The sequence below is a fragment of the Manis javanica genome, chromosome 2, assembly GCF_040802235.1.
Source record: "Manis javanica isolate MJ-LG chromosome 2, MJ_LKY, whole genome shotgun sequence".
In the NCBI taxonomy this organism is placed as follows: Eukaryota; Metazoa; Chordata; class Mammalia; order Pholidota; family Manidae; genus Manis; species Manis javanica.
The window spans coordinates 173,516,645-174,093,360 of NC_133157.1; the positions used below are offsets into that span (position 1 = coordinate 173,516,645).

Consider the following 576,716-nt stretch of genomic DNA (forward strand, 5'->3'; position numbering starts at 1 on the left):
AATGATCCTTAATCTTTTCTTCATCACTGATATCTTTGAGAATTTGTTGAAAGCTATGGTCTCCTACAAGATAATACATAAAAATGGTGGGGACCGGTTATGGACACCCCTTCTTAAACATTATCCATTGATGCATTTAAAAGATTTTGCATATACCCAAGCCACCCATTAAGAACCTCTAGTTTAAGGGAAAAATAAAATTGTAAGGAATGTAGCATTTATGCTGGGTATAGTCAGAGGTAGAACTTCTTATGATTTAACTGCAAAAGCTTAATATAAAGACTTGCTAAATGGATAAAATAATTGTAAGATAAAAGAAACTCTGCATTTGGTGAAACATAGTATATAAGGGAGAGTACTTAAGGAAGGACAAACATGGAAAAGAGACCCCTCCCTAAGTCTGGGATACAGACCTCACTGGAGAAAGTTTAGTGGAAGGCACCAAGTGGCAAAGCAGTTCTCTGGCTCACTGGGTGAAAGCTGGTCTATATTCATGGGGCAAAAGGAAACAACCCTCCAGAAAGCAGGTGACATGGATGAACAACAGCTGATGATTGAAGTGTCAATAAGTGGCAGGAGTGGGGGCATCACCGCAGGCTAAAAACCTAGAACACAGGGAGCTCACATGGGGAAAAAAGGAATGCCAGGACACACTGGGGCTGCCAGATGAATGAGGGATGTGTATTTTTACAAAAACAAAAAATAACAAGTGCTGGTGAGGATGTGGAGAAAATGGAATACTGGTACATTTGTTGTGTACCAGATTGTGGGAAAGTAAGTTGGTACAGCCTTTATGGAAAACATAAAGGCTCCTCAAAAAAATTAAAAATAGAGCTACCATATGATCCAGAAGTCCTACTACTAGGTATTTTTCCAAAGAAATAAAATCACTGTCTTGAAGAGATATCTGCACTCCCATGTTCACAAGAGCCAACATACAGAAGCAACCTAAATGTCCATCAATGGATGAATGGATTAAAAAAAAGTGGTATGTACATACAGTGGGATATAACTCAATGTCAAAAAAAGAAGGAAATTTTGCTATGGATAGACATCATGCTGTGTGAAATATGTTTCAGTTATGCAAGATATGTAAGTTCTGGAGATCTGCTATATAGCATAATGCCCATAGCTAATACTCTATTGTATACTAAAAATTTGCTGAGGAGAGAGATCTTATGTTAAATGTTCTTATCAGACATGCACAAAAGTAATAGTAATAAAGGGATCAGGGGGGAACTTTAGGAGATGATGGATATATCTATGGTCTTGATGCTGGTGATTATTTTATGAGAATATACTTATCCCCAGACTCAATGAGTTGAAAACCTAAATATGAATAGCTTTTTACATGTCAATCAATACATTGGTTTAAACAAACAACAACAAAAGAGATCTTAATCATCTGAAGGGATAGAAGAAAATGATTGTGGAATTAACATAATGAACACTAAGGAAACTTAGGAAGGATATAAGGTTTTGTAGTTTCTCCCTTCTCTATTTTGACATTTCCCTTTACCCAGAAGTTTTCTCCTTCTGTTTCTTTACTGTATGAAACTCTCTATTTACTTCTGAAGTATTTTTTCTTGGCTTTTCTTTTTCTTTTTTTCCTTTGGTCCCAATCAAATCTTATCTGGTCCATGTGACATTCTATCAGGACCTCACTAATTGGATATGCTATTTTTACCCAGGAGTTAATAGCTAAAATAATTATTTTGCTATTGGCAGAGTACTTCTAATTTGGCACATTGCCTTTATAAAGAATGAGCATGATGGACATTACAGACACTATTGAACGAGGTGTTGGGAGACAATAAAACATACTCAGCGATTTTCAAACAAGATAATTAATTATCTGCTTCCTTAGGGGGGATCCCAAGCATTGAGTTCTAAATCCAGTTTCATGATGAAAAAAAGCAATGATCAAGTCTCACCTCCTACACAGCTGTAAAATTTGCTTCTTTCCAAATGGTGCTTCTGGATTTCCACCAGTTGTCAAAGTGATCATGGGTGGGGCGGGGCCTGCTATAAATACAAAAACACCAACCTACCGCCTTACGGAACCACCTACACTGAAGCAATGCAAGCCTGTGCAAAAGCTAGAGATGAAAAACTAGGGGGCATCCAAGTTTTGCCTGTCAGGAGAGCTGAATGGAGCCCATCTGAAATTTGTCGGGCAGTGGAAATGTTTCAGAATGTGCTGCAGCAGGCCTTTCAAATGTGACAATCCATTATATACAGGCTGCTATATAACAGCAATAGCAGAATCTAGACCAGCCTAAAGAGTAATCCAAAAAAAACTTGCCACTATTGCACCCCAGCAAATGGCTGTCTCAAACTGTCCCAGGGATAGAGTCATATACGCCTCTGCTATTGCCAGGAAAAGTTACTAATCCACATCTTAATGTAATCAGTACATATAATTGCTAGCATTTATCTTTTTATATTGCATTCATATCCCATACGAATCAGAAATAGTCCTGAGAGGTAATCCCTGAAATCAGGCCCTAATCATGTGTAAAGGAGTTCCTAGAGATGAACTAGTGAAAGAATTATTAGATAGATAAGTATATTGACTAATTAAATAACTTTAGAAAAAGCCTTATTAAGGAATCATTTGAGAAGACCCTTCTAAGTATCTTTAATATAGCTCTGCTTTAAGTTAAATAATTCCATATGATTTAGGGACCAATTTCTAGAAGTAACTTTTAAAATTTCATTCACTTCTATTCCATGTTTTAACCACCTCAGTTCTCACTATTCCCAAGTCACCACCCCTTTTTTGATTTTTCTATCAAATCCTATCTGTTCCATGTGCCAATCTATGATTAGTATTAAAACACTTTGAATTGGTCAAAAAACACTACTGGATGTCCTATATAGTTCACTCTTTCAGGTTGTTTCGAACTTTCATTTGTCTTTGAGATAATTTATAGTTCTGTAAGTGGTAGAAAGCCAATAATACAAATAATCATTGTCCTTAGAAATGCAAAAGAATTACATCCGATGGAATATAAGTGATGACTGCCTAGTGGATAAATCAGATTTTCCTCTAATTGTAAATTCATATCAACACTTACTATTATCTAAAAATGAGTGGTATTTGAATTCTTCTTTGAAACAGTGTAGTATTTTACTGATTCTTTCAATAAGTAAGAAACTAAATGAGTCTTTTGACATATGTTCATTTTATATTTATATAAGATTATGATTTTGTCTTTGAATAAATCTTCGTATTTGATTTGTCTTTGTATCCTTTGTTCAAAGGATGTGTTTGTATTCTTCAACATCCTCTTGTACATTCTTCTGTTCTGCAGTCCATTCCCCAGCACTCTGATCCTATTAATTCTCTAGATGGTTCATTCCATCATTGCACCACCATCCCAAAGTGCCCAGAAAGAACCCTGGCAGATTTCATTTGTAAGAGGATATGGTGGTGCAAGGTAGAGTGTCAGTTAAGATCTTAACAATTTAGAGGAAAAGAAACATTTTAACTTCAGGATAGATTATCCAAAAGAGACGGTAAGCTCCTCACCATTGAATTATATTACCCAAAACTCTTCATATTACTTTACTTTAACTTTCATGTTCCAAACAGTGCAGAAACAGGATACATTCTGATACATAAATATGGTAAATATGTTGACAGAGTTGACCACATAAATTAAGTCAGGACATTTGTGACAAAGCTAGTTGGCACAGGCCATGCTGCTCATGCTGTTTGACAAGGTCCGGGCACGAGGAGGAATCCTGAAAACAGGAAACCTCATAGCTGGCCCCTGCGAATTCCCGCACTTATTTTTGCAGTTATGATGTCGGTGATTGGGCCCATATATGGGAAATCTTATGTATTTAAAATGTATTAATCTTTAGTAAATAACACAACCCAAAATATTGATCAAAGCAGCAATTCTGGAAACGAGAGCAGTGTAATGGGACCAACTGTTCCAGGCATATTGCCACAAATAAGTGAGGCAGGACAACTCAGGCCTCTCTTAAAACCAGATGCAATTTTTCCTCCCCTTTGTAACAATTCAAACATGACTAACCAAGATTTCTTTAGAATATTGGCAGAGAAGGCGTTATGGGAACCTGGGCCATGGAAAAACCCATTTTCCCAAGAAACTTATATGAAACAGCAAAGTAATAGAGATTAATAGTCCCCAGCCCCTTTTATGTTGCTTATAATATTAGAAGACACCTCTGGTATCCTCCTCATAGAAAGAATTTATGAGCAAAATAGGAAAATTTATATTTATAAATATCCCCTATATAAAAGTTTATAATAAATTTATGATAAAATATTATTATGTGAATGGTAAGGTAGTAAGAGCAGATTTAGTGTCATTATATGAAAGATTAAAGAAGACTGCAAGGCCATGGTGCCTGTGGATGCAGGAGGAAAGGTGTAAAGGTGTAAACATCTGAAATTGTGGAATGAGTATTATGAAAAAATAAGATGTTTTTATTGTATTTATAGGAATGTTGAGGAATGTTAAAACTTATGGGTGATAAAAGTACCATCCCTAGACTTTAGATGTAAACCTAAACCCACATGTGTAGGATAAGATTTAATTAATACTACATTTAATAACCGAAAGACGTATAGCTTGCATTTTATATAACCTGCTTAAACTTTATATAGCCTTAGACACATATCTTAAACTCTATATAATCTTACATGCTTATAAGTAAAAATCATAGCGCACACGCTGTCCTACACCATTTTCTGTTTAGCACCTAGCGCGTAGCTTACATGAATTACTAATCACAATAGACTAAGGGAAAGTTAAAAATTAAATGTTAAATGGCTACTATTAGAAGAAATAATGATATTTACTTAAGGGTAATAAGCTGAAATTATGTAAACTGACAGAAAAAGGATTGAATTATTCATGATTTAAAAAATGTTTAACATTATGTAAACCTTAAAAAGATATAAAAAGAAAAACCCTGCCGCTTGATGTTAGGAGATGTTACAACCTTGACAGTGTGTTTCTTCTCCTCACTCATCTCCTCACTCGCCGATGCTGTCCTTTCCTTCGTGACCCACACCTCACCTGGAGCTGGACTCCGGCAGCTAGTCACTTCCAAGTCCATAGGTTTTCAAGCTTCCATTTCCAATTTTTACTTCCAATATATAGGCAAAATTCAACCTCATTTTCTAGGATAGTTCTTTGTTTCTTTCTAAGGTTTGGAGGTTATTTTTTAAGAATTAAGATTTCATTTCATTAAAGCAATACAATTTTGGCATCTTTATCATATAATTTGTAAGTTAAATGCCTTTAAATGTGTTTTTAAAAATCTTTACTAAGATTTAAAGCATAGATAATTTTTGCATTCATTTTTTTTATGTCTTTGTGCAATATGATCTGTAGTCCATAAAATTTACCCACATAAAGCATACAGTTAAGTGATTTGTAGCATGTTTACACAGTCCATTGGAACCATCACTACTACCTAGCTTTAGGACATTTCCTCATCATACCCTACTCCAAAATGATAGGCAATCATTCCTCATTTCCATCCATATGATAATTCCAAGCAACCATTACCTATTTTTCTCTAAAGGTTTGTTTATTTTGGATGTTTCACATAAATGAATATAAAATATATGGTGTTTTTGACTAGCTTTTTTTTCAAGGACCATCCATATGTAGTACATTTGAAATTTCATTCCCTTTTATGACAAAATAATATTCCACTTTATGGATATACTATATTTTATTTATCTGTTCATCAATTAATGAACATTTGGGTTGTTTCTAATTTTTGGCTATTATGAATAATGATGCAATGAGCATTCTTGTACAAGTTTTTACATGGAGATATATTTTCCTATCTCCTTACTGTATATACCTAGGAATGAGATTTCTGGGTGGTAGGGTTTTTCCATTTAACATTTTGAAGAACTTAAATACCATTTGCCAAAGTAACACAATTTCACATCCCCACCAGCAATGTAAGAGGGCTCCACACCCTCATCAAAATGTGTTATTGGTTTTTATTATTATTATTATTATTATTATTATTATTATTATTATTATTATAGCCATTCTAGTAGGTAAGTAGTGATGGTTTCAATTTGCATTTCCCTATAAGCTAATGATGTTGAACTTATTTGTATGTGTATATTGGCCACTTGTATATCATCTTTGAAGAAATGTTTATTCAAGTTCTTTACCCATTTTTTAAATTGGGTTATTTGTCTTTTTCTTATTGTGCTGTAGAAGTTATTTATATACCCTGGATACAAGCCTACTGTTAGATATTGTTAGTGGCTGAATTATGTTCATTCCCAAAAAGATGTGAAGCCTCTGTCCCCAGTATCTCAGAATGGGATCTTATAGTTATTGCAGATGTAACTGGTTAAGTTAATACAATATTACATTAGAGTAAAAAGGGACCTTAAACCAGTATGACAAATGTACTTATAAGAAGATGGCTGTTTTAGCTGCTGAAGCAAACACCTAAAAATGTAGAAGTGGCTGTGGAATTGGGTAATAGATAGAAGCTGGAAGAGTTTTAAGGTACATGATAGAAAAAACACAGATTGCCTAAGAGAAACTATTTCCAGAAATGTGGATGCTAAAGATGATTCTGGTGAGGACTCAGAAAGAAAAAAGGTAGAGAAAGTTTCTGTCATATTATGGGATACATATATCATCAAGAAAAGAAGGTTGTTAGAAATAGGTTACAGGTATGTATACCATAATTCCACTCAGACATACTCATGTGTATATGTGTACTGTGTTTATTATATACTGTCTCAAGTCTCCCTGATATAAATGTATAAGATAGTATATGCACCAAACCATCTTTCAAAAGTCAAAATTAAAAATTAAATTCCCAAACACATCTGCACCCAAGGGTTTTATATAAGACTTGTATTTAATTAAGTTGAATATATTTATATATTGTAGCTCAGAATTTACACACACACATACACACACATGCATAGACACTAGAAAAACTCTTGTTAAGGTTTTTCAGGTCTTTCCTGACTCATGAGGAGTCAGGAAAGAGTATTCCTGGCAGCATTTTTAAATAACAAAATACTGAAATAAATGGATAAATAAATGATGTGTATTTGAGACAGTGGCATCTTACACAGCAATAAAAATGGATGAATTAGACCTATATGTAATTGCATCAGTATTTTCATAAACTCAAGTTTGAGGAATAAAGCAAATAACAGACAAATACACACTGTATGACACTTTAAAATGGTGTAAGCACATGATAAAACAGCCAATATATTGTTTATAGATACACTCATATGCAGTAAAAGCTAAAAAAAAATACAAGTGGATGATAATTATAGTTTCAGTAGAATGCTTACCTGTCCTGGGTAGGAAGAAGAAAGCCAAGGTTAAGGGATAAAGAAACTCTAAAGGAGGCTTCAATTCTTTCATTGGTTCATGAGTGTTTATAAAATTAATATCTATGTCAGGTGCTGCTACCTTTCCACAAATCCTAATTTCTTCTTCTATAGAGTAAAAGTTCAATCCACCAATATAGACAAATGGTTTTCTATAAAATATAAAGTCAATTCAGAGATGGAGTATGCAGCAAAGAAGCTACCTAACTTGAAAATTTTGTTAATACCCACCTTGCAATGCCTCACAATCCCAAAAGAATTTTTTTAATCAGCCTGGTTTTTTATGTGAGTAAATTTGCCTTGGAATTATTTTTTAATCTAAAGAGAGATTAGTATTACACCAATCTTGTATAAATTAACAATCATATTTCTTAGTATGCTCTATTATTTTTTAGAGTGTGAGACATTGCTATGGGAACACATGACAAAATAGGCTTTTTTTCCTCCATTAAGAATATTTGAAAAGTTAAAATTAATGGTAAGCCAGAAGAAGACACTGGAATGTAGTGAGTATGAGCTACTGCAAACATAGCTGAGCCAAAGTAAAATGTCAGTAATTATTGAAACAAATTATTAAAGATTCTTGTCCTGTTTTCAAGTGCTAATGTAAATCAACTCCATAAAGCCAAGGTCTTGACTCATTCACCAATACAACAGTTTTCCATGTTCACTTTCCTGCCAATTTACTCAGAAGAATAGACTGTTTTTCCCAAGAAGGTAAAAAGGACACGTTTCCTAATGAAAGCCATTTGTAACAAGAAACAATCTTTACTTAAGAAAGAAATAAAAAGCTCAATAAAGTAATTAGGAAGCAAAAAATGCTCTTTAAATTACAGCTTTTGAAGCCTTACCTTGATGTTCCTTGCATCCAAAGTTGGTTGTTTACATCCTAGGCATGATAAATCAATTTTTATCCTCCAGACATACATGCAAGGTCCTACTACTGTTCAAAACCTAGAAATTTGCAAGATTTGACTGACAAAATAAAAGCTAAAATGTTCATCTTATTGCCACCCCATTGCTACTGCAAAAATTTGCCTTTCCCAGTAATGAAGCTAGAAATGTTAGTAATGATTTGTAAACAAAGAGTCATGCTTGCTAATTAGCAAACAGGACTCCACCAAGTACAGATAGAATCTGGATCTCAGCTTAAATGGAAAAATGTCCATTAGATTTTTAATGAAATCAAAAGGGTTGCACTTGGGGAGGGCGTGGGGTGGGGAGTGGTTCATTATATTAACTAGGTTTCAAATGAATAACATTTAAAATTTTTGAGTTGAAATCACTTTGATTGTTCTATTTTTAATTACTTTCTTTTCATCTTATTACAAGTTCTTTTAAAATTAAATTTTGGTTACTGGAACAAATTGCTGATAAGAAAAAGCTCAGTTTATTGCTTACCACTATCAGGGAGAGCATCACCTTAATAGAGTGATAGCATTTCAGTGGGTGAAAGTCAAAGAAACTGTATTTATTGAAGATATGAAGTCTCACTTAGGAGATCACTCTAGTGACAATAGGATTGATCATAATTCTCTTCTTCATACCTCTTAAAATACTAAAATCAACTTTTAAATATTTTAAATAAATTTTTAATGTACATTTCAGTGTTTTAAATTTCCTTTTCTTGGGAATAAGATTTATTGTCAAAATTTTAAAAATATTCTACCACACTTACTATCATGGTCTTGCCCAGAGTATATGATCAACTAAGACATTTTTTAAATCAGATCAGGTACAGATTAAAAATGAGAGATTTTTATTTTCCAACTCTATCATTAATTTGAAATGTCACCATCAAAATATATTTATTATTCTTAATAATGCCTAAAATAATTTTGATACTTGTTGAATTTATTTTCTCAAGACTTCACCAACAGGGATGAAAACTTTATCTTAACTTGATAATTATGCTCACAGCCTCCACTAAATTCTAGGCAGGACAATTTAATAATGACCTATATAACAAACAAATATTTCTACCCAAATCCTTTGGGAGCCAATATAATGAGATGTTATTTGTGTTATTAGATGAAACTGTCAATATGCATGAAAGCATGAATATTTTAAATAATATACAGAATCCTACCTTCCACTACAAAGAGATAAATACTGTGACAGTTAATTTTATGTGTCAACTTGGCTAGGCTATGGCACCCAGTTGTTTGGTTAAAAACTGTTCTAGGTTTTGCTGTGAAGATGTTTTACATTTAAAAATAAGATGCCTTTAAGGACATTACCTTCCATAATGTGGGTCACCCCATGAGATCAGTTGAAGACCTTAAAAGCAAAAACTGAACTTTCACAGAGAAGAAGGAATTCTGCCTAAAGACCATAATGTAGAAACTCTGTCTGAGCCTCCAGACTGTTGGCCTGACCTATGGATTTCAGACTCCAGACTGTGATTTCACCTTTTGCTGAGCTTCCAGCTGGCTGCCTGTCCTGTGGACTTTGGGTCTGCCACCACCACAGTCATGTGAACAATCAATCTGTCCCCCCTCACTCCCCTCTCTCTCACCACTCTTTCTGGGGAGAACCATAGCAGGGTGCCCAGAGGCCCAAGCTAGCTATCACCACCACACAAGAAACTGTAAGTCAGCCCACATTTAGAATGACATGAGGATTCCCTATAACTAGCTGAGAGGGGAGGGAAAAGGCCTAGTTTGGTTTATAGATAGGTTGGTTCAAAATACAGGTCTAAGCCAAAAATACATTACAGCTACCTACCTGCCACTGGACGTAAGAGAAGCACTGAAAGACAGTGGTTTGGAGAAATCTATCCGACAAAGTTTTGGGCACTGCCCCTGGTAATCCACTTTCTGTGGAAGAGCGTCCCAACAGACTCATTAGCACTGGCAAAGGGCTTTGTTGGTGGGTCAGACACCTAGAGGAAAATTGGTGGAAAGGAGATCCGTGAACGCACCTATCCAGGTGAGAACCAAGTATGAGGCTCTTTGCATCACATGTTAATGACCACCAGGGAACATCCATCATTAAGGGACATTAAACGACCAAGGAGGCAACAGCCAACTGCTCTCGACTTGTCTTTGCTGTCATCCACCCTGGTGCTGCTCTCACGCGCTCAGATAACCATGACGGTGGTGATGAAGGCTAAGCATGGGCTCAGTAAGATGGGGTCCCATTGATAAGACCAAAGTAAGTCCTACAACTGCTCAATGTCCAATAGAAACAGAAGTCGAAACCCAAATATATCATCATCACTGGAAGCAAGTACCGAACTGTGGGTGGCAAGCTGATAAACACAGGAGTCATTCTGTTCTGTAAGGAGCAGGGATCCATTTTGTTCATTTATTGTATGCCTTTCCTACCATTAGGGCTTTACCTAGTCCCCATATCCAAAAGTTTACAGTTATTAGAACCGACTACATAGCATTTCAGAAAACACCACCTCAGACCAGAAGACCCAGTGTCACACCAAAAATTGGAATGAACAAAGTTAAATAATCCAGGACACTTTTATCAAGGCAATTGCAGCAGAGGAGAGAAGCCAAAGCTCAGTCTGTACTCTACGATGCTGAAATCAAAAGATAGGAGGCTTTCTAAGTTATGGGGTGAACTAATGGAAAAGTACTGTAGGATGTTAGTGGGGAGGTTGATCAATGTGACGTGTCAGACACATCGAGTTATTCCTGAGTTTGCAAGTGTTTTTCTATGTGATTAGCCATCTGTGTTTGCTAATTGCTGCTCATAGCCGGTAGGCCCCCCCGCCACCCCCAGAGTCTGGGAGATACAGGCCCTATTTCCTTGATGATTACACTTCAAAGGAATGGCTCCAGTTTTTTGAAAAAGACATTCCTGGGTTGTACAACTGGCAAGAGGCTTTTAAAAGAATTTATATGTCAAAGGGACAGAAATTATTTACCATTACAAGTTTTCTAAAGTAAATGCTCTAAGAAGAGGGAAGTCAGGTCTTAGAGCCTGTATAAAGTGAAGTTAAGCTGAGGGGAATATTACGGCTTTCTTTGTCACCACTTTGTGGCAAAGGAGATGTAGTAGTGGGTACATGACCAAGGGATCCACTGGTTCTGTCAAATAAACTGAAAGGAGTAGCCTTTTGACAAGACCCTGTAAGCATAGACTTAGAGATAAGATATTGCAAGAGTAGGAAACCATGTTTTAGAATGTAGTGTTTACCTTAAATCAATAAATATTATATGGTGCTGCATTCCCGAAAAGTAGAGTATATAGATTCAGGAACCTATGGATAGATGTAGGGGAAAGCAGCCCAACTTACCACCATTCCCTGTGACTCACTTGGGAAATTTGTCCTTGTAAATTTGATTCTGTGGGTCCATAGATCATGATTCTCAGAATCTTTAATGCAGCACAGCAACAGTCCCATTCAACTTTAAGCTACAGTCACTGTTCTGTCACTTTTGGCTTCTCACTCCAGGATACCAGCAGGCTCACACTGCCTGCCAGAGCCAATGATGTGCCTTAGCATTAGTAACTTGAAATTAGCCAAAGTGAAAATCGTTACACCATGGAAATTGCAAATGCCACAAATCAAGGTTCCCCAGCCCACCCCTAAAAATGACTGTTAAACATTTACCAGCATACTACTGACAGCAGGCAAGAAAAAGAGTCCCATCCTAGCAGGAGTAATAAGTAGGAAGAGGTAGGTATTTCACTGGCAATAGCAATGAAACTCAAAGGACCTTGACCTAGACTGAGGGCTACTGCAATCTCCTGATCACTTCCATGTGTCAAAAAGTTAGTTATTACTCCCACACATCACTAAGGAAACTCTGGACCCATGGACCACAAAGATTCTCAACCTTTTGGCCCTAGAGAATGGAAAAGGTTTTCTCTCTCTCCCTGTTTTCCAAAAAATGCTTATTCTCTCCGTAGCAGGAAGGACAGTGGGAAGGGCCATTTCCTTCAGGGGAAACCCCCACCCTCACTCACAGGATGTGCTCACTTTTTTTTTTTTTTTTTTGACATAGACAGGTCAGTTCCCAAAGTTTTCAACATGTTTCCTAAAATCTAGTGTTGTTTGGCTTAAAATAAAACCATGTGGGGGGAAACAATTCAGCATTTAAATATTTAGGAATATATTTTCTCTAAATCTTTAAGGACATAGTTTGGCTGAAGATAAACCTGATTTGCATTATACTTTATACCTCTATCCATAGTTCCTACATTTGAAACTATTATTTCTAAATTAGGTTTATTATTTCTAATTAAGTTATCTTACCTTTTTTTAATTCTTGAAAATTTTTCTGAAACAAAGGATGTCTGTTAAAAGTAACTGACCTCTTGATCTGGAGACTCAATTTGGCCATAATTACTAGTTCCCTTGCTTAAAAGCAACAAAAACAAAATTCCTTTTTATGGACATTTCACTACACACAAACACTCTTTCCTCCCTAAAATGCATTTCTTTACTTTTTATATGTAGACATCTTAGGTCGTATTAGAACACTAACTTATACTATTCATTTTATTTCCTCTATAATCTATTATTTATTGACAAATTGACAAATTGCCAATTATGTCATTCCAGAATGGGATATATGAGATATACAACAATTTTCTTATCAAAATGTTTTCCTACATATAGTTTATGCACCAATTTGCATGTTTCATATAGGGATGTAGTAGAAAATCAACAAAAATCTCTGGGTTTTTTAAAAATAAATTCCTGGAAACACAATTTTTATTTTTACGTAAAATCTTTTTATGCAAAACACTAATATTTTGCTACATCTTGACAAGTGGACCTTTAAAAGAATATTTAAGTTTTGCATTTGTCACAACTGTGTATGGAGGCACATTTTCCCTTTCCCATTTGTGGATAAAATGGCCATATTTTCAGAATCTCTCACCTAGCTTTAATGTATATCCATATCTATAGGTGTTTCCAAGGGGTGGAGAGAAGTAGCCATCTCCATATAAATAGGTGATTACATGGGGAAGCAAGGGCATATCTGGACTGGAGAAGTTGGGTGGGGTCCTTTTTTGCAGCCAGGTCTTGGGGGACATGGGCAAGCACAAGTGAATGACTGCTTGTAAACAATTAATGTATTTCTCCCACTTTATTTCTCCCTTTGACTGATGACTCCCTTTGCCCCAGGCTGGGAACATGTTTTCCCCTCAGAGTTATACCATTCTAACAAAATTCTATCTTAAGAAGTAAAAAAAAACTGTATGGTGGTGTGATTTTGGCTGCTTTTTGGTTCTGTGACTGCAGAAGCACTTAGGGACCTTGCAGAAGACTTGCATCTTCCAGGTCCTAGAATTTATCCAACTGAGCAATGGAGAAAAGGGAAATTATTCAACTGAGTAATAGGGAAAAGGCCAAAAATCTTGGTGCCTTGGTGTTATAGATTAAATTGTTACCCCTCAAACTTTATATGTTGAAGCTCTAATCCCCAAATGTGACTACATTTGGAGATAGGAGCTTTAGAGGGGCAAATGAGGTTAAAAATGAGGTCATAAGGTGGGGCTTTAATGCAAGAGGACTGGTGTCCTTACAAGAAGAGGAAGAAATCTCAGTATTGCATACACACCGAAGAAAAGCTGTGTGAGCACCTAGCAAGAAGGTGGCCATCTGCACGCTAAGGGGAGAGGCCTCAGGAGAATCCAAACCTGCCAGCACCTTGCTCTTGGACTTCTCTCCTCCTGAATTGTGAGTAAATTAATTTCTGTTGTTTAGGCCACTCAGTCTGTGGTATATTGTTATGGCAGCCCAGTGAGACTAATACAGTGTCTGACAAGTGGACATGATTCCGGACACAGCAAGAAGGGCTTGGAGGAGGCCTGACCTGATTGTGTGGAGTGAAGGCTGAATAGGCACTTTCTGAGCTGAGGGGTTTTGTACATGGAAAGCCACAAGTCAAAGGTCACAAAGCAGATTTGTCTACCCAAAGGGCCTACTCCAGTGCATTGTATGACCCTGTCATGAAAAGGGTATTTTCCAACTGACTGTGCAACCATATGGCAACTATAATGTATGTTATGTGGGAGAGGCTTCTGGTTCAGTGTGTCTTTACCACAACAGAAACTATACACTGAAAAGAAACCTTTAAGAAGGGCAGAGTCTCAAATTTGAAGAATGGTAGAGTCTATTTTTTCATAGAAGTTCTTCACATGGGGGAGGGTGAGAAGATTTCCCAACCAGCTCAGGTCTTCTCAAACATCAGGGCACTCACAGGGATGGCGAGCCACACAGGGGCACCAAGTGGGAGGAGGACTCTCACACTGGACAAAAGCATTATAAACACAGAGTATGTGAGAGCCTGTAATCACAGCAGATACTTGCACAGGGAATGCACACTGGATAAAATCTTTATTAATATGGTAAATGCAGGAAATTATTTAACCATAAATCATACACTGTAAAGTTCACATTGGAGAAATACCTTATGAGTGCAACAAGAGTGGGAATTTCTTTAGCCAATGCTCTACATTCAACACCAAAGTATCCCCTCCACTGGAGAAAAGCCTTTTAAGTAGAGCAAATAGGGGAAATCTTTATCCACAACTCCAAACTTATTGAGCACCAGAGGATTCACATTCAAGAAAGGCATTTTGCATGTAGCAAATTTTCTTTTTAATATAAAACATTCAGCCTCATTAAACATCAAACCACTCAGATAGAACAGGGCCTATGGAATTGGGTAAATATGGGAAATTCTTTAGCCATACCACCAGCTTCATTCTGCAGCAAGGTCCTATGAATGAGGTGAATATTGGAAATTATTTAGCACCTACTCACACTTCATTTAGCACCAAAAATTTTACAACACAGAAAGACCTTATATGGAAAGACTTTAACCAAGTGACTGTTCTGATTCCACACCAGAAAATGCACAGGCCAGGCAGGCATCATAAGTGCAGTGAATGTGGGAGATACCATCTACCAAAGGCCCAACTTCCCAGTACCAGAAAGTTCACCAGGACAAAGGCCTTAGGAATGCAGGGAATGCAAACACAACCTGGCTCACATCAGAGAGAAATTCTGAAAGTAGCCTCTACAAGGGAGCGAGCCATCAATTGAACTTCAGTCTCTCCTCCATGTTTTACTCAGTGACAAAACCCATCTGTTTTAATCTCCCTATTTATCCCAACGAAGAGGGAGGGATGCCATCTAGGGTAGGGGGCAGCTGAACATACGACATGCAACACTGGGCAGATGAGATAGATAGCAGATAGACAACTGAGATAGAAAGTCACACAAATTCACAGGCCAAGGGAGGAGGCCCCAGCATGCATGCCACACATAACTGATGTTATCTGTAGGTTTTTTATAGATAATTATATTTAATTAAGGAAGTCCTGTCAGGCACTAGTTTGCCCTTTAAGCAACACAATTTAACTTATAACAGATCTTAAAATGTAGTATTTCATATCATTCGGTTAAATATATTTGCTGATAGCCATTGTGTTGAGTTACATACATTTACGGATTACTTAGAAATGTGTTATTTAATTTTCAGTTGTTTGAAATTTTTCTAGCTACCTTTCTATTACTCATTTTTAGCTTAATTCCACTGTGTTCAGAGAACATGTATGATTTAAATCCTCTGCAATTGGTTAAAGCTTGGTTAAATATTTTACTGAATATGATAACATTTTGCCTTTGAATTAAAGTGTTTAGACAATTTAGTGTTTTTTTTATATAAACGTTTTTATAGAATAATTTTATAGAAAAGTTTCAAAGATAATATGGAGAATTCCCATATCTTCTGCCTTCAGTTTAATACACTACAGTTATAGTTTTTGGAGGAAGACTATAGATGTAAAATGCCCTTCCACCAAGGGTACATACTGTCACCACGACTTCTCATCATTGATGTAACCTTGATCACCTGACCTAGGTAGTGTTTGTTTGGTTTCTCCACTGTAAAATTACTCTCTCCCTTCCTTTTCATACTGTACCCTTTGAAAGACAGTCACAATGCACAGCCCATACTTCAGGAGTGGAGATTTATGCTCCAGGTCCTTGGGGATGGCATATCTACATAAATTATTTGGAATTGTTATATAACAGAGATTTGATTATTTTCCCCTTCATTCATTAATTTATATCAGTGTGGTCTCATGAATATTTATTTTATACTTTATTTGTTTTTGCTCAAATTGTTCCAGTTTGGGCTGTTGGGAGCTCATTCAATTGCCTCCTGTGTCTCTCTGACCTGTCTCCCTAATTGTGAGGATATGTCTAGGCCCATCCTGTATGTTCTCTGCCTTAGTCCTAGAATCAGCCATTTCTCTAAGGAAAAGTCCACTTACTTTTAATGTAAATGTTTCAAGTCTACCATCTTGCCATTTGTTTTGTTTTTGTCCTACTTGTTCTTTGATCATTACTCCTGAATTCTTTTCTCTCAGAACAATCAGGGTTTTTAATATTCCATTTATCCTCATCTAGTAGCTTTTTATTTATATACCCTTGTATATATTATCAGTGGTACTTAAGATTTCAATATGCTGCTTGACTTATTACTGCCTATGTTAAGCAATGTTCTTCCCCTTCTAAAGAAATGCAAAAACTTTACAATTGTTTAACTCCATTAACTTGTTCTCATCTTTTGTAGTCATGTATTTTTTTACATGTTATGAATCCACAAGTTTTTAACAGCCAATATTCATTACTCTTATCTATTCATTTAACCTTTCATTGCTTTTTTTCCTCCCATTCAATTCTATCCCTTCAGCTGGAATAATTTTCCTTCTTCATGAAGAACTTCCTTAAAATTCATTGCAGTGCTATTATCTCAGCTTTTATTTGTCCGAAAATGTTTTTACTTGTCTTCACTTCTGAAGTATATTTTACTGGGTATAGAATTTTATGCAGGATATTTTTCTTTTGGCACTCTAGATATATACTTTTCTTGTTCTGGCTCTGTAGATTCTCTTGAAAAGTCAGCCATCAATCTTGTTTTTGCTGCTTTGAAGATAATGTATTGCTTTTTCTTTTTCTTGCTGTGTGAAAGATTTTTTCTTCATCTTTCTTCTTAGCAGTTTGACTATGACATGCCGATGTGGTTTTCTTCGTATTTTTTTCCCTTAGGGAGTATTGAATCTGTGGATTGAAGACTTTGATACGTTTTGGAACAATTCTTAATCTTTGTCTCTTCATATATTTTTCTGTCCCATTCTGACTTCTTCTTCCCCTCTGAGACTCCAGTTAAATGTGTGTGATGGTTAATTTTGTATCAACTTGAGTGAACCCCAACGTAAACTATGGACTTTGGGTAATAATAACGTGTTTATCAGTTGTAATAAATGCATTGTGATGCAGGATCTGGATAGTGGCAGAGGTTTTTGTGGGGTGGAGGAATCAGGGAGTATATGGAGACTCTCTACTTGCTACTCAACTTTCCGTGTACCTAAAAATGGTATAGAAATATAAAGTCTTAAAAAAAAAAAAGGTGGAAGAGAAGGATGTTTTATTCTTATCCTGGTATAAAATACAAATATAATATGCTAATAGGTATGAGAAGACTAACAATTTTTTCTGAAGAATTATAAACAGCAGAGCCATTAATATTTGAAAATATGTCACTGATGAATATCAAAATCCCTTGATAAAATTTTTCTAGTAATAGAGCCAGAAAAGCATAGATCTTTTAAACCCTAGATATTTATCTATGATGTTTATTTTTTAATATAATCTGATTTTTAGAGGTGATTTTAATTGTTATGTCAAAAAAATACAGAAAGATGACACCTGGAACCTTAGTTAATTTCTGCCAAAAATTTGTCTTCCAATTTCATAAGCTAATGATTTAGAGGAGGGAGTGAACCCTTATTTGAAACAACACGATTGAGTAGCAGGCCATTCATTTGTCCTTGGCAAGACAAGGCAGGTTTCATCATTTTAAAAGTCATTTGAATGTACTCAATGAGCATCAAATGCTTTAAATGGACGGTCCTGTTATAATATAAATATATTAGCTTTCAGCTATGTCCTCTATTCCAAAATGCAATTTGAACTATCTTTGAAAAACCATCCTTTTCTAATAAAACTAAGTCCACACTAATGATTATTGTTCTCTTTCTCACATAATATACTTTTAAATTTCTAGACTATGAATAGCATCATCTGTTATTTCAGTATCTGAGTGTGTTTGCATAAACATATACATAAAAATATTTATATAACTTACACCTGAAGCCCAAAAGAGGAGAGATAATTACTAGAACAAGTATAAAATCCTATCTGCATGTAAGTGAGTGATTGCCTTTAGATAGCCAGAAAGCATAATATGTGCAGTTTAATGTATAGAAAGTTAGACCAAGATACTATTTAGTCAGCATTAAATATACTTATGTGTGCGTGTTTTATACATTGGCTAAATAATCCTTAAGTATTTCATTCAATCTAGAATTCCCTTTCTTATTTTAAATATATTAAAATTCCTCATATTTTCTATATTTGATTTTTGGTTAAAATGTGCATCTCTGTGATACAGAAGAGAGATTGAATCTGGAATCAAACAGACCAGATTTTGAGTTCTGCTCTATCAGTGACTATTGGTATGACCCTGGGCAAGTTAGTTTCTATGTACCTCAGTTTCCTTATCTTGAAAATGGGGGTTATAATACTTCAGTAAATTGTGAGATGAAAAGATTAACATAAATACATGCAAAGTACTTAGCATCAGTTCCAGCACATTGCAAGTATCATGATTAATAATCATATTATCATAACTAATATTAGTATGGTCCCTAAAGAAGTTTAATTTATAAAAATATGATTATACTTCTATATGAAGCTGTTATAATTTGTGTTCTAAAACACATACTTTTTGAGGCAAACAAAAATGAATTCATTTTTACAATAATTGGTTTAAGCTACAAAATAATTCACTGGCATTTCACAATGGTTTGGTGGAGTTTTGCTTCTTGAACTTCATGTGTTTTTGATGTAATTCTTTATGTACTGACTTCTCATATTTGCTAAATATCTGATTCCATATGAAAAAGTCATCTCTCTTGAGAATTTATCATATTCCATGTGGGAACTTGGAAGTGCCCCACTTTAATTTTGCCAAGATAATTTCTGTAACAAAATCTTACATCTCATTTCCTAAAGATATGTTATAATACAACACATTTTCTTTGGTGGAGAGGGGAATTAAAAGGCTCTATTTTTAAAACTAAGCTAAATTAAAACATTAAAATACATTTTATTAAATTCTGCTCTAGCTGTCTCTTACCCCTATGCACATGTGTGTGCAAGCATCCACACACATTCACACCATACACATGCCTGCCAAATTTAGTTATAAATTACACTTATAATTATAACAATTGAGAAAAAAATGTTTCATTTTAGAAGGAGTCTTCCACCCATGTCTCTCACAGAGCGTATGATTTTTAAGTTTTCATAATTAAATTTGGGGAAGATATAAGGGTAAACTATTGTGTTTTCATTAGAATCCCAATTCAATGTCTGTGATTTCACCTAGTTTGTTTTCTGTGTAACTGAAGTTTAACTATATTTTTAAGAAAATATCTTTCCTTTGAAAACATATTATTGGGTTCTTAAGCTTTTGATAGTAAATTTCATAACACATTAATCCTAGTTAATACATAAACACATAGATAATATCTAGCCTTCTAGGAAAAAAAGTGTTTTCACTTTTGTCATCAGTCAAATCGCCTTTAGTTGGATATTCTTTAGGACTTACGTGATGCATTAGTCATTAGACACAGAATTGGCTCCTTCTATCTTAAATTGGCTCCGTAAACTTAAATTGTGGCTTCTGCCTCACAGCCCCAGATGTCTGCTTGAACTGCTGCCACATTCCAGTCAATGTGAAAGGGAGAAAAGAAGTGAGAAAGCTGACCCTTCCCCTCAGGGGAACAACCTGGAAGCTGCACTATTACTTCCATCACAAACACTTGCCCAAATGTGGTCACATTTGGTCTCATCTAACTTCAACAGATGCTGGTAACCTTAGTCATTTGCTAGTTTCAGCAATATCCAGCTTAAAATTGAGGGAGAAGGTGGAGGTGGGGCAGAGAAGAGTCCAATCATTACTAAAGGAAGAAGAAATAATAGATAATTGATGGAAGTTTCTGCCATGTGGCTTGGTCTTTGTACATTACATCCAATATTACTAACATCCAGTATTATATCCAAAATACTAACAATTCTAAAATGTACAATTAATTTACATTCATAATGCAGCATTATGAAAAGGAAAAAAAATATGCTGTTAAGTAAGCCATGACACAGTGAACGTCTTATCTCTTAGCATTTTATTTTATATCCTTGGAAAATATTCCTCTAGTCTTATTTAGAGATACATGTGACTTAGCTTTGACGGATTCATCAATGCCCATGTTTTCCACACAACATTGGCCTTTGTGTTAAAAAAAGTGTTGGTGTTGCAGCATTTCTCACCTCTGTGATTTCTTCCGAACATTGATGACCATTCTGCAAATTTTGATGCTGACACTTTTTGATTTTATTAGAAAGTCTCAAGAAAAGTTTCTCAGAAAACGACTAGGACTGATATTCCTTCCTCAAGTGATTTGTTGACTAAAATGTTGATAGTTGCAATTTTTTTTAAATTTGTGACACTGAGTATAACATCTAAGTTTGTGATATATGTATATATTCAAAAAAAAATTTCCAGGCTAACAGGAAGTGAATGGTGTTGTCAAGTGTAAAATGTATACTGATTTCAAAGATGCTAAAATTTCATTTTAAAATCAATAAAATAAGGTATTTCAGTTTAGAGACAGTATTACACAGAACTTAAAAATGACTCTTAAATGAATTCATACAATAAAATTGCTGTTCTACTTCTTGTTGGCTGCATGATTTGGGGCCACTTGCTTACCAACCTGTGCCTCCAGTTCCCTATCTGTAAATTGGGAACAATTATAACATCTAATGTTTAAAATTGTTGGGAAGAAATATATACAAATGACCTAAACTCCAGAAGGAGTCTGAGTTGTACCCAGGTGATGGCAATGTGTCATTCCTTTGTTAGACAGGTCTTTCTCAGCCATTTTTTTCTGCTTCAGAACATACACATTCCCATGAGAAACAGTGACTTGGTGCTGGGATGGTTCTCAACAGGAAACACATGAATCTTTCTCTGACAACATGCTCTCTCATATCCCCAAACAGAAGTTCTGCAGTTAAATTAACATGTGTGAAGACAATCAATATTTTGTGCCTTGCATTAAGAGATATTTTTTTCAAAGAAATTTAAACTTTGTAGGGGTAAAATATATTCATGTGGAAATAAATAAAAATCAAGATAGTTGCCTTTAGTGTAATGTCCTAACGTTTGAGAGATGGAGTCCAAGATTGGTCCTTTACTAACATTACTACTGGAAAGGTTACATAAATAATCTAAGCTGCAATTTCATCAACTATAAAATATAGATAATACTAATGATGACACCAATTTTATAGAGTTGTTGTAAAAACTGAATAATGTATGTAGGGTTCTTGGCATAGGGTGAACACTGTATAAATGTTATGGTGATGTGCACAAAGGGGAGAAAGATGGAATGTGAAGAGAGATTTAAAAAGGAACATGTTTCAGGCAAAACTAAACTACAGTGTCTGAAGGGAATGTCCTAACTGAACAGTGCCTAACCTGGAACCTTTTCATGGCTGCAATTATTCTGGCTCTTAATCCAAGTGCTGGTCATGTGGGTTCTCCAAATTTCAAAAATTCATCAAGCTGTGTAATTATGATTTGAGCACTTCTCTATATGTATGCTGTCCTTCAATAAAAATGCTATTTAAAAAAAAAAAAGGTTCCTGACACTCCCACCATCAACTGCTCAGTGCCTAACACATAATATTTACTGTAGTCAATTAACACTTTTGCATGGCACTGCTCTCCAATTGTAGGCTTTTTAAATTATCTTATACTTAAAAACAGATTGTTTTCATGATTCATTTTGTCATACTCTGCTTCTTGAAATTCTTTTCTTCCAATTTCTCCAAATACTAACTTAACAGCATCTTTCATTTTCAAATATGCATAGAAGAGCTATAAAACATACTGATGTCCACGAAGATACTAGTTTTTTTTTAATTAGGGATTTTGATAACCAGGATCATGACTTAAGATGTAGCTATCAATGGGAGAATAATCTAAGTGATGTAATGATAGATTCATTTTTAAGAAAAAATTAAACCATATTGCTTGATGATTTGAGTCCAGAAGATTTTTTAAATAAAAGATATAAAGTGTTTTAAATTATATTCAGTTGTTGAATTCATGCTGAAATAAATCTCACATACCCATTCTGTACAATTTGAATTTAAAAAATTTAATTGTATGCTAAATTATGGAAAACTATACCTCTCTTATACCTACTCTATCTACAATCTTACTGATGTTGGGTTATTTAAATTTGTGCAAAACTGAACATGATTTGCTTTTCAATAGCCTGTTACTTCAGTAGGGAAAGAGCAATTCACACAAATGTCTGGTTTGTCACTGTTGAAGTCGCCAGGAGATGGTTAGAGAACCATCCTAACACGTGCCTCCTCCTTACTCCTTTTCTCTTCCACGTCAGTCCTTAACACACACAGGCACACCCAAAAGAACAAGTACAAGAGGACAATTATCACATTTCAATTCCACATTCCTCCTCATCTTTGCATATAGATCCACACATATAAAAGGGTCTGCATGCCCACATGCCATATGTTAGCAATCCTGGCTTGCAGAAATTGTGGAGTGCTTGATAGGATTTGTAGATGTGCATTTATTTAAGCTTTGCAGGGTTGCATGGCTCTACAAAGTTCCCTGGGATTGCTGTTACATTACTATTGCTGTAAGAATGAGACTGACTCTCTTGGACGTATCTTACAATTTAATTCTACCTTCAACCTTTTCTAAAATTTTGAGATCCATTATTTGGATATTAAGCAGGTATCTCTGTTTCCAACAGCAATCTGTTGGCTTCTTATCTATTTCTCTGAGCAGTTCCATCCTCAGGCTGAAGCAGGAATTTATTCTGGTTTAGTGATATTATCTTCCCATCATCCAGCCGGCTCACATCCTCTGCACCATCTGTTTGTGATATATCTTCACTACAGCTTTCACTACCAGGAGGAAAGCATTTAACTGGAGTTATTTCTTTCTTTGATAAGCACATTATTACAACTTCAAGAAACCCTGGAATTACTGTTCATTGTTATATGTTCAAGGGTATTAATTTTTTTAAAAAAGCTTTAGTGTTAATGTGGCAATACAATAAATCATCTACTCTTTTTGTTCTAGGTATGTATTTTTTGAACAGTAAGCATTTATACCAAGAGTTTCAATTAACATTTCTTTCTTGTCCTTTCCAATAGTTTAATAACTGTACCTAAGCCTTCAAGTAACTGATGCAATAATAGAGTTCTTTCAAACTACTAAATTCCATAGAGGAGGAGGAACTGGATTTGATTCAGTAAATATTGATAAAGTAAGAAGGATGACATGAATACCATATTATATTTCCCTGTTATAAAGATTAAGTAGAATTCCTTTCCTGGGACAGTCTCTCAAGTTTCCCTACAGTTCACTTGAGTTAATATACTACCAAATAACAGTTATTCCATTTGTTAGAGAATTCTTCCATTTCATTGTGCCTCATCTTAAACTTCTTCCAATGAACATTTTTTTTCTATCTGGAGAAGAATGGTGAGGATTCTCACGTATGGGTAATTCCCATGACTCCCTTTTAATTTTACACACACACCCACACACTTAAAACGCTGATTCTCAGCTTAAACATTTTGATAATTTATGTAATTAACAATTTTGATCATATTTATGAGTTAGGGTCTTATCTTGGTAATGTTTAACCACTGGCTTCTGAGGGGGGAAGGGGGAGGAACCTTCCAAATTATAGCATGTTTGGGTTTCCCTGGGCTAAATATTCCCACCATGGTGAACTTAACCTCACTAAATATGCAGCTGGGATGCCTCCCCAGAGGACAGCCTCCTAGGACAGAGAGCATGGGAGGAGGGGCTGAGTGTGCACCTGGAAGGGCAAACAAAAGGCACCTAACCCACCATTTAAACAATGAATTTTATAAAAGGTGAAGACAAGAATTTAGTAGATGAGGTTTTTGATGTACTTGGAATATGGGCTTTTGCTTAAAAATATTCATATTCAGTCCCAATGCTCTGAACATGCTTACCTTCTTTCAGTCTTCTGAGCATGCTAAGATCTTTCATGCAGGATCATATATAATTTTTTAAGACAGTAAAGAATTTAAAAAATAATGTTATCACTTTTGTAGTCATTTGATGAATGTGATTTAAACCTAAAATTAAATTAGTATTTTATTAAAATTTTATTTTAAAATTAGTTTGTAAAATCTGTAATGTAGGACAAATTTTAGTATGACCCACTTTACAAGCAGTGCAGGCTATATTATTTATTTTGAATTAGCTATGTAAAAGTAAGCATGATTTGTTGGTAACTTTAAAAAAATAATATTGGCCAGAGGTAAAGTAATGTGTGTACTGCAATGAAATTTCATGGTATTGAAAATAGAAAAGCCCTTTCTTTATTGGCTAATATTTAAAATTCATATATTCTGTAGTTTAAAAATGTAAGCTAGTTTGATTTTATACTTTTTGTGACTTGATTCTAGGTAATGAGATGATGTTCTAAGCTGCCATTTGCAAGCACTTTCCATAAAACAATTCTCTGGAAAAATTAATACCCCTTATGTCCAACATAAAAATCAAAACTATACAACTCTTACTACATTTTCTCCTTTTAGGAATAGCGCTTAAATTATTAGCTATTTTGATGTATTAATCAATAATTTTGATCAGAAATACATAAATGTTATTTCTGATGAAGAGACTTTTATGAAATAATTTATGTATTTCTATTTTATGTTATTTGCTTGTTTTTTTCAATACCATGTTTATACCCAAGATGGATGGTGAGGCATGATCTAAACACAGTATTTGACTTCTTATGTCTTTGATATAACTAATGATTTAGAAATCCAGGACAGAGAGTTTGAATTAAAAGTTAAAAAACACATACATTCTGATTAAATAATAATACATGCCTAATTTTCAGAAAAATAGTATCAAAAACTTAAAAAAGCAAAAAAACCTAAAGTAAATTTTATTAACAGATAACCAGTAATCTCAAATTCAGCTTCAATCACCAAAATGAACATTTTAGTATATAATTTTTCAGTATTTCTACATGTATATATCCACATGTTTACAAATATATCTTCTAAAGAATATTGTTTTGTGGTATACACTGCTATGTGACCTTTAGGCCTATCTATGAATATTCCACAATGGTAATGGGAATTTGTCCATAACATAGTTTTTATTTTATATATTACAGTCTATTACATGAATGAAGTCTAATTTGTTAAATCATCCCCTTTTTATTCATGATATAAATTGTTTCTATTTTATTTTTATTGTAGAAAACATAAATAATAAATAGTTCCATCTTTGCATTGAATCAATTTCTTTGGAAAAATTTCTAGCTCATTTGTCATGCACGTTTTAAGACTTTTGATTCATAACTACAAATTTACCTGTTAAAAATGTGCCAAATTTCATTAACACCAGGGTTATAAGTGCCTGTTTTTTTAAACTCTTAGCAACACTGGGAATTACTATCTCATATCTTTGCCAATTTTATCATAGAAACTTTAGATTAATTATAATTCTGCATATCAGTTATTGTCACTTAAGATGAAGGTAGCATGCAATTATATATGAGAAGACATAAATTCATGCCTCTACATACACTCTTACACATAGGATCAAGTTTACCACTATTTGCTGGGAGATAATTCTCCAAGAGTTTCTCCCATTTCCACGTGTCTTGTGACACTTTTTGTTCTGGACTATCTTTTCAAGGATTCTTGTGTGTGGAACAACAATTAGTTAGAGAGGGTCTCCCTCGGGGGGCAGAGGGAAGGTTTTTTTGATCTCCAAGATAATAAAAAACATGTCTCCCTCTGATGCAAAAGTTGAGTGGTTTTGCTTGTAGCCACTTTAAGGGGATGAGGTTTCCTGAACTTGTGTTTCCTCTGCTGTGATGCAAAGCCCCATCCTCCTGGACTGTGCTTCACTTCGTACAGTGGGACGTGGGGAGCTAGTACAAACATGGTGTTCATGGTGTCTGCTCTGCTGCAAGTAATCAAGTCCTTTGTCTCTGTTCCAAGTTTGTATCTTCCATCAACACTTACGAAACCGCAGCAGGCTAACTTATTATCTCACAATTCAGGTAAAATCTCAGTCTCTTCAGAGAAGGACTTGATACAGTTTACCTGAGTCTTAGGGACAGATCTGCTAGAATGTGCAATTTAGGCTAGAGTGCCATATTAAGCAAACAATTAATTTGCTCTTTCAGTGAGCTAGATAGCTTGGTGCAAATAGAGGGAGGGAGAGAAAGAGGAAGTGAAAAGGAGAGTCAGAGAGGAAAAGAAGAATACATCTATGGTTTGTGGCCATAGGTGAATATTTACTCCTACTCAGAAAAAAAAAAAATTGCAAATTTTGCCAAGTACAAGAAAATCAATACCCCTCCTAGAGAAACAACTCATGCATTGACCACCATAATTCTTGTCTTGGAAATGATACAGACGGAATTTAATCAAGTAATCAGTAACTTAGGTGGTGGGTAAATGTGGAAAAGTTTATCTTTGAATATGAGCCATTGATTTAAAAATGTATTGCTTACTATGAATCATTATTTGAAATTATGGAGTTATAAATTTGTGTGAGACAAAATCATTAGAAGGGCTATAAACAGACCTTAAAAGAATCACACATTTAACATACTAAAAAATCAGATATTTTTTATCTGAAGTTAATTCTAGTTTACTATAATAGTGGTAAGCTAAAAAGCAGATGTTTGTTCAATATTTTAATTCATAACATGTATTGAAAATTTACCACATATGAAGCATCAGCAGTAAACATTCCCTTTTTTTATCCAAAATATATGTTTCTTAATATTTGCCCTAGCTATTTTAGTTTACTTATTTGTTTGGCTGTGCTGTTTGTTGTGTTATAAAAAAAATGATCGACAGAAAGCATATTGATAAAATAAATGTTGAATTTTGTTCAAGTCAAAATTATAATCTTTTATGGTTTACATAAACACAAAAATAATTCAAATGATTGCTTACTTAAGGGTGTTTGAGCAGATTGATTTCGGAGACTTCTCACAAAATTCAGAGCTTCTACTTGCTTTAAAGAAAACTTTTAACATGAAATAAATAAACAGAAATAAAGAAGGCCAAGAATATGTCATGTTGTGAGGACAAGTCTTGTGCTGCATTCCTTTTTCAGAATTAATTTACAAATTAAAAGGACAACTAAAGATGAGTGGTAAGATTGATTCTTAGTGTTAACACTTAATGTATCATTGTCCTGAGTTTATCTTTAATGTTATGAATTTGCAGTGTGACACCAGTTAGCCTAATGCCCAGGAAAATTACTGTGCATGCAATTGGAAGACCTGGGTTCTGGTTATGGGATGCCAGTCACATGTTTATTGTCTTTTTATCTCTCTGGACTTGTTTGTAAATTTGGGGGGATTATTCAGTGTTGTTAACATTTTAGGAAGTCACAGCACTCTATGAAAATATGCAAAAAGCTGTAACAGTGGAGGGGTGGAAAAACAAATGCTAACAGTTTGCATTAAATTGAAAGGGATCATTTGCATCTCTAAATTTATAAAACCAGTACAGAGAGGCCCTTAACTAGATGATTTTTAAAATGCTATGATCTAAGATTTAGATCTGACCCAGTAAATCCATGAAATAGAAATACCACATCTTTGCCACTAGTGAGAATAAAAATTATTTCTATAGTTGGCAGTTGTCACTATGACTAAATGACTAAGCATTAGGCTAAAAATGGTCAAAGGCATGTCTGAGACAACAAAAGTAAATATGTTACCTTGTTTTACAAGAATGGTATAAAGTGTTAGAGATATATCATGTGTCCTCAGTATAATTAGGAAAACTTTCCTTCATAATTTTAATTTTTTTCAATATTTAAAATTAATATTGAGTGAGGAGCAACTCTCTAGAAATTAATAGAAAGGTTAAATTTATAGTGACCAAATAGAAATTCATCAGATATTACATGCTGAATATTGTAGCAATCTTTCTAGAATATGTGCATTATATACCACTGTGGTACTACTAAATTATCCAGTCCTTTTTCCTTTCCAGTATTTCTGAATACAAAAAAAGCTAATTTATGAAATATTCCATCAACTAGAAAGCCAATTCAAAAATAATTATTGAGTGCCTACTACATGCAAGATATAATGGGTAAAACAAAAGATGCATACAAATAAAATGAAACTTTTCTTTCAGAATTAATAACTTATTAGAATCAATAAAATAGACATACAACTGATCTAGTGAACAGAGGTTTTTTGATAATGAAGAATACTATTTTGTTACCTTGGGGAAGGATAATTAATTCCACCTACAAGGGATTAAGGATACTCACAGGGAGCTGGCAATGGATTTGGATAATGAAGAAAAGCTAGGATATTCATTGGCAGAGATGATGAAAGAGAGAATCCCATAAATGGAGGGGTGGGGTTTGAACCAGCAACGAAGATAGCAAAATTCAGAATATTTTCAGAGAATGCCGGGTTGTCCAGAGTGCAGCTGAAACACCACATTTAGAGATAGAAAGTAAGGAAAAACAGAATGAAATCCATTTACAGAGATACCTCCTGAAGATCTGCATTTTATTCTGTGCCTAATGGGGCACCACCAAAGGTTCTGAGAACACCATGTGAGCTGTACTTTAAATATGATCCCTGCACTAGCCCTCACACTCCACATCTTTGCACACAATACTTAATGCCTGAGTTTGTCCTCAACTGTAAAGCTGAAATATTAATATAACAATTCTATGAGAGAGTTGAAAAATGATTTAGCACATGTCAAATCCTAGCATAAACACAAAGTCCATAAATATTATCTCTCTACCTGCAAATTTATGTGAAAAATTACAAAAACATAAAACATTAATTGTAATTCAGCTTATGCCTTTGAATCAAAGAAAATAAATCATTGTCACACTGATTTTTGTGTCCAATAATTTTTTGAAAAATTAGTAACACATGGATGAACTATGCTTTTTTTCTCATTATAGATGGTGACTTTTTCTCAACAAAAGTCTTTTTATAAAAGAGAACATTCTATACTCTGGCTATGCTACGTAGCATTTATGCACAATGTGTTCAACTGGCATGACCATCTGTCCAGATAAATGACTCTAACTTTAGGAAATATATATATGTGCTACAAAATCTGTAGTCCAAATTAAGTTTTACATAAAGTTCATTGAGGCAGGGAAATCACAAAATATGCATAATAGAAATAGGTTTTGGAGTTTCTAGGAAAGAAGAATAGTAATGTACAAATCAGCGATGGTTGTATTGTTGTGTTATAAGAATGTGTGAGTGCATTTTCCATCTGTAATCAGTATTGTCTTTTTACATGAGAGGATTTACAACAGTATATCCTTTATACAAACAGCAATCCAGCCCAAGCTAGCTAAATAAAGCCTATGTTATTTATCTACCTGTTTTTTTCATAGCTCATTACCTTTCAAAGTGTTATCAGCTCAGGGAAAAACAAGAGCTAAGATTTTGTCCCTCCACATATTCACAGAAAAAATACATTTGATACACTTCATTACAATAGGGATTCTAGATGTTGCCTAATTGTTGATGGTCTTTATGAATCTAGAGTGAAATGCAAACACAAAACCAGTCAAGAATATACTTAAATTGTGCACATTTTATCATTAAAGGCACCCTTCAGCAGCCCAGGAAATAAATTTTGTTACATTACAAAACTAGCCCAGCCTAAGGGCTCTGATAAAGTAGAAGTCTTCCCTCTCTGCATCCTTAGTGCATCTCTTCCAGCCAGCCTATCCCTTCATGTGAAAGGAAGACAGACATAGCAGCTCACAAGTGAACATCTGAAACCATCTCATACATGTAAAGCTCATGCTGTTTGCTTGCAAATCCACCTAAAATTGAAAAATGTACTTGTTGACATGATTTATCTGGTTTGACCAATGTATTTCATGAACTAAAACATGTCATTACCAAATAAAACTTCATTTCTCAATATGTAGACACATCTTAAAGAACATAGGCAATACTTTTAAGCTATGTAAGAGCAGATAAAACTTAAAATATTACACAAAATAAAGGTAAAATAGTTTCCATTTTCATACTTGCTTCAGAAGTTTCAGAGTTTAAATTGGGCTCAATTTAGAGGTGGAGTGGGGAAAACCCCTCAAAATTACATCATCCATCTAAATCCTCCAGAGCCTTAAACCAGATTTTAAAAATATCATATGAGATTGTACTTTGCTCATGAGATTTCTGGCATTTTTGCTTGCCTCTAGAGTTAGTAATGCACAGGAGAATAATGAATCCTTCCAAAGCTGGCACTGTAGCGTCCAGTATCTGCCAGCAAACAAGAGTGCTTGTGAAAAATTCCAATCTGGAGGTGAAAACTCCCCAAAGACAACAATCATTTGGAATTGTTAAACAAGAGAGTGGCCATGGGGAGTGTTCCTTCTTTTCCTCACAAGTAATCAACAGATACTAGGAGCTGAGTTTGACATAATCATTAGTGTCATTTTTTTTTATAAATGATGAATTTTGCTTATGCTATGTTTACAAAGAAATCCAATACTAAAATCATAGTTATTTTTTTAAATACTGCCACTATGACCTAATAATTAATGCCCTGAAATGGAATGACTCAATTAACTGCACTGAAATTATTTCATTTGGTTTCACTACATTTATGAGTTCTCACTTTGTATGTTCGTCTTGTTCTTCCTTTTGTGATCTACAGCAGGGAAAAGGATTAAGATGTGAGCTCATAAAAGGCAAGGGTGGAACATGAAACAAAGTTCAGATTTCAATCCGGGGGTCAGTGGAGTTATAAAACTTCTGATATCTCTGATGTCTTCACCTATAAAACCTTTATAGCCTCCCTTCTATATACACAATTTTATTAGCAGTAGAAGAATATATACATTTGTCAAAAAAATGAAACAGTGGAACTATAATGACATTCTCATTAGCTTGCCATTTTTAAAGGAATTCAGACATCAGATAACATCTACATGGGAGTTAGGGAGCAGGGAATTTCCTTCTGCACCTCAAAAGGGGAATTTAAACTGCATCTTTTTATGTGTCTGAAAATATTTTAGTGACAGAAATCTGTAGCAGTCTGAATGCTGCTCTTCCTGAATCATAAATTTTTCTTTAGCAGGTTTTTGTGAATAATTTCCACTTACAAGAAGATATAGATAGCCAGGCATGTGTCCACATATTCCTCATCTATATTTTGACATGATGTGAACTTCCATCAGTATATAGTTTAGCTTAGAAGATGTGGTTAACTAGGCAATAGCTGGAGGCTGCTTCAATAAATCAGAAAGATAAATTTTAATAAATTTCTGTTTATAATCAAACTTTGAAATTCATATTTATGGGAAATAGATACATTTTGGCACTTGTCATAGCATTAAATGTGACAAGAATTATGTATACTTGAGCTTTGTGAAATAAATTTAATATATGCAAGATGGAGGCATCCTTCACTTTATAAAAAGAACATTGCTGAGTATTTTACGGAATTAAGTGCAGAGAATAAGTTCATGGGTGTGTATATATATCTATGTGTGTGTATAGGGATGCATTGTGGTAATTAGAAAATATTTTGTTGGTATTGTGACAAAAATAATTCCTTGACATTAAAAAAATAGTTTAAAATGACCTTTTTGTATCTCTTTCTTCATGCATATTATCTTGCCATTAGGAAACAGTTACCAATCCAGGAAACATTGCACTTATCAACCAATACTCACACAAAGTTACATAGCAGATGAGATGATGGTAATTGGAGGATATCACTGGAAACGATATTACCCAGGGGAGACATAGGTAAGGAAAGTGGGGAGTGGCAATGGCTGCTGATCATTTGCACCAAAAAATTTTCATGGATTTTTCATATAATACCATTCTGAAGGAGAGTGAAAACTAACACTATTTTCACTATTTGAGATAATAACATGAACTTTAATTCTCTCCTATCTCTTAGTCATATGTTACTAGACAGACATTATCACTCTTATGCACTATCAATGTTAACATGCCGCTTTAATAATATATTACCCTGTTACACTAGTGCCTTAGAGGAAAGTCCCCCTCAGGCACCCTAATGCTTAAATAACTATCCTCACAGTTAACTGCCTAACTAATGCTGCCCTGTAACATCCATCCTTTAAAGTCTCCTCAGCATGTGTGTGTATGTTTAGGTCACCTTGTCAGTCAACTGTGCACACATGCTACTTAGAAGAGTTTCATTTTGTGTCATTTACGTTCAGTGTACATCTTCTTTCCTCATTTCCCTTTCTTCTGCTTCCTTTCAGTCTCTGGTTAGCATTCAAACAAGTTATTTGGAATGAAAGGCTGGGGAAATGAAATGGTTTGCTAATGGGAAGATTCTGGGTTTCCTTAATGCTAATGTCATGTACTTACTTCATACTTCCTAATGACATTTTAAGAAGAAAATTAGGTGAAGCTAATTATGATCATATCTATCTTATATGAAAGAAACTGAGTAACCTAGGGAAAACATGTTCTACAGTAATCTCAGTTGAGAAGGTAGGTAAGGAACTGTGGGCTACTAGCAAAGGGTTTCAGCCTGGTACCTGGTTTACTTGTTATATTACTGAGGATTAGTTTTGGCTACAAGTATTGGAGAATCCTGATAATAATGGGTTAAATAAATCAGAAGTTTTTTTTGTCATGTGAGAAGGTGAGCAAGGTGAGTAAGTGCCCCAGGCCCTGGCCCCTTTCTACTTCCATGACCTTGTCCTCTTGATGTAAGATCCGTTCAAAATCTATTATCTGTCTTCCATCTACAGCAAGAAAAGATGAAGAGGCAAGCAGTTTCCACAAGTTTGCACAGGCTATTCCTGTTTATATCTCTTTGACCAGAAATTACAGCAGCTTGGCAGATAAAGGAACGCATCCTCCATTCTGAGCTTTTAACATATGCCACTAAAAGTCAGACACTCCAGTGCCAAGAAAGAGGAGAACAAACACTGGGTCACAGGGCAGTCTCTACTACAGGCCAATGCATAGCACTCACATGTAGGAAAACACACAAATTCTCACTATTTAGTACTAATGTTTGAAACAATTTCCTTTTGTATTTTATTTTAATAAGGCAATTATTGCATGTTATATTAATAAGACAGCTTAATTGTATCACTTCTGCAGAGCAATGCTTGAACTCAAATATCTTTTTGGAACTCTGAGTCCTATGTTATTAGAAAAATGTAAGCTGTCTTTATGTGCTACAAGAAAGGAACCTATTGTTTCGTTTATCTGCTGCTGTGGAGCAAACAATCCCAAAATGTAGTAACTTAAAATAACAACTGTTTTATTGTCTCTTACAAAGCTGTAGGTGTCCTGAACTTACCTGGGCACTTCGGCTTCATGTGATGTTATCATGTGTTGAGATAGTTCACTTTTTAAATGGATGGCAATCAGTGCTGGCTGTCAGTTGGTAGCTTAGCAGGGGCTGTCCATCAGACACCCTTGGTATTCTCCAAGTACTGCTCCACACACCTTGGGCTCCTCCCAGCACAAAATCTAGGTTCCAAGAGTCAGGAAAGTGAAACTGCTGGTCTTCTGAAGATCTTGACCTACTTAAGGTCGGAACATCACTTCTGCCACATTCTTTGGGTTAAACCAGTCATAAGGCCATCTTAGAGTCAAGACAAGGAGGGGGCTTTGGGAGAAGTGAGGAAGTTTAAGCTCAGCTCTACTTTTGGGTGTAAGCAGAAGTATGTGCATAAAAGGAGGGGAGAAATTGTTAAAAGCCAACTTTGGAGACTAGTTACTATCTTTATGTAATAGCAAAAATAATATAAGTAGCACAAAAATCAACAATTTATTGATAAAACTAAAATATAAATTTCTACCATTGCTTGACGGATAATAAAGTCATTGTAAATGCCCTTAGGATGTCTCATTTAGGTCATCCACACTGCAAAAATGACCAAGGCCTTTTGTTTGGTCAATAGATCAATTTTTGTAAAGATAATGAGACTGCAGTTTAGCTTACAAAAATCGGTTTTTCCCATCTTCATTCACTAAGCATTTATGAGTGCCTTTCAATTTCAGATATACGTTACGTGTTGAGTTTACATAACCAAGACCATCCTTGATCTCAAGGCCACACCTGGCTGGGCCCCTGGGACAAGGTACAGTGGCACTGACTCTGTGGGAGAACAAAGTGTGTACAAGGATTGGGATTTGCGTGACAGGTGGCGTGAGCCAGACTCCTTACAGTCAAGTCTGGAACCAGGGGTCTCTGGCACCATGGGTGCCCAGGCATTTCTCATCCTGGGACTCCCCTGTGAGGCCCTGGAGAACTCCGGAGACCCCACCAGACCAGGCTGCTTCTGGGAAGAGCAGTCAGCAGAGCAGCTTCTTGGGCCTGATTCCACCCGCTGAGCTACGTGTGATGACTCAGCACATCCCAGCCTCTCCGTCTGTACCCACACACCTCTGAGGCACAAAAGGCATCCCGGGGGCTCTAATCCCACTGTGTGTGATTTCAAGGATAGTCTTAATGTATCTGTAGTATACTTTGAGTACATGTTAAGGCAGAAATCTCACAAGGGGCTATTTGAGCAGAGGGACAGCTGTGGGGATGTGGGAAAGGGGAAGAGAATGGTCCAGTTCTGTATCTTCCTTGAGGAGATGAGGCAAATAAAATACATGACTTGGGGTTTCTTTTTCCTTTACCTTTTATGTTATTAAACTAATACTGAGAGAGAAAAAAGGTAATCCTCTTAGATGACGGATTTACATATAAGTAGAGATCTATTGGTCCTAAAGTTTTCAGAACCAGTTCTAAGATCTATGCTCTATTACAGAATTTAGGAAGTCAAAGCACTGGGACAAATTTTAGATAATAGGTTTATTACTTATCTTTCTCCACATCAAATCTCCCACACCTTACATACCTTCCTTATCACTCACACACACACACCCTTTATCTTCAAAGACATGATAAATAAAGAGGTGTCAAGTTGTCTTATGACTTTTCAAAGACTGATTTTTCAAAACAAATACAAGGTCCTAAAAACAATAAAGGAAAAAGTCCAGATCATTTCAGCCACATGTAAAACTAGTTTCCCATTTTGACCCTGGAACACTTTGTTTTAACAAAATAGATCTTTCCCTAATCTGATGTTCCACAAGCTTTGCATCTGAATATTCATTTTTAGTTACAACATATTTTAAATGTGTGGATAATTCTCCAGGTGAAAATAATCTGTTGAATAAAGTATTGAAGTAACTACTGTGAGTACAATTGGGAAAATTTATTATTTGATATAAGAACAAAATAATCAAATCTTGTAAACATGGTCAATATAATATTTGGACTATAACTGAATCAACAGAAAACATTATTCTTGCCTGATACTTGGCACATGTTGGGTTTTCAAATATGGAGGAAGGAAAAGCCTCTTCATGGAGATTCTAACCAAAATAAAAGTAAGACATTGAAGTGGAAAAATCATTTGCTTAGCTCCAAATCCAGGAAGATGCCAATTTCCAGTGTCAATAAAGTTTGTCCATATCTCAGGTAGCCTATAAATGTTATGAGATGGAAGTAATTTTAATTGATTTTGTTGTTTAAAGGATTGTTCTTGTTCTTTATTTACAGCTACATTTTCATGTATAAGCACTGCAGAATGCAAGGTCAATATTAAGCACTCAAGATAAAATTCATCTCCTTTGACCTAAAGCTGCTTTCAGAATGAAGATTTAGTGTAAATCAAGTTTTTGTCCTATACATTAATGCAACTTCATCAATCTTCATGTTTCAGTTTAGGATCTATGATGGAATTACTCCTTTGAGTTACTGCATATAGATGGATAAGATGGATAATAAGTATCTATTTATGCTAATAACCAGTCTCTACTGTTTATTAAAAGCATTTTCCCTTTTCCATTGTCCTGGCAGCCATCAGGTTCTTTCAGGCATCCCACAGGTACTATCCCACAGACACCACCAGGAACTGAAGCATCCAGATCTTTCCCACCTTTCTACATCCTCAAGGGAATCAGGCTCTTTTACTACTTATCTTCTTCACTTTCACCTGATTTTTTTACTTAGAACACCACTGATTGCTTCACCAGCAATAAATCTCTGCCTTTGCTTAGCCACTTTCCTACCATTTGTCGACCAAATCAATCTGCACCACATCTCAACCAAATTACCTACTGACAGCTTTGTGCTTTAGAATTTCTTCTTTCATCAAAACTAGGGTAAATCACTGTAATTTCTACCTCTCAGACCCAAGGTTTGCCTTTGAAATCACACTGAGTAAATGGATTCCTTCTTTCAGAATAGCCTACTAGTTAAGAACAGAAGTTTTGGACTCAGGACTAGGTCCACTTAAATCCTATCTTCCTCTTAGTAGCTGTAAGAACTTGGGACAAGTTATTTAGCTTCTCTGTTTTAATTTATTTTGTATGGAAAATAGTAGGAGCACTTAGCTCATATAATTAAATTAAATGAGTATTAAGACTTTAGAGCAAAGCCTAGCATATAGTATTAAAAATATTAGCATCTAAATTAGTATTTTCCATGTCTATAAACTATACAAATGTAATTATTATAAGTCCAATGAAATTCACCACTTTCCAAATAAATGTTCCCAGTTACTTAAGCTATTCCTAATATAAATTACATTCCAAATAATAGACATTCTTTTACTTACTTGCCCATATCTTATTTGAATCTTGATTCTTTCATAATGTTTGTATTGGTTTCCTTTTGCTGCTATACCACAAACCTAATGGCTTATAATGACACAAACTTATTACCTCTCAATTCTGTAGGTCAGAAGTATTCAGTGGGGCTCACTGCCCTGAAATAAATTGTACACATGATTGCATTTCCTCTCCTTTCTAAAGGTTCGAGGGAAGAATCCACTATCTTGCCTTTTAAGCTTCTAGAAGCTGCCTGTATTCTTTGGCCCATAGTTCCCTTCCATCTTTGAAGCCAACAATAGCTGTTCAAGTCTTTCTCACAGTGCCACCTCTGTTGTTCTGATTCTTCTGCCTTCCTCTTCCATCATTTAGGGACTTTTGTGATTACATTGGACCCAGTTGGATAAACCAGGGTAATCTCCCTGTCCTGATTAGCAACCTTAATTCCTTCTATAAATTGTTTCCTTTTGTTACATGATCTAACATACTTATAGTTTCCAGGGATTATAATGTGGACATATTTGGACAGCTATTATTCTGTCTCCCACACAATTCAACCTTATATTCCATTTTAATTCTTCTTTTTTCATGATTTCATGTTGTCTTTGAATCCAGTAATATAATTCACTATATTCATTTATCATTATTTAACTAACAATGATGAGTTCAATGAATATTTGACTGATGTAAAACAGGGCTCAATCTGAATATTTAAGGATGAGATGGATTTAAATAGATGGACTAGAGAACTAAGGTCATTAGAGACAGATAAAATTCATGAAACAATAGTGAAAAGAATGCACAAACTAAACAAAGTACAGGACAGTTCTTGGAGCAAGAGCTTAGATTTAGAGAGTGATGAATGATAGGGGAAGATGGGTAAAATGAGGCCAGATGATAGATTTATACCTGTCTTTGAAGAGATTATACATGGTGTTCTAGTCACAGTCAACCTTGATAATAGATGGAATAAGAAATTGTGTGTGTGAGATATTTTATTTGTGAGATGATATGAAGGCTTATTTGTCAAAACTGTCTCTCCTAAACAAATTACAAATGCTTAAAATTTTCCCATTAGCAATGTATTTCTTTGGATTTAACATTCCCATCTACAAATACAAATACCCCTGGGATAGAGACATGGGGAATAGACATTAAGACAGTAACAAATAATGAAAATTACTCTGCAAAATGACTTGTTTTCTTAGTTATATCATAAAAGCACTGAGGCTAGAGTTGGGAATGGGAGAATGGAAAGAATTCATAAACAAGACTGAGATTGTGGTTGGTCTGAACATGGTGGTAAAGAATATCAAAAACAAATTTACCTACCTCATACATAATTTTCCCAATGGCCTTCCTAATATGAGACAGTAAGGAGCATACATTCTTTAAAATTCAGTAGTTATATACTAAGAACAAAATTTGTAGGTATTATTCAAGAAGGTTGGATTTGAATATATTGATTCTGAAATAAAAGAAAATAACTTAACAGCTTATGTTTCATCATTCTTTCCTACATCACCACCAAAAGCTGATACACCAGAGGCTTGTTTACAACTTTCTGGTGCCTATAGAAGGAAACATCTTCAAGTGAAGGAGAAAAAGTATAATTCCTTTGACAATATAGTTAAACTGTTTAAATGGAATAGCAATTTACAGCTTTTGGTATCAAGGACTGTTAGCAATTCAATAACTTGGGAGTAAAAAAATTAAGACAAAAGTTAAAGTAATAATTATAAATGTAAATTATTTCAAAGATAGAAAATGTTCCACATGAACATTGAAGACCACTCTCTCCTCTTCCACTGCCTATGACAGATTTTCATATCCACCATTCTTTCCTACTCTAATTAGTGGGATGGTCTAATTTTCCTTCTCAAACAATGCTCCTGGCAACCACTTTAAATTTGTAAGAATTCAAGAGGTAAAGTCTACTATTTATTGTGTTAGATTTTAAGGACTTTCAGATATTTTATCACATTATATTGTTTTTTAATTTGCACAATCCTATGAATGAGAAAATACCACTTATAAATAAAAACCAAAAATCATGATTCTTAGATCATCTAAATTAGTAACTTCTACTTGAATTAATTATCTGAAAAATGTCAGAAACATTGGGATGCTGTGTATATGCATGTATGAATTCAGAGGTGGTAGTGTGATACAATTTCACACAGAATTCTGAGCTAGTGGATTTTCCAGACATTTTCTTAGTTCTTTCTGTTTTCCTGGTATATCCCCAAATAAATGAAAAGCACATAGAGTTGGTCCTGCTGAAAGAACATCTGATGACCTTTCCTTATTTGTTTAAACAACATGATAGCTTATTTATTCGTAGAGTTTACAAATTTCAGCTATTCCCTGCTAACTTCAAACTTGGGGAGCAGCTATGAAGCAAGCCTTGTTGAATATTGCTATCAGCCTTTCTACTGATACTAGCAGGAGTTTTTAAAAAATCTAAACAGTATATTAGGGTGATCATGTAACTTGTCATCCAAAGGAGGCCCCATTTGCAGTTGAAAGAGCGAATGATTAATACTTTCCCTGAGACAAAAGGAGTAAGCTAAAACTTCCCAGGGAAAACAGGAACATATGCTTGCCCTGGGTACAACCAGGTCGTACAATCTGTGTCTGTGGTATCCAAGTGATTATGTTTATGTTCACATTTTTTGGAACTTTGTAATGATAATTACCATAAATGTGTAATCAATAAAGAAAGAGAGGGACAGGGAGTAAGATAAATGTATTCCTATAATTCCATGAATATTATCTTGAACTTGATGTGATTGGCTACTTTCAGATACTAGGGGAGAAACACAGTATGAATTTAAAAAGGCAAATCCGTATCAGCCCTACATAGTTGATGTCGGAGAACAAAACCAAGTATCACATAAAATAGGCCAGATAAACTTCAAGTTCAAGACTGTGTGAGATCAGGAATGTCTTGGAAAGGACAGATGTTGGAAAACAGTCAGTGTGGGAAAGTCTGCCATGAGAAGACAAAGTATGTCCATCACACAGGGAGTGAGCAGGTCAGACAGCCTTTGATAGCGCAAGGCCAACACACGAGAAGTCTGGGAGAGGAAAGGGAAGGGAAAATGAGAATCACTGATTCGGACAATTGTAATGAGTAAATTTCTCAGCATGTAAATAACACCCTAATAAAACTGCTGAAAAAAAATTATAAAACTTGTGACATAATATTGTGTTTTTATTTTATCACATCATCTTCATCTCAGTAATCATATTATTTTTTTGAGCAGTGAGCCATGACATGCCTTTTACATGACTTTGTTGAATAACAGTGGCAGAGAATGGTGATTAATGAGTCTTTGTCATACTGTGAACCTCTCTAGGGACATGGCAGAGGGCTCAGTCATGAACCCAGTCATAATCAATATTTGTGTTCATTATTTGGACTAAGACATCTAAGGTTATGTATCAAATGCTTCGGTGATCCCAAAGTGAAAGGCTTTGTTAAGGTGATGATAGAATAAGATTCAAAATTATTTTGGCAGGTTTGAAAGCTGTACCAAAACCAGTACAGTAAAATTTAGCAAGAATTATATAAAACTCTATCTATAGTTTTTAAAAGTATAGTGTACCTAAGATAAGAGGAGAAATTTTCTTGTTATAACAGACATAAAACTTAGTGACTTAAAACAACTCAAGCTATTTCTTTCTCATGTCTGTGCCCATCATGGGTTGGAAACAGGTCTCTGTGCACCACAGTCACTCAGGTTTAAGAGCAAAGCAGCACCAGCTCAGTCATTTCTAATTGCTGTGCTAGAAAGAAAGTAAAAATTGCTAAACCTCACTGGTTCTTAATATTTCCATGCAGAAGTGACACATATCACTTCCTCTCACAACCCATTGACTGAAGGAAGTCACGTAGCTATCCTTAATTGCAAGGGGGCAGGGAAGTACTATTATACCCTGTGGCTAAACAGATGGATAAGCACAAATGTATGGCCAATAGCACTAGTATCTATTGCAAACGGCTTGAAAAAAAAACTAATGACTGATTTGCAGAATTTTCAAATGGCGCCCAAGATTCCTATATCCCATCCCTTCCTCCTGGGGTAAGCCCTATATAATTCCCTCCTCTTGAGTGTTGCCTGAATAAATAAAGCCTGTGGACATGATGGATTTCATTCCTGTGATTAGGTTACTTTATATGACCAACATCAAGGATTTTGCAGGTATAATTAAGGTCACAAATCAATTGACTCCAAAATAATCAAAAGAGAGATTATGTTTGCTGGGCCTAACCTAATCAATTTAGCTCTTAAAAGTGAGCAGAAGCTTCCTCAAATAGGAGATTCAAAGCATAAGAGACACTATTATGCTGACTTTGAAGAGGTAAGCTGCCTTGAGAGGCAGCTAAGCAGCTAGGACCTCAGGGCCAGCTCTTGGAGGTGAGAGCCACCCCCAGCCAACAGGAAAACGGGGACTTATTATTGGAAGAAATAAGTTTAATAACTAAATGAACTTGGAGGAGAAAACTAAGATCCAAAAGAGAATGCAGCCCAGCTAACTCTTTGATTCTAGCATGAGACCCTGAGAAGAGAACCCAGTTATGTTGAGCTTTGACTCATGATCTATGCAAACTGTACAATTAAAAAAAAAGTATGTTGTCGTAAGCCACCACCCATGATAATTTTTTGCTGAGCATAGGAAATTAATACAACAAAAGAAAACATTTATAATATATTTTAAAAGCCAACCACACAAAATATAAAAGACAATGATCCAATCTTGGTTTAAAACTGTATGTATTTGTAAAGGAAAACAATTGTAATGTTTTTGCTGGGTAGCTTAAAGAAAAAACATTTTTTTTCCTCTTATTATTCTAGGGAATGAGAAATCCAAGATCAAGGTGCTGGCAGATGCAGTCTGGTGAGAGCCTCCATCCTGGCCTTCTTCTCTCTGGGCCATTACATGACAGAAGGAGCATGGGAGTTCTTTGGAGTCTCTTGGGAACTAATACCGTTCCTGAGAGCTCTCCCCTCATAACCTAATCACCTGCCAATGGCTTCATGTCCAAAAAACCACTACAGTGGGTTTAAACATATGAATTTGGGAGAGGGAAGGACAAAAACTTTCAATTCATAGTCTACCAACCTTACCTCACCCATATGAAACTGCCTTGGAAATTATGCAAATGACATGTATATTTCTTTTGTGTTGTGTGATTAAATATTAGATTGGTCTAGTACAGCAGTTAACTGAGCACTTACTTTATTCTAGACCATCTGCAGAGATGCTATGTACATTATTTTTTATCATCATTATCATTCATACATAATGAAAGTAAATCTCAGACAATTTTAGTCAGTCATCTCAGAAAGCACTTCCAACTAGTTAATGGCTAAGTGAGGACTAGAACCCAGATATTTCTGGATCCAAATCTATTTACACAATGCCTTCACAGAATTGCCATAATTTAAGAAGGATAAAAACAAACTTGATTGAGCTGATAAAGAAGGAACAGCAAATTGGAGGGTGTCTAAACATTTTCCTATTAAGAATATTTTAAGAAACTGAGGTCTGTGACCTGAAAAAGAAAAGATCAGCTTGAATATTTGAGGGCTTGCTCTTGGGAATAGGAATAGGTTTGTTCTTTGCAGAACTGGGAGATGTAGGGAAGAATTTCAATTCAATGTAAGATAGTTTCTAACAACTAAAGCTGTCCAGCAGTGGGATGTATTGTCTTCATTTATTAAATCTTCCATTCTTTCAGCCAACAGTGCGTTCCCATTTATACACTAGGCATTCCACTAGGTATGGATGATACTAAGATGAAAATGACTTGGTTTATGTCATTCGTAATTTATTTTCTAGAATGGGGAACATGCAAAAAAAAAAAAATACCTGCAATACAGAACAATAATTGTAACAATCACCTAGATTAAAAAGTGATTGGCTCTATTTGGCACTGCCAGTGAAATTTTTCTAAGATACAGCTCTGTAGAATAGTACCTGTCTGTTTTCACCAGTTCAGTATAAAGTGCTTTAAAACAATAAACCGACTGATATTTCTAAAAGCCTAACAGTATTTTCAAACTGAGTTTATTTGCATTGTTCCTTTTAATGTTCCAGTGTTCTTTTTTTATAAAATGATGTGATTGCAAAAATTCTCAATCATAATGTAGGTTGGACACAGGGATGGTAGTACAGCATGGGGAAGATAGCCAATGATTCTATAACATCTTCCCGTGTTGACAGATAGTAGGTATACTGGGAGTGGGGTAAGAGTTTGGTAATGTGGGTAACTGTTGAACCACTGTGTTATATACCTGAGACTAAGATAAGACTGTATATTTTAAAAAAAGGAATGTGATTGCAAAATGTTGCCCCCACATTTTTTAAATTAAATTTGGCCAGTCTTCTACAAATAGTAGTCTGATAACCAAAATAATTTGGACTGGACATTGAAAGCTGAGTAGGTATTTACTAGTTAAATGTAAGCTTTCCAGGTGAGGTATGTACTAACAAAAGCATGGGGATTCAAACATTGCCTAGCTTCTTTTGTGACTCCTAAGTAATTTGGTCTTGCTGAAATATTGAATATCTCAAGGAGAGAGGCAAGAAGATAAGACCGCTGAAATTGAAAGGGACCACATCACATATGGCCTTTTGTATCACACTGAGTACTTTTGATATCATCCTACAGGCAATAAAGACCTATCAAGTTTTCAGGCTGTCAGTCAGTGCAACAGTATTTTTAATACAGATCCTCAGACAGCTATTCTTTGCTCACTTTATTTTATCTGCTACTTGGGCTGTACAGCCTGTAATTGTTGTGTTTTTAGACCTGACAGGTCTATGCAATGAAAAAATAGCACTTATGTTAGACGACTCTTCATCCCTATTCCAAAAACAGTACTTTCCAGGAAGTTTCTTGTTGTCTTATTTTTAGTAGAAAAGGTGCCAAAAACAATTCTGTTCGTGTTTTAGAAAGAGCATAGCCTCACATGGAGGCTGAATGGGAAAGGGACAGTGAGTGCCTGGGGGCCTCATGGTGACTTAGAAGTCTGATGTAGTAGCGAGTGTCCTGATATAGAGAAGATTAGCAGCATCAGATACATCACAAGCTCTCGGCTCACAATCTTTTCCCTGAAATGACTCTTTCAACTCTTAAGATACGCTGATTTCCTTTCTGCAGGAACACAGACATGAGAAAACAGCATGTTAACAATGGTCATGGTGGAAACCACAAAATCTTTCACTCTAGTCTGTCATTGCTACACTGTTTCCTCTGATCAGACAGACTCCACATTTTCCTGCTTTTTACCCTCATTGGCACTTTTTGAAAAGGAGCCTAAAATGCTTTGTGACATCATGTTTTTAAAAAGTACACTATATTTGTAAGACAAAACACTACACGTAATGTACTCATCTCCGTGCAAAACTGACTCCAGCCCACTAATGTACAGACATTCTCGTCCCAGAGTTCACCCTACAGGCAATATCTATACTTCAAGTTTACCACAATTCCACCAGTAAAATAAACTCCTAAAATAAAATAAAACCCAGAATCACAACAAACTGTCATTTTTCAAAAAAGTTTGTTGAATCAATACTTCAAAATAATATTTGAATTTAAATCCTGGAAAGGATGTGATTTGTATGGAATCAAACATAACATAGCTATTCTAACTGAGACTCATAATGAATCAATACTTTAATATTCCTTGCTTATGTGTGAGTTATGTTAAAGGTCCTAGTAAAACTTGATCAGACACCATAGACAGCTTAGCCTTCCTTCTACGGATTACTTCTTGGTTTCTAATACTAACAGTCCAAAGGATCTTGTAAGTAGGTTTTTTGAAAACAGCTAAGTTCTCATTTCCTAGAAATTGCTGCTTATTTTTATATTCTACAATAACGAGCTTTAAGCTCCCGTCTTTTCATCTGTTGGTAGCTTCATTCACTGAGGATATATAAGGAAGTATAGCTGATCTTATAATGAACTGCAAAATTGTTTTCAACATAATGAATCAAGCTTAACAAGATATTAGAAATATTTTACAGTTAGGTTAGTTTCTCAGTCAATGCAACTGGGTTTTTAATATGTATGCCCAGACTGCTATTCAATGTTTACTTGATTTTATTTTTAACTTGGGTTTTAGTCTATGATTGTTACCTTTTTAGACTTGGCAGAACTATGCAATAAAAAACAGCATGCATTTTAGACATCCCTTCCATTCATTCCTTAAAAATAGTACTTGTTCAGGGTGTTTCTTTCTCCCTTATTTCTAAGTAGAAAAGATGGAAACTGATAGAAATGTGCATGGCAACCATTTTCCAAAAAAGCAGGATGCATCTGCAAAGGGAGGTATGACTCAGTTCTATATTGCATGCACTCTCCTGAAGCTCCCAGCATCGTGAAACTAAAATCCTCCACAGCAAGTTCACTGGAATTTTACATTGCAGTTCTGTTCAGTCAGTAAATGTTATTTTGCTTGGTGCTTAATCTAGTTAAATAAAGAAGAAATTTCCACAAGGTTTGGTATGGCATCCAAAATCAACTTTCTCATATGAGCATAAACATTGATTCAACAGCTCTAAAAGTCCTGAACTTAAGGGTGTGGGATGAAACTACTATTTCTTGTATCTACTGTTTGCTGTTTTTCAGTGTTTATGTAACAGAATCACCAGCAACCACATGATCTGTTAGATAAACTAGGTGTTGAGTTGGAGTCAAAACTTGAAAATGATGTGGAAAACAAGTATTTTCATTTACATTTAACATAGGGTGAATACACATGACTGAACTCAGGTATATGTATACACAAAGAGGCTCCAAAACCAAAAAATGTCTACAATGGAGCTTAGCTATTCTATTTTATATAAACAGCTTTTATTTCTAAATTCACTGTGGTAGTGATATGAGGTAACACATACAGCCTACAAGGTCACGTTCTGCCCATAATCCAACTGTTCTGGTGGCTCCGTGGTGGCAAGCTGTACATACTTTGTTTTTAACTTAATGGCCACACGTTATGCCGTTTTGTGAGATGCGAGGTTCATTAGACCTTCTGTTCAAGTGCCTTAAGGCCACAATTCATTCTGTCTCTGCAATTACCGATGACAATTTTTATATGCAGCCAAATTTTTCAATCACAGTGGGAAGGTTTGCATAATTTGTGGCTTTTGCTCTTCTCTCTTATAATATCACATTGGAAAAAATATTAAAGATGCATTCTGGAAAAACATTAATGCTGCATGTACCATTTTACTATTTTTCGAAAGAATGAACTGTAGGGAAAACAACATGGGGACATAAAAGATATTAGCACAACTCGTTTATCGTAAGCAGTTTGCATTGGCTTGTGATAGAGCGTAAACTCCAAGAGGATGGGTTAGCTGCTAATCTTCTTTGTCAGCCATATGATGTAAAAGCATCATTTTCAAATATATATAATCCTTTGATATCTGTCCACTATAATTTACACCTTTAGATGAGTTCTCCTACATTGCTTTTCAAATTAATCTTGAAAACAACAAACAACCATGAGTTACTGTTACTGATCCTCTTCTACCAATTTAAGAGATGCTGAGTGGAAATCAGTCAGGGAAGAATTTAAATTATTTCTGGCCAAAAATTTGAAGTGAATTCATTCCAAACCTGATGGTATGCAGAGACTCTAATTGAAAGACAAGTAAAGATAGAGCTATTCCTATGTAGGATCCTGGGGTTTGATTTGTAGATTATCAGTACATGCTGACCTAGACCAGATTTTACAAGACAGAAACAGTCTGTGCATTTAAGTAAACAAATGTGAAATCATGGCAACTGACAATTATTTTCTAAGATTAAAGGCTGAAAACAATTCATTTCAACACAAAAGCTCAAGAGAGAGCATTTCTGCCCAGAAATCTTGTTGATGTTTAGGTAGGTTAGAAGTATTTGAATATCAGAGAATTGTCTGGAAAAAATATGTTCAGAGGTCACAATATTAAACCAAAGCTGAGAAAGTAAATAGAAGGAGAGAGAAAAAGAGAATGAATGCCAATAAATAATATGACAGCAACAGTAAAGGCTTACCTTCAGAACTGAATTCAACTAAGTTTGAACAAAGCACACACGTCCTTTAGCCTGGAGGAAGAACTGTATATAAATAGTCCAGAATTCTGTGTTGACCTGCAAACCCAGAGATGAATAAAACTGATTTCTATTTCAGATGCCATATTCATCTATACTCTTCAGTAGCAGCCATGTTGCTCTAACACATACCAGAGATCTGGGTTCCAATCAGTTTAGGCTGGTTACTGGATATGCCATTTAGGGTAAGTTGCTTTGTCTTTGTGACCATCCATTTCCTCAGCTATAAAGTGTGCATAATAGCTATTTTCAAAGACTGTAGAAAGTTTTAACATTATAATTTAGGATTGAGGTTTTGTAGTAAACATTCACTAGACATTTGTCAACACCTTGTTAATTCTGGGTAGAAACAGACTTTTTTTGTGGAGACACAGCACTAACCAAAACTTTAATAATCTTACATGTTCATTGGAGGAAACAGAATGGAAGAAGTTAGCCCACCGATAAAAAACACCTCCTGGCATATAATAATTATCACCTCTCTTCCTTGGCTTGGCAGTTTCCCCATCTTAACACTGGCTAGTGCTACAAGTTCCTGAAACTGATTCAATGCATAAGTCCTTCTTTCCAAGACCCTAAGTAAGTTGCTAGGATACCACTGGGACCTTTTAACACTTGATTTTTCTTTTCTCAGTATACTGTACAAGAGGTAGGTCCTTTTATAAATTGGAACATAATGTATTTCTCAACTTGACACATAGCAGTCTACAAGACTGAGTTGCATATAACTGGCCATGTTAAATTTAACAACGTTAAACCGGTTAGAGGATCATTGTTGGACACTTTAGACCTGTATTCTTTAATAGCTTAACCTCTAGTGTAGACTTCAGTAGTTTAACCTCCAGTATATACTTCAAACACTTCAATCTATGCTGTAGTCATTTCATCAAACACTGTCATTTAGTGAAAGAAAAATGTCCTGTAGAAAGAAAACATCCAGGTAAAATTGGCATGATTTTCATGTATGTGTGTTCCAGGTATTTTAATTGTACTTCAAAAAAGAGATGCAATACCATCCAGGTGGATTTATAATGAAGAAATTTTCTAGTTTCCTCTCAGGCTAAATGAAAACCATCTATGGAGTATTTAGTCTCCACCCTACTGTACTTTCTGTTTAGGGAGAGAAAGGGGAGTGAACATTTAACTTGGTTGTTGAACAAGTGAGTTGCTTAGTGACAAGAAACACGGTTCAAAAGATTAGGTCATTAGTGTCCAGCTGAATCCAGTGACAGTCAAAGAGCATACCCCTGATGTCAGAGCCCAACCTGATTCTTGGAGAAAAGCTACATTCTGGAATTTAAATATGTGATTTTTACTATGTACTTTCAATAATATCAATTTATTTGTAATTGAGCTTAAAACAAAATGTCATGTCAAAATTATAAAACTAGATTGACCCACGATAAATTCATTTCCAGAGAATCTCAGTGTTAGGAGTTTTCCCAAGTGTTCAGGTTCAAATATACATAACCTATTTCTGGTCTATTTACTACTACAGGAAAATCATTTGCCATAGGTGAATTCAAGAAATCTATTGCTTATTTTTTTCTTATTAAAGTATCATTGATAAACAATCTTATGATGGTTTCACATAAACAGCCCAGAGGTTTCGATATTCATCCATATAATCAAGTCCTCAGCCCCTCTACTGCAGTCACTGTCTATCAGCATAATAAGATGTTATAGGGACATTAATTATCTTACCCAGGCTGTGCTGCCTTCCCTGTGACCTACCTATATTGTGACTGTGAATTATAGTGCCTCCTAATCCCCTTCCCCCTCCGCACCCACCCTACCCAGTCCCTCCCCTTTAGTAAACACTAGTCCTTTCTCTGTGTCTGTGAGTCTGCTGCCATTTTCTTCCTTCAGTTTTGCTATGTTTTTATACTTCACAGATGAGTGAAGTCATTTGGTATCTGTCTTTCTCTGCCTGGCTTACTTCACTGAGCATAATACCCTCCAGCTCCATCCATGTTGTTGCAAAGGGTAGGATTTCTTTTCTTTTTATGGCTGAATAATATTCAATTCAATTCATATACAATTATGTATATGTATTACATCTTCTTTATCCATTCATCTATTGATGGACACTTAGATTGCTTTCATATCTTGGCTATCATAAACAGTGCAGTGATAAAAATATGGGTGCATATGTTTTTTCAAATCATGGATCTCATTTTCTCCTGGTAAATTCCTAGGAATGAAATTACTGAGTCAAAAGGTATTTCTACTTTTAGTTTTTTGAAGAACCTCCATATTGCTTTCCAAAATGGTTGAACAAATTCACATTCCCACAACAGTGTAGGAGCATTCCCCTTTCTCTGCGTCTTTGCCAGCATTTTTTGTTTCTTGACTTTTGGATATTGGCCATCCTAACCGGTATAAGGTACTATCTCCTTATGGTTTTAATTTGCATTTTCCTTATAATTAGCTATGTGGAGCATCTTTTCTAATGTGCCTTTGGCCATCTGAATTTCTTCTTTGGAGAATTGTCTATTCAGATCCTCTGCCCATTTTTAATTGGGTTATCTGTTTTTTGGGTGTTGAGGCATGTAAGATCTTTATATATTTTGGACATTAATCCATTATTGGATAAGTCATTTACTAATATATTCTCCCATACTGTAGGACACCTTTTTGTTCTTCTGATGGTGTCCTTTGCTGTACAGAAGCTTTTTAGCTTGATGTAGTCCAACTGATTCATTTTATATTTTGCTTCCCTTGCCCAAGGAAATGTGTTCAGGAAAAGTTGCTCATGTTTATATTCAAGAGATTTTTGCCTATGTTTTCTTCTATGAGTTTTATGGTTTCATGACTTATACTCAGGTCTTTAATCCATTTTGAGATTACTTTTCTGTATGGAGTTAGACAATAATCCAGTTCCATTCTCTTGCATAAAGCTGTCCAGTTTTGCCAACACCAGTTGTTGAAGAGGCTGTCTTTCCCCCATTGTGTATTTATGGCTCCTTTATCATATATTAATTGGCCATATATGTATGGGTTTATATCTGGGCTCTCTATTCTGTTCCATTGATCTATGGATCTATTCTTGTGCCAATACCAAATTGTTTTGATTACTGTGGCATTGTGGTAGAGCTTGAAGTTAGGGACCATAATCGCCCCAGATTTGTTCTTCCTTTTCAGGATTGCTTTGGCTATTCAGGGTCTTTTGTGATTCCTTAGGAATCTTAAAATTATTTGTTCTAGGTAATTGAAGAATGCTGTTGGTGGTTTGATAGGGATTGCATTCAATTTGTAGATAGCATTAGACAGGATGGCCATTTTGACAATATAAATTCTTCTGTTTCATGAGCATGGGATGTATTTCCATTTATTGGTGTCTTCTTCAATTTCTTTCATGAGTGCCTTGTAGTTTTCAGAGTATAAGTCTTTCACCTCCTAGGTTAGGTTTATTCCTAGGTATTTTATTCTTTTTGATACAACTTTGTAAATGGAGTTGTTTTTGTGATTTCTCTTTCTGCTAATTCATAGTTATTTATATAGGAATGCAACAGGTTTCTGTGTATTAATTTTGTATCCTGCAACTTTGCTGAATTCAGTTATTAGATCTAGTAGTTTTGGAGTAGATTATTTAGGTTTTTGTATGTACAATATCATGTCATCTTGCAAACAGTGACAGTTTAACTTCTTCTTTACTAATCAGGATGCCTTTTATGTATTTGTGTTGTCTGATTGCCATGGCCAGGACCTCCAGTACTATGTGGAATAAAAGTGTGGAGAGAGTGGGCATCCTTGTCTTGTTCCTGATCTTAAGAGAAAAAGCTTTCAGCTTCTCGCTGTTAAGTATGATATTAGCTGTGGGTTTGTCATATATGATCTTTATTATGTTGAGGTACTTGCCCTCTGTACCCATTTTGTTGAGAGATTTATCATGAATGGATGTTGAGGTTTTTTTTCAAGTGCTTTTTTAGCATCTATGGAGATGATCATGTGGTTTTTGTCCTTTTTGTTGATGTGGTAGATGATGTTGACCGATTTTTGAATATTATACCATCATTGCATCCCTGGAATAAATCTCACTTGAACATGATGGATGATCTGTTTGATGTATTTTTTTTATCCATTTTGCTAATATTTTGTTGAGGATTTTTGCATCTATGTTCATCAGCGATATTGGATTGTAATTTTCTTTCTTGTGGTGTCTTTGTCTGATTTTGGTATTTGAGTGATGCTGACCTCAAAGAATGAGTTTGAAAGTACTCTCTCCTCTTCTACTTTTTGGGAAAAGTTAAGGAAGATGTATATTAGGTTTTTTCTAAATGTTTGGTAAAATTCAGCAGTGAAGCCATCTGGGAAAGTAGTTTTGTTCTTAGGTAGTTTTTTTATTACCAGTTCAATTTCATTGCTGGTAATTGGTCTGTTCAGATTTCCCGTTTCTTCCTGGATCAGTCTTGGAAGGTTGTATTTTTCTAGAAAGTTGTCTATTTCTTCTAGTTTATCCAATTTGTTAGCATATAATTTTTCATAGCATTCTCTAATAATTCTTTGTATTTCTGTGGAGTGATTTTTCCTTTCTCATTTCTGATTCTGTTTATGTATGTACACTCTCTTTTTTTTTCTTGATAAGCCTGGCTTGGAGTTTATCTATTTTTTTTATTTCTTGAAGAACCAGCTCCTGGTTTCACTGATTCTATTGTTTTATTCTTCTCAATTTTATTTATTTATGCTCTGATCTTTATTATGTCCCTACTTTTACTGACTTTGGGCCTCATTTGTTCTTTTTCTAGTTTCAGTAACTGTGAGTTTAGACTGTTCAGTTGGGATTGTTCTTTCTTGAGGTAAGCCTAGATTGCAATATACTGACCTCTTATAACTGCCTTTGCTGCATCCCACAGGTTTTGGGGTGTCAAGTTGTTGTTTTTATTTGTCTCCATATATTGTGTGATCTCCAGTTTTATTTGGTCATTGATCCATTGATAATTATGAGCATGTTATTAAACCTCCATGTGTTTCTGGGCTTTTATGTTTTCTTTGCATAATTTATTTCTTGTTTCATACCTTTGTAGTCTTGAGAAGCTGGTAGGCACAATTTCAAACTTTTTAAATTCACTGCAGCTCCTTTTGTGGTCTAGTATGTGATCTATTCTGGAAAACATTCCATGTACCCTTGAGAAGAATGTGTATCCTCCTGCTTTTGGATGGAGTGTTCTGTAGATGTCTATTAGTTCCATCTGTTCTAATGTGTTGTTCAGTGCCTCTGTCTCCTCATTTTCTGTATGGTTGATCTGTGTTTTGGAGTGAGTGGAGTGCTGAAGTCTCCTAATATGAATGCATTGAGTTCTATTTCCCTCTTTAATTCTGTTAGTATTTGTTTCACATATTTAGATTCTCCTGTGTTCAGTGCATAGATATTTATAATGGATTGACTCTGTTATCATTATGTAATGTCCTTCCTTGTCTTTTGTTAGTTTATTTGTTTTGAAATCTATTTTGCATAAAAGAAGTACTACAACTCCTGCTTTTTTCTCCCTATTATTTGCATGAAATATATTTTCCTATCCCTTCACTTTTAGTCTTTGCAAGTCTTTGGGTTTGAAATGAGTCTCTTGTAGTCAGATGGGTTTTGCTTTTTTATCCATTCTGTACTCTATGTTTTTTGATGGGTGCATTCAGTCCATTCATGTTTAGGGTGATTATTAATATATATGTACTTATTGCCATTGCAGGCTTTGGATTCATGGTTACCAAAGGTTTAAGGGCAGCTTCTTTACTATCTAACAGTCTAATGTAACTTGCTTATTATGCTATTTGAAACACAATCTAAAGGTTCTTCCCCCTCCCTTCTTTTTCTTCTTCCTCCACTCATTATATATTAGGTCATATTCTGTACTCTGTGTATCCCTTGACTGACTTAGTGAGTAGTTGATTTAATTTTGCATTGCTTAGTAATTAATTGATCTACTTCCTTTGCTGTGGGTTTATTTTCTCTGGTGACAGCTATTTGACCTTAGGAGCATTTACATCTAGAGCAGTCCCTTTAAGAGATCTTGTAGAAATGGTTTAGTGGTGGTCAATTCCCTTCTGGTCTCTAAAGTTTCTGCTGAGAAGTCTGTTGATAGCCTGATGGGGTTTCCTTTATAAGTTATCTTTTTTCTCTCTCTGGATGCTTTCAATACTCTCTCCTTGTTCTTGATCTTTGCCATTTTAATTATTTTATGTCTTGGTGTGATCTTCCTAGGGTTCCTTTTGTTGGGAGATATCTGAGCTTCTATGATCTATTCCCTTCCCCAGATTGGAGAAGTTTTCAACAATTATTTCCTCCAAGAGACTTCTTATCCACTTTACTCTTCCTAGCCACTTTATCCTTTTCTGTGAGGTCTTCTTTTCTTCCCAGATGTAGGTAGCCTTGTCTCTCATTTCTTTTTCTGGTACCCCTATAATGCGAATGTTGCTACATTTGGATTGGTCACACAGCTCTCTTATTATTCTTTCTTTCCTAGAGATCCTTTTTTCTCTCTGTTCCTTAGCTGCTTTGTTTTCCTGTTTTCTAATTTCTATTTAATTTACCATCTCCTCTACATCATCTAATCTACTTCCAAATCACTCCATTATATGTTTCATTTCAGATACTGTATTCTTTAGCTCTGAGTGGCTCTTTTTCAAGATTTATATCTCTTTGTTGAATTCCTCCCTAAGATCCTGAATATTTTTCTGTAAATCCATGAACATGTTTATGACTTTAAAAAAAAATCTTTATCAAGAAGATCAGTGATTTCAGTTTCACTAAGCCCTCTTTCTGGTGTTTTTTTCTTGTATTTTTGTTTCGACCAAATTACTTTGCCTCTTCATTTTTTTTTAGTGTTTCCTTTGGAATAATAGCTTTGTGTAGAAGGCACCCTCTAGTGCCCAGAAGCTCAGAGCTCTGCTGGGAGGGTTTCTTGCCTTCCAAGCTGTAATACCTGCCTCCACTGCCAGGTCAAGTGGACCATGTGCTGAGTGAGGACACTCCCTACTGCACCCCTGTGGCTGCCATGGACACAGCCACCCTCCAGCTGGGCTGCCATGCTGGCAGTCATGGCAGGCAAGTGGTACCGGTTGCTATGGGAGGATGGAGTGGCAGGCTGCATACTGCAGGGGAGAGCTTAGGGCATCTGAAGCTCCTGAGAGTTCCTAACCTACTGGGCTTAGTGGGCCAGGATGTTGTTGTCCTCCTGCCCTTTCTTCTGAGCAGAGAGCTCAGTGTATTCTCTACCCCTCTAGCACCCCCTCACTGCTAGGAAGTAGTTCAAACTGCCAGCTTTACTTTTGTCTCTGCAGGGCCAGTAGTGCATCTCTGCAAGGGACTAGAATCTCAGCCTTTCCAAGTGTTCTGCCTGTCTTTGCTTTCTAGCCCCACTAATGTTGCTCTCCAGAGCAACATGTAATGTGGGTTTGTGTTCCCAGAGCAGATCTTCAAGGCCAGGTATTCAGGATCCTGGGCTTCTACTCCCTCCACTCTCCACTTCTCTTCTTTCTACCTGTGGGTTGGGATGGGAGCAAGGATTAGGTCCTGCCAGATTACAGCTTTGCCACTTTACCCTTTTCTGTGAGGTCTTCTTTTCTTCCCAGATGTAGGCAGCCTGTTCTGCAGTCTTCAGGTTGTTTTCAAGATTAGTTGCATTTGCTGTATTTTTGTGTTCTATGTGATTTGGGGAGGAGGTTTCTGCCTTGCTTCTTACACCATCATCTTTTTTCCCAGACAGAAGTCTATTGCTTTTATATTAAGTTAATTCATCTAGGCAGGCTGAATCTTCCTCAATTTGGGTCAACTGCTGTGTACGTGGAGCATTTGGTAAAATTTACCATTTTAACCATTTTTAAAGGTACAGTTCGGTGGCATTAAGTACATTCACATTGTGCAGCCATCACCACCATCCTTCTCTGGAACATCTTCATCTTCCCAAACAGAAATTCTATACCCATTAAACAATAAACCCCTGTCTCCTTCTTACTCAGGGCCCTGGAAATCATCAGTCTACCTTCTGTCTCTGAATTTGACTACTCTAGGTATCTCTAGACTACTCTAGATAAGTGGAATGATACAGTTTTTGTCTTTTTTGACTGGTTATTTCATTTTGCATATTGTCTTTGAAGTTCATCTATATTGCAGTATATGGCAGGATTTCTTTCCTTTTTGAGGTTAAATAATATCATACTCTATTTATATATCACATTTGTTTATCCATTCATAGGTCAATGGACACTTGAGTTGTTTTTTGCACCTTTTGGCTCTTGTGAATAATGCTGTTATGAACATGGGTTCACAAGTAAATGAAGAAAGTCCAGATATACTAAGCAACTCCTGGATTTTAAGTTTAGAGATTTTATGGCCAAGATAAAGATGGTTCAAATACCACACCCCACAGTAATAACACTAATTCATCTTCTGTTCCATTTTGTTTTCATAAGCCATCCTTATGCTATCACTAGTGGTCCCCTGGTAACCTTCTCTGACAACCTCTCAGTCTCTGATTTGCTGTGTGCCAAATGTTTCAATTTTAGCCCAGTTCCTCTGTTTCCCTACATCTCAGAACTCACAGCAATACCAAAGGCAGTGTAGCCCTATGTAATAATTCTATATGATCCTGGGTAAAGGGTGGATCATTACTCTAAGAGGAGTTTCAGTACCATTTGTCCAAGAAAAGTCTCAAGCCCTAGTTAATGTGTTAATTGAACCACCTGATGAAAAAAGTAAAATACAAAAGATCTGTGGTTTAAAAAACAGCTGTTTGCTAAGACATCAAAGCTGAACACAAATGGTTCCTACAAAAGCTGAGTCTCCATGTCTAGCATGGCCTCTCCTGGGGGTCTTTCACAATAAGATTTGAATACAAATTTCAAAAGACGGGAACTTTTTAATTAGTACACAAAGGAGGATTCTAGGAACAACAGTGGAATTTGTGTACATTGCAACAGGAAACCATTCAACTCCCTTTGAATCTGCCCTTTTCCCTAATTCTCCCCAAATACACATAGTGAAAGGGCAACAGGCAACAAAGCAAGGGGGAGAAGAGCAAGGCTGCCACAACAGTTAACTAAGTTCCTCAGGTTTTCCCAGCCCAGGCCATTAGTGTTTAGGAAGAACAGGCCGCTGGAAGAGTAGGCAGACCCTCTGATTCAAGGCAGGAGTGCTCCTTCAAAACAGACTGAGCTAGTCCTAGCAACGAGTGGATTGGGAAATGTCAGATTGATATTGTTCATGCTTTTTTCTCTACTCAACAGGACTTTGACTTTGAGTCCTGGGTGAAAAACTCAACCATTCTTCTCTACTTTTTCTCGTTTTGATTTAAAGAAAAGAAAAAGAGCAGACCATTTAAAATGAACTTGGCAGATTAACCATGATCACAAATGGTGGCAGAGTTAAATGCTCAAGTCCACATTAGCTACTGTGCTGACTGACTCACCTTGTACCTTGTTTCTGAGAAGGCCAGAGATTGTACCATGTCCTCTTTTTTTCCTCTCTCTCAGAAGTTTTCTTGCCCACAGTATGGCTCTTTTCTCCTGCCTTCAGAAGTCAGCTTAGACCACTTAGGTTGTGTTGAGGACCCACTTTTTAACCTTATCTCGTAAACCTGGCTAGAGTCAGACTTCAGGAACTAGGTCCTTGTGAGACAGGGACCATGGGTTTACACAGAGTAGGCTGAGGGCCTCTGGAAGAAGCAAAACAGGATAATTACTGTCAGAACAATGTAACAATGTGCAGAGAAACTCTTACCAAAACTGTGGTAAACATTAAGCAAAGTCAGTGTCACACAAATTCTTTAGAATAGAAGTACCAAATTAAGAATATATGCAATTTTCAGTGGGATTGGTTAAAACAAAAAGACAGCATTCATCAGGCTTGGACCAATAATAACCAAACACCTCAGTTAAAACTAAAGATATAAACCCCTAGACAACACCCAACCACAGACTCTCTTGTCCCCTCCTGGCATGCGCCAGGAGCTCTGTCCTATCACTTTATCTCTAAATAAAAGCCTCTCGCTTGCTTTTCTTCCTTGAGTGTTTGCAAAGTTCACTCTTTAACTCTGCAAACAAGAACCCAGGCATCACTCCTGGGTCTTTCACTCATCGTTTTGCTCAGTCTTTTCAACCAACCTCTTTATCTCTCTGGTTTACAACAGGCTTATCTCACAAGTGGCCTAAACTAGAATTAGCAAGCCAAGTTCCCCAAAACACTTTAATCAAAGCAACTTTCAGAAAAACACATTATCTTCAGTTTTCTATAAATCCACAGCATTTTATATGATGAGTCAATTAAAACAATGTGATTGAATTTATATTGCTCAGGCCATGCAACAAGGATATGTAAGAACTCTCTATAACAAAACAAATATTACCTTCAAAATGGTCATATCCAGATGTTGAGTGCTTTTTCCAACAAAGCTCATATTATTCAAAAGGTTCTTTGGAACTTCTGTTTTAAAATTACCTTCACTGCCAATTTGCAAGAAATATAAGGAACATCTTAATGCTTTATGAACATACCGTACAAAGGTCATAATTTCCTTGACGAAAATAAAGTATTGCATTTTAGACATAGTGAAGGTTCTAAGCTTTGGTGAGAAATGATCCAGTATAACTACCTAAGACAAAGACTGTGGTAATCTTAGACCAGAACTTCAAGTCAAAACAAAAACTCAGTAAACTGTGCCATCCATATTTGCCTGAGGCTGTGTCTATAAAAGACTCCATTTCAGAGTAAGATATTCAGCAATTAGTTTCTTATGCACTGCCAAAAATATGATTTGATCTGGTTATTTTTTTTTTCTTTTATGACTAGTTTTTTAAATGAATTAACCAGTCCACTATTTATAATATCAACTGCATGGACTCAGTTTCAGAATGATCCCTGTATCAGGTGTTAATTATCTAGCTATTAACACAATCAAAATCCTTTCAAGACTCTTTATGACTTAAAGAAGATAATAATTCTAAAATAAATCTTTCACAATCATGATGGTTTATATCATCTTTCTGCAAAACCTGCAATAAGTAATATGACATTAAAATTCAGATGCTTCAGCACTTAGTGTAAGTAGAATTCCCTACAATAGAGACTGATATGAAAAACGGGATCCCTTTTTAAGTGTTTAAATGTTCATGTGTTTGTAGTACAACAATAAAAGTTATCCTGTTTATATAGGGGAGTTAAGATTAAATGCTCTTTGTAGAAAAACCAGGAGGATATAGAATTGAATACCAAGGTCTAAGTTTTATGTGAATGAAACAGAGTGCTGTGTATTGGAATGCCTTGAGGAACACGGGGCAGCAGTAAAAAAGTCTCAACAGAAAAAGTGGTCCATTTGTTATTTGAATTTCAAGGTCATTGTTCTGTTCTGTATGATGAGTATAAAATTAATTACCTTCCATTTGAGGTTTAACAATAAGAAGACAATAAAGCAGAAGTGAAGACACAGACATGTATTTCAGTGAACAAGACTGTAAAATATTAAGACATGATCATGTTGACTGTACCATTAAAAGTCCAACCCTACAAATCCATACATATATAAAGTGTACATACATCCACATACAGAGTATTAACTGTGCAATTAAAAACCTGTGGAGCATGTTTTTATGTCATACTTTTTAAAGAAATGCTAACCAAAAACACTTTTCAAAGGTAGAATAATCCTTCACATATCAAACAATATTCTGGAAAAATGGAAAGATTGGATTCAGATGTTAAAACAAAAATTAAACATAGAAATTTTAGTTAGGTCATACCAGATTTCTGATGATGATATATGTAATTTATTGTGAACATTATAAATTTTCCTATGAGTAATGCAATGCATTGTATCTTATTAACATCACCACTATTTTGTCATCATTTATATACAACATGATAACATGTACACTATTAAAATCAATTAAATTCTAATTATCTTCAAAGTATGTGAAAAACTGATTTCTTCAAAAACAGTGAAAATGAGGGTATGTTTTATTTTTAATACCTGGGCTTATTATAGAATGTGTAAAAACATCCTTTACACACTGAAATTCAAATTGTCCTTAAATAAATCATATTAAGGTTTGTGATACTCTTGCTTAACTTTCTGAGGAAGAGGTGAATAGTGATCTTTCAGTAAATTATTTTCCTTGATAAATCCCATCTGAAAGAGTCTCTGATAATTTGGCAGGCACTTGTTAAATAAATGTTTTTTTTTATACAGGGGCCCAAACCAAATTAAATCCATTTTAGCTCATGGAAACTTCGCTGCCAAAATCTGCTAACATTTTTTACTAATAATAAACTTTTTATGTACTTGAATGTCTGCATTCTTCTTATCAAAGTATTACCTACAAATGCTACCCCAGAATCTCTGTCTCTTTTAGTATCTTTCCATTACATTTATTAATCTATTTATATATATACACACACATATGTATTATATATATGTGCACTATACATAATATAGATATGTCATTGTATATATATATGCTATATATATTATATTGAGTCTATGCACATATATATATATATATATGATATATACTATTGTTATGGACTGAATGATGGTGTCCCCCCAAAATTGAACTTTCATATGCTGAAGGCCTCAACCTCAATGTGATGATCTTTGGAGGTGAGGCCTTAAGGAGATTTTAGATTTAGTTGAGGTCATGGAAGAGGAGCTGTCATGTTGGGATTAGTGTCCTTATAAAAGAAGAAAGACAAGATCTTGTCCTCTCTCTCTACCATGTGAAGACACAGCCAGAAGGTGGCCATCTGCAAATCAGGACAGAGCCCTCACCTAGGAACCAAATTAGTTGGAGATAAAGACATCTCCCAGCTTCTTTTTAGACTTCCCAGCTTCTCAAACTATGAAAAATAATTTCCTGTTGTTTAAACCACTCAGTCTATGGTATTTTGGTATGACAGCCCATGCTGTCTGAAACTTAACATCTCAGCTTTCAAAAGGATAGGTACAGTCCAAATGCGCAGTACAAATTTAGTCTCCTTGTTTTAGGTCTTTCTCTACATCTCTTCTCTTACTATTTAATGCTTATTATAATTTATCTTTCCTTATCCCTGGAAACCTCCTCTCAAGTTTGCCCCACAAAAGAAGGAAGAATAAGAATTTTATTCCACATGTCATAAGAAGTCAGTCTACATACATGGACAGAGATTTAAAACATAAAGATTTGTCTTACTACTCTGTGTAGAATATTCAAGGAAGACCAGCAGTGAGAAACCCAGAGGGATAAAAAGATGAAGCCTAAAATAGTGTTTTGCTTATGGAAATACAAGTGGTTGTGCTGGTGCTTCGGGATCGAGTATGCCTGCATTTAGCTCTTACATCGCATCATCCCTAGTAATGTGGTGACCAGGAAATCTCTTGACCTCTCTAAGTCTTATGATCCTTTTCTTAAAATAGGATTAATAAAGCCAACCTGCTTTATAATGGTAAGGAGATTTAAAGAGCCAGAGCTGACAGTGACTAGAGTCATTATTTGGCAGCCGATTCCCAATGACTAAATTGGATCTGTATCCAAGCAGGCCTGGAGATGAAACGAGAAGCGTAATGCTGCGTGCTGAGCAAAGTGAGTGACACACAGTCCACACTGTGGTCAGTAGGTATCATTGTTCAGCACAGAAATACTGGTGGAGATAGTCTGTCATAATGTTAAAATTGGTGAATACAGAGAATATGCAGGAAAGAAAGTTTATAAGATTTTACATATGAGATTTGGGTCCTAAATTTAATTTGAACCAACAGGTATTACTCAAGTCTTAGAATGTGCCAGAAAAGTTGTAGGAAGATTGTAAAAACACATGTAGAAGTATAAATACCTTTCCTGTTTAAGGAAAGAATCTTCACGATCTAAATGAGAATATTAATGTCATAGTTAAAAATTAAGAATTTGTAGAAATTGTAATATTACACCTTCTTGAGGTAGAAAATACCTTTGAATTTGATATGTTAAATTCCAAGTGCTCAAAGTGTCACTTAGTATTAGTAGCACAAACAGAAATACCTATCAGAAATTTAAAATATAAGAACATGTAAAAACAAAAACTGTTAGAGTCTCTAAGTAGGTGATTCTTTTTTTTCTCTAAGAAAGACTTTGGTCAAGATGACTTAAATTGGAGCAAATGGCTTTAGGAAAATTTGTGTTTTTTATGATGGATTTTTATTTCTTTTGGAATAATGAAAAACCATAAGCACTAATTAAGTGATCATTAAAATTTTTAATATATCACTAAAAAAATTCTGTTACACATATTACTTCCTAAATTCCATGTTAACTAAATAAAGAACTAATTACTAACAGAATATTTGCTTCAAAATCATAAGAATAGTTTTAATATATTATCACAGAAAGTCTATTATGAAACTATAAATGCTTGATATGGGTTTCGATATTATGAAACTATAAAAGATTGATTCATTCACTCATATTTTGTCTGTGATATTTAAGCATTGCATTAGACTTTTTTTGTAATACTACATAATAAAATATAAGTTTCTTCAAGGATCATCAATCTATTAGTACAAAATTGAATGAGGAAAGGAGGAAAAAAACAAAAGGAGACAATGGAAAATAAAAATGAAATTAGCTTTCAGAATTCAAAAGAAATCATTTAATATTCAGTTAAAAATATCTGAGAGGATCTGAATTTTAAATTAATGAAAGTGAAATGTCATTATCTGATGAAAGAGATGTCTCACCTATATATGAAATAAAGTAGTAAAGAAAATGGAATTGATTCATTAAAATCACAAATATCTTTTCAGTTATATATTGTAAAGCAGTGGTTTTGGATGTTTGTATAAAAAGAACCCATATTTTCCTTTGCAAGATATAAATTCAAAACACTTAAATTAACATTTTCAATCTTCCTACTATTTTTATTTTGAAGTTTTCTTCAGAACTGCTTGTAATAAATACATGTATTTTTCTCTTGTCTGCCCATCTTAATAACTAAATACTTGCAGTCTAACTGAAGAACTGTTTTCATTAACCAGAGATGAGGACTGATGCTTAGAAAACTAAAAAAGGCCTTTCAGAAATTATTAACTCAGTAACCTCATTGATTTGTCTACCTGATGACCCATATGAAACAGACACATGAAATAAATAATTTGCTTCACTGAGAAGTGTCATAACTAAAATTCGCCAGATGTTGGCAGTCACTCATTCCCAGACTACATCTTATCTAACTGATGAAATAAGAGAATCCCAGGGCCATGCAGCTATTCATTAAGCAGTCAAACAGCTCTCCACAGAGGCCAGCCCTGCCTACCCTCCATTGCCCTTGCATGTATTGTAACACTAATTCATTTTTCTTCACTGGTTATGAGAACATTGTTCAGAACCCTTCTGCACATAATCAGGTGTTTATAACCTATCCAAATGGGAACACATGGTTTCCATTCCTATTTCTTCATTCCTCATTTCTGTTCACAATTCTGTCACTACCAGTGGCAATGTCACAGTTACATTCGGTAACTTTCACCTCCTTAGCTCCATGGCCAGTTGTGAATCCTCTCCCCTCATGCACCCTGTACAGACACTGAGATGTTTCCACTCTTTTCACTTCCTTATTACCTTTCACCTGAGCTGCTGGAAAAAGCCTTCTATAAATATTCACATAGAATAGTCTCATCTGATTTCACTTGATTTTCATTATTTCAGAGTTCTGTGATACATCTGAGGTTAATATTTAGGTATGGTGTAAAGTAAGAGTTGGGGTTTATTGTTTTCCATAGGGTGTTCAGTAGATCAACACAATTTATTGAGAAGACTTTCTTTTTCCAGTTGGATTGCTGTGTTATTGCTGTAATGAAATAGAATGACTATACAAGTATGAGTCTATTTCTAAGCCTTCACTCTTGTTCTATCAAACTATTTGTCAATCCTAATTTCAATACTACAGTATATTGACAACTAAATTTTGACTACTAAATCTTCTTTTAATTTAGTTTTGAAGACAGAACATCCACAAATTGTTATTTCTCAGACTTGTTGTAGCTATTTTAGGTCCTTGTTATGTCCATATAAATTTTAGATTCAGACTAATGGGTAATATGTAAATTAGAAAAGTATCAAATGGTATGCTTTAAATATATGCAGTTTACTGTACATAATGATGTTTAAAAAATATTGTAGGCTTTCACTTCCAGGAAAATGCACTACAGACATACTTTCAAAACTCAACAGCAAAAACTTAAAAATCTAATCAGAAAATATGCAAATGATATGAAGAGATATTTCACCATAGAAGTGGATTTGCACATGGTAATTATGCACATGTGATTAGGGAAAAGCAAATGAAAACCACTATGAGTTATTACTATATACTTATCAGAAAGGCTGAAATAGAAAACAGTGACACCACCAAATGCTAGCACATATGTGGACAAACTGCATTGCTAGTGGGAATGTTAAATTGTATGGCCAATCTAGAAATCAGTTTGGCAGTTTCTTTAAAAACTGTATCTGTAACTACTATATGACTTAGCAATTGCCCTCCTGGGCATTTATCTCTGATTTATGAAGTTTTATGATCATACAAAACCTGTACATGAATGATTATTCTAGCTTTATTCATAATAACTCAATACTGGAAATAACCTGGATGTCCTACAACAGGTGAACAGTTAAATGTGCTGTGGCACATCCATACCAGTGAATACTGCTCAGCAATAAAAAGGGTCAAACCAGTGATATGCACAGCCCTTTGGATGGAATTCCAAAGGAAGCTGAATGTGAAAGAGCCAATCTCATAAGATTACATTCACTATGAGTTAATTTGTATAGCATTCTTGAAATGACAAAATTTTAGAAGTGGACAACAGAGTAATTGGTTGCCAGGAGTTAAGGAAGGGGTGGGGGGTGGAGGAGAAGTCAGTGTGGCTATAAAAGTCCAGCATAAGGAAACAGTGTCATTATCCTGCTCATGACATTGTATTATAGTTCTGTTAGATGTTACCTTTGGGGTAGTGGATATGAGAGATAAGTAGACATGAACTCTCTCTGTATTATTTCTTACAACTTCATGTGAATCTACAAATATTTCAAGAAGTTTAATTAAAAGGAATTAGGAATACCACATATAAAATAATATTTTACTTAGGTATGTAAATTTAGAAAACTTCTTGCCACATACATCCATTTACTCTCTGAATTTGTTGTATGAATCACATCCATTGACTTTACAAACCCCAAAATTCACTGCTACAATTTTTGCTTTAAATACTCAGATGTATTTTTAGAACTTAATAGGAAAATGTTGACTTATTTATTTCCCCATGTATTTATGATTTCCAGTGGTCTTTTTTTTACTTCCTAAAGATTTGGACAGAACAAAAAATTACCAGTGTTTTCCCCTTGTTCCTGCTTTTGTTTATACTGGATGTTTGTTTATTTTTCACATTTTATTCTGAGTTCCAAATTGTTATCTATGGAGTAATTTGTCTAATAGAAGTTTAGTTGACCTTTGCCAGAAGTAGAACCTAGCATTTATCAAGTTTCTTACAACTTCATGTGAACTTAACCCCCAGTTTCCTCATCTATAAAATGTACAAAACTTGGAAAGTCAGGCACTCAAATAATGTTTATTTTCATTGTAGGGACTAAGAGCAGGCTACCTTAAGATGTACCATTGTGACATGCAGATTATTTTGAGCTGAAAACTGTGGAGGCCCAAAAGACTCAGAAAGAAACTCTGGCTTCCCGCCTCTCACCTGCATAAAAATAATTTAAATGGAGGAAGTGCTCCAGGAGGAGAGGTCTCACCTTATATCGCTATATTATGATGTAAAGTAGGTGTGGTAGACATGGAAGGATGTGGCTAACTCTATTAAAATTCCTCTCTTTGCCTCCATCATTGTTTCTGTGTGGCCCAGCAAACATTTTTTTTATCAAACATTTACTCTTTTCACATTCCTGTGAATTATTTGCCTTTTCCTTTGTTGTCTCTGACCCCTACCACCTTCTCCTTGATTCAGAGAGACATACATACCTCACTGTCCCTGACTGTCTTTGGAACCCATGTCTGTGGCTTCCCTGTACTACTATGTAATTAAACTTTGCTTTTATTCCTCTATTAGTTTATGTAGTTCTGGACTGGAGGCAGTTCTCAGCTCTGAGAAAGTTCACTCTGGATTCAGTGAGAACAAATACCAACAAAAGAATGTTGGGGAGTAAAAGAGTTTATACCAAGTTTTATTCTCATGATTGCAGGTTGAGTGCTAGAATCACATCTGCATCAGGCAGGTCCATCTCTGTCTCTGACTTCCACCCCAACTCCAACTCTGCTCTACTCCAGGCTCTGCCTCTGCTCCAGGCTCTGCCTTTTCCTCCAGCCTCTGCTCTGCTCCAAGCACTGGGCAGAGTTCTTTTTATTGCAATACAGGCAATAATGGCTTATTGCCAAATGGGTGTCTAAGCATTAGCCTAGCAGTAGGCTGATTATATCAAGTAGATTAGGATCAGGTGAGGATCCTGGCCATAGAAACTTCCATTTTTCCCTACAATCTGTTTCATGTCTATGTGATTCTTAGATCAGTTAGAAGAACCTCAAGGGTAGAGGAAATTTCTTCTGCCCCAACATCATATTTATTATGCCTCTATAAAATCATAGAAAACTGCAGGGATCGCTGTTTCCTCAAATACTTCTTTTATTTTCTATAACCTTTCTCATGCTGTTCCTTCTACCTATAATGTCTTCCTTAACTCCCTTCCCCCCTTTTGTGCCCACTGTTCTTTTATTAAGCAATTATGTTTTGAGCACTTCTCTGTTCCAAGGACTTGTTACCATTTAGGTTACAGCAGTGAATAGGCCAAACACAGGTTCTGCCTTCCACACCCACTTCTCTTTTAGATGTCACTTGCCAAATGCAAATCTTATCCTTCCAGAAAGGTTTTCAACAAGCCATAACTGATTCCTCCAAATCTCCTTAAAGTGTAATTCTATCTTGTACTACAGTTATTGTTTATACCTGAGTCATTCCCCCTACACACACACACACATACACACACACACACACACACACTGAGAAAAGAGAGACTAATCTCCTTTAAATAAGTGTAATGAGTACATGATTGCATCTAGCAGGGGATAACATTGTGCCTTACCTATAGTAGACATTGTATAAGTTAAGAAATTAAGATAAAACACATGGTCTTATTTTATGATTCAAATAATATATATATCAGTGTTAGCAATATTAGTAGCATTTTCTAGTAGCCACTGGACATGCACTTTATTTCAGTAGTGGGTACAAGAAATTTATTTTGATGGAAATGACATAAAAATGACATACATATAACCATACTTTCAGTCTTTTAAAATATTCTGAACTATTTAACTCAGGATTTCTATGGCCTTAGAGGTTAAAATCATGAGTGAAAGGAAGAAAATATCTCTTTCTTGATCAATTAAATTTTATTTAATGGGTCCATTATTAGCAATTACCCTTGTTCTATCAAATATCTACCAAATAGGAGGATTAAAATGAAACAAGGGATTCAATCATGTGCTTATATTAGAAGCAAGATACTTGAGGAAAACAATCTCTGTTTGTCCTTTTGTCCCTTTCCAATCTCATTACCAAAGATTTTGGCCTCAGGAAGAAATATCCCAAAGAAGGAAACTAAATTATTACATTTAGTAGGAACCAGCTATAATAATATATAGTGGTGCTGGAGCATCTCAAGATATTTTCTGTCAATAATAGAACAAGTGAGTGGTGCATAAGGAAAGTTGGTGCTTACTGTCATAGCATTCCACTTAGGAGAGATCACCAGGGGATGGAACCAAGTGTGACTTCCTCCAACCTCTGTTTTAATTACTGGATGTGGTTTAAAGTAGGGCACACCTATGGTAGAAATTCTTGAAGTAGAAATTAGAAACCATGACTTACAGTTGTCATTTTCCTTTGTTATATAGATACATGATTAAACTCTATGGGGTGCAAATAAAAATGCACACAATATAATACATTGAGAATAATTGCCTAAATGTTGAATTTAAATAGTTACTTTTTATTGAGGCAAAATTCACATGTAAATAAACCATTTTAAAGTCAACAATTCAGTGGCATTTAGTATATTCACAATGCTGTGCAACCACAATCTCTATTTAGTCCCCAAAAATTTCCATCACTTTAGAATAAAACTTCATAGTTATTAAGTAGTTATTCCTTAATTTCCTCTCCCCCACCAGCCCCTGGCAACCAACCTATTACCTTTCTTGTCCAGTGGATTTACCTATTTTGGGTACTTTGTATAAATAGTCATACAATGTGTGACCTGTGTCTGTCTTCTTTCACCTAGCATAATACTTGCAATGTTCATCCATGTTGTAGCACATGTCAAAACTTCATTCTTTTTAACTGATGAATAATGTTCCATTATATATGTATATATCCAAATTTGTTTATACATTCAACTGTCCGTGGACATTGGGGCTGTTGCTACCTTCTGGCTATTGTGAATAGTGTTGCTATGAACATTTGTATATAAATCTGCATTTGTTAACTGTTTTCAGTTCTTTTGGGTATATACTTAGGAGTGAAATTGCAGGGTCACATGGTAATTCTGTGCTTAACTTTTTGAAGAAACAACAAACTGCTTTTCACAATGGCTAAACAATTTTACATTCCTACCAGCAATATACAACAGTTCCAGTTTCCGTGGTTGCCAACATGTATTCTTTTCTTTTTTTTATTATAAACACTAACTTTTGCTGTTGAATTCACCAATGTGTACTAAAGATAAACTTATAGACAGCTGATTATTATTGGTCACGCCAAATAGTTGCCTAAAATATTTCTATGACTATGAATATTTGTTCTTTCTTAGAATACACAAATAATTTAAACTTTTTTAAAAAAGAAACAATGTAATTTGCAAATGAACATGGGAAAATTTCAAAGATTATATTCCTCTAACCTTCACAGTTATCTGCAAAGAGGGTTTATGATACTTTCTCATACCCAAGAATAATGATAGCATGTATAAATGGTATAAATTAAGGAGAATCCCTCTATTTTGCTGAACACTAGAGTAGAAAAATAAAACAAATTGCTAAAGTTGGCATTGCCTTTCAGAAGTACTTGGAAAGATTTTAAATTAATCAGCGTATTTAATCCTCAGTGTCCTCCATCCTTTCCTATTGCTCTGATCTCAAGGTCTTATAAAACATGTTGAAGGCCATCATTCTTCATACCTCTGCCATCATAGGGAAATATGAAAGATGAAATTATTTCAGCCAGATGATCAGAGAGGTACAAGGATAAAATGTTCAGATAGCCACATAGGAGTAGAATGGTTATTTTGTTTGAAACTGCCAAAGTGGATTCCCAGCATGGTACTATTGGTACCCTGACCTGGGACAGGTTCCTCTTCTTAGGATCACACTTGGAAGCTGTACAAGCCATATAAAGGATGTTATAAATCCTATTAAATGGTTCCTAACTGATATTAGCTTTATGTAGATTCCCATTGCCAACCTCATACAATAATCCCTTAAAGAATTGGGGTTATAATTTGAAGATATATTTAGCTATTTGGAAAGATACATTAGCACTATACCATGTTGGTCAAGAAGATATACAGTACACATAAGTAAATGCATTTCCAATTATACATGTAGGTGATTTTATAATTTTATTCATTATGATAGCTCTATTTCTAAAACAATGTATATTGACTGTTCCTTTCTGTCTTCTCCAACACTTCTGTCTACCTGTTAAAATAGCTCCTTTGGCATTTCACAATACTTCTCTAGGCATATTCAACATACTTCAAGTCCTGTGTGCTCAATGCCCTTTCAGGCTCTTCACATACTCTAAGTGGTCCACAATTTCCTAAGAACAGGAATCTCCCCATTAGCCTCTTATTGTGGTTGGAAAGATAATATTATTAAACTGGAGGAAGGTTTGCTGCAAAGAAGCCATGATAAGAAGGACCTTTGGGAAAGAAGATATGGCTGAGTCATGGGTTTTCACTTTCTCTGTATTTTGTTTAGGGTTTCCTGTATCACTGGATAATATTTAGAGATAATCTACTTCTGCATGTGTTATCATGAAGGTATGTACCTAAAATATCTGAAACTATAGCAGCATTTTTATATATAATCCCTTCCCAAACAATATTGGTGAGGTCACCAGACAGATGAATGTTTGTTCTTTCTCCAATGAATTCAAGTAAGGAATATAAATTCTAAAAATGTCAGAATGTACTCTCCCAAGTCACTAAAATCTCATCTTGTAAACAGGTATAAAAGGTAATCTTTTAACATGCAAATAACAACAGATTCTATTTATTTTACTTTCCTCTGGGTAGATGGCAATGTAATTGTAAATAAACAATAATCACAGCATATCAAAAGCCTAAGACAATTTGAGCCTTCAGATATAAGAATTTGAATTCACTTCACCTCTGATATTTGTACAACAAAATCCCTTATGTTTTCCAAAAGACTGAAACAAAAGAAAACACACATATAGTCATGAAATACTTCAAAGAAACATGTGCTCAAAGGTTGTATGAATTTGACCTGCTCTTTTAAAATTGAATATTTATGGGGAAATAAGATATGATATGAACCAGCCTGAAGCACTTCCATCAGCAACTTTGACATCATCTGTTTTGTTTGTTTTCCTATCTGTAGAGTAGGCAAAAGCTCCTGCTAAGGTCTATGAATGTGGGAGGTAAATGACTGCAAGGCTCATCGACCATATTCTGAACATTTATTTGGAAAATAGCACTGATAAAGCCTCTGTTATGGGATTTAAAAAAACAAAAAGAAATGGTGTCTGACCCTGAAGAATCATGGCTTTATAGATAGATACCCAGGGCACACAAGTGGGTAAAGCAACACCAAGAGAAGTACATATCTACTCAAACTAATATGTCATCAAGTTAGCAGAAAGAACCTTTTAACAAATGAATAAATTATCTCCTGAAACAGTGAGTTCCCAAAAACTCCCTGGAAGTTAAAGTATAGAGCTTTTATGAACAATTCCCCAGACTTTTTACTCTGAGATGTTAAACTATATGAGATCTCAAAGGTTTCTAGCAACTCCAAGAGTCAGTGACTGTAGGAGTACATTAAGATTAATGATTCAGGATGCTAGAAATACAATTTTTACTGTTTAATTTTTCACTTACTTCCTCAATCACATGAAAGTTGACTTTCATCCACATAGGTGTACTGAAACTGCTCTCTTAGCTGACATCAATGGTCCGGGGCATTTGTTACCACTGAGCATCCATTCTTCCTGACACTTACTTCCAGAGACATCCCTATGAATATGCTTTCCTTGTTCTTCTTCAGTCTTCAATAACGCTTCAGAATTTTTTCATTGATTCATCTTCTCATGCCCCTTACTGGTGTGCTGTAGTGCAGGCAGGAGCTCACCTCCTGGCAGGTTCATACTGGATTTGGAGGGAATGAAAAATGACAAGTTTATAGGGTTCATACCAAGCTTTGTTTTCATGATGGCTTGTTGAGCACTGAAATCACACCTGCTACATCTGAATGCAGCAGGTCTGTAATCCACAGTTTTTGCAACAGAACACTGGGCAGGCATCCTTATTCAGCAGCACAGACAACAGTGACCTTCTGCCAACAACTACCCAAGACTGCACATGCTCAGTAGACAGACATCAGGTCATGATGCATGCGCCCTGTGAGGAGTCAGGAGATGGCACAGCATGTGCCAAGTGGGCAGGTAGTCAGGGTCAGGCTAGCATTGCAGCCATAGTAACTCCATTTTCCCTACATGTGTCTAGCCCACCGATGTGCTGACCTTATGTCTTTTTTTTTCATTTTGTCACACAGATTCACCCATGTTGATGTGCTGTTGAATTCTAAAATTTTAAACCTTACCATGAATCACCATATGAGTTCTAATAACATATTTCCAGATTACTGAAAAATTTTACAAGGTTATTCTGCCATGACTTCAAATACTGCCTATCGCAATGAATCATTAATTAACCACTTCCCCTTTTTTTTCAACTTTCTGTTCTCATAGTGGTACCAAAAGTTACCCAATGACCTCTGGAATGTTCTTTGTCCCAAGTTCTTTTATGCCCTTCTGTCATGACTTTGTTTTTGTTTCTCAAATATTTCCCTACCTCTTCATTAACCACTCCTACAATCTTAATCAGAGTTCCAAACCTCTGCCTTTCAAAGCTTCCTTGACCATGCACATTTCGAACTCCATCTTAAGTGCCAGATTAAATCTTCTCAAACAGAATTTCCCCCCCAATCTGGTTGTAAATCATCAACAATGCTCAGTTAGATCCTAGGATGATTCGATATAAACAATCTCAGAGTAGAGTCTGGAAAGACTTATATACTTCCTCTCTCAGGCCAGGATTGGTTCTAGAAAAAATGAAGAGGATTGGCCTGTAGGAAAGGAACAAAGTCTCTCAGCCATGGGATGGAAAAGTCAATATAGAGACTTCCCAGCAATGTGAAATGTGTTGCCCAATCCAGTATCAGACTAGGCAGCTGACTGGGGGCTGAACATGGGAAGTAGAAAAGGAGAATGTCAGGGGTCAAATAAATACATCGAGCTCCAGGACTCCAAACCAGGTATCATCAGGTGGCTGAGCACCAGGGAATACTGCATCTTCACAGCTGGATCCAGAATTCCAAGGCACTGGTGGAACAATGCTGAGTCACAGTCCTGGGAGGAGGTATTGGTGGATGTGTGGTTACCAGAATAAATATATAAAACAGAAGAAAGAAGAAAAACAATTCAGGACAAAAGAAGGATCCAGAAAAAAGGCTGTATTAAAGAACCAGGGACAAAAAGAGGGAACTGAGATGTGGGGAAGAATCAGTAACTCAATTTTTAGAACTAAGGGCAGAGATGCTGTAGTAAGACTTGATGCTAAGCCTGTGACCATTGGTTTGGAGATGATCACAGCTAATATTTCTTAACTATTAACTCTGCACCAAATATCTTACATGGATTATCTCATTTTATTTCTGACCACACCCTATGAGTTAGATACTATTATTATCTCCATTAACAGGTAAGGAAATGAGGTTCAGAGTGTTCAGATACTTGATTCAAGGAGGTAGATGGTGAATTGGGACCATGCTCTTTCTGACTCCAAAGCCCTATTTCTTAACCTCCGTGTTATGAGTCCTAAGGAATTGCCTCCCAAAGGAAGAATCTTCTGGGGTCCTGATGAATGGGTGGGAGTAGAGCATCATGTAACCTCACTTCTTGGGTAAAGGCAGGGGACTGGGTCTCAGAATTAGCCCAGCCTTGCTGTTCATCTCTCATAAGCTTGGAATTCTAAGCCCATGTAAGAGGAGAAATAAGTTACAGATCTTGGACAGATATGATGAATTGATAAATCATGTCAAGGCAGCAATGCTCAGAGCAGAACTGTATGAGTTTAAAACCTACATACTTAGCTTGACTGACTCAGAGATTCCCTATTTAATTACTGCAAGAACTTGAAGTAAAATGTCATACCAGAGCTGAGTCTTTGAAGTGGAATGGCCAGCAGTTAAGGGAGAAACTATAATTGCAGTTATAATTTCTCATAAAACAGTATTTGAGCAACTTCTATGTGCAGAACACTAGGTTATATAGATGAATATAACAGTACTGTCCACTGAGGTGGGAGGTAACCATTGGGGTAGGTAGAACAGGACATGTTCCCAGTAGAAATTAGCCAAGTGGGAGACTGACACCAGGCACTGTGGTCAGCTGGACAAGCAGGACTTGTAAGAAACTACTCCCTGAAACTCTCAGCCTGAGAAACAAGGAAGTTTTCTGATCACGGCCTTTCCCTAGCAACAAGTCCTCGGCCACAAGGTGGACTTCCCCCTTGATGTGCTTCTAAACCCCTAGACAGTGCAGCCCAAATGGTCTCCTCCTGTGGAGCCCCTCCTGATTAGCAGGATGCTTTTCTTTTCACTCCTCATTAAAAGTTTTGCTGGTTGCTCCATACTTTTGTCTGCTGGCTTCATTCTTCGTCACCTCTGGGACATGATCCCAGGAAGAATAGTTACTTTTCCACCATTAACATCCACTAATAGTTGGGGAGACAGACACGAATATATAAACTCCAACACAGTGGAGTAAGCTTAGAAATGGGTTGCAAAATTAAATATGAAGACTTAGAGGAACATTATCTAACCAAACCTAAGTAGGTAGGAGAAGGAAGGCATTCCAGCTAATGTTTGTGTAACAAACCACCACCAGCTTGGTGGTATTGAATTAAATAATTACCATTGATTATACTGGTGGGTTCTGCAGGTCAGGAATTCAGACAGAGTATAGTGGGAATAGCTTGATTTTATTCCATGATATCTTATGTACGGTCTACGAAGATTTGGAAGGCTGAGGATTAGAGTCACCTGGAGCCTTCCTCTCTTGAATACATACCTGGGATGGAATTAAGGTGGGGCTGAGCTATGACTGTTGACTGGACCACATATATTTGGCCTGTAGTTCCCACAGATTGGCTTCTGGGTTCCAAGGAGTGTCTTAATAGGAAGCAACCCAAGAGAATATCCCAGGAGAGATACAACCAGGAGGAAACTCCTTGTACTTTTTATGACCTTATCTCAGAAACCATGTGCTGTTACTTGCATCATTCTCTGTTGGTTGAAGAATCATAAGCCCATGTGGATTCAAGAAGAAAGATACATATCCCATTTATGAACAGGAAATATGTCAAAGAGTCACATTTTTCCTCCAAAACATATAAAGTAGATTAGATCTTCATAAGCACCCTAAAAGTCTTAATAGCCTTCAATTCAGGCTCAAGGTACAGGATCTTGTCATCAGGGCTAGAAATTCTTAGATGTGGTTCCACAGGTTCCTTAAAGTCTGAAGGCTAGTGAGATAAGATTAGTGACATAAGTGACATGGCAAATCATCTCCCTTTCCCCCACACACGATGTACAGCTGGGAGAGTCCTAGGGTAACTGCAGTAAACACACCAACATGGGACCAGCTTCCTAATTTGTGGGTTCTAGTACAAAATTAAAATGCAAGACCCCTTATTCAAATACAATTAGGAATTTTGAGATGGTAACAGCAGAGAATTAAACTAAGCCCACGGTCCTTCTGACATAGGCAGTGTAGTTGAGGAAAAGAGCCAGGCCCTGGGCAAATCAGGAAAAGCTTGAGGCCAGTTTGTGTGGCCAGCTGGCAGAACAGGTTAAAAGAAAACAAACCAGCTAGGTTCTAGGAAAATAACTAATGGCAAAACAGAATGCAGTTTCTAAGCAGTTCTCAAAGGGAGAAATAAAGTGGGAGAAATCTGTTTATTGCTTATGAGCAGTCGTCTACTACAGCTTGCCTGTGTCTCTTGAGACCCAGCTACAACCAGATCCAGTATGGGGAACAAAAGTAACCTACAGTTACTCCAAAGCTCATTATATGTTCATTAACATAGTGATATCATACCCTTTGGCACCACGAAAATTCCAAGACTGACCGTACCAGGACAAAAAGAGGGAGTAGGCCCTTTCCCCAAAATCCCCTCCTTATTCCCAGAGAATCCCAACTATCCTATGAATATTTCACCCTTGCTTAAACTCCAGCCATAAGACCACTGTAACTGCAGGGGAAAAATATGTTTCTAGCCTGGGACAAATAAACCTTTGAAGCTGAAATCAGTCAAAGGGAGAAATTAAGTGGGAGAAATCTGTTTATTGCTTACAAGCAGTAGTCTACTCCTGCTTGACTGTGTCTCTCGAGACCCAACTGCAAAAGACCCCACCAAACCTCTCTGGTCCAGGTACTGCTCACTCCCCAACCCCCCTTGTGATTGCCTATTGATATGGACATGGACTACTTCTCTCCACTCCTTGGAAACATCTATTTATGTGGAGATGCACTAAGACCAGGTGAGAGATTCTGGAAAAATTGCATTTTACCCACAACCACCCAACCTGAACCTCACTGAGCTGTGCTGCTCACCTCTCCCAACATGCCTGCACTCTTTCCTTGAGTGTGTGCTTTTGTCTTATTAAATTACTCTTTGCTTGCATCTGCTCGATCTCTTCTTGAATTCTTTCTTGATCAGAATCAAGAACCCTCTCCTGGGTTGTCTCACCTAACCAGCAGGGAGACCTCCAGTGACAGGACTGCCTGACAGTACTTCTGACCATACAGCCCTTAGCAAATGCAAATCACACACCTACTGGGATAGCCCTCCTCCCATTCCGAAAATGACAGAAGAGAAGAGTAAAAATAGCCACTGGTCTATAGCAGTTCTCACATCCAACATGGTCCATATTATTAATTCCTTCTTTGGGGCTCAGACCAACTGCCTAGGAGCTGCATTCCACAGCTGTTAGCTCCACCCTTTGGTCTTCTATCTCTACTCTGATTCATTCCTCCTTTCCCATAAATGAAAATCATAAATATAAACCTTGTTTGAGCAGTATACAAAGTCTGATTAGTTTCTGAGATGAGTAGTTTTCTCAGTTTAACTCCTAGCTGCAGGAACTTGGGGTTCCAAAAGTCCCATTTCATTGGGTACTGCCTCTACACCTTACAGTCCAAGAAAATAGAATTTCTTGCAAACTTTTTCAATGTATCAGGTTATATTGCTTTCAATTAGGCAAAAGTCACACCTAAAATGTTTTTGAAATAAGTCTTTCTCTCAAGGTCCTCCTAAGGCTGTTGTGGGACAATGGACTTAAGATTTATAGAAGCCTTATTATTAGGTGGAGAGGATGTTCAATGCTCATGTTTAAGACCCTAAGAGGTCTTTGTCTTTTTCTCTTTCAAATGAACCACTGATTTAAATCCTTCTGAAGTCATACAAAGGGTTTACAGTCACACCCTTGACCCCCTTTATGACCTGCCCAGAGGCCACTTTTCCCTGACTGACACTGGACTTGATCTTTGCCCTGAGGCTTTTTTTTAAAGGAGAGTTTTTTTGTTTGAGAAAGGGAGGATGTGCAGTTTTATTATCAAATTCAGCAAGTCTTGGATCCTTACGTATTTTTAAATTTCTGCTTAAAAACTGAATTTTTCTTTTCTTAGTTAATCTCTGTCTGTAACTGAGATATGCAGCTAAAAGAAACTAATTGGTACTTGAAAAATTCTGCAAGGAAATTCTTAATCAGCTCCATCAGTTCCTTAGGTATAGTTTCTACATTATAGCAGGTAACAGTTTCACTAACAATTTAGCCAACATAAAACAAACTTTCAGCCCCAGACAAGTTCACAGTGGATTTAATGAGACCAAAGAAATGACAATGGAATGCTCTTGGGGTGAAAGGGTTTATACCCAACTTTATTCCCACGGTGTCAGGTCAATCACTAGAATCCCATCCACTCAGAACAAGTCTACATGCAGGAAGCTGGGCTCTGCCTCTGGGCCTCTCTACCCCTGCAGCTGTCTCAGTCTCTGTCCTCGGTGCTGCCACCACTACAGTCTCATCTCTGTTCTCCTGTAGCCGTGCCACCGTGTTGCCCAGAGCACTGGGGCAGAGCTCTTTATATAGAGTCAATAACAATGTATTGTCCACACGTGTGTAATGAGCTAGCCGACCACACCAGGGTCTCACCAGGGTCAGGTGAGAATCCTGGCCACAGGCACCTTCGCTTTACCCACAGTTCTCCTTGCCTCTGATTTCTAGAAACATTTTCAACTTGCCTTTAAGTTTAGTCAACAGTCTCATGGAGTCTATCAGGTTTCTGCTAACGGTCTCCTCAGTGCCATTCCAGGTCTTCTCATTGCCTAGTCTGAAAACTAATGCCATATATTTCAGGGTTTCGTTACAGTGACACCCCATTTTTGGTAACAACTTCTGGTTTAATCCAGTTTCAATTAGAAAAGTAGAATCACTAAGAGTGATACTGAATGAAAAATCCCATACAGGAATTAAACATTCTGGTTGTTAGTGGAATAGTCTGTGCAAGACTTTTGCCCCTGCATTCCATGTCAGCTCTGAGATGCCTACAGGTCAGTTAGCTCATGCTTCAGGAAAAAAGGAATGACATAAGATGGTGTGGATAAAATGAGAGTTCCTGTGGCCAGGATTCTCACCTGGCCCTGGCTGGCTAGCTCACTACACAGTGTGGGCAATATGTTGTTATTGACTCACTATAAAGAACTCTGCACAGTGCTCTGGGCAACATGGTGGCATGGCTGCAAAGCTGCAGGAGAGCAGAGCAGAGGCTGGAGTGGTGGCCATGCCAAGGACAGAGGCCCAGAGGATGGCTGTGCAGACAGAGGGGCCCAGAGGCAGATACCAGCTTGCTGCATGCAGACTCACTCTGAGTGAATGAGATTTTAGTGAATGACCTGCTACCCTGGAAATAAAGTTGGGTATAACCCTTTCACCCCAAGAACGTTCTACTGTCATTTCTTTGGTCACATTGAATCCATAGCGAACTTGCCCAGGGCTGAAACCCATTGGCAAGACAGATGGGGAGAGCAATGAATGTTAAATTGGAACACACAGAGCAAAACAGAATCCATGAGAACAAACTGGACCCCATTTCCAACCTCAGTGATGCAGGAGATACGCAGAAAAAGCTGACATCTTTTGCCAGAGATGCACAGGCTGAGGACTTAGAGAAGCTGAATGAGGAGAGCTGGTGGCAGCTGCAGAACTGCAGGTTCATGTGCTGCCCATACCAACAGGTGAGCCAGCAGATCAATGGCAGGTGCACCACATGCCAACTACCTACACTGACTTTCAGAGCCTAAAAATAGCTGCTGTCTCACTTCCACCTTCCAAATCACACATAAATTTCCCTGTGTTCAACTCTGTCTCGGAACACTACAGGAAGGGAAGAGAATTCAGGGAACCAAGGTCCACCTCAGTAGAGTACTGAACCACCATCGAAGATGTCTTAGAAGATTGTCTAAGTTGGATCTTTAAAAAATGAGAAGGGGTTGCCCAACGAAGGTGGGAAAGACAAAGAAGTTTGCCATAATTAAAGATAATGGATTCAAGGAATAGTACAATCAACACAGAGAACAAAGGCACTGGGATTTGAGAGTAACAGGAGCAGAGACTGTTCTGTCCAGTCACATATCCTAGAATGAGAGAATACTCTTAGAAGGAGCTCTGTAGTCATTTGTTGAATAAAATAACTGATGATTGAACAAAATATGTGAGACAGAGAATGGCAGAATTTGCAGTGGCAAATTTGACACCAATTCAATCAGGTAGGTTTTTGTATGTGGCTTAAAAAAAAATCTTAGACAAAGGGGTGGCCTAACCTAATCTGTATGTGGGTACCCCTCTGGCAGGAAGGTAAATCATGGATTGGTCTAAGAATGGATTAAAGCACAAGAAAGCTTTTTTTATCAGACCAGACCAAAAAAAAGTAGAGCCTTAAACGGAGATAACAGGTAGACTTTCACATTGGCTGGGAAAAGGGTGAGAGAGCTGTGGTGAAGCGAAGTTTTAACAGAATGTTCCAGAGTGCCTTTAATAAAGAATTTTTCCTAGCAACTGTTCAAACATTTCTTGTCACATTTAATGGAAAAAAAACAAATCATTTGGATCACTTATTTCTGAGGAAATTTGTCACATCTAATTCTGACCCCACCTTAATATTAAACTTTTTCATCCTATTTCTTGGGGCTTTTTTTTTTCTCCCAGTTCTCTAATTTGTAAAAAAAAAAACCAAATGGATTTTCAGTGATGAGTAGTATATTATACAGGTAGGGTTTTTTTTCTTACACTTGAAATTCATTTCTCCTAATGGATAATCCAGCTGAATTATATTTCCATATGGTTAAAGAAAAAAATGACCCATCATTGAAAAAGATAAAGACATTTTCCAGTCAACCATTAACAGCAGAACACATATAGTTTGTTTTATTTGGCATTCGGCCTTTGCTTTTTAAACTCCAAAGCAATGCTAATTTAATAATACAGGAGACAGTTCAATGACAGGAAAACTATTTTGCCCCACCAAGAGCCTCTGCACAATTTAAAATCTTTTCAATTCTCAGTCAAGAAGGCCAGAAATCCCTTTGGTCACAGGAGGAAATGGTTTCTGGATCCTCCCCAGCAAAATAAAGGAATTAAACCCACCCATCGTGTATTCAGGAGAGCCTTGCTAAGGTCATTTAGCAGGGTATGTCACAGTTTAGCTTCTGCAGCAATTTTCTTTTGAGGACATTTGCTAAGAAATGTACTCTCTGCATATTCTCACAATTTGGGGCCAAAAAAGGAACTGTGATACACACTGAAGGGTGGGATTCTTCTTGTGGCTATCCTCGGTGTCTTTTTTCCTCTGTGACAAAGCCACCATTCACAATTTAGGGCTTCCTGCTCCCTTAAGCTGTAGCAACACCAGATTTGTGCAAGTGTTGATCTCAGCCACAGCTTTTAGCAAGTACAAGGTGAAGGGGAGCAGAATAAGCCACCCCAGAATGTATCACTTTGACATGCAGATTATTTTGAACTGAAGATATTTAAGGCCCAAAAGATTCAGGAAGAGCTTTCTAACTCCCTCTTAGCTGCCTGCAAGAATTTAGATACAGGGCTTGGTCCAGGAGGAGACCAAAAGCAGAGATGGCTATAAAGAGTATGGGCTGGGTGTGACAAGCTTTAGGGAGCTGGCAGGGCCTGTTTGTTTAAATTCCTCTCTGTGTTCCATTGTCTCTGCCTGGCAAGACGAACATTTGTTTACTAAACATTGGTTCTTCCTCTCTTCTTGGGAACTGTCTTCCTTTCCTTTGAAGCCTAAGACCCCATCCCATTCCTTAGCTTATGATGGAATGAATATAAGCCTTAACTGCTGGACTTGCTGTTGGATCTCATATTTTTATGGGCTGTTTTATGTCAATTTAATTATTAGACCAGCCAATAAATCTAGACGGATAGAAGGGAAATTATTCCTCCCTTACAATAGTATTGAATGTGACACTAGACCACAGATTATTTAAAAAACAACACAGCTTTATCAATGAATTAAATTGCTCTCTGACTGGTAAATAAATCACATTTGCCTTATTTAATTCTGTCTTCAAAACTGTGCTCAAGACTTCCTTCATGAATCTTGAATTTATCACTCACATCTAGTTATCCATTAAGGTCAGCCCTTCACCATTTGCACTCTTCCCCTTTATAACCTTTATAGCCTTGAGTATCCCTGACCTCCTTTAAAAATGTGTGTGTGTGTGTGTGTGTGTGTGTGTGTGTTTCTGCTACCTCTGTTTAAAAACTTATGTAAACACTGCTCAGCATTATTAACATATGTTTATGGATAATTTTTAAAGAACAGATAATGTTCATGTTAGCACAGATGCATACACTCAGTATCACTAGAATCTGCCAAGGAACAATTACGAAGATTTGAGGGCTGACAGAAAGTGTTAGTGACTTTTGCAGCCCAAGGTTAAAGTAGAACAGCCAGAAGAGATGAAGGGCTCTGGATTACAGCTGTTGGGGAAATCCAGAACGTTTTTTGCAACTGCCTTGCACCCTCACATCTTCAACCACTGGGCAGTGATTCTTCCCTCAGTGGCTGTCTAGATTTGAGCGTGGTGTCAGAGCGAGAGGATGCTTGCTACAGGCTCCTTGTCTCTGGTTTAAATGAGCCCAGAGACAGGATATAAACTCAGGTCTGCCTGCCCCCAGGAAAATCAGTGTGGGAGGGCATCTTGGGGAACATGAGAAAACTTGGAGTCCTCAAGAAAATACTCTGTACAGTGAGCAAAGATAAAAAAAATCCCTATTATGTCCTTATTAGTTTTTATTCCATTTGCATGGGATAGGCAAGAAGCAAAATTAGAAATTAATTCTCAGGTTATTTTCCCCAGCATCACTCACCAAACCTTTCTTCAGTTAGCATGTTTGGCAGTGCTACATGATACGTGTTTCCTGTTCTCTGGGAGCAACTAGTGTGTAATTGGATATACTAAGTCGAATGAAGAGGGTGCAATTAGTGGTGTGTGTCTCACTGTATGAGGGTAGAGGAAGGAGACAGGATTCCAGCTGATTTCTTCACTGAACAGGCAGTGAAGCCCTCATGCAGGAAGGTGGCATTTGAATTGAACAATGAAGCGTGAGTAATTACCTGACTCATGAGAAATGGAAGAAAGGGCACTGGAGACATCTGAGAAAAAGTATATGGCAATTAACCCTTTGTCTCCTCCACTAAATGCAGTTATTCTCAAAGGTAAATGTCAGGTCTTCTAACTATTTTTAACTTTCTTAAATTTCCCATATCGACATATTCAGTGTCTTAGGTAGTAAAAACAGTTGACACAAACTCACCAAAACAGCATTTTATTGTTTCTCTATAGCCTGACTCTGTAATGGCCTCTGGTCTCACATAGGTTATGAAATTTCCTTGTACAAATGTCACCACACACACTAAAACAATCATATCTACAGAAAAAAGAATGGTTCTTTTAATGCTAGACAATTTGCCCTCCTAGACTTCCTATCACATCTGATGAATGTTTCTCAGAAAAGTCAAATCTTACCAATGATTAAAGAGACCCTAATGGGTGCTCAAACAATATCCCAGTGTTTGAAAATCCCAGTTTGAATGGCAGATTCTTTTAAACATTGCATCCAGAAATAGGAGTTTCCCCTAAGCAGTTCTGTGTCAGATCCCATCGGCATTTGCCATTGCACAGCCCTGACCGTGACCAGTTGGAGATGAACCTGGCCTTTCACTCCATCCCTTAGTTATTATTACTACACTGTCAGCTCATCATTCAGCTTAAGGAACTAGACTCAGCCTGAGTAAGAAAATAGTAGAACCAGAACCATCTTGTGTGCCCAAATGTGCAATATTTGCATAACTTACTGCCTAGTACGGGTTTCTTTCTTGAAAGGACAGCTTTTCCTTGTATTCTTCTATAAAATCTGTACTGAATGGTGTGGGGAAAAAAAATTTGTGTATTTTATTTAAGTATAGAAATTTCCATGTAATTGTCATTTTTTAAAAGAAAAAGGAAAAATTCAAGTATATTTTCAGGATTTTTCAATATTTTTTGTTTCTTGATGCTTTAGACAGATTTCTGCCTTTGCTTGAATATGCTAATGACCATACCTATTTTTTTAAAGTACATGTAAAGTCATACAAACCTGTCCTGTATTCAAATAGGGAACTGATACAGAAGGATGTCAAAAATCATTTCCACATTCCACTGAACTGTCCCTTAGCATCGCTGAACAATTAATGTGCTCTCTAAACAGAAATCTGAACTGCACTGGAAACCAAGAAGGAACTTGAAGCATTTGCTTTCATTCTTTTTACAAAATACCTTTCTAGTTTGGTTTGGAGCACAAAATGGACATGGAGTATTATTCATGGGGATAGATATCTAAAAGTAAACCTTACCAGAAATGGAACACCTTCCTGAGAATAATTTAAATTTCTTTATTTGTTTTAGATGCTGACACGAAGAGCCAAATGATGACCAGATAATTATTGCAAGATTTATTTTTAACTAATTTTATATAAAGCAGTCATTTAAACCATGATCCTATTGCTACTTCTATTTATTCCTCTATTTATAACTTTTTGATAAGATGAACTTGTCTATCCAATGAGAGCAAATAAGTCCTCCTTAATGAGAATGTGTTGTTCTGCCACTTTGCTCCCAGCAGCAAGCTCTGTGTTCATTGATGAAAGGCTCTGTTTCACTTTGTTATATTTCAGCCACTAAGAGAGTAATTTTTTTGAAACAAATGAACAAAACTTCTGCCTTAAAAATATTTTTCCATTTTAACAATTGAACTATAATAATTGCTCTGGGCCTCCATAAATCTAAGTGAGTGGCCACTGCTTACTTAAAAGTTAATGATTTCACAGACATATTGGGAATTCCTATTTATTCCTAGTGCCCATCACACCCACAAAAATTGAAAACAAACTAAATTTGAAAATGTATGATTAACGCTTATTGGGTAAGGATAGTTGGAAAAGGAGATGGTAGAAGAGCTAAAAATATAAAGCAAAATTAGAGTATAAACAAATTTATCCTACTCTGTTATCCAAGGCATATTAACCTATTGGTAAATTAGAAGATGAGAAACTATACTACTTTTCTAGTTGTAATTGTGCCTGTTATCCCCCTTCTTTTTATTTCTTTTTGCATTCAGATACTAATCAAATCATTCATTTAAATGTTTACAAAAATTTTTCTATGACACATATGGCCCTGAAAAAGAGCACAGCCATACCACACTTAGGAGGGAAGCTTGTTTGAGGAATTTTTCCTCAAATTTAAGTTTTAGTGAATGAAGGAGTATGAAGTCACTGTTATACATTCCATTATCCAGGGCATATATTAGCATAATTCCAGAATTTGTAAGATATGCTTTTGCCAGGATAACCACCCCAGACCAATTTAAATATTTAAATCTCAATTCCGGGGTTGGGACCCAAGTGTTTCTTTGTTTTTGTTTTTTTACACTACTTTCTCAGGTGATGCCGATGTACACTGAGAGATTTAAAATGCCACTGCTTTACTTTGGACCCTCATGAAAATGACTGGTATTTGTTATTTCAATTTTTAAACAACTCTGCTCCTACACATGTTTTAAGTTTTCCACTTGAAGTCTCCTCCACCCCCCATGCTTAGTCTGTCTGTTTGCTAGAGGGTCATTGAATGTAGTTGGCATGTCATGCACTGCATGATAGGATCCGGTGACCGGGCAATGTGGGAGGTTAGAACCCGATCTCCCCAGTGCACCACCGACCTTGCAGTCTAGCTCTGGGCTGGTCCTCCCACAGGAATGGAGACCGTTTTCTAATTCACCACATGGGCTAGAAGCAGCTCTGTGAGGATAAACACCAAGTCATAGTTTTCTTTTCTGTTTGTTTTCTAATGACTTTTTAAAAATCTTTTTTTGAAATTAAAAAAAAAATCCCAATCATAACCAGGTTGTACATGTAGACACCAACAGAAATAATCAATTAGGTCCATAAGGATTATTACTGTTTCTACTATTCCTTGAACCTTTTGGTCCTTCCAGGAGCTGGGCTAATGCCCATTTACCACTAAGATAAAGTATTCTACAGCTTATTACAGGTAACCTGGAAATAATTCTTAGCTTTTCAGTGTAACTATTATTTTATCAAGACAACTAGAAATAACTGCACAGAGAAGTGACTACAAACCAAGCACGTATCCCCCATTAAGTCTAAACTAAATGTACCTCCAACTAAATTTCACTTTAACAGATTCTGTCCCACACTGCTGGTCCTCTTATAACTTGTCCTCTGTTGCCTCTAGCTTTCTGCCATGTGAGCTGCTGGGTCCGTCTCCCCAGGATCAGAGCCCCCTCTGGCCCCTACCAGCACCTCCAGCCTTTACTTTAGTTCTTCAGCTCCAGGTATTCCTCTTACTCCTAAGACATCTCAGAATTTGGGTCAGTGGAGAAAGCTATAGTACATGATAATTTTCCTTATTATCACTAACTGTTACTTCTTCATCCTTTAGAATCAAGTTCAAATCTCATTTCTTCTTTGAAGCTTTTATGACAAAATAATTTATTATTTATTTTTATGATTGATTTTGTTCACATAGCTTTATTCTTAGCCCATCCCAAACTCTCCAGACCCTTGATCATTAACTCAAATGTCTGCATTAGCCAAGCTAGTAACTAAATGAGTGAATGTAATAGAGCATCTCTGCCTCCCCTGTATTTGTCCCTTTGCTGCTTTAACCTTTGGGCTCAAAGGAAAAAGAAGAAAAAAATGAAGAGGCCTTCTGCTCAGCCCTGCAGCCCTGCACACAGGCTTGTTATTCATCAAAAGGGATTTTCCTTCAGCTTAAAATTTCTGCAAATAGTCCCTTACCCGAAGCTTGAGTCCCCCAAGAAGATAAGGAAATATGTACAAAACTAATGATTGTCCTTTCAAGGATTTATAGGAACATTGTAATCAGACCTGTACTGGTGAGTGAAGTTATCAAGGACAAGGAGTTTCACAACTCTGCTCAGACCCTCGCTGGAGCCCAGATGCGGGCGATTTTCTGTCACCTCCTACCTCATCCCCTCCTGCTGCCCCTTTCCCGAGCATAAAAGGAGCTTGATATAAACCCTGAATTAAAGTGGGTCTTTAGGACACTAGCCTACCATACCAAATAAAGCCCAGGGGTTGGGGCAGTGAGTGCCATTCAGAGTGATGGGAGGAGAAGTAACCAGAACAAAGCCTCCAGGCAGCTGCTAGGGACTTCCCCGAGAACCGCCAGCAGGGGAGCACTGGCTCACCCAATGTTGTTCCCGAGTCCAAGCTCGCTCCACTCGCCATCTGACAGGCCAGTAAGTGGAGAGACAAGGTGTTGGAACCAGGAATGCGACTTTTCCTTTTCTTCTTCTTTTTTTTCCCTTTTGGCCCCAAGAATACAGCAGCAAAGAGGATAAATACAGTATGGAGGCAGAGATGCCAAGCCTTTTCTGTCTGTTACATGAGGGAGTATCATTGTAGACTTGCAGCTGGCACACACACGCCCAGACTAAAGGCGGCAACCTGGACAGCATTTCCACATGGCAATGCTCTATTTGCCAGGCTTTCCAACTTTTCAAAAGAAGATAGAAATCGGCATTTTTATGGGAAAACTCTTGAATTTGAAGTAAAAAAATCAAATGTATACAAATAAAAGACAAACCCCTGGCTAATTGTAGCCCACAGATTTACAGTTAATAACCTTTTCCCTAAAGGCCCAGCAGATAATTAAGCTGGAAAGAGTTGGCCCACTGCTAGTAGCAGAGCTGGAGGGAAACATTTACCCTAACTCAGAAAGAAATAAGGACTGGCTACCCAACAGTTGAAATTTCCACTCCATTCTCTGGTTCAGTGTGTACAGGGTCCCAGGCTTTAATGTCCCCAACCTTGGCAAAATGTCCTAGGACCTAAGCTTGGCCTGAAATATGTATTAGTTTCCTATTGCTGATGTAACATTTACCACAAACATGGTAGCTTAAAGCCAATTTATTATCTTATAATAATGGAGGCAGGGACTCTGAAATCAGTCACACTGGGAAGCCAATGTTGGCTGGTTCTTCCTAGAGGCTCTAGGAAAGGATTCACTACCTTGCCTTTTCTGGCTTCTGGAGGCCATCTGTGTTCTATGGCTCATGACCTCTTCCTGAAATCATTCAAATTCTTGCTTCCATTGTCACATCTGCTACTTCCTCCTTTGACCTTCATATAAGGACCCTTTTGATTATATTTCAGGCCCACACGGATAATACAAGAATATCTTCCCATCTCAAAATCCATAATTTAATCATATCTGCAAGTCTCATTTATCATATAAGGTAACACTTACTGATTTCAGGGATTAGAATGTGGTTGTCTTTGGGGGGCCATTATTCAGCCCACCACAAAGCATCAAATTGCCAAAGAAAGTATGTGGTTTTGGACAATGATGGATAATACCTATCTTGTCTTTTACAGGTAACAAAGGGGCTTATTGAAATCTTCTGTAAAGCACAGGCCACCTAATACACCTAATAACAACTGAGATAGGATTTTGCTTCACTGCAGTGGGAGGAAGTCTCCAGAAACATTTAACTTAATTTAAAGTGTGACATTTCCTTACTTTTGCAGAATAAGATTCATACCTACCACAGGAACCCTGACTCCCTCACATGGAGTTTTTCTTTCCTCTGTATTATTTTAGAACAATCTCCATATTCTCCATTTCTACAGTGAAATTTACTAGACTTACTAAAATTGTATGTTTATTAGTGTGTATGTGCTCTGGACTAAAAGCATTGTTTATTTTTGTATTAACAACTCTTTCCCAGGGCCAGACACAGTAAATAAATATTTAACTGAGTGAATAAGTAAATAAATAAGATACGATAGAATATTCAAAATACACTCTAAACATATTGTATTTTTACTTTTAACCAAGGAAGTAAGTGGGGAGAAAGACTGAAGGGCATAAAATAATCATAGGGAAGCACTTAAAAAAATTTACCCTTAAAACAATCTTCTAGAATGATTATTTGAATTTTTACAAATAAGAAAAGTAAGGCTTAAAATCAGACAATTTTTCCAAGATTGCTTAGTGACTAATCAGTAAAGTTGGATTTAGAGTAGTGTGGTCTGGTTCCTGAAAGTGTATTCCTTTGACATTGCATCCTTTCTCATTCATTTAAAATACTGGATTTATGTAGATTCTGTCCATCAGGTTTTTTGGTCAATTCCTATTGCTCGGTCAAATCACTTCTCTTTTTGCTGAAAACAGTGTGTGCTCCTTTCTCCTCCTGTTTTTGTTTTACTTTCCCCAAACTAAACACAGTTACTTCCCAGGGCCAAGCAGAATCCTGTGGAGCTTGAACACAGGAAAGAAGCTGTGCTTCTTCCTCTCCTCTTCCCCCCACTGCATAAACCCTGGCAGCTCCAGGGAGCGTTTACTCAGGGAGCATATCCACCCCACAGGGGAGAAAAATCAGGCTCATTAAATCCTGAACGGTATTTCTTATTGCTTGGATAAAACTTTTTTAAAAGGATTTATTCTTGAATATTAGGCAAAAAATCTATGTACTGGCACATGACATGATCTCCTCAAGGAAGTGTTGAAATCCCTATAATTTTACAAATTTTAGGATGTTCACTAAACAGGTAGATGCTGGTTGAAGAATGAAGTTCATCTATAAATAAAGTCCATCCCTATTTCTGGTGATTTTATCATCTACCCCTCAACTCTGACCCTAAAGTAGATATTTTGCATATTTTGGTGGGCTTCTCAACCAGAGACTCTAGTTACAATTGCAAGTATGCTCTCAAACTCCCTGCCTGTTTTTCCATATGAGGAGAGCAAGCTTCCCTGTCACTGCACAGAGATGAGACTGAACTCTCACTGAAATATTCAGTGCATATTGTTATAATTACTTCATTTCAAAATAATATGTTTTATATTATCTTGTAGATAACCACAATATCAAATGCAGCCCATTGCTGTCAAAGAGCTACACTGGCAGAATAAATGGACAAAATCAGCCAGGCAAGACTGAAAAATTCTTATTTACTACTGAAAAGAGTTGGCAGTCAGTAGTAATCATGTCCACAAGATTTTGTTTGGATTGGTAACATTTATTGTTTCAGATCTTTAAGAAACTTTCCTTTAAAAGCTTCCTTTAAAGTTCATTTTAAAAGTTTTTTTATAAGAACAAATGTATTTTGGGGGGACATCTTCTCTGATATTTTCTTATTTTTTAAATATGCTTTTATACACATCATTCTGTTTGAATCTGAGATGATTTGTTTCAGGTGGAGTCACACATGACTTGGGAGTTTTTCTTCTTCGTGTAATTTATAGATAGTTTTCAATTCATCTTCACAAGAAGTGAAAATTTATCACACAGGACTTCTTTATTGGAAAGACTCATGGGCTAATGAAATTAAATAATTTAAAAATCAAAGACCATGCATACATAGATCGCCTTGTAAAGCAGTTTCCATTATTATCATGATTTTTCAGATGAGGAATGTGAGGCAGAGAGCTACTTAATTGTCCAACATCACCCAGCCAGTGAGCGGAAGAACTGGGTGTGGGTACAGATGGTTTATTTAGCTTTGGAGTTTGCGTTGTTAACCTGGATGCTGTATTATCATGTAAGTGAAACAGAGCCCCTGCTTCCACCTGTGAGTCTTCATTTATTTCTTAAAGAAAGAATTAACATCAAGACAAAAGAAAAAAAGAGGACTTCATAGTAGGAAATACAATATAAATACATTGAACCATGCCACTTAAGATTCACTGAACTCTTTTAGCCTATCATTCTATTGGCTCAGCTGATGAAAAATCCAGATTGCCAGGATACCTTGTTTGAAATAAAACCAAACCTCCGTGCAGTAGTTAGCCTCCACAGTGACCCCAAGGATCTCATGCTCTAGCGTTGCCTCCTCACCCAGGATTGACCTGCGTAACCCTAGGATGTTGTGGAAACTGCAGTGTCTGAATTCTGAGCATGTGTCATACAAAACACTGCCTTGCTCTCTCTGGGACCACTTGCTCTAAAGGAAAACTACCATGTTGTGAGACCAGTCAGGCAGCCCTCTGACGAGGCCCACGTGGCTATGATTCCTGCCAGCTGCCAGTGCCAGCTGTCCAGCCACCAAAGAGTCACACTGGAGGTGGGTCCTGCGGTCCCAGCCAGACCTTTGTGACTGCAGCCCCGGTGGACATCTTGCCTGGCTTCATGAGAGATCCCAGGCCAGAACTGCCCTGCTACACCTGCTCCAAATTTGTGACCCACAGGAACTGTGTGAGTCAATAAATGTCTATTACTATTGTAAGCTGCTAAATTTTTGGAGGAATATGTTATACTCCTTTTCATAATATAAATAAATAAATAAGAAGGCCCAGAAAAGTTAGTGGACTACCAAGAGTTAGCCCTTCAAAAAATAAAATAAATGAGGACAAGGATCTTCATAAAGTCCTTGTAAACTATAGCTGATAGCTCTCTTTCCACAATATTGTTTTCTTGTTTATGGACATTTTTATTGGAACTTTTATAAAAAATATAGTCTTGATGTAATATAGAAAATGGTTTGAACTGTTCAACAATAGAATATTTCCTGGCTTTCTTATGGCTGCATCATGATGTCCCATTTATGGCATGAGTTCAAAAAAGGTTAAGCTGACATGCAAATTACATAGGTCAAGTGGTCCCTTCATTTTGCAGTATTTTTTTATAATCTTCAAATTCTACCTTCCTCCAAGCTTTCAAGCACCCAAGTCCCATAAGAAGAAATCAAGATTTATTAGAAGAATATGGAAAAGAGGAACAATTGGGTAACTGTATTACTCAAATGTATATTTTGCCTATACAGCAGATTCTCTAGCAGTTAAAAATGGCTGCTCAAGAGAGAAAGTAAACTGAGACATCTCTGTTTCTATAATGGAATAAACTGGACTTCATAGCAACCACTGTAAGAAAGAGCATGTGTTATTTCTAGCATGGATACAGTGAGTGGTGTTCTGGAGTTGGCTCTTACTGACTCACAAGATCTAATTGTTAAAAATCAAGACATTTGTGAGAAGATTTCAAAACGTTGGTAACTTCAAATCAGCAATGGTAGGAATATTTACAACGGTGGAAATTGACAAACCCACTATTAAAATCAGGGCTTATTTTCTATAGTGGTGGTGGATTCTTTTTTTTTCTTTCCAGACAGACATTTTGCCAGCATACTATTGGTTACAACCTGAACATTGAATTCATATTTGTAAAACTCTAGACAGAAACTTGATCTAGTGTTCATATTTTCACAATTTTATACAACTCATAGATGACAATGTAGATTCCATTTTTTCTTTATTTCTACATTCATTTGTTCTCTTTAGATCTCATCAGGCCAGTAGCTTTTCTGCTCTCAACTATGACTTTCATTAGGTTATTCTTGGTATAACAAAGGCAAAAAGTGCTCTCAACTATGACTTTCATTAGGTTATTCTTGGTATAACAAAGGCAAAAAGCAAGTTTTGATCAAAAGAAAAACATTTTAATGCTTGATACAACAGATGTTCAAAGACATCTTTTGAGTAAACATCAGTACCACCTAGATGACCTGTCACCATATGCAGATGGGAAATTGCTGCTTAATAGTTTCTGTGAGCAGGACAGTATGAAATAATATCGTATTTAAAGTTAAGTGATGTTTGTATATCATGAGTAGACACAGTTTTTAGATGTTCATCAATTCACTGATTATTATGATTTATTCCAGGAATTGTTTGAAAGGAAATAAAAGTAAATTACCTTCTATTAGACCTTAAAAGCTTGTTATTTAGTTGCTGCAATTTGCTACCTAGGAACATATAATTTTATCCTTAAAGGGACTATGTAAAATATAAATATATATGTCTAGAATAAACAAAACAAAAAGAGACTCCATCCACATCTGTAATGAGATGCATTGTTCACTAAACTGCCACATGGTCTCCTTGAAAATTTTCTCTTGATATGGGTCCTGAAAGCTGTGAAGAAAAGGCTATTATTATTTACAGTGAGAATATTCTCTATTGAAATAGTCAGTAGTCCATCTTGTCACTTTCTATTCCTTATTTATTTTTCCTTCTATGCAGAAGTAAATTCTTAATGATGAGAAAATATTTTCAAAATGAGAAGAATCTTATCATCCACCAGCAAATTATAATGGGACAGGCAAAAATAATCATAAACAAAGTTGTTATCTAAGTTTAGACTTTCAGATAGGTCTGTTCTAAACTATGTATGGTAACTATCAGTTCTTATGTAATACCCATTCAAAAGATCAAGGACAATGAAAAATAACCAATCTTAATTATGTGTGCATGTGATTTACTGTCATAAAAGAAGCTATTTAAGGAAAGTAGTTAATTATTTTGTTAGGAGTTACCAAATAATTCTGAGGGTTCAAAAACTTATAATCTCTGAATATTTGTTTTCCTATTATATTAGCATAAGAAATGACACATAAGGCAGTTTAAAAGTAATTTGGATATACATTATAACATGCAATTAATATGCAGTCAAAATGCATGTGTAATAATATGTGACGTGTGAATGTGCACACACATGCAGAGCAACAAAACCACCATATTTGAGCTCCTTCTAAATTTTAAGAATTTAAGAGAAGATTCCATATCTAATGTCCTCTAGCAGCCCTCCCCAGCCCTGCCTCTGCAATGCTCTGCATATAGGAGTCTTTCAATAATCGTTTTATGAAAGAAGGAAGCAATGAATAAACAGTAAATGAAAGCTATTCAAGAGTTGATTTTTACCATTAAAAACATACCCACACACAGAAGCTAGGTATTATAAACTACCCATAGTATTTCATGTTTTAAAATGCTTCTCTAACTCAAGGATAGCCTAAATGGCTACATTCATAGAGTTGAATAACCAGAAAGTAGTCTGTAGAAAAAAATGATTCATTATGTTATGCTTCAGTGTTCTTACTTTGGACAGTATCTTACCAGGATTAGTTACACTTACAAGCAAGGCATCTTAACTTGCAGGGCTTGGTGCTCTGCCCTCTAACTGCTGCAGAGGAGATGGGTAAACTGCTCTGCACTGCAGTTTCATCCTCTGTGGCATGAAAGAAACCTCAGTGTTACAATGTGAACAGTGCTTTCTTGTAAAGCCTGTGAAAACACTTTATGTCCTGTAGGAACTGAATCAAAATCTCCTTTTGAGGCCACAGGATGTCGTTTTAGGGAACTACAGTGTCTCTTTCAGTGGATTACACACTAGTTAACAGTAGTCTTTGTGTATACAAAGGAAGCTGTATGAGTCAGGGAGTCCTTGTTTTCTCCCGAGCAGATCTGAAGGACTCTTTCCTCAACTGAGGCTGGAAGCATTTAGATTAATCAGTTGGTAGGTCAGTCTGTCAAAATATTTATACCTTATGTTTATAATGGGTGAGTATATTCAGATAAGAAAAGTGAATCAAAAGACGCTGACTGATTTAAGAAGATTAAAGTTGTTACCTTTAAGTTATATGATTTTTAAAAATATTAGACGTGTTTTTTGCTAAATTATATTTCAGCAAAACTAATCTGTTATGCTATCCCCTTTCTAAACTCAGAATGCTTTTTCAAGCCCCCAATCCTTATGTGGCTGTCCCCTCTACCTGAGATGATTCTTCTTTTTTGTCTCCCTAGCATTCTGTTTATTAATGCTTTCAACCGCAGTTCTATGTCATTTGCTCTGGTAAATCTTCATTGATCACCCTGTCCTCTCTTAAGATATGATCATTTATTTATTTATATTTAATTAATAAACTTTATTTTTTAGAGCAGTTTTAGGTTCATAGCAAAGAGAGTTCCCCTGTACTCCCTGCCCGGCTCAGACACAGCCGTTCCTCCACTGTCAGTCTACTGCACCAGAATAGTACATCTGTGATCACCAATAAATCTACATCGACATCACAACCACCCAAAGCCCATAGTTTACATTAGGGTTCACTCTTGGTGCTGTACATTCTGTGGATTTTGACAAATGTATAATGACATGTATCAACCACTGTAATCACATGAAATAATTTCATTGCCCTAAAAATCCTCTCTGCCTGAATAGTATTCTATTCTGCCGAAGAAATCTCTCCTTCCTCACTAACTCTTGGCAATCATTAATCTTCTTATAGTCTTCATAATTTTCCCTTTCCCAGAATGTCATATAGTTGGAATCATACAGTATGTATCTTTTCAGATTGGCTTCTTTCACTTAGTAATGTGCGTATCAGTTTTCTTCTTATGTTTTTATAGCTTGATAGCTCATTTCTTTTTAGTACTGAATAATATTCCACCAGATGAGCCAGTTTATTTATCAACTATGGAAGGACATGTTAGTTGCTTCAAAGCTTTGGCAACTATGAATAAGCTTCTATAAACATTCGCATGCAGACTTTTGTTGAGTATTTGTGGAATTAACGCATATATAATGACTGCCTACTCTCTGGCAAGTTCTGTGAAGGTAATGGAATACACGTGACACTAAATAATTCAAACATTTTTCTGTAAATTACACTTCTCTAAAATTGTCCTTACTAAATGTTTTGCAGAAGAAATAGCCCAGTTATTTTTTCCTTTACTTGAATACTTACATCTTATAGTGTTTCTTATAATATACTGGTCCTTCTGTGTATTTTAAAATGAGTATTAATAAGGCAGTCTCAGATGTACTTTGCAACTCTATACCCTTAATTGTCGATTTGTCTTCATTTAAATAGTCACACAAGGTTTTTGTTTATTACCTTTAATGTTCATTATTGGCCACTGAAACAAAATGTATTTTCTTTTATTTAAATAAAGAAGAATTCTATACTTTGCAGTTTTACATATTCATTTTATGCTGTTTAAATGCTTTTCCTTAGTGGGTAATACATTCTGTTTTTTGCTGTTTTTCATTACTTAAGGGAAGGACTTTTGTTGCTAAGATGAAAAAAATGTTTATATATGTAAGAGAAGTAATAATAATACAGTTGTCTTAAAACAAAACAAATTCCACTCAAATATCTATAAACACTTCATTAATATTACAGTTACATGCAGTTTTTATACCCAGACAACCATCTACATAAAAATACAGTCATGTTAATTAGCAACACTATCAATTTGCATTAACCACATTACAATTGCATAAAGGGAACAAATTATTTACCTCATTTCTGTTGTAAAAGGTTTAGAAGTTATACCATGTTGATAAGAAAATAATATACCTTGAGGAATTATTCCCTAAATACTTTCCTCACCTTATACTAACCTTATTTTCAAAGGGCTCTAATGTTTTTTTATTTAATTGTGTGAATATCTTTAATTATCCAAATCATGTCTTTTCTGCATTTCTATTTTTCTGTACCCCATGGTTGTTCTTATCAAAAATGTTAACTCACCTATGCTCTTTCTTAGCAGAATTCTCTTTTGGTTGGCTTACTAGTATTTATGCATGATTTTTAGCAGGATTTGGGGAGAATACATACTAGGAGACAGTACATTCTATTTTAAGGAGAGAACTGATTTAACTGACAGAATCATGAGTAAACTTTATAATCTGTTTATTAAGATCTGGTTTACACTGTTTGGCTGACTTTCACATTGAGCCCTTTGCAATCACAGGTAACACATAGTGCTATTTTCGAGTCTGCATTGTGGAAAGAACCATTGGAGCTTTTGTAAAAATAGAACACAAATAACTTCAGGAAAAGGAAAAGAAAAACAGAAAAGTGGGTCTCCTCTAGCCAAGAGAGAACAATTAGAAAATGGCACCCTTTGAACCCAAGGCCTAGTGGATGAGTTCACACTAGATATTGGTTCTACTCATCCCCTTGACCAGGTGCCTTTCTACAGTGATTAACCTGAGCAACTGTACATGGACTTTCAGAACCATATTATTTTGTTGCAAATGTTTTTCTCAAAACCAGGAAAATAACAAATTTTTTCTAAAATATATAATGTTGATCCAAAGTTCCTTTCTCCTTTTTAAGACAATTTCATCACAGGCCATCCCCAATATATGATCATGATGTACTTTTAAATAAGATCACATTTTCCTACATAAAGAACATTGTGCATCATCATCAGAATTATGTTCATTTTCAGGTACAATATTACTCAACATGTCACCCTGAGCAATTTCCTTTGCATGTGTGATCTTCCCTCTCCTGCAAAAGTGAAATAATATTAACCACTTAGGATAATTTTGAAGGCTAAATGAACAAGATTCATAAAGTACCTAATACAGTGTCTGATATATAAGGCAAAGACATAGCCAGTTCTCACATCAGAGGATTTACCTGAGTTAATAGATTCTTGGAAGCACCTTTTCCTTCACACTCAGATGCTAATATAATTTATTGGTATCGTTACTATAACCCTCACATCAACTTACCACAGTTTTCTTTTTTTTTTTTTTTTTGAGAGGGCATCTCTCATATTTATTGACCAAATGGTTGTTAACAACAATAAAATTCTGTATAGGGGAGTCAATACTCAATGCACAATAATTAATCCACCCCCAACCTAATTCTCATCAGTCTCCAATCTTCTGAAGCATAACAAACAAGTTCTTACAATGAACAAATTCTTACATAGTGAATAAGTTCTTACATGGTGAAAGAACAAGGGCAGTCATCACAAAAACTTTCGGTTTTGATCATTCATTATGAACTATAAACAATCAGGTCAAATATGAATATTCGTTTGATTTTTATACTTGATTTATATGTGAATCCCACATTTCTCCCTTTATTATTATTGTTATTATTTTTTTTAATAAAATGCTGAAGTGGTAGGTAGATGCAAGATAAAGGTAGAAAACATAGTTTAGTGTTGTAAGAGAGCAAATGTAGATGATCAGGTGTGTGCCTGTAGACTATGTGTTAATCCAAGCTAGACAAAGGCAATAAAACATCCACAGATGCAGAAGATTTCTCTCAAAACAGGGGGGGGTGAGGTTCTAAGCCTCACCTCTGTTGATCCCCAATTTCTCATCTGATGGCCCCCCTGTGACTGTGCCTGTCTTAGGTTGTTCCTCCCTTGAGGAATCTTACCTGCCTCTGGCTAACCAGTCATCTTCCGGGGCCATACAGGGAAATGTAAAGTTGGTAAGTGAGAGAGAAGCCATATTGTTTGAAAAGGTTAGCTTTTTACTTCTTTGCAGATTTATGCCCTGTGGCTTCTATGCCCAGCATTTGTCTTGAGGTATCTTTACCACTTGGAGGAATTATGATACTTGGTAAATTCGATATGAAGCACGAATTCTATTTAAGGGTTGTAATTAGGAAGGAAGAAGAAAAGCTATAGAGGTAGCAGATGGAAGAAAACATGGGAAGATTGATTAGTTCTTTGACATATCTTCTTGTAGAGTAACTTCAGCATGTATAGGTTTTAAACTACTAATTACATTGCGCACACACATTAACATAATAGGAATACAGTTACATAATCAAAGCAGACCTATAATTACCAGCCATCTCCAGTGCAACCAAGAAAACCAGTTAGGCACCCTAGGCATTTGTGAAAACTTATCTATGATATGGTGGATATTGTCCAACTGAACTTGAACAGTCTGAGAGAAATCAGACAAATTAAAACAACCCATTCCTGGGAACTGTTCACATCCCATATGTTCTTTTAACAGTAGATAGTCTGTAGTTGTAAGATTTTTGGAGCGCTACAACTTGCACTTCTCCTAATTCTTGGTTGAGTTCCAACAATATAGATCCAGTCAAATTTCTTGTTTTACTGTATGCACAGGCCAGCTTAGATATCTCCTTCTTCATTCCAATGGCAAGTCCAGGAACCGGTGGGATGAATGCAGCTACTACTGCAGCATCGCCTGGATCTTTGTTGAGGTTTTTTGATGATCATCTTCTGGTATGACTCTTCCAGAGAGTGCTGATGTTGGAAGTTCTTCTTCATATTGTATCTTAGTTCATTTTCTGGGTAGCCAAATTAGGCTTTGATCCTCTGTATAAACACAAACAGACCCTTTGCCCACATTTTGATATGCCCTTTATACCATTGTGTAGAACTCATTGGAGGTCATCACACAGGAACTGATAGAACTGATTTTTTTTTAAGAGAAAGGAATATTATCAGAAAAGTGTACCTCCATAGCTGATCATCTGACACCCTTTAAGTGATCAAAATTAAGGATATTTAAAGCATGCATTAATCATTGATTTACAGTTAGTTTTATTCTATCAGAGACTAATCCCCCTTCTCTTTCTATCTTTTTTTTTTGTTATCTTTAATCTACACTTACATGAAGAATATTATGTTATCTAGGCTCTCCCCTATACCAAGTCCCCCCTGTAAACCACTTTCCACTCACTGTCCATCAGCATAGCAAAATGTTGTAGAATCACTACTTGTCTTCTCTGTGTTGTACAGCCCTCCCCTTTCTCCCTCCCCCACTATGCATGCTAATCTTAATACCCCCTTTCTTCTTCCCCCCCTTATCCCTCCATACCCACCCATCCTCCCAAGTCCCTTTCCCTTTGGTACCTGTTAGTCCATTCGTGGGTTCTGTAATTCCGCTGCTGTGTTGTTCCTTCAGTTTTTCCTTTGTTCTTATACTCCATAGATGAGTGAAATCATTTGGTATTTCTCTTTCTCCGCTTGGCTTATTTCACTGAGCATAATACCCTCCAGCTCCATCCATGTTGCTGCAAATGGTAGGATTCACCCTCTTCTTATGGCTGAGTAGTATTCCATTGTGTATATGTACCACATCTTCTTTATCCATTCATCTACCAATGGACATTTAGGTTGCTTCCAATTCTTGGCTATTGTAAATAGTGCTGCGATAAACATAGGAGTGCATCTGTCTTTCTCAAACTTGATTGCTGTGTTCTTAGGGTAAACTCCTAGGAGTGGAATTCCTGGGTCAAATGGTAGGTCTGTTTTGAGCATTTTGATGAACCTCCATACTGCTTTCCACAATGGTTGAACTAATTTACATTCCCACCAGCAGTGTAGGAGGGTTCCCCTTTCTCCACAGCCTTGCCAACATTTGTTGTTGTTTGTCTTTTGGATGGCAGCCATCCTTACTGGTGTGAGGTGATACCTCATTGTAGTTTTAATTTGCATTTCTCTGATAATTAGTGATGTGGAGCATCTTTTCATGTGTCTGTTGGCCATCTGTATTTCCTTTTTGGAGAACTGTCTGTTCAGTTCCTCTGCCCATTTTTTAATTGGATTATTTGATTTTTGTTTGTTGAGGCATGTGAGCTCTTTATATATTTTGGACATCAAGCCTTTATCAGATCTGTCATTTACAAATATATTCTCCCACACTGTAGGGTTCCTTTTTGTTGTATTGACGGTGTCTTTTGCTGTACAGAAGCTTTTCAGCTTAATATAGTCCCACTTGTTCATTTTTGCTGTTGTTTTCCTTGCCCGGGGAGATATGCTCAAGAAGAAGTCACTCATGTTTATGTCTAAGAGGTTTTTGCTTAAGTTTTTATTACAAGTTTAATGGTTTCATGACTTACACTCAGGTATTTGATCCATTTTGAATTTACTTTTGTATATGGGGTTAGACAATGGTCCAGTTACATTCTCCTACATGTAGCTGTCCAGTTTTGCCAGCACCATCTGTTGAAGAGACTGTCTTTTCCCCATTGTATGTCCATGGCTCCTTTATCAAATATTAATTGACCATATATATTTGGGTTAATGTCTGGAGTCTCTATTCTGTTCCACTGGTCTGTGCCTCTGTTCTTGTGCCAGTACCAAGTTGTCTTGATTACTATGGCTTTATAGTAGAGCTTGAAGTTGAGGAGTGAGATCCCCCCCTACTTTATTCTTCTTTCTCAGGATTGCTTTGGCTATTCGGGGTCTTTGGTGTTTCCATATGAATTTGTGAATTATTTGTTCCAGTTCATTGAAGATTGTTGCTAGTAATTTGATAGGGATTGCATCAAATCTGTATATTGCTTTGGGCAGGAAGGCCATTTTGATGATATTGATCCTTCCTAGCCACAAGCATGGGATGTGTTTCCATTTGTTAGTGTCCCCTTTAATTTCTCTTAAGAGTGACTTGTAGTTTTCAGAGTATAGGTCATTCACTTCTTTGGTTAGATTTATTCCTAGGTATTTTATTCTTTTTGATGCAGTTGTGAATGGAATTGTTTTCCTGATTTCCCTTTCTATTGGTTCATTGTTAGTGTATCGTAAAGCTACAGATTTCTCTGTGTTAATTTTGTATCCTGCAACTTTGCTGTATTTTGATATCAGTTCTAGTAGTTTTGGGGTGGATTCTTAGGGTTTTTTATGTACAATATCATGTCATCTGCAAATAGTGACAGTTTAACTTCTTCTTTACCAATCTGGATTCCTTGTATTTCTTTGTTTTGTCTGATTGCCATGGCTAGGACCTCCAGTACTATGTTATATAGCAGTAGGGAGAGTGGGCATCCCTGTCTAGTTCCCGATCTCAGAGGAAAAGCTTTCAGCTTCTCGCTGTTCAGTATAATGTTGGCTGTGGGTTTATGATATATGGCCTTTATTATGTTGAGGTACTTGCCCTCTATTCCCATTTTGCTGAGAGTTTTTATCATGAGTGGATGTTGAATTTTGTCAAATGCTTTTTCAGCATCTATGGAGATGATCGTGTGGTTTTTGTCTTTCTTTTTGTTGATGTGGTGGATGATGTTGATGAATTTTCGAATGTTGTACCATCCTTGCATCCCTGGGATGAATCGCACTTGGTCATGGTGTATGATCCTTTTGATATACTTTTGAATTCAGTTTGCTAATCCTTTATTAAGTATTTTTGCATCTACATTCATCAGGGATATGGGTCTGTAATTTTCTTTTTTGGTGGGATCTTTGCCTGGTTTTGGTATTAGGGTGATGTTGGCTTCATAAAATGAGTTTGGGAGTATTCCCTCCTGTTCTATTTTTTGGAAAACTTTAAAGAGAATGGGTATTATGTCTTCTCTGTGTGTCTAATAAAATTCTGAGGTAAATCCATCCGGCCCAGGTCCTTTGTTCTTGGGCAGTTTTTTGATTACCGTTTCAATTTCTTTGCTCGTAATTGGTTTGTTTAACTTTTGTGTTTCTTCCTCGGTCAGTCTTGGGAGGTTGTATTTTTCTAGGAAGTTGTCAATTTCTTCTAGGTTTTCCAGTTTGTTGGCATATAGGTTTTCATAGTAGTCTTTAATAATTCTTTGTATTTCTGTGGAGTCTGTCATGATTTTTCCATTCTCATTTCTGATTCTGTTGATTTGTGTTGATTCTCTTTCTCTTAATAAGTTTGGCTAGAGGCTTATCTATTTTGTTTATTTTCTCAAAGAAACAGCTCTTGGTTTTGTTGATTTTTGCTATTGTTTTATTCTTCTCAATTTTATTTCTTCTCTGATCTTTATTATGTCCCTCCTTCTGCTGACTTTAGGCCTCATTTGTTCTTCTTTTTCCAGTTTCGATAATTATGATGTTAGACTATTCATTTGGGATTGTTCTTCCTTCATCAAGTCTGCCTGGATTGCTATAGACTTTCCTCTTAGGACTGCTTTCACTGCGTCCCACAGAAGTTGGGGCTTTGTGTTGTTGTTGTCATTTGTTTCTATATATTCCTTGATCTCTATTTTAATTTGTTCATTGATCCATTGATTATTTAGGAACATGTTGTTAAGCCTCCATGTGTTTGTGAGCCTTTTTGTTTTCTTTGTAGAATTTATTTCTACTTTTATACCTTTGTGGTCTGAAAAATTGGTTGGTAGAATTTCAATATTTTGGATTTTGCTGAGGCTCTTGTTGTGGGCTAGTATGTGGTCTATTCTGGAGAATGTTCCATGTGCACTTGAGAAGAATATATATCCTGTTGCTTTTGGATGTAGAGTTCCATAGATGTCTATTAAGTCCATCTGCTCTACTGTGTTGTTCAGTGCTTCCGTGTCCTTACTTATTTTCTGCCCGGTGGATCTATCCTTTGGGATGAGTGGTGTGTTGAAGTCTCCTAAAATGAATGCATTGCAGTCTATTTCCCTCTTTAGTTCTGTTAGTATTTGTTTCACTTATGCTGGTACTCCTGTGTTTGGTGCATATATATTTAGAATGGTTATGTCCTCTTGTTGTACTGAGCCCTTTATCATTATATAGTGTCCTTCTTCATCTTTTGTTACTTTCTTTGTTTTGAAGTCTATTTTGTCTGATATTAGTACTGCAACCCCTGCTTTCTTCTCGCTGTTGTTTGCCTGAAATATGTTTTTCCATCCCTTGACTTTTAGTCTGTACATGTCTTTGGGTTTGAGGTGAGTTTCTTGTAAACAGCATATAGATGGGTCTTGCTTTTTTATCCATGCCATTACTCTGTGTCTTTTGATTGGTGCATTAAGTCCATTTATATTTAGGGTGACTATTGAAAGATATGTACTTATTGCCATTGCAGGCTTTAAATTCGTAGTTACCAAAGGTTCAAGGTTAGCCTCTTTAGTACCTTACCGCCTAACTTAGCTCGCTTATTGAGCTGTTATATACACTGTCTGGAGATTCTTTTCTTCTCTCCCTTCTTATTCCTCCTCCTCCATTCTTCATATGTTGTGTGTTTTGTTCTGTGCTCTTTTTAGGGGTGCTCCCATCTAGAGCAGTCCCTGTAGGATGCCCTGTAGAGGTGGTTTGTAGGAAGCAAATTCCCTCAGCTTTTGCTTATCTGGGAATTGTTTAATCCCGCCATCATATTTAAATGATAGTCGTGCTGGATACAGTATCCTTAGTTCAAGGCCCTTCTGTTTCATTGCATTAAATATATCATGCCATTCTCTTCTGGCCTGTAGGGTTTCTGTCGAGAAGTCTGATGTTAGTCTGATGGGTTTTCCTTTATAGGTGACCTTTTTCTCTCTGGCTGCCTTTAAAACTCTTTCCTTGTCCTTGATCTTTGCCATTTTAATTATTATGTGTCTTGGTGTTGTCCTCCTTGGATCCTTTCTGTTGGGGTTTCTGTGTATTTCCGTTGTCTGTTCGATTATTTCCTCCCCCAGTTTGGGGAAGTTTTCAGCAATTATTTCTTCCAAGATACTTTCCATCCCTTTTCCTCACTCTTCTTCTTCTGGTACCCCTATAATACAGATATTGTTCCTTTTGGATTGGTCACACAGTTCTCTTAATATTGTTTCATTCCTGGAGATCCTTTTATCTCTCTCTATGTCAGCTTCTATGCGTTCCTGTTCTCTGGTTTCAATTCCATCAATGGCCTCTTGCATTTTATCCATTCTGCTTATAAATCCTTCCAGAGTTTGTTTCATTTCTGAGATCTCCTTTCTGGCATCTGTGATCTCCCTCCGGACTTCATCCCATTTCTCTTGTGTATTTCTCTGCATCTCTGTTAGCATGTTTATGATTTTTATTTTGAATTCTTTGTCAGGAAGACTGGTTAGGTCTTTCTCCTTATCTGGTGTCTCTGTGATCTTGGTTTGCCTGTAATTTTGTCTTTTCATGGTGATAGGAATAGTTTGCAGAGCTGGGACTAGTGATGGCTGGAAGAACTTCCCTTCTTGTTGGTTTGTGGCCTTCCTCTCCTGGGAGAATAGCGACCTCTAGTGGCTTGTGCTGGGTAGCTGTGTGCAGACAGGGCTTCTGCTTCCTGCCTTGCTGCTATGGAGTTTATCTCACTTTTGCTCTGTGTGTGGCCTGGCTCATGCTGCTGCTCCAAAGTGGTGGAGTTGCATTGGAGGGGGAGTAGCCGGGAGGCTATTTATCTCCATAAGGGGCCTCCGTGCTCCCTGCAGCCCAGGGGATTAGAGTGCCCAGAGATCCCCGGATTCCCTACCTCTGGACTAACTGTCCCACCCTGCTCCTTTAAAACTTCCAAAAAGCGCCTGCCAAAACAAAACAATGACCACAAAAACAAAAATACAAAAAACTAAAAATAAATAAAATAAAATGGTCACTCGTTTTTCTTTATTCTCCAGCGCCAGCCTTGGGCACCCACTCACAGGACTTGCTGCCCTGTTTCCCTAGTATTGGGGTCCCTACCCTTTAAGACTTCCAAAAAGCGCTCGCCAAAACAAAACAACAACAACAACAAAAAAAAAAAATGGCCACTCACTTTTCTTTTGTTCTCCGGTGCTGGCCTCCGATACCTGCTTGCCGGTCTTGCTGCCCTGTTTCCCTAGTATTGTGGTCCCTGTCCCTTTAAGACTTCCAAAAAAAGCACTCACCACAACAAAACAACAACAAAAAAAAAAAAAAAGAAAAGAAAAGAAAAAAAGGTGGCCGCTCGCGTTTCTTTTGTTGTCTGGCGCCAGTCTCTGATACCTGCTCGCTGGTCTTGCTGCCCTGTTTCCCTAGTATTGGGGTCCCTGTCCCTTTAAGACTTCCAAAAAGCACTCACCACAACAATACAACAACAACAACAACAAAAAAAGGGCACCCACTTTTCTTTTGTCCTCCGGCGCCAGCCTCTGGTACCCGCTCACTGTTCTTGCTGCCCTGTTTCCCTAGTATCCAGGGCCCCGCGCATCATGCACTGTATCTCTGCTCTGGTCTGGATGGCTGGGGCTGGGTGTTCAGCAGTCCTGGGCTCCCTCTCCCTCCCACTCTGACTCCTCCCCTCCCGCCGGGAGCTGGGGGGAGGGCGCTCGGGACCCACCGGGCCGGGGTTTGTATCTTACCCCCTTTGCAAGGCGCTGGGTTCTCGCAGGTGTTGATGTGGTCTGGATGTTGTCCTGTGTCCTCTGGTCTTTATTCTAGGAAGAGTTGTCTTTGTTATATTTTCATAGATATATGTGGTTTTGGGAGGAGATTTCCACTGCTCTACTCACTCCGCCATCCTGGCTCCACTCCCACAGTTTTCTTTAACATGCTTTAGTATGTGTCTTCTAAAGCTAGTCTCTCAACAAATGGCCTTTATTATTCACAAAGAGGAGAACCTAAGTAAAGTAAAGAAAAAAAAGAATAGGAAAAACAGAAGGCATGAAAAAAATTTTCAAACCATATTATCTCTGGAATCCCTATCTACTACATGCAGAAATTTTTTTTAAAAAGCATTTTTCTCCTGTATTTCTTTTCAAATCCCTTCCTAACTTCCTTTAAGTACTTTTTTTTTAACTCTCACATATCCACAGTCCTGGTGCTACTTCCAACCTCCCAATAAAACTTCCCAAAGAAGACTCTCCCCAAAGTCTGATATATGCCCCAGTTCTTCAAAATGATCTCACCCTAGTAAAAGTCCTCATTCCTTCAGAGCTGTTTCAACTAGGTATTACAAAGGAATTCATTTAATGAACTGATTTCCATGACTATATGAATGGCTTTTCGCTCCTTCACTCTACTTGTGATTGATTGTACTAGAAAGAGAAGAAAAAGGTACACAAAAATGTTTTTAGTTGATAGACTTTCAGAGAATTATGATACAACAAAGGGGAAAAACACAATATCAGAGAGAAGTTTTAGATGAGGGCAAGCGGAAGTGTCACCTTAAACAAGCCAGGAAATCCATCCCTCCTCCCCAGAATCAGACCCTTTAATATTTCCTACTTTTCAGATTAAATCATCATCATCATCATCCATCATTACCATCATCTACATCATCTACTTCCAAACCTGCAGGGATTTTTTTTTTTAAACAGCTCTGAGTGTTTGGTTGTTTTTTATATACTGACTTCTACTGAGCAGCCCCAGAAGGTTCCCACAATAAAGAGAAAACTAAGCAAAGCCAGAAACATTTGAGCACTTGTCTTGTTTGTAAAGTAGATGTTTATTTATCAAGGAACCTTCTCCGTTCAAATGCTATGCTCAGTACAGCGTATGAAACCAAAGAACTGGTTACGCTGTCTGAAGCAAACCTGCTGTCTAATACCTCTGGGTCAATGGATAGTATGTAGCTTTTCTTAAAGCTACTTGCTTATATATTTCTGACTTCTGGAAAACTTCATGACACTCCCACCATCATTCCTAGGCCCGTGTGAACTGTGCACCCAGGGTTTTTATTAGAAAAAAGGAATTAAATGTCTTGAATATGATGCTCAATTAGAAGAACTGATTCATGAATTTAGGGAAGATACGAAAAAGAATAATTGACACTATAAAAATATGGTCAGTGAATGTTTTTGCTAACCCACACTCAATTGGATTAGTAAATTGGCTTTCAAGAGGGATCTTAACTAAAAGGGAAACCGCCATGATTGAATATCAGTTTAGCATTTGCTTTCTTAATTTGTTTTCCCTGAAGAACAACTATGGCCAGTGAATTGCTGAAACCCCTTTAATTTGCACATTCTCAACTATCTAATCCAAATAAAGTCAATTGGAAAAAACACTACAACAGCAACTTTTAACAGGCTGGCATTTTGAACTGGTATACAAAGATGGATAGATTATGGCTATTCATTTAAATTTCCTGGTTCCGTGTGCATGTTCATGATGACTCAGAAGCAACCTCTGACACAGTGGGTTCACACTGGGGTTCATTCACTCAGTTCCGACAGCAGGGCAGCTTTTCAAGGCTGGGCCACAGAACAGGGGGAGCTTTGTGAGTACTGGGACTCCTCTGCCGGCCACCTGCTCTTCCTCTCCTTGGCGTCCACATACATCGCTTTGTTCCAGGGACACTGGCACACGCTCAATACCGTTTAGCACAAGATTAATACCATGAACTGACATGGCTTTCCTGGCAGTCTTTCTCTTGTCCTTTCTCTAACACACTCCACTCACTTCCTATCACATCTAATATCATCTCTCACACAACAGGGAAAAAGTCTCATTTTCTGTATACAACAGTTCAGCTAAAAAATCACACAATTACTGAAAGTTTCATTACTTTTGAGACACGTTTTAAAATAAACAGGTTATGACAAAAATGGACCTAAGAGGAAATTTAACACTAAAATGGAAGAAAATCTCCCAAAGCCCACAGTCTAATTTTCCTGTCCTCAAGTACTCACTCCACTTTATCACTCTGTAAAATGCTCGATTCTTAGTTTGGCATGCTGGGTTTTTAATAAAAGGAATATTTCATTCATTGGACTATTTTGACCTGGAAACTGAAGGTGAAATGTTATCCATAATGCAAGTGATACGTAGGATTTGACTAGAAATTAGTTATCTATAGGAGGCCACAGTGACTGCATCCAGTTCTCCAATGGCTTACTACAAGTTCTCACTATCAGCTGACAAACTTGGGTGTTGAGCCTTGAAAAACATTTTGTTGTCCATTACAGAGCTGTTTGAAATGAAGTGAGAAAGGCAAAATCTCTTAGTAATCTCAGCTTCAAATGAAAAAAATGGCAGACCTTTACTTTGGGCTCATTTTGGGTGCCGTGAACATTAGCTCAGCTCCCAAGAGCATGAAGAAGGACTTCTTCATTAATAAATAACAGTAAATCCTCCAACCAGCAACCGCAGCTACAGTAGAGGAGATTTTTAAAAATCCGTATTTTGACCCGTCTTCCAGAAATCCAAATTGAATTCGAAAGAGCCTCCTTTGGCAGGACCTAGGATTAGATAACTTAAAAACTATCCCAGAAGATGCTAATATACAATTAAAATTGAGAACTAAAGATCTAGTTCATTCAGGGGACCTCTGTCAGAACTATTAATAATTGTTTCAGTTGGTAGAAACTCATTTGTGAAAATTTTCCCAATAAAATATGGGTGATAAATATGTGTTGAATGAATGGATGAGTGAATGAATAAACAGGGGTATGAAGGCAATACAGGAGGAATTACTATTTTGAGAAATACTTAACAACATATGGCAATCTCAAGTTTGCTAAATAGATATGACTGTATCTTCCATGCATATTTAAGGCAGCCCAAATTTTAGGTGATTTGAATTTGAGAACTCATATTTTCAGACTACTTGGAGCTAGTCCTTTCGATGTACAAGTCAAGAAAAGGAATGAATACAAGTTGTATTACCCAGGAAATTGCCTTCTCAATCCTTTAATCTTTTTTGGGGGGGCAAAAAGTCTTTATTACATTATCCCTCCCAATAAACAAGGTTTCCATTACAGTATTTCCAGCAGAACTGCTATATATATATAGAGAGAGAGCAGATGTTCAGTTTATCCTTTTCCCCATGGTTGAAATACACAAGTTCCTTACAATGCAAGTTTCCATATATCATTTTAATAGATTTGTCATTGGACAAAAGCTTACCAAGAGTCAAGAACTAACCCCAAGAGGAAATATGTTTTAATTTACAAGGTGAGTTTCTAAACATCATTTGTATATCTTCATATATGCATCATCCTCTGCTACTCTCCAACAGAAAATTTTAAATCCCCATATTCTTTATATATTCTTTAAAACTTAAATTTTTAAGGTTGCTTTAGATACAACTATGAAGAACTTAGACAAAGATCTTGCCACCAGGAAGCTCACATTCAACTGGGAGACGCAGATACTTAAGCTAACCACCAAGTGAATAAAAATAACCTAAAAAGTCTACTTTAAGGCAGTGGTGACCTTCCTCTTCTGAATTGCCAAATTATTATATTTTCAATATATATATTCTTTCCCTTTTGAAGATTGTTAAACAGATTCCCTTACCATGATAATATGCCACTTTAGTTAGTATTTTTTCTTTTAATTTCAAGGAGCAAATGCTCTCTCTTATTATGCAGAGTTTTTTGTTTGTTTTTTGTTTTCTTCTTTCTGAAAGGGACAAGTTGAACAAAACTGGAATTTTTGCAAATCTAAAAACCAACTGCTTTATCCTTCTCTGGAGTGTTCACTATCACTTTCTATCTGTCGATCATCTATCTGTCCATTTTTCTATTTATATGTTTCTACTTATCCATCTTCCTATCATTCTATCCATCTCCTTTCTCCATATGACTGCCCTCATTCAACAAACCAATTATCTTTGTTTACCCTCTAAATAATCCAGCATTGATGTATTGGGTACATATTATGTGTAAAACACTACACTATATGACCCCTGTCTACATGGACCTAGCAGCTTACAGGAAGAGACAAGTAATTACAAAAATAAACACACACTTTCAAAATGTGAAAAGTACTATGAAAGTTGCTATAAGCATATCAGAGGGAAGGCTAATTTATCCTGGGCAGTAGGGGAAGACCCTTGAAGGAAATGCTCTTTGAAAACTGGATAGCTGAGTGGAAGCATGCTCAGGAAGTAGCCTTGAAGTGGACTAGAGCTTAAGAAATTTTAAGAACTGTAAAGCAGGCAGTGAGATGGACCCAAGTGAGTAAGGGGGTAGTGGCATGAGATGATGCTTCAGGGTGTTTAAAAAGAAACAACAAGCCCAAAATGGAGTCACTTGCTCCCAGACAGCAAATCAAGACTTAATGGCAGTTTCAAACTCTCCTAGGAATGTGACCTTTAACTGTCAATCTGGAACATCCTGATCAACACTAGTGAGAGAATCTGCCTGATATATCCCCACCCTTCCCTAAGGAAAGGTGACCTAGCCTCAAACAATCCACTCTTTGTTTAGAAACTCTCTTTTCCACTCCCTTCTGCCTATAAAAACCTTCCATTTTCTACTTCTCCTCAGAGCTCCTTCCTGTCTGCTAGGTGGGATGCTGCCTGATTCATCAGTCATTGAATAAAGCCAATTAGATCTTCAAATTTATTCAACTGAATTTTGTTTTTAATAAGCAGTAGGCAGGCAAGAGATCATGCATGCTTTATAGTCTGTGTCAAAGTTTGGATTTTATTTTAAGCACAATAGAAAGCCTCTGAATCATTTTAGGCAAGCAAATGAGTTGGAACAATTTACATTTTATAAAGATCATTCAGTTAATATTTGGAAAATGGATGAAGGAATAAAAGAAGAAATTGGAAACGACATAGACTGTTGGAGCTTTGTGTTGTACAATGGAAAGAAGATGAGGAATTGGGTAAGGCACTGGCAATAGATATTGGATAAAAGTAGTCAGGTTTGGAATGTATTTTGGAAATTGGCTTTATAGGAATCACTGATAGTTTGGACTGGAAAGTGAGGGAGAAGGCGGAGTCATGAATGACACCCACGTTTCTCACTTGAGCAATCACTCACATTCAGTGTGGAAAAGAAAAAGACCTTAAACCTATCACTATGATGAGTGTAATGAGGGCAAACCCATTACACTACAGGCAAGGAGAATTAATGCAGTTTTAAGGTAAAGGAAGGTCAGATTTATGCTGAAATTTACATGACAAGAAAAAGTTCGTTAGGCAAAGTGGTCTCTTTATGCCATGACTTTACTTCTTCAGTTCCTATCGTTAAGTTTCATTTGTTTCATATATATTCCTTTGGAATCTTAAGAGTGGAAATCTAATTGACCCATCTTATCCTTTTCAATCTAGGCCATAGACCCTAGGTTAATGGCTAGCCTCTGTTTTGTTTGGCTCACACCAAATACCTACAGCAAGAGCCACAGTCAAAGTTTCATTTAGAAGGGAAGGCACATATTGGCTTGGGTCAGATGGACAGTTCCAGAAAAGTGGCTTGCTGTTTCCATGTCCTAAAACATTACTTAAGGTATCACAAGATAACTTACTTTTATATTCTATTTCCCACTTGCCCATTTAGAAGGAATGCTGATTTTTTTTCCTGTGGTTAATAAGGTTCTGGAGGGAAGGCGTGGTCCTCTTCAATTATTTCACATTTAAACTCCAGACAGAAAAGAAACCATTAGTCATAGATGCATAGAGACCTCAGAGACTCAGAGTATCTGGGGTGGTCAGAAAGTAACACTTCGAGTTATCATTCCCTTGAGGAGATGCCTGGGTAGGTGGAGGCTCTAAGGCCTCATCATCCTGTTTGCCAGCCCATTTTCAGTATATTTCTTAACATCTGTGAATGGTTTAGTGTTCCAAACAAGGAGTCATTAAATCAGCTTTGTCTATGACTCACTCCAAGAATCTCTTATCCTGTATAAGTTCAAAAGGCAACTAGAAATTTTCTCATGTTTTTGGTTCAAGGAGTTATATTGAACATTTTTGCGATGGACTGCCTATCTACAACTCTTGTTAATGTTGTTGATGTGATCCACTTCACCCTCTGGGTTAATATTACATCAAGCCACTGTGGATTTGTCCTAAAGAATAATAAGGATTCTATGCCAGACCACTGATGCTGGTGTCCATGTTTAAGGATAGGCAAAACTGACAACTTGGAATTTGCTGGGATTACTCTCACGTGGGGGATTTATTGCTTTGGGCAGGAAGCTGGGTCAAGAACACAGGTGATGAAGCACATACTGGAGCCAGTGCATGCAGATCCCTGGTGCCTTCTTGCTTCTTACCTAGGCACTCCTGCCTGATCCTTTCAATGATCCAAAAGAATCAAGGAGGACACCAGGTGAATGGAGGAAATAGTTGCAAGCTGCTTTTATACCTTTTTTTGGCGGAGGGCTTAGGGCTAAGAGGCTCTCTCAGACATTATAAAGGGCAATTCTGCCCACCACTGGTTGCACAGCCTCGTTACTTTTTGTGTTCTATTTCTTGCTGTTATATTGGGCATTCTTGAGGTTTCTGTGCAGCAGGCTATCCATGATCTGAAACAGTAAGACTCTCTACTGGATTAGGACAGTACTTCCCAATCTTTATAATGTCATGACAGACATAGAAAGGGTTAAACGAAAAAGACTTTGAGAAAAGAGTGACTAGCCTAATAGTTCTGCCAGCTTCAGGCTCTACTTGGCCACAGCAAGGGCTAGGGAAATCAATATCTTGGCACACTTGAAATCTATTTGCAGCACTCCAGTATCTTGTGGTGCACTGCCTATTAAAATGAATTAAACATGGTAATAGTTTATTTCCCTTAAGAGACAAGATGGTGGTCCATAGCTTGTATGGCAGCCAGCAACTCAGACCAGTTCTAGCTTGTAGCTCCAGTATACCCAGACTAGCTCCTTGTCCACATGACCCAACATAACTCATCACCAACTTCATGTTTCAGGAAGCTGGATAAAGGAATGGGGGAAGAAAGGCATTGTCCTTCCTTTTAAGGGTACAACCTAAATTGACACGCATCACTTCTTCACACACCATTGGTAAACTTAGTGAAACAGACAAGCATAATTGCAAGGGAGCTTTGAAATGTAGTTTCTGACTGAGAAAGTAGTTTGATTTTATAAGAAATGATATTATGGAGGAGTAATTGGATATTGTAAAACTAGTAATCTTTCTACTGTCTGCCCTTTTGAACACCTAATTATCTCTAAGTGCATTTCCTTGTATATATAGACCACATTTATCTCTTCTCCAAAAGATGTAATTCCATATATCAAGTAAATTCATGCATTCAGCTCTAACTATGGGATCTTAATGTATGTGTCCATCTCTGTGAGGCCAAGATAGCCTTTTCGGGGGGGAGTCTGGTGACCTCTAAATAAGAAAACAAGTTAGTCAAACCTCCCCTTCACACACACACACACACACACACACACAAATAAGTTGTATGCAACTATGGAGTTAGAACAGGATAATGTCACTAAAAGACTATATTTAGAAAAAGGGAGAATGGGAAATACACAGCAGTCTCACGTGCATTATAAATATCAAATCCCACTAGATGGAAATCGCACCCACATCACTGCCTTGGCAGTGAAATGAGTTCCTTGTTTGTTCCATCTTGTAACTCTTGGTTCTGTTCCCTTGGAAGAACACCTTTACGCATTGTCTTCCATTTGTCCTGAATTTTCCCCTGGAAGGTGTTTTCTTGTCCATTATCCTTCATCTGAAGGATGAACAATGGAAAGCTGGCCCTTCTTGGTGGCTGCACAGCTCGCACAGCCCTATTCTGCTCTGCACTTCAGAGCACAGGCACTGCTCAGGTCAACGCCCTTTGGCAAGCAATCTTGAAGTTTCTTTGTCAATACGGCCCTCTAGAAACTTCATAGATTTCTAGTGTATTTGCTTCCAAAACATTTCACATGCATGTAATCGCTACCAAAGATCTCATTTTATATTTTTTAAGCCTTAAGACTTATCTTTTTTTATTTACTAGTCTCTCTGCTCATCCCTCTTTCTTAACCTAATAGAGACTACCTTAAACTAATCTAGATAATAGGTTAAAGTGAGAAAGACCCTTAATATGATTTCTGTCAACAGGAGAGTTCCCTTCCTCTGGCCTAAAAATCTTAAATTGGAGGTGTTTGAGAATACTTGGGGGCATATCTCTTGCTAGCTTCAGAGCCACCTCATAAATGTTTTAGTGTAAGGTACAAAAGCAGTTTTTGTTTTTTGTTTTAACTTTCAAGGCTCCTAGGTATTAGCCACTCACCCAACTGGGCTCACTGAGGGCAGGCAGAAAGAGCACTCCTTCTCCTTACTGCATATATTTAAATATCTCCTAGTAAGATGAGAAGCGATAGCCTGTGTTCATTTTTCCTTTGAAGAATTTGTTAAAACCATTACTATATACCAATGTATATTGGCATTCAGGACTGTTTTTTCAACGATTTCCTTAGTACTGGTCCGCATACAGTCTGATTTCTAAGACATCATAAGCAATAATTTTACCAAATATTTTAACAGCATTCCAGCTTTTCAGCCAGGAATATTTGTGTCTTTGCTGCCCACCTCTTGACAACTTAGCCAATAAATATTACAAATTTCAATATGTGTATGTCAAAAGACATTACTTTCAGGTGCCAAATTTTATGGTAGTTAGAATGTATTTCAGTTGTTTATACAGAGACTCAAAGATGCAACTACTTAAATATGACAGGATTATTTTATTGGTTTCTTAATAACAATCTGGATATGGGCTGTCCAGAATTACTAAAACAGCTCTAATTTACAAAGTACTCAGAGACCCAGGACCTTTCCACATTGTTCCATGTTTCCCAGTGGGTCGTCCTTGCCCAGATAGTATAAGGTGGATCAACAGTGTATACACTTTTCAGAAAACAAAATGGAAACAGGAGAAAAAAAGGAAGATACATTCCTTTAAGATCATGACTGAGAAGTGGCTTACACGGCTTCCTCTCATAGAAGTCATTGGCCAAAATGAAGTAACAAAGACAGAACTACCTGCAAGGGGTGCTGGAAAATGTAGTTTTTGGCTAGGGAGTCATATGCCCACCTTGGAATTCTATTACTGTGGAAGAAAAGCAGAATTTAATTTGGAAGGAAATCTCTGTCTCCTTCACAGGTTCCTTTGTTTTTTAAGAAGACCTTACAAAAGTACAGTTATGCTTCCTCTAGCTAAGTATATATACACACTTAGAGAATCTAAGTTCTGAAAATAGAGAAACAAATTGAGAGAAGGTTCAGATTACAGTCTTCTTTGTTTTGCCAATGATTAATTAGTAGGTACTTGCTAGAAGCTTAAGGTATACAAACCATCATTTGAAGAAAGGTCCTCTATTGCTTTTTAATATTGACTTATTCTTAATTCTTGCTACCAAATATTAATTTGATCATTTAGCTTAATGGAAGTTGAAGTTTTGTGATGCTTTTAAGGCATGCAAAAAGCTACCATTATTTGTTGAGTTTTTTCTAAAATTTGCTCAGAATCTAAATGCTAGCAATTATGTGGGAAGCAGAAGAGGGAGCTGTTGTGAATGAGCTTTTCCTGAATATTTGACATATTTGTGTAACTTTTGGTTTTGAAGTTTGAAAAATTCTGTTATTACTCATCACTTAGAAACCAACACTTAGGCTATTTAATGGCAGGAAAAAAATATCTCCTTTCTTAAAATATCATTCCATAACATTAATTGTGCCAATTAATTCCATTTTATATATTGCCAACAATGTCTATCAGCAAGCTAAGATTTTAAAAGTGAATTCTCACCCAAATCAAGTATGTTTCTCATACATCAAACAAGGTCTTGGTGAAATGGCAACATTTCTAACATGAGAAGTGTAACAATGTTTAAGGGTCTGGGCTGTGAAGTTAGACAAATCCAGTTTAGACTCTCTGTTCCACTACTTACAACTGCACATCCTGAGAAAATAATTTACTACTTCAAGGCTTAGTGTTCACATCACTAAAGTTCAGGTTAGACTAGATGTATTTTTCAGATTAATGTGGTGATTAAATAAGATTATGCATAAAATATATTTATACAGCCTCTGCCATATGATAAATATGTGATACTTAGTTTTGAACCTAATGGAAGGTCCCAGGTATATCTGTGCAGAAAAAGAAATTCAAACAAAGTACTGAATGAAATAAGCTAGACACACAAGAATGAATACAGAATGACTCAATATATAGTTCAAAAACAAGCCAAAGTAATCAGTCAATGGCATTAGAAGTTAAGATAGATGTTACCCTTACAGTGAGTTGAGACTGGTAGGAAGCTTTAGGGAGATTTCTTAACTTTTTGGTAATATGCTGTAACTCCAAGGGGAAAATATTTTCCCAGCCCAGGGCAAATTACCTTTGAAATGGAAACCAGTCAAAGGGAGAAATAAAGTGGGAGAAACCCATCTATTTCTTACAAGCAGTCATCTACTTCTGTCACCCATGTCTCTCATCACCCAGCTGCAAAAAGGGACCCCACCCAACCTCTCTGGTCCAGATATGCCCTCACTCCTCCTTGTAATTATTTATTGATATGGAGATAGACTACTTCTCTTCACCCCTTGGAAACACCTATTAACATGGAGATGCACTAAGCCCAGGTGAGAGATTCTGGAAATACTGCAATTTCACCCATTTTTAATGTGTGTTCATTAAAGCAGTGTGATAAATTTATAAAAATTCATCAGTTAAGATCTTGTGATTTGTGTACTTTTCTATGTATATGTTATACTTCAATCAAAAAATTTTAAAAGCCTTTTGACAAAAATGGGAAACACTGACTAGTCCACTTTTGGTCTCCTATTACAAGAAATAACCTGACTTCCTCACAGAAGAAAAAATTAGTGAGGCAGTAATTTTTATGGAAATCCTGTGTTCTAGAAGATTTTGTGTAATTCAAAACTCACCTAATCCAAGATTAATTATATCTCACAGAAATAAATGCAAAGAGGCATTTGCATTATTTTTTTAATTTAGTTTATAAAATGAGATTTTGTTGATATCTATACTGTACTATTTTAAACTAGCAAAGTCTGGATTAACATAAAATGCAGTGTGTATAATTATCAAAATTTCAATAGTAGCTAGAAAAGATTGCACCCTATCCTTTTCAGCATCCTAGGTATCCCCGTGTCCAACAGAATATTTGGCAAATGTCCAGTAAACATATACTGAAGGGCTGATTTTTTGAAAGGTGGTTGTATTCTAATGTTTATAAGAATGTTCCTCAAAGTACTGTAACATAAAGGTAGAAAACACAAGAGGATAGTACATCCAATGGACAGTTAACTCTTCAGAGTTCAGATTTTCTTACATGTAAAAACCAGTACAAATAATAGCTAAATGTTACTAAGTATTAATCATGTATTCAATCACTGGTCGAAGGAGTTCACCTATGTTTTCACTGTTAATTCTCACATTGAATCCATAATCTTAATGGGAAGTATTAATCTTCCATTTCCGAGATAAAGAAATTGAGGCATGGGAAGCTAAAGAACTTGACCATCAGGAGGATGAACAGGATTTGCACCTAGGCCCCCTGCATCCAGAGAAAGCAAGGATAATTTACACTTCTCTACCATGGGGTGGGAAATCCTTCTGATTCCCACTCCCTTTCCCCCAGCAAATCATTAAAATATCACTTCTTTTGTATATATATGAGTTTCTGTGGGGCAAAATCTGCATGATTTTATAAGATAAAACACAAAAGCACTAAGAATTTTTAAGCCTTGTAAGTGGCTACTTTTTGGTGACTCCAGATTTCCACCACTGGTAATTCTGAAGAACATTTTAAGGAGTTCTACATGAAAGTATTCTTCTTAAGGAAGCAGTCAAGGGAAGGAAGCAACAAATGAAAAGTCACTTGTTTTGAGTAGGAAGTAGTAAATAACTTTAGAGATTATCTCTAAAGTATAGAAATGTCCCCTTTTATGCATTCAATTGAAAAGAAATACTATTTTACATATGAATTCAGTTTACATCTTCTCATTTGCCTTCAGCATTTAAATTCTATGCCAAGCAGAAAGAGGTAAAAAGGGCTTGCTTTAAAAATTAATACTCTTGAGGTAAGGATACACCTTACAAAGGAAGTCTTTCTTATGTAGTCTTAAAAATGTTTCTCCTGAGACTTAAGATAACCTACATAAGTAAAGAAATATTCAATCAAGTAAGCAATCAACAACCACCACAGTTAGTTACCTTTAATGTGGCTGCCCCTTTGAATTTGCTGTAGAGGTTTTCTAATTCTGTGCCTTAGGGAACAAAATACTTAATAAATATAATGATTAAAATATGAATCAACTGAGTAATGCAAAAATTCTCAACCTACCTTTTTTTCTATCACATAAACAGCTGTTTAGCAGACTGACTGACTGACCATGATTTTTGCCTTTTCAAATCACAGCTTTGGATAGACAGTGTCTGTAACTAATTACATTACAGCTGATATCCTCTGGGTTTCTTACTCCCAGTCCAAGAGCTACAATCTTTTTACAATCTTTTCTCTGAAAGGCTTGTCTACTACAGATAAAGGAATATGGTCATTTTCAGTTTAAATTTTCTTTCCTCTGCCTCTGTTAATTACAGTTCTCTCTTCTCAAATCAGCCAGCTGCTGCCACTACAATGAATAAACAAATCAACTTTATAAGATACTTAAGAGAGATTTTTAGCACAAAGGCCCCAAAATGCAGAGGCAGCAAGCTGAGCAAAGACATCTTCTTGTCTAGTACAAATACAAGGCTCAAGTTTTTAGAAACAAAATTAGGGGTGTTGAAGTAATTAAACAAGAAAGTCATAGGCTGAGATGACTCCAGTGACTTGGTAGCAAACTAAAACCTAAGCCAGAGGTCAGCATACTCCAAACTGAGACAATCCAGTTTAAGAACAGCGGGTACAGTCATCTAGGCTTTTCCAAACAAGGCAGTTGGTTACATGGCTGCCAATCAAATACTTCCCTAGTTTTCTTCCCATCTTCTCTATAAAAACTCTCCTCTACCTCCCTCCTGTTGGGAGCACTTCTAACCACTTTCAGTTTGGTGCTGTCTGATCCCAACCAATGTTTACTCAAATAAACTCTTGTAAATTTTAATGTGCCTCATTTTACCTTTTAACAGGAGAAAATGAGCCATATCCACTGACATGTATCAGCTAACAAACAGTCATTTTAAAATCTGAAGAGAAAAATTGATTTTTAATTCTGAGCTTTTTTGAAACTGTATCTTATAATCATGGAAATACTTAAAAGTGAAAACAATCACAAACTATTGCTCATCATGGATATCTGAAAACATTTCAGTGCCATTTTGTATTTTATAACACTCCATGCAAATGTTTAGCAGTATATTTAGGGTATTACATATAAGTAACAAATATTAGTAAAAATGATGATCTTAATCAAGTGATCATAAAAGCTTTCCACACTTCATAAGTCTAATCACAACTAAATTAAGTTTTTGGTCTAATAGAAATAATAGGGACATTATAATGAAATGGATGTTCATCCATGCAGTTTTAAGCAGATTTTATGTGCTTAAAATATTTTTAAATGATAACTTAATTTTTCTGTGTCTCTATAATTATTAAAAAGAAGTTTATTACATATCAAGAATGAGAGACAAAAATCTGTATGTGTTTGTACTTTAAAGAACCTCCTCAAAGCAAAATTCAAAAAAAATCAGGAAACACTTCTTTAAAAATACATTGAGTCACTTCAAGCACTAGCTCTCCTCTGCTTTTCAGAATCATCTGAGCTACAAGTATTCTTCACTTTTTTATTATGAGGAAACTGAAACCAAAAGCTTAAGTGAGTGGTATGAGGTATCGAACTCTAAAATGAGTGCCATGGTTGGAATCTAGGACTTTTTATTCCCACAGTCCATGCAGAGACTGAGTACCAGTGGCCCATAAACTGCCTCGGTCTTTCACCAAGTGCACAATAGACATCACTAATCAATTTCAATATTCTTTTGCTCTTCGCTTCCATGTGGCCCCAGAATCCTTTCCTACTCAGCACTTAAAGAGCCATTACCAATCAATCTGTGCTGGGTACACCTTAAAATCTGTTTTCCTTCCCTGGTCCTTGCATTTTCCACCAGAGCAGAATGCCTCTTGAGAAATTATTAAATAGACGCTACTTTCCAGATGCTCTGAGGTTTAAAATATAAAAACCCAGATCATCATGTGGTTGATTAATATTTTCAAGTCTTCTGTGAGTGAATTTTAAATAGATTCTGTTCAGTGCATCAGCTACTCTCTGGAAGCATATCTTCCTTTTTGGAAAGCTGCTTTGGGACATTTCATTAACATGACACAATAAATTAGTAATTTTGCAAACTAAAGAGTACTTTAGTATATTTAAGTGCTCTAAAATAATGCAGACTCCTGAAGTGCTCTCAGGGAACTGGTTAGGAGTCACAACAGGCAATGAAGAAATATAAGATGTAGGGACAGGGTTGTTCATTTATTTTAAGGCTTCAATTAGGATGCTGTTAGGAAACAAACATGCTCTCAGCCTGAGCAGCCCGGATGAGGTCCTGATCATATATATTCTGGCTTCAGCCCCTGCTCTCAATGGTGCCAGTAACAACAGTAAAACTGACTGGGCCTGAGAGGTCAGGTACAAGAGATTATCCAGTGAAACACTCTCTGTGATGGGGGGACATAATTTAAGTATTTGAATGGTTTATTCTGAAGCATAGTTTTCTTTAAGGGGCACAACCATGTTTCAGGTAGACTGGTGAATGGAATGCTGTCACCTTTTAATTTTTTCCCTGGGTTCCTCATATGTGCCCCTCCTACTTTTGTCTCACTGATAGTGGGATGGTATCAAAAAAGGGAGGCTCACAGATGTCCTCATTTTAGTGGCTGCATATCCTGTAAAATCTGGATTCTCCTCTAGATGAATCTATAGAAAATAATTGACTTAGAAAGTGTTATTTAAGAATTCCAAGATCTCTATTTAGTTGAGCTAGAAATAAACATCTTTTTCTTAATCTTGTCCAGTTGGGATGACTAGAGATTTCAGGAAGTTTGATTAAAAAATTAATGATAAAAGAAATATCTAGGGTAACAGAAAAAATAAAATTTGAGCTACATCTATCTAACTTGTTTCTTTGGATTCTTCCAATTCCTCTCTCTTATGATCTGAGAAATTTCATTCCCCATTGTCAGAATGAAAAGTTAGGTGTGCATAAGGATACTTGCCTGCAAATGTATAATAAGGCATCTAAGTGCAACTTTGTCTCACACAAATGAAAAATCTGAACAGCTGAACAAAGTCTCCTGTCATTTCTGTGGCTTTGTTAGTAGAGACTCTTGTATGACTGAATATAGAGCTGCTGTTGTTTGGTGATTTCCTCTTTCTAATCTTAATGAACTATAACTTAAAGTTTATGGGATTTTTCTCTCTTTTTAAAAATTCTTAATACAATAATATAGCAAGAAATGCAAAAGCAACAGGGCAGGCACAAATGTAGTGTGATGGTAAAACAGCATGGAACGTTAAGAATTTCTGACAGCTGTCTTTGTGACTATCAGCAAAATGCAGCTGGATGTCTTTAGGATAGTGAATAGTGTCCACTGTTGATTTAATAAAAATTTAAAATTTTTTTTAAGTAATGATTTTCATGCAAGATGAGAATAAATGGTCTCTTCAACTGCCCATAACATTGTAAAGCTGAGACTTTTCTTTAAATCTTCAGGAATCGGTCTGGTAAGAGGATGCTGCTGTTCCACCCAGGAGAGACCATTTCCTAACAACACTGAGTTCTTCTGAGGAGAGGAAAACCATATATGACTAAGTACAAATGTTTGTACTTGTTTGATGTCTTCTATCATTTGCCTTTGCTAGTTTTCTCTTTCTTTACAAGCCTGCCTCTCTGCCCACAGGTACCGGAGAGATGAATGTGCTGTCCTCACAGGGAAATCATAAACGTTCTTTATAAACTGTGGCCTTACCTAGGGGCCAGTCTGTGCTTTTCTACATTCAAATGATCTACCAGTTAGCACTCTCCAGTCTAAGCCTAGCATACTATGCAAACTGCCTATTTTTTGGGTCAGCTTTTGTCGTTTCTGTTTTTTGTTTTTGTTTTTGCCAAATACAGGGCTGCAAATATTTGGAGCTCTCCTTTTCTTTAATTTGACCAGTAAAATAATTTTGACCTTTTGTCCAGAAAATGAACATAGTCTTATAGAGGCTTAGATATACATATGTACACAAAAGTCTGGGTAAGGTTCAGATAAAAAGAAGCAGTATGATCAAACTCACACCTGCATCCGTTAGTTCATAACTGCTGCCCTGTCTCATCTCTGCTACAAAGTGAAGCAGCAATTGGTAAAAAAAAAAACATTAGGCAATCACAGAAATGCCATTCTTCCTATTTGAATATGCTTGCTTTACAGAACGTACAGGAAAATGAAGTATTTCATAATCAACAAGTACTGAATTCAAGGTAGACCCAGGATGAATTTTCATCATCTCTAGAAAGACACAAAAGTCTTAGGTTTCTTAAAACTGTTCTGTGTCAGACACTGAGCTCAGTGACTTTTGCCTTATTTAATTCATTCTAGTAGCTACCATAAGAAATACATATTATTATCCTTTCTTCACCCAATGAGAAAGAGGATAATCACTAAGGAGATGGGATCTGTGGATTTGAGCCCTGGTTTGTCTAGTTCCCAAGCATACTCTTGAATATGTGATACTTGGTATGGAAGGTGGGAGACGTTGCTCTAATTTATCTGATGTACTCACTCTTCTAAATATACTAATTTAATCAATGGAGTTTACTCTCAGTTTGTGTTTAGAAATGACAGCTATGGGACCTTCTGTTAATATTTCCATTTAAACATATGGCACACTTTGATCTAAAATAGTCTAGAAAATCTACATATGAATAAATGTACTTGAATGGGAAGTATATAATTTCTCCCTAGGCAGACATGGCAAGAAATAACAAAATTAAAATTTTTGATCCATCATTTAATTCCAAGACATTTATCCTAAGAAAAGTTTTCAAAAGAAGAAAAGGTTTACTAAGAAGTTATAAACTACAAGTTTTTCTCTTTTTTGTAATGTTAGGGGTGAGGAAGGGGAGGAAGAAAATAAATTATATATAAAATTAGTTATTAACATATTCTACTTGCAATCAGATACACAAAGCCCCAAGAAACTCACTAAAACATCCCCAAAGTAAGGGTACACCTGAGTTCATTATCAAAGATGTTGGCTTTTCCAGGAAAATCTGAAAACCCAGAGTCTTTCCCAGATTCTTCTTCAGTGTTCTTCTATATTAGGGTTAGATCTGTAAACTTAGAAATTTACAGTTGGCCCTTATTTCTGCATTCAGATGTAGCAAACATGCACGCATTTCTTCACAGAAGCTCATGCTTTATATCATCCATGCAGCCTAATACTTTCCTCTTTTCTCTACTGGCATAGATAGTCAATCTGATCTATTATTCATCCCAGAAAACACAGAAAGGTTCTAAAAGATAATCCCTGGGCCTGTAGCAGGTTTTCTGAGACCTCAAGGGAACCCATTCTTTCAAATTTCAGAAATATAGATCCTGAGGACCAAGTGAGGTCCTTAAGCCCTTATAGTAGCTTCCAAAAGTCATTTTTGAGGTTTTCTCCAACTCTGGGATATCAATAACTCCTATGAATTGGATACCTGGAGACTGTACCACAAAGACCTAGCTATACCTTTATTGCTATGCCCATATAAATTTATTTGTAACCCCCTAAAAATAATACTTCTGGTGCTTTTTCAGTCTTTCATGGACATGCCCAGAGTTGAAAAATTTGAGTTACCTAAGCAAACGTTCCCACAGTGACACTGCCTTCTTGTTTTAGCTCTTAGACTATAAACAAGTGTCTTTTCCAAAGTCACATTTTTCATGTCTTATGTTTTTTGATGATTTTACTATTTAAGATAGCTCTCAAGTATATTGTTAAAGGGCTGTCTAGTGCTCCTAAATGTGAAGCTTTGACATGCCTTATAGAGAAAATAAGTGTGTTAGATAAGCTTTGTTCACAATGAATTATAGTGCCATTAGCCATGATTTCAATGTTAATGAATCAGCAATGTACATTCAATCAGGGGCCTTTGAACAGAAACATACATAAAACAAGGTATGTATTGATTGGCTGGCAAAAATAAGACCAGAGGCTCACAGGGACCTAACCCTTCATTTCATTTCCCCTAGTTGCAATGATTTGATATTCATTAACTCATTGTTTTTGGTGACTTAACAGAATATAACTACCACAAATAATAAGACTCATATACATGCCTATAAATATGTATACACACAGATATATATATATGTATATAGGAATATGAACTATGTTTATGTTTATATCTCTATATGTATTTTATTCACTCTTCAAAGCTATTTTTCTTCCTCCTCACAACTTCAGGTGTCTCTATACATTGTATTTCTTGCATTGCTATAAAATCACTTGCTTTTTATTAGGTATTATTATTGTTTCTTATATCCTTTGATCCCTAAAACTGTATTAGCATCAAGCTATGACAGTTATTCTAATATTAAATCCATAAAATATTTGAATAGTACACACAGTTTTAGAGTCTTGGCAATAAAACAATTAAAAATAGGACCAGACCACTATCACAGAACATCTAGGCTCCTGACATGGTGTCATTGAAACATTACTACTCTGGAAGTGCACTGTTATGGAATAAACAAAATTAGGATCAATGATATCCTTGTAATCTGAGAGTATGTCAACCGGATAAAGTGCTTTACAAACTGGGCCCTTCTATTCCCAAAGTGCTACATCAGGATACACTGAATTTCTTCTTTTCTTCTAAATAAGAAGACTTTAGAAAATCCTTAAGGTCCACAATGTAGCTATTAGACTTACTAAAGGTAAATTCCAATGCACTTACTGATTTTTGGAAAAATCATGTCATGGACTAGGAATCTAGTTTCAATACTTTGGAAAATCGTCCTTCAAGGTCTGAAGCATAACTTACATTGTAAATGGAAAAGAATGCAGTGAGGAACCAAAGGAGACTAGGCACAAGCACAATTCAATGCCTTTTTACTGCTTCCATTAGCAGTCCAGAAATAGCCATCTTCCTCTGGGTGATGGTTGTGGGCCTCCTGCTGCACCACACTGACTCCATTTGTATACATTTGCCCAATGGCCAGACATCCAACAGCAGATGGAAAGTCTGATTTCCCAAGCACGGCAATTACTTAGCATGAACAAGAGTGGGAGCAGGTGATCCCTGTAAGTCTTTGACGACAGGGTTGTTGATGAAATGCTCCCTTTGGGCCAGGTTCTGGTTAAAGGATTTCTGGTCCCTTGTCATTACAGGTTTTGTTGACAGATGGGGTGGCTGTGAGGTAAGGTGGCAAGGAACGGAAGCCCACTATTATGTTTTGAGGTATTTTAATTTCCATATTTTTTTTATTAAAAAAGATAAACCTGATGGTTTTCAAGCCTTTCCTATTTCTTAGGTGACAAGCTCCTTCTTCACTTATGCTTGGATATAGCCTTGTGGGTTGGTTTCCCCTCACAGAGAGGCATCTTACTACGAATGAAAACCAAAACAGCTTTATATATATATATATATTCTTTCCCATCTTTATAAAGCAATCTTCAAAGGAAATGTTTACTTTTCTTCCACTTTCTAAGGATCACAAAGACCAATAATGGCAACCTCCACGCGGAAGCACAACTGATATAAAGCGAAAGGCAGGTGGTTTTGTGAGACATTCCCTGGTCAAGACCACATTACATTAGCAGAAAATTGTGTGTCTCCTCTTAAATAGTAGATTTTTCAAATGGGCTAAGTGTTCTGCTAGCTTTAGAGTGTGGGCTTTCTTTTTTTCAGTAAATGACTAATATGAATCTATTAAGGTATCATTTTGAAATATTCAATATATTAAAAAATAATTTAAATACACATAATACACATTTGTACAAAATAGTCAATTATCTTATAGGAGGAGTATTCCTAAATACTCTCAAGATTTACCCTTGACCATGAACATCTCATGGGTGTACTGAGATGGTGACTTATCCTGGTTATAGAATTCCATCAAGGAACCTGCTTTTTTTCTTCTTTAATTTCAAACTTACGTTATTAAAAATAAAATACTCTGAGCTAAACAGATATGTTCCTCACTTTAGAACAATTTTTTAAGGTTAGATAACTGATTCTAAGTTAGGAATGACCCTTAATTTTCATGTAAAGACTAAATTCATTGCTTTAATTAGTGAACTCTATAATCTGATAGTAACAATACACATTTAGATAGATTAACTAAAATGAGGATATGACAGACATCATCATGCTCCAGAATCACAATTATTTCAGAACTAGAAGGTCATGTAGCCCACTTTGAATATTCTCATTTTACAGGTGATTAAAGGCAGGAGACTGTAATGGCTAGGAGTAAACATTCTGGACTCACACAGAACATGGAATCAGCTTGGCCACTTCTTGTCCAGTGACCCTGGATAAATTATGAAAATCACTAATAGTACATAGCTAACAGTTATTGAATACTTACCATGTGTCAAGCATTGTGCTAAGCACCTTGTATGCATACCTTGGTTTGATCCTCATAACTGTATGAAGGAGGTATTATTATCATCCCCAACCTATAGGAGAGTGGAAACAGGCTTGGCAAGTTTGAATAAATATGCTCAGTGAAATAAGCCAGGTGGAGAAAGACATATACCATATGATTTCACTTATTTGTGGAATATAAAAACAAACAAAACAGTATGAACAAAATAACAGTAGGCTCATAGACACTGAGAAGTGATTGGGGTTACCATCAGGGAGGGGTTGGGGTTGATGGGTGATATCTTGCCAATGGATTTCAGCCCCAGGAAAGTTCACTATGGATTCAATGTGACCAAAGAAATTGACAGCAAAACGTTCTTTGGGGTGAAAGGACTTATTACCCGGCTTGTTCTCCCAGCGGCAGGTAGAGCTCCCGGCAGTAGGTTGAGCACTAGTGTCTCTGGGCACTGGGCCAAGCTCTCTATATAGCGCAATAATAGCTTTTTGCCTAAAGGTGTGGAAGCAGTAGCCTAGAACAGGCCAGTTACATCATCAGGTGGTTTAAGTTCAGTGACGATCCTGGTCATAGGAACCCCAACTTCCCCACAGGTGGGGAGGAGGATAAAAGGGCACAAAAATTCTCAATCACAATCTAAGTCAGTCATGGGATGGTAGTTTAGAATGGACAGTATAGCCAATGATTCTGCAACATCTTCTGATGTTGACAGATAGTAACTGCACTAGAGGGAGTGAGGATTTAATAATATGGATGACTGTTGAACTACTGTGTTGTATATTTGATATGAATATAAGACTGTATCTCAACGATACTTCAATAAAAGAAAATTGCTTACATGGGTAGAAGCTCCGGCACTAAGGTCATATTGGTTTAACACCAGACTATGCTATTATTCACTACCCATTCCTGTAGTGTTCTGAGCCTCAATTTTCCCCTGTAATACTGTGTAACAACAGTTTGTTCTTGATAAATAAATAAATAAATATGTGAAAGTACCTGGAAATAGTAAACCCAAACTCTCAGGGATTAAAAGCCAGTGATTTATTCTCGCTGTCATTGTCAGAGCTTCACTAGGGCTTCATATTTATTTCAGGCTAACTAACATACAATGATGAGTCTTTTCTGTGGGCAATGTATTGCATCACAACTTTTCTGCATTTTCCCATTTCTTAAGGCATGCCAAACGAGTATAAAACAGGTTTATACTATTTAAAAAAATAAGTTAATTTGAAATATTTAGAAAACAAGGATACAGTCTGCTTCTGTACATTGGACAACTGGACTTAAATGAATTAGTTTCTTCAACAAAATGTGAACAGAAACTAATTGGACCTGATTTGTCTATCTTATTTTGTGTTCTGACATCATATTTGAAATCTTCAATAAGAATTCTCTAACTGATGACAGGTGGGGAATTCAAGCATCCTAAATCTTGTTCTAGTGAGAGATTACAGACCCCAGAGTCGTGCTCCTCAGTGGTATCCCATCAGCAGCTGCACTGGGACTTGGTTTCACCGCCGCCCTCTAGATGATGATGCAGGGACTGATGAAGCAAAATGTCTGGGTGAGCTCATCGCACTCGGGGTACACAGGGAATGAGTGCTGCTTTTGGCATGCTTTGGAGTGGTGTGGCACAAGGCATTAACATCTCACAATGAAATAATATATGGGAAAGTTACAAAGTGCTGTTCAGCTGAGAGTCATTGTGGTTAATGCTATTCTGATTCTACTTCTGCTCTAAAATGAAGAGTAGGACTGGGAAGTACTTTGTAAACATACAATGACTTATGAATGTATGATTATAATGTTAGGAATTTTTCATTTTCATTTTCATTGCCCAAATGTGTTCAGCAAACACTCATTGAGTACCTAAATGTTTTATGGCACAAATATATTTCATGTTCATGTCAAATTAAACATTTCAGAGAGAACAGGAATCACTGCATATTTATCTGCTGTTTCCCCGGACTCTGTAATTATACTGATCTCCACCCTGGCTTCAGGCCTCAATTCTCCCTTGAAGTTCTCAGAAAGCAAGAAATTATTGGTTCACAACTAGCCCCATGCTGTGTCCTGCTTTCTACTGCCAATTGTTTCTCACAGACCTATTTTTGATTCATATTTGGAAATGGGTGACTGGAGTTATGAAAAGTATTTTTAAAATAATTCCCTGTGAGATTAAAATATAGCAACCATCCAAATAAAACAGGTTTTTAAATAAATTTTCTGAGCTAGTTAGGATCATTTCCTGATAAGTACCTTAAGAATGCAAAAAATGAAAGGGAAGTAAGTCTCTTCTATTCTGCCTTGAATTTCATTTTGTTGCCTTCACATAGCAAAATAAAAATTTCAGGAGAGTTCTTTGACCATGTTTTTAAGTAGGCTATCAAAGTTTCCAAACTTTTTTTAAGTTTAGCACTAAACTCAGATACTTACCAGCCTCCCATTTTAGAACTTACTTTACATTGCCAGGCTTGAAAAGAATTAGAGTTTTTGTTTAACAGCTTTTAGTAGTTATTATTAGCACAGCCCATTAAAGCCCAGAGTTTACCTTCACAGAGAGACTGAAGCAACAGGGTTGAAGTGTTTCCTTGATTTGAATTGAAAGATTGCAAAGCAATTAAGACATAGTGTGTTTAGTTGGAGGCTGAAGCATCTGTCTGCACATTCATTCTATAGGATGTCTTTCATAATTGAAATTAGAGCCATTTAGCAGTCATGGTTTTTAGGGTCTATTACTGACATTGTAACACTAATGGCAGTTTGTGAATGAGGCTTTGAAATACAGGATGGGAGAATCTGCTTTCTAATTGGCAAAATTTCAGAAGAGGAAGAACACTGACACATTCACATCCGGAGCCTAAAAGTGCAACTGATTTGTAATTTAGTGTTCTGCAATCCAAGAAAGTTGTGTTTGCCCACAATGGACTCATTAGTACCTCTCTCCTACTGCCAACAGGCACAGGAAAGAAAATGAAAATTTTCTGGCAGTTCCCAGTGTTGATGGAGGAATCAAAGTGGCCTTCAATGGGCCCGTAGTAAAATGAGAGCTTTGTTTTGTGTTCCAATAGGCCTGAAAATGGTCATTTTGTAACTCAAAAAAGGTGTGTGTTCCAGGAAGTCAGAAGAGTTGTTTGTTAATACACTAGGCTCCAACAGAGGAAGTTGGGTTAAATATGTCACTAGAAAATTTATGATGCCTCAGGAGGCTTCCTGACTTAAGTCTCTGAGAGCATCCATATTAATAGAGAAAATTCAAAGGGAAAAGCTTTTAGTGTGAGCCTCAAAATAGGATGACTCTGTGAGCTTTAGAATTAATTTTGCATGTATTTTCTCAAAATGAAATGTACTGTTTCTTTTTGAGACTGCTTCAGTGATTCAGTTAGTAAGTTACTGCGAGTAAATCCTGAAGAAAAAAAAAAACGTGTTTATATCTGTAACAAATCTCGTTATTAACATGTTCTGTTAATTGAACTTAACTGGTGCCCTCTGCACTGGAGGAAGCTATATACATTTTCACTATTGTGGTACACATTTCTTCCAAATTGCTACACAATATTACTTTACTCTGTTTTCTAACACCTGTCACTGTGTGTTTAGTTCTGCTCCTTTTAATTACAAGAGTTGTTGATGGTTCAAGAAACCTAGAGAAAAATCTATAACGTAATAACATAGATGCCTCAGGTTGCTAAGACACAAGGACTTTCCCTCTGGGTAATCTTCCCCACATCTACATTATTATGTATGTATCTTACACATTTACATATATAAGATAGCACTGAAGGTTTTTAATGTTTTGCAGAATGGTTAGAAAATTATTTGATGAGGATTAAATTTATCAGTCAAATGCAAAGTGAAATTATTGCAACGTCTAAAGATATTCATACAACCAATTTCAACTGACTGTACCAATTTATAATAAGAGTTAAAATTGTTCATGTATAAATTTCCAGCATTGAGAACTATATAAGTGGTATTTTTAAGCACTTCTCAGTCTGTGCATAAAAGAAAAAGTCAGATTAGCAGTAAGAAATCAGACATTGTCTTACCTGGGTTCACAAAATACACATTTACTAGGTGTAGTCAATGTACAGCAGGTATCCTTAAGGTACTGACACATGTGTGTCAAGCATTGTTGCCATATTTTTAATCTGTTGACCATCCAGACACAAACGCTGCTCTGTATTCTACCAGAGAGACTGCCCCTTCCCCATTATTTGATACTAAATCAGAGGGCTCTGAGGGGAATGCTGCATCTGACCCTAAATTTTGGCGACACAGCTTTTTATAAAGATATATACGATGCTGCAGAATTAAAATAAACTTTTTTCTTTTCAGTTATCCACCTTAATTACTAAAATGGAGAATTTTCGGTAGTCTGTTTAAAACATTTTCAGTAACATTAAATACTGCATATTTCTTCACAAAGTTGTTAAAAACTATTTAAACACCCACTGTGTACCTATCATGTTGCAGGCATTATTCTAGGTATTAAAGACATAGCAGTCAACAAAAATAGTCAAGAGTTATGTTCTCATGGAGTCTGCATTCTGCTGGAGCTTACATTTTCTACAGCAGTTATCCAAAGGTGACACATTATGTATTTACTTATTAGGATTTTAGCTGTTTTATTTTCCCCTGTAAGAATAATGCTCCATAAGAGCAGCGAATTTGCTTTATTCAGTGTTAAGTCCTCAGGGCATAGACAATTGCTTGTCACATGGTAAATGCTAAATAAATATTTTATGACTGTACAATAAATTAATGGGTAGATTTAAGCCAAAGTGAGTTCTGCCATCACTTCCGACAGGATTGGAAACCAGCCCCATCAGCCAACCTGATTTCCATATAATGGACAAGCTAGAATTCTCAACAATTTGGAATCAAAATTTAGAAGGTGTTTTTCAAGAAAAGATCAAAATCCTAAATATAAATGAAAACAATAATGATACTTTTCATTTAAAAATTACCTGATATACATAGTAAATAACAATCTTCATTATTAAAACTCAAGTGTATCATACATTGACTCTCATGAAAGGTTGTTGGAACAATGAGTTACGAGCTTTCTGAGAAACAAATTTGGCTCTGCATATGTTTCTGCAGAAATGCAGCACCTAAGAATTTGTCCTAACTAAATTATAAGAGAGGTCTACAAGTTATACACAAAAGTCATCATCCAGGTATTATTTATAGTAGTGAAAACACTGAATTTATGTATTGCATCTCCAGGGGGAAAATCCCAGAGCAAAAAAACTTTGAAACTGAAATCAGTCAAAGGGAGAAATAAAATGAGAGAAATCCATTTATTTCTTATAAGCTGTCCACTTCTGCTCTCTTGTGACCTGGCTGCAGAAAAGCCCCACCCAGCCTCCATTGTGCAGATAAGCCCTACCTTACCTGAGTAATTACCTACTGATATGCAGATGGACTAATTCTCTCCACCCCTTGGATACACCTATTGATATGGAGATGCACTAAGGCCAGGCGAGATTCTGGAAAAACTGAAATTTTACCCACAGCCCATCCCTCCAGAAATCTTGCCTTATGATTTACTCATTCACCAACTTCCACAATGGCCCCTGTGTGAGAAAACTGGAGCATTGTAACCAGACTAATAATATACAGTAGCAACAGCAATAAAATAATGATGATCCTCAAGCGGGAGGCTTCAGCTAGGTTCAAAGTCCTAGGCAGATTAAGTTCATAGTTTGCCCATTCCACAGGCAGGCAGTAATTGAACAGGTAGGGGGTTCAGAGCTATCATGACACGGCAGCTATAGCAGGGGGCAGGTCCAGGCCACAAGGACTGTAGAAGAAAACAACTATAAGGGCAATAAGACACATGTTTTAATGACACCAACATAGGCAAATCTTGTCCATCAGGTAGGATACATGCAAGAGAGTGGTCCTGTGATAGGACAGTGGCAGAAATGGGACTGTAACCTGGCCTAGTATACCAGACTTTCACTGCACTTCCTGTGGGAGTTACAGATGGGTCAATAAATAGAGCTATGGAAGGTACATACACTGGCCATAAAGATAAAACAAAACTTCCTCATAAGATGCTCTTACCTCTTGGATGTTTTGGGTACACTACCATGATAGTTGGGTGCCACTCTGCTGTTACTCCAGGAATACACACAAGGCCAACTTCCAGGCCTTTTCCCCAAGGTTCCAGAAGGGCCAGCCATTGCTGGTCCATATGTTGAAATGTCCAGGGCTACATCCACTCAATGGTGTCTCCAGGCTTTAATGCAATAGGGGCTGGCAGCAGGATGTTGCTATGCTGGCCATATCCCGGCTTCAATAGCTCTTCTCTGGTTTGCATGTACAGTCATATAGGAGAGGCAGCAATGTGTGTTAGCATATTTACAGGGCTCAAGGCTCCTTTCAGGGCTTCTCATTCAAACACCATAGCACTGTCCATAAGAGAACTGACCAGCCCTGTAGACTACTGGTGTCTGACTTCAGGCCAGATTTTAACAAACCACTGTACCTCTCTATAATGTCTGCCATGGTAGGGTTATATGGTACATGAAACTTCTACTTTATTCCTAATTGCTGCATCCATTCTTGTAACATGTGTCTAGTAAAGTGGCTGCCTTGATTGCTCTCAATCACCTGTGGCCAGCCAGAGGCTGCAAAGAGATGCTCGAGGTCCCTTTTGGTGGTTTGCTGATCTGCATAACATACAGGAAAAGCAATCAAGAGGCCAGTAGCTGTGTCCACACAAGTCATGGTATGCCAATATCCTTCTGATATGGGCAGAGGCCCAATATAGTCTATCAGCCACCTGACAAGGGTATCTGTAAGATAAATTCTAGCTGAAATAAGCAGGCTATGAGAAGCAACAAAGGGCCAGGCAGTTTATTTGAGCACAATTCCCAGGTGATATTCCCTGGTCTGGATATTACAAGCTGGGGAAGTCACACTCAGCAGGGCAGGCAGCAAGTTTTTAAAGAAGGTAGGGGGAGGCAGGGCTTAGATTTACAGCGGCACAAGGATTGGCTAGCCTAAGGCACATTTTTCAGGTTGGGAGGGGGCAGCAGCCGGGGAGTTTGGCACGTCATCAGTGTCTGATGTGCTCACTCCTCCCTCTGGTGCCTCTAACCTTACAGTATCAAACCCTTTACTATTGTTTCATGTTACCATGGGACTCAGTGTAAGTCCCTCTTAGAGCACACAAGGCACTGATTCCAGGCTCTGCTGACTTCTTCAAAGGTCAACAGCAAGCCACACAAAACAGGCTACAGCCCCCATCATCGTTTGCCCCATGTGCAATAAATGCTGATGTAACCATTGGGCTACACCAGAGGAAGGCTTACCTTCTAGCTAGTGCACCTGGGCCATGTGTTTGCTTTATCATTCCCTGGGGATGCCAAAGGCAAATGGCCAGTCACATGACATATGGTAATGGTCTTAGTCTGACCAGAGGCCCATAGGTCTTGCCACAGCTCTTGTCCCCAAAGGGGCTGGTGACCAACCATCCAGTTGGCATGGTACCATGTCAGTAGCCACAGGGTCAGGCCCCAATAGATGGCCCAGCTGACAGTTGTCAGTGTAGACAACTATAGGGGAAGGCCCCGGGTTGATCATGAGCCATACTGCCCACAACTCAGCCCATTGGCTGTTCTACTCCACTCCGTCCTCCATCTGTATTGTCTCAGTCTTATGATGGAAAGATACAACCCTCCCCTTTGGGGGCTGCCCATGACTGAGCTGTCTGTATACCAAGTATCTTCAGGTATAGGGGCTTTTCCCTCCTGATAAGGACTCTTGGCTACCAATGGCTCTAAAGCAAGTTCTTCCTGCTTTCCACTGATATAGGTCAGTCCCCAATAAGTATTGGAGTTCTCCACTTAAAGGGCTGTTAGAGAGAGTGCTGCACTGCTGTGAATATACATCCCATTTGGCCAGTGTAGGCATCTGTGCCACACCACTATGTGGCCTTTGGGTCCATTCTTACACCTACCCCACGATGGGATAGGTAGTTACTACCTTGGTCAGAGTTGTTCTGGTGATGGGCTCCATAGCCAGCAAGGCGTGATACACAGCAGCCAGTTACTTTTCTGTCAAGGTGCACCAGACCTCTGCTCCTCTCCATAGCTGTGACTAGAAACCAATAGATTTGCATGTCCATTAAAGCCACTGCCAAACCATAACCATCTTCAATTACATGGACATCTAGCTCTTAGGGCACTGATGAGTCCATTACACTCAAGTCTGTACAGCCTTGACTGCCCACTTAGCAGCAGTAAAAGCAGCTACATATGACTCATCCCAGTCCCACCTGATGCCCTTTCATTCCAACCATATAAGGGCTTCAGAATTTGTGCCAAGTATAGGATAAACACTCTCCAGTAGCCCAAAAGACCCAAACTTTTATAATACTGCCACAGTGGTAGGTATAGGGAAAGCCTGGATCTTGTCTATGACTCTTTCAGGAATAACTTTAGTTTTACCTGAGCAGACAAACCCCAGGAACATTATAGACAAACCAGGTCCCTGAACCTTGGTGCTGTTTACAGCCTATTCTTTCTTCTGTAGATGTTGAAGCAGTATAGAACTGCCCCTTCTAAATCTGCAAGGGAATCAGATATGAGCATAATATCATCAGTGTAGTGATACAGCGACACTGTTTGCAGTTTCTTCCATGTGGCCAAGTCCTGGGTTACAAGTCCGTGACAAATGGTGGGACTGTGGAGGTATCCCTGGGGGAACTACAGTGAATGTCCACTGCCAGCCTTCCCATGTGAAGGCAAACTGTTCCTGATTTTTCTGTGCTGTGTCAATAGAGAAAGCATTAGAAAGGTCCACAACATAATGATATGTTCCTAGTTCAGGACTGAGTGTGTCCATAAGGGCTGCTACAGAGGGGACAGCAGCATGCAAAGGGTGTGTGATGTTATTCAGTTCCCTATAGTCCACAGTCATATGCCAGGAGCCATCTGGCTTTTTCACTGGCCACACTGGGGAATTAAAAGGACTATGAGTGGGCTTTATGATGCCCACCTTCTCTAATCCCTGAAGAGTTTCTCCAATTTCCTTGTGCACCCCAGGCAATTTATACTGCTTAGCACTTTTCACTCACCAAGGTACAGGCAGAGCTACAGGTGGGGACTTGGCATTTCCCCTCAGAACTGCCTTTACCACACATACCCTCAGTCTGAACTCACCTGCAGTGGTCTGTAACCACAGGCCCTGCAGGATATTTACCACCAAAATATATTCAGGGATGGGAGAAATGTACACAGTATACTACTTTGGGGGTAAACACCCTATCCCCAATGGGACTTGGACTTTCTTCACTCTAATTGCTTACCTCCATAGCCATCTATCAAAGCAACAGTCCTGGGAAAACATTCAGGGTTGTCATAAATCAGAGAACCTTCAGCTCCTGTGTCCACCAGCACCAAGGCATGTTGTACATTCACAGGGAACCAAAGAAGTGCTAATTCTACATGTGGCCTCCAGTCCCCACCATGTCCTCCAAGGTGGGGACCTTGACCCCCTCCTCAGTCAAACCACGATGTCCAATCATCATCCTCTGGGGGCGAGGGTCCACGTGGAGCCTGAGTACTGTCCCCTAGGAAGTCTTGCAGGGACACAGGCATGGGGCTTTGACTCCAGCTTCCATGTCCTGGACCTCAGCAGCTGGAACTGCTTCTCTGACTTTAATTTGTGCCACAGTTCTAACAAGATTCTATTGGGCTGCCCATCAAGTTTCTCTTTTACTGCCCAGGACTTTATGAAATCAACCCACATCTGGGTCCTCAAGACATTCACGGGGCCCTTTACACCTCTTTTTTCAGTCATAGCCCGTGCTTCCCTACGTGCCCTTATTGTTTCAACCTCCTCCAGGTCTGCTGAAGCATGAGTAGCCTCACTTATGGGTTGCCTTATGTGGGGGCAGAATAGTCACTAGGGACCTGAAGAGAGATGGGGGAGCTGTGTATGCAGCACCAGATTTCTCATTACTACAGTGAACAACTCCTCATTGGGACCCTGGGATCCATATTATAAATGATATTTTCATGCCCATCTCTCATAACACCTGCTGGAGCTCTGCATACATTTTCTAGCTAATGGGTAAGTATGGTAAATTACCCTGATTAGGCTAAACTGCCCTGATAGCTGCTGTCAGCCAATCCAGAAGCACCTGATTCCCTGAAGTATGATGGGCACTTTGTGACCACTGCTGGAGGGAAGGATAAGTCATCACAGAAGCCAGTCTACCCATTTTAAAGCCCAACATAACAATGTTTCCCACCCACATAGCCCAGAGATGCAAAAGCCATCTAGGCTGAAGTTCTGATGGCTTCTGCCTACATGGGATGCTCATTATCCACCAGCTCATCCTGGGAATAGGGGCAGAGCTCCACAGTCTGGGGAGGGGGCTTCTCCTCCACCTGAGGAACCCATGGTTGTTCTGTTTGTTTCCTTAATTACAACCAGGTGGGCTTTTAATACGTGAGAGTTTGGTGCCTTGACAACAGATCAGCCCTCAGCTCCACCCCTTTATCCTCTCCCAACGTCTCCTCTGTCATCTCAGAGATTGAAGGCACGGCTCTTTCCTCCCCCTTCCCCACAGCCTCCTGCACTGGAGACTCTCCTGCTGCCTCCTTCCTAGCTCTTGCTAAGGAATCTTCCAGGAGTGTGACACCTCTTCTCAATAACTGTCTCTCTTTTTAAGGTCATCCTGTAGGTCATCACCGAGCTCCTCCAAGTCATGCTGAAGTGTGCCTCTCTCCTGCCATAGTCTCTCCTCAGTAACCCTCTCTCTCTCCTCCATAACACTTGCCACTCTCTTGAGGAAAAGAGATCCTACTATCCCATCTGCTATACAGCCACTCAGGGCCTCTAAGCAGTCTTCTATCTCACTGAGGGCTAATTCTGTAGCTTCTGGTGTGTCTCCACCCTTCTCCAATTCTAGGGAAGGCTCCACCCCTCTAGTAGGTGCTTTATCCATAACTAATTCCCCACTAGGGGTTCCCCAGTTGGAAGCCCCACAGATAGGGGGTTCCCAGGTGAAGCTGCACCCTCTAAAACTGCAGCCTCTGAGGCCTTCCCACTATCAACAGCTGGGTTCTAGGCATCTCCCCACCATCTCTGGCGCAGCCCATCCAAGGGTTACACCCATGTAGACAGATTTCAGGTTCAAAGGTGCTGCAGACTACCGCCAGATGTATCTCTGCCAGGAAAATCGTGGGGCATAATACCTTTGTAACCAAAATCAGTCAAAAGGAGAAATAAAGCAGGAGATGCCCGTTTATTTCTTATAAGCAGTCCACTTCTGCTCTCCTGTGTCTCTCGCAATCCAGCTGCAGAAGAGGAGCCCCACCCAACCTCCCTGGTCCAGATAAATCCTTGCTCACTCTTGAGTAATTACCTATTGAATGGAAATGGGTACTTCTCTCCACCCCTTGGAAACACCTATTGATATGGAGATACACTAAGGCCAGGTGAAAGATTCTGGAAATACTGCAATTTTCCCCACCTATATACATCCAACAGAAAGGGTAAATACAAAGAAATGATGCTTCATTCATGTCCTTGAATATTATGAAAATTTTAAAACCATATATTACAAGAATATTAGTGATACTGAAAAATATTCATCATTCAAAGTAGGAGAAAAAGCACCATATCAAACTGTATACGCATTATGATCTCAAGGTTCTAATTATTTCATAGGACAAGCACTAAAACAGTGATAGTAGTTACATATGGGTGATGAGATAACACATACTTGTTATTTTGGATATTTTTTTGATGAATACTCTTTATTTTTTCTTTTATGTTTTTTTATATTTCTAAATATTCCTCAGTGAGCATATATCATTTTCATAAGAAATGTTATAAAAGTACTGAATTTATACACTAACAAAAAAATAATTTGAATGACACCTGTTTACATAGGTCATGCATGGCACCCTATAAAAAATGATGGTTCAACCACCAACCATCATATCTGTCATTTTGTCCTGTTTGAATCTTTCTTACATTTATTGCCTCCTGGCATATTACATAATTGTTAGTTTGCATTTTGTTTGTCTCCCAACCCATTTCCACTAAAATGAAAGTTTCCTCAGAACAAGATTTTGAACACTATGCCCACTGCTCTACCTCACTTGTACAAAGAACAGTGTTTGGCACACAATAAGTACATAGTATGTATCTGTAGGTGGGATAAATCAATGAATGGATGAATCAATGAATGAATCACTTCCAGTTATGTAATACTGTGCAGATCCTTTAACTTTGGGTCTCAATTTCCTTTTACATAAAATGAGAATAATAATACTATGCCCCCAGTTCCTGGCACAGAGCTCCTAAAACCCTAGTAAATTCCTCAGTGATGGGAACACTAAGAGTACCTTTTATTCTAATGAGGTGACTCTGGGTGGGCTCCTGGATGGGGATGCTGGTCAACAGAAAGACCAAGCCATGATTCAGAGCTTGAAATTTCAGCCCTCCCCCCATCCTCCAGAGAGGGGAGAGGGGCTAAAAATAAAGTAAATAATTGATCATGCCTACATGAGGAAGCCTCCATAAAATCTCAATAGTACGGGGTTTAGGGAGCTTCCAGGTTGGTGAACACATCCACACAGGGAGGGCAATGCAACCCACTTCTAAGGGGGCAGACACTGCTGTACTGGTAAATGGGAGTGTTTCTCTGAGCTCTGTGAGCCTCTCTAGCCAATTAATCAAGTCCCCGAGGTGGGGGTGGTTGGAGCCTCCTAACTATAATCAGTTGATTAGAAGCACAGGTGACAACTAGGGCTTTAGAATGGCACCTGAAGTTGGGGGAAGGGGAGGGTAGTCCTGTGGGACTGCACCCTAAACTGTGGAATCTTGGGAATGTCTATCTACCAGGAGATAGCCTAAGAAGTTAAATTATAGGACATTATAGCATTGAGTTAAATCATAGGATGCCGAGCTGGTGTCACAGAGGATTGCTCTTTATGGGGAAAAACTTCCACATACTTGGTGACTAGAACGGTCCTGTGGGAGTGTGCTAGAAGTGTAAAAGTAAAGGATAGCCACAGGAAAGAAAGATATGGGAGGTGGAAAACTAGGTTGTTTTTCTTATATGCTATCTCATAAAAGTGTGAAGAAAAAATGAGAAAATAAAGTATACAGTACAATGCTCAGCACACAGTAACTGACCTAAAATGTTAGCTATGCTATTTATTAACTAAGTTATTATTTACATGACCCTATCTCCAACCACCCACCACCACCTTTGCTGGGTTATGAATATCTTCGTGATCAGATGCTTTAGTTAGTTACATGTTTCCATAGCCTTTTACAGAGCTTTGCATACAGTAGATACCATGTAACTATTTATTATTCTAAGTAAAAAATACATTAATTATATCAATATTTAATTTCCTAATAATACTTTAGATTATTTTCTAGATAATTTTCTCAATTATCTAATACATTTCAGTGCTTAGTAGTAGACTGAGAGAGATGCACACACACACACACACACACACACACACACACCCCTTGTACATGTAACTATTTAGAGTATATTAAATGGGCAATTAATATAATTAATATTGTGGAGAAATAGTGAAAGGCTGCTTTCACATGTTAGCTGTGAGCTTCCAATCATGATGCACTGTCTAGCCACCTCCCTCTCCAGGATGTCTTTATTAGCAGCAGATATTTTGGCAACTTTCAGCATGTTGTATAAAGAAGGGGTGAGAAAATAGATGAGGTTTAAAATTAAATATGCCAGGAAAAATAATGAAAATTTTAGGGCTTAGAAGTACTGCCTGATAAATTTATTTTGAGCCTCTGAACCAGCTGAAGGTGTACCTGGTTTTGAGAGCTGACTGCCTGTATCCGAACTTCTTGATAGCCAGTGGCCTTTCTCAGCTGAGCTAACAAAAATCCCCAGTTCTACAGTTTGACATTCAAGTGCTCAACCGCACACCATTTCCTTCTTTAATGCCGATGCACTTGACTGTAAGACTTCTGTGCTGAGTGGCTCAACCTTCTGTTATACTAAAAAGGAAGCAATGTTACTATCTCTGCTTGCATACTGCATAGTTATCGTGGTCTGGTTCACAAATGGAGAGTCCTAGAATTAGATGTTTGTTTGTATGAGCAACAATTTGATGATTCCATGGTTTGTTTGTTACTTACTCCATTAGAATTCAATGAACCTGTTCTAAACCTCTCAGTTTATTTGTCCTACAGTCAAGAATATTGATCATCCATGGATGTTTTTTGTTCTTTTGTTTTCATTTTGGCAGATAGACCTAGTGAAGAAGACAGGGAAAGAGCACAAATATTACATTTTCACTTGGTGGTGATTCTTCTTTCATATCTAGTTAATTTTGTTGTAATATATAGTTATGCTGACAGAAACAGTTTTTATTATTTTCATTTCTGCTTTTTGGCAAAACTCACAAAAACACCAGGCTATATTCTTCAGATTTTATTCAAGTAAGTTTTCTCGTAGGTTCTAGTTTATTTCTTTTTTTCACTTTGCCAACGTTGTTGACCAAGTCCATTCCATCAAAACTAAAAATATGCCATTCAGCACCTGGGTCTCATTTCATCTGTTTGTAGCATTATGAGAGAAATTTTAAACTAAATAACATGAAATAACATTTAATATATGAGGCCAGCTGTCAGATTAAACCTTATACATTCTACTGATGAAAAGTGAATTTTTATCCAAAGCAAGAGCAGCTGGAACTAGTGCTGTTATCTTTCTAATAAAGATAAAATCCTACTATAAACAACTCTAGAGGACACCTGACTTGTTCTGTTTTAGTAGAATTTTACTAAAAGTAATTCGAGTTTATAAATCACATTCTAGTTACACTAATAGATGTGAAAGTGACACATGGAACATGCTTCAAACCCATTAAGAAAGAGTCTGACACAGACTCACTCTACTCTTTTTACCCTGCAAATGTTTGCTTTCTTGACTTTTTTTTTTTTTGTGTGTGTGTGTGTATGTGTGTTGTGGTGGTGGTTTGGGGATTATTTCTACTTCACAGTTGATGGAATATTTAAAGGAACTAGGTGGAGACAGTTGATACTTACAAACTAGCAGAGGAAATGAAGAACAAAGGGCTTAACTGCAAGGGTCCTGCTCCCTATTCTTTTCACTATATAGCAAACTACTGAACCAAGCGATCTGGAGAGAACAAGGGTTACCATTTAGAGAGGAAATCAGATAAAATTCATACTGTCCTTTGTAAAGAAACAAAGTAATTAGTTTGACAAAATACTTGTGTTTTCATGGGCAGTCAGCCAGCGCATAGGTCTAATTTGGCTGAATAAAAAAGGTTTTGTGCTGATATTGTTGGACTAGTATTTTACTTCTAGTTTCTCAGGTCTTGCTTGAAAAGCAATCCTTTCTTATCTGCTGAGGGCCTTAAAAATTAAGGATGCAGTTCTTTGTCAAGGATGTTCACTCACCCAGGAATCAGTATCACTTGTGCTGATGCTCAGTTCATTTCTGCCATATCCCATGCATGTCAGGGAGAAGAGGAACACCTCTTCTGTTCTCTGCTCCTGTAACTAGTTTGTTCCTCTCTATCGTAACACTTTTCAAGTAATGTGTAATGACTTGTCTGCTTGAAACTGCACATATGGAGAACTGTGCTTAGCATAGTCCCTGGTAGATCACAGTATTTCTTTATTTATAAAGAAAGAAGACTTTCATACCTGCATCCTGTCAGTTCTGCTGTTATATACTCCTTACACTGTTAGGCTGAATAGCCTAAAAGTGTTTGTTTAAAATGGAATTTGAGGAGTGAGTTTCTTGAGAGGAACATACTCCAAGGTTTTTGGATTTATTTATTTACCTACCACTTAGTATGTGTCAGATGGTTTTCATGCATGACTTTACTTAAAGCCCCCCAAACCATATTAAAGTGTAAGGCAGCAAAGTTTACCACCGCAAAACGTGTCTCTTTGTCATGTGGATATTTTAGACTGTTATTTTTAAGAAATAGGAGGCTCAGGCAGAAACTCTGACCTTCCCTTTAACTGCTTAAAAAAATTTCGATAGAGGACCTGCTCCAGGAAGAGAGCTATCACCATAAATAACTACAATATAATATGAATTAAAGGTGGTAGACAGGGAGGAATTTAGTAAAGTCTGTTAGTTAAAATTCCTTTCTATGTCCCATTGTTTCCGGGTGGCCCAGAAAACTTTTGTTTACCAAACTTTACTCTTTTTCATCTTCTTATGAATTATCTTTCTTCTCTTTGAAGTCCCAGACACTTACCCTCTTCTCCTTAGCTCTGATAGCATATAAACCTTGCCTGACTGCCTGTGGGCTTCATACTTTTATTGAGTCCCTATACGTATATAATTAAATATGATTTTTCTCCTGTTAACCTCTTCATGTCAATTTAATTCTTAGACTAACCAAAAGAACCTTGAAGCGTAGAGGAAAATTTGTCCTTTCCAATAGAAGTGAGGATTACTGTGTCCATTTTAGACACAGGAAAAGTGAGGCTCAGAGAATTAGGTGGCCTGCCTAAGGTCTCTGTCTTGGTAAATGGCTAGGTCAGGACTGTTAGCAGAAGCCTTGGTTGGGAGTTGGCTTTAAAGAGAAACAAGGGCTATGTTTTCTTCCTCTGTATACATAACCCAAAATGGTGGCTTTTCAATATGTTTCAGATAGTTAAGTCAGAAGGAAATTTCTTAGACCTGAGGAAAAGATGCTTCAGGAGATAGTATGAAATAAATTCTTGAAAAAATTAGGTGCAAGAGATTTGGAGACTCGGTGTAAGATGGCATCTTCTTTGTTGTTTGGTTTTAACTTGCCTGCTTTTCCATCAATCAGAGACTAGATGTCTTTCCCCCACTTGGTCATATAGTACCAAAGATTGGAATCCAAATCTTTCTATTACAAAGGCACCCTCTGATCGACTGCATCATACCATTTCTCTAGTTCTCCATTCCCATCGAGGTGTGTCCTTGGGTTCTGTGTTTCTGTCTCAGTAACTATCTGAGACCTCAGCAATTCTAATCCAAAGACTGTAAAATGAAGAAAGAGTGGGTACCAGTTATCTTCCCCCTGCATAAGTTTTGAGATGTGTGTTGGTTGAAAAATGACCACTCAAAGATACCCACAATCTATTCCCTAGCCCTGTGAATGTGTTACCTTATCATGCAAACCGATATTTGCACATGTGATCAAGTTAAGGAACTTTAGATGGGAAAGAATATCTTGAATTATCCCAGTGGACCAGATAAACACAGGAGTCCTAATAAAAGGGATGTGACTACATTAAAATGCTGATATTGAAGACAGAGGAAGGGGCCATGAGCCAAGGAATACAGGTGGCCTCTAGAAGCCTGTGAAAGCAAAGGAATGGATTCTGTCTTAAAGTCTCCAGAAGGAACCAGCCCTGCTGACACTTTGATTTTGGGGACTTCTGATTTCCAGAACTGTAACAGAATGAATGTTTTGTTTTTTGAGCCACTGTTTATGATAATGTGGTACAGTTGCAATTGGAAACTAATGCAGGTGGTTACTATAAAACAACTTCCTCTTCTCTCCTGTGAGCTGTTGAAAACAAAGATGGAAATAAGCTAGGTTTAAGCTCTTCACAAGTGTCATGTAGTCCCAACAACTATTAAAAAATCTGGTTTTTTTGTGACCAATAGATGGAAATGGTTCAAAGATCTATGTAGAAGTTAAGATGTATGACCTTCTACTTTTCACTGTTATGATACTTGAGATTTTGAGTCTTCTACTTACCTATGTGTAAATGAGGGTAAAGCAATGTGCTTCCCCACCTCATAGAAGAACTGTTCAGCTTTATTTGTTAAAGCTTATAAAATGCAGTGAAGATAATAAGCATTCATCTTTATTTAATCAACTAGGCAAGAAGACAATTAAATGAAAGACCAGGAGTGTGCCTTGCAGCACAATATCTGATGGAGTTTCTTGTAGCTCAAACCAACAGAGACCTATATTTAAAATACAATTTCCATAATCTGCCCTATCAAAGTGATAAATTGAGGTTTAAGGCTTCCAATTCCTTGTTTATCTCAACTGCTTAAATTCAACTGCTTTAATTAAAATTACTTTGAGAATGCATTTTCCAATTTAGACTTTCAAAGGCCATTGGGGGGTTTGTTCCATTATATCCATTTCATGTTATAATGTTTGAAGAATCATCACTTAATTTTCTCAACAGTAAAAAAGAAATTTTCCTTCTTAAATTAATAGTTATTGTTTCAATTAACAAATCACAGACCAAGTCATAAAATTAGCAGTTGCTAGTCTAGTAGTGGGTAGAGAGATTTTATAACCATTTTGGCTCTGAAATCTGCCTTTACCTTGCTCTTGAAACATAGATTACATAATATTGCAAAAAAAAAAAAAAAGATTCCAATTCAATAAAGAGAGTAACAAATAGTAAGCATACACCAATCAGGTCAATTTAGCATTTCTCCGGTGACCTAAAAAGGAACCTGTATTTTATTATGTTTTTAGGATTGTAAGTGAGGAATAGGACAACAGTAGAGTACCATCAGCTCTGGTAACTAGCCCCACAGTTTGGATGGTTGTTCATATCGAAGTCCTGCTCATCCATCCCTTACTTCTTTCATTCTAGACATTGCAAACCACCAAGACAGAGGAAACCCATTTTACCTCCAAGCCATGGCCAACTTCCCACTCTCCCTCTCTACTTTTCTACTTACTTTCCTCTCTCCCCTTAATTTCTTTCTTCCATTTATTTTAATATAATTTCAGACTTACAGAAAAATTTCAAGAGTAATATAAGGCATTGTTACATATGCTTTATCAAGATTCACAAAATTCTACATTTTGCCTCATTTGTTTTATCATTCTGTCTCTGTTTTTTGCATTTTCTCTCTCTGAACCTCTTGAAAGTCAGGTGGCAGCATCATGCTCCTTTATTTCTCAGTCTTCCATTGTGTATCTCCTAAGGAAAAGTATATTATCTTTGACAAGTTATTGAAATCAGGAAACTTAAAATTAATGCAAAATGTTTTTCTAATCCATCGCTCATATTCAAATTTAGTCAAATGTGCCCATTAAATACTTTATGGTCATGATTTTCTTAGTCCAGGATCAGGTACTGCAATTAGTTTTCATGTCTATGTAACCTCCTTTAATTGGAAAGAGCTCCTTTGTGTTTCTGTTTCTCTTGTTCATGACATTATTGAAGAGCACAAGCCAATAATTTTGTAGGAGATCCCCTAGTTTGGGATATTCTGGTGTTTCCTCATCATTAGGTTCAGATTATATATTTTGGGCAGGAATGCCATGACTCTTCTTCCATAGTGCATCCTATTAAAACATATGCAATATTTTTTCCAACATTGGTAATGTTAACTTTATTGTTGTGGTACGTACTAGGTATCTTCACTCAAGTTACTGTTTTCTATAATAAGAAATTTGTGGGGAGATAACTTGAGACTACAAATATTGTGTACCTCATAAAACATTAATCCATCAATTTTTGCATCCATTGATGATTTTCTAATTCCATCTTTGTTTTCTATATTTATTGGCTCACATTCCACTTTAAGGAAGAGAGCTCCCCTCTGTCCCATTGTTTAAGTACTCGTTTATCTATCAGGAGGAACCCATGGATTTTTATTTTTGTTGGTATGTTATAATCTATTAGTATGTTTTTTTTGTAATGCTCAGAGTTTTTCAGATTTGATGACTGACACCTGAATCCATTCAAAGTGACTCTTGTGTCCTTTTGACATGACCGTATCCCTCTTGGAATGCTTTCTTACTTTCTGGCATACCAAGACATTCCAGGTTCTTATACTTTCTGTATCTCAGCCCTGGAATCAGCTTTCCCCCTAAGGAGCTGTGCAGGTCATGTTAGTGGACAATGGTATTAGTGGATAACGGATAGTCTTTATAAAGATTTGAGTGCTATCATTTTGCTGTTTGCTACTCGAAGGTCATTGATTGCAGGTCCTTTCAGTCAACAGAGCTAAGATATATGAAGTGTATATACTTACACATACCTATATCTAAATGTATTTTCATATCTGCCCATCCACAAACATATATTAAAAACCATGAACTCATAACTTAGTCTAACTACCCACAGCAAATCTTTTTGTTTATTTTTTTAAATTAATTTAAAACATTTTATTGAAGTATTATTGATATATAATCTTATATTGGTTTCAAATATACAATACAGTGGTTCAATAATTACCACACATTTTAATTTTTCCAAAGTTGCCTAGCTATTAAGTGAAAGAGCTTAAATTTGATACCAGATTTCTCATGTCCACATTGAAACACACTGAAATTAAACCTACTGTCCAAACCCCATCCATTCTATATATATACCTTCCACTTCCCTCTTTCATCAACTACATTAATTGAATGTCCCCATCACTGTTCATTCTTTCTTAAGGTACAGAGATAAGTAAGATAAAGGTTATTTTATGTTCTCAGATCTAACAAAGGATTACAGTTCATGCTATTTTCTTAGTCTAGAAATATGGCTTGCAATACTTTTTTTAAAATTTGTTTCTTGGCTCTGATGAGAGGCATGGTTAAAGTTCAGAACTGAATTTGCTCTCTGGTCTACTTCTAGCAATCTGAAGCAATGTTACAAGAACATCCTTTTCACATATATTAATTTGATGACTTTGATGACTTCCTCTACTTTCTGTAGACCAAATAGGTTCTTCTCACAAATGGGAACTGTATAGCTAGAATAGATACACACTGCATTGTCTGTTTTTCATTTCATCTACAATACACCAGAATCTTTTTTTCATACCTCTTCCAAGAAACTTTCACTAGACTAGTTGAATGAAACAGCAAACGGGACTTTCTGTTCTTTATATCCTCAAAAGACTGAAAATCAGGAGTAAGCATGGAATATCCATCGTAGTTGCTCCCCAGCACATGCATATCATTTGTGGAACTTCCAGAGTTTCTCTGAGGGCCTAGAATTCTCTCAGTGTTGTCTTAAACATACATATTATTAACAATTCAGTATTTGCAGCCAAATTTCAGAAATCTTTCATATATATTAACCTTATTTGCTTAGGAGCCTGTTACAAGTATGCATCTGAGGCTAACACTAACACAACCTTCTAGGGGGACTCTAGGGAAATAAAGGCTACAGAAAATTCAATTTGAAACTGATTAAAGAAAGTTGTTAAAAGAAGAAACCAAAAGTTCTGTTGGCTTCCAGTCCTGAAGCTAGAGCCCTATATATAAACCCATCCCATCACTACAGTGAGCAACAGAGAGAAAAATTCTTCTATATTTGTAATATCAGATATAAAAAATATGCACAATCCTTATTGAAATATCAATAGCTCTTATTTAACATTAAGTATAATAATATATACTAATGACACAGTGAAAACATAAGCCAAAATAGTTTCTGCTCTAGTAGTTTGTTTCTGTAGTGAAAAAAATAAGCCACTCTTTTTAATACTAATTTGTTTCTCTTTTTTTCCCCTCTGATATTTTATAATTATTTTTAAGGAATTTAATTTCTAAAGTAAGAACTGTTTCTGACTGGTAGTGAGAATTATAGATCAGTTTAGGTTTTTCTGAATTGGATGCTAGAAATATCTATTCTTCTGTAGAATGTATTCATTATTTTTCCTTAGAAAGAAATATTTTTGCCCCAGATGATATGATCAAAAGAGAGAGAACCTTGAAAATAAGTTCATGAACAGTGGAATTAACAGTAGTTTAATTTATAAACATAGCTCATACAACCATGATTTTGGAATGGTTATATCACAAAACTCCAGAAAGAAAAAAGCGGGCAAGAACACCTGAGACAAGAGCTGTTCCAGACAGTGCCTTCTGCACAGATAAGAATTGTAGCTGACAGACAAGCACAGGCAGTGCTCCCTTCCAGTCCTAAAGTGAGAGGACTTTCAGGTAAACCCTTCCTACCACCGCAGTGAACAGCAGAAAACAAATTATTCTGATGTCTGATTTGCAATTTTTCAGAAGTCATGAATCTGTATCTCAAGCATTCCATGGAACTGTAGCATAGAAAATAGGAAAGGGAATAGGTATACACATACAGAATATTTAAGATGAAACTTAACATTTGCAAAGAGAAAGAGGGAGAGAGAGATCTTAAAAATCCTATGACAGGAAAAGGCTATTCAGTTACATGCATTATGAACACAGAAACAAAAAAATAGATCAGTGGACAACATGGAAACATAATAATGAAAGTGTAAGGGCATTCATGTCGGAGTGGAGCAGAATAGTCCTTTAGCCATATACAGACTGACTCCTTGACCTGGGCCATAGGGTCTTTGCCCTAGGTGCCTGCTTTTTGAGCCCTTCTGGCTGCACTCCTCTTCGCAAGGCGTGGAGTTCATAGGACTGCGTGGATGTGCCCATCTGGGGATGACGCATGTGCTCTGGCCCCTGGGGTCTTGGGACCTGCTTCCAGAGCTGGTATGGGTCTATCCTTTGGGAGCAGACCATGTCGTCAGGGTACGTAAGGAGTAGCCATTAGTTGGTGGGCTGGTAGAAGGAGTGTGCGTGTGTGGCTCCATGAGACACAGCATTGAGAAAGTGAAAGGAGCGCAGTCATAGGCCGGCATGCATGTGTTGGTTCTTCTGCTACAATCACCAGTCTGGTGCAGAAGACTGAGAAGTCGTCTGAGAATTTTAAATCAAAGACTAACTTTCAAGATGTTATGAAGGCGTATATACTTATCAAGGTAGAACAACACAATGCATTTTATCTTGGCTTGGTTTATGACATTTAATATTTAGATATTTGATACGTGGACCTTCTTTTGTACTTTTGGCCCTAGTCGCATATATGCTGGGGGTGGGGAGAGACTAGCAAAACCTGATTTTTGAGCTTCACCAGTTCACTAAAGAGATGTTTTAATTTATGTAAGGACAAATTAAAAATAATTTATTATCTGGTATACATGTATCTCTTTTTGTTCTGATTTTGAGTGTGTGTTTGGTTTGCATATTTCAATAATTGTCTACGGTTAACTTTTCATAACACCACATGCTTTCTTGCAGAGAGGGCTTTGCTCGCTACCAACTAATACCTTTTGTTGTCATTACAGTTCTTTATATGTTTGAATATGGATGCTAGAACCGAAGGAATTCAAATTTCAAAGGCTATCAACATTCCGGTGTCCAGGTTATACTGACCAGATGGCCAGTCATCTCTTACAAACCGGAAATGAATAAGATCAAGTCCTGCATGACCATGTCTCATGTGACCCATGAGGAAGAAATGTGCCTTCTTCAGACCTGGAAATAATTTGAAGCTGGAACTGACTTTGGGTAATCTAGTTCAATAATTTCATTGTATAGGTTAGGAAACAGGCTCAAGAAGACACCATTTAACGCTGACTAGTAACCTCTCCTAAACCAAAATAAAAGTAATTTACTTGACCTAAAAGATAGAAAGCTCTTAGCAAATGCTAGAGTTTTTAAACAGTGATTTAATGTTTTCTTTAATTTCATAGATGTGCTCCAGAACGTGTATTAATTTTCAAGGTTGCTATCAAAATGCAGATACCTCTAGGAGACATAGAGGATTATGCATTTTAAGCTAAGCTAGTTAATAGCTGAAATCTTTGATACTGAATACAGTCTAGAAGCCTACAGTTTGAAAGGCAGGAGGTAGGGTCAGGGTCAGGAGGTATGCTGGCAAATAAGCTGGGGGAGAGCCGAGAGCTTTGCCTACTTGACAATTTGCCTGAGGCTGGTCCTCTATGCAAGATGATGCTGACTGGAGAAAAAGTGGCCCAGTTGTTGAAACTGCAGCATAGAACATGTTTTGTGGAAAACAGGAGGTGACAAAAATAACTACCTTTTCAACACAAGCAGCAGATTTAAATGGTGCACAATGAATTTTTCATCTATCAGTTAGATTGCAAACTAGAAAGTCATGGATAACAAGGATGCCTCCGTATGTCACTTCAGGGGACTGTTTAAAAATAGAAGACTGCTGGAAAACAGGAGAAGCATAATCAATACTGTGATTAATGGCAGTAATTTCACACAAACATCTGGGCAATTAAATATGCTCTTTAGAAGGTGTTTTGCCTCTTGACTAGTGAAGGAACGAATGAGTTTCAAATCAAACATCACTGTCAGTATATTGGATAATTCACAGCCACAAACAAATTCAAATTGGAACATTTCCAGCTGTCAAATCTATAAAAAGTCTTCTATCATTTAGAAGATAATACTCTGGGTCACCTCTTCATACTATAATTCTTGTTCATCAAATTAAAAGCACCCTGCCAAGCATATATATGCACACAAACTGTCTATTGTGTCCCTAAACTTTAGCTAGGCATCATGGGGAAAGATAGGGCTGTGTCACATGGTCTCTGCTCCCAGAAAAGTTAAGAATTCTGTTGGCTAAGCAAAGAATATTTTCAGGAAAAATTAGCCAGCAATAGCAAATGGCTGTTTCCAAACCTGGTCAAAATATGAGGTATATCTGAAGAGTTTATTAAATTCAATTCAGCAAGTCTGAGTTGGTGGTACTCAGGGATCTGTATGGCCAATCAAGACTTCAAATGTAAATGATAATTAGCCATCTCTGAGAAATGCTGCAATACTGTATTTAAAGAGGCATGATATAAAATAAATATCTAAAATATATGATCTAAGAGAAGAAACTAATTTACCCCCAAAATAGCTTCAAAATGAACTGTCATATTAACATTTTATGTACATTATCATATAAATGTTTTCCATGAAACCTTGCCATTTTAATAATCCTCTCATTTCAGTCATCTGTTGAATCCTGGAACAGAAAAGGACAAGTAAAACAATGTTTTTATAGATGGAGGACAAAAGGGTCAGGGAGATGACTTGCTTGGTTCCCAAAATGTAGTTAGTGACTCACTGGACTCCCGTCCAGCTCTGTTCACCATATCACACTACCCCTCTCAGTGAAAGTGGTACTGTTAGTTAAAATATTTTAGTAGCTTTGCTTCTAATTTAAATACTTGGATATTTACTAACAAGCTAGCTGATGATGCCACTTCTCTTCTATCTTTCAGGAAAAAAATTGTTCTTACATCTGAAATATCATATTTTTGTAGCCAGAAAAATCAAACCATGAACAATGCTATCAATTAAATAAATGTTGATTTTGGGGGTGAGAAAGCATCATTGTGAAAAGTGACTACTCTGTTTCTAAAAACTGAGGCAAAAAAGAATGCCCTCTAGAAAATTAGTCACTGTGATTCCAATCTTGTTCTTGTCCAGTTAAATTCCCAGATCATCCAGTGGAACAACTATTAGCCATGATCTATGCATCAGTGAGGGCACTTACTTCAGACCATCTCTCCTCCAGGGCAAAGTGAAGATTCATCACTTGAAGAATTTTTCTCTCTCTCTTTCGGAGCCCCTCCCGAGTTGGACTGTTGCACTATAACAGCCCTCTTCTGTTGGCATCAGCATTTCAAGTAACCCATAAAATAGGCTGGAAATTCTTCTTCCTCAGGCGACTGCTGTGGCTTGAGGGAAGGGTGACCTTGGAGCAGGTACAGGTAGGATGGGGATATGCAGTACTTTTTCATGCAACATGTACATGCAAGACCTGCTTGGACCTCATACAGTATATCCCACTTCTACTTGATAACGGAGTTCTACTGACATGCTTCATTTTGTGGCTGGCATATCAGCTATTCAGTTCATAGAAAGTGCCACATCTTGTGGCTGATAGCTCAATATCTATTAGACACAGTAGCAGGTCAAGAATTATACTTTAAAATGAGAGTAACTATTTGATGAAAAGTACATGATTCTTGTTCCAGAGCTCTGAAGATTTCTCCTATTATGACTTGCTGTATCTTGAATCTGCCAAAGATAGTTTGAACATAAATAGGCACTGGGTAATGACAGCCAGATAGTAAAATTGTTCCTGCTATGGACAAATACCTTTTTCTTTGAGCCCACTCAAATATAGTAGTCTTAGATTATTGAGTAAATGAGTTGAAGACCTATATCCAAAATAGCACATGTGCCGCTTCCTTGATGGTATTGTCTACAAGGTACAGCAACTCATTAATGACTTATTATTATTGATATATATATAGACTGTTCTGATATGCACTAAATAATCAGACACCCAGAGATGTCTTTGGATAGGCAGACCTTCTTGTGATATTCATTTCTCATCTGTTGGAATGCATACATCAGCATCTCCTAGCTCATCCTATCCAGGTTCTATCAGTATGCCTACCATCAGTGTAGTTGGCAAGCAAGAATTCTATGTAAAGGTAAAAATGATTTATTTCCCTTAAAACTAAATTATAACACAGATTTGACTTACATGGTGGCAATATAGCAGAGGTGTACTGTTATCTTTGCCAAGTGAGATAACTGAATCTGATATTCTATAGTAATTGGAATAAATTTAAAAAATCATTGATCATATTAGTAGCTGCAAGTCTCATAACAGGGACTGTAAAATTTATTATCGTAAAGAGATCACATCTGGAATCCTCATGACAATTTAAATCACTATCTGATTATCATTATGATAACCCACTATTATTCTCCAAAACTGATTCATATTCTTCACTGGCTAAAGTGGTGAGTAAAATGGTTATGTGATAGCAGTAACAATTTGAAATTTTCAAGCCTTTGATGATAGCCTCAACCTTTTTCTCTGAATGGTGATTAACATTTTTTTTAAAGCCCCTTGATTATGTACTCTGTTAGACAAGCTGGAATAAATGATGCTTTTCTGAAAATAAAATCTAATCAACTGAAAAAAAAAATCCCAGGTAGTTTTAATTTTTGTATGAAAAGGGGGCCCTGGGAGCTTCCATGGTTTCCTATTTATAATAATCACTTTCACTCAGTTGGATACCCCAATAAAGATTCTACCAGATGCTAAATGTAATATTGCCAATTCATTAGGAAAATAACTATAGTATATGCTGGTATGCTGCTGGGGCTATCTTGAATCAAGACCTCTCTCCATAAGACACCTGCCCAGACCAGAGTTGGTATTTATGTCTCTAGGAATTAGAGTTAGAGCAAAGTCACTGTTAAAATATTCCTGAAAAGTCCAGCTATTTACCTCACCTTAGAACATTACTCTGGGAAATGGCCACAGATCCTTTTAGGAAAGGTTAGGGAAAAATTCACAATCAAGTGCTAATATTGAAAAGCTCTTCCTCAAGGGTAGCTAGATGCTTCTTTTTATTTCAATAGATGTTGAGTCTGTGAACTGATTCAGATCTGAGACCTGATTCAGGTCAACTGAGAAAGCTTTAGTTCTCTAACGAGGTAGTTTGAGTCAAGATTCTCTTCACCTGATCTATTATTGTTATCAGGTCTATAATTTAGATAGAATTTTATGAGATACTCTTCTATTTTGGACTGAGGGGGTTTTATGATTAAACAGCTACCTCCAATGATCCACTAATTTTAATGGTAACCATGCACTTCCTTGCCTGTAGTGGTCAATTATTCTTACTTGGACTTTTCCATTCTTTGAATCTATCACTGAAATAGTAATAGATTTCTCATTGAAATATTAAGTCCTTTTCATCTACAGTTTCTCTCACTGCATTGTAGAGAACAACCACTAAAGGATTCTTTCAAAGTGGATGGTGCTCCTCTTCCGATCACAGGGATTACTTTCTGAGTCCTCATGAGATATGGTTGGCTGTGGTTGCGCGAATTACATGTGATATAACCACCCCAACACTTCACCCCAACATTTCACTGTCTTTGGACCTTCTTCTTTATTATACCGAAGAGTTTTTGGCATCTCATCTTCAATCTTGTAAGATGTATTGATTCTAGTTTTACAGTATTCCCTGCTGCTTGACCTAGCTCATTTGTTATACAATCTCTGCTAATTAAATCCATACCGGTAAATTTAGCCAATTAAAAATTAAAATTAATTAAACATATTTAAAAAGATGGTATTAGAATTAAAACAGACACATAGATCAAAGGAACAGAATAAAGAGCTGAGAAATAAACCCATGCATATATGGTCAATTAATTTATAACAAAGGATCCAAGAATATATAATGGGGAAAGGGCAGTCTCTTCATTAAATGGTGCTGGGAAAATTAGACAGCCACATACAAAAGAATAAAACTGGACCACTATCATAAATTGCACACAAAGATTAATTCAAAATAGATTAAAGATTTGAATGTAAGACCTGAAGCTACAAAACTCTCAGAAGAAAACACAGGCTTCTTAACATAGGTCTTGGCAATGATTTTTTGAATCTGATACCAAAAGCAAAAGCAACAAAAGCAAAATAACCAAGTGGAACTACATCAAACTAAAAAGCTTCTGCACAGAAAAGGAAATGATCCACAAAATGAAAAGGCAACCCACTGAATGGGGGAAAATAATTGCAAATCATATACCTGATAAGGTGTTAATATATAAAATATACAAAAAACTCATACAAAAAGCTCAATAGCAAAAAACAATGACATTAAAAAATAAGCAGAAGATCAGAATAAACAGTTTTCAAAGAAGACATATAAATGACCAGCAGGTACATGAAAAGATGCTCAACATCATTAACCATGTGGGAAATGCAAACCACAATGAGAAATCTCCTCTTACCTGTTAAAATAGCTATTATCAAAAAAACACAAAACAATAAGTGTTGGAGAGGATATGGAAAAAAGAGAACCCTTGTGCCCTTTTGGTGGGAATGTAAATTGTTGCAGCCAGTATGGAAAACAGCATGGAGGTTCCTCAAAAATTAAAAATAGACTACCAGAAATTCTACATTTGGATATTTGTCCAAGTAAAATCAAAACACTAATTAAAAAAGATATACATACCCCATGATCATTACAATAGACAAGATACAGAAACAATCTTGTTTCCATCAATGGATGAATGGTTAAAGAACTTGTGGTATATATATATATATATATATATATATATATATATATACACACACACACACACACACATAAACATAATGGAATATCATTCAGCCATAAAAAAGAATGAAATCTTGCCATTTGCCATAACATGGGTGGACTTAAGGGGCATTATGTTAAGTGAATTAAGTCACACAAAGAAAGACAAATACCATATAATTTCACTTACATGTGAAATATAAAAATAAAACAAAACAAGTTCATAGATACAGAGAACAGATTGGTGGTTGCAAGAGACAGGGGGTAGTGGTGGAAGAAATGGGAACTGGTTTTTTGTTTGTTTTTTTAGTCTAAATTGAATAAATATTTTTTTAAAAAGTAAAAGAATAAAACTCTGCCTGACTTCAGCCAAAAACAGAAGCATATGTGTTAAAAGGGTACTGGGTAGCTTACAGAATCATCAAGTGGGCTGGGCAGAAAAGACTAAGAAATATCAAATCTTTTCATGATCTAGACCTAGACTCTATCTTTAAATTTATTTTTCACAATTCTCCTTTATGAAATTTGGGCTCTGATTCTAGAATTAATTTCCCCAGGAGTGCTATGTTCTCTTTACCTGTATGCCTTTCTATAAACTGTACTTTTGCCTAAAATGCTACTTTCCTGCTGTTCACTTTTTAACCACCTTTTTTATAAAGTCTTTCCTGATAATCCCAAATAGAGTTACCATCTGGATTCGCTCAGGATTTAATTGCACCTATACTATAATTATACCATTTCACACTATATATATATATCATTTATATGTTATATTATATTGTGTCATGCACCTTGTTATATAATAATTACAGTGAGGTTTAATAATTTAGGCAAATTTGACTCCCATATTTAACTTTGTACATCCTATCCCCTTTCCTAGCTAATATTTAAAATGAAACAAAGATTCAATTAACATCGAATGAACCAGTAATCTTTGTTTTGGAAAAATATAATTTATCTATGACAACATTAAATGACTTGTAACACATTAACATTACAAGTATTTTTTTAAAGCTACAAAAATTTCTTTATCAGATCCTCAATTTTACCTGTTTCTTGAGGATTCTCCCTTTTGGATGAGGCAGATGACCTGGAGTTGGCTGACATCCTGTTCCAATTTAATTTTATTGACTATTGCTCACTCCACTGACCCTTCCTTTGAAGAATATGCCTGGCATTTGATAAAACTGAAAGGTCTATCTTTCCTAAGCTGTCATCATCCCAAAATTTTTAATCAAATATTTCCCTAAGGCAAAGGACAAGTATCCTTGTAAAGCAATTGCTAAGATTTTCTTGACTCCTCTTTTTCTGCTGAGTGAGGGACCACAAAGGCAGTAAAGAAGGGTGGAGAATGGATGAAGGGATCAAGGGAGGGGAGGAATATGTTGGGAAGTGGGTGAAAAGAAACAGGGCAGAATGAGTATGATAAATGTGGAAGAGGCAAAGCAGTAAAGTCATGCTCAGAGCACTGATATATCTATGAAAATTTTGCACATGTTGACCACAGATTATTTTGTGTCTTAACCTAAACTTTCTATTATTTAGTTCACGTAGTTACATCACTTAAAATATAACATAATGCTAAAATAATGCTTTTACAAAAACTAAGATTTCCCAGCCCTATCTCCCATTCCTATACTCCTCCTTCCCAAAACCTCTTTTGGTATTTTTGGCTGATTTTTTTTTTTTTTTTCTGAAATTGAAAACTTCAGCATTTCTAAGCAATATACATGCACTTTTATCTACGAATCAATCAATTTTAAACATCATCTCTTAATTTCCTACTGTTAGATGAAGATCAAGCTGCCTTCCTGTGTCATCTCCTCTGCTTCCCCTCCCCCATCTTCCAAATATAGTTTATTATAGTTTTTGGTAAGAAAAGATCCAATTTTCACATTATCATGCCAATAGCTATTCAGAAATGAGCATTGAATTGGACTTTATAATTTAAAAACTTTTTAAAATTAACGCTTGACTTGTTTTTACACGTTTTATTTTTATCTTTGCTAACCCTTTCTACACCTTCTAAGAGCCTCTAGGTACTATTTTCCACAAAATCAATCACATTAACTAATCTATTGGTTTCACTTTTTATGCATGAGTTGTATATATACATACATACGATTTTATTTATATATATATATATATATATATATATACATATATATACACATGAGTGTGTGTGTCTACTATTGTATATGTCTACTAGTTACTGTTCCCTTTCTATTTGGACTAGATATTCTCTGTTATCTTAGGATTTATCTTTGTTATTACTGTAATCAAAAAAAAATTTTCAATAAATGGATTCTTCATTGCTTAATTTTTATGTTAATGTTTTTCATTTATTTTCTTGTTTGGATGGAGCGCAGTTGCAGCAGCCTCTTCGGTTAAAGAAGTCACGAGGATCAAAGTCTTTGATGCTTTTCTCTGTTACGCTGCACTGACCTGAACTACTTGTCTTTTATGTCTGGTGCATTATTGTAATCTTGCAAGTGCCCTTGACCACCTTTTTGGATAATCCCGTTACTTTTTTCTTCTTTTATTTGAATTCCTGTTTTTCTGAATTTAGGGTAGGGTTTCTGTCTTGGATTTGTCATATTTAATAGAGAATATCTTGTAATTGAGAAATGGAACATGGGAAGAAACATTTTTTGAGACATTTCCTGTTTTTAATCTACCCCACGTTTAATTAATATTTGCCAGTATATACAATGATAGATTGAAATTTTTTATTTAGAATTTTGAAGATATTACTCTATGATCTTCAAGTTTCCACTATCACTTAGGAAATATCTGAGGGCATTCTATTTTTGCTTTGTTGTGAATTTTTCTAACCTTGTAGAATATTTTCTTTGTCCCCTCATGCTCTGTAATTTCAATGATAGGCCTTATTCTGTGTCTATTTTCATCCAGTATACTGTACATCTACAGGACCTTTCAATCTGGATACTCATGTCTCTAAATTCTAGATAATCATACCAACTTCCATGATCATTTCTCTCCTTCACTTTCTGTGTTCTTTTTCTAGAACTACAGTTATATGAATATTTCACTTTCTGGACCTGTGGATTTCTCCTCTAATTTTCTAATATTTTATTCCAGTAATTTTTTTGTATCTTTCTCTTTGTGTTGTATTCTCCAAGAGTTTTAACTTTGTCTTCCAATCTATTTAGATTTTAATTGCTTCCATTAATTTTTCACTTCTAAGCAAAAGATGAGAAACATTTTTCCCATAAGAGTAAAGAGCATGTTAAAAGGTTTTTTTTTCTCCCTGAATAATGTTTCCTTCCTTTTTTTTTTTTTTTTTTGGGGTTGTTGTTTTAGTCATTATCTTTGTGTTTGAACTTTTCTTTGAGATGCCCAGAAATCCTTGGTTGTCTGATTCTGTTTAACAGGGAGAAATTAAAAGCTGATTGGAAGCACTGACTACCTGGGTGGGACTTGTCAGGATGAACTTTAATAAAGGATAATCTTGCTGGCCTTTTGTCAGTGAAATCCTAATTATAGATTTTATTGTCTTTCCTCTTAGATTGGTCATATTCATCAGAGAAGAGTGTTCTATTTTCTTGCTGAAAGGAAACAACAGTGAAAAACTGCCCCCCAAAACTAGCAGCTACGTTCTGTAGTAGAGCAGAAGAGGAAGTCTGAATTAGCCATCAAAATGTAGAGCTCACTTAATTCTGTTTTTGGTAGAGAACAGTGACATTCAGCAATTCAGAGACTGTCTTTTACCCTTGCCAGAGAACAAACCTTAAGTTTCTGGCTGAGGAAAGGAAGAGCAGTTGGCTTCCATGCTCTGAATTTTCAATGACATACACCTTATTCTGTGTCTATTTTCATCCATCAATACTGTGTATCTATAGGCCCTTTCAATCTGGAAACTCATGTCTCTAACTTTCGGATAGTCTTATCAAATTGCATGCTTGTTTCTCTCCTCCACCTTCTCTGCTCTTTTTCTAGAACTCCAGTGAATGAATATTGTACTTTTTGGACTTGTGGATATCTTCTCTAATTTTCTAACATCTTGCTCTAATATTTTATCTTTCTTTTTTGTTGTATTCTCCAAGGGACTTAACTTTGTCTTCCAATCTATTGATTTTTAATTGCTCCAATTAATTTTTCATTTCTAAATAAAAGATGGTTTGAAACTCGGCCCATTCAAATACTTTTTGCAAAAAATTTAAAAAATGCAAACATTATCACTGACCTCAGTACATGAAATTTAGGTTTTATAGTGTGCTAGGTATGTTATTAGGTACTCAATAACCCTTTCTGGATTTTTTTCTCCAAAATTATTCCAATTTCATCTTTGATCATGGCAAAAATCATGTAAGATAGAAGATGTAATAGTGTGTTTTGGTATTAAATAATTAAAATAAAATTTAGGTACCTAAGAAAAATAAATCCTCTACTGGGTCAGATTGTTATTTCCAGACCTTTCTTTTTTTCTGTCTTGGATAATAAAAACAAAGGAGATTCATTCTTGGATTTAGCCTGATATTTATGGTTTCACATTGTTAATAGCCTTATAAAATTAAAGGTTATCTTTTGTTTAAAAGCCTTCTACTAAATAAAAAGAAGACTATATTGTTGGTTGGCTAAACTTGTAAGTTCCTGTGTGCTGACATGTTCCAAAAGCAAAACAGCTCTTCTGTGTCTCCCTTTAAACTCTTTGAGATAGATCTCCAAATTCCCAAAGATTCAATGCCTTAGATGCATATTTCCAACACTTAGCACAAACAGTTCTCCATCCCTCTAGTCTCCTGCTGATTACTTCAGACAATTAAATTCCTGTGATCATATTAGTTACCTTGCTTCAGAACTCTGCTTCCACATGTGGGTTAAAATGTATAACATTAATTTCTTGGTGCACAGATGCAACTTGCTTTTTGCATGAGAAAACACCTTTTTATTCCCAATATGTATTCTTATTTCTTCCTAAAATTCAGATGACCTTTTGGAACTATTGATAGATAATAGATCTGATTTTCAGGAAACTCTTGCTTCAGCATTCAGTTATATGCACTGTTTGATACTCTTAAGAGATTTCAGTTTACCCTGTGTTTGAGATAATTTATTAAAATATTAGATATGAAAATGTTTATTTTTACTGTTGTTTTCTGTTAGTTCTTCATTCATGGCCATCCTTTACTACAGCCCTATCATTAAAAGAAAAAAAGTCCTTAAATAGTATTCTGCCAGACTTTTGTTATAAAAATTAACTCCTTTGATTAACTTTACCTAGACAGTCATGATGTGTGACTTTAAACAGTAAGTTATACTCACCTACCCAAAAATTAACTTTTATTCTGGTCAAGTGGTGATGAAATCTTAACACATCCTATGTTCATGGGTACTTGCCTGAAATACACTTGATGCAGAAATGCTTCCTTCTCCTGTCCTTGTTCATGTTCATATGCATCTAGTTGTTAAACAATTCTCCAGCTGATGTGGCCAGTTTAAAATACTTGTTAATTTAGGACAATACACAAGAAATTTTGGCCTAAATTACTTAAGAGTTTTCATTTTCTGTTTCATACTGATTAGGAAGACAGGTAATTAAGGCTACTGTTAGAGATTACAGCCTACATATTAGTCATGAATGTATATATATCATTCATTGAGTAAAACCACAATGTCTATGAACCATTTTTCTGTTCTCTTATTTATTGACAGTTTTTTAATTACAACACAATGAATTTGATGGTAAATACAGAAGATGCAATAGTATAAAAAGCCATTTAACTCTTCCCTAGGTTAAGACACTTACAGCAGACAAAAACTGCCCCACCCAAAATCCCCTCCTTGAATGAAAACAAAATAAATATAAATTAATAAATACAAACAAATCACTGCACAGCCCTTAACTCTTTGATTGCCATGGCAAGAACCATGCTGATGATTCTAGCTTGTGACATTTGTGTGGTTAAAGGTTGCCGCAGCAGTCAAAGGGTTATAGCATTGTAAACATAAGTACTTGTGGAAAAGTTCAGTCATGTTAATGGTCTACAGCAATGAGATTAATAGCACGACCCCTTGACCTTTAATGACGCAACATTATAAGGAGTTAAGAGATAGTAGCTTGGTGAGCTGTTACATAGACTAATCAATCATTTTATTTAACAATGTGCTATGAGGCCTTGATTTACTAATAAAAGACAACTTGTGAATAATAAACACTGTTCAATGCATTGATCAATAAAATCAATGAAAAAATTAATTTAAGCACCACAAAATTTTGCCTGATTATATCTGACAGTCATAATACACTTTAGCACCATTTATTTAGCCTTATATTTGCACACAAACAAGCTTTGTGTTTGTCAGTAGAAGCTATCTGAAAAAAAAAAATGTCAGATTTAAGATGGTATAAATGTATAATGTCCTGTGTGGGCAAAAAGCCACTAACAGTTGGCAAACTTTAAAACTCATTCAGCAAATAAATGTGTTATTTCTTTCTTTCCTTGCACACAGAAGACTACATATTATCAAAAACGTAAGGAGGTGGTGTTGAGTGCAATGTGAACAATCCAGAATCTTAAAGTTAGATTTTAATACTCTCTTCATAATTGAAAATATCATGGGAATTAAGATAAAGGTAAAGTATTGTCAGACAACCAAAGATAATGGCCTAAATATTTAATTTCCTAGTGTTTCTCCTTTACAGTTTAATGTTATTTAAATATAGTCTGCATTAATTTTATGCATTAAATTCTTTTAATTTCCCATAACCACAATGTAGAAAAGAAAAATGATTTTCATTAGAAGCTATAAAAGGTGTATTGTTTACCCAAGAGAGAATTTTCCTTTGCAATTGCTTGCATCTCATTCTGACTCTGAAAGATAAAATGCAGAATTTAAAAAAATATATATGGTATTTATTTGACAAGCTAAATTTATGGAAGCTTTTTCCCCTTAATCTCCCTAGTATGTGTATGTGTGTACACACACACACACACACACACACACACACACACTATATATTTCCAAATCTATATTACCAGATAGCTCATATGGACAGCATAAATTGCGTTCATTATCATACTGATCTACTTACTGGGATCAAGATAATGTTAATACAAGTATACAAGTTTTAAATCACCTTGAAGATAAGTTACTACACTGATGAAGCAGGCAATTTTCTCAATGTCAGTAATTGATTCTTTTTAAAAACCATCAATAGACTATGGACTAATTAAATTTTATGTTTTTGTTAAAAAATTAGGCTTATTAAAAGTTATATTAGCACAAAATTGAACTAGTAAATTCCATTTATTTCCCTCCTATAATATAAAAACAAGATATATTTGTTTAAAATTATATACCTAAAAAAAATCTTTCAAGACTTTTAAGCCTGAAGCAAATTTTTATGGGCAAGTCTCTAAAACCCCTGAAAATAGAGGTCCACAACAGAAATATGATGCGGTCAAAACCAACGCAGCAAAAAGCTGCCACTACAACACCCCTTATTCTTTTACTCTCTCTCTCTTTTTAATACATATGTAATTTACACCTAAAGGGAAATAGACCAAAGAATAGAGGTTTGAGGCATTTAGGTACTCATGATATACCTTAAACAGAACACTATATATAATGGTATTTATTTTCCTGTATAATTATTTAAGATACATTTTCCAAAAGGAAACTTCCTTAGCGTGCTTATCAACAGACAATAGCCTCCATACTCAGCATTTCACTTTTCTCAAGGGAATATGTAAAAAATTAGAATCCAATGCAAGAAATTGGGAGGTGTGTGAAATGGACTGGGATTAAGTCTTTGCATGGAACTTGTGAAGGAAAATAATGAGGCACAAAGACATACTTTCTGGGCATGTAGGATGCTGCTCCATTCAGGTTTTCACAAAGGGAAGGGAAAATTCAAATCTGTGAAAATAAGGGACAAGATGGAAATTGAAAGCAATACAAATACAGGCACAGACTTCATAAGAGAACACAAAATAAATACATCCTTCCCAACCAGCTGTATTTTTGGGTGACACAGAGAAAGCAAAACAGAATGAGAGGAGCAGAAAAACCGGGCACACAATCATCCTTGTTTGGGAATCATGTTTGTTTGGAGCAACAAAGTAACTAAGATTGTGGACATTTGTATTTATGAAGATATAAAGGGATAATGGATTCCATGTCTGATACAAAAGAAGTGACAAAAAGAACAAATAACCTAATTTTACCCAGGCAGTGGTATGTATTAAAGAGCTGTGAGAAGACAGGCAATAATGTTGCCTCTGTGATGTTATTTCAGTGGTAGCAAAAAAAAAGCTATGACACTGATTTAAGGATTGAATCATTCATTAAAGAAAAGTATGTTTCACCTTCACAACTGGGCTGCCAATATATAGAAAGGGAACAAGTTCCAACTGGCATTACGTTAAGGACAAATGAGACATGCGTTCTAGTGACTTTTCAAATACTCAGCTCACACCAGGCTTTATTCATTCATATCTTGGCCAGCCAGGCCAATGTAGAGACATACATTCATTCAAAAGGTGGCATGTACAGGCAGCACCATATCCTACCCTAGGAAAGAGCATCTTACCATGCAGTCACATCTAACCAAGCTTCATTGTATATGAGGCAGGTATAAAAAAACCTGTGTCAAAAGTATTAAGACTGGGATCCAATCTAGCTATGGACCAAGTGCTACCAAAATGTCTGTGTTTTGAGGGATATTTTTAGTAGAAAAAACAAGTGAATAAAATACTCCAGAAACATCTTCATAAGTCAAAAAGTTAATAATTTTATTCATGTTCACCATTCTTGTTTTTTTTATGTGAAATAAGGGTTAATGACATCTGACTCTGAAGCTAAGTGGCCTAATATGATACAATTATCATATTTTCATATTTATATTTAATTGGCTTTCTTCTCCCTTCTTAAGGGCATATAAATCCAGCTCTATAACAGAGCACATGGCAAAATTATGTGAATCAGCACAACATTCTAATTTATACTTGTCCTACACTGTCCAGGGTGCCCTTGAATGTAAGAACATGGTGAGTGCAAACTTAAATGTTATTTCCAGTCCAATATTAATATAAGATAAATTCTAAGACACACTGCTCTTTAAATTGAAAAGGCCTAGGAACTTCAGAAATAAGTATCTTTCACATGTAACTTTTTATACTTACTGTACACTGACCATGAGTTATTCGATATGCCCTTGTTTCCCTTAAAGAGCTTTAGTTATGAGTGCCTATGAAGTACTGTTATAGCACTCACAATTTATACTTAATATGAAGAATTGGCATTGTTCAAAAAAATGATACATGTCATGTCCAGTTATAAGCTCACAATTATGTTTAAAATGAAATGCTGCTACTTCAGTATTCTACCACAAAATTGACAGAAGTATTATAATATCAAATCCACCTTTCACTCAACTTCTGTGAATTTGTTAAATCAGTGTTTGTTCTTAGGCTTTACACACTATTGGTTTAAATTTTGAAGTAGATGTATAAAATATTGAGAGACTATTTGTAATTGGATGTTATTAACCTGACTTAAAATATCTCAGATTCATTTCAAAATTACACCAATGGAAACAAATAAAAAATTACTTAAGTAGTACAGGAAAGAACAAAGGTTATCATCAGAGGAGACTATAACACTAAGGCAACTTGTTTACTCTATGCCAAGTGTTCTTGTGTTATGATTATTGAGGTAAATTTCTATCCTAGGGAAATGGCTTTTCTCAAGAGATTCTAATGTTATACATCTTTCCAACTGAGGTTACTGAACATCTAACTTTGACACTTTACCCCATAAAACAATGCATGGGCATCCAATGTGTTTATGCAGGGTAACATCTAATGACCACTGGCTAATTATATACATCGATATGTCACATACCCTTCACTAGTGTGAAGCTTGAAAGTTGCATTTTTCTTTACTATTTTTATACTTGCTAAATTAAAGTTTCCAGTTTTAATAAGGAGTGCTATAGTATACTTTTATATTTTACAAAAGATGCATTTTTCCTCTTCTTCCATTTCCATTATATTTATAAATATAATATTTAGCTTTCATATTTAGGGTAGGGTGTTATTCTTAGTTGGTGCTTTATTATATAAAGTTCTAATTTTTAAATGTAACTGATAAAGCTTTTCTATGTAGCTATGGTTCCCTTCTAGGCAACATGGAATCTGTAACACACATATGCTCTGCCAGTTACAACCTGTGGTCAAAATAAATCAGGATCATGAGATGCAGTGGAACAGTTATTCCTCTAATACTATTGACTTAAACTTTTGATATCATATATTGGCTGAGATTGTACTCACAGCTATTTGTAATAGCTCATTTGAATTCAACATTTTTGGTTTAGATGGCATGCTCTGTTTGACATTGGTGATACTTTGGAATGTGCTCTTAAGAGCATCTAAAATTAAATGAACTCTGTCATATTTGATGACAAAGATTTCACCACCATTCATGAGGTCAATATGGATACATTAGTTATTCTACTGTAAGGCCCACAAAGTGTGGTATGTGTTTGTACCATACTAGAGATATCAGTATAGTATGTAGATCTTGAACGTATTACATTACTATGCCCAGGATCCAGTATATACACATCATTCATGTACTGGAATTACTAGTGAAGTTGGGCAATGTTCTCATCCACCACATTGCTATTTTTAAGTCACCCACAGAAAGGGAATAAAAATAAGTATATTGTATTTGAAACAAATTGTGTGTCAGTAGAAAAAGATTACAAGCAATCTGACTAGTAAAAGTAACACTTGCTTATTCAGTAAGTCAGTCTCTATCCTATATTACTTAGTAATTATTTTTTGTAAATTATTACTTAGTAATTTATTATATCTGATTCAGAAAAGCCTTGCCCTCTGATTTATAACAGAAGTTGTCTTGCTTATCATATAATGTTCTCTAATTTATGTGTTACCTTTGCAATTGTAAAGAGTATCTGTATTCATCTGTTCTGATTGCCATGTCAGCAGACACTTCGTTCTGAAATGAGTCAATAGTTAAATTCACAACCTCTTCTACAGGTCTCATGTGGATTTACTGTTTTATAGAGAATACAGATTGATCATCTATTTAAATACTTCATTCAGACTTGTTAATAATATAGAGAACAATATTTGACTACAATCATAAACTACATAGTTAATTTACATAAGGAACATTACCTTGTTTACATTTGTATTTCTATTAAAGTAATGAGAAATAATGAAACACAAGGAGAATTATTTTTTGTGATCATGAATGGGTTTTCATTTAAATTTGGAAAACTAAACCTGACCTTTCCATGCTATGAATGATGGGATTATGAAAATATTTGATAGGCTGTATCTTTCTATTATACTGAACTAGTATATTACATTGTTGAAATTTAGTCCATGTTGTTTTGGGACCACTATTCTTATGTGCTAGACCAATTAGTATCTCTCCCTTTCATTATTCCATTAGGACTGAGATTTATTTTCCAAAACCCCAGTGGAAGAGGAGTCAGCAACCATACTCACAAAGTGCCTGGTGTACAATAAACATTTACAATGTCGATGTTTGTGATTATGCTGTATTTCATGTTTTCTTACTTCTTGTAGTCTCACAGCCTGAAAATTTAAATGTTTTGGTAAAGAGAGAAGATGCATATGTCTTTTCTTATCACATAAGTTTCATCTCATTTTGAAATAAATATGACCTAATACTCATGACATTTCCATAATTCAATAATGACAGAGTCTTCCTTTCTTCATGCTAAGATTATTTTCTAGCCCTTATATACTTATAGTCTTGCGATGAGTCAGGATATTGTGACAAATGAGTAAAGAGGCAAAAGATTGCTTCTTCAGTTTCTTTCCCATTTTAGAGGAAAAAAATATTAGTTTTCAATGCAGGTTGATGGAATTCCTCAATGATTTACACATGTCCCAAAGTTACATAGTTCCTTTTTTCTCCCTTTAGGAAAATATAATTTCCAGTCATTTCTTTTTCTTGAGAACAAGGTCCTAAAAGGATTAAGCCCCCTCACAAGCAAACACTGTATAAGTGAACTTATGTATATAATCCTCCGTGCTCAGCAGAAGTGACAAACTTTATAATATCAGCATTGTCTAGAATGGAAGCACTGAAATAAAGCTGCAGAGCTAATTGTTCCACCCCCTTGCTTTCTTGGCCCTCACACACATCATCTCTGGCATCTCACCAAAATACAATCTGTATTGCATAATGTTTAGCTGTAAACCTACTCCTCCTTTTCAACTGTTCTTTTTTCTTTGCCTTACATTATATGTCCAGGTTGTAAGAAACAACAAGGCTTTGCAGCATGCCACCTATGATTACAAAATATTTCCCCAACCAAATTATAAACATGTTCAACTGAAAGGCATTCTAATTTCCATGCTATGTTGAGTATAAATATAAATTCAAGGCAGCCAAACCATCCATTTCCAAATAAGAATGTATACCTACACTCATTAAAAATCATCTGGAAATGTGTATTATTAGCAAATGAGTAAGAAATTTTCACTAGTATAAAATTCCTGCTTATATAAAAGCCACACTGGCCATTCAAGTATTTTGAGGGTTTTTTTTCCCCTATGGTTTTATATTTATACTAAAATGATGAATTTAGACTCAAAATTATATTAAAGGAAAATTAAAAGTCACTTCTACCTATAGGGCATTTTTTGAGTGTGCATGTAAAGAGCAAAGTGTCCATCTGTAGATCTATCGTCCACACTCTCTCTCCACTCTAAGGGAACAGCTCATGTTTGCTAGGTTTCTAGAGAACAATTAGCACTCCAATGGAGAAGCAACACCGGATTTCCTTCAGTTTGTGCCAGTTTGCAAGTTAAAGGTCAAAGGGCAGAGACACAGAACAGGACTCTTCAAGGAAAAAGTCTCACAGAAGACAATGTTTAAGTTGTTAATGACAGTCAACAGATCAATAATCAAGTTCAATGCAAGCTATTCATTGTTTCAAAAGCTAATCCCCTCCAAAGCTGGCTTTCACACAAAGCCAATGTCTGACTCATGGGGTGCATTCAGTCTGACCATCTCTTAATAAGTTCACAGCCCAGTGGCTGTAAAGCCTTTCACTGCAAGAAGCAGCTCCTAGAAATCAATAAAGAGGTCTGTCAGTTGCTGACTTTTCTCTAGGAAAAAAATATTGATACAAACCTGCTCTGCAGGTCACATGAAAATGACAATACTGCTGTTAGGACAAATTACACTCAACAACGAAACGCTTTGGTGGTCTCTTGGCTCTGTCAGTGATCAAACGCATGGCTAAATGCCAGCTGCCACACTAACCCTTTGAGAACTATGTTTGCCATGCAATAGGTAATGCGCTGGAGGATATGCATGCGATCTCAGAGTCATCGTTTCTGTGCATTTTAAAAATGGTAGTGCTCACTGCATGTACCAAGACAAACTGAAGTTTCATGCAATGGACTTTAAAAAAAAATTCAATATATCTACGAACGAAATAAGAAGGCTATTGTAATCAGTTGCTCAAATAAAATTTCACTCTTGCCAGATACTTAATAAAATACCTTTTTATTTGCCAGAAAAGTTTTGGCAAGTAACATCATTCCTGTTTGTTATAAATGCATTTATGTAGTACCATAAATCAATTTAAAATTACATGGGGTTACAGGATGTCTGTTTAAAACCTGAACTTCTGGAAACTGTGCCTGCTTTCTACCATTGCCCAGTTCTATAATTTGCCAGACAGCAAGACTGACAAACCTGACTCTGAAGGCTGATCTGATAGTTCTCAAAGGGTTACACCAATGTACTACTAATGTCACAAATCCTTGTAAAATAACTGTCATTTTAAACCACTGCAGAGACATACGGCTTCTTGCTTTGTTTAAAATGAATATTCCTGACAGACCTTTGGAAGGCCTGGGGCAATGGCCTAATACAACTTGGGGAGATTATCACAATGATATTAGGGTAAGATGGCAGGAAGGGGTTTAGAAACACTTCAAAAACAATTATAAGGTCCTGTTCGAATATAGCTATGAATATAAATGTGATGAAACATTGAGGACATAGCTGAGAACAGCTGTATAAAATGAAAAATGGATGTATATTAAGGCTGTTACTATATTGCAGATATTTTGGCCCCTTGTTTGTTGGAAAATGGCTGTCCCAACAGTCTGAAGTCCTGCATGTGTATTCCAGATCTCCCACCTGACAAAAATGAAGCGTAGGAGACTATCCATAGCGGTCAGAGAGCGATCTTCTTTGGAGACAAAGCTATTTTGGGTCTTCACACTTTCCTGAAAGTTCAATTGTGGGTTTTTGCTTAACTTTTTTTTTTTCCTTTGCTTTAAGCAAAAATTTGTGGGTTTTCCATTTTGCTTTTTCCCCCGAGAAATGGGCTCAGATTTCAGAAGGAAAATAATATTAGAAACCTTTAAGAAGAATCTTTTCTTCTTTTTTTTTCCTCTTCTTTAGGTAATCCTGAAAATTTACTGGGCATTGAGCGTGCAGAGGAAAGGCCTAGAACTGAATGACAAAGAAAGACAAAGGACTGAAGAACGGCAGATACTGTGCATCATGGAAGCTTCCCCACGAGCATATTTCCACTCATGTGCAGGACCAGCAACCCTCTGGGTTTGAAAGGTCAGCCCTGAATCAGGCTGCCACAAGCCTGCTCCTAGCTAGGAAACAGCATAACAGCTCTTGTCTTGAATCTCAAGTTACCACAAACTCCTGGAAAAGAAAGAAGGAAAAAACCCTACATCACACCCACTCTTGCATAGAGCGTTTACAGTACAGTATGTGGCGGGGTGTTCCTTTCCTCTTGAACTGGAACACAGTGTAAACCAATACCAGGAGGCATAAGGCCAAGATGCAGGGAATGACAATAGCTATGGCTTTCACAGTGCTGGCTGTGTTGTCCAGTTTGATGACAATGTCTACATCATCTGGTGGGCTGTGTCCTTCTTTATCTCTGTCTGTTGGTCCATCACAGCCCATAAAATCCTTGAGGATGGATCTAGGATATCCAGGTTCTACCTTGAGTATCTGGTTGTTGAATTTCCAATACTCCTTTCCTTTGTAGAAATATGTAAAGCCTGGGGGAAGGGGGGAAACACACACACATAGGTACCACTTATTTTGAAAGGATAGATGTACAAAAATTTTAATTTAATAGGCTACTTTCTAGAAAATGCATTTTAGGACCCCTCAGTGTTTGTAGGAAGAAAACATTATCCTTGGCTCAGCTGTCTGTTGAAATGGATCTGCCTGCTGTGCTCCGGGATCTGTGCTCCGCCCTCTCATGCCTCGGGCAAGTTGGTGGAGAGAGAACTGTTATCTGGAGAGGACTGTGGACAGAGCGTGCTGTCCAGATCTGCTGCTAGCCCACTCCACAAAGATGACTTCATTCTGTTTCTTAGTTATAGGGTTGCTGTCACAGAATGACACATTTAAGTGCGATAACATCAACCTATATTGAAAGATTCTTAAACAGCCTCATATGAGCCGTTTGCCCTCAACCTGCTAATCAAAGGTATTGTACAAGGCTTTGTAAGGAGGCTTTTTCCATGAAACAGCAGAAGGAAAATTTTGAATCATCTTAGTATCAAGAACAGTTGGGCTTAAACAATAGGTTTGCTTTTGTCATTTGGACAAGAAATCATAACAATTCATAAATCATGAAAACTACAGATGTTTTGTCTGCTAGGAATCTTAATAAGTAGGTATATACAGTATTTTGTGCATTAACCTTAATTCTGGCTCTAGGTCATGCCCCGTTTTGCCCCTTCACTTTCTGTCCTCTTTATTAAACTTCCTTCTTTACTTTTATAGTAAAAGATTAATAGAGTATAAATGTCTCAACAATTCTATTTTTAATACTTCCAACTAATATATCTCATGGCAGAAGAGGTAGTATGTGGAAGGCTCAACTAACTAGCAATACACATGATTGATTTATGTTCTAAAATATTACAGATGCATATGCAGATAATAGACTTTATAAACTTATAACAATTAAACTGCAAAAATATATGTTTTACACAGAATTTTTTCTCAATTTTTGTTGGGCACGTATTTAGATTTTTCTTACCATTCACAGCTCCTTCCTATCCATTTTCTTTGTGGATACATACCTAGGACTTAATTCTGGCTTTGAGACAGAAATCAAGAAGAAATTTTTTAATGTTGTAATTACTTAAAAACTTTGTTGGGAGCTACCTATTTTGAATTGTATGCCACCTTTAGAGTTAATAATCATTAATGAGGGTTTTCTTTTTCCTTTTTTATTGAGCACGTATTTGGAAAAAGCACTGTGTTAAAGACTCAGTAAGTGATACCTTATAATTCTTATAACCACTCCACCAGGTAGAATTAATTTATCTGTACCTTTTTGGCAAAGATACTGAAGCTCAGAGATAAAATAATTTGTCCAGGTTCTGCTGAAAGCAGGATTTAAGTGTTGGTCTAGTTCTAGAGCCTGAACTCAATGATTTTTCCAGTACTCAGTCTTTTAGAGATCTCTTGTCTTTTAAAAAATATTCTTGGTTAAACATCACAGATTGTGATAGATATCACCTCTGACATAAAAACTGACATCTCTCAAAAAATTTCAGCTATGACAGACCATCAATTCAGGTCACTTCATTTTGGAAATTATTCTGTTTGATGCCATAAAAATCTGCTGTTGCTAGTTTTGAAGGGCAGTTTTGCAATCAGAGCAACTTGCCAAGTGAAAACAGGTGTATGTAGATTCAAATATTTCAGCAGGGAGTTGGTATTTGATCACACTAATGAAATCCAACGTAATTACTCCATAAGCTTGGATGAAGAAATGTTGAGGGCCTGCCAAATAGTAGTACATTAGATGATCATAGTTGAATAATGGCATTGATTTAGAATTAAACAGACCTTCAAAACAGGTGAATGCGCTTCTTATATTTATAAACTGTAAGCCAACAGCTGGAAGTGTCCCCATCTTTAATTTTCAGTCAAAGCTAATTACTATGAAGCTTCTGGTGTCATACAAAAATTCAGAAGTTTCCGGTTTCATATTTATCATGTTTGTGGAACAAATTTTGTAGTAACATACTCCATATACAGGGATAGAATTGTAGTTTACTGAATAAATTTGTTGGAGATAGGAAGTCTGGACAATAGGAGTTAGAAAAAAGTGTTTGAAAAGAAGTGGCCTGAAATTTTAGTAGAAACCGGTGAAACCTTGATCCCACAAAATTTATCTCATTCAATCCTATAGGTTTGTTTTTTACCCACAACTTATGAAATGGCAATTGGTTGAAAAAATGTTTATGTATTAATTTTTTTCCTTCTTAAGAGTAATTTTGGTGGTGTACTCTTGGAGATGTTATGCTTAATTAACAGTAGCTACTTCAGATGAATTCTTGCCTGAATTATCAATTTTTGAGAAATTCTGAGAAAGAAATCAGTGGAGTTACAATGTATTATTTGATGACCTTTTTTGTTTTTCCTGAGTCGGTTTTACTGACAAGTTTTCTATTACTTGGTCCTAAAATGTAATAAGACATTGTCCACCATTAATTGTCTTGTTATAACTTAGTAGATGATTCAGGATTTCAGTGCTTAGGTTTTCTCTGTTTTTCACTCTTACCTATTAGTAATAAGTTAACTATTGTTAACAAATACGAGTAAGAAAAAAAATGAATCTTGTGGGAATATCTGAATCACCTCCATATTTTAACAAAGAGTGAGGAAGGGTAGAGAATTAATACACCAAATCAACAGAATCAAGAGTCAAACTATTTTGATAGTCTAAGAGTGGAGTCGCAATCACCAAAATGAAATGCAATAGTGTGAAAAGGAGAATTTTTTGTTTACCTTGTTCCACTATATTCTGCATAAGTAAAATTTCATTTAGATAATTATGATTATTTTCAAGGGCTAAAAGTAAAGAGGAACACAAGAAAATTGTTAATTAAGGTGGTTACAGGTGAAAAACCTGAGGATGGCTCAGGAAACTATATTCTGAGAAAGCCTGGATTTGTGTAGTATGACAACATGAAACATTAAGCTAGACATGACTGATCATCAATTAATTTTAATGATATAATGTAGAAAAGGATGTCAACTGTACCTCTTTGGACACAGTGTAGTAGAGCACATTCAGTGGGGCTAGAATATTCTAGTTTCAAACTTTAAATGTTTAAATACATTGTCTTACCACTTTCATCATCATGAGTAAATTACATAAACTAGCTGAGGTAAGTTTTCTCATTTATAAATAATAACAAATGAAGTAAAGAGGTATTTGTGCTGGAAAATCAAAGGAAATGAATTTATATAGCACAACTGATATATGGTAGATAATAAATAGCATCAATTATTCATAGTTCATTGGTCCAGATGGCAGACTTAATATCAATGGGTATATGACAAATCCTTCAAAAATCTATAGCTGAATTTGTGGAATTACAAAGAAAAATTACCATCAGTAGAGATTACAAGGAAGGGCAGTCTACAAAAAACATTTCACCAAATATCACATGCATGGACTTACTATATAAAATATAAGTCAAAATATAAATAGAAATATAAGTATGTTGACTTAATAATTTGACCCTCCTATCTTTCACACACAAACCTAAGGGAAACATTGTGTAAAATACGAGTTTAAGGTAAGAAGCCAGAAGCATGAGATTTGAGTAGAAAATAAATGGAGAAGCTGCTCTTGGTAAACTACTTCCAGACTTGGTTGCTACTGCTAATCTACAGAACAAGGGTTTCAGAAAAATAAGATTGCTCTTGCAATTCAGGAAGTGAATTTTTAGAGTAATGGAAAGGGTAAAATTAATTTCAACAGCTAATATTCTTTGAATGTTTACTATGTGACTGCCTTAGGAGAGTTTACACTGGAGGGAAGAGTGGGCATATATGCTGATTGTTGTGATATGAGAGTTTTAGTGCCACGGATAAGGTAACAAAACAGGATGCTCAAGGAGGATTTTCTGAGAGATGAAGACTGAGCTCAATGCTGAAGGATATCGAAGAGGGGACTGGACTAGGAAAGGTCTAGGAGACATAGAGCTGTTGAAGTTTCATCTGTAGTTTTTAGTCATTTGTAAGGCACTGCTTTTCCAAACATGTTTCGTTTCTTTGTCAGTATTTTACAAAGTTACTCTTTGCTGTGTGAAAAGAAGCCATCAAATTCTGAATATAAGGGAATGTTTTTTTCTTATGGAACTTACCCTTGGGTTGGAAAGATAGTGGGAAGATGCTCATGGAAATAGGATCTTGCAATTCTCAGTTCTATTTTGTATAACACATAAAATTGACTAAGTACTAATCTTCATAGAGGTGGAAATCAATAGTATTGTGTTAATTATGTTATTATAGCATAAAAAGGAATACAATTAAATATTCTAATTTTAAAAATGTTAATGTGTTTCTTCATAGTTACTTATAAACAATTTCTGAAAGAAATATGGGATATACTTTTTAGCACAATTTCACTGGTTTAATTACTAAATGAATGTTATTGAATTTCTATATGGACTAGAATTGAAAAATCATGAGGCAGAGGGCAAGAAAAACTTTTTTGTTATTTTATATAGTTATGATTTATTTCCAGAGAAATTGAATCAAATCTCTATTACAGAAAATAGTGTATCACTATGTATAATAAAAGTCAAAAAACAGCTTATGTTCTTTGACTTTTTCGATTGGTATTTATTCATCCTGGGTCTCAGTTCTTTAAAATTTATACTCAGTGTTAAGTTTTCTTAAACTTTGGCAACATGCTAATGGTTAATCCTAGTTTTCAGTGGTGGTGTTGATTTTTCACTTTCCCTTATTTCTTCATTAAACTCTGTTCTTTCCTCCTCTAGATGCATTTAATTTTGTTCTTGTAAGTGATGTTGATTTTGTTCTTGTTGCACATCTTATAAACTTTTCATGCTATTGAAGACCCAAGTAACATATTAACATAATACTATGTTTTCTTCTGGTTACTGTTATAAATCATTTGACAGGGTCTGTTTTCTCTTTGTATTTCATAATTTCTCTCTTTTTATTTTGTTCTGGAATATTGTGTATAAATTCTCTTCTGAATTATTATGATTTATTCCTATTTATTAATCCCTGAATGAGGGGGAAATGTTCAGACTTTATATATGCCAATAGATAGGGGAGTATGGATTATCCATTAGTGGCTTGCCTTCCATTTAGATCTGTCCAAATTTCAAATCCTAAAATGGAGAGCAAGAAACATAAGCAGCTTTCTGATGTGTTTCTTTTTATAAAGCAATCATACATTCACTGCAGCTTAACTGTCTTGTAGTGGGATCTTCCTTGTTCGCTGACAGTTTAAACCAAAGGTACACATGAACAACTATAATCTTCAACACACACTATATTCAGGTGTCTCTGCATCTTAGTCTGCAATTATAATTTATTTTCCTTGTGACCAGCTCCTGTCCCATGTATGTCTGCTACTATCTTTACAGGAATTTTAGTAGAAAAATAGGTGACAATACTGCAAAGGTATCCACACCATCCATTTAAAAAAAAAATTTCTTTCTTATAAAGTAAAATAAATTGAGGCTAAAAATCATCTGGTGTACGTATTAAATGTCAATCTAGGAAAGTTTATGTATAGGAAAGTTTATGTAAATAAAATATTATATAAGCCTAATATGTCACTTTCTAATGACTTAACACAGATGAAAAAGTAGAATGCATTCTTTAAGTATTTAGTAAACTCACGAAACACATATTACATACCATTTTCTTTGTGTACAAAGGCTCCCTGAGGAGAATCAGGGATACCTTTCCAGACTGTGATTGGTTTGGGATAGCCAGGATCCATTGTTTTCATTTCTTCACTGTATCTCCAATATCTAAAAAGGATTTAAAAAATACCACAAATAGACATGCAGAGAGTAGGAAATTATACATACAGTAACAGCTAATATTCATTAAATACTTGTATGCTAACTGTATACCTGTTAATAATTTGCAGAACTGATTTAAATCACTAAAAAGACAGGGGACACAAAGCATTTCTTCCAATTCCTTTCTTGCATATGTTACAAATGGTATGTTATTGCACATTTATTCAGTCTGCTAAAATTAATTTAAAAATTCTAAGTATTTTTTTAAGTATGTTTATAATTCAAAAGGGTATCAGCAATCTATGTATAAATCAGAAAGTACCTACTATGTTCCTGGCATATTGTCAGTGCTAGAGGTATAACCCTTAATAAAATAGATGTGACTCAACTCTCATTAATCTTGTATTTAAGGACATGAAAGAGTTGGAGGCAATAAACCAATTTATTAATAAATACATACTATAATTGGAGGTTATAAGAGCTATTAAGAAAACAAGCAGGTATGGATTAACACATAGTCTACAGGCACACACCTGATCATCTACATTTGCTCTCTTACAACACTAAACTATGTTTTCTACCTTTATCTTGCATCTACCTACCACTTCAGCATTTTATTAAAAATAAAAATAATAATAATAAAGGGAGAAATGTGGGATCCACATATAAACAAGTATAAAAATCAAACGAATATTCATATTTGACCTGATTGTTTATAGTTCATAATGCGTGATCAAAACCGAAAGTTTCTGTGATGACTGCCCTTGTACTGTTCACCATGTAAGAACTTATTCACTATGTAAGAATTTGTTCACCATGTAAGAACTTGTTCGTTATGTTTCAGAAGATTGGAGACTGATGAGAATTAGGCTTGGGGTGGATTAATGATTGTGCATTGAGCACTGACTCCCCTATACAGGATTTTATTGTTGTTAACAACCATTTGATCAATAAATATGAGAGATGCCCTCTCAAAAAAAAAAAGAAAACAAGCAGGTAAAGTTACCTTGGAATATGGGGAAGCCCTTTTAAATTAGTTGACAGAGACTCTTTATCAGACATCTGAGCAGAAAGCAGAAGGAAGTGACATGCAACACATGTAATACTGGGAGAACACTCCAGGTAGAGGTTCACAGTATTAAAAGTTCCTGTGGCAGGCACATGCTTGGAGCACTTGAACTTCACAAGGAAGCTAGGGAGACTAGAACTGAGTTAGCAAAGGGAAGACAAGGTCAGAGTGGGAACTGGAATCTAAGGTTGGATAGACCCTTACAGTATAACAGAGCCTTTGGTTTTTCTTTAAGGGAAATGTGATGCTGACTTCGATTTTGAACAAAGGGGCTTCAAGATAAGGGTTACTTCTAAATGGAATATTCTGGTTGTTTTTTATAAGTTAAATAGATTGAAGGAGGTATAATAGAAACAAAGATACCAGTTAGGATGTCATTGTAATAACCTTTGGACTAGAATGTAAACTGTAGAGTTGATGATAATTCAGTGGATTGGGATATATTTTGAAGGAATAGCCCAAAGTGCTTACTAATGGACTGAATGCAGGATGTGAGAGAAGGAAGTTCAGAAGTAACTCAAGAATTTGGGGCCTGAACTTCTGGAAGAACAATGTTCCTGTTTAGTAAGACAAGGAAGCAGGAGAACGTAAGCTGGGTGGTTTGAGGAATCATTAAGTTTGGTTTTAGGTATGTTAAATTCAGATGCCTGAAAGTGGAATTGTTGATGAGATAATTGGGGACATTGGGGACGTAAGCGTAGACTTCAGGTCTAACTGGAGTCTTCTGTGTATAGATAGAAAAACAGAAAAAAGCAGAGTTCACAGAATTCCCATCAGAGCTCTCAGATCCCCAGCCCTTCTCAGGGTGGCCTTTGGGCCACTTTCATAGAACTGCTAGATGTCCAAAAAACAAACTGAACATTCCTACTTTGGATCACTAATTATTGTTTATGTGTTCTAAGAGTCAAGCGAGTTTATGTCTTGGATGTTCAAAAGGATTAACAAAACGGGTAAAACCACTGGGAATTCACAGTGATACCATCTACTTTAGGGAAGGCATATGCCCTAATCATTATCTAATTTAATCACAATGAACCTGTGAAATAGTGATCATTGTCCATATCTGAGGGAGGAGACATCTTGTAGGACAATGAGTGGGAGGTAGATTTAGAAATAGTTCTGTTGGATTTCAAAAGTCTCTACTCTTTTCTCTATGCACACCAAATATACTTTCTAAATTTACTTGACGATCTTTTTTTTTTCCCCACTAAACATCTCTCACCATCTGCTAAAGCTAGTGTTTTACCAACACTGGTTTGGAGAGTGGCACACTTAATGCTTTATCTCAGGATTTACCATTTTGGCTGAAGTCAGGAAAAATAAGTGTTTTCCAGTTTTTTTCTGGATACTTTCCTGTTTCAGGTCTATGGAGGTCCTTTAACTATGGATATGTGGGATCTTGTGCAGAAGGTTCTGCTAAAGTTCCCTAGAAACCTTACTGAAGTAACATCCGGAATGTTAGCACTTCCACTTCCACCATCTTCAATGTTCACATGGAAAGGAGAAAAGATTATTTCAGGAATTATTCCAATGAGTAAGACACGAGGCTGATTGTATCCACAATGGGAAATGCCCTTTAGAGGTATTTATCACAGATTCTTATCACATAGTAGATGACAACAGATCTGATGGAGAGATCGGGAAAAGCTTCACGGAGAAGCACTGAGTTAAAATAATGGTGACTGGGCCTATGTTTCTGAAGAAGACAAATAGGCAGAATCATTTTTTGTTTTGTTTTGTTTTATCAACTCTGAAGTACATTTTCTTTCACATTCAGTTCATGGAAACATCTGCTTTAAAAAATATTTTTGAATATTCCTTTCTCACAGAACATTCCATGATGACTATAGAACATACCCGCAAAATGTCAAGGTCTCTTAAGTAAATACTTCAGTGGGATTTACAATAATCATATATGTCAACTGGTTACTGCTCTGGAGGGTTTTCAAAAAAAAAAAAAACTTCTCAGAGAGAAATATTTAAATACTTTATTTCATGGATTCTAAGAAACATTTTTTCATGTTTTATACCCCTGAGGACAATGGGATCACACCCGGTATGTGATTTAAGAAAGATAAACTACATACCTAGAAACCAGGTTTGTTCTTTGAGAAGTTGTTTTAACAGTATTCATTGTAACAACATCTATAATTTATGTAGGACTTTGTAGCTATTAAGTAAATTTATATACATATACTATTTTATTTCAATTAGATCCCTCAACAATCTTTTATACTGCATATTACAGTGGCCTCTATGATGATGTCCTAACCGTAGTTTTAGCATGTATGGTCAGAGCTCAGTCAACCACAGAGCACTGGGCATCATGCTGTTCAAAGATAATGACGGAGTCACATTTACTCTTTTGAAATGCTGCAGAGTTGAAACTCAGCTAATGTTCTCTGATTCATAATTAAGTACAGTTTTCTACCATGCCTCTGCTGGTGTTCCCTTTGACAGAGTGTTCTTATTCTCAGTGCTCTCACTCAAACTCTAAATGTTCACTGTTTGAGTATAATTTTACTTCTTCCCTTCTTTTATTCACTCTTAGATCCATTTACCCACCAATACTTTTTTGAGCACCTATATTATATGCCAGGCACATAAGATTCATAGAGATCACATTTCAAGAAAATATTAATGGGATATGAATTTTATTACACTCTCTCTTAGGAACATAATTTTGGTAAGAATTTGTCAGGATAAAAGGATTTTTTCCCTCTCTCCACTAGCAGATAATGAAAAATTATAACTTGGGATCATTTCTCAATCTTTATAACACTCAACATAGGCTTATCTGCTGTGTGTCAGCTTTGATATATATCCAGTAAGCTTGAATGTGATTAGAATCATCTAAGTATATTCAGAGCTGCCTCATGAAAGGTGCTCAGCCTTCGTCACAAATCAGCCTTACATTTTAATTTCCAACATATTTGAACATATTTCAACGTGAACAAGAAAGTCACTCCACTGGCTTTTTTCTCCCTGAAAAATAAGTTTATGGGTTCATTGAGAAGTATGCTAACATATTCAGATGGAACCTATGTAAATAAACCATTTTGGGGTTTAAAATTTACATATTATAATGGAAAAATTTTAGAATCTTGTGTAGGAGGGTCAGCAAATGATAAAAGCTATTATAAAAGAACTTATGTGTTTTGTTTTTTTTTCTGATATGTCAGTTGTTTCTACTGTAGAATTATAACTTAACATGATGATTCTTTGGGAAAAGCATTGTGACTGAATGTTTCAAAATAATAAGACTAGAAATGATATTAATTCATCATTTTTTAGAATTGATCATGGTTTATATCCATAAGAGGCGAAAGATGCTCATGTAATAGTACATAATATTTTCTTAAGTTCCTTCTGTGCTAAGAAATTATGGTATAGAAAATTCTGGAGTGGCATACCTTCATGGGATATTACTGGATACTGAACAAAAAGTGGCTCCAAGAGTTATTTTGTGTAACCTAGATACTTTCTCATCCTACTTTTCCTCATTTCTGTACTCCAGAGTCAAAATTACTTGCTTCGTTAAGTTAGCACAAAATACAGAACCACTTATTTTTTCTATACCCAAGTAATAATCATACAAAATCCATTTCTTCAGAAACAGTCCTAAAAATGCAACATAATTTAAGATATCAGTTTATACTGTGTTGGGTCATCTAAATAAACATATGTATTAAGTAATTCATAAGCATACAATGTTAAGCTGTAGGAAATAAACCCATTTTTCTATTTGAAAATTAGAGGTAAATAAAATAATAAAAACCAAAGTGGATCTAAACTTCATCCTTTTCTGGAAACATCTTAAAATTTTCAACAGTTAAGCTTAGAGCGAGTATGGCAATTCAGTCTTGGATATATTTGTGAGAAGATGCTGAGAGATGATTTAGAAACATAGCATTTTAGAGCTAAATGCTATGAAGATCAAAATGCATCCAAGTATCATATTATAGTGTGTTAAGAAAAGGGCAAGTAGGAATTTGAGGGATGGAGTTTCATGCTGTATGTGAAATAGTGAGAGAGTGGAAATTTTGATCTGAAATTACAGATCCATTTAAAGAACCATCATTTCATTGACTCTTCTTTAGCTGTCTTTGTACCTGTATTTCCTTGCTTTACAATTTATGTCAAGTACTCTAAAATGTGTGCCTCCCGCCAACCTTCCTCTAAGACGGAAATTTAATTATCCAAGTATCTACTTGATTACTCCAATTGGTGTATAAACAGGCAACTCAGTCTGAATGTGGACACTTCAATCTCTTAATCCTCTTTCCCCAATATTCCTTCCCTGTCTCCTTTTTATATAGAAACAGCACCATCTACTCAATTACTTAGGTGAAAAACCTAGAGGTTATCTTTGATTTACTTTTTTCTCACCCCTAAAATCCAAGCCATAAAAAAGACTTGTTATGATTACATTCAAAATATGTGCTGTACCCTTCCTTGGCTCCATCTCCACTGCCATCCTGTCCCCCTGTACTACATTTACAGCCTCTTAGTTACCTACCCTCTTTGCTTCCACTCCTGAAGCCCATTCTTCACACATAATGTTATGTATGTGAATACACATCAGGTCAATCATTGTTCTGCTCAAAATCCTCCAATGCCTTCCTATTGTACCTGGAATAGAATTCAGTCTTTGCCACAGTCTTCAGGGTCATGTGTAATCTGGTCCCTGCATACCTATTTGACCTTGACCACTCATTTGCTATGCTCTAGGCATGATGTTTGTTTTGTATTTCTGGATTTAAACATTCCAGTGTTATTACTGTTCCAGTACTGTGTCAACTGCCTACAACACATTATTCCTAATAGCTTCCTGTGGCTGAAACTTCTCCCCATTCAAGTTCCCACTCCAGTGTCTCATGCACAAGTGAGGCCTTTCCTGATGTGCACACTAATTTCCCAGCCACTTCTTTCTACCCATGAGTCTCTACCACATCATCACCTTTTTGATCACCTTCTTTGTAGCATGTCTCACTTAAATACCAGGGTCATTTATTTTTTACTGTTCACTATTGTCTCCCATCAGAGAATCTGTGACAGGGGAACAGAGCCTTGTAGTCTTTTCTATTACTATATTTCTATAACCCAGCACATGGCACATAGTATGTGCTCAAAATTATGTTTTGAATAAATGAATGAGAAATGGCATGCCATGCCAGGAATGGCGCAGAAATCAAGGAAGCAGGAATTTGAGCTATTGAGAATGGAATGGACTGTCTCATCTTCATGTGGTCAACCCACATAGCTGGGTAGACGAGGATGAATACCTCGGAACTGAGCATGCCTACACTTCGGTAGGAAGTGAAGAAGAGGCAGGGCTGGCACATGGCAGCCCTTGGACCAAATCTAATTTAAAGGTGTGCTTTGTCTGTCTAGCAGATTACACAAACAATACTGAATTTGAATACTTTTCTAGAACATCTGTACTTCCCAGCTCATTGCAGACCCATGATTCCCTATGGCTTCATACACTATCACTGTGCCCAGCAGTACTTACATTACTCGCTTGACCCCTTAAGTATAACTGAGCTTTTTACACCTGGACTACCTTATCTCTAAAATCCCTTTTTGCTCTTAGATTTAAAGAAATACAAACCTATTAACTGCTCCCTCTCCCCCCAAAACACTCTTTTTAAAGAAGAAATATGGCAGTGGGAGAAGAGGGAGCAATACGAAGGATAAAAATTTTTTCAATGTTTTCTCTCAAAAACACACATGGAAAATACATGAAATGTTAAAAATTATAAATATTCAGTGTTTATGAGGAAGACTCACTGAATTCTTAAATAAAAGTGGCAACCAGATTGTTGTTTATAGGTTTCAGTTTAATTTACATTCCATCTACTAATCTATGGTGTACTACTAATCTACTACTTAATCTAGAATGAACACACTGATAAAAGTTGTAAATTTGGAATTATGTTATTATACAAATATGAAGTAATCTGTTTATAAAACATCTATAATTCATGAAATCTTATATAAGATAGCACACATGGAAATTAACTGGATTCATGCTTTAAATATTTTAAGCCTATAAAACCAGTTATTTAAGGAAATTAACTGGATTTGTGCTTAAAATATTTTAAGCCTATAAAAAACAGTTATATAAAATTAAAATATTTCTATGATTTTGTGATATTTTGCATGCAGCTTCTCAAGTAGGAACAACTGAACTAAAACTTCTTTCCCATTTACTAGTCTTTAGACTATTATAAATTTGCTATCTGACCTTCATTGATATTGATTTGAAATGGACCACATTTGATTTCTTAACAAAATTTGCAATAAAGAAGTGGTAAAAGAAATGGAAACATTTATGTTTCCATTTTAAAAATAATACCTGCATGTGTGAGAAAATGGGCTGTTTGATAATGAAATGGCAATTTTTATTATCATCTATGAAATCCTCATTAAAACTCTCATATGACAGCTCATATTCCATTCTTTAGAAGTGTGTCTTGTCAGTCTGTTCCTATACTGTTCTGTCAAAAAAATAAAGGCACAAACTTGTTCTGAAAGACTACATTTGAGCAATTAAAACTCTGTGGGGAATGAAACTCTAACAAGCCTCAGGAGTGAAATTTTAAAGAATATGTTATAAATCTACAGACTTATTTTTATATGTGGTCATGATGTTTTGGCAATCATTTCTTCGCCCTTCTTTCATACTTCACTATGATTATATCTTGCTGAGAGTCATACACTTTTTGTGACTGTAAGTGTAAGTGGCATCTTCTTCTTTAATTGAATTTTTGTGTAATGAATCTGTTTTTGTTTTGTGATTTAGTAAAATCTTAATTTTATGATAGTGCATTAAACTCTATGAATATTTTGCTATAGAAATACATTCAAATTAAAAGGTATTAGAAGTTTATAATGGAATAAATTTAAAAGTATATATTCCTATCCATGGAGACAAATGATAGGATCTTTTTGTTCATAGATAAAGCTCAGTGTTTGAAATACAACTTGTAACTAAACATTGCAAATTGCAAAATAAAGTTTTTATCATTACCCACTTTCTTCCTAAAGTTGGAAACATTTTATATTGCTATACTACTTAAGATTATAAGGCAAACTCAATACTAGTTGTTTAGACATTAAGACCTGTTGTTCAGATGTGTTTACATTTACTTGTAAAATGCATTAAATGCATACTTAAGTCCTTATACATACTAATAAATTTTAAGAATGTCAATTCTTGACCCAGCTAACAATAGTATAATTAAAAATTTTTCATCTTTATTACTTTCTCTGAGTATTAATTTAAAATTAACAAACAATACAGCCTTACAACTTTTAAGTAATTTCTGTCAAAAAGTGGGCAAGAGTAGAGCTATGTACCTACTATATAGCTACTATAAGTCACTGAGATGAACAGTTCAACTAATCTTTACAAATGTCATAAAAGGAAATTTAAAAAGATGGAATCACACTTCTTGAAGAAATATTACAATTCAAATTAAAAGTATTTAGTCCAGATAGTTTGAGTAGTTCATTACACCTATTTGCTGGTACCTAAATAAGTGTCTTATTAAGAAATAGAACTCACGACTAAACTGAAATTATTTATTTGAAAATGTTCACAATTCACTGGATGCAAAATGTAAAATTTAACTTTGAATATGAAAGTAAATAAGCCAGTGCTAAAAAATACTTTCTTAAAATAAGGTAAATTATAAGAAAATGCATTGCAAGGATACATATATACTGCTTATGCAGCTTTATAGGCATGTTAAGATATAGAGAAGAGAAAGAATATATACTATATATATACATTCATAAGAAAGTCACATTATTTGGGTATAGTAGATTTATCTTGAATATTACTTGAAAATATGTTAAATCGTTTTTGATTCCATTAATTTTTGGGTTTATATCCTTTCAATGAATTCTGAATCAAAAGTACATGTCTGCGATACACTAGAAATAATTGACTTCTCTAAACATTAGTTAACTGTTTTCCTCATGTGGAGTGGTGTACTGACCTGTCCCCCTTGAAGAAATAGGTTTTCCCAACGTCCTCCCACCAAATGGCTGAGTCAATACCATGCGGGGGAATTCCACTTCCAAGAGTAATCAAGTCATGAGGGTAACCAGGCTGAAGAGTCGTGTCCTTGAACACCCAATATTTGTTACCTGCATGAAATAAGTGCAAATGCAGAATACACTAATTTAGTGTCAGAAATTAGAGTGCATCTATTAACAAAATGCATTTACAATTATTTTACATGGAATCCATGAAATAACTTAGTAGCAGTCACATTTGGAATACTCGCACTATTTTTGAAACATTAATGTTATTTTTGAAAGTGTATATAATAACTAATAATATCACCAGAATTTTTGAATTAACTTAGAAATAAAAAAATGTATAACTTGTCATAATGAAACAATGGTGAATCAAGGGTCAAAGATTTTTCCTCTAAGAATTAGAGGTCCTCTTTTTGTTCAAGGCTCAATCATCCATGGATTTTGTCCACTCTGTATGCCCTCAGACTGTTTTACTGGTTATAACCCTTACTCTATTGAAACATTTCCTTTAGGCTGATCCTTTCCTTTTATAATAAACATTTACAAGTCCCTTTAGTCTTATAAAGTCATCCTCCTTTGACCCTGTAATACCCTCTTCTGGCTATTATACTGTTCCTGTCTTTAAGAGTGGTCACTGAGGGGACAGGAATTCTAACCCTAACCTTGTTTGGAATTGCTACTAAAAAGACAAACTTTAGCCAGTTTTATTGTTGTTTTGAAATTATCTGCAGACATCACACTTCCTCACGTCCTACACCCCTGGCCCACCACTTCCCTCTTTGGTATGCCTCTCAAGTAGTCTACAACCATTCCTCAATTCACTGAAAGCTGATTTAACACCTATTGTCCATTGAAATCTTTTGTTCTGGAGTCACCAATGCCTTCCAGGGAAATAATTCTCCACCTCGACACAGTTACCCACTAAAAGCAATTTTCTACCCTAGCTGCTATAAAACCTTTTTTGGGAGGGTGAGGTTAGGGGAGTGGGGCATTTCTCTTTCTTCTCCTAAGATCTACTCTTTTCTGGGCTCTTTTTATCTTACTCAGTCCTTGAATGTTGACATTTCCCAGGAATCTGTTCTCAGCCCTCTTCTCTTATTCTAAATCAAGGAAATCAAGGCCATCCCAAACCCAGATGCTTACAAGGGCCAGGTTAGAGTTGATCAGACTGTAGTGGTAGGGGTATTTGAATACTGAGACACCTCTGTAAAAGCCCGCAAATACCCACTGCTCTAAAGGTCTATCTCTCTCCCCTTCAACCCAAGTACTCTTCCCCTGTTCCTTCTGGATCTTTCTACAATCAGTTAACCTCTTGCATAATTAACTCCTCCTGAGGTTAAAATCTGGCAAACTAAAACAGTTAATATCTATTACTATCTGACAAAGTATCTTACATCCTTTCTAATAAATGTAAGATCTTACTTGTTACAATATTTCAATACCACCCTTAGAAGAGGGCTGTGATAAACTGTACATTCATGTTACACCTGAAAGAATTAAAACCATAAACCATATGCCATCCTAAAACAACACAACACAAACACAAAAAACACATCTTCAGGCTAGACTTAGTTAGGAGTCTCTTATTTGTAACCAGGGGTAATCTTACTGAAAAACTTACTCCAAGAGATTCTTCTACCATTTGATATCATTTTAAATTAAAACATACTTATTGAGTACCTTTAGTGTACCAAGCATCGTGTTAGGTACCAAAGATACTAAAGAGAACAAGACAGACTTGCTCACCACCCTGATCATCCTACATTCTAGCAGATTAGGCAGACAAAAACTAAGTACATAAAAACATAATTGTAATAATTGAATAATTAGTGAATGATATGAAAGAAACACATTAGGGATTGAGAAAAGGAAAACAAAAGGGGAAGTTACTTCAAATAAGGAGATCAGGAAAGGCTCTCTGAAGAAATAACACAAGACAAACTTAAAGAGGAGATGATGATATGTGCAAAGAATGTTAGAAAGAGCATTCAAGCAATGATCAAATAATTGAAAGATCAGTGGAGTGTAATGATCAAGCAGAGAGTGGCACTAAAAACTTACATGATGGGTTTGGATCTTATTTTGAATATACTGGGAAGACACCAAAAAAATTAGTTGTGGGATATCATCTGTTTCACATTTTCAAAAGATGTTTTTTGGTCTTTTGGGGAAATGGATTATAGAGGGCAGAACGGAAATGAGAAGACATGTCAAGGGTCTTTTGCAAAAATCAATTAATTGACTCATTGATCAACAACTTAGTGATACAGCATGTACTGTTTTAGGCACTGGAGATATGGGTGAATAAAAAGGGTGACATCTCTACCTCATGGAGCTTAGATTCTAGTGAACTGAAATGGAAAAACTGCAAACAATGGAGATAATTTCAGAGAGAAGTGCTATATAAATACACAAAAAATACCTTAATGATTCAGTGATGGGAATGGGGGCTGCTTTGTTTTGGATACAGGAAAGATCCCTTCAGTCAGGTGACACGAGAGTTGTTATTTATAAGCTTAAAAGAGCCAGCGTAGTCAAGATGGATTGAAGGGGAAGAAACACTAGGAAAAATGCCCCAAAGAGAAAAATATTGTTAGGTAGCTAGAACACAATGTTGTAGGAGCATACAGGAAGGACAGAGGTGAGGATCACGTGATCTTTGTCCAAATTTGAAGTTACTAAGTGAATGAGGAAGCCACTGAATAGTTAAATTAAGAAGTACTTTGTTAGTAGTCTGGGATAAGGTGACAGTAATAGTTATGGAAAGGGGAAGATGGAGTCATGAGGTATTTTGGAGATGGAGTTGACAGGCAGGGCCGATGGGCTGGCTGTGGGGAGTGAGAGGAAGAGTGTGTCAGGGATGACACTCAAGTTCTGACTTTTGTAAAGGAGAGGGAGTAACACTGTTATATAATAAGACAAAGAAGACTGGGATGGGTGGGTCACTGGCAGTTCAAATCAAGGGTTTGAGAGATTAGTGAGATACTTAAAAGCAGAAGTCAAGTGGGCAAATCGATATGTGAGTTTGAAGATAATAGTTTGTAAATCACAAGCATAAATGTGGTGTTTACTATATTAGGATTTAAAGAGATTATCCAGGGAAGGATATATAGAAAAGCAGAAAAGGAACTAGAACTGGGCCCCTAGAAACATGTGACTTTCAAACAGATCACATAAGGGAAGAGGGAAGAATAGACACATGAGAAGGATGTAGAAGAGGCGGGAAGGAAGACTAAAGGAAAAGAAAACCTCAGAAACTAAAAAGAGAGTGGTCATACAAGGCTATCCTTTGTTGAAATCTCTCTTAAAAGCTGAACAGTATGTATAGTTACCTACCGGGCTTTTCAACAAAGTTGACCCACAAAGGACATTGACCTTCTTCTCGTTTTCCCTATTTGAGTAGACCACATGCTAGTCACTCAATGGATCACATCTGAAACCTCCCTGTTCATTCATTTTCGTATCTAATGGATTGTCATATTCAGTTGATTTGACAACCTGATTCTCGAACCTGTTCTCTGAAGTCCATTCTCATTGCTACTCGTCTGAGGTGAGCCTTTCAGTTATCCCTTTTAGAGACAACAGCCTTGTCCACAAGCTCTAAGGTAGGTCCCATTGTTCTCAATATCTTCTCTCTATATTATAATTGCAAGTCTAGAGCCAGTCAACCTTGTGCAGAGCTATGGAGAAAGGGCTTAGACAGATGAGAAGCACTATCCATGACTCTTTCCTGGGAACATGACTGAGGAAATATTAAGAGACTTTCCCATTTAGTAGGGGAACTGACTACTCACTATATAGTATGAAGCCTGAGGAGCCATGATGGCCACAGGCACGTGGATATTGTGAGGAGGTAGAAATTGAGTGACCTGAGAGGGATGGAAAGAGAAAAAAGAATGGAGTAGATGCAAAGAGCAGAGCTACAAACAGAGAGACTCATGTCACATGTAGTCAGTTCCTAACCTATGTGAGTTCCTGATGCACATTTACCCTAAGCTCAATGAACCTGGTTGGGTTTATTTTTCTTTTAATTAAATGAGATTATTCGGTCATTATGCTTGACCATCCAAACATCACACAAGATATTAGGTGTGTCTGAACACAAAATTGCTGGCTTTTAGCCAACACACCATATTGTCTTCAGGCCATGTGCCTTAAGAGCAACCTTTTTACTTTCTAGCATGTATTACTCCACTAGCCTCCTTTCTTTTCTTCCTGCCTGCAGTAACTCTTTTATCTTTCTTCCAAAAGGTCATTGAAGGGATCTCCTTAAAATGTAGGCCTGATTTTTTATCTCTTTTTTTGAAATTTTCAGTGATTTACCATTGCACTCAGGATGAAGACCAAACTCACCTACATGTCATTTCAAGGTTCTTCTCAATATAAGTCCTTACTTATTCCATCTATATTCCATTTATTTCCATTTCTAGAACACAGGTATAACTTTTAAAACTTAGCTTAACATCATTTCTCTGGAAAGCATTTGCATCTGAGTAAGGTGAGTCGCTTACATTGCTAGTCCTCACCCAATCTTTACCCTTGTCATATTACATAGTACACTGTACTTTATTGAATCACAAGTCTGCCCCCCACTCCAGGCTGTGAGTGATTTGAGGACAAACACTGTATCTGACACCATTTTCCTGCAATACCTTATATATAATGCCTGGAAAGTAATAAATGCTTAATGAATGGTTATTGATTCAAAGACCCATGTTTAATATTACATGACTAATCAAATACAAGATCAAAAAATCTACCAAAATGTGACAATAAAGGCTACATAAGTAGCATTATGGACTTTAGTCCTAAATCTTGTTTATAGAGCAGGAAAGAGCTTTATAACCATTAGCCAGCCAGAGAAAACATAAAGGCATGTCACAAGTACTGTGTTGGAGAACCATTTAAGTGATTATATTTAACTATGCATTGGGAAATATTATCATAAAAGTGTACACCTATTTTGAGCCATTGTTTAATATGAATAATTTATAACAAAAAAGACCACACCTCAGTGGCCCAAATCACTTCGTTGCCAGAGTCAGTGAGATGGAAAATTCAGAGTTGTTTCTGAGCATTCTATATTTTAGTCATATCTGTGTGGCATTGAAAATAGAAAGTCATAAAACAATAGAAGAAAAGAATAAAAGTCTTGTTCTGTTAGCTTGTACCTCAGTGACTTATTCTGTATCCTTTCCTTTCATCTCAGTGTTAATTAGGAAAGGATATACAGTTTCAGTGTGCCTCCATGCACCTTTCATCAGCTCAACTCAGTTAGCTGTCCCGTCTTTCAAGCAGAAACACTCTAGTATATAGGATAGAAAGTATCCTAAACTCTATCCTTTCTGTGAAAATTTCTTCATACTCTTTCCGGGCCTTATAGTGATAATGCTAGGCTACGGATACTCAGGATGCTCTGGTGCACGTAGCATGAGAAGATGTACACAGCTTAGAGCATGTTTCCCAGAGTGCAGCAGGAGAGAAGAATGAGTGAAAAAGAAAAAGAGTTACAGCTCTTCAAGGAAATTCTTGTATTTACTTAATTTTTTTTTGTAAAAGAATATATGATTTGGAAATAGTTCCCTATATGGTTAAGTGTTTTCCATCAAAAAAAGGAGAAACAATCAGCCTTTTACTTCTAATGATCAAGGCCTTTGTATAGAAGATCTCAATTAACTTTAAAAAATTTTTTTCTGTTAGGAACAAACTCCAGGGGATTAAAAAATTTAAAAAGCACTTATATTCCCTTTTAAAAACCGAAGCAAAAAAGAAAACTCATCAGCAAACACTTGCTGTAAGGTTGCATGATGAGATCTCAGCAGTTATCCACAAAAAATTAAGAGAAACAACACCTAGCCTGCTGAGTAATTGCAACATAGAATTCAAGAAAATAACTCAATAATGATAATGAGTTATACATTTAATTCTCCAAGTGTTTACTAAGGAAATACAATTATACAATTCCTTCTGTATCTTAATGAGATAAGATTTTCACATGACAAAACTGAAGTGGTTCTATTTCTATTTTTTAGATTTTTGAGTAAGTATGTGAGATCCATATACAGCTTTTTCTTTTTTTACATTGGGGAGGTAGGTTTTTAACTACCTTACCATCAGACAGTCTGGTTCTCAAGGAAAATATTGCTTTTTTGGCAGAATGAAGGTATTTACTGGCTTTCATGAGAGCTTGACATATTCTGGAGCAAGCGGAAAAAACTGGTCCTTACTGACATTGATTGTACTTGGCCGAAGTAAGAGGAAAATATCAACAAGTCTGAGTTAGAGACAGAGAAGCTTTATAAATAAAAAGAATAACCTCAGAGGATGTTTAGAGTTGGAGAGGAATATACAGATCATCTATTTCAGCAATTCCCCAATGAGATTCATCCATGTACCATCCATGCATTCATTCAATGTCTGTTTACTAAGAGCCTCTTATAGCCAGACACTGAACTAGGAGCTGTAGATACAACCGTGAAGGAAATACACCAGGTATTTGCTCTTGTGAACCTGATGGACCAACACAAAGAGAGTCACTAAGCAATAATTCCATAAAGAATTTTAAAATTATATGCTTATTCCTACAAGGAAAAGCATATTGTCTAATAACTCTTTGAAGTTTTTATCAAGAGGGCAGTGTCTGGTCTGGATGTTAAGATTCATACTCACTTTCCTAACCTGCTTGAACTGACTCCCTGTTATTAATGGGAGTGCATTTTATTGTTCAGATGTACTAGATCAGGAAGATGGTTGAGAATCCAAGCTCATACATTTATTCGACAGGCCAAAGAGGTGACGTGATTAAAACCACCCAACTGATTGCTAAGAGATTTGTACTACAGTCTAGGCATTTTAAATCAGTGCTCAACTTACTATTCCAAACTGCCTTCCAGAACAGAAAACGTTTACACTCTGGCATCTAGAATTGCTGATGATTTCCTGTTTCCTTCCTCCTTTATCCAGCAATCATTTCACATTTATTATTGCAAGTGTTTATCAATCCACTGTACTTTGCTCATGGCTTGTTTACTGTATCTCCCATTATAACTTAATAACTAAAAAAATCAACTGTATTTTTATCTCCTTAGAGTCCAAAAAACTCATATATACATTTATATTTTATATAACCTTTTACAGCAGTGGTCAGTAAAATAGGGCTACAAGCTGCTGCCTTTTTTGGTAAAATTTTATCAGAACTAAGCACATCTATTCACTTACATATTGTATAGTCTGCTTTAACCCTACAATGACAGAATTGGGAGTTAAGATAGCAACTGTATGATCCACAGAGTCAAAGTATTTACTATGTGGTCTTTTACAAAAAAGATTACAATATAAATTTCTTAGTGGGTGAATTTCTTCATATAAAAGAAGGCTGCATTTAGGTTACTCAAAATCAGTGTTTATTGGGCTGATTATTCAACATTGGTATGCTTCAGGACACTTGAGGGATTTGAAAAAAATAGTCATATATAGTTAATATTTTCTTTATTAGATTCTGTAGTTTGGGGAGCATTCAACAGCTCTGAAATCAGATACTAGGGAGTGACGGCTCTACCAATTGTTAACTAGGTGATCTTGGACAAGTTATTAAATCTGAGCCTTCCTTTCCTAATTTATACATAATATATTAACATTTCTTGTTTAGAGTTTGGGAAATAATGAGAGATCAAATGTATAATATGCCTACACCATATCTGGAACATGGTACCTATATCTAACACAGTATTTCACTGATCAAATTTTCTTGCTACCTACTGAAATAAATATTAGTCATAAATGTTTCAGTACACTGATCTATGTTAGTGCCAGTTATTTGGATTAAGTTTTTATTTCTATGTTGTTTATAGATATGTTACTCAGAAGTTATGAATAAAAAGCCCAACTTTGAAGGTCATAGGATTTCTTGTTGCCAGCATTTATTTTTCCAGTTTCCACAATATTATCTAGTAAGTAGAGAGTTTTGAATACTTATGCAAATGTGGCAGTCATTCAGTTGTGCAACGTAGATCTCCCTTCAAGAAAGAACTGTTCATTCGGCTGAGTGCCTTTGTATCTGATAGTTGGGTCAAGGAGTCAGCTGAGTGCCTTTGGCTGGGCCAAGGCCATGCTCTTCTTGGCAGTGTCCAGTCAATGACTGATCATGGGATATGCTACATCCTGGCCACTTCTGCCCTACATGAGACACCTCACCATGCAGTCTTCACTCTGGAGTCCCTCATTGGCTTCACTAAGACTCTGTCACATCTACAGCAAAGTCTAGGGCTTTCGAGGCCAGACCTGTGTCCTTCCCCTTCCCCTTTCACAGGGTAACCTTACTCCAGGAATAAAGTAGTAAAACATCTCTTTAAGGTTATGTATTGTACTATGGAAGAAACTATTTCTATCTCAAATGAACTTCATTAGCACTCCCTAATCCTTTCAAGAGTGAGGGTTTGTAAGCAGCATAAAAGACATTTTTGGTTTATGAGCATTTGAAGTAAAATAATAATGCAAATCACATAAGCCATTTCTTTAGCAAGCAGTTTTCTTTGCCATCTTCCAGTGCCACATATTTTAGATAGCTCTTCTTTTTCGATACACATCTTTTGTATGTCTTCTTATTCCCAAAGTTTATTACCCTCCTCTTTTCTGCCTCAGCTATTTTAGTTCCAATTCTGTAAATGATTTTCGCCTCTTGAAATGAAACTGTCAAATAGGATGAAAAGTACTGCTTAAAGTTATTAAGCGATAGCAACAATATGAATTTTGAGACAACTTTTCAGCTACTTGATCTTGACTGTTACTGCTTTTGACAACACTGGAAGCTTCATTTAAAAAATTATTTGCAGTTCTTGAAGGAGATTGCATGAGCTCAACTGTCAACAGGGATTTTTGATATTATCTTGTAACTATTCAGCCTGAACATGACTAGTAATTGAGAATATAAACATCTGGCTTGATTGTGCTTACAAAATGTTACTCTATTCTATTTGATTTACCTGAATGACATTACGATAGCTGACTCGCACAAAGTGTGCAGTACATTCAGTTGCTGAGAAAAAGCATATTGCTTCCCTGAGGTATGATACATTTTCTGTTTCTGGGACTAACTAAAGAAACCAACTTTTGGACATAAATAAAAGACAGTGACTGAGTCTTAGTTACCAAATGTCAAATAGAGGGATGAGGGGGTCTGTTCAGACATCACAACTCTAAACAATGCCAGGTATGTACCATGTGACACTCATATATACCAAACTATGAGGTCTGGAGAAATGAGTGAGAAAGGCCTGCAGCTTGTACATTTGGCCTCACATTCAAGTACAAGGAGCTGCACTGAGTAGTATCTTGATTGGTAAGGAGAGACATTACATACTGGCTTCTTAAAACATACATATGTATGTAAAATGTGTATGTAAAATATACATATATATATATATTACATACACACATATGCATATGAGAAGTTGAAAGAAAAAATTCCTTAAAATATTTATCTACCTATACCTTGTTTCATTACACAAAAATGTGAAGGCTCCTAAAGAAAAAACATGTGATAACACAGTAAAACTTAAAAAGTAAAAAAAGAAGACAAGGGAAATTGGAATAATGAGCAAAAATAGAACACAGATAAGCCATATAAAATAGGATGAAATTATTCAAAATGTGAGCATCAAAATATTTTACATAGTCATTTCCAATATAAACACTAGAAAATACACCAACTAACATCTAAGCTTAAATGCAAAGCATACAATGTTTTTGTAAGGTAAAATTGAGCCGAAATAACCAGGCGAGGAGGCTACAAAAGAGCCAAAAATTTAATAGGGTGCAATCCCGGGTGATGTTTGCCGGTCTAGTTAGTCACAGGCCAGAGAAGTCACGCCCAGCAGGGCAGGCAGCAGAGTTTTTAAAGAAGTTAGTGGGAGGGAGAACATAGGTCTACAGTGGCGGGAGGATTGGCCAGCCTAAGGCACCTTTTCCAGGTTGGGCGGGGGCAGCAGCCAGGGATTGTGGCACGTCATCAGGTCGGAATCTGTTGGTCTCTTTCCCTTACTAGGCCAGGGTTGGAGGCTTTGTTGCCCCCCTTTATTTGGTGAGGGCTGAGCTCATCTGACGTGCCCACCCTTCCCTCCGATGCCTCCAGCCTTACAGTTTTAAATATGGTATCTTGGTAAATTAATTCTATGTTATTTAATTTTATGTTAAGACTTAGGTAATTTCTCATTCTACTATTCTCAAGAACACCAGAACTATAACCAGGAGGAGAGAGTTCTGGGGACAAGGCATCTGCTACGAGGGGACATTCTGCTTGACTGTCACTGGGCTCAAGTAATGGGCTGAAACCAGTACTAGTTTGGATGCTGTAGTGAACATTCTGTGGAAAAACAAGGGAATAAAATTTTATTATGCATGGTCGCCAGTATACTTAAACTTATGAAATATTTACTTAAACTATTCCAACATAAACTGATGTTTAGTAAATCTTTTTTTTTAAAGAAAATGCCTTTATTGTGGGTCAATTGATATAAATCAACTGCACATATTCAAATGGTATAATTTGTTAAGTTGTGACATATTTATATACATCAAAGTGTCAGTATAATCAAGACAATGAACATATTCATCATCCTATGAAGTTTTCCCATGACTCTTTGTACTTGCTTCTGCTCAGCAACTCTCACCTATCCTCAGGCAACCACTGAGGAACTTTTTGAACATGGTTGGCATTTTCTAGAGTTTCATATGAATGCAAGAATCAGAATGTACTCTTTTTTGTCTGAATTCTTTACTCAGCATAATCATTTTGAGTCTTATCCACACTGTTTTGTGAATCATTAGGTCATCCTTTTTATTGCTAAGTAGTATTCCATTATCTAGATGTACTACAATTTGTTTATCCATTCACCACTTGAGGATGTTTGAAATTACTTCTGGTTTTGGGTTATTATAAATACATCATCTTTGAATATTCATTTAGATGTCTTTGTTTGAATGTATGTTCTCATTTGTCTTGGGAAAATACCTACAGTACAATGACTGAATGAAAGAATAGCTGCATATTTAACTTTTAAAGGAATTGTCAACACTTGGCAGCTAAAGTCTTTTTAATTGTAGTCATTCTAACAAATATGTAGTAGTGTCACATTGTGGTTTTAATTTACATTTCCCTAATGACTAATACTGTTACCTATGTTTTTATGTGCTTATTTGCCTTCCATATATCATTGCCGGTGAAGTTTCTGTTCAAATGCTTTGCTTATTTTTGAGTTGCTTCTTTTCTTTTTACTTCTTTTTGAGTTTTGAGACTTCTTCACATAGTCGGGATACAAATCCTTTACCATACCGTACGTTTTGCAAATACTGTCTCCTAGTCTATGGCATGTCTTTTTATTCCCTTAAAAGTATCTTTGAAGAGCAGAAATTTTTAATTTTGATGAAATCAAGTTTATCAATTTTTCTGTTATGGATCATGATTTGGCATCCAATTTTAGAAATTTTTGCATAAACCAGTCACATTTGTTCTATTTTATTTCTAGTTGTTTCATAGTTATAGCTCTTACATTTAGATTAGGACTATTTAGAGTTAGTTTTTGTGTATGGTGCAAGGTGTGGATTAGAGTGTATTTATTTATTTATTTTTGTATATGGATACCCCATGGTTTTAGACTATTTGTTGAAACCATTACATTTGCTTCACTTAATTTCCTTTACACCTTTGTCAAAAATTACTTGTCCATATATATTTTAAATCTATTTCTGCAGTCTCTATTCTGTTCTACTGATCTATTTTTCTCACAGTACCACCTTATCTTAATTACTACAGCTTTAAAATAAGGCTTAAAGTCAAGTGGTATTTTCAAAGTATTTTATCTAAACTAAGATTTTATTATTTACATATGAATCTTAGGATCAACTTGACAACTACTACACAAAGCCTGCTAGAATTGTGAATGCAATTGCACTGGATCTACAGATAAATCTGGCAAGAGTTGACACTGTAATAATATTGAGATCCCCAACCCATGAATAAAATTCTTGGTTGTTCTTTGCTAGTATGTGATGGGAGAAAATTCTCCATAGATCACTTGATTTTCAGCATGTATCAGAAGCAGAGGCACTGACTGTGTTTATTTTGGACTCTATTTCCAGATATTTGTATTACAACAATCTTGGACTATAGAGATGCTGTCTCCCTCCAGAGCAAAGGGAAGATTTATTTACTTTCCAGTATATTAAAGAAAATGTTTCCCTTTGGGAGAAAATTTAAGTAGGCTTACTGCTCATTATAAAAGATTTAGGTTCTACAAGCTTGTGGTTCCTCTTCTATAATATAAATGATTACAGGTACATGCATCACCTGGCCCTCCTCACACACGTGTATGAATGGCTGCCCTCTAGCTACTGCTTTTGTCTCTTTTTCTCTAATTCAGGAGTCTAATGTATTCCACCAACACCCATAACAGTGGGTGTTAGCTTGCAAGTAGGGTACAATCTCAGACCCTTCACAGTTCTTGAAAATATATAGAAATTTAACTGATTTTTGTATATAGTCTTGTATCCTGCAATTTTGCTAAGTTTACTTATCAGTTACAGATAATTAGTTGGCTGCACCCGATTTCTGATACAGACAATCATGTTGCCTGTAAATATAGTTTTATTTCATATCCCTTGCTTACTAGATAAAACATCTAGTAAAATGTTGAATAGAATTGGTAAGTGCAGACATCCTTGTCTTGTTCGTGATCTAATGGGAGAGGCCAGATGCTGTGAATTTTAGCTCCTTCAGTGAATATTTTTTGTACCCTTATAAATATTCTTGAACTTTGTTCTAAGGCTGTTACTTAGAGACAACTTGGTTGTTTCAGGACTTTTAAGATTCGTTAGGCAGGAGTGAAACAGTGCTCACTCTGGGATAATTATTCCCCACTAGTGAGGCAATACCCTTCTCAGTACTCTACCCAACGCCCATGGACAGGGGGTCGGTGGGAACAAGTACTGTTAGCCTGTGTGCCAGTGTTCTTTTTAATCCCATGGAAGGATTCCTTCTCCATACTTCAGTGGTTTCCCTATACACACATGCTGATCCACACCATCTCCCATACTATAGGGGCTTCCTCTACTCATCTCTGGGACTCCACTCTGCAGCCTTCTCCTCTGTACTGCGCTGTTCTGGGCACTGTGGCCACCTTGTGCTCCCTTGACTCTTAGGTCTGTCTCCTCAACTGAGACAGTCTTCTGAGCATCTCCTGGATTCCCCTACCTTGTGCCACAGCCTAGAAACTCTCAAGACAGGAAACTGGGGCAATTCTGGGTCTCACTTCTCTTTGTTTCTGACTCTCAGTGTTCACTGCCCATTGTTTCCTATTTTCCAGTGCCAGAAAAAAATCATTATTTTAGATACTTTGTCTACTTTTTGGTGGCTTTGAGTGAGAGAATAAAACTGATCCCTATTAGTACATCTTGGCTGGAAACAGAGGCCTCTCTTAATATATTTTGACATACCATTTTTAACATACTAAAAGGCAATAAGATACATTAAAATACAGAACTGATCATATCTATAGAAGACATTTTTCTGTTTTTATATTTTTATAATTTATGTATTGAGAACTCCTACTATGTATGACATATGCACACATGTAAGTTTGCCCAAAGTTCAAAAATTACATAAATTACACCAAAATATAAATTTTTAATTATCTAGTAGCTTCATATTCTTCTTAAATTATTTATAAAGGTTTATTTATTTATATTCAAATATATGTTTTATGTTATATAAGTTATATATTTATATATATATTTATATATAACTTATATACACTATAATTACATTTTATATAATAGAATAGATAACATGATATATGATATAAATATAAATTTATATATAAATTTATATAATTTATATATAATTTATACATACTGATATAAATATAAGTAAATATAAGTTATGCTTTTTTATAGTACTATGACAGTATTTATACTTTATAAGTAAAAGCTCATTCATACTTACATTCAAATCCAAAGCTTCAAATTCTTACATAAAATGAAAACAAGGCTAATACTAAGTACCTTTAGGGAATATGTAGTTAAATATGTTATATCCCAACATGGGCTTTAGTTAAGTAGGGTGAATAAAAGACAAAGTTAGCTAAGTACAAGTGCTATATAAATTAGAAGACAAATGATCATAAAGGATGATCTCTGTGAAGAGAAGGAAGGGAAAAATGAGGAGAAAGAAAATGAAGTTAAAGAAGACCAAAGGAAAGAGCAACCAGAAGAGAGATGCCTAAGACCATTGGTAACCACGGTCCAGTGTGGCCAGTGTAGGCGGAGACCAACTTGCATAGGGCTGTGAATATGCATACAGAGGAGGAGGTGAACTTTATTTTTCATTCATTCAATACATCTTTATTTAGTGTATACCATATTCCTAGCCATTGTTTAATTATGACCAACTGCCTGTTTTTATACAGCCCATGATATAAAAACATCATGAAAGATTTTTTAAAGGTTAAAAAAAGGACAGTACACAGAGATGGTATGGGGTGAAAAGTCTAAAATACTTACTATTTGGTCACTACTGAAAAATTTTGTCAATCCCCACTTTAAAATGTTGGCATATAGTAGTATAAAAGAAAAAAATAAAGGAGAAAAGACCTTGCTCTTATAAAGTTGATATTATAGTGGGAAGGATACTGATGAGCAATAAATAAGTGAAATATATAGTTTGCCAGATGGTATGTAGGAAACTAAATAAGGGAAGGAAAGTCAGACTGCTAAATACAAGGTAGATTGTCTCATGGTTCATAGAGCAAAATGAGGATGACAGTCTTGGGGTGATGAATGACGATTATTTGGACTTTTTGAGGTGATTAAGGTCTTAAAGAGAGGGTGGCAAGCTGAGACAGTTACCTTGACTATGATTTTGATGGTGAGGGTAGGGAAAGGTGGGGCACATCACCTGAAGTCCAGGCTTCTGGGGCTCTTAACTCTCCCGCCAGGGGTGAGGTGGACACTAGGGAAGGGGGTGGTCTCATTGGGAGCACCCAGAGTTTCTGGCTCCCTCTGCTTAATCAATGATGTTTGGAACCAGGGACCTGCACGTTGATAGCTGGCTTTGGAGAAGGTTTATCTGAAAGTAGTGTAGCTCTAGAGCAAACTGTAGGAAGGAAGCACCACAGCAGGGTCCTTAGAGTGACAAGAGTTTTAAGATTAGACATTTCCTGATGCCAGCAATATATAAGAAAAGAACATGGACAAGCACACCATTCTAGAAGTTGAATAAATGTGGGAGAGAGACATCAGTGTTGCTAGAATCACAAAAGAAACACCATACTGGGTAAAACACCATACTTGTATTCACCTATATTGCTTTTATTAAAATGTTAAGCATCTACTATGTACCCAGCACTGTTCTACGAACTGAAAATAAAATGGTATGCAAGAAAATATAAGCAACCATTTCTCATGACATTTACATTCTAAGCTGTAGCTCACCTCAAATTTTTATAAGTGCCATGTGTATGTTGGAAGGTACTATTTTATATAAGGTGCATGGGAGACACTCAGAGGAGGTGCCTTTTCTGCTGGCTGCTGAAAGATGAGAAGGAGCTGGCCATTCCATAAGTGAATGAGTGAGGAGAAGCAAAGTGAATGAGAGGGAGAAGGCCAGAAGGCCATGAGGCAGTAAAGAGCTGTCAGACACTGATTTATGACTGTGGCAGTTTCTCCTCAGGCAATTTTGTCAGAAAGTGCTATTGATCCTGTGATGAGCTGGCCCCAGGGACAGCCTTCAAACTGAGGGCTACCTGGGGCTTTTTCTTCCCTTCCTTTCATTGGTATTGTTAATGGGACCAAAGAAGTGTGTAGGGACAGGTAATTTCCCTCCAAATATGCCCCTAAGATTCAGACCCTCTAGGTGGTACATGTCCATTTCATTTATACACTTATTAGAGATAGCAAGAGGGCAACAAAATTAATACTAATCATACTAGCAGCAATCGCTGACATTTATTGAGGGCTTATATGTACCAAGCACTTCACATATAATAAATAATTTTGTCCTCAAACTAATCAATGGGCAATAATACTAATTTCATTATTCAGATGGAGAAACTGAGGTGAAGAGAATTGAATAATTTGCCTAGTTCACCTGGTAAGTGTTCAAAATTGGTAGTATGACTGCAGAACCCCATGTTCTTAAAACTAATGTACTATAATCCCTCTTTTCTCTAGGAACAATCTCTAAAAATAAAATAAATTCTAAGTACATAATTTCACTTTATATAGTTCGGATCTCACTTAAATTTTTACAAGTGTTTCCCATACCCTGTGCTTTCATTACCCTCATTATTAGAATGAATTCTTCTAGCTGAATCCCGAGGATAATTGCTTTTTTGGGTTAAGATCCCCTTTTCTTTCCCTCAGCCTCCATTCCTGTTTAAGCTTCTTTTCCATCCTTTAGGCTCTTGGGTAACACATTCAATCATATTCGTTAAACTCTAGTTCTCCTCAGTTTCAGCTAAATACATTCTTCACAATTCCTTCAATCCTCCTTCAATCTATGGGGAAATTTCTTTTTCCTCATAGATTTAAGATGCATTGTTTTGAATATTAGAAAGTTTTGAGGATAGTGTATCAGGACCTTGACTAAGTTCACTTAAATAGGTAATCTCACTTGGCATGCCAAGCAGTTGGTATTTGTGTAATTAAAACTGGTCACTCGGATAAATAACAAGCAATAAAACTTATTGGGTGAAATTAATTGGGTGAATTTTTTTTCTTACTCATTAGTTTTCCATGCCCTTATGAGCAACTTCTTACCTTACTGGAAACTAACACAGACTAACTAAATCATGAAAGTTTAAGAGGTTACCTATGAAAATAAGAAGTGAAATAGATTTCATTGCATGAAAGCAGCAAGTAACTTAAAATAATCTAAAAAAGAAAAACTCTAAAAAAGCCCCTAGTTAATGGAAAATGGCTTTTTATTAATTGATTCATTCATTTTACTTTCCTTGGTTATTTTAAACCAATAAAAGTTTAAGAGGTCACAATGCCTTCTATTTTGGACTTATGCATGAGAATCCTGTATGAGAAAACACAGAGAATTAAAAATTACTGAAAATTATTGTTGATTTTCCTACATTTAGATATCTAGTCAACACATATAGTTCATTTCATAAACTGAATTAGCTACCTAACCTCACTCAACAGGACTTACTTATTCAACTCTATGTGTGCTATAGGGCCCTGGACAAACTGGCCAAAATACCACAGACTAAGGTATGAGAAACATTCCTTACCTTTAAAGAAGACAAAATTCCCATCACTGTTTTCATAAACTGCATCGATACTTGGAGGCAAGCCCCGCCAGAAGTAAGTAATTTGCATGGGGTATCCATCCATCACCCTGTTGTTTCTCACTCGCCAAAACCACTGGTCCTGCAAACCGAGCGAAAGCATCTCAGCAAACATGCATTGTGCACCGTGGCATTTCCTGTGTTTAACATCCTGACAGCTAAGCTAGGGTCATTATCACTGTCTTACATCAAGACAGCCAAAGAAATAGCTAACATCGTGCCCATAATATCAGTTTTTGTAGTAAACCTCCCCATCTCTAATCCACACAGTGTGATTAAAAAGATCATCTAAGAATACTTAACCTTAGCACTTGACATTATCTCCAGGGCTTTCTAGATGGAAAAACAGAGGTAGCGTGGATAAGTCCCTGCCTAATTTGTGGATTATGGTACCTTTCCCAATTGCAAGAGCAGCTTATGGACACGTATACACCTTAGCATTTATAGACCCATATAGCATTTATATGCAAGATCTCAATCCTTAAAATGTTGCAGATGAGAGAGAGAGGCCCTACCTCCTAGTATGCCCTTGTTACATCTATTGTCCCCTGTAATTATGTAGAGTGTTCACCCTCAAATATGTTCTGCTTTGGATGATAAATTATATGGTCACCTTAAATAAACAAAGTTGTTTTGAAAAAAAAAAAAAGAGATCATCAGAGTGGACTCCAATTTGGGTCAATTGTCTCTCTCATATGGTCTCACAGTATCCTATACTTAATTATTGCATAGGTCGTTTCATATTAAAAGTATCTACTCTTACCTCTAGTGAATAATACATGACTTGTCCCACAGTATTTATAAACATTGTTGAATTAAGAATTAGCCTGGATTCAATATGTTTCACCATAAATCCTTACTAATGGCAAAAAAACCTCCAGAAAAATTACATCTGATTACACTACTTTCCTATTAAAAATTCAGAATAATTTAGAATAATTCAGAACAATTTATAGACTATCCAAAGTTTTTTAATATCAGAAAAAACTACATATATTTTAAAAGCTAATCATAAATTAAAATGTACTATTTCACTTTACTTCAATATTTAAAAATGGTGTTTCATCTGGAAGTTACAGATTTGTACTATTTAGGTAAGTATGTTTCACAAGATACTACCATTTCAATTCTTCTCTGTTCTCTTCCCCCAACTTAGATATTAATAAGTGATTAATAATTGGGCTTTCCCAAGCTTTAGTTTAGCTTGACTATATGTCCTAGGATTTATCAGTTATTCATATATTCCTTTATACACAGACACACACACACACACACACACACACACACACACACACACACACACACACAATCTATTGAGGACTCTTGGATTTCAGGTGACATGATAAAAATAAACCTTATTCCATCTAAATCAATCCAAATATTAACATTTTATTAGGAACCTTCGAATAGCTGTATTTTGAATAGTCATATTTCATTCCAGTTATCCTGGACTTGTTATTTATAAATAGAGGAAAAACTAGCTTAATTAATGGCTCTGAGTTCATGTCCTATTCTTGCTCTTTCCCTTAATAACTGTCACTCAGCTCAAAATACTAGTCACTGAGTTATTACAAACCAATAACTGACTCACAGTCCAATTACTGTATTAAATATAAGGGACTTTCGGAAGACCTGGCACAGAGCTGGTTGTAATTATTGTTCAAGTTTTATTGAAACCAGTTATCCTACATTTCCTGTGTACAGTTCTGTTTACAGTTTTGCCTCTCATTCATTGCTTCCTCTTCATATTTCAGCCATATTCTGGCTCTAGCCATGTATTTCTTTCTCACCAATATCTTCTATGTTAGTAACCATTTTCTTATAATTTTCATGGTACCAAGTAGCCTGAATTAATAAATATTTTGATCCACATGTAGTAGATACAGATATTAAGCTTATTTTAAAATTCAAGGTTATTTCATGAAAAGATTGATCTTGGAAAATATAGACAGGAAAAAATATCAAGGACTTAATGTGAACAGGTGATATCAGATAATTTACAACAAAACCAGCATTTTTGTTTAGCTACAACAGGGGTTTCTAACTAGGTGTTAAAACCATGCTAATGTGCACACAAATATTCTTGAATTATTGTAATGTATATCCTAAAATGATAAAAATGTTTAAATACTTACTGGGTCCTGATAAAGAAACAACTAGCCATTACTATTTATGTAACAATGAAACAAAGCTCTTTAAGCTGAAGAATAGGAAGAAATCAGGCAAAAAATCCTGGACTACATTCCGTGTTTTTCTCAGAGAAGAATGTCACAGAGCTCTATTTCCCCACATACTGAGACAGGGCCAGCGGCTCTTTGGGACTAACATATGCTGCATCTGAAGGTAGGAACACAATTTCAACTTGCTACTACTAAGAAATGAAAGTTTTTTCTCAAGGTAAGCATGTCAGTTTGCCAAAATTCAGAAGGAAATGTAGAGTCATGGATAGATTCAGGAGTACTTCTCACCAGCAGCCTTGGCAGAGTTACATAAACTGTAGGTATTCAGGTTGCGTTTCTATTCAACTCATTGACACCTCCATTTGGTGGAAAGGGATGAAACAAATAATTTAGCAAGCATTCTGCCACATAGGATGTAAACATGTACTGCAGTTACTGTAGATTGCCATTTCAGAAATGGGGCTTGTGAATAATTAGTAGGGAGAGGATGGTTACAATGGCATTTAGGTCTCTGTGCAAATTTTCCTTCTCTGACCATCCTATCTAAAACTGAAGTCCCTCACTCACCCACCCACCCGCATTTACTCTTCCCCATCACCTGCTTTATTTTCCTTCACTGAATTTATCATTGCATGTTTTATTTATTTATTATTCATTTTCTCTCTACTAGAACATAAGCTCCATGATGGCAAAGATGTCTGTCTTTGTTCACTTGTAGTTCCCCATTTCCAGAAAAATGCCTTGCACATAGTAGAAGATTAGTAAATATTTCTTGAAAGAAAACAAAAGTTAAGGAGAAAAGGGCAAAGTAAAACTTAAGTGATCCTTTTAGAAATCAAAACCTATACAGAAGTCACAGAAATACAAGAGTTCTACTTAAATAGGCAGATGTTTAGTATGCACACCATTTTCTAGATGGGTATGATACATAAATGTCCTTGAAACATAGAGATAAAAATTGTTTTCACCCTTCCAAACAGCATAGGTTTTGTTTTGGCCTTTGATGTAAAGGGAAAGAAAGAGGAATCACTTCTACAGAGCCCTAAATATATTGCTTATATCTTGCCTCTGGCCTTTTTTGGCTGCAGCCCTAATCAGAGGGGGTGGAAAGGGATAGGAGAGGCTAAAAATAAACACAGCTAACAAACTTGCAAAGTCAACTTATGAAAAAGAGTAGGGGTTAAAAATTAAGTACATGTTTTTAAGTAGGAATTCCTCTTTAAACACTAATATATCACTTAGGATACACACTGACACATAGATTCAGATTTTTCTTTCCATGTACCATGGGACCCAGACAGACCACTTTGTTCACAAAGATAACAAGTCCTCAGAGTAATGCATGGTGTGCACGATGAGGCAGTGACATACAAGAGAAATTCAGTTTGCCTTTTTTCCATTCCCTTTAAAATTCAGGCTTAGTACAGGCATATTGTTTGCTGACAACTGTACAGAAAAAGTGTCCTCCTGCTGTCTGAATGTGAAGATGACAGTGCTATCGATCTACTTTAAGAAGAGGGTGCTATTTTCAGTCCTCATTTTAGGAACCAATTAGTAGAACTGATCGACTTTAAGTTCTCTTCTGGAATACAGAATCTTTTATTTTACAACAACTTGACGTAAATCAATGAATGTCTAGCGTGTCTGTGGCGCACGTTTCCGGAAGGCGCTGGTTCTCTCAGGCCTCTGTCCTGTGCTGCCTTGGGCATCTCCCAGGCTTCCCCACTTCTGAAAGAGCATCTCAAATCTCTGGATTTCTGGCCATCCTCATTGTCACCATCACACTTCCCTGAGATGAGTGCAGGGCCAACTCCAAGCCACCGATTTGCATCCCAAATGGAATCCAAACTCAGGCCCCGCCTCCCGCTCCTATACGTCCTAGGGTTGTCCCTTCAGTGCTCGTGATGGTCCAGGCACATGTGCATTATTCTCTCAGTTTCTTTTCTTCCTGAACACACTTTGTGTGTTCTTTCCCTTCCTCACACTCTTCATCTGATTAACTGTGAGCCACCTATTCATTCCCAGCTGCAAGGAGTGTACACATGTTTTAATGAAAAATCTATTTTTTCATCAAACCACCATAGGACAAAAAACCCATATGTCAAACTAAGGTAACTGCTTAATATGGGGATCAAACTATTTATTAAAATGACATCAAGGGAACTCACTAGCTATGGAAAATTTTAGAAAAAACATTTATATCCAAAAATACATATTACAAACAGTTGTTTTTGTTTTCCTTGAGGACTTAGGATTTGATGGCTTGGAGAGTGGGGAAATTGGTGTTCAAAATTAATCTGTTTCTTAAAAAAAATAGACATGTTATAATAGTGAAAAAAAGAGGGAACTGTGGCAATAAAAAGGGAAAATGGTAATTCATATGAATGCTTGAAGAACAGAGGAAGAAATGGTGGCCTTGTGCTTTAATGTAGGCCTGTATTTGCTTCTCAAGCAGAATGAGATGTCTGAGACACCTGGCTGGGTGCTCTCTCCCCTGGGCCCACCCTTGCTAACAGAATCACCAAGTGGTCTCACAAATGACTGGAGTTGGGGGCAGTCTTGCATGAGTAACTAAGTATATCTGGGCAGGAGGGAGGGAGAAGGCAGCAACAAAGTCTGTCCTAAGACAGACATTCAAATATTTACCCATCTGAAGCCACTGCTTTTTTTAAGGAGCAAGAGAAACAAAGGTAAATTTGAGGAAATATAGTCATAGTTGCAGTGAAAGAAAGGAAAAATATGCTTTGGTGCAACTGCTACTAAATAGCTAACACTTTTTCCCCATTTGATGAACTCACTGCCTTACATGTACTTCAAATGCATAGTGTTAAAATGAATAACCAGAATTCCTTATAAAATTTAATATTTAAACTATGTTTAATAATATCATATGTTAGACCCTATGCCTCCCAATCACATATGCAATTACTGAACCTATTAGAATAAAAATTGATAATGATGAAAACTGATTATTTGGTTAAACTATTTATTGTTAGTAATATATATTACTGAAAATTAGTTTATATATTAGTTGCTTTTTTTCCAAAAATAACTTTGTATTGAAGTAAGTGTAGATTCACATTGCAGTTATGAGGAATAACAGATTCCTTATGTTCTTCCCCAGTTTCCCTTAAATGATAACTCTTACAAAATACAGTACAATATCAAAACTAGGAAGTTGAGATTGGTATAATTCACTCTCTTTATTAACATTTCACCTGTATTCATGTGTACATGTTTGTACTTAAGCTAATTTTAACATCAAAATGTACCTTTACTCTGCAGAACTACAGCAGTTTCCACTTTAATCAACTGATCAAGCTTTGCACCTGTCATGCGGCAACGTGACATCATATGCCTCCTACTATGGGGTGCAAACAGACAAGCTAAGTGTTTGAAGGTTACAGAATCATCTAGGAAGTTCAAATATATAGAAGCCAAACAAGTTTAAGCTAGAACCTAATCAAGACTTACCTTCTTCCAGTTTATAGGAAGAAAGGAATATGTTAAATGACACTAATTCAAGCAATCCAAACACTGCTAGAATGAGGGATGATCTCTAAGATGACTGGCCTAGTCTCAGCAAGAAAATAAAAAGGAAATAGTCATGGGGAAAAAAAGCTGGGAAGAATGATCAGTTCTTATCTAAACAGACATAACACCCAAATACAATGCATAGATAGTTTCCGGATCCTGTAGTTGAGGTGAAGTTTTCTAACATCCACAACTTTCTTGCAAATGTTTCACCAAACACTCAGGCATGTGTGTTGCATTTGCACATACACACACATAGAAAATACAGGCAAACAATGACAATTACTAAACTAGACATTAGGTGTCCATTCTTCCAAGTTTTCTGTATTTTTAAAATTTTCATAAAAAGTTTAAAATATACATTAATTTAGAAACTGGTGAATATATAAGCAATCCCCTTATGATAAAATATTATTATAGTATCTTTGTAAATATCTGTGATGGCTAAATACTTTGGCAAGCTAATGTAAGACTATTAAACCTCTATTTAGCCTTTTAATTTGTTACTTTAAATAAGGCTGAAACCTGTGCTTTAACAAAGAAAAAACTATATTCTGAGTCACTGATTAAGTATAATACCTGCTTCATTTAACAGTAACATATGTGTACTGGAAATATAAAAATCACACACTGTAATGCCACACAAATGTATTATAAATTCATTTACTTTGATTTCATACTAAACTCTTGCTTTCAGATTTACTGTCTGCACAGAGAATTTTAAAGGTAATATTTAAAGAAGGAGAGTGAAGTCATTTACATTTTATTATCTATTTCTTTTCAACATTGGGAAAGAAAAGCAAAATTATAACTTCATAAGAGATGTATCTAGTAAAGATAATACCATTTAGGGAAGCTTTCATATCTTATCACAAGAGCTGACACAAAGTGGCTTTTAGTATATAAACTTTAGAAGAAAACCTGCTCAAAGCAACCATTAAAATATACTTTCTCACTAAGACAGTCATGAATGTTTACAATGATTCTGAGGCACAGTTTTCAGGAATTGTCAATCGGTGATTTACCAGACGTAATTGTGGGAGAAATAATGCAACAGGACCTCTCAACAAGATAAAGGTGGGCAGAATATGCCACCTCAAAGTGTGCCACTTTGGCCTGTAGATTAATTTGAGCTGAAAGGAATGAAGATCCAGAAAACTCAAGAAAACCTTTTACCTCTTCCCAACTACCTAAAAGAACTTAGGGGGCCTGGCCCAGAAAACGTGCTATTATCAGAAATAACTTTTTATATGAATAACCCATCTGTATGACAGGGCAAACATCTAATTACCAAACACCTGTTTTTCTGATTGTACTGTGAATTACCCTCCTTCCCTTTGAAGTTCCTGGCCCTGTCCCATTCCTTGGACCAGGATGGCCTAATCCGCCTCAAGTGCCACCTTGTCCTTGCGTCTCACATTTCACAGGGCTCCTGAATGTACAAAAATGAAGTTGTTTTTCTCATGTTAATTGTCATGCCAATTTAATTATTAAACTAGCCAAAGAACCTACAAGACAAGAAGGAAAATTTCAAGGAAGACTCTGTCAGAATTAACATTTGGATTTGGAAATGGAAATTATTTTAATACATAAAGTGTATATTTGTGTTTCAGAGGTGAGGAGAATTGACATTTTCAGAATATACAGTTTATTCTTTGTGCTAAATTTATGTGATACCTGTTATAGTCTCCAATGTGAAAAAAAATCCCTTGTTTTATAGATTACTGAAAAATCTGGACATGAAAGAATTAAGTGATACGCCAGATATGAATTACTCTCTTGTCAATTACTACATAAGTCTTGATATAAATACTAGGTTTTAAAACTTACAAATTCATAATTGTTTATGCATAATACAACATAATAACATAAACCTTTATGACTTGTATTCCATCGGTATATGGGAATAATGAACGATAAAGAAGTGTTGCTATACCAAAAGGGTGGTTAAGCCCTAAACCAGAAAGATCCGAGGAGCAAACCGAAGATGGATGTGTGCATGTTGACACTATTTTCTTTTTAGGGCCTTGTATTATTTTTCCTACTTCTTCTTGCATCTACTCTTATTCAGAAACCACTTTGTGATGGTGGTGATATATGAAATAAAAAGTTGCTAAAAAATGCTCCATCAATACACTGATCTTGGGAAAGGAGTCTCAAATCCACACATGACTGTGCCACATAGTACAGTGACATTTTGCTTTTTCCCCTCCTCCTTTGGGATGTGAGGATCATGAATATTGGCAGTGTGATCTAGGTTTCAATTCACATATCATATAATTAAGTGTTGGAAAAAATATAAAAGGTTTCATTCCTCCTAGTGCATTAGTAGCTCTGGATTCCAAAAATATGAATTATTTAAGAGTGTGCATTCTGTCTGGAGGGGAGCAGAGACAAACAACTAATTTCAAAAGGCTGTGAAATGTTATTATTGCTGCCTCTATAAAATGAGAACCACCACTTTATATTATATATTATATGTTCACCATTAGTGAACATAATGAGCTGGAAAACAGCTATGTCATTAGCACACCTATCAAGAATTACCATCCTTCTGTTTTTGACCCAAAGAAAGATGTCTCATTTACAATAAAAACTAAGTTTTTGCTGAACAAAGTATAGGGTTTTTTACTCGTAGTACATAGGGCAGTGTATTTAATTTAGTTTTTTTAACCACCCAATCTAAAATTGTCTCCTAAGTCTTTTTCTATCAACTCATTCTTTTCTTCATTAAACCCGTTGTTCTCTGAAATTCTCGTTTACTTGCTCACGTGCAACATGAGAGCACGCACCTCACCTACCTTATTCAAACACTGTATTACTTGCACACGAACAATGCCCAGCATGGTGTGCTGAGTACATTATTAAATGAGACACAGATTAGCAGACTTTCCTTGGTCTGGATAGGAGGATTGTTTGGTCAATATTTAGCTTAAGTGTCCCCACAGGAGGTCCTCCCCTGGCCCTCTCTACTGCCCCTATTCACCCAACACTTACCAAGTACTTAGAATACTGAATGGAAATTATCCATTTGCCAGCTTGTTTCTACATGTTCTCTCTCCCATGAGCATCATTATCATGCCTTGTTTTCTTTCCCTCTCTCTCTCTTTTTTTCATACTTAATTTAGGCTTTCCACCTCCAGGGATATTTACTAAAATCTATGCCTCTATTCCTCAAGGTCCCTTCTTGACCTTTAGGTGACCCTTCTGTTTTGCCCCACTGCATCCTGTAAGTGTAGTAGTGGCCAACATGGGGTGACATGGTCACACTGTGGAGAGTGGGAAAGGTGCTGTGTCATGATAAAAACAGGAGGAATCAAAGGGTTGTTGAACTAGAGTTATGGAGTATTGTATTTCTGGCTTCCTCTTTAATAGGTCATATTCTTTCTCCCCAGACTTTATACTACAAAAAGAGGACACCCAGTGGGATGAAAAAATGTGGAAAGTAGAGCAATCAGCAATAATAATACTATACAGAAAAGAAGTAGAGTCATCAACAGACTCCACTTGAAAGCTCTGAGCAAGTGCAGTGGCCACAGAGGGTGGGGAAGAAGGCAGGGGGATGCCCAGGAGGGAAGGTGCCAGAGGGAAAGTTTGTTTTCTTTTCAAAGGGACAAAAAGTTGTCAACAAATTAGGTGCTAAAGGCCTATGTTGAATTAGACGTTTGCTCTTCAGAGAGAGAAGGGTGGATGGGGCAGATAATTCCCAAGAAATGACAAAGCAAAAAACCCTAAAAGATTCCTTAGCGACTTTCTTTCAGAGTTCAGGGGCAGCTGTTGCCATAACAGGAGCGATACTCCTCATTACCACTGCCTAATTGCTTTATGGTAATACGCTCTTGAAAACAGTCCTTCGGCCACCACTGTTTTGCAGTGGCTTATTTACTTACATTGAGAGTTCAAAAGGTAACAACTGCCCTTCCTTAAGCTCAGAGAAAGTCCTCAATAAACAACTTGATGTGCAATAAAACAGTGATGAAGTTCTAGACAGCCTTGAGTCTAGGGAAGTCAGATGAACACAATCATTATCAAGCGGAAAGCTTTTGTGCCACTGGTTCACTTCTATAAAGTGAAACAAATGAGTAAGCACTATTCGCCTCCTGTTGAAGAAAAAAATGGAAACTTTTCCAAAATAAATATAACTATATAAGTTTCCTAATCATGGAGCCCTTAATAACTATTGATGCGTTCAAAATAATTTTTGAAAATCATTCTGAGAAAAACAAAGAATCTACTGACAGATTAAATAAAATTCATTTGTAAGATTTGATGCTTTGTGAAAGTATAGACTTAACATATTTTTTTTTGCATAAAAGAGATGGTATGTATCTTTCCCTGGGTGGGAAATTCATAAATTAAGAGGAATTTGTTTTTTTTCCTGTTAATCTGTTAAATTGGGTATTTGTTAAATGTTAATTTGGTTATTAGACTGGCCAAAGAATGAAGGGTAGAGGAAAAATTTTTCCACCCCAACAGTGTTAAAAAATGTAAGTGTTAAAAAAAAATGGTGAGCTTATGCAAAACATTTAAGTAAGTGGAAAAATTCCTCCCTCTTCAAAAGTATGTATTTCAAATTTATTTATGCTATGCTTATTCAAAATTTTTATATTGGAGGATATAGTTAAAAGTTCAAGTGTAACTGAGACTATGTAACCCTGCCTGTATTTCTTCATGAGGATTCAAATTCACATGGAAGTGAGGGAGGAAACCAGTTCATTAGCAATTTAATTTTTCTGTTTTCTGTTTGTAGATGAAGACAGAAATAAAGTCCTGTTTATCTTTTTTGCAAGATTTTGGAGCTTTTCAACTGTCCTTGTAGTTTTTATTGTGTAGTTAAATAAGAATTTGCAACTGTAATTAGTTTCATAGATATCATGAATGTAGATGAATCTTACTTTATGCCATGCATCTATTCCTGAATAGTGGGCTAGTGATTATTGTGTGAAACAAATACTATTTTAACTGAACTAAGAGGGATTAATATTAAAGGGATTAATAACTAGTGATCTTAAAGAATCATTCTACTGTAATTTTATGAGTTCTCTTTCTATCCAAAATTAAACAAAAACAATATAAAAACTATTTTGTATTGATACAACATTTCTGAAAGTTAGATATTTATGGCTCAGATTTTTTTTGTATCAGGAAACATTTGGGCCATTATTTCCTAAAACGAAAACTGACTTAGTTATCTTCTGCCTAAAGTGGGTGAGCTGGTGATATGGTGCTGTTCAGGAGTCTCTGGGCACTCAAACTCATCAGCAAAAATTGTCAATTATTGTGTTACTGATTATAAGTAAAAAATTACTTGCGTGTTACTGATTATAACTAAAAACATGTCTATCCCATATATTTTTATAGAACTTCACAAAATATGCAATGCTCCACTCAATTCCAAACCTGAAGTTGAAGAATGAAAATAGAAATAAAGATAGCCATGGGCAATATTAAAATTATTGCTGCCTTCAGTGGTTTGAATATATCTCATGTGATTCAGGTCACAAAACTAATATCACTACCATGTCATTCTCAAACATGTATATTTGAGTTCAGTATGCTAAACTAGAATAACAAAAGCAATCTATATTGTTGCTGGAAAATCTTGCAAATGGAAAAGCCTTTCATCCTCTTTTTTATTAACCTTCCAAAATGCCTTTTTTTTTAGCTATAGTAACTTCATTTTGGGGTTCAGTGAACATTATTACTTTCACAGATGATTCTTGCAGGTTTTCTTTTTTTGAACATTAGCAGTCAGGAATCATCATAATTAAACAGAATATTCATTTGTGTGATTAAAAAAATCAGGTATTTTCTACTATTAATGACCAATAAATAATATAGATCATCTACTGCACTGCAATATTTTTATGCCCTCATTCATTATTGTTAAATGGTTTCTTTTTTTTATATATATAACACTAATACTACTTACTTTACCCCAGAAAATCCTTACAGAATTTTCTTCCTAAATGAGGTTTTGTCACTGCTATTTCTCACTAATTTGACATAGTGGAAATTATGACTAAACACAAAACACATCAAGGAAACAGAGGGTAATGCTCCTCAATTTAATAGCTTTTTGTGTATTGTTCTGCTTCAGTTCCTCGCAATGTAGAGAGAGTTGCACCATTACCTCTAAAGCTAAGGGGAGAAAGCTATATTTCAGTCTGTATCAAAGGAAGAACAAATGAGAGTGTATAGGGGCAGTAACATGGCTAATTCCTTATAAATATCTGTGTTTAAGATATCCTTTAACCAATCTACTATAAATTGATATATATAAATTCAATTTTAACCTCCTATGAATACTCCAAAGGTGTGGCTTCAGAATTTTGAGGAAAGTTCCTTATATAAGGAACCATATGTATGGTTCAAAACACTGATAAATTATTGAAAATTAATTATCTACATCTTCTCTATCTGGTTGCCATTAGCCACATGTGGCTCTTTATATTTAAGCTAATTAAGTATAATTTAAAGTATCAGTTCCTCACGTGTGTCAGCCACATTTCAAGTGCTCAACAGCCATGTGTGGCTAGTACTACAGTACTGGGCAGCCAGGACACATGCAGCATTTCTGTCGGCTCACCAGCTTTCAGTGGGCAACACCACTTCAGTCCTTGATGGACATCATGATTTGCTTTATGACTCCTCTATTGCTAATCAAATAAATTCCTAAATGCAGTGGTGCTCCAAGGCTATGGGAAAATGTTACCTGCGATAATTCTAAGGCCTTAGTGTTTCTAGAGCCAATCTTTAGCAGAAACACAGTTAACTATTGATCAGGAGCTTGGAATGTTTGCACAGCTCTGCTGGTGCATTCAGTTAAAATGTTAATTGTGGAATCATAGGTGAGGCACCATGATCACAATTTTTAGAGCAAAACCTTAATGTGTATCTGTGGGTAAAATGGGAATGTTCTTTCCTTGTGTCTTTGCATTGTTGGTTCCTCAAATATGTCACTTCTTCAGATTGTTTTTGACCATCCAAACCAGAGTAGCCCCTTCCCATGTGTCTCAATCCCTGACTTGTATCACATTACTTTCATTCTCACCATTGCATTTATTGATTCCTTCCACTCCTTTCTATATTTATTAGATTTCTGACTGTCCCTCCTCCACTCAAATAAAACTTATTGTAGGAGGATTTTGTGGTGTTCACTGCTATATCCCAGCTCCTAGAAGGCTGCCAGGCAAAAGCAGGCATCTTATAAATATTTATTGCATGAATAAAGCAATGACTGCACTGGGCAAGAAATGGAGGTTCAAGTTATTCATGGTAGAAATATGTTTTTGTGAAATATGAGGCATTTTTTCAAATAAAAAATACATTTACTTTTCTAATCTCACCTTTGTTATTAATATTCTCTCAACTTTCTATCTGAAAGGCAGTAACTTCAAAGTTCCATATTGTACATATAATTTATTTTTATGAAAATCCAATAAAAAGTTAACTGATAATAGATGAGATTGGCCGTATGGAGTAGTAAGTCAAGAGATGGCAGGTATCTCTTACTCAAGAATGACAAAGGTATGTCTCAGGTCCTAACTATTCTAAAGAAATCCTATATATGTGGAAGTTTGGAAAATGGTGATTGTGACTGACCATTGTCTAGAAAAGGAGGTACAAATAGGCATATTTTGGTCAGAGGGTCTTCAATACTACTCGGGAGTGTATGTCCTAAAAACTTAACACATGTAACCATGTACAGTCCCAACTCTGTACTAGCAGTGACACTGGGAGTATCAGGCTATCAAAAAATGATGGCTCCAGGGACATCATTAAGATTGTCCAAGGGCTGCAGAACAGGCCTTCTAATTAAAATATGGTTTATACTGCAGAATTTTCTTGAGCATAAATAATTCATATTTTTCTTGGTGATAATTACAATTATCACTCTAAATTGCTAATTGTCATTTTAGCTCATGCATCAGCCAGTCTTTTGTGACTTCGGTTTGCTGAGTCCTTTAGAATCTGAAGCACTGAGGCAGCCTGCCCTATAAATCCAGGGACTAGACCTTGCAACGCTGTGACTTTCACCACTGAGTAACAGTTGGGCTCCTTCCCAGGCATTTTTAGCACCCGGAAGTACAATGCAGTTCTGATTTACACTAATTTTCTTTTGTATTCAGAATTTGGTTGTTCTTTGAATTATTTTACAAAGGAAATTTAACACGAAAGTTAAAAACACGTTAAGAAAATAATACAAATAAGTGTTGATATTTTAAAATAACTGTCAACTAGCATTTTTAATAGCAGATGAGACATCATTTTGAGCCTTGCCTGGATAGGGAGATTACAAATGCTAAAGGGTTATACTTTGTTTCAGGAGTGTCTGGGTTACAGTTGAACATAAAACACAATATTAAATGATATTTTTCCTTTTATTTTCATGTAGATGCTAGCAATTTCAATGATGCTATAAATGTTTCATGGTTGAATTGCATAAAGACCTTTAAGAAACAATTTCTACTATATCAGAGTCTGCCCAAACCCCACACTGAATTCTCACTTTAATCTGAAGTACCGTAACATTTATTTAGTATAAGGCGGGTCTGTCTTGGGCCTAGACCAAGGTGGGGTATATTACTGGAAATAACAGAAAGGACTCTTTATTTCATGTATAACATAACCACATATTGTGGGTTCTTGGGGCAGCACGATAGTATATTTTTAATGTAGGAAAATTATATGCATTTCTTTTCCCCAAACATACTTTGGCTGTAAAATAACTATCCTATGGCGGTTTCTTCTACATAACCCAACAGAATCCTGGCAAATAACAGATACCTGTAAGATTACCACAGATTCTATTGACAAATATTATTACTACCCAAATAATTTATTAAGATTATTTTTTAACTATTATTAACTTGTAGACTAATTTATGGCATTAGTTATAACTACATGAAAGGACTGACAGTAATTTTGAAGAGTGAAAAAACAATTCCCCTGTTAACTGATTTAATTAGAATTTGTTTGATACCAAACAGGATGGGTTATTGCTTTATTTCTAAAATTTTTAATCGACCAAAATCATGAAACATGAGGTAACCAGAAGAAATAGTTGATTTCTCCCTCTTGTTAGATTCTGACTATTCTTTTGTTTACGTAGCACAGATCCAGGGTTCAGAATGTCTCTGTATTTTTATAATTTATAAAATATCTTACAAAGTATTTATGACATTGCACTACACAGCTCTCCAGGAAATGGAAGAGGTAGCTGTTGACCTGCAACACATCCCCAAAGAAGCTGTCTTTGTTTCCCTTATCCAGTATTTCAAAAACATAGTTTCAAACTGAAATGTCAGCAGTAGGAAAGTTTGTCCACTTTCTTTCCAGCTCTCATGAAAAACTGTTAGGCCCTCGCACTGCAGCAACAGTTAATAGGTTTTACGTGGTATGTTGTGCAAAGCCTCTCTGTGTGCCAACATGAAAAAACAGCCTTTAAAGGAATGTCAGCAGCTTCAGAAACTGCTTGTCAAAAGTATTTCAGTCTTCTTTCTTTGGCCTTCCTAACCACTGTCAAAGGCTTTATTTCATTCCTGGTAGTTTCCATATTATTAATGCCTATAGCTTGCAACTAGTTCAGGGTGGGTCACCTGGTTACAAAATTATGGCCAGACTTGATTAGGTATAAAAATAAAAGCAGAGCCTCACAGATTTTACAGTACATTAATATTTTACTACTGGCAATGGTCAGTGGTATGGCAGAAGGCGGCAACAATTTGCTGAAAGGCATTACAAAAAAGCTCTGTGAATTTTGCCTTGAAAATTGCCTTAAAGTTTTTTCACATTTATTGTAATTATTACACTTACAGATAGACTGAAATGTCCAGAAGATCATTTAAAATTTTTTTCTTTTGCCACTAGAAACAAACAAAAGCCAGAACAACAGAACAGAGTAGGAAGTAGAAACTAAGAGCCCTGGGTTCTGGCTTTCAGTCTAGTCTCTGGCTTTGGTCTTCTGTGCTCCAGGGAAAGCCATGTATCCCACTGGGCTTACTTTCCCATTCACACCAGGACGAAAGGATATTCGAATGCTTCTTTCAGTTTAGGCATAAAGTTGTGGATAAAATAGGGAAAGGTGTCAAGTTTCCAACTCTGTTAAAACTTCCAAGGAAATTCGCAGGAGCAACTACCTTATTTACAAATATTTGAAAGATAAACAACAACAAAAAGCCTCTTGATGAATTAGTGAGTGTTTGTAAGACGATTTCCTGTTCTCATAAAATACACTTCAAAACTGGATCCCGCCCTTACCCATGAATCTGAGCCTGATTATCTAATGATTCTATGGAAATGTAAAGGTGCCCCTGAAAGGAGCTTCCTGAACAGCATTGTCAGGTTATTAGCTGAGGATTCAAAATACTTACCAAATCACTGATCATCTACAATTCATTCATTTAATAATGCCCTATTTTTCACTTCCAAATCCTAGGTGCTATATGAGACCTTAGAAATAGAGTGTTAAATAAGAGAATACTTGATTTGAACTGACATAAGGTTTTCTGAGAAAAAGACTGGAATTTGGGAAATGGGAACTCCCCATCCTTCCAATCTGAAGGTGAGAGTTAATTATGAAGAAATCTACAAATCAGTTGTAAAGAATTACAAAGCTATATTCCGATTCAAGGAGGCATTACTAGCAGAAATGATGATATATTACAAGCTATTTCATCTTTCAAAAAATGAATTTAAATTGAAGAATGTGGAGCTATTACCAAATCTAAGAAAGTAAGTTAGATAATTTGGATATTGCCAAATTCCTAGAGTTACCCAAACTGTGAGTTCGAGGGCACAGTTCTCCAGATTACCAAGACTGCCCATGACCTCTGACCCCAGATGCAAGGAGACAGGGTCCAACTACAAAGTTAGAAGAGTCCATCCAAGACCATCCTCACTTCTGACATCAACTGCAAGTTCAGGGGCTTCCCCAAACCATTCTAAGATTTGAAGGACTAAAAAAGCTCACTGAAAATTATTATACTTATGGTTAAAGTGTCTTACTTATGGTTAAAGTATCTTATTATAGATAAAAAATTATCCAAAGGAAGAGATTCACTGAGTAGCAACTGAGAAGCTTTCATTGTCCTAAAGATGTGTCCATCCTGACAGCAACTTGCAACAATATCCATGGGGTACCACCAGCTAGGAAGTGCACCTCAGCCTCAGTGTCCAGAATTTTGACTGGGGCTTCATTTTGTAGGTATCTTGGTTGCTTGATTGCCCACATGGTGGTATTCAGTATGTAGGTCAACTGGTCCCAATCACCCACAGCCCCTGCCCTCAACCACATAACTGTCTTTTCTAGTGGCTGCCCCCACCTTAAACCAACACAGCTGCCATCAGATATGACACAGATCACTGCCGCAAAGCCAAGGACAAAGGCCAGAACTCCTCTGGGCGAGGCCGACTCTTCACGATACAGCAAGTTCTTATTTCAAGGGTCAAGTTATGCAATTATAGATTTAAAAAAACCAACAACTGAGCCCACACACTTTGTTGGAAATACCTCACCATTCATTAACTTTTGAGAGAAGAAAACAACTTTAGTGCTCAAGTATCAACACAATCCAATTCTAGCTGATACATGTGAAAGTAAATCTAAGTACAATATTATAAAAATTAATTTACCAATATAAAAAGGAAAACCAAATAAGTAAACAAGTCCATAAATTTATAAAGAAAATTACAGCTAAACTCGTGAACATTTTCAGATATTGATGGAATTACATGCCCATGATTACACTGTCATTCTATAAGTATGTAAATTACTTATAATGAAATCTGTACTTTACAATAATTACTGCAAAATAAATGTCCATATGTTATAATAGAATTGATTTATTTTTAGAAATGCTGAAATAAGGGATATAGCCCTAATTAATTGTTTTCATAAAATCTAACTTACGGAATGGTTCATAATAGCCAAACTCTTTACATATAACCAAAAGAATTTATGAACACATTTACCCACAATAGGGAAACAGAGCACTTTAAATAAAGATAAAGAGGGTGAAGAAGGTGGGTCATATTTAACTTAACTTTTCCTTTCCAACCTTAATTTAAAATTGTCATACTTTTCAGGTTTCTTGTCACTTCTGATAACTATTACTTTAGCAACTATGCTCTCTATGAACTTTAAGGTACTTCAAGCTTCCAATAGGACAATGAAATTTAAACTTTAAAACTGACATACTGGTATCATATATTTAAAAAATTAATCCTAAATTTTGTGCCAATGATGACAATGCCTCACACTAATGCAGCTCTTTTCAATATTCAAATGCATTTTACATTTCTTACCTCATTATGAGATGGGTGACCCAGCTATTACTGCCTTATTTGATACATGTGACATATAGTCCCAAACCAGAAATTCTCATCATGTTAACAATATCATGGCACTAAAGCCAGGTCTCCTGACTTTCAGTCTACATTTCTTTTCAACAGAATATGTTGTTTCTCTCATAAAAAACAGAGGATAGCACATTGTCAGTCCAAGTATCTCTTCCTTAAGAAAACCCTTTCTTGACATTATTGATTAGGTCTTAAAAACAAATACAAAACAACGATCTACATATTTCTACTGTATCATATTATTTTCCTTTCTTTGAACTTACTACAGGTATGGTTTTACTTCTGATTTGGTGATTGGTGATTAATGTCTGTTCTATACACTCAACTGTGAGTTCTTTAAGGGCTGTGGCACCAAAGTGATTACAAAGATTCTCATCTTCCAGAAGAAGAAACTCAGGCTCAGTGATGGAACCCTGGTTATACAGGTGTTTAAAGCCTGGGCTTTCCACTTTTTACGTACCTTGTAAATTTTCTGAAACACAATAGGGATGCAATACAAATTCATCAAATAATTAAATATGATATGGGAAATGGTTATTTTCCTACATAAACTATTTCCCACATCATATATTTATGTAAGGGAAAATAATCTCCCAAATAGAACCAAGAGTCAGGTATGGAAATTATTCTTACATGTACATTTAGTAAATGGTATGGTTTTTTCCAACATTCTTCAAAATTTTAATTGTGTAATTTATTTTTAATCCTTTATGTCTTTTATGTGAGTAATAGGAAAAGTAGCTTGATATACATAGTAAAGATATTTTAACAAATTTATATTTCATAAATCAAAAGGAGCTTCCCCATTTCTCTGTATGATAGCAACTGCAAATGCAGTGAATAGCTTGGAAAATGCTGTCTCTATTCTCAGTGACTTCAGGATTATGAATGAGAAGGTTTATGTGTCACTGGCACACAAACGGCCAGCTCTTACACCAGCTCCTTTGAGCTTCAGCTCACGGATATAAACAGTCTTTGTTTGCTTAATGTTCTGAGCAGTAACTGCTACAAATAACTGTGCTTTCCAAGTAGTGCATCTGTTGAACGCAGAGACTCAGTAACTGTTCCAGGTGAGACGCAAAACGCAGTGGCTTAAAAATAGCCACACTGAATCCTCCACATAAATGCTTCCTCTTCTCTCATAGGATGGGTTAAGAATATGATGAACCTTTCTTCCAAATATACTTTCAGTAAATAATATTTATACAGAGAAAGGGGAACACTAACTTTTTTTTATATATACAGAAGTTTCAATATTCTGGTACTTGGAAGACCTGGAACTTCTCTCTAATCCAGTTCCAGGGAGAACATATTGTGTGGCCCTTTTCAGTTCTCTCTACAATTTCAGCTCCTTGTGCCATTTAAATGCAAGTTCTATTTTTTAAAAAAAAATTAGTCCTGGCCGTCATGATTCAGTATCCAGCTGCTCCCATCTGTAGAGTGGCAGTTCTTTAGCTGCACTTTTTCTTCATCTGCAAATCCCTGTTTTTCTTGTTGTCTTCAAGCCCAGCTTTTAGGAGTGGGGCTCTGTCTTGCTCTTACCAATTCCCCTCTGAGGTGTCAACATTGGTTCAACATTTCTCATTAGCTCTGTCCCACCTAGTCCCTCCTAGTTGAGTCTCTTGGCCCCTTAACTTCGCCTGCAGAACAAAGCCTCATGAGTTTGCAACATGGCAGAGAAGATACTTTATGCAGTAGTCCTACTTGTGTCTCTCCAGCCTCATTTCTCCATTTTCCTGCCTTGACTTTCACAGTAAATTTCATTAGCTTCCCACTGCACCATGGCCCTTCTTACCTCTTGAGTGTGGCTAACTTTACGTTGTTACAATGCAGATCAGATGTTCTCCACACTCTTTCCAGTTTATGTGCCCCTCCTATGTCCTCACTGCACTTGTGCAAGCCCATTACAGCCCATTGCAATGCAATACCATGACCTAGTTACTGGTATTTCCTCTGCTAGACTATTAATCCTCCTGAGGAAAGAACAGGGAGTGCCCTAGTCATCATTTTATTCTGGATATCCAGCTATTACTTGGTAGTCAGTGAAAACTTCATTTAATTAAAGGATAAAGAAGAATGAATAAAAGAATACAGGATTTAATTTCTTAAGAGTGAGGAATGTTGTCACAGATTCCTTTGCAATCTCTTGAAGGTCAACCACAGTGCTTTGCACAACAGTAATAGTAACGTCATTACAACAGCAATAGTAACTGCAGTAACAGCAGTTGTTGGAATTCCTGGAGAATTTGCTATGTACCCTTTTCTGTGCTAAGTGCTTTACACAATTTTTACTGAGCTGGAGAACCTTGCTACATGACAACCCTCACATTGCATAAATTAGCAGCACTCTCTGGATCAATTGCCAAATATCTTGTTACTTTTGCATGATTTCTAAGTATTTCTATAGTAAAGGAATAAATTCTCACCATGGTGCCTACAAAATGGCAAAACTGTAGATAAACAAAATTTTAGATCGTTTACTAGGGGCTACCCCTATTTGATATTAATGCTTAGTGGGCATAGATCCTCACATAATTGAGCATCTTTGCAGCCATATTAAATTATATTATCAAAACTTGTTACTGTAATTTTGAACAAGGACATTTTTAGTCATTGTTTAAGGGAAAGTTCTGATGAATACTTTAATAGCTTTTGCCCACCTATATTCTCTGAAAATGATACGGCCTCACAATCACTTAACATATTAAAACCTTCACAGTTATCAAGCTTCTTCTATACCACTATATTTTGAGCTTTTAAATGTATATACAGCAATATCACAATAGTATACATTTTAAAAAGTCCACTCACAATCTAAGATTTGTCTGACATAATTTTTCTATAATTTCTATACCTTGTCAACACATGTATTTCAAATAATACAATATAGGACACACAACATTTTATATTTTACTGTTTTTTGGTGTACACATTATAATCATGTTTTGTTGTTCCATACATTCTCCATGATTAACCTTTCAAATGACTGCATTATTTTCCATTGAATTGATATACTTTATTTGCTATACTATAACCATGTTACTGGATAATTTGGGCTACTTGCAAGAGTTTTTCCTACTGGCAAAAAAGCTTCAATGAACACCATTGTTTATTTTATATTTACTTCATTATTTTAGGAAGAATTACTATGCATGAGATTGTAAGACATACTAATGTACTTTAAACATGAAATTTTTTCAGTCTTACTAATTTATTATTGATACTGTCTATAGTTTCTTTCTTTAAAACAGTCATGTAAATAAACACATATAATGTTCTGAAACTTTAAAGTATCATAAGAATCACATATAGAGGAATCAACAAAACAGTCAAGAACCTCCCTCATGAAACTTAAAGGCAGAGAAGACAGTCAGAAGTAAATACATTGGTCAATTAGTAAATATTTATTGAATGTTGCCAATGGGTCAGGTACTGTTAGTTAAGTTTAATACTCTGAGTTTCTGTTTTCCTGTCAAGAAAATTATTTTTTCAATTATGTTGTCTAAATGCTTATTAGAAAAATTCTTTTTTAATTTTTACTGTGGCTCAGGGCATCTTTCTTAGCACTGTAAATAGTTATAATTTTTTCAATTGATTTTCATGGAATTTTTCAGGTAGATTGTTAGATTATTTGCAAAACTGGTAGCTTTGGACTTAACTTTGTTTTAAATATTTATACATGTAAGATCCTCTTGCAAAAGAAAAAATAAACAGGTACTTCTAGGAAACTTTGAAGAGCTGGATGAATGTGTAAGTAACTTCACAAATCCGCAAAACACAATGATAATCACAACACTGCTAAGTTAAAGTTTAAAAAGGGAACGGAAAGAATGAAGTCATATTTTTGCATTAAAGAATTATAAGAGGTCAAAAGTGGAACAGTCACAAATGCCAAAAAGGAAGGAAAAAATTAGAAAAGTGCTATTTTCAAAACTTCTAAAATAAAAAACCTGTACTTCTTATATGCAGTATAAATCTTGAACTAAACTTTATTAATCTTACATTACAGTAAAAGTTCTCTGAACTAAGAATTATATATATAAGCATTTTCTCTGATACAATCTCAATATAAGCATATAGATTATGATAAACCTGGAACAAGAAAATATACATTTTTGGCATTGAAGAGTTTTAGATGATTAATTATTATAGACTAGGAAGATTACTATTGCTATGGAATGAAATGGTTTTTCAAATTATTGCACAATTAATATAATTTCAGAAAACATTTTTTTATGTCTATACAGAATTGCTCTATTTATATTATAAATTTATATCAGAATAAAACATATATGATGAAACATTTTATTCTCCAAAGTATGCACTATAAGCATATATTAAATGTTGTTATTTTATTAATACAAATAGTTTTACTGAATCCAAACTAAGTATCCAAATATATGCTTAAAATAAACTGGCTAGAGAGGCAATTGGGAACTCAAGGTGACTGTGAATTCTACTGAATACTTCCTTGTGCCAATGTCTTAAATAGTCAGAAAATGTCAATGAAAGAACTTCAGTGTTTCAGGAGTAAATCTTAAACCATAAGTGAATACAAATATTTTGGAAATCAACTAATACTGACATTAAAATGCAGTATTACACATAATTCCAGTTGTTTCTTAAAATGTTTACCTAAAATATTTGAAAGACTATGATATTGTACTACAAGGAACTTTTAATTAATTCTCCTACAGTGTATTGGTGATTGCTCTCTTTGGTCTTATATAAATCTAGTCTGGATTACAATATACTATTAACATTATCAGGTAATATTTCCTGGCAGTACAGAATTAAGTAGTGACTTGAAGTAAATTTAGATTACTCTGTGCTGTGTAATTTCTCTAAGTATATTTTTGTTTGTTTGTTTTGTAAATCAATTTTTGGATTCTCTGACAACAGAATATTTTTAATCATTTCATGGAATAAAGTGATATGAACAACAATCATAAACCATTCCATTCCTTTTCCTTATATCATAAGAATCAGAGCTACCTTCTGTGATCTTTATTCTGTTAAAAGTTACTTTTAAAATAATTTTGAAAAGCATGGGAATTTGAGTTAATGAATAAAATGAGTAATTCAAAATGCCCAGTCTATCTTGCAACATAATAGCTACTACCATTTTCTGAGCTTACTATATACCTATGATGGAATTCATTAGCCATTAAGTGGATAAGGAAAGTAAACAGAGATATTTAATAAATATTTATTGTCTACTGTGTTCAGGGAACTGTGTAATCCAGCAGTAAATGGAGGAATAGTAGTCCTTGCCTGGAGCCTATGGAAAATGGAGTATGACTCCAAGTCTGTTTTTAATGTCTAAGGATTTAATCATCATCCTATGCTGATGTAAACAGACACACATCTGTGCCATAAGAGTGAGTGACAGCATTAGGTTGCGAGCTAGAAGATAATCCTTCCAATTGTGAAAAGCAAATCCATTCTTTGGGGTCACAAAAATGGCACAAAGTTTATATAACCCACAGTGAACTTTTCTGAATTTCTGCAAGCATTGTTGTTCCGTTTCATACATCTAGCCTTGTGTAGACCTATGTGAGAGCAGACAGTCTGTACAGGGATAGAGACTGAAGATAGACGTCTGCCGCTTTACAAACAGCAGCAGAAATCTGGAAGATATGCAAATATTTGTTATTTGACAGGGAAAGACCTGAAAAGCCAGCAGTGTTTGGCAAGCTGAAGGAAGAGCAGGAAGACAAGTGTGGTTGGAATTTAGTGAGTGAAAGTGAGCAGAAGAAGAAGAGGTGAGATCAGAGAGGGAGAAGGAAATGGGCTGATCAAGCAGCCTTGTGTGCAACTGAAAGAATCTAGGCTTTTTTCCTTTTCAACTTTATTGAGAGGTATTATTGACAAATAAAAGTTAAATATATTTAAGGTACATAATTGGATGATTTGATGTAAGTATATATTGTGAAATGATTGCCACAGTCAAACTAATAAATATATCCAAATCCCACAGTTGCAAATTTGGTGTGTGTGTGTGTGGTGAGAATACTTGAGATCTACTCTTTTTGCAAATTTTAAGTAAATGATACATTATTATTAACTATAGTCACCATGCCATATATTAGGTCCCCAGGATTTATATATCTTACAGTGAGTTTTTTTCCTTTTAGACCAACATCTCCCCATTTCCCCAACCAGCAGCCTTTGGTAACCTTGTTCTATTCTCTATTCTACTACGAGTTTGACTTTTTTAGATTACATATAAAGTGAGAGCACACAATACTTATCTTTCTGTGTCTGGCATCACTTAGCATAATGCTCTCCAGGTTCATCCATGCTTTTACAAATGGCAGTATTTAGATTTTTAAGGGTGAATAATATTTTATTGTATATAACAATACTATTCTATTGTGGTATATATATATACACCACATCTTTATCCACTTATCTGTTGACAGACACTTAAGTTGTTTCCATATTTTGGCTCCCGTGAATAAGGCCACAATGGACATGGGAGGGCAGATCTCTCTGAGAGAGTGATTTTATTTTCTTCAGACATACAGACAGAAGTAGGATTGTCTAAACACCAAGAACCTTGGGTTTTACTCTGAATTTGATATTACAGGGTTTTTGGTAAAGCAGTGGTATGATTTGATGTATGTTTTCTCAGGATCATTTTGCTTGCAGAACTTACAATAGGTTTAAGGGGTGGAGCAAGGGGGAAGCATGAAAACCATTTGGAGGATATTATAATATGAAGGTGGGATGTGATGGTACCTTCACTAGGACTGTAACAGTGGGAGGGGAGAGAAATGGGTAGATTCTTAACATATTCTGAAGGCAGAGCCAATAGGAGTTAGCTCTCCCATTGACGATTAATTACTAAATAAATGGGAAAATGGAGTTGCCCTTATTATGGGTGGAAAGTGAGAAGCAGAGGAATATGTTTGTGAAAGAAGATCAGAGCTCAGTTTTAAGCATGCTGAATTTGGCATCTGAGTGGAGAGGTCAAGTAGGAACTTGAATAGGCAACTCGCAGGTGCTCCCTCACTTCACTTCTCCAAGCCTATAGGTCTGTACATTAGACCTCTCAAAGCTGCCCAGACATTCAAGCTGATGATTCTGACATTTGGGTTTTCTCCTTATCCCGGCCCATGATGCTTGTTGGGAAGACATCCCCTTGACCGTATGGTTGTTTCTGTTACTTTTTTATTCCCACCCCAAACCCAAAATTATCTTGTGTAAAAAGGGTCCTTTCATTCTCTGTTTTGTGGGCTTCAACTTAACCATTTCTTATGATACTTATGTTGCCCTTTCCCTGACAGGATTTAACCATTTTATGGGGGAAAAAAACCATCTATTTTCAACTTCTCTTAATTCCAAAAGTTTAGCGTCATCCATACTGAAAAGGCTTAGTGTCCATTTGGAAAACTGAACATTCTGTGTATATGATGTGATATGGTTATGTCAGTGATGTAAGAAAGGCACAGTTCTAATTTCAAGGACAGGAGAGTTGAAATAGAGGAATATGCAACAAAGAAAGACAAATTTAAAAATAAAAAATGAATGAAAAGAGTAATCCTTGGTTCATGGCAGACATTTAGCATTGAATGATACATAAATTGACATAGATGAGTTGAAAAGGTAAATTTTAATCAATTGTGGTGGGTTTAGTTACAAATCAATATTATGGAAATATATATAACTCAGGGCAAATCTTATACCTCTAAACTATCTCTTTCAATAACCATCTCTATTCTCTCTCTCTGAATCTCTCTCTCCGCCATATAAAATGTCTTCTTTTAAGAAACAGAACCACCATCTTTCCAATGAAATTGGGTCATACCTTGAACTTACGAGGCTTGACTAATGGGACTTTGTACTTTCAATGGGAGTTAAGCTAGCATTAACCAGGGCAGACTCCGGGTAAGTGTGTTTCTATGGAAATAATAGGAACTATGATTCTCCAGTGTAATTAAGTAGGTGATTGTAAGTGAATGGTCATATTTAAGAACAAATGGTCTTGTGAAAAATGGACAAAAAGGTACCAAATGATTTCTGTGTTAGTTTGATTTTTGGGGGGAGGGTGAGGGGATAGATGATGAAATACTTTTCTTACTCAGAGCTGTGAATATTGTTCTTCTATATTCATTCATTGGGAAGATACCTGATTGTACTTCCCTGAGTGCTGTTCCATGACAGCTTGGACTCTTAACACTATTATCTAGGTCGAGTGAAAGAACTGAAAACCAGTCACCAGCCAAATGGAACCCTTCCTTCTGTGCGCAGGCCAGAAGCACTGCTGGTGCTGTGTGCCTTTTATTTTCCTAGCCTCAGCTTCAGGGAGAATACAGTTACCACTGCTTTCTTCCATATGTAACAAAATATTAACACTGAAATATATCCTGCACAAGTTTGGGTAAGTCTGCTTTCTGCTTTCTTTCACACCTCACGAAATAACTAAATGTTCCATGTTTTTATCTTGTATCCAAAGGAATTTTGAGAGTGTTCATTGGAACAATCAGATTTTGCTCTTGCTAGCTCAGTCATAACAGCAGTATCATGTGGTACACACAGCTTAAACTCTTCAAGGGAAGCTTAAAATGACCTTCTCTAAAGTAAGGACAAAGCTTCTTTTGTTATTGCTATTTTGCTTTTGTGTCCTGGCATTTTGTTTTGATTTTCATTTTCATGCTAGATGTTTTAACATTCCCGAGATATTACGAAGCTGCATGGAAGGCTTAACTTTCTCATGTGTAAGTACAGAAGTACATAAAAGTATATACATAAATATTAATTATATATTAAATGTTAACATGTATATTATATGCACTTATTTATGTCCCCATATAGAAACACATATCCAGATGAACTCACCTCAAATAGTGAGTGTCTGGGAAGTTCAACATAAATCAAATCCCCTAAGAGGAATCTTGCTACCAAAATGAATTATGCTGAAACTTCTATTATAAAGAAACACTCCTTTATAATAAAAAAATAAAATTACCTGATATTACCTTTTACTTGTATCTAGATTTTCTTATGTTTTTACTTAAAAATTATACATATGCAATATAAGTAAAAAATATTTACTTAATCATGAAAATCTTCGGGCAAGGAATAACAAACCAGAATGAATACTTTCAGTAATGTCATATTGGTTGATTACCATTGTATAAACATGATACTAGTTATAATTTAATTAAATAATATTTTATTCAGAGCCTTACCCATTTGCTCAAGCACTGTGAAGCCCACAGGAACTAATCTCAGCTCTGAAGTTTGTAATCCAGTTAAGGAATACATCACAATGAAAAATAATTAAATAAAACAAATTTAAAACATGCTAATTGGATATAGAATATAAATATAAAAATCACTAGAAAGGGATTTTGAGTTGAAGAATAGTTAGAGAGATAGACATGTTGAAGATGTAGAGGAAAGTTTTGGATAAGCAGACATTTGCAAAGAAGTCCCAGATTAAAACCAAAATAAAATAAATGTTAGGGGGTAAATGGTAGGAAGTAAAGAGGTTTCTAATTTGTCTAGAGAATTTATACTGAAGAAAAGTAGAAAATCAAGCTAATTAGTAAAAGTGCGGTAGAATACTGGGTGATGCTAAAATATACTTGAAGGGGTAGTCAATAAGAACCGAACTATGGACACTAATGATGAGTTTATTGAAGGGCAATTAAAAAGGTAGGTGTGCACAAGACAGACTGACAGAGAATACTTTTATGCAGGAAGATCAGGGGTGGGGGAAACAGCATTAATTTAGGGGTGAAAGTAGTCTAGACTATGTAGGTACAGAGGGAGAAGTTAGGAGATCAGAAGTCATTAACAAAGAAAAAGAATTTGGGGGCTCTCCCACATGCTTCTAGAATATGTGTGAAGTTCTGTCCTGGAACTCTTAGTTGCCAGTATACTTTGAAAACTAGGATGTTAGGTCTGAGAAAACAGTATCTATCCTGTTTTGTTTACTGCTGTATTGCCAGTGCCTAAAATAGCATCTCACAATAGGAACTCATTATTTCTTAAATATTTACTATTGTAAATATAGTTTAAGTTCTACCTTTCTTTTGAAACTTTCCTTAACTCTCTCAGGTAGCAAAACTCAGTATGAGAAACATTGATTTTGAAATCAAGGAAACCTGTATTGAAGTACTGACCACTACTTACAAACCTTATAATTTAGACTAAATATTTAACTTTTCTGTTTCTCAGTTTTCTTATTTGTAAAATAAGAAAATTTTTATTTGTAAAATACTTTTCCATCTTGCAGTGTTATAAGGTTTAGAGATTGTGGATGTAAAGTGCCTAGCATACCTTCAGGCACATATCAGTTACCCAGTCCATGGTAGCTATTAAATAAGAGTAGGATTCACTCCAACATGTCTCTTCACTTGGATCAAATCTTGTATATTTCTTGTTTATATCAATTATTACCTTGCACTAGAGTTAAAATGTCTATCTTCTCTCTCTCAACACATCCACTTTTTAGTACCCCAAATACCAATTTCTTTAATGTGCCTAGGAAATCTCTCTCAAAATTCAGTATTATCCTTTTTCTCAGTCAAGTTTTCTTTGATCTATTCAAGTAGAGTTGAGTATTTTCTCTTTATGGCAATGCTGTACCTTTTACTCTGTTACCTCAAAAGTACTTAGGTTTATGCTTGTATTCACCCTAGAATATGGGCTCTATAAAGACAGTATGCTACCTTCTATTCACATATCCTTGGTGCCTATAAACAACCTGGACATACATACTTATTATATGTAAGAGAAGATGAGTACGGAAATTATAATGTTATGCAACACAAAATCCATTAGTTAAGTGTAGATCAAGAAGAATGCAGTGCCTATTAGAAGATTATCTTCAACAGTATTAATTCTTGGAAAAAGAACAGGGACTAGTAAAAAAAAACAACAAAAAAAATTCAGATTTAGTGATTTTGTGCTGTAGAGAATTATGGTTAAGGAATCTGGGTTAACAGAGTTTAGAGAAGCAGGTCTTACTCATGTTCTTTATACACCTGTTTTGATATTGAAAACAGTGGCTACTGAATTCTATTTGATAGTTGCTTTATGTACTTTTTATCCATTCCAGTTTCCAGGAACCAATGACCAGAGGTCCTCATTTTGTCAGTCAAGAGCATGCCCACAATGTGCAGAGAGAAATGGCTGGTGAAAATCATCATCAGATCTGAAAATAGAGGTCTCTTCTGAGATTGACTATCTAACTAGACAGATAGGAGGAAGGTAAAGAATGTACCCAGAATCAATTTCCTATCATATTCTTAAATAAGGTTGATACTTTGGTGATATCACTTTATCAAAGAATAAAACTGGGATGTTGAAATTAAGCCAAAACAGTGAAAACAAAGTCCTTCCGCTGTTAATCAGTGTCTTGTAGGAAAAAAAAAATGATTGCATTTTGTTTTATTTCAGCTTATTGCTGTGGGCTTAGCCACAATGAGTAATGATATAAATGTATGACGATTTTTTTTCCCTTTTGAATCTAAACTTATTAATTAACTTAAATTGAACGCAAGATATTTCATTAAGCATTGCAGGGCACTTATGGAATTCAAAAATCTATCCATGTGTTTAAACAAATGTATTGATTTTTCCTGGAAAGTATGATGCTCATGTGCATATTATATCTATTGCAAATCTTATTTTCCAGTAAAGGAAATAGAGTATCTTGTCTACTAAAAATTATATGGAGTCTGTATTTTTAAAGTATAGTCTCTGGTAGATAGGAAATTCTGTATAAGTAGGACAATATTTGATTATTTATTGATTCATTTATACCAAAAAAGAGCATATTATTTTATTTTAATGAATGGTTTTGGTAAAATTTGGCTATTTTAACATTCTAGTAGCAACACAAAAACAAATTTTTATTAATCTTTAAGATCAATCTGCAAATATTGAGGGAGAAAATTCTTCTTCAGTGTTATACTATACTCAGTTTTCAATATTATACAACCAACTTGGATAAGCTGGTTATTCATATTATTGTCTGAGACCCTAATGGCATTAAAAAGCACATTTAGCAAACTGTAAAATTAGTTTTAGCTTGCAATATTTAAAAAAAAAAATATAAACTAGGTAGATATAAATGCCTGAGTAAAGAAAACAAAAATAGCATATATATGTAAAATCAAAATGAGAGTCTCATAGATGAGATTTAACTCTTAATGACTACCAGTAGACCCCTAACCTAACAAAATTATCAATACTTCTAAAAAACAATGCTTTAATTGTCAAGTGAAATTACAGGGATCTCATAAAGATGTGCAAAACAAAGATAGAATAGTTGCAGTGTGCCGGGAAGTGGCTAAGCTCCCAAGGAAATCATCCCTATTAGTTCCTATTCATGATTTAAATTATGCTTTTTTATCTGTTCATAACATGCAGCATTTTTTTACCCTCACATTGCTAGTCATTTTAGCTTCTGCTGACATAAATGCATTCCCCAAATAGAATGTTACAGCAATCTTCTGCTAGACATTTAAGCCCATTTGTGCATTTATTTTTTAAGATGCTTTTTTTGAACCTTCTAACTGTGAGAGGTCTGGGAAGGTAGTGTTAGAATGAATGAGAACTTGTTTTCTAAAGTGACACCATAGACAACTTGATCTGCTGTTAGAAAGAAAATCACAGCCTCCTACCTTGAAAACAAACATCTCACGGCGAAGAATAGCTAGAGTGTTAAAGTTCCCATCACAGATGTTGGGTTTGGCTCCAGGGTAGGAAGGTCTGCCAGTGGGAGGCCGGGGAGGTTTGGGCCTGTCATTCTTCCTTGGGTCAACCGGAGGAACAGAGCGGTGTGGGGGCACTGTCGGTAGAGGTCTTGTTGGTGGAGGAATCTTGTCAGGTGGACCTTTTGAAAATAAGAGCTCACTTAAACCTGGCATAGTGCTGGAAAGGATGCTACAGAGGACAACCACTCATCAAGGGAGGGCACAGACCGAGTGAGCAAAGAGGTCTTTAAGACTGTATATTTTCTGAAAAAAAACAGACCATCTTACCCAACAAACCATTGCCAAGCCTGTCAGAGACTGCCCTTATCATGCAAAATTCTGGATCCAAGAGTAACTAGGCCTTCTTTGTTAATTTTTAATGATACTTTTTAGAGCTTCACCACAGTCCTTATTGGAAAAGCTGCTTTCAAATATTTTTGTGGAAGTAGGATGTATAAATAATGAATTAATGAGAATGAATACTGGAATCATGCATGTAAGCTCCACCGAAGTTAATCCTAGATTTTGATAGACAATGATTCTATGCAAATATTTCTAAAAGATAAACATTAACAAATCACAGTTTATTCAACCGTATGTTTCCAACTGTATTTTATAACCTTTGCCTGACTGTCATTATTTTCTTCTTCTAATGAAGTGTTTTGACAAATTACTAGAAGAGTGTTTCGTTTGAATACTGAATCTAAAACACATATTGATTAAAACACCACTAGTGAAATATTAATGTGAAGAAGTATTTCTAAAAACAGGTTTCTAAATCAAGCCAAAGTTTACACATGTAATTTCATACAGATGTAAAGCATCATTCCTCAAGGGATTTATGTTTTTAAAAAGAAATACGGATCTGTTAGCACTTAATATTTAGATATGGAAAGAATATTTTTTTGCAGATCTTCAGTCTAGACTGTAATTCATGAGGTCATGAGAAACAGCCTCTTTTCAGTTAACTACTTCGGAGGAATTTTTGATGACACACACTTAGGCATCGGACAGCTCTCTCAACATTAGAGCTACATAGTTCTGAGTAGGAGACATTTCTCTTTTCTTAGTATCCCCAAAATAAAGAGTAGCACAAAAGTTGACCTTTTAGCGAAATCTTATTTTAACCCTGAGAGAATGCTTACCACTGAGATACTGAAATTGAAAAACTAATGAATGCAAAACAAATTAATGAACGTAAACTATGCTATTTAAAAATGCAAATGACATCTTCTGGATACTGGATATTAACATACAGATAGCACACATTTGTCTTTGTATTGCAAAATGAAAGACTCACTTCATTAATTTAGTAAAGCATATTCTCTTTATGTAAATTTAAATGTCAAGTTCTTAACAATTATATGTGAAATAAATGCCTTTATAAAGGTCAATGGTCCTATTGAGGGAGTTAGGTTTATAGTAAATATGTCTAACAGTCCTTCTCCCTTTTGCCTTAATTTGCATTCACTAACTTCTGTAAATAAAAATGATTTCATTGTATTAGAAATTTATTTTGAGATATGTGCTCATAAACAGCCATCTGATAACTTTCACTTTTGAATTTGTTAGCTTTCACTTTTAGTCAATAATTATATGCTCTTTGAGATCATTTTGTTATATCCATCACAGAAGAGTATTTCTTGCAATTTCAAAATCTAAGAAATATCTGACATCAAATATAAATTAAGAGTCAATCTGCTGATTTTTACCAAAATCTCAGTATCTTATACAATAGTCTTATATTTCCCACTGTTTTTATTATATTTATTTATTATATTTTTACCTGAATTTTAAATATAAAGTTTATCAGATCTTTACTATAATTGCGGGTTTCAACTAAATTCAGTAAGAAGACCCAATCAGCGTATACTTTCCCATCATCTGTACACTAAGCCATACGGGACTTTTTCCAACAAAACTTGATTGATAGAAGACTTTTTCCAATAAGCCAGATTACTTTTTCCCAGTATTTATCTCTCTCAGATATTTAGAGCATCTCTTTCAAACAAGAAAACACAGCAGGAATTCTGGACTTGATTACAAGGTTAACCAAACAGAAATGGTGGTTTAACCTACCATATATCTTCTGGATGCCCTGCAAGTCATCATTAGGTAGTTTGAAGTGGTCGGTCTCCATGTACTGGTAAAATGGAGCCATGATGGCAGTGGGGTCATTGGAGTGTTCCAATCCCAGAGCATGCCCCAGCTCATGAACTGCTACAAGAAATAAGTCATTTCCTGTGCAATGAAAAGAAAAGACGCTATGGTAACTAATATCAAGTACAGAATTGAAAAGGACAATTTGGTGTTATCAATATTTTACCCAAGAAAAACAGGAGGAACTTCAACTATCAGCATGATTTTATCATTGGATTTCCTACCAGCAAAATTCAAAATGCTACTACGATGATAATGAAGTCACAGCAATTTAGAGGCTGAAAGTGGAGAACCAGTAATAGAGGCTGAAGGAAGAGAAGCAGTATCAGAAATTGCTACTACTGCTGTTTAAATATCCTTCCAATTAGAAAGCACGTATTATACAAATATCTCACTTTTATAATCTTTACATTGAACAAAAATCTAACAATTATTCAGTAAAAAACACAGGGCAGATATAATCCCTACTTTTACACTGATGAGTAAATAAAGACATAGAGGTGACAAGCCTTGTCAAAACAGCAAATCTTTGTATTTACAAGGCAGCAAGTAGAACTCAGGTAATTATAACTCCTAGAGTAAGGCCTTTCTTTCTTAATACCCTAGAATATAATACAGTAGTGTAAAATAGGAGGCCTATGCTAGTAGTCACAATAACGAGGATTCTAGTTATAGCTCTGTAAGTACACTTTCCAATCAATTCATGGGTAACTTGAACAAAATGTATTTATCTTACACTAGCTATTTCTCACTGAAAAATAAAGTTTAAGAAAAAAATCTCTCCCCCTGAGGTAAACTGGCATAGTGAAGTCTACTTAGTGCAGGCTCTCAGAGATACTTGGTCTGATTTTGTGCAATCAAATCCCTGTTGATGATGTCTGCATGCTGTCAACTCCTGGATCATCAACACTAAATGCATGAAGAAAAGAGCCAGTCCTACATTTATATCTGTACACTCTGAAAATTTAGCTGAACTATGTGAGCATCAAACAGTCTGAGCTGCTGTATTTCTAAGGGTTAAGTATCTAAGTGAAAAGCTTAACATGATTGAATGTAATATTAAGTTTTACATGGATGACTTGCTACAAATGCAAATGATATCAATGAATCTCCTGAGTGTTACTTTGAGCAAAACTCTTTTCCAACCATTTTTATAATGCACTCTGATCATGCTCTTCAGTGGTCAGCCAATTTTTTTTTTTTTTACACAAAAGCCAGGTACATATCCAACATTTTTTTCCACTCTGGAGTAGTCTGTCATGGAAAGATGGATGAAACCATGAGGCTGATTCCCCAAATAACATTAGCATACAGAAAATGAATCATTCAAACACTTTAGGGGCCTGCCTACCTGACTTTCAGATAATAACTGATTAAATAAGTGTGGAACAAATTAGAGGGGTTTAAAAAGAAATAGAAATTAACACTTCCAATCTCAAAGAGCTTCACCTCTCATAAAATTACTTAAGAGTAAAAATCAAGACACAAAAGGAAAATAAAGTATATGTTAGCTTTAATATAAGTATATTAATTATCTTGATTAAAAGTTTACTAACTGCTCTGGGCAATTCGAACATTTTGTCTGCATTTTCTCATTTAGTTCTCAGAAGCATCCTATGAGTAAGTCACTGTTATTATGTCCATTTTAAAAATGAGGAAATAAGACTTGGAGACACTAAACACAATTTACAAGGTCACATTATAAAGTCCAGATGGAAGTCAAAGTTTTCTCAGTCTGATTTCAGACATTATCCTTTTAATTAGTACAGTAAATCACACAGCTATAGAAGTATTAGCAAGCACAACCGATTATATGATGCAGCCATGTGAAAACAATGTCAGTCACTGAATGATCCATTCATTCTATTATGTTTTATTGCATGCCTGCTATGAATTAGGCACTGATCTAGTAGATTCTGGAGATACAGCAGTGAATGAAGAATACAAAATATTCTGCCCTCACAGCATTTACATTGTAAGGGGGTAGACTGGAATGAAACAAGAAAGGAAAACAAAATATACAGGATGCTATATAGTGATAAATGAATGATAAGGAGAAATAAAGGGTCAGAGAAAGGATAAAGTCACAGAGGAAATGGAGCCATATATGGAGTCTGACTGTGGTGGGGAATCTGCAAGTTTTGAGCAGAAGAGAAACATAATTTGACTTACATTTTAAATAGGATCACCCTGTTGATTGCTCTTGAGCATCAAGTACAGTGGACAAAGGATGCAGGATGATTCAGTTTCTGAAGTTAGGGCAATAATTCAGGCAAGATGCTGGTGACCAGGATCAAAGTGTTGAGTAATGAAAGTAGAGAGAAGCAATATAATTCTTGATGTATTTTGAAAGAAGAATCACAGGATTTCTTAAAGGACAAGATGTAAGGTGTGAGAAAAGGAAAAGGTCAAAGATAACACCATGTTTTCTGGCCCCAGCAACTAGAAGAATGAAGTTACTATTCATTGAGATGGAGACACACATAAGAGGAGCTAGTTTTTGTTGCTTTTCCTTTTTTGGTGGGGGTGAGAGATGTGTAGCATTAATAGTTCATTTTTGAGTGTTAAGTTAGAGATGCCTTTAAAAATTCAATTGGAGATTCAAGTCCAGTTGAATATATCCATACAGAATTCATAAACAGTTACATGTTAGAAATACACATTTGGGATAGGTAAGCACAGATAGGCTAAAATTGTCCTCAATTAGAAACATGAACTATTCAATCATAGTAACAGAAATGAGGACAGAATACAAGAGCACAGATTCTTGTAGGTGGACAGAAATAGTAGTGGGAGATTATAAAAATATCTCTTTGATTGCTTTAATTTATTTAATGAAATAGGAAGATGTCAACAGACAATAACAGGGAGGAAAAAGTATGAAATATTTAAATATGGGACTGCAAAGAGACTAGACTCAGGAAATACAGAATAACTATCAGGCAACCTTCATGATCATGAATTTTAGAGAGAGGTCAGCTTCACTATGTAGTTTGTCTTTCTTCTCCAGCCTTTTTCAGCTGTGTGCATGCAGGCAACCAGGAGGCAGTATTGATTTCACCAGAATTTTGGTATCACCAGGTGAATATAAAAAGCAGAAAGACAAATGAATTCTAGGTATATGTAAGGGAGTGATTTTGACTTGCCATGACATTTATGTCATTAAGGAAGGAAGCACTGTGGATGAGGAAGGACTGATGAGATAAGGTGATGAGATCAAGATCGACTCTTAAATCTGACACAGTCAGAGCTTTTTGAAGTCATGATATTAGCAGGAGTGAGTTGGAAAAATACTCAGTGATAGTCATAGTAGATACATGAAACTGAGACTTACAAAAGCAATTTCCAGGCTGTACTCATAGAGATGAGTCTCTGAGTGAGGATGGAATACAAAATTGGAGAAAAGATCCAATAACTTAGAGCCCAGAACACTGGAAAAATGATCAGTTATCAAAATGTTGAGCTTACTGATAATTAAAAGAGTAGTGTTGAAAGGAGTGGGATTGAACCAAGAGATACAATCATCAAAGAACAGAGAGAAAGACTTGAGGATTACAGCAAGGAGAGACAGTGGATGGAATAGTCCGACAAATCACAGTCAAGGCCTGGAGCATTTATGGAGGTAGGAGAATGTTCTTGAAATGGCATTAAAAAGAAGAAAGGCAGGATATACACCATGATTCCAGCCCTTATGGTAGAAGGAATATGGAGGAGAAAACAGCTGTCATTTTGAAGGAATGTTAGGAAAGAGTAAAATCAATGGAGTGACAAATTTTAGTTACAAAAAAAAAAAACCTAAAGGGCAAATACTCAAAATAGGTTAATTATTAAGGGAATACTGCTGATGATGGACTTCAAACTTGTCTGGAATGAACAGTTTCAGAAGATAGATAAAGAAAGGAAATGGAGACAGAGATGGGAGTGTACAAGACATATGAGAACTGGGGCTCAAGGGGTGAGGGGCATTTTGTCTTGTGCTTCCTATGGTGATAGGTATGAATAAAGGCATGGGGCCTAATCAAATTATACCTCAGATTCCAAGATATCAAATAAAAGAGATTATTACAACTTAAGAGTGTGTTTAAATGAATTTAAGAGTATAACTTAGAAGAAGACAGGAAGTGAAGTTACAGAGGGGATACAGGAGAAAAACATACACTGGTAGAACAACTTCCAACACCAGAAAATCATGAGCGTCACTGAATCTATCTATGGTTTCTCTCTCATAACTCTGGCTGCACCACTCCCTCCAGAGGATATCACCACTGCCTTTGCTCAAATTTCTGTTGCTTTTTCACTGCCTGCAATGTAATTCTGCATTCCTCAGCAAGATAACCAAGACCCTTCATACATAACTCCTTGCCCTTCCTTTCCAACATCATGTCCCCTTATTTTCCATGCTTGAACTTCCTTTCAGTCATAGAAAAATGTGTTTGTTCAGCCCTGAAGGTCTCTACGTTTACTGTCTGCCTGGAATTGCCCTTTTCTTCCTGGCATGTGGGATGCACATACAGCTGACTTGATCCATCATCTTACATACATATTTTTTCTTTCTTTGGTAAAAACATTATTTTCTACTGTCTTATCAAATTTCAATTATACAATACAGTGTTATCAACTATAGTTACTACATTATACATTAGATCCTCAGACCTTATTCATCTTAAAACTAAAGTTTGTTTCCTTTGCAACTTTTCCCTATTTTCCCCCAGAATCCTCTTCTGATGTCATGTAAAGAAGTAGAAGGAAAGAGAATGAGATGAGCTAAGACTGAGGAGGCCAAACTATTAGATGGCTTCAGAGGATGGAACTAAAGCGTCCAGTACTGTTGGCCACTCAGTGGTTAACGAATGCCAGCAAATACTTGTGTTCATAGGTAATGAAAAGAGGACATAGTCTAGAGGAAATTGCTGGGGAATGTTGAACAAGTGCGATTTTGTAACTATTACGAGGAGGACTTAAAATTATTGGAGTGAGAGGGGATGGTAAGAAGGTCAGACAGGAAAATCAAGAGACATAAGTTCAGTGTTATTGGAAAACAGGGAATTTTCTTTTTTTAAAAATGCTACTTAAAATGAAAAGCCAATGAAATGAGACACTTGTGGATCATCTAGGAAGCATGTTCTAGTCACAGGCAGAGGTTAAAAAACAGAAGGAGGGAGTTATTTATGAAGAGATGAGGGACCTATAGAGAATATTTACAAGTATGCAAAAGGGAAGACACAGCAAGTGACAGCAGGTAAAAGGAAGGCAGGGAAGAAAAGGAGTTACAGTCATTTTTAGATATTGAACACCTAACACCAAGTCTAAAATTAACACCTTTGAGATTTCAAATCAGAGACAACTTTGTTAAAACAGAAACCTAATACCGATGAGATTATTGCAACTGCAAATAGCATGTGAGGTGGTAGAAGGATAGGTATATGTTTAATGTCTGGGCATGTCCACACCCAGAAAATATGGGTCAAGTTTGGTTGGAATTTGCTGTCAGGGGGCTCAAAGTGAAAGAAATATTTCACCAAGAGCAAACCTAATGACAAAACAAAGATCTACCAAAGCAGCCAACGACCAACAAAAATCAAGGCAGTCAGATAAGAGCAGAAGTTGGCACTTAAGTTTACGGGGGGCAGTTAGTGACAACTGAGCTCAGCAAGAACACAGCAGTGATTCAGAAAATACCTTTAGACACTCTTGGCTTTCTTTTGGCAAAAGAGTAATAATTTCTTGGAAAGGCCCAATGTGGTCTCTTTGGGATTATGTTTTGTTCTCATTTTTCAAAAAGAAAAACATCAACCTTCCTAACCATCCTCCTTCTGCATCACATACCTTCCCTGGACAAAAAAGTACCCTCAACCCTGTTCCAGGGTAAACATGCAGGAGCTCTTTCTTTCTTTCACTCCTGGGTAGATAAATACCGCTTTGATCCATCAACCTTCAGAGCCTTGCTGAATTACTAAAAGCGCTTCAGAATCTCTCACAGGAAAATAGTCTTTTAGTCACAATTAATTTCCTCACCTTATTTGTTGGCTAATAACACAAAAAATAAGGTCACAGCAGCAATAATTATTTTGTCTTGTGCATGTGTTCTTTTCAGATCAATCAAGTTTTCCCTAAGCACCATTTCCAAGGGTGGAGTCACTCCTTGTCTAAGGAAAGTAAGGCATTAGAAGAAAATTAATAGGACCAGGATATGAACCTATGACCTGTTCAGGATGCCACAGCACTTTCAATCAAAAATACTGGCCAAGAACTCCAAGTAATTATCATTCTTCAGATGATTGGAAATAATATAATTAAACCTTCCTTGATGCTTCACAATAGTTTAAAAGGGTAAGTTGTTAAAGAAAGTACCACCCTGTGATTTGAATTTCATGAGGAACAAACGTTGTTGGCATATGATGAGTTTTAGACAATTAAAATGCACCAGATCTCTTTCCCAATGATAAAAATAATGACTGTTCCTGTAACTTATCATTTATTCACATTATTCAAGATTCTTAATTGTAATATGCCTGATCTTATCACCATGTCAGCAACAAAGGAGACATCAGCCTCCTGGTTCTTAATACAGAAATAGTACTTCTCCTCTTGCAAGATTTTGAGTTTTGAGTGTATTGCTTTCAATTGTATCTCACGTCTCCTTTCCTCTGTGTACTCCAATACCATTCAGAACACTGGACTCTCTATTATGAAAGATAATGCATTATTTATAGTTTCCCTGTCATAATTATGTCTTTATATTTTATTCCAAGCGCTTTCAACCCTCCATGCATTTTCATATGTTGTTCCCTGTGCTGACAACATATCCTGAATGTTAAAAGATGAAGAATAAAAATGACAAATCCAACACCAGAAAATCACGAGCGTCACTGAATCTATCTCTGGTTTCTCTCTCATACCTCTGGCTGCACCACTCCCTCCAGAGGATATCACCACCTGAGGCTGGAATTTTTCCTTCCCTTGACTATACTTTAATATTTTTCTCAAATATATATGTTTAAATGAATCATAGCTTTATAATGTTGGTATCATTCTGTATGTCATCATCTGAAACTGGCTGAATTTTTTTTTTCTTATATATATCTTCTCGTTTGCCTCTTTGCCACTCTTCTAAAATCTTACTAATCCTTCAAAACAAAACTCAAAATCACCTCCTCTGTGATGCCTTCTTCAGCTCACCAGTTAAGCTCCGTCTCTGGCTCTCCATACTTGGCCTTCTGTACATCACTTGATTGTAACATTTATCATATTTGCCCTGACAGCTTCTGATGCATAGGAGCTCTTTCTGTTTATTTGTTGTAGGTGAAATGACTGACAGATGAATTTGAGTAGATTCATAATATCAAATATTTAAACATTTATATTTAAAATATTTAAATCCATGCCTAGAAATAAAATTCAGAAATTAAGTGAATATTTCCCTAGTGCTTAATAAATAGGGTGGGTCTTAAACCTTGGTCCTCTCAGACTATTCATATAGCTAGTTTTGCCAGTTGAGAAGCTAAAGGGATGTATGGGAGTCAGCCTCCAAGACCACCCAAATAATCATCACCTCCCGGTATTCACTCCAACATTGTATCAACCTGTAGCAGAATACAGTAGAAGTGAAGATATCTGACTTCCAAGGTTAGGTCGTTAAATACATCATGAGTTCCAACTCGGTTCTTTCTCTCTCTTTCTCTTTACTTACTCTGGAGAAGCGAGCTGCTCTCTTATGTGAACAGCCCTATGGAGAGGGCCCTATGGAGAAGAACAGAGGCTTCCTGTCAACAGCCATGTGAGATATGAGCTTGGAAGTGGGGTCTCCAGCCCCTTCAGATAACTGCAGCTTCAGCTGATAATCTCACTGCATGTTCATGAGATACCTTGAGTCAGAACCACCCAGCTGAGATGCTCGTGGATTCCTAACCCTCAGAACTGTATGGGTAAGATATGCTTGTTGCTTTAAGTTGCTAAGTTTCAGGGTGATTTTTTATGTCACAATAGATAATATGGGATGTTTTAGCAGTGTAACTCCTCTCACTTTGGTTAACACTGCGCTGTGAGTTAGGAAAGAAAAACTTAAAAAACTGAGTAGAAAAGGAAGCTCCTCAGAAGCAAGTGGTATATTTGTACAGTGCTCCAGAGATGAAAAGGGGTCTTAAATATTTTCCAGTTTACCTCCACATAAGCTGAAAGGTTTGGCAGTAACCCTAAGTCTAAGGGAAACTCTGTGGACTGAAAATTTCCAGAGATAGAAATATCAGCTATTTCCATGCCTTATATCTTCTTTTATTTTATTTTTTATTTTTTAATTTTTTATTAATTTTATTTTGGTATCGTTAATCTACAATTACATAAAGGACATTATGTTTACTAGGCTCGCCCCTTCACCAAGTCCCCCCCACATACCTGTTCACAGTCACTGTCTATCTGCTTAGTAAGATGCTGTAAAATCACTACTTGTCTTCTCTGTGTTGCACAGCCCTCCCCATGCCCCCCCCCACACTATATATGCTAATTATAATGCCCCCTTTCTTTTTCCCCACCCTTATCCCTCCCTTCCCACCCATCCTCCCCAGTCCCTTTCCCTTTGGTAACTGTTAGTCCATTCTTGGGTTCTGTGCTTCTGCGGCTGTTTTGTTCCTTCAGTTTTTCTTTTGTTCTTATACTCCACGTATGAGTGAAATCATTTGGTACTTGTCTTTCTCCACCTGGCTTATTTCACTGAGCATAATACCCTCTAGCTCCATCCATGTTGTTGCAAATGGTAGGATCTGTTTTTTTCTTATACCTGAGTAATATTCCATTGTGTAGCCTTATATCTTCTTTTAAATGTGTAAAACCTGATACCTTGGTTGTACCTATACTATCCCCTCTCTTTGTGCTTCACTTTTGGTGGCCAGCAGAGGCTGTGGTCCCTGCCAGAGAGCCAGAAAAGTCTGGTAGACAGGGTCAAAAAAGAACAAGAATGAAACATGATTTCTTGGGCATCTATTATGAACCAGAACGATATCCTTGAATTTGTCATTAAACTTCAAGGCCTATATACATTCTAACCCTGCTTTACAGATGATGCTTTCAGAGGCTGTGGAACTTGCTCAGTCAGGCAGCCCATACAAGGAGATATGGACTCTGTTCTGCATCCTAGGTGGCCCTGCTCCGGACAAGAGCTGGATCACAGCTGTGCTCTGCAAGACAGAAGCTGATCTTGGGTAGGTCTTCTCACATCTCTTCCTGCCACTTCCACTCCTTCATCAAGCCTCCAGTTCCCTGGGCTTGGTGCTCTTCTCTTGCCTTCTCCCCACCCACCATTCCCATCCTCCTCTCTTCCCACAGGCTCCACTATCCATCCCCAAAGGCCTCCAGCTACAGATGATTCCCCAGCTTTTCTTCTAGATGCTTTCTCTCAATAGACCCAGATGTAGTTTGACTCTGAAAAAAGTTTATTATTTCAGTCATTTATTTGTTGCTTACCATATATGGGCCAATACAATGCAACAAAGTCACAACTATGAATAACATTTACATGTGTAAATTTTACTGAGTTTTATTTGCTGGCAACCCTAGTTTTTCACATATCCTCAAACCTTTAAATTGCTTTGTTGCATATAGTACTATATATATACTATATATACTATATAGTATTATATAGTAATAGTACTATATAATGATGCCTCAAGACTAGAAGAATTAAAGGAAAGAAAAAGCTTTTTATGAAGTGTTACAAAGCAAGGGGGCGAAGTGTCACGTAATATTTGTATGTACCTTATTACATCTATTAGCTTATCTTTATCTCATTTCATTAGTTAAGTTCTGTTATTATCACCATTTTAAAGAATACAAAATGAAGACTTTCATAGACTGTGTGTTTTGGCCACACACTCACCCAGTTAGCGACAGTAATAGACTTAGCACCCATACAATCCCGGTCCATGGTCAAAACCTTAGTGTGCTGGGGAAATACTTTTCTCTACTTTTTCCTCAGCCCTCAACATCTTCTCAGGCCTTCAGATGGTGCATCAAAGAGCACAGCTGCTGTTTAAGAACTTTTCTAGGAGTCTGCAATATAGTTACTATTTTTTTTTCCTCCATTGAACTAATGCTAGATTTATTATTTTAAAATGTACCTCCTCAGTAACAGTACTGGCTGCTCAGAAGTTTTAATCATTTTCATTGCTTCTAATTTTTAATTAAGTCTAGCAGTCTTGTAGCAAAGAAAATATTTTCAAACAAAAAGGAAACCATACTGCTACAATGAGGAGGAAGGAACAGTACGTGGACTTTCTTTTTAAAATTATATTTCAATACATTTCTTCAGCAGTTGAAGAGCGTTTGTCTGTTTGGAGGGTTTGAAGCATGCCACTAGTGTACACTGGTAAGGCAGAATTAAACACTAGGCTCTTAACATACAAGAAAAATAAATGGCCATCTAGGTTTTCTAAAAGTCACTAAAGGTATTTTTAAAGATACACCACTACCAAACATTTAGTTTTAATTGAATAAGCACTTTAGAATAAGTCAATATAATTAAAATAACTTTAGTCTATGTTAGCCAGGTTAAGTGTACACCCTTGGGACATATTTCAGTAATCAAGGCCAAAGTACATATTTTATTCCTTTAGGCTATAGTTTGGATATGAAGTCTGTTTTTTAGCAAATTAGACTTGTGTTCACTTAATTCAGAAAAGTCTTGTTAAATAAATCAAGAATGGATGTGGCTATTGTACCATGATTTTAATAAAGGTTTTTTTTTTTCTCCCTTCCTGTTAAGCCTAGTAGGGAATCTAAGAAATTCTCAGTTATGCTCCCATGTCATGTATTGATGTGTGGTTTATCTGGGCCATACTTTATCCCTGGGAAGCTCAATTTGATGGTCAGTATGATTCTAGTGTCCTAAATCCCTCTCTCTGCAGCTAGTGCAAGAAATCATTTTTAGTGACTGCTTAAACAATAGTAACCATATAACAAAATGCAAAGCTATTGTTAACAGCTGACTTGAATTATACGCCCTTTTACAGTAGGCAAACTAAAGTACACTTTGTCTAGTTATAATTCTAGGTATGCCTAGGATAGCAATCCTAGTATTATGTTCTAAAATCTCCAGACCAACAGCAAGTATATGACATACATTCTTTTAAAAATTACTAGTTACCTACCATGTACAAGGAACCACTGACAGAACTATTAAGCTATTGATAAAGAATTTATCCTAACATGTACTTGATTTGTCTACTGTATGCCAGACAATATGAAGTACTGGGATCTCCAAAGATAAATTACCCAAGCCCTTGGTTTTTAACTAAGAAACTGAGAGTTTAGTTCAGTGACTGTGTGAGCTCTTTGGGGTTCACAAGCTCTTCAGAGAGTCTAAGATACTATGAAAATTCTCCCAGGAAAAACAAATGCATTAGCACAGGATTGCATGTGATTTGGAAGTTAGTTTTCCTTCACTTAAGTCCTTTAATACAAATCAGATTTAAAATCCTAACTCTGGTATTGCCTGTATAAAATTTAGGAAATTACTCACCTCTTTTTGATTCAGTTTCTTTATTTGTAAAGTAGGTCTAACATCACCTACTTAAAAGGTTCTTGGTGGCTTAAATAACATCACATTTATAAAATACTTTGCACAGTGCCTAAAACATAGTCTAGTGCTGAAGAATAATAGTTAACAACTACTACTATTATTACTACTATCACCACCTCTTTCCTATAACTAATAAACTTGAGTTAGATATTAAATTCTCCCTTTACATGAAAAGAAATTGAAGCTCCAGTACAATGGTTTATCCAAGGTAAAAATCTATTAGGCATCAGAACAGAAATTTAAATAGCAGTTCTGACTTCAACAAAACTAGTGCACCAACAAGTTAAACACAGACTTGAGTCACATGTATGTGAAGGACAAGGTCAGGAAACATAACATCAAATTTTGGAGAGTTTTGAATGCTAGGTTTAAGAGCTTGATCACTCTGTAGGAGGAAACACAGTACCATGAAAGTTGAATATCAAAATGATATAGGGGGGAAGCTCAAGATGGTGGCATGAGTGGGGCAGTGGAAATCTCCTCCCAAAACCATACATATTTTTGAAAATACAACAAATACAGCTATGCCTAAAAGAGAGACCAGAAGACACAGGACAACAGCCAGGCTACATCTACATCTGCAAGAACTGAGCATCTCATGAAAAGGGTAAGACACAAAGCCATGACCTGGCGGGACCCACCCCAGCTCACTGGCAGGAGGAAAGGAGTCAGAGTGGGGAGGGAGTGGAAGCGCAGGACTGCTAACTAACCAGCCCTAGTAACCTGCACTGGGAGCACAGACACACATTGCATGGTGTACTGGATATTAGAGAAACGGAAAAGTAAAATCCAAGACGGACTGCGAGCGGGTCCCCACAGCCAGCTCCCCTGGGGAGAAAGAAAAGTGGGTGCTTTTTGAAAGTCTTAAAGGGACAGAGGCTTAAGAGCTGGATGGAATCGTCCTGGCACACTCAACCCAGCAGGCTGGGAATTCTAATTAACTTCAGTTGCCTCAACCCCCTGGGAGGTAACCCAGCCCCAAAGCCCCTCACTGTGATAAGCAGACTGCCATTCATTCACCTGGCTTGCAGCACCAGCCGACACGACACAGCGGCCCCACCCACAGCAACCACCCAGAGTCTCCTTCCAGTGTGCAGATAACCGGGACAGACACAGAGGCTGCCACCAGCATGCAGCTGCCTGGCACAGACAGAGAAAGCAGGAGCAAGCAAGGTTGGGAAGGCATGAAGGGGCACCGTTCTCACAGGAGAACACACCCTATGCATCTGCCACTCCCCACAGGGCTCTGGGTTAGTCTGAGGACCACTCTACCCACAGCAGCTCAGGAAATGAACACAAACACTGCTCCCTGTCTGCAGGTAACTGACACAGGTAGCAGAGAAGGGCAAAGCAACCAGCAAGCAGGAAGGGACTTTGTTCTCCCAGCTGACACACATGCCACCTGCCTACAACCACCTCTTTCACCATGAAAAGGCAGAAGAATCTGGTGCAGTCAAGAATCACTCAGACAACCCCAGGGAGAGGGCCTGGGGAGATAGATATAACAAATCTTCCTGAAAAATAATTCAAAATAAAGGTCATAACCATGCTGATGGACCTGCAGAGAAATATGCAAGAGCTAAGGGATGAAGTCAGGAGGGAGAATACAGAAATGAAACAATCTCTGGAAGGACTTAAGAGGAGACTGGATGAGGTGCAAGAGTCTGTTGATGGAATAGAAATCAGAGAACAGGAATACAGAGAAGCTGAGGCAGAGAGATATAAAAGGACCTCCAGGAATGAAAGAATATTAAGAGAACTGTGTGACCAATCTGAACGGAATAATATTTGCATTATAGGGGTACCATAAGAAGAAGAGAGAGAAAAAGGGATAGAAAGTGTCCTTGAAGAAATAATTGCTGAAAACTTCCCCAAGCTGGGGGAGGAAACAGTCTCTCAGACCATGGACACCCACAGACCTCCCAACACAAGGGAACAACACTAAGACATATAATAAATGGCAAAGATCAAAGACAATGACAGAGTATTAAAGGCAGCCAGAGAGAGAAAAAAAGATCACCTACAAAGGAAAACCCATTAGGCTATCATCAGACTTCTCAACAGAAACCTTACAGGCCAGAAAAGAATGGCATGATATATTTAATGCAAAGAAACAGAAGGGCCTTGAACCAAGAATACTGTATTCAGCATGATTATCATTTAAATTTGAAGGAGGGATTAAATAATTCCCAGACAAGCAAAAGTTGAGGGAATTTGCCTCCCACAAACCACCTCTACAGGATATTTTAAAGGGACTGCTCTAGATGGAAGCACTCCTAAGGCTAAATATATGTCACCAGAGAAAATAAAATCACAACAAAGAAAGCAGACCAACTAAATACTAACTAAAGGCAAAAAATAAGATTAACTATTCACAAAAGCACTCAAAGGAAACACAAAAGAGTACAGAATAAAACACCTAACATATAAAGAATGGAGGAGGAAGAATAAGAAGGGAAAAAAATAAAGAATGATCAGACTGTGTTTATAATGGCTTAATAAGAGAGTTAAGTTAGATGGTTAGATAGTAAAGAAGCTACCCTTGAACTTTTGGTAACCACCAATCCAAAGCCGGCAACAGCAATAAGTACATATCTTTCAATAATCACCCTAAATGTAAATGGATGGAATGCACCAATCAAAAGACACAGAGTAATAGAACGGATAAAAAAGCAAGACCCATTGCTGTGCTGCTTACAAGAGACTCATCTCAAACCCAGAGAAATACACAGACTAAAAGTCAAGGGATGGAAAAAGATATTTCATGCAAACAATAGGAAGAAAACAGCAGGTGTTGCAGTACTTGTATAAGACAAAATAGACTTCAAAACAAAGAAAGTAACAAGAAATAAAGGACATTACATAATGATAAAGGGCTCAGTCCAACAAGAGGATATAACCATTATAACACAACACACCCAACTCAGGAGCACAGACATATGTGAAACAAATACTAACAGAATTAAAGGAGGAAATTGAATGCAATACATTCATTCTGGGAGACTTCAACACACCACTCACTCCAAAGGACAGATCCACCAGACAGAAAATAAGTAAGCACACAGAGGCACTGACCAACACATGAGAACACATGGACCTAACAGACATCTACAGAACTCTACACCCAAAAGCAGCAGGATACACATTTTTCTCAAGTGCACATGGAACATTTTCCAGAATAGACCACATACTAGGCCACAAAAAGAGCCTCAGTAAATTCAAAAAGATTGAAATTCTACCAACCAACTTCTCAGATCACAAAGGTATAAAGCTAGAAATAAATTGTACAAAGAAAGCAAAAAGGCTCACAAACACATGGAGGCTGAACTACATGCTCCAAAATAATCAATAGATCAATGACCAAATTAAAACAGAGATCAAGCAATATATGGAGACAAATGACAACAACAGCACAAAGCCCCAACCTCTGTGGGATGCAGCGAAGGAAGTTCTAAGAGGAAAGTATATAGCAATCCAGGCCTATTTAAAGAAAGAAGTACAATTTCAAATGAATAGTCTAAAGTCACAATTATTGAAACTGGAAAAAGAACAAATGAGGCCTAAAGTCAGCAGAAGAAGGGACATAATAAAGATCACAGAAGAAATAAATAACATTGAGAAGAAGAAAACAATAGAAATGATCAGTGAAACCAAGAGCTGGTTGTTTGAGAAAATAAACAAAATAGATGAACCCCTAGCCAGACTTATTAAGAGAAAAAGAGAATCTACACATATGAACAGAATCAGAAATGAGAAGGGAAAAATCATGAGGGACACCACAGAAATACAACGAATTATTAGAGAATACTATGAAAATCTATATGCTAACAAACTGGATAAGAAGAAGAAATGGACAACTTCCTAGAAAAATACAATCTTCCAAGACTGACCCAGGAAGAAACAGACAATCTAAACAGAAAATTTACCAGCAATGAAATTGAATTGGTAATCAAAAACTACCCAAGAACTAAACTCCCGGGCCATATGGATTCACTGCTGAATTTTATCAGATATACAGAGAAGACATAAGAGCCATTTTCCTTAAAGTTTCCTAAAAAATAGAAGAGGAGGGAATACTTCCAAACTCATTCCATTCCAAACATCACTCTAATACCAAACCAAGCAAAGACCCCACAATAATTATAGACCAATATCCCTGATGAACATAGATGCAAAACTAGTCAACAAAATGTTAGCAAACTGAATTAAAAAATACATCAAGAGGATCATACAGTATCATCAAGTGGGATTCATCTCAGGGATGCAAGGATGGTACAACATTTGAAAGTCCATCAAAATCATCCAACACATCAACAAAAAGGACAAAAACCACATGATCATCTCTACAGATGCTGAAAAAGCATTTGACAAAATTCAACATCGATTCATCATAAAAACTCTCAACAAAATGGGTATAGAAGGCAAGTACCTCAACAGAATAAAGGCCATATATGACAAACCCACAGCCAACATCATTCTTAATAGCAAGAAGCTGAAAGCTTTCCACCTAAGATCGGGAACAAGACAGGGATGTCCACTTTCCCCACTGTTATTCAACATAGTACTGGAGGTCCTAGCCATGGCAATCAGATAAAACAAAGAAATACAAGGCATCCAGATTGGTAAAGAAGAAGCCAAACTGTCACTATTTGTAGATGACATGATACTGTACATAATAAGTCCTAAAGAATCCACTCCAAAACTACTAGAACAAATATCTGAATTCAGCAAAGTTGCAGGAAGGATACAAAATTAATACACAGGAATCTGTTGCTTTCCTATACAGTAACAACGAAGTAGCAGAAAGAGAAATCAGGAAAACAATTTCATTCACAATTTCATCAAAAAGAATAAAATACCTAGGAATAAACCTAACCAAGGAAGTGAAGGACCTATACCTTGAAAACTACAAGACACTCTTAAGAGAAATTTAAGAGTACACTAACAAATGGAAACTCATTCTATGCTCTTGGTTAGGAAGAATTAATATTGTCAAAATGGTCATCCTGCCTAAAGCAATCTACAGATTCAATGCAATCCCTATAAAAATACCAACAGCATTTGTCAACGAACTGGAACAAACAGTTCTAAAATTCATATGGAATTCAAAAGATCCTAATAGCCAAAGCAATCCTGAGAAGAAAGAATAAAGCAGGGGGAATTACGCTCCCTGACTTCAAGCTCTACTACAAAGCCACAGTAATCAAGACAATTTGGTAATGGCTCAAGAACAGACCCACAGACCAGTGGAACAGAATAGAGAGTCCAGGTATTAACCCAAACACATATGGTCAATTAATATATGATAAAGGAGTCATGGATATACAGTGGGGAATTGAGAGCCTCTTCAACAGCTGGTGTTGGCAAAACTGGACAGCTACATGCAAGAGAATGAAACTGAATCAGTGCCTAATCCCATACAGAAAAATAAGTTTGAAATGGATCAAAGACCTGAATGTAAGTCATGAAACCATGAAACTCTTAGAAAAAAACATAGGCAAAAATCTTCTGGACATAAACATGAGCAACTTCTTCATGAATATATCTCCCCGGGCAAGGGAAACAAAAGCAAAAATGAACAAGTGTGACTATATCAAACTGAAAAGCTTTTGTACAGCAAAGAACACCATCAATAGAACAAAAAGGCATCCTGCAGTGTGGGAGAATATATTCATAAATGACAGATCCGATAAAGGGCTGACATCCAAAATATATAAAGAGGTCACACACCTCAACAAACAAAAAGCAAATAACCCAATTTAAAAATGGGCAGAGGAGCTGAACAGACACTTCTCCAAAGAAGAAATTCAGATGGCCAACAGGCATATGAAAAGATGCTCCACATCGCTAGTTATCAGAGTAATGCAAATTAAAACCACAATGAGATCACCTCACCCCCGTAAGGATCGCCACCATCCAAAAGACAAACAACAACAAATGTTGGTGAGGTTGTGGAGAAAGGGGAACCCTTCTACACTGCTGGTGGGAACATAAATTAGTTCAACCATCGTGGAAAACAGTATGGAGGTTCCTCAAAAAACTAAAAATAGAAATACCATTTGATCCAGGAATTCCATTCCTAGAAATTTACCCTAAGAATGTAGCAGTTCAGTTTGAAAAAGACATATGCATGCTATGTTTATCGCAGCACTATTTACAATAGCCAAAAAATGGAAGCAACTTAAGTGTCCACCAGTAGATGAATGGATAAAGAAGATGTGGTACATATACACAGTGGAATATTATTCAGCCATAGGAAGGAAACAAATCCTACCATTTGCAACAACATGGATGGAGCTAGAGGGTATTATGCTCAGTGAAATAAGCCAGGCAGAAAAAGACAAGTATCAAATGATTTCACTCATCTATGGAGTATAACAACAAAGAAAAAACACTGAAGGAATAAAACAGAAGCAGACTCACAGAACCCAAGAATGGACTAACAATTACTAAAGGAGAAGGGACTGGGGAGGATGGGTGGGAACGGAGGGATAAGCGGGAAAAAGGGGGCATTACTATTAGCAGACATAAAGTAGGGGGGCAGCCGGGGAGGGTTGTGTAACACAGAGAAGACAAGTAGTGACCCTACAGCATCTTAGTATGCTGATGGACAGTGACTGTGGTGGCGTGTGTCGGGAGTACTGGATGATGGGGGGAGTCTAGTGGACATGGTGTTGTTCATGTACCTGTAGACTAATGATACCAAAATAAATAAATAAATTAATTAATTAAATTAAAAAATTAAAAAAATGATATAGCTGTTGGGTAGCTTTGCTGTCAGTGTGGAGGTGTGACTGGAGTGGTGAAGTGGCTGAAGTCCAAGAAAGCCATTAGAAGACAGCTGCAACTGTCAGAATCATCGGGTAACGAGGACCTAAACTAAGACGGCGATGAAAGGAACTGAAAGCAGGAGTCCCTGAATCTGAAAAGGAAAATACCTGATTGACAGAATGAGTGAAATATGTTTTGAGTTATGCTATTTTCCAGTGTTAAAGTAGATTAGAACCCTTTAAGCACCAACATCCATCTAAAATCTGCATAATATTTTACTATCATTTTCGCTTATGATACCAGAGTTGAACCTAGATTTTCATTTTGATTTGCAAAGTATATTAAGTGTTTATAATCTTAAATACATCCATTTAAGACCCTTATATAAATATTTCATATTATTTTCACACAATGTCTAAAACTGGCTTACACTGTGTATAGCCTAACTGGATGATGAATAATTAGCAAGAAATGGTTAAAAAAACTGTAGAACGTTTCTTTCACTTTTTTGTACCAGCCTATCTAGACTTAATTTCTATATGTTCTTGGCTATATCTTTCCAGCATTTCTTCACGGACAGGAGCTTATCCCACAGCAGGAGTCCTAGAAAGGCTTACGGTGACACCACTCATATGGGGCTGTTACGTACAAGGGCTGCCTCACAATGATGAGATAGGCCGACTTTTCCTGAGTAAGGGCAATGGGCTTACTGTGATGAAAGGAGGCGGAATTGGAAAAGAAATGGCCTCTGTAAAAAGCATACCTGACTGCAAGCTCAAGATTGGTTTTTATGTGCCTGCAGTGAGAAATGCCTCAGTTTTTTATCAGCCTATCAATCAAAACCTTCAGAAATCTGGGACCCAATATATGCTTGCATATGAGAAGAAGAATTTGTACAATAATTAATACTTTGTTCATAAAATTTCTGCTTTTTTAGCCTAAATGTGCACCAGAATTTTTTTTTTAAATTTTACATTGGAGAGCCTTTTCCCTGTGCTTATTAAAGCCAATCATGATGATGTATTCCCAGGAAAATACTGGGAGAGTATTTTTAGGATTGGTAAGGAAGGAGCCTAAGGAGTTGGGTTGGGGGTGGGGCATATTTGGGCACCTGGACAGATTCAGGCAACTACCTGGTTCATTTCCATTTCTAAATGAAAACAAAAATTGAGCATGCTTAGGTTAAAATTACTAGCTCTTTAGGCCTAGAACACAGTGTCTCAACAAAAAGGGTGTATAAACTCCAACATGAAGGAGGTAACAAGGAGGAATTAACAGGAAAGCAAGTGAAAGGATGCTACAGAAAGACCTGAATAGATTTAGTTGTGTAGAGAATTACTAGAATGGGTGTGTATGGTAAGAATACGTCGGAGTAAACCCACACATTTCTTTGCACCTGGACATATTTACATGGATATAAGCGACTGACTTATATTCAAGTACAAATGCTAGTTTTCTGAGACGTAGGAATAGATTAAAGAATCACAGAATTTAAAAGTTGTTGGGGAGAATAACATTTTAGTTATTTTCAGAATTTTGCTTTTCCTAGTTCACTGCCACCTGGTAATTCATTTTAGTGATGTTATAGACATGATTGTTTGGGCATGGATAATTTCCTGTTTCCAGAAAAAAAAAGCAAAAGAAAACAAATAGAAAAAAATCTTCTATACCCAAGTATTTGTATAGATATTTATAAACAAATTTGTTTGTATAAAACATTAATATAAATCAAACAGCAAATATAGTAAAGAAGCCATAATGACTTAATAACTTATTCAGAGCTCCTTATTTTTTCAATTTTTTCCCTAACTGAAGCTACATCCCTGGAAGACCATTGTTGCTCAGCAAGGTGAGCAAAATACTAATTTTATTATTAATTTCTAGTATTAATGTTTTAAAGGAGCATTTTCATTTTCTGTTTTCTTCTAAAGCAATCCTCCTTTATTACTACCCCCAGCCTGCCTTTTTTTCATCAAAATAATCCATAGTAAAAGCAGACCAAAATATGCAAAATGAAAAGCAATTATAAATGTTAACACTTTAACATAATCACTTATTTTTACAGGATTATAAATGTAAATATACATTTAAAAATATTTATAGCTATTGAGGACAATGAGAAAAGGCAGATGTGTTTGACTTTCTGCAATTCTCACTTTAGAACAGTGATCTGAGCTCATATTTGTGTTCTCAGAGTGACAATATAAATGCATAATTTTATTTCAGCAATAAACTAGCCCTTGTGTTAAGAAACAAATAAGATGCAGAGTCATACATTTGAAAATTATTTGTGCAGTCAACAATAGTGAGGATTTGGGGAACCCATCCTTCAGAAATATCTTACTCAAGTAGTGGACATAAAATATACATTTATATGCCAGACATGAAGAAAATCTAAAGATCCATGCTTGGCCTATTTTCCACACAGCAAATTTTGAAAAATATTTCTGGATCTTACAAAAGGCTGGGATGTCACTTAAATGTCTTCTTTATCTATTTTCTTTGTCTGCTTTTAGAGTAGTGAAATCTAAATAGAGGATGAAATGAAAGCAAAATAAAAGGACTTTTTTTTAAATAATAGAAATGCTTTTCAGCTGGCTGTGATTTATCTAATATATTCTGTAATTAAAACTCATTTTAATCATTTTAGCATACGTGTAGCAGAATAGCTTGTATCTTTATTTAGTAATCAAATATTTGAAAGACTGGGGTTTTTAGCTAGGAATTGGCAGAATTTCGTTGGCAATATGCTTATGAATTTCAAACATTCTGAAGAATGTTTTCTTTCTAGGATACATGAATTGGAAGGAAACCATAACCTAAATGTCTTGACAAATTTGTGTGTGTGTGTGTGTGTGTGTGTTTTGTAAGTAAAGTAATGAATAAAGTACCTATGTTTCATGATTTTTACAGACTCTATAAAAATAAATTCATATAATGACTTCAATGTAGTCTTGGAAATGTCTTCCAGCAGACAGGAAGACTTAAACATGTATTAGAAATACTGACTTTAAAAAAGGCAAGGAAAGTAAATGTGTTATTTTGATACTTTTTTTTCTCCTACTAATTACCTTTTAATTGCAAAATGCCTAATTACCTGGGAAGTGGTTTTCTCATTTACTAACAGAATGAAAATTAATATCCATGGAGTGCCCGCTATGGCCCAGAACAGTAATCCTCAACCCCTTGAGGTAAGTGTAACTACCCCCAAATAACAGCTGAAAAAACAAAGGTTTCGAGTAAATAACTTACAAGCTGGCAAGTGGCACAGGCAGGTCTGTACTCAGGTATGTTTCAACCCAAAGTTTTTCTCCCTGTGCTGAATATGATTCTCAGTTAATTACCACACACACACACAAACTTGTGTTGAATAAACTTCATCAGCTAGCTGCTGTTACTTACTTATTTGCTGATTAATGAAGAATATACTTTCCATTTAATTCTGCCAGGGTAGTCACATTTCCATTATAATAATGTGTAATCTAGAGTCTTCCCTCTATACCTTTGGCAAAGGGATTATACAGATGTATTTTCATATTAGTGATTCTTAAGGTGGGCAGCCAAGTTTTTGGACAAACAAAATTAGAATTGAAAACAACGATGTAGATTAAATGCAACACTTGGAACTTGAATTAACAATGTGACATAAATTATTACAAAACTTAATATAAAAACTCACTATTTTTCTCAATTATCATAGTTCCTATAACCATCATATCTTTAACATGTTAGTCACAGTCACTTTTTGTCATTTTGTATCCTGCTGACCTTCATCTTGTGATATCGTCTTCAAGTCAATGATGTAAAAAATAAAAGGAAAGAAATTGGATTTTAATTCCTCATTAGCATGCAGATTATTAAGCACAGTTGTTTGTTACATAGAAAATGGAATGCAAAAACAAAGAAAAGTAAGAGCCTCTTTTAAGGATCAAAAGCTTAAAAAACAAGACACTACTGAATAGAAATGTAAACCACCTGTGGAAAAATATATATGTGAATATATACTTTTAAATTATTTTATAACATATGCTCTTTAGTAAGCTAGTTAGAAAATCCCAACAATATGTTACCAATTCTAACACAAATACTAACTGGATGCAATCACTTAAAAAACTCCAGAGTCTCCTTTGGGCCACTAATCTACTAAAGACACACAGCTCCTAAATAACTAAGAACATCTTCCTTCACATTATACATATGAAGAAATTTGATGTTTACTCCTTCACATTTGAATATTCAATATGCATTAGAGTTTAATTCACCTCTAAACTTAAAAGTAGTCAAATGTCTCCACATTATATATCTAGAATAGATCTTCCCAAGGAAACCCTATTTTCACTCAGACAAATGTCTGTTCTCCATGTATCTCATTTTGTTTCAAAGCCAATTTCCTTTTCATGATACAGTGGATCCTCCTACTTCTTTAATTCAATAGCAGTCACCCACTTTTTGGTCTTTGGTGTTGACAACTGTCAAAGGTTTTATAAAATCTGAATAATTTTAATTCATGTATCTCTTGTACCTACTTTCTTAAGTATCTTCTCAACACATCCCAATTAATAAGAAGGTATTACCTTTTTTAGAGATAATATTGCTGTTCCTGTAGCAGCTTATTCTTTTGTACTCCCCCATTATTATTTTCTACCAAATTGCCTGGCTATATATGTGACTTGCTAATCTATTTTTCTGCCTCACTATAAAACAACTGGATCTAATATTACTGATATATTTGTCACAGGCCTTTTTTAATAACTTGTACTAAAGTGTAAGATTGACAGATATTTGATTAGTTATTCTGCAATCTGTTCATTTCTGCAAAATTATATGAATAGAATTTTCCATAATAAGCTTTTCCATTAAAAAACAGACTCCTTCCTTTTCATATAATGAATTCACTATTTATCTCACAATCATTTCACTAATTTTTTATGCATTCTCTTCCTTTCTGCTATTCTTTACTATTTATTCTAGTGTGGGTCTATTATCAACAAAACATATTGAATTTTCTTTTCAGAAATTTATTTTTCTTTCATTGTTGAAAGATTTTTGTAGGAACAAAGTTTTAGGTTAGCTTTTATTTTCTTTGAACCTGTTAAAAATGTCATTCTATTTTCTTAAACATTTTATACAAGTCAGATGTCAGTGCTATTTTTTTCTCTAAAGCAAATTTGCACCCACCATGTTTTTACCCCTTGTTTTTAGGATTTTCTCTTTAGATTTCAGTAGTTTTTATTGTGATGTGTCTTTGAGTAATTTTCTTTGTGTTTAATCTTACTGGGGTTCTAACATTTCATTAATCTGTTTAGCAGTATTTTTTATTTGCTTTGGAAACTTTCCTGCCATTTTCTCTTTAAAATTTTGTTTTATTCTTTTTCTCTATTTTCTCTCAATCTAGTATCTGAATTTCCATATGTTAGATATTTTTCATTGTGTGTTGTTTGCATATCTTTGCTCTGTTCTCTATTTTTTATTCTTAATTTCTGTGTGCTTCAGCCTATATATTTTCTATTGACCTATCTTCCACTTTCTACTGTGCGCACTCCTCTGTTGATCCATTGTAATAGATTACGTTTAAGTGTTGAAAGCCTCCCATCTTCTAATCTATTTATTGGACATATTCAGTTATTTAAAGCCCATGAATAATAATTCCAATATTTGGATTGTGTGTGTGTGTGTCTGTGCTCATGTTTTCCTCTATGTTCAGTTCCCTGGGTTGCCTAGTAATTTTTTACTGAATGTCAGTCATCATGCATATAAAAAATCAGGAGATCCTAGATGATATTATCTTCATCTAGAGAATATTGATCGTATTTTCTAGTAGGGGACAGATTACCTGAATCTTCTCAGAAATGAAGTGGAATCTGATCTATTTTCAAGATCCTACTCCTAAGGTGAAACTCTCTAGATGTCCCAACTAGAAGATGTGTTTATCAGAGTCCATCATCCTTCACAGGTTTTATACTCTAATTGTTGTATCCTTGCCAATATGAGCCTACTAAAAACTATGCCCAGTGTTTCAGTGGCTTTTTGCTTATCTCTTGGTCTTTCATCCTGTGCAGTTTATAAACTTGGCAAAAGCCTGAAGGATACAACAAAGTATTGAGGCTTACTTCTTGGTGTTTCCATTCTTTTAGGAATATTGGCCCCTCAATCTTGACTTCATGGTCTCAAACTCCAATATTTTTGTCTATATCCATAAGATTCCTAAAGTTCTTCTGTTCTCTCTGCATCATAAAAGTTGCACTTTACCGAAGTATCAACAAGCATTTGCAAAATGTCTCAAGACTATATCATATATAGTTTTGCCTTCCTTCCTTCCTTTCACCAGGATCTTCAAATCTCAAGTCGATCTCCTGACAGCTATCTTTAAACACACACATAAATTTGATTTCATGTTTTTAAATTTTGATGAGAATATTGGTCTTCTGTAAGCTCTGCCATCATAGCTATAATTTTTATGTTTTTAAGGTACACTTAACCACTCTTTTGACTGTCAGTGAGCAATAAAGACATTTTTAAAGGGTTCTCATAATTTAAATTTTAAGCATCTTTTTGGATATTTTTTTTCCCCTAACATTATCTCAAGGCTATTTTGGCACCAAATAATAAATTCTTTATTTAAAGCTGATTCTTCAGATTCTGACACTTTGTACAAATCATTTGAATTATATTTCCCCAGATAAATTCCTGTACATTTCACAATAAGTACATCTTCCAATTTTATGCTTCAATGTGTGAGTTCCCTTATAGCTTCTCAGACTTACCTCAATTTTTTTTTCTTGATTTGGCTTAGGATCCTAAAGTCAAGTGCTTCTCACTGATTCTCTTCCTCAAGTAATTTATGGAATCATGGGTCACAGAACTTATTCTTAAGAGTACTCCATTATTAAATATTCCATTATCAGTTGCATAGCTATTGTTAGATATTCAGCTTCTTTCCTGTAGATCATTCTATTTAACCTCATAGTAGTTCACATGTGTATTATATAGACTTTGATTTAAGACTTTGGTATTAAAACTTTTTGAAACCTTTCAAGAAAAGGTGCATCTTTGTATATTTAGATACCTTTTCTATTCTTTATCCACATACTTACTGAATTTTCTTACAAAGAATATGGGAAAAGCAGGGAATATGGCCAGTTCTCTATCCTCTTCTTTATTTTCTAATATAAGCAGAAGAATCACATCTAATAGCTTTTCATTGATTTACATACTTATCAATTAGTGAATGAAAGATTATGACTATTAGAAAAACCAGCCATGTTTCAATTAGTAATTTGCATATATTTCCCCTACTTGTCCTGTACTCATTATTTACAAAATATTGTTTCATTTCTTTGTCTTGAATTTTCTAGGTAATTTCCTAAGTATCCTTATTTGCCTTTGTACACAGTTGTGATATTTTATGCTACATCACTGATCTCCCCAAAGCATGATGTATTTAAACAAAAATAATCATTGTCACTGTCTGTTATGGATTTTGTGGGCCAGAAACTTGTAGGCTTGAGTGGGGACTTGTGCCTTGGTGTCTTTCATGAAGTTTAATTAGATGTAAACTGGATCTGCATTATTCTGATAAACTTGACTGAGACTAGAGGTTTCAGTTCTGAAGTGGCTCATTCACTTAACTTACAAATTGGTACTGGTTACTGATGGAGGTCCATCTCTACCTGGGTCTTTCCATATGGCTTGGGTTTCCATAAGACATGGTGATTGGGCTCTAAACACAAATATCTTGAGAAGTAATGAAGGAAGAAATAGAGAAAGGCAGAAACAGAGATAAAGATAAAAAGAGAGAAAGAAAAGGAGTTCTTTCTAGCTCCAAGCAGAAACCATACCCTTTTAAGGACTTAGTTTGAGAAGTCATACAGCCTTACTTCTACCACATCCTATTTAGAAGTGATCCACTATATTGCCCATATTCACTGGAAGAGGAATTAGACTACATGTTTCAAGGGACAAGTGTCAAAGAACTTGTGGACATACTTGAAAAGCACCACAACACCTACATGTGCCTTAGCGAAACTCAACTTGTAATTTATTCAATTATGGAAATTGGGAAGATAAATTAATCTGGTTTCCATTGTTGATATGAATACAATTCTACTGAATTAAGTTTTTGTAATACACTGAATATATAACTAAGTTCTTTATAATTTTTATATATATTTCAAAAGTCTTAATAACTTCACTGAGTGCATTTCATAACATTTTGATTAGAAAGCACTGCTGCCTATAAAAAAATCATAAAACCAATTATTTCACATAAAAAATAAAAAAGATGGATACTCTCTGCTAAACCACATTTTATGTTTGAAGAAACTAAGAAATGAAATATATTATCCATATTACAAAGGAAAAAATTTTAAAACTCCTAAAGACAAAAGGATGTACTATTTGAAAAGTCATCATATTTAAAGTACAACTGAGATCAAATATTAACACTGGCCTCTACCAACTTATCAACAAAGTATTTGTCATGAAACAGAAAAAAATGTAATGCAACTCAGGAGAAATAACCTGTAACTGAATAAAGGAAAACAAATGGAGGTAGCTTCCTTATTCTTCCTCATGGAGGAAGGCAGTTTTGCTCTCTCCTACTTACTGAAAGTGACCAAGTGGGAGAAAATGAGATAAACAACCAATATCCTTTCTGTTTAAAGAACTCTTACCAATTAATGAAGATAACTCAGTAGAATGGTCCAATAGGCACAAAGGAGAGGAACAGCTAGTGAACATTCATAAAACACATACACATGAATGATAAATCCAAAAAATGTGTCATTCAGTATTAGCAAAATGGGTGAAATTAAACTTTTATCTTCTCAAATTGTTTACAGTGAACAAAGCAGGTATTACCAGAGTTAAGCTCAAGTGGATAACTTTGGCAGTTGAATCTGCATGCTGTGCAGCTACCCTGTACAGGTAAATGACTGGATACCCACCTATAAATATTACTTTGGATACAATACTTAATCCCTTTGTATTTCACTTTCCCATCTGTAATTTTGAGATAATAATGGAATCTACAAAATAGAGTTGCAGTGAAGATTAAATGAAAGTTCACCTATAGCACCTAACAGTGTTTAACATACAGTTCATACTATTATTACTGTTTTATAAAAATTATTTTTACCATTGTATCATAGCTACTCTTAGGCTCATTGTTAATGTACTGTACACTCTCATATACTACTGGTAGGATTGTAAACTGGTCCTGCATTTTTTAAAAATAACCCAATAACACCAAGCTCTTTAAAAAGCCAAATAATTATGTGAATTGATACTTAAGAAATAGCTAGAGTGTCAACAAAAATCTATAGAAAGACATGTTCATTACAGTATAACTAATAGCTAAAATTAGAAATAACCTAAATTTTGGTCATTAGAATAATCTTAATAAATTATATTCAATCATAATGGCAAAATATTATGAATGATGGGCAAATAATATGCAAAGGGTAAATATTTTAAAACTATGTACAATATAATGACAACCATCTATACATCTGCCTAGATTCATATCTCTATTTTATCTAGCAGTTAACATATATGGATGTGAAATCTATAAGACCTTACAGTGGTCATCTTTGAGTGGAAGTATTCAAGCTGATTTTAATAACTTGCTTTCTAACTTCTAGTTTATTAAATTTTACTCAGGGAATTCATATTGCTTTTGTGATTAATCATATCATAAACTATATCACAGTTAAATATTATTAGAAATTATGGATTCAATATTAAATCCAAATGTGGAATTAATACTGTAGTTATCAGGAACAAAACTTGCATTGATATATTTCATATATTCTAATGTTGATTATGTACTTTTAACCACGACCTTCCCCCATATTACAATTAGAGACACAAAGGCGTAGTCATTTTAAGAGATTACTAAATATGATAGAATTTATATTTTAATTATTTTTAGTAGGCTTGATGTAGGCATAGATAAAAATAGTCCTTCTTTATATGAAGACTAATCATTTGTTCATCTGTAAGACATAGTGTGATAAATAGATATGTTAGAGTAGATAGATGTTTGTATTGGCTCTTTTGAAGAAAAAAAAAAGTATTTGATGGAAGCTATTAGATGAAATCTTATGACCAAAACATGATGCAGACTGCACATTTTTTAATTAAATAAATCCAGGTAAGTCAATGTCACTAGGGCAATCTGAGCAGGAAGTGTGATATTCTCCCATATTAAATACCTGAAATCAATCTAGTGGAAAATATGGATAAGCCTGAAGCTGTTTTAGAAAAATGCAGATCTACTATTCCATTTTAGATAAACTATTTTGAACTCATCATTTGAGACCTATTTAAGCCAGAGTACATATATATTTTCTAACTATAAACCCTTGGGGTCCTGAAGGGAGATGGACAGAGCATTAAACTGAGGGCAGTGTATGATGGTACGGGATTTCCTTTCTCCTATCATTGCCCTAACCCTCTGTCTTGAACTGAAATGTTATTGTTTGGGAAAGAATATGATGCTCAGGGTTGAAAATAAATCAGGGCAAATTAGGTAAGTTTAACTCCAATCATGTGAGTTGATAATAAACACAGATAAAGAGAACCATTTCTCAATGCTTCTCCTCAAAGATTCTCAGCTGACCTCCTGCTGAAGCGTGAAAAGTTCTAGTTGATGTTCTCCCTGAGGATGATTGTTTAAAATATATTGAGCAAATGAAAATTATGATTAATTTTTCCAGAAATTTATTTTATAAGATACCTTATCTCTAGTTTAATTTCATTTATTGCATAAGAATTCATTATTTTCTTAAGATAGTAAAGGAAACCTGCTGTATATTTTGTGGACCACAAAGTTACAAATACAAAAGGAAGTGATTAGAACAAATTTTAGGGGGCTGATTCAGTAATGGCAGGACCTTGCAGGCTGAGTAAGACTTTATAATGGAATGGGCGGCATAAAATGCAGCCATTTTTTTCCCCAGAGGCAGGAATTCATAAGGAAACAATGAGTGAAGGTCAGAAAAAAGTAGAAAGGAGAACTGTGAATATAAATGCATAAATTGAGTTTATTGTAAGATTCATGGTTCTTTAAAGGCCAGGGGATTAGGTAAAAAGTTTAAGGTAAGTTTAAAGGTTTAAATTACACCTAATATAATTTTTTTTATCTGAGAAATAAACTGCAAAACAGATATGTACATCTCCTCAATGTTTCTAATATGAAAAAAAACATTAACACAACTCCTCTAGGTGAAATTTGTATTGATAAATTATATCCAAAGTATTTATCCAAAGTAATAGTTTATAGGTGGGGATCCAGGTCATTTATCTATATAGGATAGCTGCACAGCATGCCAATTCAACCACCCAGTATAACTCCCTGTGGGTGAAATTCCAGTATTTACAGAATATCTCACTTGGCTTTAGTGCATCTCCCATATTAACTGGCCTTTCTAAGGGGTGGAGAGAAGTAGTTCATCTCCATATCAGTAATTACCTGAATGACTGAGGGCTTATCTGAACCTGAGAGGTTGTGGGAAGGTTTCACTTGCTTCTGGCACAGCAGGAGAGAGAGACAGATGCTGGATGGCTGTTTGTAAGCAGTAAATAGGTTTTAAACTTTATTTCTCCCTCTGACTGATTCAGTTTGAGTGAGGTATTTTGCCCTGGAATTTCCTCTCCCCACTTACATCTGGCAGTAGTCGGCAGGACGTCTGAACCCGAAATCTGTGTAAATGGGTGCAACCTTTTGGCCGGCTGCCCCTAGAGATGATGGGGAGATGCCCAGAACCACCCCTTACATATGGCAGTAGTTAGGAGGACCTCAAACTAAAAATCTGTGTAAATGGGCACAACCTTTTGGCAGGCTGCCCCTAGAGATGATGGAGAGATGCCCAGAACCACTCCTGTGGATAGTGGGGAGGCCCCAGTGGATGCAGCAGCAGAGGGTGCAGTTTCACCTGGGAGCCCCCAATCTGTGGGGCTTCCAGTTTGGGAGCCCCTAGTGGGGGATTCATCTAGTAAAGCACCTCCTAGAGGGGTGGGGCCTTCCCCAGAGCTGGAGAAAGGTGGAGACACTGGAAGGTGCAGAATTAGCCCTACATGAGATAGAAGACTGTTTAGAGCCCTGAGTGGCCATGTAGCAGCTGGCATTATAGGGTTTCTTTTCCTCAAGATAGTGGAAAATGTTATCAAGGAATGAGAGAGGGCTATCAAAGAGAAAGAGAGGGTTATTGAGGAGAGAGAGGGACTTCGGCAGGAGAGAGGCACATCTCAGCATTGCTTAGAGGAGCTGGGGGATAACCTATGCTATGCCCTTAAGGAAGAGAGACAGTTATTGAGAAAATGGATCGTGCTCCTGGAAGATTCCTTAGCAGTGGTGAGCGAGGAGGCAGCAGGAGAAGCCATGTTGCAGGAGGCCATGGGGGAGGGGGAGGAAAGAGTGATTCTTTCAGCTCCAGAAATGGTGGAGGAGCCGGGGAGAGAAGATGAGGAGGCAGGGCCATGGGTTGATCTGCTGCCAAGGCCACTGCCCCATACCAGCCTCTCTTGTATTAAAGGCCTGCCCGGCTGTAATTAAAGAAAAAAACAAAACCACAGGCTCCTCAGGGCAAGGAGGAGCTGCACCCTCCCCAGGTTGGGATGCACTCCATGCTCCACCCCCAATACCCAGGATGAGCTGGTGGACATGAGCATCTGGTATAGGCAGAAGCCATCAGAATCTCTGCCTACATGGCTTTTATGTCTCTGGGATATGGGGGTGGAAAACATTCTTATGTTGGGTACTGAGATGAGTAGAATGGCTTCCCTGACGACACACCCTTCCGTTCAGCAGCAGTTACAAAGTGCCCATCAGCTGAAATGGCTGACAGCTGATATCAGGGCAGTTTGGTCTAATTTACCAAATTTACCCACTAGCTAGAAAATGTATGTAGAGCTCCAACAGATATTGTGGGAATTGGGTGTGAAAAATAGCATCTATAATATGGGCCCCCAGGACCCCAATGAGGAGTTGTTCACCATAGGAATGAGAAATCTGGTGCTGCATACAGCTCCCCCATCTCTCTCTGGGTCCTTAGTGACTATGTTTGCCCCTCACATCGGGCAACCCATAAGTGAAGCTATTCGTACTTTAGAACATCTGGGGGAGGTTGAAACAATAAGGGCACGAAGGGAAGTATGGGCTACAACTGAAAGGAGAGGTGCAAAAGGCCCCATGAAGGTCTTGAGAACCCAGATGTGGGTTGATTTGATAAAGGCTGGGGTAGTGAAAGAGAAACCTGATGGGCAGCCCAATAGGATCTTGTTAGAACTGTGGCACCAATTAAAGCCAGAGCAGCAGTTCCAGCCGCTAAGGCCCAGGACACGGAAACCGGTGTCAAGGCCTCATGCCCGGCCTGTGTCCCTGAAAAACTTCCTGGGGTAAAGCACTCAGGATTCGTCTGGTCCCTTACTCCCCAGGAGGATTTGGGTCGCAGTTCAACTGAGGGGGGTGGTCAAGGTCCCCACCTTGGGGGATATGGTGGGGACCAGAGGCCACATGTAGAATTAGCAATTCATTGGTTCCCTGTGTATGTACAATGTGTCCTGGTGCTGGTGGACACAGGAGATGAGTGTTCTCTGATTTATGGTAACCCTGAGCATTTTCCTGGGATCCCTGCTGTGGTAGATGGCTATGTGGATAAGGCAATTCAAGTGAAGTAAGCCCAAATCCCACTGGAGATAGGGTGTTTACTCCCAAAGGAGTATACTGTGGACATTCACTGTAGTTCCACAGGGACCTCCACAGTCCCACCATTTGTCCTGGACTTGAAGCCCAGGACTTGGCCACATGGAAGAAACCTCAAATGGTGCAGTTGTATCACTACATTGATGATATTATACTCACACCTGATTCTCTTGCAGATTTAGAAGGGGCAGTTCCTAGAGTGCTGCAACATGTACAGGAAAAAGGATGGGCTGTGAACAGTACCAAGGTTCAGGGATCTGGTTTGTCTGTAAAATTCTTGGGGGTTGTCAGCTCAGTAAAACTAAAGTTATTTCTGAAGCAGTCATAAACAAGGTCCAGGCTTTCCCCACCCCTTACCACTGTGGTAGTATTACAAGAGTTTTTGGGTCTTTTGGGCGACTGTAGAGTGTTTATCCCACACTTTACACAAAGTCTGAAGCCCTTCTGCCAGTTGGTACGAATGGGCATCAGGTGAGACTGGGATGAGACATGTGCAGCTGCTTTTACTGCTGCTAACCAGGCAGGCAAGGCCGAGTAGGCCTTGAGTGTAATGGACTCCTCAAGACCCTGTGAGCTAGATATTCATGTAACCGAAGGCAGTTACCACTTTCTTGAATGTATCCTACCTGATGGACAAGATTTATCTATGCTGGTGTCATTAAAACATGTATCTTATTGCCCTTAAGGTTATTTTCTTCTACAGTGCTTGTGGCCTGCATACGCCCCCTGGCTGCAGCTGCCTCATGATAACTGCTCTGAACCGTCTACCTCTTCAGCTATTGCCTGCCTGTGGAATGGGCGAGCTTTGGACTTAACCAGCATAGGACTTTGAACCTACCTGAATCCTCTGGCTTGAGGATTATCATGATTTTATTGTTGTTGCTATTGTGGGTCATCACTCTGGTTACAATGCTCCCCGATCCTTGCCCAGAGACCATTGAGGAAGAAGGGGAACAAGAAGATTGTAAGATGAGATTTCTGGAGGGGTGGCCTGTGAGTAAAGTTGTAGTATTTCCTGAATCTCATACCTGGCTTTAGTGCATCTCCATATCAACAGGCAATTCTAAGAGGTTGAGAGAAGTAGTTTGTCTCTATATAGCGGGTAATTACCTGGGCAACAGAGGGCTATTCTGAACCTGAGGGGTTGGGAGGAGGTTTCCGTTTGCTTCTGGCACAGAAGGAGAGAGAGACAGACTCCAGATGGCTGTTTGTAAGCAATAAATGGGTTTTAAACTTTATTTCTCCCTAGACTGATTTCAGTTTCAGCTAGGTATTTTGCCCTGGGATTTCCTTTCCCTGGAGTTACACTCCCTCCAAAAGGGCTCTAAATGTAAATTCATTACGTGAAAATCTTTTATTTCAAACTTGGGTTATTTGCCACTGGTTTAATAATCATACATACGAATTTAATGTACCATATAAGTAGATTTCTTATTAGTATTTCCTTCTTTGGACTGTTCTAGATAAACAAATCTACTACAACCAAATGCATATGAGTTTTCTTGATCTCATATTCTATTCAATATGTACCATTGTACCATTTAATAATAAAATTAGAAGGACCAGGTGGTTCTAAAGGAGAGTAAATCTAGGCAAGTGAAAGGAAAAATCTAATAAAGCACAATTTTGCTCTTTGAAAATAACCTGAACCTACTACACACATGTACACATGGAAAACTTACAGTATGAAATAGAAAAAAAAAATGGTAGTTTGATTTAAAAGGATGAAAAAAACAGCAAAAGGAGAATTTAGATTTGATCATTTATATATGTTACAGATCAACATAATATAGAACAATGTAAGAGTGGTGTTCCATTTCTTATATCTAAAAACAAGCTGAAGTAAACAGGAAATATGTTATCATTCTGAGAATTATAATATACTGCTTGAAATAACTTTTCCAGTTAATCAGAAACAAGTATTCACTTTTAAAGCATGACCAAATTTAGAATTAAATATATCAGACAGACACAATTTGAGACTCTGATAAGAATTTCTCTTTAAAACTGTAAACAGTGAGTTTAATAAATATGAACCAGAACTGACACAGAAGTAAAAATATGTTTCTTACATATGCTTATGTCTTATTTTGCAAAATAATCTCATTTTAATAAAATCCACTATTGCCTGTAGAGCGTTTTCAAACATTATTCCATTTTTACTCATAATTCTCTAGTATTTATTTTGACTTAAATGATGGTATAGGAGATAATACTGAAAAGAGGCCACACAACAATTTCAATAGTAAAATGAACTGTAATCAGATCCATACTCAACTCTTCATATTTTCTTCCTTCTGAGATAGCTTACATCCTACACAGGAATAAAATGCCCTAAATCATAACTGTGTTCACTTTACTCTCTTGTTCAAAAAAGAGTTTAGTGGGTTCCATTGAGTATAAGAGAAAGTAACCTCATTATCCTGTCACTAAGTAATTTGAACTAATTAGATAAAATCAACCTTCCTAGTTTTAGCTATTATTATGATTCACATTAATTACCCCATCTTCTAGACCAGTGGATCTCAACAAAGAGTCATTTTACATCTGAGTAGACGATAGTTGGCAGACTAGAGACTTTTTTGGTTGGAAAGACATTTTTGGTTGTTTACAATTGGGGCTGCTATGCAAAGAGGCCACGGATGCTGACATTAATGTATATGGAACCCCTCCTTGCACAACAAACAATTATCTGTCCCTAGATGTCAATAGTGCAGAGGTTGAGAAATCCTGTTCCAGACAAACATATACTAAATATTTTACACTGTATGATTTTTTACCATATAGTTACTTTGCTTTAATACTTCCTTCTTCCCATCTCTCTCTACTGAAACTGTGTGATGCCCTCAGTTCTCAATTCAAATGTTTGTTTTTTGCATGAAAACTTCAAATCAGTGTGGTTGGTAAATTCAATCAAGATCATAGACCACCGTTGGGTTCTGTATACTTCAATACAAGACCTTTTCTAAAATATAATTATAATTATGTAATATTTAATACATATAAAACATTATGTCTAACATATATGTAAATTATGAAGCATAATAACATAAACCAAAAATCTACCATCCAAACTTGTGAAGTATTGACAAGTTTTTACATCTACTTATATGTTTTATCCATATCCCATTCTTCTGCCTCCCTCAGAGCTAATTGCTATCCTAAAATTCTGATAACTTTACCATGCTTTGAAAACTACATATATATGCCTATCTTTTATTGTTTCTTTTTGAATCTTAGAACAAAAGGTAACATTTTATATAATCTTCTGCAATTTGCCCTATTCACTCTTTACTGTTTCTAAGAATCATCTGTAATTGTTGCTTATAGTACTAGTAACTATATTTCTCTGCCACTTAACAGTCCATTTATAAATAAATAAATGAAAATTATATAGTCATTGTCCTAACAAACACATTTAGATGGTTCTTTGAATTTTTGCTATTATGATGCTGGTATGAAAACATTCTTGTGCATATCTATGGGTGTACAAAGCCAAGACTCATATAGATGGAATATTTAAAATTATTTTTGTCTAAGATTTTTCTTCTATAATTCTCTTCTTTCATCCTGTATGTCAAGTCTTAGACAGTTAGAGTTACTAAATGAATGGCCAATTTTCTCATTTTCATCCATTTCAAAATTTTCTATTTTATCCCAACTCTTAAAGACTGTTTTGCTAGGAAATTCTAGATTGACAGTTATTTTCTTTTAGCATTTCAAAATATTCCATTGTCTTCCAGATTTCCTTGTTTGGGGAGTTTTCTGCCTAGTTGTAGGTAATGTGTATTTTCCACCTGCCTGTTTTGAAAATCTTTTGTCTTTGGTACCCTACAGTTACTCTAAAGTGTGTGTGTGTATGTGTGAGTTTAATTAATGCTGCTTTGAATACACTAGGCTTCTTCCATCTCTGGATTAGTACTTTTATTTCTAGGTAATTATCTACTAGTATATCTTTGGATATTTCTTCTTTTCCATTTTTTCAATTATCTCCGGGATTCCAACTTATGTATATTAGATATTCTGTTCTATTTTTCTTATCTCTTAATCTTTCTTTTATATGTTCCATCTTTTTTTACTCTCCACTCTACAATTTGTGGATTTTTAGATACATATTTTTGTTCACGATTCCTTCAGCTAATGTTAGCCTGCTGTTTAATCCACCTATTATTATATTTTATTCTTACTATTACATTTTTTAGGTTCTTTTTTTCAGCTCTTCTTGATATTTTTGATAGTATCTTGTTGCTTGTTCATTTCTGTGATTCCATTCTTCCTTTTTACATATATTATACCTTGATAGTATATGTATTTTAAAGTTATAACCTTTTATTTGTAGCTGACTCAGATTCATTACCTTGATTTCCTTCTATATTCAGTGATCTTTGATTGCATAAAATTGTTTACATGATATCCATATGTAAAAAATTCCAAGAGTCAAAATCCAGCATGCTTGCCTCTAGAGAAGATATGTATTTGCTGATACTGGGAGCTGCATGTGCATGATAATAGAGATGGAAGGTTGGGTGGGAGAGGTATTACAAATCTGGGGACACTTTTTCCAAATCCAAGTATTAGTATTTTAATCTAGGATCTTCAGATTCAATTTCCTCACTTTGCTCCTGAGCTTAGACTTGGTCTCTCCTTTTTTACAGGTGCTAAATCACCCAAAATTCTAGGTTTAGTTCACTGAGTTCTTGATCTTTTGGAGATAGCTTTTGGTAAATGTGTTGGTAAAGTATTCAATAAAAATTATGTTTTATTGATTATTCAGTTATTTAATAGTAAGAGGGATCTTTAGAACATCTAGTCCCCCCAAAGTAGGAATTTCAAGAGTGTTCTTTTAAAGTCTCCAATATGGCAATTCTTAAAGTTAGTATTACAAATAATTGTATTATATCTCTAACCTAGATTGTAAAAAACAACCTCCTTTTAAAATAGTATGGATTATTAATATTTTTATTGGAAGTTAATATAATTCTCAGTCTTTCCTTTGGATTCCTACTCTATGAGGTATAGGTTTCTATCATATTACTAACATGAACATGATCAATGAAATGTTTGTTGAAGGGAAAGTATATGAAAATATAGTAAAACTGTAATATACAGTCATATTTTATATATATATATATATATATATATATATATATATGGTTTAAGTTTTCCTAAAATTTGCTTTTACCTTTATATTATGTTATTACCAAATCACTAGGAAGTATTATGTATCATTCAACACACACACGATTTCTAAAACAAGTATCATTTATATAGGAATATTTTGAAACCAGAGTTTAATACTAAAAAGGACAAACAAATCACTCAAAATAAGAGAATATTATGTATAAATTCTCTTATGTCCATCATTTTTTAACAATTTGTGTAGTACAGGCAAAAAACAACAACAAAAATGATGTCTTATTTTTTAGTACTTTAAGAACTTCTAACTGTTTTTTTCCTACCTGTAGTTTAATTTAATCTTTTGTAGGATGTATTTATTTGTAGATCTGATTTTGTTAATTTGCAATGAATACATTGAGTCCTTTTAAATTGCATACTTATTTATATATTATTTTAGAACAAGACACTTTTGCTGTTATGTGTTTGCTTTTCTTCTGCTTTTTCTTTCTTCCCTCCTTTGGGAGATATATGTATATGTGTATGTATGTGTGTTTAATTCTTAAGCGGAGCTATCGATCAGGTCTCCTATATCCATCCCTGAATTTCCCATCATTTTATCTTTTTATGCTTTCCTGAAAATGTTTACCAAGATTTCCTTCAACACAACAGTTTCAGTTTTTATAGTAATCATATGTTTTCTTTTCCTATTCTAAATAACCTTTTATGGGTATTCTGAGTTGTTTCTAGTATTTTTTTTCTGGTTCACTTGATGAATCTTTTCAGTGATAGGCTTTTCTCTTTAGTCTTCAAGTAGATACTCCTTCTCTGATTCTTTAGTACTTTTAATGGTATCATTTTGTCATTACTAACTAGGTAACCTGGGCAAGTTACCAAACTTCCTGTGTATCAACTTCCTTGCAAAGTGGAAATAGTTATACTACCTACATTATAAGTTTGTTGTAAGGAATATATGAATTTAAATACATAAAGAGAATTTAAAATACGGGACATACTAAATGTTCAACTAAATTTGGCTCCTGGTATTATTTATTTTTTACTGTTTTCTTCTTTATGCAACTTTGCATGAAACTAATAACCAGCGGAGAGGGCTTTTTAAAAATTACCTCTTGATTTCCCTACTTTTCTTTCACATACTGGTCAAATAACAATTTCAGCTGAAACCTGGAGAACAGGCTCATATTCCATGATCTTAGATCAATCTCCATTGTTCAGCACAAATATCTAGCAGAACCTACCCTAACAGAGGTGGAAACTTCCTATAATTGCTGGGTCTTCTCTGATGCATTCAATCAATGAACTATAATTTCCACTGTGTATTGTGACAAGTGCTATTTCTGCTGCTGCCTTTATATGCAATCAACAAATTGGAGAATTGTGACAACATTTAATTTCTAATAAAGAAGTGAGATATAAATTAAATATGAGAACAATTAAGTAGACAGTTTTATTATGTTTAAACTGTAAGGAAATGACTAAAATAGTAGTATGCCAGGTTTTGTATCATATGCATATAATTATACAAAAAAATAATTGCACAAAACTAAGGTAGAAATTCATTAATAGTCTTGATAATTTATTAATCAAATTATTAATTCCAATTGGGTTTTTCCAAAAACTTAAGGACATTAATTTTCTATATTGATAAACTAATGGCTAAATTTGAAACTTCTACTTCATTTTGCCTTGTTGAAGACCATCTAGATTTTAGAATAACCTAAATGAAGATCAATTAGAAAGAAAATTCCTATTTATACCATATAAAGAAAGAAACTATAAGCTAAATAGTTGCCAATACAAAACATGTATAAAGTCAAATTACGGTTAAACAACTTACCCACAGATGTAGAGTGTATCTAATATCAAACTAGTATTGTTTTTACCTGCCAACATATTGGTGTGGCAGACTGACCAGTTACTAATCAAACCTATCACCTTTCTCCAGCAGTCATTATTATTAAGTGTGCTCATGGGATTGAATTCTAATTAGTGGTAATTGGGCAGTATTGTTACTTACCACTTATGGGTCTGGCACATAATACCCTTCCATGAGCAAATCTATCTTGGTTCTTCCATATGCTATCTGGCTGTTGATGCCTGAGGCCACCTTGGAAATCACAATTTGATGGCTGAGCCCCCACTCTCAAGGTCTCTGAGTGAGTGAGTGGACAGTCCCTTTGCCCAACCAGATGCACAAGAAATAAAGGTCTTGTGACATTGAAATTTCTGATTGTACCTATTTCATTTATTTAAGAGCTCTATATTATATGTATTTTAATGTTCATGATCCATTTGTACACATCATTAAAACTGATATAATGAAATAATATTTTGAGTGTGATGCCACCAATTCATCTGCTATTTTCTAACTGCACACAGTGAACTAAAAAATAAATAGTCAAGTAGAGACTTAACTGTAATCATAGGTAACAACATAAATGAGAGGTTTTGAAGAACTCAAGACTATCAATTTTTAGGTCACCAATCCAGTGAAATGAAATAAACTCAGTAAAATGAAGTTTATTCCAGGAGGGAAAGAAGCAAGGGAAGAAGTCAGGTTTTCAAAAAAAAAAAACAAAAAACAAAAAACAAAACCAACCCTCTATCAGAGCTCCAAGTTTTGGTAAAACATAAAAAGATAAGAATTATGTGGCAGAGAGGTAAAATTTTTAGAATTTAAGATCTCAATAAGTACTGTGTTTTTAAGGACGGATTAAGGTCCACGACTGCTAACCATATCAAGTCCTTCCCTTATCTTCAAAAAGCACAGGAAAGATTGATCAGAAAATATTCCCACAAATTGTAGTACTTTCTGACATCTTGGTAAATACCCATTTGGTATCTAACTCTTCTAGTCCTCAAAGATCGAAGTCCAAATCTTCTGGGTGTCTAATTAATATTGTATAGCAGTTACAGCTGCCATATGAGCCAAAAAGATTGGGAGGTGGCAGACAGCTGTCTAAGGCCTAGGTTTACCTCTTGACAGGAGTTGTCTGTTCTAGTGTGCCAATGACAAAAATCTCCCCAGTGCACAAAAATCATGTCCATTGACTCAAGCATCACATCATGAAGATATTTAACTTAAAGTAGTTTACTCAAAGAATAAATGGGCTTGGATATAGAATTTGACCATTCCACATTTAATGATATATTACTTAGGATTCTTCCGAGAAACAGAACAATAATATGTATATATATTTATAAATACATAGGTAGATAGGTATAGATATATAATAAGAGATTTATTATAGGAAACAGCTCATGAGGTTATGGAGGCTGAGAAGTTCCATGAACAGCTATCTACAAGTTGGAGAACAAGGAAAGCTAATGGTATAATTCACTCCTAGTCTAGAGGCCCAAGAACCAAGTTCTGATGTCCAAGACCAGGAAAAGATGGTGTATTATATCAAGAAGAGAGAGAATTCACCCTTTCTCTTGTTCTACTCCAGCCTTCATCAATTTGAATGATGCCTGCCCACACTGGTGAGGTTGACCTTTACTTAGTCTAATGAATTCAATGCTATTCTCTTCCAGAAACACCCTTGCAGACACACCCAGAAATAATATTTTATGAGCTATCCGGGCATCCCTTAGCCCAGTCAAGTTGGCACATAAAACTAACCATCACAATTATGTAATATACTTAAGGGATTTGATATCTCAGATGAAATTTTTATCATTTCTCTCTCCCAGGTTCTTAGACAGATTTTCACAATAGCCCTTAGTACTTCCTGATCACCTTCCTACCTTAGATGGTGACCTTTCTGACAATAAACAGAGCTGATACAATGCATTCCTTTTGTTAACAGAACTACAACTACACGGTTAAAAAAGAGATGCCTCTAGATATTCTTTTGTCATAGCTTTATATATTATTTTAATAAGTTACCTTTCTGCTTAGAGATTATCAATTGGAAATCCTTGTCTAATAAGAAAGAATCTTTGTGATAAGTTTGTGTTTACATTGATAGTATCATTTAAACTTAACAACATAGCCAAGAAAACAGTATGATAATGATGCTCAAATGGATCTTAATATTTTGCTAGAATTAAATTTTCCAAGTCACACTTAGGCGATGTATATTTTTCAAAAAACATAACAAATTTTCTATTTAGAATTACTATGTACATGCTTTGCTTATTCACTACATAAAAGAAAAAAACTCTTGAAAAAAAGGCATTATTTTTGTGTGTGTATGTGTGTGTGTGGCCATGCATATGGGTGTATTTATTTATTTATTTTAATATAACTATTGTGTAATTTACTTAATGGGCTTTAGCCTGAGTTTTCGAAAGGTATCATGACTATAAGCAAATTGATAGGAAAGTGGATAACAATGAATTAAGGGTTACTGGCAGCCTAAAACACTGTTTATCTCTTTTGAGGTAGACAGAATTCAAATTGCTTTCATTAGCTGAGCAATATGCTATGGAAAATGAGCTGGGTACTTATCGAGAGGCTCTTTCATTTGCATTTTTGCTAAATTATCAAGCTGCTCTGTTTTCTAGGTGCTTGAGAGCTGTGAATAGGAGAGAAAGAAAAATTTTTAGTTTAGTAAGCCAGGGGGCATTCAAGGACTGGATTAAAGAAAGAAAAAGTTTATCAATGCAGATATCAGAATTGTGCCTTGTATAGTTGTGATACAAAAGACAACATTACAGACAGTTAGGATTGAGGACATACAAATAAATTAATTCTTCCCACATTTCCTAGTACCACCTTGGCAAAGCTAAAGGCTGTTCTTTTGACAAATGATCAATACTTCAGCATAACACTACCTTAGCTGCCCTGCTGTTGCTAGTTAAATTTGAATTTCATTTAAGCAGTAAATATTTATGGTGTTACATCTTGAACAGTTAACTTCTCCCTAATCCCCTACAATTCTGAAACCCTATTATTTTGTAGTCATATCCTCTAAGCTCACTCAAAAGGAAAAATATTATTTGACCAGTAAAGAAGTATTTTCTTGCAAACAAATCTAAATATTAAATGATTGACTTACTTAACGTATGTAAAAAATTATTATGCTTCTACTGTGTAAATTAAAGAGGTAATCAAATGTATTAATGCATAATCTGAGTCATATCCATTGACATGATTACACATGTACCTCACATGTTCTATTTCAAAATTCTTGTCCACATCTATATTCCTTGGAAAACTTCTGTTACACAAAATACCTAAACATTCACAACACTGATCATTCTCAAACCAGTGTAACCATTCTCATTTCCTATGGCATCTCAAATGCTCCTAGAGATTTTTTTCTTAAAATTTATTTTCAAAAAGTATTAGTTGATACCTAAAAAATTCCAGCCAATAGGGTATACATCTAAAAGATTTGTGAAGCTTTCTTGAGGATTTCAGTATTTAAAATATTGATAGGCACAATCTCCTTTATACAGTATTTTAAAACAATTTTAAATTTATCAAGCCACCAGAACAAATTAACAGATTCAAATATACAGACTTAAAGTAATCTTAATAATTAGACCCATTATTGGAGTAAAACACAATTTTCTCTCTTTCAAAATTTTACAAGAAAGTCTTTCTCCCAGAAGCAAAGTGCTTTAGTTTTGCCTGTTGTCAGCAAAAACCTATAATTGGAAGTGTTACTTTTCTCAGTCATTTAGAATGCAAACATTGCTTCCATTATCTAAAATAATTTTAACAATTGACTTGAAGAAGTCTGAACTAGTTCATTAGGATGCCAGTGCAATTTTGATAGAAGTAAAATAAACATATTTAATTTTAAATGATTTATGTATTGAACCAATATGGGCTATCATATTGCAGACATTTTACTATTAGATGCTCAGCTATTGAATTGGTTACACATGCCTAAACAGAAACCACTTCTACTGACAATGTTCCCAGCCCTGCAATAAGATACAGAGTGAAAAAAAGCATATAGCATGTTACAGATTTCTGGAGCTAAAGATCAGTTACCCAGGAATTGAATGTGGGTCTGTTTGACTCCAAAGGTTTTAGCTTTCACTCCACTATAGTGAAATCTCGCAACATAATTTGCCATAATTTTTGAAACTAATTCTTAAAAATGAAATAATAATTTAATATCATAGTTGGTATGCCAATTAGTAACAATTCAAAACATTATTTTGATTAATACTAGACATTTTCTTTTGGAAAATATGAAGTTACTTACTGTATTTTCTTTATTTGAAAATTGATGTTAGTTTAATTCAACCTAATTCATTCCATCTATAATGTGTTTGAACTCTGCATGTTCTAAAAATTCAAGGCTATTAACACTAATCCAGCTAACTAGAGGTTCTAATAAATTAACAAAGCTTCATTTGATAGTTGGGCTTAACTCATCAAGGAGGAATTAAGAGAGTTTTATTAGCTGATTAGTTCTCATTACAAAAATACATGATTATTTTTTCAACAATACTATGGTGAGAAAGAAAAATATTTGAGTCCTGACTACAAGAACTGGGGAGGGAGATGGCTGCTTAGGAATCTTATAACTAAGATCTTATAATTCTGTGAATAATTCTTAAACATAAATTGAAATATGGGGAGATTCAAGATGATGGCCAGAGAGGTGAAACAGAGAACTCTTCCCAAAACCACATATAATACGAAAATATAGTTAATATAACTAATCCTAAAAGACCAACAGGAAAGAAGGGTGCACCAGACTGTATACCTGGAGAAACAGAGCAGACCTCACGAAACAGGGTAAAGTAACAAGCCTTGATCTGGTGGGACCCAAGTCCTTCCCTCACCTCACACAGTAGGAAGGAAGAGAAATGGAGCAGTGAGAGGGTGAAAGCCTAGGACTGCTGAACACCCAGCCCTGGAGATCTGCTTTGCAAGCACAAATCTACATTGCATGGTGCTCTGGAGATTAGTGGGGTTGGAAAGCTAAAAGAGGCAGAATACTTGGAGAGATTGAGATTCCAGCCATTTGTGGAAGACAGGTATCAACTTCCAGCTGCTCTGCGAAAAAGGAAAGGTGGGTAGTCTGAGAGATTTCCTAGCAGCAGAGGGCTGCTGAAGGGGCAAGGTTTGCACGGAGCTTGCTGTGTGGGAGAAGGGATAGATGGAGAAGGTTGTCTGGGCATGCTCTGCCCAGCAGGTTGGAATTTGAAGAGCTTCAGGTGCTCCATACCTCTGGCCGGCTACTCAGCTCCAAGGCCTCCCACTGTGATACACAGCCTACTGCGCCTTCTTCCTGGGCTGTCAGCACCTGCTCCCAAACCAGCAGTTCCTGCCCTGGCATCAGGCCAGCCAAAGAGAGGCCTTGCCTATGGCAGCTACAGATGCAAAGCACAGGCTTACAGCTGTGTGCTTGGCCCACTAGTACTGACAGTGGAGACAGGCACTGAATTGGGGAATGAGGAAACAGATCTTTCCTACCCCCCAGGCACCAGCAATCCCCGACATCACTCCAGGGGCAGATCAGCTCCAGAGACTAGAGCTTCTGGGCACTAGAGTGCACCACATACAAGTATGAAACGTCAAAGGAAACTGCTTCAAACAAAAATCTCACGAACATGAGAAAAAGGGACAAATGAAACTGAACTCACCAATCTTCCACAAAGAGAGTTCAAAATAAAAATCATAAATATGCTCATGGACATACAGAAAAATATTCAATAACTCAGGGACAAATTTAGAACAGAGATTCAATCATTAAGAAATTCCATATCTGAAATGAAACATACAATGGAGGGATTTAAAAGCAGATTAGATGTAGTAGAAGAGATGGTAAATGGAATAGAAATTAGAGAAGAGGAATACAAATAAGCTGAGGCACAAAGACAGAAAAATGGATCTCTAAGAATGAAAGAATACTGAGAGAACTGCGTGACCAATCCAAACAGAACAATGTTCACATTATAGGGGTATCAGAGGAAGAAGAGAGAAAATTGGATAGGAAGTGTTTTTGAGGAGGTAACTGCTGAAAACATCCCCAGTCTGGGGAAGGGGATAGTGTTTCAGACCATGGAGATGCACAGATCTCCCAACACAAGGGACCCAAGGAGAACAACACTAAGACATATAATAATTAAAATGGCAAAGATCAGGGAGGGATAAGGACAGACTTTTAAAAGCAGCTAGAGAGAGAAAAATGATCACATATAAAGGAAAACCCATCAGGCTATCATTAGACTTCTCAACAAAAACCTTAAAGGCCAGAAGGGAGTGGCATGATGTATTTAATGCAATGAAACAGAAGGGCTTCGAACCAAGAATACTCTACCTGGCAAGGTTATCATTTAAATTTGAAGGAGGGCTTAAACAATTTTCAGATAAGCAAAACCTGAGAGAATTTACCTCGATAGTGCATTTTGGAGGGACTGCTACAGATGGAAGTATTCCTAAGGCTAAATAGCTGTCATCAGGGGAAATAAAAGCACAGCAAAGAAAGTAGAACAATTAATTACTAAGCAGGTGCAAAATTAACTCAACTACCCCAAGTCAATCAAAGGATAGACAAAGAGTACAGAATATGACACCTAATATATAAATAATGGAGGAGGAAGAAAAAGGAGGAAAAAAAAAAAAGAACCTTTTGGTTGTTTTTGTAATAGCATACCAAATGAGTTAAATTAGACTGTTAGATATTAAGGGAATTACTATTGAACCTTTGGTAACCACGGGTCTAAAGCCTGCAATGGCAATAAGTACATACCTATCAGTAATCACCCCAAATGTGAATAGTCTGAATGCACAAATCAAAAGACATAGAGCCACTGAAAGGATAAAAAAACAAGACTCATCTATATGCTGCCTAGAAGAGACTCACTTCAAACCCAAAGACATACACAGACTGAAAGTAAAGGGATGGAAAAAGACATTTCATGCAACTAATAGGGAGAAAAAAGCAGGAGTTGCAGTACTTGTATCAGACAAAATATACTTCAAAACAAAGAAAGTAACAAGAGACAAGAAGGACATTACATAATGATAAAGGGGTCAATCCAACAAAAGGATATAACTACTATAAATATCTATGCACCCAATACAGGATCACCTACATATGTGAAACAAATACCAACAGAATTAAAGGGGGAAATGGAATGCAATGCATTCATTTTAGGAGACTTCAACACATTACTCACTCCAAAGGACAGCCAACCAGATAGAAAATAAGTAAGGAGACAGAGGCACTGAAGAATATATCATAACAGATGGACCTAATGGACCTCTACAGAACACTCCATCCAAAAGCAACAGGATACACATTCTTCTCAAGGCATATGGAACATTTTCAAGAATAGATCATACACTAGGCCACAAAAAGAGCCTCAATAAACTCAGAAAGATTGAAATTGTACCAAGCAGCTTCTCAGATCACAAAGGTATGAAACTAGAAATAAATTACACAAAGAAAATGAAAAATCCCACAAACACATGGAGGCTTAATAACATGCTTCTAAATAACCAATGGATCAATGACCAAATAAAAACAGAGATCAAGCAATATATGGAGACAAATGACAATAACAATTAAACACCGCACAATCTGTGGGATGCAGCAAAGGCTGTGCTAAGAGGGAAGTATACTGCAATACAGGCCCAACTCAGGAAAAAAGAACTATCTCAAATGAACAGTATAAACTCACAATTAATGAAACTAGAAAAAGAAGAACAAATGAGGCTCAAAGTCAGTAGAAGGAGGGATATAACAAAGATTACAGCAGTAATAAATAAAATTAAGAAGAATAAAATAATAGAAAGAATCAATGAAAGCAAGAGCTGGTTCTTTGAGAAAATAAACAAAATAGATAAACCCCTAGCCAGACTTATGAAGAAAAAAAAAGAGTCTACACACAAAAAAAAATCAGAATGGAGAAAGGAAAAATCACTATGGACACCACAGAAATACAAAGAATAATGAGAGAATGCTATGAAAAAGTATATGCTAACAAACTGTATAACCTAGAAGAAATAGACAACTTTCTAGAAAATACAAGCTTCCAGGGCTGTTCCAGGAAGAAATGGAAAATCTGAATAGACCGATTACCAGCAAGGATATTGATTTGGTAATCAAAAAACTACCTAAGAACAAAATGTCTGGACCAGATGGTTTCACTGCTGAATTTCATCAAACATTTAGTGAAGACCTAATATCCATCCTCCTAAAAGTTTACCAGAAGGTAGAAAAGGAGGGAATACATCCAAACTTATTCTACAAGGCCAGCATCACTCTAATACCAAAACCATGCAAAGACCCCACAAAAAAAGAAAATTACAGACCAATATCCCTGATGAACATAAATGCAAAAATACTCAACAAGGTATTAGCAAACCAAATTAAAAAATACATCAAAAAGATCATCCATCATGATCAAGTAGGATTTATTTCAGGGATGAAAGGATGGTACAACATTTGAAAACCCATCCACATCATCCACCACATCAACAAAAAGAAGGACAAAAACCACATGTTCATCTCCATAGATGCTGAAAAAGCATTTGACAAAATTCAACATCCATTCATGATAAAAACTCTCAACAAAATGGGTATAGAGGGCAAATACCTCAACATAATAAAGGCCATATATGACAAACCCACAGCCAACATCAAACTTAACAGCTAGAAGTTGAAAGCATTTCGTTTAAGATCAGGAACAAGACAAGGATTCCCACTCTCCCCACTTTTGTTCAACATAGTACTGGAGGTCCTAGCCATGGCAAACAGACAACACAAAGAAATAAAAGGCATCCAGATTGGCAATGAAGAAGTTAAACTCTCCCTGTTGCAGATAGCATGATATTGTACATAAAAAACTGTAAAGAATCCACTCCAAAACTACTAGATCAAATATCTGAATTTAGCAAAGTTGTGGGTACAAAATTAATACACAGAAATCTGTTGCATTCCTATACACTGACAATGAACTAGCAGAAAGAGAAATCAGGAAAATAATTCCATTCACAATTTTATCAAAAAGAATAAAATACCTAGGAATAACCCTAACCAAGGAGGTGTTTAATAATCACTTTGAAGTTTTGTCTTAAGAATAGGGTTATTTAGGTGACTATGTTGATCAGGATCTCGATATTCAGGTAGGTTCATTTACATTATGGAGGTCTGTCTCTCATCCTAGTTACCAAGTTAGTTAATTGATTAAATCAACTGGAAGAAGAGGAAGAATAGCATATAGATTGTTAAAGAACAGGCTGGTCCTCATCGCTAATCATCAGAGAAATACAATTACAACCAGTGAGATATCACCTCACACCAGTTAGGATGGTCAACATCCAAAAGACAAACAACAATTAATGTTGGCAAGGATGTGGAGAACGGGGAACCCTCCTACACTGCTGGTGGGAATGTAAATTAGTTCAACCATTGTGGAAAGCATTATAGAGGTTCCTCAAAAAACTAAAAATAGAAATACCATTTGATCCAGGAATTCCACTCCTAGGAATTTACCCTAAGAATGCAGGAGGCCAGTTTGAAAAAGACATACGCACCCTATGTTTATCGCAGCACTATTTACAATAGCCAAGAAATGGAAGCAACCTAAGTGTCCATCAGTAGATGAATGGATAAAGAAGCTGTGGTACATATACACAATGGAATATTATTCAGCCATAAGAAGAAATCCTACCCTTTGCAACAACATGGATGGAGCTAGAGGGTAGTATACTCAGTGAAATAAGCCAGGCGGGGAAAGGCACTCATATGTGGAGTATAAGAATAACGCAAAAGCTGAAGGAACAAAACAGCAGCAGACTCAGAGAACCCAAGAATAGACTGACGGTTACCAATGGGAAAGGGACTGAGGAGAGTGGGTGGGAAGGGGGGGATAAGGGGGAAAAGGGGCATTACGATTAGCACACATAATGTATGGGGGAGCACGGGGAAGTCAGTATAGCACAGAGAATACAAGTAGTAACTCTATAGCATCTTACTATGCTGATGGACAGTGAGGGTTATATGGTGGGACTTGATAATGGGGGGAATCTAATAACTACAATGTTGATCATGTGATTGTATATTAATGATAACAAAATAAAAAATACAAAAAGAATTGAACTATGAATTGTTGTCTAGGAAGAAACACATGCTTCTTGCAACAAGTAACTATTTTTAAAATTATTTAATTTTTAATTTTTACATAGTTTTTGCATATCAGAATAATTATAAGGATTAGAAAATTGACAGATGTGTTGGAATAGATGGGTAAGAAAGTGGTTTTTGACAAAAAATTAAGACATAATACAAAAATTATTAATATATAATTGTATTAGATTGAAAGACCATGGAAATGGAGAAGAGACAAAAGAGAAGGGGAAAAATTACACAGACTAGAAAGGTGAAAATCGAGAATAAAATAACAGAAAAGGTAGGGTAGAAGCCACACCACAACTATCAATCAGGGTGAAGTTTCAAGTGGAAATAGTGGAATAAAGTGTCCAAAAAAAATAGCAGAATTCACTTAATGCCCACCCATGACTGAAATAGTATAGAAACTTTTTAAGTGATATTGTACAGAAAAAAATTGCTTTATAGTATTTATCAAATAGTGTAAAATTCTAATCTTTAATCAAAAAGTCACATGAAAAATTATCACTGTCTGATGACCGATAACAAATTCTTGTTCTAAGATCCCTCACATACTGCTTTCTAATTTAAAAAACAAATTTGGAATCTATACTTTAAGTTTGTAAATTAGTAAATCACTTCAGCATTCCAAAAATAAAAATAAAAAGAGAATATAAAAATAAAACTATGCACTTACCATCATGATTAGGATTTCCTAGTGTCCATGGTTCATCTGAGTCAAAGTGAGTATCTCCCCCAATTCCTGGTCCAGGGAAATAGGCATGAGCCAAAAATCCTCCCTCTCCATCAAAGGGAGAACTGTCTCCGTGAAAACCAGATGCAAAAATTATGGTTATATCCACATCACGTTTGCCATTTTCTAATTCACTGTAGGGAACTTCTTCAAATGTCAGTGGAGTTACATTCTGCCACACATCAAAGGCACGGCGAATAGCTTTACGGGTTTCAGTGTCTCCTACTTTTGGAGTTACGTTCTTTATACTGAAAATTTTAAAAAAAAAAGAATAATCAGTATGGCTTTTTTATGTATAATCTGATTTATACATTGGTTATTACAGATTGCAATCTCTTCAGTTGAGTAAAATATTAGAAAGAGTCTTGTGTTAAATAGGAAAAATATTAATTCCTTGTATCTCTATAGTTAGATTTCACTGCACTGAAGTCATTTAATTTTCGGCAGTATAGTATTCATGTATCAAGGCTATACATGAGATATTTTCTGCAGAATAGTTAACAGTGGGATAATTAGGTCAATCAGTCACTTTGCTTCCTAAAACAACGATCAAAATGCAGTTTTACCAAGTGTGTTTTATTTCAAACAGGTGAAGCAGTTAATAGCTGAAATAAAAAAATCGATTTTTTCCTGGTTATAATTCCTTTGGGTACACCACTGTGTGCACACACGTCTTTAAGCTCTTATTTATCTCCAACACCAATTCATTGGACCCAAAGTTATTCTTTAGTTTTTAAAGAGAAGATCAATTAATTAGAGCTTCTGATGTTTGACAGTTCTTATGATACTTAATATTTTCTAGCTAAAATAAGCAACCTGAGTGAATAGCTTTTTAATACAAAGATTTAACCATCATATGAATTTAATGAAGTGACTTGGATATTACTTATTTATTTAGTTTATTTATAAGTCTTGATGCTTATTAATAAATAAAAATATATTTTTCATCCATTTATTTAGCACTAATCAGATATTTTTCTTGCCTCAATTCTTTTGTATTTTTCTAGGTAGAACATAAATGAAATGAAACATATATATATATATATATATATTTTGTATTTACACACACACATATACGTATACATATACATATACATATATTGTGGTGGTATAAGGTCACACCATCTTTGTGAAAAGCAATGAGTGATTTCAAAGGAATTGTAAATAAGCTTCAGACTCCTTTAACCAACAATCTTATCTTACATCCATGAATACAAGAATTTTCACCAAGGAAAAATCTTAATTCATAAAAGGGGGAATAATATATAGATGCATGATTATTGTAATGCAATAATAGAAAATTGAAAGCTAAATGTTTTACAGTGATGGAGTAATAGTTAAATTATGGTGTCTGTCTTGAATGTCATAATTTATATAGGACTCAAAACTATTTTTGCCATTTTAAGTCTATTTAGCAGCAAGAAAAAATATTTAAGATATACTTTCCTGTGGAAAAATAATATGTAGGTTATATTTAACACCCTATCAATTAACCCAATTGTAACTATGTCAAAATGATTACAAATATTAGGCAGGAATAACACTGAAATAACTATTATGGTATTAATTGAGCATTTACTATGAGCCAGGAAGCATTGTAGTGTCTTATTTAACCCTCTGTGAATAAAGTCTTGAGATGAATATTTATAGCTATTTTACAAAAATAAAAAGAAGTTGAGATTTAGAGGAATTTAGAGAAAAGTTAGTGACAAACTGATTTTTTTCAACTCAAACATTGTGACTCAAGAATCCGTTGTCTTAAATTCTAAGCTAGACTACACATCTAAAACAAGGTTTTCACTATTTTCTAATACGTATTCTAGAACACATATACATTGACTCTTTGGTGGTAAACATTCATAATATATTATATATAGAGAAATGAGGAAGCAAACCAAGTGGAAATGGAATAGGGGTGGAGAGTGTTCCAGAAAGAAGAAATAGCAAGTGAAAGGTGCTGAAGTAGAGACATGCTTGGCAAGTTCAAAGAATGGCAAGGTGGCCAGTACAGCGTGGGCAGAAACAGAGGGCAAGCATCAGCATACGAAGGCTGCAGAAACTAGGTAAGATAGGGCCTTGGTGACCACTGTAAAGTTTGGCTTTTGCTCCAAGTGAGAGGAAAAGAACTGGACCGTTATTAGAAGAGAAGTGACATTTGTACTATGAGAGAGAGGGAAGTACCAAGGAAGACCCCATAATTTTGACCTGAGCCAAAGGATGGATAGAGTAAAAGAATTCACTCCTGCTTTGGAGAAGACTCATGCAGTGTTTTACTCTTGCTTTTGTTTTTATTAATTTATTTTATTGTTAAGCTTTATGTTCCATTCAGTGTAGTGCTTTGAACTCTATTTTGAGAACTCCATTTCTAATATTGAGGCATCACTAACCTTTGTCTAGATTGTTAATATCTTATTAGTCTCTAAAATTTCCTGTTTGATGGCTGAAGAAGCAAGCAGATCAATCTAACCTTGAATTTTGTCTAAATTAATTTTGCTGAGACTTTTATTTTCCTCTCACCCTTCTAGGAGCTCAGAAGCCCCTCATTAGTAGGGAAATAGTCTTATGGCATATTTTTCAGAAGACATGCTAAAAATCATTACCTTTCTAGGTGCTAGAGATAGAGCTGTAATACAACTCTCCTCCTGTAGAACTTACATATTTTAGTGATAGTAAATAATTTTAAAAAAGACAACAAAGACAATTACATATGGTGATAAGTGAGTGTTATGGAGGTAAGGTGAGTAAATGATAAATAAGAAATCAATGACAAAGGGAGCCACACATGCCTAGCACCGAGTTTCTAGCCAGAAGAAACAGTGAGCAGCCCAAGCACACTTGGCCAGTTCAAAGACTGGGCTGCTCAGTGAAATGGTGCAAAATGAACACTCAGTGGTATGAGATGACAGAGAATTGGTAGAGAGCGGGTGATATTCTGTAAAAGGAAACCACTGGAGAGTTTCAATCAGAGAAGTATCCTGACATTATTCTAGTTTGTAAAGATCACTGTTTCTGATGAAAAATGAATAAGGGGACAAGAATGGAAGCAATACAACATTTCAGAAGTTCAAGGACGATAGAGACTTGTACTTCAATGGCAGTCATGGAGATCTGAAGAATCAGTTTCAGTATGTGTTCTGAGGGTATTGTTAATGCGATTTGTGTTAGATTCAATGTATAATGGAGATGTTTTGTTTTCAAATAAAGGTAAATCTTATAAGAGAGAAAATAAATGAAGTCATATTAGTATGATATGTATATAATAAGTACATAATGATTCTGAGAAAAGTGAAGCAATATAGTACAATAAAGAATGACCAATGCAGAGTACCATTTGGATTTGAAAACATATCACTGTGTTTTTCAAACCAATGTACTGCTTAGCTTCCAAAACAAGCTTAGTCACAACTGTCATGCCATTAATAAATGCAGGACACAGGAATACACTTTAAAGTTAGAGCTACTGTTCTGAACAAACAAAAGCATCTTAAGATGTTTTATGCCATTGAGGGGTTTGTTTTTTTGTACTTACTCATAACTGAAATAATAAAGGAAACAGAGAGATCATGTTACATTAATAAAAAAAGACTTATTCTTTGTTATTCTAATATGATACACAAAATTATTAGCATACATATTTGCAAAATAAAACCAATGCTATAAAATGAAGATTATGCTTGAAAAACCTTATAGAGCTAGTTAAGTTTCAAAATGTTTTTACTTTGCCTTTTCTTTTTGTAAATAGAGAAGTTACAGTGAACATACTTTTCATTTTAGTAAGACAATAGATTTCATTTTTTGAAATCTATCAGGTTTTTTCATTACGCCCCCTCACTGATTATTTTTTTAACTCCCATTTTTGTAAATTTTGAAACTTTTACCTAAAAAGTTAATAAATGTTATCTTCAATGATACACAATCTTACATAGTAAAACTGATGAGGTGGAAACTCTGATACTTCTCTATTCATCAGAACAATTGGTACTGGAGGAAAGGTATGTCAATAGACTCAGGAGGTAACTGTGTAAAACAACTGTTCTCTCGTTGTAACTTCATGGAATCCATACCAATTCATTTAATAAAAATTCTGCACACTAATTATGGGTTATTTCTCCAACTTTTTCAGAGTGAAAAATATTTTTCATAGAGGATTATTTCATCGCTAATGTGAAAGTAAGAAAAAAATCTAAATAAGTTGCTATTTGGTATTGTGTATTAAAAGTAAAAGAAGATTGTACTCTGATTTATAATTCTCAATAGTAGATTCTCAATGATAAATGAGATGGTAAAAGTTTACAATACTATTCCTAGAGTAATTTTAACAATTATAGAGAACTTGACATTTAGAGAAACAGTAAATTTTGAGGGAAAAAGATCTTTATTGACAAAACTCTATTGAAGTATGTGTGTGTGTTTTCTTTATTCATGGCATATAGGAATTATTTTGCTATATTAGTTCTGTAAAATAATTACTGTGAAATGTAAAAATAATCACACATTTGTTCACTTCAATAGAAGTTATGGGAAATGTGAAACAAGACCATGGCAATAGGTTTTATCCCTTTCAAATCAAGTAAACTCTAGTCAGTTTCTCGAGAGCCACGGTAAATGTTACCCAATGCCTACTACTACTGTGTAAAGTCAGGATTCTCTAGTTTTAAAATTACTGGTTCCACACCATTTTATTTAATAACAATCCTATATATTAATAATGATTATTTCCCCTTAAAATACTGATAGAGTGATAAATCCTTTTCAAATTTAGGGTATTATTTTATCTCTAATTTGGAAAGTAAGAAAAAATCTGTTAAAATTATTTTGGTATGGACAAGGCTAAATATCCTTTAGTCAATTCAATAGACAAAAATTAGTTGTCAGTAAAGCATATCAATATTTTATGAAAAATTATTAACAACTAAATGGGATATATGTAACTGGGAAAGTAGACAATTGCTAAGAATATAACAGTACAAAAAGAAAACTACAGAGTTAAATCATTAGCAGGTCCATATCCAGAATGTATTATAATGTTTTACCAGGAAAGAACTAAATAGACCAAGTTATTTTTATTCATATTATGTTTGTATAGCTGATGTGTCCTCACTTTTTTTTTTACGCACAAGTAATAGTCATAAGATAGAGATTAAATATAGTATCCCTCAGGGAAGGTTACATTAAATATTTGGCAATTTCCCTAATATGCTAGCTTTCTAGGTAAGGCAGAGCTAAGTACATATTTCTTTGAGACTCAAATAATGTCTGTTTCTCACCCTGTTGTGTATCCTCTGTACACACAGGTTGAGTTCTCTTTGAAGTCAGTAGGATCACTAAACTTAGTGAGCTCATTGGGTTTAGAGTGAATAATGAGAAATGTTTCTGGTGAGAAAATGATAATTCCTTAGCAACTTCTAGATTTCTTTTCTCTGCATATATAGTAAAGTAAAACAATAACTTGTACTGTGTGTTCTCAGTAGTCATAGAAGCATTCATTTAAAATCAAGGTTAGTTAAGGAATGAATATACAGGGAAAATTGATATTAGTAATATAATATCATATTAGTTAATATATAATGAATATTCAGTAACAATACAATTTAAAAACAAATGCATCTGGCACTTTAAGTATCTATGGGTCATTTATTTCATAAAATATTATTTTGAGTTTAGGTTTTATAGAGCAAAGGAATTTAGGCTATGTCTATTTTATGTAATATTCAGTAAACTTGGAAAATAAAGATGTATGGTAAAAAATGGTGTTACTCATTAAGATCCAATGATTGTTTAGAATAAAGTTAAACCAAAGCCTAAGAATTCATTAGTTTTTTCAACAACTATTTAATGAGGGCATAAGGCATAACACACAAGAGGTACTCTACTAGGTTCTGGGGAACATAAAATGGATATGATCTTTGATGTAATGAAGTTCTTGCATGGTGCTGAAGTAACATATGACATACTTTTTTTGCAATTATTTACTTAAATACCTGTATCCTATACTAGACTGTATTCTCCATTGAGAACTCATTGTTGGTATTGGCACCTAATGCTATTTAGTAATCATTTAGTAAACAAACAACACCTAATTACTCAAGAAGCAAACTGCCAAAAGAAAATTTTACATAAGGATTCAAGTAAAAGATGAATAGCCACAACTACTTGTGTTATAATTATTACAAGGGTCTAAAGTATACATCAGCTGAATATATACCGCTAAGAATACTCAAATGATTCAATTTTGGAAGTTTCCATTTCTAAGCATCAAGTGCTAAGGTCACGGAAGAGAAAGGCCTAGGAGCCCAGACATTCCCTTTAAATGGATTGATTATACAAGATGCCTTCCAATCCCACACTTTAAAAATAAGAAGATATTTTAAAGTTACATAATCTCACTTTCCAATCATTCCACACATAGGCTTAAATTTCCCTGCCAAGTGAATAAATTACTTGGTTTATATGCCTCAATGATGAAGAAGACTTGTAGGATAGGTGGCTTAATTTCTGAAAGGCTAAAAATGCTAGATTTTTCTGAATGTCTTTAAGTATTTAAGAATAACTAGATATTTCTCCCTCATATATTCCTTCCATTAGGTTGAGAATCCTTCGCTCTAATCTTCAGCCTCTTCCTCAAGCAAACTGTTTTCAAGATCTCTTAGCATTTTGATTTCTTTTTACAGGTGTACATTAATTTTCCAAGAAGTAGCTGAAAATATGGCCCAAAGGGAAAAGAATACTTCAGGAAAGGCTTGGCCAACAAAGCAGAGAGAACAATTAGCATCACCACCTCTTTGGACACTTTGCTTATCATGAGTTTGCCATCAAATAAAACCTAGGTTTGACCACACCTACCCCCACCCAAACTTCCATCTGCCTTCTGCAATGGCCCATTTCAGCTATCCTTCTCAAGAACAATTATTTTTTTAGTTTAAATGTCATATTTTATATTTATTTCTCCAAATAAAGTAATAAGAGTAGTAGCAAATGCTCATACAGTACCTACTGTATACAAGCCAACTTCTCAATATCTTACATATGCTAACTTTAAAGTGTAATATCCTAAGCTCGCACTCCCAACTTTCTATAATCCTGTTATAATATTGTCAACAATTTCTGCAATTTGGTAAACCAAAAGGCGTTAAGATGATAGGTAACATATACTAAGCACTATGTTTCAAGTATTGTGCTATTTTTTTTTCTTCCCACTATCCATCTGAATTTTCTCCCAGGCTTTACAAGGTAGGTATTGTTACAATACTCACTTTGCACAGGGAAAATGAGACTTAGAACTTGATCCTGGTTGCAGGTTTCAGAGCCAGGATTCAAATCTAGATCTTTCTTACTCCAAAATAGGACTCTTAAGCACATGATGTGGTTATCAATAACCTGGAAGTTTATAGGGGCAGACACCTAATTATTTGAATATTCAAAACTTGCTGAGATGATTGTCAGTTTAGGAACATCATATTAGATAGAATTATGATCCTGGCTCTTAATGGTTTCTTTGTTTCTCTCCTTTATAAACGAATAGTGTAGTTGGTACCTAAGGATACAGAGACACTAAATAGGGTACACTGTCACGAATTTGGAAATAAGGTCAGAAAAAGGATGCAATATGAAAGGAAAATTGCAATATCAATATACAGGGTTGTGTAAGTTTTGTAGTTCTAAAGTTGATTCTACACTTTAATCTAATGAGTATTTATTGATTTTTTAAAATATGATATGTGGTAAGGATCTAATTTAATTGCTTTCCATATGGCTAATTAATTATCACAGAATAACTTTATAATTAAAGTAGCCGCCCATCCTTTCCCCACTAATCTAAAGACCTGCTTGGGCATAAATCAATTTTTTTTTAATATACACATGGGGCTATTTCTGTGATCTCTTATCTGTACTGTTTCTTTATCTCTGTGCTAACACAACATACTCCCTTAATCAGTGTTTTTTAAAGTAAGTCTCTTTTGATTTAACATAATACCTAGTAGATAGGAACATTTTGATTAATCTTGGGCCTTTACTATTCCTCAGAGACTTCTGACTACTGAGTTATAATTTTGTTAAGTTTTACAAAAAATCCTATAGGATTTTTGTTAGAATTACATTGAATTTGTGGAAAAGCTGAACCTTCATTATAATGAGTCTTATTAGGTACAAAATATACCTCTACATTTATTTTTAGTTTTCTTTGTCTTTCAATAAATTTTCTTCATAGAGGGCTTATACATCTTTTGTAGATTTATTCCTCACTCATATTTTTGTGTCTATTCAAATAGTTGTTTTGTAAAAATTACATGATTTGTATGTGTGTGGGGTTAGGAGTGACTTTAAATACAAAGTCAATATACAAAAACTTTATATATTGACTTTGTATTTAAAAGCTGACTACAGACTTCCAGTTTCTGCTCCATTCAAGACGCTGGGAGTTCTCACTAGCCTTACAATAAGAAAAAGGTTGAGCAAGCCAAAATGAACAATTTTTCATAGCTCTACCAGAGAATTGCAGTCATAGAGCAAACTGCTACCTTCCTCTCCCCACCAAATTGGAGAGACAGAAGGATACAGAGAACCATAGCTTACAAAAGGTCCTGAATCCAAGAAACTGGTAGAAACTCTTAAACAGAAGTGTGGACTGGCTTGAGGATGAAACACTCTTGGACATCCAGCCTAAGGGGGAGGACTTCCATACATTAATGAGTTTTATCTTTTACCAGTGAAGATTTAAGAAAAATCCCTCCAGCTTCCAGTACAGGGATGGGAAAATCAACAATTTTGAAATATGCCCAGAGCATTTTATTCTCCAAAACAAAGGCTTACCTTCAAAGATAAATATTTAATCAGAACCTTATCTGATCTAGGTGAAGGGCAATTAGACATTTCAGCCCTCTAACCTTCCAGTTTCTTAAAATGAAAGGAAAAAAGGCAAATATACTACTCTGAGGGTAACAGCCTAGAAATTCAAGCTCACTTAAAAAACTGAGGTTTAATCATAGGATTATAGTTTGTTTCATACCCATAATACCTTATGCATACCAACAGGGGTCCGTATAATAATAGTGGATTACAAATGAGAAAGCTACAAGATGCAAAATCTTTTTAAGAGGTTTCTAGGGATATTCAAAGACAACAGGAGATACAAAAACTAGGACACTAGTAGAAAGCAAAGCCTCAAACACCTTCAGCTACAGCAAACATTAAATGGACAAACACCCAACTTGATAAACATAAAACCTCACACTAAAGGCTTATTATGTTAGTTTCTATTACCCAGTACATCATGCCGGCCTCTCTCATTTGTAATCCACTATTAAAATAGTGGATCAGGAAAGAATAAAATAAAATCAGGCTAAAAGGCACAAGAAACAGTCTGAAGAGACAAAGGAAAGAAACATCAGAACCAGGCCCAAATATGGCAGAAATCATGGAATTATAAAAGAGTTTAAATTAATTCTAATCAATATTCTAAGGGTTCTAGTGGAAAAAATAGACAACATGAAGAAAACACATTGCTAATATAAACACAGAGATGGAAACTCCAAGGAAGAATAAAAAAGGTTATGATAGAAATAAGAAATATTGTAATAGAAATGAAGAATGTCTCTGATGGGCCCATCTTAAGACTGAACACTGCCAAGGGAAGAATCAGTGAACTTGAAGATAGGTCAGTGAAACTTTCCAAATTGAAAAGCAGAGGAAAAGAAAAGAAGGGTGAAAAACAAAACAAAGTACCCAAGAATTGTGGAACATTTACAAAGGTATAATGTAATACAATGGGCATATCAGGAAAAGAGAAATAGGAACAGAAAAAAAATTTTAAATAATAATTGCTCAGAGTCGGTTAAAATTAATAACAGACACCAAACAGATTCAGGAATTTCAAACATAAAGCAGGATGAATATTTTAAAAATCTGTATTTAGGTATATTATATTCAAACTGCTGAAAGCTGAAAACAAGTATAAAACCTTGAAAGAAGCCAGAGGAAAAACAAAAATACTTCATCTACAGAGAAACAAAGATAACAATTTGATTAGACTTCTCAAAAACCATGCAAGCAAGAATAAAAAAATGTAACTATGTGAGATAATGTATGTTATCTAAACTTACTGTGGTAATCATTTCATGATATACACAGTTGTCAAATAATTATGCTGTACGCCTTGAATTAATACTATTTGTATGTCAATTATATCTCAACAAAAGCAGGGGTAAAAAGGAAGAGAGTGGAATAAAATACTTTAAGTGTTCAAAGAACGAAAACCCCAACCGAGAATTTTGTATCTGATGAAAATATCATTCAGAGGCGAAGGAGAAAGAAGTCTTTCTTAGACAAAGAAAAACAGGTAATCTGATGCCAGTAAACTGGCCTTATTGAAATTTTAAAAGAAGTTCTTTAGAGAGAAAGAAAATGTTATGAGTTGAGAAGAAAGGAAGAGCACTGGGGAAGAAATAAAGGAAAGTAAAATAAAGTTGCTATTTTTAATTGCTCTAACAGAGAACTGTTTGTTCAAAATAATAATAACAATCATATATTGGGTGATTATAGCTTATGGATGTGTGAAAAAAATGACAGCCATGTTATAAGGCACAAGAGGGAGACATTAGGAATACTTTATTAAAAGGTACCTGCAATACCTGTGAAGTAGCATACTATTATTTCAAAGAAGACTTAGATTAGCTATAACTGTACATTGTAAATACTAGGGTACCACTAGTATAATTCTAAAAAGTATAATTGATATGCTAATAGAACATTTTATGTACCCAATGCCCAATTAAATTCAGAGAAGGCATAAAAGAGGGAAGACAAAAGAAAAAAAAGGCACAGAAAACAATAGCAATGGGGAGCAAAGAGCCATAAATTCAACTGTATCAATATTTAAATATAAATAATGTAAATACTCCAATATAAAAACAGTGGCCATCAGAGTGGATTACAGCAAAAAAAACAATACCCAATGATATGCTATCTACAAGAAATCTGCCTTAAGTATAAAGACACTGATAGATTAAAAGTAAAAGAGGACAGAAAAATGTATTATGCTATACTAACAAAGGACAACTGTAATAGCTATATTAATTTTTGACAAAGCCTTCTTCAGAGTAAGGAAAATTATCAGGGCTAAAGAGGGGCATTATTTATCAATAAAGGTATCAATTTTCCAAGAAGACAGAACAAACCTTAATGTATATGTGCCTAATAAAAGAGCAGCAAAATATATGAGGCAAAAACTTACAGAATTCCAAGAAGAAATTGACAAATACACTGTTTTGGTTGAGAATTCAATACCCTTCTATCAGTAATTTACAGATCCTGAAAATGGAAAATAGGTAAGGATATAGTTGAACTGCACAGCACCATTAATTAACTCAATTTAATAGGTACTCCTAAAACACTTAATCCAAAAAACAGCAGAGAATTCATTATTCTCAAGCTCACATGGAACATTCACTAAGAATAACTGGGGGAAAAAAAATCTCAAAAATAACTGAAGATACAAGAATATACTTATAATCACACATGAGTCGAAGAAAAAAACCTCAAGGGAAATCTAATTATCTGAACTAAATTAAAATGAAATACAACTTTTCAAAATTAGCAGGATGCAGCAAAAACAGTGCTTAAAGTAAAACCTATAGTATTAAATGCATTATTAGGAAGAAAAAATAAACAAAATAATCTAAGCTTTCACCTTTGAAAACTAGAAAAAGCAAGGCAAAGAAAAATAAACAAAAATAGAAGCAGAAATCAATGAAACTGAAAACATGAAAATAATACAGAAAAATTCAAAAAGAGCCAATTTGTCTGAAGGAAGCAGTATAGTTTATAAAACTCAAGCCAGACTAACCAAGAAAAAAAGAGAGAAGACACAATTTACTAATATCAGTTATGAAAGAGGGCAAATCACTAGTGATCCCATGAATAATAAAAACATAATGAAAGAATACTATGTTTATTTTATCACATAAACCTCTTTATGCCCATAAATATGATAGCATAGAGGATATCACTGACTGGATTGTGTCCCCACCACAAGTTCATATGTTGAAGCCCTATAACCCAATGTAACTGTACTTGGACATAGGACCTAAGGAAGTAATTAAGGTTAAATGAAGTCATAAAGTTGGGGCCATAATTCAAAAGGACTGGTGTCTTTATAAGAAGAAAAAAGACACCAGAAATCTCTTTTTCTCCACACATGCTCAGAAAAGTCAACTGAGGACATAGTCAGAAGGTGGCCATCTCTAAACCAGAGACAGGCCTCCCAGAAACCAACCCTGACAACACCTTGATTTTGGATTTCTAGCCTCCAGAACTATGAGAAATTAAATTTCTATTGTTAAAGCTGCCCAGGCTGTGGTTTGTTATGGCAGCCTGTGAAGACTAATACAATTGAATGCACCAACTGGTTTAAAAGACACAATCTATAGAAACCTACACAAAAAGAAATAGATAATCTGAACAGGCCTATATCTATTAGGTAATTAATCAATAATTAATAACCTTCTGAAAAAAAAAGAAGAGAAACCATGCCCGGTTGGTTGTACTGGTGAAGTCACAAACCTTTCAGGAAGAAATTTTCTACAATCTCTTCCAGAAAACAGAAGTAGGCGGAACACTTCCCAACCTATTCCATGTTTCTTGCACTGCCCTCCCACCAAAACTAGATAAAGATATTATAAGAAAGGAAAACTACATATCAATGTCTTTCATGAACATAGATGTAAAAATCTTCAACAAGAAACTAGCACAGCAAACTCAACAGTTCATAAAAAGAATTATTCAGCATGACAGAGTGGGAGGTTTATCCCAGGCATGAAAGACTGGTTCAACATTTGAAAATCAATTAATATGAACTATCACATTAAAAGGCTGAAGGAGAAAACTCAGATGATCTTATTAATATGTGTGGAAAAAGCATTTGATAAAATCCAACACCCATTCACAATAAAAACTGCCAACAAACTAGGAATAGAATAAACTTACTTAACTTGATAGGCATGTAGAAAAAGTCTACAGCTTATGTCATTACTTAATGCAAAGAAACTAGATGCTTTTCCTCTAAAGACTGGGGAAAGGTAATGATATTTGCTTTTAGAACTCCTATTCAACATTTTACTGAAAGTACTAGCTAATGTAGTAAGATAGGAAATAGAAATAAAAGATACACAGACTGGGAAGGAAAAAATACAACTGCCTTTGTTCTCAGGTAACACGATTTTCTATGCACAAAACATCAAAGAACTGACAAAAGTCTGGGACTAGTGAGTGATTATAGCAAAATTACATGATAAAAGGTCAATATATTAAGTCAATCACTTCCTTATATACCAGTAATAAACATTAGGAGTTAGAAATTAAAAACACACAATATCATTAACAGTATAAAAAACTTAGGAATAAATCTATCAAAATATGTGGCTATGGTCTGAATGTTTTGTGTTCCCCAAAACTAATGTTAAAATCCTAAACCCCAAAGATGATGATATTAGTAAATGGGACCTATGGGAGGTGCTTATTTAGGTCATGAGAATGGAGCTCTCATGAATGGGGCTAGTGTCCCACAGAGTTGCCTAGCCCTTCTGCTGTGTGAGGGAGAATATGACAAGAAGTCTGTGATCCAGATGGGGGCCCACATCCAGCTATGCTAGCACTCTAACCTCAGACTTCCAGCCTTCACAACTTTGGGTGATAAATTTCTGCTTGTAAGCCACTCATCTATGGTATTTTGTTATGGCAGCCTTAATGGACTAAGACATATATGCAAGATCTATATGAGTAAAAGTATAAAACTATGATTAAAGAAAGCAAAGATCTAAATAAATGGGGAAATATTCATGTTCATGAATAGTAAGACCTAATATTGTTAGGATGTCAGTTCTTTCCAAATTGATCTGTAGATTCAATACAGTCACTCTGAAACAACACACTAATGAAGAAGAATAAAGTCAGAAAATTGACACTACCTGACATCAAGACTTACTATAAAACTACAGTAATCAAGATAGTGTGATTTTGGTTTATGAACAGATACACAGATCAATGAAACAGAATAAGGAGCCAGAAATTGACCAACACATATAGCCAACTGTTCTTCAGCAAGGAGCAAAGGTGATGGAGAAAGGATGATCTTTTGAACAAATGGTTCTACAACAACTGAACATCCAAAATTAATTAATTTGAAAAAAATGAATCTAGACAGTGACTTTACAACTTTCACAAACACAACTAAAAATGGATCTCTGGCTTAAATATAAACATAAAATTATTAAACTTTTAGAGGATAATACAGAAGGCAATGTAATTGACCTTGAATTATGGTAATGATTTTTTTATACAACACCAAAGGTAAAAAAAATAATTGGTAAATAATTTGGATTATAAAAATGAAAACTTCTGCCCTGCAAAAGATGCTGTAAAGAGAATGAAAAACTGGGAGAACATATTTGAAAACACATATGATATAAGACATATCCAAAATATACAAAGGACTCTTAAAAATAGTACTCAATTAAAAGTTGGTCAAAATACCTAAACAAACATTTCACCCAAGAAGATACAGAAATGGAAAATAAACATGTGAAAATATGCTCAGCAAGATAAGTCATTAAGGAACCACAAATCAAAATAACATTGAAATACCACTTTCTATCTATTAGAATGGTTATAATCCAGAACACTGACAACACCAAATGTTGACTAAGAACTTTCATTCATTGCTCGTGGTAATGCAAAATGGTACAGCTACTTTGAGGATGGTTTGACAGTTTCTTACACAGTTAAGACATTAACTATAGTCTTACCATTTTATCAGCAATTATATCCCTAGATATTTATCCAAGAGTTGAAACTTTTTGTCCACACAAAAACCTGTCCATTCATGTTTATACAAGCTTTGTTCATAATTGCCAAAACAAACAAATCTCTAATAGGCAAGTGGGTAAACAAACTGTCACATGTCCATACAATGGAATATTATTCAGTAATAAAAAGAAAGAAGCTATCAAGTAATGAAAACATATGGGAAGGCCTTAGATACAGATTATTAAGTGTAAGAAGGCAGTCTGAAATGGCTACATATTTTATGGTTCCAACTATATAATATTCTGGAAAAGGCCAAACCATAAAGACATTAAAACGATCAGTAGTTTCCAGGAATTTGGGGGAAGAGAAGAGGAATGAATAGGTGTAACAGGATTTTTAGGGCAGTGAAACTATTCTATATCATAGTATATGTAATGCTTCATGACATTAATCATTTGTTAAAACCCATAAAACTACACCACAAAGTGAACCCTAGCATAAACTATGGACTTAGTCAGTAATATAGCAACAATACCTGAGCAACTGTAACAAATATATCACACCAATGCAAGATCTTAATAATAGCATAAATTATGCATGTGTGCATGAGATATGGGCTGTGTATGGGAACTACTTGTGTTATCTGCTCAACTTTTCTGTAAACCTAAAATTGATCTAAAACATAAAATCTATTAATTTTTTTTAAGAACCTGGTTATATTCTTTTATTATTTCTAAAAAATTATCCAGAATTTATTCTGGGTTTTCTAGAAAGTGATAGAAACAGTGACTAGTGAGAGTTTTATTTCTTTACAAATCCTTATATATTTTATTTCCTTTCATTTCTTTACAACTGTAAGTATTTGTGCAATGTTGTTGAAGAGAAGTAGCAAGTGTTTTTTTGCTTTTGTTGCTCCATAGCATTTTTATCAAAAATTTCATGTTTATTATATGTGAAATATGTAGTTTTGCTTTGTGAAGATGCTATTCTTTCTGATAAAGAAAGGATCCTTCTTCGCTTTGATTCCTAGTTATCATAAATGGGTGTTATGTTTCCTTTTATCATATTTCTGTGTCTATTAAGGTGACCATATGGAGTTTGTCCTTTAATAACTTATATTTCAAGAAAGAATTTTATTATCTTATACTTACATATCTCCTAAGTTTTCAGAATACCCTTTACTTTTGGATTTCATAGTCCTTTCCTTTTGTTACAGGTCAAAATACATCTTAGTTTCTTTAATTTGGAATGTCAGTATCTCTCATTCAGTTTTTACTTCAATCAAAGATGGTTCACTGCATTTACTTTGTCATCTGGCCAGAAAAGGAATTTATTTCTGTAATTCTTCATCAAAGTCTATAAATACTTTTCAAGATCTATCCAATTTTTCTGCTCACCAAGCACTATTTGATGACTAATTCACTCATAGTACTGAGCAAGAGAAACGGATATTCTACTTATTGGGAAAATACAAACTCTACTTCATATTAAATCTTTTTTAACTGTTTCCTGAAGTGTGGATTGTAGAGATGGTAAAGCAAGTTTGTGAAGTAAAAAGTCTTGTGAACACATTTACATGATTATGAGTATTTATTTCATGGGCTTGGCCTAAAACTGCTTCCTTTTTGATTTATCTGCAGAAATACATGAAATAAGTTTCATAAGATAATAATCTAGGAGCATGCTATCTGGCATTAGCATAAGAATACAAAATAACATTCAAAAATGTTTCCAAAATAACCATATTAAATTCAATGGCACACTCTAGGCCTATATCAAAGTCTATAAATACTTTTCAAGATCTATCCAAGATATAAAATCAATATATTGAGTCTTAAATTTTATCTTAAACATACATGAAGGGTTATTTATACAAAGAATAATAATTATAAATTTCTTCTTTGCATTCATGTAATTCGATAGAGATGGTTCCCAACATCTACCCTCCCCCTAAAGTGCCCTTCCTCTTCCCCAGTCTGTTGGTTTAACAAGTTCTTTCTCCTCCTGTGAATCGTAGCTGAAAGGTCATTCTTTAGGGAGACCTTCCCTGATTATTTTGCAGTGGGCTGGATGGCTCTGGCTTATATTTCTCTTGTGTTCTGTTCTGTCCCTTTCCTGACAGGCAACAAGTTTCTATGATTGTTCACCTCCCCCACATGTCTATAAATCCCATGAAGACAGAGTCTCCAAGTTTTATTTATTGCCCTATCTACAGTGCTTAGCACTATTATTTGTTCAAACTGTGACTCAATAAGCAGTTCTTCAATGAACTAATGAATAAATCCGAACATCTCCATTAGCAGCAACTATCACCCTAGGTTGGAAGACACTCACATCCCTTAGACATCCTTCAATGAAGACAAAACAGGAAAGAATGATCCATCTGCACTGTTGCCAAAAAGAAAGTAATATGGTTGGACTAAATACATTTTGGTTAAATGGTAATTATTTATATACTTTATTATTTCATTGTATTTTTGGTTATTAATATTTGTTAAAGAATGTAATATGTTAGAATACCATCAGGAATTCATTCAGAGTATTGACATTCATTCAAGAAGCTGGAAGATCTAGTTTACAAGAAACCAAATTTTCAAGGAATGTCTACAAGGCCCCCAGATAGACAATTTACTTGCATTCCAATTGCAGTTTTTAGTTTCTTATGTTAATATTATATCACTATATGTTAACAAGCAGTCAATGTGCATAAGATGTCAAACAAAATATCCAAATAAGTAGTTGTGAAAAAATGGAGAAAATGGTAATTCATCCTTAGCTCTTTTTTTAAATAATTTTCTTTATTGAAGTATCATTGATATACAATCTTATATTGGTTTCAAGTATACCATTTTGAATGGCCACCATCCAAAAGACAAGAAATAACATCATTAGTTTTTATACCTGTACGTGATGTGTTTGTGCTGCCACTTCTGTCCTGTTAATGCATATCGCTTTCGACGAATATTAAATTTGGAGCTACCTCTTGTCTGGTCAGGTACACCACATCGAGGCTTCTTCATCCAGCTGCAAAAAGCAGTATTTTCCAGTTATTTACCAACAAGCCTAATCATTAATTGCAAAAGGAAATCAATTGAGAAGTTAATCTATGACAGTGATAATGAAATCAGAAAACATAAAAGAGAAAATTGTAAATTTTTCTGCAATTTGAATTGAAGTAAAAAGCATGTATTTTTCCCCTTGATCAAGAATCACTAGTTCACAACTCATTTTTTTACATAATTTTTCTAATTCATTTTGAGCTTACTGTAGACTTAAGTACTCTTAAGCTTCTAACTAGAATCTGCTCCTAATAAGATATGTGACCTTGGGCAATTAATTAATCCCTGGACTTATTCATAAAATGAGACTTTTAAAAATAAATTATCACTAATGCCTCTTCCAGCTTTAACATTCAACAATTTAAAAAATCTACCACATGACCTTAAATTCCAGGAGTCAAGAGGATATATGCTATTCTCTTTTCTAGTTTACAAAGAAGTAAATTGTTTGGAATCTTTAATAATAATCAAATTCAATGCCTAACAAATATTTCTTTCCGAATGTGAGGTTTAGCATCACATGAATAGGTTTACCATTTATATATGGAAAGTGAAATATTGCTTTTAATTTATTAATTTTCAATACTTGTTCAGATACAGTTGTCTAACTTCATTTCTAGGGAGATTCATTTGGCCATTGTCTTGTTTTCTATATAGTCTTGCTTCTCTTCTAAGGAGAAATATTTTCATGATTTGCAGTAGTTTTTCTTCAGTGACTCATAAAATAGCTTTACCATTCATTAGCGCATTTAACTGAACAATTACAAAGCTAATGCAGAATCTTCATGGTGCTACATGCTTCAGAAAGTGGAAAGGAGAAAAAAAATCAATCTTTGTCTATTTCACCAAATACTTAACAATTTTACACTTTTTAAGTGGAAAATAATTGACTGTACAAATGACTAAAGATGTCCATTTTGTGCAAATGTTATGTGGATAAATCAGCTAATTAGCTTTTATAAACATAAGAATAGCTTCATGCAAGATTTGAATATGACTTTTACTTTTTAAGAAAAGGTGACATTTTTCCAACAAGCATTACAAATTTCTCCTTTTTATTCTGCCCCTAGTGATAATCTGTAGACATTGCAGTTATCAGACTTAACAAAATTCCTCCTAGTTTGTAAGTGCATTTTAGGGTTACTTCCAAAAAACCACTCTTGCCCTCTATGAAAGTCTCCAAACCAAATGACATGTATTGTAAATACTAATTCCTAGGAGGCTTTCCAGAGCTACGGAATTGAACTCTGTGGAGTTAAGACTGTAGAATCCTTATTTTTAACTAACACTTCCAGAGCATTTCTCAAAGCCACTAAATTTGAGAGAGATTTCACTACACTCAAATATTTCAAAATATTCAAGGGCAGGGTATCTACATCCCTCCAGTATCTTATACAACTTTTGGAATATAAAAGATTCTCAATGATAGTGGATAGAGATACTTTGTATATATTATTTTTAGTGAAAAAGGATTACTTTTTATTATATACTGTAATATCTAGATATAGATCCAAGTAGCAAATTGTAAGTATTAACAGAGGGCTTATTATGAATTAAGAGGATTTTATATATAAGTATCCCGTAGTTATATTCTCAAAAAAATTATAATATTCCTAAAGGCAGGTACTTATTCTTATTTATCTCATTGCAAGTACTGGAGAATAGAGAATATATAATTATTAAAATGAATAAATTTACTTAATGTGGATGTGGTTACACTTACATTTAGCTAAGATAAATATTTAAGTAGCACTCTGGGAAAAGAAATTATTTTGAAATGGATAGTGGGATAAAATTTGACAAAAAAGAATTAGCTATTAGGATAAAGTATATTGTCAATGAGAAGAGATTCTCTAAAATTACTCTAATAATCTATGAAATTAAAAAATGAAGGTAGCATTGAAAAAAGTTTAAATTTATTAATATATATTTCCTCTTAGATCATGCATATCTTGGATATAGTAAATGTTTTCTCAGTGAAAGACTGCATCTTCCGAAGGATAGGGTTTTTAGGACTAAGAATAAGATTCCTGGGTTGAAAGATATCTCTGCTGAATTCCTTATGTATTTCATAGATTTTTGCTCACTTAACAGAATTTGTCTTATGTTACAATTATTTGCTCAATTATTTACTCATTCCATTCTGATTCATTCATCCAGTAATATTTTTGAGCTTTTGTAACATGCTGAGATATAAAAAACAACAATAAGAATATAATGGGTTAAGTGCTCTCACATCTCCATCTAGATATCCTGCCATGATTTCTAATTTTACATGTGCTAACAAAATTGTGATTTTCCTACTCCAGACTTGTACCAATTCCTCTGATCCTTCTATGCTGAAACCAGATACCCAGATAATGTCCTCCACTGCTCTCTCCTCACATCCAGCCAATTATGATGGAGTGTCTTTTGCCTCCAAAATTTCACATGGTATCGCTCACTTGCACTAATGTCTACCTTCTCACTTCTAAACATAAATCTTCCCAAAGCACAGATGTGTTTTCTACATATATTAAGAATAAAATCTAATTAGAAGAATGTCCTTTGGCCTTCGCTTCCCAAGATCCACTCAGGTACCTAAGGAACCAGACCTCTTTATGCCTTTGTATACAGTGACCTCTGTCTGGAATACGTTTTCCTCCTAGTTCACTTTAAGAATTCTAACTTTCACTATTCAACTCATACAAGTAGTTTACCATTTTAACACAATGTATTATGCTGTCTATTTTAATTTGTGTATGCCGCTATATTCCACTGGCATTGAGTAATGACAGAGAGCTTTGAATGGGGCTAGCACTCAGTGAAATCTCCAATAAGGAACATGAAACCAATGAACTAAGTCTGCAAGACTTTTTTGCACATGCAGATCTCCCCTAATATCCTACATATTCCTTGGAGACTTTGTCTTTACAGTTCTGTGCCTTGAATAAATGCTTATTGCACAGATATTGTTTATACTTTTATATAAAGCTAAATTATAAAATAAATGAATTGAGTGTGAGAAATGAATATAAGAACAGGCATAATCTAATATCAGTTGTTAATTTAATGCAAAGAGTCCTTAATGAAGGTTGGTCAAGTTGAGAACATTCCATATTAACTTCACCTCTATTTGTATCCATATGTTCTGGCACAGAGATATTAGCAAGCATTATTTATTAAATATGCAAAACCTCAAAGTATATCATGCAAATGAATGTGACATATATTATCTGAGCTAAATTGGTCTTCTGACTTTTTATGTGACTTCAAACACTTAAATTATTCTTTTAATTTCATAAATCAGATTCTTGCTCCTAAAATTTTTAAAGTTCTCAGTAGATAAAAATAATGGTCTATGTTCAACAGGACTCATCAATGAATTGAATGTTTAATAGTAAATATAAAATTGGTATATTAGTGGTGCTATATGAGCTGCAAAATCTTAGCTGCATTCATAAACCAACTTGATAAATCCCATATATACCTGTACACAAGGGTGAAAAACTGTATGCACAAGTAAATTGACTGACTGTCTCACCTAAGGTAACAACCATAACATATGAAAGAAGTGGGATGAAGTGTGTGTGTGTGTGTGTGTGTGTGTGTGTGTGTTGTGTGTATTATTTTCAAGCAGTGCTTTTTTAAGAAGGTATCATTACTAAAACATACTTATTTTTCAGTGTGTCAAATTGAATTAAGCTTACATACATGTGCTTCTTTGCTGACTTATTTGATTAAGAATTTTAAGTTGACATTCTAAAGCAGACAGACATGGGAATGGGCAATGGAGGAGGAAAGGGTGAGCTACAAGAAAGGCATTTTTTAAATTTCAAGGTATAAATGATGGTACTACTCAATTTTCATAAAAATAACATGGATATTCAGTATTGTTTTAGTTGTTTAGAACACACAGCATTTTAAAATTAGTTGGACAGGTCATTAATGTCTTCATTTAAATTATCTCAACTTAAAAAGGAAAAATATCTAAACTCAGTGCTCTGGAGAGCAGTTATGTCTCAGGAGGGGAAGCTAAGGCCCTTGCTTATTTAGCTATCAACCATTGTTCTGTTACCAAATGAGGGTTGATCTATCCTATAATGTTATAGTGTTTGAGTACCACTGGTATATTCAGAAGAAAAATAACTTTAATTACTGATGAACCTATCTTTTATATCCAAATTAAAAAAGAAGAGAGTCTTAACTTGATAGTTTAAACAAAATATATTGATAAACCAGAAAGCTTGTGAATCTTGATATATCCAAATAAATACTTCTATTTTCAAATGTGGAGATCAAATACCACTATAGTATAATAATCTTTTTAAAAAGCTTGAATAAATTAAGCAAAATTACTCATATCCTACATATATATGTATAACACTCACACATATACATACACATATATAAAGGGAGATTAAGAAAGATCACCCTGAAAGTGATACCTCATTAATCGCACTTCAGTGCATAACACCACACACATAAAAGATAAACAAAACTTTAAAAATACTATCAACATTATATAAGCATATTAGACTCATTTTCGTTATTGCCTTGCTAACTTTTTCTCTCCTTGCTAAATGTAATTTAGCAAGCACAACATAAATTGCTCCACTTATTTAGGAATTTAAGTGAGCTTGCTCAGAAAAATTAGCTGAACAAACCATAATGTACAAGAATTATTGCAACATATGATAATGAGCTCATTGAGGGGTAGGGGTTATTTATTACTAACACCAATGCTAACAAATATAAAAGCAAAATAATATGCCATTTAAAGCAATACTTATATATGTGGCTTGAAATGGTTAATTTCTTCAACATAATATAGGGACTACCACGATTGGCATCGTTATTTTTAATTACCAAAGAATTAAAGATTTAATGCACTGAATGTCTGATGGAGGATATGATTATTTAATTTAAAAACAATTGACCTTGACAAGAATTTAAAACTGGGTAAAATTTATAGCATATGAAAATGAATCTCAAGACATTATTTTACTATTGAGAAATAATTTTAGGTCTATAATTGTCTATAGTTTATGAATAAGGCTTAGATAAAAATTTATACCTAATAATTTGACTATGTACAGTAATCATGCGATTTCAGCAAAGATTGTTAACACACATTCATTTGTGATTACAAAAGTACAGACAATTGCTTAAGTAGCATGATTCTAGGGGTTCTATTTAGAAAAATAGTACACTATTTGAGCTGAGTACCATGAATAACAATACCCCAAGCCTGGGGATACAACAGTGGATCTAAACAGACAAGAAGCAAATGAAGCCACAGGGTTCCCAGTTTGAGTGACAATGAATGTGGCACAGAGGACAGAGGAAGCATGGCAGTCCAGGAAGGGAAAACGGGAGTTTAAGAAGGCTTCGGAGGGTTCACCTAGAAATAACTATCAGGTAAAAAACACTCTATTTAAAGAGAAAGATGTATTTCCAATTCAAAAATAAATAAATAAATGATAAACAACTGATTTAGAACAAAGTTTTGTTTAAAAAAAAACCACACACCAAAACTGAAATAGCCAAAAGACCATTTTGTGTTCATTTAAAGCCTGACTACTTTCTCTATAATGCCATAATTCATAGAAAAGCTCCTTAAACTCCTACTCACTGGGACAATCATTTCTTCTGGTCTGGAATCAGAGCCACTGGATGCCCCCAAAAGCCTCTGTCCTTCTCCACACCTCTGCATCTTTTACATGGTCCTGTCAGAGGACTACTACAAACTGTTCAGATCCCTTTCCACATGAAGGGCCCAAATAAATCTTGCACACATTTCTCTTCCCTTAACTCCTGACAAAAACCTTTTCCCAGACATTATATGAAATCAAACCTTTCCATCTTGAGTCCTTCCAGTAACCTGAAGAGCTTTCAAAATTCTGGGGAAACACAGATTTCTGGACTTTCTTAACTTTAATATCTCGTAAAAAACAGAGTTAAAGTACTTGGCTTCCCCAGTTCTCAATTATTGTATGTAAAAAAAAAAAAACTGTCATATTTTTGAAGAAAGTGAATCAGAAGATAGCTCTGCATAAGGGAACAAGAAAGCTGCCCTGAGAACTTTGTAAAATGTTGTGATGAAGAATATAATTTAAGTGGAATTCTGTACTATATACAGCAACAAATTATGGGAATTACTACAGGTTTTCCTTATTAATTTAAAGCTATATTTGTCTAAGAAAAGCGGCATATTATGACTTAAATGAAAGTTTGATAGTATACTAAAGAGAGAAAGTACTAAAGAGGATAAGTAGGTTAAAATAACCAAGATTTATTCCCAATTTTGAAAACAAGTTTTTCACGCACAGAGAATGTATTATAAAATTACTAATTCTATTTTCACAGATGTAGGTCAAAGTTAATATTTACATATCTTAAAAATTCTAGGAAAGGTAATATATTTCTTTAAATTGATTTGATGTTTAATTTTCAAGGCTTTTATTAGGTGTTTCCCCATCCTGAAATAGAAACAGTATACTAACATCATGCTGTAAGTATTAGACAGCAAAATACAATTTTAGAAATATACTTGAACTCAGATATTTCAGGTAATTAAGGTTTAAAAAGAAAAATAAATGTATTATTTCTTGAGGTACACACGATGGTGTAGTAGAATGTTCCCCAACTATACACCAACATATCTGGATTCTGCAACCTTCTGGAGTTCACTTAAATTTTGACTTTCCATTTCTTTATTTGAAAAAGTAGAGGAAAGTGTACAACTGTTTGCCCTATTGTGGAGGGTTGATGTGTGATAATCATATTAATAATGAAGTAGATTTACTTTGTGAGTATCAAGGACTCAATAAACACAAATGACTCCTTGATGCACTGAAAAAATTAATCACTTCCTCCTTTACTCTCCAGAAAAAATAATGTTCTTTCATAACGGAACTTAGTGTACCTGTGACAAAATAATTTGTGACTATGTCTAGCTAAGCAGTTAATGCGAAGTTCTTTTGAAGAAGAGCCTACGTCTTCTGAATCTGCATATGCCTCTTTCACAACCTGCCCAGTAAAGAGTTATTAGTTGAATAAATAAGTGAACGAATGACTGATGAACCAGTAAAGTAATTTTTAGTTCAGTAAGAGTAAAAGCAAACATTTTGATAATAAAATACCAAAAGCAGACACTTTGAAGTGAAAACCCTTTCTTGGTTTAACTAACTTAAAAAAATTGTCACTAGTAGGGGGCTAATAAACTGTTAACTGGCTCTCCCCCATAAACAAGAGCCCTGAATTGTATTGTTTCCCATTTTCCTTTGTTGGCATGATTGTTACTTTGGCCAATTTCAACTACTGATATGGTATCACCTCTCAGGGAAACAAGGTGCACAGTATGCTCTCACCAACCCTGTGAGCCGGCTCCAACACATCACCGACCGCTGCTCTTCACATAGTGGCTTCAGTCGTACATCCACTTTGACATTCATCATTCATATTTTCTTCCCTATTTTGAAAATGTGTTGCTAAAGTCAGATGAGTAAATATGACTTTGAAAAATCTGACATCTCAGGAGAATGGAGTTAAAATAGGTTAAATTCCGAAGAAAAGTTCATGAAAAAAAAGATCACTCCATCTGTGGCCAGCAGAGTTCACTTAAAGTTTTTCAGGCTACTTAATGTGGCTCAAGAACCAAAACAGGGAGTGGAGTGTCATTACTTACTCAATTGTGTTTCTGTCCACTTTTCCTGTCATGTTAATGCCATAGAACTGCTGCATGGCAGCTAAGGCAGACTGCATGGTCTCCGCAGAGCGCAGCACCGACATGCTGGGGTCGGTCGGTGGAAGGTAGCCGTACTTTTGTAACCAAACCTGTAATAACAAGCACAGTGCCTTTCAGATCAACTTCATGGTTTAACAATGATTTTACAGTAATTAAAATATGTCCATAATAGATCTTTAAACTTTATTTCCTCTACCAGAGCATATATTATTTGAGTGTTTTTATCTCTTGCTAACATATATTCTGTAATGTAGGTTATTTTAACATAATTTCAGTGGTTGTTGTGGATCTTTTTGACATACCCACAAATACTAATTGAAAAGAAGAAGATAGCCATTTATTGGAAGCTAACAGTTAGAAGGTATTGGATAAGATCACAAATAAGATCATTCTTGCCGTCTACGACTTCAACTTCCCAAAATAAAGGATGGTACTTTTTTAATCAACAGACACCATTGAGATGTCAGCTCTGGAAGAGGAAGGTAATATACATATGCCACATCTAAAGTGTCACTGTCCTAAACAACTGACCAGTACCCGGAGCTGTGATGAGCAGCAGCATCACAAACTATGTTATTCTGTCATGACATCTGGGGTATAAATTCCAGGCAACTTGTCTATCCAATTGCAGCTGGATGGTCTTCAAGAGTAGGTAACTGTTGACCTCATAAAAAAAGTATTCCATCATTTATTTAAGGTGATTCACTTCAATCCAAATAATATAAGTGACTAAGCTTCTCACAGATAAATGAAATCAGACTATCTTGTTAGGTATGTTTGGCTTCCTCTAAGTATCTCATGATTTTTATTCTCCTTGTCTTCAGGGAAGGAAGATCTGAGAGGGTAGTGAAAGATGTCAGGGTCAAGATGACATCACAAACATGATGATAGCAACAACTCAAAGTCATTTAAGGTTAGATTTTTAAAAGAATCCCAAATTCAGAGTATTTGGAAAAAAAATATCATCACTAGAGAGCAGATGCTTTCTAGTTCTACAAGTCTTATGCATTCATTTTAAAATGTACAATCATATGTTCAGCTCATATCTCATCTGTCTGTCTTTTATCTCAGTCTTCTATAGGGCTCTAGGATTTCCTGACATGTAGTGAACTACCTGTTGAATTGTGAAAGGCCAAATAATTCTGGCTCTGGCACAGAATAGAAGCTGTGCCATTTAATGGAAAGTATTCACTAGAATGTATTTCCCTCTCTCTCTGGGTCTATTCAGCATATAAATGATGATCCTATGAAGTTGCAGCTTTATCCCAATAAATGATATAGTTCTATTATGACCTTACAACTAAAATACAGGAGAGGTATTTTCTCACTGAAAATAAAGAACAATTACAGTAGTTAAATTTCACCAAATGCAACTGATATGAAGTATATCAAAGGCTTAAAAAGTGAAACACAAGGTGAAACACAAGGTGGAACTTTTTGTGGTATCTCCAAAAGTGTAGTACTATAAGCATAGTTCTTTGAAAACTAAAGCATTTATTCTAAAACTCTTCCTTAAGAGAATAGCAATGTATCACTGTCAGGAAGGTTTACTGTTGAAATTCCATCTAGTAAACTCATCTACCACATAGTGAAAACATGCCAAGACACTCTTCTCATCTAATCTGTAATGAATAGGCTGCCAGGATAGACACATATATTCAGTTACCTAGTCAACAGTGGTGCAGGCTGAAATAGATCCATTTTTTTCCTGAATGAAGGAGACAAGATTTCACTGGCAATATATTACTTACTAGGAAATTTAATGTCTATTGTCATGCAATTTCCTCCAGATTAGAAGATTTCATCTTGATTTTTAATAGTACACATAAACTAATATCTGAAATTGAACTCTTTTTTTTTTACACAACACTTTGTTTGCATTAATTTCTTACTTGCTAGAGAGCTGAACTGTTGCTAGGTTACGCATGGGTGCTAAGCTACTGGCAATCACACTTATAAGGACAGCAAAGAGAAAACTGTTAATTATAAACTCTGATTTATATACAAATAGACTACAAAAATACATAAACTTTAAGTACATAATGAAAAAAATAGCATGTTCTGAAAAACACATTTAATTTATGCCTCAGCCTTTCAAATAATAAAAAAATAAATTGTGATTTTTCTTCAAGTTCTCTTTTATATTATGTCATTCATCATGAATGACTATTTTTCCAAAAGACTGAGAAGTGGGTAATTCTTTTTTAATTGTAAAATATCAAGAAAGCATGGGATCTACTATTTTAGGGTCAAAGTTTGTTTCTTGTTTGATAACAATGGCATTAAGATTACAAGTTACCTTGAGTTTACCATTCTTAATGTCTTTGTTATTTGTTAATCAAGAAATCTTCTCTGACATCATCAAAATTGACTAGGAATAATTCTCAACTGAAGCATGTAACACATCTTTCCACAAAAGAATGGGAAATCAAGCCTGACTATATTGGTCTCATGTTAGAGTATGAAACCAGCAAGCCCTCAATAATATTTCTTATTGAAGCAAAAACTGCTATAAACAACCTTACACTAGGTCAATGTAAAAAGCAAGTAATTATATCTTCAATAACTTAAAGTATTTATTTGATCCACTGTGCTTGTTTATATTCACAATACTCAATATGGACACTGCAGATGAAAACAAATACTTGCTTAAATAATTAATCACCAAGGAGGTGCCTCCCTTGAGTTTGTTTGTGTTTTACTACTTCTTTTAAACTGCTGAGACCACAGTTTTCTGAGATCTGATCATTTTTAGTATGATAGAGAAAAAGATCCATACCAAATACCCCTAAATAATAAGATACTAATGCTTTCTGGAGGAGAATAAATTGGTCAGCATGGTGATGTAAAACACAAGCTGGACCTGTACAGTCAGCATCAATGGTAGAAAACTACTGTGGCAAAATCTACAGAGCTTTGTAAACAATGACTTTTAAGGTACCAATGGATGATGTTCACGTACAGTGAAGATGAGCAAAAACAGTGGTCCAAAAATCATCAACAAAGGAGGCTCTTGTATAAGTAACCTTACTCTATTTCTGTAACATAAAACTCTTTTGTCATATAAATAGAGCAAGATAGTAACCTTAATACTTTATTATTCTATGATAGTGAACAAAAGAAAGTTTAGGGAATGGGGATACAACAGAAGTGACATAGAGAAAAACATTTCTTTCTCTCTTTTCCTACTAAATTACAAATCTGTGCAATCTTATTTGATAAAGAATTAAATCTACAAAGTAACATTTGAAGATGCACCTTACCCCTTAAAGAGTATACCATAGACATCCATCTTTATACACTCTTATTTGAAATATATACCTGTCTTCAACATTGTTTTAAAATATTACTTCTCCTGGATATCTGGAAATACACTGGACTCCTGCTGAGATTGTTGGTCCCTTGGTATTATTTCAGTGTTCTCAAATGCACTATATAACTATAATGGATAGTTAAGAAATAATTTCCTCATGTGTGTGTTTTGGGGAAATGATATCAAATTTGTTGAGTTGATGTGAGGTTAGGAAATATATAAAGCCTTGTTCAGTAAGTCATATTATTATTTTGTGCTTTTTAATGTTTTAATGTTCTGAGTTCTTGAAATTGCTCCTGCTCAAGTTAAGATTTGTCCTTGGAATGGGGTGAGACTGAAAAGCCAGGTGAGATTTAAGAAGTCAGAGTTATGAGGAAAGACAAGCTACAAAAAAGGGTAGAAAATCATATGCTTTTTGACAATTCCCCAAATCCCAAAACACAAAGAAGTATGAGAAATCTGTCAGTTTGTTTTTTGTTTTGCTTTTTTGCTTTGTTTTATTTTGCTCACTGGATTGATGTGCATTTGAGAACATTGAAAAAAATATCAAGAGGTAAGTTTCTTTGAGGAAAAACTTGACTCCTTTTACTGTCTGGGATTCAGCCCATCTCATTACCACTAGAACAGGTAACCTCAGAACCTCAAATGGAGCAAAAAAATCTAACCTTGAATTACCTTCCTTGCGTTACTAACACATTCAAATATCTTGCTATATTGGAGACAAAGCCAATTTTCTGCATTTAGTATTATTCAATGGAGAAATGCTGTTCTCTGCAGAGCAAAAAGATGAATATATGAAACAATGAAAGATAAACACTTAAATATTTAATTCTGTCCCATTCACAGCACAAGATATTGCCATTACTGGATTATAGTATAAATGGGAGTAGCAGGCACCCAGTTTCAGTAAGTCCATTAAGAATGTCTTTGTCATTTACATTTCATGTAACCATATTATAATAATCTTTGTCATTTGACTCAGCTACCTATACCCATATTACAATGTGTTACCCTGAAAGATGGTTATCAACAGTGACAACAAAGTAGTTTTCATGACTAATAGCAAATGTAAGCAGAGAATTTTTAAGAGTATATATTTAGTCTCCCAGGCAGGTATTAAAATCTAAAGAAGTACATTTTCCTCCTGTTGTTGTAGTTAATAAATTTATAAATGCTTTAATATAAAATTAAGATATTATTACTCATTTCCTCAGATGAATCACAAATGTAAGAACTATGGAACTCCCTCAATGGTAGAACACAGAATATAGAAAGAACATGTTGAAATGATGTGCAGATAGCTTTCAAAAAAAATTAAAGATTAAAGTAATGAATTTATTAGGGCAGGAAGTGATTTATCTTAGAAATCATAGAAATTTTTGGAGGCAAAGAAAAGGGAAGTAGGGTTTATAATTTTATTTAATCTGAAAAATCACTTTGCAAAACCATAATTTCTATTTGTGACTGAGCCACTTATTTCAGGTATAGTTCATTTAATGTGTGGTATGGCTAAATGCAAGTTCCACATATCCAGTGATCAAATGATACAAATTAGTACTCACTATGGAAGGAATAGTACAAAGGTAATAAATATATTTTATAGTACTTATTTAGTATCATTTCCATTTACATAATTATAAAAGTTTTAAAAACTTACTTGGATGTTCTTTTTAAAATTATTAAATTTGTATCTGATTTTAACATATTTACTAATAAAAATATTTAAAATATTTAAACTTGAAAGAATTAATATACATTCTGATATAATTAACTGACTTTCTTGATAAAATGCAGCTGAAAGAGTACACTTTTTAGCAGTTAAGTTCTTGATGTTATAAAGTTATTTTTGCATTTTCCAGCTAAACATATTTGTTAAATTCTGATATTAACTACATTTAACAACTAAAACATTGTTAATCTCTATTTTGTGATATCATCTGCATAGTTAGCAAAAACTTAAGGACATTTTTCCATGAAACATATGATTCACTAGTTATAAAGAATCCCAGAATTTAGAGCCTAAATTGTCCAGTCTGAAAAGTGGCTATAAATATGAATTACAACTACCTATTAAACAAAAAATTAAATTGATATGGAAGTAGTTATCCAGAATTGGTAAAACTGCACATTCACAGTACAAGTTAACGAGGCAGAAATTAGCCTTCTGCTCATTCAAAAATCTAAATGAGCTCTAAATCACCATCCCATCTAAACCATGAATGAATAGGCATATGAAATTGCATACACAGAATTCAATTCCTTTAGAATTTAACTGTCTACTTAAATGGCTTCTTAAATGGAAATGAAAGTGGAAGGACCAAAAGTTACTCTATGAACATTTTAGTGATCAAGAGAAAACTGCCATTTGGATGAGGAGGCAGAAAACAAGCTGGGTCATTAGTAAGAGTTGTAATGATCGTGATGACCACATTTTTCAAGAAATTCTCTAATTGATGACAGAAAGTGAGAGTGTATAAAGGTTAGGGAGAGACTTTCCATTCTGCACGAGAGTGAACTGCACTTTGTAGCTATGGGAGCAAAACCACCCAACAGCAATGGCTGAGCACCATGGAAAACAAACAAACTCCATAAAAACCCCTCAATAAGCCCGAAATGGTAGCCCTTAATTGGGATCCCAGCATATGCTAGTCATTGTGCCAGGAAGTTACAGAGTACTACAATATATTCTCCTCTTATCTACCTTTACTGGTTTTTCCCTAATTTTTACATATTTGAAGATGGATATATAGTGTGCACACACACATACACACTGACACAGACCAGTAAAAGCCCCAAAATACAAAACATCCAGCAATATACAATATCAGGGCACATATGTGATCCTACCATCCCCAGAATGATTCTTCCTTAGGTGGACAGAAATAATTACCAAAACGTAACAACTTATATTAATCATTAACCTGGTTCTACTGTATATTATGATCACCATGCAAATCTAAACAGTAAAATTTTCCCCAAATTTGTGCTTATTTTCACTAGTCCAGTAGAGTACTGGGCAGTGCACTCTATGAATTTTCTAAAAGGCAAGTCTTGAGCCTGAATCATGTGGATGTTCAGCTCAACTCACCTCTATTTTCTGGGGGTAGATTCACTCTCACTAAAGCCAAAAATTGTAAGGAAATTAATCTCAATTAGAGTCTTCAAAGTAGGAATGCAAAATGTCCCATTAAGGCAAAGGTACAAAATACCAGAGCATTTTTTTTTTTTTTTACTGGAGCATTTTTTTATTTATATGAGGCACACAACCACACACATATAAGGCATAACACACCTATCTATAATAAGAAGAAATAAACTTCACTTTTATTTAATGTACATATTGATAGTAGGGCCCTCACTTGGCCAGACTTCATAATTCCTTTGTCACCTATGTTCCACCAGGTGTCTTGTGGGAGGTGGTGGAGTTCCACAATATGAGTTTGCAGCATAACCTTCAATGATTAGCTTGATTCTAGCACATTACAACATATCCATATTTTTCTGTGATAGATTAAGTGGGTTTATGGATTACAGTATTTTAAGAAGAAGTAGACATTGTCTGTAATACGATGGGGAATGACCAAGAAAATATTTTATACTATACAGATGTTCCTTGGTTATCTCATGACAAAATACTTAGAAGAGTTGTCAAACTTAACTAAGTTATGCATTTCTTTTACAAAAAGACAAAATGTCTATCCTTTTCTCTGAAGACAAGTGGCTGCAAAAAGTATGCTACTCAATGGCAATTTTGGGAATATGAAAACAAGAATATTTAGTTTGTCCCATCAACGTAAAAGTGATGTTTTAGCACTGCATGAGAAAGAAACTGCTTTTAAGAGAAAGGTGTGCCATGTGGAAAGTAATTTAAACATGCTTATTTGGAAATGTTTCCATTATCACATGACTGTACTCAAAAAGATATAAATAAATCACTATTAAAACTGTTGTGATTTCCAACTTAAAATTCCAGCAATAGAATTTTCCACCTGTAAAATAACCTGCCAAAATAATAATTTCAATGGGTTTTAAGCCCATTTTTAAAAATATGAAAATGCAACACTTTCTGATTAGTTTTCAGGCACAATTGACAGACATCAGGGAAAATGGAAATTTACTGTTTCAATTTTACCAAAAACCTTTGCATAGTTGATGGACAGGGTTATAAAATGAGGCTCCCGATTTGTAATCAGCTAGTGATGCAACTTTTTCGTTTGCATTTATGTATCTTTTTGAAGTGTCTTTTTTGGCCATGGCAATTTTTAAGATGACTAGAAATAAATGGGTCTTGAAATAGGCTGTATTTCAAAGTTTTAATCAACGTTTTCATAATGAAGCATAGCAAGTCACAGAACTTTCTACAAAAAGACAGTGACTAACAATAGTTCTAATAAGAAAAAAACAATATAAAATGCAATAAACACAAAAATTATTTTAAATTTATGTCATCCATAACTCATTAAAATATTTCTATTTTGAATATGTTTTATAATATACATGATGTTTAGTACATCTGCTCATGAATATAATCATAAATAAGAGAGGGTCAATGTGTTTAAAAAAATGGTTGATAGAGGTATGCTATCAAAAGTGTGGAGATCAGCGAGCTGAAACTACTAAATTTTTAAGTGAAGCTATTTCCTTAAATTCTCTCCAATATGATGTACTTATTCTTCCTAAGGGATGAGAAGATATTTTATCAATATCTATATATTATATTCTGACCCAGACAATTCCCAGGCTCATCCTTTCTGTCATGCACTATTGGATCTACTCAAATCCTATAGAATAAATTCCTTAGAATGACTTCTAAGCTATTCATGATTTGGTCTCACAGTGTGGCCCTTGCTACTTTGCTCCAGGGAATCTATTCTTTGGTTACACTGAGATTTCAGTCCCACTTCTGTCCAGATTTCAATATGGCAACTGCTATCATTCTTCCATTGCCCACTATGGACCAGGTAATTACTATGCATTATCTTTATTCCTTATACCAAGTCTGTGTGTTAAGCACTATTATCTCTGTTTTATAAATGACAGAATAAAACCCCAGAAAGGTTAAATAACTAGCCCAAGGACACACCAGTGTAAGAGGGGTAATTGGTATTCAAACAGAGATCTGACTGACACCCAAGCTTGGCTCTGTCTGTCACTTGGCTGCCTTTTAGACACAAAGAGACTCAGCCGTCTGTCTGTTTCCTGGGAAATCCTAGGCAATCTATTCACATTTCAAAATGAGAAGGTTGACCATCTAAAAACATATCTGCAATAACTGAGAGTGTTCAGTTTTTATGCAAACAAAACATTTCATTTCACATCATGAAAGGACACCGAGCTGTGGTTGCATATGTTCTAGGTGCAATGCTAACTCCTACTTCCAAGAGCTTCTCTAACTGCCAGTGTAACACAGCCTTGCACAGTTCACTTTGTCCAGCCCAATTAATATTCTCATCACCTTGCTAAAATATATCATTTCTGGCCATTTCAGTTTTACAGTTTAAAAAATACACTGAAAGCCTCTTTGCCAGAGAGTTATCTTTTCTTCATGCTTCATTAATTCTCTCACAGCACTTTATTATTGTACTATAGCCTCAGTGTTGCTGGCCAACTGTATGTATACTTTCCTTGGTTATCTCTTCAAAATTAATCCCTCAAATACTATCTACTTGCTAATGACACACCAATGTAACCCTCTACCCCTGACCTTGCCCTAAGACTCCAACTCTGCTATCATACTGCTATTTAAATCAAAGATACAGGAGTCATCCTTAATTCTCCTTTTTCCTCGTCATTCATATACACTCCATCACCATGCCTTAGGAACAATTTTACCTTGAACAGAACTCTGATTTCTGCTAGCATCCCTTTGTCTAGGGCACAATTATCTCCTACAAGAAATTACAAGATTCTTCAACTGGTCTCTGTGCTTTCACAGTGCTACCACTCTCTCTCCTTGTCCAACTAGTGTGTGCTGTCTTTTTTTTTTTATAATAAAAATATATAACCTAAATTTTACCATTTTAACTATTTTTAAGTGTATAATTTGGTTTGACACTAAGCACCTTTGCATTGTTATGCATCTATCAACATCATCCATCTCGAGAACTTTTTCATCATTCTAAACAGAAATACCCATTAAACAATAACTCCCTTTCACCTTCTCCCAGCCCATGGAAACCACTATTCTATTTCTTTTTTTTGTTTGTTTGTGAATTTGACTACTCTAGGTACCTCATCTAAGTCAAATCATATAGTATTGTTCTGTTGTGTCTGATTTATTTTATTTAGGATATTTTCAAGGTTGATCCATGTCACAGCATGTAGTGTGTAACATTTTTAAAGGTAAGTAATATTCTATTTTATGGATATACCATATTTGTTTACCCAGTTTATCCATTGATGGACAATTGGGTTGTTTCAGTCTTTTGGATACTGTGAGTAATGCTGTTTTCTATGTTTTGGATATTTCAAACAAACCTTGGTCTCTGTGTATCTGTTCAAATCCCTGCTTTCAATTCTTTAGGGTATATATCCAAAGGTGGAACAGCTGGATTTTATGGTAATTCTGTGTATGATTTTTTGAGGAACTGCCTTACTGTTTTCCAGAGGTATCACCATTTTACATTCTCTCCAGTACTGCACAGGGCATCCAATTTCTCCACATTCTCATCAACACTTGATATTTTCTGTTTTCTGTTTTTTATAATAGTTATTTTGATGGGTGCAAATCAAGGAATATCATTCATTTGATTACAACCCTTCAAAAGTTTCCCTGTAACTTACTGTAACATTTAAATTCCTTACTGTGGTGTACAAGTCCATGCATAATAATTATTGAATCTTTAACTTCTTTACCTAGTGCCCTCTTGATATTCCAGGCACATGGTCATTTTTTTGTTCCTTTTTTTCTGTTAGAAGAAAGCTAAATTCTTTCTTGCCTTAGGGCACATTGCATTTACTTTTTCTTTGAATGAAATACAAAATACATTTCTCTTCAGGCTTTACAATTTAATTCTAATTAGACTTCTTCAAGGAAACCTTCCTTAACTCTACTTTACTACCACCACCATCATGTAGCATCCTATTTAAGCCGCTTGTTGCATTTATCATGATCACTACATGGTACTTTTGTTTATTTACATTTTTTTCTTTGTCTTTATATATCTTATTCAACATTACAGGCACAACACTTTAGAACAGTTTCTGGCATAATTTCTGAGTTTAAGCAATAGAATTACAAGGGCTAGCTAACTGGGGAATCTGTGATAGCACAATTGGAACTACACCGATGATACTTTGTTGTTTTCTGCACACTAGGTTTACTATCCAATTATTCATCCCCCCACTCCAACACATGCACACACCATTAGACCCCAAATGAGGAGTCCAGTGCCCCACATGTGAAAACAAATCTGTTTATCACACACATAGAAAACGTGAGTAACATCCAGGAACTTCTGGATAACCTCTAAGAAACATGGAACGAGGTAAAATATGAGCTGACAATTTGAGTCATTGTTGGGAAAGCACTTAGAGGTTTTTCTCTTTGCCTTTTCAGATTCTACTTTCCATCCCCACACCTGGAAATAGCAATCACCGCGGAATTAACTGTTTTCAGGACGGTACTGATATTCAGTGTAAACAATATACCAAGAGCTAACGTTTATTAAGCCAGGTACTGTGTTCATCCCCTTAATACAGCCAACTCATATAATTATCACAACAAGCCTATTAGGCTGGTATTGTCATCTTCATTTTACAGATGAGAAAACAGGTTAAGAAGGGTTAATCTCCTTGCTTGGGGCTACAGAGCAAGTAAGTATACAGGTTTCAGTGTGAATCTAAAGTGGCTCTTGCTCTTAACTTCCATGAAGCCAGGAAGAGTGAGTCCTTCATAAACTATCCTTTGTTATATAAGATTAGGGATGATCTGTACAGGCTATTCTAGGTCAGAAATCAGCTGCGTTGTTTCATACAGCTGAATCTCATCCATGGAGAGGTCATTTTTTTTTCAATTTGCTGGAAAAACAAATAAATAAAACACAAACAAAAACAAATGATAAGCAAGTGAGAAGTTGTACCTATCAAACCCATTGCTATCAGTTCCAACTCTTAAAAGGCTGAAAATTATTATAATTCTCTAAAATAAAATATTTATTTCCTTTAAAACAGCATAACGCTCTGAAGGCAAAGAAGAGATCATCCTCCATCTATTCATGATTTCCACCAAATGGTAAGAAAAGAGGTTTGATTTTAGCAATCCATTAGTATATTGAGATTTTAGAAGCACTAAAATTTGTAGTTAATTTTTAAGTAGGAGAGTTAATGGGGAAAGATTCCCCTGACATATCTCCAGAATATGATAAAGTGACTATTGGAAGAATATTGAAAAACAACAACAAAAACACATTTATTACAACTTTCAGTACTGGCTGCTCTCACAAATCAGCTTTTTCTCTCCAGGGACAATTTAGTGCTTCAAAATTTTGAAAGCATTTTTTGCTCCAGAGCATATATAGTTCTTGGAAATGTGAGTTTTTGTGTTTTTCTTTTCTATTTTTTTAGGAAAATAACATGGTAGGGAAGGTTGAAGGAGTTTAACATCTATTATAATTAAGGTAATTAAAAGATTAAATACTTTGTGACAGTAAGACTTTTTTATTTTTCAAAATAAGATTAACTGTGTTTTAAAAATATATGTGATTTAGGGTTAATGAGTAGAAATTCATTAAAACTTCTCAAAATTAAGAAGATGCCTTCTAAACAAAGAAAACCTCTTCCATGGTACATTAATGCCACAGATATTTACTGAAAACCTGTTATATACAGTTCTTGGCTAGGGCTTGAGGTCACATGGTAGATGATATATAAGTATCCCTGGGTCACCTGGAGCTTACAGGTGTGGGATGTGAGCACTAATTAAGTTACCTCGCAGGAAATATGTCATTTTGGATGGTAATAAGGGCTTTAAATAGAACATAGAGTGCTGTGAAAGTCTACCTAAGGGCCCTAATTTAGATTTATAGGAGAAGACAACACCTGAACCAATAGTTAAATTGAAACTTGAAACATAAAAAGTTAGCAAAGTTGAAAGAGAAAAACCCACACTAAGGAGGGAGATGGTCAACTACAAATACCCAGAGGCAAGGATGGTGGTTTTAAAGCATATATGCAAATTCTCAGACACTTGTCCTTTCACAAGGAGTCTAAGTTCCACTCCTGCGTTCTGCGTTGGTCTTAGCACTTAGTTCTGATTAAAGGAACATGATGGGAAAGATGCTGCTCAGCTTTCAAGCCTAGACTGGAAAAGGGGCGCAGCCTCTGCCTGTCTCTCTCTCTCAAGACTCACCAGGGGAACCCAGCCTCCATACTTGCAGGAAGGCCAGGCCACGTGTAGGTGTTCCCACTCACACTCTCATCTAATGTCCCAGGCAATTAGCCAGCATCAACTGCCAGACAAGAGAGTAACATGCGTTCAGATGATTCCAGATCTCAGCCTATGACTAGTCCTTACAGAGACAAACTGCCATTGCTGAGCCTTACCCAAACTACAGATCTGTGAGTGAAATACCTGCTGCTGTTGTTTTAACCCACTAAGCTTTCAGACAGATTGTCTCATGGCAATAAATAAATAACTGAAACAGCAAGAGTTTGTTGTTTTCAAGGAACTGAAAGAAAGCCACCCTAAGAGGGAGTTAGCCTAAGAAAGTAAATTATATGATCAGATCATGAAACAACAAGTAGGATTTTATGTGTATTTTATGGCAAGCAGAAAAGGATTTTAAGCTTTTAGTGATATGCTCAGATTTATGTTAGAAAAGTATCATTCTGGCTGCCTATGTGGGTAATGAATTGGAATGAATATGAACACAAGTGGAGCACTTAGGAAGTAAATGCAATTCTGGCAGTAGCTGGAAAGATGGGTGATTAGATGAATTCCTAATACATTCTACAGGTAGACACAACTTTGTAAGAGACCAGATATGTTATACTTGTTGTTACTATTGCTATAATATTTACACTTGGTGCATACTATTTTGGGGGCAGAATGCCACTAGGCACTAGGATGTGAAGAAATGGCAGTGTTTGCCATCAAGGAGTTTATAGTCTAGCCATCAGAGAAACAAGCAGGTATCCTGATAGGAGCTTATGTAAGTACTATAGATATCCCTGGGTAACACATCCAAACCTCACCGTGTAGAGCTTTAGGGTGATGGCAATATAATTCAAAAATAACTTAAAAGCATTTCAAAACATTTAAAAAGGCTTCTCCATCCCCTTTCCATCTTCAACGTCACCTTCCTAGCCCACGTTCTCCTCTATTTGTACTTGAATATTCCAACACTCCCTAGTTGCCTAATTCATTTTTCTGGCTTCATATTCTTTGCATTTTGATCTATCCTACTTAGTACTGAAAGATTAATTATACTAATGTATCATTTCCTTTTTTTTAACTTCCTTGCTCAAGACAACTGTGATTGCTATTGTCTACTTCCTGAACTGATTGAAAATTCTTTACCCTTGCATTTAATGAATTCCAAAAGTTCATAAATATTTACTTCTGCAAACTTAACCCTCTCTAAAAACCTGTACACTGTCTCGATATTACCCAAAGTGGTCTATTTATGGGCTGTAGAATGTGTGTCCCAGGATTAGTGTATGTTCACACTAGCCACATACCACTATTGTCCTGGATATCTCAATGTTTGTTGGCCAATCCATGTCCCAGTCTTCCTTGAAGTTTTTATATTTCCTCATCTACCTCTCTAGCCTCTCATAGTATTTAGTGTGCAGGCAGCTCATTGGGCACTTAAGTCATCATATGAGAGGCAGTGAGTGATATGTGGTGTGTTATGGGCACAGCCTTTGAGTCTGGAGGATGCAGGTTCAAACCTGGATCAGATTTAAAAGTTATGATCTTGAGCAAAGTACATGGGCCTTTTTAAGTCTCAGTTTGTACATCTGTGAAATAGAGATAATATTGCCCCTAGAGTTGTGGTGAGGATTCAATAAAAAACCCTGGTAAGAGTACTTAGCACAAGATATATCACACCATATTTCAACAACAGTAGATACAATATATATATTTGTACATGTTACACTACTTACATATTTCTAAGATATCTGAAGAATGACAATTTTAGGTAACAGATTTATTACATTCATGACAAAAATATCTATGATCTCTACACCCACCAAGAAGAAACCACAAAACAAAACTAAAACTGTCTCTTCTGCCACATGCCATCACCGGTGAACATCCTATTAGCCTTTCTGGGGTCTTACCCTCTTAGGTACAGGTCCTTTGAGCTGTATCCACTCTCTGCCATAAAGCCTGTTTTCTACCTGCTGGATTCCTCTCAGCCTCCTGTCATGTCTTATAGTTTGTGCTTACAAGAGACCACTTCCAAAAGACCATCTCCAAGTCTGTCACAAGCACCAATGTTCATTTTTCATCTTTACTTCTAAGAACATGTCCCTGACTGCCTTCATCTTGCTTCCTTTCTTTAATTCTATAAATCCATGGACTAGTTCTCGTATAGGATCAAATGTTACTTATACACATCAACTGAGTCTGCCTCAGCTGAGCCTCACCTCTAATTGCTTTCTCTGTGGTAACAAGGCAGGTTAGCTACATCCCTGTCTTCATATTCTTCCTGGCAATATGAACACTGATATAGCAAAATTAACAAAATTATAAGGGCTGTGCTATTTGAAGGCAACAGTGAGACAGAGAGAGGGAGATAAGAAGTAGGACAGAGAGAACACAAAAGAGAAGAATGGAACCAAGACTTAGGGGTGCCAAAGGAAAGAAGTCAACAAAAGAGGCAATGGAGACATCAGGGAAGCAGGAGAAGTTGAGAGAAGATTATTGGATTATTTCAGGTCACACCATCCAGATTAATAAAGCTAAAGAAAAAAGTCCCCCAAAACTTAGCACTACAAGTTACTGGCAAAGCTGTAGAGCAACAGGCCCTCTTCCACACTGCTGTTGGGAATGCAAATGTATACGATATGCCGGGAAACAATTTGGAATAAATATCTTATGACCCTCCACATTTATTTGTGGATATATTCCTTAGAGAAGTTCTTGTGTGTGTGTAACAAAAAACCTTGTACAAATGTTTATAAGAGTATTTTTCTAATAGCTATTTACACACACACACACACACACAAACAAACAAACTGAAAGGAAACCTAACTGTGAATGGGATGGATAAATGAACTGTGGTATAATTCAGTGGAATACTACATAACAGTATAGAGAAGACTTTGACCTTCTCTTGGTTTCTGGTTGCTTCTTTTCAGTATTCCAGGTCTCTGCTCAGACAGCACCTCTTCAGACAGAAGACTTTCCAAATAATTCTAAATAAATAGATTCTATTATTTTTTTACTTGTATGGCCTATTTAATTCCTCTAAAGTAATTTCCAAAACAGGTTATTTATTTTACTTATTGGTCCTTTGCCTTCTGGACTCTAGGATCCAGGAGGGCAGGGAGCATATATGTGCTGTTAAACTGCATATAGAACAGTTCCTGGCATGGAACAGATACCAATAAATACTGAATGAATGAACAAATGATCACAATAAAATACACAGACTCATAAAGAAGAATCAGGTGGACCCATATGAATAGGTAGGAAGAGGTCAATGTAAACCACTGGTAAGTGAAAACACATGCAGACATATACGTATGTCATGGGCGTAGAAAAGTCCTACATGGTTACGTGTAGATCATTAAAATGTTTACCTCTTATGAGTGGAAAGGTTGAGTGAAAGGTTGAAACAGAAGAACTCCATTTTTGCACTGTTTAACTTTTCTATGATTACGATTCAAAAAGACCTAGTAAACATATGAAAATTCAGAGGCAAAGTCTGGTTAAAAGCAATTCTTTTTCTGTATATGATAGTACACATAATAGTCAAAGATTGCTTAATGTAATGAACTTTAAATGAATTTCAGGGACTGCGCTTGTACTGATTAAACATAATGCATTCTGTATTTCTGTAGCAGCATTATTTAGACCACTAATCCAGTAAACATTATGTTAAGATCTTCCACACTGAGTCTTACATGTTACTCATTTGTATTTAACATGTTATTTTGACTTGAAAAATGCTGCAAATTAAAATTTGAAACAGGTCAACCTTTTAAGGGCAAACTGAGAATGAGGAAAACTGCTCTGTGAAAACAGCTGTACATGATTATATTTGTATTCATTAAAAAAAATATCCTACCTCATCACTATTTAATATTGCTCACAGAAATATATTCAATAGGATTAAAATAGGTAACATTGACATTTATGGAGAAAGGAGTCAGCACTAAGATAATGCCAGTGGCCACAGTAATACAGATTGTGTATACTTTAATATCCTGTATAGATGTTATACACCTGATTGATCTGAATTTCCTGAAATTCAGAAGATAGAAAAATGATAAATTGTAAGATCAATTATGGTTGATCTTCTACTCTTAATTCTCTTCCCCATCTACCCTGAGTGTGATGACCTTTAGTCAGAAATCTTCCAAATAATTGGAAAAGAGAACATAGAATAAGTGGGCAGAATTCACTTGGACTCACTCAATGAACTATCATTCTGATTCTTAAATCTGGAAAAAAGTGTATGGGTATTAAATTGGGGACAAGTTTCATGACTGAGCAGATAAAAAGTCTTAGAGCAACAGCAATGGAATCTCAAAACATTTCTAAAAAATGCTATGTGTTTTTTTCTTTTTTTCCATTTGACTGTCTATAATCAGTTTTCTGTCCTCCTCTGTTCTGTTCCTTGGGAGGCTGGCCTCCATGGACTGCATCACTGAGTTCCCTTGTCATTTGATTTCCAGTTGGACTGAGCAAATAGGAGCCCCTAATGGTGGAGAACAGAGGACAGAAGACAGCAGAGGTTGAAATATTCGTACCCTTTCAACTATCCTTACTACATTTCCCTGGGGCTACACATGTGTTGGGCATTTATTTTTTAGATCCCAGTTCTCACCAGCCTCTGAAAACTGAATCACCTCCTTACCTTCCTAGTCCTAAAGAGAGTAACAACCGCCTGCTATTGCTAATTTCAGTACAACACTATCCCTGTAAATTGTCTTAACCCTCCCTAAACCTCAGGACAGAGTCCTCTAACAAGATTCTTTTTGGTTAAATGATTTAGAGGGTATCATCACCTTTTCCTCCCAGGACACTGAATAACCTGTATGACAACTCATGTACCGAGTTGGTTTATTCCATGAACAGAAAAAAAAATATAGAATCTACATATATCATCCTGATAGCTTTGAAGAAAATCATTAGGTAATAAATCCCATGCCTGTTCAAAAGTACGTGTTACAATAGTACATGCATTTGTGCCACCTGAAAACCACTTTCATAGAATAATGAGTACATATTTTATCACAAAAGATGATAGGTAATTTGAAGTGTGGTCAGAATGGTACAAATTTAAAGGTATGACTGTGTCTGACTGATGTGTGACAAGATACATAAAATAAAAATAAATAAAAATACAGAAAATATAACTAAGCTTAAACACTATAGCACTTTGATATTAAGCAGTATTTTTACTGTATTTTACAATTGTATCTATAGTTATAGAGTAAAAATTTTAAAACTGGTTTATCACGTTTTATAAATTTTCAATAATTTACTTATAAATGATTGTTAATACAGAGCTTTTAATTTTTTGAGCTATTTAGAATAAGTTCCTAATAACATGATGCTATACCACTGAGTACAGTATTTGTATGAATATTAATTCCTGCAGAGCTAAATATAATAATCAGTGTCAGAAAATTACTGTTGATACTATATTATAATTTTATTATCAGACTTCAAAGTTATCCAGTTATTTCAATAATATTTTTAATAGAAAAATCATTCAGTCCAAAAGCATGAGTAGCCAAATGATAATACCTTAGTCACCTTAGTCTGAAATATCACCTCAGTCTTTCCTTTGCTTTCATGATCTTGACACTTTGGGGGATAACCAAAGTGTTATTTTGAAGAATGTCTAGCAACTCTGGTTTGCCTATTATTGTCTCATGATTAGACTTGGTTATGTATCTTTGGCAGGAATATCTCAGAGTGATACTGTGTGTGGTGGTGCATTATTTCAGTTTGTCCCATTAATGACAATGTTTACTTTGATGGCTTGATTAAATGGTGCCTGCCAGGGTTGTCCACTATAGTATGGGGTGTCTTAAAATTATAAAAATATCCAGTTCCTCATGAAATTTCAAATTATTTACTTATGTATTTATGTCTGTATGGACTCATGGTTTGCTATTTTATTCAATGGATAATAATCTATTATTATGATTACTTACTTTGATGTTCTAATATTAGGCCTCAAGCTATTAGTTGTGTCCTTTTGACATGTTGCCATAATTCTGTGAAGACTCACTTTTTCTATGACCCACTCTGTAAGTGAAAGATCTTATGATCTTCTACTCTTATTACCTGCCTATTTTTATAAGCAAAACAACCTGTAACGAAAAAATTGGGGTTGAGAGGTTATTAGGTATACATCTCCCTTAGGAGTAGTGGCATGAATTATTAATATTTAAGATACAATAAATGCATTCTAATCTCTTAGTTTAATATTGGGTAAATATGGACCCAAAAGACTGTTAGTGCAAATACATATCAGTCTGTGAATCACAGGAAGCTAAGAAAATCTGAGTCTAAAAATTAGGAAAACTTAGATCTAAAGCAAGAATGGCATCAATTGAAGATGTTCACCAAATCTAGAAAACATTAATGGTGCCCTGATGTCAAGTACCCTTCCACAGTGTTGACAGAATGCCCTCATGCCTACACGCATGCTTAGGAGGAGCACTGCGTATCAGCCAAACTTCGTAAAATGATGTTGAATTAGCATCTAAAGTAAATGGCAGAAAAGGACCCATAACAGTTTATGATTATTACATTTTAGAAACTCTTAAAATTATCGATATTACATTTCAGTATATAGCTGACAGTTGCTGAATAATCCATAGAGTCAATTCACTAAGTATTTCAGGAGCACCAGCTGTAAGCAAGGCACTCTAGCATTAGAGCAGACTGTCAAAGGGACAAAAATCTTGGTCGTCATATAGCTCTCATTTTGGTGAGGTAAGAAAGATAAACAACAATAAATAAATATGATGGCAAAAAGATAAATACATAGAATATTATGTAGAGAAAAGAGCCACAGGAAAAAAAGAAATAAAGCAAGAGATCAGGATTGGGGAGGGCAAGTTAGTGACAGGATAGGTGAGCACAACCTCTCTGAGAAGATGACACTTTGGGTCAAGACTCTGGGAAGATGAAGGAGTGAGGCATGCAGATAGTTACTCTAGGACAGAACTTCCCAAGCAGAGGTGAGAGCAACTGTCAAGGAGCACAAGGCTCCTATGTCTTCAGAGCTGGAATGGAGTGAGAGGGGAAAGCAACAGGACATGAATCCAAAAAGTTCCAGAAAGCCAAGAAATGTTAGACCACACAGGCTATTTTAAGGGCTTTGGCCTTTCCTCTGCATGAGATCACAGGCCACTAGAGAGTGATAAACACAGAAGTGGTATGGTTAAAAGGAAAGTCTATAGTTTTACTCCCTCATAAGAATTGTATTTTAAAGTAGCCTTTGGGATCAAAATCTCATTCATTTCAGAGATTCCTAGAGCTCTTTTCCAAGTACATTGAAAAAACATACTTAGAGACACAATGGGTGATAGGACAAACAGCTATTTAATGGAATATCTTATACAATGAAAGTGTTCATTGGATTAAAGGAAAACAAAACTTGAATATTCCAGATTTGTGAATATTTCAGTATCTAGCTCTGATCAGTATGCACATCGTGGCAAAGACATGGCAGCTTTAAATGCAGAGCTTTGCATTTCAAATTGTAGGCTAGCATCCTTAATACCATTTTCTTGTTTTGAATTAGAAATGCTTTAAATTCTGAGCTGAATTTTTCAGAAGCAGACAATTCACCTTTTGAAGGGAGTCAAAACAGTCTTTCATATTTTTACTTATTATGTGAATTTTCAAATAATACAGAAGGAGAATAGTAAATGAACTTAATGTACTCACAAACACCTTCCACAGTTGTCAATACTTTACTAATCTTTTTTCATCCTTACCTCAGCCCAGTCTTCCACCCAGATAATTGTAAAGTAAACTGGAGACATTAGTGAGCATCTCATCTCACTAATAATTTACTTCTGTACCAATTTTTAACAGATACAAATTCTTAAAAATAACCACAACACCATTATCACACCTAAAAGATTCACTATGATTTCTTAATTATCTTTAAATATTCAATCTGTTTCCATATTTCCCCAGTTATTTTATATTTCATTTGTATAGTTATCTTTCACCAGAATCCAAGTAAGTTCTGTGTATTGTGATTACATCTTTTTTGGTTTATTGTTTTTTAGTTAGTAAGTTTCCCCATTCATCTTTCTTTTTATTTTCAACAAACTTTTTGTTGAAGGAACCTAGATTGTTCTATAGATTCTCGCAATCTGTATGTCTAGATTCTGCTGAATGCATCTTCATGGTGTCATTCAATGGTCCACAGTCCCCTATGTATCCAGGAAGATTTAGGGAACTGTTCACATTCAAATTGTGCTTGTGTAATATTTTTTTCAGCCAGACTATTACTTAGGTTCTGCTGTGTACCATCAATGTATATCTAATCACCCACTGATAATTGTTGCCTAAGTACATTTATTCATTTGGAATTGCAAGATCTGTATTAGAGGCATTATGATCTGCACTGTGAGGATCAGCAAAAGGATGAAAAAGCATTTTGGTGAGGTGAGTGTGAGTTGGATTCTATGGATAAATAATTTAAGACTTAAAATAACTCAAAAATGTTATGTCCAATAAATTAAAATCCTAACTTTTTGCAATGTACAAAGGGGATATTTAAGATTTCTGCATAAACATGGCAGATTGAGTTTATGCATTTATCTAGCACCCTCCTGAAACTTTATTAAATTAGAAAATAAATAACTCCACAAAGGATTGTCTAAAAGTCAGCTGTGCACCTAGATGACTATCCTACAGTTAGATGAGGCTTCATTTCTGGGGAAATTTAACCAAAAAGCCTCAGAACTCAGGCCCTGGAATGATTATTTAGGGGTGGAGGCGTTGCATGACAGTCTGCATACTAAACAGTGAAATTCCTTGTCTCTTTTTCCACCTGGTTCCCAGCCTGCCAGCCAGGCTCATTTTCCTCAAGCAGGAATACTTCTCAAGTATTCCTTGAAGAGAAGTATTACAAGAGAAATTAAATGCTCAAAGAAAACTCTCTAAATGGTGAAAGCTGAGAGGCCAGATTGCTACATGACTATCTGTAGCAAAGCCTCCAACTGGCAAGCCCGCCCTTGCTATGCAATAAACTTTTCAGTGCCTTAGGTAGGTAGGTAAAGACAGCTAAATATCACCAGATAACTGAAGAAAACCTTCAAACTAAGAATAGAAAAGAAAAGCAAATAACATAACATTAAAAAAAAAAAATCAGAGAAACCAGCCACAAAGAAAATGTCAAAAAACAAAGCAAAGCAAACAAAATCCTTATCGCTAATATCCTCAGAGATAAGATAATTCAAACACAGAAAAAATAAACAGAGAAAAATAAAATCCCTTGGAAATAACAGAAATATGTTAGAACCAAACTATAATGAAACGTGATCAGTAGACAGGATGAACTGAAATAATCTCTCCCAAAAAGAATAATGAAAATGAATGCAAAATAATAGGCAATATTAAAACGTAAGAGGATAAGTTAAAAAGTTCTAATACTGATTAACAAACAAGAAAAAAAGTGAAGAAAGCTGTAGTTCTACTGATTTTTGACACTCTCACCCAATGTGTCACTGAAACATATATGAAGTTAAGGCTTATAAATATGTAATTATTTTTAATAAATATAAATCAGATTATGTATTCTCATCTGTTAAGGCTTTAGGAGGTTTTTGGCTTGTATTATAAAAGAATACATCTTTTTATGTATTCTTATTTTTTAGAAGAAAATCATGCTCTTGCTCCATTTTTTTAAAATTATCTTGATTAAATAGTTGATAAATCTATCCATGCCAAAATGAGATTTTACTACTAGGATAGAGTAATTACAAAATGCAATCAGGTATCTCCTTCCCACCTCAATTGTTCCTTCCAGATCTTCCCTGTTCATACAAAACTAGGTACTGTAGAGGAAATACACATACAGATGAAAAGGAACTTCCTTTGAAAGAGTTCACAACCAATGGCGATAAAAGACTTTTTAAAAATAACAACCTGCATAAGTAAGAAATTATTTCTGAGACAATCAGAAAATATTCTAAAGGTCAAGAAAGCATTTGATATGGACCTGACAAATGAGAGATTTTGATAGTCAAAAAAGTGGAGAGGATTTCTAGGAAAGGGAATTAGGCCACACTGTGGGGCCTTCCGCGTACTCTGAGGAAGGTACTTTTATGATCTCAATATTTTAAGCAGTTTCAAAACTTTTAAATGCTAGCATTGCTCCTATGCCTCTAATGGTAACTTTTGTTAACAAGGAAATTGGTCTGTCCTCATGCTGTGCATCAACATCAGACTATAATCAAACTGAGGTCGACTTTTTCTTTAGTTGCTCTTCAAGAATTTAATACAGGATTCTGGACACCATATAATATGAATCATATGTATACTAGGATATACATAATAAAATACATATTTGAGACTAGGGAGGGCTGAAAATATGGAAATAAAAATAGCCATATATACTATAAACAGGTTTTTTTGGTTAATTTCCCCAATCAATAGTTACCTTCTCCTAATAGGCACATGTTTATTGCTTGCAAAAGGATTTTTATTTAGTCAATTTATATAAATCATTAACTATGCCATTTATATATCAAGTGCTTAGAAATAAATTTTAATGACTTCATACCAAACTACTTTATTTACTATCTTATTTTGTTCTTATGTTTAGGATGAGCTTAATGAATTTGCCATGTAAGACTATTGGAAACAACTATTTTGACCTGGAAATGAATGTTACTATGAACTGAGGAATTTAGCACATAATTTCTCAAATTATAGAACTCTACTTTCATGATGTTAATGGGAAATCCATGAAAAAGAAAAAAAAAAGAATTCCATAGTCAAATTTATGTGGTGAATGCTGAATTAAATAAAGCTAAATAGGTTCCTTTCTGAAGGACCTCAGAAAGCTAATATGAACTGAAAAATCAACAAGAGAGGATTAGAGCAGACAGCATTTCCCAACCTTATTTGACCATACAACCTTTAATTTATGTATTTTTTTCCAGAATACCCATTAACATCTCCGAACACAATTTGAGAGAGTCTCTGGCCTAAAGGATTAGATTAACCTCTGATCTTTTCTGCTGTTTCCTGAGTGAGGTGTTAAATAAATCCTGACTAACACTTCAAATCATTTCTGAACAAATACAACCTGTTTAAATATTTGAAATACTTTCATTTTATATTGAGGCATAAAGGGTCTCTTTCAAATCAAAAATACATGCTGAAATCATATAATTTATAATTTTTAACTAACTTTATTGTGAAACATAAAATTTATATGTTTCAAATGGATAAAAATGTGCTGAGAGAAAACAGAATAGCTCACACTAACATTATTTAGTTCAAATTAAAACTTCACACTTCACATGAAATGTTTCTACTGCACAGTAAAAATATATACAAATTTTTGCTTGCCCGTTTTCTGCTCTTAAAATCCATTCAGTTTATGATATTACCAAGGTAAGTAGAATTTATTACCATATTTATTGGAATTTGAGTTTTATTTATAATCCTTGGAAATAACTCTTTATAATAACTGAAAATATTTTTGTTTTAATTAATTGTGTAACAATCTTTCTCTAAGTATAATGAAATACATGAATATGCACAAATATATTAAAACACATTCACTGGAGAAAATATAATTAAGAAAAATTAATCTTGACTATTCAGAAATGATCATTTCAATGTACGGCTTTGAATATTTTCATCTTTGCATATTTGTTGACACATGCACACACTCATAAACACAGATACATATCCAAAAATAGACACACACACACAACTCCATATTTCCCAAATCACCCAAACCCACAAACATACTCACTCACGTACATACCAACCCTCATACTCTTGGCCATGCACACCACACTCCAAACATACACATACAGACACACCCCACCCCTTCCTCCCACACACATACAAATATGCACACATAATTATGTATTGTGCTTATGCTGCATATATAATTGATTTTCCTATCTATTTCATGAAATTTTTCTATATTATTAATCCTTTAAATCATGAAGGGTAGTGTTCTCATTGGGTTATTATATGTAAGTTCTCCCCACTGCTGGAAATTTAGGTTCTTTTAGTCATTATTACAAACTATTATAAAGTTTTAATTTGAACTAAATAATGTTAGTGTGAGCTATTCTGTTTTCTCAGTGCATTTTTATTCATTCTAAACACATAAAATATCTTATGTGTTTCACAATAAAGCTAGTTAAAAGTTGTAAATTATAATTAGTCATTATTATAAACATTTTAAAAGAAGCTTTATGTCTAATTTTGATTTTTCTCATGTGAAAATTCCTAAACATGAAAAAGTAGAATCAATATGTATAAATATTTTAAAGCTTGATAATGCCAGTGCCTCTAGGAAAGTTGCAGTATTTCCACTTCTCCCATAGCTCTCATTTGAGATCAACCATTTCCCCACATTTCTGATAACACTCTGAATTATAATTGTTTTTATCAATTTCATAGGAAAATGCATATTCTTTCTCTATATATTTATTAGATTAGGAAGATGGACTGTGTGTGTGTCTGTGGGAGTGGATGTGTGAGTGGGTGTGAATTTGTGAATGTGGGCAATGCATAGTAACACTTTGACCATTCTTTCCAACTGAATGTCCCCCATTTTTATATAGTTTTTTAAATGTATTAAAGTTTGAAAACTTTTTCATAAAAAATATTTTCTTAGATACTTGCCCTTCAATTGTGTTCATGGCAACTAACAAACAGAAACTTTAAAAAACCCAGTTCTTGTATAAAACATTCAGCAGAAATTTGTTTCCTGAAACATATAAAAGCAAGAAATACTCAAAGGACGTACTATTTTTTAAAAATTTTTCTTATAAATATTGAAAACATTTAATGACTGGATAACAATAACTACAAATTTAATATACGGCTTCCTTCTTTCTCCTACCTACAACACACAAAAGTAATCGAGAGAGAATGAGCAGATCAGTCAATCATATTTGGTAGGAAACACAGCCTGTAAAACAGATGGACTAGAAAATCGAAATGAATGATAATTAAGTGTAATCTGTCATAGTTTGTCTCACAAAAGCAGTTTTAAATGTCTGCTTTCAGGCAGAGATATATTGGCTAATTCTTGAGAGAAAAAGAAAATAAATTTATACAATACACGTATAACATAATTAAATCCAAGAGATTAAAGGGTTTGAATATAAAAGATCAATTACATTTTTGTAAAATAATGGGGAATATTTATTTAATATCTCACCATAGAGGGAATTTCCATGCTTTAAAGTTTTTCCATGTGGATGGAAAATTACCACAGAAATAGTGATCATATTTTCTAATATCAAATTTATAATTCTCAAACCTAAAAAAAGTATGGAAAATTATAAATATAAATGTAAAGAAATTTTACAAAGCCAAAATAACCCTGTTGGGAAAACCTGACAAAGACGTATCAGTCTCAGTTGAGGATCTGTCTTGATTATTCAGAACCCTCTTGCCTAGGGTTACGTGATGGAAATCTCACCCACATTACAAAACAGCTTCCTCGGTGGCCAGCTCCTTTTTCAGTCTTGTCCCCACTCTAGTATATATTTCCCAGGCTCTGTGTCTCTTCTTTCCAATATATAAAGTCGGTTGTGTTTTCTACTCTTGCTCAAAGATTTTGCCATACCTATATTATAAAATTTAATTTCTGCCCCATGACCAATAATTGCTTCATAAACATCTCCTTCATATGTGAAGTACAACAATCATCCTGTTTAACTTTGAAGAGGCAAATCTCCCAAATATGTAGGGACTTAAATATAATTTTCATATTATTTTTTAAATAACTTTAATCAACAAAGGGTTAATAACTTTAAAAGCAAATAAAAGATCATACAATCACAATTTAGAAATTGGCAATGACTACATACAGAAAATTCCTAGAACAAATACAAATGACTAATGAATATGAAAATATTCAAACGCAACTAATCAAAGAAATGCAAATTAAAACAAAATACTGTTTTCCCCTGTAAACTTAGCAGTGATTAAAACATTATCATCTTCAATGCTAAAAAGGGAACACTGAATCAAGCAATCTCATACCCTGCTAATAGTACAAATTGGCAAACCATTTTGGAAAAAATTTTGGCAAGATGTTTCAAGAGTTTTAATTTATGATCATACCCTTTGATGCACTTTTAGGAAACTATTGTAAGGAAATAATGAGAGAACCAGAAACAAATTTGTACAAAAAATTTCCTAAAGAATTATTTTAATAGATGCATCAAAATAATTAAAAATGAGCAACTAAAATAATTAAATGCTGATATCTTTTAAATGAAATATTATGTGGCCATTAGATGATTTTTATAAACTCTAATGATGGTAAAATGTTTGTTAAATGTAAATAGAAAAATATGTATGGTGTCAACTACATATAAAAAATGATTGCTAAAGGTAGGACCAGAAGTACACTTATTAAAATAAAGTGTGTAGTTACTTCTAAGTGACACCTTACAAGTGATTTTTATCTACATTTATCATTAAATGGAGTACCTTCACTTTTGAGGATCTATCTTAATATCAAAACCATGGGTAAAATGGAGATACAAAGATGCTCCTTAGGCCAGTACTTATGATAGCCATCCCTCCTCCCGTGGATGTGGCCTGAAATATGCTTCATGTCCAATAAACTATGGTACATTCCTACTAGGCTATTGTGAAATCAATGTAATTATACTTAAAATCAAAACCTTAATAGCCCCAAAATTATTATGGAAAGTACTACATACAACTGAATACTTCAAGGAAATAAGGTAAGCCACAGACTTAAGAGAAAATATTTGCAAAGAACGCATCTGATAAAGGACCGTGATCCCAAATATACACAAAAACTATTAAAACAAAAAAGAAAACATCCCAATGAAAATACGGGCCAAAGACCTTAACAGACACCACACCAATGAAGATATATAGATGGCATATAAACATGAAAAAATGCTCTGCATCATGTCTTTAGGAAAATGCAAATTGAACAAGATATCACTACACACCTGTTAGAATGGTTTCAATCCAGAACATTGACAACATATGCTCATGAGGACATGGAACAACAGGTGCTCTTATTCATTGCTAATGAGAATGCAAAATGGTATAACCACTTTGGCAAACTGGTGGTTTCTTATAAAATCGGACATGCTTTTATTATATGATCCAGCCATCATCCTCTTTGGTGTTTATGCAAAGGAGGTGAAAACTTATGTCCACACAAAACCTTTACATGGATTTTTAAAGCAGCTTTATTCATAATTGCCAAAACTTGGAAACAACCAAGATGTCCTTCAGCAGGTGAATGGTATCGATAAATTGTGGTACATCTAGAAAGTAAAATATTATTTAGAATATTCAGTGTTAATCAGAAATGAGCTATTGAGCCATAAAAAGACATGGAGGGACCTTACATGCATATTAGTAAGCGAAAGAAGCAGTTTGAAAAGGCTACATGCTTTATGATTTCAAATATGTGACATTTTATAAAAGACAAAACTATAGAGACAGTAAAAAATATAGTTGTTGCCAGGAGTTGGGGGGACAAGAAATGAATAGATAGAGCACTTGAGGATTTTATGGACAGTGAAAATACTCTACATAATCGTATACTGATACGTGTCATTATATTTGCCTAAACCCACAGAATGTACACCTCCAATATTGAACCTTAGTGTAAACTATGGATTTTGGGCAATTATGATGTGCTAATGTAAGTTCATCAACCGTATGTAAGTTCATCAACCGTAACAAATGTGCCAGTCTGGTGGGGGATGTTGATGAGAAGGAGGCCATGCATGTGTGTGGCGTGGAGTATATAGGAAAGCTCTGTACCTTCCCCTCAATTTTGCTGTGAATCGAAAACTGTTTTTAAAAATCTGTCTTTAAAAAACTGTATACACAATAATGTTACAACTATGAGAAAACACAAAGCAAGAAGATGAGTAATAGAATCATTAACATGGAAGTAATAAAACTGAAGTGACATAAGGTTGTATTTTCTTCTGTAGTTTTGTTATTATTCTGAGCTTTCCAGAATATACATGTACAACTCTTCATATTTTTTAAAAAAAGGTAATGACTCTTACAAGGTAAATTTTCAGTTATAAGATGAGTAAGTCCAGGGAACTGAATATATAGCATGTCAGCTATAGTTAATAATTTCATATTATATACTTGAAATTTACTGAAAGACTAGACAGATTTGAAATGTTCTTACGAACACACAAAATAGTTACTGTGGGGTGGTGGATGTGTTAACTAGCTTTATTGTGGCAATCACTTCACAATATATACATATTTTCAAATCGTTATGTCGTATACCTGAAACGTATAATTTGTCAGTTGTAGCTTAATAAGGCTGAAAAAATGTGAATGTGTTCACTGACCACATTCTATGAGAAAACACATATTCTGGAGTAAACTAAAGCATGAGGAATAACATCAGAACAAGAAATTGAAAAAAAAATCAGAACAGAATATACTCTCAAATCTCAATTTGGCTGCAAAACATGGGAAAAAAGGAGTGATGGGGGAGAAAAGACAGCTTGTAACTATACTGCAGAGAGGTCTTAGGTTAAATAATACTAGAAGCACTTGATCAGTTAAGGGTCCTGAGCAATGACCTGATGAACTGCTGATTGTGGGAAGAAAGAGAAAAAAAGACTGGAGTAAATTTTGGAGGTATAATTACTAAATTTAAAGGTGAATTGATATGGGTAAAAAGGGAGCTGAAAGTAAGTCCTAAAGATGTGTGTCCAAGGCTAAAGAACTCAATAATAAAAAATTCTGCATTTAAAGAATATAGAGACATGGTGGAGTAAATGGTAAATTTAGAATGTGTTTATGATATCCAATATGATTAATAGTTTTTCTCCCTTTTTGGCAGAATAATTGTATATTTATGTTCTTATATAAAAGTACCACGGCAAAATGCATATCCCTTTCTCAACAAAAGTAAATAACCACTCAAAACATAATCAAGTGACAATTTTACATGGAAACTAAGTGTCATACACCACAGAAATACTATGTGTACTGTCCATCATTATTTTGGCATGTCCCTAGGACAAGCATTCCCAAACTGCACAGTGCCTTAGAATCATTCAGAGAGCTTTTAAAAAACAGATTATTTGACTCCATTCCCAAGTTTCTGATTCAGGAGGTTGAGGTGGGACCAAGAAATTGAACTTCTAATAAGATTCCAAATGCTGCTGGTCTAGGAGATCCACTGCCCTAATAACTGTAGTTATTTAAAATAGGTAAGCTATTTTAAATAACTAAAGTTAAATGAAATATAGTCATGGGCTAACATCTCAAAAGATAACGCTGGGGCAAGTTGTACACAAGACCTCTATTGAGAAGGTAAAAAAAGACAACTTGATTATGTGACATTTCATTGTTCAAGTATCAAACACAGGGCCAGTGTACCTAGATTACAGTTTCAAACTGAACCTAAACACTTACACTATATAGTCACTAGGTCAAATTATAATTTTTTTAAGTTATGAATAGAAATGAAAGCAAGAGAAAAATAGTTAACTAAATTTTCCCTTTACTGTACTGATTCCCAATACCTAATAAACCAGTTTATGGGGAGAAGAGTAGTAAATCAGACTATATATGAATTACTTAAAGTCTGTGTTTTTTAATAATATCATCAATAATAAAAAAACATTAAAATATCTTCTAAGAAAGTGGCCATTATTTTATAAGATTACTATGGAGTTTTATAAATACTGGATAAACAAGTGATAGTTTTTCTTATTCATAAATTTTCCAAATGTGTACCTATTATTCATGATTATTCTGGGAGGCATAGAAAATTTCATGTAGTACAAAACCATAGAGCCCAGAAATCACATCACTTCAAGACATCTAATAAAAGACCTGTGGCATTTACTTCCTGTGCAGATATAGGAAATCACATAACATTTCCACTTCTCAGTATACTTGTTTATTGGTAAAACCATGATAAAAATTTCCATCTTCAAAATATTGCTGAATTGAATTAGGTGATATGTGTGTGTGTGTGTGTGTGTCAGTGCCCAACATAAAGATCTCAATAAACATTATTTAGGTATTTTGCTTGAAATATCTATAATGCTATCATAAAAATAGTTATAAAATTCCTTTTTGATCCTTCTTTGTATACATGATGTATTTGAGAGAAGAAAGTGGAATCAATAGACCAGGAAGAGTGAGTAGATTCTCTAATGATTCACTGAAATGACAGGGGTTTATCCAACACAAAACTGGGCCATTATGTAACCTAATATAGGCATAAATTAATTCTTAAATTAATCTGAGATTTCTAGTGTTGCAGTTCATTTGATGATATATATCTCTCCTAGACTCACCTGAACACAGGATCTAAAATTATCTAGCTTCTTTTTATCTTAAATCCTTATGCAGAAACTCTTAGTTCAGGAAGGTGCTTAAAGAACACATATCCACTGAGTCTAGGAATGAGAAAGTCCAGCAGTAAGGGAAAGCCAAACAATACATGTTACATCTAAACCATGCAGATTTCTCCAATCTAAGCTCACAAGAGCCATAGAAGGTCACTGGGAGGCCACCCAGGTGACCAGCTTATAAATCATAAATGTTCCCATTTTACAGATCAAATAATACCTGTGAAAATAACTGGCTGGTTTCCTTTCTTTCATACTTACAATTTCTGTATTAGGATGTGGCCATTTAAAAAATATTTTTCCCAAAATATTTGTAATGTGATAAACATACATATATATGTGCATTTTTAGATTATAACCTTGAAAATGTCATATTCTGATTCATCATCTTATCTAAAATGCTAAAATGTATTAAAACATTCAAAATTCTAACATGAAACAGTGCTAGTGATATACTTCCTGAGTCTAGGCGTTTTAAAATCCCAGGTTTATTTTGCTAAACCAGACATCAAACCATAAAAAGAGGGAATGGACTGGGGAGGAAACTTAGAGGTATCACGCATTTATTTGAGTGTTTTATCTATGAGGATCAAAGTTCACAGAGGGCAAGTAAGGAAGTGGTTCCCATCATCAGTTTAAACCTTGATAGATATTTAATGCCATTTTGAACTTCTGAAACAGCTTTCATTTCAGATTTCAAAGTGATTTTATAAGAAACCATGCTTTACTTGTTTAACTGCATTGACTTAATAATATTCTACATAGAAAACCATTTTACAGATGAGAAAAGTAAAGTAACTTTCCGACAAATCAGGGACCCAGAAAAAACACATTTCATAAATTATGGAAAGCTAGCCAAATAGTTTCCCAATTCCACAAAACTATATTTCCTACATATTGAACAGACTATTATTTGTGAGTTCTCATTATTATTTATCCCATCATTTCTCATGATCTTTGTCAACAGAAATGCCACAGGGCCACTTAAAGAATAGGATTATAGTCCAAGTGACCCACACATGGTTTGGTATTGTGATACTCTTCACAGACACATGCAGTTGCAGTGTATTCTGAAGTTTTCTAAATATTTTTTAGTCTTAAGAGAAAACACTCAAGTCCCCTACACATTTAATGTTAAATGTTATTATTGTACAAACATACTTTCCCTGTCAACTGAGCCAATGCAAGTCAGAAATACCTCACAGAGAGAAATAAATCAAATACTGTCAATAGAAACTGCAAATGAACTTTCAATGTAAGTTGACAATTTCTTTTTAAGCTACAACTGTATTTAGCATCCAGTTAAGTCAGTGTGGAATAGCCTCAAAAATAAGACAGGCAATTCTTGCTTTTGGTGAATTCAGTATCTACAAAGCATTCATACACAAAACAGCTTGAGAAAAGGTAGTGATTATGGGCCAATAATATATGGCATACTTAAATATCATGGATCGTATGGACTAAAGGCATCACCTGAATGGACTCTATTTAAAAAGGAAGATTCTCCTTCAGGAAGCAGTAACATCTCTTCCTATTTCCCTGCGTTAATCTTTGCCTTGATGCTCCTGCCTATTTCATGCATTCCTAATAACAGTACCTTATTTTCATGTCTCATTATATCTTTAAACTATTCCTAGTTTCTTCTCTCAATGATCTAAGCTATATAATGTTTCTCAAATTATCTTCCCAAGACCTAAATCAGGACATGGTATAGTTTTTAAGAGATTTAGACTCTAGAGTCAAGGGGACAAAGCTTTGAGCCCTGCTGTGCCACCTAGTATGTTACCTATGTGATTTTGGAAAACTTACTTCATATCCCCAAGTCACAGACTATTAAATAGGGATAATAATATACCTACTTTTAAACTTTCCATGAGGATTAAATCAAATATGAAAATTCTTAGCAGAATACTCAGCACATAGTAAATGTTCAGTAAGTGTGCAATATTATTTTAATTATACCCTGCCCTCTACAAATAAAGGGGTTTAAAGCTGCCTATCAGATAAATTAAAAACTTCTAAGACAGAGATTCAACCTCTTTCACTTTATGGCACAACTTGCTTCTCTAGATTTCTATTACAATACTATCATTTTGGTAATCCGATTTGTAGCCAAAGCAGATGGTATGCCCTTCTCTACATTCTGTAGGTAGAATTCTATACTTAAAGTTCTATCCCTCTTCCTTTGGGCCTTTCCTTTGATCAGTTTTCAAAGCCCTTCTGACCCCATATTTTCCTTATCAAGTTCAGTCTCTTGATAGCCAAATCCATGGACTGCCTCTTGCATGATACAATTCTGACCCTCTGAGCGGACACGGAGTCTCCTTCCTTTTGATTCCAAGGGTACCTTCTACCTGGACAGACGAGCACCTTCCACTACCAAAGCTGAGCTCTTTGGGGTGAGGAACTGAGTTTTTCTCTCTTTTTAATGACCAAAGCTGCCAGCATATTGCCTGCACAACGTGAAATCAAAATAAATGCTAACTTAATGATAAACCAACAGACAACAAAATAAACATCAGGACATAACTTGTAATGTAATTTCTGATACATCAAAAATTATTCACATTTGAACAGATATTTAATGTACAAGATACAAAAGCACTGGGCTTCCCAAAATTATTCAACTACTCTACTTGAAAGGTCCCCAAAGTGGATATTAAAGCTAGTTATTTTACAGCTATGATTCTATTTTATGGCCAACCATGTCAACTGACATACATTATGTACAACTTCAAGGAGCTAAGTCTAACCTCTTGAGAACAGTATAATTCAATTAAAGATTTTTAAGAAAGAAAGTAGCAATAAATGATTAAATCAGTGTTTCACTGAGTATACACTTTAATAAATCCCTCAGAAGCACATATCTATGTTCACTTTTTAGAGACAGAAAAAATATTAAGTCACTTATCCTTAATAAAACAAAAAGTGAAGTTGTTTTCATATTACCAAACAGCTGATAGATAACTTAGAAACTCATTTACCAAATATGTTTGTTCATGTGCCTGTCATTTTGCAGCCCCAAATCCCATCTAAGATAAAAAGCTGATTCTGAGTATACTACACATCTAAAATGTGTAATTCATGCTTTCCTGAAGGTTGAATGGAAGTTAAAGTATTTTGGCAAGAATATGATATAATCCAAATCAAGTGAACACAATTTATTTTCTTACTCACCTATTCCAGGAATAGATCTGGCCTTAGAATGGATGTATCTAAGCCTTTTCCACTTTAATAGCTCAGGGTTCTATGGGTCTTCCAACAATTATTTTTAAATTAATGGCTGCTTTCTGATTTAATCATTTAACTAACTTTTCTTCCTTGACCCTTCTTTAAGAGTAGCATATCTTTCATTTCCTTGGTGAGCTTTTAGGACAAATATAGAAAATTCAGGGCTAGACTCTGACCTGTACTTACAGACACAGTTAGATTTGGACCCTTTTAACTCCGGTGACTCAGTAAAGCAGACCTGCTGTAAGGAAGGGCAGTAAAAAAAGGTCAAAGACTAATGGAGGAAAGGTGCTAGGTGGCCTTTCAAAACCCCAAAGTATATATTAGCCTTTATTCCATTTACTCATTCATTGTTTAAATGTCTTCCGTAAAGTAATATAATAAGTTTACAGCATTACTCAAGTTACTATGTGTGGTAAATAAATAAAGCTAAAACCATGTGACCTGTGACCCAGGAAAAGCTTCAGGTGGTCCGACAACTTCCTTAAAGTACATGAAAATTTTTTGTTTACATACATTTCTTTCTTTCTTTTGGCATAGAGATTTCATAGCCATTATCAACTTCTTGAAGGATTCTGTATCTTCCCAAAGTGTTAAGAATGACTGACACAGAATAATGTGTGTTAAAATACAGATTAAGTTATATCCAAATGACATTTTAAAAATGTTTTCTGTGTGTTACTTCCAAAAACCAGAACATACAAATCAGGCAACCAGAATATAACTTCTACCACATAGGCATAGGTGTTTTCAATCAGATAATTAGATTTTCTGAGAAGGAATGCACTGACAATAAATGGAACCACCTATTTTTTTTACTTTTTTAATTTTTTATTTTGGTATCATTAATCTACAATTACATGAGGCTAAACCACCTACTTTTATCTTGAAACTTATGATTTACTGGAAACAGAGGAGTTTTATAAAGTGAAAATGTGAGGATGGAGATGAAAATTGGAGTTGGAAAGCATACAGAAAGCATGTTAGGCAGAGGAAACAGAACAGAGCAATTAGGAGACAGTGTGGCAGAAGAGCAGAGAGCACATATTCTGGAGTCAGATCAACTCCAGACTCTGATTTTGAAATGGAATCCAAATCTACTATTTTTTAGTTAGAGGTATGACCCTAAAACATGTATCCCATTGGGTTTTTATCAGATCAAGTGTAATGTGCTTTGAATGGTGCCTGGTATACAGTATCCTTCCTTAACTGTTAACTGCTGATGATATTAGCTTCTGATGTCAACAATTATGATGAAAGAAGGGCCCATCTAAAATGAACATAAGTAGTTGAAGCCGACCTAGGACTGAAGCTATTCACTTCCTTTCTTTGCTATGACTCACTTTTCAGATCTGGGCCACCAGTGAACTCGCCCGCTTTTCAGCTAACCCCTTCAAGATGTTTCACCCTATTTAGTACTTAATGCAGAATTAGTATTTGTAGTAATAAAGATAAAATCATACATTGATACAATACCTCACAGTTCCTCTGATGTAGGAAAATAAGGTCAAGTAATAAATATTTCCATATTTACAGATCAAAAATGTATCTCAAGGGCTGCTCAAAGTCTTCTATGTATTCATTTTTAATGAGCATATAGGCACCACACTTTTTGGTACTTAATATATCTTCCTAAATTTTCTGTATCCCCATTTTACTGATAAGACCACTTCCATAGCATGTTTCATAAAAATTCAGAAAAGAAGTATAGAGGTGGAGAGATCCTGGACTCTTTTAGTCCAGCAATCTTATTTTATAGAAGAAACACACAGAAGAAACACAGGCATGGGTATTTTGTGTTTAGCTCAAAGGTGTACATCGTCTAGTAACAGAGCTGATTTAAATTTGTATCCCTGAATTCAGCTTTTCTTAATTGTGTATGACCTACTGCATATAATAGAACAAAGTGTTTGGAAAAGAGGTGAGGTTACCATTGTTGATCTCTGTGTGTGCATTTGTTCGTTCTTAAAAACTGAAAATGAATGCCTTTGTGTCCTTGGAATACTACTCTATTATTATGACCTATCTTAAGTCCTGGAAATGATTCATATCCTCTATGTACATATTAGTTACTATATACTTACAGTATGTAACACATAAAACAGGATGCCCATCCATTCTCTCAAAGAAAACCTAGGCCTAAGTCAACCTAAAGTTGACAGGAAGAACATCAAAGTAACACGTGTTCAGCGATGGAATGTGGTAAACCCATCAGAGGAACGGCCATCCTGCCTGTCTCCTCACCATTCCCTGGATCAGACAAACTATCCTCTAGGTCATCAGTGCCACCCAGAAGGGAAAAGCCACATGTCAAAGGAGATCATGTAGGAGGCTTGTACTTTTTGTCTTCTGTCAGTATTTTTCATACTATATGCATGTATTATTTCTGTAATAATTTTGAGGTTTAAAGTTAATACTATTTCTTTACCCAGTGAGAAAATACTTTGGTAGAAAAAAATGAAAATTTCAAAATAAGATTAAAATGCTTCTTTTTCTTTTTGCTTGGTTTATTGACTTTTTAAAAAAAGGCCAGCATATACTAGCTTCAGGTTTCAATTTATATCATTGCTGCATTTCTGCTAAAATGAATATTAATTATGTTTACCTCACCTCATGAAAAAAACTATTTGAAGTACATTGCTAAAAATGTAAACCATTCATTGTCTTGGCATCTAGTATATGTTCTCTGAAAACAGTGGTATTAAAAGGAATTAAAAAAATGAAAAGAAAAAGTGGGTAGAACATTAGAAAAATCTCATTTCTTCCACAGATGTAAATAAGAAGTTTACATGAATACCAAAATGTTAAAAAATTCCTCTAAAGTGTCTATCATTTTTCAAATATAGTTCCTTCGATGATGATATAGCATGAATCCTTAATTGAAGCTCCTTTAACTGTAAAAGCTTACACCACTGTTGCATACTTTTTCTTCTCTATTTTTTGTTTTTTCATTCAGTTGGAAAAAAGTAAAAAAAAAAAATTAACACTGCATAGAAGACATAATTTTTATCAAAAAATCAAATATAGAAATTACATGCTGAATAATACAAATAAAAACTAGTCTGTTCTACTTTCATATATATTTTTAAGCATGGGTAAAAAATATGGGATTTATTAAGAAATTCCTTATTTTGTAAACTTAGGATATCTAAATAAAAATTGTCCATGTTTAAGTACCACATACCTACAGACTGTGTTCACAAGGCTGTTGTAAGGCCCACACTGCCCATATGCTGAGGGTCTCCTTCGTTCAGGGCCAGGAAGCACTCTTGAAAGGTGTCCATTATGCAATGTTGAATAAGGCATGCAAAATGAACAGAAGTGACCCCTCACCTGTACTCTGGGGACCTTGATGGTCAAGTTATCACCAGCTTATTAATTTTATGTGTCAAAATAGCTAGGCCACAATACCCTAATATTTGGTCAAACAGTATTCTAGATGTGTTTGCTGTAGAAGTATTTTTTAGATAAGATTAACATTTAAATCAGTTGAATTTAAGCAGATTACTCTCCATAATGTAGGAGGATTTCATCCAATCAGTTGAAGGCCTTGAGAGAAAAAGATAGTTCTCCCAAGGAAGAGAGAGGTCTGCTTCCAGAGAGCCTTCGGACTCGAGCTGCAGCATCAGCTCTTCTCTGGGCCTCCAGCTGGCCTACCTACCCTGCAGATTTTGGACTTGCCAACTTCCAAAATCCCTTAAATCAATTCCTTAATAATATTTCTCTTTTTCTCTGTGTGCAGTTTGCTACCCTCTAAAATGGCATAATAATGTATACTTCCCAAGTTTTTTAAATGATTAAAAGATAACATATGTACAGTGCTTATACAGTATATACATATTAGTTATTAATAAAGCTTCATTGAGAAAATATTGCCACTTTTCTTTATCTTTACAGTCTTACCTTCAATACAAGGGTAGTGTCCAGGAAAGGGTGACTAACAAGGAAAGAGGCATTGTAGAGAACATCAAAACTTAATCAGTAATGGATCCCATCATTAATCTTCAACAACTGGGCACATACTATGTACTTGGCATTATAATCACACATTACTATTTATTTCTCATTTAATACCCCAACAATCATAGAAATTTTGATGAAATTATAATTCCTGTTTTTAGATGTGGCCACTGAGTCTTGAAGACATTAAATAATTCAATCATGATCCTCAAAATAAGAGTATGAGAAAGAAAACCTTCAAACCAGATTTTTCTTAATGTATCCTTAATTTCTGCACACTACTATATTTTAGGGATAAAATAGCTCAAATCTACATGAGGGTATATCATAAATACATCAAAACAATTCAGTTAAACCAGTTAGAATTACAGCTAAAGGAGCTTCCATTAATGGACAAGTAAGCTGAAGAATCAATGTTCAATTACTAAGAATTCTCAATTATCTACAAACATGGCAAGATTGTCATATTTCCCTCTTTTCTTGATTGCCTTACAATTGTTCCTCCATATTTGTTCTATTTAAAATATTTTGAATTCTTTGCATTCAAAGTTGTATCATGGATGCCTAAACAAGCTCTTCTCATAAGCAGAATAAGCTGGCTTTGGTGATGTGACACCAGAGATAGGTGGCAGTTTCCTATCAAGCCAGGTCCATGCCAATATTTTTTCTTTGAACTTGAAGTAAGTTTTCACAAGTCTGTATGTCTTTCCATTGTAAAACTGATTACATGTATCTATATTCCTGTATATACATATATAAGTATATACTTGAAAATTCTAACATCTTTGTGAACATTTTGGAGGAGATGACCACATCTCTCTCCTTGCACCAGTATAAAAACACTGGCAGAAGGACATTTTCTAGAAGATGCCATTGAATGGGGAAGTCCAGTGGAAAACTTGTGCTTTCACCCTCTCCTCACTTATTCTTTGGACCAGAACTGCTCCATACAAAAAAATTGTTGATAGATAGTTGTTGATAATTAGAAAGAGAGAAAGATCTATCCCTACAAAATTAAGTACACTTTAAGCCAATGAAACTCAAAACTAAGAGAAAAACAAGATGTAGACGACTCTTACTAAAGATCACTGAGTTTGTGGTTAAGATTAATCACCAGAAGAACGTGGTGACAGAAAAATATTACAGAAACAAACTGTAACAGATTACTTTTTTCATACCCCCTTTATCTAAGAGTCATCATAGGAAAAGGACAGGCTAATTTAAAAGGAATCTTTTTTCCATGCAAAGCTCATATAGAATCACTCCATTTGCATAAAACTGAATAAAATGGAAAACAGTCTATAGTGAGAGCAGGTAAGCAGTTGCTTTGGGAATAAGGAAGCAGGCAAGAAGGGCTTACAAAACTGATGTATATGTGTTTATACATCAACTTATACAAAATTGAACACTTTAACACGTACAGTTCATTGTCATTTTTACCTCAATAAATCAATTTTTAAAGCTCTGTGTAAAATAAATATATGGCAATGCTTTTAAATGTCTTCATTTGTTCAAGTATTCTTTAATTTGTTCAAAAGTAATTGTTCAGTAGATAGGCATGATGGGAAATGAAAGATAAAAGAGTTACTATTACCTTAAGGCTCCCACAATCAAAACTGGGTAAGAGACATGAAATAAAACAACAGGGTAGAGTGAAGTTATAAATCATATTTTTAAAAGCCCTGAGGAAGGCATAATTTTTTTTTCCTGGAACTATACAAAAGGCTCTTTCAAATCATCATTCAAATATCAACTTCTCAGTGAAGTCTTTCCTGTCCATACTATTTAAAAGTAAAATCCCATCCTTCTTATATCTTTATTTTTTCCACAGTGCTTAGCACCATCTGACAGAATTTTACTCATTTATGTGTTTGATATCTACACCTTCCCATTAACATACATGAAGTCAAATTCCACATTGCAGTGATTTAGTCTGTCCACTGCTGAGTCGTCATAACTTCTAGAAGAACCAAGTACATAAAAGATATGCAATAAATATTTTTTTTAATTGAGTGAGTGAGTGGACTGAAAATTTACAGTGGCACAGAACCTAGGCTGGCACTGAGGCAGTCAGTTCAACAGACATGATTCCTCCCATTGTGAAATGTATATGTACATATAGTGAATAATAAAAATAAATAAACAATATAATTATACATAATGGGATTAGACTTGTCAAAAGAAAAACACAGGATAATGGGGAAGACTGTATTCAGGCAACCTAATTTGGATTCTAGAGTTTGGGACATTCTCTTGGAGGAAGTAACACAGAGCTGAGATCTGGAAGGTAAATAAGATTTATCCAAGAGAATGTGGTGAAAGAACGTGCCATCCATCAGCAGAGAGAAAGCATGGGTGGAGGTTCCAAGGCTTAAGGGAAATCAGCACATTTTAGGAATAGAGGGAAAGGAGAACAGCATAGTAGGAGAGCAGTAAGCAAGGACAGAGTAGAGACAGATGAAAATGGAGAGGTGAGAACAGACGTCATATCTTGAAGGAAACATTAAGGATTTTATATTTTATCTAGACTAGTGGGAGGTCATTACAGCTTATATTTAAGCAGAAGAATGGCATGATTAGATCTACTTCATAAACTGACACTTTGTAATGTGGATAATTAACTGAAAGGAGGTAAGAAACAAATGTAGAAGACTGATTATGAGGCCACTGCATGATCTAGGAATCTAAATTTCCAGGAGTCAGATGTTTCAGTGCATCTAAATTTTCTGAGCTTACTGGCAGAAAGTTGCTCATGATATTCTCTTATTGGGAGTTCAGTCTCTGGACAGTTACTGTCTTCAGTCTTACCTGTTGTTTTATTTCATGTCTCTCACCCAGTTATTGTCAGTTTTACCTCAATTACTCTATTTTTAAAAGCTCTGTGTAAAATAAATATGTTGCAATATACCATTACTAGTCTGTATTCTCCCCACCTCCTCCATCCTAGGTGGTCACCACAGGGCAAAAACTTTAACCAAGGACAGAGCTTCAGGGTACTGGTTCCCAGGCTAGAGGGAGAAAGAGCAACAGACTAAACATATTTCCATTTCCAGTGTATTTGTATTTTCTCTTTTCAAATTATTAACCCTACCAGAGGTTTGTCTATTTTTATTAGCCTTTCAAAGAACAACTATGACTTTGTGGATCCACTGTATTTATATGTATATTATATCATATGCTTATTTTTCTACTTCATTAATTTATGATCTTATTTTCACTATTTCCTTTATCCTACATTCTTTGGATATAATTAGCTATTTTTTTCTAACACCTGATTGGATGTTTAGCTAATGAATTTTGAGCTTCCATTCTTTCTAATGTTGCATTTGGGATATATGTTTGTTTTTTCTAATGTATTGTTTTAGCTGCATCCCACATGTACTAACACATAGTAATTATGCCATTCAGTCTCTATTTTATAATTCAAAACATGATTTCTTCTTTAATCTCTGAGTTTTTTAGAAGCATACTTTTAACTTTTCAAATATGTAGGGTTTTTTTTCACTTCCAAGTTACTATGCTGTCAGAAACTGTATCTGTGACACATCTTTTATGCTGAAGCAAACTTTATAGTCCACCAACAGTTGTTTTTAAATCATTTCCCGTGTATATGCATTTCACTTGGGAGTGGATGAAATTTCCTAGGTAGAGAGTTTAATATGGGAAAAAGAGAAAGAAAAGCCATTCCACCTTTTCTTCCATGCAAATATTTGCTTTGTGTTTGAGAGTTCCTGACATACATGTACTACCAGCATCCATACAGAATTAATTATTATGTCATTTTTACTTCTCTATACTTTCATGGATTTTCTTCTCTTCTTGAACACCTGCTATCACTGTTTCACAATAACCACTTTTCTTCAAGGACTTATCTCAAAAAAACAGCAAACTCATCAATTACTGCAGAAAAGCTATACAACATTTCTGGCTTGGTTTTGATGCCTCTCCTATATGTTCCATGTGCCCTCCTACCAGATCACCAAGCCCACTAACCAGTTATTCTCTGCACTACCAAACTGTGCATATACAAGGGGAGGAACATCTGAGACATTGTATTTCTTGGCCTTAGAATAATGACTCCACTATTGTAGGTGCTCAACAAATGTCTCAATTCATGAATAGATAAGGGAGTCAATGAGTTTTGTTTAAGCCCCAAGTGAAAACGTATTAGTGGAGGACTAATCAATTCCGCAACTTGATTATGTTATAAGAAGCCTGATAGGATCACTTAAAATTAGTTTTTTATAAGAAAGATGTTTATAAGTTGACCATATGATAGATTTTGTATGATCTCTGTATAAAAAATTGTATAAAAAGTTTAATTAGTGATTGTATTTTAAAAAAGACATTTTTCAATATTGAACAAAAATGTCACCAAAAGGAATACTTAAAAAAAAAAATAAAGGAACAGTTTATGGATATTTCTAGATTGTCAATTACAGGTAGGAATAGTGAGGTACTCCTCAACTTGAAATAAGGGAAAACAGGACTGCCTTCAACACAGAAAGAACATCATCCAAACCTGCTGTGGAGAGAGGATGTTTAGCTTGTATCAGTTACACTCTTTATTCATTCTTCATTCATTCAGTCAGTCAGTCAGTCGGTCAGTCAGTTATCCTTTCATACATACTGAATATCTACTATGTACCAGTCACTACTTACCAGTCACTCTTTTGAGTCTCATAAGTGAATAAATCATACAAAATCTCTTTTTGCATGGAGGTTATATAGAATTACTACCATATTAACAAAATTGAAGTAAACATTTAGTAACATAAGGATTTGCTGAGTAAGGAAACCATTCAAGTGTCTGAACAAACATTTAATGGGGGTAACAAGCAAGATTGTAGGCACACAATCTTAACCATTAGAGAAGTGTACTTTGCTATATGGAAAAATATTTCATCAGGAGTCATTTTAACCTAGAAGAAATATGGCTAAACAAAAGTTCCCTTTATTTAGTACATTTCTATGCTAATAAAACAACCCATGAGAACTAATTTTGTTCTCCAATTTCCCTTTCAAACAGGAATTTTTTTTTCATTGAAAGGAACTATCTTAAAGAAATACATTAAAAATTATATTGCCTTCAGAAAATGGAAATGTAATCAAAGTCTACCACTGAAAACCGACTAAATTATAGGACTCTCCACCAGGCTAACGGCCAACGATGGGGAAAGGTAAGGTTTCTTTTTTGTATACAGCCAACACCCTTTTTCAGTGGCATTGCAAAACACCAGGTATCTCCTTCAAACCACCAACATCTCTTAAGAAATAAAACTTGGGGAAAGTGTTTTGTATTTATTTCATAAATAAATGATGTAAGAAAAATAAAAAACTGTAAGGAAAAGGTGCTGAATAATATCACCCTAAAGGTATAATATTCAACCTATTTTCAGGAAAAGAGATGTTAATCAAAAATTAACAGCAGGCATGGTTACTGCTTATTTTAAGTTATAAATTGAAGAGATCACTTTAAATATATAGAAAAAATTTCATCAATAAGTACTCTTTTTAGCTAAGATGGAAATGAAAGATACCAAAGGCAATATGACTTATATATTATAAGCAAATATCTCAAAAATATGTTAGAATACCTGTTTTTGCTGTGGCTTAAACATAAGAATTAAAGAATTAATCTAAATTTTACTTGAACTGAAAGTATATAAGCTTTATAGTCTCAATGAAATATTAACAGTCAGGACCAAGATGATAATATAAGAGTCTCCTAAATGTCACAACTCCCACAGATGCTCTGAATGTACACAGCACCACAAGGAGAAATTCCCTCTGATAGAAATCCAGAAACTAGCTAAATGACTCCTACATATTAGACAAATGAGAAAATACATACATCTAAATGGGTGGAAAAGGCTGGGACACATTCTCACCATAAACCCCACCCCTAGCACAGTGCAATACAATTGGGAGAGAACCCCCAACTTTCAGCTTATCTCTGAGAAGTGTAGAGTTTGGATTTAACATTTAGTGACCCAACCTTTATGGCTCCCACCTGGGGGACAGGCCCCCAGAACTTCCAGCTCTGAAAAGCAACAGGGCTTACATTCACGTCTCACAGTATTACAGCAAAGCAGCAGTTAACAGAAGTATAAGCACTTGCCATGGCTGTCCCCACCAGGACTCAGCATGGAGGCAGCAGGCAGAAAGTGCCACCTTTCAGTCTACTGGGAAGAGGTTTGACTGCACCTTTATCATCTGCTGCCTGAGCATCTGGCTTTTAATGAATACACAGGTGCATGCTAGCTGTGATCGTCAGCAGACAGGAGAGGCATCAGTGGGCGCTTCCTCCTATTCTCCCTCAGGCTCATTCCAACAGTAAAGCCAAATCACCAAGCTGCCAGGATCTCCTTGGAAGGAAACTGTATCTAGCATCCCTACTTTTACAGCTTCCACTTGAGGGATGGGCCCCCAAATCATTTAGTTCTAATGGCCAGTGGGACTTACATTCATTAGTCACACAGAACTATACCAAAAAAGCAATTGCTAATTGGTGCACAGATTTTTTTTAGCACCATACCAGGAACTCAATGCAGAGGGAACAGGCAAAAATGCCCATCTTGAAGGTTCTTTCTGGAAGGGGCATGCAGTCAACTGCATATACGCCTAGCTGCTGCCCAAGCATGTGGCTTCTAATCAGCCTGCAGCTAGGTTCTGACTGCAATCCTCCCTTTTGGGACACTGACAGGTCTTGGCACACCCTCAACTATTGGTCACTAAAAAACCAAAGATGGTGGCTTGGACAATTAAAAAGTTTTGAGAAGCAATTAGGAGCTCAGGCTGGTCTTATTGACAAGGTTCGTCTCCTACATGAGACCAGTAAAGACTGGAAGAAGTGGCTATTTTAGCCATTGTGCAGAAACTAACAGTCAAGGAAAATCAAGAAACAGGGGGACATGTTTCAAACAAAAGACCCATGTAAACCTCCAGAAACCGAAGTGGAGATAAGTGATTTAACCAATAGAGATTTAAAATATCAGTCATAAAGATGCTTACCAAGGTCAGAAGTACAATGCATGAACACATGATAATTTCAATAAAAAGGTAAAAATCATCAGAGTAATAAACAAATAATAGAGTTGAAGAACATAATAATTGAACTGAAAAATTAATTTGAGGGGTTCAACTGAAGACTAGATCAAGTGGAAGAAAAGATCAGCAAACTCAAAGACAAGGGGGGAATTTATCTAATCAGAGAAGAAAGAAGAAAAATAATTTAAAAGAGTTAAGATTGCTTAAGGGACTTATAGGGAAACATCAAACTTATAGTGCTCTCAAAAGGAGAAGAGAGAGATAAAGGGGCAGAAATAGACATCCAGGTCCAGAAAGCCTAAATAATGGCAAATAAATTTAATCTACAAAGACCCACACTGAAATACACTATAATTAGATTGTCAAAAGTTAAAGTCAAAGAGAGAATCTTAAAAGCAGCAAAGAACAGAACTTGTTACATAGGAGGGAACACCCGTAAGACTATGAGCAGATTTTTTTAGCAGAAACTTTGCAGGCCAGAAGGAAGTGGGATGATTTATTCAAAATGCTGGGGGGAAAAAAAACTCAACCAAGAAAACTTGGGAATACTGTCTTTCAGAACTGAAGTCGAGAGAGTTTTCTAGACAAACGAAAGCTGAAGGAAATCATCACCACTAAACTGACCTCCCAAGAAATGCTAAAGAGTTCTTCTATCTTAAATGTAAGATTCCTAATTAGTAACATGAAAACATAAAGTATAAAACTCACAGTTAAAGGTAAATATACAGCTGAATTCAGAATTCTCTAATACTGTAATGTAGTGGGTAAATAAGTTTTAGTGCTGGTATGAAGGTCAAAAGAAAAAATATTGAAAATAACTATAACAAAAATAAGGGATATGTTATAAAAATATATAAATTATGACATCAAAACAAAATTTTAAGGGACAGTGTGAAAATGTAGACCTTTTTTATGTATTAAAAGTTAAGTTGCTATCAGCTTAAAGAAGACTGTTATGACTATGAGATGTTTTATGTAAACTTCATGGATATCACAGAGCAAAAACTTATAGTAGATATAGAAAAATACAGAGAAAAGAATCAAAGCACACCACTACAGAAAAAAAAAAAAAAACACAAAGGAAGAGAGCAAGAGAAGGAAAGAACAAAGGGATTTTGTAGAACAGTCAAAAAACAATTAATTACTATATGCTAGATACTAAATACTAAACAAAAAAGCAAAGTAAGCCCAAAGTTAGTAGAAGAAAAGAAATAACAAAAATCAGAACAGAAATTAATGAAAAAGAGACCAAAAAGAGAATGAAACTATCAACAAGAACTATAAATTCTGAAAGATAAACAAAATGGACAAACCTTCATCTAGATAAGTAAAAAAGACAGAAGATTTGAGTCAGAAAGGTAAAAGATGTTACAACTGATAACATAAAAACACTAAGGATTATTAGAAATTATTATAAACAATTATATGCCAGCAAGTTTGATAACCTACAAAAAATGGATAAATTCCTAGAAACATAAAGTCTACCAAAACTGAATCAAAAGAAACAGCAAATCTCTACAGACCAATTACTAGTAAAGAGACCAAATCAGTAATCAAATCCCCCCAGCAAAGCAAAGTAGAACCAGATGGCCTCACTGGTGAATTCTACCAAACATTTAAGAATTAATACCATTCCTTCCCAAACTCTTCCAAGAAACAAAAGAGGAGGAAACCCTTCCAAACTCATTTTATGAGGCTGTATTACCCTAATATCAAGGCCAGACAAGGACACTACAAGAAAAAAAAAAATACAGGCCAATTTCTCTAATAAATTTACATGCAAAAATCCTCAACAAAATATTAGCAAACTATATCCAAAAACACAGTAAAAGGATCAAACACCACGATCAAGTGGGATTTAGTCCAGTGATGAAAAGGTGGTTCAACACATGCAAATCAATAAATATGACACACTACATTAACAAAACAAAGAATAAAAATCATGATTATCTCAATAGATGCAGAAAAATCATTTGACACAATTAAACATCTTTTGTGAAAACATGTATAGTAAGACTATACCACAACATATAAAGGCCATATATCACAAGACCACTGCTAACATCATACCAATCAGTGAAAAGTTGAATCTTTTTTTCTAGGATCAAAAACAAGACAAAGATATCCATCTTACAACTTATACGCAATGTAGTATTAGAAGTTCAAGACAGAAATTAGGCAAGAAAAAAGAAATAAAAGCTATCCAAATCACAAAAAGGAAGAAGAAAATTGTATTTGCAGATGACATGTCATAAACAAAAAACACTGGCAACTCCACCAAAATACTGTTGTAACTAATACATAAATTCAGTTAGTTTTCAGGATACAAAATCAGTTTATAAAATTCAGTTACATTTCTGTACACTAACAACAAACTATCCAAAAGTGAAATTAAGAAAACTATCCCATTTATAATAGCACCAAAAACATTAAAGTACTTAGGAATAAATTTAACCAAGGAGTTAAAAGATCTGTACAGTAAAAACTATAAAACATTGATTAAGGAAATTTAAGAAGACAAATAAGTGGAAAAATAAATCAAATCCATGTTTAAGATTGGAAGAATTAATATTGTTAAAATGTCCATACTACCCAGAGCCATTTACAAGTTCAGTGTAACCACAACAGTATGGTGTGGCATAAAAACAGACACACAGACCAATGAAATAGAATGGAGAGCCCAGAAATAAACCCATATATATATATATATATATATGAGTCAATTAATTTTTGACAAAGGAGCCAAGAATATATAATGGGAAAATCATAGTTTCTTCAATAAATGGTGCTGGGAAAACTGAATATCCACATACAAAAGAATGAAATTGGATGCCTATCTTACAAGATACACAAAAATCAAGTCAAAATGGATTGAAGATCAAAAGACCTGAAACCGTAAAACTCCTAACAGAAAACATAGGTAGTATTCTTGGCAATAATTTTTTGGATTTGACACAAAAGCAGAGGTAACAAAAGCAAAAATAAACAAGTGGAACTACTTCAAACTGAAAATCTTCTGCATGGCAAAGGAATTCATCCACAAAATAACAAAACAACTTATAGAATGGGAGAAGATATTTACAAACCTCATATATAATAAGGGTTTAATACCCAAAATATATAAGGAACTCATATGCCTCAATAGCAAAATCCCCAAGTAATCCAATTAAAAATGGGGAAAAGACTTACATAGACACTTTTTTCCCCCTAGGACGACATACCAATGGCCAATAGATACATGAGGAGGCACATTAGCAAAGGTGATGTTTGAACAGGTACATTAAACTCACTAATCATCAGAAAAATGTAAATCAAAAACCACATGATATCACCTCATACCTATTTGGACATCTATTTTCAAAAGGTAGAAATAACAAATGCTTGTGAGGTTTTGGAGAAAAGGGAACCCTTGCACATTCTTGGTGGGAATGTAAACTAGTATAGCCACTCTAGAAAGCAGTATGGTGATTTCTCATTAAATTAAAAATACAACTACCACATGATTGAGCAGTTCTACTTCTGGGTATAGATCCAAATGAAATAAAATCTTTATCTTGAGAAGATACCTGTACTACCATTTTTATTAAAGCATTATTCACAATAGTCAAGGAAATAAAATGAATATGTCATGAAGGATGAATGAATAAAGAAAATGTGGTATGTATACATATACACATATACACACAATGCGATATTATTCAGCCTTAAAAAAGAAGGATATTTGTGACAACATGAATTAACCTGAAGGGCATTATACCAAGTGAAATAAGCTAAAGAGAGAAAAAAATATTTTGCATGGTATCATATGTAGAATCTAAAAAAAATAAGTCAAATTCATAGAAACAGAGATTAGACTGGTGGGTGCCAATGGCTGGGTATAGGAAATTGGGAGAGATTAATAAGGGGGTATAAATTTTCAGCTCAGAGATGAATAAGGTCTTTGTTCTATTGTATAACATGGTGACTATAGATGATAATACCATATTGTATATTTAAAATTTGCTAGGAGGGTAGAACTTAAGTGTTCTCACTTCGTTCAGTCCCACAAAGGTAAATATTTGATGTAATGGATGTGTTAATTATTTTAATTATGGGAATATATTTTTACATGAATATATGTATATTAAGTCATTACACTGTACATTTTAAATATAATTTTGACAGTTGTACCTCAATAAAGCCAAAAAATGAGATATTAGGAAATACACAGTACTTATATAAACCACAGGTTAATGTTTGCTTTCCAAAGAAAAGGAGATATTTTAAGCCAAATGATACTTTGCAATAAAGTTAAGTGTATTTCCCTACGTGAACAAGCAATACAAAGAACTGTGCCCCAAGAGAGTATTCAAAGCCACGCGTTCACATATTGTAGAAAGGACATCACCACAGAAATGCACTGTCACTGAGCTGTCCACACAACTTTCACTCGGAAAGGGTGAACTCCAGTCTGAATGCCACACTCAGACTGATGGTTGAGTCCATCCTCAAGTAAAAACTGTACTCTGAAATTGTAAATATAAAACTCTTTCATGAGCAATGCAAGTCACAAAAGTCACAATTTAAATGCTATAGCTAGAAAATTTTGATCTTTATACTTCTTCAGGTTAGCTAGTGTTCAACAGTTAATCCTCGCATCCATGCATGTATGAAAAAAATGAGTTAGACAAGAGTGTTATTTAACATGTATTACCGAAGTAGTCTTTTTTTTTTAATAGCTTTATGTTGACCTGATAGTCATTTGGTTGGACTGTGATGAAAAACCTACAAGTCTTTAACATAACTGAATGCAAATGACCTATGATCTCAGAAGTCAAAGTCAAATGTACTTGCAAGCTTTTGTTTTCTCAAAAATGTAGGATCTCAGCCCTTTAATAAGCTATGATACTGCTTCCAGTCTTTACTTCAGGCTTAGAGAATGGTGCCCCAAAGTAAGAGTTGTCAAGAAATTTTAGAGTAAAAAGGTAACAATATTTCCAAAGTCATATATATTTATTGAGGCTTAGTTTTGAGATTTAATGTCATAGAAATCATTGTTTGTAATGATTTAGGAAGGCAGATGATGTATTGTACTCATACCTCCACTTACAGGAAACATAGGGAAGCAAGATGGAAAGACTCATCAGCATGTTAAATCGTTAGGCAAAGGCCAACACCTGGTTCTCACTTCACCGTATCCAAGACTCCATCCATAATTATGGGTGACAGCAGCCTTGGCCATTCTTGAGACTAAAGATATTTAATTCCTGTCACATACGTCTTCCTAATTTTATTTCTAGTCAGCATGATTTCACAAGGGAAATGCAGCAGCAGAATCTAGAGGAAAATAAGGTAAGATAGAAATTTAAAGAGCTGTATTTAGGGCATGAGTCCTCAAATTTATTACGGAGTTGCATGAAATACTTGTTTTCTGCTGATATAACTAATTTTTTTTTAGTCATAGTTGGAAGAAGGCCCAAGCTTTTCCTGGGCTCAGAATTGTTTAGTAAGCAGGGATCTTTTGTGCTGCATTAATATTATGTATGACACCATTGTTTCATTTGGGCAACTGCTCAAAAGAGATGAATAATGAGCTGCTTTCTAGGTAATAGTCCTCAAGTTGCCCATTGAAGATAATGAAAAGCTCAGGTTGCCAGAGTTTACTCTTACAACCATTCATCTGAGCCAAAACATTAACTAAGAGAGAAGTAAAAAAACAAAAAACAACTGCATTTTAATATTTGACAAAAGTGAATTACCTACAGGAATTATTTTTTATTAAAGGAGAAAACAATTAAGGTTTTCTTATTTATATTTACCAAGTGAAAAGTCCTATTTAAGGAACATTTAAAATTAAGGTAATGATGTTTCCTTCTCTCAAGATAACAGCTGATTACCACTCTAAACATAAATGTTTCTTTGGCCCAAAGCCAGCATTGTATTCTGTCAAATCACAAAGTTCATAAATGCAAACTTTTGGGCAGACTAATTTTTCTCATCTGTAGAGTATACCTACTTTATGTAGTTAAAAAAAGTGGGGATTATAAATTGGGGAACATAAAAGTATAAGATATTGCTATTAGTGTAAGATATTGCTATTATTTACTGAATTTACAAAAATATATGTCTTGCCAATGGGTTTCAGCCCCGAGCAAGTTCACTATGGATTCAATATGACTAAAGAAATGACAGCAGAACGTTCTTGGGGTGAAAGGGTTATACCGAACTTTATTTCCATGGTGGCAGGTCAGTCACTAGAATCCCGTCCACTCAGAGCGAGTCTGCATGCAGCAAGCCCGTCTCTGCCTCTGGGCCTCTCTGCCCAGCAACCGTCTTGGTTTCTGTCCTCGGTGCTGCCGCCACTCCAGCCTCTGCTCTGCTCTCCTCTCCTGCCACCATGTCACGTGGAGCACTGGGCAGGGCTCTTTATATTGAGTCAATAACAATGTATTGCCCACATGTGTGTAGTGAGCTAGCCAACCAGGGCCAGGTGAGAATCCTGGCCACAGGCACCTTTGCTTTATCCATGATATATTATTTACAGGATCTTAAATGTGACTGAAAAGCATCTATCGACTTGAATATTAAAGCCACAGCAAACTCTGGATATGATGTTCTGAAAACTACTTGGAGGACAGAGCAACTTAAGGACAAATGGTAAAAACAAGTCTAATTACCTTGTGAAATATCATTCCTTCCCTTTATAACATATATCATAATTGCTGTAATAATGACTTTTTTTTAGCTAACATGTATTGAACATTTTTTATTGAAGTATAGGTGATATACAATATTATATTAATTTCAGGTGTACAGCATAGTGATTTGACAATTATATACATTACAAAATGCTCACCATGGTAAATGTAGTTAGCATCTGTCAAAATTATCACAATCTTATTTGACTACATTCCCTATGGTGCACTTTTCATCCCGTGAGCATTTTTTTAATGTACAAGATACTCTTGTAAATATTTTATGCTCATTAACTTAACTGATCCTAACCAGAGCCTGTGCTATAACTTCAAAGATAGGAAAACCCAGAGAGGTTGAACAGCCTGCCAAAAGTCACAGAGCTGGTAAAAGACAGACCCAGAGTTTGAACACAAGCAGTGCTACTCACAGCCTTGACTCTAAACTGCTCTGTTACTTTTTTCTTCATTTTCATAGACATAAAATTATGTGCCAGAAAGGTTTTGAACATACTTATTCTATTACTCAATTATTATTCCTCCTAGCCTAAGTAGATATTACTCAGATGTCTTTCCAATACCCAGGGATTTATGTTCCTGGGACTGTCAATAAACCTCAGGCCAAACACATTTCCTCAGCTCCAGTGAAATATCTCTGAGCTCCATCCTTCCATACCAATACATTGGAATGTGGAGTTGAAGGCCTAGACTGATTTAATATCATTATTTTTCATAAGCTTTTAATGAAAACCTTTGTTTTATCTTTGCCATATGTTTTACATGACCTTTCTCCTCTCAGCCCTGTAGCTTTCCTTTTGCCAGTTATGCTTAATAGGTATGACTCTCAATACACAGGTATTAGAATAGAAATTCTTTCAGTTAAATATACATGTATACTCTGTTCCTATATCACCATTCTTACCATACAAGGGCCTCCCTACTTAGGAACAACTCCGTATTAAAGAGTCTAAGGATAGTGTAAGTAGATGACCTTATGAATTCCTAAAATATCAGACACGCTGAGTTCAGCAGTAGTATGGATGCACCCTCTTCAGGCACAGAAATCAACAGAGTTACACTATTTTGACAGCTGAGCTTGTGTCTCCCAAGCAGTCCCTGTATAAGAGCGAAGAGAAATGATTTACCACTGGAATTGCTTCAAAGGAAGAAAGAACAGCTGGAATATCATGAGATTTCCCTGAACAGACTAAAGGGGAATACGGAGGATCACATCTGCATGAGAGGGAGAAAGAGGTGAAAGACTCAGCAGAAGCCACCAGATAAGATCAAGGACCCAACAAGAAGGGAAGAATCATTGTTTTATCAGGTAAGCAACTGATCTGTTTAGTATACTCTCAAGATGCCATCTTTAACAGCTTTCATTTCACAGGGGTGGGAGGGTTCACTTTTTAGGTGGGAGAAACTCCAGATATAAACGGGCAACCTGAGGTCTATTACCTAGGAAGCAGTTCATTATTTATTTCTTTTGAGCAGGTGCCCAAATGAAACAGTGGTGCCATACATTATATCAATATGCAGCGCCCACAACTCCCAAAGACTGGGAATCCCAAACTCAGGCTGCGATTGCATTAGCTGATACACTCTGGAGATTCCACTCACCTATGGCACAACCTCTGTAAAAGAAAGATGATATACAACACTGGCTACACTATGTGATACAGAAATAATGAATCCAGGCAGGACAAATACTTAAAATAAGTATATTCAATATCATCAAAGACTTAAGAGAAATTTTTGAGTATGTGAGGATGCATAAGATGTCACAACAACAAAAAAAACCTGGAACTATTGATTGCATAAAATACGCTTGTGGAAATAATAAACACAATGGATTGGTTAAAAAGTAGAATGGTTCAGCAGAATAATTCATGAAAAATGAATAGTGAGCTGGCCATATAGATTAAGAAATGTACCCAGAAAGCATCAGGAATAAATAGAAAACAAAGAAAAGTTTCAGAGATGTAGAAGACAGAGGCAGAAGTGAAAAAATGATAGCGTCTCTATCAAAAGGTGCCCTTCTGCCTCTTTACTGGAGAACCTCCATTTCCAGAACCTCATGAGCTCCAAGACCCCCAGTGCTTCCAGTATTTCTATTCTGAGTTTCCAAGGACAATAATCTTTCGCACATCTGTTCATTACAATATACACAGTAGAGCTGCTTAGTGTGGGAACAGGAAAAAGGAGCTGTCCTAGGCAGAAGTTAAGGAAAAGAATTCTGTTGCTTGAACTTTGCTGGGAATGGTTAATAATAAACTTTTAGTGTGTTTCCCAATCACACCATTAATATTACCATGTCCAATATCCAGGACTTAGAATATTATTTTCATCAAATTGAATTTGAAATCCTATTTAAGACTGTTGAGAAAATCTCATATTTGATCTTATGTAAAAATAAAATAAAAGTGTATCACCAACACAGTTCTTCAAATCAGCTGGCTGGGATGGATCAAAATTTAGAGTTCTTCAGTGATGCCTGGAAACAGCAAACCTCATCCTAGAGACAATCGTAAACACCAAACTGTAAAGGCAGATAAAATCACAATATACATGGAAGTCAAGACTCAAAACGACAGTTGAAATATTTAGGGTAGGGGAGGGCCAACAGAAAAGAATCACATCTGATATGGACAGAGGTCAATTTAAGGAAGAAAGCCAAATTTGGAAGTCAAAAGATAAGAATAAATACAATACACCCTGAGCAGAAAGAGGCACATCAGGGGAGCCTAACTCCCCTGTAGGCCCAGCAGAAGCCCGATGAATGGAGCAAACTGAAGCAGAGGAAAGATGCAAGGAAAAAGCAGTGAAGACCTTTCAGATATTACAATTACACACACATCATGTCCCCAAGCCTAAAGAAGAGACGTATCACCTAATATTTTAGAGAAGACCTACCTTTCTGACTCCTAGGGTATTCTCACCACTGCAACATTTATGTCAAGAGAAACCCTTGATTGGACAGATTCAGGAACAGAAGCCACATTCTACCAAGTGACACCTGAGAACTTCCTTCTCTCAGCCAAGAGTTGTCTGGAATATCATTTTCCCTTCTGCAGACAACACCTCCTTCAGACAATGACATTTAAAAAAAGGGAAGCAAGAACCCTAGTAGTCAGGGCTGTAAGGGTAGAGACAAATCTATGAGAAAAGGGAGTGAGAAAGTTGGCATAAAGATAGAACCATGTGTCTTTCCAACAAAGTGTTTCTAATATTCCAAAGCAAGAGAGTTCAGCTAGGAAGCAGATTTTATGATTCTGTTTGTTTTTCAACAAGCACTAAAGTGCTTAAATAAATTAAATATAATGTTCCTAAAATATTTTACATATTTTATTTTGGCACTATTTTCACACATTAATAGTCTAGTTGTTTAAGCAAACGTTCATCTTTGGAACCACTTTACTTCTCTATCAGCTGCTTCTATTTCCCCACCATTGAAAATATGCTCCAGCCATAGAGAACACCAATCGCATTCCAACATTATTCCATGTCATAATATCTTGACTGAATATTAATTTTCAGTGCCCAAAATGTTCCATTTCTATCTTTCAATCTCATTTTAATGATCCAACCTCAGAAATAAATACTAGAAACTATGCAAAGTTTTGCATAAAGCTTGACTATAAAGAGTATATTGCACAAGATTATAATCTTAGACTATAAACTCTTTAATAGGCTGGGCGTAAGTATTGTATCTTTCTTAGTTTTCAGTTACAAGCACCTGATACAATGACAGCATATAGAAGAAGCTCTAAATAATTCTTCTACTGAAGTGCTAATATTAAGAAGATAAAAAGTTCCAAACATTCCATATCCTTAAATTAAAAAGCCAAGGAGGTTTAAACGTTATGCTATTAATTTCATTTTGAAACCACTTTATCAAATATGAACAATTTTATTTTTCCTTGGGAAAGACTAAAGAAAGGTCAACTAGTAAATTAGGTTGTTTGAAATGATTAAATCATCAGCAATTACCAATTTAATATAAGCTATGCAAAAGGATAGTTGGTAATGATGAAAATATTTCATATTCTCTTAAAATTCATATTAAACACGTTTAGGAATGTCTATTAAAAGTCCCTACAATTTACCAAAGCTGCCCTCAGTGTCTGTAATTCTTTGGTTTAAGTTTTATACTCCTGGTTTTTATGACCCTCTGGTAGCTGCAATTTTCCTGTGGTGCATTGTACTAGCCCCTCTTCCACGCATGCTGTTTCTAGCTCATGATGCTTATTATCTTAATGGACAATTAGAACTCTCCAACTGATTTCTCAATCACTACAATTAATAGAGAGATTTTCATTATTGCCAACACTTTGCGCTTTTGAATAGCAAATGCATTTTACTTATTTTTCCTTTGAACTATTTTCCAGCTTCATAAAAACAAAACAATACTCTGTCAAACATAAAGAATAAATGAAGTTCCAAAACCTAGTATCAAGGTATAGGTAAAAATGTTGAAGAGCGGTTTTTAAGAAAATTTCAGAAACAAGTGTTTGTTCTGCTTCTTAGCAGAGAAAAAGATGAAAGCCAACAAACTTCAATAGAACTTCAAAAATATAAATCACATTTCACAGTCTTCCAGAATGTTTAACTATACTCCCAAAACATTTTTAAGTGCATAATAAAAATTAATGCCAAAATCTGTCAGAATATCCAGCCTTAATATTTTAGCCCAGTCAAACAATATAATTAATAATGCAATTGTAACATTAATTTCCCTGAATGGTGTATCTATTTTTAGCCTGAGAAATCAAGCAATTTTTCATACTTATTTTCTCAAACTAGGAGCAAAGCATTTTTAAATTTATTTTTCACAAGAAGACAGCAGTCACTTAAACCAGAAGTCAATATCAAACATAAATTCCAAGAATAGATTCCTTTCACTGGGCACCTACCATATGCTGGACATTTCATATGCATAATCTTCAGACCTCTATAAACATACAAAACAGGCAAAAAGTGACTACATGACTTTTCCAAAGTTACACAGAAAATAAATGAATGAGCTGGGATTCACACCCAGATCTGTCTTCACATTACCTCTCATTTCCTTTAACAGGAAAGAGTGCACAGAGATTGCATAGTACCGTCATTTTGGATTTTAATGAATTCTCCATTGCTCTTAGTACAACAGACCTTGAATTTCCAAACCAGCCTTGGCCCTATCACAAACTTGTAATTCCTAGGCTCTAAGATAGCTGCTGAGAGTCTCTGAAGGAAAATATTTGAAAAATGGTGCGCACCACTGATTTTTTTTTTTTGGTGATTTAATACACATATTTTCATCTAAAATAATAAATGAATAAAAGGCTGTTTTCTCCATTTGATGTAAACATCTACAAATGTATTTAGTGGCTGGTTCTGTTCACTTCCTTCTCTAGATATTGACAACTTACAATTTTGACTTTCATTACTGTATTTTACATGCATCACTTTTTGTCCCCAAAGTATATTATCAGTACTTTTCTGACAATTTCATTTTCCCTATTGCATTAAATAAATAAGGAATTAGAAATGTGACTGTTTTCTTATAACATTTTTTATAGTTTTTGTTGAATGAACATTGAGTATGCTTGTAAACCAAAAGCAATTTTCTACAAGCTATTTACTTAAGAGTTTCAGGATATAGATAATCTTCTAAATGGTTGCAGTCATCATTCTTGTTGTGTAAGAATGAGTTTTAAGTTTTGTTCTTTTTTTTCATATCCAATGGGCACATCTAAAAAAATCATAAGTTGCATTCTCTCCAAATTTCTGTATCTCTCTAGTCCAAACTGAAAAGCGGACTGACTTTAAAGAGAGAGTCTATAAAATTTTGGTATAAAAAATGATAATGGAAATGAGGTAACTTGATTTATCTGGTTCAAGCCAGACAGATCTGAAAAAAATACTTTCTGAGTAGCATATTTGAAAAACAAATTAGCACATGCTTATAAACTAGTTCAGAATGCTTGCAAAGAGTGAAAATGAAAATTCTGATAGGGAATTCTATAGGAACACTGGCCTTCTTAATTAAAATTGTATTTTCTTTTTCTCCATCTACTCCCACAACTTTATAATATAGTAGTCAATTATTTGTAGACATGCTGGTTAAACAACACACCAAGCATGCAGTTGATACTCTTAGTAATATGCTTATCATTAATTATATTTATTTAAACAATGTTATATATTTTGCTAAACTTTTTATATTCACTTAGGTGTCATAATGGCCCTCAAAAAATAGGTAATTTCCCAGAGGTAGAACATAACTCCCTACTTCTTAAGTGTGGGCTATGCATAGTAACTTCATTCCAAAGAGTATCCTATGGGATGGGAGAAAAAAAGAGTAATCTTTGGTGCAAAACCCTGAAAAATACTACCATAGCCAAACAATCAAGATTAACATCACCATGATAAGACATGCTGATAATATGTACTCTTGATATGATATAATGAACATGGTACTTTTCCATGCAGCCTTCCTCGTAAAACCCATAAACCCAGGTTAACTGTGGGAAAAAAAATTAAAAAGTTAGACAAATACCAATTAAGGGATATTCTGTAAAAACAACTGACAAGTACTTCTCAAAACTGCCAAGGTCATCAAGAAGAAAATGGATGAGATATAAATTATGTAAATCTGAATGAAGTATGGACTTTAGTTAAAAATAATTTATCAATCTTGGATGATTAATTGTGATAAATGTACCATACTAATGTAAGATGTTAATAGGAGAAACCTGTTCTATGGAAACTATATTATCATCACAACTTGTCTGTAAACCTAAATCTATTCTAAAATGAACATTTTATTCAAATAAAAAAAGGGAAAGATTTTTCTCTTACACACACACACATACACACACACACACACACATACACACACACACGCACACGTACACACACACGCACACGCACACATACATCCTAAGTTATAATTAGAAAACAGAACTCCTCTGAGATGTTTGGATCACTAGCAAAGGCTGACTTTGAACCAATGAAGGATTTTCAAACCAAAAGCAAAACTTTATTCTAATATAACAGTTACCTCTTGAATAGCATACATTGTATATAAAGACTTGATATCCATTTGAGTGGAAAATAGTGGATCCTTATTTGCCAATGGATGAGAAGGATGAGAAGAGTTAATTGCTAGAATTTTCTATATGTCTACATCAAACACACACAAAAAAACTCCCACACTCACACACACTAATGGATAGTTGAGCAAGAGTCTAATTTTTCTACTAGTAAAGCATACAACTTGCACAGTTCTTTTTTAAAAATGGTGGAATCCAATAATTTAGATTCCAATTTCTGCAGTCATGGCCTTAGGGAACTTTTCTCCAGATGCTAGTTTCATTTTCTCCTACTTTATCTTTTCATTTATCCAGAGGTCATTCTTATCTCTCCTCTTGGTTGAACCTCAAGGTTGTCCCAGCTTATCTTTGTAATGTCTCTGCACCTGGTGTCCCTAATCTTAAAACATAAAACAGCTCTGTTTTCAGCTTGTGATTTTTCTAGGCAGTATTTTTAACCCATTTCTTCTTCCTTCACCAATTCTATCTTGTACAGTTCAATATTTTATAATTCAAGCTTACAATCAGTAATGTTCTAAACACTTAAAAATAAGGGTGAAAAAAACTTCTATAGCTTTTTTCATCAAAGACAGGACCTAACAAAGTTAATATTTTTGTATTTGTAAAAACAATTTAATAATTTACCTGTCTAGTAAGAATCAATCTTTTCAGTTAAATGGAATATGTTCTTTCTTTCCAAAATAAAAAAAACTGAATAATCGAATGTATTTCCCATAACAACCTCTAATGTTGAATGATCTATGAGGCAGGAGGTAGCTGGTGGGATAGGCAGAACAGGACATGTTCCCCTGGTAGGGACTGGCCAAGAGGGATGCTGACATCAGGCACTGTGGTCAGCCAGCCAAGAGGGATGTGTAAGAAACCACTCCTTAGAACGACCAGCCTGAGGAACAAGAGGGGTTTCTGATTCTAGCCCAGCTCTAGCAACAAGTCCTAGGCAACCAGGTGGACTTCCTCCTTTCCAGTGCTTTTAATACCCTAGACATTGCTGCCCAAATGGCTTCCTCTCTTGGACCCCCTCCCAATAAGTGAAAGTCTTCTTTTCACTCTTCATTAAAAGTTTTGCTGGTTGCTCTGTACTCTTGTCTGTTGGCTTCATACTTTGTCTCCTCCAAGACATTATCCTGGGAAAAACAGCATCTCAGCTTTGTTTTCTCTCTTAAATAAAGCCTTGTCTGGGATATGATTATGACCTTTTTCCTATCCTAAGAAGGGAAGTCTCAAGACATTTAGGATATAATGAACTTGTTCTTGAATCTAACACAAACGTTTATATATCCACACTCAAAATTCTAAATACTGGCCACCAAACCAGATGCTAACAAGCTGTAGGAGCAGCCAGAGATATGGAAGACCCTCAGTGCCTGGTAGCAATCTGTACCCTCACAAGTCCTCTCTGATAGTCCAGTGACCTACAGAGCCACTGACCCTGCTCCCCATGTCCAGCCAATATAGCAACTGCTCCATGGACAAGAGATCAATATCTGGAGAAGCAGCTTCAGGAGCTCCTGGGATGGAGATTTGGGAGAAGAGCACAAGAGCAGGGCACTGAGCACTGGTGTGCAAAGTCTTGATGGAGTGGAAGAGTTCTTTTGTAGACCGCCAGTACCTGGGAAAGGAGGAAGGACGGCTTACAGATACATCAAGTCAGGCAGCAATGCAGTGGGATCTGATCCCTTGATTTCTGAATTTTGCTTCCCTAGCCCTACCTTTATCTTTGCACCTATGTCAAAGAAAAACCAGTAATTAAAGAATTAAACCATATTTTATTCAGGACTATTTCAACAGGGGAAAAGAGACCTCAGTATACAACTAGGCTCAATTCCGAAAATAGAATGGACAGACAAGTGGGGATTTACAGCAGTGGTAAGAGGGGGGGTGGGGGTGGGGTCGCAGTTGAATTAAAGGACCTAACAGGATTCTCGCTGAAGATAGGCCAAGGTAATCAGATAACATCTGGGGGATAGTGGAGGATGAAGAACCTGATCAGATATTGAGGGTAATCATATAGAAAAAATAGAGATGTTTTAGTTAAACTGACCTAGCACAGTTCTTGCTAAAACTAGCTTTTACAAGGAAATGCACAGATGGGCCTAGGAGAAGATTCAAGATAATGTCTTAAGTTTGGCCAACCAAAGAATTTTTGTTAATCCCCATTCTTGTTCAAAGCAAAGAAGAGATACTCTTCTTCTTTCTTTTGAACATTGTAAGTTTACTTTTCATTCATATGTCTTCTATTATTAAGGACCATTTGAATCATCTGTTGGGACATGGTAGTGAGGGTATTTGCTAGATGGTTCCTTGAAGTTTTTATCAAGTCATCCAGCATCAGCTTGCATGGCTTTGGCAAAAGACAGTTTTAGTTCTCAATAATTCTAATTCAAAAGGGAGGAAAGAATGGGAACATTAATTTGGATAGTTGTAGCCAGATATTGGAGGAAATTAGAATTTAGGATCCATTCCAGTTTACAGGTAGGTAACAAACCTTAAAGACAATGAATAGGACTAGATTTTAACACCCACAGGGGTATGCTCTAGTTTTCCATTGAAACATAATTTTTTTTCCCCTACCATCACTCCTAGTTCTATCAAAGATAACCAAAGTAAGATTAATTTGTTTACAAATAAGTCATTCTCATTAAATTCAGCCTGATTATTTAAATGAGTACAGCAAGGATAGTTATCAGCCGCATAGGTCTTTTGAGTTTGTTCTGATGGAACTTTTCATAAGCAACCTTACACTGAACTTTTAAAAGCCTCACAAGGCTAGGAAGTCAAGCAAAGGAGTCATCATCAATACCTACACATTTGAGTGAATTTTTTTTTCTTGAGTTTCCCAAAATATCCTGAGGTTCCTGGTCCTGTCAGGAAGTGACCTTCTTATACTGACCTCAAAAGTGACCTTAAAGCTGTGAACTGTACAAGCAAGAACCAGGTGGTTTTCCAAAGGGGGCTTTATTGACCTCATAAAGTCAACCACAATTCCTTAAGGTTGTCTGGTCATAATTGATTGTATCCACATCTTTCTCAAGAATAACATCCCAAAGTCTTGGTAATAAAACCAATGTTTCCAAAATGCATCCTGTTACAAGGAGGATAGATTCTTATTTAACTTATGCAAATAACTATATTACTATGAAAATAAGAATACTCAATACAAGTTTTCAAGTCCTGGAAGGATCATATATGGAGAAAAAGATAAATGTTTCAATTCTGTTTAAAAAGGTCTAATTTACCAAACTACTGTTAAGTCACAGATAGCATAAGAGGGAAAAGAACTTCCTTAAATGTAGAAATCAAAATATTAAAGAACCAGCAAAATTTCAAACAAGAAGTCATAAAAATTTTAATCATTCTCATCAGTTTATTTTGTTCCATGTAATTAATTATTGGTTTGCCTGATCTTGGGAGAGCAGTTTTATGAATCCAGTTTTTCCATTAAGGTTCTGGAAGTTCTCAGTTCAATGGTATCATTTTCAAGTTATTAGAACCTGTACTTGCCAGTCGTTTACATGAATATCTTCTTAGACAAGGCACTTTTGCAAAAGCAGCAACAGTTACACAATAACTCTAACACAGCTTCTGCTCCTAACAGAGACCAGCCTCCTACCAACAGAGAAGCTTCCAGCCTGTTTATCTAAGATTCTAGAGTATACTCAGAATCTTAAAAATCAAAGTCTGTCCCTACCATCTTCAACGGATGTTGTCCGGAGCAGTGGCTATTAGTCATACTCACCCATGGATCCCCAATCAATCAGTCAGCAATAAAAAATAATGGCTTCAAAAGTGTCCACTTAGGGTCCTAGGTGAGTAGTCTGGGCTCTAATAATGAATCTGATCCTGCATGAATCATGGCACCATAATTGTTAAAGAAAATCTAGAGCTGGACAGTAGTTAAAGCAGTAAAAACAGATTTTATTCAGGGCTACTGCAGTAAGGTAAAAAAGAAAGACCTCAGTATAGACCTGAACTCGACTTCACACAGAACATGGGCAAGTGCCAAGGAGCAGGGTGGGAGTCCTGGATGGAAAAACACTAAGAGGAACCATCAGGAGTAAGGAGCTCTGACTAAACCAACCTACAAGGATTCTTATTGAAGACAAGCCAGGTTGTTCAGACATCACCTGACAGATGGCAAAGAATGAGGAACCCAATCATATTGAGGGTAGGGAAAGCGGATTCCAGTTAAACTGACTTCGCAGGTTCTTGCTAAAACTAGCTTTACAAAGAAATGGCAGACAGGTGTTAGAGAAAGTCCAGGAGCCCAACCAAAGTTTGGTCAAGCAAAGAATCTTTGTTAGTTACCCCATCATTTAAAAATAATCTCCTTTTATAATTCCCCAGGTACTCAATATGACCCTATGGCTTAAGCATCTTTTTATCTCTAGAGCATAAGAGACCTATGGCAAGTGGTAGAATTTTTCATGAATGTTTGCTGAACTGTTGAACTCTTTCAGGATAGGGACTAAAACTGAAATGTGAAGATCATCCCAGAAAGTGAGTATATAAAATAATTACATTTCAGTTTAGTTTCAATTTGTTTTATTGCTACTAACAAGTGAAAATGACCTGTGGGATTCTAGAAAAGAATAAACCTTGAAGAAGACAGTAATATGAAGCTGGCAGATTTCTAAAGATACTTTTTTTGTTGTTTTCTCCTTGAATAATGTTAGCCTATAAAGGATTATGGAAGGCTGCAGTTATTGAAATAGATAAATCTAAAGTTAAAAAGAATACTCAATTCAACCATAAAAAGGGCCTTTGAAATAAAGCTGATAATCCTTGGGGACAGCTATATTTAACTGTAATTATTTTGGGTCCACTGTTATTGTTTAAATCAGATATATAAACAGAGCTTTCATACTGTTTAACAAACCTCAGACCTGTATCCGTTCTGACGTCAAGCATGTCTCTAAAGGGACAGAGATGCTAGTGCACACTTCCCTTCACATAATGGTGTTTTTATGAATGAAGGTAAGAAGTGAGATGGGGATACCATGTCTAATGAAACAGCATCTTCCTACTTCTCTGACTGAATTCAGGCTTTCCGCTCCCACACTGCTGCTTCCCCAAGGTTGCTATAACAAAGAAACACAAAGGTTTACTAGGTGGTAAGCAGTAATCCCAACTTGTGCCTTGTCCTTACAGGTTTGCCAAGAATGGCTGGAGTTAAATCTATCATTCAGTGATTCAGAGTTAATTCTGAGATGCAAAAAGGCTCTAGAAGCATCCACCCATTCACTGAACTAGTTTCAGAATTCTAGGTTGCAGAAATTGGATTAGTTTCTTCCATTTGGGCACCATCTTAGTTTTATTTTCAGAGAAATACTTTACAAAACTTTTTGCTAATTTTATTTAATAGTTATTAAATATTTTCAGAAGACTCACTTATGGTTACTCTCACAGAACTAGTATTTCAGAGCTCAAAGGACCTACACATCAACTATTCTAACTCAAAAAAGATTTCATTCCACGAATGATAAAACTGCATTATAGAAAAGTTCAACCACTTGCCCAACATTATACAGCTAAAGAACCCAAGACATGAACCCAGATCACCTGATTATAAGACAAGTGCTCTTTCCACCATGTTCTCCTTCATCCAATAAACATTTCTGGGGAGAATTTAAAAAATTAAAGGAAAGTAAAGCCTTGAAACAATTTGTTTTCCTCCCTAACTGAAGTAGTCTTAAAGTACCTGATTAATAAGGATCAATCTGACTCATAAAATATATCCAAAGAACTTGGCAAGTCTTTCCCAAATGAACAGTAACTGATCTGTGGAAAATTTTCCTCCCAGCATATGAATTCCTTTTATGGAAACATGTTTAATCAACCAATTTTGAATGCCTTCTATTTGTAGTAAAATATTCTAGACACCAGTCACAACATGATAGACTTTGGAAGCAACTACATTGAACATGCAGTTTGTAACGTATCTTTGAAAATAACCACATATTGTCAATTAAAGATTTTCCTTACTTTTTAACTTTAGTAAACCATAAGATGTGAGATAAGACTTAGACAAACACAAACAGTTTGAACATCCACTACTGTCAGAAATTGCTCTGAGCTACTGCTTTGTTTTTTGTTCTTGAAACTCATTCAATATTCTACAGCTTTGGACCCGTTCTTGGTTTCCTCTGTACCATCAGGAAAATCACACCTACTGAAACCTGGGCCAGGGTTTGGGTCATACAGGTCATGGCATACTGCTGGCCTCAGTCTCCCTTTTCCTGTAGCCTACATGCATATCTGCTGGGACTAAGTACCAGCTTACACTCAGAAAAGAAACAGGCAACGCTTCTTTTATAGCCAATTCTAATGGCTTTTCCTAAGAAAAAAAGAACTACTGAAGTAAGCATGTATAAATCCCTTTATCTGTCATTATCTTGCTTTCTTCCCTTCTCCCTTCCCACCTAATCCTTCCATGATCATCCAGTAACACACACACACACACACACACACACACACACATATACACACACACCTCTTCACCATCAGAAGAGCAACACACACTCCTAATTCAGGGCCACTGGTTTGTAACTCCCCAGCAGAAATACAAATGTCCACATTTTATAACCAAGATTTTCTTGCAAGGAACTTTTGTTAGGTCACCATAGCCAAATGTTATTTTTATTTCCTATCTTTCAGAACATATTTAAACAATTCTGAACATAATAATCGTTAAGTTTTCAAAATAAGAACCGTGGATTAATTACAATTCTGCCAAGTTTCTTTTATTCTACCCTCAATCTGAATGGTCAATGCTTTCTATGCAATGTCTCTTCTCACCTTCTTGTATTTCGAATTCAGTAACTTAATTTCTTAAACTTTATAACTAGTTATCACATTGCATTCTTTTAATAGGTCTTCTTAAAACACTTCATGAGGAAGAATTTTATTTCACTTGATCTACTGAATCTACTCAGAAAAGATAGTTACATTTAAACTTAAGGATGTAGATTCATTAAACAAACACAAGACAGTCCCAGCTCTTACAGAGCCCAGAATGTCTTAGGAAGATAGTACTGTATACATAATGGTAAATACCTATGGACAATCCACTCTAGAAACCTGTACAAGGAAGAGAATGGAAAAGAATCAGTCACCTTCCGCCAATCAGGAAGGTTTACTAAAGATTATGTCTATGCAGAATTATATGTGTGCAAAAAGCAGAGCTAATGAAGAAACACAAATACAAAAAAAAAATAGTTAAATGTAGCTTATAATTACTTTTGACTGTTGGTGGCATAATTCATGAATCTAGTAAATATCAAATCTTTCTAGATAGATTAGTATCCTCTAAGGGATCTACTATGTAATGGGCTTAATATTTCCAACAGTAAAACTCATTCTAATTTTATTTATTGTAATGAACTCCACTAAAATATAAGCCCATGAGGACAAGGGTTATATGTTTCTGTTGTTCACCAACCCATGAGAGGCATTAGCAACAATGCTTGCCTCATACTATGCATTGAATAAATATTGTTAAACTGAGTAAATGAAGGAACACCATCGCATTTCATTTTTACAAACATTTACCCAGTGTACTCCTTATGGGATCTAAAGGGTCTCGACTCTCCTATTAAAGGTAATATAAAATGAAATAACACCTGAAACTTGTCACAACAAAGTTTAGTTTACCATTAAATAGAAGAAAATATTAGGATCAGTGAAGTTACTTCTCAATTCTCTAAAAGAAACATATTTTCCAGGGAAAGAAGGGAAGGCTGAATGGGGCGTGGGGGAGGAGGAGACCCAGAAAGGGTGCCTAACTTAACGGCCTGAAGCCAGGAAACCCAGCGGCATTTCTCTTGGGCAGGACTTGCCTTCACATCTTCTTCCCCATTGCTTTGTCCAGGCTGCAATGTGTTAACACCTCCTCTGAGTTAATATAATTTCCTTTCTTGCCTGCCTTCAAGAAGAAAGATGATTAAAATGCACCTAGCTCTGCAGTCAGAAGCCTATACTTAAGATTAGTAGCTAAAACAGGTTTTCAATTTCAAAAACTATGAGTAGCTTACCGAAGTTTCCAGTGAGTCGGTTGTAAGGCATACTAATTCCTGAGGAACACCACATCAAGTTTCTCTGCCTAAGCCCTCATTCCCCTTCCCTAAAACTCCCTCTCCTTAGTAGCTCTGAGCTCTGAAACAATGGAAATAACTGAAAAAGCCAAGACTAACTAAAAGCTTATATGAAAAAAGTCTGCTTTTGAACCAGAATTTTATTCTGTGATTTCTACACCAGTTGATACATAGTTAGTGTTAAGTAACTTTATAATAAGAAGGAAGAGAAAAGGTCTATAACTCCAAAAATATTTTCATTTCTGAGCTGGGCAAAATTAATTCTGTTCTCATTGTTCTCTTACCTCAAAACTTGGAAATTGCGTGATTTGTTTTTATAGACAGGAACCCTAGTATAAAGTTGGGGTAGTACAGAAAATTTTTTTAAAAAAGAGAGAACTACCATTGATAGAAAGTAATTTAAAATCAAAATATTTGAGTTCTAACTTACATTAGTTGCATAGCATGAGTCAGCAATTTCATCTCCCATTTGGAACAATGTAATTTCGGAACCATCTTAGAATTCCAAAGACCTTCATGTAGTGCCTGAGTAAGGAAGCATGTGTCCCCTACCTTTCTTCCTCCTTTTTGCATAAGTCATCTCCATGTTTTAGATGAAGAAAATGAAGACCCTCAGGCACAAAGAGATTAAGTCCCTTTTTTAGTAGCTGAATTGCTCTTTCAACTCATATTGGTCTAACCTCAGAGCTAAGATCTTTAGGGAGCCATAGATGGATGCTATTTACATGTAATATCTATATAACTATCTGGATACTTTCTGGCAAGCCAAAGTTACAGCTTTAGGAAAAACAAATTAAGCTAGGAAACTGGATGAGATCTCAATGGAAATGTCTCAGACTATAATATAATGATTAGACCAAAAGACCATGAGTATTAAATTAGAACAAAAGGAAAAATGATGATGTTCATATACTAGTAAGGATGCAGTTTGTATAAAATTGAAGGCATGTAATATTGCTACACCACTGCCCCAGTATTGCTGCACCCCTCCTGAAAGCAACATTTATCACAATATAAAATAGTAATAATACATTGAAGAATGAATCCTTTAATCCCAGGCAAATAATTAAAAATTACAGAAAAAGTAATATATATATACCTTATCATTATTAGCAATAGAAAAAAAAAGAAATTCCCAACAATTAGGATTATAGCTATGTTAACAACGAAACCTTGATTCCATGAAATACTATGCAGACATGAAAAATACTTATGGTGATGAGAATTATTTTAGAAAAAGGTACGAATGCTTATGTGCACCCCACCTTACCCTCTGATGTTGGTCAGTAAGAACAAAAACAATCTGATTCAAAGCTGGATTCCTCATAAATTCAATCATTCTAGTAAACTGATGTGAACAAGTCATAATCTAATAAATAACTCTAGATTGTTGGCTCTTTGTTCGGCATTCAAAAATTTTACTTATTACTACTACAAAAAAGAAAGCATTAGTTTAACTTAGTTGACCAAGAAGTGAAAAGATATGCATGGAAAAAAATGTATACTACAAGGTCCACAAGGATATCACTGAAAAGAAACAGAACATTAAGAATACCTGAAGTGATAAAATTATGCTCATTTTTTTACCTTGTTCCACTGTTCTATATTCTGTAACATCATTCTATGGCTTTGCCAAAAAAGGGCAATTTCTTTATCTGTATGGTCATTCATATGAAATATTTCTTTCAGTAATACTGATATTTAATGCATGTGTGTGTGTCTGCAAAATAAAGTAGCAAACAGAAACATAATAAAGATAAAAGACCTATTTTCCTTGCTACTTAAGACATCATCAATTCATCTTACTTTTTCACCAAAGGTTTATATTTTTATGACTTTTAGAGTCAATCATTCAAAGTCTCTGAATAGGTTACTAAAATAAGTATACAGTTATATATTTTTTTCTATTTTGAACATCCCTAACTAACTGAGCATTCATGTTACCAATAAAAACAAAGATATCATCTCTCCACAGTCCAACACTGTAAATGACTTAATCATTTCACAAATAAAATCCAAAAGACAGATCTTTTCTACTTCTGCCAAGGAGGGAAGCCAAGTAACCAAGACCGAAACTATTAGGGAAAAATAAATCAACATTCCAACAGATGACAGTCAGATGAGACTTGGCAATGACAATACAGGTTAAAAATTAGGAAAAGGAGTATATATAAAATATAAACATAGCTACAAGATTGGAAAATCCTCATGTTTCATTAATGAATTCTGTAATATTCCACAGTTAACTGATACAGTTTAACTATTGGCTATCAGACTTCAATATGTAAGTGCCTTAAGAGTAAATCATTCCCATTTGTAGAGCATTATTAAGTTATATATAGCTTCCAATACATGAAATGGCTAATTTTTACTCTAGTGATCTCAGATAACTAATACACTTCAAGAAACACCTTCTACTCAAGCCCCTTAACAACTCATTTGGTTCCAGCCTGCCATAGGCAAGGGAATTTGTTTTATTTTGAAATGCTGAAAGTATTCAACACTTTTGTTGAAATATGCTTCAAATACAGTATAAATTTCCCAGCTTTTTAAGCAGAATATATGGATTCTAATTTAACCATTCCCCTGGGTCTTTAGCATCACTATAAAGAATCTAGTTAGTTACACACAATGGGTTAGATTTGAACTGACTTTGGCTATTTAGTTTATTAATAAGATTATAAAACATTTAGGAGACAAGTCACCTTTGATTCAAATATTATTTCACATGGTCAGTCATATTATCCATCCCAGAAAAATGTTGCTGGCTATTCAGCACTGCAGTTTTTGAGGGAAAAAAACAAACAAAAAAACCTCTATAATTTAAAACAGTATTATACCTCTAAACTACAATCTCCTGAAGTCCTGTCCTACCACCCATTTTTTACTGCCACACTTGATAGTATAATCAATACTCCTCTCCCTACAACTCTTCTCAAGGTATGTTTTCCACCCATCCACTCAATTAAAACTTCTCCAATTTAGACTCTGAGTCTAAATCACTGAACAAAAAGACATCAGGCAAAGGAGTTCATGATCATCCATATCTAATACTAGAGAAACACCTCAAAGCACTTACCACTAGTTACCAGGTGAATGTATATACATATACATATATATATATATATACACACACACATATGCCATATAACCATCCATAGATGGAATAAGATAACTAACATTCACTGGCTGTATCCTATTCACCTAGCACTGCCCCTAGCATGGTACACACATCATATTAGCCGCAAGGCACACCTGTGAGGCTATAAATAATTTAAGATTCAGAAAGCAACCTGGTCAAGATTACTTAGGTAGTACACAAGTAAGCTCTAAAGATTATGAACTCCTTAAGACAAAGGACCGTGTCTACTTGTTTCTGTATTCATTCCAGGGCCTAACACAGGGCCAAAACAAGGGTGTTTCAGTGCGGGGGGGAATAAAGCGACATATGAACTCTGGTCAATTAAAGCCAAAGCTCCACTCTTACCAAAAACAAACATAGGAATTATAAAGCATATACACTCAGGACTATGTGCAGCCGTGAGATAGCATGTTAATAGAAAAAAAAAAAAGAAGGTGCACATAAGAATCATAAAAGCTATAGAGTTCTTAATAAATAATAAAATTTACCGCTACATAAGCTCACCATGTGTCTTTCAGGCTTGACTGAAGGAACAAAACTACATCCACATTTATTAAAGCAAGAAAAGATAAGCATGTTTGAAATACTTCCATTTTGCAGAGTGTGTTTGAATTTTATTTCATTTTCAAGGATTTCCAGGAGCTAGTCATGGTAAGATGGACGGCCTACCAATATTATACATCGTAAAACTCTACAGCATTTTTCCTGGAACTTCAGCAGAAACAGAAGTTAAAGCACGCTTTTCTTTGACTGCTTTTGCACGCATTACGCAGTAAGGACACACCTTGAGGCTCCCTGCTGGATGAACTGCTTACCACTCAGCCAAACCTGCATGTTCAGATATGTTGGCTCCCATCAATACGATGGCATTTATAGAGGTGACAGGCTGTTTTCTTTTAGATTTCTGGATCACTTTGGGCTTTGCAAGCATTTTAAGCTCTTTGCTTTTAAAACCTTTTCAGGTACTTGGCAATTTTGCCATAAGTTAAAGATTTTTAATTCAGGAGAGTGCTTATACACCACTATCCTTGCTGCCTCACTTCTATGTAAGTTACAAATACAGAAAATCAACTGTGAGAATCAAGACTCTCTGCTCCATTCATTGTAATAATGTCATTTCCCATTGTCCCTACACATATGTCCCAAATTAAAGGTAACACAAAGAAAGATATAATTTCCTGAAAAAAAAAGAAAAAAACTCAACTGTTCTTTTCATTTTTAGACATCTAGCTACACTGACTTCAGTTTTCCAAAGAATTTATCCTCTCAAATGTATCACAGCATATATAAATTGTTCTGGCATATTATTTAAAGCAGGGCTTAAATTACGGGAGGGCTATGGCAAGGAGGGACTCTGTGAGGACAGATTCCCCACCCACCCTGCATACTACTGTGACAGGGCTTATGTAATAAAGGAACACAGACTGGGTGGCCTAAACAATAGAAATTTATTGTCTCAGGGCCCTGGAGACTAGAAGTCCAAAATTAAGATGTTGCCAGGGCTGAGAGAAGAGTCTGTTCCAGGCCTCTCTGTGCTTGCACATGGCCAGCTTCTTCCTATTTCTCTTCATATCATTTTCCCTATATCCATGTCTCTGTGTCCAGATTAAATTAGGGCCCACTCCAATATTTTCCTTTAACTTGATTACCTCTGTAAAGCCTCTATCTCCACATAAAGTAATATTTTCAGTTACTGGTGTTAGAACTTCAACATACAAATTTTGCAAGGATACAGTTCAACACATGATAGGGGTTGGTGCTTAAAAATCCTCCACTAAATGTGTGATGTGCATGACTGATACATATACTTTCCTGCTACGAATTCCCTATAAAATTACATGTGTGTATATATATATATATGTATATATATATATATACACACACACACATATGGAATTGTATCACTTTAGGTCAATGCTAGACACAGGAAAGCAGCCAACAATTGTTTAGCAGACACAACAGTCAATATTTTTGACCACTTATAAATACTTTGCATGTTTCAAGTATTACAAATATAGAGTAAACACTAGGAAGGATCATCATGAACCGAACACCACGTGTCAGGCATATGTAGGTGATTATCTCAATTCTCAGAACAATCCTTTGGGATATGATTCAGGCCATGGCCAGGCCTGCTATGCTCAGAATCTCCAGGGCCTCAGACACAGCACATATAGAACCAACATGCCACTGGCCAGTCATCATGGCGCAGTTGGTGTACCTGTCTTGTGTGAAGACTAAGCATTACTATGTAAGACTGGGCTAATACAACATGGTACACTGCAAAAATTGTGCCATGAACAGATCTTAGATAATGTATATAAAAGTATAAAGGAAATCATACTACAGTTTCTGCTACCAGAGCAAGAATGTCCTGAGGGCTTTTGGTGACTTGGCCAGACTTTCCTTGTACTGGCTTTACCATTATCCCTCCCCAGGTAGGTGAACCATGATGGAGTCAGGGACTTGTGAAACTAAGCCTGTCCAACAGACCCTATTTGATACTACCTATGTTTGTTTGCTGTAAGTGGTGTCCTTCAAGTTTACTGCAGAAAAGCTTAATTTGAATATAATCAATGTGTCCCAGCATTCATTCCTACCAATCCTCAAACTCAGTTCTCAAGTGGATAAAGTCAGAGTAGAAATCATCATTTCCATTTCTCAGATAAAGCCTGAGTCAGGAAGAGGTCAAATAGCTATACCAGTTCACAAAACCATTAGTTTAGCTGGGACATGGTCTCTTTCATGATTTTTTGACTCCAAATCCACTGTGGATTTCACTTAAGGTTTCGAGCATTCAAGATACTATGGAAGTCCGAAACTGCACAAGGACCAGAGAATGCAGTGGTGTATGAGACACAGTCATCTCAGCTTTGTTCTCTGAAAACATAATATTTGCTAATCCATGACTACAGGAAGATGTACGCTTTGGAAGCAAATAATGAAACCAGAACAAAAAGCTGACAAGTGACACTGTATTTTAGGTAACTTTTGTGCAACCCAAAAGAGTGAGGTTGTGCAATTTTCCAAAGCAAATGAAAGCAAATCTATGCTGCTAATTAGAGCTTTGGGAAGACAAAGAAATGGAGCTGGATGACCTGGGAATCAGAGGAATCCTGGGTCTGTCACGAACTTGCTCAGAGTTCAGGACTATCACCCTTAACTTCTTAGAATTGCCTTCTCATTTGTAAAATGAGTGCCTGCTCTGTTGGTATTTCCCAATGGGGCACCACTGGCATTCTGTAAAGGATAATTATTCATTATGTGCGACAATTCCAAAACCTGGAAGACCTTTAGCATCCCAGTCTCCCAAAATACTAGAGGTGCCCTCATACTTGTAACAAACAAAAACACCCCTACCCACTTCCAAATTCTCTCCCCAATCCTCTGGTTGAGAAAGAGTAGACTAGATAAAGTCTTCATTTCCTTCCAGATTTATGACTCTCAGCTATAGCTGTGTTTATATCTGCCAGACTAATAGCATCTAGTTATTAGTGAATATGCTATTTCTTTGACAAAATTCCTGCAGTTGAAAAAAGAAAGTGACTTTCAAGTTGAGATTCAGTAACTTTTTATAAAATCAGAGTGTGTTGTCAGCAATTTGGGAGATTACCTAGTATAAATTTCTAATTTTGTAGATCAGACAACATAGTGAAATTATAACTTAATTACATAAGAACCAGGTCTCCTGCTACTTTATCCAGGACTCTTGTTATGGCATCATATTTCCACCCATCTGACACCCCATTTTCCCAAGCTCCCTCCTACTACAGTAAAATGGGCATTTTACCACTTTGAGGACATGTTCTCATATTGGTATACTCTGCTTAATGTTCTCTAAAAGATCATCTACTTTGTAGCTTGAGGAAACATAAAAAGAAATATGCCTGCCTAAGGTGAGCAACTGTTTGGTTTCTTAATGGGAGGCCCTCGACCATGAAACCGGAAACACTGCAATCTTTTTTCTAACCAGTTTTGACATTTGGATTTCAATCATGCTGAATCAGTGGCAGTTACCTTCAAATAGCCATTTTATGACTCCTTAAAACCTTTGCTTCACACATTTCCTCACAGAAACTGGCCACATGAGTTAAGAATCATTATAATAAACATTCTAAAATAGTCTGCAAAGCAGGAAGAACACAGGAAATGAATATGCATCCAGAAGGAAGATGCCTATGTGATCAGTGCTAATGTAAATGGCACTTGTGGGAAACTAAAGGTATCATTCTTAGTCATTCCACATTTTGCTTCCTGACACCTGTCTGTGAATGTTATGAACTTGCACTTGCATTTACACAGAAGGGCCTGGAAAGACCGAGCTAATATTTCTACAGAACATTGCAGATTCACAAAACACACTAGAAATCATGACCATACATTCTTATAAAATTTTGGGGTGCTCCACTGTCATGTTACTTCTAAGAAAACCAATAGGAGTCCACATGGTTAGGTAACTTGCCCAAGACACTAATGTCAATAGTGGCCAAGTCGTAAATCTAAATCACTTCACTTTAGATTTCAAGCCCTTTCCTTTAATCAAGACTCCCTTCTCTTCACTGTGATTTCTCTGTGCCCTGACAGTACCCCAGAGAGCCTGCTGATACGTAACACCCTTGCACTTATTAATGTGCCTACCTCCTCACACCAGACTGAGTTTTCGTAGGCAAGGAACAACAACAGTCTTACTTTCAGGCAGCCAGCACAACACCTGGTACATAGCAGTAACTTAATAAATACTCAACGAATGCATAGCAAAGAATGGCACCTTGGGGTTAGAAATTTTCCACTCTATTTTAAAAATTAAGGTTTTGTAAAATTATCAGATACTGCATCTGGTGAAGTGATACTACTCCTAAACACTGAAAGGAAAATTCATGAGGAGATTCAGGTTTTATTATATTCAGTATAGTCTAATTTGTATAAGCTCATCATAGTTTATTAATAAACAAAGAGTTGAAATACAGAAAATAAGATGGAAATATTTGAGAAAATTCTATAACTGCTTCTAAAATTCATACCACATTCCTACTCAAAACACTGATATAAAGTAAATTGTGTTATATAGTAGTGTGAATGAAGAGATCAAAGGAAAGAAACTGCCATTTTAATATGGGATATAGAGTAAAAAGGTCAATTTAAACAAGGCTTTATCTGTATGACAGAGAAATATCCTCCTACAAAATATACTAGAATTTTCCATTAACAACAGATTTTCCATCAAAAATTTATCAGTCTATACAACAAGCATGCCTTTAAAGACCTGGATGCATGCTTTAAAGCAAGAACTTTAAAGACCATATAATCTAGTTCTATGAATTGCCTCTTTTACCAGGCAATTATTTCCCCCCCTCAAATGAAATCATTATAGGAACTCTAGTACACAAAAGAGAGAAAACAGAGGCAGCTGCTCTGGTTTAAAGTGGGTAGGTGTGTGGCCAGAAACCACATCAGTTCAACTTCCCCTGTCCTTTGAGAGTCAGTATCTCCCCAGAAATCAATTAGAAAATCATTGGTTTAGTCTTCCAAACATCTGAATTTTCAGCATGTTTTGATTCTCCTTATTGTCCACATGAAGGGCACTGGTGCCAATTCATTGTGCTCATTCTCTTATCAAGAGGAGTCACTGTCTCCATTTATTCCTAAATTCTTGACTTTTGATTGCTCTTTGTTTTTAATAGTCAACTAACTCTTTGTCCATTCTCTCCATCCCCAGTGTGGCAATTCCCTCACTCAAAGCATGGACCACCTGCCATGGTTCTTCCTGCATCCCCTGCACACAGGCAGGCTATTTCTCACAGGACTTAAGGAGGGAGAATCTAGGCAGATTTTCCCAAGTGTAAGAGGTGGAAGCCCTGGGTTGATATATATACCAGGCAACCAGAAACCACTGTACTCGCTGATATGGGAGAGATCCTTACAGAGTTTGCAGAACACGGCATATTGGTAACGTGCCCAGAGGCTTCTATATTAGCATTTCACTGTCTTCATAATTTTTTTTTTTACAGTCTTCATAATTTTTAAATGTTTTTTTTTCATGGAAAATGATACTAATCAGTTAGTGCATCATGATAAAATTTAAAATCACTCAGGTGTTTCTGTCAGGGCACTGAGCCGATATGACCGATATTTTATGTGGTAGGGCAATTCGCTCCGTCAGGCTTTTCCTGCAGCCCCTGTGGCTTGATTAAGGAATCTAAGCCCAAACAGCAGTGACCTACCACAGACACCAGGGCTTGTCCTTCACTATGAATGCCCCATGTAAGTGCAAAATAGCAAGTGCCCTCCTATAAGGAAACACTGTCACAAAGCAAACAGCATGAACAATGACAAAAATGGACAAGGACCCGGCACCCCATCTCAGGGACAAAGTAGGGGGACACAAAAAGAGATAAGAGGAATGACATATTGAAACAGAAACATTAAAACTATGATCAAGAAATCAAACAGAGACGGAGACCAGAACTAATGATCAGCTAGAATGCTCCAGTGCAGGCTGACTGACCGTTAGAACCCAAAACATCCAAAACATCCTACGTCTGGGTTCATACCTAGCCACCATCCCCATCAGTCTCTTCAATAGCCAATCATCCAGCAACTAAAGTGTTGGTCAGACAGCCCTCTGAGATCCTGACTCAGCTCCTGGAACGGCGTCCCCACTACCAGTCACCTCTGTGCTGTACGAGCTCTTAAAACATTTTAGAATTATTCCTTATGGAGAAGCATTTGAAATAGAACAGCTTTTAGATGGATTCAAAGAAAAACTAGACATTATGAAGAGTTCATTTCACAAGCCATTCTTTTAAAATGCGTACCTATTTCACATGTTTCCTGATACTAGAGTACCTCATATTAGACTCAAGCATAAGGAGTCTTTACCTCTTGTTCCCTCTGTCTAGTTAGAATCAAGTCTGTGGCACCTTTTAACACAAGGATTGAACTGATGGGCTCATTCTCACATCCAAGCACTTCAAACCTTTTGGAATGGCGTGGCTTTCTTAACTAGTTCCTTAAGACAAAAGCCAGTATCATGTCCATAACACCAAAAATGGTGACTAACAGAGGATCGCAATAAGTAATTGCTGAATAAATGCATTACAGTACTGCTAAAATGGCACAACTCTCAAATAGAAAACTGAAGACCAGCCCCACGTCATGCAGTCAATAAAGCAATTTAAGTAAATTTAGTATGTCTAATGTTACAATTCCATTTCCAAACTGCCTCCAAAACTTATCAGACCACTTCTATAAATACCAGGGGGAAACATTAGGAAGACTGGGTAATCTGTGCAGGAATCAGAGAATAGGGTCTGCAACAACTGTCTTCTGTCTTCCCACTGAAACACACACAGTTAGAAGCATAATAAAAGAAAAGTCTTGAAAGTCAATGTATAGTTTAAAAATATTCATAGATATCTTTGAATATTTACAAAAATCTATTATTCACACTTTGATAAAGACACTGAGAATCAGAGAAGCTCCTTGCAGTAAGTAAAAGAGACAAGGATTAAGTGGTTAGTCAATTAATAAATGCCTGATCTACGCCTAGAAAAAGCCTTTGGCACAAAGTAAACATCAAATGGCAATTCCTACTCATCTCACTGGGTGTCAGACCAATTGGCACTTCCTTTGAGATGTTTCCTGAAGACCCTAGATAAGCTAAAGCTCTTTATTTTGTGCCTTCATGGTCTGCTAGTACCTTTCAACATTCATCAAACTTAATTATATTTATGTAATTAATTGTCTTCCCACTGGAGCTCCTAGAAAGAGTTGGCTTACTTGAATAAGAATCCAAACTAGTTCCAGACATTCCAGCAACTATTTGAAAGATGAGTAAGTGTGTGCATATATCTTCAATCACTCAGCATATCCCCAGGACCTGGTACAGTACCTGTCCTTTGCTAGACATATGAGCACAAAAATGAATGAACTAAAAGTAAAGTAGGCACACTTGATTTGGATGTAGGATATAATTTAAGTCCCAAGATAGCTTAATATAGAAAGAATCAGGAAAAATATGATATTCTATGGGGGAGTATAGGAGTAAGAATCGATAATTTATATAGAGTACTGATAATTTATACAGTACTTATGAGAAAATTCAACTACATATAACCTCCTAGAATTCTAATTCTTGATGGACTCTTGGTTCCTGACACACTTTGCACCATTCTTCCATAATGGAAGCAAACATAGGAATTTCTTCTGTAGATCTAATTCTTACTAAAATTAGAAGTGTTTTGGTGATATGCATGCAAGAGGAATCTTGATAGAAGATTTTTCATATATGAGCTGAGTGGCACATCAGCATTGTCAGTCATGGATTCAGACTTAGGAAGGTTGATTCTCAATGTCACCGATTAAAATTTTAGTGTGATCTCTTCTGTTCCCCCAAAGATACAAGTGCTAACACAGAAAAGACCTAAAAAAAGGCCTTTCATCTTAGAGTCCAAGACAAAAAGCGTTGGCTTAAAAGCAAAATGGTAAAAAGGGTAGCCCAAAACAAACACAAATGAACTTGCTACATACAGAAAAGTTTGTTTAAATATGTAAAACTTGTACCTGTGTAATGCATTATGACTATAAAAATGGGCTGCAGGTCTAGAGAAGCCTGGATTTGCACAGTAACTCAGCAACCTAAAAGGCATTTAAGTTTTCAATTTGTGCATCTGTAACATGGAGACAATACCTACCTCATTAAACTTTTATGGAAACTAAATGAGAAAGTGTAGATAAAGTACTTAGCACAGTTCATGGCATTTATTAAACACTCAGCTAAGCATGTGTGCTGGTGTGAATGTGTGTGTCTGAGCATAGTGGCTGTTGTCATATTAGTAGCAGCATGTATTACCATTGCCTTCACCATCAGGGCTGTCACACAGGAGCAGCATTCTCCTTACTACTAGTGGCATGTTGTTATCATTGTCAGCACCATCAAGATCACCACCATTACCCCCAATAATCTTCTGACCTTGAACAAGGAGAATATGCTTTTAAATCATGCCAGAGTAAGAAAAACAAAAGATAAAATACTTAGAATACTTGAATCATATGTACAAGAGCAGAATGACTTGAATTCTACTTTATTTCTACTTCTCTGTGAAGGAAAACCACTGTAAACTAAGTGAAAGAACAAACATGACTAAAAGAGAACTGAAAACGTGACATATATAGATAGATAAGTACATATGTGTGTGTGAGTGTGTGTGTATATATGGAAAATCTATATTATATGTATATATAAAATAAATGGAATAATTTTCAGGTAAATGTGATCACATAACCATGGTGGATATTTGTCATAAGCACCATAAAAGCAGCCAAAACTTAGAGACAAACAATTGTGAAACCTATGCTGAAAAGGCTGATAGGAGATGAATTTTCAAAACTGTAACAGTGAACACTGATCACTACTGAAATTCTAGCAGAGATGTTTTGTAACCATGCAGTAAAAGGAGCAGGGCTCACCAAGTGTGAACATGTCAGGGATACTGAACAGAAGCTTAGACTATCTGAGCTCAAGATTTTTTCCAAGGAACTACAGGAATCAAAGTCCTATGCTTCCAAAATTTTAGACAAATCTAAAAAAATTGAACTGTAATGGAACTCCAGAGTTCAGTCTCTGCTACCAGACTGACTTCAAATAAATCATTTCAGTAAAAGGATCTCTCTCTTGCTTTGAATATCTAAATAGTAAAGAAACGGGCTTTGATGAGGGACTGGATGTGACTCCTCTGAGCGGACCCATTTGAGAAATTTAACACTTTGCTCTGGGCTAATCTTGTATAGAGTGATATATAATGCATATATTTTGACACAGAATGACACTAATTCTACGATTCTAGCTACAACTTAAATCTAATAAATGAAATAAAACAAATGTCATATACCAACACAATAGCTTCCTAATTACAATGATTGAAATCAACTGTCAGTGTTTTCAAATATTTTACACATTTGAAGAGGTTTTCCTTGTAAAATACTTTTTCTGATTCAAATATTTAAAATTCCATGTGAAATCATTGCTGAGTACTTCACAAATACTAGAAACTGTTAATAGGCATCTTCAAATCCAATTCTTCCCTTAATAATTTAATAGCAACAAAAACTCTGCAATAAACATTGTTACGTTCTTCCAGGAAAGAACCCAGTAATAAAATGGAGCATCATTACCAAAGACAGTTGATGCTGACAAAATTATAAAGAAAAGTCATCAAAAAAGACAGGAAGGAAAGGAAAAAGCAGCCCATTGGTTGGAGGAAACCAAGACAGGGTTGCACTATAGAAACCAAGAGAAGAAAGTGTTTCAAAAGGGACAGAGAAGTCAAATGAGAAAAGAAAAGGAGAGGAGAGGAGGGGAGGGGAGGGGAGGGGAGGAGAGGGGAGGGGAGGGGAGGAGAGGGGAGGGAAAGGAGAGGGGAGGGAAAGAAAAAAGGAAAGGGAAGAGAAGAGAAGAGAGGAGAGTAGAAGAGAAGAGAAGAGAAGAGAAGAGAAGAGAAGAGAAGAGAAGAGAAGAGAAGAGAAGAGGTGGCCAGTTGGCAACATAGAGATTATTGGGATAAAAAATAGGAAATCAAAAATTAGGAATCAAAAACAAAATTGTGGAAAATGGTAGGAATCGACATCTGATTGGTTGTTAGGGTGTCAGAGAACATGTGGGGAGGGAGTGGTGATAACATACAAAGAAAAAAAAATAGAGAGAGAGAGTATATGTTTTTATGCCAGCAGTAACAATTGAGTGAAGGAGAAATTGATGTGACAAGAGTAGAGAGGGAATAACTGCATAGTCAAAGTCTCTGATAACATGTTAAGAGGGGACACAAAGCACCATCGTTACCAAAATCCTTACTGTCATAACTTCACTATCATCATCATCATCAACATTGCTAACATTTATTAACCACTTTCTGTATGCTAGACACTGTTCTAAGTGCATTACATATATAAATCTTGAATGGACTGACCTCTGAGAGAAGTAATTTTATGGAAAAAGAAGGTGTAAAATAATCATTTTGGATAGTGGGACAGCAAGCATTCTATGGAAGGACTGTAGAATATTCAGCAATGTTAGTATCTGTCTGAGATTTGTGATGATGAATTTAAAGTGAGACCAATGATCAAATTTGTGTTTTTCTCAGCAATGTTCAACTGCTTGAGTGCAAGCATGTGATCTAAAGATAGCTGAGTTTACCCACAGCTAGAGGCTTCCTGATGAGTATAACGAAGGAAGAAACAGAGGGAGAATTTAAGCATATCTGTAAGGGAGATATTAAAATCTTTCAATTATTACCTAAACCTTTAGGTGTGCCTTATAACACTTTTTGTGATTGGTTTCTGATTACTTTTTCAATCCTACCTTTTATTTCTCACCAATCTCTAATACCTAAATTTACACACATAATTGGCCTCCTGCATGCCCTTAAATATGTCAGATGTTTTATAATCTCTACACCTTTGAAAATACTGCTGTCCTCACTTTTCTTGGATTTCTCCACTCGTCCTCTTCTTCACTTGGCAAACATGTCATTGGTTTTTGAAGTCTCATGTCTGCCATTAACTCCCTCTATGCTCTTGAAGCCCCCAGAGCTACCTCTATGCCAGCACTTCTCACGGAGTGTGACTCATCTACTTTTACCAAAAAAGATGCTAACTCCTTGAGGATACAGACTCTGTCTTACTTAGATTTATTATCTCTAGTACATAGTAGCATTCTTGGCATGAAGTACACATTAAAAAGAAATGTGTTGAATAAATGTATGGAAAAATAACTGCTTGAATGAAACAATAGATGACATGAAGGTTCACTTAAAAACAGATTCCAGCAAATGCACAGTCCAAATATAAAAGATTCAATCTGTAATTATTAAATGTTGACTATGTGAAAAGTAAATGAGTCTGACTAGATTCCATCTGTGCTCTTCAAGAAAAGAAGAGAATTAATATTTACTATATCTCCAGGTGGTACATGACAAAATATACCAAAAAAGAGATACTTAGGCTAGCCTGGACTAAACATAAATAACCAGACCAACATCACTACCAAGGACAGTCCTGAACAAAGATGAAAGAGGCAGTTGGAAATGATATGCCACTAAGTTTCCTTCAAAGTATCCTGACTATGCACACAAAGGCTTATTTGTTTGTTTCCCAATTCTCTGTCTACTCTTAAAAAGACTGTCTTCTAGAGAGAAAATCACATTAAGGAGTAAAGGATAATAAGCCACTATAGTTAAGGCAATGGTAAGCCAGACAAGACATTGGAAAGGAAATCAAACACTTAAAATAGATAGGAATATAATTTAGCCATATAGTACCATTTCTGAAAAGGAACTATGAGTATCAAAATTGTAGGATAATTTTCCCATTATTTTGTGTGAGCCTACATAAGGATCAAAAGTAGTAACAGCTAATAATTAAAAATAGTAAAAACAAAATAAAATAAAAGTTATAATATATGTGCTAAATAAATGTGAGATTATTTGAAATAAAAATGTTATAACTGATCAAGAATTGTAGAATAATGCTAAGTAGTTATGGAATTCTCTCCTTAATATCTTTAAAAACTAAGAGAGATTACCCCTGGTTATTGGAAAAAGTTGTGGATAATGATTTTGGTTCCAATATAGATTTTCCACTTTTTTTCAAAATCCCTTTTATCTTATTCAGTCCTTGCCATATATTATTTAATGTCAAAACATCAGAATTGGGTCTACAAACTGCATCATGAAGGACTGCATCATGAAGTAACAACCCCAGAAAACAATGCTCTCCAACATCATAAACAATGCAACTATGAACACTGAAAAACTACAGAGCAGTGTCTATTTTCTTCTTAAGCATGATAGGAATCTATTCTCATAGGCCTGTAAGCTATGAATCTAATGTCCTTATGCCCAACCTTGCTAAAATCAACTAATAGCTGTAAGAATATAGTAATTTATCCTCCATTTGCCCCATGGTCCCAAGCACATAAGCTGGTGAGAATTATGCCTGGGCTTGCCTGGGGCTTGACTGGACTTACCCCGCCTTATCTCTAAACATCCCGACCCTCCCCCAAAGCAACAGGCCGAGCAGATCCACCACAATAAAAGGCACCATGCTGCTGCCCTCTCTCTCTCTGTCTCTCTCTCTCTCTCTCTGTCCCACTGCCCTCTCTCTCTTTGTCTCCACCTCTCTGTCCCACTGCTCTCCCTGCTCTCTCCCCCCACCTCTCTCTCTCTCTCTCTCCCCACCCGCCTCTGGGGCAGCCACTTTCTCCTTCAGATAATAAAATCTCTTGCATGGGCCCGTGTCTCCTGAGTCATTCTGGGTAAGGAGGGTCACGGCGAGATACCCTTTCATTGGTGCTGTGACTTGGATGAGGCTCTCCCATTGACTTTGCTCTTCCTATGGGAACCTGAGGTGCTCTGAGAACCCTCACTGCCCAATCCTCCTCCACGGGCTCACTGTCCATTTCCCCAGTTGCTCATCTTCTCTCCCAACACCAGCCTTCAATTTGGTGAGTCTCCCCTTCATGGTAGACTTAAATGTCCCTTTGGAACCTGGGAAGTGACGGTTGAGTGTCCAGCACCCTCAAGGGCTCCTCTGGGACAGGGGCACCCCCAACCATGACTTTCAGAGTCACGGTTGATCCCCATAGTTGACCCTTCTCTGCCTCCCCATGGTGAGAATCCTCATCCACTGAGGCCCAGTCTCCCTTTATCTACGTTTCTACTCGACTCAAAAACTCCTGGTACCAGGTACTGAGCCTCCCCAGTGTTTTCACCTCGACCCCACAGTTAGAAGTGGTGACGACCCCCTAACTGTGCCTGGTCTTCTTTGTGACCTTCTCAATTGCTCAGGGACGCCTCAGCGACTTCTGAATGGTCTCGTTCTCACCATGGGGTCTGGCCCCTCCATTCCCGCAGATTCACCGCTAGGGTGCTTACTCAATAATCTAAAACCCCTCCACCTCACTCCAGACCTCAAACCTGTTCACTACTGTAATGAGGTCTGGCCACAATATCCCTTCGACAATCAGTCTAAATGGCCCCCAAATGGCTCTTTAGATCCTAAAACTCTCCGCGATTTATACAACTTCTGTGAGCGCACGGGCAAATGGAAAGAGATCCCATATATTCAGGCTTTCTCCTACCTCCGAACCAAGCTCTCTCTCTGTCTCTCCTGCAATCCTAAACACCTACTACTTGCCTTAAAGTCCACACCCCTAAGCTTTTTTCACGTTCCCAAATATCCTCAACTGCCTATAAAACTCCTAGACAATGCACCACCACGGGCTCTCATCCCCTCCTGGCTCATGCCAGGAGCTCTGTCTGTCCTCTCACTATATCATTACGTCTCAATCTGTATGTTTGTGTCTAAGTGTGTAAACAAAAAATATTTTTCTACCTCCAGATGGTATTAATAAAAATTGATTTAAAGACAAGCACTTATAAAAATTGGGCATTCTAAAACTTCCAGAAAATTCTAATAGAAGATATTAAGCATTAATGCTAATTTAAGTTCAACTGAATAGACATGTCCTTATGGTTATCAGCTGCTTAAGTTTACCTAAAGTCATTTAAGTTGATGGTATTTGTTAAATCTTTCAAAGAAAAATGCTTAAAGTGAAGCGTAGCTTTGTCTAATGTGAGTAACTATTTAAGCAAGTGCCTTAAAACTTTTAACAACTTCCCAAAATCAAATGCAAAAAGGTTCTTTTACCTCTAGTTAACTCTGATATTTTCCAGAGGGCCCTTGGAACATGTCAGAGGAATTTTTTTCTCATTGGAGAAAGTATTTGGCTAATTTGGCTTCTTTACCTGCTTAATTACCTGGGAGGCACTATCACAGAGAATGGTGCTAAACTTTGTTACTGAATATTTTATGTTACAGAAATAGCCAAATTTCCTTATGACAACTGTCTTACAGTAAGCTCTCATCAGATCTTTAACCATTGTCATTTGTAAATCTTTTGTCATCTATAGTCACTGTTTTATTACTCCTAAACTAGTAAAATAGATTTCAGCAGAACAGGTATTAGTTACATAGGATTAAGTAAACTAAAGAAGATGATTTGGTGGCTTTTTGTTTCAAATGTTGTTGATAAAGTCTTTTAAGCTTTTTCTCTTAAGCTGACAACAGTTTAGTAAATGACTGCCTTTATAAGCAGAATTGAAACTTTATCCTTCTCTCTACCTGATCCCTCCAGAATTTAAAAACTCTCAGTGACTATTTTTATATTTCATGGCAGTATGTTTATTTGCACAAGTTCAATAAGAATCTGCTTTCCTTGTAAGAGGACCAATTAAAAACACTGGTTATATTACCAAGGCTTTGACTGGAACGTCATACCTGAGAGACACGTGTGTAAACTCAGATATGAACAGACAGCTTTAAGGAACTAAGATTGACTTTTAATGCCAACAAAGCCCCTTGGAAGAAATGGCCTGGTACCTTGCTTACAGAGTTCCCAGCAGCCTTACCAGGTGAGTAAGGAAGGTCACTCACTTCCTGGCAAGTGCAGGAACCTTAAGAATGAATGTCTTGGGAACCTCAAGAAGAGAGGAATTCACCCAAATCTACAGGTACTGCAGGCACAACCTGATGCAAGTCTGGCTTAGCTTTCTGGCCTTAAGAAGCCCTTAAAAGTTCAATCTGAAATTCCTTACAAAAAGTTCCAGCAGAGCACATTTAAAAGATCCCACGTAATTAATTACTCTTCTTGCTGCACTTATACAAATAATCAAACCAACTGTTATTTTTTTCTTAATCTGGCTACTTTTAATAAAAATGAGGGTGATTTTAGAGAAAAATATTGTTTCAATAATGCAGTTATCTATACTAAATCCTAATACTAGTCATTGAGATGTAAACTCGATCCAGAATTCTAGTTTCCCCATGAAACCTGGCTATGACTCTCAATTAGACTCTTCATATTTCTAGTTCTCATATTCAGCCATGCATTCTTAATCTCGTCAAGTTTGTCCTTCCAGAATGGAAAATCCAACTCCAGATGTTGCTACTTAACCTAATAAAAATTTGTTCTATCTTGCCTAGAAGCCACAAAACTGCAAATAGTAATAGAAATGAAACCCAGAATAGAAGCACCAACCTTCCGAGGCCCTCTCAACTGACCAGTGATGGAGACCTAGCTGCACCCTTTACTGTGCCCCCTCTCAGCATGAAGCAGCCAGAGCTGTCATTGCTCCTTTTCCCTAGCAGCAGCTAGAGTCTCTATCTGTAGAGGGGAGAATGAGACAGAGACCATAGGCTTAGAATAAGGTGAGAGCCTCTGGAGAAAACAAGGCAGGATATTTACAGTCAGAGCAATGTAACTACATGCTAGGAAACCCACCTACTAAAACTGTTTGAACCTTAAGTTCTAGAATCATTCTTCAGTGAGATCAGTTAATGTTCCCCAGATAAAGAAGAGTAGCACATGTTTTATTATCATTTGTAATCGTGTATGATTCACTTTAGCATACTAAAAGGTCCGAGCCTATGTGCTCTCTTTCCTCCTTCAGATCTGACGAGGTAATTTTGCAAACTGAGCAACTAACTGCAGACCCAGCTGTAGACGGCATAGTAAAAGGCAGGATTCTTTAGCAACTAGACAATACCTCAGCCCACCTTGGGAGCTGAGCAGGCAGCCTTTTGATATGCTCCCAGACCAAGACGCCGGTATCTCAGACAAAAATCAAGGCAGGAAATTCCTTATGTTAAGTTAATTTTTAATATTTAGAGATCACTTAACAAGTCCTTCCCCAAGTCTTTAGAGATAGTCCCCACCTTTTTGGACAGGCTCTAACACAAGACCTAAAATCCCTTACACTCTCGAGCTCCACCTTCCTTCATTATGTAGATGATCTTCTCCACCCGTGCAGTCCCTCCCTACAAACCTCTCAACAGGATACTATTCTCCTTTTAAACTTTCTCTCAGAACACAGTTATCGAGTTTCACCCTCCAAAGTTCAGCTGTCTGCCACTCAGGTCACATACCTGGGAGTTCAGCTCTCCCCATGCTACAAGGCCATTACCATAAACAGGAAAAACTTCTCCAAACCATGCCCATTCCAAACAACAAAGACACCATCCCTAACTCCCAAATGGCAAGGACCATACACAGTAATCCTTTCCAATGCCAACTGCAGTTAAACTCCAGGGTCTTCCCCACTAGATACACGACTCCCACCATAAGCCGTTTGTCTCAGTTTATTCCCCTCCCACCAAATCTCCCACAGGTTCCTACTCCACCCTGACCGGACCTCTTACTATCCACATTTCGCAGCACTCATCTCCATTTTCACTCATCACTGAAGAAGTTTCCGCCAGCACAGCGTACTAAGACCTGCCTTACATCAGCCATGCCTCATGCCTCAAGATTGTTAACCCTGGTCTCAACACTTACTCTCTTACCAGACCTATCTTCCCAGTGCCAGCCAGCCCTTTCTTCTCTTTCAGACTGTCCAAAAGATTGCACCATCAAGGACTCCCTTTGCTCTACAGGTCGCTTTTCTGCCTACACATAGGTCCCCATCAATACTATAATTCAGCCACCCTATGTAAACATAGCAATCAGCCCAAATGCAAAAAATTTCTAACCAAACCTTAACCAGCTTATATTACAGGATTACCAACCCCTCTCCAAAGACGATGATCTTTATTGAACCTGGAAAATGCCATCACCTCTGCAGACCAAGGGCTCATCTGAGGACTGCCCCCCATCAATACAAAAATGAACTTCATCGCCCCTAATCAGCAGGAAGCAGTTACTGAAGACTAACCTTCACCCCTTTCCAAATCCTCTACCACTTATAAATCAGAAAAGGGAGAAATGTAAGAATATAGTAATTTATCCTCCATTTGCCCCATGGTCCCAAGCATATAAACTGGTGAGAATAATGCCTGGGCTTGCCTGGGGCTTGACTGGGTTTACCCCGCCTTATCCCTAAACATCCCGACCCTCGCCCAAAGCCACAGGCCAAGCGGATCCGCCACAATAAAAGGCACCACACTGCTGCCCTCTCTGTCTGTCTGTCTGTCTCTGTCTCTGTCTCTGTCTCTGTCTCTGTCTCTGTCTCTGTCTCTGTCTCTGTCTCTGTCTCTCTCTCTCTCTCTCTCTCTCTCTCTCTCTCTGTGTCTCCATCTCTCTGTCCCACTGCTCTCCCTGCTCTCTCCGCCCCCTTCTCTCTCTCTCTCTCTCTCTTTCTCCCCACGCCCCTCTGGGGCAGCCACTTTCTCCTTCAGATAATAAAATCTCTTGCATGGGCCCGTGTCTCCTGAGTCATTCTGGGTAAGGAAGGTCGCGGTGAGATACCCTTTCAATAGCACTATTCAGTCCTTTTGCAAATAGGATTGCAAAGATATGACAGATATTACTATTTTCTAGTTGCTTCTTTTAAACCAGTGCACGCACCTTTTTAAGGCTAGTGTAACTCGTCTTTTAGCATTTCAAATTAAGCAACTTAGAAATTAAAATTTTAAACAAATAAATTTCAAAGTTTGCATAAGTGGATGCAGAGAATCATGAAGATTATCTTGAAACCATGAAGACAGTCTTAAGAAACAATGACAACAGTGTGGTACTCACTGCACATATTATGAAAATACAGCTTATACTGCAAGAGACATGTAGCTTCTTATATCCCTTAATGTATAGATGAGTGTATATGTGTAGAAGTAGGTGTGTGCACACATGTGCTAAACTATATGCCTGTAACTGCATGTATGTTCTAATATTCCGCCAGTATTTTGTATTCTGCTGTATCTTTAGTTTCAAGTGTTACTCATTTCCCTTGGGGTTACTCTACTGCCTCTGCAGAAGCTAAACTAAGATATGAAAGTAATTTCCTGTTTCCTGTGCTCAAATGCATTGCTTTGTTATGCAAATGATCAGTTCAGTCTCTTAGAAAATTACAGAGAACTATCCTAAATAACTATGAAGTCAAAAATTGTTACCTATGATTTAAATATTTTTTTAATTTCCTTTAATTATGTAGGATTTACAATACTAAAGTCTCTTGCTTCATCAGTCCACATCTTATATCATGAAAGGAAGTGTATAACATAGTCATTCTGACTCACGTTTTTCCCCAGTACTCTTTAGGGGTTGATAATTACCAGCCATTGAAGAGAAGTTAACATTGCCCATCTCTAAACTGTAAATATTCAGCCCCTATAAGATTTATTAATCACTCTGCACTTAGTTAAATTAATTAAATGTTAATTAGGTCAAGTTTCATTATTACTGCTTCCATGTTTAAAAAAAGAATATAAAAGAATGACTCAGTTGAATGTACAAACCACAGATATTCAATACACTAAACTAAAACAATTATCTTTATTATTGGCTAAACATGTTTCACTCTTTCATGAAGTTTTTCTTTTTCTGTGTATTGAATTTAATAAAATTAGAACATCTTAATTACAGTGCAGTTTACAAGAGGAGTGAAATAAATCTGCTTTAGGCAAAAGAACATGTGCACTACATACTAACGAACTATTCTTAAGCCACCAAAGGAAAACTAAAGATGTTCACCTTTTACATTTTAATTTTGTATTCCCATTTCAAAGCACTGGGAATTCTGAATATATACAAAAGCAGTGAAAAGTTCAGCAGGCTCCATACTAATTACTTGGGATGTATCTCCCCTATATATTTAATTTGTCACTATGATTAGGAGCATTTTCTTCAAATCCCTTTAATTATGAATATTCTATTCAGTCTATTCAGAAGAAATCCCAAAGCCTCCAGATTTACATCTATACCCAGGTGTGCTATTAGGATGAAATTCTTCTAAGCTTTAGGAAGATTCTAATCAAGAGATTCACAATGTCTTTCAGAGAGAGCTAACTGGAAACAAACATGTATCGGCCTTCTCTCTCTCCTGGTCTACCACAGCAGAAATTGTGCTCCAGGCAGATGCACTGGTTATTTTGAAAGTTAATGTTAATCCAGGCTTGAAATATATCATATAAACGCATTTGTGAACCATTAGGGCAATTACTTAACTATTACTAAGAAATATGTTGTGAAGTTGACTACTCGTTGGATAGTAGATGTGACATGTAATAGATTTATGGTCAGCTACTGTAAGACTAGTGATGCATAGAATAACCTTCAACACACTTGCTTTTCAACTGTAAGAATAGCTCAATATCATAACCACTGGGCCAAATGCTCTCTTAGAATGATACTTTTTTGTTTTTTGTTTTTGTTTTGAGAAACACTCATGGAATGACATTTGAGGTGATGGTATTTGAAGGGTTTTTATAAGATCTCCCCAGCATTACTGATTGCACTGAATTCCCCAAAATTTATCGAGCATCTTTAGTAAGGAAGGTGCTAGTACCAGTTACATATGCCTGAAATTCTACATATGTGAGGAAAAATATGAAATTTGAAAATCTGAAAAAAAATAAAGGCCAGAAAGGACAAACACAAATTGTCATCACTCCACCCTTAAATCTTTTCCTCCTCCTGGTCTCATATTTTTTAAACCATCACCATTCCAAATAAATATGACAGTGGCTGTGTCATAAACTGCTGCAGAGACCACCTTTGGTCCTGAGATCTGGGTATGTTGCAATATTGGTGCTACATTATCTTCGTGTAGGTTGCTAATTCCCTAGGACAATAAGGTGATGGGAAGTATGACATAAGACTGGGGGAATTCAATCTTTGAAGTACTGCAGAAGTCACATTAATTACTGTGGAACATACACCACAGTTATACATGAAGAAATGATTCAGGCTCTAAAAGGTATCAATGTGAACTCTTCAAGATGGCTTAGAATTAAGAAAAAAAGGTGGGGGGGGGGGAGCCTAAAGAGACATTAGTACTTAGTTTTGAAATTTCACTGTTCTGATCTAAAATGGGAGAATGATGATAGAATCAGTTCTGTAATTTGGTGGAAACAAAGGACAGCCGTGGAATGCAAAAGTTTTCACATTGTGGGAAGCAATATAAGATTAAACAATGTTCTTCTTGGAATAGGATGACTTCATTATCTGGGGGGCATGATATAACCCTAACTGGTGGATTTGCCTGGTAACAGCTGCAGAATTAAAGAGATACAGGGTGAATGATTGGTCCAATACTGCACTATTCCTTACAGTATCCACTAGACACAATGGCACATTGCAGTTGCCATTCAGTAGTGGTTACTAAACATTTGAAATACCAACTAGTGCCACATTTTAAAATTTAAAACCTAAAGCAATATATAAAAAAGTAAATAATTCAGTTTTTATTGATTATATGTTAAAATAATATTTTGAACACAATTGCATAAAAGAAAACATTACTGAAATTCATTTAACTTGTTGGTAAATTTTTTAATAATAATACTAGAATGTTTAAAATGACCTAAGCAGCTCACATCATAGAAATTTCTATTGGGCAGAACTGATCTAGTGTATTGCATGGGCAAAGTAACATCCTTCTGGAAATATTTCAGAAGCTTTGGAACAACATCACCAGGCATTTTATGGAAAGTTTTAGAGAATGAATTGCCCACTGCACTGTTCTCATGTAGAAGTGAGGAAGTAAGTGTCAGGAAGGTTTGTAAAAACAACCTCACAAAGTTGCAGACGTGACTTTTCTGGGACCTCACTAATTACTGTCCCAAGAGGAGCAACCCATATTTCACCATTAACAGGGGACACCGCATTTAGTGATCAAGAGGGAAAAACAAAATATGAAAGTGTGCTTGCCACACATGCTTATTTTTAAAGAACACTCAATGGTTGTCCATATTTCTTCTGAGTGTGCCATCTAAAAGGGACTCTCCTAAGTAACAGGAGTATTCAGTGAAACCCAATGAGGCCTCAGGGAGCTATGGTACTTCTAGGTAAGAATCATAAAGCCCTGCCTGGACTGAAGTGTTAAAAAAAGAGAGAAATGCCCTGAGGACAGAATGTTATGGCAGCAGAAATTAACGAGAGTTCCCCAAGGGGCAGATGAACCTCAGTGGTTCAGAATTCATTCCCCAGTGTTTCCTGCTCCTCTCCTACATCTCTCACTACCAAGCAGGGTCTCCATCCACAGACAATGAAGTATCTGCCTGTGGTTTTAAAAACCTCTTGGAGCCAAAAAAAGTCAAACTACATCTGTGTTAAGTGGCATAATTCATACACAAACGGTTTGCTCTGTGTTTTCTTTTTACTTCTCATATAATTTAACAAAGCTGTCCTGAGTTAGTGCTATTATGTGGGCATGTTCACTTCATGCACTTTTTTTGTTGATACAGGGAATAAACATGTTTCTGAGAAGTACTACAAAACTAAAACTGTATCAGCAAAACTTATTTTTCTGTGTGCTGATATGAAAAAAGGAAAAGTATACCTCTGTATAAAAAAGAGAATTCTATCCATGCTACTATAATCAAGTAAAATAAATGACAGAATATTTCTATACCATTTCTACATTTTTAAAAGGAAGGATTCGGGTCTATGTCTTAAGATGTGAGTTCACTGAACATCAGAATATTTCACTTATTTTATACATAAAGATATGATGGACAGCTTAATATAAAATACTTTTGAGGAAAAAAATCTACTGAAATTCAGACTTATGATGAAATTTGGTGACTTGATGTAATGAACATTGGTTTACAATATCAACTTGTTCATCCCAGGAAATGTGGAAGATAATCTACTGGGGAGATGGAATAAAATATTACAACTTCTTTAAATACTGTTTTTTATCTCATTATTTTTTACTTAGATATGCTTTAGTCCTCATATATAATTTACCAATAACAGAAAAAATATATTGAAGTGTGCTCAAAAGTTTTAATCCTTCAAGCGCATGGTCAAAGATTTTGCAGATCAATACAATTATTAACGGGACATTTAATGCAAATACATGATTTAGTAATAAGCAGACTAATTTCAATCTGCACTAAACCAAATTTTTAAGAACTATTGAAAGCTGCACACTAATAATTAAAAATTGACAATTTTAAATTATAGATACTTTAAATTTTCTTAAAATTCAATTTCTACTTTACTAAATATACTCCTATGCTATCCGATATTTTAAAATAATAGCACACTGCTCTTCTCTTTAGCCAACTTGATATGGTACATATAAAATAAGAACACAAAGTGATAAATACAAAATTTCATTCCAAAGTAGGAGTTGAAAATCATAAAGCAAAGCCAAGAGTGCAAGCTCTTGATCAAAGGGCAAGTCTTTGGATTCCAAAATTTAATTTAATTCCTCTGCTTATCTATTCATATAGATTTATAAACCTTTCTCCCTTCCATTTCTTTTAAGAATATTTGAAGGGGGAGAAAAACAAATTATGCAGATGAGGCTGTTTTGACTAAAAATTCATTGATATTGCATTAGTAGGACCCATCTTAAATTCATCTAAAGAGTCAAAAAAGGATATAAAAATACTTCATTGGCTCACAGGGAAGAAGAGATGATCAGCACAAGATTTAGGAGAGCTCCCAAGGGTACCAGAGCCTCCCAAACTGCTGCTTCATCAAAACATCAGTGGAAAGGTCAAAGGAAGGTGAAAATCATTTTTAAAATGATCTTAATGCAAACTTGATGTAATAAAGGGATAACAATGGTTTCAGCTGCTTAGAGAAGGATACTGACACTGTTCGTGTTGCTAATGTCAGAATCAAGTTAGAATCCCAGCCTACTGACCCACAGGCTGGTGATCCTCCCAGTCAGTAAGTCTCAACCATGGCAGCCACCTATGGGCTTTTAACCAATGCAGTTACCCAGGCTCCAGAACCCAGAGATCTGATGCTATGTCACCATAGAGAGCCTGACCCACACTTCATTAGAAGCATTGTGCAAGGATGCTGCAGTGTAAGGACAACCAGTGCTCTTCCAGACCCACCATGTTTTCTCAAGTGTTTCCGTGCTTCTCTATCAACCTAGGAAACCCGTTTTGCCTTCAAAAGGTCTACTCATTCTTCTGAAAATTCCTCCTTGACAACATCTCCCGACCGTTCCCCTGTCCTGACCAGCCCACATCCACAAGCTTGTGTTGCCCCACAGGAGGGTCTTCAAGTTTTGCACACATAGTTCCTGCCTGTTCTTTAGCAACTAAAATTCTGCACATGTTGTTTTAAATATTAACAGATTTCAATAAGGAATTAATATTAAAATTTCAGAGCTTTTCTACATACAATGAGTTTAAAAAATATAATAAACAGAAAACAATAAATATGTATTCAGTGGAATCTACTGGGTTTCCCAGGGAAAGAATCATGTTATATACAATTAATGTTGAATATGTTCATCTTTCCAATATGCATATGCCACTCTCTTCCTATTTTCTAATTACATTGACTGGAGCTTCTAGAACAATATTAACAATGGTGAATATGATCTTTTTAGGTTATTTTCCCCTGAGCTAACTAAAAATGTTTCTGTTGAATCACTATTATTCTGGCTGCTGATAAGTAAGTAGATTAAGGAGGTAGCCATGTAATTGAATTCTGCTAAGGTGTTTTGCTTTTATTGTTTTTTAAAAATAAATAGTTGTATAAGTTGGTTTGTCAAAGATATGTGTTATTATTTGGAAGGGTCATATGCTATCTCTCTGTAATCTATCAATTCAGTGTATGATAATAATAAATTTTTTAAAACAATTTTTCATTCCTGGGTTGAGTCTCACTTGGTTCCAAACATCATTCTTTTAATATAATGTTTAAGATCATTCAAGATCCTTACCCCAAAATTTGTGTTGGTGATATTCTATGGCTTTCATTTTTTATATATGAAATGTTTAAAGGTATGTGGTATCTATATGGAATTCTGACATAAGGTATTTATTCATCACCTTGAATTACTATACATTTCTTGTAGTACTCTGGCTTTGGTGCAGTTGGCAATAGATTCTGGGTACACTGAGGTAGATATTTAATAGTACAAATTATCCTCTTTAGTGATATTCCATTGGTTCATTTAACTGTGAGAGTTAAATGATAAGAGGGGTCAAGGTGAAATTGATTTTGATTATAGTTATAGCCAAATTATTGTATACTGAACCACTGTACTCATATTCCTCCTTTATCTTTCCTTCCTTCTTTATTATTTTATTCTTTTACATTAACACACTGTTGAAGTAGGGTGTTGTTATATTGTTTTTCATAGCATGAAATGGTACTAAGAATTTTATTTTTGAGCACTTAATAAATGTTGAAACAATCAGTTGAAAATTGTGAACAGTAAATGAATGGATTTTCATAAATCATCTGTCCCAAAGCATCACATGCCTTTATACTGTATTTTGTCTGAAAATTTACTTGATGACACTATTAAGGTAATATTTTCTTCAACTGTTTTAGTTAAAGTAGCTTGAATTGCAAAAGGTACCTGGCTCTGTGTTATCCAGGGCAAACCTGAGCTGTTAACCCTCAAATTACGTGAATCAATTTTTGTCACTCCAATCTAACAACTTTTACAAAAGATGCTGCTTATGCATCACAGATGTACGGTCATGGGCAAATAGCTCTTGAATAACTTCTATCAACACCTGGCTTTTATTATCAATAAGGTGCATGAGAAATATGTGCATATCTAGCTTATAATGACAATAATAACAATAAAGAACAATTTAGTTAGAAGGATTTAAAGGATTATCTAATTTAATTATTTCCATTTAAAATAAAGACACTGACTTTAGGAGAGAAGTTAACTAACTTATACAAGCAATTGGTGGTAGAGTCAGCACTACAGGCAGGCCTGCTGATTCCTAATTCAGTGCTCCTTCGACACAACCTTTTGTCTCCTTAAAGCCAATGTGAATACCAGCACTGCGGTCTGGAAACACTGAGAAGCTCTTCTGAGTAGATGATGGACAGTGGAAATGGCCAGAAGAACACTGTTGAGAACTATTACTTTCCATGTGCACACTTGACCTCTCTCTACTGCTCAAATTTTTTCATCAATAATTCCTAAAATAATTCCACTTCAGCCAACTATGAACTGCTTTAATTCCTTCCTTGAATGCTTCAAACTCCCTCTTCCTCCTAAGGCTACTTCCTTTTTCCCTTTGCTTTTTCTTTTTTCCTCTGCTAGAAAACATTCTTCATCTTACTTGCTTCCTGTTAATTCCTACTCAGCCAGTGGCTACAACTTAAATGCCATTTCCTCAAGGTAAACTTCACTGATTCTTGATAGGCTGGCTCTATATGTGCCCTTATAATAGGCTCCCATAAGTGATTTATTTTCCCCTACAACAACATTTAGCTCGTGTATTGTTATTTCTTAAATTTAATTTGCTGTCTCTCTGATAGACTATAAATTCCCAAAAGGAAAAGGGCTGTTTATTTATCTTCTATTTGTTTTTTAATCTCTCTCACCATTTTAAAAGTGAGGCCCTTTAGACAATAAAATACAGAGAAGGCACCCCTTGAAAAGTCTGTAACTTTTTTACTTATGAGCTATTTTTTTCTTCCTAAGGCAAATCTCTCCAGGTTGGTTCCCATCCCCTTTCTGCTACATTAGGAGGTAAAAACTTTAGAGTATCTCTTCTCTTTATTGTCTATATCACCTCTCCCTCTCAACTGGATCCTTCTAATGGCTTTTTCTTTTTTCTAAATTTTATTATTGTGGTAAAATATGCATAATATATAATTTGCCATTTGAACCATTTTTAAGTGTACAATTCAGTGGCACTTACACTGTCACACAACCATCATCACAGCCTATTTCCAGAACTTTTCCAATGGCTCGTAAACATACTCAAGCATAAGACACTTAAAAACAAAATGCAGAATTGCCATCCATCCTCCTCCAATGACCCTCTTCCTCTTTCTCTTCAAAGACAACCTTCTAGTTGCATGGTTTCCATTTTCTCACCAGCTGCTTCCTCCTAAGTCACTCCCAACAGGATTGGAGGGTCATGATTCTTCCAAAATGATCCCAGTCAGTGAGCAACATGGTCCACACTGATGAGTTCAAGGAGTTTTTTTCACTTCTCAATAGCATGCTGAGCTGTTACCCACTTCTCCTCCTCTACCCACTTCTCCCTTCACTTTCCCAGCCCAGGACACTCCTTGTTTCCCTCTTGTCCTTCCAGGGGCTTTTATCTCTGTACTTTGTATATTATTTTGCCCTCACACACAGCCATTGAATATAAGGCCCCCTGGCAGCTTCCCCAGGTCCTCTCCTCTCCAGGTCTTCTTAACCTGCTTTCCCATGCCGTATAGGTCACCTTCTCCGTGCCCTTGACTTTGGCTACTAACTACACACTTTGGACTCATATGTTCTTATGTGACAGTTCAACCAAAACTTTGCATTGAACTTAAATAAGTATTTACAATTGCTCTCTCATCATTCCTCACAAATGTCTCAAACTCCATGTTACAAATACAACTCCTAATTTCCTCTCTAAGTGTGTCTCTTCCAGTGTTCTCTACCTCAGTGACTGCCACTCTCATTCAACCTACTACATACATAGGGCAGAGACCTAGAACTCACTTTTGATACATCTAACTCCTCCAATCTCCTTGCTTTTGATCACTAGTGCTACTTGTCGAACAAAATAATGGATTCATGAGTAGATAAATGAATTGCAAGGCCCTAAAATATGTGTTGAAAAGCACATTCTTTCAACAAATACTAATTTTACTTCCTAAATTTCCCTCTTAAGTCATCTCTTTGTTTCCAGCTTCAGTTGACACCACCTTAAATCCAGCACCATCTACCCACTTAGAATACTGCAATAGCCATCTAACGGGTTTATCTATTATCTACTCTAGCTCCAATTTCAATACTTCCTCCACACTGCAACATAAACTCCAAATTCCCTGCCCACTTCACAAGGTCATTTAACAAGCTCTGCCTGATCTGATCCTCTACATACATTTCAGCTCTTAACTTACATCCAGTAACCAGCGTCTCTCTGAGCTTCAGCCACACTGGCTTTCTTCAAGCCCTTTGTTCTCAGCATTCTCTCTCCCAACCCCTTCTGTATGCTATTCTATGTGCCCTTCTCATATAAAAAATAATTACTTCCCATTCTTTAGAAAACAGATCAAATGTCACTTCTTAGCAGAACCCTGCCGCAGCTAGTTGAAAGCTGCTATCAGTATTCACACCATCAAGTGCATCCTCTTCTTAGCATCTACCACAGTATTGTTTCTTTTTGTTTAACTTAGATGTATCACCTACTTTAAGCCCTTGACAATGCAGAGCTAATGCCTCTGTTTGTCATTATAGATCCTCAAACTAATTGAGTACGTGGAATATACTAGGCACTCAAAATATAAGTATATGGATACACAGATGGATAAATGAATTATAGAGCTATAAAATAATTGTTGAAAAAGCACGTGTTTTCATAAATAATTTACTGAGTACCTGTTCTGTGCTCGGCAATGTCCAAGGTATTGGGCAATAGCTGACATTTATTGGTCACTTTGTGTGTGTCAGATAAGCTCATACATGCTTATTTATAATAAGTCTTAATAAATCCATCATTTATTTATAATAAATAAGTCATTAATTTATGCATATTTACTAATCACTTCACATGTGTCAAACCTTTGATTGATCAGGAACTTTTTCTGTTACTATCACAAAAGATTATTGTGAGATGGATATATGTGTTAGTTTTATTTTACAGATAAAGAAACTGTGGTTCAAATAATTTCCATGATTTCCTTAAGGTTATTTACACAAGTGGAAGAGACAAAATAATATCCAGGTTAGTCAAATTCCAGAGTCTGCCTGAGTTCCTTGAATGAGTGATGATGGTCATACACTTCAAACATAAATACCCAGACATATGCAGCTGTCAATTAATGAGCAAATCATAGTCTTGAAGTTGCCTAGGCACACCAATTCACCAACACTAACTCCATTAACTCAAAGCCTCATTTGTTTTTCAGTTACAAATATGTTGAATATAACACAGGATGATCATGCACCTATTATCAATAAATATGACACATACTTCAGTTGTTAAAACAATTAATGTAACCATTGCAATAGTAACAGTGATTCTCTTCAAGCTTGGGCAATAGTACAATAAAAAACTGAAATTCCTTGAAATATGGTTCTTCCAAATGTATTTAGGAAACTGCAGCAATTAACACACCTTACAGGACACCACATTTTTTGCTGAAATGCCATACTAATAGGTACTATATCATATGTCAGTAAGTTCTTGGCACCAAGTATTTCAAATAATGCTGGATCATCCTGGGTCCTACCTAATCTCATAAAGAAGGTTGATTAAGCATGCCACCGAGGTATATGGCCCATCACTTCATAATTGTTGAACATCTATTGGCCAGTACTCTGAATCTTTAGAGGGCAATGATGTTGCAAGTTAAAACAACAAAGAATCCATTTTTTTCTATACCAAAAATAGACAAATATATATTTTTTAATATAGAAATTGATGTTGATGAAGATACAGCAGGACAGAAATTCTAGTATGCTCTTGTTGGGAGTATAAATTGATATAACCTTTCAGGAAAGTAATGTTTATTATGTGTCAAGAACTTTAAAATGCCCATATATATTTTGCCTTAGTATTAGCAGTTCCACATTCTAGGACATTAGCTCAAGGAAATAATGAGATGTGGACAAAGATGCATTTATTCAGTCACTAATCTCTAATCGATTGAGTCATATCTTTTATCCTTGCATTCAACAATTACTGGGCACCTGGGAAAAACAAAAGAGCACAAAAAATTCTGACATCACAGGTTTACACAGGAGACCTCACAGGTCTCACTTAAGAGTCACACAAGAAGCCAGACCATTTCAATTTGCAGGTGATGAAGGGCAGGTGCCCTTGTTGCAGATAGGGGTTGGGGACAGAGAGGTTGAAGCTGATGCCTGACAAGTATGGGCTAGTCAGACAACCAGGAGACAGGCAGGGGAGAACATTCTAATCAGATGGTACAGCTCCGAGAGAGAGAGGGAAGCACAGCGGAAGGGTGAATCCGAGTGGTAAGGGATCAGAGAGAAAAAAAGACACAGGTCATAGGAACATGGGTCACTTTTGTTTTCTTATTTAAGTTTCTTCTAAAATTTCTCTATTGTTCATCAGGAAAAAAAACATTTTAAGAGATACCATAAAAACCAGCAAAATAGAAAATAGTCATAATAGCACATATAGTTGACCCATAAGGCACATTATCAAACAATTCTCACATCAGAGGACCGTTGCTGGTAGGATATAAAGGAGAAATACATTTCAAAGGCTTCAGCAAATAAAATACATGTGTGTCTCACACATGCACACACATACACAATGACACAAGTAAGTATTTTTGCAATGATGCTAGTCATTCACAGTAAACATTTTCTTCTACATCTCACTTTAAAATAGTCATTTCTTGTTATTCACAATAGTGTATGTTCTATAAAGTTGATGTCAACACTAATTAGTGAATACTGAATCATGGCTCCAAGAGGAAATACAGACACATGTACACACACACATATCTCACAGATTATAATCTGAAATCCTAAAAAAAATTCAGATTGGTAAATTCTACTTTCTTTGTTTTATAAAAGAGAAAACAAGGTTCAGAAGTGCTTATTGACTTGCCTGGAGCCACCACACTAACAGGTCCAAGAGCTGGGTTTCAAATCCTGACCAACTGAGCCAGAGCTTCCTGCAATGCACTCCGCTGGCCCCTAACATCTCCATCCTCTGGTCTCTGTATGAGAGCGCAACAAGACGCAGAACACTGCCTTATTCGCCTTAGCTGGGATGTGCCTGTCAGCGACACATATTTTTACTTCTCTCTGTGCATCTATGGATGACCAGGAAAATGCCATTAATTGATTTTGAGGCTACAAATTATAGCAAGTAGTTAAGTTTTCAAATATGGAATACGTGAATAATGAGGACTGACTGTATGGTGGAAATGCCTGCATTATGGATCAGTTCATCCCACCTTGACATACATGTAGGGAGAAAAGTTGCTGTGTGCGTGCATTATATGTGGCACCGTGGAAAGGGCTCTACCAGCTTGGCAACCTCCATTTAATAGACATGCTATTGAGAAAATCTGTAACTTTTTTGAACTGAAATTTCCTCCTTTACATAATGAAAAAAAAATGGATTATATAATCTCAGAAGTTTCTTCTGACCTCCAGTCTATGGAACTCCAAAGTTTCCATCTCTGAATATTTTCTACCTCAAGCGTTTTATGGCCTTATAGATATTTATTAAATTTAGCTATCTAAGAATGATTCAGTAAGTTCCACCTCACTTGTGAGAGACAATTTTCTCAACAGGCATTAGAATCCACAGCACTCTAAAGCAGAAAGCAGGGAGGGAGGAATAAGAATCCTTAATTCATTTCATCCTGTATCTAGGGACACCAATTCCAAACTGATTAAGAAAGCAAAAATGGCGTTCACTAAATCATGACATCTTACTTGTTTGTATCTTTCTGGAAGACAAACGCAAACACAGAAGTAACCATAAACTAAACTTCATACATTTTAATCACATTTTGTTTGCACAATGCAATAGGGAAATATGTAACAGAAACTTTATGACTGAAAAATAAATCTTTAAGTCATAAATGATCATTGTATAACATCTTAACAAAATAGGCTGTGTATATTATCTGGATAATGTAACAGTTTTCCTTCACTGGTATTCACTCACAGGAGCCTAAATATGGAGAACTACAAACATTATTTCATTCGCCACCAACAAATATGCATAAAATACATTTTGCTGAAAAGATTATCATTTAATAAGAAATTATATACATTGAATATTAACAAAAATGTATTAATCTCTTAACCTCAGTATCACTCTATTTTTTTTTAATTTAACACACAGTGACAATATTTTTAACTGCTAGTTGCTGGTTGTTTTTGAACTTCTCAAGAATCTCAAGAAAAAACTTCCAAAAAACACACCTATATAAATGCTATATGTGACCTCATGGAGTTCACAGTTCCCTGACATCTACCTACTTAACTCTCTAGAGATCTGTGAACACCAGGCAATGAACACGCAGCTAGGAAAACTACAAATATAAGACTTTAAAAGTAAATGAAATACCACAATTGTAATTTTAGTCATATCATTATCAATATTGAGTACACTATATGATTTTAAGCACATAAAAGATAATTAGTTTAAACCATTAACACTAAACAGTTTTCTAGGTTCCGAGACCTGTTTTTATGTCTTGCTACTCTTCACTGTTTCGCCTCACAATGCAGCTGCTCATGATTTAAGCTATTTCCCCTTCTCAAAACTACCTCCTTCTTTAAAAATACAACTACAGAAATCAATGATTGGTTAACGTTTCAAGCAACTTTGAGAACTGGAAGTGAGCCCCTATCTAACCAAACCATTATCAATTAAAAATATCTGTTAGAGTAACAAAATCCAATTAAATTAGCTATTATACTTTTTTCAAATAACATTATAATCTAAATGACAATGACAATAACACTTTAAAAAAATTATTAATTCCTTGCTTATAAAAGTGAACATCAATCACTTCCTCTAAACATGAAGAAAATATAACAAAAGTATTTCGGAAATATTTTCAAGCACATATTATATATTTTTCTTAGTCTCATTTAACCCTCAAAACCTTATGAAAAGGCACTATCTATAAAATAGGTGACTTTTATATTTTAGTAAAGCAAAATAAATTTCAAAGTGTTTAAGTAATTTGCCCAAGATCACATAGGATAAATGAAGTTAGGATTTATATTTAGGGCAGTGAAGGCCCCCTTTCAATCTCCCTTCTTTAGATGAAGAATTCCTAGTTATTACAAATCCTATTAGCTAATGTTTGGAAGCAACTGCTATGTGTCAGACACTTTTCTAGGCACTCTATAATTTCATAAGAAAGGAAAGAAAGGAAAAATAAAGAGAAGTCTGCAGAACATGCAAAAACACTTCAAAATTAGACCAAAATCAATTTGATTACTATTGACAATCATTCAAGCCAGCATGTTACTAAAACTTGATACATGAAAATATTAGTTTTTTAAAATGGATTTTATAGACCCCAACATTCCACTAACTAAGGAAACTTCACAGTCATATCTATATGTGCACATGTGCATGAACACGATAAGGTTTCTAGATAATCCATCTAGGCTTGGGTTACAGTTCCCTAAATTAACATCTTCAGACTGAAATCCATATCGACTACAATGCTGCATGAACTGATGATGTGTGTGTGTGTGCGTGTGTGTGTGTGTGCGTGTGTTTTGGTTTGTGTTTGTGTTGGACCTAACATTTTCACTATTAGCAATGAAATACAGGAGGGAAACAATCACCTAAGTCTCAATTCCTATTTTCAAGAGATTGGTGTTACAAATACCCCCTTCTTTTTATAAAATATCATGCAAACTTTGGTATACAGCATTAAAGATATAGGAATCAAACTTCATCCTAATTCACAGAACTGTCTAGTAATTAATAAGGGCATACACTGCTTCCATATTTCATCCTGGATTTAAAATTAGTTTCCTCTAATTTGGAAGATATGCTCCACACTGAGTTCCAATTTTCCATCAAAAACCAAAGAGTTGATTGCTCATTCTTAGAAACAGAATGTAGGCTCTCTAAAGGAGAGGAAAGTAACATCTGAAGAAAACCCTACAACTTCAGGTAAACTGCTACTGGTAGCAGTAATCCACAATATAAGAAATTAAAGGAGATAAAATGGAGTGAAATAGAATGGTGATACACACCTATAGATTGGACAGAGCCCAATACACTCTATTCATAGACACTTCCACAGTAAATTTTGTATTATAGAGAATGTATCTTATATCTTAAAAGAGCAATGTAAATTAAGTATTTTGAGAGGTGATCTCAATTTTTCTGAAGGGCTAAGTCTATCAAAGATATTTTTGAATATGTTTTTTGTTTTCTGCCACTCAAACCTAATAAACATGACAGTTCATGGAAAGAATTCAGAAATGTTCTCCAATCCTTCATCTATTTTCATAAAACACATATTGGATAAAGAAGTAAGGTAATTCTGGAAATTGTGTAGTAATGTCTTTGAAAATTATATGTGAAGCACAGATGGTAGTACATTCCTTTTACAGGATATGTTTTTATATGCAGATGATATTATCATGAACCCTGTACTATAAAATTTTTCAGACATGAAATAGCACCATAATAGGTGCAGGGGAAAATAAAACAGAAAAATCAAATAAAACCTTAAATATAATGTTTTACTTGACTGCATTAAAAAGTTTCATAATAGAAATATAAAATACATACTTTTATATTAATTGTATATTTATTCCTAATTACTAATTGACAGGGATAAAATACCAAGAATATGTTTATGATCCAATTTTTTCCCACTTCAAGTTTTCTGTCTCCATCATTTAACATTTATTTAGCTTCTATTAACTGACAGGCACTGTGGTTGAATGAAAAAGTGAATAAGAATATGATTCTATGTTCAAGAATTGCAACTGATATCTGAAATAAAGTGAATAATTAAGTAAAGTAATGGTTTCAGGCAGATTTACTGTTAACAATACAGTTGGCATCATTCTTCCTTAAAAATAGAGTCCATAGGCATTCAAATTGGAAATGAGGAAATAAAACTGTCCTAGCAAGAACAATCAGACAAGAAAAAGAAATAAAAGGCATCCAAACTGGTAAGAAAGAGGTAAAACTGTCACTATTTGCAGATGACATGATATGCTACATAGAAAACCCTAAAAACTCCCCCCCAAAACTGTTAGAACTAATGAATGAAATCAGTTAAGTTGCAAGATACAAAATCAATATACATATATCTGTTGTGTTTCTATATACTAATAACAAAATATCAGAAAGAGAAATTAAGAAAACAGTCCCATTTATAACTGCATAAAAAAAGAATGAAATATCTAGGAATAAATTTAACAAGGAAATGAAGGACATGTACTTTAAAATTATAAGATGCTGATCAAAGAAACTGTAGACAATGCAAAGATATACAGTACCAATGTATTAGAAGAATAAATATTATTAAACTATCCATACTATCCAAAGTAATCTACACATTCAGTGCAATCCCTATCAAAATACCAATGCCATTTTTCACAGAACTAGAATAAAGAACCCTAAAATTTGCGTGGAACTACAAAAGACCTCAAACAGCCAAAGCAATCTTAAGAAAAAAGAACAAAGCTGGAGGCAACACACTCCTGGATTTCAAACTAATTACAAAGCTATAGTAATCAAAACAGTATGATATTGGCACAAAAACAGACATCTGATCAATGCAACAGAACAGAAATAAACCCAAACTTATATGGTCAACTAATCTATGACAAAGGAGGCAAGAATACAATGGGGAAAAGACAGTGTCTTCAATAAAGTTGGGAAAACTGGATAGCTATGTGCCTAAGAATGAAAGTGGATGAGTTTCTAACTTCATATATAAAATTAACTCAAAATGGATTAAAGACTTAAATATAAGATCCGAAACCATAAACTCCTAGAAGAAAATATAGGTTGTAAGCTCCTTGACATGGTCTTAGTGATTTTTTGGAGGGATTTGTCTCTTTAGGCAAGAACAATAAAGGGCACAAAACTGCAAATGGAACTACACCAAACTAAAAAGTGTCTGCATAGTGAAGAAAACCATCAACAAAATGAAAAGGCAACCTACTAAATGGAAGATGATATTCACAAATTATATACTCAATAAGGGGTTAACATCCAAAATACAAAAAGAACTCATACAACTCAATATCAAAAAACTCAAATAATCTGATTAAGAAATGGGCAGAGGACCTGAATAGACATTTGTCCAAAGAAGACATAACAGATGGCCAATAGGCATATAAAAAGACGCTCCACATCAGTAACTATCAGGGAAATGCAAATCAAAACCACAGTGAGGTATCACTCACACTTGTCAGAATGGCTATTAACAAAAAAACAAGAAATTGGCAGGGATGTGGAGAAAAGCCCTCATGTACTACTGGTGGAATGTAAATTGGTGCAGCCACTATGGAAAACAGTGTGGAGGTTCCTCAGAGAATTAAAAATAAAGCGACCATATGATCCAGCAATTCCACTTGTGGGTATCTAGCCAAAGAAAATGAAAACACTAACTGGAAGAGACATATGCATTCCTATGTTCATCACAGCATCATTTACAATAGCTAGGAGATGGAAGCAACCTAAATATCCATCAATAGATAAATGGATGAAGAAGTGTTATATATGTTTGTACAAAGCAATATTACTCAGCCATAAGAAATGATGAAACTTGCCCTTTGCAACATGCCCTAGAAGGTATTATGCTAAACAAATTAAGTCAGACAGAGAAAGACACACTGCATGATTTAATTTATATGTGGAGTCTAAAAAACAAAACAAGCGAACAAACAAAGCAAAACAGAAACAGACTCAGTTACACAGAAAAATCCATGGTTACCAGAAGGAAAGGGGCGAGGGATAGACAAAATATGTGAAGGATACTCAGAGATCTTCCCAGAAAAAAATTTAGAAATTTTCCAGGAAAAGAAAATAGACTAAGTTCAAAATAAGTTATTATCTGTAACTAAGAATAGTAAAATAATTTTAAAATTAAAAATAAATTTCCAGTATGTTTATTTTAAAGACTAGAATGTGATGGCATTTAAACTTGGACTTTCTATAGTTTTAATGCTTCCAAGTTATGTTTCTATCAGCTTGGCTAAGATATAATTCTGTCCAAAGGATTAGCTCCTAGAGAACTAGATACATGTGCCTGATACTCTGCATATACTCAGACCTGAAAAAATGACCCTCAGGAGTAATCAGGCAGAGAAGTTTGTTAATAGCAATATGGTAGGCATGGGTACTACCACCGCCAGTGGGCTATGAATGAAAGAAAGACTCAGGCTGACCTAAGGAGGAAGTGCCAATACAGGTTCCCCCACTACCCGAAAGTAGTTTTCCTATGACACCTTTCAGCTTAGAAAGTGAAGAAGCAATTACCATTTATATGGAAGAAAATTTGAGCATGCCTAAACCCAAAACTTGACCTCCCTTAGGCTTTTCTGCTACTTTATGACATATCCTGCTAATGGATACATAAAACAAATCGAGATGAAGCACAGAAGCACACACAGTTGAAAACTCATGGCCGCTTGACAGCGCTTACATCATTGCTCTCTGCAAAATAAATTCTGAATGCTATTTTCACCTTTGTTTTTTTGTAGAAGTATTTTGGTTTTCTTTTGGTTTGTGAAATCAGGTGTGAATGTAAGTCTTTCAAAAAAGCAAAGTGCCATAATATGAACTTTCAAAAAACTGGAGATACCTGTACCTGGAAAGGAAATCCTGGAGAAGTGCTTCTCCCAAAATCACACAGCTTCTCTGTAATAACCAAGGTCTCTGAGATCTAAGAACAGTCTTTTGTGGTACTGAACAGAATAAAGCTGCCTTGGTCATTGTAACTAACCACAGAGATGACCTCTTGAATATGGCCCACCCTGAAGCTCAGAATGAGTACCAAAGATGTGAGGACTTGGCCTTAGAGAAAAGAATGATGGCACCCCTTTCTTGAAGACTGCTGCTCCACTGCTGAGGGCCTGCTACAGTCAGGATGCACGGTTTACCTTAGCTTACTATTGTAAGCTGTGCAGTGGTCACCTGGGTATGCTCTAAGTTCAAAATAAGTTATTATCTGTAACTAGGAATAGTAAAATAATTTTAAAATTAAAAATAAATTTGCAGTATGTTTATGTTAAAGACTAGAATATGATGGCATTTAAACTTGGACTTTCTGTAGTTTTAATGCTTCCAAGTAATGTTTCTATCAGCTTGGCTAAGATATGACTTGGTCCAAAGGACAAATGCTCTGGAGATAGACTAGAATTGATTCCAATCTTTGTGTTTATTAATTTTAAGACTTTAGTTCTCAACTACTCTGCGACCTCAGCTTTCTTGTCTATAAAATGAATCTGGTAATAATGTTTTATACACATTAGAAAGTTAAAGATGGAATTAGATAATATGCGCAACATTTAGTACAGTGTCTGGCACATCTGCAATATGTTCAGTAAATATTGGCTATTTTTCAAGGCAAAGAAGCCACATCTATGAAGATGACAAATGGAGAAAAGATATTTGATGTAACCAAACATTTTAATTTTACCACATGCAAATGAATTCAGTAAGTTCAGTTGTATGCAAAGAAAAGATGTAGGCCTATTAAAAAGGGTAGTAGATGACGAAAATGATGGGTATATAAAGTAAAAACTGGTAGCTAAATTATACCTGTGCCTGTTCAAAGTAATTATAAGGTAAAGAGAGAAGGAGAGAAAGTCAATAAAAGGTCACCATTAGGAAAACATAAGAAAAAACATGGCAGGAACATTCTGAATACATTCAACTAAAATTTTTAATAGCCTTAAAACATTTCTACCTCTTCTTCCCCAAACACCCCATGTTAGGAATACTGTAAGAAAGAAGATCCATCTAAGCATCAGAGTGCAGCCTGGGAGGTAGAAAATGTACTTGCTTGTAATTGCCAAATTCACGTGTAGAACAAGAGATGAGCCAGAGAATTACAGGCCAATAAACCTGAATTCAATTTAGAGGAAGTAATGGAAAGCATGTGGAATTGCTCAGATAACAGTCCTTGAGGAAATTCTATAGCCATGCTTCCCAAAGTCAGATCAATAGCTGGGTTGCAGCAATGTCACCTCGAGAGGGAAGACATTTTCCAGAATGTAGAATCTGAAGTTCTACCTCAGACCTCCTGAAAGAGACCATCTGGAGAAGCGGCCAAAGAATCATCACTTAGACAAGCTCATCCAGACAACTCATGGCACACTCAGGGTTCATACCCACAGCTCCATGGCACAGAAAGAAACGACAAGAGATGATGAGCAAGAAAATTAAATACTGATGGCACCTTTTCAATTCAGTGCCACTGATTCTATATTTGCCTACATGAATAATGATTGTTACATGTATTGCTTTGTAAGTGATATCTTACTTCAAATACATGTTACTTGGTAAGAATACACAGTTTGAAAAATCAAACTGAATTTTATTAATTGATTGCAATAAATTTTAAATGGATCTACTGAATATTTTAAACATGGACCACCTAAAGGTATAAAGGTGCCTTAGCTCATAGTGCTATTATATTTATAGGTTATAACTCAGTATAAATTCAAACTTCTTTTTAAGTTTAACCTTTTAAAATCACACACATATTTATAGGTTATAACTCAGTATAAATCCAAACTTCTTTTTAAGTTTAACCTTTTAAAATCACACACTATGGGGGAAACAGGGAAGAGATAACCTTCCATGGGAGAAAAAGTACAGTGAACAGAGGAATAAAATTGAGCTTACTGAGTGAAAAATTCAGACCTGTTTACCTACACTCTGTAGTTGTATGTGCATCTGTTCCCAATGTGAAGAGAATATGTTGCAAACAGATTAGTTCATTTTTTCATAGCTGACCTCTTCTGTTCAGAAAGTAAATGTATAAACTCCTGCTTCATGCATTTGTTTATCATTTGTATCAATATGATGTTTAAGTAAAAAGGAAAAAAATGGAAGTCCTCTGACCTCCAAATTCTTCAATTAAAGCTAACACCATGTCTCTTGATCTCTATCTGGATCCTACCTGGGAAGTGGTAAGACATAAAGGGAAGGATCCTGAAGTTGAGGTTCCAATTCCCATCACCCACTTATCCCTCACCCTCTAAGAGTACTTGGACAAAAGCACCACCATAGACATTCTTATAATATAAACATAAAAGTGAATAATTCTACTTCCCAATTTTGAAGCTATGCAGATATTTACCAAAGCCTCTTGCCACCTAAGGGATGAATTGTCATTAGTTCATCCAATGAGTAAGTTTGGGGTGAGTTATAATGACATTATTAAACTATTTATAAAGTATCCTGCAATAAAAAGACTTGAGAAAAAATCATTTAGTCAATTGTAACTCAGAAAACAGATAAGAGTCCTTCTTTGTCACAAAGTCATTCCTCTTTAACCTCCTATAAATGAGTCCATAAAGGAATCGACAAATGATACCTTGTATTACAAATATCAGGACTTGGAAACATATTGCCTTATTTTCCATACTAGTTTTATGATTGCATCCCTTATCTCTCCAGACTATATATACAGCAAAGGCCTTAACATCTACCTTTTGTGTGTCCTAGATACTAGACACAAACTAGAATACATACTTATATACTTGAGCTTGTATTTCTTTCCTAATAAAGTAAATTTAAATGTCTGCCATGCTGGGAAATGCCAAAAACATTCACATTAAATGGTGAAAGCAATGTAGACCATATGCAACTGGTCTCTTTGGAAAGAGTGGCCAATATCTTTATAGCATCAACTACCATACTTTAATACAGAAAATAAAAAATGCACTCTATCAGGGAAAACTGACTAGACTTCTATTATACTCTTCTATCTCTTAAGTTGTAAAATTCAAATTTTTTATATTAAAATATACAATAATTATTAATCTAAGTAATAAATTCACTTCTTCAAGCTCTTCAAGAGAGTAAGTGGTGGGGCAAAAGGAGGAAAGGGAGAGAGTGAGAAAATGCATTAGCCTTAGAATCTCAAAGATTGAGGAAAGGCTGGGCATGGGCTTGCTCTTTCTAAGAGCCTGAAAGTAGAGTAACTCTTACATCAGCTAACAAAATGCCATCACTTACGAGCACAAAAATGACTTCAATGGTAGATGGGGAAAACAGGAAGAAGAATTACAAAGTTTACTATTTTCTATGCCTGTGTTTAAAGGTAGGAAAGACAGGAAGTTGAGAGATTTACAAAAGAGAAGTTATCACTTAAATCTTTATTTTTACTTATATTTATGCTTTACAATTTAATAAACCATTTACTCTTGCCATAAAAATAATTTCATCCTTTATTTTAAATGTAGCTCAATAAAAATCTAGAATTACCTCTTAAAGCATTCCATCCAATAATTTTAGAACAAAGGACAAATATTCTTTCTCACTATGTTAACTCTCCTAGGGATAATGTGCAGTTGGGAAAAAAAGTCCTTCCTCAGCCTTCTCCTGTTCCTTCAATGTCCCTCCTTCTCATCGCTGCCTGCTTCTTGTTTTATAACTGCAATAAGTCTTAAATGTAAGAACTAAAAAATAATCCCTAGAGCTTGAATGTCCGATCCTCTTTTCTACATTTTCCCCAAAACAGGGGAACATTTATCTCCTTTTAATATCACTCTTTTTTGCTACAAAGTTTAAAAATCAAATGAAAATCTCAAGATGTGTATAAAAAACTAATTTGTTTCCCAAATAACTCAGAAAGCTCTCTTTCAATACATGCATGCATACATATGCTGTATTCTGTATTTCCTTTATGAACACACATATGTAGGCATGGATACGACATTATGTGTATATAGTTAGAAATGTGTTTAACTGTAACAATGCAGACAAATTTAAACAGATGAAACAAAGATGCTCTAATTTAATAGTGCCTAGAACTATGAGGACTGAATCCTAACTACAGCATAAACATCTTTGCTACTGAGGAAGAAAGCCTATCTCCAATACAGTTATTTGAGACAGTAAATTTGTTAAACTTATCAGTATCATCAGTATCCAATGACTAAAACTTTTCATTGTTTCACAGGGTATTTTTGTCAACAGTGGGCAATAATCCAAATAATAATAAAGTATCATTTATCAATCACACATCACAATGGTAATTTCTATAATTTGAGTGCTGACATCAGAGCCAAATGTCCATTTTTCAACACTAAACCCTCAGCAAGAACATTGGAACTGAAGCCCTGCTTCTACTCTGGTTTCTATGATGAACTTTTTGTGATACCTGAGGTAAATTCATGTCTACAAATGGGTGCTCAGATTACTCATCTGGGAAAACACTGGTCTAGATCATGGTTAAGGTCCTAACATGGAAAAAAAGAATTAGGGGGCAAAGAGTATCAGTCTTGACACTTTGCTGTCACATCTCAAAAAAACTCAGTCAAAGAAGTTTCTGGAGGAAAAAAAAAATGTTATTTACTTCTCCCTTCTTGAGTACAAGTATTGAACTTAAGTCCCAAAATTGTTTACCTTACCTTAAGCCTCTTGGCTTTGTGTTTTACTCAGTCACACACACTCAAGACTGCCTCATTCATTCTTATTACAGCACTTTGGTACACAGAATGATCTGCACATGATGACTATCTTACCCCTTTCTACTCAAACTTCACTCATGATAATTGTCTTCAAATTGGTAACAACTCTATAGTAGAAAGCACACCTTAATCCTAACTTGTCCTGGGAAATGGAGGAAAACTGACAGAGAAAAGAAAGGGGAAGAGAAAAATAGACAGGCACATAAGGGAGGCATTTGAAAATGCTGACAAGAAAGTGAAATAGATAAAAAGGAAAAGCAGAAAAAAAAATAAATTCACCTGTTCTAGACCTCTATTGTTGAAGTTTAGCCCAACATGCTTTCCCAGTTTTCTGGGGAAACCGATCCCCATCTCCATCTAGGAGCTGCCATTTACGGTCCCCACAAACTACCTTCAGCTACAGAAACAGGCACACGATCAAAACTGGGCTACTCAGAAACTTCCTTTAGGGTTTTTGATAGTAGAGCTGGAAGAATACACATACAGGCAGAGGATAGCTATTTTCTTCCAGAAAAGTGACAAAGAAAAACGGTTGTCAGCTAATAGGACACCAGTACCATATGGAGAAAGACAGTCTGCTGCAAGAGGATGGAGCAGAGACAAGGGCAAGAGAGAGCTCTGCTCCGCCAAGGCCTGAGCTTTAAGGCATCTGCAGCTGCCCCAGGCTTGCGCCTCGGCCTTTCCCCAGTCTGTGAACTACACTAGTATTTTCCAGTAAACCTCCTATATTCCACTTAAAGTAGTTCAAGTAGGCTTTCTGTTGCATGAAACCAATAGTCTTCAGTAAAATGCCCAAATTCCATCACAAAATTAATCAACCTAGTCATTGTTTTTATTCAGAAAACTGTTTTTGTCCACCCACCATCATGATATTTATGGAAATGCCATGACAAATAAGTTAGAGATCCAAACTTTAAGGAAACTTTCAAGGAAACTACAAAGAAAGATCAAAACACAAAACATTAAAAAGGAAAAATAGAGAATGTTAATATATAATACCAAATTTCAATTTCTTGTCAGGTGGGTCTGCTGTGTCCTCACCATCAATCTTAATTTTTAAAGGCAATGTACAAAGATTCTATTATTAATTATCTTGGATAAACTGACTAGGATTTTAATCATTTTGAAGGTTAATGTTAATGATTAAGGATTTATTTTGACATTTCCCCTAAAGTCAGAATAAAGATACAATGTGCCTAGTATCACAATTATTACTTAATATTTCTCTGGGAGAACTAGTCAGAGCAATTCTCCAAAAGAATGAATTAGAGAAAAAAATCAAGGAGGTAAAATTAATTTCAAGTATAAAAAGATACGGCCAAGTGCCCAGACTACTGAAGAAAATCAACAGAAGTATTATATGACATAATATGATGATTCAACAAGGTGGTCATTTGAAAATTAAGACAGAAAAATCAGCAGCTTTTCTCTAAATAAAAATTGGTAAATACAGTGGAAGTTCCCATTCCAAAGAGCAATAAAACAGGAAGAAACTAACTCCATATCTACAGAAAGCTGTACAACTGCTATGGGAATAAGCAAAATAACTTGGGATTTTCCCAGGGAGATTTAAGTAAATCACTGGACAAAACTGTATTTAGAAACAGGCTGAATATGAGAAAACTAGTATATGATAAAGATAGCATTTAAATCAGCAAGGATGTCATAGATAAAATTACTGGCTCCAATCCTTTAGTTCTACATCTACACCTTTGCCTTGGCCTCATCAGAGGCAAGATGGATATCCAAACTCCTTGGCCTTGGGCCTTGTCATGTAACCAACTCGCTTTAGGCAAAATGATATGATAAGAAGAGACTGTGTGATAGTTACAGAGCTAAAACAAAAGTCATCACATGAGGCTACTTATTTTCTAGTACTTTCCCATCACCAATGGAACATAAAATCAGTTTGCCTCTGGTTGTAAGAGCATGAGAGATATGTACAGCAGAATGTCTCTAGCCAAGCTATATGAAACAGAGATGCCCCAGATCACCCACTGATCTACCAGATCAAATCAAACTTGTCTTAAGCCATTGCAATTTATAGTCATTAATTCTCAACAAGACCTATGTGCTATACCAGAAAAGATGTATTACTCAATATATTGTGCTGAAACTGATTGATATATATCAAAATGATTAATAAGTATTAGTATGTGTGTATAAGCTTATTAGTATATATTAATCAATTTTGAGGAAAATAAGTTAGATTCTAATTTCAGCACCTGCCCCAAAAGTATTTTATGTAAATCAAAGATTTAAACAGAAAAAAAATAAGAAATTAATGTTTTAAAAAACAGTTTTGAAATGCTGGAGACTTTTTGAACCATGATACAAATATTAAGCCATAATGTAAATGATTGATTCATCTAAAAAAATTAATTAGCAAAACCAAAATACACAAATTCATTTTGTTATGCATGACAGGGAATGGGTCAATTTTCCTAATATATACAAAGCTTTTATAAATCAGCAAGAATGATAAAGAATGGCAGGAAGAGGAAGATTTTTTAAATGCCAAGTACTGATATTAAATTTGCATGAAAATTAATTTTTCACCAATCAGATTAGAACAAAATTTAAAGTAATGGCAGGTTCATGTTTAATCAAGTTAAGTATTGTTGATAAATACTAAATTGTTATATTTTGGGGGTAGAATTTGGCAGAATCCACCAAAATATTAAGTAAAATAAATATAGAAATTAATGCAGCAATTCCACTTCAGGAAATTTTTTTTAGATAAACACACACATGCTTAAGAAAGCACACTGCAATATTGTTTATAAAAAACAACCTTGAAAATAACATACTTATCCAGCAATAAAACTATAGTTAAATAAATTACCATAAAAGTTATAAGCTAGTTATAAGTATTAAGTTGTTCTATATGTACTGATAGGAAAAATTTTCCAAAGTATATTTTTATGTTAAAAGATATATAGGACATTTTAAACATGTATTTCCACAATAAGAAATGAATTTTGTATAGGTATGTCTAGAAAATTTCTGTAAGTTATTCAAGTAACAAGGAAAAATAAAACCGGTTTGATTGCTTTTAATGAATGGAACTTAAAATCCTTGGATAGATGACTGTACTCGGCCAGTAGACTCTGGAAGTTTTGCCATTCCTAACATGAAGCTATAATGGAAGACTCACTTTTTCCAGTTACATGCAAAAGAGAATAATGAGAGCTACTTTTCCTCTCTTACTAAGGAAGATACAATGCAGATAGACGGTTCATGTATCAATGAAAGACTGCAGAAAGTCTTATGTTTTCCCTGTTCTTATACTGCCAATCACGAACATGTTAGGTGTTCAGCAAGAGAAACTCCATCAAATTTTAACATCTCGCGTCAATTTTTCATGGGTCTTCAATATTGTGCTTGTTACAACACTAAACATGATCGAATTTTAATGTAAGTTGTTTAAAAGAAATTGAAATTATTCCCTCTTAGGGTTTTACATGATAATGAATGCAAAAGTTGACAGCATATCAACATTTTTCTCATCCATGTAGCTAAAAGAGGGATTGAAATGATTTAAGATGTCCAGTGAAATACATGCAATATTGTTTTTTTTCTTTCTGGAAACTGTCTTGGGAAAGTTGTCATTTATTAATAGTAATAACTACAACAGAAGTCACTGAACTGGAACAAGGTTATTTTCCTTTTATATTTTCCCTACGTGTTCTGATACACAACTCTGAAATGGTTCAGAAAATAACAGTTAAACTGGAAACTAACATCCCTGGACAGGGATGATGCATATGATTCATTCATTCAATCAGCATATATTGAATGAGCTCTCTACTTTTTGCATGGAGGTCTTATGCTTAGGGAATATAGTGGTGACCAAGGCAGGCAGACTCTGCATCATTATAAAGTTAAAATTTACTGTGAGAGACAGATATAAATCTATTACACAAAAATCTTATACAACAGATCATTTGTACATGCATTTAATTTACTCTAACATACCAAATTTAACCATATGCTCCAGGCAAACAATAATTAGGAATTATTTAATTCAAGTCCCTTAAAATATCCTCTGCCCCCAGAAGATACTGAATTTGGCCTCCACAGTTCCAAAGATATAAAGACCAAAACTCAAAGGCACAGAGAAACAATGAATTGATACTTGGCTTCTCAGTGTTCACATGCCAAGTCTTAGCAATTAATGAGCCATTTAATGGATTTTCTACAGTAATTTTAAGATCGAACTTTTTGTCCTACACATATACATCAGTATCTAAGGTTGAGGTAAGACAAAATATTCTGTGATTATAATTATGAAAGTTAGTTTTAAGAGTAAGTAGAGAAAGTTATTAAAAATGCATGATGGGTTCATTTTCTGATGATGGTGAAGAGGGTGAGGGTGAATTAGAGAAGGCTAGATAATGATTGCTGGGCACTAAAGAATGTGTAGCAGGGCAAAGAAATGAAGGAGCTAAGCATTTTGATGAAGACTTAAAGGTAGATGGATCTTGGAATATCCAGGAGGAAGAGAACACAGCATAGCTGGTAGCACAGAGTTCCCAAAGTTTGGTCCAGGAACCTATGAGGATCCTAAAACTCTTTACTTATTCTTTTCTTTCCTTTCTTTGTTTATGACTGATGTTTTCATCCTTTTTTTAAATTTTTCAATTAAAGTGTACTTGATATACAATCTTATATTGATTCCAAGTATACAACACAGTAATTAACAGTTACCCACATTAATAAGTCCTCACCCCAACTAGTGCAGTTACTATCTGTCAACATAGGAAGAAGTTACAGAATCATTGGCTATATTCTCCATCCTGTACTACCATCCCATAACCAACTTATATTGTGATTGAGAATTTTTGTGCCCCTTTGTCCCCCTCACTCTGTCCACCCATCCCCCATGGTAACCTCCAGTCCTCTCTCAGTGTCTATGAATCTACTGTTATTTTGTTCATTATGTTTTGTTCTGCTTTTAGATCCCACAAATAAGTGAACTCATATGGTGTTTGTCTTTCTCTACCAGGTTTATTTCACTTAGCATAATACCCTCTAGGTTCATCCATGTTGTCACAAATGGTAGGATTTCTTTTTTATGGCTGAATAATATTCCATATGTTTTCCCATATATCACTGGTATTCTATTCACTTTATAAATATGGTGTGTATATGCCACCTCTTCTTTATCCATTCATCTATTGATAGACATTTTGGTTGCTTCCATATTTTGACTATTGTAAATAATGTGGAACTAAACTTACAGGTGCATGTATCTTTTCAAATCAGGGGTTTTGTTTTCTTTGGGTAAATTCCTAGAAGTGGAATTACTGGATCAAATGGTATTCCTATTTTTCATTTTTTGAGGAACTGCCATACTGCTTTCCATAGTGGTTCCACCAATTCCCACCAATAGTTTAGGAGGGTCCCATTCTTCCACATCCTCACCAACACTTACTTCTTCTCTTTTGCATGGTGACCATTCTAACTGCTGTGAGGTGGTATCACAGTAGTTTTGATTTGTATTTCCCTGATTATTTGCAGTGTGGAGCATCTTTTCAGGCCTAAAACCATTATAGGTGTCTAATAGGGCAAAAGTGTTTTAATATGATGTTATTTGCCTTTTCACTCTCATTTGATTTTAATTAACAATGGAGTATACCAGGGGCTTCATGATTTAAAATACTGCAAATATGAATGCAGAAATAAATATGAAAGTCCAGTTATCTTTTAATTATCTATCAATTGTATTTGGAAAAATATAAAACTTTTTACTATTTTTTGAAGTTTATTTTTCATAAAAATTCATTATGAGTATTAATTCAACCTAATTATTTTTATTTTTTAAATGAATCTCTACATCAATACTTTGAGACTCATTCATGTTGTATCATGCATCAACAGCTCATTTCTTTTTTATTAGTAAGTAGCATTCAATTGTATGGATGTACCAGGGTTTGTTCATATACGCACTTATGGACATTTGGCCTGTCTCCAGTTTTTTGGACTTATTTCACCATTTCAGGTAGTGCTCATGATGAAACTTTCAGCTTCAGTATGCCTGAAAAAAATCTTTATTTTGCCTTCATTTTTGAAAGATACTTTCACTGAGTATAAAATTCCAAGTTGACAGCCTTGTTTTTTGGCATTTCCAAAATGTTCCTCCAGTGTCTTCTTACTTGCAATATTTCTGACAAGAAATTTATCATTTTTTTGGTTCCTCTATATGTAAGGTGTCTTTTTTTCCCTCTGCCTGCTTTTAGATTTTATCTTTATCACTCATTTGAACAATTTGGTGTAGTTTTCTTCATGTTTTTTGTGCATGGGATTGATTAAGCTTTTTAGACTCATGACTTTATTTATTTTCCACCAAATTAGGAAAAGCTTTAGTCATTACATCGTCAAATACTTTCCGCCCCTTCCCCTTCAGGGACTCAATTTATACATATATTAGGACATCTGAAGTTTTCCCATATATCACTGATATTCTATTCACTTTATAAATTTTCATTTTTCTCTGTGTTTCTGGATAGCTTCTATTGCTGACTTCAAGTTTACTATTTTTTCTTCAGGAATGTTAAATCTGCCTTACATTTCAAGTGTATCTTAATTTTATATATTGCAGTTTCAATATCTAGAAGTTCAATAAGCCTTTTTTGCAATAACTTCCATGTCTCAATTTTTTAAAAAAGAATATAGTTATAACTACTATTTTTTATATTCATGTCTGCTAATTCTAATATCTGTGTCTTCTGAATCAGTTTAGGTAAACTGATGTTTCTCCTCATTATGTTATGTTTTCCTGTACTTTCGCATACCTTTTGGAGGATGTCATTTTTTTTTTTATTGCATTCAGACATCATGAATTTTAGCTTGGTGGGTGCTGGGTATATTTGTATTCGTGTATGTATGTGTGTCTGTGTGTATATACACACACACACACAGATATATGTACAGACACACACACACACACACACAGATATATGTACAGACACACACACACACAAGTGTGTGTGTGTCTGTACATATATCTGTGTGTGTGTGTGTGTGTGTATCTTACTGAGCTTTGTTGTAGGAAGTGATTAAGTCACTTAGAAATAACTTGATATCCTTTCAAGGTTTTGTTTTTAAAACTTTTTAAGCAGAACAAGAATAGTTTTCAGTCCAAGGCTTTCTCCTATTACTGGGGCAAGATGCTTCTAAGTACTCTACCCAATGCTCGGAGGCAATGATGAGGTTTTCTAGCCTGGTTAATAGGAATGGGTGCCCTGCATGAGCACCAAGCATTGGCCCCCTTTTTGGTTGACTCTTTGCCAAACCCCTCCTTGTTACTTCACAGAAATGCATATGCATATCAGTTCACAACTGAATATTCATGGAGCACTTTCTACAGGTCTCCAGTGCTTCCACTCTGTGCAGCTCTCTCCTCTCCAATATTCTGACCTGTGAATTCTAACCACCTTTATCTCCCCATACTCCCAACTACAACTCCTTAACACAGGGAGTCTGCCAAGCTCAACCCAGGTTCTGCCATCCCTGTACTATTACCTCAAAACTCATTTGTGCAAGAGAAATAGTAGTGCTAACTCACAAGATTGTAATGAAATTTAAATGCGTTAATATATATGAAGCACTCAGAACACTATGAGGAACACATACAATAACACTAACACAAGTTAGTGAGACGATCATAGGGCTCATTCATTTCCCATCTCTCAGGGATAAGTGTCCCTGAGTACCTGATGTCCAGTGACCTGAAAATCATTGTTTCATATGTTCGACCATTTTTTGGTGATTTCAGTGGGGAACCTGAATCAGGAGCTTGTTACTTATCTTGGCCTGTTATCTTGCACCTCTTTAATCTTAAAACAATTCTTGAGTTTGGTATGATTATCTCTACTCTATACATAAGGAAATTGATGTACAAAATCAATAACTTGGCTTACTCAAGTTCACTGAGCCAGTAGTGATATACCTAATATTTTTAAAAATTTCTTTCCCCATAGCTATTGCACATAGCCATCATGATATACTGCCACTAGAGGAAATGAGAAACAACTGAATGGATATTTAACACTGAGAAATTTTATAAAATCAGTTAGATTTCCAACTTTGTAGATTGCTTTAGCAATCTCCCTTGCAAGGCTGATGAATGAGTGAAGTTACATACAGCAACAATCTTAAGGACTGAAGATATTTTTTATATCTTTTGGTGAACCACCAAGTTGAAGTTTCCATTCCCCACAACAAGGACAATAACCAGACAGTGCTCTATTCTCAAAGAGTGAGGAGGCATTCACTGCCTTCTAAGGCACATGATCCATCTCTGGATTGATCTAAATCAGAGAAAGTTCTCCTTTGTAACTAAAAAAAATACATTAAAAATAATGAAATGAATCTGTTTCCTTATAGCCTCTACCCAATAGATTCAATATTTAAAAATAAGAAACTCCAGAACCCATACATAGAACATGCCAGTCAGCAGTCATATAAATATATATTCTTCTCCAGCAGGGCACTTGAACACATCTGACACAGGTTTTCCTTTACATTTTCCACAACATTCTTTACATCTTGAAATGTAATAAAATCTTTCTAAAACTTCAAAAATTACATTAATTGCTAAACTGCAACATGAAAGATAGTTGAAGAATGAGATATTAATATTATGATGACTTTAATATTATAAGTAATATTAAGATTATGCCACATTTAATTGTATATGTAATTAAACATAGGTTACCAATTTTCTAGTAAGTAAAATATCATAAAGAGTATTTAACAGTAAAACTATATTGAGCACCACATAATCAATCCAATCAACAGCAACCTGTTCCATTTTTACTCCAAGTAAGACTCTGCAAGGAAAGACCTACCATTTTCAATGTGCATATTAATTATCTCTCTTCAGTTTGGAATATGAAAGATGGGAGCAATAGAACTGAATCATACTGTCCTTACTGGAGGCCTGGAAGTTAATTCTTGCCTGTATTGAATTGGTTGGGAGACTGGGCACTGCAGCTAACCTGACTGCTTCCATTCTGGGCTGCTCCACTTCTGGAGAATACAGAGATATGTAGCCTTGGAAAGTTCTTCAAACTCTCTATGCCTCAGATGTCTCATTTGTGAAAGAGAAAAAACAAGGCTAATTCACAAGATTGTAATGAAATTCAAATGAATTAATATATATAAAGCACTTGAACAGGGTTAACTAACATTGTTTTTATTATCATTAAAATAAGGTATTCAATAGAATCAATTCAGGTATTTCCATTTTACTGGTTATGTGGACCTTGTCTAATTAGAATACAATGCCAGCACATAATTGTTTCTATACTCCCAGTTATAGCAGAAATTAAGGAACTCAGACACACCTTATTGTTCCTTAAAAAGGAGATTGCTTCGCATTGTTTCAATGCTGTCAGCACAAAATCTGTGCTATAGACAAGCAATAAACATCACAAATCCATTTTATCAATGGTCAAAATAAGGCAAAGACTGCATAAGTCAATTCGCTTAAATCACCTGGGGAATAAACAATGCCACTCAATCCACACACAATAGTAAATCATTAAGTTACATGCATACAGTTTGTGTATAAAGTTAAGGTTCCTAGGGCCAGGACTCTCACCTGGTCCTGGTAAGCTAGCTCACTACACTCATGTGGGCAATATGTTGCTACTGACTCTATATAAAGAGCTCCACCCAGTGCTCTGGTTGACATGGTGGCATGGCTGCCCAGCTGCAGGAGAGCAGAAACTGGAGTGGTGGCAGCACCGAGGACAGAAACTGAGACGGCTTCATGGGTAGAAAAGCCCAGAGGTGAAGACTAGCTTGCTGCATGCAGACTCTCTGAGTGGATGGGATTCTAGTGATGGATCTGCCACTGTGGGAATAAAGTTGGGTATAAACCCTTTCACCCCAAGAACGTTCCATTGTCTTTTCTCAGCCTCACTGAATCCATGGTGAACTTGCTTGGGGCTGAAACCCATTGCAAGACACAGTTGCTGAAATATTAGAACACCCAGACTTTCAAAAGAGTTTAACCTTATAATTAACTGGTAGGGGTTTTTTGTAAATCTGTTCTCAATGATACACAAATCACTGAATATACATTTGATTCTGGAAATTTGACTTATGCTACCTTATTCAGAGTAAAATGTGACTTCTTGTAAAATTTTACCCAATTTACAAGATTGCTGTCCTTCAGTATAACTAAAATATGAAATCCCTCAAGACCCACCTAAAAGACAAAAAGGGCAAATAGAAAGAACTGCTTAGTGGTTGTTTAAAGAGGGAATGAATGCACAGACATTAGAAACCAAAAACAAATTCACATATTTAATTACTATAAACAATGAGAAACTATTAACACATGGCATGAATTCAACTGTGAAAAGTTCCCATGGAAAAATGGCTACTGACTTCACTCAGGGTCTAACTCTGCATCAGCCATATGCATGCCACTGACATCAGCTCAGGTGCATGCAATTTGGGAAACTGAAAGTTCAGGAAGTATCCAGCTTCCTTTTAAGAGCAGCAGCTCATTCTCCCTTATCTAAAGAGTGACCAATATAAACACCATAAAATTGCATTCCAATGAGTAGTTTATCTGGGTTTATTTGGTCATTTGAATACCCCAGTCTAAGAACTCTCCCTCCTGAGAATATATGTCTGTGAGGCGATGGCTTATTTCATTTATCCATATATTTTATGTAACTGACTAGATTTAAAAACTTAAAAAATCTGAATGACGCTTGTGAGTAGATTATGATATAGTAATTAAATGTTGGCATGCCCCAAAGTATTAGTGACTTTCTTTTTTATCCCCCTACCTTTCAACAGAGGTCATATAGTAATCTGCTCAACTGAAAGCCTATCTGAGGTTTCTTTTTAAAGAAAAAGCAGTTTCAAACTTTTGTGGCTCATTTGTTACATATTTTTTAAGGAATAGGTATTTTAAAATCTGCTTTCATTGAAAAATGCTTATTTAGCAAGGTCCTATGGCAAATGTTAAAAAATGAAATCACTTCAGACTCACAAGCTTTAAAACTGGATTTCTGCTGCACATAATCTAAAAGGCATGATCAAAATAAATTTATCCCACCTCTCATCTGTAAGATTACAATTATTTTATTAGTTATTTCAGTTAAAATGAGAATAGTAAAAGCACCTACAACCACTATAATGTACAGTTGATGACCTATTCCACACCTAAAAGCAAAGGACATATAAAGCAGTCCTGCATTATAACCCTCTTTGTCATAAGGTCATGCCCAGAACTCTCCACCTCTCCAAAAAAATACTGATTTCCCCCTTAGTTAACCAAATATGTAATCACTGGTACCAGCTGGCTCTCAGTAAAACTAGCTCACATCTTAAATCATGAACCATGTGTTCACTGATTTCCTTAAACTCTCTATGATTGGCTATGATTCATTTTAAGACATCTGATTATACTTAGTGTTCTTGATTTTAAACCAAATTCTTTACTCGTTTGGAGTCTTTAAACAGCTCAATAGCTCCCTCTAGCCTCCTTTTATATACTACACCAACAGGTCACATTTAATCAAAGGTTAGGGGGCTATAGTGGGATTACTCTTACTCTCTTGTCTAAATTTATGTGGCTCATTAAGATATTCCACTTATTCAAACCCAAGGATGCATAATGCCAAATGGTCGTGGTAAAACACTAAGAAAAAGAACATCCACTCACAGTGCTAAATGACAGGAAGCAACAATCAAATATGGTTTCATGAATAACCTCAAAATCTATAAATAACTTCCCCAAGAAGAAGAAACAAATGAAAAATCACCATACATATCATTATTTAGTACTTTATCTCTTTGCATGGAATATTTTTGTTGCTCACATAAGCTCTGTATTTTATAAAACAAATGCAATCTGATTTTTCACATTCAAAATCAAATGTGTTGTGAAGAACAAAAATAACCCTTGAAGCATGTGCCAAAATTATTTTGCACAATGGGCAAAAGTGACATACAGTATAGGCACTTCACTTCACTACACAATACATGAATATTTTTAGGTAGATGGATACATAAATGGATTTGAATTTTGAGAACTTCCCCCCACAAAAACAAAAAAATCAGATAGATATTGATCTTATTCCAGCTTGCCTTTTTCTGATTGAAGTACTACTTGCAGATGATATATACATTTTTTTCAAAATAACATCAAACCATATTTTTAACATTAAATTTTAAAAATTTGCTACTTTGGCCAAAAATTGCTTTAAAATTACATATAATTTTCTGCCAGCGTTTTCACTAGTCAACAGAAGGCGAGGGTTATTTCCAAAGTGGAACACCTTGTGTGATGACAGATGAAAACAAAGGCTAGACTGAAGTCACACATTCTGTAGTTCTTCATGATATGCATTGCAGAAAAAAAATAAACATGAACACTCTATCTTTGAGATCTAGTGGCCCCAAAATTTACAGGGTAATAAATGTGCACATCTCCCACCCAACCCCCACTTTGGTTATATGAATTAAAGCTTTGAGATTAAATAAAATAGAACTTCAAACTTGGAAATGGCTTTACTGACAATTCAGTTCAATTCTTATTGCAGATGAAGACATTAAAGAAATGACCTGTCCACTATCAAAGCTATGTTAGTACAAGAACAAAAGTTAAAGCCCCCATATCTTGACTTCTGTCCTAGGCTTCGTTACACTATATTGCTAGTTACCTTGTATTCCCAGTTTATATGGACAATACAGTTTTGTTAAAACTTCCTTGTCATCATAAAAAACACTTTTATCTTTTTCTGCCCATCCTCCTCCTTCCCTATTAATTAAAAAAAAATAGACATTCTGGATTTGAGGTATAAAATAAAGCTGGCCTACATTACATATTGAATCCTACTCCTACTGCGAATTGGAAGCACTTGAACCTTGAGCCAATTAAAATAAACAGCCCCACTGAATTATAAAGGCCTGTTTATTTTCCATGGTATTAGAAAAGATGAACAGATTTCAGCAAACCAAATCTTATAAAAGGTGTGAGCTGAACTTGACATTCTATGATAGTAACAGATGACAAGACAAAATGTGAAGATCACATCCCTGAACTAAACTCTCTAAGAAAAACCCACAGGAAGAAAATGTACTGATGTTAGCTTAGTTGATTTTTCAGTATATTTTTAAAAATGAAAAAGGTATTAAAATAAAATCTTTTTGGAACAGCTGGTATACCCTAACCCAACAGACTTTTATGTAATTAAATGCTTTCCTGCCAGTAACCTTTGAATCAGCATTTAATTTTTACTCATAATGACATCCCCAAAATACTCAGTATTTAGCTATGTGAAGATTTGTTCCTATCTATCTGATACACATATACTCATTTAGTCATCAAAATAATCTTCTGAGGCAGACACTATTAGTACCCCCATTTTATAGATATGTACACTGAGGTTCCCAAAGATTAATTAGTCTATCATTAACTTAAGAAGTAACTTGCCAGTAAAAGGGACGGGATTAAAATCCAAGCACCAGAATATTTGCTCTTAACCACTATACTACTCCACAAGAAAAAAACAATTTGATGGATATAATTACATTCAATGTTTAAAATAAATTTTGATGAAAAGTAACATGAAAAATCAGTTTGAAATATACATGCTGAAGGGTCAGAAAGTACTTGAAGGAGCATAAAGAAATAAATATTTGTCTTTTGATATTGAATAATTAACTGATTCAAATGTTCAATGGCCTTTTTTTTTAGGTCCTACAAAAATTCCAACTAGTCATTTACTCTGAATAGGTCCATTTGGAGTAGTTGGGGTAGGTCAGGCAGTTAAATAAACTGATTGATTAATCCAGCTTCAGATAAAAAGAATTATATCACTGAATAAATGCATTAAAATTTTCTTCTGCTAATAACCTGAAATAGAATAAATGAGAAAAAGTAGAATCTTTAGATCTGTCACTTTTAACCTGATTCCAGAGATAAAAAGCTGTTACTCAACACAACACTACCCGTACTTGATAGGGAACTGAGACTGAAAAAGAAAACCCAGGTGTGTAATAGATAGACTTGTACATTTGTTTTCTGTGGATTTCTCATGGGAATAGTAAGACAACCTATGCCACCAGCACATGCTCATTTGTAAAGGTGTCATAAATAACCCTAGATCAGGGCAACCTGACCATGCAACTCTGAACAGAGAAAGGCATAGGGAAGATGGAACTCATAGGAGAAGCTGGAGAATCTGAGGACTATTGAGCCTTCTGGGTTCCTGATCATAGTTTTTGGCCCTTATGAGCATCCTGAATGGCCAGCATACTTGGGATGTCTTGTAAAGTATAGCATCTTGCAGCAGATAAAAACCTTTATGAATCAGTCACACAGCTCCTTCGGTTGAGTGGTATAAACTGTCCCAATGGAGAACTATGGGATGCAGTCAGAAGAGCCCCTTACTCAAGGAGGCTGACCAGGTCAAATCGTCACACACTTCATGAGCACATGAAATAATGCATGTTACTTATTCAAGCCAGTAGAAAGCAAGAGATGTGAAAAACTGGCCCCAACATATAACCTTTTAAAATCTGTAAATTATATACACTTTTTTTCTCTGAGATGTCTCATCACCAATTACTGCCACGTTTATAAGCAGTACAGAATAGAATAGCAAACTCTGACCTTTTAGGTAGATTCAGGTAAACCTGACAAAAGTGAATAAACACTAAATCAGTTAAAGAAATATATTGTAAGAAAAATGTAGGAAATGGTTACACTCATAATTCATAGTATTTGTCATAAACTGTCCTTTTGATGTCCAGAATCTCTCTTTAATTAGGAACAATAAAACCAATTTGCTTTATCAAGATTTTTTTGTCACAAAAAAGTAATCACTTATGATTCGATATGTGCATCATTCAGAGTATTGTTTTAATTTTACCATTAAGTTGGTTTAAAAGAATTTTCCTCACTAGAAATACATGCTATTGTTTAAAAAAACAAAGAATGCATTGTTCATATTTAACATTTGACAAACTACCCAAGTTTATGACGAATGTAATTGCTATCATGAAATATTTTTTATCTCAATTTAATAACAAAAATGCTATCGGTATACAAAAAAAAGAGCCCCAGGATCATGAAAATCCCCTCTTCAAGAAAATTATTTTAAAGACAACATGAGTTTTTAGAGCATAGAGAATAAATCATAATTCTTTGTTAACAATTTAGCTGTTTCTGACCAATGAACACCTCTGATTCAGACTGCTATCCAATGACAGCAGGCTTTGACTTTTAGTTAATATTATTAAGGTACCTCTTTTGCCTTATGCTGATGATTACAAACTGAAAGGCCCACTCACAAAAAATAAATCTGATGATATACAAAAATGTTTAAACACATGTATACCGAAAATTTGGCATTAAAAAGTGTTTTATCTGAAATAAATAAGGAGAGTAATGTAGTGAATGAATCTCTTCCATACTACTACTGGTACTGTCTGACCCTTTCTTAGCTGAGATGGTCATTTTTGCCTCTTGAAAGTAAAAACAATACAATGTACTCTTTTTCTGTAACAGGCTTTCATTAGCATTTTAAATATCTCCTGTTCTGATAATTGGAAACTCCAAATATTTCTACTCTGACAAAGCAGACAGGAAAGAGTTAATATGAATACCTCTACCCAGTAACCCACCTCCAGGGGAAAATACATAGGATTTTAAACCATAAATTATAAGGATGAAAAGTATGGGGATCCCACCAATTGTGAAGTTCAGTGAGGAATAAAGCAGAGTAATCTCAGTTGTCAGCATAAAAAGCATCTTTCAGAAGCTTTGTTCCAACTATAATAACTTGATGTGCTTTCTAGAAAAAAAATTTATGATCATATGAGCTTCATGCATGATTGATACCACTACTGTTTAAGACTGCCCTTGAGAATCAATAAAATAAAGCATCCCTAGTGTATGTTTTGCAACCAAGAATGAGGCACACAATTTAAGTGCCATTTCTGGAGATGATCTGAAGGACTATTCTTCCTATTAGTGTCTCCTACCCCCAAAAAAAGGACCTAATAAAAATGAATCAGTCAGGAATTCATTTAAGAATATATCTTGCCATCCCATGTTCTTTATACTACATTGAATTAACTAGCAGCTACTGTAATGATTTGAAAAGTAACAGAGGTTATCATTGCACATAAAAAAAATGTAACTCCAACTAAGGAGATGCTCAAGTGATTGAAAAAAAGAAAACTATTTGGGAACAATGCAAACTATGAAGTATAATCTACTCTAAATCATTAGAAAATCCCCTTTGTATCAAATAAGCTTTCTAGGTTTCAGATGGCACATGACTCTTATCTTTTATAATTAAATCCCTTCATTTAATAAATATGGATTAAAGAACTTAAATATTCTAAAAATGGGAAAATAACTTCTTTTCCCATGAATTTTTTTTCACATATATCTTGAAGAAAGAGATGATGGAAATTCAAAATGAAACCTTTTTTTGGGAAAATCATAACTTATGCATAGTAATATCTGATTGAACTGAGAAATTCAAACTATGAAGAAATACAATCAAATTTATGTTTAGCCTCAAAAAGGAAACCTACTAATCATCAAAACATTGATCGATGCTCTCCCAATAATCTCTGGAAACAAACCTAAAACTTTCCCAAAGCAGGCAGTCATCAATCCACGCTCTGCCTCCCTCTTGAGAGTGAACAAGATAAAACCTAACACTTTTAACCTCCTCCCTTATGCCCCACCTCACCATCATTACACCACCACCAATCTGAAGCAACAGGCCCTTCTGTTTGTAACGTTATGAATAACAGCTTGCCACTTTCATTCCTGCAATCTATGAACTAACTACTTCTTCAAGACTAAATTATCTCTCGATTTAAATGTTAGATACAAAAATCCATCTGTGACATGTAATTCCAAAAGTCCAAATTTGCAATCAAGAGAAGTCTAGACTTTCAACTCCTTTCCATGGCTGTTTTTATTCAGAAAAACAAAGTTGCATTTTTCAAAGGGTTAAACAGCTTTGGTTTTCAAATTGTGGTTTCTGTGTAATATAATCATACTTAACATCTGTAAACTTTAACTCTTTTGATAATGATTCTTACTTTTCCAAATACTTTCTCTACTAATCATTGTATACTACATGAAGTCCTAAGAACATTTATACAAAGAGTTATATTCAGAATATGCCCTCACACATGGCATTTATTATGCACACTTTGCATGTAAATGTTATATGAAAATGTTCAAATACTGTGCAACAGGTCCCGCCATTGTGTAAACACACACTCCCAACAGAATGACAGTAAGCTTTAGAGAAGCAACAAGAAATCACATTATCCTTAAGAGACTCAATAATAATTACTTTAAGATGTCATAAAATAGAAGAGCTAATCAAAAGGAGTGGTTTACTAAGACCCTCTTACTGTCTTTGTTTTCCTCCGTGTAAGTGATAAACGGGTGTTAGAGCCCAGGTGTATTCCCTCTTCCATTGATTTAGTGCACATTACTGGCTCTAGTGCTGAGATGATGACAGGAAGAGTACTTTGGCAGAGGTCTGACCAGTCTTTATCCTTAAGTTCCCTTTTGCTTTGTCTTTCTGTTCCCAAAGCTATCAGAGTAAAGCAAATGACAGTCTAAAATCTCTCAGTTCTGCCATTAGAGTGTGAAATCAAATTAAAAACACACCTCGTAACTATTACATTGTGCCACGTTTATTTTCAATTGGCGGGGGAGGGGAGGAGAAGACACTTAGAACTGAGATGGATTTCAGGTCCTCTGTGTAGCCAGATCTAGTTACAGTGTATTAAGTTATGTCTAAATGAGAAAAAGACGCTGTCCAGTCAAGTGTTTTATCACAAAGTAACGTTATCAAACATATCAAGTATTCCCACGCTCTCCTCTAGATTCTTTGATTTTTAACCTCCTTTGTTAAGCACAAAACAAGGGGAGAAAGATTTCAGCGATAACCCCAAGGCAGCACATGATGCCAAGTAATGAATTCTGTATTTTCCGAGCAGTTTATTCATCATAAACTTGAGCTCCTTTTATTAAGCCACACGTTTGCTGTAAGTAGGACTTCGCCTCTTCCACGGATAGAAAGCATGGACCGGCTGCAACTGTATCTTTGGGCGCACAGCATCGTGCTTTGTGCTGCTGGGGATAACGGATTCTCGTTCTCGCGCGCATCCATCACCTAAGACACAGGGAAACTCAACAAAGGTCTTGGCAGCTGGAAGGGAAACAATGTGTCGAAACCCTGGCTGCTCTGAGCCACAAGGTTCCAAGGAGGGAAAGCAACGTTTCAGGGAGCAACCCAGACGCAGGGGGAGGAAGAAAATGCTCATACTCTTACCTCCACATTGAAATACTGCTCCGTTCCGCAGACAGTAGCACATAAAATCCAAAGCAAGGTATGCAAGAAAAATATCCCCGAATGATGCACGAAATCCAACCGTCTTCCAGTGCTGAATGTGAGTAAGATCATAGTGAACTGTGCTTCAATGGATGGACGGACTCCCCTTCGTTTTCTCCCTCTCTCCCTCTCCCTCCCTCCCTGGTTTCCTTCAAAAAAAAAGTCCTCCGGGTGGGTACGGAGCCTGCAGGTTCACCCACAGCCCGGCAAGGGGAGGAGACAGAGGGCCCGGCGCTCGGCAGACCCCGAGAAGCAGCGGCGGAGTCAGGGAGAGCGGCAGCTCGCGTTCACCATCCTCGGGCCCTGCTCACCGTGGCGCCCAAGTTCACCGGCGGTTCCGGCTCGAAGCGCCAAGTCGCAGCCGCAGCAGCCGCCGCCGCCGCCGCCGCCGCCGCCTCCAGCCCGCGCGTCTCCTCCTCCTTCCCCACCGACCACTCCTCCGCCGCTGCCGCCTCCAGCTTCAGCGATGAGGGCCTCCGTCGCTCCTCGCTCGCCTCTGCGTCCCCTTCCCTCCTCTCCTCGCTCCCCTCCAGAATGTTCATCCGTAATCTACATAACTCCTCCTTCCCGGGGTCTGCTTGACTCCCGGGCCCTCCGCGCGCGCGCGTACACACACACACTAACACACGCTAACACACATCTGCACCGGAGCACACACACGACCCACCACCCGCGCGCGAGCTCGCTTCTTAAAGGAGACGGCTCGTAAAGAGCAAGGGCTACTGTGCCGCGCACTGGAAATAGCCCACCCGCGGAAAGGCCCCGGGTGGGGACGAGGTCTTTAACATACCAGGCACCCCTTAGCCCCCAGGCAGGCACCCAGAACCTGGGCGACTCCATACTTCCATCTCGCCCACCCCTTGCCGAACACCTAGAAACAAGCGCGCCCCTCCCCTGCCGGGGACTGGGTGGGGCTCAGGCTGCGGACCCCGGTGTGGGCCGAGGAGCGGCTCAGGCCTGGCCCTGGAGCGCTACTGGCGTCCTCAGTCGAGTGGCCCTGGAAGGTCAGGGGGCGCTGGAAATCAAAGGGAGCGCCGGGTCACTGTGCGTTTCTTGGGGGCTCGGGTCGGCCGGCGGGCTGGCGAAGTTTGAGAAGCCTGAAATGGCAAGTCCCGAGCGTCCCAAACTTTGTCGGGGTCTACCTACTAAGCCTGTGGCCCGTTGTCTCCCTGAATCCCCTCTACCATCATTACATCCCGCTTTCCGGGCTCAACTGGGGTTAAGGGGTGCAGTCAAATACAGGAGCTGGAAGAAAATGCCCACTTTCCAGAGGTGTTCTGTCCGGTGGACACACGTACCCACTGGAGGTCGGGAGAGGTAGTCCCGCATGTTAACAAAACCGGGCCACAGCAGGTGGGGGCGCTGTAAAGAAACCCGCTGCGGGATAGGGGAAGGGCTGGGAAAGGAAGGAGAGGCAGCAGCCTGAGGAAAGGCGAGTAAAGCAGCTGGCAAGGGCGGGAGGAAGAGGCTGCGCGCAGACCGAGCGGGGGAGAGGCTGGCGGGAGCGAGGAAAGCTGCAGGCAAGAGGGGGAGGCAGCTGGCAAGAAGCACAGGAGAGCTGCGGACAGGGGAACTTCAGAGGAGGCTGCCAAAAAGGACTCGAGCCGCAGCAGTGCGAGGCAGTGGACAGGGGGGGCAGCAAGCACCAGCCCTTGGCAGGTGATGGCTTGGCTGAAAGGGAAAGGGGGAAGGGAGGCAGGCAGGCATCTGTTTGGGGGCCATGCCAAAAAATGTGCTTTTCCTTGGCAGCCAGCAGAGGGGAAGAGGAGCCCACGGGAAAGAAATGCAGGAGAGGTTGAGTATAAAGGCTGCTCCAGGTATGACAGCTGCCTCGGTGAGGTGGGAGAGAGCACTGACAAGGCAAATTTTATGGGTGAGTTGGCAATGCAAGAAGTAGGACTGCAAGAGGTCGTGTTTGGTAAGCAGATGGGAAATGTTGAAAAACAGTTTGCCAAAAATTGCACTGGACTGTTATGATTTGTATACTAAAGAGAAACATGCAAAAAAAGTGGAGGAATAGTACTTTGCAGCTAATGCTTTGTAAACTGTAGGAAATATGACCCACCCAACTTGACCGAGGCTGTCAAGGAGACTTTCCTTACAGTCTGCTGCTCCCTGCAGAGCATGTCCTACACACAAAAAAATTTTGAAGACATGATAAGGAGAAATACCTTATATTGTATAGCATATTAAAAATGTTGAGGAATTTTTCCATACATAGTATCTCTTTTATTTCTCATGACATCCCTGAGCGTTTTATTCATTCCATAGATGGGAAATTGATTGTAATAACAGATAACTTTCCAGCAAACTATTCAAATAGCAGAATTCAGACCTGAGTTTCCTGACTCCAAGTTCAATGCATTTCCCACTATACTCCAGTGATTTTTCCATACAGAAATCCATTTCTGCTCTTAACACTTTATAACGCACAGGTTGAGATGACTTACATCAAAAAACAATTAGAAGGCAACATGAAAGCAACTTGAAACTTATATACAAGTTATATGGTGTTGTGTGCAGATATAGAGTAACAAAATGTGGTGGCAAAATTTGTCAAAAATCAAGAACCATTTTATGTATACTTTATATCTAGTAAAGTGCAAAGTTAGAGAAGGAAGAGATAGAGAAAAAAAACTTTATAATCTTTCCCTAGTCCTTAAGATGTTATTGAAGGGAGATAGGTAAAACCAATTGATACAAGACATACATGAGAAAACTGTTCTAGATGGTGAATGAAGTCCTCTGTAAATGAGCCAGAATATTAGAAGACTTTATTAAGGAAGTAAAATGCAAGCTGAGTGCTGCTGAGCTATCATCAAGGAGAGATTTCTCACTGATAAGCAACCTATTTGTCAAAGATAATACCTGAGCTCAGAACAGAGATGCATGAACAAAGTATTTGTGAAAGACAAGATATGGGGAAGGGCTTGCAATGAAATATTTAGTTAACATTTGCTCAAATAAGAAAACACAGATTGATAAGCCATTTTAGATAGAAATAGGCATCTAGGGAAGATTATTCAAAATTAGGCCATTGGAAAAGACTGGGTGCAAGGAGATAATAGTACTAGTGAGGTGACCTTGGAGACCTGTGCTTTCAAGACACGGTCTTAAGAGAAATGAAAGTAGGGAGTCCTAAATTTAAAAGATAACCTTAAATTAGTGATTAGTAATCATGATTGTTTTACAAACATTTGTTAAATCCATTAGTGAGCATTCAGTGAGCAATGAATGAATGAATGTGTGTTCAAGGTTCCAGAGATATCAACAAAATACGGAGGCATATACTAATTATAGCAATGGCATAAGGACTCAGGCAATTACATATGTAAGATGCTATAGAACAGGGTGGAAGAAGTGGTTGAGTTTCCTTAAGATCCTTGGAGAAAGCATCACAAAAGTATTGGTTCTCAAAGGGCGTTTTGAAGAAAGTAGAAACTGACCAGGCAATTAAGAAAAGGAAGGATATTTCAGACCTCTGAGCAGTGCAGGAACAAACATACACAACATACATCTGGAAAACTACAAAGGGTTTGTCAGGGCTGGAGGCCAAAGTATTTACCAAGCAAGGTCAAGGTCAGAGGTAGCACAGGCATGCAGTGAGAAATCTCTCCTTGCTAATGGCCCAGGAAGAGTCTTGTATGCTATATTAGGCTTTAGACTTTACCCTAGAGGATTCCTAGGAGGAGATAGTTGAATTTTCATTACCTTTGTTTTGTTTGCTAACTCTGTAGAAATGGTCACCTTCTAGAAGTTCTCATATTTTTTTTACTTCTTATGACCTATTAAGTATTTATTATCTACCTCTTTGTAGACCTTATATCTGCACTACTCCAACAAGCCTGATGTAACAATCCCCCAGACTCAGCTGGGTACGTGCAGAAATAGAATCACTTTCTTTGTTTGGTGACTTTGTTATTCCATCTCTCATCTGTTAAACAGGCTTCTCTTTTAAGGCGGGAAATTATGAAGAAGTTCCTATTTTCATATCTTAGTAGTGTTAGCTTCTTAGTTGGTGCTCTTCTTGGAGAAGGACTTGTTTTCCTATCCACAGCAAGTTAAAATATAGAATATCCTTTCCTTTAGAGTGTTAATGAAATCTTTCCTCACAATTCTTGGCTCTTACTGTGTATGCTTTCTGTCAGATTCTTTCTTCTCACAATTTCACAAAACTAATGAGCAATCTCAGAATTACATGTGAACAGAGAATCCAAAGAGGTTTAAAGAAAATTAGTAAAAAAAGTAAAGGAAAGGAATAATTTCTCCTGGCGAAGGTTACTGGCAATTCAATAAAATATTACCTAGGACAGAGGGGTCTGAGGAAGTAAATGATATATAACTCTTGAAAGGCAAATGACATATTTTAAAGAGAGCAGTTGACTGGCATGCTGGGATGTGTGAATGGTTATAACTGCCTAAAATAACATTAGAGGTAAATAACATATTACAGTCGTCACTGAACCAGAATTCTTAATAAGCTCGAGCCTTAGAAATGAGTTTTACATCTTAAAAAGTTACATAAACTTGTTCAATCCTCCCTCATATCAATTTATGTGCTTTCTTTCCTACTTGCATCACTTTAACCTGCAGTGTTCTTTTGTATTTTTTTAAATGCAGAGAATATTCAATTGTCACTAAGCTATCTGCATTCTCCCATGCAGCTGTTACTAGCAGGAGCATGCATGTGTAGAAGAGTCATCTCAAAGCTTTGTTATTTAAGTGTTACCTGGTGGAACCTTAAGGTCTAAGAGCTTGTCAGAAATGCTGTCTCTCTGGCTGTACCAAGATCCCCAGGTGATTCATACACAGAGTAAAATTGAAAAGTTGTTACCTGTTATCTCTGCTCCTAAAAACAATATACTTTTTTTATTGATTGATGCTCTCTTACCACCTCCATAACTATGAATGTTTCTCAAATATTCAGTTTTCTGTTCATTTATTTGTTCATTCATTCCTCCACTGAACATTTACTTACCACTGTAAAATACCAAGCACTTGAGCATTAAAAAAGATAAATGTGAAGTGAGTTAAGAAAGACCACCTCAGTGGTTAGGATGTAAGGTAGATGAGAATGAAGTCTTGGACTTTAAAGTTATTCTCCCTTGGATTAACTATCAGCATAAGCAAATAACTAAGTACAAAACTCAGACAAGATTTTGGTGTGAGTAAGTAAACATGGCTTCTAGTGCCTCCCTATTTCTTCATCATGGAGTACCTGAACTTTGGAGGGCTAAGATGAGTGGGAAGTATGAGGAACCCACCAGATGAGAGAAGAAAAGAACATCAGGTATGCAGCCTTTTATATCATTAGGCTGGGGGTGGGGCCTTGTCTGTACCTAAACTCATGTCTATCACTCATTAAGGCCATTCCTCCATCACCACGATTATAACCTTCCCAGTGACCTTGATATGCTTAACAAATACAAGGATATGCAGGAACTCACCATCTAATTCTGCTTTTCTCTTGCTCTCCCATCTCTCTCAAAGAGATTTTTCACTATTAAGTTTTGTCTTTTACTTCTACTCTGGCTATTTTTGGATATCTAACCTTAAAGTCAATCCTATAGTCTGAAATTCGTATCACTTTTCACCTTGTCACCAGCTAAATTCACCTTTTCTTTAGTTCCCTCGTTTCAATGTGTACCTACTTTCCAATCTGTATCCTCTCCTACTAAACCTTGAACACACCTTTGTCTCTAATACTAATTTATGCCCTTTGTTGAATCAGTCACCAGTAGCTGTCATGTCTTTCTGCCCAAAACCACTTTGATTCATTCCTTTACTTATGCTTGTGGTTTATCACTGTCTCATAAATTCACACCTTGTCATGTCATGACTACCTACTATAGTAGCTTCCAATATGTAGTGCATATGCATATGTTCCTTTTTGTCTCCAATTATTCTTTATGCCAGTCCATTGAAACCTTCCCCTTTGACTATTCTTATAGATATTTTTCAACATGAACATGGTACTTATAAGTTAGAAGGAAAAATTTAAAGGTCTCTTTCTCAAATTCCTCACCATTCAGAAGAGGAGACTGAAGCTCAGTGAGGTTAAATAAGTCATGTGACTAGTTGATAAAGGAAAAAACATCTATTCTGATTTATAGCTGATCACTTTTTTTAAAGGAGATTCATTATATACCACTTTAGACATGCAAGAAAACACCATGAACAAACAACTTGGTCTAAGAAATAGTTTCATTGCTGTTTCACCCACGCTGTATAAATAATTGAGGTAGACTGACAATGGTAATACTCTGTGGATTATCAGACTTGTCATGATTTGGCATGTGGTAACAGAATGATAAGAAAGGATGTATTCTGTAGCTGGCTGGTAAAATGGAGAAGAGCAATTGAGAATCTTTTAGACACTTATAGCTTAAGGAAAATCACTATATTTCTAAATTTCATTTTCTTCACCTATAAAATTTCATGCTCTGGGTAGTGAAGATAAATGAGACATAATGTATGGAAACTTTCTATAAGTTTTAAATAGTAAACAACGTAAGGAATTATAGCATGTGACTAATGCATGCTGTATATACAGGAAGCAGGCAGCAAAACACTTACAGGGACTCTGGTTAACAAAGGAGGTTTTTAAAAAAGAAAATGAATGAAAACAGAGATATGTTCAGAGTGAAGACACTATGAAAACATTTCAATGAGTTTATACCGTAGAGTAAGAAGTGCTGTGTGTTTAACTGGTATTAGTACAAATGACAAAGATTTTCATTTCTTAGCAGAAGAAAAGGAGCTATAGAATGGCAGTCTTTAACATTGTTATCATAATATAATTAGTCCCTTTTGAACTACTATGTAGTTTATTAAATTAAATGTACTTTTCATTAGTTCATAGGCAAAGAAAAGGAAATGGAAAACAGAAAGGAAATTAGATTGGCATCCACAAAAGCCAGAAGATCACAATAAAAAATGTATAATATAGAAGTGAATATTTCATATTAAATTAGAGGCATTGAATTGGAATCTAAACTTATGGAGTTAAGAGAATCTTTTATGAGCTGATTTCCAACAGTAATGAGAGACTAAACATTTAAGTTGAGGTGTCCTTTTTCTACATTTAAGAACAAAAATAAAGTGAATTAACCCATATTAGTAGTCATAATTACAAGAAAGATAGTATTAGAAAGATGAGAAAATGTGTTGGATAATCTCACTTATAATGAATCTAGTGCTTCCATTGTATGTTTCATCATTTGGAAATATTTTAACATCATTTATCTTTAATTCACTTAATGCTAGAGTAGGCAGAATCATTCATCTGTTGCTTCTTATTATTAAGAAAGTTAATATGATAATGAACCTGCTTGTCTACTACATCTTTCTCTATCTGACTCACAACTTCCCTCTTTGTTGAAGAGTAGTTCTAATGGTCTGATAGTCTAATAATAGGGAGTTACATATGATAGGAAAGTGAATCTCTTGGGAAGATTTTCACTTTCCTATCATATAAGTTAGATGTTGTCATTGGTTTAGATATCATTAAGATCTAATGATGACATCATCATGTTTAAGATAACTGACCATGTTTGCATTGGGATAGTTGTGTTTTTATGTGATTCACAAGGTCAAATATAAGTGACTCATTTATTGCAAATTATAGTAATCAGTGTCTGGGAATTTGGAGACTTAAAGTTGTAAGAATTTATTTCTCTTTTGAAAAAATTGCTATGGTCATTTCAAATGAGCTAAGAGTTACAGTATTTTTGTTTATATCATCAAAATATAAGTAGTGTTATTTTAATATAAGAGCATAAATCAGTGTCAATAAATCACAATTTGATACAACAGTTAGTACTTAATTTTTTTAGTAAAATATATGACTATTTATCATGAGGTGAAAACTTACTCATCCAAGTAAAAGTCTTAAAATGAATTATACAAAATCATCTAAATCATTTACACCCAAGATTTTCTTCAACATCAGGTATCATATATTTCTAAGTAAAATTATCACCATATTAACCCAACGGGTCAGAAAAATATTTTATGCCTTGGCTTAGACTCTAATAGTTTCCACAGGACAACCAAATATACTACCTGCAGATACAATGTAAGTGTTATGTGAAAAAAAACCCTCTGGAACAGGAATATACAAACATGATAATGCTTTTGGAATTTTAATTTATCTACATCAAAGGCACATCTACATTACCCATTTTTAATGACTTTTACTTGTTAAAAATTCTTAGTGTTATAAAGTAAAGATAAATATTTTTTTCTACCTTTAAAGAATCTTATGAATATGCTTGTTTTACCTTAGAAAATAAGACATTGAATTTAGCTGGATACCGCTTACATGAAATTTTGCTTAACTTTTAATTTTTATATAAAACTGTATTGAGACCAAACTTCATAGGACTATGAGGACTGAACTGTTAATCCAAAAATTATAGCAACACTCCTTTGAGTGGGAAGGGAGTGAATGACTCATTCCATGCTCTCACCAATGAAAAAATTCATTCTAACTATTCCTAATAAGTAATCATTCAGTTATTCTTGAAGAAATCCAGAGATAGGAGTTTGACTACTTTACAAAGCAAAGGAGCTTCGAAGTGCATATGTGCTTTGGGATTTTGATCAACTTATCTGTAATTTGTCAATGATGAAATTCCATAGTTTTTCATAGCTAAAATCATTATTAAATCATATAGTATAAACACTAGCAGCAGAGCTATTCATGTGTCTCCACTTAAAAATGAAATTAAAAACATGAAAAATCATGCTTTTGGATACTGACCAGGAACAGAAAAATATATTTAAATCTGCTTATGAACCTACAATTGGTTTAAACAAAATAACCCATGCATGCAATAATAAAATGTTAAATCTCAAGTTTACTGGGTACTTTGTAGAGATTGGTTCATTTTCCTATCCAGGATTTGAATCCTCTCTACAATGTATCCAGGTTTTTAATTTAAAAAACTCCATTGTGGCATCATAATTCTTTAAATATTTATGAGCTCTTACTAAAATTCCATACTAAAATTGAATGTAAAATGTTCTTTATGCAAATGAAATCTATATTTTCAGAGTATTATATTTCTTGATCTTTTGTTATTATAACATAATGGCTTAAGGTTATTAAATTCAATTTTTAAAATTTTCCAAGTTTTCTTAGTCAGTGATATATGCACTTAGCTGTATCTTAACATTAATCAGAATGTGGGACCTTATTTCTTGCCTCTTAGGATATGAATATATTCTGTAGAGAATAAGATTAATGCCTTCATTCAGGAAAGATATTATAAACTTTCCTTAATGAGTAATAGGTCCTTATAAAGAACTACACATTTCTTCTCTTTTTCCCTCTTATAGTAAATATTAGAAGTTCTTAGTATGGAAGCACTAGTGGATATTGAAAATTCCACTGAGATGGTAGTCTGGGGAATAGTTTTCTTTAGTTCTCACTCTCTCAGTATATAGCTTATAGAATTTAAGCAAGCCTGTCAACCATTCTTTGCATCGTGTAATTCTATTTGTAAAATGAAGAAATTGAATCCGGTAACTTCTGAAGTATCCTAAATTTGTCAAACTCTGTGAATGTATAAATTGGTTCTAACTCAGAAATCATAATCAGTATTTGTCTTGCTAAGAGATCAGAATTTAAATTATTATACTATAATTCAACCTAAAGTGTTTTCATTAGTAAATTTCATATCCTGATTGTATTAAGTAAGTGGAAGTATTTTTTTCATTACCCTGAATGAAATTCAGAGGAACACATCGATTGATGTCATAGTAAGGTGACTTCATACCTACCTGACACTTCTTCATGAAAAACTATTCTGTGTGTGTGCAGGTGTGCCCGTGAACGCCTCACATATTTGCCTGGCTTTACCACTAGGGGTCATCATAATGTGTATGACTGAGGGAAGGGAAGCACTTAGACTGTCAATGCTTTTCCTTCTTTCTTTTTGAGTAGGTTCAGCAGTACACGGTATCACTTTATGAATTATATAGCTTAAAAATAATGTCTATTCAAAAATAGTTTTTTATGTTAACATATATATGGTATTGCTCAACCATAAGAAATACTTTTGTGAAAAGAGAAAACAATGCTTTGTTTCCCAGCCCCCATTCACTTGCTTCAGATTCAGCATGTTTCTCACTGCCAACTTCTTGTTTTTACTTTTTCTTCCGTATTATCAGTTGCTCAAGAAAATCAATAAAATATCCAAGGGTTTTAGAAAGTCAGTGTATTGATTTAATATAAGGTGTCTATGTGCCTATTTGTGAACAAAAATCTGATGTTAATTCCAATAAAATGGATTAGATATGTTATAATCAGTAATATTATATAATACCCAATTATCCTAAAAGTGAAAATAGGTAGTTTTATGGTAACAAGTATAATGTATGTCAATAAAGAATTTGTCAAGTTAAATTTGACAATTTCTAATTTTCTTGGTGTAAATGTTCATATCTCTCTGGTGGGCAATGAACATGGTTTTAGCATTTGAAATTATAAAATGATTTTTAGCCCTGCTACACTGCTTGATTGCAGAACATGTTTATCAGACCTGTAAAAAATACTTACGTTAAGGTTGCTAAATTCAGCAAATAAAAATACAGGACTCACAGTTAAATTTGAATTTCAGATAAACAACAAATAATTTGCAGCATAAGAATATTACATGCAATATTTGAAACATACACTAAAGAATTTTCTGTTGTTTATCTGAAATTCAAATTTGACTGGGTATCACTCCTAGGATGTAAATATGTACACTCTTACATATTAAATAGCTGAAGCTCTTTCTGAACTATATATACATACAAATTATATGTGTGTGTATATATATATGATATACATGACATAGGGTCTCATTGCAGCAATCTCAGAAATCTGGAAATCTAATTTTAGACTTCATTAAAGCTAAGGGAAGAAGTATAATCAGAATTACAGGAGACCAGGTAGGAGGAGGAAGAAAGATTGGGAGGGAGGAAGAGAAGAAGGAAGTGAAGGTAAATGGGAAGGAAGAAGAAACTTAATGTCTCTGTCTCTGTAAAAGTGACCTGTGAACATCTAGCAACCAAAAGTAACCAAGTATAATGTAAGGAGAATAATTATGCTTAATACCCACAAATTGGTATAGTTTGAGTTTATTCCAATTCCCTATCAGGTGAAAAGCAACATGCATATTGGCCAGCAAATGCAAAAAAGCTGAGAACTATATGGGAGAGAGACTGGGAACCAGAAAGAACAAAAGAAAAATTATGGAAAAAAGATAAAAAGAACAGATGAAAGCGGGTTAGAGAGAGCCCAGGTAATGACAGTAGGAGCTTAACAGAAGTGGAGATCCAGTGACTTCATCAGCTCTGGTCTCTGTGCAGGTGTGACAGGTGGGCTGTTCTTTCCTTCTCAAGAGCTGACATAAACAGCAGTGCACTGTATTGAAGCCATGCCAGCACTTGGTTAACTCTGTAGCACGTTAAGAGTAGATATAAGGAAAATGATAGCAAAATCATTATTAGTTCAAGTAACCACCAGTAATACAAATCTGTCTTGCCAAGAATCTACAAATTTCAATAGTAGGAGACAAGATACGTAGTTTGCCTAAAGTCACACAATATGTAAAGGAATAGTCATGTCTCAACCCTATGTTTTGCAACAGAAGTTCCATGTTTACTTCATTTAGCAAAATTATCAATCAGCAGATTTATTTGATCTGAAGGAGGAGACACTGTGGTAGAGATGAATTAAAACCTAATGCAGTGCAGGTGTGTGGCTTGAATGGGGGTTTATTCATGGAGAGAAAACCCTAGTTAATTATGTTTTAGACTCCAACTAGTGAAAAGATTAGAGAATATCCTTGTCATTATATCATTGTAATAGAAAAGACAAAAATGTTGTGTGTGAAAATACTTAGGAGTGAGTCATGTGCAAAGAGGTAAAGAGACTGGGAGGTACTGGATATGTCTGTTACCTTGGTAGTGGTGATGGTATCTTGGGTATTTGCCTATGTCCAGACTCATTAAACTGTACGCACAGAACATGTTCACATATTTGCATATCAGTTACACCTCAAAGCTGTTAAAATGGATGTACAATTGAAATATTTCCACTTAAGAAGTACAAGATCAATTATCAGCATTTAAGTGTAAAAAAAGAGAAAGCCGTAAGTGGTGAGAAACAACTAGTAGTCCCATGAAATTGTAGAATTATAGACAGTTTATCCCCAAAAGAGTTAGAGAGGAATTGAATATAGAATATACAAAATGTTGATGAATTATTGACTACTCATGCATGCACTAATATTGCAATAGGTTAGTATTCTTAGCATACTGGTCATCTACTTAGAGAATCCTTTTCCAAATTTTATCTAAAATGTGTCTCAACCCATTCCCTCTCCCAGTCAATGTGATCAATTACTTTTATCTCCACCACCCACCCACCGCTACCAAGTTACAGCCAAAAAGAAAAATGTAAACTCTACATTTTTAGGGACCTCCTCTAAATTCTTTGCTGCTGTATCACCAACATCTAGCATAATGGCTGCTTCAGAAAAGAGGAAGGCTAAATCTTTATTGAAAATATGAATGACTTATACTTATATAAACTTATCCAACAGATGTAGGAAATACAATATTTTTTGTATGTTCTGAATCCCATCATAGAGCAATTGTTTCAAGAACAAGAGTTTCAAGACTCTTGTGAATCCTATAATCCTATATTCTTTTGGTTAAAAATACCTATCTCCTGTTTTTGTACTTGAATAGCAAATCGAGTTAACACAAAATTAATACACCACTCTATCAAGTAATGAAATTCATTGGAGATTTCTGGGGCTGGTCATGTGACTATGTGTTTTATTTCTGTTTTGATTTTGAAAGCCTGCTAACTCTTTTCTTGTCAATTTCTCTAGAATGTGGTATACCTGCTTAATCTGGTAAAAATTCAGGAATATCATTATTTTAGTAAATTTCCTTCTGTCATATCTTGAATTTTTGTTACATTTGTTTTGTTCTCTATTCAGAAATATGTGCATAATGGAGCTCCTTTATCTTTAAGTAAAGTTAATACTTTTACTTTAGCCATTCTAAACTGTTTTGTTGCTTTGCATTTTATTTTCCTTTTTTGTTTTCAATTTTTCAAGTCTCTCATCCATACCATTGTGATATATTTTCTCTTTTTTAAAGTTTCTAATATAGCATTTATTGTAATAGAGTCATTTTTATTTTTAAACAGGAAAATGAGAATAATTTAAACCATCAACTCCTAGATAATCCATGGAACATATTAATGATGTCCTCAGAAATTCATCTATGTTTTCTTTCTTTTAAAAGTGTTCTCCACACATTATAAAGAATGTCTCAATGTTCTGGATGGTTACATCAAGGAGAAAACTGGTAAGTGGTACAAGTTTTCATCTAAGTAGAAATCTTTCACATTTACATAAAATTACTATTATATTTCATAAACTTCCCATATGGTATTTTAGTTCCATGCAAGTTTTTTGTTTGTTTGATGTTTGGAGTACACTTTATTTTTTAATTTTTTTAATTTTAATTTTTTATTAAGGTATAATTGATATACACTCTAATGAAGGTTTCAAGTGATAAAACAATGTGGTTACTCCATTTACCCATATTATCAAGTTCCCACCCATACCCCAATGCAGTCACTGTCCATCAGTGTAGTTAGATGCCGCAGATCCACAAAGTGCCTTCTCTGTGCTACACTGTTTTCCCCATGACCTCTCACACTATGTGTACTAAACATAATACCCCTCAAACCCCTTCTCCCGACCTGCCCTCCCACACCCCTCCCCTTTGGTAACCACTAGTCCCTTCTTGGAGTCTGTGAGTCTGCTGCAATTTTGTTCCTTCAGTTTTCCTTCATTGTTGTACTCCACAAATGAGGGAAATCATTTGGCACTTGTCTTTCTCCACCTGGCTTATTTCACTGAGCATAATATCCTCCAGCTCCATCCATGTTGTTACAAATGGTAGGATTTGTTTCTTTCTTATGGCTGAATAGTATTTCATTGTGTATATGTACCACATCTTCTTTATCCATTCATCTAATTATGGACACTTAGGATGCTTCCATATCTTGGCTATTGTAAAAAGTGCTGCAATAAACATAGGGGTGCATATGTATTTTTGAATCTGGGAAGTTGTATTCTTTGGGTAAATTCTAAGGAGTGGGATTCCTGGGTCAAATGGTATTTCTATTTTTAGTTTTTTGAGGGACCTTCATACTGCTTTCCACAATGATTGAACTATTTTACATTCCCAACAGCAGTGTAGGGGGGTTGCCCTTTCTCTACATCTTTGCCAGCATTTGTTGTTCTTAGCCTCTTCGATGCTGCCCATCCTTACTAGTGTGAGATGATATCTCATTGTGGTTTTGATTTGCATTTCCCTGATGATTAGTGATGTGGAATATCTTTTCATGTGTCTCTTGGCCATCTGAAATTTCTTCTTTGGAGAATTGTCTCTTTATATCCTCTGCCTATTTTTTAATCAGGTTATTTGCTTTTTGGGTGTTGAGGAGTGTGAGTTCTTTATATATTTTGAATGTAAACCCCTTGTCAGATATGTCATTTACAAATATATTCTCCCATACTGTAGGATGCCTTTTTGCTATCTTGATGGTGACCTTTGCCATATAGAAACTTTTTAGTTTGATGTAGTCCCATGTGTTCATTTTTGCTTTTGTTTCCCTTGCTCAAGGAGATGCATTTAGGAAGAAGTTGCTCATACTTATATTCAGGATATTTTACCTATGTTGTCTTCTAGGAATTTTATGATTTCATGACTTACATTCAGGTCTTTGATCCATTTTGAGTTTACTTTTGTGTGGATTAAACAATAAACCAGTTTCATTCTCTTGCATGTAGCTTTCCAGTTTTGCCAACACCAGCTGTTGAAGAGGCTGTCATTTCCCTATTATATGTCCATGGCTTCTTTATTGTATATTAATTGACCATATATGGTTGGGTTTATATCAGGGCTCTCTAGTCTGTTCCATTGGTCTATGGTTCTGTTCTTGTGCCAATACCAAATTGTCTTGATTACTGTAGCTTTGTAGTAGAGCTTGAAGTTGGGGAGTGAGATCCCCCCTACTTTATTCTTCCTTCTCAGGATTGCTTTAGCTATTCAGGGTCTTTGGTGTTTCCATATGAATTTTTGAACTATTTGTTCCAGTTCACTGAGGAAAGCTATTGGTAATTTGATAGGGATTGCATTGAATCTGTAGATTGCTTTATGCAAGATGACCATTTTGACAATATTAATTCTTCCTATCCATGAGAATGGGATGTGTGTCCATTTATTGGTATCTTCTTTAATTTCTCTCATGAGTGTCTTGTAGTTTTCAGAGTATAAGTCTTTCATTTCCTAGGTTAGGTTTATTCCTAGGTATTTTATTCTTTTTGATGCAACTGTGAATGGATTTGTTTTCCTGATTTCCCTTTCTGCGAGTTCATCATTAATGTATAGGAATGCCACAGATTTCTGTGTATTAATTTTGTATGCTACAACTTTGCTGAATTCAGATATTAGATCTAATAGTTTTGGAGTGGATTCTTTAGGGTTTTTTATGTACAATATCATGTCATTTGCAAACAGGGACAGTTTACCTTCTTCCTTGCCAATCTGGATGCCTTTTATTTATTTGTGTTGTCTGATTGCCATGGTGAGGACCTCCAGTACTATGATGAATAGAAGTGTGGAGACTGGGCATCCTTGTCTTGTTCCCGATCTTAAAGGAGAAGCTTTCAGCTTCTCACTGTTAAGTATAATGTTGACTGTGGGTTTGTCATATATGGCCCTAATTATATTGAGGTACTTACCCTCTATACCCATTTTGTTGAGAGTTTTTATCATGAATGGATGTTGAATTTTGTCAAATGCTTTTTCAACACCTATGGAGATGATCATGTGGTTTTGGTCCTTTTTGTTGATGCAGTGTATGATGTTGATGGAATTTCAAATGTTGTACCATCCTGGGATCCCTGGAATAAATCCTACTTGACCATGATGGATGATCTTTTTGATGTATTTTTGAATTTAGTTTGCTAATATTTTGTTGAGTATTTTTGCATCTATGTTCATCAGGGATATTGGTCTGTAATTTTCTTTTTTTTGTGGTGTCTTAGCCTGGTTTTGGTATTAGAGTGATGCTGGCCTCATAGAATGAGTTTGGAAGTATTCCCTCTTCTTCTACTCTTTGGAAAACTTTAGGGAGGATGGGTACTGAGTCTTCACTAAATGTTTGATAAAATTCAGTGGTGAAGCCATCTGGTCCAGGAGTTTTGTTCTTAGGTAGTTTTTTTGATTATCAATTCAATTTCCTTGCTGGTAATTAGTCTGTTCAGATTTTCTGTTTCTTTCTGGGTCAGCCTTGGAAGGTTGTATTTTTCTAGAAAGTTGTGTGTTTCTTCTAGGTTATCCAGTTTGTTAGCATATAATTTTTCATAGTATTCTCTCATAATTCTTTGTATTTCTGTGGTGTTCATAATGATTTTTCCATTTCTGGTTCTGTTTATGTGTGTAGACTATCTTTTTTTCTTGATAATTCTGGCTAAGGGTTTATCTATTTTGTTTATTTTCTCAAAGAAGTGGCTTTTGCTTTCTTTGATTCTTTCTCTTGCTTTATTCTTCTTGATTTTATTTATTTATGCTCTAATCTTTATTATGTCCCTCCTTCTACTGACTTTGGGCCTCATTTGTTCTTCTTTTTCTAGTTTTGTTAATTGTGAGTTTAGAGTGTTCATATGGGATTGTTCTTCTTTCCTGAGGTGGGCCTGTATTGCAATATACTTTCCTCTTAGCATGGCCTTGGCTTCATTCCACAGATGTTGCAGTTTGGAATTATTGTTGTCATTTGTCTCCATATATTGCTTGATCTCTGTTTTTATTTGGTCAATGATCCATTGGTTATTTAGGAGCATGTTGCGAAGCTTCCGTGTATTTGTGGGACTTTACATTTTCTTTGCGTAATTTATTTCTAGTTTCATACCTCAGAGGTCTGAGAAACTGATTGGTACAATTTCAGTCTTTTTGAATTTACTGAGGCTCTTTTTGTGGCCTAGTATATGATCTATTCTTGAAATGTTCTGTGTGCACTTGAGAAGAATGTGTATGCTGCTGCCTTTGGGTGTAGAGTTCTGTAGGTGTCTGTTAGCTCCATCTCTCCTAATAGTTTGTTCAGTGCTCTGTGTCCTTACTTATTTTCTGTCTTGTTGATCTGTCCTTCAGAGTGATTGGAGTGTTTTGAAGTCTCCTAGAATGAATGCATTCCATTCTATTTCCCTTTTTAATTCTGTTAATATTTGTTTCACATATGTAGATGGTCCTGTGTTGGGGGCATAGATATTTATAATGGTTATATCTTCTTGTTGGATTGACTCCTTATTCATTATATAATGTCCTTCTTTGTCTCTTGTGACTTTCTTTATTTTGAAGTCTATTTCATCTGATACAAGTACTGCAACTCCTGCTTTTTTCTCCTTATTAGTTATATGAAATATCTTTTTCCATCCCTTCACCTTTAGTCTGTGTATGTTTTTGGATGTAAAGTGAGTCTCTTGTAGGCAGCATGTAGATGGATCTTGTTTTTTATCCATTCAGTGACTGTGTGTTTTGATTGGTGCATTCAGTCAATTTACATTTAGAGTGACTATCAAGTGGTATGTACGTATTGCCATTGCAGGCTTTAGATTCATGGTTACCAAAGGTTTAAGGTTAACTTCCTTACTCTCTAAGAGTCTAACTTAACTCACTTAATATGCTAGTACAAACACAATCTAATGGTTCTTTTCTTTTTCTCCTCCTTTTTCTTCCTCCTCCATTCTTTATGTATTAGGTAATATGTTGTGTACTTTGTCTATCCCTTGACTAACTTTGGGGATATTTGACTTAATTTTGCATTTGAATAGTAAACAACTGTTCTACTTTTTTTACTGTGGTTTTATTACCTCTGCTGAAAGCTATTAAACCTTAGGAACACTTTCATCTATAGCAGTCCCTCCAAAATACACTGTAGAGATGGTTTGTGGGAGGTAAGTTCTCTCAGCTTTTGCTTATCTGGAAATTATTTAATCCCTCCTTCAAATTTAAATGATAGTTTTTCCAGATAAAATATTCTTGGTTCAAGGCCCTTCTGCTTCATTGAATTAAATGCATCATGCCACTCCCTTCTGGCCTGTAAGGTTTCTGCTGAGAAGTCTGATGATAGCCTGATGGGCTTTCTTTTGTATGTGATCTTATTTCTCTTCCTGGCTGCTTTTAATAGTCTGTCCTTATCCTTGATCTTTGCCATTTTAATTACTATATGTCTTGGTGTTGTTTCCCTGGCATCTATTTTGTTGGGAGATCTGTGCACATTCATGGCCTGAGAGACTATCTCCTTCCCCAGATTGGGGACATTTTCAGCAATTACCTCCTCAAAGACACTTTCTATCCCTTTTTCTCTCTCTCCTTCTTCTGGTACCCCTATAAGGCAATATTGTTCCATTTGGATTGATCACACAGTTCTCTCAATATTCTTTCATTCTTAGGGATCCTTTTATTTTTCCTCTGTGCCTCATCCTCTTTGTATTCCTCTCCTCTAATTTCTATTTCATTTATTGTCTCCTCCACTGTATCTAATCTGCTTTTAATACCTCTATTGTGCTCTTCAATGACTGGATCTCTGACCTGAATTCATTCCTGAGTTCTTGAATATTTTTCTGTACCTCCATGAGCATATTAATGATTATTATTTTGAAATCCCTTTCAGGAAGCTTCATGAGGTCAATTTCATTTGAATCTTTCTCAGGTGTTGTATTCATAATTTTACTTTGAATCAGGTTTCCTTGGCGTTTCATATTTGTATATGGCGCCCTGTAGTGCCCACAAGCTCTACTCTCTGGAGCTGCTCAACCCCTGAAGCAATGTCGAGGGTCACAGGGGAGCGGTATTGGTGCCTGGGGGGAGGAAGGAGTTGTTTCCTGCTTCCCAGCTGCTATGCCTGCCTCCATTGCCAGAACCAGTGGGCCGAGCACGCAGGTATAAGCCTCTATGCTTTGCATTTGTAGTTACTGTAGACAGGGCTTCCCTCTGGCTGGCCTAACACCAGGGTAGGGTTTGCCATTTTTCGTACCAAGTGGGGCTGGCTCGGAGAAAGGTTCAGTAGGCTGCATATCATGGAGGGGGTCCTTTGAGTTGTGTAGGCAGCCAGGGAGCTGGAGTGCCTGAAGATCAAGAAAGTTCTCAACCTGCTGGGCAGAGTGCACCCAGACAATTTTGTCTACCTGTCCTCTCTCCTGAGCAGTAATCTCTGTTCAATCCTTGCCCCTTTAGCAGCCCTCTTGCTGTTAGGAAGTCTATCAGTCTGCTCACCTTTATTTTGTCCCAGAGCAGCCGAATATATGGATCCCTGTTTTCCACAAGCAGCTGGAATCTCAGTCTCTCCAGGTACTCTCCCTCTCTTAGCTTTTCAATCCCATAATCACAAGAGTACCATGAAAGCACCATGAAATGTAGGTTTGTGCTCCCAGAGCAGATCTCCGGAGCTAGATATTCAGCAGTCCCAGGCCTTCACTCCCTCCCTGCTCCATTTCTCTTCCTCCTACCAGTGAGCTGGGGTGGGGAAGTGCTTGGGTCCAGCCGGGTCATGGCTTTGGTACATTACCCTGTTCCATGAGGTTTATGCTTTTCTCCAGGTTTATGCAGTTTGGCACAGCCCTCTTTCCTGTTACTCTTTCAGGATTAGTTGTATTAAGTATATTTTCATATTATATGTGGTTTTAGGAGGAAGCCTCTGTCTCACCTCTCATGCCACCATATTTAATCCTCCTGTTTGTTTTTTAATAAGCACCTAGTGTGAAGATTTTGTGTGAGTTTCAGGATATCATAATAAATAAGCCTTTATCTTTCTCTTCAAGGATATCTGAAACCTATTCAAAGAAACAAGAGACATCCAGGAAGAGCAATGTTATTTCATTTAATTGTTTATTTAATAGTGGTATTACTTAAATGCATAGAAATGATTTGATGTCAGATAAATGGTGACACCTGGCTCCTCCATTTACTTGCTAATATATGTCAAGATCTCTGTCTGCAGAACTGGGTCAATAAGAGCTAGCTCAGAGGGAATTTGTATTGGTATAGTCCCTGGTAAGAACTAAACAGGCAATTTATGTCTGTTTTGCTTTTCCTTACATGGGAAGTTGCAACACCCAGGTGGTCAATTTGACAATTAATTATGACCAAGCCATGTGGCCTATATCTCAAGAACACTCACTTTAGAAGATGATATTCTATTTTCCAACCTCTTTCCAGTGAAATTGTCAAGTTCCTGGATGATGAACGAGATGTCTTGGGTAATGTCTTTGGCCATGACTCTGGACTCATTGTTATTATACCTCCTCATAATTGCAATATTAATTATAAACAGGAAGCACAACTGATTGGTAAGAAGTTAGGTATATCAATCTAACTTGCCCACACATTTTTTAATCCAAAAGAAGGCTAAAAAAGAGAAGTAGATTTCCAATCACCTCATTTTGCAGCCCAGAAAATTAATGCCATATCAATTAAGTGAATTGCTCAAGGTTTGGCCAGCCTTTCTCTTGGCTCTTACTTCATTGCTTTTTCCGTTAAATCATTTGTATGTTACATTTGGAAACTATTGAGTCAAAGATTTGGGATATAAGAGATTACTCTTGCTAATTCTTCAACCATCATGGATTTCCTTTCTCTGTAGCTTTTTCTAGATTGAAATAGATTTTCAGGTTAGAAAAGAGAGAGGCAAAGTGAAATTTGAGTAACAAATTTGTCTCTGTTGATAGATGGCTTAAACAAAGATCACCCCTGAATAGTGTAACTATTTCTGTCTATTCTCTTATTTCCCTTAGTCTAAACATAGCTTTAAAAAAAAAAAACCAAATCCTTTTTATTATCTTAGAGTGTTTAGTAAATATAATCATAATGTGAGCTTTGTCTTCCAAATGCCATTATTCCCTTTCATGTTATAGTTTTTAAAAATATTTTATTGATTATATGCTTACAAGCTAAGAGTAAAATTGTAAAAATAATTAGAAGTTTACAAAATTTTTCTTTCTAATTAAATAACTGCAATAAATCAGTTTATTATCCAAATAGTGTACACAGAATTGTAGATTATCACTAACAAGAAGTGAATTACTATAAAGTGTCATCTTTGAGGGAAAAAAGCACTGCTCTATCCCTCCAAAATAGTATTTCAGTGTGTATTTTTTGTAAAGCTACTCTCCTCACTCCATATGGAACCTATTAAGTCACTACTACAATTAAATATAAGCAGATGTTACCAAATACAATACTTGTTAGCTCTCTTATCTAAAGCATGCTATTACATGGTAAACATGCATTAATCTAATTCAAACTAGAATTTAAGGTCCTCTGTGCATCAGCAAATACCTCCTTCTTTCAGTGTCACCAAGATATATCAAGCAGGAACTTGCTAGCTTCTCTTAACACTGCCTGACTGACATGTAACTCCCCATGATTTGTTTCTATCCTTTCTTATTCAACAAACATTTTAGCACTGTTTCTGAGAATGCATAATTACTGTGCAACAATGATGTTGCTAATTAATCTGGGGAATAAAAATAAGTATTTGAACTTCAACCAAATATATACACATTGAGGGTTGATTTTATGTTAGTAATACATAAATTATAAGAGGTAGTCACCCATTCACTTTAATTCTATGGATAACAGCACCAAACTTGTATGAAAAGTTTTGTTCATTAGGAAAGATTTTCTTAATTCCAATTCTCTAAAAAAGTCTATGACAATTTTTATCAAAATTATAAATTATGTCTCATGATAATTTCACATTCCTGCTTTTAGGAGACAATTTTCAGTAGATCAGTTGTGTGTCTGCATGTTTCATGAGTGAGGCACTAACTGCCCTTTGTTCTGGACTCTCTTTTCAAAGATGTTAACTTAATAAACCGACTTGAAATGTATAATGTTTCACTCTCAAGCAAAGAGTAGGCGTGCTTGCTGCTCAATATAAAAAGACAATGATTCCTATGGGAGCAAAGGGCAGATATGCTTGCTTCTTCTTGTAGAAGATTCAAGTTCCCTAAACTAAGGATTTCTCTCCTGAAACTCACTACGTTTGCAGGGGTCATCTAGCCCTCTTCCTGTCTCCCTGGGAGAATTGGGATTCCTGTAAAGTATGCAAAAATTCAGATACTCTGGTTACTGATACTGTCAGGAGAAATAAAATCCTTTGTATTTGACTCAGGAGTCTTCTGTCATCTCCCAGCATCCACAAAACTTTGCCTCCATTTCATGGCAGACAATTTACTACTTTGCAAGTCAGTTAAAAATCTCAGACCCTTCAGAGTTCTTGAAAGATGTTTTGACAATGAAGATGGGATACTGACAGAGACAAAGGTTTCTGGAAGAGACAAAATGAGAGCCATGCAGGCTGATAGAATTTAAGGGAAATCCATTGAAATTGATAATGAACATGTTGATCAGATTTTATGGTCAACCAGAAAATCAATGGTTCTCAACTTTATTGCCTATTAATAAGACATTCAGGAGTGGTTACATGCTGACAACTGGGTAATAGGTTCAAAGACAGCTGTCTAAACAGTGTGCTGCAGTTGCTAATTCTCCTCTAGATGACGGGGAAGGGGAAGGAAGGATGGAGGGGGCAGTGTCTCACCAACATTGTGAGCAGCCTTAGGTCCACCCATTGTAACAACTAATGCTAAAATTAGTCCTAGAGGACAGGAGCTGTACTTCTTTCAGACTTTACTGGTCCTTGGGCTTTTCCTAATTATCTGTATGTTTGTTCTGACACACAAATCATGGTTGCCAATCCAGTTACCTGTATTTCACATGTCAGTGTTCAAAGTGAGGCCCCATTTCCTGATTGGCATTTCCCAAATTGCCAACCTTGCTGCCTTAATCCACTGTTTGGATACAGCAATGCATCCTCCATCACAGAGTGGGTACAACTTGGAGGACTCTGTGCTTCTCAAGTTGTACATTTTTATTACTGAATAAAAATAAGCCACTATCATGTATTCTTAGCAATAGGAAATGAAAGGAAAGGAGCAACACATAGCAGCAATTCACCGGAGAGTTCTGCTTTATTAGGGAAAGGTGCTGGGTTATATAGGAAGGGGCATGAATTGATTGAGGTGTCACTTCTACAGGGCTGGTGGCTGTTGGCTAGGTGCTGGGATTGGGAGTGGGGCGAGAGGTGATTGGGCTTCAGGTGGTGCCGGCGGGAACTGAGGACCCCGAAGAGAAGCCGGAAGTTTGCCATCTTACTGGTGGGGACCTTTCATTCCCCCCTTTCTCCTCTATGGGTTTGTGGACGTTGCTTTCTCTCTGACTGCTTCTTGCTGAACAGGGGCGTAGAAGGGAGTGAGGGTTTGAGGATTGGGAGGAAAGGGTTGATAGGATTCCCCACAGTAAGGATGAGTAGATGTGGACTTCTTCAGGTTGGAAATTAATGAAGGTTCTTTGTAACTATAGGTCGAGGACCTGTTGATTCTAATGGTGCTAAGAGGATATGGGTGTCAGGAGCTAGGCGTCTGCGGCCATTGTTTCCAGGAACAGTTTCCAGCGGAGAGAGGGGTCCATCTCAGCATGTGGTGAGGAGGTCACGTGAGAGTGAGGGATCTTCTGTGGCCAGAAGCTGGTAGTTCCTGAGTAAAAACTGGTTGAAAGCTTGATTAGAGATTTTTCTGACTTGGGATTTGATGAACTTTATTATACAGGGTAAGAAGAGACAGGCAAGAAGAATGATTATTATGGGGCCTGCAATGGGCCAGAGCTAGGTGAGGAGGGGGTTTGTTAGTATTGACGAGAATGGGTTGGAATTGGAAGCAGAGTGGAGACTGGAGGCAAGGTCGGTGAGTTTGGTAATGTCAGTTTCTACAATGCCGGATTCGTTGATGTAATAGCAGCACTCTTTCCAGAGGAAGACGCAGGTGCCGCCCTTCTCGGCTGTAAGCAGATCTAGGGCCCGCCGGTTTTGAAGGGTGACTTTAGCTAGCGAAGTGACCTGTCTTTGGAGAGGCTAGAGAATCAGCAGTGGATGTCAGGGCTCCCTCAAGTTTGGCGTTGAGATCTCTAACTGCCTATAGAGAGTGACCCAAGGCTTCTCCCAAAAACCCTGCCCCAATGGCTGAGGTGATCAAAGAGCTACTGACCATGATGGGAAGGAAAGCAGCTCTTTTTGTGCGCGAGGGCAAGGGAGGTTGGACCTCAAGGAATTCTGCCATGCTGTAAAGTGTTAACTGTGGGATTAGGGTGACGAGAATGCAGGGTGTATCGGAGTTGAGAGACAGTGAGTTGAAAAGACTGCTATTACACTAAAAGAAGTATCCCGGTTGTGTAAAAGTCTTAGAGCTGGAGGTAGGGGTGTAGATAGAGAGGCAGTGAAGTGCGCCGGAGGGGGGTGGAGTTGGGCTTACACAGTGGTGGATGGTGAGATTATCTGCGTATTCTGGTTCCCATAGGGGTATGTCTGCCAGGGGGCAGAGGGGTTGTCTTTCTGCATGGAAGGAGTAGTTGGAAATATTAAGGGGCACGGCGGCCAGCAGTGGGCGCTGTAGTGATGTGCACAAGAAACAATTGGCTGTGTTAAGGGTGTGGTTAAGAAAGATGGTGGTGTCCTGAATGAGCTGTAATGAAGAGTAGGAGAAATGGGAAGAGGGGTGGGGATAAGAAGATGAAGAGGCGCTATCAAGAGTTTGGATAATGACTTTTTCGGAATGTCTGCTATCTGATGCAACTTGAGAGATCTGGGAATGAGAGGGAACATACTTTCGAGAGATATGAAGGGTACCGTGGGGGGTCGAGGACCCCCGTAGTAAACTGAGGCTGTGACTCTGGCAGCCCATCGAGAGTCCCAGGGATCTGGGATTGATAAGGAGAATGAGCCGTTGGGATATTTCATGAAATGGTTGGAGGAGTAATACTGTGGGTACTGGAAGTTACTCATGTAGTGAATGGCGCAAGACCAGTAGGGACATCTCTTATAGGCGTCTGGCCATCGCCTGCAATAGGCTTGTTTTTGGTCATAGAGGAAGCATAGGTAGGGAGAATAAGGGTAGCTGCTAGTGAACACTTCGGTGGAGGGAGGAAAGTGGAGGTATAAAGGCTCAGAGCAGCTTTTCAGAGGGCAGTCTGGTGTGGCAATGAGGGCAGTAACTTTTGTTTGATGCTGTGTGTAAGTCTCTCTGACTTTGAATCGCCATACAAAGGAGGCTGGGGTGGTGGGGAAGACAATAGGAATGAGGAAAAAAGCAAGAGAGCAGTAAAGGAGGAAAAAGTCATGATTCGGGTATGGATGGCAAAGGGGGTGAATGGGATTTTGGAGGAAAGAGGACAGTAAGGTGAGGCGTCTGGAGGGAGGGAGAGTCTGTAAACTTTTGTAGGTTAAGAGATCTTTTAGGTGATGTGGGGACAGAATGGTAAGGGGCACCCTGAATGTCAGTTTATGAGCTTCTTTCTGCAAGAGCTGTCTAGCGGCTAATGCTCGTAGGCAGGGGGCCCATCTCCAAACTGTGGGGTCTAATTGCTTGGAGAGATAAGCTACTGGGGCAAAGGATGGGCCATAATATTGGCCTAAGACTCTTAGAGCTTGACTGGACCTCTCATGAATGTATAATGAGAAGGGCTTCAACAAATCAGGAAGATGGAGAGCTGGGGCTTCTACAAGGGCTTGACGGAGCTTAATGAAGGAGTGTCGGGGTGAGGAGGATAATGGTTTTTTAGGGGGGCTCTTGCTGAGGTCGTATAGGGGTCTTGCCAACAGGGAGCAGGGAGAAGTTAGGGATCTACGTTCTAAAATATCTAGCCAGGCTTAGAAAGGAAAGGATTTCTGTCTTGGTTTTGGGAATGGGCAGGTCAGAGAGGAGCTATTTTCTGTCTAAGGTAATGGACTTTCTTTGTTGAGATAGAAGGAATCTGAGGTAAATGACAGAAGGGGAAGAGATTTGAGCTTTGACAGGGGATACTCGGTAACTTCTGGAAGCTAGAAGGTTAAGTAGGAGGGCAGTGTCAAGTTGAGACTGTTCTCACGAGAGACTGCAGAGTAGAAGATTGTCTATGTATTATAAGGTGGACTTGGAGTGATCATGATGAAACTGTTTGAGGTCCTGAGCTAGGACCTGTCTAAAAATATGGGGACTATCTCGGAAGCTTTGTGGCAAAACTGTCCAAGTGAGTTGTTTAGAATGTCTTGTGTATGGGTCTGTCCAGGTGAAGATGAAAAAATCATGGGAGCAGGGGTCTAGAGGGATAGAAAAATGGGTCTTTGAGATCTGGGACTGAGAAGTGGGATGCTGAGGCAGGGATCTGCGATAAAAGGCTGTATGGATTTGGAACTAAGGGATGGATAGGGACAATGGCTATGTTGATGAGGCGAAGGTCTTGGACAAGGCGGAAAGATCCGTTGGTTTTTTTAACAGCTAATATGGGGGTATTAAATGGGGAGTGAGTGGGTCTGCTTGAATGATGGGTTGGAGGCCTATGAGGGCTGAAGTGGTTAGGGGGTATTGGGCCTGACAGATATACTGAGAGGGGTCACATAATTTGATAGAGGCAGGGGGACATAGGGCCATGGAGGGGCTTGTAATGTCCCAAACTTTGGGATTTACAGGGTGTATGAGGGCAGAACCGGAGCTTTCATTGGGTAGAGGGGGGTTGTCAGCTATGAGGGCCATCAGAAAGGGAGTACTGGGGGCTGTGGGAGTGGATATAGTTATGGAAACATGGAGGAGGGAACGGATGTCCCATCTTAGTAAAGGGATGGGACACTGGGGCATAACCAGGAAGGAGTGGGAGAAAGGCATGGGATTGTCGTGGGTTGTGCATAAAGGGGGGGGGGTGTTAATGGGAAAATCTGTTTACCTCCTACCCCGACTATAAGAGTAATGGCTGGTGTGGTAGGGCCCCGGTATTCTCGCAAGACTGAGAAGGTGGCTCCTGTATCTAGGAGGAAGGAGATGGGGAGACCGTCTACTGTTAAAGTAACCCTGGGCTCCTGTTTGGTGATGGAAATGGTCGGGCGAGAAGCCCCTGGGCCCCGTCAGTCTTCTTCTGCCAGCCCTACTACGGCGAGCTTAGGATGGGGGTTGTTCGTCCAGCCTCCCCTTCGGGTGGTTGGGCAATCAGACCCCTAGTGGCCCTTTTTGTGGCATCTGGGGCATGGGGTGGTAGGAGATCTGGGGGAGGGGCACACCCTTGACTAACGTCCCTCTTTTCCGCACTTGAAACAAGCTCCTGGGGGGGCTTGTTTGTAGAGGGGTGCCCAGGTTGTGGTTTTATCAGCTGGGCTAACATCTGGAAATTGGCCTGATCAGCCTTTTGTTTACGGCGTTCTTTCTCCTCCTCCCGGTTATGGAAGACTTTAAAGGCCACTGTTAGGATATCAGTCTGTGGGGTAGTGGGGCCCTGTTCCAACTTTTTGAGTTTAGCTTTAATGTCGGGGTAGCTTTGAGCTAGGAAGTATGTCATAAGGACATGTCTTCTTTCAGGTGTTTCTGGGTCCAGGCTGGTATAGTGTAATAGGGCTTGAGTGAGTCTGTCTAAGAACTCAGAGGGGTTTCATCTCTCTTTTGAATTATGTCTTGGAGCTTTTGAAAATTGACTACATTACGAGCTGCCTTTTTCAGACCTGCTATTAAGCAGGAGGCAAAAATATCTCGAGAGCAGAGACCCATGGTGGTGTTATAATCTCAGTGTGGGTCTTGTTCCGGGACAGCAGTGGGGCCAGGGGGATAGGTGGGGTCAGTCCTGTGGGTTTCAGTAGCGTGCGTTTGGGCGAAGTCTCAAACTCGTCTATGCTCTTCAGGGAGGAGAGTATTGGCCAGGAGCATGAAAATGTCATGATGTGTGAGGCTATAAGACTGGAGGGTCTATTGAAACTCCCTGATGTATGTCATGGGATCAGTGGAAAAGGAACTTAGGCGTTTCTCTAGTTGGGCTAAATCTCTGAAGGAGAAAGGGACGTGAACACGCACGATGCCTTTGGACTCTGCTACCTCCCGGAGGGGGGCAATAATTTTGGGAGGGTCTCGGGACTGAGTCTGAGGGGGACTGAAGGGTTCTGGCTCAGTCTGTGGGGGAGTGACGCGGTCTAGCCGTGCTTAGTTGAGCAGGTCCTGAAGTGCAGAAGGGGGGCAAAGAAAATAAAGAAAGATAGAATCAGACCCACATGTTGCCAGCCTGCAGCCCAGCTGCTTGCCTCTGCTGCTTTAGTTGGGCTTGAACTCATGACTCTGAGGTTAAGAGTCCCATGCTCTACTAACTGAGCTACAGCAGGGATCCAGTTAATTGCTTATGGAATGTCTTTGTTCTCTATTCTTGCCACATTGGCAAGTGGGGGAAGGGCATATTTAGAAGCAGGGGTGGTGTTTCTACACATCTTCAAGGTCTCTCTATTTTCAGAGTGAGGAGTCTTGGCAAGATATGTTTTTGTGGACAGATAACTTCTAAGGACTGCACCGGTTGTTCTCTAGCTTGTGCTTTCCCATGCTGCGTTCAGACATGGGGGAAGGTGCTTTCCCATTCTCCCTACAAACATGTGAGAAGACAAAGGTGGTCCCTAACAGGGGAGAAACAGGTGATGAGGGCAAAGATGTAGGGGAGAAACAGGTGATGAGGGCAAAGACGGAGGAGGCCCTTGGGACTTAGTTAAAGGGGAGGCTGAAAGGCTCAGGCTTAATCTGCGGGGGACGAAGGCGGAGGAGGTGAGATGGGGGAGGAGATGGTGGGGAAGGAAGGGAGAAGGGCTGTTGTAGGAGAAGAAGGGGCAGGGAGTGAACGGGAGGCTTCTGCAGGGGCGGTGGCTTGCAGGCTAGGAGAACTTGGGAGGGGGCTGGGGGAGGAGAAGGCGGAAAGCTTTGATATAGGGAATCTCCTTCCATTTTTTCAGGCGCTGGCAGTAGTTAAAAAGATCGCGAGTGATGTTAGGATCAAGAGTTCCCCCTGCGGGCCATTGGTTGTTATTGTCTAGGGGGTATGTCAGCTAATCTTGGGAGCAATATTTACGGAGAAGTTTTGGTTTTATATCAGGCGTCAGGGAGAGGGTAGCCAGATGCTTAAGCAGGCATTCAAGAGGTGAACCTTCAGGGAGGGATGAGGAGGCTCCCATGGCTAAAGGACAGAGAAGGAGACAAACAGGGGAAGACGAACAGAGATCCTCGGACTGGAAGCAGACCACAAGGAGACAAAGGGCATCCCTGATGATCCTTGGTGGTCTGCGGAAACTCGTATACGAGTCGGAATTTCTTAGGAAGTGTGGGTCGTCACCCAGACTTCCCTAAGAAGGCAGAGTGCCGGAGTCACGAGGTACCTAGCGCTAGGCATTTTCGGTGGACGGAGCAGAAGGAGGAGGGGGGGAAAAGGGAGCGTTCTCATCCACAAAGGAGTCACCTCGTTTATGGGTGTTGGAGAGGTGTGCCTGAGAGTTGGCCGCAGCCGTGAAGGCCTGAGGCGGGGAGAGTTCCCTCCTCATCTCCGAGCGTCAGGGCCTTGCCGGACGATCATGGTCAATGGCACTGCGATAGCTCGGGGAAGAGTGGCCCACTCCGGGGGGAAAACTTACCTAAAGGCCAGAGAGGAGTGGTGAGTGTGATAAGCCAGCGCCAGAAAAAGAGGGCGAGGGCAAGCTGCTGCTGGTGTCGGGGGAAGACGGGGCCCAGTTGGGGTGTCCCGTCTCCCGGGTTTCGGCACCAATGAAAGGAAAGGAGCGACACATAGCAGCAATTCACTGGAGAGTTCCGCTTTATTAGGGAAAGGTGCTGGGTTATATAGGAAGGGGCATGAATTGATTGAGGTGTCACTTCTACGGGGCTGGTGGCTGTTGGCTAAGTGCTGGGATTGGGAGGGGGGCGAGAGGTGATTGGGCTTCAGGTGGCGCCGGCGGGAACTGAGGACCCCGAAGAGAAGCCGGAAGTTTGCCATCTTACTGGTGGGGACCCTTCAGGAAATAATTTCTATTTAAAACTTAGGGAGAAAGAATTTTTTCCTACCCAAAGCAAGGAACTCTATGAACTCCTGGTTTTGCACCTGTGAGAGTAATTTTGCAAAGTTTTCTCAGATTGTAGAAGATGTAGTCTGATTCCTTGCTCTGCCACTTACTAGCTCTATTACTTTAAGCAAATGAAAAACTCCTAGAGATTCAGTGTTATTTTTAAAAAGGAGAGAAATGAGATAGTTTTAAATATCAAAGAAACAACATCTGTGAAAATACTTCCTAACTGCGAAGCACTCTTCGAATGTTATGTTTTTAGTATTTCTGTACCCTTATGCTGTAGAACTAGAAATCAATTAAAATATAGCCCACTGTCTGTACATTAAAGCTAAACAAAATTACAAAAAATAGACCATGATTTAAAAGCACTTGGCATATCTGCCATAATACAATATAATAACCAATACACTTTGATTAGGCAGGGATAGGAATTTGGGTCAAGTACACAACAGCCTAGAAGGAAGGAAGAGCAAAGAGGAACAGAATGGAAACTGAAAGAACAAAGAACTATGCTGTACACCAAGACTATAGAGTAGTTATCTACACATTACACTATTTGTAGTTTGGGTTATCTATTTTTATACCAACATTTAATATTTAATAAAATCTATATGATTTATCAAGTAATAAGGATACAAACACTTTAACAAATTATCAAATATACTGCTGTAAGTCCGGGGAGAGAAAATCCTGGGGCAAAATACCTCTAAAAACTGAAATCAGTCAAAGGGAGAAATAGAGTTTAAGATCCCTTTATTGCTCACAAACTGCAGTCTGGGCCGTTTCTCTCTTTTCTGCTTCAGCAGAAGCCAAAAACCGGCCTTCCCCTCACCTCTTGGGTACAGATAAGCCCTCCTTGCCCAGGTAATTGCCCATTGATATGGAGATGACCTTCTCTGCACCCCTGAGGAATGATGCAAATGCACTAAAGCCAAAGTTCTTTCCGCCTCTGAACTCCTACTGATATGCAGATGTACTAAAGCTGGGTGAGATATTCTGGAAATGTTACAGTTTTACCCACAAATACTGTGTCAAATGAATCCTTTAAATATTTAAATATTGGTTAAGAAAACTCTCTGAATGTTTTCAATTTAATGGAGTTTAATCATCATCCCAGTTTACCTACTGGAAAGACCAGCTAAGGAGTATCTGCATACTTCATTGCAATTGATTTAGCTTGGTATCTTTCTTCTGCAACTATAGCAGTGACATATTTAATTTGTAATTCATGGTGCCTTTTACTTTTTATTAGACTTATTCTATCTTCTTAACCTAATTACCTTCTATTTATTATTATGGATTTACATCTTGATTTTATCCATTTTGTATAAGCTTATTCAGAAATTATATTTGACCTTTTATTGTTTATATCTACAACTTTAATCAATGAAGTTAAAAAATAATAACCCTGTACTTTGATTTAAAATATCAAACCTTTTAAATTCCAATGCACCCTCAAAACCTGTAAGTTAAAATGCCACTCATTTCCCAGTAGACACAATGTAAATCTATTCAGTGAATGGCATTGTGCTACAAATATGCAAGGCAATTTTGTAAGGAATTACAAGTTAACATAAAAAATGTAAATTTTAATTACAAAAAAATGTACAAAACCATAAAACAAGGAAAACAAAGGACTTGTCACAAAAATGTCACAAAGTACTATATGGATTTAGGTAAAGAAAATAGAAAAGCTGAAAGAGTTATCCAACAACATGAAAATATAATAATAGGTTTAATAGAAAAATAAACAAAATAAAGGGAAGAAGGAGGAAAAGGAGGAGCAGAAACTAATACTGACAGAACACTTGACATAAATTAAGCATGTGATTACAACATTCAATCTCTGAGATGAGTATTACATAGTATAAATGATGAAAAGGAATTTATTGTAGAAAAACACTAACGAATAAGTTAGAAAATACGTTGGGATCCATAAATGGAGAACTTTGAAAGAGGCAAAAAGGCAAAAGTCATCATCTTTTTGAAATGTAAGTGAATTTTATGGTTATAAGAATAACTACTAAAACCAAATTGCCTGAAATTAAATTTCAGCACCCCTCTTTTCTGAGGTCCTGGTCAAGCTTTTTAATCTCTTAGTGCCTCAGTCTCCTAACCCATAAAATGGAAACAATAGTACATACCACACTCATGTTGTGAGCATTAAATGCGAGGATACATGAAACATGCCTACAGCAAATATGATACAGGTTCCTGTGACACTGCTTCAAAAAATCAATATTCTATGATTTTATAAATATTACTATGTCTTTTTTTTTTTAGTGACACCTTTTTTGATCAAGAGAATGACATGATGAGAACTGCCTTTTACAAAAATTCTGAGAAGGAACTGGTGGTTACTATGGGGGAGGGGTGGGCGCTTGTGGGTGAAATAGTGGAAGGGGATAAAGAGGCACAAAATTTCAATCATAATATAAATTAGTCACAAGGATGAATGTACAGAATAGAGAATACAGACGATAATTCTGCATCATCATTCTATGTTGACAGATAGTAACAACACTAGTTGGTGTGAGCATTTAATAATGTAGTTAACAGTCAAGTCACTATATTGTGTACTTGAAGCCAATATAATATGTATATCAACTATAATTCAATAAAATATAACAGTAATAAAAATGAATTTAACAACATAGAGCCCTAATACAAAAAAAAATGAGAAAACACTACCAGTACAGGTATCAGTTGGAAATATAAAAATAATTCAGGTACTACTTGCTGTTCAGTGTCTGGAAGCTCTTCTTTTCCTTATTTTGTTTAGTTTATTGATCTAGGATAGCAGTTCCTGTTGTAGTTCAGTTCATGGATGGTAGTGGCAGACCAATATATTAGTTCTAAGTCATTCTCCTATGAAACTCTATATGCACCTGTATACCCCTACTGCTTTTTTCTAATTTACATCTCTAGCAACGTTCACCTATATTTCACAGGCACCTCTAGGAGACTGTTCTTATGACTTCCAGCCTCATCCTTATATTCATTACTCCCACACTGGCACCAGAATTATCTCTTCAGGATGAGGATCCAAAAGTTTACTTGTCTTTTCCAACAACTTGTCAGTAAGCTCTTTGAGGCAAGGATGAATATCTGGCATTTAATAAGTTGTGCACTTGTAAATCAGCTCTCCTAGAAAAAAAAATCCACCTATCTAATATGTTCCATTTACCATGTTGTATATACTTCTACCATACTTATTTTCAAACTGCCAATATGTCACATGTAACATAAACATATGAAGAGATTCACATGACCAACTTTCATGAAGGAGTACAATTCAGCTTCAGGTCCTTAGTAGGTATTTGACAAATTTTTCTCAAATGAAATAGTGTTTAATTATTTGTTAAATTATGAGTGCATAAGGAAAACTTTGGTTATCTAACTAAATAGTTAATGCAGCCAACAAAAAAATATCATCAAAAAGATGCACTCATATAGTTAATTAGGAAAAAATGAATCTTAGATAGGAATATGGATATATTAATAATTTTGTGTTTAAATACTGATCTTAGCATGGAAATTAAGGAGAATCTTGCTGAGAAGTCTGAAAAATAAAAGGCAATTGAATTAACTTACAATAATTATTCTGCCTTGTCAGTGAGAATTGAGGGGCACTAAGTAAGTTCTGTATAATAAATTGATGAGATACAACACATGGAAAATTGTACTTTTCTGGACATGGCAATTTTAATAGGTAGAAGGTATTCAAAGCACACAGTACTGGGTGTAGGAACAATAAACTCTTACCAGTAAACACATCATAGAAGACATAATAAAGAAGAAATGCTGGGAGATGTCTGTATTAAGAATTCAAGATAAGTAAAACGAGAAAGTCGAGTGAGAAAGCTATAATTGCAAGATAACAAGGATGCACAGGCATTGGCAAACTTTCCCAGCCCACAAATCTTTACAAGTCTGATTTCCCACCCTTATAGTCCCACTTCACCTCACTCACTTAATGCCAAAGTGTGCTAATGAGAAATATCTATCTCTTTAGGTGTGTTGGGAGAATCACTGTGAAGTATACATATTTTATGGCATGCCGTACCATGTCGCTTTCTCTGTTATCTAGATAAGTAGAAATTGTTCTTGACTAGGACAATAGATCCTACTCAAACTCCCCCCCAAAAAAGATGGTTCTGAGTGGGAGCTGGAGGAGCTGGGGGTAGAGAGGGCATTAGGTTGGTAATTTGGGGAGGGGGGAAAATAGCTAGGGACCTAATCCAAAATCCAGTTAGGCCGACCTTTCCCACGTGACCTAAAAGAGGGAATGAAACCAATAAAATTCGAGTAAAATCCTAAAGACATGCTTTGTCCCTTCTAGATACTTCCTTTCAGTTTGTTTTTGATGAAAAATGTTAATGAAAGTGTTGGATCTGCCTAAATGAGAATGCCACCCCAATTCAATCACGGAGGACGTCTCTTGATGCAACAAGAAGAAGACTTTATTCAGGAACCAGCTAGCTGGGGTCCAAGTGTCAGTCCGATGCAGCGGGTTTCAACAAGGACCCCAAGCACTCAAAGCCAAGGGTTTATATAGCATTTTCAAAGCACTTAACTCATAGTAATTTTCCACAGCTGCACATTATTCTTGCTAGTCATACATCCTGGGGTTAAGCGAGAGCAAGATAAGACCACTCTTCAATTGTCAGGGAGGTTCTGCACGATAAGCTTGGTATGTAAGATTAGATGACCAAGGTTAGCTGACCAAGGTTCACAGCTGCCCACCACCCGGTGTTCATGATTAGCTTGTTTTTCAAGCCTTACCCAGTTCCAGTTTTTCTTTCTAAGTCACATACTCATAAAATGGCTTCTAGGCCCTTAAGATGGCTATGCTTATGCTAACCTATTTCTATTCTTACAAAAGCAGGTATATATTTATGCTTTCTTTTTATAATAGCACATAAATGAAAAAAATCTTAGGAGAAAATAATATCAATCACTATTAATATCATTTTAAAATATGAATGTTCTATCTTTTAAACCAGTCCCCAGAAGGCAGCAATTATTAGTGATATTGACTATAAAGCCAACAACAGTTACAAAAGCATGCCCACTATGGCACTGAATAATTATTGAAGATGAGATGGAAATCTGCTCTAAATCTTTATGTACAATTTGAGGTGAAATAATTTGTTGTCATGTAATTGTTTTTGAAAAACAAATCTCATGGCTTGTATTTTATCAGTACAGTGTCTTGGAGAATGCTATTTCCAATACTGTTTCATATTTATGTAAGAAGAATCAATACACACCTGGCCTATTAAATCAGAAGCCAAGAGTAATCTCCATAGGAATATTAGATTTTGGAATTCTCTTGCCATAAAGAGCTGTTTAGAAAATTTTTCTTATTTCTAGTCATGATTATTTTCTTCTATTCTTTTGAAGAGTGACCAATCAATCAATAATATATATTACCTGACACCACATTATCAACTCATTTACTACTTAGCTCTCACAATTGATGCTGCCTTACCTAAGAGGAATAAAAGAAATATATTGCATTGATGCATCATAGAGAATTTACTAACATTCTAGGAGGACGGTTGAGGAAAAATTTTGTGAAAGAATATGTTTAACATTTCTTTAGGATTAAACAGAATGAAAATGCTAGGATATCAGCAATATATGACCATATGTGAATGTAAATGTATGTCTGGAAAAGAAGGAAAGGGGGATTATTTCATTTATAGATAATTAATTTATTAAAATTGCCTCAACTTTAATAGATTTATTTAAAAATAATAGAAAGTTGAAGTGCAGCTCCCTCTGATGCAAGATAGCCACACAGCAGAGTTTGAAAATGAATTCACAAAGGAAGCCTACTGGACAAGGTATCTGCTTCTTTCTCATTTATTCTTCCTATTTAATAAACATACACATATCCTCTATCCAATTCTCCTACTTCCCCACAATTATTGTTTTCATTCTTCTAATTTTCTCAAATTCATACATTTAACTCCACCTGAATGTTTATCAAAATGTGATCCTCCTACTTAAATCAAATGCTGATTCAAAATGCAAATTCTGAACCATACCAGGAAGCACCTAAATCAGAATTGCTGGGAGTGGGCCCAGATATTTGCACTTCAAAAAGTACCTACTGTGATTCTTATGTATTCTTTGAGCTTTAGAATCTTTACTACTGGTCTCCTGAGAAGGGAACAAGGCCACTAGCTGAGAGCAATACCTTCCACAGTATGAGTTAGCATTGGCCTCGGGAAAAGCTATAATAATAACCAGAAAGGAGACTCAAGAGGAAGAAAAAGAGAGAGAGAGAGAAAGAGAGAGAGAGAGAAAATGAATTGGAATTAGCTCAAAATGAACTACTGTATAGTCTGACAGGATCAAGACCATCTGGGAGACCTCTGAGTTCCCAAATGTTAAAGATCACCATTCATCTTCTTTGCTTCTGAATAAAGTATGAAGCAAGAAAAACAGATTAAGACACACATTTTTTTTTCTTAAATGTGATCAAGACATCTTATAAATTTAACAGTAATTGTCTTTAGTGTAAATGCTATGAATTTTGTGAAATTTCTCAAAGTTCACTGAGTTCTTTTTACTTTTGTAAATGATAATGATGCTGGGGTTCTTGTTCAAAAAGCCAAAGAATGAGGTTCACAAACACTCAAGGTAGGTGAGCAAGGTACAGGCTTTTATTTAGAAATAAAGTGAGAGCATAGAGCTCCTGGCTTATGCCAGGAGGGGACAAGAGAGCCCATAGTAGTGCGTTGTCTAGGGGGTTTTATAGGCAGTTGAGGATTTTTTGAGAACATGAAAAAAACTTCGGGGTATGGACTTGCATTGTAGAATCTAAGCATTTAGTGAAGACAGCAGGTTAGCCTAAGCACAGCCATCTTAAGAAGCCCAGAGGCCATTTTCTGAATATGTGACTCAGAAAGGCCTTGAAAAACAAGGTGAAAAACAAGTTAATCAATCATAAGCACTGACAATAGTGACCTTTAGTCAGTTAACCTCGTGTGGGTTACTCATACATACCAAGAAACCACCCTAACATGATCTTATCTTGCTAAATTCCCAGGATGTGGCACCAGCCTAAAAAGTTATCTGCTTATGGAAAAATACTGCCTTTTTGAAAATGCTATACAAACCCTTGGCTTTGAGTGCTCGAGGTCCTTGTTGAGACCTGCTGCATCGGGCTGACACTTGGACCCCGGCTAGCTGGTTCCTGAATAAATTCCTCTTGCTTGTTGCATCAAGAGACGCCTTTCGTGAGTGATTTGGGGCGGCGTCTTCCTCTGGGAGAATCCAACATTTGGGGGCTCGTCCGGGATGGTGCGCTCACCCCGCTTCACTCCCAAAGTCGCTCTTGGAGGAAGAGGTAAGATTAGTGGTGCCTTGAGTTGTCTGTATTCTGTTTTCTGTTTTTTTCAGTGAGACCAGTCGGAATTCTGAAAGGGGTACCCTCTGTCTGGCAGTCGTCCCGATCCCGTAAAGGGGTCAAGACTGCGGTCGGTAGACGTACTTGGAGCACCGCAGGCTGCAACCCTGGGGGACGTCTCGGGGAGATTGGAGGGCCAGGGACGCCTGGTGGCCTCTCACCTGTTTTTCCAGCAAGGTGAATCTGATGAGATAGGGTTGATTTTAGGGCGCCAAGAGTATCAACCCACCGATTCTTTTCAGTTTTTGGTAAAAAATCTGAAGAAAACAAAAAGTGGCCGCTGTGTGTCTAATCTGTGTGTGTCTCTGTTTTTTGTGTCTTTCACGTGTCTAATAATTGTTACACTGACAATGGGACAGACGGTGACGACCCCACTTAGTCTGATGCTAGATCATTGGACAGAAGTAAGGACTAGGGCACATAATTTGTCAGTAGAAGTTAAGAAAAGACCTTGGCAGACTTTCTGCATCTCCGAATGGCCCACCTTCAATGTTGGGTGGCCCCCAGAGGGGACTTTTGATCTCTCCACTTTATTAGCAGTAAAAGCTGTTGTCTTCCAGGATTCGTCTCAAGGACACCCGGATCAGCAACCCTACATTGTAGTCTGGCAAGAGTTGGTGGAGAACCCACCACCCTGGGTAAAGCCCTGGGTGCAAAAGAAAACAGGCCCTCAAGTTTTAGCTGCCCAGACCCAACCTCAGAGCAAGGAAAAAGAAACTACTAAAGTTCACCCTGACACTCAAGATTTGCTTATGGTTGATGATCCCCCTCCTTACCCTCCTGCCCCTACGGCACCCCCGGCCCCAGCACCGCCAGCCCCAGCACCCCCAGCACTGCCAGCCCCGGCACCCCCGGCACCCTCAGTCCCTGATGCCGAGGCAGTGGGGCCGGCTCTGGGACCTGCCCAGGGAACTCGGTGCCGCCGAGGGGCCACCTTGGACCCATCGGGTATTTTTCCTCTCTGGTCTTATGGAGTTCCCATCCTCGGGGAAGAGGGGGACCCGCCTTTCCAACCTCTGCAATATTGGCCATTTTCCTCTGCCGATTTATATAATTGGAAAGCTAACCACCCTCCCTTTTCAGAGGAACCGCAAAGACTAACTGGGCTGATAGAGTCCCTGATGTTTTCTCACCAGCCCACTTGGGATGACTGTCAGCAGCTTTTGCAGGTGATCTTCACCATGGAAGAGAGAGAGAGGATCCTCCTGGAGGCACAAAAGAATGTGCCTGGAACCAATGGATGACCATTGCAACTCCCTCATGACACAGAGAGGGGTTTCCCGTTGACCAGACCCAACTGGGACTTTAATTCTCCAGAAGGTAGGGAGCGACTAACCATCTATCACCAGGCTCTGGTGGCGGGTCTCCGTGGGGCCGCAAGATGCCCCACCAATTTGGCCAAGGTAAGAGAGGTCAGTCAGGGAGCCACTGAGGCACCCGCAGTGTTCTTAGAATGCCTGATGGAAGCCTTCAGGCAGTATACTCCCTTTGATCCCACTTCTGAGGAGCATGGCGCTTCAGTGGCCCTTGCTTTTATTGGGCAGTCAGCACCCAACATTAGAAAGAAGCTTCAGAGATTAGAGGGTCTACAGGATCTATCATTGAAAGATTTAGTAAAAGAGGCTGAGAAAGCTTATCACAAGAGGGAGACTGAGGAAGAGAAAGAGTTAAGGAAAGAGAAGGAAAGAGAAAGTAAAGAGGAAAAAAGAGATAAGAGGCATGAGAAGAATTTAACAAGGATCTTGGCCACATTAGAAGGCAAGGGACGGCCGCCCTCTAGTGGCAGAACTAGTAAGGCAGGGCACCTGGGCAACCGGACCCCTTTAGAGAAGGACCAATGTGCATACTGCAAAGAAAAGGGGCATTGGGCGAAAGAATGCCCTAAGAAGCCACCGCGGGGACCTCCGAAGAAGGTGTTGTCTCTGCTAGAGGATGAAGATTAGAGAAGACGGGGTTTGGAGCCCCTCCCCGAGCCCAGGGTAACCCTGAAGGTGGAGGGGCAACCTGTTGAGTTTCTGGTGGACACCGGTGCTCAACATTCTGTACTGACCCAAGCTAGGGGCCCCCTCTCTGGCAAAAAGTCTTGGGTGCTCGGGGCTACAGGCCAGAAACAATATGCATGGACTACCCAAAGAACGGTAGACTTAGGAGTGGGTTGAGTAAACCACTCATTCCTTGTCATACCGGAATGCCCCACACCCCTGTTAAGAAGAGACATCTTGACCAAAGTCGGGGCCCAAATATCCTTTCAGGCTGAAGACGCTCGAGTGACTAATCAGGAGAAAAACCTTTGGGCCTAAGTATCCTGACCATAAGATTAGAAGACGAGTACCGCCTTTTTAAGGAACCAGAACCCTCCCGAGTTAGTCAGGGGTGGCTTAACCAGTTTCCAGGGGCCTGGGCGGAGACGGCGGGTATGGGGCTTGCTGTAAACCAGCCCCCGGTGGTCATAGAATTGAAAGCCTCAGCCTTACCAGTAACTGTGAGACAATATCCAATGAGTAAAGAAGCCAGAGATGGAATTAGGCCCCATATCCAGAGGCTCATAGAGCAGGGGATATTAGTAAAATGTAAATCCCCATGGAACACTCCCTTGCTGCCTGTAAAGAAAGCGGGAACAGGAGATTATCGACCAGTGCAAAATTTAAGAGAAGTTAATAAGAGGATACAGGACATTCATCCCACTGTGCCAAACCCTTATAACCTGCTAAGCTCTCTGGCCCCGGAAAACACCTGGTATACAGTCTTAGATTTAAAAGACGCCTTCTTTTGTTTGCGCCTGCACCAGAGTAGCCAACCGCTGTTTGCTTTTGAGTAGAAAGACCCCTCCACAGGAACTATTGGACAATTGACCTGGACTCGCTTGCCACAAGGATTCAAGAATTCACCCACCCTCTTCGATGAGGCTTTACATCAGGACTTGGCCTTTTACTGAGCCTCCAACCCACAGGTAACTTTGTTACAATATGTCGATGACTTGTTGATAGCAGCCCCTACTCAGAAAGCCTGCCAAGAGGCCACTGGAGCCCTTTTGACTGAACTTGCTAAATTGGGGTATAGGGCATCTGCCAAAAAGGCACAGATCTGCCAACAACAAGTGACTTATTTGGGATATTCCCTGAGAGAGGGGAAAAGGTGGCTTACTGAAGCCCGAAAGCAGACTGTGACGCAGACAGATCCCAGTTCCCACTACTCCGCGCCAGGTTCGCGAGTTTCTGGGGACGGCAGGGTTTTGTAGACTGTGGATACCCGGATATGCCACCTTAGCCGCCCCTCTGTATCCCCTAACCAAAGGGGCGGCCCCGTTTGTTTGGGGACCTGAACAACAGCAGGCCTTTGATGATATTAAGAAGGCCCTCCTGTCGGCACCTGCTCTGGCATTGCCAGATGTGACTAAGCCATTTGTCCTCTTTGTGGATGAACGGAGCAGAGTGGCTTGGGGAGTGTTGACCAAACAATGGGGACCTTAGAAGAGGCCTGTCGCCTACTTGTCAAAGAAATTGGACCCAGTGAGTAGCGGATGGCCTGCCTGCTTGAGAGTAGTGGCGGCCGTGGCCCTCTTGGTTAAAGATTCTGACAAACTAACGCTGGGACAAAAGCTCGTTGTGGTTGCTCCACATGCGCTGGAAAGCGTAATTCGGCAACCACCCAAAAGATGGATGTCAAACGCCAGAATGACTCACTACCAAACCTTGCTTCTAAATCGCGATCGTGTGGAATTTGCCCCGCCCACCATCCTAAACCCGGCTACTCTGCTCCCCGATCCGGGGAAAGAAGAACTCCATACCTGCCAGGAAATCCTAGCTGAGGAGACAGGGACCCGCCGGGACTTACGAGATCAGCCCCTGGAAGGACCAGGACTCCTGACTTGGTACACAGATGGGAGCAGTTACATCATGGGAGGTAAGAGGATGGCGGGAGCTGCAGTAGTGGATGATGACCGGATTGTGTGGCCCAGCGGACTCCCAATGGGCACTTCTGCACAGCGAGCAGAACTCATCACCCTGACTCAGGCTCTAAGGATGGCAGAAGGTAAGAGACTTAACGTCTACACTGACAGCCGATACGCCTTTGCCACCGCTCATATACACGGGGCTATTTATAGACAGAGAGGGCTGTTAACTTCTGCCGGGAAAGATGTTAAAAACAAACAGGAAATTTTAGATTTGTTGGAAGCCATCCATAGGCCTAAGGAAGTAGCAATAATACATTGCCCTGGACATCAGAAAGATGACTCTCCAATAGCTCAAGGAAACCGGAGGGCGGACCAAGCCACAAAACAAGCAGCTCAGGGAATGAACATTTTACCCCTCCAGGTGCACCCGGAAGCGACATGTATCAAGAGCTTCCAGTATACACCCGAGGATCTCGCTCGGATGGACAAACTGGGGTTCCAAAAATCTTCACCCCTTGGAACATATAAGTCAGGAAATGGGAAAAATATTCTGCCCCAGAAAGAGGCAGGAGAATATTTGAGGCAATTACATCAATTGACACATTTAGGGGCCAAGAACCTAAAAGCCCTGGTTCGACACTCCCATTATCATATCATTGGTTTAGAAAAAATGGCAGACGAGGTGGTGAAGAATTGTGTTCCTTGCCAATTAGTAAATGTGAATAAACATCAAATGATATGCGGAAAAAGGCTTCGCGGAGATCGACTGGGAGCTTACTGGGAAGTTGACTTCACTGAAATTAAGCCTGCTAAGTATGGACATAAGTACCTTTTAGTTTTTTTAGATACTTTTTCAGGATGGACAGAGGCTTTCCCCACCAAGATCGAGACAGCCCAGACAGTATCCAAAAAGATACTTGAAGAAATATTTCCAAGGTTAGGAATCCCCAAGGTAATCGGTTCCGATAATAGACCTGCTTTCATTGCCCAGGTAAGTCAGGGATTGGCCAAGATCCTGGGGACAGATTGGAAATTGCATTGTGCATACAGGCCCCAGAGCTCAGGACAGGTAGAAAAGATGAATAGAACTCTAAAAGAGACCTTGACTAAGTTATCCATAGAGACTGGTTTGTGTGTGATTGGTTAGTCCTCCTTCCCTTCGCTTTATTTCGAGTCCGAAACACTCCCGGCCGCTTTAGGCTAACACCCTTTGAGATAATGTTTGGGGCCCCGGCTCCGCTTGAGTTGCCTCACCTCCACGCATCCCCTGAATGTGTAACTAATAAGTTTCTGCTTGAAAGGTTACGGGCCCTAGAAGTTGTACAGAGAGAAGTGTGGGCCACCATCCGGAAAGCCTATCTGCCGGAGAACTTGTCAGTGCCTCATCAGTTCCAGGTGGGAGACCCCGTTTACATAAGATGACACCGAACAGGAAACCTTGAGCCTCGGTGGAAAGGACCCTTCATCATCCTCTTGATCACTCCCACAGCCGTGAAAGTAGATGGCATCTCCTCCTGGGTACATGCTTCACATCTGAAGAAAGCGCCCCAGTCGGACTCGGATTGGCGAGTAACTCAGACTGATAACCCCCTTAAGCTTTGCTTGTGTAGAAAGAACTATGTTATTAGTGATTCTGATGCTCCTGCTACTTCCAACCCACCAGAACCCTAACCCCCATGAAGCCAGGTTACTGACATGGCAAATCATTACCCCAGCTTCCCACCAAGTAGTAGTCCAGTTAACAGAACAGCATCCTAGGGGGACTTGGTGGCCTACCCTCACTGTAGACATATGTACTCTCTTCAAACAAGACCCTTGGCACGGAGGTAGAATAGAGAGGCCAAGATGTGGATCTCGGGCTTCTATGAAAGAACTCCAAGATACCTGCTTCTATGTGTGCCCAGCCCCCTCAATCGATCGTGCCAAGGCCTCACAGTGTGGTGGGCAGACAGACTTTTTCTGAAAAAATTGGGGTTGTGAGCAGACTGGGACATGCTATTGGCTAACAGGGAAGTCTCCTCCAGGCCTTATAAAAGTCCAATGGAGCACTACTCGCACCCAATGCATGACTAATCCCACCTGCAACTTAATTGACATCTCCTTTACAGATGCAGGAAAAAAGGTGACAAACTGGGAAATAGGGCTTATGTGGGGACTATGACTTTACCAGAATGGATATGATAATGGAGTCTTGTTTATGCTCAGGCTTAAGGTAGAGACCCTTCCAGCTGCCCCAGTAGGACCCAATACTGTCCTAAGAGATCAGCCACATCTCCCAAAGCAGACCCTAGTCCTACCAGTGGACACTGCCACCATTTTTGCCATCCACACCCTTGGCCAAGTAGTCCCCTTTCCTGGCACTGGACAACGCCTCCTCAACCTTCTCGAGGGGGCTTTCCGGGTTTTAAACACCACCAACCCTAATACTACCAAATCCTGTTGGTTATGTTTTTCCTCTGGATCTCCTTATTATGAAGGACTGGAGTTGTTGGGCAGCTTTAACAATACAACCAGCCACGAGATCTGTAGTTGGGGCAGCCACAAGATGCTGACTCTGACCGAAGTGACTGGAAAAGGGAAATGCCTAGGCACAGTTCCTCCCACTCATAAGAATCTGTGTAATGAGACCATACCCATAGCCTCCTCGGGTGAAAACAGGTATCTAGTCCCTCCTCCTGAGGGATAGTGGGCTTGTAATACCGGACTGACCCCATGTGTTTCCACCTCCGCCTTCAATTCTTCCCGTGATTTCTGTATTATGGTCCAGCTAGTGCCTAGGCTGATGTACCATGATGATCTCTCATTTGTAACAGAATTTGAACCCAGACAGAGATTTAGAAGAGAACCAGTCTCGCTGACTTTAGCCGTGTTGTTGGGAGTAGGAGTTGCAGCTGGAGTAGGAACGGGGACAGCTGCCATCATCCAAGGAACCAACACTATGAGGGACTGAGGGCAGCTATTGATGAAGATTTGAAAACTATAGAGCAATATATTACTAAACTTGAAGAGTCCCTAACTTCTCTTTCTGAAGTAGTGCTGCAGAATCGACCAGGACTAGATCTACTGTTCTTAAAAGAAGGAGGATTGTGTGCAGCCCTAAAAGAAGAATGCTGCTTCTATGCAGACCATTCTGGAATAGTAAGAGATTCAATGTCTAAACTCAGAGAAAGACTAGATCAAAGGAAGAGAGAACGGGAGGCTAGCCAAGGTCTATTTGAATCCTAGTTTACTCGATCCCCATGGCTTACAACCCTGATATCCACCCTGACAGGACCCTTGCTTATTCTTGTATTACTTCTCACTTTTGGTCCCTGTGTTTTAAACCGGCTAATATCCTTTGTTAGAGAAAGAGTGAGTACTGTTCAGGTACTAATGCTGAGACAACAGTATCACTCTCTCACGCAGCAAGAAGAAACGAGCATTCCATGATTGGAATATCCAAAAAGAAAAGTGGGGAAATGTAGAATCTAAGCATTTAGTGAAGACAGCATGTTAGCCTAAGCACAGCCATCTTAAGAAGCCCAGAGGCCATTTTCTGAATATGTGACTCAGAAAGGCCTTGAAAAACAAGGTGAAAAACAAGTTAATCAATCATAAGCACCGACAATAGTGACCTTTAGTCAGTTAACCTCGTGTGGGTTACTCATACATACCAAGAAACCACCCTAACATGATCTTATCTTGCTAAATTCCCAGGATGTGGCACCAGCCTGAAAAGTTATGTGCTTATGGAAAAATACTGCCTTTTTGAAAATGCTATATAAACCCTTGGCTTTGAGTGCTCGAGGTCCTTGTTGAGACCTGCTGCGTCGGGCTGACACTTGGACCCCAGCTAGCTGGTTCCTGAATAAATTCCTCTTGCTTGTTGCATCAAGAGACGCCTTTTGTGAGTGATTTGGGGCGGCGTCCTCCTCTGGGAGAATCCAACAGCATCACCTACCCTGCCCTGTCATCAAGGTGGGCTGGGTTGAAATCTGATTGTTATGGCTGACAGCGGAGTCACGGGTTATGCTGATACCCTTGCAGAACACTCAAACATTCCAGACCAAGTTGCTCCTGGCCTTTTGACCTTTAACTTATCTCACTGAAGATGTCTATATCTTTACCCTAGAGAATTAGTATGACCTTGACTTTGTATAATGCTTAACAGAGTTTCAATGGGGACTTCTTTGCCCGTTGTTACATTGCTCTCACTGTAAATATTCCACCCTGCTTTTCCCCCTGGAAGCCCTCACCCTACTTTGACTACACCCACCTTCCCTGTCTCAATAATTGAAGCAGATTGGAAAGCAGATTGTATCCTTTAAGCTACTGTAATTACCTGAGAGGAGAGACCTATAAAAAAGGAAGAAGGAAAGAGGGAAGGTAGATAAGAAAGAAAGAAGAAAGAGAAGAAAAAAAGAAATGGGAAAACTTCACACTCATAAAACAAAGCATCTTTTTAAAAATGTTGTGTCATTAGTTTTTCTTTATATTACCTGGATCTTTTTTTTCTCCATATTTCATTGTTTTAGTGTTGAGAGAAAAGTTTCTTAAACTCCACAATACTTTGGCACACTAAATGAAATAATGAGTTTCACTAACTACTTAATTACAAACCAGGAAACAAATAAGCCTATATTTACCTAAAAACAGTCTCCATAATTTCTTTAAAAAGCAAATGTAAAACCATATTATTTTTGTCAAAGAAAAATTGCATCAGTTACAGTTAAACTGGCAAGGAAGACTTTTTTCAAGGCTATTGCAATAGGAGAAAGAGAGAGAAATTGAATTCAACTCTGTTGAAATGAAAGGTAGGAGAGTTCTCAATGCTAAGGTGTGTTAATTGAAAAATCACTGGAGGACATGGGGAGCTAGGTAGGTTGTCAGTGTGATTAAGCTATCTGTGTTTGCTAATTTACATTGAAAGAAGTTAGGGGTTCCTACCCTCCCACAGAGACTGAGAGATAAAGGCACTATCTTTCTCGGTGATTACATTTTAAAGGGATGTCTCCCAAGTCCTTAAGAAAGACATTTCTTGGTGGTAAAACATGCTAGAGGCAGGTAGAAGAGTCCAAAAGGTTCAGGGAAGGAATTTACAATTCCAAGTGTTCTGAAGTAGATGTTCTAAGAAGAGAGAGGTCGGGGCTCTTAGTGGAATAAACATGTCTAAAATTGTGTCAATCTGAGGGGAATGTTAAGGCTATCTTAGTTAATTCCCTTTAAGTTTTTAGATGATGAAGAGTTTTTAATATACATTAATTCATGTGCTGTGATTCTTTATTAGACATTAGCCCAAACTTTATTTCATCTTAATCTTATAGACATATAGGCTAATTGCTTATTATTAATCAACAACTCTAAGGTGGATCCAACTGTCATATTTAATCATAGGTTGCTTTGAGCTGTATCAAAGTTCTGTTGAGTACATGAATTACCTTATTGTTAGTTGATTTAATCAGAAATTGCCTCTTTAAAGAGGAGTTTTATTTATGATTTTTGGTTTAGAATAGCACTTGATAAGCAGTCCCCCAACACTGCTTCTCCTGATTTCTCTTGAATATTCTCAAGAAGATGCCAACAAAAAACATAAAATCTCACAACTCCACCTAAGAAGAGAGAAAGAGAATTTATTCATTGACAGAATCTTGCAAAAATTGGAGAAAACTATTCGTACCTTCTGTTCCTTCTCTGAAAATCAATAGCTGGAAGAGGATTAAAAATCACTTGACCCTAATCCCACTAACTGTCCCCTGGTCCAAAAACCCAGGGTCCGTAAAAAACAAAGAAAAAAAATTCAATAGTTTTCCCTTCTGAGTATTGCTTTTTGAAATAGTGAGAATGTTGTTCCCTTATTTTACTTCACCACCTCACACATAGTGATTTGGATCTTCAAAGCTCAACAAGTCACCGGGCAGGAAATAAGTATGATGGCTGACAGCATTTTGTATTTCACAGGTTATGGCCCCATAAGTACTGTCAAAGCCCTGCAGAGTAACGGTAATTTGGTAGCAGTGCATATGCAGCTAAATCAATCAGATGACAACAATACAACTTGAGATGGAAGTTGTACATGAGTGAGCTTTTAACAAATCATTCCTTTTCCTCCATCTGGCATATATTTTATTTTGGTTCTGATGTTCTCAATAAATAACATCTCTTATCCACAAGGATTGGTCTCTGACATTTTTGCAGATGAAGGTAATGATACATCTACAACTCCTGGGAAAACACAGTGTTAAAGTGACAGTGCTGAACTTCACCTTAGTGAACGTTGTGATCCTGGAAAACAGAAATGGTTAAAGAAATCGTCCCCAAGCCCCAATACTTCTGTGTTTCAGAAACATCTTACGGTGAGGAACCATGCTTCCCCGTATGACTCAGGATGTCCCTTTGACAGGGCCGGACACAAGCTCCCCAAGTTCCACTCTTTGCTCATAAATGATTAACTGGATTATTTGCCCCACTGATGAGTGAGAATTAAATTCTCATTATGCAAACTGTGGTTGAGCTTCTTCCTTTCTTCCAGCTTCCTGAGTGCGGATGGCCCCTTGGCCTCAGCCAGCATTACAGCCCTTGCCCCCTGCCTCCCCTTAAGACCCCCTCTTGAGTCTAGGCTGGTATCAGGGTAAACTGTCTCTGATATACCATCCAATCATGCCACCCTCTTATCCCATTTCCCCATATCTGGTTCTTTCTAGCCTTATTTACTCCTCCCTATAAAAGAAAAATTATTTTGCCTAACTGTTGAGAATCTTGAAGAGCTCATGGTAGCAATGTCCGCCCTATTGCAACAGCAATCCTCTCCATGGTCCCGTTCTTGTCCTCCTGAAATAAACATTTTAAATAGTCTCTCCTACAAAAAATAAATAGATGCATAAATATTAAGTCTGGGCTTTATTTGACAGAGGATCCTTCCAAATTCCATTCATTTATTGTCCTTGGAGTTTTCTTTTGGGGACCATATATCTTTCATAATTACATGTATGCTCTTCTTTCTAATTCATATCACCATATTCAACCTAGCATTAATCACCCTTCCTTTCTCCCATCTCCTTTCATACATTCTTTTAGATATCGCTTCCTCTCTTTCTATTTATTTTAGAAAGGTGGGCCTTAATCGAGTGAGGGAATAGAGGCCTGGCTCCTCCAGCAGGGTAACATCCTGCAAATGCTCTCGGTATCTTTTAGGGAGGAGAGGCAGAGCTGAAAGCCAAATTGACCTTAATATATCAAGGCTTTATGTACATATGGATACCAACCTCTATGCAAGCCAGGCGTATTCTCAGGGAGGACCAGAGCGGTTCTAGGAAGAACCCTCCCTTGCGGTACTTTGTCTCGCACTCATCTCGATGCCCATACCCTCATAGTTAGGGGTATGTCTGGCTCTGGCTGACCAGCATATGGGCCACATTAAGTACGGTGCCAGAATCGATGGTACCATGGTTGAGGCGCCTGTAAAGTTGAAAACCGGAGACCGGGAGCATTGGTTGGCTCGGTGTAAGACTCTTCATCACAGGCTGTAAGTCTGTGATAATGAACAGCAACCGCTGGCTTGACGAGCTGGTCAACTTGCTCTCGAATAAAAACTGTCAGTTTTCTTAAGGCCCAAGGGCCAAGAGACACTAAAAGGAAGAATCCTGCCAAGGGTCCAAGGATGGTGGGGATCAGAGTAGTTAACCAAGGGGTGGCAGAGGTCCAGTTTTTATACCAGGCCTCATCCTTTTCTCTTTGTTTTTGCCTGGCTTCTAGGTTTTTCTTAACTTTATCAATGCTATCTTGCACTAACCCTGTTTTGTCTTTATAGAAGCAACATTCTTCTTTAAGAGCAGCGCAGAGGCCTCCTTCTTTCAGGAAAAGGAGGTCTAACCCTCGGCGATTTTGGAGCACTACCTCAGAGAGAGAGACAACAGATTCTTTCAGGCTGTCTAAACCCTCTTGCAGATTTTGTATGTCTTTATCAATAGCCTGACTAAGAGCATAATATTGTTGTTTAGAAGTAATTATGGAGGCAATGCCTGTTCCAGCCCCAGCTGCTCCTAATCCTAATAATACAGATAAGGTAATGGCGGTTACTGGCTCACGCTTAGTGCGAGTAGAGCCCGAGTAATATGGAAGGAGGTCTTCGGTGGGATGTATGGAAATCTTGGGCATGAGCATGACTAAAACACAATATTCATTGTTAGATATTAATAAGCGCGGGTTAACGGAGGGCGTTATGCCAAAGGAGCAAGCAAAATAAGTACCGTTGGGCGCGACAAGGAATTCATAGGACAGCGGGGGTGAGAAGGAGCTGTTACAAATGGGTACTAGCTGAGGGGGTAGACGCAAGAGGGGGCTATGTATACAGAGGCCTATTCCCGAAAGCTGCGTCAATGTGAGACCCGGAGAGGTCTCTGAAAAACGGGAGGGGTCTGACCAGCGAGTCTTGCTGGAGTCATTGGTAAGTATGAGGTCTGCTGAGGTGTTTACTAAAACTGCTATCCCTTCGTAAAACGGGGGAACGGGGGAGAAACATAACCAGCACTCGCTATATCCAGTGGAGTTAAGGGATTTTGCAGTCACATTAGCCAGGCCTTTAAGGATTTCGCCTGTGGAGGGTAAAACCGGGGGGAGCAAGGCCTGGAAAACAGTACTAGTAGACAGGGGAGAAGGGTTAGAAGGTCTTGGGTCTCTTGCCTTAGGGGCAATAGGGCCAAGGACAACGTGCTTGTTGGCGTTTGGAATGGATCGAATTAATTTGATTTTAAAAGTGAGCCCAGGGTCCTTTCCTGAAACATAAAGCCTTAGCCCCCATTCATGTCCCCTGAGCCATCCATCAATAGGGGCCCTTTTTCCCTTGTCAGTAAAGGTAATGGAGAGCGGTGTACATCGCCCCCTTGTGGATTGGGTGCTTTGACATTCTGGGGTAACAGTTGAGTTAGGCTTGGGATTCCAAGCCCTACTTACAGTTATATAATCCCAGGTGGAGCTAGGCTTCCAACTAGCATCTCCCGTAGTCTCACACCCCCAGGAGTCACAGAAATAGGAGTCTCTATATCCACATTTATAGTTAAGGGCTCGATCTCTATGAGCTCCCGGGCAGACATAAAATTCTGTTTCTCTGAGGTAGGTTCTCCTAGGGGTGTTGTTACACCCAGGAGAGGTGGTAGATTGTCCCTCAGGGTAGGTCTCAGGGGAGGTGGAAAAAGGAAAGTAAATGTCTGGGGTCCCCCAGGCCGCAGAAGCTCCAGCGGCCAAGTCACAGAGATCAGGGGCAAGAACAGGCCATGGGGGGGTACTTGCTAAGGTGGAAGAACTGAAAACGACGTCTCCTGCTTCATTGGTGACTGTCCAGGTGAAATTGGAAATCTGATGGGTCCAAACGGGGCGAAAGGTCATGACGAGGGTCAATAGTGTACATATCTTCATTTTTGCCTCCTGAAAATAAACAGAAAGGGAAGGCTTCTCAGGGGTTAATATGCCCTGGACTGGAATTATTATTGTTTTTGCCTCTATTTGTGTCTAGGAGTTTAATGAGCCTATCTGGGAGCCATCGGGCATTTTGTGCCTTAGCATCATATATACAAGCATGTCCTTTCCCCCATATGAGCACAGGGTCAGGCCCGTGCCATGTATTGGTCATCGGATCTCTCCACATAGCTTGTGCATAATTATCTGCCGTGGAGGGATGCCAAAGGCGATCAGCAGCGGTTTTACCCGCGGAGTCATAAGTAAGGAAATTGAGAACAAACAGTGCATGATTTAGGAGTGTCTTTGCATTACCTGTTCTCGGATAGAATACTTCTCCCCCCGACTGAAGTTTGAATAACATGTTTTTAAGGGTTAAGTGGGCTCTTTCAACAATGCCTTGGCCTTGGGGATTATAGGGAATTCCTGTTACGTGCTTAATATCTAACTGCGCACAGAACTGTTTAAAGCTAGAGCTGGCGTATCCAGGCCCATTGTCAGTTTTTAAGATTTTAGGTTGTGGTAGATATGCCAGGCATGAGAGAACATGGGTAATAACATTTTTAGTTGCCTCTCCCGTTTGCAAGGATGCACATAGGAAACCACTACATGTGTCAATAGACACATGGATATATTTTAATTTACCAAAGGGAGGGTAATGAGTGACATCCATTTGCCATATCTCTCCTGGAACTAACCCCCGGGGGTTGATTCCGTTATGAGGCTCTGGGAGGAGAGTTAGACATCCTTGACATTGTCGAACTATTTGGCGGGCCTGTTCTCGGGTGATTGAAAATTTGAGTCTAAGAGTGTGAGCATTGAGATGATGTAGTTCATGAGCCCGTTGGGCTGCAGCCAAGGGTGAGTCTGGCGTGACAGAGGCTACTAATTGAGTCGCTAGATCAACCCTGTCATTGCCTTTGGCAAGCGGCCCTGGAAGGCCAGTGTGAGCGCGTATGTGCCCGATGAAAAAAGGGGCATCGCGGCTTAAAATTAATTTTTGCAGTTTTGCGAATAGGGGGGAAGCATTTGTAGAGGGACGTATGTAAGGCACTGTCTCTAATAGGGGAACAGAGGTTGCTACATAGGCACTATCAGTGTAAAGGTTAAAGGGGGCATCTATTAAAAGCTCAAAAACCTTGATTATTGCAGTTAGTTCAACAAGTTGTGCAGAAGAGAGGTCTGTCTGTATTCGAGTAACTTGCCCATTAATACTGAAAGCGGCTATACCGGAGGAGGACCCATCAGAGAACACCATTACAGCCCCAGCAATTGGCGTGGTTTTAGTCCTTTTGGGAAAGACAACCGGGGTCTTTTGAAGGAACTGGACTAATCTGTCTGCAGGGTAATGATTGTCTATTGTCCCCTGGAAGGAGGTGCAGCTAATTGCCCAATCATCATCATGTTGAATAAGCCATTGTAATTGAGATGTATTGTATGGGAGGGTTATAACTTCAGGGTCTCTCCCAAACAACTTGAGAGCTGCCTCTCGGCCTAAACGTAAGAGGGCAGCAACTAATTGAGGATAGGTAGCTAAGACTCTAGGGGGGGAGGCTGGCAAATGAACCCAAAATAGTGGATGGTTCTGCCAAAGGACTCCTGTAGGGGAGAAGGGGGTAGGGAAAATGAGCAGCCACAAACTTAGATGTGGAGAGAAGTAGCTAATGGTCTGTTCAGAAATAGCCCGCTCTACAATGGTTAATGCCCTTTGTGCTTCTGATGAAAGCGAGCGGGGGGAGGAAGGATCAGGGTCTCCACGTAGGACATCAAACAAAGGCTTTAACTCTCCGGTGGTCAGCTTTAAATAAGGCCTGAGCCAGTTGATGTCTCCTAGCAGACGCTGAAAATCATTAAGAGTGTTTAAGGAGCTTCTCTTTAACTGAATTTTTTGAGTGAGGATTTTATTAGAAAATAATTCAAAGCCTAAAAATAGTTGGGGGGGGTGGACCTGGACCTTTTCTGGGGAAATTTGTAGTCCTCGATCTCGGAGGGCAGTGACTAGCTGTTGACTGGCCGCATAGAGCTGTTGCTGGTCAGGACCGGCAAGAAGAATATCGTCCATATAATGGATAATATACAAAGTGGGGAAGAGCAACCTAAAGGGGTCTATAGTCTGGGCTACAAACTTTTGGCAAAGAGTAGGGCTGTTGGCCATTCCTTGTGGGAGAACTCTCCACTGAAACCGGGGAGAAGGCCCTACACAATTGGTAATGGGTATACTAAAGGCAAAACGTTTGCAATCATCAGGATGCAAAGGTATGGAGAAAAAGCAATCTTTTAGATCAATTACTAATTTGACATACCCTTTAGGAATGGCTATTGGAGAGGGAATTCCCGGTTGTAATGCACCCATAGGGACCATGGTCTTATTAACCGCCCTGAGGTCTTGTAGGAGCCTCCACTTGCCTGATTTCTTTTGGATTACAAAGATTGGGGTGTTCCAAGGGGATGTAGAAGGTTCAATATGTCCAGCAGCCAGCTGTTCCTGCACTAACTCTATGGCTGCATTTAATTTTGTAGTGGTAAGGGGCCATTGATCGATCCAGACAGGAACATCACTTTTCCAAGTAATCTTGTCTGCCTGGAGTGCAGGAGGAGCAACGGCCCTTACGAAAAATGTTTTTCAAACCCTAAACCTGAGCGGTCTATCTTAGGCGTGGCCAGTATCGGGTTGGGATCTCCCTGTTTTAGTTTGCCCAACCCCTGACCAGGGAGGTAACCCTGTGAAAGCATTTGCTGTGTTACAACTTCATTAGGGCTACACATGATGACTTTCATTTGAGAAAGGATATCTCTTCCCCAAAGATTTACTGGCAACCCAGGAACTACGAAGGGTTGAATGAATCCGGTATTTCCTTCTTCGTCTTCCCAGTTTAGTAACTGTGAGCTCTGTAAGGTGTTTCTTGACTGCCCAATTCCTTGTAGATGGGTCAAGGAAGCGTGTAAGGGCCAGCTGGAGGGCCATGAAGCCTGAGATATGACCGTAGAGTCAGCCCCCGAATCTAAAATTCCTTCAAATACTTTTCCTTGGATCTTAAGCTTAAGAGTGGGGCGTTCTTTAGTAATGGCTTGGATCCAATATAAGTCTGAAGAACCTGGGGTAGAGGAGCCTCGCTTCTTATGAATAGCAGGGTGAGATGTACTTAAAGGGAGGGGGAGTGCCTGCGCAAGGCGCTGACCTTTCATAATGCTGACAGGGCACTGGGGAGCACTAGCAAGAATTTTTATTTCTCCAGTATAGTCATTGTCAACTAAGGAAGGGTGGACAATAAGGCCGTTTATTGTGGTGGAAGCTCGCCCTAAAATTAGAAAATAAGTATCTTTGGGAGGTGGGCCATAAATTCCTGTGGAAATAATTGTAACTCCCTCTTCAGGCGTTAATATTGTTGAGGAGGAGGCACAGAGGTCAAGTCCTGCACTCCCGGGTGTGGCCCGATAGAGGGCGGGAGTGCTACAGCTAGGCTGTTCCCCGAGGCCGGCTGAAATGGAATTGGCTGGGGGGCCCGGGGCTGGCCCCTCAGCCCGTTTCCCTGAAAAGGGGGGGTGAAAGGATTTGTGGTACTGTAAAAAGGATTTGTTGGATTGTTACGGCACTCTTTGGCCCAGTGCCGCCCCTTATGGCAGCGAGGGCAAATACCGGGGACTGACCCAACTCTAGGAGGAGGAGCTGTGGTAGGGCATTGGCGAGCGAAATGGCCTGGCTGTCCACATTTAAAGCAGTTACGCATAGGCGGTGCGCCCCTGGGGAAGGAAGGAGGATAAGAAGCCGGGGGAGTCTGAACAGCGGCACCTACAGCTAAAAGGGCTTGGACTTTGGATGTAAAAGGATCGACATCTCTACACATTCTCAGCATTTCATCAAGAGTTTTGTCTCGAGTCTTACCGCGGAGGACGGCTCGACATGCCGAATTGGCGTTTTCATAGGCTAGCTGTTTTACAATCTTATCATTGGCAGCCGCGGAACCAAGGGTCCTTTCGGCGGCCTCTAACAGTCTGCTAACAAATTCGCTATAGTCTTCTTGCGAGCTTTGAGTGATCTTAGTTAGAGGAGTGTTAGCAGTCCCGGAAGCAGGGAGTGATATCCAAGCGCCCAAAGCGGCATCTTTCACTTGAGATAAAAGACCAAGGGGAAGGCGCTGCTGCCTGGTTTCAGAGATATATCTGCCCTGTCCCGTAAGCTTATCAAACGTCCAGGACGCTGTTGGGGAATGAGGGTCTTTTACATTGGCAGCAGCGATGGTCTGACAGCGGTCAGCAAAATCTGCCTTCCAAGTTAAAAACTGACCACGGGTAAGCACAGCCTGGACTATACGCAGCCATTCACCTGGGAGTAAATGTCCTCCTCGAGACAGCGAATCAAGAACAGAAAGGGTAAAAGGGGCATTGGGGCCATAAGCTTTAACGGCTGCGTTCAGCTCTTTTAAGCTTTTGAAATGGATTTTGTGAAATTCTCTAGGGCCATCGGCAGGCTCGGCCGGCTCTGGCTCAGCCTGCTCTTCCCCCTCACTTTCTAATTCCTGAGCAGCAGGGGCGTCTTCACCATCGCTTTCAAGATCGCCCTCTTCCGGGCTACGTGTTGTGGAGGTGGGGCCAGAGCGGGCGGAGGCCCGGGTAAGAACAGGAAAGAGCAGTTTTTTAGGTTTTGTGGCTGTAAGCGGTTTCTTAGAGAGGCTCCTTTGCGAAGATAATGAGGGACGAACTGGTTGGGAGACAACCAATTTTTGGAGATGGCAAGTTATTCTTTGTTCTACTATCTGTGCTATTAGGTCTTCAGTGCTGGTAGGGGGGCTAACAGGACCGGGAGCCGGAGGGGGTAGCGGAGGGGCCGACGGGGGCAAAAAGGCCGAGGCGCAAACATTGGGAGGCCGAACAGGGGGAGTGTAAGAAGGGGGGTTAAGCGACGGGGCGGCAAGGGGCCAATCTGGGTTGTGATACCTGGCCGCCTCGTCTTCTAGTTCGGCCGCGTCTCCCGGATCTAAAGGTTCGCTATTTTGGCTCTTAGTCACGACCGGAAAAACCTTTTGTGTATCGACAAAGTCCGAATCTCGAGGGAGAGGCGGATAAATGCAACATTTGGGAGGGGTATCATGGAGGGCACCGAGCAAAGATGGTGTTAGGCTAGGGGAGGGGGATTTAGCTGATTTTGGAGCAGGGGGATCACTCGAAAGAGACGATTTTGAGGCCGCCCGAGATAGGGGGCGGAGGCAATATTCTGCCACTGACAAGAGTTGACGTTTATCAGGGTCAGTATTTTCAACAATATCTCTGATAAGACTCCAATAGGAAAATACTGAAACAGGAACAGAGTCAGGGCCGTTTTTGATAAGATAATCATTTAAATCTCTACCTACTTTCTGCCATTTTTTAGGATGAATTTCGGGGCCATTAACAATAAACCACGGACAGACTTCATCAACAAAAATAAAAAACTTTACCAAGTCTTTCTTTTTAACTCGAACTCCTCTCTCCCTAAGCGAACTTTTTAGGTCTCTTATGAAGACCGCTTCTTTACTTAATCTAGTTCCCATTTTCTTATAAGGCGGCCGGTACTCACCAGGGACGACGACCTCCGTGAGCGGCGAAAGGCGTCTCCTATTGTTTCATCAAGAAGGGGTCTGGCCAGACGATATCTTACTCGGGGGTCCGCCTGCGAAGGATCCGCGCCTCTGGCCCCACGTTGGGCGCCACTTGTCCCGTCCAGCGGGACTTAGTTATTTGTGGGGACGAGGGGGATCCGACCTGAAAGAAAATGGGGGCGAGAGAAGAGCGAAGGCAAGACAGTATTCTGATCAAGCCCTCAAATTTTATTGTAAGACGGGGGTAGATATACACCAGTGTTCAGGGGCAGAGTGGGCCATAGGATACTTGTAGGCAGGGGATTGGCTGCATAGCAGGGGTGGCGCAGCGAGTTACATTCTGATTGGTATATGATAATGGGGAAGGAGGGGGAGAAGAATATCTCTTGGCGCGCGCGGGCTTCCTTGTTGGCGCGCGCGGGCTCGTAGCTAATCTCCAAGAAGTGAAGCAGGAACCTCATGAACTGTGGCCATCTTGTTGTCTTTGTGTGGCTCCCAACAATCGCTTTTTTCAGGAAAACTTCTCTGACTCCTAAGCCCTATCCCCCAATGACACACTATGTTCTAAAATCTGTTTTATTTTTTTCACACAAAACTATCAGGTCTTTGAGAGACCAATGTCTTATTCCCCCAATACCTAATATAGACAGGCAATTAGTAGATGTTCAATAGATGTTTGCTGAATTAATAATTTTTTTTTTGAAAAAATCAGAAGGCAATTTGCCTTGGCTATACCTACTTTACAACCTAATTAATAATTTTATGAAATGGAAAATAGTCTCAAAAACAACACTGATACTTTCCAGTTATGGCTATGTCCTGATCAGTTAAAAAAAATGCATTCCTTTCCTAAGAAGCAGATAGGGAGAGAAACAGAGGGTCTTGTTTCCTAAATCGTGAAAGTTTCTCCAACTTTGGTAATAATGTGCAACTCATTCCTAAGTTTTCATTTTGTTGAGTTTCCATCATTTATTCTGTGCTTTCTCTGGGTATTTCAGTGGAAAGTCAGGAGAGGTTATATAAAGACCACTAGCTAGGGGATATTTTCAACTACAAACTGAATTAGAGAAAAGTGAGAGACAGTTTACTTGCAAGACTTTGGAATCCTTACTCTGATTCTTTTTCTCTCTCATTCCACCCTAGCTTTGATTCTCTTGCCAGCCTCCTCTATCCTCATCACAAATTATTGCAATAAAAAGGTAGAGGAAAAGAAAGAGATGCAATTCTGGTTAGACCTAGCAGTTGCTGAATATATATGAAATGATGCAAAATCATTTTATCATATACTAACTCTGAGAAATTGGCATTCATATCTGGGCCAGTTAAGATCCCAACAGAAATACATTTCCAAATAAAGATAATTTAATTAACTGTTAATAAAGTCTCTGTGTAGAAAACTATATGGGTAATGCATAATGCCTGGGTTAGTAATGCTGCAGTCCCTTTACAATACCTAGTATGAAGGAACAAACAAAAAAAGTTACTGCAACCTAGAATCAGAGAGACCCATATATACAAGGCTACCTGAAAGGAGTTAAAACCTTCACTAGATGCAAACTTAAAACCTTCAGCCAAGGTGTGCAATCAGTCTGCAATCATCCCACAGAGAGGGACTGGCAACAAGGGAATAAACACCCCAAGCTCCCTCTTCTCTTTTCCACCAGTCTTCTGCCAATATTGCCCATTGACAAACCCGAACAGAATTTAGTGGGCAAGGAAGCCTGTTGATGTCCAAATTGATAAGGGGATCAACAAACAATGGCCCATGGACCAAATCCAGCTTACTCCCTGTTTTTGAATGGCCTGCAAACTAAAAATGGTTTTCATATTTTTAAAGAGTTGATAAAATGTTTTAAAAATATTTTATAATACATGAAAATCATATGAAATTCAAATTTCAGTGTCTATAGATAAAGTTTTATTAGAACACAGCCATTCTCATTTGTTTACATATTGTGTATGACTGCTTCTGTGCTAAGATGACAGATTTGAGTAATTGAAGCAGAGACCATATGTGGTGCTCTTATAACTTTTCATGCTGCTGAGAATATTGCTGTCACTGTGACACAGTTACAGCTTGAAAAGATTGTGAATGTCACATGTATCATTGTACAGTGCTATTTTATTATTTATTTAGTTCCAGTGAATTCTCATCATGTCAAAACAAGAAAAAAAGAAAAGTAGGTTTTAAATGTCATGCTTTTAAGGCAAAGTGGTATGTAGGTTATTCTGTTATAGAATTAGATGACAAGGATTGTATTTATTATTCAAAGGCATTATAACTGTACTAAAAGAGTACAGTATACATGATGTTAACATAATCACTCATGACTGTATTAATAACTTCCAAGAAGGTGACAGAAATTTTGAACATTTTAAATGTGGTATATAATAATGGCAAGATTTCTTCATAAAAATAAAAACTGAAAATGAGGCTGGAATCAAATTAAGTTCTTGAGTGGCTCATCTGTAAACCAAACAAAAAATCACTTACTGATGGTGAGTTAACTAAATTGTGTTTTATTGCTGTGGCCAAACAAAGTACCCTGAAGAAATAAACTTGGTTAGGCTACTAGATTTTTAGTGAGAACAACTGTTCAAAGATTTGAGAATTTGGGTGAAACAATAGTCAGTTAAAGAGAAACATGGCCATTGATTTCAAGTGTTTTTCCATAGCTCTTGTTGAGTCCACAGACAATATTGGTACAGTTCAGATACTGTTTATTTGAAGAGCCAATGCCAAGTTTAAAGCAATTAAAGAATCAACCTACAAGAATATTCTCTGTGGACAGGTAATAATACTTTTAAGAAGTTGAGAAAAAGTTAATTCAACACAACCCGAAGTGGAATTTGTTAAGACATATTCATTTTAACTATTGTCAGTTGCAGCAATTTTTGTTAGCAATAGAAATTGAATAATCTCACCTGCTTCACTTCACAGACGTGTGATGGTTTAGCAGAGATAAAATTTCAGTTTTTTTTTAGCACAAGACCAAAATTGATGTTTTTCTGAATGAAGAGAATTGCGTCAACCATGACTAATTATAGACATATTATTTCTTAATGAATTCAACCTAAAATTAAAAGGCAGAGAAGAGTGTTTATATGTGGAGCTTACTCTGCAATGCAATACAGTCATTTCAACAACAGATGTTGTTTGAATCACAGGTAACATCAAGCTGCTTTAAACATTTCCCATGCTGTCCAAAGTTAAAAGAAACAATGATCCATCCCCGTGTAAATATTTAATGGATGTATTTCCTGAGCTCAAACTGTAGGTACAGTTGTGTTTGTTGGACCTTGAGGAAAATGTGAGGGAAATTGTCATATTTCAAAATCCATTTAAAGACTGTACATTTGAGGAGCTTCCACCTGCCCTTCACATAGAAGTGATTAATCCATAATGACATACTTAAAGGTGAATATTAAAAAAAGATTCTAATAGAATTCTACAAATGACTTCCAAGTAATGAATACATTCAATTCAAATTATAAGCTTATGGATTGATACCAGTATTTAATGGTACTTATTTGTGTGGAAAGACATTTTCTAAGATGAAAAATGTAAAATATTACTACACAGTAGCACTAAACACTGAATTTCAACCTCCATTAAGCAAAATGTAGAGACAAAGTTTATTTCTCATTTGGACTGTGACTTTCAATTTTTTCATGAAGTTTCTGATTGTTTTCTCTTTCCCTTTTTGAATTCTGCATCTTTACCCTTTAATTTGGACTTTCCAAGTTTTTATTTTGGTATTTGTTCTATCATATCTCCTAATTTATCTTATATTTCTCTCCCATGGCTGCCAGACACTTTCTCCTTCCTACCCAATTAAAATTTTTGCCTCTAGCTCAGCACCATGGCTGTCATAGTGGACACCGAGAGGAACTGAATCTGTCTGCCTTTTCCCTGCCCCTGTGCTATGTCTACCAGCTTGTTTTCCTAGACTCTTACTTCAGTGAATTCCTAAGTTAGGATTCATGGGAGATAACATTTATGGGTCTGAAAATATCTTTGTTTTGTCGTCACACTTGATGACATTTTTGGCTTAGTGTAGAAATCAAAATATTAAAAAGTTTTTGTCAATACTCTGGGGTTTTTTCCCCCATAAACTTTTAGCTTTTAACATAGCTAACAAATTCATTGTCATTCAAATCCTCATTTATTAATGCATATCTTATTATGACTTATTTTCAATATAGAATATTTCAGAACTTTGAAAACCTTTACTGGCATTTTTACAATCATAGGTCTAGGTATAAGTCTCTTCTTTCATTCAATTCTCAACTCTCTAGGTCCTGTAAATGACACAGCTCTGACTTACTTATCTTTGCTAATTTCTATCTCTCTGTTAAGTAGTCAAATATAGGACATCTTGTATTGATCCTAAGTGTCTTTATATCCTTTTTTTAAAATTACATGTCCCAGTTATTTGTCTTTTTGTTCTATATTTTTGGAGTCTCTCAAATTTATCTTCCTTTTTTTATAGTTTCTATTTTCAAATTTGCAATTATAAACTTACTCTCTTAGAATTCTTTCTTGCTTCTAAAAATTCAAATTAAACCACTCTCAGAATACTAATACAAGTGTGGCAGAATTGTTCATATTTTCTGATATATTTTTGGATTCCTCTGGAACATTCTTTTCTACTTGCCTTGGCTTTTCTCTTTTGTGTTAAGTGTTGAGTGACATTTGATTGTATATTCATATCTTAAATTAAAGCAGTATACAAGACCCCTAGATATTTACATAAAGAGCACCAACTGGCTTTTGCTTTAATGTAATAGGATGAGGTCCTACCCACTACCCTGAAAAACTACAAAATGCTTAAAAGAATGAACTTTTTAATTTGGGGTGACAAAACTCAGAGTATCATCTTTACAGATAGTCTTTATCATTTCCATACAGAATAAGGCTCTGATATATTTTAAGTGACTGGCTGAAAGCCTTTCTGTATCCACATAGGAAACAGGAGAGGAATGCGTAAGTCAACTGTCCCATATGTAAACCTCAGGCTGGTGTTGCTGCTTTTGGCTGCAGATCTCTGCCACTCCCTTCGCTGCACTTGTTCCTTAACTTGGCTGCCTTCCTGAATGCAGCCACGTTAGTGTGTGCTCTAGACTGCGGCTTCCTCTACTCTCATTCATCAATTTATAGTAGTGGTTACATTTCTGTTTTTTAGGCTTTTGTTGAAAGATGTGTCCAGCCAGTAATCGAACATCTCATGTTCTCTTTGTTTTAATTCTTTCATATTTTAATGGGGTCTAAGAAAGAAGAGATAAAGTGGGACAAGTGTCTCAGTCTGCCATATTGAAATGGAAACACATATTTAGCATATATTTAACTGAGCACCTTCTGTGGCAGCACTTGGCTATATATTCATAAGCAGAACAAATGAAAATGGTCTTTAACCCTGTAAGTGTTACCTTCTAGTAGCCATGGTAACTGAAAAGTAAATGAAGTTACATTATAATTAAAAATTGTGATAAGTAACATGAAGAAAAAGACAGTATCCTGAGAAGGAATGACAGAAGAAACCAACTCTAGATCTGATGGTCAAAAAAAATTTTTAAAACCCTTAGTAGACAGTGTTGATCTACTCACTTGGCCAGCCTTAAAAGACAAGCAAGAGGCACTTGTACAAAGAGAAAGTGGGTGGAATATTATAAGCAAAAGAATCTCTATTTGAAAAGGCCTTAGTAGAGTGACTGAAGAAGGCCAAGGAGCCTGTGAGGGAGAGGTTGGTAGACCAAGAAGAATTTAAAGACAAAAGCAGAGGCCAAATTATTCAAAGAATTGTAAACCATAGCAGTGTATAGGTTTTATTTTAGGTACTTTGAATTGTTTTATTCACAGTTATGAAATAGTTTATCTTTTAATGAGATCATTTTGCTTTTCTGAGAAGAAAAGTTGGAGAGGAAAGGTGGGAGGTAAGGACAAATCTCAGGCACTTATCTCAGTAATTCAGGTGAGAGACCATGACTAAGATGGCAGCAGAGGAGAAAAGAAAGAAACAGATTCTATATGATTGTGGAAGACTGAGTACTGATATTTAATGATGAATTGGTTATGGCGGGGGGAAGAAGAGAGAAGAATCCAGATGACTGGGATTATTTGCTGTAATACTGACTGTCTTGTGGGATATCTGTTGAGATGGAGAAGACTGGGGAAGAAAGGAATGAAGAATTTAGTTTTGGACTCATTAACATGACAGCAAAACATTCAAATACAAATCCCAACAAATCATATTTGTTTTATTAGTTCTTATGTGGTGGTAAAAACCATGTGACTGTATAGGATGACTTAAGGAGAAAGAAAAAAGAGGGAAGAGAAGAGGAAACAGAACCTAGTGCTCAAGTCACATAGGAGCAGAGGAGCCAGCAGTGGGGACTGAGACGTAGTATAGTCAGGAAGACGAAGGAAAACAGTCAGGAAATATGAAAATCAGTCCTGAAAGGGACATCATGAAAGTGAAGACAAAAATTGAGTTTAAAAAGGAGGTTTTCTATTAAGAGTCAGAGAGAGATGCATTAGATTTGTAGATTTTTGATGATGGAAATTTCAGAGATGGCAAGTTGATTGGAGTATTTTAGTAAGGAAATGGTTGGAAAAAGCATGTGTAGAAAATTATTGTAAGAATTTTAGATATAAAGGATACCAGAAAGAAACTGAAAGGACATATGTGGCAAAGGAGGTTTTTGTGTATTTGCTTATTTGTTTCATTATAAGTGAAACACTTTACATCTTATTATGTATATCTTCCTACAGAAGTGCTCAGGCCCTCTGTAATACTCCAGATGGCCTGAGGGAAGGGGAGCCACTTGCCTTAGCACTGATGAGTCTCACCAGTTTTCCCTAGTGTGACTTAAAATTATTATAACTTTATGTGTGTGCCATGATGTGAAACATGTTGTGAAGCAGTGACTTCTGGCATATGAAATCATCCAGGAGAGAGGGAGGGACACAAAGCAAGCTTAATGATGCAGGAAGAGAGAATAATGACCAAAGAGGCAGGGTTATAGAGAAAGCAGCGTAGATGGAATAATTGACTATTGCCAAGAGAAAGAAAATTTCCCCATTTTTGCAGTAAAAAAGGAAAGAAGTTTCTGGCAGATGCAGGTAGGTTTTTAGATTTGACCATGAGAAGATAAAGGGCATCTTTGGGAATGATTTTCATTCTCTATGTGAGATATAAGGCAAGATTATACTGTGAAAGTGAGGAGGAGAAACATAGGGCTTAGGAAGAGCAAAGAAGAGATGAGGAATAGTTATTGTGAAGAGAAATAACTAAATTACTTGGTAAGATGGTTGTATGCCCACATGTGGTGCTACTTTTTGTTGGGTTATTCTGATCAAAGAGGCCACATCTGTAGGTATAGTTACATAGCTATTTGTCTATCATGCTTAGATTTTAATACACCTACAATGTAGACTCCTGGAGGTCAGGAATATTTGTGTCCCTTAGGGCTTCATCACTGATGCTGTGTGCAAAGTAAACACACAGTACATATTTGCTCAATGAATAAATGAATGAATGAATGAACAGTAATCATGACTCCTACAAAAGAATTTTAGAAGACCAAGAGAGTTTTCAGCGAATTGCAACATTGCTTTTTGAGGGAAAAGTCACCGTTTATCCAATTCTTAATCTTCTCCTCCATCTTTTCCTTCTCTATTTCCTCTCATCTGAATAAAATAAAACACTGAAGCCACCCTTTCCAGTCAAACCCTTTTAAAAATTATTGCTCCCTAATGTAAAGATTGACTTTCAGCCAAAATACCTCTAACTGATTTAATTGGACAAATATTAGAGCAAATTAAAATTTTAATCATAAATCCTCCAAGTAAGAATTATCTTTCTAGCATAATATTTCCACTCTGGATAGTGTTTTCATGAAGAATGCCAAAGTCAGCTCTTTTCCATGAATCCTCTACTACCAGGTTTAAGCTATAGCTTTAGCTTGATTGACTGCATTTTTTTCTGCTTCAGGGAAACCTGTTGTCCCGTTGGCATATTTACTGCTGCCCTTGCAAATACATGAACTATCTCAAGCATAACATGACCACAGATGGTGGAAAGCTCATTTTACTCAATCCCTTGCTGCATTTCTGGAATTGCCATTGGTGGCCCCCACTTCATGGCTAATTGTCAGTCCCAAGTTTGTACACACTGTATGTGTGGACATTATTTGGTTTAATTTTAATGGGGCACAATGTAGCATCTTTATCTTGCAGTTTTTAAGAAAGTAAATATTTATCTTGCATACTCTCCAGATGTTTCAAGGAAGACTACTCTGTCTGAGCTAAGGGATTTCAGTGTATTGGAACTTTCTGTTTAAAACAAGTAGGCAGATGATGTGAAGTGTTTTGATCTCCCCCAAGTGACTGTAAAGTCATTTCAAGCAGTCTTTTGCTTCCTTAGACTAACAGAAAAGGGGCATGGCTTGTTATATTAACCAAATGGATATCATCATTATCTGTTCCTGGGAAAACCAACCTTGAGGCTTGTTTGCCAATCTCAAGTAGAAAGTGCTGTATGATGGCCTGGAGAATCTTTAGTGCCTTTCATCTTCACATTTCTAACACCTGTTTGTGAAACAGAACTGCAAGTTGTGGAAGAGATTTTATCCTCTACTAGCTGAAGGGTAAATGCAGCATTTCTAGCCGCCCTAAAGGCCTAGGGAGAATATCAGAATAGAGAAAGCGCACTGTAAAACATGGCATAGCAGTGATCTGGTTATTCTTCTATCTTGGTAAATCACAGAGGCTGGGTTAAAAATTGTCTTGGGTTGTTGCACAACTCTAGAACAATGAAAATTGTGAGCCTTTTTTACAAGTAAGGAAAACTAGATCTAATCTTATCCAAAAATAAGGAGTACACACATTCTTCTCTTCTGTCAAATACTAAAAATATTCTGAAATATGAACTTCAATATTATGTTAACTGAAAAGAACTCCATGAGATTTTTCCTGCTTACCAAAAGTCTATTCATATCATAAAAGTTCCAGAAATAGACTTAACAGTTCACAAATCCTGCCTTATTCTTTGTTTTAATTTAATTTCATAACTTTCACTATTATTTTAATGATTTTTGCTGATTAATGGAATCGAAATAATGTATGAGAAAATCCAAACTTAAGAAACATAAAGTTTCTTTCATTTGGGTATGTGGATACCATCTAATATTAAGAGAATGAATATTGAAATTGATAATATCGAAATGTCCAATTCAAAAAAATTGAAATCTCAACAGATAAAAGTATCCTTGCTACCATCAGGGTGTTAGCATTCATAGTCATATAGGAGATTATAGCTTCATCCTGTGTCGAACAATAAAATTTAAAAAAGGAAATACTTCACTCATATTAACACCACTGTTCAACCATGACAATTATTATGCAATTGTAGCTAGATATATGCAAAAAGCTGAATTATACTTAATATAATTTAATTAATTAGTGTATCAATATTCCTATTGAGAAATAAAGGAAAAACCATACAAATAACTCTAAGAGACAATGTAATATAATGTGAATTATATAATTCATACATCATGTTTATATAGTTTAAATAATTAGACATACAATTTTTACTGCTATGCAATTATTCTAATTTCACAGTATTTCAAATGCCACTAATAAATATGTATTTTGTAGGATTTTTAGATATAGTAGTCAAGTTTTAAAAAATAAATCTGTGTGTTGATAACTTGTATGAGAAGAGTGGCCAAGGATTCTCCTATTATACTTTGAAACAGGCATATATTCAAAAACCTGTGTTTGAATTTTCATGATTCTGAAACCTCAAAGCCTTTCGCTGTGTTATCTATCACTAGGCTGAGAAACAGTATCTCCACATATTTTGGTTACATAATTAGTGAATTCGTTTAAAAATATTAAGATTATCATTAATGCTTATGAGAAAAAAAAAACACTGAATGGTCATTATGCAAATAAAGCCAAAGACATTGTTTGTTGCCTTCTCTGCATTTATCCCTGAATTTTTCCCTCCCAGCAGGAATCCTGATTCTAGTTTCAGACCTATGGGCTGAAACCATCTCTGAGCTATGGGCTTAAGGGTAATTCCTATACTTCTTGCTACAATGATTGACACACATTTTAGGCTTAAGCCAATCAGTCCATAACATTTCTCTAGCTACCAGGAATGATCCATTACATGAGCATGTTTCTCAAGTCAGGCCAAAAAGTTGCATGTCGTACATATTGGTACTTACATATAGAGAAAAGACATATTCCCTCTTTCTCTGGATATTGTGGTGTGAGAGTATAAGGTGCAAATTACAAGAGCCTTGTTGCCAAGCTAAACAAGAAAGGATTCAGTTGGGAAAATCCCAAAGACATCACAAAATGCACTAGCTTTGGCCAATCCTGAAGACTAACCTCCCCTTGTTTCTCTAGTTACGTGGATCAATACATTTCCTTAGAGTTTGGTCTAGTTTGGTTTTACATTATTTGTAGATGAAAATATTCTGATATATATGACTGTTATTACTACTGATTGGTCACAGTATGCTAAGAAGTGTGCCAAATATATTCTATATCTACCTAATACAATGATATGAAAAATTACTGTAAGTTAAATATTAAAGATACAGCCCAGAATCACATCACATAGGTGCTAAGTGGTAGAGCCAGGATTTGAACCAAAATCTGTTTGACTACAAAGTCTACAAAGTTACTTTGTCTTGACACTCTTCAATGATCAGTATATCAGCACCGTTGGAAGAAATTCAGAGACAGTGTCTATGTGAATACTTTTTAATTGAGGAAAATATGAAGTATAATTTTAGGGGCACCTCACTCATTCCTGTCTGAAAGAGAAAAGAGCATTTTACTAATTCTACTTGATATTAAAATCCAATTCTGTGCCTCAGCACCACATAACACTTTCACATGCTGCCAACATGCCCACATTTATTCAGAGCTCTTTGAGCTAAGATAGTTTTGGAAGCCATGCTACTGGGACATTTGGAGTGCCTTAGGCACAGGAAAAATGTTTAGAAGAAAATCAAGATTGCTCTTTTATTGATAAACCTGGACTCTTGCAATTTCTATGAAGAAATGAGAATACAGAGAAACATATAATCTATATAAAACAATGTCATTCAAAAAGCATGAGGTGTTGTTCTTCTATTGTCCACAGAATGAATGAGACCCAGTGAAAGGAGACTCTTGTGGGTCGTTGAGGTCATGTTCCTTCACATGGGAAGGTGAAGGGATTCTTTCTGGAATACAAAATCTATCCCTTATCCTTATATAATTGGTAGAATTTGAACAATTCTGGTAGAATTGGGATCATTACTTCTATCATTGCTTCTTATGGAATGTTGAGTGTACCTGGGATGCAGAAACATTCATCCTTCTCCCAGAAATGGGAAAAATACAGTCAGAACCTAGCAACGACTAAAATCCTCATTGCTACAATTATCTTTAGTGAGAGTTGTGTAAGGAACGATGGCTACTGAAACTATCCCACTTCAACAAGATAAAGGACAATGACTATCTTTTACTTGTGAAAAGTAGTGATGAGATCCAGCAGAGCACAGAGGCTAAGAACTTAGCTTTGGAGCCAGACTGTCAGGGTTTGAATTCTGCATATGTCTTGCCACTTTAACAGCTGGGTGACCTTGATAAAATCACTTTATAGTTTTGTGTATCATTTCTTTATCTCTTATTTTAAAAAATATTGACTATCTACACTTGTAGAATTTAAAATAATTTATATATTCAAAAGTTTAAGCAATGACATGATAGATAATAAGCACTCAAATATTTTCTAGTAGTAGTGATGTTAATTACAAAGGAATAAAAATGAAATGGTTGCCAAATAATATGCCAGCATTTAGTACCATACAAATATTATCTCATTTAATCATCAAATATCACTTCAATGAAAGAGACTTACCTTCTTTTCAGATGAAAAAATGAAGAAATAGTTGTTAAGAAATGTTCCCAAGTTCAGAGAACCTGGGAATTCTGGGATGTAAATTCAGATTTGCCTGGTGTTAAAACTAGGACTAACCACTACTGAAGGGCATTTTTCTTGATGTGGTCTTGTTTGAGCTCCAATAGACTACTGAGTCTCACATAAGGAGACATAACTCTCATTTCTTTGTACACAAATATTCTATATTCTTTGAACAGAGCATATCCTTTAAAATAGAACTTGCTCATGAGGAAGTGAATTAATGATAGCATCATTTTTAGGAAACTATTAAACCATTACTATAATTTAAGTGGTGTCAGAAAAAAATGACAGGCAGTATCAGTCTATGCCAACAGCTTACAAACATATGACTACAAGGACATGTAAATGCAGTGAGGGAAACTCATATCTATACTTCTGCACCCTCAAAGTGTAAGGATCAGAAAATAACATCTTGCTGGATAATAAAAGCAAGTAAAGTTGCCAAAATTTCTACTTAAAATATTATTACAAGGACAGTGTGCAATAAAAAATATATATACACATAATTATGGGTATTTACTTGATTGTAAGCTCCTTAAGGGCAGGGACCTTTTCTCATCCTATTTCCCCATACTACATTACTGACTTACTCTTTCACTATACCCCTGGACAAGACCTGTACCAATTCCATCAACCTACCATTTATGCCATATAATTCTTGTTATGATAGAAGATAGAAGACAAGTTCCTGGGTCCATTTCAATCAGTCACTCCATCTCTGTTCTGAATTACATTACCATTAATTTTTCTCAAAGATATTGCTTCTGCAATTATATTTTTTGTCTTCTGCATCAGCAGCTTCTCTTTCTGTCTCTGCTGGATCATTCCAATCAGCATGCAACATAAATTACCATGATCCTTCTTAAAAAAATATCATCACATAGCCCCCCATACTTTCGGGTTACTGCCCCAGTTTTATATTGTCTTACAAGCAAAATTCCCATACACTAATTGTCTATTTTTACTGTTCTTTCCCTTTTCTAATTATCTTGTCAACCCATTCCCGTGAGACTTTTTCCCCCACAAATCTAATGCTAAAGCCCTTTTCAGATTACAAATGATCACAACTAGTGGTTAGCTATTTTATTTGACTTTTAGCAGCATTTGACATAAGGGATCACAGTTCTTTCTCGAAACATACACTTCCCTTGCCTTCAAGAATACCCAACATGCCTGATTTTTGTCCTACTTCATTAGCCTCTTCTTGAAGTCTCCTTTGATGGCTCCCTCTTCCTTTACCAGACTTGTATACTTTGTAGTGCTTCAGACGTTTTCCTCTTCTGGACATACTCTCTAGGTAACCTATCACGTCTCATGACTTTAATTATAGCCTACATGTGGATGATACTCCAATTAACAGTTTTCTTCCTGGAACTCACTTCCTGTAAAAGTCTGAATTCCAGACTTTTCAGACTTAAAGTAGTCAAAACTACTTTTCCAAGCCTTACTCATAAGAGTGAATGCACCGTTCTATTGAACCATTTGTTTATTCCCCAACTATTCCTCACTTCCCCTCACATGACACACTCAATCCACCAGTAAATCTCTTTGGCTCCACCTTCAAAATATTTCTCCAAGCCATCCATTTGTCTGTTAAACCCAAACCCCACAACACAATAATCTTTCATCTTGATGACTGCAGTTGTGTCTTAATGGTCTCTTCACCCCCATTCTTGCCTCATATACCACCATTTATACAGCAGACAGACTTTTCCTTCAAAAGCATAAGTTAGATTATGTCACTCCACTGCTCAAACTCTCCAATGGCTGAGTCTCATCTTTGAAACAAAATTGAGAACTCTTATCATAGCTTTCAAGACCAACACATGACTGGTGCCCAACTACCTCTTTCACCAGTCTTGGAACCACTGGCTCACTCTGCTTTAGTCACTTTGACTTTCTTCACATTTTTTACCTGAAATTCCCTTTTCCATTCCTTTAAGTCATTAAGCATATCACCTACTCAGAGTCTTTTCCTGATACTCTGTTTTAAACTAGCTTACCCCATCACTTTCAGTGATGTCACCTCATCTCATTTTGTTCTTTGCATTTATTGCTAGCTGATATTAGTCTTTTTGCTTACTTATTCATTTATTTTTGCAAGTGTTTACTTATCAGCTTGGTCCCCAGACACTGGAATATAAGATTCATGACAGATCTTGTTTCATTTATTCATTACTGAATAAATTATATTCAATGGACAATTCCTGGTTCTTTGCAAACCTTGGGGTAGAAAAGTAATAAAACAGAAACTATGAAAGGTTAAATAAAGATAGAGCATCATTTCTACTGAGAAAAAGAATAGTCATGTAATTATATTATGCTTAAAACTCTCAGGATGTGTTCACTTTTTTTTTCAAAAGTATGAACACATTATCCAAATCTATCATTGCTGGGTCACTGTGATGAGATTCAGCAGCCCTTAAATACAAAAAAAACACAAATTACCAGGAAAGAGAGATTGCCAGAAGCACTCACAAGTATAAAGCATAAAGATAGATGTAGCCTAGATATATTTTCTCTTTGCTTCTATCTGTCTTTCTCCTTTTGAAAACAGTTTTCTGACAGCAGTTGATCCTACTTCAGGTTTTATTTTTCCTCTAACTTTTAGGCCTCAGTTGTCATCATCATCATCCACAGAAAAATATTTGTTGAATTCTTACTAAATTTTAAAATTCCACTAGCTTTTAAACTCCAGACAAAAGGATATTGTTATATTTAGTTTACCATTATATTCTTGCTAATTTAATTTTAGGACCTAATATGTATCAATATCAAAATATCAGCCCTTCCTGGTGCTATCTTCTTAATCCTCATAAAAACAATATAATTTAGAGTCTATTGTTTTCTTTGATACTGAGATTAAGTGTCCCAAGGAAACTGAAGCATTGAGGGGCCAATTTGCCCAGGGAAAATGACAAACTTATACATGAAATGGCTGGGACTCATCAGGTTGTACGATTCTGATGATTTGTGCCTTTAATCACTAACCGTATAATTCTCAAATTTTGCTGTGCAAAGAAATACTCTGGATTACTTCTTAGAAAAGAAATTTCCCAGTTATCAACTCAGATATTCCATTCCAAAGTTCTTGAGTGAAGTCCAGGGATCTATACTTTGGACAACACTTCAGTGACTCTATTGCAGAAGGAAAGAGGACCCCTCTGAGGAACAGTGTCATGACTCACACATCCCATCGGCTCAGATGTAATGTAAACATTTAATAATACTTACAATGTAGGAAATAATAAATTTAGGAGAAAGGAATCTTTGACACGAAGTCATTTTTAAAATATAAAACCATATCAAGCACTGTCCCTGATATACTCATATTATATACGACATGTCAAAAATATTTAATATGCACTGTGTAAGGAACACTAGAATCAGCCCTTTGAGAATATTACTTCTCTCACAAAATCACATAATTCCTTTTTAAACAATTTCAATAAAGTCTTATGAACCACATAACCTCAGAAACTGACTTAGCTCCAGTAATAGCACACTGTTAGAGTCTTCGCACATAATCTTAAAAGTGAGCTTTCATTATTGTTTTGGTGCCCTTTTACTCAAATAATGGAGAAGACCCAGCTCTCCCAAGCAGCCAACATGCTTTATATTTATTAAAGTACCCAAACACTTTGGTCACAGTCATACTTTTTGTCACTGTCTTTATGTGACCTAGTAGAATATCTCTTTGCTGATCTGTAAAAACTTTTCACTTAGAAATGTATAATGTAAATAAGAAATAGGGATAAAGCACATATGAATATGACTTAGATAGAGATTGTTACTTAAGGTCTTTGCCTATTAAAAAAAGCTAGTATCAATTTTTTGTTTTTACCACATAGAATCAGAAAGAGACCATGATCAAAGTTTAAAATATTTTATGGCTATGCTGGCAGGTGAAGAAAATCTAAGTACTACCTATCCAGGATCTATGTAAGATAAAGGCAGGCTCATTCATTCAACTGATGGTCAAAATAAGAAAAAAAAAAGTAACAGCCTTGCAAACTCATAAAGCAAAGGTATAAAACATGTTTCCATAAATAGACAATAGCAATACATATAAGACAAGAATGCAGTCAAATGGTTCATAAATATCTTTAAATTAGCAAGCATACAAAGATCAATATAAGCAAAGGGCTTTGCATTGTCACAAGGAGTGAATGTAAATATATCCATAACATGTTTATTGAAAAGATACCTTATTACAGGATTTACACAAACATTTTTCCCCTTGCTCTTTTTGTGTTTGTTATAAAGATAAACATATAATAAACACAGCATGAAAAAAAGTGCTCTAATTTTCCGTTCCCGAGGAGAAGCCATCTGTAATTTTAAAAAATACTGATCAACTAATAAACAAATATTAGCTAAGAATAAAATGTGCTGTGTTCATCATATGAGGAAAAATTGTAGAAACTATAAAACATATTTCCTGTTGTCCAATAACCTAAAGATTAGCAGAAACACTTTAGTTTTCACACTTTATGCTCCAATAAATTAAGGGTAAAATGAGAAATAAAGAGAGCACATTATAGGAAGGAAGGATATATATGTGTCAGCTAGATTAGCAATGTCCTCAAGAAGAAGGTGGCAGTTCAGATGAATCTTGAAAGAAAGATTAACTTGAAATATGGGACAAGAAATTCTTGGGGAAGCAAAAACATGGGTAAACTCAGAGAAGAATATGCAATGAATGAATGAATGAATATACAGTGAATGAATATACAATGAAGTCATAGAATGAATATACAATGAATGAATATGCAGAGAAAGAGAATTGTCTACATTGGTCAAAATTGAGAGTTTGGGAAAATACAAAATAAAATTTAAAGAAAGATAAGGTTGCAATCTAGAGGGTTCTAATTGCCAGTGTAAGAATGTAGGAAGCACATAGATACTAAAGGATTTTGAGGCTAGCAGTGACATTTTGAAAGTAGGATTTGATGACATTAGTGTAGTATATCTTTGGAGGAGGGGAGTAGCCAGAACATTTGGAGGCTCTAAGATTACAGATTGCACTAGCAATCAGAGTGGAAAGAAAGGAGAAACTCCATAATCACATTGCTACTAAAAATATTTTGGAAAATACCTTCAGTTTACCCCAAACCCCAGATACTAGCCACATGAAGATTTTCTTTTAATTTCATGAGACTAGAGGGTACTTGTAGGTTATAATTTTCCTTAAGAAAGTAACCAAACATCTTTGAAGACTTTCTCTGAGAGACATATTGCAAGTCTATAACTAAGGTTGGTAAAAAACAGCCACTATTGCTTTGTTTAGGTATCTTGGCTTCTATATCTTTGGATATGAAAGTCCCCAAAAATAGATGAGGGAAAAAATATTTGTTTTTTATTCTTACACTGCAGAAAAGAAAAGGTCAAACAAAACTTCACTATAATTCCAAAATTTCTACTCCAAGCAGAATAATAACAAAAGATTAAACATCCTCTTCTTTGCTGAAGATGATCTGTAAATCTTAGGTCACCTTCCTTTGGTCTATTCCAATTACAGAAGGGCAATTCTAGTTCTGTAGATTGTAGCCTGTTGAACAATGAAGACAAAGGGCTGAGAGGAGTGAGAGTAACATGTAGACCTTGATGAACATTGCACTTATTGGGATTCAAAGGCAAGTAAAAAACCCTTGAGTGCTCTGAAGTGACTGAACTCTTCTTTCATTAAGTAAAAATAATCATAATCTGTCCCAGATTGGAGAAGCATCTTCAGGTTTGGCAGAACCCAAAGTACCTTGCAATTTAAATTTTAAAAAATGAGTCACAAAATTAGATTATTTAAAAAATATGTGACATATCAGGTCTGAGTGACTGGGAGAAAAGCAGAAATGTGAGGAGAAATAACAGATATTTGAATGGGCTCTAATAGGGTCATTTTGGACATTGGAATGTGAAATGGGGGGAAAAACAACATTCTAACATGAGCAAGAATTTAAGGGATATGTGATTGGATGTCAGGAGGAGATATTAAGATAAAAATGTTGATGTCATTCATCTACATAAAGTTTAAAAATCATACAACTGCCTTAGGAAAATTTGGAGAAGGAATAACAAAGATCCCAAACCTAAGTAATGACTTTCCACATGTAGAAGTTTGAAAAGCCCTATTACTAACAGAAAAGAGAAGGCAAACCTGTAAGGCAAGAGGCAAATGAGAAGCAATATTACTGAAGTCTGATAGGTAAACATATATCATTTATTGATCAAATTCAAAGCAACATTATTTTTGCCATCTTCCAAACCTTTTAGTATGCAGTGCTAATACTTAATAGTAATACAAGAACATAGCAGTCATACATGAGTACATTACAGTGTAACTGTTTTATGTATGAACATGTAGTGGCAATTTTAAAAACAAGTATCACCATTACTTATATAATTTAAAAATGCTGACAATGTGCTCCTAGTGTCACATCTTACTGGTCAGTCTGTGATTGTGCACATTACTGTCAATGTTGGAAATGACAGCTATGATTCATTTTTCATTGTCTCAAAGCTACAAGGAAGATAAGGCATAACATTGTTATCACATCCCCATAAAACTTGGTTTCATGGCATGATATCTGGAAATCTGGTTGGTCTTTGCTCCAAATAAGGCAAAATTTTAATCAGACTGTGCAGTCTAGTGCCCTGGATGGTTCATTAAAAACCTCTATACTGTGAGGAAATGAAGCAGACCCCTAGTCTTCTGTAAAAAGAAAGTAGGGCATCTGTGATGCCCTATGGCATGAGAAAAAATGTAATTATTCTATCTAGATACATGATGATGATGGTCTTCATGTTTTCTTTTCTTTTTTTTAAATGTATAATCCTAAGACTTCTGTGTTTCATATGACACAGAAAGAAAACATTAAGTTTTGGAGACTGCCTGGTTTGTTCAACACAGATTGGTTTTTCTGTTCACCATAAACTGACTTGATTGACTTCTGCATAAAGGAAATGTAGCCCTGTAACTGAATAGGATGTAGCCTTAAAAGTATTTTGATCTTCTTCTCTGAATATTTCAGTAGAAGTATCCTTTGGTCTTTTATGACTCTGTCAAGGCTTGCCATAGCACTGTCCACAGAGCTTCACCATCACTCATTTAAGAGAGTGCACCAGCGCTCAGGGGCTGAGCAAAGCCTAGCCCACAGAAGGCATTCCCTATAGGCTTTCTGGGCCTTTTCTGAATGGTGACACAAATTTAACTCACAAATCTCTCAAGACACCTGGTGACCCACTCTTTCTGATTCATCTCTTCACACCAATGATAAGTAGTGTTTCCATCTGAATCTTTCTCTTTTTTTCTTGTTGTACATAAAATGTTCCTTGCACTGAGTTGCAAAAGTATGTCCAGCAACTCCAACAAACAAAACTGAGAAATACACTGATAGCTTTATAATTTGGTGCATAATAATATTCACATTTACATTCATATATAAAACATTTTTGAAATGTTCAATTATTTCACAATGACCCTGCATTTGAGCTTCCTAAGCAAGTTCTCATAAAGCAAATTCTACAGAGATAGCCCAGAAGAGACAAGGGTAAATTTGATGTATATATTATAGACATATGATAGATATATGTGAAAAATTAATCAATCTTAAATGTATCTCACAAAAATAATCATATTGTGTTTAGTTATAGAAATAAATATCTTAGTGTATATGGGTTACATTCTAATATATGCTTTTAGTCAAAGCAAGGTTTTTTTTCACAATACTTTACATTTCTTATTGCAGTAGTTCTAAGTAAACTAAGAGTCATCCAATGTTAATCTAAAGAGAAATTTCATAATTTTCTAGCTCATCCTCTGAGGTGATAACTCTATAAGATCAGTACATTATATGATGAAAATATCCCCTTATCTCAGCCTCATTTTCACCTGCCCAGACCAAATACTTTCATGGAAAGAAAAAATAATTCCTGTTTAATTCATATGTCCATGTCTACTATCTACCTTTTAAAGGCTAATGGAATAATCAAAACAAATGGGACTATTTTATTATTCCATTTCACAAAAATAAATAGTAGGCCTGGGGAAGCCAAATAACTTTATATGGTCTGTTATCATCTGAATGTTTGTATCCCCCTAAAATTCATATATTGAAATATGAACTCCCAACAGTGATGGCATTAGTAGGCAGGGCACAAAGTATTTACTATTAAAGTAACTACACAAAGTATTAACTAGAATCATGAACCTTTCATGAATGGGATTGGTGCCTTTAGAAAAAGACACTCCGCAGAGCTCCCTACCATGCTGCTGCCTGGATCTTGGACTTCCAGCCTTCAGAACTGTGAGGGGACATAGTTCCCTGATTTAATCATTTTACTCTCACAGAACTAGAAATAAAACTATGGTCTTTTATTGTTATATGCCTACTCACCATCCATAAGATAGTTCTTTTTTTTGCAGATATTTCAATACACCATTCTCCTGATAAAAATAATAATACTGTAATGAAATGTATGCCTTCTTGAAAAAGAAAACTTACTTTTAGAAAAATTATACAGTTAAAATAGCAAAACTTATGGGAAAAATAGGCTCATGTTGATCATTCAAAATCTGTACAACTTTGTAACCAGAGCCCAAACAAAAATAAGTACTAATTTAAAATGTTAAAAACATTCAAAAGACATGATAAATTCCTTATAAACAAAGCAGTAATCCAGTGGCTTCAGCATCACCTGGAAAGTTTTTGGAAATGTACATTCTCATACCCACTGAATCAGAATTTCTGGGGTAGGGCCTAACAATCTGTGCTTCACCAAGCCTTCCAGGTGACTAATGCAATTTACAGTTAGTGAATCACTGTACTACACTATACAAAACATTTTACCTTTCAAAATAAAAAGATATGAAGTTGTTAGATGGCAATAAAATAAAGTAACTCAGAGTCAAGGGCAAGAAGTGAAAATGTCTGCTAAGTAGCAACCTCTAACTGGTTCCCCATGACCCAGTTTCCTGATATTAATGCCCGGTAAATGTGGGCCAGACTTAGTGACTTACTGTAGTGAAGAGAATACAGCAACAGTTAGGGGATGTCACTTCTGAGTTAGCTTCTGTCTTAGTTCTTTCTTGTTCTTTCATTTGCCCACTGCCAGATTTTGAGCTGCTTTAGGGAGTGGCCTATGTGGCAAGGCATCTTGGGTAATCCACCAGAGAGGAACTGAGGCCCTTAGGCCAGAATCCAATGAGGAACTGCCAACATCCATGGGAATGAGTTTAAAAATGAATTTTCCCCCAGCTGAGCCTTGATATGGTTGTCATCCCAGCCTATGCTTTCATTGCAGCCCTGGGAGAGATCCTTAGCTCAAGGACCCAACTTCAAGGTGTTTATTCCTGACTCAAAGAATATTGTTTTAAAAGTTTGTTGTTTTGAAAGACAAAATTTGGGGAGGTATTTTTCTCCCCATTTCCAAAATCATAATACATAATGTGAAGAGAAGTATTTGTGGTAAGTAGGCACACTGCACAAAACCATGTTTGCACATGGAGAGACAGCTTGTATCAATGTGCTTGACATTCACTTGCTCTTATTTGGTAAGTGAAGCCCTGAAAATACTGGGCAAAAATTCACAAAAGATCCCATACAACATGTTACTGACATCATCCCTCATATACCCATTGTGTATGAGCTAATTTACTTCACAGAAATATATATTTGAGGTTGAGTCTGCTTTTTCAGAAATAGCAATGTTCTTAAGAACAACCATGGAGCTCATTAAGGCACTTTTCAAATTTTTAAGGTTTAATCCACTCCAGTGATTCCTTTAAGGATTACATAATGGGTGCAATAGGATGGGAAAAGTTTTTCCTTTGTTCTTCTTCTTTTTTTTTTTTAACTTCATGGAAAGGAGTTATTTGGTAGAATGTGATGGAGAAGCTGTTAGCATAGCAATGCATCAAGAGAGTTACTGTTGACAATATGAACAATAGGTGTTGACTTCCTCCAAAGACAGGATTTTGACAGCCAATCAACTGTTTCTTTCCAGTAAGGAGAAAAAACTATCCAGAATTGAGCAAGGGTGGGAAAAATACAGAGTGAAGGAAAAAAAAAAAACAGGTGAACAAGGCTATAATGAAATAAGGACTAAAGCAATAAAAGAGATTCCTAGAGACATTTTCAAGGAGGATTCCATGGAAAGAAGAAAAATTTGATGGGAAGAGCAGGAAATACCTTGCATCATATTTTGGATACTGTATTATGCTCACAATCAGTAAATAATACTGTTTTATTTTTAATAATAATGTACATATTTGTACAAGTTGCTAGGCACTGTGAACCCACTAAAGAATGATACATGTATACTCTATTTCCACTATTTCTAATTCCTTTCTTTCATAAGCCACGCTGTAAATGAATCCTTTTATGTGGTCCATTTAAATGAGATAATGTATGTAAAGTATTCTGAGAGTGCTTAAGTAGTGAGTGTTCAACAAGTATCATTAACTGTTTTAATTTTAGGGTAATAGTTTCAAGTTTAAAGATATTACCACAGCAATTCAGTAAACTTTAATTAATCAGCATTTAGCTAAACTGAATTTTGATTTTAATTTAGAATTCACTTTTACTAAATAAGCTAATAATAGGAAAATATTTTATAGTTTCTATGAGGGAAATCTGAAACTAAGGAAATCCCTGCTTTGGACAAGATTCTTCAGGGAATTCAGAAAAATGTACTAACAACTCCGACACCAAGTCAGCATAAAGGAAGCCTTTTGGAATCAGTCTGTCTTTCTTTCTTTAAGTCAGTTGCATTTACTAAGTACTTTCCATAAGGTAAGCATTATGCTAGAACCTAAGAAAGCAAGGGGAGGCTGACACCACAAGGCTAAGTTTGTAGAAGATAGACCTTAACAGCCAGGTGTAGGGGTATCAGTTCCACTGAACTTCACTTTATTGCATTTCACAGATACTGTGTTTTTCTTACAAATTGTGAAGGTTTGTGGCAACCCTGATTTGAGTAAATCTACTGGTGCCATTTTTGCAATAGCATTTGCTCACTTAGTGTTCCTGTGTCACATTTTGATAATTCTCACAAATTTCAAACTTTGTCATTATTATATTTGTTATGGTCATCTCTGATGACGGATCTTTCATGTTACCATTGTAATTGTTTTAGGGCACCATGAACAGCACCCATATAAGACAGCAAACTTCACAAATGTTGCATGTGTTCTGATCAGCCCACTGATGGGCCATCCCTCCACCTCTCTCCCTCTCCTCAGGCTTCCCTATTCCCTGAGACACAATATTGATATTAGGCCTATTAACCCTACAATGGCCTCTACCTGTTTGAGTGAAAGGAAGGGTCCCACATCTTCACTTTAAATCAAAAGCTGGATGTGATTAAATTTAGTGAGGAAGGCATATTAAAAGCTGAGAGGGGCCAAATACTAGGCTTCTTTCACCAAACAGTTAGCCAAGGTGTGAATGTAAAGGAAAAGTTCTTGAAGGAAAGATAAAGTGCTGCTCCAGTGAGCATACAAACAATAAGAAAGCAAAACAGCCTTATTGCTGTCTGTGGAAAAAGTTCTAGTGATCTGGATAAATCAAAGCAGCCACCTTCCCTTAAGCAAAAAGTTAATCCAAAGTGAGATTCTCTCTTTAGTTCTATGAGGGCTGAAGAAAAGTTTGAAGCCAGCACAGGTTGGTTCATGAGGTTTATGGGAAGATACTATCTCCATGACATAAAAGTGTTAAGGTGAAGAAGCAGGTACTGTTGCAGAAACTGCTGCAAATTATCCAGAAGATCTATCTAAGATAATTAATGAGCATAACTGCACTAAAAAAAAATCAATTTTCAATGTAGATGAAAGAGTCTTCTAAAGGAAGAAGATGGTTTATAGGACTTTCATAGCTACAGAGGAGAAGTCAATGCCTAGCTTCAAAATTTCAGAAACAGGCTGATGCTTTCATTAGGGACTGGTGACTTTAACCTGGAGTTAATGCTAGATTTTATCATTCCAAAAATCCTAAGGTCCTAAAGAATTATGCTAAATATGCTCTGCATGCTCTCTAAATGGAGTACCAAAGCCTGGATGACAGGACATCTGGTTACAACACGGTTTACTGAATATTTTAAGCTCACTGTTGAGACTTCCTACTTAGAAAAAAAGATTCCTTTCAAAACATGACAATGCACCTGGTCACCCAAGAGCTCTGATGGAGATGCACAGTGATATTAGTGTTATTTACATGACTGCCAACACAACATGCATTCTGCAACCTATGTGTCAGGCAGTTATTTTGAATGCTGTAGATCATGAATCCTCTTATGGATCTGAGTGAAGTGAATTGCAAACCTTCTGGAAAGGATTCACTCTTCTAGATGTCATTATGATCATTCATGATTCTTTGGAGGCTTTCAAAATATCAGGAATGTGGAAGAAGTTGATTCCAACCCTCATGGATGACTTTGAGGGGAAGACTTCAGGGGAAGAAGTTACTGCAGACAGTTCTGGAAACAATAGACAACTAGAATTGTAAGTGGAGCCTGAAGAAATGACTGAATGGCTGCAATCTCATGATAACACTTGAATGGATGAGGAACTACTTCTTATGGATGAGCAAAGAAAGTATTTTCCTGAGATGGAAACTACTCCTGGTGAAGATGCTCTGAAGATTGTTGAAATGGTAAGGGATTTAGAATATTACACAAACTTAGTTGATAAAACAATGGCAGGGTTTGAGAGGATTGAAAAGTAGTCCATGAAGAGTGCAATAGTATTATGTCAAAAAATCAATGTACGTGCTTTAATTAAAAAATACTTTATGCTAAAAAATGCCAACCATCACCTGAGCTTAAACAACTGATAACATTTGTTTTACTGGTGGAGGGTCTTGATTTTATGTTGATGGCTGCTCATTGACTAGGGTGATGGGGGTTGAAAAGTTGGAGTGACTATGGAAATTTCTTAAAATAAGACAATAGTGAAGTTCACCACATCAATCAACATAACTTTTAAATGCACTAGGAAAGTTCATATGCACTTTTTTATATGCAATAGGAAAACAAAAAATTCATTTCACTTGCTTTATTGCAATGTTGTTTTATTGTGGAAGTCTGGAATAAACCTGTGATAACTCAGAAGAATACCTGTACAGGTCATAAATGAATTAACTTTAAATATGAAAATACTTCAAAAGTAAAAGGGGCTTGCAAACCACAAGATATGGATATCTAAGTCACTCAACAGATGCTGCAAGTCACTATATGTCAAAACCATGAATGACTCTATGTCAAAACCAACAATCTTCTTCCCAAATCACTGACTAAGAATCTCCTGCCCTTTGATAGAATCTCTTATAATGAGGAAGTATTTTCATCTTTGTTTTTGTAAGAGATCAAATGGAGGTATCCAGGGTATCAAACTGCAGGGCTCCTCAGGAGCAAATGGAGCAAAGTTAACTGTCTTTTCTGCTACTCTAGGGAGTCAGTTTTGTTCCAGAGTTTTGCTTAACAACTTCTGGTTTCCTTTGGTCTCCTTATTTTGTTGTAATATCCTTGAATAACCAAATGACTCAGATCTCATCACTGTTTTGAACCTGCAAGTATGGATTTCACCATGATCATCACCTGCCTCCAACCTGAAACCACTCAACAACCCAGGTTTCTATATGATTGATAAGACTGTGGCTAGGAGTTCACCTCAAATAGAACAGTTTGTCTCTATCAATAACAAACTACTTCTAAAACTGAATCTCAGTGTCAATACACATTCAGTTTAATTATCTTCTCCAATTTTCGAATTATCTGTAGTATGATCAATGATATCTAGAGAGAAAAAAAGCATCCAGTGCACTAAGAATGGAAAAATAGATTATTTTCAGCTCATTTAAAGTATTGCCTAGAGGTGAGAACTACACTCTATTTAAGAATAATTTTTAATAACATTAAAATCAAAGTGTTTTTCTGGCTTATCTGCTATATTCCCTGTCCCCTCAACCATTCAGCTAATCAGAGTTAATGTAGTAATATGAAATTAATGTGGAGATTATATTTCAAGTCATGAACCAGTTCCAATAGACTGTAATATAATAACTTAATCAGCTATATAAGACTAATTTTTTAAAAAGAGTAGAAAATCCATGTGATATCTTTCAATATAACCAGTCAGCATTAATTTAGATGTGCACTGTGAAGCTTATGTTGAAGATAGATAATAGTTATTAATAAATTCAAAAAAACAAGGACTAAAAATAGTACACTCTAAGTGGGGTACTTTTTACCTTATTGACTACAATCAGTTCTCAAAGTATAAAGTTTTGTTTTTTTAAGAAATAAAAAGAAAAACAAATGCCACATATAGTGCTAATCTTTTTAAACAGATTAAGTAAAAATAAAAATCTTATTTTAAGGAATTTAATTAAAAAATAAAGCACTTATTTTTTCTGAATATTAAGCCTTAACAATCACCTCACATGAAAGTCTTTATTTAAAATAATTAAATAACTTTTCACTTACATGCAAATCTAAAGGCAAAATATTTTCCACCATTTTAAACAGAAATATACTGTAATATATCTAATGAGTTCAACAAAAAGTATTAAAATATCACTGTCTTTCAAACATTGGGAGAGATGAAGTATGTGTCATGGGTTTATGAAACCAGTTCCCTGTTTTATAATATAAATCCTAGATGTGAGGAAGCAATATAAAATCTTGGACTTTAGAAAGTGACTTAGGAAATAAATTAGAATTCTGTATTTTAATTTATGTCAATCAACCTGATATATATATTAACACTTGAACTATATACAGAACTTTCTACTTTCCAGGAAGGGTTATAAGAAAGTGAGGTAAATATATTGTAATTTCTTATAACAAAGATGTTATTTACAGCCTTTTAAAATACAGGTTAAATCCTGTGGTAGCAAAATAAATTGTAAGAAACATATATTCTGACAAGTTTGATTGTCAAAATAACCATGGTGCCTGGTGAGCTACACTTTCAAAATTTGGCTAAGACCACAAAGTGTATATTTATATTGATTGCTTCACTTTCAATAGCTTGCTCCATCCCTGATCAATTATTATTCCTTTTATCCTTTCCAGCACTTTAGAGTTGTTCCCCTAATGATTTTACACTGCTCAATTACATCTTTATTTTTATTGAATGCATTTGATGTGTAACATTTTGTAAATATAAGGTATACAGTGTTACTTTGATACATTTGTGTATTGTAATAGGATTGCTGATATAGTGATATTTATCATGTTACATAATTATCATACATTATCATAGTCTATATTCATTATTCTGTAAATTAGATCTCTATGGATTATTTACTGCTTGTTATAAGTTTGTACCCTTAAACACCATCATTATTATACCTCCTGCCCCCATCCCCGGTAACCACCATTTTACTTTGTTTTTATAGTTTTAACTTTTTTGATTCCACATACAAGTGATATCATACAATACTTATCATTCTCTTTCTGACTTATCTCACTTAGCATAATATGGTCAAAGTCCATCCATGTTGTTGCAAATGAAAGAATATCATCCTTTCTCATGGCTGAATAACATTCCTCTGTATATATGTACCACATCTTTTTTTAAATCTATTCATCTATTGATGGGCATTTGTGTTGTTTCCACATCTTGGCTATTGTGATTAAAGCTGTAATGCCTGTAATGGGAATCCCTGTATCTCATTAAAATCCTGTTTTCATTTCCTTTGGGTATTTACCCAGAAGTGAAATCAGTGGATCATATGGTAGATCTATTTTTAATTGTTCAGGAAACTCCATATTGTTTTTCACAGTGGTTGAACCAATTTGTATTCCATCAACTATGCATAAGGGCTGCTTTTTTACCACATTCTTGCTTGCATCTATTGTCTCTTGTCTTCCTGGTGATAGCCATTCTAAGAGGTGTGAGGCAATATCTGATGCAGTTTTGATTTGTAACATATACCATTGCTTGTGAAGATAATCAAAGAGCCTTCTGATATATGGACTTAGTAGTTGAATTAGTCTCTAAAATTGGCTTTTATTCTCTATTCCTTAAGCCTTCAGTATCAGAGAGGGTATCTCTTCTCACTTTAAAGGAATAATGTAGCTTTGGAAGGAAAACAAATAAAGAAAAAAGAACCTATGCCAGAGTCACTGCCAAAGTCAAGCTTGTTCATGGGCTGCCTCAGATAGTCACAGAGGTTAGAAAAGAAATTGGCCTTTCACTTTCAAACTGTTTCCTATTAAGTTTCTGCCTCTTCACCTCCCTTTTGTTTATGACTCTGAAGTTTCTTCTTGGAAGCTATTGATATGGCGGTAAGGGTAAAAACTTGCTTTAAGCACTCATCATACAAATTAAATTTTAAGTAAAAGCAATTGATATTGCTGCTGAGTAAGTTCTTCCTGTAGATTGCTCAGACACTCTGCAAAATTGCCTGCTGACCTACTCCATGGGCCAGAGATGCCAGTAGCCTTAGAGCCAATAGTATCTATCATAGGTGACATTTATAATGGAGAGCTCTGTGTGGTTGTGCCAAAAGTACAAAGGAACTGCAAACAAGCTATTTAGGATGAGATATATTAAATTATGTGCTGCACTTTCAATTGAAAAATGGGCATCCAGGAGAAATAAAACACTCCTGAAAACCAAGCTGGGAAAATGAATATTTGAAAGTAGCAAAATACTTTTATTTTGGTAACAGCACATAAAAATGCACAAAGGTGGCATATGAGCAGTTATGAAATGTAAAGTGTACCCATTAATACGGTATCATCTCCATTTTACAGATGAGAAAATTGAGGCTCAGATAAAGTGATTTTTCTGAGTTAAAACAGCTTTTTAAAAAGATTCGCATGTGTGTATTGTGTGCATACTAAGTCTGAAGCACTTTCTCTCTTATCATGTTCTACACAATAAAGAATATTTGTTTAGTTCCAAAAATCTTGTTTATGAATTGTGCTTGGAGGGAGAAAGTGACTAAGTGTATGATGTGATTTTAAGGGTGCCAGGAAATTTTCTAATCCCCCAAAGTATCCATTATGTGGGAATCTGAATCTAGAGAGTCTATGCGAATAACCCAGATAGACACAGAATAACATGCATCTTGGACTTGATTCTGAAACTTAAAAACTGAAACTGAACTGATGATTCATCTAGTTCTGCTCTATTCTTTTACCCATAAAGACTCAAAGACCAAGAGAGATGGTAACTTGTACAAGCCCACTTACAATTTTAGTTTCAGATTTAAGGATCGAAGTTTAGTCTTTTAAATTTCAAGTTCTTGTCTTTGTTCTATATCATTTTGTCTTCCTTACTAATAATTTGTAAAAAATCTGATATGGGGTGCTAATATGTTGAGTCTTTGATAAATTCATTAATACTAATTTCTTTTTAGTCCTGACCTGCGGATCCAGTAACAGTCATTATGAGATACATAAAGAAGTAAACTTCACTGAAATATGAATGAGTAAAAACAAGTTGACTGGAGTAATTCTTTAATCTTTGCTCTTTATCAGAACTCCATTATAAGGAAAAGTTATCACCTGTAATTTAGAGTTGCACTTTTGGCTGTATTTAAGCGTTCATAGGAAATGAAAATAATCAGTGATTAGGGCATCATTTCACATAATATATTTCCTTTGGATCATTACCTAAAATATTTTTGAGATTGATTTTTGTTTATTTTTACTCACCAAAGAGGATTTGGATTCTATTAACCAAATTTTTAATGCTCTCAATTAGGTTTCTGATGTTGGAGATGCCTATTATAGATGTAACAATGGAAAATATGATCATCCAGAATTAGCTCTTGGAAATAAAATGTATGTCTTAGCAGAGGTGTTCTGTGAGTTTAGCAATGTAATCATGAATTGCTAAATCCCTCTTCCAACTTTCCCCAAAGAGTGGTTGCTCAAGTTTGCATTTGAAATACACATATTCATCTGGGAGCTCTAGGAGTTTTAGGGGAAAAACACCATTTCTTGTGTTTCTAGGCATGAGCTAAGGAAGGTGTGATGGAAAAAGATGCTCATGTGTGCCCATTGTATGTAGTTTCTTCCCAGTACAACACTCCAGAAATTTCTGGTAGGCCTGTGGGGACACTGGTCTTGGAGATAATTGCTTCTGGTTCATATAGTTGGATAGAACTGCCCATAGGTAACTACTGAGCAGATCCTTCCTCCTCATACATCAACAATAGAATAACAAGTCACTAGTTCATTTACTTCAGACCAAAATGATTAAAATCTATGACACTCAAGAAGATCTGACATTTAATGGTGCTATAGAAATACCAAATCATGGATGGCTAATGATGAATTATAGCATACCAAAGGAGACTCAGGAAACTGAGGGAAGATCAAAATGAATATTTAGAATTATTGGATCCTAGCATGGTAAACTAATTAAAGAATCAAAAAGATAATTAAGTAATGATAATTTCAAAGGAATCAGGAAAAAATTTTTTTCTGAATTGAAAAGTATAATTTCCAAATTTTAAAGTTTAGAAGAATTCCATTTCTAGCAATTTGCCAGGATAGGTATGGGGGCAATTCAAAAATTCTTAATTAATAGTGGGAGAAGGGAGTGACTGTGGCTTTAGGACACTTGGACATACAATCCAAAACACTGGTACAGGCCTACCTAGACCTGCTGGAGACAATGTTAAATGCATAACTAAACTTCATGCTCTATAATCTAGCAAATCCCATTTTAGGCCTATATTAACTCAGGCAAGAATTGTGAATTGATGTTAAAGCCTTTTTGTGTATGTGTGTTTTTAAATCATTTTATACCAGTATAGCTGCCAAATCTCTAGCTTATACAGTGGTTGACTTAATTGGCTAACATGGTCTCTGAACTTTCTCATTGTGTATTGCCTTTTTAAATACCACCAAACATGTCATGTAAATGTTTTTGGAAATACAATTCACTTCTATTTCAAATTTGAGTAAGAATCTTTGAAAATGTCCCCCATGAGGGGGAAAAAAAGAGTGAATTTAAGGCCAATGAAATATATAATGCATAAAATAATTTTAAGTCCAATATTATTCTGGCGATTTTAGCTGACAAAATTTAATCCTCTTAATGTCAGACTATTTAGTTGAACTGTTTTGAGAAATTAGTGGTGCTTGGATATTTCCAGTATGTAAAGTCATATATATATGAATTTAAGATAAGAATTTCCCTAATGTTTTCAATATCCAAAATTCAAATTAGAAATTTCCAGTTTATAAAATTTTGCTTTAACTGGCTCTCTGGACAAGCTCCCATGTTAAAATGGTTGAAAAGCAAGATAGAAAATTCAGAAACTCTTGGATGGCAAGTCTTTGAACTTGTTTGTGAATAGTCACCTTGGCCTGAGGAAGGAGAAAACCCAGTGTGGATGTATGAGGGTAAAGTAGGAAAAATATGTCAGACTTTTAGTCAAGCTTTTCTACCAGTCATTGCCTTGAGCTAACAAGAGCTACTCAAAGCTCTTGTTCAGATGTCATCAGAAACAAAATTAGGACAGTGCAGAAACTCTGTGCTTAAGGAGACTTGAGGAGAACAGACGGTGATGACCTTAATGTGGGTGCTCCTTTTCTCCTTCTTTCTATCCAAACACCCAGGAGGGTGAATTAGCATCTGGACTTGTTCTCTCCTGATGCTGAGTTAAGGGGGTGTTACAAAGGAGATGTTGGAAACCATGAAGCCTGACCAGCGGACTCTGGTAGTAGGAGAAAGGAGTGACTGTGGCTTTAGGACACTTGGACATGCAATCCATCCATTGGCCGCCCCCTGAGCTGTTTGGGGCTAATTTGGACCAGCCTTCACTATTCAAAAGTCCTATCAAAGTAGCTGATCCCCCAGGAGAAAAACAAGCTCAACAGCCAAATAAACAAGATATTCGAAGACTAAACTTTCTCAAAATAACACAAACAAAAGATGTATAGATTCTATCAGAAGTATAGATATTAAAAAATAAATTTTAAACTTAAGAATTTAAAACTAGTTTTAAAAACATACTAAAAGAGATAATAAAACATATAACCAATGTAAAACCAAAGTGTAACATCACAAATAAAATTGAAATATTAGATATGAAAAGTATAGTAATTGAAATACTGGTGGTTTGAAACCTTGGGAGCTTCCCAGGTGAAATCTGAAACTGGCCTCTTCCACGGAGGGCCAGAAGGGCAAGGGAAGACCAGAGAAAGGGGCCGCTCCAGACTGGTAGCTGGCTGCTTTATTAAGCAAGATAAGTTACTTAGGAGGCTTGTCTTGGGTGGCTCCCAGAGGAGTAGATCTCCGCATCCTCCCACCAGAAACTTAAAAGTTAATTTAGAGGTCTTAACTGCCACCCTGACAATTCAAAAATTCTTAAGCAAATTGAATGTTTTTTTGAAGTTTCTAATTTTTGGCATGCTCTTATACAGAGCAAATTATGAGAACGGTTGATAGGAACAAAGTGCCAAGAAAACTCTGGGCACTTCAGAGGAGTGGGGACTTGCTCTATTGGATGTCGGGACTTGTCATAAGCCTGTGATGACTAAGAGTGTGGTGTTTGTACAGCTTTAGTAAAATTGCCCAGTGGAATATAATAGAGAATACAGAAACAGACCAATGTAACTTTAATATAAAACAGATTATCATGTTAAACTAGGGGAAAATGAGGAACTGTTCAATGAATGGAGGTGGAATAAATAGTTATGCAAATGAAAAAGGATAAATTTGGATTCCTACTTCACACCAAATACAAAGTCAGCTTCAGATAGATTAATGACTCAAACATTAAAGAAAAAATTTAAAAATCTCCAAAACTCTTAATAGATAATAAAGGTGAATAATTTTTTAAATCTTGAGGTAGGGAAAGTTTACATAAAGAAAATGTCAAATGTATTAACTGAAAGATTAATTTGCATTGAAACCAGTAGTTTTTACTCACCAAAATAATATCAAAAATGATAAATTCACAACTGAGAGACTGAAAAAAATTTTTGCAACACTATATAAATACTATCAATACTGAATCATTCCTTTCATTGATAAAATATAAAGACTGACAATGCCAAGGTTCACATGATATGGATCTGATATCTATTCCTGAAGGGAACATAAATTGGGGAAGCCCTTTCAGAATGTAGTTGAATAATCCCATGTTCTGATCATGCAGTTGCACTTTAATATGTACATGAGAAATTCTTTCTCAAGTCCAATGACAGGAAAAAGAATTAAAGACAACAAAGTCAATGGCAGCAATACTTACAAATGCCAAAACCTTGAAACCACCAAAATGCCCATAAATATAATGAATTAATAAACGGATATGTCCATATAAGTTCATATACCATAGTTAAAATGTACAAATTACAGCAAACAATAAGTATGAATGAATCAGTGATATTAGATTTTCGTAAATCCTCAGATCATATAAAAATACATCCTTCTTATAAATTTAAAAACAACTAAAACAATTTATAAATTTAAATGTCTACATTTAAAAGCAATTAAAATAGCCTATATGTGTGTTGTTTAAAATTATTATAATACACCTTTACTTTCCAGGAATGCATACAGATGTAATGATGAACACAAACTTCAAAATAATGTATACCAAAGGTGAGAGGAGACAGAGAGGGGATGAAGGGGCCATATTATAAGATAGAGGTTGTCACCATATTCCCAGTTTTATGCATTAGTTTTTTAAACCAACCAACAAATAAATAAATAAACAGACACGCTGAGTGGTTCAGTTATGAGAGTGTGTCATAAGTCTGGAATTGTAACTTATTCAGTTCTGTCCATATGAGGTTCACCAAGGAAAACTAAAGACATTGCCCTATTTTGCTTTGTCTTAAAGGAATTTTTTTTTGCATAGTCCATCTATACTGGTGTGTCCCAGGGTTTAACCTTTGGAGCCATGGATTCTCTCTGATTGTTCTCATCTGTACAAAATACCTCCTGCTTTGCTGTTTCCACTCTTAATCTGTTTTCTGTGTTCCAGGGTCTAGTCTTTATAGAACTGTATAATAGACATTCACATTAAGATAGCCAGTGTATTTTCTTAGAGTGCAAAAATGTGTCATTGATATTTTTCACTGATATACCTCCATGCTCCACCACAGTGCTTGACAGGAGTTGAATGTATATTTGCTGAATGAATGAATATCTCAAACTCAGCAATGTTGTCTCATTATGTTTCTTACACGTGTGTTCTCTTCCTCCTGTATTCTGTATATCATTTATCCTATGAATGGAACTGCAGCCACCAAGAAACATAATATAGAAACCCTTATACACCTCCACCAACTCCTCCCATTGATTCTAATTTATATCTATCTTTCACACCCACCCCTTCTTCTCACTGCTACTGCCTTCATTCAGGCCCATGCAAGTGGTACTGAGATGCCCACCTGGTTTTACAGCCTCTCTTAGAGCTCAATCTACCCTCTTCTTTCCTCAACCTGCTCCCCATTCTCTTCTCAAGACTGAATACATTTGAAGTCAGCAATGGTAAATCAGAATGATACAGAGGCTAAAATACTGCACATTTCCTACGTCAGGGGGGAAGACATTGCCCTGTATGTGCCTAAGATTGCAGAAAGCTTAAAAAATATTTTAATACTGTAGGTTCCCCAATGTCCCCCAGTTTAGTCACTCTTCTAAAAAAGTAAGTGGGGGGAGGTGAACAGGCAAAGCAACAAAAGAGGGATAATTTTTCTTTTAAATTCGTATTGCCGTATGTCAAGATTTTGTTCTTTCTCTTGCAAACATCAGAAATCCTAGATTACTAAGATGTTATTTACCACATGAAGAAATATATGTTGTTATCTATTCCCACCTGATTCTGTTCATAAATGGTTGCCACTGACCTAATCAAAAATGCATATTTTGTGGAAAACAAAAGGAAGACAAAATAGTATGTTTTTCAAAAGCAACTAAGTCTGTCTCATAAGACTTCCTCCAAACCTTACTAATAATTGTGGAAATTATAAATTTGGAAAATTGACTTTTGGAGAACTCATTTAACAGAGTTGAACTAGAACCAAATAACCATCATGGGGTCACCTTACCTCAAGGATTCACTTATCAGAGACATCATATTTTTCTTAACAAATAAGACATATAAAGTAGGTCTTGTTAATTTCAATCAGAAGCAACCCAGCAGATATGATATTTCACTGCAATTAACTGAAAGCCAGACTGACCAATCACAACTGTTCCTCTTAAAGATTATGCTGGAAAATCAAAAAAGAGGTGTGCTTCAAAGTCATATGCCTGTCAGAGCAATTAAACATACCTATAATAAATTGGTATCTATATGATTATTAATACCATTGCTCAGTAATTTTCTTCCTCAACATCCTTTAATGACCCCTTCTAGCCTTAGTATACTCCTTTTACCAGTTTGTAAGATCTAAGAGATTTGATCTCTACTCATGTATGCAAAGTTCATTTTTGTTATTCCCCCCTAAACACTAACCTTTACTGACATGGAAATACTTGAAGTTCTCCATGATGGTCATATGCCAGTAATTTTTCTTTCTGATGTGTGTTCTTAGCTTAGCAATGTTCTTCTCTCTGCTCCTATTCATTTTCCCTCAGAACTCAATTCAAACATCCACATTTTCATGAGGAAATCCTATACCAGAGACATGTGCTCTGTCCAGATTTCTGGTTCTTTGCATGAATTTTACAACTTTTGCATACTCTGCTTCTAACTATACTTGCAACTTTCTTCAATACTTTGGCCTTGGGCAATAGGGAACTGGAGGTGACTGGGAGTTTATATCATTCATAGTCAGTGACTGACTGCTGACAGCTCCCCAGCCTTCAGGTGGAACAATCTCTGAGGGGAAATTTATTCCTAGTGATGCACTACCCACCTGGTGACTACTAGACACATGTGACTCTTGAGCACTTGGCATACAGCTAATTTGAACTGTGATGCAACTTACGTGTGAAATGCACATCAGATTTCAAAGACAGTACAAAATGTCTTCAAATATTACATTATTTTTTCTTGATCACATGTTGAAATAATATTTTACAAATATTTTACTAAAATATAATATTAATATAATTTTCTCCTGTTCATTTTTTATGGAGTGTACTAGAAAATTTTAAATTACATACATGGTTCACATTATATTTCTATTGGACAGTGTTTCTTTAGAGCCTCTCCCCCACTACAATCAGATCAAGTGTGTGATTTTGCCTGAATCACATCCCTCCTTGAATCTATTGCCTTCCCTCTCCCCTCCCTCATTTCATTTCTCATTTCTCCTGGGAGCATTAGCATAATAAGTAACTGTTACCTGAGTCACCTCAGTCTCAGTTGCTTCCGGGGAACCAGAACTATGTAGTAAGGAATCTGGCCTTGCCCAAAGAGAGATCTGGTCTTTGTGCCAGAGTTTTGTCCCTGAAAGTTAGCCTCTAAGTTTTCCTATTATTAGGAGTGTCTTTGTTACTCATGGTGTGTTTCTGGGACCACACCTGACTTTATGCTAATGAGGTGACTCAGGGTGGAGCCCCTCATGGTCTTAGGGTAGGGGCTCACCATTGCAGAAAGATCCACCATGTGATTTAGGGTGGGGAATTTGGGTCACAGGGTATCAGCTGACCTGCAGATGGAGTTCAACCAATGCGTATGTAATAATGTCTCTACAACAGCTCTGGAGACTAAAGTTTTGATGAACTTCCAGGGTTGGCAGTATGCCATGGATATTGGCACATATCAGTGCAGGGGGTGATGTGTCCTGGGGACAACAGAAGCTTCACATTTGAGATCTTCCCAGGCTATGCCCTATGTGCACCTCTTCTCTGGGCCGATTTCAATGTATCCTTTCTCTATAATAAATTAATCATGAGTACAATAAGTTCTCATGAATTCTATAAGCTTGTTTACTGAAGTATCAAGGGTGTTTTTGGGAAAATCTCTAACTTGAAGTTCATGTCAGAAATGAGATGGATTTGTGGGCTTTCCCCTCTAAATTTGTACTTGGCCCCTATCTCCTTTGCAGCTGAGAGAGGAGTCTTGGGCACATTTGAAGTTTGGAGGACTTAATCTCACAGTTTGGCTAACTCCACATAACAGCTAGATCAACACCTCACTACCGTATTGGTTAGAAAAACCTCTTCTGTGCTGGCAGTGTACTTGATGCATATTTTTATGACAGTACTTAATCACAAATGTTCTGATTAATTATATCAGTACTTGTGTATTGAGCTTGAATATTGGATAGCTAAGGGAAGGATCCTCATCTAATTCTTCTCTGTATACCCAGTGCCTAGTATGGTGATGGTAACCATTCAAAAAAATTGTTGGACAAGTTATTTCTTTTCATATCTTTTGATACCCTTTTTAATTTCTTGACCCTTTGTCTTTCTGTGATATTTATATGGCAGAACACCATTTCAGCTTGGAGCTTACTCTCTGCCTTTTCACTGCCTTTGCTCAGACTACTGAAGACTACTGGGAAAAATGATACAAAGGAATATTGTACTAAAACTCTCATGATTGACTTCAATGGAGCTATCATCATGATTTTCATTCCTTTTAGATTTCTCTAGACATATCATCCTTCTACTCTCTTTATTCTATGTCCAAGTTCAATGTTCCTTCAAACTTCTGACTGTCCTTAGCCTCTGGCTGGCCTGTTCTGCATATGATTATATTTCTATGTAGGATATAAGATAGAAAACATAAAATATTCCATCAAATTCCCAACATCAAATTTCTCCTTGGAGCATTCTGGATCTTGCCTTCTATTAAAATCTGGAACTGCTTCTCTTATCTTCTATCAGTTTTGCTCTAGATGCCACCTACTAAATTCTCAGAAATTTGTACTGTTGATTCATTGCCTCTCCTACATTTTATAAACCATTAACATATTCAAGTCTGTCTTAAAACAAAAATACTGTCTCATTCCTTTCTTATCTTTCTTAACCAAATTCATGGGGAAAAAAATCTACATTCATAGGCTCCATCTTCTCATCCCCCACACTCATTAACCCTATGCTAGATTCTACCCCATTTCATCATTAATTTTATTCTTATTAGGGTCACTGAAGACCCCCCAGTTTACTTTTTATTTCTCAGCTGCTTTCCTTCTGAGAGCTACATTGAATATGGTTGATCACTTTTTCCTTGAAATAAGCTCTTTCCTTCACTCCCATCACCCCACTTTCATCTGACTGAGCTGTAACTTCTCAATCTGCTTCTTTTCCTTCCTCTACACAGACATTAAGTAATGACGTTTTTGAGGACTTTGTTCTAAACTTTTTATTTCTCAATTATTATTTTCCCAGGTAATTATATCTATTCCCTTGTGGCTGTTACCAATTCATCTGCCAAGTTATATTCTAATTCAGTTTATGTTTATATTACATTCACTATTTAATTTCAGATCCAAATATCCACCTACTTAAATAATCCCTTAAAATTAAGTGTTCACGGTGTTTGATTCTGGCTAGATAGTACCAAACAAATGGACAATCTCTGTCTTTTTAAACCTTGAATTATCATCACCAGGCACAGTTTATGAAATCATGTCAAATACATAGTAGGCAAATAATAATTGATTTAATTAAAAGAATGAGTAAATGTTAATAAAGAATTAATAAATTTTCCAAAACAAATGAAAGGTGCTTTTTTTATTTTTACTCTTTTGGTTAAAAAGAACTTGTTCAACATTCACTGATGTAGTCAAAATTGCATTTATTAGAAGATTACTTTCTCAACTGCTAAATCTATAAATTAGGTGAGGGATATTAATTGTATCTCATGACATTGTCAGTTTCTTCATAATTTTGAAGACAGTAGGCCTTGGATTGGTTGGTACATATAATGCATAAATACCCAGAAAGAAATAATGATTTTACTAAAGAATTCTAATGACAATATTAGCTAACATCTATGTGCCATCACAATTATAAATATGTTGCAAAAATGATCGTATTTAACTCTTGCAAGAATTCTATGGGGAAGACATTATTATTTTTCAGCCATTAATCTCAATGTCAGAGCTCCTCCAGTGGAAACGTTTGTAAACACATTTTGGCTGTTTGTCAGTATTCACTCAAATTTAAAATGTTCCTAGCTGAAAAGATTTGCTCTTCATCACAAAGCCCTATTTGCATTGTACAGAAATTGTTAGTGTTTGTACTATTTGAATCCTAAGAATGAATAAAAAAGCAGATTCACTTTGAAATGAAAAAAAAAAAAGTAAAGCCTGGCAATTCATGAATAAGACCAAGGTGAAATGGAAATGAAAAACAAGAACTGGAGCTTAGCCAAATACCTTGTTTGCTCTTTGCTTTTGAAAAGGATGAATAAAAAGGGACTTGCTTCCACCCATTGCACAGTAACCTGCATATGTTGCTTTGCACATACAAAAGTAAGATTATGGCACAGAGAAGTTCAAAAGCACAGGGATTCAAAATTAGATCCAAGAGAAAAGCAATCAAGTTAAAAACCCTCAACTATGCTAAGTGACTTTTAAAAAGTGCCCTATGTTTAATTCTTCTACAGAGGAAACAAATTTTAGGGTATGCTTTCCTTGACTTACATATTCAATGTCTTTTAAAGAGTTCAAGGTGTTTTGCATAGGATTAAATTTTATAAATTACCACAGAGAAAAATACATCTAATCAGTTGATAGTAAAGGACAAATGATATTAAAACTGGGCAGATTATTTTAGGATAGTTCTAGATTTACAGAAGTTGTGAAAATAGTAGAGCATTTTCAGTATTCCCTCCCCACAGTTGCTCTATTGTTACTATCTTATATCAGTATGATACATTTGTCACAACTAATAAATTTTGATATAATATTATTAACTAAAGACAGTACTTTATTCAGATTTCCTTATTTTTTTCCCTAGTGTCCCTTCTTTTTTTCTGTTTCAGCATCCCATGCAGGATACCACATTATGTATACAGTCATCATATCCCCTTAGGCTTTTGGAGACTGTGACTGTTTCTCAGACTATCCTCGGGTTTAATGAACTGACAGTTTTGAGGAATGCTGGTCGGGTGTCTTACAGTCTGTCTGGGTCTGCATGGTGTTTTTCTTACAGCTTCACAGGATTGTGGGTTTAGCAGGGAGGACTACAGAGGGAAAGTACCATTCTCCTCACGTCATATCAAGGGTTCGTGGTATTACCATGATTTATCACTGCTGATGTTAACCTTTATAGACTGGCCAGGGAAGTATGTTTTTACATTCCTCCACTCTAAAGTTACTCATTGTCCCCATTTCCACAGTGTGTTTTGGAAGGAAATCACTATGTGACGCCCACACTTAAGGGGAAGAGAGTCATGTTTTATTTTTTTGAGTGGGGATTTATTGGAATTACATAAATTATTTGGAATTCTTTCGCTTGGGAGATTTGCCTGTTCTCCTTCATTTGCTTATTTATCCTATCATTTATTTATGTGAGTATTCACGTGAATTTTCTGCCTTGTGTTATGATTGAACACTACGTTATTTGTTTTGTTGCTTGAATTGTTCCAGCTTTGGCCAGAGGTTGCTCCTTTCAGCATGTCTGCCTGGCATACCCCCATCTGTGTGTGTGTGTGTGTGTGTGTGTGTGTGTGTGTGTGTGTGTGTGCGAGCATGCCCTTACTTTCTGGTAAGGACTGCCACAAGATGCTCCAGCCTCATCTTGTATATTCTGATCTCCAGCCCTAGAATCAGCAGTTCCTTCAAAGAGCCCTGATTCCTTTTATTGAAGAAATGGTGTAGGAACCAAGCTCTGTGCACTCGTATGCTCATTGCTACCAGGGCACAAATCTATTTTTGTACTCTGATTAGGGGTATTGTATTATTAGGTAGAATTTCATACCACCAATTTTCTTCAGAAATTGGCAAACCACATATGAAGTTTTTGTTTCATAAAAATTAAAAGGACTGCCAATGATGCTGTTAAAGTAATGTGTGCAAGAAGTAAAGGGAATATGGTAAAGTACAGCTTTATATTTCACTGCTTCTTTTCAGAAAATTCTGTAGTATTCAGTGATCCTTATGAAAAAACCTAATATATACTTATACAATGATTGTTAAATGCCCACCCCCCAGGATATATGGCCCAGGATACAAATAAATTCATAAATTGTTAAATTTTGGAGAACATATGATTTACAGAGAGCTTTTTATTAAGGAGATATGAGATACTGTTGTATAGTCAATGAACTATATACAAAGAGGCAAGAACAAAAATGGTGATAAAAAAATAAACAATGAAGCAAATATTGCCAAAATGATTTTGTATATCTCTAGATAATGGATCAGCCTCAAGCGCTTCAAACTATTTTATCATTTCAAATTTAAATAAAGAATGTGCATGCTAAAAACACTAGTTTTCACATGAAGCTACTTCAGAAGAGCCTATGCAGCCTAGTACTAAGTATGACCCTAAAGTATGGTCTGGGAATTCTTTTTTATTCCTGAGACCCTTTCAAAAGATTCACAATATCAAAACTATTTTCACCATAATACTAAGATGTTACTTGATTTTTTCACTTTCATTGTCTCAAGAGTCACCATGGAGTTCTCTGTAGGCCACAGTACCCTATGGTGACATAGCCACTCAGATGAGAGCATATTTTTGTGCTTTAATAATGCCCCAGTTTTACTTACTAATACTAAAGTGTCAATAAGTATAACTTGAAGTAACAAAAGGTTTTGGAGAGTATCAATATTCTTAATAAAATGACTGGATGAGACTGATCACGCCAGAAATTAAAGTCTAGATGTGAGGAAGAATGAGTGGCAGCACAGAGATCTGAGACACAGTTAAATATTCAGGATTCTGGAAAATACTCCAAAATCTGACATTTTTCTACAGGGTATTTCAAACTGAGAAGAGAGGGAGAGAGAGAAGGAGAGGGAGGAGAGAAAAATAGTGAGAAAAAGGGAGAAGAGAGTACACTAATTACAAATATTTGAAATGACAGAGCAGCTGTCACCACAGATCCTAAAGGCATCAAAATAATAACAGATAATATTAGGACAAATAATATTGTCCAGACATTAGGACAGTAGATCAAATAACAGATGAAATGGACCAAGTCCTTGAAATACATAACCTACTCAAATGGGCACACATTAAATAAAAAATCAAAATAGCTCTAAAGTAATCAAAGTAATTGAATTTGTTAATGAAATCTCCAAAGACAATTCTAGGTCCAGATGGTTTCACAAAGTGAATTCCATCGAACATTTAAGGAAGAAATAATGCCAGTCTCACACAAGCTCCTGTGGAAAACAAAGGAGGAATGAACATTTCCCAATGTGTTTTAGGAAGTCAACATAAACCTGGTACCAAATCTGACAAAAATAGGAAAAAATGCCAGGCTAATACCAAGACACAAAAATCCTTAAGAAATATTAGTAAGTCAAATGCAGCAGTTCTTAAGAAGGAGGTAATTAAAAGTAGACAGGCACTTCTCTTTGGAAATACTCACCAGGCTATAAGCAGCCCTAACTCTCTACCTGGGACCCTCCACCATATTTGTAAATCTGTATCTGTTAAACTTAAGGATATCTAGTCTTGAAATCCTCCTCATATAACAGTTGGCATTTATTTATTAACTTTGCTTATGTATATGTTACAGGCAATCATTCTGTAGCATTTGTATGTAACAAGGTGTGCCACTTTCTGTCTTTCAGAGATTCCATGTTTCCATTGTTGTATATGTGAGTATGGAGAATTGTTATTTTACTTATGTCATCCTTTTATTAACTATTATATGCTTGGCACCCGACAGGTAATTTTTTGGAGTAATACGTGATAAGAAAAAAGGATATTGGGGTGGGATAAAAATATACTTTGTAGAGGGAAAATAACAGGCACAGTTACAAAGAGGTCATATTTTTGTGGTGGGAGAAAGGATAAAGAATAAGCCATTCACACACACAAAAGATGCCATATTCTAAGTCAACATAAGAATACATGCACAGGGGCTGGGTCAGAGGAAGTCTGGAGTATTTAGCTGGGTCAGAGAAAGGCTGGTGTGGGTGCTGTGGATAAAATGAAGATTCCTGTGACCAGGATTCTCACCTGGCCCTGGTTGGCTGGCTCACTACACACATGTGGGCAATGTGTTGTTATTGACTCTATATAAGGAGATCTGCCCAGTGCTCTGGATGACACAATGACATTGCTGCAAGGTCACAGGAGAGCAGAGGCTGGAGTGGTGGCAGCACTGAGGACAGAGACTGGGACAGCTGTGCGGGCAGAGAAGCCAGGAGGCAGAGACCGGCTTGCTGCATGCAGACTCACTCTGAGTGAATGAGATTTTAGTGATTGACCTGCCACCATGGAAATAAAGTTGGGTCTAACCCTTTCACCCCAAGAATTACTGTCATTTCTTTGGTCACATCGAATCCATAGCAAACTTGCCCTGGACTGAAGGAGGTAATTAAAAGTAGACAGGTGTGCACACTGATATGGAGGAAAGAGGCTTAAGGAGATGTCAGAAAAGTAGCCTGGGGTAATTATTAAGGGTGGATTGTCAAACTGTGGCCCATTGGCCAAATCTGGCTCACCACCTCATTTTGTATGTCTGTGAGTAAGAGTGTGTCTTATATTTTTAAAAGGTTGGAGAAAAACTGAAAGAAGAATAATTTGAGGTGAAAATTATGTGAAATTCAAATTTCAGTGTCAAATAAAATTTATTGGAACACAGCTGCACTAGTTTGTCTACATATTGCCTATCCCTGCTTTTTTGCTACAATGACACAACCATAGGGGTAGCAAAACCTAAATTATTTACTGTTTTGGTCTTTACAAAAAACAGTTTGCCAACCCCTGATTTAGGTTGGCTCCCAGGTTAGCAGGGACAATAGGTTTACCTTTCAATTCAATGGGAAATTTTTAGAGGCTTTTAAGCAGGAAAGCAGCAATCTGATGTGCTCATGTGCAAAATGGACTGCAGTTGATTAAACTAGAGAAAGTAAGTGCAGGGAGGCTTATTAGGGGCCAGTGCAGTAATACAGCAATTCAAATGACAGATGACAGTGGTTTCTATGAAGGTTTTGGAAGGGGAGTAAAGGGATTTCAGCTGTGTAGGCAATCGACTGCATGACACGGAAGACAGATTCAGTGCAGGTGGATGAAAGAATGGGAGTCATCACAGATGAACTTTGCTTTGGGTTGGAATAACCAGGTAAATAGTGACACCGTTTATTAATAGGAACCAGATGGGAGAGGGCTTCCATTTGGTTTGAGTAGCAGCTAGGGAGAAAACGAGTTTCAATTTGGACAAATACCCTGTAAGACCCTGAGATGGAAATATTAAGTATTTGAGTAATATGAGATTAGTTTATAGGGGATGGTTTGGGCTTGAGGCATGAATATCTGAGTTATAAGCACAGAAATGATATTTAAATTCATTGAAATAAATGAGCTCATCTGGGAAGAGAAGGGAAAATGGAAGAGAAGATTCGGGATCAGTTCAAAGTAAGTCATACTGGGAAGCAGATTAATTACAAGTCTCTCATCTTGAATGGCCAGTTTACCAAATTAATTTGTTAATTTTAATTGCTTAAGTTTATTTTATGGCTTTTTATTTACCTCTCATTCATTACTGCATTTTAAGAAATGTTTACTTTTTCCTGACCCGTCTTCCTGTGACTCTAGTTTGAGACTAAGGGGCAGAGAGAGGGGAGACAAAGAACCTAACTTACTTGGCAAGTGGAGATAAATAGCTTCCCCTGGAGAAGGGAAGGCAGTGCCCTGGGAGGTGGGGGAAGCCATTCCAGACTAGACAAGAAGGATGGAAAAAGTTCAGATAAAAGACTGTTGATGTAGAGGAATTTGCAGGCTCCAACCTGCAGTCCATAAGGACACGGCAAAGGGAGGGAAGAGTTAGGTCAGCAGGTCAGATTAAATGATGGAGACACCTGATTGATAATCAAAGTCCTAGTGAAAATAGATGTTCAGGGAACCAGAGTCTTCTGACCTTGCCAGAAATACGCATGGATGCCAGCATTCATCCTAGTTAGTCAGGCAGATGAGGGTGTGACTCATTGAAGCCATATTTTTAATAATTAGCTTGGTTCAAAGGTCTCTTTCTAGTTGGCTATCTGGATGGGCCTGTGCCTTCATTTGAATCTCAGTAGTGTGGTCATTTGGGAACAGTAATTCTATTTAAAAAGTCTAAACTATGGAGTGTTCTCCTAGCTTCTCACAGGAATTGATAGAGTTGATCATGGCAGTGGGGTTCTGTCTTGCCAATGGGTTTCAGCCCTGGGCAAGTTCACTATGGATTCAATGAGACTGAAATATGACAGTGGAATGTTCTTGGGGTGAAACAGTTTATACCCAACTTTATTTCCACGGTGGCAGGTCAATCACTAGAATCCTGTCCACTGACAGTGAGTCTGCATGCAGCAAGCCGGTCTCGGCCTCTGGGCCTCTCTGCCCCTGCAGCTGTCTCAGTCTCTGTCCTCGGCACTGCCACCACTCCAGCCTCTGCAGCCCTGCAGCCATGCCACCATGTCACCCAGAGCACTGGGTGCAGCTCTTTGTATAGAGTCAATAGCAACATATTGCCCACACGTGAGTAGTGAGCTAGCCGACCAGGGCCAGGTGAGAATCCTGGCCACAGGCACCTTCACTTTATTCACAGAGACACTTTTTGCTTGTTATATTCTTTTTCTGATTTTAAAAAGTGTATCTTGGCATAAACCCCATGCTGCTGTTTTTTTCTTTATTACCATTTCTGAAGTGAGATGTGGAAGTAAACCATGGCAATCAGCAATTAAATCTGGAGTAAAATAATTTCTAAACAAATCTCCCCTAATTATTGGCATTTTCTCTTTCAAAACAAGTATCAGTGAATGAATCCTAACATACCAGGTTCTCCCTTTCATACTTCTGCTAACCTGACTGTAAATGGCAACTGCCGGGAGATTGCTCCTTCCCTCGCCCCTTTTCCCCTAGTTTTTTCAGGTAGCTTTTCTTAAGCTGAGAAAAATGGATTGTGGGAAGTCGAGATAGCTTGTGTGACATTTCTCCTTTAGCCCTGTGCTACCGCCATTCTGCACCCGGGTCTAGGTCTTTTCAAGGATGTCCTTTGCTTCCGGTTTCCTTAGACTCCTTATGTAAGGGGCAGTCCTTGGACTTTCTGCTTACTTTTGATGCCATCTGTCCCTCAAATGGGTCTGGGGAGGTATTTGTTGGGAGAAAGACTAGGCTTATGCCTCCCCTACTCCATTTCTGTAGCATCTGATATACTTTCTGATGTTCTCCTAATTTACTCCAAATTTGAAAAACTTGACTTTTTTCATAGTATTTGGTTTAGTAACAGGAATCTTTCCTCATTCTTATTTTTTGGTTACTTTTACTGTATTTAATGGATTTTATTAATGTGTGAATAGAAGTATCCTAAATTGCTATCTGGTACAAGGAATATTAAGAGTAGAGGGGTAATACAGAGTAATGGCCAAGAAAAAAGATTATAGAAACAAACTGGCTTACTTTAAATCACAGCTTCAATTGTTTAGCCTCACAAACAACTTAATGTACTCTCTTTTTGCCTTAGTTTATTTTTATCTGTACACCAGAGATCATGAATATCTATATATCATAATACTGTTATGATAACATTGTTATCAAGATTAAATAAATATAGAGCATTTAGAACACCTGGTATGACTGTTAAATATTATATTGTTATTGATATTGTTAACAATTATTATACTTTTAAAGTCCTACATTGATACCTTCTGTCTTTAGTTATCTGTTTTGGTTAATTGTTTCAGTTTGTCTAAACCAACTACAGCCTCTTAAAGGGCAAGAGACCTTATGTCTGATTCTGCTTTTAACTTCCCATCCTGCTTGCTATAATGTGTTTCATATTGTTGGCAATCCACAAATAGTTGTTGTATTAAAATGAATTGAGAATCTATGACAGCTTAAGTTTATTGAATGTCTGATCATACATATTTTAAAAGGTCCAGTCCTCTTTAATCTTCAGAACTGATAACTTTTCTCTCTAAGCCTTTTGAAACTAAAGACATAGGAAGAAATATGCAGGTATACAATGAAACTGAAAAATCAGTAGCCCTTTATTTTCCCTTTGATGTTGACCGAGTATAAAATGTTCATCAGAGGTGTAAACTTTAAAGCCTAGCCACAATTGTTTGCTAATGTTTTTGTCAAAGAAAAAGGTTTTTTTGTTGTTGTTTGTTCATTTGTTTCCTCCTGATAGAAGTGGTTTTATAAAGATTTCTCAGTGAGGAAATCATCAGATAAAGTGAAAATGAGTTAATTATATCATTTTGTTCTAAAAGAATTAGCTTCCAGCCAATTTCAGATTGGCTTTCCTAGTGTCCTCAAATCAAATCAAATAACTCTTCCAGTAAACAAATAGTCCATCATCCTCAGTAATAGCACATTTCAAGGTCAAATTTTTCTTAGCAGAGAAGGCATTTGATTTGAAATCTTGAAAATATTATAAAAACAGCTTTTGAAATCATTTTAGCTACTTATCTACAAGTCATGACTACTTTCCCCCCAAATGGAACTTTGTTAGAACCAAACCAGCTTCGTTTTGCTGACTGTTGCATAGACTTCAGTACAATTTGATTTATGCATGAACAGTATGAGTTACAGATACTATTCCAATGTCTGAGTGTGAGAATATATTAATTGTTTTGCTGTAGGAAGCTATGTTGCTGTGGGCTTAACTGTGTCTCCCAAAGGTCCATACGTTCAAGTAGCCCCCAATACCTCTGTGATGTTGTATAAAGTGGGGTCACTGCAGATGCAATTAGATAAGATGAGGTCATACTGGAGTCAGGCAGGGCCCCAATACAACTTATAAAAAGGGGATGTGCTTTAAAAAAGGAGAAATTTGAGCACAGAATATATGTAGGAAGAGCACCATGTGAAGATTGGAGTTATGCCACCATAAACCAAGGAATTGCCAAAATCTAGGAGAGAGTCCTAGGACAGATCCTTCCCAAGTGCCTTCAGAGGGAGGATGCCCCTGCCAAAACATTGATCTACAACTTCGAGCCTCTAGAATTGTGAGACAAATTTCTTGTGTTAAGTCACTTAGTTTGTGGTACTTTGTGATGCATCTCTAGCAAACGAATACCCTTGTTAATATACTTTACATGTTATTATATAGGCAAAAAAAAAAAAAAAATCAGTGCTCTCTGGATCCTGAAAGACTAATGGCTTGTTATCAAGTACACTCAACTCCGAGTGGAAGGTCAGCAGTCCAGGTCTTGTTAATCAACCTCTCAGTCAAAGCCCCAGCCTATCCTTCTCAACAGAGAAACACACTTTTGTTATCCTTATGATTATTTGAGAATAGAAGTTCTTCTCCTATAGCTTCCACTTATAGCATTTGCCATGTATTATGTTTCTTTTGGTTCTTGCTAGATTGCTTTTGTTCTTTGGAAAATATAACAGAATACTTTTAAAGAAGAAAAGAAAGAAATTTCTCATTATGTTTTGTACTTAAAATGCCTTCAAATCTATTCTGACAACCTAAGGCAATGTTAAGAAAAAGATGCATCTATCTAATAACTATATAACCTAATTATTTTCTTTTTGTCTCCCTATCAAAGAAAAAATATACATATACATATATATGTATTCATCAGTAATTATATTTATTCATTAACTGAATATATCCATCAATAATATACATGGTGACACCATTTCTTTTTGCTACAGTTACAACAAAGCCTTGAAAGTATGAGTCTTAATAAAAAGTCTGACAATGTCTCTGTGTCATAAGTAGAGCTATTGAATATAATATGCCTATTTGAAGTGAGGTTTCCACATTTGAGAGGTATGTTTCAATTTGAATCTCTAACCACCACAGTTCACAGTATCACTCATTTTGAGCTACAGTTATGTACATATGGTGTCTTGTCATTCCACATTTTAAATGCTCGTGAGATAAAGCAGTAAATTGAGAAGTAAAGTAAAAAAGAAAATATTTTCTTGTAGTGGGACCAACCATCACTGAGATTTACTTCAAAGTCTCTAGGAAATATTTCACAGAGGAAATGAAAAACCAGAATATGAAGTAAACTTTAAATAAATGGCTCATACCTATGTCAGGTTCAATAAGGGGAAATTGCACTTCTTGTAAATAAACTGCTACACTGCTCTAGAAAAAAAAGAAAGACAATACAGGCATCCACTAAAATGGTTCTTTTTAAATGTTGTGCTGTTTTCTTTCACCTCATTCTAGCTCTTTCCTTAATTACTGGGATAATCAGTTCTACACAGTGGGTGGGTGCTCAATAAACTTTAAGCTGACTAATAGCTTTGACAGATATGCCCTGGAATTTGTTAAAAGGAGACACTGTGCTGAGATACTTCACTGGGGATTGTAAAGACTTGAGGCGGTCTTGGAGCTAGAAAAGTTGGGTATTATCCAAACATGCATGGAGGTCGGTGTGCAGGGTGACGTGTGGAATGATTGTGAAAAGTACCAGACCTCTTAATGGTCATGAAAGAACAGATAGTATTTTATTCATTTTGGTTCTCATCTAAACTAATAGACATTATAAAACATAATTCTGGAAACTCAATAAATGGGGGTTTTAGGTATTATAAACTTTAGTCTGTTCCTCATTTACTATGGATACAATTGTCCTATGTAATTTTATTCTGATCCAGTATATAAGTAAAATCACACATGTACATTGACCACTCATGTTGAGACCACTGCAACTACAAATTATCTTTAGTTATGCAGGAAAAAAGGTAGATTCTAAAAATTGCCCCCAAATTTAAGAAAGGGTAATTTTAATCCATAATCATCTTCTAAACGATTTTGGTCAAAGCAGTTAAATAAAATAGAATTGACTAATTAGAGTTTCTATTTTAGCTTTCCCCCAATTTTGGTAAACATTCTGAGAAGCTCTAAAGTGACTAAAATTATTGACAACAGAATGGTAACAATTTATGTCTAGGCATTTATAGGTTAATTGATTAATTGAGCCAGTTCCTGGGAAAGATTGTCCTAACAAGATTTAGCAAAATTTATATAAACATTTAATTAATTTATTCTCATCTTTTTGTTGAGTTATATGAAAACCTCAGGAACTGGTTTATCTATGAAACATATAATTACCTGTGTGATAACTGGGAGTTGGATATTGTAAAATAAAATATTCATTATTGAATCATTTACATTTCAAAAATGTTTGTCTGAGGCGAGAGATAATAGTTCTTTACAAGCCTGAATGTCTTTTGCTCTGGTTATACCATTTTGTATTTCCCTCTATACTGTCTTTTCCTTATCTTTCATTTCCTTTCCCTGCCTGCAGTTTACCATGTTTATTTTCCTGTTACATACTGTTATGTAAATAGCCATAGAATGAAGCTAGTTTATTCTGATGCCAGTTTAGTCTTGAAAGTCTTTGAAAGGGTTCTCTTTCAAAGGAAATGATTTTCTTTTAAAGGTAGGGAGAATTCTGAGGCTGAGATTTCTCTAAGGAGAGTGGAACATTTAAACATTTCCTTTAGCTTGTAATTGTCCATCCATGCACAAGAATTGCTGTCCTCTTCTTCCTTGACCCCCTTTCACATTGATTTTTGGAAGTAGTTGAACAGTCTAGCATTTAATTCTTACAAATTTGTCAGAGTGCAAGCTGTGCACAGCCTGCATGCAATGATTACTTTTTAGCTGCTTAATGCAGTCTCATTTTGAAGAATTTTTTCTTTTAAAAAATAATAGTAATGAATAATTACATCAATCTAATTGTGTTTCCACAGCTAAGTGATAGTTTTAGACACTGTTCTATCACTTTGATTCCCATTTCTTTTCACATATGGTTTCACAACACTGTTCTTTGTTCACAATATAATTCCTAGTGAAGGAAACAAAGACACATATTAAGTTTTTCCATGTATTCTTTTCAGTATTCAAAATTCATATTTCATTTAATAGTCATATTCTGATAATCACAAATACAGTGATCTACATCTAGATATTATAATGCATCTTTTATGCTTTGTGATATTTATTACAAATTGAAATGGATTATTTTCCCTTCACATATGTAATTGCATATTTAATATGACCAAGTTAAGTTGATAAATTTAGAGTATTTCACTCAAAGAAAGATATTCTATTCACAATTTAGAGCAATGGAAATTTTTCATTCTTTTACAATGTACATTTTATTTTTAGTAGACTTTTTAGTAGACAGAGAAACTACTCATTATAATGAGCTAGTACTTCAACATAGTGTTTGTAGCAATTATACAATTTAATTGGCTGGACATAAATACAATGTTTATGTTTGAGGGCTGTGGGTAAAATTGCATTATTTCCGGAGTCTTTTGCCTGGCCTTAGTCCATCTCCATGTCAATAGGTGATTACAAGGAGGATGGAGAGTGAGCTGGCACCTGGAAGAGAGAGCCGTGGTGGGGTCTTTTTTTGCAGCCAGGTCACGAGAGACACGGATGAGTAGAAGTTGATGACTGCTTGTAAGCAATAAATGTGTTTCTCCCACTTTATTTCTCCCTTTGACTGATTCTGGCTCTAAGGTTTATTTATTTGCTCTGGGCTGGGAACCTATGTTCCCCTCCCTAGAGTTACACCTGGAGGTAGTCTGCAGGACCTCTGAACCGAAAATCTGTCTTCATGGGTGTGACGCTTGGGCGGGCTGCCCCTAGAGATGGTGGGGAGATACCCAGGAACTCCCCTGTGGATGGATGGTGGGGAGGCCCTGGTGGCTGCTATGATGGAGGGGTACCTTAACTCCAGCAACAGTGGAGGGTGTGGCTTCACCTGGGAACCCCACATCCGTGGGACTTCCACTTGGGGAGCACCTAGTGAAGCATTGATCTAGGGTAAAGCATACCTCCTAGATATGTGGGCTCTTCCTCAGAACTGGGGAAGTGTAAAGACACTGGAAGCTGTGGAATTAGCCTCCGTGAAATAGAAGACTGCTTAAAGGCCCTGAGTGGCTAGCTGGGATTGTGGGATATTTGTTTCTCAAGATATAGGAAAGGGTTATCAAGGAGAGAGACACATTTTGGCATTACTTGGAGGAGCTGGGCAATGACCTATGGGATGCCTTAAGAAAGAGAGACAGTTACTGAGAAGATAGGTCCTGCTACTGTAAGATACTTTAGCAGTGAGAGAGGAGGCAGCAGGAGAATCCCCACGGCAGGAGCTGTGGGGGAGGGGGAGGAAGGAGAGGGACCTTCAGCCCAGAAGATGATAGAGATGTCAGGGGAGGGTGAGGGGGTGGGGCTAAGTGTGGGCCTGTTGCCAAGGCCACACCTGAGGCACCAGCCCCTCTGGTATTAAAGACGTCAGATTGTAATTTAAGACAATAAAAATAAACGTGGGCACCTTAGGGGGAGGAGCTTCTCCTTTCCCAGGTTATGGAGCACTCCATACTCTGCCCCTATACCCAGGATGAGCTGGTGGACATGAGCATCTGGTTTTGGCAGAAGCCTGTGACCTCTGCCTACATGGCTTTTGCATAATTGGGATATGGGGGTGGAAAAGAAAGGCTTTCAAAGGTTTATTTGCCTTGGGCTGGAAACCTATTTACACACACACACACACACACACACCCCACCCCCAACCCCCAACCCCAGAGTTACAAGGGCCATGGAATTATTTTTGAACTCCAGACCATTACTAATTCTATTCAAGAGTGACAGATCACATACTCTTAGAGTAAGAAAAACAAAACATAGTAAAACAAAAAAACAAAATAAAACCTCTGAGAGTATCAGTTTTAATCTCATTTTATTGAGGGGTAAAATTACGATGGAGAATTTATTTCTGTCACCTTCAGGTAGTAAATCCAGCCATCTTACTTTCCATGCCTTACTCCATCTTTTCCTCCCAGTATTACATATATTTAAATACAAAGCCAACATGCACAGTTTCTCAAATAACAAAATTCAGTTTTAGTTGTCTTTTCTACTGAAATCCCAGTTTAATAAAAAATTCCTTCTGTTTTTTTTTCCCTTTTTTACCCTTATTTATTCCTCCCAAAGTTATAGTAATTGTTACCCTATTGTCTTATGAAGTTACATCATAAAATGGTGATCATTAACTGTAACTTGATAAAGGGGGACTTTCTTTAAAACCAGTTTATTTGAACCAGGACTGTGTAAAAGACAGGTAAGATAAATGATGGATTTCAGTTTGATTTGCTTTTTATCGCATTGATATAGGTATAATTAGCATATGATAAACTTCAAATATTTACATTGTACAATTCAAAAAAATATATATTCACTCAGGAAAACATCGCTGCAAGTAAGATAATAAATACATTCATCTCCTCCATAAGATTCTTTGTACCTCTTGATAATCCTGCCCCCTCTCCTCCCTCATCTTTCTTGAAAATACTGATCTGATTTTTGCAATATATGAGTTTTCATTTCTATAATTTTCTATGACCAAAATCATACAATATGTACTCCTTTTTTCTGTCTTTATTCCACAAAAATATTTTAGATTCATCCATTTTATTTCATTTATCAACCACACATTTTTTGTATTGTTAAGCAGTATTTCACAGTATGGACATATCATAATTTATCCATTCATCAGTGGATAAACATGTTTCCCACCCACCACCCCAGATTTTGGTTATTACAAATAAAGATGTTAAAATATCCATATACAATTCTTTGTATGAACATATGCTTTCACATCTCTTAGATAAATACTAATGAGTAGAATGGATAGTTCATATGGTAGCTATATGAAAAAATATTGCTTGTTTTCCAAAGTGGTTGTACCATTTTACATTTCCACCAGCAGTGCGTAAGAGTACCAGTTCTCCTACATTGTTGGCAAATTGTTACAGAAATTTATTCATTTTAACAGTTGTATGTCATTATGGTTTTAATTTGTATTTCCTTTATGACTATTGATGTTGAGCACAATTCCAAGCTTATTTAGCATCGTATATCCTCTTTGATGAGGTGTCTGTTAAAATCTTTTGCCCATTTTTAAAATTAGGTTCTTGTCTTGTTGTTATTGAACTTTGTTATTACTGAGTATTTTTTACATAGTCTGGATAGAAGTCCTTTACCAGTTACATGACAGGCAAACATTTTCTTCCATCATATCATTTACATTTTAGATGTCTTAACAGTGTAGTTTGAAGAGTAGTTTTTTATTGTTATGATGTCAAACTGGCTGATTTTTTTAAGTGGACCATGCATTTGTTGTCTTACCTAAGAAATCTTTGCTTGAACTAAGGTAAAAAAATATTCCCTAATATTGCCTTCTGGAGTATTTATAATTCTGCCTTTACATTTTGGTCTATGATCCATTTTTAGTGGATTTTGTTTATGGTGCATGGCATGGTTCAAAGTTCTGTATTTTTATATATATTGATATATAATTGCTCCAATGACATCAATTGAAAAGACTATCCTTTCTCACCAAAACTGCCTTTGCAACTTCATTGAAAATTGTCTTCGTGTGTGTGGGTCTGTTTCTAGACTATTTCATTCCACCAATCTATTTTTTTCTAATACCTTGCATGCTCTCTTGGTCATTGTAGCTTCATAATATACATTTAGATTAGACAGTGTTAATCCCTTAAATTTGTTATAATTTTCTAGAGTAATTGGAACATTCTAGATTCATCCATTTAGTAATATACAATTCCAAATTAATTTTAGAAGTAGCCAGTCTATCCTACTAAACAAACAACAAAAAAACCCAAAACAACTGTATTCCTTCAGATTTTCTGCATACATGACCTGTCATCTGTGAATAAATACACTGTTACCTCATTATTTCCAACTTGGATGGCTTTTATTTAATTTTTCTTGTACCACCAAACTCGCTAGAGACTTTAATCCAATGTTAAATTAAATTTGTGGGAGCATGTATCACTTTTTCGATGCTATTTACCAAATTTAGGAAATTACTTTCTATTCTTTATTTACTGAGAATTTTAAGTTAGGAATGTAGTTGAATTTTATACATTTTCCACTTATATTTAGATTATCATATAATATTCTTTTTTGGTTAGCATGATGAATTACATTGATTTTTCACAAGTTAAACTAATCATTCATAAACCCCACATAAGCATGAGTTTTTCAGTCTGGCTCTTGAGAACAGGTACTATCCTCTGACCTGTGTGTGCTCCACATATTGTGCTTTCTAATCCTGGGCACTCTTTCCCAGGCCTTGGAGTATTGTCCCCACCTGCCTGCACTCTGCATATTCCTGGGGTTCTTTCTCTTCAGGTCTTTCACTAACAACATTGTATGATGTCCAGTGCCTTGATTACCATTGTTCATTTGCTTGTCCATTTTTCAGTTTTCCCAGCTGCAGATGCATCTGGTCCTTGTTACCGCATCTTGACAGAAAGCTGATCAAGGATTCCCATTCTTTCTTAAGAGCAAAACTGTTGTTGTCTAAAGGTGACTAAATTTGAAGAAAATGATTAAATTGAAGGAAGACTAATAATTTGCTCTTCTTGTCATTTTCTTAGCTCTAAACCCCTGTTTGCCCTTGCTTTTTAGATAGTTTTCTTTGTCCATATTCCATTCCTGTTGCCAGTCATGCCAGCCATGCCAGTCCTGTTGCTTGAGTGGGACAGATAGACATAGCTGCTGTTTACCCAAACACTTTTTTTCTTGATTTGTGCAACATTTTATAACTTTTGAATGGTATGATGTCCCTGTCTTGGAAGGTAGGTTTTTTGTTTTCTTGGTATCTCTTCTTATTTACCATCAAAAGTAGTATGGAAGACGTACTCGGTATGTAAATATTTTCATTTACATGTACTTCATATAAAGTTAACTTAAAATTGGAGATACTCCTCTCCTAGTAAAGGTTTTTATTATTATTGTTATTACAACAGAACACACATAAAAATTAAGTAACAGTCTGAATTAAGATGGCAGTGTCAGTGGAGAAATGAGAAAAGACTATTTTTTCAGGGTGTTTTCTGTTAAGGAGCAGTGAGATTGAGTCATGACTGGAAGACGCTGAGGGAGAAGACAGGTTTACTTTCCTCCACACTGAGATGTGTGAAATTTGACAACTTTTTGTCTTATCAAATAATCCTTAGAGAAAAATGGATGATGTGGGAAGTAAAAGAAAAAAATTGAGGAGTAACATCTTTGACAAAGTAAGAAGGCTTTGGAGAGATCCAGCTTCATGTTTTAGAAATACTTTTTGACAACTTTCATTCTCCAGTTAGCAATATACTCAGGTATTTTTCCATTTAAGTAATATAGTATATGTCTTTTTAATGGCTACACAATTTTCTAGTGTAGTGGTTTACCAAAATTTACTTAACCAATTCTTTATGAACAGACATTCAGTTTTGTTTTATTTTTTTGCAAATAATGTTCTGATTGAAATCTTTGTGTTCTATAAGTAAACTTCTACATTTGAATTGTGAGATGGACTATTACTTCCACTTAAAATTGTAGGTAAATAGTGCCAAATTAGTCTTCAAATTCTTGAACCCCAAACTTTCACCAAAAGTATGTGAGATTTTATATTTTCCATGCCCTTTGCAACACTGAATTTTATCGATTATTTTGATCTTTTCAAAACTAATGCCATTTTAATTATATTTAGATTTTTTCAAAGAAAACTGTAACAACTTTATATATGTTAAAATATGTTCGTAGTGAAAAAAAAGAAAAAGGAACCAAAAGAAAGCATTTTGATTTTTATAACCAGAGTAACCTAGAGAAGAAAAAAAGTACTCATCAAAGTTTTCCTGAGATCAAACATATTTACTTTGTTTTGGCAGATAAAGAGCCAGGGCACAGTCACTGGAAGAGATCTCAGTGGAACTGAGCCAAAATTGACTTGTAGGAAGCATAATGAATTTAATATCCAGTATTACTTCGCTGTTGCTAGAGATCGTATCATGCACTGCCTGTATTAAGCATCTGATCTTATCAGGATCCATGAGAACATTTTATTAAGGGTGAAGGACTATCAACTGTTGGCTACTGTGTTTTCTGAAATTTTGTCTGGTCCTCAAATAGCTTGGCTTAAGTGAAATCTTCTTTTGAATGGCTCAGAGTATTACAGAGTCTCTCGAGAGACAAAGTGGCCCCTGACCTGTATGCAGAAGGGTGAATGTCATGTGGAAGGGAGTGTCCTTCACAGCCATACCGAGATCACATTGAAGGCATCTTGTGATTTATCACTCAGTTGGAACAATGATAAAGTACATAGTCCCTACTGAAATATTTCCCCTCCCAATTTGAAATGCTGCCTTTATCATATACTAAATTTCTGCACATACGTAATTATTTTCCCTTAAATTATACAATACATAGTTTCAGTTACTGTTGCCAAATAGCATGTAATACCTTATATGGAAAAATAATATATCCTTTTTAATGTTCTTATACATTTTTTTAGGTTGTTAAGATTAATTTATTAAGATATCAAGACCTCCTTGAAATAGTTAACATATTTAGTGAATTTTCAGTCAAAATGCTAACAATTTGATCTCCTCTATATCCCTTAAAATTTTTTTGTGATTTTATTAATATATATTAACATTTCTTATAAGGTTTAACCTTGGAACTTTATAATTCTTGTACAAGTTATTTCTATTAACAATGAAATCCTATTTTTCCTCCATTTAATTTTCTAATACCTTGTAAATATTTAGCTGTTATATACTGACTTTCTTTCACATGCTTATTCCTAACAAATAAGTTGCACTTCTATCTCTATCTCAACTGCTCTGTGCTGGATGCTAGGCTTAGAGTAATAATATTTCTTGTTCTCATGTTGCTTACAAGTTAATGGAGCAGATACGCATATGTAATAATTACAATACAAAAACAGGACTGTATTTATAGCCCATCAGAACTTGTAAAGGTTTCCGACTTAGCTAACTCTACAAGTGGTAGCAGTATAAACTTGGGCAGTATTCTTAGCCTCACTGAAACATTACTTATAAAATGGGAATCATAGTTTATTTTTAAGGTTATTACGAAGTTTCCATCTCATATATTACTTTGGGTGCATAATAGCTATTTGGCCTAGGCAACAACTCTTATAATTAGCCTTCTAAGAACAACCCTTCCTAAATCCTCCATTACTGAATTATGATAGGTACCATGTGCATGTTTTTATATTTGCCTTTTTAATTGCTCTTAAAATGAGGGTCTGTTTCACTCATTGTTCTGGCCACCAATGTGTCCATAATAAACATGAATGCTTATTTCTTAGTAAAAATTTGCCTACTGAATGAACAAATGCATTATTACATTTTTTATTCTTTCTATTTTTGGGGGCCCCATCTCACTATGCATGTACTTAGAGGAAATGCCATCTGTACATATTAAATACACAGCTTACTATGAAAATTAAACATAAATATTTGCAAGCTTATTAAAATCTCTTATTGTGCCATAGTAATTAATATTTAGACCATTCAGATTCCTTTTCAATTCTGAATTCTGAGTACATGTATCAGTATCAGTTTTTACTTTTATGTTACATATTATTGTACTCTTGATGCTAATAACTATATATTAGAAATCTGGCATACAGAAACAAAAATGAACTTGTAAACACATTATTAATAGATGATCAAAGTTAGGGATAGAAATGAACTATAGTGTAATTGTCATTTGATATTAGAAAAACAAACAATTCTGTGTAAAATCAACACTTATCAAATCACTGTATTTATAATTTATTAGTCAACAGAAAGTAAAGTAGTAAGTTTAGAGAATTTTGAAAAAGTAATAATGTCTAGCTAATCAGACACAATTGCTTTAAGTGATATTTTCTCCAAAACTGAGTGAAGTTCAGTATGCTCACCTATTTTTTTTAAAAAAACCTTGTAAAGAGTATCTCTATAGGAATTATTTTCTAAAAGAAAGTAGGAGTGAAGTAATTTATATTTCTATCCTTGAATAGACCCTTATCAGGTTTAATTCCATTTAATGTATACCACATAGATTACACTTTGGTACTGTTTGCTGTGAAGGAACATTTCACATTTCACAGAAATATAAGGAGTTTTTGGCAGGATGGGGCAGCACATTGAGAGGTCATTGAACATATGTTCTCAATGGAATTCCCATTTTCTCAGGAGAAATTACAACTCAAAATGACCTCTTTGCTTGGGCCAAGATTAAAAAACTACTTGTTCATCAAATTGAAATTTATTTTTTTACTTGACTTATGTGGGAGGAAGTTAAATGGCAAAAATAGAATTTAGGAACCTCAGATTGTGTTGGGTATAATCATTATGTCAGATAAAATATAATAAATGTGAAATTTTGGTGTTCATAAAATCATTTGCTAAATTGAGCTAGTGAGAAAATAAGTCAGATGTCATTTCATGGATGAAAAAGAGCAAAAGACTCTTCAGTGTCTGAAACAGATTATGTATTTTATAATTCTTACCACTTAATGATGGTTTCACAATAAATAAATTCCTTCCAGAATTTCTAATTGCTGCTTAATGATGTCACTTTCATTATTGATGTATTTCATCATCATTTGCCTCCTAAATTTTTTCCTTAAAAATATAGCTATAAAATAACGGTGTTTATGCATGGCCTTTTTTTCTATTTTTACTCTCATGTTCTCAGTTTACGTGAGGGCAGACCACACCATTTACTGCACACACTTTGTTTATGTGCAGAATCACCTTAATACACCTATTTCAGTTATTGAGTACTCCACTGCCCTTGAGTTTATTGAATGTAACTTGAGACTTCTGTATTTTACTTTTATTTAGAATATACTAGCTATTTTCTCTTCACACTTTTCTGGTTACATGTCTCTCTTCACTCTTTCTGGGGCTTGAATTGCACATAGATTCTCTTTTAATTATGTCCCACACATCTCTCTTTTTGTTTTTTATGTTTTTCATACTCTGTGCTTTGTATAATTTCTATTGAACTGGGTTTCAATTTAATATTCTTGTATCTTGCTTTGTCTAACATGCTCTTAAACCCATCCACTGAGTTCATCAGAAACTATAAGAAGATGATGGCCCATTTTTAAAGAGCTTGGAAAAATGCAGCCAACTAAGTTCTATATCCAGTTTTATATATTTAAGGAATAAAGTAAAAAAATTAAAAAAACATTTAGGTAAACAAAAATGAAGAAAATTTATCACCACATGAACTTCTCTACAATAAATGCTAAAAGAATTGCTTCAGAATATATGATCAATTGCAAGGCAAGGATGCTTCTTTTCAAAGATTCTGTGAACGTTGAACCGGAGATCTCAGCCACTGAAAGGCTAACAAAGGAAGGTATACATATTGGAATGGGAGAAATGAAACTCCAAATTAATTACAGGAAATAGAATTTTTTACTTAGCAAATCCCTAAAAATCTGCAAAAGAATTACTGTAACATGTCAATTGATAGAAGTTGAGGATGCAAGGTCAATATGTAAAAATCAGTTGCATTTTTTGTACCAGTAACAAAACAAAGAAAAATGAAATTATAGAACCAATTTCATCTGTACTGCCACCAAAGGTTATGTAATACTAATAAGAAATTTAAGAAAAGGTGTCTAAGACCTCTACAGTGAAAAACTGCAAATGACTTCTCCAAGAAATTGGAGATTGAGAGAAGTGGAGTAATTAACCATGTTCATGAATTGGAAGATTTCAATAATCCTCAAATTAATCTATAGATATTAATAACATCCTAGCAGGTTTTCTAACAGAGATTGACAAACTTATTCTTAAATTTTTATGAAATGAAGGAGACTTTGAATAGGGAGAATAGTTTTTAAAAAGTAGAACAATCAATATCATTTGGAATTGACAAAAAGATAGACAATATGAAACAAATCAATGTAACAGAATAAGGATTCTGGAAATAGCTCCACACATATTTGGCTCCTTGATTTTTCACAGAAGTGCCAATCTCAACTAGAAAAAGAGTGTCTTTGTAACAAATGATGTTGAAACAACTTGATATCTGTATGGATCTGCACACTGAACCTCACACCAGGCAGAATTTACTTGAAGTGAATAAGAGACCTAAATAGAAAACCTCAAACTACAAAGCTTGTAAAAGGAAACATAGGAAAAGAATTTCAATGATACTTAGTTATGGAAAGATTTCTTAAATTGCATAGAGAAAACATAAATCTTAAAAATTGGGTATTTGACTTAAAAAAATTTTTGTTCTAACAACACTAGTGAAAAATGAAAAGGCACCAGAGAGTGGAGAGAAAAACTTTGCAACAAGACAAGGGATTTATATCTAGAATACATAAGAAATTCTTACAACTTAGCAAGAAGAGGACAAATTTTTAAAAATCAAGGCTTCACAAAAGAAAATGATACCTACATCAATAATCACGTGAAAATTTGCTTAACATTTGTTACTAGGGAAATACAAATGGAAATCATAATTAGATGTCACTATACTCTCATTAGAAAGACTAATGTTAAAAAAAAAGAAAAAGACTGGCAACACCAAGTGTTGGCAAGGATGTGCTAACATAATATAATGAGTTGTTTAAAATATTTAAATAGTTAAATATATACTTAAATATGTAAAATACTTAAAATGTGTCTCCAACACTTTCAGGATAAAATTCACATATATTAGTATGTTACATGAGTTTGTATTGATTTGGCACTGGCCATCTAATACTATGCATACACATTCACTTCCAGCTGAAGTACCCTCTCTCATCTCTATTCCTGGTTAATCTTCTCTCTGCTAATATCTCCATTCCTATTTTTATCTGCCTAAATATTCCTCATTATAGTTTAATAATGAGCTCCTCTGGAAATCTATCCCAGGCTTCTCCATGGAGAGTTAGAAGTTCCCTCTCTGTTCCACTCTACTCTGTATGCAATCTCTCTCACTTTTTAAAAGTCATTGCTTTATTACTATTTTATTATAATTAGTTTATATGTCTATCTTACCCATTAGATAATATAAATTTTCCCAAGAATGGAATTTTGTTTAGGCCTATGTAAACTTTAGAAATAAATTCAGTGCCTGAAACATACGCTTTTAAAATTACTTATAGCACACTACATATTCAACATTTATTAAGTGCTCATAAATATAGAGTAATTGATAAGTTAATTCATTGGGATAATATTGACCAGAATCTAACTTTATTACTCTTGGAGACCATAGGTAGGAAGAAGAAGACAGACACACAGAAGGAAAAGATTATAAATATTTTAACAATATTCTTTGATATAGTCTAGTGTTTATATGTATGTGTGTGCCCTGAGAAAGAGCAGGGATTCTGATGTTTTCATTTTTGCCTTAGGCTTATGTCAGACTTTTATTCAGGAGCTCCTATTTCAATACTTCTTTGTTTATGTTAGTATAATTCCTGTGTACCCTTACATCAGTGTGGTTGATTTGAATTTCAAACTGAGAGTTCCAACCTAGATGTCATTAATTAGGCATCAAGTTTGGATTGTATTTTATAGTAGATAAGAAGTAAGAGTTGTCACTCTTTATACCCTACTTTAAAATACCTTGGGATTTAAAAAGCTAAAAGTATCATGTATTGCTTATGTTTACACAGGTTTTATCTCAGAGGGCTCTAATGCCCAGAACGAAACTGAACTAAAGCAAACCCAGTGACAAACTAGCCTCAGTGGCATCTCTCTCACTGAATCTCTCTTAAAGCAGTTCACACAAATGAGCTGAGACATCACCAGGGTGGCAGCCCAGGAGGCTTCTGATTTTCCTTCCTCTTACACATGCACTCCATATACAGCTACACACACATTGTTTCCTCCTGGGAGAAAGCCAGAAACTATCTGAGTGACTTCAACACATTGGGTGACTGAGATAATACCTACACTGAAATGGGTAGGAGCAGTTAAGGCACATTGCCTCCATAACCCCACCCCTGGCACAGCACCTCACAATGATGAGGGAACCCCCAGTTCCCAGCTTCTTTCTGAGGAGTGAAGGGTTTGGACCACATATTTGGGATCCCAACTTCTAAGGCTGCCACCTGAGGGATGGGCCTCCAAATCACTGAACTCTGAGAGCAATAGGATTTGAATTCACAAGTCCCACAAGACTATAGGAAACAAAGCATCAGCTGTTAAATAGATGCACAAGCTCACCTTAGGGTTATCCCCTGACTTCAGTGCATACGGAACAGACAAAAATGCCCATCTCCCAGTTTTTTCCTGGTAGGGGTATGACTGCATACTTTCTCTGCTGCTGCCAGAGAGCCTGACTCTAGCCTGCGTCTGTGTGCTGACTGGGATCCTTCCGGGAACCTGAAAGAGCCAATGGGCATTTCCCCTACTTTTTCCTTCCAGTTAGCTCCAACAATAAAACCAAGTTGCCAGCTTCTCTCTAGAAGGAGCATTTCCACACATCTAGTGCCCCAACTTTTGTAGCTGCTACTTGAAGGACAAGTGCTCATATCACCCAGCTCTGGCAGCCAATAGGGCTTGACATTCATGAGTCCTACAAGACCATATTAAACAATAAAATTACTTTTCAAATAGGCACTTCTTGAAAGTATTCTCCCCAGTCTTGGTGCAGCATGAGCAGATAAAAACATCCATCTCCCAATTTCTCCTGTGGAAAGATTTGTCTGCATACTTTCCCAGCTGCTATGTGAGTTTCTAGCTTCTAATGATCTGAATGTGGGAGCTGACTGGGATACTCCTGGGAGCCTAAAAGAGCTGGTGGGCATGTCCACATTGTCTTCCTACTGCTTGTTCCAACAGGAAACCAAGTGTCTAGCTTCTTCCCCGAAGGAACTTATCCATTGATCTAGCCCATCAACCGTTACAGCTGGCTGCTACCCATGAGACTGGCTCCCAACTCACCTAGCTGTGGGAGCTGATAGGACTTGGAATTCATGAATCCCCTGGGGCCACATAAAGAGGTGGTTCTATTTGGGTGCTAAAGGGCCCCCCCAGTGATTCCTTTTGGCTCAATACAGAGTCAAAAATGCCCATTTCTCAGTTTCTCCTTGATAGGGGCTAGGCTACATATGTGACACCCTGACTTTCCCAGATGTAGGGTAATTGGAAGTCCAACCTTCAACAGTATCAGGAAGCTGAAGAGGAAGGCAATTAGCATTCCTTCAGGAGTCTGAGCAGAGGTATGGATGGGCACCTCCCACACCTTTGGGACTTAGAGGGCCTGACACGCTCTCTTTTACTGGGAGCCACTGAGAACAAAGACAGGAGTTTAGATGATCACAGAGATCTAAAGGTCATCAGGAGCTTAGGCTGGGCTGATTAATGAGGTTCATCTACACAAAGCCAGTTTGTCAAGACTGGGAGGGATGGCTGTTTGACTCAGTGCTCAGAAACCAAAACAGAGGGTCAAGGAAATAAAGAAACAGAGAAATGTGTTTCAAACAAAAGAAAGTATAATCTAAAGAAACTAACCTTAATGAAACAGAGATAGGTGATTTACCTAATAGAAAGTTTCAAAATAATGATTATAAAGATGCTCACTGAGGTCAGGAGAACAATGTGTGAACAATGTGAATATTTCAACACACACAGAAAATACAAAGTACCAAACAGAAATTATACAGCTGAAGAATACGGTAACCAAATTGAAAATTTCAACAGAGGGGTAGAACAGCAGACCAGATCTGTGAATTTGAAGACAAGGCAGTGGAAGTAATCCAATCAGAAGTGTAAAAAGAAAAGAAGATGAAAGACTGAAGATAACTTAAAGGAATTTCAAGAAACCATCAGCTGGGCCAATATACACAATGTAAGTTTCCCAGAAGGAGAAAAAAAAGAGGAAAGGGTAGAAAGTTTTCCCAAAGAAAGAATGGCTGTAAACTTTCCTCATGTGGGGAAAGAAACAGACATCCACATCCATCAAGCCCAGAAAATACCAAATAAGATGGATCTGAAAAGACCCACACCAAGGTACATTATAATTAAAATGTCAAAAACTAAAGGCAAGCACTGTTAAAAGCAGCAAAAGAAAAGAAACTTGCTACCCACAAGAAGATTCCAATAATGCTATCAGTAGATTTTTCATGAGAAATCTTGCAGTCCAGAAGGGAGTTGCACAATATATTCAAAGTATAGGGAAAAAAAACCCCAAAAACTTACAACCAAGAATATTCTACCCGGCAAAGCTGTCCTTCATAATTGGAGGAGAGATAAAGAATTTCTCCAACAAAAGAAAAAAAAAATCTGGATTTCATCTCCACTAGACTGACCCTCCTGAAATGTTCAAGGCAGTTGTTCAAGCTGAAATAAAAGCACACTAATTGGTAATATGAAAACATATGAAGATATAAAACTCACAGATAAAGTTTAAAACTTGATGAACATAGTCCATTTTTTACCTTTAGAGACAACTTCTGTATTAAAGATTTAAAATTTCATTGAACTCCCTGTTCATATGTCACTTTATCAAAAAGAATTTTGTGACATTAATCTAAAATAGCATCCCTCTTACCCTCTCACCCATTGTTTCACATTATTTTCTTCTTCTTATATATATATATATCTTATGTATATATACATACATTGACCAACTTTTTATTGCTAGTCACTCAACAAAATATATGTCCCATGAAAGGAGGAAGATTGTTGTTTACTGCAGTATTCTTAGTACCATAAATAGTGGTTGATCTTGAAAAGAAGTACAATAAATTTTTGTTGAATGAAAGAATAACCTGAGATATTTTGATTTGAAAGTATTGCAGATAGAGAAGTTCACTCTATGTAGGTGGAGGAACAAGGATTTTGTCAGGCTAAAATTATCCATGCTCATTAGATTTATGTAAAACAGAGGAACAATCCCTAAATTTACTCAAGTTCTGATAAAGAACTTCAGTTTTTCCATCTGTAGAAAAGGGATAAGAATTCCTCCTAAAAAAAATATTCCAAAGTCTACCTTTGGCCCTTTAATTTTGCCAAAAAGCTTCTTTGTTTTCAACTATAGATATGACCTTTGGGAGGATGAACAGTTGTATGTTTGCTCAAGAGCATTTCTGATATTCTTTTAACTTAGGATAGTCCTGATCAAAGAAAAATGTGACTATACACATCAATCACCATTACAATGTTAGTGGTATAGAAAATGTGTAACAATTGAATTTATTGCTAATATCTGAATATTCACTAAAAAATCAGCATTTTAATTGTAACTCTAAGTGGGGAAAAATACTATGTGTTTTATATTTTGAAATTTATCCATCAATGTTATTTTACCACAAAAAAATCAAATAAATTTAATTCATAATAGAAAGGATTTAAAATTCCACTAGTCTTATCAGTTGGTATTAGAGTAGACTACATATGTGACATACAACTTACATTTTGCCATTTTTTTTTTTGCAAAGAGAATTATTTAAGAATAACAGAGTGGTGCTAAAAAAAAAAGGAATGAGGAAAAATCTCATGAAAGATTATATTTTGGTTAGTTTTATACTTAAAACCATGGAACAATGATACCAATGTATATTTTTGAATTTTCTATTTTTTTCAAGAAGTATTCATTATTACATTTAAAAGTAAAACCATTTAAGAATATTATCAGTATATGAAATGGAGGTAATGACTGTACTATGTTAATCTTTATAATTTCTTAATAGGACAGAATTAAGGATGTATTTAAAATGTTAAAGTGTTTCAAATATTCACAAATTGCTCTATATGTTGTCCAAAGGAATAGAAGTATGTACTTACTGGGCATTCAATCTTTTCCGTAATTTTCCAATGTTCTTCCTTAAAAAGAAAGGCCTGTTTTTTGGTTACTTTTTTCAACCAATATAACATCCTATGAATACAATATGTGTTGAAATGTCAAAGATCATCTGTGTCCATTATATTTTAAGTAAATAATTTGCAATCTTCAGACATACCATCTGGAAAAGAGCATCTGCAGAACTTTAGGGTGATTATTATGAGTATTTGCCAAAAAATTCACTTATGAACAGTGGCTCCTCGACATGTCATAAAACATTCTGTGCTCTATAAAACTGCTCCTCTGTATCACTACTTAAAGAAACAAGGAAATTGGACAAGATTCTGCTTTATAATCCATGCATGGAACAAATAAAAATGAGTGAAACAGTACAATGTATTTTCTCTCACTGGGAAGATAGTGTTTTCCTACACTAGGGTCCTTCAAAATAATAATGATGTTGGTTGGAAATGTATCTCAAATTTATTTTCTCCACCCAAAAATTATATTTACTGATCATCAGAAAAAGCCAGCCAATAAACACTGGTAAAACTATTGTCTTTGCAAACCCTAATAGAGCAAACTTACTACATAGCAAACATGGTCTGCCAACTGATAAATAGAACTCCATTGTCAACACAGGGAGATGTACAATTTTATGAGTCAAATATTGCTCCTTTTCCTGATAGAACAAAATCCTGAGCATTTGCTATGATTCCGATCTATTACTCTAAAATTAACAAATACGTCAAGTCAGTTTTTAAAAATGGAATTGAGATTTAAAATAAACAGCTCCAGAATGCTTTTCTTTTCAATCTAAAGTATAATGAGTTACAATCCAAGTTTTACAACTTCAAAATATAGAAGAAAGAAGCTAGAGAAAATATAAGTAGAAAGTGGAAGTAAGTAGTGAGGAATTTAAAAAATACTGAAGATGATCACAACAAAGGAATCCTGTTTGGATTGAGGTCATTTCTTTTTTTAAGCACAGTATTCAATCATGACCCCTTCAGTAGATGTTTTTTAAACATATGCAGTAACATATGCAAGCACCTTCTCTGAGCCTAGTGCAATACTAGTCATTGACAAACAATGATAAATAAACCAGACGTTTCTTGCCCTCATACAGCTTACATTCATCAAAAATACTTAAAAGTATCAGATGAATCGTTATTATGCTTTATGTAATATCCTAAGTGAAATTTTGTCCAATAAATGTTTTATAATAATGAGAATTATGAAGTTTACCTTAGTAAAAAATGACACCCAGAAAGAGTCGAGTTTTGCGTGGTATATTTTGGCGATGTTTGTGATCTTAGAGCATATTGGTAAGGTCTCAATTCAGAAACAGTGTTTGATGGTATGACTATAATCTCAGAATGAATTGGTACATAAAATTGCAAATCCTGTGAACATACTGTGTCATTTTCAAATTTCAAAACAGCCAATTGTCATGCTGCGGGCAATTTTCTGGTCAGTTTTGTTAGGAAAAGGGAAGGACTTTTAAATTTGCCATGTTTTCATCCATGTCATCAAGGCTTTTCACATTAACAGCAAACAAATATAGTATACTTCCTTGTAATAATTTCATTATAAAAATGTCTAAAGTATCAGATTTAAAGGATGATATTAGTCAATAAATATTTTCCCTTTTGTGCAATAGTAAGAAGAGTTTAAAAAGGACGGGTGAGAAGTCATTTTTATATTTTTTACAAATAATTACATTTTAGGACTGAGAAGGGAACATACATGAAAGTCAATAAGATAAATTTAGTTCATATGAAAATGCAGTAATAAAGCACGACTTAAGTTAATTCTGTAATTTGTATTCAGTTACTTATGCAGAGATGGAGATATATATATATAGTCTGAATAATATTTAAAAGAAAGGACAAAGCAACTCCAATTCAGAGGTGGAAAAGTTGCATACACAGTCATAATTCTAAATTAAGACTGATGCTGTCCTATTACATCTCATGAATATAGACATTTTTGACCATCAAACTAGTTTTTTCTGATTATTTTGTGGTGTATCTATGTTAAACTGATATATAGTGAACAGTTTTCTAGCTAGGTTACTTCACCATTATATAAATTACCATAAATTGCCTGCACTCTCTTCTGTTTGTCTTCATCAGCCCGTTAAAATTTATTTGATCACAATTGTAAATTGTGGTGCTGTGTGGACACTGGGTATTTCTCTTCTGCCCCAACTCCCAACAATAATAAAAATATAATTACAATTTATATTTAACTCATGGTGATTTAATTATAGAGAGATCCAAGCACTCTGCTCCCACAATTATTCTCTTTGTTATATGAGTTTCAGAAAATGTTTCCTTATAATATTTAACTATGCATCATGAAGACAGAATAGTTTAATAAAATCACTATGGTCCAAATATATTCTTGGATATACTTGCATAAAATAGACACAGCTTAAAGTTTTTGAGGTGTATAAATCTTACCAGTAGACTATTTTCCTTATTTTGACAGATTTCCCATCATTGAAATGTGCCTTTACTTAGCGTAAGAGTGTCAGTGATTTTAAATTTACTATATAACTTTTAAAAATTGAATAAATTTAATCAGTACTGTTGGAACACATTATAGTATTTTATTTAATGAGGAAAATACCCAATAGAAGAATTTTGAACTTTGTTTCCATCTTTGTTACAACAATTTGTTAAGATTTTTACAGCTACTGTTAAAAGATAATTAGCTCTGCCATAGACCCAAACAAGAAGGAGATAAAAAAGGAACTTCTGAAAAAAGTGACATGCAAAATTTAGCACATAAATGTACTCATGATGGAGAAACTGAAAAAAATTGGATGCAGGCAGCTAACTGAGCTTATTAATCAGCAAACTGAATTTATTTTATTTAGGATAAAGAGAAAATGAAATGTAAAATGGGATGAAGAAAACGAATATGCAGGCTCACTGAGAAAGTTATACTATGAGATTTTTATCAGGTTTTTTGACAATTCCATTATAACTGCTACAAAAGTAAAAATAACTGTAAAGTTGTTTCTTGATTTGTGACATTATATGAGATCTTATAATATGAAATCAACTTTTCAATTATACATCAGACATATGTTATAATGAAGTAATCAAAACAATAATATGCTGTTTAAAAGAAGTACCCTGACAGAGTACCTGAAGTATGATCACAAATAAAAACTAAGAAGTTACCCATACATTAGGAACTTTACTAAACACAAAAATGCTCTTTCAGAAGGATAGCTCTATATTAATCAGTTTTGAAAGTATATTCTTAAAGCTAACTTTATGTAATTTAATATTTCAGTTTTCTAGATTGTAAAGTCCATTAGCAGAAAACGAGTTTCATTGTGGAACAAAACTTAATTCATTGACTATTAGTATTTTACTTTATATACTTCCTGTTATGGATAAGCAGTTGTAGAGATCATATTTTATTGTGTATCAAGAAAGAATTTGCCATTTAAGTATTCAAACAATAAAGTTAAGTAGTTTTAAAATATTTTTCTGTTATTTCAGTTGGATTATGATGATGATATGCTAAGAGAAGACAATTATTTTATTTCTGTATTGAAATTATACACTAAATGTGGGGAAGTTGGGGTTCCTATGGTCAGGATCCTCACTGAACTTAAACCACCTGATGATGTAATTGGCCTGTTGCTAGGCTACCACTTCCACACCTTTAGGCAATAAGCTATTGTGCTATATAGAGAGCTCAGCCCAGTGCTCTGGGCAGAGGCAGAGAAGCTAGTGCTCGACCTACTGCTGGAAGAAAAAGCCAGGTAACGCTTTCACCGCAAAGAACGTTTTGCTGTCAATTTCTTTGGTCATGTGGAATCCATAGTGAACTTGCCCAGGGCTGAAACCCATTGGCAAGACACTAGAGTTCTCACTTTTTCATTATTATATCCCATTTAGCCTCCATACACAACAAAATTTATTTCATACCCTAATGTGATTAGGTAAAATAGAAAGTATTTCTCAAAAAGTAAGCTTTGCTGAATACAAATTATTAAAGTTCTGTTTTTAGCAGTTACCAAAAATGAGTTCTATTATTTCATTTCATCAATATACCTAATTAGTAGAAAATTAAAAGTAATACCTTTGGCCAAACAGGGATTTCTACTAAAGAGGCATGAAATATGCTTCTTCAGAGTTTACCTCTATTCTCTTTTTAATACTGACAATGTCTGTTTTGATGATGACAGTTGAATATGATAAGTGTTAACAAAGATATTGGGAAGGATTGCGATTATTTTCCTTTCAGGAAAGAAAAATAAAATTCTAAGAATAGAAAATTTTATTGATTGCCATATTTTTCAAATTATCTGGTCAATTGCTAAATTTAAAATTTATTACTGTAATCAAGTTTCACAATTTTTGTGTTTCTATATGGTAATTGAGTTTAAATATTTGAAAATTTGCATGTCAATAAGAGGTTCACACATACTTTCCCAGAATATACAGTTCTATGCTAAATTGCTTTAAAAAGTGACCACACTTTTTCTTTCCTTTTCAGGAATTTCTCCTTATTTCACCTAGCAAATCAAATCTTCAGATTAGTTGGTCATGTATTATATTGTATCTTTAATATGTAATCAGATAAAAAAATATATATAGTAGAGGTGATACACCTGCCTTCACTGTGAATGCTGACAAACATCAAATCTTGGTGACTGGAGACAAGACAACTTGAATATATATATTTTTCAGGCCAAGGTGCAATAATTCTAGAGAAAAATGATCATAGTTTTCCCTCAAAGCACTGAAATTTAAATGGAAAATAAATTTAAATAATTATTTGGAAGGTTTGTAAACTAAATAGCAAAAATAGTGAGCAAGAATAGGAAAAAAAGATAAGTTATTGCTAATATTCTGACCTATTATTGACCCATATTATAGATTTCAGGTGGGGTTTTTTTGTGTGGTTTCACCAATTTGCTCATGGGCAGAATTTGGTAATTTTAAAAGAAAAAATCCATATTTTGGTACAAAAAAGTTAAGTAGAAAATTTCAGCAAATTTTCTTAATAATAGTCAAAAGATCTGAATAGCAACCTGTGGATAAAATAAGAGTTCCTGTGGCTAGGATTCTCACTTGGCCCTGGTTGACTAGCTCACTGCACACTGTGGGCAATACATGGCTGTTGACTCCATATGAAGAACTTCGCCCAGTGCTCTGGGCACGACATGGTGGCAAGGCTGCAAGAGAGCAGAGCAGAGGCTGGAGTGGTGGCAGCGCTGAGGACAGAGGCCCAGAGGATGGCTGTGCAGGATGACTGTGCAGAGAGGCCCAGAGAACAGCTATGCAGAATGGCTGTGCAAAGAGGCCTGGAGAATGGCTGTGTGGACAGAGGGGCCCAGAGGCAAAGACCAGCTTGCTGCATGCACACTCGCTCTGAGTAAATGGGATTTTAGTGACTGACCTGACACCTGGAAATAAAATTGGGCATAACCCTTTCACCCCAAGAACATTTTGCTGTCATTTTCTTTGGTCACATTGAATCCATAGTGAACTTGCCTGGGGCTGGAACCCATTGGCAAGAAAATTGGTGAAAGTCGGCAGAGTTCACTGTTGACCAAGAAAAAAGACAGGCTGCCATTATGGGAGGGGTGCTTCAGCGGGCTGCCCTGTGAGTGGGGAGACAGTGCATTGTTCCCCAATGGGTATGTGGTCTGAGGTGGCTGGCCTCCTAGAGAACTGGGCCCCACCCCAGGACAGAAGGCAAGTGGAGGTGACACCTGAGGCAGTAGGGGTGGCCCTTGGTATAGTAAGCAGATTCTTTGAGAAGCAGAGTGCCCATGAGGCAGCGGGGACTGTGGGTTGGCTGCTTCTCATAGAATTAAAAAAGTCTACAGAGGAGACCCAAGAAATGGCGGCATGAGAACGTGAGCTGCAAACTTCTGTGGATTCCCTGAGGAAGGAGATGGCCTTGATGCTGGAGGAGGCAGCATGAGAGCGCCGGCAGCAAGGTGCCATTGGAGATGAGACAGCAGCACTGCCAGGTGTTCTGAAGGAGGAAGAGGCCATCAAGGAAAAGGGATGAACTCCTGAGGGAAGCACAGGCAGAGGTGGCATGAGAACATCAGCTGCGAAGCATTGAGCTGAAGGTAAGAGAGCTTCTGAAGACTGAGCTGGCATTGTTGCGAGGCACTGTAGCAGAGGAGGCACTTGGCAGAGTGGAGAGAAAGAAAGGTGCCATCAGCCCCAGAAATGGAGGAGCTGGGGAAGGATGAAGGGGTGGTGCCCAGTGGTTGTAAAGAAAAAGACCCAGCAGCTGAAAGTTCCCCAAGGAGAGGAACAGCCCCCTCCCAAGGCCGTGGAGAACTCTATGGGCCGCCCCTATACTCAGGCTGAGCTGGTGGATTTGGGCTCCCAGTTTAGGCAGAAGACCTCGGAGTCAATATCAGCTTGGCTCCTGCATCTGTGGGACTTAGGGGTGGATGGAATTGTTCTGTCGGGATCAGAGATGGGAAAGCTGTCTTCCCCGACAGTGCAGCCCGCCTTGAGGCAGCAATTGCAAAATGCGAGGTGACACGTACAATAGCTGAAGCAATGAGAACCCAGAAAGAAGACCTGTTACTCACAGGAGGAATTTGAGGTGCCCCATGAGGGTTACAAGGACCCAGATGTGGGTTGATTTTATACGGGCAATAGTAGATGGAAGGAAATTAGATGAGAAGCCAAACAGGATATTACTGGAGCTATGGCAACAACTGAAACCAGTGCAGCAGTTCCAGCCAGTAAGACCAAAGAGGCAGAGGTCAGAGACAGAGCCACGAGTCCAGCCTGTGTGTCTGCAAGACTTTTTGCTGGAGAGGCTGGAGAACAATGTTCAAGCTTCCTTGCACAGGGACCATTGCAGAGGACTAAGGGCACATAGACTGAGAGGAGAGAATCCTGGAGGGGTGGAGTGTGGATAAAATGAGAGCTCCTGTGGCCAGGATTTTCACCTGGCCCTGGTTGACCAGCTCACTGCACACCTGTGGGCAATACATGGCTGTTGACTCTATAAAAAGAGCTCTGCCCAGTACTCTGGGTGACATGGTGGCACAGCTGCAAGGCTGCAGGAGAGCCAAGCAGAGGCTGGAGTGGTGGCAGCACTGATGACAGAGGCCCAGAGATCAGCTGTGTGGGACGGCTCTGTGGACAGAGGGGCCCAATAGCAGAGACTGACTTGCTGCATGCAGACTTGCCACCTGGAAATAAAGTTGGCTATAAAGCTTTCACCCCAAGAAAGTTTTGCTGTCAATTTATTTGGTCACATTAAATCCATAGCAATCTTGCCTGGGGCTGAAACCCATTGGCAAGACACAACCTCACCTAAGAAAATATATAGATGGCAAATAAGCATATGAAAATATGCTCAACATCTTAGGTCAGTAGAAATTCACAAATTTAAACAATGAGATATCACTGCACACCCATTAGAGTGGTGATAATCAAACTGAACTGACAATTACATGCTGAGAAGAATATGGGGTGACAGGAAACCCTTTTTCATTGCTGGCATGAGTGCACAATGGTATTGCTACTTTAGAAGACAGCTTGGCAGGTTCTTCTAAACTGAACATAGTTTTATCATATGTTAATTTCACTTCTACATAATTACCTAATGATGTAACATCTTATGTCCACACAAAAACTACACATAAATGTTTTTAACTGCTTTGTTCATAATTACCAAAAACAGGAGGCAATCAGGATATACTTCAATATGTGAGTAGATAAGCTAATATATCCATACAATGAAATATTTTTAAGCAATACAAAAGAAATGGGCTGTTAAACAATGAAAATACATGGGTAGAATATTTAATTGCATATTGCTAAGAGCAATAAGTGAAAGAGGCATTTAATGTGAAATTTTATATTTATCTGGCTAGGAATTAGGCTGTGATTACCATTTGCTATAAACTAGTTATTAGAGGATAAATTTCTTCTCATGCCCTTATTTTCATCTCTCTTGGTTTTGAGCTTCTCTAGAGATTACTTGTTAGTCTGAGCCTTGCATTTTCTTTCAGCTGTTATTTTACAGAAGCCCTGAAAATATGGTGGTGAGGCTTGAAGGTGGGGAACATCCTGTACTCCTACTCTGCGTCTTAATCTTAGTGGGCTAATACACCTAGTCTGTGGCCTTCCCAAGTACTCCTCAGCTCTCCCCAAAATCCCCCCCTTAGGGGAAGCAAGAAGGCTACAGGTGGCTGGAGTTGGGTGTTTTCCTTCCCTTAGGTAGGTTAGGCTCCAGTAAAATGCATTGATTAAGCCTTGGTAAAGTTTTCCCTTTAGGGCAGGCCTTCATTACTGAGAACAGAACATTCTGGTTGAATTTGAAATGGTTACTTTTACCATTCCCTGCAGGTAAATACCATTTGCCTACCATACAGGTAACAGGAGGAGTTCTTTTTTCTTCCATATTCATCATCAGAACCCAGTGGAGCTACTGGAATTAAAACTAATGAACCCGTGGGAGCCCCTAGAAGACTGAAACCCCAGGAGTTACCTCTCAAGCTGATCCATACTCAATCTCCAGCAATTAGTTGATTACCATTTAAGTGTTCACAGAAGGTTCTGGTTGTGGTTTCTGTTCCCTATAAGCTTTGGTTGTCTCCAGTCTTTCAGCCAGTGAGTTGTCCTATAGCCTGAATTCTCTGATGGATGTAAAAAGAGTTGTTGATTTTCACTTTGTTTAGCTTTTCTTCTTCTGAGGTTAGTAGTGATGACTTTTAAGCTCTTTGTCAGACTACAACTATTCTATTGATTTTTAAAATATGGACACGATGTACCAGATAATACGAGCTGAGATAAACAGGTCTTTAAGATATTATATTAGTGTGATGAGGAGTTGGGCTGTGTTTAGTGGCTGATACTGAGGTGTCAGAGGCTACAATTTCCTCTAGAGACCTCTTTGCTCTGTTTTCTTTGATTTTTCCTAGGTGCAGAGTCTGCACCTTACAATTCTTTCAGCTGTAATCCATGTGATTCCATGGTGGTGTTAGGATGTGGTGTAGAGAAATTTTTGTAATCCAGGGATTCAATCTCAGTGGTTTAGTGGGCCTGTATCCCTGATCTCTGACCTTCACGACTATTCTAAGATTTGTGCCCACTAAGATGAGACAGTGTGTCCAGGAAACTGCAATGGGTAATTGAATTGCTCTTCTCCCATCTCATATAAGGCCCTCGTAAAGTCTTTTCTCCTGGATTTTGTAAGGAAAATGTTCTGAAAGCATTTCAAATTAGTCAATATTTTCTATCCTTAAAAAATGAGAATTTCTTTGTGGCGCTTCACTGTGAGAACCTGGTGGGTTTCCTAGATGTAAAACACACAAAAAATGGAGAGGGTAGGGGGTGGTTAGGACTGGATCCCCGAAGAATTTCTCACTCCCATGTTACTCCACAATCAACCTCCCACAGTTCATCAAAGATACCATTCAATGTTCTTACAAGTTTATAAGCTACACATTCTGTCTTCTCCAGGTAAACTAATCTCAGCTATGACTTTCTATACGTCTCTCCAGATTTCAGGGTGGTGGTTTGCTCTGCAACCTTAATTTTTGATAGGTCCAAAAAAAGTCATTGATTTTCAGTACAGCTATTTTTTGTTGTTATAAGGACAAGATGAAAAACTTCTAAACTCTTTATATGCCTGAGCTGAAAGCTAAAGTCCTAAATATTTTATTTAATATTGTATAATAAAAGTAAAATGCCAAAGTTTTCATAAACATTAAGATATACTGAAAAAATAGGACTCATTTGTTAGCAAGAAGGGACTATATAGATTACATTTTAAAGTACTGAGTGGTAGACAAAGAAAAGGTAAAGGAAGGAAAATCTCAAGTTCCTTTTCTCTGCTAATGAGAAGGTAAAAAATGTTGCATTATCAACATTGAGAAACAGAGAAGCATAACACACATGCATGTGACCGCAAGTAGGTATAAGAACAATATGTATTCCTTTCAAATTATCACAGAAATAAAAGTCTCTAGGGCTTCAGGTAAGTTGGAATATATAGCACACATGTCTAGTTTCCACTATGCCAAATTAGAGAAAACATGAATGTGAAAGAAATACACATGCAGGAATAACCATCAATCTAGACAAGTACATAATTCCTATTACGGTAAAATCAGCTTTAGAAAAGTGGCAAGGTTACAGGGAAAATAAAGCATAAAATAAGGCAATAGAAAACATATATGTACACAGTTCTAAAAATAATTTTTCCATTATGATTGAATGTAAGAATACACAGAAATAGAATATTATAGATTTTAAACACCACTACCATTTAAAGAAAAGCCAGAGAAGATAATTATCAAGGTTGAATCTATATTAATTTTGAACCAAACCATCAAAATATCTCTTCTAGAATTTACATACAAAATTTACTATATACATTCTCATAGTAATTACCAGTTAGCATAAAATTTGTAAATTTCTTGAGCTTTATTTTCAACTACTGATTTCACCTTAAAGTAGAAATCAGTAACATATTTCTGGAAAAAAATACCAATTAGAAATTAAGTAGTGCTTTTATATTGGATAAAGAGCACAAAATACATATTTCTAAGTTATTTATAAAATATGTGAAATTTTATGAGAAATATCTGATGTCAAATTTACTGAGAAAAATCCACAGCCTTAGATTATTTCATTTTTAGAAACACTGTAGTAAAACAAGTGTCCTGAGATGTATTCCAAGAAATTAGAAATATACCAAAATCTGCCTAAATTAAAAAAAATAAGTAACTCACCTATAGATTATGGGAGAAAATCAACCAGACTTCTATTACTTTAAGCTTTTATTAGAAAACGCTGGGCTTGAAAAAGTTCAAAGGCGCATTCTAACTTGGAAATAAAAGAAAGGCAGACTTTTAAAATAAGGCTTTTGTAGGAGGAAGACACCTGAATTTCATTTCAGTTTTAGGAATACTATTTCAAGATCAAAGTTGTTCTTGTGAATTAGTGGGCACTAGTTTTTCAGAATGGGTTTAATCAGGAGAGTTGAGGAAGAGTACATAGGTGCTAAGATCATGTGCAAGACGTGAGGAGAACAGCTGTGGAGGACAACATGAAAGAGTCACAAGTGGAAAGTTCTCAGAACTTCAATTACTTCATAAACTTTTGGCCAGACCCTAAAATACCCCTTCTCCTATGATCCCTGCCTCCTGGTATTCATGCCTTTGTGTAATCCCCTCCATTGACTGTGGGCAGGATCCATGACTTGCTTGTAACTATTAGGATATGCTAAAGATGATGGGATTATAACCACGAATGTTCAATTCTGCTGCCACCTGATTCAGTCAATATTTCCAGAGACAAATTGTTGAGCAGAGAAAGAGCTTTATTCAATAAACCAACAGGTTTGCAGATAAGAGAATTGTCCTGAAGACTCATCTTAACTTTGGATTGGTTTCCAGTTCCTTTTATGCTAGGGAAAGGAGGAGTTGAAGGGGTGAGGCTACAAGGTAACAGATAACTGCAGGCATCTGAGCACCAGCCAGGGTCTGAGGGGAGTTGTGAAACTCCTGGTCCCTGGGCAGTTGACTCCCTCAAGCAGAGGAACTGTTCATGCTGTTCGCTTCTCTCCTTCCCAAGGGAGGCAAACCTTGGGCAAGGGGCTATTTGCAAAAATCTCAGGCTGTAAGCAAAATTCCTTTTGATGATTAACAAGCCTGTGTGCAGGTCTGCAGGGCTGAGCAGAAGCCCTTTTTTGTTTTCTTTTGGTCCAAAGGCTAAAGAAACAAAGAAGACATATATTATGGAGCAGAGATGCCAATATTTTCCTACTTTTTACAGGATGTTACTCTCATGATTCTGTTATTTTACCTTAAGACCCCATATTGCTAGCTGCCTCACAACTACTTCTTTGGTGGAGTAAAATAAGTGGCTATGTTGGAAAAGCCATGTGGTGAGGAACAGTAGGAATCCCATAGGAACTGAGGTTGAAAACAGCTACCAAAAATGAGGTACACTCAGTCCTAGAACCACAGAGAAATTAATGCTCTCAGTGTGAGTGGGCTTGAATCACCTTCTTCCCCAGTAAAGCCTGTATGTGAGAACAGTCTCACCAACACCTTCACAGCAGCCCTGTGAGACTCCAGACAGAGGAGCCAGTTAGGTGGTGCTCAGACTCCTGACCCACAGGAAATGAGAGAGGCTGTGTTCTAAATCATTACGTTTGTGGCAATTTATTATCCATCAATAAATAGCTAATACAACATCAAGCAAAAAGCTAGGAAACCATAATACTGGTAAAACCATATTGATAAAATATGTCTATTCTCAGACATGAAAAAGTTTTTTAAACATACAATAATGAAAGTACACAATGTTGTAAACTTGAATACTAAAAATGGAGAACACCCTCAAAAGGAAATAGATACTTATCAAATAAATAACAGACTGTATATATGTGTAAAAAATTAAATTGCATATATTTTAATGTATACAGCAAATGTATATGCAAATGAACAGAGATGAACAATTCAACTTAAAAAATGACCAAAAACTTTCAGAAATTAGTAAAATGTTAATAGACATTAAATGTATAAATAGAAAATAAAACATAGAACTAGTAATTATGAAAAGGTGTAATTTCCTGCCTATCAAACTAGCAAAAAGTTAAAATGTTCCTCTTTTTTTTAATAAATTGGCACAGTTTTATGGGGGTAACTCTGTAATATGTATAATTAACCTTATACTACACATCTTTTAACACAGATTTCACCTGGAATTTTATTTTAAAGGAATAATCAGGAATTTACTTATTTGCATACATTGTATTTCACGTTTTTCATGCAGTTATGAAAAAAATAACTCACCCTTAATAGAATTTGAAGGAAGTATTGCAGTATGATAAAATATTACCTTTTTTAGAGTCTAGGCTTTAAAGTATATTCATAGGTGTTAAATGATGGACTATCAAGTGGAAAAAGAATGCAAACAGGATCCTATAACTCTGTATATAAATGGGTATATACAGAAATAAGATTTGAAAGAAACATGCACATTTTAATATTAGTTTAAAATAATGGTTTTTAACAATATTTTTTCCTGTATGTGTTTATTAATGTTTAAATGATGTAACATGAATTTCAGGTATACAGCATAATTTGATATTTGTCTATGAGAAATGATTACCATAATAAGTCTAGTTAACATCTATAACCATAATACATAGTTAACAAATATTTTTTTTTTGTGATAGAAACTTTTAAGATCTGCTGTCTTAGCAAATTAAATATGCAATATAGTATTATTGACTATAGTCACTGTAAGATAAATTCCAGCCGAAATAAGCAGGCGAAGAGAGGCAACAAAGGGCCAGGTAGTTCATTTGAACGCAAACACCCAGGCGAGATTTTCCCAGTCTACAGAAATAGAGGCTGGGGAATTCGCGCAGGTAAGCAGACAGGCACGAGTTTTTAAAGAAGGTAGGGGGAGGCAGAGCTTAGATTTACAGCGGTGCAAGGATTGGCTAGCCTAAGGCACATTTTTCAGGTTGGGAGGGGGCAACAGC

The 576,716-nt window shown here is 36.1% G+C and overlaps 1 protein-coding gene across 5 annotated transcripts; it reads right to left on the reverse strand.

Annotated features, from left to right (window-relative positions):
- Positions 1–159,259: 159,259 nt before the first annotated feature.
- On the reverse strand, positions 159,260–440,711 carry MMP16 (matrix metallopeptidase 16). 5 transcript variants are annotated; one of them, XR_012128304.1, is made up of 12 exons: positions 440,211–440,342; positions 309,390–309,538; positions 301,563–301,685; positions 283,806–284,110; positions 233,815–233,976; positions 231,664–231,875; positions 200,886–201,024; positions 183,549–183,699; positions 174,361–174,476; positions 164,549–168,701; positions 161,444–161,505; positions 159,260–160,457 (listed from the first exon to the last, which is right to left on the reverse strand). XR_012128304.1 is itself a non-coding variant. In XM_036995752.2 (11 exons), the coding sequence occupies exons 3-11, from the start codon at positions 309,491–309,493 to the stop codon at positions 168,367–168,369; spliced, it is 1,647 nt and encodes a 548-aa protein (XP_036851647.1). In that variant the 5' UTR covers positions 309,494–309,538; positions 440,211–440,322; positions 440,582–440,711; the 3' UTR covers positions 159,260–168,366. The 5 variants fall into 5 exon arrangements, 2 of the variants coding, with proteins under 2 accessions (XP_036851647.1, XP_017510792.1); XR_012128302.1 differs by having other exon boundaries at positions 159,260–161,505; XR_012128303.1 differs by having other exon boundaries at positions 161,444–168,701.
- Between the last annotated feature and the right edge of the window lie 136,005 nt (positions 440,712–576,716).

Bases quoted from the DNA above. Each gene is read 5' to 3' on its own strand.
- MMP16 (XM_017655303.3), bottom strand. From the start codon at position 440,342: ATGATCTTACTCACATTCAGCACTGGAAGACGGTTGGATTTCGTGCAT. The intron at 201,025-231,663 runs GTAGGAGGCTGT...CTCGGTTTGCAG, and splicing joins GTGAGATGTTTGTTTTCAAG to GACCAGTGGTTTTGGCGAGT. The intron at 183,700-200,885 runs GTAAGGAATGTT...TATTTCATGCAG, and splicing joins GAATTTTGTCTTCTTTAAAG to GTAACAAATATTGGGTGTTC.